This window comes from Vulpes vulpes, chromosome 13 (genome assembly GCF_048418805.1).
Source record: "Vulpes vulpes isolate BD-2025 chromosome 13, VulVul3, whole genome shotgun sequence".
Classification (NCBI taxonomy): domain Eukaryota; kingdom Metazoa; phylum Chordata; class Mammalia; order Carnivora; family Canidae; genus Vulpes; species Vulpes vulpes.
In genome coordinates, this window is record NC_132792.1 from 14585183 (window position 1) to 15040300 (window position 455118).

Here is a 455118-nt window from a genome sequence, read left to right on the forward strand (position 1 = left end):
ATGCTCTTTCTAGTCCAGACATCCTGTGGCTCCAAACCATCTTTTAAATTCCAGCCACCAGAGTGGCTTCTCTCAAAGTGACCTCACATGCCCCCCAACACAAACACATACACACGACACACCATCTGAATGATCTGATGGAGCACGTTTAAAAAGCACATTGAAGCTCTCAACACTGAGCATTTGTGCTTTACCCGGCGCTGTGCGAGATGAGGAGGGGACAGAGGTTAAAAGGTCAGACATGGATTTAGGTTTTCAGGAGGTTCTTTTAGGGAGATTTCCACTTCTGGTTTTATCATTTCTACCATGTTACCCAAGGCAAGTCACTTAAGCTCTCTGAGCTTCAGTTTGTCCTTACATGGGTGACAATAATTGTACCCTTACAGAATTGCTGGAGAGTTCCAGAAGATTATGCATATGAAGTCCTCAATAAACTGCCTGGCACACAGTGAAGGTTTAAAGCTTTCTGGCTGTTGCTTCATCATCATCGTCATCATCATCACTCTAGAACAATGCTTCATCATGGAAGATGCTCAGAGAGGTGTTTTCATTCATTGCATACATAAACAAAAATTACTTCCATAGCCAAATAAAATAAAATCCATGCTGGTACCTTGTTGGTGTTGCTTACTTTCTTACCTGTTTTCTGTCTCAGGGTATTATAGAAGCCACATCACAGAGTCATTAGAATTACAGGAGAGGATGAGGCCAAGTTGGCCACCGTGTTTCATAATATCACCAAAGTGAGGGAAGCACACTTGTAGGTCAGCATTCCCATCTGCACCCAATCAGCTCACAGTGAGGGCACCCTGGAGAGACCCCTGTCAGAGCCTCCCTCAATTTGCTCTGTCCAGAAAATGGCATCACTGCCTGCCCAGCCTTTCAAGAACAAGTTTCAGGAGTCACCCTGGCATTTTTCCTTTCTCACTCCTCTACAACCAATCCTTCAGCAAGTGCGGTCTGTTCAAGGTCCAAAATATATCTTGAGTATGTCCCCAGCTCTCCATCCTCATTGTCTTCACATTATCTCTTGCCCAGATTACTCTAGCTTTAAGCTGGAATCCCCAGTTGTACCTAGAATTTGTTCTTTATGCAGCAGCCAGAGCTCTCTTATTAAAACATAAATCAGATCATGTCTCTCCCCCAGCTCAAAACTGTTCAATGTCTTCCCAATGCTCTTTGGATAAAATTTAACCTACACACTCCACAAAGCCCAGTATGGTCTGGCCTGCTGACTCCCACAGAATGGTCCAAGCTCTTGGCAGTCTGCCAGCATTTACAATCAGCTTCCTCTCTAGGGGACGCTCTTCCCTAGGTCTTCGTGTGGGTCCCCCTATTTCATCTTTATGTCTCAGCTCAAACGTTACTTCCTCATTCAGGGCATTCTTCACCCACCTTGTCTGAAGTGACCTTTCCTAGGTGGTTTTTCCTCAATCTCCTGCTGGTTTCCTCAGTGTGTTCGCATAACTTGTTAACTTTCCACATTTGTTCATTCCTTATATAGTGTGTAACTCCAGTTCTTTCATCCAGTTCACAAAGTTTCCTGTCGTGTTCATCACTGTATTCCTCAGTGCTTAGCAAAGTGACCAGTACACAGTAAATGTTCAATAAATGATTCTTGAATGAGTGACTATATGATTAAGGAACATGTGAGTGAATGATGAAAGAACATCTCATTGTCCTAGATTCAGTATTGGATAGAAATCTGCTCCGTTTGGCTGAATGGTGTATGTTGGGGTAGGGTGGCCTAGTGGGAGACTCAACCCATGAGAGGGGGCACTCAGAAGGAATCCAAGGACACAACCTGAAAGTGCCAGAGGTGTCTCTTATGATACTCCCTAAAGAGTCCATCAAGGTCAGACAGGAGGAGTGCATTCTAGACAATATGGAGTGTTGGGAATGCTTGAGTAGCAAAGTGGTTTCACTCTATATCCCTACTCAAGGGAATGGGTCTTGAGGGAAAGAAAGAGAGTCACAAGCTCCCTACCAATAAATTGACAAATTGCAGGAAAGGGCGGCAGTGTCTTGTGCCTGCAGCTGAAGGAGAGCATTCAGGTGTTTGGAGCCAGCCTGGGTAAACAGTGGGAAAAAGGTTCTAAGGGGAGGCCCAGGATAGTATGGTGGCCCAGAGAAGTGCTCTCTTTGGTAGCTCAAAATTCAGATGGAAATTCTCCCCATCTCTGCTACTTATTATGTTAAAAGCAAGAGAGACCAAGTGACCTCGCCCAGTACCTACAGAGCAGGAAAAGGTCTACTGGCTCTATTTTACTATTAAATGAGCATTAAGCATGATTCTTCTTATTACCTAACCAACACTTCCTCTTTCTTTAACTGGAAATGCATTGACACAACTTGAAATCCACACACATGTGGTCAACTTATTTTCAAGGAAAGCACCAAAAATACACAGTGGGGAAAGGATAGTCTCTTTAATAAAAGGGATTGGAAAAACTTAATATCTATATGAAAAGGAATGAAATTAGATGCTTATCTTACATCACACACACAAATCAACTCAAAATGGATTAAAGACTTAAAGACCTGAAACTTTGAAACTTCTAGAAGGAAATGTAGGGGAAAAGTTCCTTGACATTGTTCTTGGTAACCCAAAGTACAGACAACAAAAGCAAAAATAAACAAGTAGTACTACAACAAACTAAAGCGCTTCTGGACAGCAAAAGAAGGGAAATGAAAAGGCAACCAATGGAATAAGAGAAAATATTTGCAAACTGTATACCTAATAAGGGATTAATATCCAAACTATATAAGGAACACTTAACAACTCAATAGCAAAAACAAAACAAAACAAAACCATGACCAAGTAGCCTGATTAAAAAATGGACAAAGTATCTGAAGAAACATGTTTTTCCAAAAAAAGACATACAAGTCTCCAATCGCTCTATGAAAAGATGCTCAACATTACCCATCATCAGGCAAATGCCAATCAGATATCATCTCACACCTGTTAAGAAGTCTGTTATTATAAAGACAAAATAATAAGTGTAGGAGAGGGTGTGGAGAAATGGGAACCATTGTGCACTGTTGGTGGGGACGTAAATTGGTGCAGCCACTATGGAAAACAATATGGGGGGGTTCTCAAAAATTAAAAATAGAACTACTATATGATCCAGCCATTCACTTCTGGGTATGCATCCTAAAGAAATGAAATTACTACTTGGAAGATATTATGTATACTTCATGTTCATTGTAGCATTATTCACAATAGCCATGATATGAAAACAATCTAAGTGTCCATCAACAACTGAATGGTAAAGAAAAAATATATTTATGTAATATTATTTAATTATTATGTCATATCAGCCATTTTATTGTTTTCATTAGTTATCTTTTGCAATTAGAATGCACTTTGGAAATCCATAGTAGCAACTTCTTTAGAGATTCACTTAAAAGCTGACTGTGGGAAGTAAATTAATGAAAAGATGTTAATAGAAAGTTTCTCTTAAATTATTTTCACATTGATTCCTCGAATTTAGAGAAATTTCCAATTGTCATAATGGCTCCAGGAAAGAAAGTCAGAAAAATAAAAAGAATTGCATAGGAAATCATCTTTATTTTGGGGTCCAATTTCAGGGGAAATACAAGTAACTTAGAATATTCATTTTAGGGGTGAAGTTCCTGAGCAGGTTTCTAATATTGAGAACTTTGCAGAAATTATCATAAACACCAAATTTGATCAATTGGAGTAAACTTTCTAACATGCATGTCTAGTTAGCTCATTTTCCTGCTTAGTATCCTTTAATGATTGCCCATTATTTTTAGAATAGAATTCCCTGGTATTGTGTCCAAGCCTTTTTGTTTTGCCATGGGACCAAAGTCTTTCTTCCTGGATATGTGCCCCCTCTTGAGAAGCGCATTGTGCTCCAGCAGTGGGAAATGACAACACTCCCTTCCCTGCCTCCAAGGGCAGCACACAGCCATGTTCATGCCACCCTCTAAAATGTAGCTGCAATGCCAGCACTTCTTCTTGGATACCTGCTCTTCATCTCAGTCCCAGTTCAAGTGAAGTTCAGAACTTGCTCCTATATGGGCCAGTGACCCAGACTGACCATAATTCCCAAAAGACTTACCTCACTATAAGGATTTATTTGCTTATTTGTCTTCCCCACCAAACTGAATTCTGGAGGGCCACAATCTCATTCTTTTCCTCTGAATCCCTGGCCACAGACAGATATGGGCCACTTCAGCCTGCTCTCATCAGCTCTTCTCAACTCCTCCCTTTTTAAGCTGTGGAAGTATGAAAGAATGGATTCTGTATTTAAATATTCATGTCATTGAAGACCAGGAATAACTGCTTTGGTGTTACACTGCATGCATCATTTAGGAAATTTCCAAAGTTAATTTATGTCTACACCTGATTGTTATGAGTGTACTTAAGTGCCTGGCTCCTGCATAAAGTTCCACTGTAATTATTTTATATTTGTTATATACACATCACAGAAATTTCAGTCTAAGAATTCTCATGCTATGTCTTAATAATTTTTATTAATTTTAACAATTTTTAATGCTTGAGGGGAGCTTGCTATTTTATAAAGAAAAGAAACAATATCACAAGTCTATCTTATGTTGAAGAACAGACTATTGTGTGTTGGATTTGTTTTAGCAAGGGATCTGTCATAGTTAAAAGTTAGAACTAGGGCTAATGTCTGTAAGTAAGATACCCTCAGAAAGAAAATATTATAATTTTTTTGCACTGATATTGACAATTAAAACCATTTATTTATTTAAACAGGAGTAGCATCCATTTATCACATTTAGTGTTGTCTTTTTGAAAGGGAACTGCTTGAACTGCACTTAGGACAATTGAATAGATCTTATATTTCTGGTATAGATCACCCAAGTCAATATTCTCTGCAAGAAAATGCTCTCATTTCAGCTACTTGGTAGGATTTCATAATAAAGCTAAATGAGAACTGAAGTGACTGAATCTGCTGAAAGCAATTTCTAGTTTTAACATCAGTTTTCTTTCCTCTGTCATGTCTTATAAGTGAGAAAATTTAAAGATCATGTTGTTGGATCATAATGTAAAGCCTAAGCAGTCATTTGTAAGCATTGTGTTTTTTTAAAAAAATAGTTATTTATTTATTTATTTATTTATTTATTTATTTATTTATTTATTTATTTATGGAGTGGGGAAGGAACATAGGGAGAGGGACAAGCAGACTCCGGACTGAGTGCGAAGCTGGAGGCAAGGCTCAATCTCACGATCCTGAGATCATGCCTTGAGCCAAAATCAAGAGCCAGGGGCTTAACCAACTAAACCACCCAGGTGCCCTGTCATTTGTAAGCTTCTGCATGCCACTGGTAATTTATTACTTGAATTGTTACCACTCCACCCCAATTATGAAATTTCCTACTTACCCATGCCAAAGAAGAGCTTCTTCAGGATGATTACTAGCATGAGAATCATTTCAAGCTCATCTTAAAGATGCAGGTTCTTGGGCCCTACCCCAAACCATGGAATTGGAAACCTTAGTGACAAGGGTACCTCTCCCTCATACAAGTTCAACTAGATGGCTTTTATTTTTCTCACAGCAAGAAATCTGGAGGTAGGAAGAGTAGGGTGGTATGGCAGCTTCATGATGCCTTCAGAGACCAGAGATCCTTCTGGCTTTCTCGTATTTCTTCATTCTCATGCTCTTAAAATGTCTGCTCCATCTGTGAGCACTGAGTTGCACTGCAGGAAGAAGAAAGAGAGAAAGTCAAAAGGCCACAGTGTTGAGTCTGCCACCCTTAATATGCTTCCTTAGGTGCTCCACCCACTGGATTTCTCACTTATTTCTCATAAATTTTTTTTCCTTCCTGAGTTTCTTCAATCGCATCTGATGGTTTAAACAAAAGTTATATGCCATCTGATATATACTGCTCAATGTATGTAGAGGAAATACTTAAGACAGCTATATTAAAAAGAGGGGAAGGAAAAGAGACCTAAATGGAATATGAATTAAAAATAATTTCTTTTTTATATATTTTTTTAATTTTTAAAAAAGATTTTATTTCTTCATTCATGAGAGACAGAGAGATAGAGAGAGAGAGGGGCAGAGACACAGGCAGAGGGAGAAGAGGGCTCCACTCAGGAAGCCCGATGTGGGACTCAATCCTGGGTCTCCAGGATCAGACCCTGGGCTGAAGGTGGCGCTAAACCGCTGAGCCACCCGTGATGCCCTTAAAAATAATTTCTAATTGCATCAGAAATATAAAATACTTAGGGATCAATCTAATGGAAAATGTATAAGAACTATACACTGAAAACTATAAGACCTTGCTCAGAGAAATTAAAGGCCTAGATATATTGGGAGATGTTCATGAATTAGAAGGTGCAATATTGCTAACATGCCAGTTCTTCCAAAATTTTTCTTTGGATTCAATGCAATCAAAATCCTATGGGCTCTTTGGTAGAAATTGACAGATTGGTCCTAAAATTTATATGTAAATGCAAAGTACTGAGAATAGCCAAAGCAATATTGGACGTGGCTTGACATATTCTGTATAATGCTACAGAATAAAGACAGTTTGAAATTGGTATAAGGATGGAAAAAAGGACCATGAAACTAAATAAAGAGTCCAGAAATATACTGGCACATGTAGGGCTTAGTGATTTTTTGATAAAGACACCAAGGCTGTTCAGTGGGAAGAAGAAAGACTTTTCAATAAATCATGTTTCAACAACTGGACATTCATAAGGGAAAAAATGAATCCTGATCTCTACCTCACATAATACAGAAAAAAATTATTTAAAATGTATCATCAACCTAGATATAAAAGCTAAAACTATGAAGTTTCTAGATGAAAGCATAGCAGATTATATTTGTAAATGGCATAGAAAAAGATTTCTTGGAATGCAAAAGGCACTAACCATAGGAGAAAAAAACATGGTACATTAGACATCATAGAAATAAAAACTTTCTGCTTATCAAAAAGTAAATGGGGAGAAAATATTCACAGTACCAGCAAACCAAAAACAAAAAGACAAAATACCCTACCACCCAAAAAATTAGTACACACATAAAGAGACATATCACACACATACACAAAGACCTAAAAATGGGCAATCAACACATATAAAAGTGCTCAATAGTTCATGAAAATGCAAACTGAAATCATAATGAGACACCAATACACACCTACTAGAGTGGCTAAAATGAAAAATACTGACAACACCAAATATGGGCAAGGATATGGGAAAATTAAAATCCTCATGCATTGCTGGGTGTAAATGTAAAATGGTATAATATCTCTGGAAAACTGGCAGTTTCTTATAAAGTTAAACAGGTATTTATCCTATGCCCAACACAGCCACTTTCATGTGTTTATTCAAGAGAGTTGAAATCATCTGCCCACAAAAACTAGTATAAGATTGTTTGTAGCTGTTTTATTTATAATTTCCAGAATCTGGAAACAATCCAAATGCCCATCAACAGGAGAATGGATAAACAAACTGTGGTATATTTATACAATGACATACTACTCAAAAACTAAAAGAACAAACTACTGACACATATATAGCAACATGGACAAATATCAAAGAACAGTATCTTGAGGGAAAAAGCCAGACAAGATAATGTCTATTCATGATGCCACTTATGAGATTCTAGAACCTAATTCATGGTGATAGAAATCAGAACACCGATTGCCTCGGGTGGGGCAGACCTTTATCAGGAGGGGGTGTAAGGAAACTCCCTGGGGTGACTGAAATGTTCTGAATTTTACAGGAGCATGGGTAACGTGGGTGGCATGTCTTCACGAAATCTTACTGAACTTTTACTGAGATACAGTGTATTTCATTGTATGTAAATCATTCCTGAAAAACACCTTGAATCTTGATGACTCTGCCTTTAAAACAAATATATACGGATGACCTCATGACCTTGCCTTTTCTGTCAATTGAGATGTGTTATGGAAGTCTGTGATTCAGTCACTGTGGCTGTTGTCAAGGAAAAGCTTGCAGCCATTCTAAACAATGTCAAGGAGTGGTTAAAAATGGTTAAAGTGGTGAGTTTGCCATCCATGAATCTTAGATACAGGAAGCATGTTGTCTGTGACAGTGGAAGGTGACTATATGGTGACACTAGTATCTCAGGCACAAGGCATCTTACAGAGCTTGGGAGAAAGTCATGAGTCACATAGTTAAAGATAATGATTAATAAGACTTTCTCTAATAGGTTATTTCTCCACACATGGACCAAGCATGTGAAATTGCTCTGTACATCCATGGACATCCAATCAGTCAGGGCTTTATGTGCTGTGGTTGGGATGTGTCTTTGATACTCATGAATGTTTGGCTGACACCCATCATCCTTTAGATTCAGGTGGCTGCTGTCCAAGGTCTGGGCCACACTGCTGTGTGCCCTGTTTACCTTCAGTGTTTACATTAAATCCCCAGATGCCAAATTTCTCATTCTGATGCTGGGTACTTGCCAAACTATCAGATGTCTACTGATTGTAGAATGGAACTAATTCTTTCTTCATTGTGTAAACCTAGGATTAGTTTTCCTCCACTGGCCAATGCCTTCTCTAATTATACCTTGGCTTTTCAATGTCCAAACCTGTATTCCCAGCTATAATGCCCTGCTAGTCAGGCACCACCTTATCTACCTAGCCTTACTTCTCACTACTTTCCAACATAGCAGCATGGAGTAGTGGAGAAATTGTTAAGTCCTGGAGTCAAGAGAGATGTGTATAGCCCTGAACTTCTATGTAATGGGCATATCACTTCCCCTGTCACATGAGGAGTTTGGATTCAAAAGGTTTCCTTTCTGCTTTCGCTCCCTGAGTTTTAATCAGACAAATATCACTATATTCCACAATATTTTTTTATATTCCACAATATTTGTCTAAACATTCAATCAACTATGTCTTTGTTTCATAAAAATATTACATATCTTTTCTGGTAGAGCCAAAGTGGTCTTGGCTCTCTGGCTTTCCTATTATTCCATGCTTTATCTAACCATGAATGACAGTGAACAGTACCACACATTGATCACTAATTCTATTTTTATCCTTATGGTGTCTAACATAAACAAAATGTTTACTGAGCCCCTATGTACATTGTGATCATTACTGTGGGATATGGACCAGATCCATAAGTTACTTTTAGTCAACTTATAGTTTTATGTTTTTGTCCCAACTTCTCTATGCCCCATCAAGGGTATGCGCTCCTTCAGGGAGTGACTATGCTTTTTACAGATATTTTCTGTGTCCCTTAGATAAAAATACAGCCTTAGTATTTTTCAAGCTTTTTTCATTCCTTTGAATCTAATCCATCTCCCCTTTCTCTTATCACTTAAGATTACCCTGTGGGAATTCCCTACACCTAACTCCTTATTCCTTCTAGTCTTTCCTTTACCAGCCACCTGTCCAGCTCACACTCCGTTGCACTTTGACCTCCACTCACCTGGGCAGCTGGCTGGTGGACTTTGTGGGGCCACTACCTGCATGCATGGCTTCTGACTGGGGGAGGATCCTGAGATAATAATGCCTCATTATTCCCCCCACCAAGTGGTAATGGGAGGGCAACCATGTCTCTTGGGCTATTAACTCTTTTGAGCCACAGAGCCCTTTGAGAATGATCCTTTCTAAAAAAAAAAAATGTATAGATAGTCTAGACTCTGCCTACCATTTCAGAGGAGTCACTCCTGAATTTCAAAACTCCTTCCACAGATCCACTAGACATCCCACAAATCCCAGGTTATGAATGCCTACTGCACATGAAAATGCATTATAAATCGTAAAGACTAACTTTAGCAGTGGCTGTTATTAGTATTATTTTCTGTGAGCCAGATCAGTACAAATTAAACTTTCCTGCCACCAGAATGCTACTGGTAAGAATGCGCTAGGTCTTCTGTCTCCTATGCCCCAATCCATCCTCAGTATCTTGCTTGGGAATTAGACAGTGGCTGTGAATCAGAGTTTTGCTTTGGAGGGAAACCTGGCCTACTGGCAATCCTTAAGAGTCTTTCCATATATTAAATTACATCTAACAATATTTAAAATAAAGAAGCAGTCTGGTTACTTTATTTATTATGGGCTCTATTGGAGATTATGAGCCAGCTTGGAAACTTAACATACATGTAACCTGAGAGTTACTTATAAGTACACATTGTACTATGTTACGATTATTAATGTATTTCTATTACATTTCTATTTACATAGTTATTTCTAAAGAAACACAAACATATTTCTATAAAAAGCTATGTTGAGAAAATGGAAACCTTTGTAATATAACCTATTTGTAATCTGAGGGTTTCTTATCTTGCTTTTGAAGTTTTGATGACATGTCACTGAACTTAATATGTTCCAGATAATTTGTGATCAACAACTGGGAGGAATGAAAAATTCATGATCTCTGCCCTCTAGGATTTGACAGAAAAGCAGGAATTTGATAAGTACTTCTTGATTTATAATGCACTGACCTTTGACACCTGGATAACCTAGCTACTTAATATGTCACTCTTCCCTGATATCAATAGACACCCAAAGGATAATGATTTCAAAGTTGCTTAATTAACAACAAGGGACCATTTATTTATTTATTTATTTTAAATAAATTAATTTTTATTGGTGTTCAATTTACCAACATACAGAATAACACCCAGTGCTCATCCTGTCAAGTGTCCCCCTTAGTGCTCGTCACCCATTCACCCCCACCCCCCGCCCTCCTCCCCTTCCACCACCCCTAGTTCATTTCCCAGAGTTAGGAGCCTTTATGTTCTGTCTCCCTTCCTGATATTTAACAAGGGACCATTTAAAACTCTAGCAGAAAATGGGTTTCAGTAAGCATAATTTAATCATTAAGATGATAACATTTATTGTGCATGCTTTCTGGAAAAATACTTTATCACTTTATTTTTGTCTTAATCACCATCTGGTGATTATATTTGAACTTATGTACCTGAATGAAGGTTACTCAAAAAGAAGGGAGCAATGTTGCAAATAGAAACAATAAATTATTTAGCCAAAGCTATTCAGAAAAAACTAGTCAAAACTGGAACTAGGATTCCAAACACACTGTCAGTACTTAAATATTTCAAGGTCAAAGTCAGATTAAGCAACTGGTGTTAGATATTTTTAGCAGTAGCTACAATTAAGATTTGACAACAAGGATCAGGTCAGGAAAATGTCATGATCTTGAAATTCATTAGTAAATCCATAAACATAAGGCTTTGGGGAGACAGGCATAGGAAAGAACATTTTGTTGGTTCCTACTATGAGCCTGGTGCTCTGCAATTCTTATATAAATTGTCTTACTTAATTCTCACAACAACCTTGAGGTGTGGATTTTTTATTCTCATTTTGTACATGAGGAAGCAGAGTAGAAATAATTTGCTGTAGGTCACATTAACTAGTAAGTAGCAGAATAGAATTTTTTTAATGCATAAAATAAACTGCAGAGAAAGTTAACAAGGAAACCAGTTATGACAATCGATGGTAAAATGTTGCATTAGTTTCCTATTGCTGCTGTAACAAATAACTATAAACCACAGCTTAAAACAACACAGATTTATTATCTTACAGGTCTAGAGATGAGAAATCCAAAATGGGTCCTAAGGCACAAAAATCAAAGTTTTGACAGGGCTGCATTCTTTCTGGAGGTTTTAGGGAAGAACCTATTTCCTTGTCTTTTTCAGCTTCTAGATGCTGTCCACAGTTTTGGGCTTGTGATACCAGTTAGCTATCATATCACTGATTCTATATTCATATCTCCTTTGCTCCGACTCCCTTTTTCCCTTTGAGATATCTTTGTGATCAGATCTGGCCTACCTGGATAATCCAGGTTAATCTAACCTTGCATAGATCCTTAACTTAATTACATTGGCTAAGTTCATTTTGCCATGTAAGGTAATATATTCACATCCTACAGATTCACATGTGGACATCTTTGGGGCACCATTATTATGTCTACCATGATTACCTCTCAGTAAGCTCGCACACCTACTATTCCAAATGCCTAATATACAATCTAGGAATTGGAAATTTTTTTTTGAGGTGGGGAGTGGCAGAGGGAGAGGGAAAGAGGGAAAGAGAGAATCTTAAGCAGGCCCCATGCCCAGCACAGACCCTGAGATCATGACCTGAATGGACATCAAGAGTTGAATGCTTAACCGACTCAGCCACCCAGGACCCCGGAATTGGAATTTTATAATGAAAGGAACCTTTGGGTTCACTTAGCCTAATCTTTTTAACAACAAGGTAATTGATTTACTTGGGTTTGTTCCTCCCTGACAACTTTCACAGTGGTGTTTTCTTTTTTATAAAAGAAATATTATTATTATTAAATATTTAAATATTTAATTAAATATTAACATTGCAAATCTGTATTTGGAATGCTCAGGATATTTGTTGGTGGTAGTAGGAATGCTTTGCTTGAGCTGTTATTAAACCTGGCTGATTTGTTCATTAGGAAAATGAGCATGCAGTATGTATCTACAGCCTAAGCCTAAGGGATACAGGATGGAGGCAGATAATGTCCCTGCCATTGAGGAGCCTGTGCTCTTTTCCACTGAGTTTATTAGTTAAAGAAACCTATAGGATAAAGATAAGGGGAATATAAGTGTCAGAGTTTGCACAACCTGACAAATTAAATTAATCCACTAAATTGGATTAGTATCACACAGCCAGGAATCCAAACATGCCAGAGTTGTAAGCCACCATGATAGTTGCTATTAGATCAAAATAGATTCCTAATGTTCTAACTATGTGGCTGCAGTTAGAAAGCAAAATTTGCTATTTTTATAGTCCACTTATACTTTACAATACACACGTAGGCTTACTCTTATTTTTCATTAATTCAGTACCTTATCCTGATAGCAATGGGAAGCCAATGATGAGTTTTAAGGCAGTAAATGAGATACTTAAGTTTGCATTTTACAAAGGACTGGCTGCAGGGGAGAATGGATCTGGTGTCAGGAGACTGGTTAGGAGACTGTTGTAAGCCAGGTAACAGATGACTGTCTAGACCAGAGCAATGCCAGTGAAATGGACAGAAGGGGGCCTGAGTGAGAGTTGCTTGATTTGGGGGCAGCAGGAAGCAGATTTGGAGAAATTGTAAACAAGATCCTCCAGGTTGCTGGCTTCAGCAGGTCGGTCAATGGTAAAAATACTATTCAATTCAAAAATACTACTCAATTCAATTCAGAAAACATGGAAAGAGGAAGAGAGAAAGAGGTGCTAAAAGATGCTCTTTTTTAATATTTAAAAAAATGTTAAGTTTTAATTTAAATTCCAGTTAGTTAACACATAGTGTAATATTAGTTTTGAGTATACAGTACAGGGATTCAACACTTCCATACAAAAAGATGCTCTTTCCTTATTTACCATTTCAACTACCCTGTAAAGGTGGTTTAAAAGGGAGGAAAGCAAAACTCAGAAACATTAACTTGCTCAAGGTAAGTGGTAGGGCTGTGATCTGAACTTTTCTTTTGACACTAATCCCATGCTTTTTCTGTTCTCCTATTTGTTGATTAATCTTAATGTCAATTGCCTGAATTTCTTTGTGGTGGAGATGGGAGATTTCAGAGAAAAAGGGGTGGGCATCTGGGAAACCAGAGCTGGGGGAGGGAATTTCTTATTCTGGGATTCAAAGGACATTGAGGGTTGTGCAGAGCACTGGGCCAAGTCAGAGGAACATTTCAACACAGTAATGAAGGCCAAGACTGTTGGCCCACAGGCATGCACTAGACTTGCAGTCAGAGACTGGAATCTGGAAGCCAAAAAGGATGAGGAAGAGGAAGATATATTGTGAAGAGATGGGAACTGGTCCAGGGATGCAGCCCAAAGAAGCCACAGCTCTCTGCACCTGTTTCCGCATCCTAGAAGAGGTCATCAAAGGTCATGAGCACCCGTATCACTCATGGGCCTCCCTATGCCTTCAGTCACTGCATCTGCCCAACCAGTGAGGGTTTGGGAAGACGTGTTCCCCAGGACTTTCTCACTGTGGGATGGTCATCAGATTTTTTCTGAGTGAAGAATATTCTATTTGGTATATTTCTGATGACTCTTTTGTCAGGCACTGTGATAGGAGGGGGGATATAGCAGTGAGCTAGATAAATAAGGTTCCTATTCCCACAGAGCTTATCTTTACTAGGGGAGAAATACACTGTAAATAAATACACAACCAAATGAAGAAGGTTACTTCAGAAAACAAAAATTGCTGGGGGCACCTGGGTGACTCAGTGATTGAACATCTGCCTTTGGCTCAGATCATGATCCTGGGGTCCGGTCCTGGGACCAAGTCCCTCATTGGGCTCCTCGCAGGGAGCCTGATTCTTCCTCTGCCTGTGTCGCTGCCTCTCTTTGTGTGTCTCTCGTGAATAAATAAATAAAACATATTAAAAAAGAAAACAAATTTCTAAACAATAAAGTGACATGTTGAGAGTAAATGAGAGAAAGGCAACCCTATATAGGGTGGTCAGAAAAGGTTTTGACAGGAAGAAGACAGTCATGGGAAGTTGCACTTGCAGAAGGAACAGCAGGGGCAGAAGCCTTGAGACAGGGACATGATTGGTATGTCCCAGGATCATAAGGGATGTTTGTGTGGACAAAGCGTAGAGGAAAGGGCAGCATGTAAGGATATGAGGTTTCAGATATAAATACAGGCCACATAGTTCATATAAGGACCAATAGGACTTGGTGAGGAATTTAGATTCTGTTCTAAGTGGAAAGTAAAGCCACAGGAACAGGCAGAGAAGAGGGTAAGCAAGAGAGGGACATGGTGTGATTTGTATTCTAAGATAACCATTTTGTTTGCTTTAAGGAGCATGGATTTGGATGAGGCTCAAGTAGAAGCAGAGAAATTATTTATGCTATTGTGGTTGTACAGACCAGAGATGATGCACTAAGATGGTGGCCATGGAGATAATGAGAAGTGGTCATATTTGAGACAAATTTTGGGAGAGAGCCCAGAGATGTGCTGGTGGATTTAGATGTGAGAATAAAGAAAAAAAAAAAAAAAGAAAAAAGAAAGAAGATTAAAAGGTAACTCCAAGGGGTCTTATTTTTAATTTTATTTAGATATAAGCCATATATCAATAAAAGTCCATCCATTTAAAGCCTTCAATTCAATGGTTTTTAGTGAATTTACAAACCCTTGCAATCATCACCAGAATATAATTTTAGAATGTTTTCATCACTCCAAAAAGAAACCTCACAACCATTAGCAGTCACTTCCCTTTTCTCCCAGCCCCACTGAATTAGTTTCCTAGGGCTCATGGGACAAATCACCAAGTGCTTGGTCATTTAAAACAACAGAAATTTATTCCTTCTCAGTTTTGGAGGCCAGAAGTCCAAAATAAAGTTGTCAGCAGGACTACATGACCTCTGAAGCCTCCAGAGGAAAACACTTCTTTGCCTCTTCTGGCTCCTGGCAGCTTCAGGTGTTCCTTAGCTTGTGGCTGCATTGCTCCAATCTCTATCCACACATGCCATCTCCTCTTTTCCATGTTCTCTCTTCCTGTCTATTTTAAGGACACTTGTCATGGGATTTAGGGTCCACCTGGGAAATTGGGGATGATCTCATCTCAAGATGCTTAACTTAATTACAATTGCAAAGACCCTTGTCCCAAATAACGTTACATTCATAGATTCCTGGGGTTAGGACCATATCTTTTTAGGGGCCATCATTCAACCCAATACACCTGGATAATCACTACTAGTCTATTTTCTGCCTCTACAGATTTATCTGTGATACACATTTCACTTCTAGGATTTTGACCCAAAAATATTGGTAGATGGTAGTGTGCTTACATAAGGGCCAACCTCAGCAGGAATAAATGGTGTAGAATCATGTGTCCTTCACCTATGTCACATTTGAGATGTGTATTGTATACCCAAGTGGAAATGTCAAGTGAGCAGCTAGATGCATGAGTCTGTTAGTCTGGATATGGAGATCTGGGAGTCATAGGCACACCAAAGGCATTTATAGCTGTGGGACTAAGATCAGCTGGAGGGAAAGGTGCCTGGAGCGCAGTGCCTGGAACACAGTGAGGCAATACAGAGAAATCTTTAGGGAAGACTCAGAGGAAGGGAACCAATGAGAGGTTAGAAAAAATAGAAAATCTAGTGTTTTCCAAGATTTCAAAAAAGAGCATTTCTAGAATGAGCGAGTGGTTCGCTATTTCACATACCATTGAGTTTTAGAGGAAAATCAGAACAGATAGATAAACATTGGGTTTAGCAACACAGAGCCTATTATTTGGCAGATAAAAGCAATTTTGGTGGCCCGGGGCTTGGGGGATGGGGTGAAGACCTAACTGAGTGCATTAAAGAGTAAATGGGAAATGAGGATGTAGAGATGATGACCATGAACATCTCTTCCAGAAGTTCTGCCCTGAAATGAGACAGAAAAATGGGTTGTAGCTGTAGTGAATTCAGCTATAGCTGAATGTGTTCAAGAGAAGCTTTGTTTTGTTTTAAAGGTGGAAGATAATAAGAAGATGATTTTATGCTTGGGGCAAGTACCCAGAGAAAGAACTGGAAGGTGTAAAAAGAATTTAGCTAAATGTATTATTTCTAAGAGTGGTCTTCCTAGCAGGCAATAACCACAAAATATGCCTGATAAGAGCAGGAAACTATTGCAGCATTATTTACAATAGCTGAGATATGGAAGCAGCCCAAGTGTCCATCAGTAGATGAAGGGATAAAGACATGGTACATATGTATGTGTGTATATATATTTATATAAATGTGTGTATAAGTATATATACATAGTTATTTATATATTCACACACAATGAAATATTTCACATCCATAAAAAGGATGAGATTTTTTTTCCATTTGCTATATAATGCTAAGTGAAATAAATCAGAGAAAGACAAATACCATATTATTTCACTCATATCTGGAATCTCAAAAGAAATGAATAAACAAACAGAAAGCAGAATCAGACCTATGAATTCAAAGAACTGATGGTTGCCAGATGGCAGATGGGCAAAATACATGAAGGGTAGTGGGAGATAAAGGTTTCCCGTCATGGAATGAATAAGTCAAGGGAATACAAAGTACAGGTAGGGAATACAGCCGATGGGATTGTAATAGTGTTGCATGGTGAAAGATGGTGGCTATACTTGTGGTGAGCACAGCATAATGCAGAGTTGTGAATCACTATGTTGTACACCTGAAACTAATAAATGCTGTGTGTCAACCATACTTAAACAAAAAAGAAGAAAAAGAAAGAAAAAGAGCAGAAATCTACTATCTGTTGTAAACGGAGAGAAGCCCCAGAGGCAGGGACAGGTGAAGAAGGCTGGGATGTTTTCCAACTACATGCTGCTGTTCAGGAGCTGGTGTGGGTATCTGGCCAATATTTGAATTTAGCCAGGGTTGATATTTTCCAAGCAAGCAGGATGGAGAGATAGGGGGCAAGCAAGCCAATAGCGTTTCAAAAGGAGCAATTGTAATGCCAAGGAATTTAAACTGGGTTCAAAGGGGAGGGAGGACAGGAGAGGATTGATGGATAATGAAAAAGTGGTGGAGTCAGTGGTTAGAGGTTGTGATAAGGTCAAACAACTGTAGTAATCTGAAGGGTAGAGAGTGATGATCAGAGGCGGAAGTGCTATAGTTGATTTTAGGGTGTTGACATTATTTGTGGTGACCAGGCCAGGTATAACCATGGGAGTAAGTGGCTGAAAAGAGGTCAGAGGATCACTGGAGGGAGAGAAGGTCATGGAACTGAGAGCCCAGGGTGCCTAGTATGGTGCTGCATAGAGAGATGGTTGCCAATAAACAGTCACAAGTGAAGAAGACAAAAATACATGAATCCTCCAACATTTATAGTGCTTTGGTTTGTCTTAATGGACCCAATGTTTAGTGTATTATCTTTTCTTTAATGTATTATCTTATATAATTTTTCCTCAAATGATGTATTTTCCAGTGCCTCAGGGATATTACATGAAAAAATCATTTGGGAGGTTAAAAGGGTCATGATAAAGGAAAATTCAAGCTGGAGATTTAAAAAGTCATTTGATATGAAGCTAGTCAGGCAATGGATAATTTACTAAGAGAAGTTGCTGCTGGAGCTAGCAAGAGGAAGAATAAACTTACGATTTTGAAACACTTTCAAATTCATGCAAAGAGAAGGCTCTGGTGACTCAGAATCTCTTGGCTCTCAGGTCAACTGTGTCTGAACTTGGCTGGGTCTTTGAGGGGGAAAAGCTTGAATTCTGGATTTACATAGACCATAGGTTTTAATCCTGTCCTTTATTTATTAGCTGTATGACCTTGAACAAGTTACTTAGCCAGTTTTTACCTCTAGTTTTACATCTAAAAAATGAGGACTAAAAATCGTTCCTACCTGATGGGTTTATTAAAGAAGATAAAGAGAGGTAATCTATACTAAAGGTTCAGAACAGTTCCTGGAACACAATAAACACTGAATAATGGTGAGCTATAATCTTTATTGTTATTAGAGTGTTTAAGCTGGAGCTTAAAAAAAGCTACTTTGCAAAGCCAAGAGGATTAAATGAGATGAAGTATGCAAAATACTTAGCACAGTGCCTTCCACATGGTGATACTATGAATTGATTAGCTATTACTATGAAACTGATCAACAGATCTAATCATTTAACTTTATAGCACGTGGGAAGTGATGGAGGTAGAAAGTAGAGTTATCCCTCTCCTGAACCCAGTACTGGTTAGTATTAGTCCTTTGAAGGTCGTTACAAATGGTGGAGTAGAGACTGTACTGGAAATAGTTTCAAGAAATAGAAGTCCTGATTGGATCTGAAGAGATGCTGAAGATCGAAACAAGCACAATTTGATTTAGCCACATTCTGTTCAAGGACTGTTTTCCTCTTGCAGAGTCATAAGCCTTTCACCAAATAGGCTTTTCACCATTTTCCCCCCTAAGCTTTATTGAGGTGTGATTTACAAATAAAAATTGTATATATTTAGGTTGTACAGCATGATTTTTAAAGATGTGCAATATAATGATAAATATATATGTGAAATGATTACTACAATCAATTATTAACACATCTATCACCTCAAATAGCTACCTTTTTGTGTGTGGTGATAATACTTAACGTCTAGTTTCTTAGCAAATTTCAAGCATACAATACAGTATCATTAACTATAACCACCACACTGTACATCCCCAGAACTTATTCATCTTATAACTGAAAGTTTATATCCTTTAACCAACACATCCTTATCCCCTCCTTGCCTCCCAGGCCCCAGCAACTGTTCTATTCTGGTTAGGTTCTACTTTTTAAGATTCCACATATAATGGGATCACACAGCATTTGTCTTTCTGCATTTGGCTTGTTCACTTAGCATAATGTCCTCCAGGTTCATCCATGTTGTTGCAAATGGCAGGATTTCCTTCTTTTTTATGGATGAATAATATTCCATTGCATATATCACCAAAAGAAAATTCAGAGAACTATGCCTGATGTGAATATTTTACTGAGCAATAGATGAACTGTAAACAGGGATACTTCAAACCCAAATTCATATGAAGTTCACAGGCATGATTTTACAGTATGGCTCATAAAGTGAAAATGAAGAAATTATTTAACCTTTACAATAATTGGTTACTACAATGGGAGTTTCCATATGACAGGATATTGGTTAAAGGAGATTATCTTATACCATTTTAGGAAGATGATTTAAGTTTCGTTTATGATTATTAGAGGCATGCACACAAAATAATTTAAGTTTTGTTTACAGTCATGAAATGAGGTATTTTAAGTTTTACTTATGTGGCTATATGGTTTTGTCTGCCTCAGAGATTTTCAAGCAGCCTCCACTTTGACAATATACATTTTCTTTGTCCATTCATCTGTTGACAGACAGCTGGGTTGTTTCTATATCTTGGCTATTGTGCTACAATGAACATGGAGGGCAGGTATTTCCTAAAGACAATAATTTCACTCCATTTGGATATACACCCAAAATTGGAATTGCTGGGTCATATGGCAGTTCTATTTTTAATTTTTTGAGTAACCTTCCATACTCTTTCCATAATAGTTGTACCAACTCCCATGAGCAGTGTATGAATTCCCGTTTCTCCATACCCTCTCGAACACTTGTTATCTTGTCTTTTTGGCACTCTCTATCTTAGCAGGTGCAAGGTGAAATCTCATTGTGGTCTTGATTTGCATTTCCCCAGGGATTAGTGATGTTGAAACAACTTTTCATATATTTGTTGGCCATTTGTATGTCTTTTTCAGAGAAATATTTGTTCATGTGTTTTGCCCACTTTTAAATTTGATTATTTATTGGCTATTACATTGTATATGTTCTTTATATATTTTGAATACTATCCCTTTATCAGATATGTCATTTGCAAATATCTTCTCCAATTCAGTCGCTTGTCTTAGTTTTATTGTTTCCTTTTTGTTGATTGTTCTTTGTTTTGCAAGTTTTATTTTGATGTAGTCCCAATAGTTCATTTTTGCTTGTTTCGCTTGCCATAGGAGACATATCTAGGAAAATGTTGCTATGGCAATGTCAGGGAAATTACTACCTGGGCTGTCTTCTAGGCTTTTTTTTTATGATTTCAGGTCTCACATTTAGGTCCTTAATCCATTTCAAGTTTCTTCTTCTTTCTTTCTTTTTTTTTCAAAGATTTTTTACTCATGAGAGACAGAGAGAGACAAAGAGAGAGAGGCAGAGACACAGGCAGAGGGAGAAGCAGGCTCCACACACTGAGCCCATCTCGGGACTCCAGGATCATGCCCTGGGCCAAAGGCAGGCGCTAAACCACTGAGCCATCCAGGCATCCTCATTTTTCTATATGGTGTAAGAAAGTGATCCAGTTTCATCCTTTTACATGTAGTTGTCCAGTTTTCCCAACACCATTTGTTGAAGAGACTTTTTTCTCATTTCATAGTCTTGCTTCCTTTGGAGAATATTAATTGATCATATAACCATGGATTTATTTCTGGGGTCTCTATCCTGTCACATTGATCTTTCTGGGCGCTCTAGTCCATTACATTGATTTTTTTGTTGTTGTTTTTGTGGTAGTACCATACTGTTTTGATTACTACTGATTCATAGTATATCTTGAAATCTGGGATTGTGATACCACCAGTTTGTCTATTTGAAGTATTTTGTGGCTCCATACAAGTTTTCAGACTGTTTGTTCCAGATCATTGAAAAGTGCTGTTGGTATTTTGATAGGAATTGCATTAAATGTGAAAATTGCTTTGGGTAGAATGGATATTTTTTACAATATTTGTTCTTTCAATCCTTGAGTATGGAATGCCTTTCCATTTGTTTGTGTCACCTTCAATTTCTTTCATCATGTTTTATAGTTTTCAGAGTACAAGTCTTTCACTTTCTTGGTTATGTTTATTCCTAGGTATTTTATCATTTTTGATGTAATTGTAATGGGATTGTTTTTGTTAATCTCTCTGCTACTTTATCATTAATATATAGAAATGTAATGGATTTCTGTATATCGATTTTGTAACCTGCAACCTCACTGAATTCATTTATCAGTTCTAGTAGATTTTGGTGGAGTATTTAGGGTATTATATATATAGTTTTATGCCATCTGCAAATAGTGAAAGTTTCACTTCTTCCTTACCAACCTGGATACCTTTTACTTCTTCTTGTCTGATTGCTATGGCTAGGACCTCCAGTACTATGAGGACTAGAAGTGGTGAAAGTGGACATATTTGTCTTTTTTCTTATCTTAGTGGAAAAACTCTCAGTTTTTCACCATGAAGTATGATGTTAGCTCTGGTTGTTTCACATAAGGCCTTTATTATCTTGAGGTATGTTCCCTCCAAACCTACTTTGTTGAGGTTTTTTCATTACAAATGGATGTTGTACTTTGTCAAATACTTTTTCTGCATCCATTGAAATAATCATATGGTTTTCTCCTTTCTCTTGTTGATGCAATGATAGATTTGAACATTGAACCACCTTTGTATCCCAGGAATAAATCCTACTTGATCACGGTGAATAATTTAATTTTTAAATGTGTTGTTGGATTCAGTTTGCTAATATTTTGTTGAGGATTTCTGCATCTAAGTATCTGGCCCCACAGAACACATTTGGAAGCTTTATTTCCTCTTCTATTTTGTGGAAAAGTTTGAAAAGAATAGGTATTAACTCTTCTTTATAGGTTTGGTGGAATTCACTTGCGAAACTGTCTGGTCTTGGACTTTTGTTTGTTGGGATTTTTTTGATTACTGATTCAATTTCATTGCTGGTAATAGGTCTGTTCAAATGTTCTATTTCTTCTGGATGCACTTTTGGGAAGTTATATGAATTTTAGGATTTTTTTTTCTAATTTTGTGAAAAATGCCATTGGGGGTCAAAGGCAAGAAATTCTGGGGACAGGTCTTGAAATAATATCCAGGATCCATTTTAATAATTAAGAGCACAAAAAGATATTCTGAGTCCTAAAACTGTGCATAAATGTGCAGGACATATGGTTTATACATGTGGGTCCAAAGTATTGGATGCATAGATCATTAAAACACAAATCGCATGCAGCATACCTTCCATGTATTTAAACTAACTGACTAGCTATTATAGACATTCACTAAACGGCCGATTAACACAATTTGGCTGGCTTTTAGAATTCATTTCCTGATCATCTCAGCTTCTCTTCTCAACCTACTATAATCTGACCTCTGTTCCTGTCACTTAACCGAAATTGCAGGGCAAAAGGTCATCAGTGATTTTCTCATTGCAAATACAAAGAGCACTTAAATATTATTTTTACCAAAGTTTATTTAGTTATAAATGTCAAACAGTTCTAGAAAATATACTAAAAAAAAAAAAAAAAAAAAAGCACCTCCCAATTCAGTGCCTCCCTATTTCCAATAGACAACTATTTTCAACTGTTTTAGGCTTTTTCTGAGTATGTAATAGCGTAATTACATGCCTATTATTTCTTTATTTTATTATTATTTTCTTATTATGTTGGATATCTTCCATTTGTCCCTTGGATCTACTCTACTCTTCTTACATTCTGTTCAGAGAAACACATTTTTATGGACTACAGTAATGGGTTTTGAATAGACACTGTGGCTTCCAGCTGAGTTTTCTTTAGTTGGGAAAAGCTGGAGAGATCAGAGACAGCAAGTGATAACAGACAGTGAGAAGAGATTATTTGTCCCCCTGGCCCCCTCCTTGACCATCCACTCTACAGACTGTCCTCAACTGGAGGTCACTGCCTCTCTCAAAGAGGACTACCCTGTTTGGTTCTGATTCTAGAATGTAGTCCCCATGTATTCCACTTAGCCCTTTGGGCCTAGAGTTGACAACAATGCAATTGCTACTAAGCCCTGGGTTATTGCATTCTCTCTTGTTCCCCCCACCAACCCTCACAACTTAGTAAATAAACCTTCCTTGAATTATCTCATTTAGAATGTATGAATTGTTGTGACCCTGACTAGTATTCTTAGTATGCAAGATAAAGATTTAGCTTTCTTACTTCCAACTTTCTTGCCCTACAATGCTATAACCGCCCCCCTCCCCCACACCCCACCACACACAGACACTCTTCCTGTTAGGGACTGAATGTTTGTGTCTCCCTCACTGCCCTTCATAGCTGAAGCTTTAACTCCCAATGTGTTGGTATTTGTGGAAGGGGTCCAGGGAAGGGATTAGGGTTAAAAGAAGTCACAAGGATGGTGCCCTTTTGATTGTATTAGAACCCTGTAATAAGAGACACTAGACTTTGCTTCCCTTCTCTCTCCACACTTGCATAAAGAAGACATGAGCACACAGTGAGATGGCAGCTGCCTACAGGCCAAGACAAGAGGCTGCAGAATGAAAATTATCTGCTAATATTTTCATTTTAGACTTCTAGCTTCCAGAACCGTGAGAAATACTCTCCTGTTGATTAAGCCATGCACTCCATGGCCTTTTGTTATGGCACTCTGAGCTAAAACATTTCCCCTCTCCACATCTGCCTTGCTTAGATATATCATAATTTTTGGTTAAATCAATATTCTGTATGATTATAATCTGTAAATATTTCTACCTGTGGTTTTAAAATTTATTTTAATTTCTCCCTAATCTAATTTCTTTGTACTAGATCAGCCACAAAGAATGAAATATTGCCATTTGCAACAACATGGATGGAGCTAGAGAGTATAATGCTAAATGAAATAAGTCAGAGAAAAGGGAATATCTTACCTGTAGAATTTAAGAACAAGACAAATGAGCAAAGTAAAAAAAAAAAGACAGAGAGATATAAGAAATAGAATGTTACTATAGAGAACAAATTGATGGTTACTAGACAGGAAGTGGATGGAAGAATAGAGAAATAGGTGGTGGGGATTAAGGAGTCCACTTGTCAAGATGAGCACCAAGTACTGTAAGGAATTGTTGAATCACTATGTTGTACATCTAAAACTAATAATAACACTGTATGTTAACTATACTGGAATAAAATAAGAAAAATAATTACTAGTGTTAATTGCGTCAATTTTTGTTTGCTTAATTTTCTACCTATCACTAATCAATTCTCAAACTCTCCCCCAGAAGACTCCTTCCAATATTTCAAATATATCAGAAAAATCCATAAAGTCCATCTTTTTGTTAGAGGCACGCCTCCCAAAGCCTTCCATTGCCTTGCTCCCATGTGGACTGGTTGTTCTCTAGACCTACAGTCTTGCAATTTTCCATCTCCTGGATCTCCTGCTTTATTCCTTCCATTTGATGGAGCACATCTTCCAGTTTCTTCCTGATATGATGTATGGGACATACATATTTTGATACTTGAATGTTTAAAAGGTTATAACCTATCTTCTAATCCAATCTAATTGGATTGCTGGATATAGATTTCTAGATTGGAAATAATTTTCTTTACAATTTTGAAGCAATTGTTCCATTTGTCTTCTGGTTTCTGACACTAGTGTTGATGTTTGAAATGGGATCCTTTTTAAAAAAAATTTTTTTTAGTAGATTTGTATATGCAAATGAGTTACTCATTGTGAGTATAGGCACACAATGTTCCATTAGTTTCAGGTGTACAAAATAATGATGCTGTGTGTACCAAAAGTGTAACCATCATCTGTCACTGCACAATACTATTATAGTATTATTGACTATATTTGAAATGAGATCCTTTTTATTGGAACTCCCTTGACATTCCTTCACTTTGCTGCTGGAAACTTTTAAGATCTTTTTTGGTCCCTAGTGATCTGATAACAACAATGTGTGATGAAATACTTTAGAGTGGGTCTTTTTTTCATGTAGTGTTCTGAGCCCTAAGTGAACTCTCTCAATCTGGGAACAAATGACCTTCACTTTGGAGGGTTTTCCTTCAGACATTTGACAATTTTCTCTCTTACATTTTCAAACTATGTTATCTTCCTTTCTTATACCTCCTGATCCGATTCTTTAGTCATTTATCTTCTATATATTTTCTATTGTCTGCTTTTAAAGAAATGTTTTTCAGTATTATCTTCCAATTTTTTTGCTATATTTTTCATTTTGACTATCCTATTTCAAATTTTAAGAAATATTCTCACTATTCTTACTTTTACAGAATCCTATTTTTCCCATAGATGCTGTATCTCCTCTTATTTTGTAAATATATTAGTATTATGTGCTTTTAAAAGTTGTATATTGCTCCCTATGTCCTCTGATATCCTTTTTTTTGTTTTTTTTTCCTATTTATTTATTTATTTATTTAATCTCTATGATCCATGTGGGGCTTGAATTCACAAGATCAAGAGTTGCATGCTCTACCAACAAAGCCAGCCAGATGCCTTTTTTTCTATGCTAGCTATTTTTGTTTGCTCTTGAAGGCTTTCTTCAACCAACCTGTGATTTTAAATTCCTGGCCCATATCTTGTATTTATGAAACAACAAAAGTTGTTTAGAAACTCTCTGATTGGTAGAGCTGGTTAATTTGGTAGTTTCACTGTTGGGTGGTCTGGCTGGGCTGTTTTATTGGGTACTCAGAGAGGAATCCTCCAATAGTATTGCTACCATATGGCTACCATACTCTCTTTGAAACAGAGGAGAAGAGTGGTAAGGGACCCATGAGTTAGAATGTGGTATTCACTTAATCTCTTGTGTTTGGTGTACTTCCCTTGTCCCCAGGTGTTTCTAGTACCCTTAGGCCCAGTGTCTGTCCACTAGTAAACTTCTGGATTCTTGCTGGAGTGAGGAAGTGGCATTCTCCCAGCTATAGATGATGCAGAGGGAGATCTGGCTTTATAAACATCCTTTAAAAATTTTCACCTAGATCTCCTGTTTTTAGCTCAATTATATCTCAACCCTCAGAGGTACCTGGTGTCTCCAATTCTGGTACTTTTTTAAGACTGTTGCTCGAATTAACCTTCTTGTGGGTTGCTCTGTTCCGGCTTAGTTTTCACCTTTCTCTGATCCATCAGGTTAATTAACACTTCTCCATTTGCTTTCCATCTTGTATTTCTGTAATGTTGTCAGCTCTTGCTCTTCTCCCATTAACTCTGTGCTTCCGAGGGTATGCATTTTTTTTTAACCCATTTACATTCAGTTTAGTGCACTTTCATTACAAAGTGGTCATATTTAAATGTGTTCAACTCACCATTTCTAATAAGTACTTCCTTGTCTTTAATTTGCTTTATTTTGCTGCTGCATTTGAAACTCCAGACCACTTATTCTAGAAACTTTATCATCCTTTGGTTTCTGTGGTAAGATTTTTTCCTTTTGCCACATCATCTCACCTTTCTTTGGTTATTTTTTCTTCCACTGCTTATCCCTTAACTGTTGTTCCCTGCATCTCTGTTCTCTTATGTTTTCATTGACACATTTGCTATAGACAACTTCATCCACTTGCATGGATTTAACTACTTCCTTGATGCTGTTGACTCCCAAATCTGTCTGTGGTTCCAGACTCAAATAAAGCTCAGAAACCAGAGGAAATGAGGACTCTGCCTCCCTACACCCTACTCGGGAAAAACAAACACATTGATGCCAAAACAGGTCCTCCCTTTAGAAAAATAGTAGGAGTGAAGGAAGGCATTCAACTTTACAAAGGTAAGAGAAAGCCAAGAAGAGCTGTGTTAGCCATGATATTGGACCTTTTGCTGCAATAAAAAGGAATCCCTCGATCATGCTGACTTAGCACAAAAAACTTTCTATCTCTGTCATGTAAAATCTGCTAGGGATTGGGGCAACTCTCCAGGGCAGCTGTTCTCCTGTATTGGCTCACTACTCCCAGCATTATCAATTTCACTGAACTTCCATTTCAGCATATGTTGTGAATCTCACATTAGGAGAGGAGAGAGTTGCCTAGTTGAGCATAGACAATTAAGTACCTGTATCTGGAGGTGAAATATGTCAGACTTCCAGTCACTGGCCAAAGCAAGTCACATAGTTGCCCCTAAATTCAAGGGTGTAGGAAAGAATAATCCTCTCTGGTCCTGAGAATTGGATATTGTTGAACAGTAGTAATTTACAGCATTGAAAATATTATGTTATAAATAGAAAATCTGGGTGTAAATAAAGTACTTTTTTATTTTCATACTTCTAGTACCTAACTTGGTGGCCAGTAGATATGAATTCAGATAGAGTTTGGAGACAATTTGATAATCTCTTGGAAAAGATTTCAAGAAAAGTCTGAATCAATGCCTTATTTTCTTTCCAAAACAAAGAGGAACATTCAAAATCCTTCCATTAATCTCCCTGCTGGGCTCACAAATAGAATCATTTTTCAAAAATAGTTCTTTCAGCATCTAAATATTTGAAGCCCCCTAAGTATTCAAATTTTAAGTTTGCAAAGAAGGCGTTTCATATCCATATTGTTTATATTTGCTTTGATCAATATTCCTCCCCGATCTCAAACCTGATGGGAAACCTAGAAAAGAAAAAATGTTATAAAATATTGTCCCAAATGTCAAGTAGGTGTGTATTAGGTGTGCAGGTATTTTTTTTATGGTGGTGTGCAACAGTCAGTCTGGTTGCCCATAGGAATGGTCAGATAAATACGAGCTTCATGGAGTATGAAATTGAGCACAGGGATTTTGTGCTCCAATTGACAGTCCTTCTCTTCTATTTTCTGTCTTGCTTCCATGAGATACTATTTCTTGCCCTGTGATGGGGACTTTCCAACATGTAGATGAAATCATTAAAAATGAAGTGTCACAGAGGTGATGATGAGAGGTAGTATTAAATGACTGGTATAGAGGAATGCAGAGGATCCAAAAGAGAGATTGTCCCTTCAGGGTTTATTTTGCATTTCTCAGGTGTTCTGTAGTTTCTTTCTTTAATAAAAGCTTTGTTTTTGAAAACAAATTATATACATTTACCATAAACAATTCAAGTAACATACAAGTGCAAAGGAGAAAGTAAAAAAAAAAAATCCAATATCCCAAGAATAATAATGACCAGTATTCTACTAATGAATATTGTTCCAGGCCACTAATGATGTGAACAGAAAGGAGGATAATAAACACCGCCATCCTATGATTTTCCTCCTACCTTGCTGGCTCCTCTGCCTCTTCCAGTCTCTCAGGGCTGAAGAGTCCCAGGTAGGCCCCAGACCCTCTCCTCATCTCTATCTTTACCCCAATGGGAACTTGGCCAATTCTATAGCTTTAAAGGATACCTGGATGCTGATGGTTCTCAAATTTGTATCTCCAGCTTTGTCCTTTGGAAGCTGGACAGCTTGATTGCAAGGAGGTGGAATGCTGACAAATATTGATATAGGAATGTTGAGAAAATAGAGATCTAGTTGGATTCTCTTTCTTTTAGCTTTAAAGTTACATGGGCCTCTGATAGTTCTAGATATACTGTTTATTGCTAACACTATTTTTTAAATCTTAATGCCTTTTAATACTACCTATTATTTGTTGAGTACATACTACATGTTGGATATTTTGCCATATGTCTTGCATACATTATTTCATTTTATCCTCATGATTCTTAGGGTAGATTTTAAGAAATAACAAAAAACTCAAAACAAGACGTAGAAAGATAAAAAAACTTGTCTTGATATAGTTAGTAGGTGTTACAGTCAGAATTTTAATTCAGCGGGACCCATGACGTTTCTGTATGCTCTATGGCCTCCATTTGCATTTCAATGTAAATTTTACTACCAGTTTGACCATGACACACATACAGAGACACAAAATCGCCAGCTGGGATTTTGATTGAGATTACACTGAATTTATAGATTAATTCAGGGAGAACAGACATCTCTTACTTTGCATTTTCCAAACTTTAATTGGTATTTCTCTCCATTTATTTAAATCTTCTTTAATTTTTATAATCAGCCTTTGCGGTTTTTATTATGAAGCAACAATCTATGTACCTTAATTCTGATGGTGCTGAGGAGTTCCAGGGGTCATAATACTAAGATGGCAACCTGAGGGATGAGAAGTACAAAAAGGGAACTACAAAAATGTGGGCAGGATAAATGATTAAAGGTCCCACTAAGTAAAGCAACAACTCTGGAATTTTAAAGTGGACAGTAATAGCTGGGTATGTAACATATCAGAACATGTACACAGCAAATAGCCTTGTGCCCTGCCAGCAACACAGATGCCAGGAACTCTGGAAAGTATCTGCGTGATGTAATCTACTGTGGACTGTTGATTCAGCAGCAACTTTTCATGAGGTGGAAACTGTCACTGTTAACCGAGGCATGATGTTTGTCATCTTTAAAGTGAAGGGCAGGCTAGGCTGAATCCAGGCCCTCCTGCTCTCCTTCTTCCATAACCTTCTCTAACTTGTCGGCACTAACTTCTCTAACTTGTTGGCACTACCTCCTCAGCACCCTCACAATTTCCTCAGGACCTTCCTTTTGCCACCCACATGCACCTGCATTAACCTATATTTCTCCATAGCTCTATACACAGACCCCAAGCCCTCTCGTCTCCCCACGTCTTCCATTTACTCTTCTTTGCGATATTCAAATGTTCAGAGACAAGGAATGGACAGGGGATCCAGTTAGTACACATTAAACGTGTATTAAATGACAAATGGCTAGGTAGATATTTCTCAAATTAGGGTTCAAAGACATAATCCTAGAGGTTTGAGAGGTTCTTGGGAATTTGGATAATGATAGTTAATATTTATTGAGCACTCATCATATTCCAGGTATTGTTTGAAATGCTTTACATGTATTAACTCATTTAGTTTCACTGTAACCCTATAAAGCAGATGCCTTATCTCCATTTAACAGATGAGTAAATTTAGCAATATACCTTTATCCCATCAGATGAGTGGCCATGAAATGTTGAGTTATTAGCTCAAGGTTGTAGAGCTAGTAAATGGAGGAGTGAGGGCCCAAACCCAGGAACTCTGGCTCTGGAGCAAATGATCTTAACCTCTTTGCACTGCTGTCATCCAGGTCTTGACTGGGACTAGATGGTCCAAGATGGCCCCATATGTGTACCTGGTGGTTAGCTAGGGCTATTGGCTGTTGCCTCCTTTTCCATGTGGTCTTTCCAGCAGGATACTCCAGGATTCTATGTATGGCAACTGAATTCCAAAGAGCAAATGTCACAGGGCGAATTACCTTGATATAATGGCAGGCTCCAAGTACACCACCACACAGGTTGTACCATAGATCACAGGACAGATGGGCTTATAGACCATATGAAGACACTTGACTCACACTGTTTATATGGCAGCTTTAAAACATGTTCTCAAATTCTTTGGCATTGCTCCCATTGAGTTCTCTTGAATTTCGGCTGGCCTTAGTAGCTTGCTGGTAGCTAGTTCTGTACAGTGGAAGTGATGCTGCATGACTTTTTTTTTTTTTTTAAAGATTTATTTATTTATTTGATAGAGAAAAGAGTGTGAGGGTGCAGGGCAGAGGGGAAGAAGGAGAGGGAGACAGAAATTCGAGCAGACTTCCCAGTGAGTACGCAGCCTGACGCAGGGCTCTATCTCACCACCCTGAGATCAGACCTGAACTGAAACCGAGAGTTGGATACTTAGCCGACTATGCCCCCCAGGCACCCCTCACTTCTTAGGATATGTCAGAAAAGCCCATCAGCCTGGTTCTTTTCAGATACTCGCTTTGAGGGAAGCTAGCTACCATGAAAAGTTATGCCTTGCTGGAGGGGCTGGTTGAAGGTACATTGGTTCACAGCCCCAGCCGAGCATGCAGCCAGCCTACAGCCAGCATCAACACTCAGCCACATTAATGTGCCATCCTGGGTATCCAACTAACAGCTGTAGTTAGTTGACATCTGACTGACGTGTTATAAGAAACTCTAATAAAGAGGTGCCTAGCAAGCACTTCCTGAGCCGCAAAATTATGAGCAGAATCAACTGGCTATTTAAGCCACTAAGTTTGGCATGAAGTGTCCACTTAAAGAGCAATAGTAATCCAAACCATTTATCCATCCATTTAAAACAGAGTGGGAAGCAGAGGGAAAGATATGCATAGATAAACAAGCTTAGGATAGCAAGGTAGAAAGCCACAATATCTGAATTTTGTTTTATACAATGTTCACGTGTCCTAACCTCTCTGCTGTGTCAGTCTTCTCTGCAGGTAGCATGGTTTTGAGGACCACAGAAGAAAGTAGGAGAGGGGGAGCCTGGAATCAACATATACCTGTTCTGTCAGAGAGATGAAGGAGCAACTGTGTCTGGTCATAATTGTAGCTGGCCATTAGCTGGCTGAGTAGCTAGGGGTTTACCTGCTTTGCTTGTACAGACTACAGGAGGCCACAATGGGACTATAATGTGTGTTGCTAGTAGGTGGCCAATTTAGGGAGGACATAGTTGTCAGTCTAGAGGTAGCACAAACTCTATCTTATTGATATTTAAAGTTCACTTGGTCTATCTCTTTCTTTCTAAAGTAGCACTTTTATTTATGATCAACACATATCCATTTATCTGAGGTGTAATGTCTCATAAGCAAATTGTGTCTACATTTCAGATCTTGTTTTCTATAGCAGACTTGAATAATCATAAATCACCCAACAAACACATTACAACAAGCCCCAACCAGCAAGCACTTAGATCAGGTTTGTGATATCCCACTTACTGGCAAAAGCAAGTCACATGGCCAAGCCCACAGTCCACGTGGGACAGGTCTACACCAGGGAATGGATACCATAAGCCATGATTCATTGGGACCACTACTGTAATAATCTACCACTAACACAGCTAGAAAACGGTTGAGCCAGTTGTCAAACTTTCAGCAATCTATTTCTGGAACCCACCCACAAAACTGGTGTCCTAAAGACTGTTAGGAATGGGTTCTTAATGTGTAGCTTTTCCAAACCTCACTTCCCAGGCCCCGCTCCAAGTCCAATGAGTCAGAATCCCTTGGGGGTAAGAGATAGAGAAGAGAAGGTGGTGGCAATCCCAAGAATTTGAGACTGAAGTTACTGCAGAGGATTCCAACACACAATGGGGATGTAAAGGGTTTCAAAAACAAGAAAGATACAAGTCTCTATCCCCAACTTCATTTTCCACAGAGTTCCCCCCCCCCCTTTTTAAGTAATCTCTACATCCAAGGTGGGGCTTGAACTCACTATCCCAAGATCAGGAGTCACATGCATTTCCAACTGAGCCAGCCAGGCACCCCTCACAAAGCATTCTTAACTGTAATTATGACACTAGAGAAGCTGCTTTGAATTTTTTTTTTTTTAATGCTTTTCATGTTTAAGTTAGAGCAGTGCTTCTCAAACTTCTGTGTGCGTCACTATTAACTGGAGGGCTGCTTAAAACAGAGATGACTGGGCCCAACCCCTAGTTTCTGATTCAGGGAGTCTACAGGAGACTACCCCAATCTGCACGCTTCACAAGTTCTGCTGTCCGGGAACCACACTTTGAGAACCTCTGGGTTAGAGCAGTAGGATGACTTAGTGGTAACATTCCTCCCTTGACTCACATTTATATATTGTACTTACACGATTCTAGCACATTTACTACATACAAGGTCTTGGGCTGGTGCAGCAGCGGATAAGATAAGGGTTAAGATCTAGATCTTGATTGTGCTTGAGCAGATTTACTCTCTAAGTGGATCTACTCTCTAAGGCAGGAAGCCTAAGTGTAATTAGGTTCAGATAAAGGAGAGATCGCCTTCCTTAGCAGGAGATAAAGGAAAGGTTAGGGTAGGAGGAGGCCCTTTGAGCTTGGCCCTAAAAGATGTCCAGGACCTGGGCACGCTGGAAACGGTGGAGAATCACAAAAATTCTTTTCGCCTTGGCAAAGAGAAAAACAAAAACAAACCTTGGCAAGCACCCGGAAAAGATCTGTGACCTCCTTGCCTCTCGCTCCAGCATTAACCATCTGCAAGCTGCTGGCATCAGGACGAGGAAGCGTATTTTCGGTGTGAAGGCCTCGGTCTCAAATCCCTGTCCTTGCCTTCCCTTTGGCGCTCCCAGTGCAGGTGCCTCAAAGCCCGGAGTGCCTGGCCGAGGCCACGGTGGGCGCTTCAATCCCCAAAAGCCTGAGCAGGACGCTGCCCCCCGGGGGGCGAGGCCCGGGCCGGGCGGGGGCGGGTGGGGGGGAGCGCCGCAGGCTGGGGCACTGTGCAGAACAAGCCCCACGTCTAGGCCTGGTGCTAGGGACGGAGCGGTGGCAGCGGCACTACGCCGAGCTAGAAGTCCGGAGCGTTCCTCCCTGCTCCCGGCCTTGGACTTAAAGGTGGCGCCGGCGCAGGCGGACGCGCGGCCTCGGCTCCTCCACCGTCACGCACCGGCGGGGGGGCGGGGACTCCCGTGCACGCTCCCACCCGAGCTCGGCACTGCGCCTGCGCGGCCCCGCCCCGCCCCGTCGCCCCGCCCCGCTAAGCCCCGCACGGCCGCTAGGGGTAGCGGCAGAGGCTGCGGCCTGAGCGCGCGGCGGCTTTGAGGGCGCGGGAGCCCGACGGAGCGCCGCCGAGGGCAGGCGGGCGAGAGGGTGGGAAAGCCGGCGGGAGCGGAGGGCGGCGCCGAGGGAGGGCGGCGCGAGGCTGACTCATCCTCTGGAAGCTCAAACTGACGGAGACAAACCCTCGCCAAGCCCGCCCGCCCGCCCGCGCCGCCCCTCCGCAGCCGGGAGGCGCCCGCCCGCACCGCCCACCCGCCCTCTCCGGGCCCGGCCGCCTCACAGAAAGTTTTCTCGTCGGAGGGGCCGGAGCCGCCGGGAGCCTTTCGGAGGGGAAGCGCCGCGCCGGCCCGGGGAGCGCATGGTGCCCGGCGCCCCTGCCGCCAGTCAGGAGGACATCGGGGCGGGGTCGGGCTGAGCCTCGCTGCTGCTTCCGCTGCCCGGCCAGAAATCGCCGTCCCGGACTGCCGCGGGGGTCCCCGCTCCTCAGCCCGCCATGTCCCGGCTGCTGCCGCTGCTGAGGAGCCGGACCGCGCGCAGCCTGAGGCCGGGCCCGGCCGCCGCCGCCGCCGCGCCCCGCCCGCCCTCCTGGTGCTGCTGCGGGCGGGGGCTGCTGGCGCTCGCGGCCCCCGGCGGCTCCCGGGCGCTGGGCACCCACCCCAAGAAGGAGCCCATGGAGGCGCTGAACACGGCGCAGGGCGCGCGCGACTTCATCTACAGCCTGCACTCCACCGAGAGGAGCTGCCTGCTCAAGGAGCTGCACCGCTTCGAGTCCATTGCCATCGCCCAAGGTAGGGGCGCGAGCCGAGGGGCGAGCCCGGGGGCCCGGCGTCCCCAGCCGCAGCCCGCGCGGGGGGAGCGCTCCTGGCCTGGAGCCCGGGACGTCCGGGGCGGGGGGGGGGGGCGGGGGCGGGGTCGTGCGGGCGTGGGAGGGGGCGGGGTCGTGCGGGCGTGGGAGGGGGCGGGGTCGTGCGGGCGTGGGAGGGGGCGGCTTTCCGCCCCCTGAGCGTCCCCGGCGCAGGTAGGGCAGGCGCAGGCTGTGCCGGGCAGCCAGCCCCGACGCTCGGCTGGTTCCTCCTCAGAAGCCGAGCTTCCGCCCAGATTGTCAACCGATACTGTTTTGAAGGCGCTTTGATTTGTTGTGTGCCCTCCTGTCCCCACCCCCCCGCCCCCCAAGCCCTTGCTGCTTTCTTGTGAACGTGCAGCTACGCAGGTGGCATGCGGTGCCTGCCTGATGGAAGAGTCCTGCAGACCCCGAGAGGCAGGAAGAAACTTTCTTGAAAGGTCATCAGACCACGATGTATGGGTGTCCAAAAGAAGGGGGGGGGGGCATGGCTTCCTAAGGCAGAGACGCTCTCCACTGTGTGTCTGCGCACCCATCTAGTTGTATGAAACTAAGCAGCCGAATGAAACCTTGTCCTGGGAAATGGCAAGGATGGATCAAACCAACAACTGCCGGTACCTAACTTGCAAGCTCCTGTCGATAAAGTTCGGCCCTGCGCAAGTTAAACTCCAGTTTTTGTTGTTTCCCCAGAGGTTGAAAGAATGAAGTATAAATAAGAAGGTATTTTTCTGGGAATCTGTGGCTCTACAACAAAAAGCAGACTTCGGCTTTAACGTAATGTGGAACGGTGAAAGCAAGGCTATTTTTAAGCTGACATGTTAAAATAGGATATTTTTAAAACCGGTGCGGAATGCTGTAGGTCTGAACTTGACTGCAGGTGAAAAAGCTAAGAATATAGAAAATCAAAAGGATGAAAGGAGTAAGTGATTAATTCCATCTTAAGATGTTTTTGCAATTTAAATACGGTAGTACAGATGAAAAACATAAGACAGACAAAATGCATTATTTTATATTACATTCTGATGTGTTTGACATTTTTAAAAAAGTTTACCTCCCTCCCCAAAGTTGATAGATACAAAAACATCCCATAGAGTCCTAGGTTTAGAGTACGCTGATTGGAACATGGCATTTGATTTGCCAGAGGCACTTGAAAATGTTTCTTTGGCCTCTGCACAGTAATGAAGGAAGGTCATATAAGCCTGACTTACCTATACTGCTTCTTTGGAAACTTTTTTCTTAGTTGTGCCTTTGAACTGCTCCCCCCCCCCCCCCCCCCCACGTTCAGGAATTGTGGATCAATTTACAGTACTGGGTATTCCAGATACGGTCTGTGCACAATGCTTTTAGGGAAAATATGTAACACCGTAATCAGTTCAGTTATTAAGTGTGTAATCATGCCAGAATATGAAGCAATAATCGAATACTAGCATATGTGTAGAGTATGTTTGTACTCATTGTGTGGTTTTAATATATTCAATTCTGAAATGGTGCTCCTGAGAAAACAATATAGGCCGTCAAACATGCTGTAACGTTAATTTTAGAAATGTTTTCTCCATGGGCAACATTATTTGAACATACATTTTGGCCTTGTCTAAGTAATTTCTTGGAAATTCTTCTGTGTTAACATTGTGACAAGTTTGCAGGGCCCTATTAATATAATTTTATGACAGTTCTTGAAAAGCAAGTCCTATGATACAACTGGATAAATTTTACCTTGTACCTTATTGTTTTAGCACATGGCAGTAATATTGCAGTAGAGACGTTGCATTTTCCAATGAAGATAATTTTAAATTTGACATGGTTTTAAATATTTTGTAAAGGACCTATAAACACCAGTAAGTGGAGATCAGCTAGCATCAATTAAACTTAATAAGTATATAAGTTATATGAGAGAGAAGTTAGTAATTTGTCTTTGTTCAAAATAAACTGGCAAAATTATAGGAAACAATGTGGCAACCAAATGCTTATTTCCTGTTGATAAGTTAAAGATTTTTCAAAGTTCTATCAACTATTTATGCCAGTATTGATGACTAAATTATTGCCCATTGACTCAAATGACACTTATTGATGATGCTACTTTAATTTTTAGTACAGTCTTCGTGTTCCTTATTGTGTTCAGTATCAGTACATACAGTTCCTAGGGAGATCACTGAAATCATTTTTTTCCCCAATCAGACAAATGAAAAACTCCCATTTTTTCTTTTATTGTTGCTTTTTGAATGTTTTTAAATACCCAACTAAGTGTGTGGGTATTAAATGCATTTTCTAATTAAATAAATTATGATAAAAGGAGTTTCTTATTATAGGAAATCTTATGTGTTCTTGGAAAGAATATGTGTGCTTGTATGATTGAAAGAAGCATTTTTGAATTTGGTGTGGATACATTACAGGAAAAAAATCATCTATGCTTTGATATGGCTGTGAAATCTATCATTGAAATTTGGTACATTTGCCCTTTATCTTTCGTATGTGTTTATCAGTAGGCATATGATATGGTCTGTGACAAGATAAAGCTTTACATGATTCTAAATAGATAAGGCAAGCTTTGTGGGATGTCTTATCGTAGTTAAATAGGATATTATGATTTTTAAATTACAAAATGATTTCCTTCCCAATTTTAAAAAAGTTGATGTTGTGTACCCAGTGTACCTGGTCATCCTGATCTCTGTTCTTCCAGAAGCAGTCCATATTTTCCTGATAGTACTTTGTTGGTTCATTGTTTTTATAAGCAGGATTGGCAAACTGACATTACAGTTGCCTTTCAATTTTAGCTAAGATTTTAAAAATGAATTTGTCTCCCAATTTTTGCAATTACTATTTCTACTTATATATATATATATATTTTAACTATTAAAACATGAATTTGGTTTTTGAGATTAAGCAGTGCTCATTGTATTAATTATACATTGCTGTATAACGAATTACACTGAAACATAGTGGTTTAAAACATGTTTTATCTCAGTTTCTGGGGATCAGGAATCTTGAATCAGCTGAGTAGGATGTTTCTGACTCAGGATATCTCAAAATGTTGTTTGAATCAAGCTTTTAGCTGGAGCTGCATTGGCTGAGGTCTTGCCTGGGGCTGGAGGATCCATTTTCAAGAAGGCTCGCTCACATGTCCGTTGGCTGGACATCTCATTTCTTGCCATGTTGACCTCTCTACATGGCTTCCTAAGTGTTTTCACGACATGGCAACTGGCCTCCCCCGGAATGAGTGATAGGAGAGAGCAAGAGCCTAAGCTGGATGCCACAATCTTTCATAACCCAATCTTAGAAGAGATACTTCATTTCTTTTGTCCTGGTACATGGCTGGAGGGTACCATACAAGGTGCAAATACCAGGAGGTAGAAATCATTGGGGGCTATCTTGGAGGCTGCCTTCCACACTTACTTAAAAGTGTTAAAATTAATGTTTATTGGAGAATCATACAAAGAGATAATAGCTGGCTTTGAGGGAGGCACAGTGAAAGATATGATTGGAAAAAAGGAGCTTCTTCGGGAGTATTTTTGTTAAATGTGTGCTCTAGGTATTTTTAAAATGGGATTTCTTTTACACACAGTAGATAAGAAATGTATGGAAGTGAACAGCAGTTTTTCTATTAATGTTAGATCTTAATCAGCTTGCATTTTTTTCCGTTTCTTTGTATAAGTGGTAATTGTGACATTTTCAATTAAGTTTTTTTTTTTTGCCATTTATCTACACTTCTATAGATACATCATACAATTCTAAACTTTAATCTTGTAGTTCTCACCTTTTGTGATTTTTTAAGGTAGGATGTTTCATTTTGAGAACTCAGTGCAACAAGAGGCCATAGTACAAAAGGCCTTTGGCAAAATGAAAGGCTGGAAGATTAAAATTTGATATTAAAGTGGATACTTAGAATACTTAAAAACAAGATTTTTTATAGATCTCTGAGTCATGGGGATCTTGGACTCTTTAACAACAGTATTCTCATCTTTCTCAGCCCATGGTTATGTGAGAAGGTAGCAACTCAGTTAAGCTATTGGTTTCTGGGATAATTGGGAATAATCGTGGCTTTTGCTCAAGGAGAATACAAAGAGAGCAAGAAAAACATTTCATATTCCAGATTAAGATATGTGAATAAAGATATTTATTTAGGGCCTTGGTTGAAATAGTAAAAGAGGAATAATGGAGGTGTAGCTCACACTAGACCGAGCAAGAGAGAAAGAACCAGAATGAGGATATGCAGTATGAATTGAGTCAGGAAGAATGGAAGATCTCTAATAAGCTGAATCCTTTTTTTTTTTCCCCTCCTTAAGCTGAGAGCTTCTGTATCATGGGCCCAGATAAGTTAAATGACGCTTTGCTACAATCAGTTATTTTACCAATATGGAAAGAACCTAATTATAGCAGTAGATTCCAACAAACTTAATTCAGAATACTTCAGAGTTACTGGCATAGTAGAGTAGTCTTATTACTATGGATTTTTGCCAGCAGAAGAGAGCTAACACAAATAGGATTTTTTCCCTATTATAAAATGGTTATGTGCTATTTGATAATCTCTAATCATCACATATAGCTTGATGGTCAGAGTCTGTGTGACCTAAAACAGCAACTGTTCTATTACATTTCATGATCTTTTGAATCAGTAGTATAGGCAGGGCTTGGCTAGATTTGTTTGATGTGATATCTGTGGAGGTCACTTCATAAATTTTAGGTGGCAGATGTGCTGATCACAGGATCCAAGATGGTTTTACTTACATGTCTGGTACTTTGGTGGAGGTGGCTCATCTGGAATGGTTAACCAGAGTCAATGCAGATGATCTCACTAGCACAACATTCTTGAGATGACTGTAATACTTAGATGATTGGTCAGGACTCACAGAGAAAATGTTCCAAGAGGGCTATATAGAAGCTGTAAGATTTTGTATTAGTTTTCTGTTGCTGCTGTAACAAGTTACCACAAATTTGGTGGCTTAAAACAACATAGATAAGATAGTAAGATTCTCTTACTATTCTAGAGGTCTGAAGTCCAAAATGAGACTTAAGAGCCAAAATAAAAGTGTCAGGAAGGCTCAATCCTTCGGAGGCTCCAGGGGAGAATCTGTCCCTTGTTTCTTCCAGCTTGCAGCAGTCCTTGGTTCCTAGCCACATCATTCTGATTTCTGCCTTGGTTGTCACATCATATTCTCCTTCATTTACCTTTTTGCTTCCACCTTATAGGAACCATATAATTACATTTAGGGTCCACCTGAATAATCCAGCATAATCTCTTTCAAAATCCTTAATTTAGTGACACCTGCAAAATCTCTTCTGCCGTATAACCTAAGGTTTTCATGGGTTAGAGGATTCGGATGTGGGCATATTTGGGGGCCATTCTTCAGCCTGCTACAGACTTGTTTTGACTTAGCCTTGTAAGTCCCAGAATGTCATTTCTGCTGCATGCTGTTGGTTAAGCAAATCACTAAGACCAGTGTAAATTCAGGGAAGGGAAATTAGTAGAAGTATTCCCTGTAGGTAACCATGCCTAATAATTGTAGTTTGTTCCTTTATATCAGTATGTTAAAAAATTAATCATTTCTCTTAGAATCTTTTATCTTTATTAATGCATACCATTAACATACTAGGTGTTCAAGACTTTTGAACACTCATTCTTGTACTGAGTACTAGTACAGTGATTCCTTTTTATATTTGAGACGTATAGGGCTCCTTTTTCTGTATCAAAGTTTCTCAACCTTGGCAATATTGACATTTCGGGCTGGATAATTCTTTGTTGCGGGGTTAGTCCTCCACAGAGGATATTTAGCAACATCCCTGTCCTCTCTCCACTAGATGCCAATAGTGCCCTTCCACCTTCCTCATCCCCAGCCTTATCTCCAGACATTGCCACATGTTCCTTGGAGGAGACTCTGGGCAGGAAGAAAGGGAGGAGTATAGCAAAATTGGCCTGGTGGAATACCATTGCTTATATGAAAGGCTGTAAGGCTATCTATCTCTTTTTTAGTCCTCTGCCTTCTCTTTCCTTCTCTTCTCTCATCCATTGATATTTGCTATTATCAGTATATTTTCTTCGCTTCAAGCTTACTGCTTTATTTTACTTTTATTTGTCTCTGGATAAAGACTGAGAAGTAACTCCTTATCTCCCCATCAGGCTTCTCACCTCTCTATCAAATACATGAGTGTTATGGTAACTGTTTTCCTTGGTTGTGAAGCTTCTTCATTCCTAAATTTTTTGATGAAATTCTAAATATTGGACACCTAATATGGCTTCAGAAAAGTTCAGCACTGCTTCAGTTTAATTCATCAGTAATTAATTTGGTATTGTCCATCTTATTAGTCATTTATTGCTTACTTTTTGTAGAAGTTATGACAAGCAGGTTTTTAGAAACATATGTATAGAAAAATTGAATTCATAGAGTCATCCGGAAATTTAGGTAGAACTAAAAATAGTGAATGATCTTGTGTGTTGGAGTGACCCGATATTGAACCATTATTAGTGAGGATTGTTTCAGTTTTCCTAAAAATAGTGATGAGTTTGCATAACCACATTCTTGTCTGGTTTTCTTTGGCATGTCATAGTATAAAGCTAACTGGAAGAAATAGGGATTAAATCCCTGAGTGCAGATTTTATTAGCATCTTGCTCAATTCAGCTGAATTAATTAGTATGTAGATTTATAGGACTCTAGCCTTGTTTTTGACTCATAGGTTTATGTCTGTTTTAAGTTAATGAAAACCACCACAGAAAGACAAGTAGTTACATGTTAAAATATAACAACTTAGTTATCCCAAATCATCTGGTAAATGAGAGATTCTTTAGGTAAAGGACATTGCAGGTAACAAAACGTCATTCCCGTTAAGTTCTACTTTGATGGCTTTTGGTAGTGGCATATTTGAATGTGTTGCATTTTTCTCTACCTTAGTAAAAGTATAATGAGCACAATTTAGCTTCTACCAGATGCCAGTGTCTTTATATACTATATTTTAATACTTTTCTTTGGGGCTACTTCTATTTGTAGACATACTCGTCATCACACCAAATGCCTCCAGCACACTGTGCCATTTCAGTTGGCATGTTTTTTAGACTCTGTCATAGTGGTAGTGAAATGTGTGGGGCTTATTTTGCCCCTCCTCCCACTCCCTGGTGCCCTCAGACAATTCTGTTCTCATTCATCCCTTGTGGTTGTGTTAAATCCTTTTCTACTATGTAAAGGAGGTCTATGTTTTGACATCTCTATTACCGTTCCTAATGTCTACTTTCTGTCACTCTTCCATAGTGTTTTTTAATTTTTTTTCTTTCTCTTTCATTCTCTCTCTCTTTTGACCCCCCTATGTTTCCCAAGGGTTTACTCCTGATAAACACTTGAAGGTCATCAGACCACTGCTCTCTTGCTAACCAGTTGTATCTATCATGTTGTTATTGATCTTTTGACTCCTCAGTTTTTGCGCTGAAGATCTTGTATTTTTGCTAATATCTGGATATGACTGCTCAAAGGGTTGTTGTTTTAAGCATTTAAAGGTAGTTAACTGAGACATTAACTATTTTTAAAGTTTCAGGGAAATTTAAATGAGAATGTGCCCTTACTTGGTTTACATTTTCTGTCTTCTTTCTGAGTTTTAGGGTAGGTTATTTATTATGCTGTGTTATTAGAAACATTTATAATTTTAAAAACAGTCTAGTATTTTGTAACACAACTTCAGAATTTCTATTGTATAATGGTTCTTATATTTTATAGAAGATATATTACTACCATTATCGCTGTTGCTAAGGTCATCTTTACTACCATTAGTTAGCAGTTATGGAGTGTTTGCTATGTGCCAGATGAACTGAGCTAAGTAAATTTTCATGTTATTATTTTATTTATTTCTCTCAGAGAAGGAATTATTTTTTTCCTAGTGACTAAGAAACTGAGGCTAAGAGTAGCTTTCCCAAGATCCTGCAACCTGTATGGCAGAGTAGTTTTTAACTTAGTTTTTTACTGCACCTTTGTGGTTACTCAGACTTGAGATTTTTAGCACACATACATTGGGAAAAAAAAAAAAGTAGCACCTCAAATTCTCAATAGAAGTCTCATGTGCGGGCAACATACCTTAGTCTATCTTTTGCATATATGTACAATATACAGCATTCAGCACAAAAGCAAATATGGCATAGTTACTTTGAAAATAAGGTAAGTCAAAGTAAAATCAATGTGCAAAAAAGTTTATAAACCTTTTTATAAAAAGTTTATATGTGAGCATTTTGGAAGAGTCAGAAAGCTAGTATTTGGGACTTCTGACACAAATTTCTAATTTTAATTTTAGATTTAAAAATTTTTTTTGAGTGAGTTATTGGATTTTTACTTTAAAATATGTAACATACTATTCATAGGAAAGCTTTCCAACTTTGACAGTTAATTTATTTAGCAAATATTTGTTACTCTACCTGCCATATAATAGACATTGTGTCAGGTGTTGTGGGTACATTAGAGAATTAATTTGGCAAAATACTCTCATAAAGCTTGCAATTTTAAGAAAGGAAAGATACAATAAAGTAAATAATTGTTGATAATTGTTGATAATGTGTGCTATTAGATGAATAAACAGAATGACACTTCCTTTAGATGAGGTGGTCTGGGAAGGCCTTTTGGTAGATGATATTTAAGCTGAATATATGCTGGAGGAAGAGCATTCTGAGAAGGAAAAGCATATATCAAGACTCTGAGATAAGAAGAGACTTAGCACAGTGTAGGAATTGACAGAAGGCAAACATGAGTGCTACTTCAAGAACGAAGGACAGACAGCATGGAATGAGATGAGATAGGCAGGTAGGCAGAAAGCAAGATTAGTTAGGGTCTTTCCAGGTAAACTATATGAAGGCCATTCCTGAGTTTAAACATGAGAGTGAAGTAATGGAATTTAAAGAGCACTTGGCTGCTTTTAGAGAACAAACTGGTGGTGCAAATGCATAAACTGGGAGGCCACTTAGGAAACTGTTAGAATAGATTAGGTTAGAGATGTTGGAGGCTTAAACTAGGCAGCCATGGAGATGAAGAGAAGTAGATAGATTCAAGATGGGTATTTGAGAGTGAACTGGTAAGACTGCTGGTGAGTTAGAAAAGGACAGGTAATTAAGGAAAAGGAAATAGTAAGTGATGACTCTTAGGTTTTTGACTATAGTAATAGAGTAAAAGGTGGTACTATTAACTGCCCGGGAGAAGATGGGGAAAAACAGATTAGGACTGTGTGTGTGTTTGTGTGTGTGGTGTGTTCATATAAATCTGGTACTCACAGGGAAGGTTGAGGCTGCAGTATGGATGTCAACAGTTGTATGTAGATGCTACTTAGTCATGGGGGAAAAGTGAGAGTCTAGATCATGGGTGGGAAAACTATGGGCCACAGGCAAATCTAGCTTGCCACTTCTGCTTGTAAATAAAGTTTATTACAGTAGAGCCACACTCATTCATTTATGTGTTATCTATGGCTGCTTTTGTGATAGAATGCCAGAGTTGAGTAGTTGTGACAGAGACCATAATGGCTCCTAAAGCCTAAAATATTTAGAATCTGTCCCTTTATAGAAACTGTTTGTTGACCTTTGGAGAGGAGGAAAAAGCCCATGATTGAGACTGTGAAGCCAGAGTTTCAAAGTCAGAGGAGTAGGAGCCAGCAAAGAAGACTGTGAGGAGGGGCATCCATAAAATAGGAAAAGCAGAGTTTTGAAGCCAAGAGAGAAACTGTTTCAAGAATGAGGAAATGACCTGTGATGATGTATGTTGCTAAGAGGGCAAGTAAGATGCAATTTGTTTACAAGGAGGTTACTGGTGACCTTGGAAACATCTCTTTGGTCAGGGGACATATTTGAATAGGTTGAATGGAGAATTAGTAAAAACACTACTTAATCTTATTTTCAGTGTTAGTCTTTTAGAAATTAAAATATTCAACTTCTTTATAGGCAGACTTTTTTTTTAGGGTCAGATCATAAATATTTTAGGCATTGTAGACCGAAAGGCAAAATTGAGGATGTTATATAGTATTTATATAAGAGAGAAAACAAATTTCCACAGATTTTTTTAATTGGCAAAATTATAAAGTATTTGAGTACATTTTTTTTTAATACCGGCCTTCTAATGAGGAAGATGGAATTCTTTAGGGGGGATAACATTTAGCTTAATTGGGGCTTACTATTAATGTTTCTTATTGTCAAAACTGATTGTAGATATTATGTGTTAATGCCAGTGTATAATGAGATTTTATATATTTCATCTTTGAAAATGTCTTTTTCATATGGATAGGTACCTCCAAACACTGGCATCAGTCTGTAAGCCTGTGATTTTAAATGAAAATATTTATTGCTTAGAAGACATTTATGGAATTCTATTAGATTCTTCTCCTGATATTTGTCTTTTTGTGTATTACATTGTAGATTAATCCCTTCCAATTTGTGGTGGTAGAATCTCCTCAGTTGCACAGTTAAGTGGATTTTGAAATACAGATCTTGCCTTGAGGTTTGAGGAATGCTGTTAGAATTGTCGTTTGAACTAGGAAAATGAAGCTGCTACATATTTTCATGGAAATGAAGATCTTGCCTCTTGTTTTAACTTTTAACACTAAGGGAAGTATATAAAGCAGTTTACCGTTACTTGTGATTCAAACGTTAGTTGTCTTCCAATGACTACTGTTTAATATTTCATATTTAAATACGGTTTTGAGTTGAATTCATTAAGAAATACTATCATGGCAACAGCTAATTTCCATGGCCATTCAATGTTTGATAATAGTAGTTGAGGGCTGTTCTTCCAATAATTTAAAAGTGTAAGATAATTTTTCGCTCACTGGCTGTAAAAAAACTGGATTTGACTTGTGGGCCATAGTTTGTTGACCCCTATACTTATTTGTAACTTATTTATTGAAAACTTTGGATACTAATTATAATATGTGTATAAAGGAAAGGAATTGTTTTTAAAACATTAGGAGAGTGTATGTGTATTATAGGGGTCAAGGGCAGGCTGTCCCATGATGGGCCACTTTGGCATCAAGATTATTTTTGAGTTAAAAGCAATTAAAACCCAGCAGATTCAGGGAAGGCTCTTTACCTCCCCCACAACTCCCTAAAAAAATTTAGATAGAGGACCTGCTCCAGGAAAAGAGCTATCACTGAAAAAAGAGAACTATATTATGATATAAGCTAATATGGGAGAGAGGGAGGAATCTGGTAAGGCTTGTTAGCAATTAGTCTTGTGTCCCATTGTTTCTGAGTGGCCCAGCAAACATTTACTCTTTTGTATCTTTCTGTAAATTGCATTCCTTCCCTTTGAAGTCCCAGATCTCTTCCCTTTTTTCTCTTAGTTTAGAATGACATGTATACAAAATTTTGCCTGTCTTTGGAATTTCCATATCTGTGTGGATTTCTCAAACATAATGAAATTAAATTTTATTTTTTTTTGTTAATCTCATGTCAATTTGATTCTTAGTCCAGCTAAAAGGACCCAGGAAGGGACAGGAAATTTTGTTTCACTATGCTGTATTTTTTTTAAGATTTTAATTAATTAATTCATGAGAGATGCACAGAGAGGGAGAGAGAGAGAGAGAGAGAGAGAGGCAGAGACACAGGCAGAGGGAGAAGCAAGCTCCATGCAGGGAGCCTGACGCAGGACTCGATCCCGGGACCCCAGGATCACGCCCTGGGCTGAAGGCAGGCGCTAAACAGCTAAGCCAACTGGGCTGCCCACTACACTATATTTTATATATACCTCAGTTCTACCAGTCTGTTATACATAATGGAAAGAAAACCTTGGGCTTATAAGTCACTTTTCTTTAGGCTTGTTCTCTCATAACTATAACATGGGTTTAATTATATGATCTCTAAGATCTTTACCAGCTTTGTAGTGCATTTTAAAATATATACTAAGTCTCCTCTTTTAAAAAATCCTATGAAATCAGTATAACTACCTTAAATGTTAGAGTGATATCTTCCCCCTTGCTTTGTAACTCCCTGTGGAACCTAGTTCTACATTTTTGTAATCATTTAGTTATTTTTGATTGAGTAACTAGTACTAGTTACAAAGCCTTCACGTAACATTTTAGAGAAATTCATGTTAGTTTTCACCATTTTAGTGATTGATATTAAAAAAATTTTTTTTTTTACTTAACCATTTGAGGTCCTATGTGTATGTGCCAGGCACTATTTTTTGTGTGTGTGTGTGCGCCAGGCACTATTGAGGCACTTGATAGGATTCTTAAAATTATGAAGTTTATGTTTTAGAGAGGTTAGAGACAGTTTAGCTTGAAATTATAATGCAGTATGTTTTGTGCTGTGATAGTGTTTAGAATACATTGAAGTGCATCGGATGGGTAACTGGGGTGCAGGGAAATGCAGAGGGAATGATGCTACCTTACAGAAAGTAACATTCAAGTTGAAATCTGAACTCAGTAGGAGGTAGTAGATCAGGTTTGTGTGCACAGAGTTGTGGAGGTAAACTACCATGAATGATGCCATTATATTTGCAGTTTGGAAAGATCACTGTGTATAGCATAAAGAAAGGAAGTAGGGGGTTTAGACCAGAGGCAGAAACAAAAAGAGATTAGTTAACAGAACTTTGCAGAGATCAAAGAAAGATGATAGAGACCGAACTAGGCTAGTGGAAATGAGGTGGGAAAGAGGTAGACATATTCAAGAGAGTTTATTTAGGAGTTAAGTAATAAAAGATTTAACTGAACAATAGAATATGTTTTTGTTAACAGGGATATGAAATAAAAAGGTTAAACTAAGGATGATCCTCAGATTTCTGATTTAAGCCATTGACAAGATAGTGAAATTCTTTACAATGGAAGGGACCATTCAGGGGAGAAGCAGATTTTGGAATGGAGAAGGTACATTCATTTTTAGCTTCTTTGGTATTGGGTATTTGTGAGATAACCATATACAGAGATATCCAATAGTTAACTGGCTGTCAGAACCCTACAGCTCAGGGTAAGATGCAAATTTGGGAATCCTACCCATATAGTTAGCAACTAAGGCCAGGGAGAGAAAGTAGAGTGAAAAGAGAAGATCCAGGAGAGAAAGATGAAAAAACCCCACCAAAGTTTATTGGAAGGGAAGAAGAAAGGCAGAGCTAGGAGTAGACCAAGAAAGAAATGTTCACAAAGACAGGAAAAGTATTAAGTATAGTGTATCTCAGAAGCAAAGTGAAGAAGAGAGTATTTCAAGAAAGAGGGAATGATTTGATACTTTAGGTCATGTAAGAGGATATCTATGGGAAAAAGAGGAAGTCTGTTGGATTTAAAAACACGAGAGAGAGATGCCTGGGTGGCTCAAAGGTTGAGTGTCTGCCTTTGGCTCAGGGCGTGATCCTGGGGTCCTGGGATTGAGTCTCACGTTGGGTTCCCCACACACAGCCTGTTTCTCTCTCTGCCTGTGTCTCTGCCTCTCTCTCTCTGTGTCTTTCATGAATAAATAAATAAAATCTTAAAAAAAAAAAAGGAAAACACAAAAGAGCTTGAGGTCTTTGTCAGAAGCAGTCTTATAAGAACTCTGTGAGGAAAAGCCAAATTTGAGTTGGCTGAAGAAGGAATATCAATAAGGAATGATTCAACTCTTTTTTTTTTAGATAGATAGATAGATAGATAGATAGATAGATTTATTTATTTGTTTAGGACGGGGAGGGTATGTGGGAGGAAGCAGAGGGCAAGAGAAACTCAAGCCAACTTGACACTGAATGCAGAGCCCCGGGTGGGTGGATCCTGAGATCAGACCTGAGCTGAAACCAAGAGTCTGACACTTGAACTGACTGTGTCACCCAGGTGCCCCAGGAAGGATTCACCTCTTACAAGAAATCTTGGATATGGAGGGCAGGACATGTTGCATAGTAGCTTAAGTTTATCAGAGATTATCACTTATATGTCAGAAATCAGAAATTATTTTAAATATTTGTTACTAGTACACTCATTTTTTTTCAGACAGTCCTGTAGAATTCTAGTCTATCAAAGACCTTATTCTCATGCTATATGAATTCAAATTTCCAAAAGCCAATTTCAGATGGTACCAAAAGAATTGACTCCCATATATCAAGATAAGATTAAATTAATAAGCAGTTGTTTGAAAACTGTATTGTATATTATGCCTTTAAACTTTACTAATGGAAACTTTTTAATAGATATGTTTAATTTTTATATTATCTGTATTTTTTTTAGAACAAGTACCTACAAGGTATCAGCCTTTGCAATTATAACACATTACAATTGTAATATTATCTTAATTGAAATTCTGTTTTATTATATTTACATAAAGCTTTAGTTATTTCATTTTTTCAGAAATTCTTTCAAGTTACAGATTCTTACAAGTTATCAATAATTTTTTGTTTTATTTTTCTGAAGTTTCATTAAAATTCTCATAGAAATAAAAAAGATGATTGGGAACTATTTTTCAAATTAAAATGCCTAAGAGATAGGGGGAACATTTTTTCCTGGGGAGTAGAATTTCAGTGCTTTGCCCTTCTTATACTTTAAGGCTTTTTGACTCGTAGGACATATTGAAAAAGGATCTAGGTAGAGTTTTGTGTTCCTCCTGCACAACTGCTTTTCCCCTACTCCCAGTCTATACCGCAACGAACACTCTAGTAGGGCTCTCTCTCAACATTTTTTTTTTTAATCTTGGTGGAAATTCTGGTCAAAGAACCTGCAAGAAGGTGCAAATCCTTCCAGTTTATGCATACCCTATTCCCTTCACATTGACCCTCCAGCCCTTACTCTGCCATCACCTGTTTCCTTCCTGTTCTAGCTATAGTCTTCTTATGGTATCTGGTTGCATCTGTCGCAACTAAGCAAGTGCTAATGTCCCCTCTGTCCTTGCAGGTGCCTGCCTGTTTGCTCTGTGACTTGAGTTCTCTTACAGGTTCAAAATAAGTCATGCATTTGAATTTAGTGTGACTTTGTTTCACCCTAACGGTCACAGTAAAGCTCTTTGTAACTTTCTACATCCCACAGTGGAAACTAGAGCCCTGCTTCACAAAGCTTATTGTATATATAAAATTATCTGGAAATCTTATTGAAATGTAGATTCTGTTTTAGTAGGTTTGAAGTGGGACCTAAAATTCTGCATTTCTAACAAATTTGCAGTGATTTCAATGCTACAGGTCCATGGAGTAGCAAGGTTATAGAAGGTGTTTTTGTTCTTAAGGTTAGAAAGAGTTGAGGTCATGTAGCTAAACTCAGGCATGTTTGAATGATGAAAGAAAAGAGGCAAACAGATGTAAGAGTGATAATGTAAGATGTGACACATTTTGTGAATTGGTAGAATTTTGTATTTGTTTGTGACTAAGATCTTACGGTTTATTTTTTTTTTTAATTTTTTTTAATTTTTATTTATTTATGATAGTCACACACAGAGAGAGAGAGGCAGAGACACAGGCAGAGGGAGAAGCAGGCTCCATGCACCGGGAGCCCGATGTGGGATTCAATCCCGGGTCTCCAGGATCGCGCCCTGGGCCAAAGACAGGCGCTAAACCGCTGCGCCACCCAGGGATCCCAGATCTTACGGTTTAAAAAACATTATCCTAGCTTATTTTCCTGCTTAAAGGGGCTTCTTACAGACATTAGCAAAGATGTAAATCATTAGCACTGATTTTACAGTTCCACAATGATCACTTTTGTGTTATAAGTGCTATGTGATAGATGTGTTCTTTTTGATCTATTTCATTTTCCATTAATACCTTGAATATACTGTCCATTGATTAGTCTTATTTCTTCAGTGAACCATGCCCCAGTGTAATTTTTTTCTTTTGCTTTTCGTTCTGTTCTTTCTCCTGTGTTTTTCCTACTTAATTTTGTATTGATTTTAAAATTTTGAAATGTGGAGCCCTGGTCGGCTCAGTTGAGTGATTCTTGATTTCCATTCAGGTCATGATCTCAGAGTCATGAGATAGAGCCCCACATTGGGCTCCACACTCAGCAGGAGTCTACTTCTCTCCCTCTCTCTCTGTCCCTACCCCTGCTCATACACACACACTCTCTCTCAAATAAATAAATCTTAAATATTTTGGAACAATCTCAAATTTATAACTCTCCATATATTTATATAACAAATCTCAGTTTCAAGTATAGTATAGTTTTTCCTTTCCCCTGAGTCATTTGAGAATAAGTTGTAGACATGATGCCCTGTCATCCCTGTCATAGGTTGAGTTCTGTGGGAAGCAGTCTCTGAGACAAAGATTAGCATGCAGAAAGTTTATTGGGGAATGCTGTTGAAATCCTCCCCTTTGGGGAACAGGAGGAAGTAGGTTTGGGCAGAGGTACAAGTAAAGTGATGTAGCCTCATTGGAAGCCTCAGTTTATCTTGTGGAGAGTTCTACATATGGGATGACCTTTCAGTTTTGTTCTGAGTTGGGTAAGAGGTCTGGGCCTCTACCTCCATAAAAATGAGCTATTGGATGTGGTCTGCCTTGGGCAGGGTATAGAGCCTTGGATGAGGCAACCATTCTTCAGCTGAGGCAATCTTCCATGATGACTGACCACTGAGAGGTATCTCTTGGCAGGATTTCTAGCAGTTAAGGACAATGTATTGCAATTTCCACTACAGCTGGAATACTTTGGCTTGTGTTTCCTACAAATGAGAACATTGCCTTATATAGCCACAGAGTATCATGTACTACCATCTAAATATTCTGAAGTCGTTTACTTTCACCAGTTGCCCCAGTAGTGTTCTTTTACAACAAAAAATTCCAGTCCAAAGTCACATGTTGCATTTAGTTGTTACATACCTTTAACTTCCTTCCATCTGGAACAGTTCCTCAGTCTTAGGCTTTGTCTTCATGACCTTGGCACTTTTGAGATTACAGACCAGTTATTTTGTAGCATGTACTTCAATTTCGTTTTGTCTCTTTCCTCATGAATAGATTCTAATTATGCATCTTTGATAGGAATATCATAAAAGTAGTGTTATGTTCTTTTTCATTCTGTCAGTTGCCTATGATTTTAATTTGTCCCTGGTCATGTTAACCATTTCCAGGGTAACTTTTCTTTGAACATTTGACGAATAAGGTATCTACCATGAAGTTATTATTTTACTTTTTTTAATTAGTAACTATTTTGTGGAGCGGAGCGGTACTTTGAGTCTTTGAAATATTCCATTCCTCATCAATTTATTAACTTGTATCAATATATATTCATGGATTCTTTTTCTATTTAATGGGTTATAATTAATTACTATTTTTTATTACTATCATTTTTGATCCTCTAATTGTTCATCTTTCATCATTGGGAACCCCTTTAAACTGGCTTCTTTGTCTTTTTGACATAGCTCCATTACTCAGAACATTTCCTTACTTTCTGGCATCATAAGATGTTCCAGGTTCCTCTTGGACTTTTTCTACCCTAGCCCTGGAATCAGCCAGTTAGTAGAAGCCCTGGTTTCTTCAGGTAGAGTGTTATTTAGAAACTAATCTGGTCATGAGATTTGCTCATAGCTATTTGGGTGTTGCTATTCCTGCCTCTGTCTGGATAGGCCTAGTGAATATATGAATGTATGTATTTATATATATAATAAATATGATTTCTAACTCTGTTTCTCTGTATTATAATATGAAAGTTCATAGCAATTTCTTCAATTCTGATCCAACACTACAGGGTACATTCTAGTTTTCATTCTGTATTTCTGACTCTATTTCTATGATGGAAAAAAAACCTGGCTCCTATTACCTTTACTGTATTTATTATTTAGATCGCTCTTCGTACATGTCACTGATATCCTAGCACTACCACTGCCAACATACTCTTATATAGATGCCCTTGTCACCCCAGCCCTAGAACTGACATCCTGAGCCACATCCCCTCTCTTCTACCATGGGGAATGGGGAAGCCTTTCTCACCCTATTTGGGCTCTGACAGCTTGTGCCATACTGACCCCCCTGTGTGGACACTCTCTCCCTCACCTCTGAGCTCTCAAACTCTGTTCTGGGCCAATTTGGATTCTCCTGCCTCCCACACAGATGCCTACCTCACTCAATCCCATCTTAAGGCTTTTAGACTGAATTATATGGGAAGAAAAGGAAAACCTCCCTTCCCTGACTTATTTAAATCCTTGCAGTGCTTTAAGGCCAGACTCAAATCCTACCTCTTCCTAGAGGCTATATCCCACTTCTTAAGGCTATAATTTTTCCCTTCTGTAAACTTAAATGTATTTTTTTCTTCTCTTATCATCTCATATATGTTTGTATATCCTTGAGATTAGGGACTATTTTCTGCAAGGTTTGTTTTTTATAGTTGTTATTTTTGTATTTGTTTTTTAGTAAGCTTTACGAGCTTTTTCAGCAATGAATGCACATTTAAAAAAACTTTGCCAGCTGATTTATGATAAAACTATTTTACTTTTAAACATAAGATTCAATCACTGAACTTTGAATTTTAGGTTATAACCTTTAATTATAACCTATAACATATAACCTTCAATTATAGGTTAGGTATTCTTTCACTGATGGTTGAATGATAGTAAATTAAGTAATTTAAGTTGGAAACATTTAACTTGTAAGGAAAAGAATCTTGTTCTGTTTTATTTTCCATTAGTTTATATAAGTAGAAAAAATATGTATAAAATTCTAATGCCCTATTTTTTCCCTGGACTTATGCCCACTTCATTAAATAATTCATTTTTTATTATAATAGGCATTTTGTGCTTTGCATGGTTCCCAAATACACAAATTTCAGTGACTATGTTTTAGTTACATAACAATAGTTCCCAACAGCACAGTTCAAATTTTATATACTGCGAGCAATTGTATAAAGTACAGTTCTGCTGTCTGTGAACTGCTGTGTAACAACAGATGTGCATCATGATCATAACCAATCATATCAGTCTTTCAGTCTGTCAGTGATTGGTCTCTACTTAATCTGTTGTTCAGTTCGTGTGTACAGATAGCAATATGTGTAGTTTGTGTTGAATTCTTGTCTGATAGTGATAAACCCATGAGATATTAAAAAAAAAACCATGAGATATTTTTTAAAAGTGGATAATCAAAAGAGAATTGAACAAAAAAGGTGAAAGTGCAGCAAAGAAATGAAAAGAGATCATACATTAGTTTTACTATTTTAAATTTCTCTTTATAGGGCAGCCAGGGTGGCTCAGCGGTTTAGCGCTGCCCATAGCCCAGGACATGATTCTGGAGACCTGGGATTGAGTCCCACATCAGGTTCTCTGCATGGAGCCTGCTTCTCCGTCTGCTTATGTCTCTGCCTCTCTCTGTGTTTCTCATGAAAAAATAAAATCTTAAAAAAAATAAATTTCTTTTTATGTTCATAACTGTTGGCAAGAGAATTTTTATTGTTTTGAAAAAAATTTTAAAGGTCATAGAATAATTGTAATTTTCCCCATTGATACTAAGACCATATGGTTTCATCTTGCATTGTCATTTTTATGACCCTATATTACTGTACAAGGACTGCCTATTCTGTTCTAGCACGTTTCACTTCAAAACTTGATATGTTTTTATTTATACATATTTTATTTATCACTTGAATATATTTTGATTTTACAATATTTTTAGCATGCAGATATCCCAAACCTGAGATTGCCATTGTGAAGCAAGCAAAGAAGGTGGTATCAGCAGAGACCCCTGATAGTTTTGGTATAGTACAATCTTAACAGTATTGATTGGTTGTCAGATGTTACTGCAAATAGCAAAGCATCTATTTGACGTAACTCCTTGCCTGTTTGAAATAGAATGTTTTGGTTGTAATGATAACCCTCCCTCTTTATTGCACCCGCGTTATAGACTGTCTGCAGAGTATTTATTATCTAATCCTAGACTTTGTGAATATGATGGAATAATAATTGCATGTTTAATTAGCTGAAGGATTGGGCAGCCCTGGTGGCTCAGCAGTATAGCGCTGCCTTCAGCCCAGAGCGTGATCTTGGAGATCCAGGATCGAGTCCCGCGTCGGGCTGCCTGCTTCTCCCTCTGCCTGTGTCTCTGCCTCTCTGTCTCTCTCTCCGTCTATCATGAATAAATAAATAATAATAAAAAATTAGCTGAAGGATTAAATTTATAACCTTAACAAGACACAAAACCACTTATATTTAATTGTATTTAAATAACATATTTTAAAAATTGTTGATGGGACTCCTGGATGGCTCAGTGGTTAAGCTCTGCTTTTGGTTCAGGGCATGATCCTAGAGTTCAGGGATCGAGTCCCACATTGGGCTCCCTGAGGGGAGCCTGCTTCTCCTTCTACCTATGTCTCTGCTTCTCTCTGTGTCTCTCATGAATAAATAAATAAAATCTTTAAAAATAAATAAATAAAAATTGTTGAAATGGGGTACCTGGGTGGCTCAGTCAGGTAAGTGTCCAACTCTGCATGAATAGGAAAAAAGGACCACACATTGGGAAAATTTCAGAATATCGTAAGAAGAAACTGTATTTAAGTAACTGAACCTCAGGGAAATATATTTTTAAAATATATTCTTGAATAGTTTGAAAGCCTTATTTTAAGGTCATTCATGAATTTTTTTTAGATTCAGTTTCCATATAGCTTGATATCTAACTTGTGTTGCATGTTCTGGTTGGTGGAATTATGTTGTGTGCATGTGCATGTGTGTGTGTGTATGTGTGTGTATGAGAGAAAGATAAGGAGAGGGAAGGAAAAATAAAAATAACAATCTCTCTGTCCCTATGTCATTTATTTTGATTACTATTTAATATAGATATATTGCCTCGGAAGTATAACACATGTATGAAAAGGAATCAATATTTTATGGAGCAATTGAAATTTTGTAAGAATAAAGGTTAAATGCAACTTAGTTTTCTTAGGGCGTATATATGTGTCAAGAGCAAAAACCAGTCTGTAACAACTTAAAAATGTAGAGGCACACAAACAGTAACAGATTAGTACACTTGCTGTAAAAAATCCCCAATATATTCTATTTGGCCAGTTCTGATGTAATTTTAAAGTTAAAAAGTTTTCATTTCCGTGTATATGTAGAAGTGAAATGTTTAATGCTATTTTTTTTTTAAGAGAAAGAGAGAGAGAGAGAGACAGACAGACCGACCATGGGGGTTGGAAGACAGAGGGAAAGAGAGAGAATCTTAGTCCAAAGCAGGGCTCGACCTCACTACCCTGAGATCATGACCTGAGCTGAAATCAAGAATCAGATGCTTAACTAACTGAGCCCTCCTAGGCACCTCAGTGTAAATATCTTTTTAAGAATAAAGCTTTAATTTTGAATTATTCTGAAAATTGTTTACTTAGCCTTCATTTTTAGGACAATGTAGGGAAAATGGAATGACAATGATTCTATAGATGATGGCAGATATCAGTAGGAGATAAGGTGCTGCTGAAGAATAACTAAATTAATAGTAGAACTTAATCTGTCAGTGATCACCTTTTGAGATTCAGTCTTTAGTTGTATCCCTGATCACTGTAGGGTGCTTCTTCATGAATATTTAGGTGGTAGCCCTCTATTTTTAAAATCCTACTTGTTATGCAATAAGGAAGAAATATAGAGTAAAAATCTTAGATCTAGAAACTATCACAGACACTTAAGCTCATTTTATGTAACATGAAATAGATCTAGAGGGTTTGCGACTTATTCAAGATTTGGCAACTAGTTACATACACATCAGAATGAGGATTAGTGTTGAGTCCTTTGGATTTTTAGTTCAGTGTTCTTTTTGCTACTATAAATTTCTTCAGGGTTAGAAGGGAAATTTAGTGCTAGACTATAGGGTATTAAGTTCTGAAACCATCAGAAATTATGTAATTTCCCATTCAAAAAATGTTTTATTTGGTAACCATAATAAGTCAGTTGATTTCTTCTTCTTTCTTTTAAATGTGATGGATTTTTGAAAAATGATTTATCTGAAAGAAAATTATTTCTTAAGACAAAAAAACAATTTGAAAAGGATATTAATATTTTAGTTAATTGCAGCTTTACTTCCATTTCAAATATTAATGCATGACCAATGTTTTGACAGTGTTTTATGTATTAATATATAATTGATTCTTGGTTTTCTGTGTTTTTCTATTGGGATTTTATTCATTGAAAGAAGAGTAGAACAAGAGAATGAGAATCTGGGTTCTAGATCCAGCAGTGTAGTTTCCAGTAGGTCATTTAACATCTCTAGGCCTTAATGGCTTCATCTTCAAAGTAGAAAATTACATCAGTATTTCTCAGTGGGTATACTACTGGCATTTGGGCTGGATAATTCTTCATTCTGAAGGACTCTTGTGCATTACTGGGTGTTTAGCATCCCTAATGCCAGTAGCATTTCCCAGTCACTAACACATCCAGAAGCAACCCTGCATTTCTGAGCAAGGGTTGAGGTATAGTTCATGTTGAAAACTATTGGCAGATAGTTTCTAAGGATCATTTCAGCTCTAACATTCTGTGAAAGAATTCTTATTTGAGGGATGACTGGAAAGGGGAAAGATAATGCATTGATTGAAAAATTTCTTCTTCTTAGTATTAAGTAATTTTATTTTAAAATGAATGTCAGAGTGGAGTGGCAAGGTGGTGGAAGAGTAGGTGTCCTCGTTTCATCTGGTCCCCTAAATTTATCTAGATAACTATCAAACCATCCTGAAAACCTATGAATTCAACCTAAGATGTAAAGAAAGAACAGCTAGAACTCTACAAATAGAAAAATGACCACTTTTTGCAAGAGGCGCAAACTGCCTTCAGGGAACAAACACCTCACACAGCAAACAGCTTACACTGAGCCTGGCCACTTGGCAAGGGGTGGTATAACTCTGCCCAGGCACAGACACCCGAGAATCAGCACAGCAGGCCCCTTCCCCAGAAGATCAGCTGGGAGGGAGAACAGAGAACAGGTTCACTGACCCACCACCTTTTTCTGTTTCTCTTTTTATAAATTTGTTTTCCTTTGTTTTTGTCTTTTTTCTTTTATTATCTGGTTCCTGACCTCTTCAGAATTGTCTAGTGTGTATTAGCTTGGGTCATAGTTGATATTTTTGATTCTGCTCACTCGTACAGCCATTCTGCAATGGACAAAATAACTAGAAGGAAGAATTCACCACAAAAGAAAGAACCAGAGGTAGAACTCTCTTCCACAGATCTAATGGAGATAGATTTAAGTAAAACATCAGAGATAGAGTTCAGGATTACAATTATAAAGTTACTAGTTGGGCTTGGAAAAAAGCATACAAGACTAGAGAATCTCTTTGGGCAGAAATGAGATCTAATCAGGCCAAAATTAAAAATACTCTGAGATGTAGTCTAAACTCGATGTCCTAACAGTTGGGGTAAATGAGGCAGAAGAGAGAATAAGTGACATAGAAGATAAGGTGATGAAAAGGAAGTAGCTGAGGAAAAAAGAAAAACAACTAAGAGCCCATGAGGAACGGTCTGAGAAGTAAGTGATAGTTTGAAAAAAAAAAAATCTGTATTATTGGAATTTCTGAGGGCATGGAGAGAGAGGACCAGAAGGTACATTTGAGCAAATCATAGCTGAGAACTTCCTTAATCTGGGGGAAAGAAACAGGCATTCATATCCAAGAGATAGAGAGGACTCATCCCCAAATCAACAAAAGCCGATCAACACTCTGATTTATAATAGTGAAGCTTGCAAATTTCAGAGATAAAAAGAAAATCCTGAAAGCAGCTCGAGACAAGAGATTCCTAACATACAGTTGGAGAAATATTAGATTAACAACAGATCTATCCACAGAGAACCTGGCAGGCCAGAAAGGGCTGGCATGAGATACTCAGGGTACTAAATGAGAAAAACATGCAGCCAAGAATATCCAGCAAGGTTATCATTCAGAATGAAAGGAGAGATAAAGAGCTTCCAGGATAGACAGAAAGAATATGTGACCACCAAGCCAGTCTTGCAAGAAATATTAAGGGTGTATCCTATAAGCAAAGAGGGAGCCCAAGAATAACATATATCAGAAAGAAACAGAGACAATCTACAGAAACAGGAACTAGAATGGCACTGAATCCATATCTTTCAATATGGGTTGAATGGGCTGAATGTGAAGAGCTAAATGCTCCAATCAAAAGACACAGGGCATCAGACTGGATAAAAAAGCAAAACCCATCCATATGCTGTCTTCAAGAGACTCCTTTTAGACCTAAAGACACCTTCAGACTGAAAATGAGAGGGTGGAGAACCATTTGCCATGCAAATGGACCTGAAAAGGTAGCTGGGGTACCAATCCTCATTTCAGATAAATTAGATTTTAAATCAAAGACTGTAGTAAGCGATGAAGAGGGACATTACATCATACTTAAAGAGTCTATCCAACAAGAAGATATGACAATTACACATATTTATGCTCCTAATGTGGGAGCAACCAATTATATCAACCAATTGATAACCAAAGTAGAAACACATAGATAATAAATACATTAATAAAAGACTTCAACACACACACAAAAAAAAACAAAAACAAAAACAAACAAACAAACAAAAAGACTTCAACACCCTATTCTCAGCCAAGGACAGATCTTCTAAGCAGAAGATCAATAACCAAGAGCTTTGAATGACACACTGGACCAGATGGACTTCAGAGAAGTCCATATAGACATAGAAGTCCATACAGAACATTCCATCCTAATGCAACAGAATACACATTCTTAACTGTACATGGAACTTTCTTCAGAATAGACCACATACTGGTCACAAGTCAAGTCTCAACTGATACAAAAATATTGAGATTATTTCCTACATATTTTCAGACCACAGTGCTTTGAAACTAGAACTTAATCACCAGAACAACTTTGGAAGGAACTTAAGCATTTGGAGGTTAAAGAGCGTCCTACTGGGATGCCTGGGTGGCTCAGCAGTTGAGCATCTGCCTTCAGCTCAGGGCGTAATCTCAGTCCTGGGATCGAGTCCTGCATTGGGCTCCCTGAAAGGAGCCTGCTTCTCCCTCTGCCTGTGTCTCTGCCTCTCTCTGTGTCTCTCATGAATAAATAAATAATATCTTAAAAAAAAGAGCATCCTACTAAAAAATGAATGGGTCAACCAGGAAATTAGAGAAGATTTAAAAAGATTCATGCAAAAAAAAAAAAAAAAATGAAAGCACAACTGTTCAAAACCTTTGGAATACAGCAAAGGAGGTCCTAAGAGGGAAGTACATTTCAATACAAGCCTCTCTCAAAAAATTAGAAAAATCTCAAATACACAGGCTAACCTTACACCTAAAGGAGCTAGAAAAAGAACAGCAAATAAAGCCTAAATCAAGCAGGGAGAGAGAAATAATTAAGATTAGAGCAGAACTCCATGAAATAGAGACCAGAAGAACAGTAGAACAGGTGGACGAAACTAGGAGCTGATTCTTTGAATTAATAAGACAGATTAATAAGACCCCTAGCCAGACTAAAAAAAAAGACTCAAAATAATAAAATAATGAATGAAAGAGGAGAAATCACAACAGTACTAAGGAAATACAAACAATTTTAAGAATGTATTATGAGTATATGCTGACACATTGGGCAATCTGGAAGAAATAGATGTATTCCTCAAAACTTATAAATGATCAAAACTGAAACAGAAAGAAATAGAAAACCTGAACAGACCAATAACCAGCAAAGAAATTGAAGCAATAATCAAAAAACCTCCCAGGAAACAAGGGTCCAGGGCCAGATGGCTTCCCAGGGGAATTCTACCAAACATTTAAAGAAGAAATATAATACCTATTCTACTGAAGTTGTTTCAGAAGATAGAAATGGAAAGAAAACTTCCAAACTCATTATGAGGCCAGCATTACCTTGATCCCAAAACCAGACAAAGACCTCATCAAAAAGGAGAATTAGGGATCCTTGGGTGGCTCAGCGGTTTGGCGCCTGCCTTTGGTCCAGGGCGTGATCCTGGAGTCCTCAGATTGAGTCCTGCGTCGGGCTCCCAGCATGGAGCCTGCTTCTTCCTCTGCCTGTGTTTATGTCTCTGCCGCGCTCTCTCTGTGTGTGTCTATTGTGAATAAATAAATAAAATAAAAAATAATAATTACAAACTAATATCCCTGATGAACATGGATGTCAAAATATTCACCAAGATATAGGTCAATAGGATCCAACAGTACGTTAAAAGGACTATTCAATAGGATCCAACAGTACGTTAAAAGGATTATTCACCATGACCGGGTGGGATTCATTCCTGGGATGCAAGGGTAGTTCAACATTCATAAATCAGTCAATGTGATAGATCACATTAATAAAAGAAAAGACGAGAACCATATGATCCTCTCAGTTGATGCAGAAAAAGCATTTGACAAAATACAGCATCCTTTCTTGGTTGTAGCTTTTCAAAGTGTAGAAATAGAGGGAACATACTTCAATATCATAACAGCTATCTGTGAAAAGCCCACAGTGAGTATCATTCTCAGTGGGAAAAACTGAGAGCCTTTCCCTTAAGGTCAGGAACATGACAGGGATGCCTACTCTCACCACCATTGTTCAATATAGTACTATAAGTCCTAGCTTCAGCAGACAACAAAAAGAAATAAAAGACATTCAAATTGGCAAAGAGGTCAAACTCTCACTCTTCACAGATGTCATGATATATTATATGGAGGACCCAAAGCTCCCTCCCAAAGTTGCTAGAATTCATACAGCAGTTCAGCAGTGTGGCAGGATACAAAATCAATGCACAGAAATCAGTTGCATTTCTAGACACTAACAATGAGACTGAAGAAAGAGAAATTAAGGAATCAATTCCATTTGCAATTGCACCCAAAACTGTAAGACATCTAGGAATAAACTTAACTAAAGAGGTAAAGGATCTGTACACTTAAAAACTACAGAACACTTATGAAAGTAATCGAGGAAGATGCAAAGAGATAGATGGAAAAACATTCCATACTTTTGGATTAAAAGAATAAATATTGTGAAAATGCTTAGGCTGCCCAGAGTAATTTACACATTCAATGCAATCCCTATCAAAATACCATGGACTTTTTTTTTCACAGAACTGGAACAAATAATCCTAAGATTTGTATGGAACCAGAAGAGACCCTGAATAGCCAGAGGAATGTTGAAAAAGAAGACAAAGCAGGGGGCAACACAATACCGGACTTCAAGCTATATTACAAAGCTGTGATCCCAAGACAGCATGGTACTGGCATAAAAACAGACACATAGATCAGTGGAACAGAATAGAGAACCCCAAACAAAGCAGGAAAGACTATCCAATGGAAAAAAGACAGTGTCTTTTTTTTTTTTAAGATTTTATTTATTTATTCATGAGAGACACACAGAGAAAGAGACAGAGAAGTAGGCAGAGGGAGAAGCAGGCTCCATGCAGGGAGCCCGATGTGGGACTCGATCCCAGGACTGCGGGATCGCAACCTGAGTCAAAGGCAGATAGACACTTAACTGCTGAGCCACCCAGGCATCCCAACAGTGTCTTCAGTAAATGGTGCTGGGAGAATTGGATAGCCACATGAAGAAGAATGAAACTAGACCATTCTCTTACACCATACACAAAGATAAATTCACAGTGGATGAAAGACCTAAATGTGAGACAGGAATCCATCAGAATCCTAGAGGATAATACAGGCAGCAACATATTTGCCCTTGGCCTCAGCAACTCCTTGCAAGACACATCTCTAAAGGCAAGTGAAACAAAAGCAAAAATGAACTATGGGGACTTCATTAAGATAAAAAGCTTCTGCACAGCAAAGGAAACAGTCAACAAAACCAAAGGCACCCTACAGAATGGGAGAAGATATTTGCAAATAACATATCAGATAAAGGGCTAGTATCCAAGATCTATAAAGAACTTACCAAACTCAACACTCAATAAAAAATCCAGTCAAGAAATGGGCAGAAGACATGAACAGACATTTCTCCAAAAGAAGATATACATGTGGCCAAAAAGTGCATGAAAAATGCTCCACATCACTTGTCATTAGGGAGATACAAATCAAAGACTGCAGTGAGCTGCCACTTTACACTGGTTACAATAGCTAAAATTAACAAGATGGGAAACAACAAATGTTGGCGAGGATGTGGAGAATGGGGAACCCTCTTACACTGTTGGTGGGATTGCGAACTGGTGGAGCCACTCTAGAAAAGAGTTATGGAGGTTTCTCAAGAAGTTAAAAATGGAGCCTACCCTGTGACCCAGCAATTGCACTACTTAGTATTTGCCCCAAAGATCCAGAGGTAGTTAAACGAAGGGGTACTTGCACCCCAATGTTCATTGCAGCAATGTCCACAATAGCCAAACTGGAAGTAGCTGAGATGTCCTTCAACAGATGAATGGATAAAGAAAATGTGGTGTATATATACAATGGAATATTACTCAGCCATCAGAAAGGATGAATACCTACCATTTACATGGATATGGATGGAACTGGAGGAGGGTATTAGGCTGAGTGAAGTAAGTCAGTCAGAGGAACACAATCATCGTGGGGTTTCACTCACATGGAATATAAGAAATAGTGAAAAGGATCATAAAAGACGGAGGGGAAACTGAGAAGGGAAAGGAAGACAAACCATGAGAGTCTCTTGACTGAGAAATGGGATTGCTGAAGGGAAGTGAGTAGGGGATGAGGTAACTGGGTGACAGGCATTAAAAAGGACACATGATGTGATGAGCACTGGGTGTTATACTGTATGTTGGCAAGTTGGTCTTAAAAAAAAAACAGATTTATGTATTTGTGAACAACAACAACAAAATAAAATATACATAGTCTGGAGATCTATGTCACTATACCTATAGATATATCTACCATTTATTGTGTTCCAAGATGAATTATTATATTTTCTAGCTCTCTTTAAGCTTTCCATCTATAATATACTATGTATAATATATCTAGTTATATGATTTTCCTGAAGTTTCTTAAAGTTATGTAGCATTGTCTCTAATGTAGTACAGTAAAGTAAGAAGATTTGTTATTTTTATAAAGTTGTACTCAGGTCACCTGGGTGGCTCAATCTCTTAAGCGTCTGTCTTTGGCTCAGGTCATAATCTCATGGTCCTGGGATGGAGCCCCACATTGGGGGGGGGGTCTCTGCTCAGTGGGGAGCCTGCTTTTCTCTCTCCCTCTGCCACCCCCTCTGCTTGTACTCCTGCTCTTGCTGTCTCTCTGTCAAATACATAAATGAATAAAATCTTTTAAAAAAATTGTACGGTTTTAATCTTACTCTTTTTTAAAAAGGTATATCATTATATATAGTAATTATTTCCTTTTTCTGTCTTCCTTTGACATGAAGAAAAGGAAAGAATATAGTACACAAGTTAGACATGTAAAAGCAACCACAAATCAATAGTATGTTGAACATTTTAAAAGCTCTAGGAAATGACAGATAAAAGAGAAATAAATTATTATACTTCTAGTATTTACTGTTTTTTAAGCCAGAGTTAAATAATTCACAAGTAAACACATTAGTTAGGTTAGTAAATCTGATGATTAATTAGGCACTATTACCTACCTCATCATTACTGCTGGCCAGCTTCTGTACTCAGCTGTTATGTGACTGGCTGGCCTCAACCCAGGAATGTTGCACTGAAGTAAGCTAGATATTAATCTAGTTTGCATTGAAGCCCTAGGTCCCATGTTATGTTCCCCAGAAGTTAATGAGGTAATAGTATTATATGATCCACTTAGAAATTTCTTTTCTACATAATGTGCGTTTTGCAGTATACTTTTAAATGTTAAATAAAATTACAAAATCACACTCAAGTGCTTTTTTATGTGTGTGTGGGGGGGAGCTTAGGTAAGACATGCAAGCCTGGAAATTACTAAAAAGGATTTTTACAATTACAGTTTTTATTCTAAAAGACTTTTTAATTGAAATTTACTGGGTTACTGCAAAAAAAAAAAAAAGAAATTTACTGGATTAAAAAATTAAGTTCCTTGATATTTCTAGAGTGTTTTCACTTCTCAAATTTGAGTATCAGTTTTTATAAGTGTATTACTTAGTCATGTTAATTTGTTTCTTTTAAAAATATTGCTTGGCAGCTTTTTTTCTTTTGCTTTGTAACTTTTTTTTTTTTTTTTTTTAAAAACCTTTTTAAAACTTTTTCTTGTTTGCTGCACGTTTGATCATTTAATAGAATTTGTTTAAATTATTTTGCATATGGCATGGTTTGCATTGTTTGTATTCTTTAATGTGTTATATATTTATTGTAAATTTCACCTTACCCTTCGGAACTTTTGATTTTATTAAAAGTCCATCAGTTATTCATAATGTTCATAGATTGGATAACTGAAACCCGAGTCTCCAAATTGTTGCTTAAAGTTAGTTAAAGTTAGATGAAACAGTAGTTTCATCTCTGTTCTTTTCATAAATCTTTTATTAGGCCAAAGTGTGATTTGTGTTGCCAAGTCTATTTTCTATACTTCTTTGGAGAAAATGCTGGAGTGGGGCCTGGAACAAATAGTAGGTAGTCAAAAGATCAGATACTGGATTATTGGACACTTATAGTATTGAGTTATTTGTAATTAAAGGAATAATGTGTGCATTAAACTGTTACTTTTATGTCATCTCAGAATGCAGTTGCGTTGGTACTTTTCTTATTAAGTACATATAAGTGATTTTAAATTGCTCCCTTGGAAAAAAAAATAAATTGCTCCCTTGATTTGTGATCTTATATTGATGTTTATGTCCATGTAACAGACTAAAATAAGTTACCACATTTAGAATTATCATTGCCGGGCAGCACCCGTGGCGCAGCAGTTTAGTGCCACCTGCAGCCTGGGGTGTGATCCTGAAGACCCAGGATCGAGTCCCACATCAGGCTCCCTGCATGGAGCCTGCTTCTCCCTCTGACTGTGTCTCTGCCTCTCTCTCTCTCTCTCTCTCTGTGTCCCTATGAATAAATAAGTAAAATCTTAAAAAAAAAAAAAAAGAATTATCATTGCCTTGAAAGCATAATAGAAAACAAAACTCTTCTTTTTATTTTTCAGATTTTTTTTTCAAGTTTGGACTTATACTTTGTAATCTATGGTTAAGTTTAATGGATAGAATATTTATAAATGACAAATTATGGTTTCTATTAAATAATATAATGGCACTCATTCTGTATTCCAGGGGCCTAGTTTTGTTTCCCAGCATCACCATTATAAACGTTTTATAATTTTATAATAGAGACCAAAATGTAGAAATTAAGGTGTTCTACTTATATTTCTTCTACCAAAGTATTTTGATTTCAATTTAAGATGTATCTCTAAGCAGAGTAACTTATTTAAAAAAGAAATGTGGGGCACCTGGGTGGCTTTGTCAGGTGGCCAACTCTTGGTTTCTGCTCAGTGCGTGGTCTCATGATCCGGGAATCAAGCCCTGTGTTGGGCTTTTCACACTCAGCGGGAGATCTGCTTGAGGAGTCTCTCTCCCTCTCCCTCTACCCCTACCCCTGCACTCTTTCTCTCTCTCTCTCTAAAATAAATAAGTATTTTAAATAAATAATAAATACACCAGCACACCTTATCCTAAAAAGTATCCTGGAAATACTAATATTAAACTGAAAGTTTTTAATTTTTTAAATTTTTTAAAAAATTTATTTATTAATGAGAGACACAGAGCGCGAGAGAGCAGCAGGGACACAGGCAGAGGGAGAAGCAGGCTCCATGCAGGCAGCCTGCCGTGGGACTTGATACGGGGTCTCCAGGATCACGCCCTGGGTTGAAGGCGGCGCTAAACCGCTGAGCCACCCAGGGTACCCTGAAAGTTTTTTTTATAAAAGAGTTATGTTTTAAAGGGAAATATAATTAAGGGGAAATATACTTGTTAAATCATATAATAAACTTCTCAGACCTATCCTACGTAATTGTTTTATTAGAATATTTTACCAATTAAAATAATTTGACAATTGATTAGGACTTAGAAATTTCAAGGATTTATTTTAATGACAACTTACATTCTGAAAACATGAAAATATTTTTAGTAGAGTGTAACATTGAAAAAATAAAAATGCAGCAAGGTGGGAATAATTTGGCATACTCTGAGAGAAATTTTGCAAAATTTAAAAAATCTTTTAACTTCCTTCCTTCCTTCTAACCTAGTATTGCCTTTTAGGAATCTACCCTAAGTAACTTTCAGAGGAACATAAAAAGATTTAGGCACAAGTTTATGTTAGTGTTATTTGCAAATATGAAAAGAATAAATAATAAGGAATAATAGGGGGTTAGTTAAACTATTGGAATCATATGATGAAAAAAATGCCACCAATAAAATCATTACCTTAAAACATTTGAAGATGAAAATGTTCACGATATAATGCCTTGTGAAAATGGCAGACTACAATTTTATGTTTACATCTCTACAGAAAAAAGATGGAAGGATAATACATCAAAATGTTAATTTCTGATAAGTCAGTTTAGTTTAATTTTTCTTTTTATGAATCTCATGGACTTTCCACAACAAACATAAATGCTCTTCATAGTTGAAGAGTGTAACTAACTTCTTCCTTTAGAGAAGTCAAAGGAATTTAGTATTTTGTTATTTTCTAATTTTGCTTAAAAATTCTTCCGTTAAAAAACCCAACTCAATATCCTTATCTTTTTAATATATGTAAATGTGAATGAATAAATATTTGTGTGTGAATTATGTAAATATCTGCCTTTGGCTCAGGTCATGATCCCAGTGTCCTGGGATGGAGCCCCATGTCAGGTTCGCTGCTCAGTGGAGAGTCCGCTTCTCCCTCTGCTCTTCCCGCCCCCCCCCCCCCCCACTTGTGCACTCTCTCTCTCTCACATAAATAAATAAATAAATAAATAAATAAATAAATAAATAAATAAAACATTTAAAAAAGATAAAATAGGAATAGTTGCACCTTTATGGTTAGAGGTCATATCACTGCAGTAATATAGGCTTCATTATAGGATTACTGTCCCAAATATAGGTCCTAGGGGAAAGCTTCATGTGAATCTTACTAATAAAAAATTACTGGTTACCTTCCAATATAGGAGAAAGCAAGAAAAAAAAAGTGGGAATTAGTTTATTAGAGCCTACAGTTAGCCAATTTTATCTACTAGATGCAATTTTAGGTTAAAAAAAAAAAAAAAGACAATGATAAATGATTGGTCAGGAATTTATTTTGTAACAAATTGAAAACGTGGCCTAGGCAGGATACAGAAACTTTTAGACCTGTGTCCTACAGCAAAATCTGTAAACCTCTGGCACAGCTGAGATGCTTTCTATTCATCTGTTTTTCCCATAGTGCTTAGCATTGTGCTGTGTATTAGGAGTATCTGTGTGCACAATAGAGTCTGATCTAAAAATATCAAGTTTAGACCACTAGATGGTTGATCAACAAAGAATCACAGTAAAGGGATTGAAAAAGCCATGTCTCAGCAACTCATTTGCCCAGATCTAGGGAGTGTCTGTCTTATGTGTCCTTCTCTGAAGCTCCCTTTAAAATAATCTCTCTCTCTTTAAAAAAAAAAAAAAAATCTCTGCATTTGAAATCTCTCATTTCTCCCTATACTGTTCTCTTCCTATTCTAACATTTCTCTAAGTGAATACACTGAATATATCTTAAATATTTATACTTCTATTTATGTAGCAAATTATAAAAAACAGCCATATTAAATATTTGTTTATTCCTGAAATAGGAAAAAAAACCCTTAATTTCTGTTTTCTTTCGACTATTCTGACTTTTTTAATGTGACAGTGCCCTCATTTTTGTATTTCCCAAATAGGTAATATTTGAGCATTAAAATGATGATTGTGGTACATTTTAATATTCTAATTCATCAAAGAAATATTCATTTAAAAAAAATTTTAATATTATTTACAATCTACAACAGGTCTTTGATTGCTTCAGTTAATTAGAAAACTAACTGCTTTGTACAGTCTAAAAAGCTAGTTTCATTTAAAAAAAAACCGCTTTTGATGTTTTATTTATTATTTTTAAAATTTTAATTTATTTATTCATGAGAGAGAGAGAGAAGCAGAGACACAGGTAGAGGGAGAAGCAGGCTTCATGTAGGGAGCCCGACATGGGACTCGATCCCGGGTCTCCTGCCCTGGGTTGAAGGCAGCGCTAAACCATCGAGCCACCCGGGCTGCCATATTTATTTATTTTTTAAAGATTTTATTTATTTATTCATGAGAGACACACACACACAGAGGCAGAGACATAGGCAGAAGGAGAAACAGGCTCCATGCAGGGAGCCGGATTTGGGACTCAATTCCGGGACTCCAGGATCACGCCCTGAGCCGAAGGCAGGTGCTCAACTGCTGAGCCACCCAGGTGTCCCCGCTTTATATGTTTTAAATTGTTTTCTAGAATCTTCCTGGGTTACTGAAGCAGACAAAACAAAATGTTGAAAGTGTTGAAAAATTCTATGTTTAAACATACAAGGTGTTTTTCTTATATTTTCAAGATTTATAATGAATATTTAGGATATTTTTGTATTAGAAAAAGATTTATGTATTGTAATCATTGAATGTATTTAAATTCTCAAGGATGGATTGGAGGAAGAGTTAGTCCCATTTCAAATAATTTTCATTTTGATTTGATAGTCTAAATTACCAGTTTACAACTGTTTTCTTTTATTTACCCTTCCTCTGACGGACTTTTAATTGTGAAATGAAAAGTCCTATGCATAAATATTATCTCAGAAATGCTTGCTGGTGATTTTCCTAATCTGTGTGTTTTTTTTTTTTAATTTTCTTTTCTTTTCTTTCTCTTCTCTTCTCTTCTCTTCTCTTCTCTTCTCTTCTCCTTTCCTTTCCTTTCCTTTCCTTTCCTTTCCTTTCCTTTCCTTTCTTCTTTTCTTTTCTTTCTTTTCTTTTTCTTTCTTTTCTTTTCTTTCTTTCTTTCTTTCTTTCTTTCTTTCTTTCTTTCTTTCTTTCTTTCTTTCTTTCTTTTCAAGGGAGGGGAGGAGCAGAGGGAGGAGAGAGATAATCTCAAGCCCCCAAATGGGGCTTAATTTCATGACCCTGATGTCATGACTTAAGCTGAAATAAAGAGTCAAATGCTTAACTGAGCCACCCAGATGCCCCCTAATATGTGTATTTCTAAACACGGATCTGTACTAAGAGCAACTTTTCCCTCAATGACGAATAATCTAAGAAAGGGAAAAATGTAAGGAAGTCTGAATGTTAGTTGTTTTTTGCCACTATTATGGATAAACACTTATACTTTAGGAAAGCCAGTTATTTCAATTAATGGTTTTTGTGTCTGTGTTCATGAAGGATATTGGTATGCAGTTTTTTTCTTTTTCTTTTGTACTTTCTTGGTTAGATTTTAGTTTTAGGATTATTCTGGCCTCATAAAACAACTTGGGAAGCATTTCCTTATCTTCTGTTTTTTGAAAGGTTGTGAATTTGTGTAAGGTTGGTGTTTTTTGTTTTCTTTAATCATTTGATAAAATTCAGCAATGAAACCATCTGGGCCTGGAGGATTTTTGTGTGTTTATATAACACAAAAGTGTTTGATGACAAATTCAATTTTATTAATAGAGCTATTCAGATTTTTCTTTTATTTTATGTCAGTTTGGTAAATTGTGTTTTTTCAAACAATTTGTCCATTTCATCAAAGTTGTTGAATTTGTTGGCCTAAAGTTATTCATAATACACTCTTTTTAATTTCTGTAGGATCTGTAGTGATGCCCCCTCTTTCATTCCTGATACTAGTAATTTGTGTTTTTTCTCTTTCTTGATCAGTGTACCTAGAGGTTTATTAATTTTGTTGATCTTTACAAAGAACTAACTTTTGCCTTTGTTTTTTATTGTTTTCTATTTATTAATTTCAGCTCTTCTGTTATTTCCTTCTTTTATTTACTTACTCTTGATTTAACTTGCTCTTGTTCTTTTTTTCATAGCTTCTTAAGATAGAACCATAGACCATTTATCTTAGATCTTCTTTTTAATGTATTTCAAACTATAAGCTTCCCTTCAAGCATTCATTTAGATGCATCCCATAAATGTTGATACATTATATTTTCTCTCATTTTCAGTTTGAAGTATTTTCTAATTTCCCTTTTGATTTATTCTTTGGCTCATGTATTTAGAAGATGTTATTTAATTTTCAGATTTTTTTCTAGCTATTTTATTGTTATTGATTTCATTTTGGTCAGAGAACATATTCTTTATGATTTTTTAAAAAGATTTTAGATTTTATTTATTTGTTTATGAGAGACACAGAGAGAGGCAGAGACGTAGGCAGAAGGAGAAGCAGGCTCCCTGTGGGAGGCCCCATGCAGGACTAGATCCCAGGACCCCAGGACCATGCCCTAAGCTAGAGGCATACACTCAACCACTGAGCCACCCAGGCATCGCTATTTTTTATGATTTTAATAATAAATGTATTAACATGTTTTGTGGATCAGCTTATGATCTATCTCGATGAATGTACCATATCCACTTGAAAAGAATATGTATTCTATAGTTGTTGGGTGTAGTTTAGATATTAATTGGATTAGGATTATAGTAGTGTTCAAATAATCTATATTTTACTGATATTTTTGCCTAGTTTTCTGTCAGCTGCTGAGAAAGAGGCTTTTATAGCTCTAAGTATGATTGTAGAATTTTTTATTTTGCCCTTTAATTCTGCCAGATTTTGCAGCAAGCATTTTGAAGATGTGTTATTAGGCATAATCAAATTGTTATTATGTCTTTTGATTAATTAACTCCTTTATCATTTGTAAATGTCCCTAATTATGATCATATACTTTATATGATATTAATATAGCCATTCCACCCTTTATAAGCTAGTGTTTGCATAATATATCTTTTACTATTTGTTTACTTTCAACCTAATAAAGTGTAATTCTTATGGATATCTAATAGTTGGGTCTTCCTTTTTTTTCTATTTTGACAATCTCTGCCTTTTATTTAATATTTAATGTAATTACTGATGTGGTAGGATATAGGTTTGCTATTTTACTATTTGCTCGTTGTCCCTCTCTTCTTATTTGCTGCATTGTTTTGACTTAATTTAATATTTAAAAAAAATTCCCTTCAAATTATTTATTAGCTTTTTAACTGTCTCATTGCATTTTGTCCATACGTGTGATTGCTTAATGGATTACAAATATGCATTCTTCTTCATAGACTACTTAGAGCTAATACTGTATCACATTATAGACATTGGAGAAATATTACAACCGAATTACCAAATTGGTCCATTTGTAACTTCTTCCATTCTTTATGTTTCGATGTTATGTGTATTACATCTACATATGTTGTATACTCCATAAGTCAGAGCTATACTTTTTTCTTTTAGACAGTCAGGTCTACCTAAATTTTTTTTTATTCAACTTTTTATTTATTTATTTATTATTTTTTTATTTTTTTAATAAATTAATTTTTTATTGGTGTTGAATTTACCAACATACAGAATAACACCCAATGCTCATCCCGTCAAGTGTCCCCCTCAGTGCCCGTCACCCATTCACCCCCACCCCCCACCCTCCTCCCCTTCCACCACCCCTAGTTCATTTCCCAGAGTTAGGAGTCTTTATGTTCTGTCTCCCTTTCTGATATTTCCCACACATTTCTTCTCCCTTCCCTTATATTCCCTTTCACTATTATTTATATTCCCCAAATGAATGAGAACATACACTGTTTGTCCTTCTCCGATTGACTTATTTCACTCAGCATAATACCCTCCATTTCCATCCACGTTGAAGCAAATGGTGCGTATTTGTCGTTTCTAATGGCTGATTAATATTCCATTGTATACATAAACCACATCTTCTTTATCCATTCATCTTTTGATGGACCCTGAGGCTCCTTCCACAGTTTGGCTGTTGTGGACACTGCTGCTAGAAACATCGGGGTGCAGGTGTCCCGGCGTTTCATTGCATCTGAATCTTTGGGGTAAATCCCCAACAGTGCAATTGCTGGGTCATAGGGCAGGTCTATTTTTAACTCTTTGAGGAACCTCCACACAGTTTTCCAGAGTGGCTGCACCAGTTCACATTCCCACCAACAGTGTAAGAGGGTTCCCTTTTCTCCACATCCTCTCCAACATTTGTTGTTTCCTGCCTTGTTAAAACTTTTCCCCATTCTCACTGGTGTGAGGTGGTATCTCATTGTGGATTTGATTTGTATTTCCCTGATGGCAAGTGATGCAGAGCATTTTCTCATGTGCATGTTGGCCATGTCTATGTCTTCCTCTGTGAGATTTCTCTTCATGTCTTTTGCCCATTTCATGATTGGCTTGTTTGTTTCTTTGGTGTTGAGTTTAAGAAGTTCTTTATAGATTTTAGAAACTAGCCCTTTATCTGATATGTCATTTGCAAATATCTTCTCCCATTCTGTAGGTTGTCTTTTAGTTTTGTTGACTGTATCCTTTGCTGTGCAGAAGCTTCTTATCTTGATGAAGTCCCAATAGTTCATTTTTGCTTTTGTTTCTTTTACCTTCGTGGATGTATCTTGCAAGAAGTTACTGTGACCAAGTTCAAAAAGGGTGTTGCCTGTGTTCTCCTCTAGGATTTTGATGGAATCTTGTCTCACATTTAGATCTTTCATCCATTTTGAGTTTATCTTTGTGTGTGGTGAAAGAGAGTGGTCTAGTTTCATTCTTCTGCATGTGGATGTCCAATTTTCCCAGCACCATTTATTGAAGAGACTGTCTTTCTTCCAATGGATAGTCTTTCCTCCTTTATCGAATATTAGATGACCATACATTTCAGGGTCCACTTCTGGGTTCTCTATTCTGTTCCATTGATCTATGTGTCTGTTTTTGTGCCAGTACCACACTGTCTTGATGACCACAGCTTTGTGTACAACCTGAAATCTGGCATTGTGAGGCCCCCAGCTATAGTTTTCTTTTTTAAAATTCCCCTGGCTATTCGGGGTCTTTTCTGATTCTACACAGATCTTAAAATAATTTGTTCTAACTCTCTGAAGAAAGTCCATGGTATTTTGATAGGGATTGCATTAAACGTGTAATTTGCCCTGTGTAACATTGACATTTTCACAATATTAATTCTGCCAATCCATGAGCATGGAATATTTTTCCATCTCTTTGTGTCTTCCTCAATTTCTTTCAGAAGTGTTCTATAGTTTTTAGGGTATAGATCCTTTACCTCTTTGGTTAGGTTTATTCCTAGGTATCTTATGTTTTTGGGTGCAATTGTAAATGGGATTGACTCCTTAATTTCTCTTTCTTCAGTCTCATTGTTAGTGTATAGAAATGCCATTGATTTCTGGGCATTGATTTTGTATCCTGCCAACGCTACCAAATTGCTGTATGAGTTCTAGCAATCTTGGGGTGGAGGCTTTTGGGTTTTCTATGTAGAGTATCATGTCATCGGCGAAGAGGGAGAGTTTGACTTCTTCTTTGCCAATTTGAATGCCTTTAATGTCTTTTTGTTGTCTGATTGCTGAGGCTAGGATTTCCAATACTATGTTGAATAGCAGTGGTGAGAGTGGACATCCCTGTCTTGTTCCTGATCTTAGGGGAAAGGCTCCCAGTGCTTCCCCAATGAGAATGATATTTGCTGTGGGCTTTTCGTAGATGGCTTTTAAGATGTTGAGGAAAGTTCCCTCTATCCCTACACTCTGAAGAGTTTTGATCAGGAATGGATGCTGTATTTTGTCAAATGCTTTCTCTGCATCTAATGAGAGGATCATATGGTTCTTGGTTTTTCTCTTGCTGATATGATGAATCACATTGATGGTTTTACGAGTGTTGAACCAGCCTTGTGTCCCGGGGATAAATCCTACTTGGTCATGGTGAATAATTTTCTTAATGTGTTGTTGGATCCTATTGGCTAGTATCTTGTTGAGAATTTTTGCATCCATGTTCATCAGGGATATTGGTCTGTAATTCTCTTTTTTGGTGGGGTCTTGTCTGGTTTTGGAATTAAGGTGATGCTGGCCTCATAGAACGAATTTGGAAGTACTCCATCTCTTTCTATCTTTCCAAACAGCTTTAGTAGAATAGGTATGATTTCTTCTTTAAACGTTTGATAGAATTCCCCTGGGAAGCCATCTGGCCCTGGACTCTTGTGTCTTGGGAGGTTTTTGATGACTGCTTCAATTTCCTCCCTGGTTATTGGCCTGTTCAGGTTTTCTATTTCTTCCTGTTCCAGTTTTGGTAGTTTGTGGCTTTCCAGGAATGCGTCCATTTCTTCTAGATTGCCTTATTTATTGGCATAGAGCTGTTCATAATATGTTTTTAAAATCGTTTGTATTTCCTTGGTGTTGGTAGTGATCTCTCCTTTCTCATTCATGATTTTATTAATTTGAGTCTTCTCTCTCTTCTTTTTAATAAGGTTGGCTAATGGTTTATCTATCTTATTAATTCTTTCAAAGAACCAACTCCTGGTTCTGTTGATCTGTTCCACAGTTCTTCTGGTCTCGATTTCGTTGAGTTCTGCTTGAATTTTAATTAACTCTCTTCTTCTGCTGGGCGTAGGGTCCATTTGCTGTTTTTTTACTAGCTCCTTTATGTGTAAGGTTAGCTTTTGTATTTGAGTTCTTTCCAGTTTTTGAATGGATGCTTGTATTGTGATGTATTTCCCCCTCAGGACTGCTTTTGCTGCATCCCAAAGATTTTGAACGGTTGTATCTTCATTCTCATTAGTTTCCATGAATCTTTTTAATTCTTCCTTAATTTCCTGGTTGACCCTTTTATCTTTTAGCAGGATGGTCCTTAACCTCCACCTGTTTGAGGTCCTTCCAAACAAATTTCTTGTTGTGATTTAGTTCTAATTTCAAGGCATTATGGTCTGAGAATATGCAGGGGACGATCCCAATCTTTTGGTATCGGTTCAGACCCGATTTGTGACCCAGTATGTGGTCTATTCTGGAGAAAGTTCCATGTGCACTTGAGAAGAATGTGTATTCAGTTGAGTTTGGATGTAAAGTTCTGTAGATATCTGTGAAATCCATCTGGTCCAGTGTATCATTTAAAGCTCTCGTTTCTTTGGAGATGTTGTGCTTAGAAGACCTATCGAGGGTAGAAAGAGCTAGATTGAAGTCACCAAGTATAAGTGTATTATTATTTAAGTATTTCTTCACTTTGGTTATTAATTGGTTTAAATATTTGGCAGCTCCCACATTCGGGGCATATATATTGAGGATTGTTAAGTCCTCTTGTTGGATAGATCCTTTAAGTATGATATAGTGTCCCTCTTCATCTCTCACTGTAGTCTTCGGGGTAAGTTTTAGTTTATCTGATATAAGGATGGCTACCCCTGCTTTCTTTTGAGGACCATTTGAATGGTAAATGGTTCTCCAACCTTTTATTTTCAGGTTGTAGGTGTCCTTCTGTCTAAAATGAGTCTCTTGTAGACAGCAAATAGATGGGTCCTGCTTTTTTATCCAGTCTGAAACCCTGCGCCTTTTGATGGGGTCATTAAGCCCGTTCACGTTCAGAGTTACTATTGACAGATATGAGTTTAGTGTCATCATGATATCTATTCAGTCCTTGTTTTTGTGGATTGTTCCACTGAACTTCTTAAAGGGGAATTTTGAGAGTCCCCCTTAAAATCTCTTGCAGAGCTGGTTTTCAGGTCACATATTCTTTCAGTTCCTGCCTGTCTTGGAAGCTCTTTATCTCTCCTTCCATTCTGAATGAGAGCCTTGCTGGATAAAGTATTCTTGGTTGCATGTTCTTCTCATTTAGGACCCTGAATATATCCTGCCAGCCCTTTCTGGCCTGCCAGGTCTCTGTGGAGAGGTCTGCTGTTACCCTAATACTCCTCCCCATAAAAGTCAGGGATTTCTTGTCTCTTGCTGCTTTAAGGATCTTCTCTTTATCTTTGGAATTTGCAAGCTTCACTGTTAAATGTCAAGGTGTTGAACGGTTTTTATTGATTTTAGGGGGTGATCTCTCTATTTCCTGGGTCTGAATGCCTGTTTCCCTTCCCAGATTCGGAAAGTTTTCAGCTAGGATTTGTTCAAATACATATTCTGGCCCTCTGTCCCTTTCGGCGCCCTCGGGAACCCCAATTAAAGGTAGGTTTTTCTTCCTCAGGCTGTCGTTAATTTCCCTTAATCTGTCTTCATGATCTTTTAATTGCCTGTCTCTTTTTTCCTCAGTTTCCCTCTTTTCCATCAACTTGCCTTCTATGTCACTCACTTGTTCTTCCACCTCGTTAACCCTCATTGTTAGGACTTCTAGTTTGGATTGCATCTCATTCAATTGATTTTTAATTTCTGCCTGATTGGATCTAAATTCTGCAGTCATGAAGTCTCTTGAGTCCTTTATGCTTTTTTCTAGAGCCACCAGTAGCTGTATAATAGTGCTTCTGAATTGGCTTTCTGACATTGAATTGTAATCCAGATTTTGTAACTCTGTGGGAGAGAGGACTGTTTCTGATTCTTTCTTTTGAGGTGAGGTTTTCTTTCTAGTCATTTTGCTCAGTGCAGAGTGGCCAAAAACAAGTTGTATTGGGAAAAGGAGAAAAAGAGAGAGAGAGAAGGAAAGAAAAGAGGAAAAAAAGAAAAAAGAAAAAGAAGAGAAAAAGGAAAAAAGAGAAGAAAAAGAGAAAGAAAAAGAAAGAAAGGTGAAAAAAAAGGGGTGGGGGAAGCAATCAGAAATCAAAAAGAAAAAAACAAAAACAAAAAACACGTGGGAGTATCTTCTATTCTGTATACTTTTAAGTCCCTTGACTTCCCCTGGAACTGGTCCGTCTAGCTGGTCTTCTGGGGGAGGGGCCTGCTGTGCTGATTTTCCGGTGTTAGCACTTGGGGGAGCTGCTCTGCCCCCTGCCTGGTGCAGGGCTCAGTGGGGGTTGTTTACCCCGTGAGGCCCCAGGAGGAACAGCCACAGTAGCTATGGCAGCTCTGGAAACCTGGATTCAGCTCCCACAGTAACTACAGAGCTCTCCGTCTGCAGGGCCTGGAGGCTCCGGGGCGGGGCTGCTGATCTGCTCAGCTCCGGGCAGGAGTGTCCTTGCTGTCCTGGGCCCTCCCGGTCTCTGCCTGTCCCTGGGGGAGGCCGGATCCTGGGCTGTGTCCGGTGCCCTGTGCTCCGGGGCCTGCGCTGTTGGATTCGTGCTCCCGGCCGCGCAGCCCCCTCTGCGGAGCCGCCGTCCGAGCCCCTCCGAGCTGCTTCCGTAGCGTGCAGCCCCCTCCGCATGGAGCCTCTTCCTCTGCCCGAGCCGCCGCCACCGCCACCGCCGAGTTGCTCCCGGAGCCGTGCAGCCCCCTCCGCGGAGCCGCCGCCCGAGCTCCTCCGAGCTGCTCCGGGTCCCCCCCGTGCGCGCTGCAGCCCTTAGGGAGCTCCGCGTCTCCCCGGTGGGCAGGTGCCTGTTAGTGTCCCAGGGAGCCCGAGGGCATCCCCGCCCTCCTGGGTCCTGCTCTAACTCCCTGCAAGCCCCTTTCCGCGGGGAAGGTTGGTGCAGCTCCTGCTTCTCCGGGACGGGGCTCTCCTGTCCTGGGGACACTCGCCCCGGCCTCAGCCCGGCTCCTTGTGGGGCCCCTCCCCCTTGGAGGCCTTTTGTGTCTTTATTTCTTTTTCCCCGTCTTCCTACCTTGATAGAAGCACGAACTCTTCTCACTGTAGCGTTTCAGCTGGTCTCTCTTTAAATCTCAGGCCGAATTCGTAGATTTTCAGGATGATTTGAAGGTTATCTAGGTAATTTGTTGGGGACAGGTGACTTGGGGACCCTACTCCTCCGCCATCTTGCCCCTCCTCTCCCAGGTCTACCTAAATTAAATTACTTAGGGAAAATTTGTTTTTTTAATATTTACCCATTACTTTACCATTTCACATACTTTTTGTTCTTTCCTGAAGACCCAACTGGTATTTCCCTTCAGTCTAAAGAATTTGCTTTCACATTTATATTGCAGGTTGGCTGACAACATATTCTCATAGTTTCAGTTTATCTAGGTTAGTTTGCCTTCATTCTTGAAGGATATAATATCTGGATATAGAATACTGGGCTGACAGCTTTTTTTGTTGTTGTTGAAGTATATTTAAATCATTATTTTCCTTTAATGTGTCTTGTGTGTGTGTATGTGTGTGACTGCTTTCAGGATTCCTTTTTCTTTATCATTGATTTTCTTCATGTTTATTCTATTAAGGATTCACTGAACTTTCTTGAATCTTTTGTAATTTTATCTTCCACCACGTTTGGGAAATTATTACCTGTTATTTATTCAAATATTTTTTGGTCCTTTTTTCTTCTCACTTTCTGGAACGCCAGTTATACATGTATTGGTTTTCTGATTTAGCCAGAGGTCTCTGAGACTGATTCATTATTTCTTTTTTTAAATAAATTTATTTTTTGTTGGTGTTCAATTTGTCAACATACAGAATAACACCCAGAGCCCACCTCAAGTGCCTGCCACCCAGTCACTCCCACCCCCCACCCGCCTCCCCTTCCACCACCCCTAGTTCGTTTCCCAGAGTTAGGAGTCTCTCATGTTCTGTCTCCCTTTCTGATATTTCCCACTTATTTTTTCTCCTTTCCCCTTTATTCCCTTTCATTATTTTTCATATTCCCCAGAATGAATGAGACCATATAATGTTTGTCCTTCTCCAATTGATTTATTTCACTCAGCATAATACCCTCCAGTTCCATCCATGTTGAAGCAAATGGTGGGTATTTGTCGTTCCTAATGGCTGAGTAATATTCCATTGTATACATAAACCACATCTTCTTTATCCATTCATCTTTCGATGGACACCGAGGCTCCTTCCACAGTTTGGCTATTGTGCTCATTGCTGCTAGAAACATCGGGGTGCCGGTGTCCGTCGTTTCATTGCATCTGTATCTTTGGGGTAAATCCCCCACAGTGCAATTGCTGGGTCGTAGGGCAGGTCTATTTTTTTTTTTTTAATTTTTATTTATTTATGATAGTCACAGAGAGAGAGAGAGAGAGAGGCAGAGACACAGGCAGAGGGAGAAGCAGGCTCCATGCACTGGGAGCCCGATGTGGGATTCGATCCCGAGTCTCCAGGATCGCGCCCTGGGCCAAAGGCAGGCGCCAAACCGCTGCGCCACCCAGGGATCCCAGGGCAGGTCTATTTTTAACTCTTTGAGGAACCTCCACACAGTTTTCCAGAGTGGCTGCACCAGTTCACATTCCCACCAACAGTGTAAGAGGGTTCCCTTTTCTCCACATCCTCTCCAACATTTGTCTTTTGCCCATTTCATGATTGGATTGTTTGTTTCTTTGGTGTTGAGTTTAATAAGTTCTTTATAGATCTTGGAAACTAGCCCTTTATCTGAAACGTCATTTGCAAATATCTTCTCCCATTCTGTAGGTTGTCTTTTAGTTTTGTTGACTGTATCCTTTGCTGTGCAGAAGCTTCTTATCTTGATGAAGTACCAATAGTTCATTTTTGCTTTTGTTTCTTTTGCCTTCGTGGATGTATCTTGCAAGAAGTTACTGTGATGGTTCATTATCTCTTAATCCTTTTATTTTCTCTTCTTCAGATTGGGTTTTTATTAATCTATCATCAGGTTTACTCTTTGTTTTATAACTTCCATTCTGCTTTTAAGCCCATCCAATTAATTAAAAAATTTCAGATATTTATTTTCTAGTTCTAGGACTTGAGTTTGGTTCTTTTTTAATAGTTTTTATTTGACTATGTTTTCATTTATGTTTTTGAATATAATTTTAATTGCTACTTTAAAGTCCTTGTCTGCTCCTTGTAACATTTGAGTCACTTCAGAATTAATCTCTGTTGTTTTTTCTCCTGAAAATGGGTTGGTCATGTTTTCTTGTTTCTTTGTGAAATAATTTTGGATTATAAAGTAGTCACTGCTGCAGTTATGTTGTAGAGACTCGGGATTGTGTTTTATTCTTCTAAAAAATATCAGTTTTTTGTTTTTATTTGTTTGAGCAGGCAGTTGATGGTTAGGCTCATACTGCAAACTCTCTTGGTGTGTAACTCAAATCTTCAATTATTTTATTCTTAGTTGGCATTTTGTTTTGTTTTTTACTCAAACGTGTGGTTCACAGGTTAGCCATATATTTGAACCGACTGTATATACAGAATTTAGGGCTCGTCCTTTCTAACTCTATCCTTTCCAGGACTCCCCTTTCACTTTCCAGTGGCTTTGGTTATTTTGTACCCTGTCCCCTGCTTCTTCAGCCCAGAAAGACTGAAGATTTTTTTGTCTGAGTTTTAGTTGCCCTATATATTGTGGGTTGAGGTTTGCCCTCAGGCCAAAAGCTGCAGTAAGCTGGTATCTCACTTAGTTCCATTCCTTTTTCTAAGTGTTGATTCCTTTCCAGAATCAACCTGTTTTCAGTCATTTTCTAGTGCATTTAGGTAGTTACTTATTTGTTATATATTTGTATATTGTTTATAGTTCCCCTATGCAGGAGAACTGGTGTTGTAGGAGGTCTCTAAGCCAATAGTAGAAGTAGAACCAGAATTTTTAAAGTTAAAATCATTGGAAAATGTGTGAAGTACAATCTTAATGGTTTTATTATTTTTTTAAGGTAGAAAAAGAAGTGTGATGTACACACACACAGAGAGAGAGAGAGAAATTGAAAAGAACTAGCTTTTCTAACTCCAAAGTCTTCTTAATGAAACATTTCCAGTGTAAGTATAGATAGTTTACCATATTCAAAAGAAAACTTTGCATAGATTTTTAAAACCTGCATAGATTGTGGGGGTTTATTTCCAAGATTGAGTTCTGTTGTATATAGTACATCTAGTGTTTTTCACTTCTGATATAGTTTTGATTCAGTTAACAAAGTAAAGAAAGTAATTTACAGTGTCAAAGTCCTCAAAATTATCAATTTATGATTTAAAAAATTTTTATGGATAATTTCCAGTATAATTTCCACTTTCTAGGAAATGTTCATGTTTCCTCTTGCTACTCAATAGGCTCTTTGTGAAGCAGGAGGCAGAATCTCTGCTTTGATTTTACTTTAGTCTCTGTGCCAATGGTTTTCCTCCCTGCTCTATTTCCTTTATATTTCTTTCTCAGTCTTTAAAAATTCATTTTTTCATTAGTTTTAATTTTTTAATCCTTATGGGTAATATGAAAGGAAGATTAGGAATGTTAATTATATATTTGGTTGTTTTTGCTGCATCTTATACATTTGCCTACCTCTTATCCTTTCTTCATAAGAGTTGTAAAATATTTAAAGTATTTTGCTCATTATGAATATGTAGGGAATTTGAAGACGTAAAAGCAAGGACTCTCTATATTCTCATTCTATTGGGAAGGTCCTGCTTGTTGAATTTTTAGGTATTTCAAGATGTTCCAGTCAACTGACAAGGACTTCTCCTCACAGTGTCAGAACTGTAGTGATGATGAGAGTAATGCAACTAGCAAATAGTTCTGGTATGTAACCACTTTTGCATGTTTACTTCACCAGAAAATTCTGTGGACTACAGTGGTATCCTATATTCCTTGTTAAAATTTGGAAAACCATTTGCATGCTTTCAAAATAGATTTTGAGGTAATGATGTTAGTCAATAAATAGACAATATATTTTAATAAGATGTGAAATTCTGCCAAGATTAATATATCTTCATTTCACAACTCTTCTAAAAAAAGGGGGAAAACATAACAAACTTGAATTCTTAGAACTTTCTGAATAATATGAAAATTGAATTTAGGGTATTAGTGTACTTGTTATTGTAAAATCATTTTGGTACTATATGTGTTTTCAGTAAAATGCCATTCACAAATATGGATGTTACTTCTTTCTTATATAGCTTATCAGTGGAGATTTGTTTTTTACTTTTCTAAAACTAAATCCTTCAGTTTTAATGTTATCATAGATTATAAAATAAGTATTTTAGAAAGTATATATCCAGTTTGTACGTGTTTCCTTGGACAGTCTGGTTGTATTAAGTCTTTAGAATAATGTGATCTGTGGTGTGGGTTCTTTTCCATAGACTGTCAGTTAATTCTTTTGGACTGGATGAGGATAAAGAAAGTACGTTCTCTGCCATTTTACCATCACTTACTGTTGTGCTTATACAAATGGTGAGATGGTTATTGTTATGAGATTAGATACATTGCTTCTTTATAATGATTGTTAATTTTTAGATTTAATGATGGCACTTAAAGACACTTTGATTTATACTTGGGAAGACTTTGTGTGTTTATTATGCTATATATTATAATTTATTGTTATTTGTGATTTTAAATAGCATCCTACTTTTTTTGGTCATGTTATTGCATAGAATATGTTATATTATCCAATAGTATATAGGTTTCAAGACTCAAAATATTCAGTATATTATCAGGGGAGATTAAGGAACATAACACCATCCAGTGAAGTCACTGTTGTAATACATTGCTTTGAAAATGTTATTTTCTATTTTTTTAAAGGATATTTAGGTCTATCTGAATATTCTTTTTTCAGCTTTTTTCTGTTTGTATATATATTACTTAAGTCATCTATCATTGCATCTTAAATAAGGGTAGCTATATTTCAAAGGTTATGTTTTACTGTAATTAATGTAAACAGGCTCATTACATAGATGCAAGGGCTTAAAAAACACAAAAATGAAAAACTAATGATTACTCAGGGTTATAGGTTATAGGTTCCATGTAACTAAAGTTCAGTTTTATTTTCTAGCCTTGTAATTTAACCCATACCAAGTATTATTATTTTGATCTATTAACCTACAAAAATTTGTGAATAAACTTTGATATTCTCCCACTTTGTAAATCTGCTGGTATTTTCTTTATTGTAATGAAAAAGAAATCATGCTATAGTAACTAATTCTTGACCTAAACCCTTTTTTTCCCCTTTAGAAAAATTGGAAGCTCCACCACCCACCCCAGGACAGCTGAGATATGGTAATGGTTCTATAATTGTTAAATATTTGTGCATCTATCTTGTAGATTTGAAATAACTATATCATTTACTGTTAGTATAGAAGAGTCAGTAAATTTAATTTTTTCAGGTATAATGGGTTATGTCATGCTGAAACAAAGTTTATAAACTTGATTTAAGATACATTACAATATTTTTTCAGTAAATTACCTGCTTTATTATTTTTTTTGAAGTTTGATTTGCCAACATATAGTATAACACCCAGTGCTCATCCCATCAAGTGCCCTCCTCAGTGCCCGTCACCCAGTTACCCCATTCTACCCTAATGGAATTTCTAATATTGTTAGCAGTATCAATAATTCTTAAACTGTTGTTATCATCCAGAAATAAAATTATATTAATGGTAGGTTTTTCTAAATTCCCAGAAAAAAAGGATATGTTTAGTTTGGATTTAATTGGGTAATTTCAGAACTAGAAAGTCTGGGCTCAGGGCTACGTAAGAACTGTTCTCTGATCGAGAAAATACTTACAGCTTGCTGTTTATGATGATGAAGAAAGTTAAGTTCATTTAAGACCACCAGGAAGAAGAAGCTTATAATGGTACTGATGTACTTTCTTTACTCGATTATGATGGGAATAAATAGTCAAGGCTAATACTGGCATAATGTAAAGCAGTTTGGGATCTTATAAAGACAGTAAAAGAAGAGAATATTTTAACGGTACAGTGAATTTGAGTAGGTTGTAAGTGAATGCTAAATATTAGATGTGATTTGCTTTTACAGAGTAGTATTTCCCAAAGGAAATTGGAGAAATCACAAATTTAATAGGAGGTCATTACATACTGGAGAGCAAGCTATATAATTTTTTAAAGCTTATTAATTAGCCATTCTTTTTTCTCTCAGAGGTAGAATATAATTTATATTAGGAAGAAGTTACTTTCCTAAATACGAAAACATTTAAGAATTCTTTTACAACTTTTCTTCCCCTGGTAATTTTTCCTGATCCACCTAGCCTAGGTTCATGCAAATTCATGTCCATAGCACTGTATAATACTATTATCAGTTTTTTTTTTTGTTATATTGAAATTAACTATTGATATAATATGTTATCATACCCAAACTTCTTGAGCGTTGGTAACCCAACTCTTACATATCTTTGTATCTCATGCCCACTGGAGTGTCTAGTACATGTTTATGTAACAATTCGAAAATTATACTTTTTCCTTTGTATTGACAATACATTTTTATTTATATGACACACTTATTTTGGTCTAAGCATAAAAACATGATATATTTTATCTTCAAGGTTGCTTATAATAAAATTTTGAATGTCTAGTAGTTAACCAGCTAGACTTAGCTAAAATCAAAGAACTAAGGCTGGATTCTTTAATTGAAAAATCCCATTTCATTAATGTACTATTTGGTTTTTACCATCTTTAATAGCTTTTAAAATAACACTGTTAAAAATAATATTCTTTATAATTAAAAAGGTGCTACTTTTTATCTTGAACATTCTCTCTTGATAGCAAGAAGACATCTGAAATGATCTAAGATATATATACCTTTTTCCTGTGATCTTAGTCTTCAATAGTGGTTTTGGGTAGAAGCGTTTTTCATTTTGTTTTGTTTACTACTTATTAGCCTTCCCTCGATTAGTGCAGAACTCATGATAGTAATGTCACACTTCCATAACTTCTGGATTATATTTTAATTATACTTTCTGTGGACTTAATGCATTAAAAGGAAAGACACTCTAATGTCACTGAATACATACAGCTAATTCGTTTAAGGGACTAGTTTTTGGATATGTTATAAAACTCACAACTTTGATGTTTATTTTAAAAAGTCATCAGTTGAATTGATGTTGGCTCTATCTTGGCAATTTTATAGATGAATTAGAATAAAGTCTTTTAACTATCCCAGCTTTTAATCTGTTTCACAGTCTGCCTTCAGTTCTCTTAATATGGAATTCTCTTCCTTTCCAGGTTAGTGGTCCTCAACTTAATTAACTAATGTTCATTGAGTATCTGCTATGCACTAGGCATTCTGCAATGTGCTGAAGATGCAAATATGAAAAAGATGAGACTGAATGTATAAAAAGCATATAGGTATTAGTTCTTCCTAGTTACACTTCTGTTATGTCAGGTCATTCAGATTCTGTATTAGATAGATAAGGTAAGATGTGCCTTTGTTAGTAAGAGGCCAAATTCCATTTTTATTTAAATCAAATAGTTTGTGAAAGCTTTCAGGAATACTGATGTTATGAGGGGAGGAAAAGCTGCATATATATGGCTAATATAGATGAGTAATTATATTTTTCTCACATTTGTCCAGAAATTGGTTAGTGAGTAAAAGTGACCAGATAGCTTCCCTGAAATTTGATTCAGGGTATTTTAAAATTATTTCTAATATGGAGATTAATTTTATGACATTAGTCTTTAGGTATAAGAAACAGTTTGATATCAATAGCAATAAACAGGAAAAACATGGTACTTGTAATATGTATTTACTTATTTGTTCTCCTGTTAACTGTATGTACTTTGTATGTGTAGCTAGTAAGAAAACAAGTCAGAAGTCTAACACAGTTATTTTTACATGTTACATGTTTTTTAATTTTGTTTTGTGTCCCCAGTGTAGCTTCTAGGAAGTAGTTTAACTTACAGCAGGAGCAGAATCGTTTGGCTATGGGAAATGGAAAGCAAATTTCAAAAGTTGTCAGATCTGTTTAGGAGACTAATCATATGGTCTATTTTCTTATTTGAAGTTACAGAAATCTTAAAATATATTTTCTGTTTTTGATGTTTTTCAGTATTCATCCACAATGCGATACCTTTCATAGGGTTTGGCTTTTTGGATAATGCAATTATGATTGTTGCAGTAAGTTCTTTCTTTCACCCCTTCTATTTTGGGTTAATAAAGAAAGTAATGTGGTCTAAATTTTCCTAATAATTTATATATCCTAGCTATAAAATTTTAATTAACATCATAATGAACAAGGCTATTTTTTATTATATTTCATGTTAATTAGACTATCATTCAGTTTTAAGGCATTGTATATATTAATCATTAAGACTTTTGGTAAAGCATTGACAGTAATAAACACATATTTATTAGGTCTATATTATTCTCTAGTTTCAACATTCTTATTAAAGGAAAAAGTATATAAGTTTTCTGATCTTTAATTTTATTGACAGTTCTCATCACATATATGTTATTTGGTTAGCTCCTTGTTTAGTTTTTCCATGCAGAAATGTTTTAAAGGGTGTTTTGATATAGTCTATCCATTTAATCGAAAGATATTTTAAGTTTTAGTTGAGAACACTGAGTGTATCTCCTTTCTGTTGTTGTTCCATTGTAGTGTTAAAAAAAAAAAATCCCCTTTGCTGTAGTCATTTTAATGTAAGTGTGTTCCTTAAAAGTGTTTAGTCTCAGAGAAGGCTTATTTACCTTTCCTACCATTGAGTGGCACCTTTTGTTAATGATTACCAATATTGGTTCAATTTCTAAAGCCAGAGATGAGTCCATGGATTAAAATGCAAGTCTTCTAAAACTGCCCAGTGCTTTATCCACTTCTTTTCACTGACTCTAACTTGAAAAAATTATGTAAATGGTAGCTGTTGTGTAAGAGACTGTTAAAAAAATGATTTTAGGATTATTGAATGTGAGAAAAATACATATGAGAGCTGCAAGGTTTGGGTAGTTTTTTTTTTTTTTTGGTGTTTTGGAGGTCACATCTACTACAGATGGACATAAATAGAGTATTTGGTTTCAAAACAGGGATTAAAGGTATGATTTACATTGTGTAGATTATAAAATTTGCTTAAAGAATATCTAAAATTCTTAAAAGAATATCTAAAATGAATTTTTTTTGCTATTATATAGTCACATCTTATGTCCAGATTAATGGTGCTCAGATATCCAGAAAGTCTGGCTATTCACCTATGTTCACACAATAAGAGGGTATCCTGCTGCCTAAATAGTCACAGAAGGTGCCCTAGCATGCACACAACTTGAAAGTGAGAGCGCCCACTGCATAGTTCTTTAGCAAAGCATCTTGGCAAGAGCCTCTAAGATATAATTTCAGAACACTAGTTTTTTGACTGATTATGACATTTTCCTAATATATATATATATATATATAAGTATTAAATTGGCAAATTTATATATCTGTGAATTTGAGGAAATATATTTGAATATTCAGCAACTTAGAACCACACTGCTTTCAGTGAAATTACTAAAATTTGAGTTGGTTAGATTATTTAATAAATAATAAGTCATATCTAATTATAATGAAAACGTCACTATCATGGTTTTATAAGCTATAGTTCTTGATGTGTTCTTAGTTTCTCTGTAACAAATCTATATTTGGGTTTTACACAACTCAATATTTCGTTTCTCTTAATTGAGAGCTAGTATCCACACTACTACCTTCATATTTATTTTTTTCCACCTCAGTAGGGCAGACCTTGGATAGTCAAATACTGAAAGACTATCCTTTCTACGAGGAAGTATTGAGATGATATATTTTGTGTAAAGAAAGGTGCATAGATGGGACACCTGGGTGGCTTGGCGTTTGAGCATCTGTCTTTGGCTCAGGGCGTGATCTCGGGATCCAGGATCGAGTCCCACATTGGGCTCCCTGTGATGAGCCTACTTCTCTCTCTACCTCTCTCTCTCTGTATCTCTCATAAATAAAATAGGGTCTTTAAAAAAAAAGTGAACAGAGATTTTGAAGAGAGTTCAGAATAGGGAAACTGGGTAGCTTCATAGACCCTGAATAAAATGTTCACAGTGTGTTATTTCTTTGAAATAAATATCTAAAGTAACAGATAATCTGCATCTAAATACAGCTACCAACACAGTGAAACACCCACACTCTAGAGTCAAATTATTGTTATGTTGTTTACTGTTTTCTGTTACTTGGGCCTGTGTCTCATTGTTAGTATAACTGAGAGTGAGCTATTTTTCCAGGTCTGAGGTGCTTGACTCCAAGTTATTAATTAATACGTGTTCTTGAAGTTTATACTGAAATTCAGTTTCAGGGACATATACTAGTTTCTACTCATATACTATTGAAAGAAATGTTTAAACCACTGGCTTCAGTACCTGATGAAGAGCAGTTTGTGTGGGAAATTTGTTATTCAGTGATAATTGCAAACTAGTTCAGGAACAGTGAAATTTCCCAAAGAGTTTTATAATAAATAGGCTGCTGAAACTAAAATACCTAAATAATTCTAGAATCTGTGAATAGGGAAATAGTCATCATTATCTTAAGAATGTTTTTCACCTTTTAATTTTTTAAAAACACTGATTGCCTTCTAACATTGTGGGACAGATTGACTGTTTTAAGATAGTAGGTTAAGGAAATACTTGATTCTTCTTTTCTATCATGTCATTGACATTTGATGTTTTCCTCTTTCCTGTTGTACTCTTTTGGTTGCCATCCTAGTTGTAGTCATCAAAACAAATTACTATGTAACTTCCTGTAATAGATTGACCTTTATTGTTGGCTGCTGTTCATACTCAGCCTTTGGTTTCATAGCTTTATATTCTCTTTTTGCATTACTGGTATTGCTTTTTATAACATATTTTGGTGGGTTTTTTTTTTTGGATTACGTTTCTTACAATTTAATTAGAATAGAATTTATTAGAATTCTAGAGTAGTTTAATTGTATTCAGGTGATGAACCAGATGTAATTTTAAGATAACTAGTATTGGATGTATAACAGAATTTGATGTAACTATGGGGAAAAGTAAAGACTAGTAGTCTATTGTCCTCAATCTGTCTTTGACTTTGAAGCTTTTTTTGTTGTTAGAAGGTCCTTCAGGTTTCTTAAATACAACTAAGTGATTAAGCACTTAAACACTTTTTAAATACATGTATTGCAAACAGATTTTTCTTGGGGCATGCCTAATGATTCATTGCTGCTAAAGAAGCTATATTTATTTTTTATGTACTGTACCTGTCAGGTGCCTTTTTTCTATATTAGTGCTCCAGTTTTTTGTGAATTTTTTTTCCCATCTGTATATAAAGATACACATCTTTATTCTTTACGTGTGTTCTGTTCATTTTCTTTCAGAAATCTGTTTTTTGGGGGTTCCTTTAAAACCTTCCTTGTGATTTTAAATACTTAGGAGACTTATGCATCAGGCTGTTCTCTCCATATCCAACAAGAATTGTGTTTTAAAGGGATGGAGCCAAAAGGCCTAGGCAAGAGAAAAATGAGGAAAATTCAACTCAGCCTCTCTTCAGATTTATAAATAATTAAGTAATGCAATATTTCTACATACCAGATAGTTTTCTTTTTTTTTCTCTCTGTAAGTATCATTGATATTTAAAAATTTACTTTAAAATTTTCAAGCATCACTCTTCAGGAGGAAAATTAAATCTACTTATGGCAACATTGCCCAAGCGTTAGAACTCAGCACAGTAGATCATAGGATTTCTTCTTTATTCTATGTAATAACCCATTAGAATAGTTTAACCTTCTTCATTTCAGTTCCTTCTTTAAAATGGAAGTACAAATATGAATCTCTCTTGTCTATAAAAGAACGGGATGGATGTGGAAAGTATGAAACTCTCTCAGTAAATTCAGTGGAAATGCAGTAGAGTCTTGTTTTTTACTGAGGTTCTATCTGTTGTTGCTTATAAATGAATCATATGGTCTTACTACCTAATGGTTAAAGGACTCATTGATATAAAGATAATTTTTGACGTTTGATCTCTTGGGTCCTTAGAAATTAGTTGAGTCTGTTTTTTTAAAAAACTCTTTTGGTAGAGTAAATAACAATAATATATATATGTATCATTCAGAATTTAAAACTAGGTGAGTTATTTTTGTGTTCCAAGAGGTTTAAAGAATCTTTCTTTGTGGCTGGAAAATACAAATTTTAGATTTTTAATGATGGGTTATATTGCTATTTGTATTGTAATTATGTTTTTGCTATTTTTATGAAAGTAATTTTAATGAATCAAGTGATATTGATGTTTCCTCATAAATGCATACATTTAATAGATAAGTACATTACTGCATTATATGAATATTTCTGCATATTTTATATATATAATTTTGCTGCAATAACCTATGGGTTTAACCAGTCTCTCTGTTTTTTAATACTTTGCTATTTTTTATAGTCACTTCAACATCAGTTTTTAAGATTAATTTCTTTATAATCATTTTACAGGGAACCCATATTGAGATGTCTATTGGAATTATTTTGGGAATTTCAACTATGGCAGGTATTTAATAATAGTCATTTTATTAACCATTTTCTGTATATTTATAAAACATTTTAGCAGCTTAGATTTACTAGAGGATAATTTATTTGAATAAGTTTACTCATTGAAATATCTATTAGTTTGTCTCCTTAATCCTGTTCTTCTAATTCTTAATTTTGTATATGTAGCACTTTTTTCTTGAGAAATTTTAGGTACTTTATGTTAGTTAATGAGTAACAATGCTGTACTATGTTAAAATCAGTTTTTCTCTTAATTCAGTGTTACCTCAAAACTTTTTTACTCTTGTTTCTACTAATTTATTTTCAAGTTGGGTAGAAAAACCAAAGAAGAAAATATAAGATTGAAATCTAACTTGGTTCTGTTACTGTCTTTCCCCTAGTTACCATCTGTTTTTCATGATGGTGAAATTTAGGAATGGTTCGGTGTTGTGTTTGTTGTTTGGAAAGCATTGTGAGTAGATGAGTTCATGAAAGAGATATTTCTTCTCTATGATTTTCCTGAATTTCAGAGCTATTCATAAAGCTTTACTTTAACTTCCAAATATCCAAATTTCCCTAAATATAAAAGATAAAACTCAAAATATTGTATAGATATTGAAACCAAAATGGAAACTGGCTACCACAACAGAAGAAAACCTATTATTTGATAGAAGTAGAACAGTATAATCCCAAAGGACTTGTGTTCTATTTTAAAATCTTGAGATTCAGAGCTATCCAATGAATTACTTTGGATATAGTTGTAGTTTCAGAAACTGTGATTACTCTTCCAGATCAGTGCTTTGTTGATGTTATAGCGATATATTATGATGACTTTTCTGACTTTCATGTAACAAGTCACTTACTCATTTCTCAATTTTTTAGCTGCTGCTTTGGGAAATCTTGTGTCAGATTTAGCTGGACTTGGGTAGGTACATTCATCTGTTCACTTGTGCATGTGTGTACTGACTTACTCTTTCTCTTCTCCATTCTTTAATTGAGAAACATAAAAAATATGGGACATTTATTGTGTATGTTTTCAAACTAAAGTTTTAAATTTAATATTTGTAAATCAGTAGTACTAGATCTTTGGTGTGCATCAAATATAAATGCCTGGGTTATACCTCTGGGTATAAGGACCTGGAGTTTGTGTTTAAAATCTTCTCAGGAGATTGATAGATGCACAAAGTTTTTCTACGATGACTGTAATTTAAGCAGAGTTTAATTTTCATTTATTGAAGTATTTATATGTATTTTACAGACATTTCTAAGGTAAGACAGGATTAAAACCAAGAACTTCATCATTGTTTCACCCTACCCTTCTCTCACTAAGCTCAAAGATAAGAGATATGGCTCAAATGTGAGGTTCCCGACTGGGCATGTTTTCTTGAAAAAAGGAACTTTCAAAAGTAGTAATGGCCAGATCATACATGGGTTTGGCCAGTTTTTGCTGTCTTTATTCCATATGACAGGAATGATGAAACAAAGCAAGGACGCCCACTAGAAAAGGCCAGCTTTCTCTCCTACTCACTTTACATTCTCTCTTCCACGCAGCACATGGTCTGGGCTGCCTCCTGAGCTTGAGGAAGCTTGGAAAGTATAAATTAGACTAAGTTGGCATTAATTATTGTGATAAACATACTCTCTTTTGCTCAGTCTTTGGCTCTATTTCTTCCTTCCTTGGTTCATGAGAGTGGTAATTTTTGAGATTTGGATTTGAGTCTAGTAGTTTACTTAGCCCTATAATCTAGGAAGAAGCAGCTTTATAAGTGATCTAACCCTGTGTATGAGACTTCTGTACTGGAGTTTGAGGCTAAAGCTACTCTTAAAACACAAAGTTTCTTTGCATCTGGGCCAGGGTAGAAAATTTATATTTCTCAGATTCCTGACATGAATCTATAATGATATCACCCCTTACACATTCTGTTTCCCCATTTCCAACATTAAGGTTAATATTGGTAATATTATAGCTGCTGTGATAGCTTTTTATAATTAATAGAACTAAGTGATTTAATAGCTTTTAAAGCCATTTAATTTTAGCTTGTATCATTAGTTATTTTTGATTAGAGATAAAGATTTTGTTGGGAGTCTTTGTATTTAGAACTATTTCTTCTCTGCCTTTAAAAATATCATTAAATAACAAATACTACATTTTATTGATTCTTAGGTACATAGGGTTTTTTTTTGTAGAACTTAACATATCTGATATTGGGATCCATCTTATAACTGATATATGCATAGTTTAATTGGCAAATTTTTTCCCTTGTAGTTCACAAAGTAAGTTTGTATCCAATAAATGATGGGAAGTTAAACTTGATAATGCTTGAGATTGCCTTCAAAATTCTAGGCTGTTTTTCTTAATATATCAATCTAATAAATTTTGGAAATTTTTGCTTTTGGTGACAGTTATTAATTTATATCATATGAAATGAAAATGTGCTTTGCTTTGAATTTGGAATAAGTACATAATTGCAATTTTATTGCAAAAATTCTGTATATACCTTGAAATAATCTTTTAAATAAAAGAGCGGGGTGCCTGAGTGGCTCAGTTGGTTAAGCATCTGACACTTGAGTTCTGCTCAAGTCATGATCTCAGGTTGTGAGATTGAGCCCCATGTCCAGCTCTGCACTGGGTGTGGAGCTTCCTTGAGATTCTCTCTCTCTCTCTCTCTCTTTCTCTCTCTCTCCTCCTTGGCCTCTCACCTCCCCCCACTCTCCTATCCCCACTTACTCACTCTCTCTCTAAATAAATAAATACATACATAAAAGAGAATAATTAAGACAATTAGTTTATGTATTGAATACATTAATGATAACATACTTTTAAACTATATATATTTATGCACAATAAAAATGAAAATTCTAAAAACATTTACTCCATTTCTAGAGTGCCAGTTACAGGTGTAAAATTATCTGGTTTCTTTTTGTACTAATTAGTTTATTATCTAATGACATTTGTGTGTCTCTTTAAAAACTTACATTCTGTCCTTCTGTTTGTTTTTTTTTTAAAGACTTGCAGGCTATGTTGAAGCTTTGGCTTCCAGATTAGGTCTGTCAATTCCTGATCTTACACCGAAACAAGTGGACATGTGGCAAACACGTGTTAGTACACATTTTGTAAGTACTTTATATGGTTTATGATAATGAATTCAGGTAGCCAGAGCAAGATACTACATATATATATAGTTCAGTCCTTTGAGAAATTTGAGACTAACTTGATTTGAGTGGAGTGTTTAACAAAATTGTCTAAGCTTTGGCAGTTTTCAGAAGAAGGATAATTTTTTATTGTTTATTTTGTGTAGGTGTATTTGATTTTTAGAATATTCTTTATATGATTCAGTTAAGAATATATGCCATGTATTAGAGACTGAAGGACATAAAATGAATATGAATTATAGTTACTTTTGAGAACTGTTTAGGTGAAGAACAAGGCATATAAACAAATTATAATTTTGTAGGACATATGCAGTTATAGAATCATGCACTAGATACAGCAGTAGCACAAGTTAGAGAATTCATACTTGTGGGGAGAAATGTCTTTTGGTGGGAACATTTCTTGGAGCTTATTGGATCTAAGCATATTTGTGTATTATTGATAAGATGTTTACTGGTGAACAAGAGAATTCTGAGTACATTAACTAGCATGTAGAAAGACATGATAAAAACAGGATATGTTCAGAGAAATACAAGAAATTAAGTATTGCTGGAGTATAATACTTACTAGTTGAAGATGAAGCAGCAGTAGGAAACAGCATTGGAGAAGTAAGGATAGATCAGACAGGAAAGACCATATAAGCTATGTTAAAGAGCTTGAACCTCATAACTAGGTGATGGAGTGCTAAGTGAAGAATTTTAAGTAGGAAGGAAAGTAGATATATTACAGTGCCACCAATTAAGTCAAGAAAAAGGGAGGAAGGACAAGTTAAGGAAGGCTATGAGATCTTTGATTCAGTAAGTTGAATTTGAGATGCTTATAGGACATTGAAGTAGTAATACCTAGTAGGCATTTGGATTAAAAGTTAGAGAGGTCTGAATTAGAGATGATGAGTATTATCAATTATTCTTCCAACAAATATTCATTATTTTCTACTAAATGCATAGTACACATGTAGGAGTTTTGAATACATTGGTTAACAAAACAAGATCTTTTTTTCTATGGATCTTACATTCTAGCAGTGGAGAGAAGACAATAAAAATTGGATAAATAAAATGTTTAATGTACTAGAAGTTTGCAAATGTTAAAGGAATTAAAGAAAAAAGAAAGAGCAGGGTAAAAGAGGTTGAGAGTGCTGGGATAGAGACAGCTAGGCCGCACTGAAAAGGTGATAGTTAAAATCATGGGAGAAAGTGAGATTATACAGGACCGTGATTCTCAAAGTGTAGTGCCATGGCCAGAATGATCAGCCCTACCTGGAAACTTGTTACAAATGCAAATCTCAGGCTCCACCTTAGACTCACCTATTTCTGTGTAGAAAATCATGTATATGTATCCATATCCTGCAATTTATAGATTAGTTGTCTGATTTCTGCTAGAAATGTTGAGGAATCAGGATATTCTAACATTCTAGCAATTTGGCTTGACATTTTAGCACTACAATTGGGATCAAGAGAAGATTTTCCTTGGCTTTCTTCTCCTGTAAAATTGATCATTGTTTTTTCGTTCTGTATTATAAGCAGGTCCATTCCCTTCTCCTATTATAAAAGTACTTCAGTTACTAAGCTAGTGTATAGATAGATAGATAATAGATGGATAGATAATGTGTGTATCTGTGTGTATGTTGATAGATTTTCTACTAGCATATGAAGTGATTCTATTTCTTGGTTGTTGACTCTTCTTTTATGTTAGGATTGAATGTACTCTTGTAACATAACATTCAATTAATGAATAGCCTGAAGTAATTTAAGCTACTGATCAGTAATCTATTCATGGCATAAGCTAACTCTGAAATTTACCCATAATGGAATATATGCAAATGAATATGCAGGTTCCTGTTGATATGGGTTATATTTTAAAACCTCATTTATAATTCAGCTGATTGAAATTCAGAAAATGTTTTCTTGCCAAACTGTGTTACAGATGTACTCAAGTTCTTGGGTTAGCCCTAGTGTAGTTACTTGTAAGGCCTAGACTATCATAAGACCTGATAATAATATATAGGTAACTGATTTTTCAGTGGAAAGATGTTTCAGGTTCTGAATCACAGAGCTGGAAAAGGATATCCCACTTCTTTCCTCCCTCTCTGCCCTATTGACTTTATGCCTCATTGAGATAATTGGATTGGAACTCATTAACTGGCAGTCCTAGAGTGAGTGCAGGAGGAAAGCCTTGCTTTCCATGGAAAATAGTAATAAGCATTCTAACAGAATGGGTGAGAAGTAGAAGAAGCAATGAACATTTCATGTATATGGGAAAGTCATAAATCTGAATAAAATAGTCTCTCTCTGTGTATATAAATAAATATAAATGAATATAAAGTTTAAGGTCAAGATAAGGATCTAGGATTAAATTTTAACATCTGGAATGAAGAAAATTTCTGCTTATTAAAGCTCTGTAAGAGTGATACTTTTTGAAGCTTGATGAAAAATGAGATGATGAAATGACATGATGAAAATGACAAATCTGATTATTAACATAAAGCATGGGCATACCACCACCACCATCACTATCACTACCACCAAAAACCCAAAAATAACAGAGTTGAAAATTTTTATGCAAGCTGTTGTCAAAACACTAATGTCTAATCTTGAAATTTATTAGAAAACCTGAAGGGTCTGATAGATAAAAATGGATGATATATAAGAAAAAACATTGTATTCAGGATTGTTGATTATGTAGCTATCATAGCACCTGTAATGTCTGATAGAATTCGTTTTATTTATTTGCTTTTCTCCTTATAACTAATTGGAAGTTCCTGAAAGAGAGAGACACTGCATCTAATTAGTTTTTGTTTCTCTGGTACCTAGCACAGACTTTGGCACATAGTAGATTCTCAGTAAAGTTTGTATGAAGAAATAAAACTTACCTGAAAAGATTTAACCCTGATGGTCATCATAGAAATTCAAATTTTAAAAATTATTTACAAAGATAAACATTTAAAAGTGTTCATAGTGTAGGTATGGTTGTAAAAAAATTGGTGTGTATATATACATATACATATACTACATATATTTATACATATACAGTTGACTCTTGAACAACCTGGGGGTTGAGGCACCATCAACCCCCATGAGTTGAAAATCCATGTATAACTTTGACTTCTCAAACACTTAACTACTAATAGCTAACTGGAAGCCTTACCAGTAACATACATAGTTGATTAACACATATTTTGTATGCTATATAGATTACATATTGTATTCTTAGAATAAAGTAAGCTAGAGAAAGGAAAATGTTGCTAGGAAAATCACGAGGAAGAGAAAAAACATTTATAGTACTGAACTGTAAAAACCCACATAAGTAGATCCATACCTGTGTTGTTAAAACCTTTGTTGTCTGAGGATCAACTGTATTTCAATTGGTATATATGTAGTTGCTGTCAGTTTTGCTTAGAATAGATAGCATGGTATTCATTATACTATGAATATGCACAAATGTTCATGTTATGTGATTTTTAAGCAAATCATTGGGAAGAACTATACACAGAAATATTTATTGTAATATCACACTGGCGAAAAAGTAGCAATGATTTTTAATGATATAAGGAGAGCTTTAAACATTAAAGGCCATCAATTCAGTGGAATTTAAGGAGTTTGATAATAAGTTTATGAAACAGTTTGCAAAGGGCTTATTAGAACATGTGGCTATGGGGGAAGAATTGAGACAGAATACAAAGCTATGTTTACATAATTATTAGACCTACATATAATTAGCTGTATCTGGGGATAAATATTGAAAAAGGAATATATACAGATAGGAGCAAATCCAAATATATTGAGAGTATTTGGTGAGTTTTTTTCCTCTATCTTCCTATCTTCAGATGTTAAAATGTATGTACAATTTCTAAGAAGTGTTTTTCTACTTGAATATTTCTTTGGTGTTATTCCATGGCAATTTGAGAAAACTTTTCCTAGTTGCATTGAGCTTTAAATATTACTTGTTCTAGAACCCTATTGTAACTTATTTTTTTATTGAAGCGTAGTTGACATACAATATTATATTAGTTTCAGGTATACAACCTAGTGATTCAACAGTTATATATATATTAACAAAATAGCACAATAGGTATAGTCATCATTTATCAGCATACAAAATTGTTACATTTTTTACTATATTTCCTATGCTATACTTTACTTTCTCATGACTTACTGATTTTACAGTTGGAAATTTGTACCTCTTACTGCCCTTCACCTATTTCACCCATCCCCTCCATCTCCTCCTGTCTGGCAACCACCACTTTGTTTTCTATATCTATGAGTCTATTTCTGTTTTTTTATTTGTTTTGTTTTTTAGATTCCACATGTAAGTGAAATCATGTTATTTGTCTTTTTCTGTCCGACTTATTTCACTTACCATAATACCCTTGAGGTCCATCTACGTTGTCACAAATGTCAAGATTTCATTCTCTTTCATGGCTGAGTAGTAGACTCCATTGTCTCTCTGTGTGTTTGTGTGTGTGCATGTATACATGTGTATACATATACAAATGTATGTATACATTTATACTTGCATACATGTATGTGTGTGTGCACATACATATATATACTATATCTTCTTCATCTGTTGATGGACATTTAGATTGCTTCTGTATCTTGGCTATTATAAATAATGCTACACTAAAAATATGGGTTCATATATCTTTTCAAATTAGTGGTTTTTTTTCCCTTGGGTAAATACCCAGAAATGGAATTAGTGGATCATATAGTATTTTCATTTTTAATGTTTTGAGGAACCTTCATTCTATTTCCCATAGTGGCTACACCAATTTACTTCCCCACCAGCAGCATACAAGGATTCCCTTTTCTCCGTAACCTCACCAATGCTTGTTTTTTTCTTGTCTTTTTAAAGACAAGTTAAATTAGTTTCAAGTGTACAATACAGTGATGTAACAATTCTGTATATTATTACTCAGTGCTCATCAAGATAAGTGTACTTTTAATCCTCTTCACCTATCACCCACCTCCACTCTGGTAATCATCTGTTTATTCTCTATAGTTAAGAATCTGTTTTTGGTTTGTTTCTCTCCTTTCCCTTTGTTGATTTTTTTTCTTAAATTCCACATATGAGTGAAATCATATGGTATTTGTCTTTCTCTAATTGACTTACTTCACTTAGCATGATACCTTCTAGATCTATTGATGTTGTTACATTCTTTTTTGTGGCTGAATAATATTCCTGTGTGTGTGTGTGTGTGTGTGTCTGTGTACACCACAACTTTATCTGTTTCATTTATCAGTGGACACTTAAGGCTGTTTCCATAGTTTGGTTATTGTACGTAATGCTGCAATAAACACAGGGGTACATACATCCTTTTGAATTAGTGTTTTTGTATTCTTTGTAATCACATGGTAGTGTGGTTACTGGATCATGTGGTAGTTATATTTTTAATTGTTGAGGAACCTCCATACTGTTTTCCACAGTGGCTATACCAGTTTGCATTCCTGCCAGCAGTGCAAGAGGGTTCCTTTTTCTCCATTTCTTGTTTCTTGTGTTTTTTTATTTGAGTCATTCTTACAGGTGTAAGGTGATATCTCCTTGTAGTTTTGTTTTGCATTTCCCTGATTAGTAGTATTGAGCAGCTTTTCGTATTAGCCATCTGTATGTCTTCTTTGGCGAAATGTCTGTCTCTACCCCTTTTTTAATCAAATTCTTTTTTCAGTGCTAAGTTGTATGAGTTTTTTATGTATTTTGGATATTAACCCCTTATTGGTTATATCATTTGTAGATATTTTCTCCCATTGAGTAGATTGCTTTGTCATTTTGTTGATATTTTTTGCCTTACAAAAAACTTTTTAGTTGAGGTAGTCCCAGTTCTGTATTTTTGCTTTTGTTTTTTCTTGCCTTAGGAGACAGATCCTGAAAAATGTTGCTATAAGGCTGATGTCTGAGAGATTACTGCCTATGTTTTCTTTTAGGGTTTTTATGGTTTCGGGTCTTATTACATTTAGGTCTTTCATCCATTTTGAGTTTATTATTGTATATGGTGTAAGAAAGCGGTCCAGTTTCATTCTTTTGCATGTAGTTGTCCAGTTTTCCCAACAGCAGTTATGAGACTGTCTTTTCCCCATTGCATATTCTTGCCTCCTTTGTCATATGTGGCTTATTTTTATGTTTAAGTTACTATGATCAAAAGAAATGCAGTTACAGTTGAATTTTATAACACATAGAAATTGTTTATTGTAGAGACTTAGGCAAGGATTCTTCTATCAGGGATAAAATAACTTTCAAAAAATGTTTTCTTTTGTTTCCTTAGGGCAAAGCTGTTGGGGTGACTATTGGCTGCATTCTAGGAATGTTTCCTTTGCTTTTCTTTGGAGGAGGTGAAGAAGATGAAAAACTGGAAACGAAAAATTAACCCTCTTAGAATATTTATAAAAAGATGTAAACTGATGTACCTCAATTACTAAATATGCTGTCACAACATTTAGGAATTAAGACAATAACAGTGTATAGATATGGGATCAAATAATTCAGCATGTATTATGGAAAACACTAACTTATTGTGGCTTGGTTTTCTTAGGACATCTTTTTAACAAAATGTTTAGTATCCATTTTGTGTAAATTGTTGAAATGCTTTTTCACCAATTGCAGTCAACATTTTACCTTTTTCTTTATATCAAAATATCATTTAAGTATCAGCCATTGATGTACTGTACTGAGTTGGGTTTTGCATACTTGTTACTTCATGCGTATGCATGCATGAAAGGATCTTCTGTTGTCACTGTTCTCTAATTACAACTCAGCTTTGAAATTTTTGCCACATTACTTAAGATGTTTCATATAAGTTAAAGTTTTTTTTTTTTTACTCTATTTGGCAACATCAATTTTGTACTATTTTACACTGAACATATACAATCATATAATTTCAGTCATTTTAAAATTCTTATTCTATTCAAAATAGACACACACTTTACGTATTTTAAGTATCTATTACTCATTTGAATTTTCTGACCTCGCTGTCTCAAGAGCCAGAGGTTAATCAGAATAAGTATTATGTGGTGTCCCTACTACATAAAACCATGTATGTTAGTAAATGTATTATTTTCATTGATTTTTTTAAATCTCCAATTTCTCAATTTTGAATCATTACATCATAGCTTCTGCTCCTGAGGGGAAGAAAATGATTATCTTAGGGTCTTTTATAAATGTGGATTGTGGAGTTAGAGTAAAATAAGGGGTTTTACCTGACAGTTGGAAATTAAGAGGCTAAAAATTTTTTTAGAGGAAAAGAAAATGGGAACTGTCGAGAAGGTTTATGATATAAGTGGTGAAGTTGAAGTGACATTTGGAAGGTTAATGAGATATAGATTCTATTGTTTAGGATGGATTTCTTTTTCCCCATTCTCATCTCAGATGAGATGAGCGTCGTCTCATCTGAATTGACTGAATCAGAGTACTCCATACTCATAATCCTTATGTCTCATCTCGTTTAGTGAGTTTTATTTCTGGATAACTTACTCTGAGGTGAAGACTAAATATTTTAGATATTGCTTTTTTGCTATGAATAGTCTAGTAGTCAAAAGCTATGTGAGGAGAAATCTTTTTTGTTCTTTTTTTTTCTTGTGATGTTTAAATAATATTCTAGGTTGAAATTATTTATTTTCAGCCTTGCATATTTGACATGTATAGTACAACTATATATGAGTCATAAATTTTAATTTTATGAGCCCTTAAAATTTGTTAGCATGTGGCCTGTTATATATGCTAAAAAATTACTCTTACATGTAAGAGTAAACACATCATGGAGGAGAAAAACTGAAAATAAAATTACTGTTTGGGCCACTGAAATTATTTATGTTGCTTGATAGATGCAAAAGAAGGGAAACTTCTAAGATGGCTGTATTTACAGTTACCTTAAAATTTTATTTGCACATATTTACTTTGACCTCTTATTTTCAGAGGGGCTGTTTTTTCCCACAATGCAATTTGTTGTAAATTATCCTCTCTACACTTAAAAATAATTTAGGGCCATCCTTTAATCATAGATTTTTGAAGGAAAAGAAGAAAATAAATCATATATTATAAAAATAAGTATACAACATTCTTATTATGTACAAATAATACAACACTCTCATTTGATCAAATTAGGATTATAGAACTTGACTTCTTAAACAGAATTGTGGTTTTTATCTTCCACATAGTACCATGTATACACCAAAAAGAATTTTTTAATTATTTTAGCTGGTAGGAATAGAGTGCTTATTTAAACAGGGTTTTGTTTTGTTTTTTTTTGGCGGGGGGGTGTAAATGTCTAAGTGCATTTGTTCCTAACTTGTATATTGCCAGTCTTTTTTGTTTTCTAAAAAGTATTTTATTGTGGTGCTTAAATTTTCTTCTTGTTAATTAAATCCCATATCCAGAAACCTTGCCTGTGAGCTTAGAAAGGGCTTTATACGTTTTCACGTTTTGCTCTTGAAAGTAATTCAGTCCTACAGAACCTTTCAGTTTAGCTGAATGTCTGCAGAATTATTTAAGGTGTCAAAACATGGCATATATAACCTTCATGTTGAAAGATATATAAATTTGGGGGCATAATAAAAATTTGAATCATTCAGATAATTAATTTTTAAGAAATGGAGCCCTTTTGTCTTTAACATAAGGTACACGTCTTTTCAAGATCTTATCCTATGTGAGTATTGGTGCTTTGCACAAAGTGATTTCTGAAAAGTGGTTCCCTTTAAGATAATGACTTCATAAAATCATTGTTTCATGGCACCTGTCACAAATAACCTTATTTCAGATTAAAACTGGAATCTTTTTTCTCATATTTCTTTATTGGAAGCACCATAACTATAGTTAAATACAACATGAGCTATTTAGTACTGTTCATTTGAAATTCATGTTGTCTGTGTATTATGATTTATTGACTTGTTGATGCATGTAAATTGGGTGCATTTTGTTGCCACTGTATGTTAAATGGTGACCAATGTTTTTACAAAGGAATTGAACAAAAAAAAATATCTTTTAAGAAATTTGGAATGTGGTTTTGCTTTTAAAATTTGATTTTCTTCCTAATCTCTGAGGGAGGGCCCTGGTTATTATTACGTTACTAAGGGAAATGGAATAAATAAATATAGGTTTTTTTTTTTTTTACAGGGTTGAGGCAATGTCACTGATACAGTAAAATGAAGTATTTATTACTTCCCTGAAGTCCACACTGGAGATCTGTTTCATATTATGAGAGAAGAATGATCCTATATTGAGACAATTTGATCTTTATTAGGGTGTCAAAAATAACATTAGAGAGATTGGCATAAATCACACTGATGGGTTTTTACAGCAGAGATATCCAGGCCTTCTGTAGAATAATGTCTCATTGACTCCTTTTTTGTAGGAGGTGAATTTTGAAGGTAATGGAAGTTTATCTTTCACACAGAAAGTGTGTGAATCATTTTGAAATAAATCGTCATAATTTGAGAATTATATTTTCTTCCCATCTTGAATGTATTAAATATAATGTCATTATTTTCTTAGTGGTGAAGCACCATCTCCAGGACATTATTATTGTGCTGTGATGCCTCAGGAAAACTTTCATTTTCCTCCCATCTTTTTTTACTACTCTCACTTTTGGCAACTGCCTTCTCTCTCTAAATTGCCACTTCTCAGCTGTATGGATTTAGCAACTAGGTGGCCAGTCTCACCAGGAATTCTTTGGGAAATATTAGGCTATGGAACCTGAGTGAGATGATGGTAATAATGATGATAATGTTATTAGCTCCCTTTAAAAAAATGTTAGCTCCCTTTTATCAAGCATTTATTTGCTGCTGTAAATATTTTACACACTTTGTCACATGTATTCAGTTTAATAACAACGTTAAGTTGGTGCTCTTATTATCCCTATTTTATATTGGAAAAATTTTATATAGAGAGTTAGTAGTAGACCCATGAGGTCAGTACTAATAAGTGGACTGGAATTCAACTTTGTCCAAGTTTAAAGCCTGTGTTCTTAGTTACTATACAATAGGGCATCATCAGTTGTACAGACTTTGTAACATCTCTTCTCTGCTTAGGTTTCTTTTTATCTCTAGACTCATGGAGTTGTTTTCTTGCCTATATTCTAAGGGAATTGTGCTTATAATCCCATCGTTAGTTTAAGAAATTCTGTGCATACTCTGTGCTCAGAACTGTTTAAGGAACTGAGTGAACAGCTAAAACATCCTCATTCTCATGAAGTTTATTCTGGGGTTTGGGGGGATGTCGATGGGGCAAATACACACTTAAATACTTCTTATTTGCAGACAGTGATAAATTCTAGAGAGAAATGGAGTAAAGTAAGGGGCATGGAAAGTACTGGTGGTCATATGTGGGGCATTATTTTTATAGAGTGGCCAGGGAAGAGCTGAAAGAAATGAGAACATTAACCGTACATGTTAAGAAAATCTTAGACATGTGAGATATATTTCATTTTAGAATGTATTATAAGATGTTTTGTTTGTTTTGCATTATTAATGCTTTCTGGATTGAATCTAAATACTAATATTTAAATATTAGAATTAACACTCCCTGCATATCTACTGACAGCAGTAGAGGGAAATGACCCAGAAGCCTGGGGAAGCAACCTGGGAATTCAGAAAGTCTGTGGATAACCCATCTGCAAATTATTTAGGGTTTGTTGTGTGCTCATAATGAAATCTTACTAACAGATCATTTGTTTGTACCAAAGCAATAAATGCTATTGGTATATGAGTTGTAACACTAAAATTGGTTTTTCTTCTTTAACTTTTAGAAATGGAGTACTACTTAAAATAAGAACATATAACATTTTAATTTTGAAGCTTCAGGACTTTAAGGGCCTACCAATCTTATGCTGACAGCAATGTGAAGTACATGGTGTTATGTGTTGGGTTTTTTATTAAACTTTATAACATCAAACATGTTAATGCCATTGACAGGTTTATGAATGAAAAAAATTTGAGCAAATATTTTTATTAAGACCAATTAAAAAGAATAGGCACCTTTGAGATTGTGTGATTTCCCCACAACTACAAGTTAAATTTTTTGTTTACAGGAATAGAATGTGAGAATGATGACTGAAGAATTAAACTCAAAGGAACTATTTTTGGGGAGAGATGGAGTGAACCTTCAAACACTGTTGGGTAAAGGGATTTTCTGTAAGAATTGTAGAATTCAGTAAAGATTTGACATTTACTAATAATATGAAAGCTATACATTTGTATAGTGCTTTCCCATTTATAAAATAGTTACACAGATGCTAGATATACATGAAATTTAAGAGTTAGTTTGAAAAAAAAATGGGCATACCTTAATTAGAATTATAGTTTTTCTCTGCTATATATCAACCCCACCATCACCATTTGTGCACAACGGTGATTATTCTGTATCTCTTTACCATATGTCTCAAGTGTATTCTCTTCCTTATTTTCTTTTTTTTTTTCTCTCAACCTCGGCCTGATGGAAATGCAGTTTTTAGAATGTATATTATGTCCCATGCTGTTATTTTTAAAGTATATAGGTCAAACATTTTCTCTTTTCCTCCTTTATTCCCATTTGGGAGGAGAGCAAATCTAAATTAATTTTAGTTCATTTTATATTTAACAGTTTTGACTCTTCTTTCTTCCATATTAATTCATACCTGCATTTCATAAGAAGGAAAGGATCTGACTATGCTTCAGATGTCAGTGCCACAGAGAATGGGATCTCATCTAACTTGTTCACTTCTCTATAATGCTTTGTGCAGTGCCTGAAACATGGTGTACAGTAGATATTTGTTTAATGAGTCGATCTTTTCCACCCACATCACTGTGCACTTCTCTCTAGGAACTTGAATTCTGGCTTGACTCCCAGCCCATTCTGTATCAGTACTAAACACTTCTAAGTCACATTCGTATCATTTTTGAATTTATCACATTTTGCTTCAGGTAGATTGATTCATGGTTCATCTACTGGCAGTTCTCTAGTCCATTGTTTTGTAACAGATAGTCAGATGTTTAATGGGAAATACAATATGTATATATCTCCTGTTCTACTGGTTATCAAGGAAACAAACATTCTTTGATTTGGCATGATTTATTCTTAGTGAACTTGTGTTGGGAGCCAGTGGTTACCACTTTATTTTCTGTTTAAGCTGTTCTAATTCTTCCCCTGAATATTAATATCAAGTATATTAGTCTACAGTTTCTAGAACCTATCTGCAGTACTTTTTCTTTCTGAATAAGGCATTGTTTATCCAACTCTGAATTTAATAGTACTTTTCCTGATCTTATTATTCAGAGAACAGCTTTGTAATTGTATCTCAAATTTTTTCAGTATCACAAACCAAAGAAGTTAGAACTTCTTGGCCTCCAGACTCCTTTACACTCTGAAAAAAATATTGAAGTCCTCAAAGAGCTTTTGTTTATGAAGGCCATAAAAATATTAATGTATTAGAAATTAAAACTGACAAATTATAAAAATATTTACTAATTTATTTTATTTATTTATTTACTAATTTATTTTAAAATGACAAAGCAATTCATGTTAACATACATAAATGATACACATTTTATGAAGATTATTTTCTAAAAGTAAAGTTTAGTGAGAAGAATAGCATTGTTTTACATTTTTTATAGATCAATGTCTGGCTTACTAGAAGACAGCTGGATTCTTGTATCTGTTTCTGCATTCAATCTGATAATTATTTTGTTTGAAATATATGAAGAAAATTTTGCCTCACACAGATACATAGTTGGAAAAAGGAAGAATATTTTAATGACCTTTTTATATGACTGTAGATTTATTCTTCGACACTACTAAAACTGTACAAGAGATAATTTCTAAACAGTTCATTACATTATAGAATTCAAAACCGTATCAATAAAATTTTGCACTGGGTTTCATTAAAACCTGTTGGTCTACCTTGCACTCTGACTGAACATTTTTCCCATGCATAATTTTATAATACCACGTATTCAGCATTTGGAAATTACTGGTTCGCTGAATTACGCACATCTTCCCAATGTTAATACATTGCCCACATAAAATTTAAAAATCATGTTTAATATGACCAGTGATATTATTAAAAAAATGCCTCAAGAATTGAGAAGCCTTTCAAATTCAGATGGCAGATACATGTTTCCCAAATTCTGATTTTTACTTGATAGCTTAAATTTTGTTACTGGGAACATATACCATTAGTTTTCCTTGAAGTGACAGTTCACTTCATGTTTGAAAAAATACCTGCCAAATAGTCACGTCTGAATAACCAAATTTATCTCACAAAACAAACTTATAATTGCTTCTCTTCAAGACAACTATTATATTTTGGTATCCCCAGAAGTACTTTGTGCATATTTGCCATTTCATACAGAATATTAAAAAGACATTTACTCAACAGTCAAGGTTTAAATAGATGGTTTTACTGCTTTTTGAAGGACACTGAGTGGAGCTTTTCTTCTCCCTCTCTCCCAACTGCAAGTCCATGGCAGTGTAGAATACAATGACTACTAGTGCCTTTATTTGTTCTGATATTGGTGCTTTTACCTACCATGGCTTTTGCACCATCAGTGAACATGTCACCACAGTAAAAGAGGTTTATAAGGTCTTAGTATATTACAAAAATGGTTTTGACTTTACAGATTCCCTAGGAATCTTAAGACCACACTTTCACATTTTGAGAACTGCTGTCCTAAACTTTCCTAATTAGTTTAGATTAGGTTTGACTGTAAGTAACAAAACCCCAAAATAACAGTAACTGAAACAGGATGGAAGTTTATTTCTCTTTCATACAAAATTGTAGTGGTATGTTGTCCAGGGCTAGTATAAAAATTATGCTCCATAAAGTAGTGAAGCCCAAATTCCCATCTTTCTGCTTAATCATGTAATTTGTTTTCTCAGTCATCGCTTCATGTTCTAAAATGGCTGCTTCAGCTCCAGCTATCACATCTGCAGCCTATGGAGGAGGAAGGAAGCTTGAAAAAACTTTTAAGTTGCCACATGACACATCTGCTTATGTATCAGACCCTCATCATATGAACACTGAACTAAGATGCTTGTGAATTTCCCCATCTGTATGGCTGAATATATAGCCAAAAATTGGAAAAGGGAAGGACATTTTGGGAAAAAAATTAGCTGTGTATCACAGTCTCCCATTTTGGCTATCAAGTATTCATGCCTCCCCTTTTTCTCTATATAGAAAACACCCATCTACAGAGGAGTTGGCTCAAGTTTCTATGCAGTGACTGCATTCAACTCTGGGACTATATACTATTCTCTATAAAGTTTTAAACTGACCCACTGGTATCAGATATCCTATAAATGAAAAAAAGCATCTGCCTCTACACACTAAGTATGCAAAAATCACTTCTATTCAGAAAAGGAAAGAATAAACAATACAACTGTCACTAGTTGCTAGAAATTATGAAGTCCACCACCACTGTTATCCTCTCTTCTACTTGAAACCAGTGGAAACCTGCCTAGGCAGGACTCCATAGAGGAGTGAACATTTTAGAAGTGAGTTCACTTCCAAAGCTGCTTTTAGCTTGGGGTTTTTTGTCCATTTTGGTCGCAGTCAGGAGGCTGATAATTTTGGTTTTGTATATTTTAAGTCTTGCTTCTAGGGGACAGAAACCAAGAGAACTTTTGGTAGAGATATACAGAAGCCTCAAGCATATGCAGTTTCCTCTCAGAAAATTTGCAAAATTGTAGAGCTCTTTGGGAGAAGACAAAATTAAGCAGAGACCTTATGAAACAAAGATTAAATTCAGAACCTGCTAGAAGAAGGGTACTGGGGAACAGCCTAGATTATCATTTGAAAATTCTGAAGGCCAGGGCAAATCAAAGGTGGAATGAGCCTTATACCAAGGTTTGCAACTCTTCCTTGATTTATCATGATTTCTAGTTGGATTAAGGTGAATACTATATTGTCCTAGCAAAAAGAAGGATGAACTCTCTGGAGAAAGGTATCACCAGAAGCCTGTAAAAGTTTTCTGTATAACACCTGAAAATTAAGATTATGAGACATGCCAAAAGATAGGACCACATGACTAAAAACTAAGGAGAAAAGAGATACAAGAAACAGACCCACAGATAATCCAAATAATGGAGTTAGATGACAATTCTAAAAAATAGTTTTTATTTTTTTTTAAATCTTTTAAAAAGATTTATTTATTTTAGAGAGAGAGACTGCACGTGCAGGGAGGAGTAGACAGAGAGAGAACGAGAAACTTTAGCAGACTCCACACTGAGCTCAGAGCCGGATGCTGGGCTTGATCTCAAGACCTTGAGATCATGACCTGCACTGAAATCAAGAGTAAGATGCGTAACTAACTGTGCCACACAGGCGCCCCTCTTTTTTTTTTTAATTCTAATTTCAGTATAGTTAACATACACTATATTAATTTCAGGTATACCGTATAGTGAGAACTTGTTTTTGTTTGAGACAAGTTATGGGGAAAAATGAAAAGGTAGAGGCTTTTGTCAAAAAGTTATAATGTAAAATTAATAAAAAATAGACATTCTGGAATTAAGAACACATTAGGTAAGACAGTGGATTTGCACACAAAAGAGAATTAGTGACCTGCAAGATAGGTTGATAGGAAACAACACACACTGAAGTATAGGAAGAAGAAAGTAATGGAACAGAAAATATTTGGAGGCATGTTGGCACAATAAAAAGCCTTTAAAATGTGTGGTTGAGAGTCTTAGGGTATACAGAAGAGGAGGAAGAAGGAGAACTATGAATATTTAAGGATCAAATTCTCTGTGATCATCTCAATAGAGAGAGAAATAAAAGGACAAAATCTAGTAAAACAAACACCCATACATGATATACGGATGGCATATTACCACATGAAAATACGCTCAACGTCATTAGTCATGAAAATATAAATTAAAACCACACTCACAAGAATGTGTGCTGGCTGGGCAGTTCCTCTGCTGGTTTTGCCTCAGTACAGTTATGTGACTGCAGTCAGCTGATCAGTTGGCAGAAACTAGAGGGTTTAAGAGGGTTTGGGCACAGATGGATGGAAGACTAGGACTCTCACCACATGGTTTCTCGTCAGTTCTTAGTCTAACCAAATCTTTACATGACAGTGGGCTCCCAAGAGTAGAAGTAGAAACCATGAGGTCTCCTAATGCCTACATTCTAGACTTAATGCCATGCAACTCCTGCCACCTTCCCTTAGTCAAGGCGAATTACAAAACTAGCCCAAATTCAAGGGAATGGAGAAGTTGATTCTGTCCTTTTAGTGCAAGAGATGGTCATGTCATACTACAAAGGGGCCTGGACATGGGAAGGCATTATTCACTAGAGACCATTATTATAATGATCTAATTTTCCAGATAATGCCTTATCACAGGCATGTTTTTCGTACCTGTATCCTTTCTGTTATATTGTTAAGTTCCTTGAAAGTTAGGAATCAGATCTTATTTATATTCATGGTTTTTTTTTTTTTTGTTTTGTTTACAACTAGTGAAGACCTTTGCACAGTGTGTAGTAAGTGGTAAGTGTTGACTTTCTCCTGGCTGCTAAGAGAAATAAAAGGTCAGTGGGGGGGGGGGGGGGGAAGAAAGAAACCTTAAGTTGAAAACCCATCATTGCAGTAGTAGGGTAGAAAAAATACATTGCAAGGCATTTAAAATCATAATCTCCAGAGCAGGCAAAAGCAAATAGCAACCATTGATGAGTCTGCAGAATATCTTAATAATCATAAGTTTGTGTATTATTTTGGGTTTTTTTGGCAAAGAAGGGTAATACAATCCCTGATTTTATAGATGAGAACAGTTGCAAAGCTCTTTAAGCATCTAGACCTTTATTTAAATACAAACTTCTGATTCCATATTCCAGGCTCTTTTAGGATTGCTTTATGTTACAGGCAATGGAGAGAGTGGTGGATAGCTTAGGTGCTTTAATTTACAAAGTAAATACACTGTGCTTGGTATTCTCCTTTTTGTATTTATTTTTCTGTGTGTAGAACATGAAAGATTTAAAAAGAACAATGCTTAAGGTGCTTAAAATAAACTTTCCTCATTTATTTCAAGTCTTTCCTATTTCTAAGCAGTTGGATTTGAAGAGAAAAAGTATGTTGTTGAGCAGTTCTGCCAAAAGCTTAGTCCAAAATCTTTAGTTTTTCCTGGAAATTGTAGCCAGTGTTTTGTCTATCTGCTATTAACACATTACCCTCTACATGCCATCTGATATTTGGCATATTTTATAAACAGGCTGAACACTCTAAGCTGGATCCCAGCTACATTCAGGTTTTATAATTATATCTTCCTGCAATATTCTTCCCACTCAGACGGCTAATAAATAGTTTCGCTTACTAATTTAAGATTCAGCTTTTCTCTTTGTCTCTACAAAATTTAGAAGTTCAAAATGCAATTCAGAAAAAAAAATATTTTCTACACTCACTCCTACCATTATGTGTTTGGTGTCCAGTAATGGACCAGATTATGAGGGAAGTGGATCAAGAGAATCATGAAGTCCAAGTCCTTTTGAGGATCTGCTGTCAGGGAGATGGACAACCTCTGGAAGTTCTAGAATTCTGTAAATCTGAAAGAGTGACACACTTGGGTCACAATGTTGCTGGTACGTTCTTGTAATGCATTTTATTATAGTTTTTTGGTTTTGTATAATTCAACATTGGGGAATAAAGTCAGTTTGACACTTCATACTGGTTAATCTTTATTCTGCAGTAAGACTTCATGTCAATAACTTTTTAAATAAAAATATTGCATTATTCAGGAAAAATAGAAATGAAATATAAAGGGCCCTTGCCCTTAAAGGTCAAGACATTAATTCAGTTTAAAGTAGTTAAATCTTTCATGATTCAAAAGCTCCCTGTGAATACCATTAGCACATTGTTTCACATTAATTGTGCTGAAAGACCTGGCAATGGTCATATGGGAAGGTTTGCTTTTATGGTTGAAAAGTCCTTACTTTTCTGAAACCACGCTAATAGTCTTTATTATTCAGAAACCAACAGTTCTACGCCAATCAGTTCCACCTGTGGGAGCTCACACATGAAGACTAGCCTCTCTGAAGTCTCAGAGTGTCCTCATTTGTAAAATTGAGACAATAATATCTCTTTTTCAGGTTGTAAGGATTGAAATTATATATTTATAATGCCTGGCAAAATGCTTGGCATATAGAAGGTGCCCAGTAAATGATTGTTGTGAAGATAGCAGTTTTCAGACTCTCTCTGGTCTTCAATTTGTTGGTTAAATATTAAAAAAAGAAAAAGGAATTTGTTGAATATATTTGAGGCAAGGAATAATGGAAAGTGAAAACATTCCACTTTCTCTTCTTTGGGCCTTTGTAATGTGACTTTAAGTATTGAAATCTCAGTCCATCAGAGACAATTTTGGTGAAGTTAAGCAACCAAAAGATAACCCAGATCAAACACATGGCTTTGATGTTATTTGTGGCACTACTACCCCTAAAATAACTGTGCCAAAGTACAATGATTTGGAGCTTGCCAATATTTTTCTTGCATGTTGTTTAAAGCTGATGAGGTCCTATGAAACTCCTCTAGTTTTTTGAAATAATGTTTAAATCTAAGTCCCAGGTCTTCTGTTTACTAGTTGTTTGATCTTGGTCATTTAGCTCATCAGCAAATTGAGTACTAGACACTATTACAGTCTTCTTTTAAGATTGAGTGAGATTTTGCATGGGAAATAGCTTTGTCATTCAGTTAGCTGTTGTCTTAAGTTATACTAAACATCTGTGGGGGTGAAATGGGACTTCCATTTCAAAACTTCAGACACACCTTCTCATGTGTAGTAAGAATGACTATACTTCACTGTATTCTTCAAAATGAGTTAAGAGGAAATACTTCATCTCATGGCATTTATTTATTTATTTTTTTAATTTTTATTTATTTATGATAGTCACACAGAGAGAGAGAGAGGGAGGCAGAGACATAGGCAGAGGGAGAAGCAGGCTCCATGCACCGGGAGCCCAAGGTGGGATTCAATCCCGGGTCTCCAGGATCGCGCCCTGGGCCAAAGGCAGGCACCAAACCGCTGCGCCACCCAGGGATCCCTCATGGCATTTATTTCTTAATGAGCTATCTATTTTAATAGTTGTAGCCTTTCTCAATTACTAGCTTGACTCTTCCCCTCCCTTGGGTTGTGTGTATCTACCATATTTTGCTTATGATGGTTGGATTGGGGGGAATTAGTCATCACTTACTGGGTTTCCTTTGGGATTTGCTTCGCTGCAGAGAAATTGATCACTTGATAATTTTATTAGAAAACATTTTGCTCCTGCCAGGAAAGACCCATGGTTTACAAAAGATGCCTGTGACTTGATAGCTGGTCTGCCTAATTCTGGGGTGCAGTACTACCAAACTCATTGTTGCTGTACACCTCACACATATTTACACCCTACCCTTTATTACCAGTAAGCCTGTTATTTTTATCTTCAGCTCAAGTTTTATCTAAACTCAAAAAGTTTAGAACTTAAATGGGTGTGTGTAGGGGAGAGTATTTTTATTAATCTGCTGAAAGGCAAAGAATGACTTATTCCAGATTGATTCCTCACAGGCTGCCCTCTGAAAAACTCCCTAGAAACCAGTTACAGTTGAAAGTTTAAGAGATACAAAGCAACGTATCGTAGAAACCTGAAGTGGTGGTTTAGCTGGGATAGTTTGATTTCTTCAACTGATGAATGCTGAAGCAATGACATAGGACAGTGCCAAGGTTCTGCCCCCTGCTGGCTGGGACCACAGGTTTGTACTCTAGCTATTGATCACACCATGTGAGGGGCTTGAATTCTCTCAGTCATGCAATTTAAAAGCCCCACAATCTAAAGACCGAGGTGTCTCTTCCAGTGCCTGAAGTTTGGCCCTGCTAGATACTTGTATGCTGTTAAAATGCAATGGGAAACAGGTTCACACACATGCTATGGCTTTTGTCTCTGAATTTCCCCCACCCTGAACATGTTACAGAAAGCCTGGTGTGTCACACCTCTAAACTTCAGCATTATTTGCCCTAGGGGTGATCAGAATTAATCTAGAGCTCTCTAGTTGACAAAAAAATTTTATACAGATTATCTCATTTGGCTAACAACAACCTTGAAGACACAGGTATTCCTTACCCCCATTTCATAGGCAAGGAACTTGAGTTCTTGAATGACAATGAATGACAGAGGTGGTTCTCTGTTATCCAGGTCCTTGACCTCTAATTCCTATGGTCTTTGCTTTATAATCCTTTTGTAGATGTTGGCATTTCTATAAACATCTATTGAGCCACACAGCAATGCCTAATTCCCTTGTTGCTATGGGAATAGTTGAATGCCTTATTTTCCAAAAGTCTTTTTCTTTACCTCAGATAACAGTTTCCAGTGATGGATTTTGCTTTAAATAAAAATAGCCCATCTCTCTCTGCTCTTGAGAATTTATTTCTCAAAATTACACCAAAGCTGAAGAAAAAGAATAGATATTGAAACTGGGTACCATCCAGATGCCACAGAAGTGATACTGCCAGTGAAAGATGAAAGAAGAAAGAATATTAGGTCAGGATGGATCTGGAAAAATGGGAATTTTGTTTTTGGACTCCAAAGGGAAGATTGGGTGGTAGAAAGGAAAGGTGGAAATGTCAGAAAGAAGGTAGTGTTAGAAGAAAGAGAAGTATATATACACACTGCTTTAATATTGTGGTTCTGCTCATTGTTAGAGTACAAGTAGGAATGAAATCTGGATTACAGCTTCTCAGGCCCAGGGGAAGTTCTGGGTGTGCTGGGCAGTCAGGCCATTTTCAGCACTCCTGGGACCATCAAGGACCAAGCGGAATTATGACCATGGTAGTGCCCATTGAGTATTGAGTCTGATACAGTTCATAAAGCACCTTTACTCGAATTAATTTTAGTTTCACAACCCACTAGCTGGACCAGAAGCTGTCCTATTTTAAAAGCAAATAAGGGGAGAAAATAATGACATCTAGGTCCATGCAGCAATGAATTCTTGTCTTCCAAAAATCATTCATAGGTGATTCAAAATAGTTTTGTTAGGGATGAGGGCATAGGTACACAGTATAAAATGTGAATGTAGTATTTTGAAATTTTTTACTGTTTTAATAAAGACAGCATATATGACCTTCCAGAGTAAGATCATGGTTGCATTATTGATGCTGATGTTGAGTGTAACTTTGAAAGGAGAGGAAACTTCTAGATGGACTCAAATTGGAGATAAATGATGGCAGAGCATAGAGGTATAAAGAGTGAAATCTGAGGGCTTTTTAGGGATACCAGGATGAGAGAGAGGATAGGTAAATGGATCCAGTGGATGAGGCTGCAGAGTCTGTACAAGGCAGATATTCTAAAGCTGAGAATGTAGAATGGAAAGAGCATTCAGTTTGGAGCCAAAAGACGAGCTTGAGTCTTGGTTCTATCGCTTAGGTAACTTTGAGCAAGTTACTTAGCCTCTCTGAGCTTTGGCTTCTAATCTGTAATAGAAAAGGCATAATAACAGGAATAATAATCCCTACCTCACAAGGTTGGTAACAGAATTAAGAGAACCACAGTGCCTGGGTGATTATGAGTCTGCCTTCAGCTCAGGTCATGATCCCAGGATCTTGGGATCAGGTCCCAAATTGGGCTCCCTGCTCAGCAGGAAATTGGCTTCTCCCTCTTACCCCTACCTTTTCTCATGCTCTCTTCTCATATGTGTTCAAGAGTATCTTCAATTTTTTAAAAAAAGCAAATCAAGGAAAGTTATCTTGAATGGCTTAAAAATTCCTTCCAGCCCTAAAATTCAGTGACTCTCCAAACCAGGAAAACCCAGCAATGGTGAGGACAATCAAGATGTGATGACAGACTGAGCAAAGCAGCTAATGCCAGATGCCTAGTGGCCTGAGTTGACCAATGTGCAAACCAAATGCTTGTGTTTGGACCTGAAACTAAAGTGGAGTGTGGGTGAATTCAGGGCCCAAGAAAGAAAGGATCCTTTTTTTCCCTGCAGACTAAAGAAATGAATTTAGGTTTGGGTGGACGTGGGGTCAAACAGGGAGAGTGATCTATTGGGTTGGGGCTAAATTAGGAGAGGGACTTAGAGCTCTAAAGGACAGTGAAGATAGAGGGCTGTTCAATGAGGATCCCAAACAGGGTAAGATATGATATCTTTTCTCTCTAGGAGCTTACAGCCAAATGTGGCACACAATGAGGCCAAAGTAGCTACAGCGGAGAGTTTAAGTAAGACAAGCAGAGCAACTTATGGTAGAGCCGACTATATTTAGCATTTACTTGGGATTTGGTGTAGGATGCCGGTGTATTTTAAGATTAGGAAAAGGAAGGAACAAAACACCAAGTCAGAATAGAGCCTAGAGATTTGTTTATGCTTTTTAATGCCAGAAACTTCAAATGGCTTTTCTTCTTTGCAGAAGGCAAGCATGTCTGTAATTTTGCACAGTTGAGAAGACATGTTTCCGCTATCCCTCGAAATCTCACTCCCTGCCTTCTAGCCACATGAAGAATCACTGTGGCTCCTCACAGGTGCCAGAGGCTCCCTCACATCTCTCTGCTTTGCCATGTTATTTGTTCTGCTTGTGCATCTTTTCCGCAGCTATAAATTAACCCACTTTGTCTACCTGGAAAATGTGCAGGGGGAGCTTCCCCTTGGGGAAGACCTTGACAACTGACCCTATGTGTCACCAAGCAGGCTGTGTCACCCACATACCTTGGGATACAATTATACTTTGTTTTCACCTCTATTATATGGCTGTACAATTCCTGGGATAGTTTGTGTGATCTATCTATCTCCTCTAGATGATGAATTTCTACTGGAGACAGAGAAATCCTACTGAGATGACATGAATGATATGTGGCATTTATTGCATGATTATAATATGGCCTAAGATCAGTGATTCTCAAAGTTATGGTTGCATCAACAGATGCTTGTTAAAGATACATATTTCCTCTCCTCAATCTCAGAGAATTTATTCATTTGGGGTTGGGGTATCTGCATTTTGACACCTAGGTCATGCTGATGCAGTTGGCCATCTGACTCCATTTCACAAAATACTAGCATGGGTTCCTTATGTCTTCTCTGGCCTCTTGCTCTTTATGTTTGGACTGTTTCCCTCCAGGAAAGGAGGAGCCAGGGACAAGTAATTTAGTGAAACTCAAATCAGGGGAACATACTTGGGTATAATGTTCTGTCTTGAAAGCCAAAGGCACAGATTAAAATAATAGTTATTTGTTGATGATATTTATTCCCATTTTCCCTGACTTCCTTTTCCACTGACAGTCAATGACTGGCCATATTTAAAGCTGTGCTGGTTGATTTTTTGTTACTTTCGAGGCACTGTGAATAGCTCCTCAAAGCCAGAACAATTCATGCATTTGAAAATTGAATTGTGATGAGCTTATCTATCAACTGCATAAGGCTTCCTCAGTCATTCTGTTCTGAGCAATAAATCTATAATCATTGAAAGCAAGAGCCTTTCATTATACATATAATTCAGTTGGAAGGCGCAGATTATCCAAATTGACACTAACAACAACAGCCACCATATATTTACCTTTTACTTTGTACCAGGGCTGTGCTCAGTGTTTCACATCCAATTTGTTTTTTAATCCTCATTAACACCTTTGAGGTCAGTTTTACAGAAGAGGAAAGAAGGGGCTCAGGGAAATTTAAAGAACTTAGCCAAGGGTTAGAGCTAGGACAAAAACACATGTCTGTCTGACCTTAGCACCTAGATTTCCAGATTACACTAGAGGCCAATTCCTTTGAGTGTGCTTCTGCGGTCTATGGATGGCAGACTGGTCCTCGGGCATAGGCAGAACTTAGGACCCAGGCTTCCTGAACCCCAATTTATTTTTTATGATCTTACACATGGGAGAAAAGAAAAAAAAAAAAACAGAGGAAGGTTGGGACCATAAGTGATTAATTCTGGTGAAATAAAAAGAGAGAGAGACCTCTGACTTTACTTGTTTAGCTAATTTGAGAAATTCCTGATTCTTCTAGAAATTGTGGTTTCTAGAAAACACTTGCCAAAGGGCTAAATCATACTGTTATAGATGACCTTGAAACAGATTATCTGGACACCGCCCCATTTCCACCAACTTTTGTTCCTCCAGTTTTGTAGAAAAGGCTAAGATAGTCACATAATTCTTGGTTCATTCCGAAGATTCTCAAAACCCCATAAAAGCCTAGTTAGACCTGTTCAACCATTGCAGAGCCTTTTTACAAACCGGCAAAGATATTAGGTTGAGAGTAGGCTGGTTTTATGACGGTCCAGCGGCCTTTGTGGATATTAACCAGAGGCAGAAAGTCATCCAAGCAGCACCACGAGCAGGGTGAGAGGCCCTGCAACATGGCACAGAAAACCCTAGGTTGGCGGCGGGCCCATGAATTTACTCCCAGCTCTACCTGTGGCTGTGAGATCTTAGAGGAAGCTCTCGATCCTATGAGCCTGGCTTTTGTTTTATTTTTTTAATATTATTTTTTAATTTAAATTCAATTTCCCGGGATCCCTGGGTGGCACAGCAGTTTAGCGCCTGCCTTTGGCCCAGGGCGCGATCCTGGAGACCCGGGATCGAATCCCACATCGGGCTCCCGGTGCGTGGAGCCTGCTTCTCCCTCTGCCTGTGTCTCTGCCTCTTTCTCTCTCTCTCTCTGTGACTAATAAATAAATAAAAATTAAAAAAAAATAAAAAAAATTCAATTTCCCAATATATAGTACATCATTTGTTGCAGATGTAGTTTTCAATAATTCATCAGTTGCGTACAACACCCAGTGCTCATCACATCACGTGCCCTCCTGAGTGCCTGTCACCCAGTTATCCCATCCTCCCACCCACCTCCCCTCAGCAACCCTCAGTTTGTTTCCCAGAGTTAAGAGTCTCTCATGGTTTGTGGGTTTTGTTTTAAATGACACTATTGGTGTAGGTGAGAATCAGTGAGAGTATCAGCAAAGGAACTTCCCACACCTCAACTCTCAGGAGATTTACCTGTCATCTATTTCTGCCAGCTGTTTCATTATTTTTTTCTCAATAGACCTTCAATAGCTGACGTGACTGAGATCACTGCCCACAGCAGGAGCGCAGCTGGCCATTGGTGGAATTGAACTGCTGAATATTTATCATAATTGAGAACCTCAAAGAGGAGTCTGGACTTGGTGATGCACTTATCACTCATGTTCTATTTAGAAGCTAACATAGTTGTCCTGATTGAAGATCAGTGTTGCCTGAAGGGTGGGGTGTGTTCACTGTGACATGCAGGGTGAATCAGAGTATTGCCTAGACAAATATTTTTATTTATTTATTTTTATTTAAATTCAATTTGCCAGCATATAGTACATCATTAGTTTCAGATGGGGTTTTCAATAATTCATCAGTTGTGTATAACACCCAGTGCTAGACAACTATTTTTAATGTATAACTAAATATTTATTTTACTGTATTTTTTAAAAAGATTCATTTGAAAAATAAGTTAAAAATAAATCAATTAGAATATATAAAACAAATAAGAATATGGGTGGTAAAAGCATATGACAAAAGTCATGAAACCAGAATGACAACAGCTTAAGATCTATTCATAGGATAGAAATCCATTATTCCTCAAGCAAAATTCTTGGGGCCAGATGTGTTTCAGAATATCTCATGCATTCTTGTCACAGCCAGGGGTAACTGGAATGGCACTTTCAAATACATTATTTCTGAGGTGAAGCATGAATATTCACCATAACAAGGATAAGTTAGGTCTATAAATAATATCACATCAGTTGAGGCCAAGGATTGCAGCAAAATGAGTTACAAAAGGCATCATTTTTTTCAGATGCTTTTGCATTTTTGGAATTGTAGGTAAGACATTTTTGACCTATAGTGAAATTAGGCCAAGAGAAAAAGAAACAAATCCAAGAACATCAGACCTGAACATATTTTGTAGTTTATAAAACACTTTCCCTCACATTATCTGATTTGTGAGGTATACACTCTTGTATTATAGATGAGGAATCTAAAGCTTAGAGAGGCTAAGTGACTTAGCCAAAATCACACAGCTCAACTGGTAACAGCTGGGCCGGGACTAGAACATAATCCATGTCCTGTCTCCAGGTTCTTGGATCTTTTCACACCACAATCTACACATCACATAATAAATTCTGAAGAATCAAAATTGCAGATATTGACTGCTTGAACATTTTTCCTGAAACACAGAGATTCTTCCTTCCAGAGACCTTCTTAACAGACGCTTTAATTTCCACAGGGAAATTTCCACAGTGAGGCTTCTGGAGGGAAAGGATGAGAGTGGAGGACATAACTTTGACCTTTTAATGTTTTTTAAAGAAGATTTTATATATTTATTCATGAGACACACACACAGAGGCAGGGGCACAGGCAGAGGTAGAAGCAGGCACCACACAAGGAACCCGATGTGGGACTCGATCCCAGATCCCGGGATCACGCCCTAAGCCAAAGGCAGAAGCTGAGCCACCCAGGCGTCCCAACCTTTTAACGTTTGACCTAAAGATATATCCAAGGTGGTTGGACCACTCTCTTCAAGCAGTACATAAAACCCAGTCCCCAAATGCTTGCTATGGTTCAGGGGCACTTCAGAGGAAATGTTGCCCTCTATTTCCAGAAATTCTAATAGTGGTAAACATTTATTGAACACCTGCTGTAGACCAGGCACTCCTCCCCATAACATTTGGAGTGTTATTACCACTCCCCTCCTCCAGATGAGGAAATGGAAGTTCAGAGACATAGCCAACATCCCAAAGCTGGTAAGTGACAAGTCAGGTTTGGGCCAGATGTGGTTCTGCCTGGGAGCCACACTCTTGCCCAATATTCTAGCAGTGAAGGGGCCCTGGATTTCTGATCCATCGTGGGAGGGATGCCTTTTCCCCTGACCCCAGGCTGCTAACAGTTAGGCTAGGTGGATTGGTTTGGGAGGTGGAGACCCAAGCACATCTTCCATGGTCATCACGAGGGTGGCTTCAGATGAACTCAAGAGTGCTGTATTTGCAAGATGCAGATGCAAAGACCCTATAGGACCTTGGCCATGATTCTTGATGACCAAGAATCATAGAGTCCTTTTACAACTGGACTCCACATCTTTCATGCCTTGTGTCCCAGAAACCTAAGTGTAGGTTGATTCAGCCACCTAAATTGATGGTGCACCCCCTAGCTGTAGGGAAATAAGAGGGAATTTGCTGTATTCAGGAAACCACAGTAGGTGTGCATGACCGGGATGTGAAACAAGGGTGGAGTTTGGGGAAGGACTGGGAACAAAGGTGCAATCACAAAGGGCCTTGTTGTTCTCACTAGAGATGGTTAGATTTTTTCCTAGAGGCAATGGAGAACCACCATTTTGACCAGAGAAACAACATGATCCCATATTTCCCTGTGTAATATCTTATTTGACTTGGAAATCAGGGACCGCTTCCTGGAAGAGGTATCAGTTAACCTAGGACTGAAAGGATGGTAAGATGTCGGGCAGCAGAGGTGTTCATCCAGGGCAGAAGCAGCTGTGACAACCAGGTGTGTTCAGGGTTCGTGATGATATGAACCAAACAAACCAATTCCATGTATTGAGCATCTGTTGTGTGCACTGGCAATGTACATTTATTAAGTCCCTTAATCACGGCAGAAGCCCTGCAAGGAAAGTCTTAATTCCTAGGACATAGAAGTGGGATTCAGATCCATTCCCATCAGACCCTAAAGCCCATTGTCTTCCCATCCCACAGGCTGCCTCTCCTGTGGGGAGAGATAATCTTGACTCAGGGCAGAGGGAGTGGCAAGAACAGTGGAGGTTCAGACAGAAATGAAAGTTGAAAACATATTTCAGAGAGCGTTGACAGTTTAGTGGCTGTTCCAAATGTGATCTCTTCATTATTGTGCTCAAACTGTACCAGCTCCCTAATGGGGCAATGTTAATCAAAATGAGATTATTATGTGCAGGAGAGGAGTGCTCCCAAGGAACCGGTTTTAATTCCAGGATTAATTCTCCTAAACTTAGTTACTGTTCCTTTGTCTTTGTCTTTCTCTCTCTCTTCATTTTTATGAGTCCATATACAATAAGTGAAAACCAGAAGTCATGAAAAAGAATCCCAGGAGCAGACCGCACTGCATCTAGGACTGTTAAGAAAACAGTTTTGAGGACACAGAGAAATTCCGGAGAGTTGGCCAAGATGTGGTGAATGTGAGCTGGATCCTGGGGTTGGCCAGTGGGGGATGGAACCATCCAAAAGACAGCCCCCTACTCCCACCCACCTTCAAACTCAAAGGATTTACAGTAGAAGCCAAGCATATACCTCTGGAGCAGTCAGATATACTTGTAAGCTTAACTGTTAGATATTAAGTGAAAGAGAAGAGGGCAGAGGGGGAAGGATGGGTCCATTATGGATGACAACAGGCAGAGAAGGCTCTATGCACTTGCAGGAAAGGCCCAACATCTTGAATGAGGTGCCTTCCTGGAGTGTAGGTGCTGCCTGCCCTGACTAATGGGCCAAGTTTGGGGGCAGCATGGACAGGGGCTCTTCCCTGCTGTGAACACATCCCATTAAAGCAGACCCAATGATAGCATCAGGTTGTCCATACACTAATAGTAGCAAGAGTAACCTGAGGGGGCAGTTACAGCTAATTATCCTGTGGGGTTATATATTATTAGGAGCCAGAGCTGCCTCCCCAAACCTTCTGGGCTCATACAAGCTAAAGTGACTGAGTGAGGTGGACAGATGAGCACCTGAAGGACCAGAGGTCACCTGACTGTGGTTTCCACTGGCCCAGCCTCAGATCAATTGTTTCTTGGATAAAAACAACAAGAGACTTTTAAATAAATAAATGATATTGTCAAAATTGAAAGAGTACCATTTTTTTCTGAAAAAGGATAATGACTCTACATGAGTGTCATACTGAAGTACCAAGAAATGGCCAGGGCCCTCAATTTTCAGTGTAATTATGACCCTCTTTTCTCCACATCAAGATTTCTTTATGTCTTTCAGAGCTTGGTGTGAGCCAGCTCAGTCTTTCTACCATTGAGCCCCTAGGGTGCAGCTTCTTCTGGCCTGATGCCCAGACTCCCCCATTCTGTCTTCCAAAGGCTCTAGAATCATACCCCTTAGATGTTGCTTTTCCTCACTCTGACTCCATTAATCATGAGAGATTTCTCATTGCCTCTAAAGACAAGCAGATGGGCTTCTCTTGTTTGAAGGTTTTTTTTTTTTTCTCAACTAATCACAGTAGGGGCAGAGATAGCAGAGAGATGACAATAACAAGCGCAGGTTACAAAGTTTAGGAAATCTTACATGATTTATGCTGCCACAGTCTTTTCCTATGCGTGCAGCAGTTTGGCCAAGTGGAAAGTGGTCGTTGGATCTGAGTTCAGATCCTGGTCTGTCACTTACCAGTTGTCCTTAAGCAGATCAGCTACTTACCCCCACCTCCCTCCTGGCATTGTTGCAAAGACAGATGAGATTACACATATACAGCATGGCCCAGTGTGTGCCTAGCGTGTAACAGGTGATCCACATAGGACTGTGTTTACTGAGATAATTGCTGGGAAGGCCCTCCTAAAGGCGAGGGTCATCGCTTTCTCCATGAAGATCACTTTTCAAGCTTACAGGCTGCTGATGGAATATATAGAACCATGTCTCTCCGGCTGCCCTATTTGTCTCTGGTAAGTGATTACAGTTTTGAGGATGAAGGATGGGGCTGGTGCCCTCCTCATCGGACCCCAGACACATGTGGGTGAAATGTCCCCTGAGAAGAGTATCTTGTAATTCTTTCTCACTGAAAACTCAAAGCCAGCTATTCTATTTCTTTTTTTTGTATTATCTTCTCATCTCAGGATAGTGAGCAACAGGCCTTATCATTGCTCCTGAGGTAGGGAGGCAAAGATATTCAACCACCATCTTGGAACATGTTTCACATCAAAACTGATTTCTCTTGGGCCCTTGACTATCCCTGAACTCTGAGGCAAAGGTTTTGCGTAGAGATGAATCTGGTCAGAACTTCACTGTCAGTTGGGAGAGTCAGATCACTGTCCCCATCTGGTTGGACACTGGTCAGGCCACAAAGTGCCAGTGCTGCCCCTCACCTCCCACCAAGGATCCATATCCATGGCATGCCTGTGCTCCTACAGTCTCCCTTGAGGTGTTTCCACACTTAGATCCCACTTGGGGTTTGAGATTGGGTTAGAATTTGGATCCCCACAGTCACTCAACAGAAGTTCTCTTGGGGGCATCTACATCTGCCCACTTCCCCTATCATGGTATGACTGGGTATGCAGAGCTCCGATACACGCTTTGCTACCCATGAGAAAGAAAACCAATGTTTGCTGAACACTTGTCGTGCTGAGCACCAGTTGCAGAATGTCATGCATGGTCTCACTCTGTCTCTCAACAGTCCTTTAAAAGCAGAAAGGAGAGCTGAAAGTGGGCATTGAGTTTGATGTTTGCCTGTGAACTCAGGTGATAAGTTCTTGTGTGGGAGTTAATCAGGAAAACCCAATCATGGAAGTGGGGAGTAAACCAAGCAAGTATCCACTGATGAGAAACCCAGGAGTCTAAAACTATAAGAAGATGTAATCAGGTGACCTTATCCTAAGGAGACCGAGCAGGAGTCTTTGGAACCCACTTAGCAGATACCTATTCACTTGTAATTTATGGTTTAATGAAAGATTGTAGGAACCAAGGGGAAGAGTAAGGCTGAAGAATAGAGCAAAGAAAATCCTCAAAGAGCCAGGAGTGGCTGTGCCTTTCAAACACTGTCTGGTAGAGAGTATCTGCTGCCCAAAGGGCAGCATCATTCCTATTTCTGGGTGGATGTATTCTCTCATGAATCAGTCTACACAACTCAGCATCCCCACCAATCTAGCAAACCTCTGATTGCAGTTTTGATGTCTAGGTTTCTGGTGTATAGAGAAAGACAGTTGAGAGGTACTGACATGGGGAACTGGGCTTGGTTGACAGGTGCATCCCATCTTAAACCCACAAGAAGACAGTCTAACTTGTGTCTCAATCTCCAGGTGGTACATGCCCAGTAAGCCTGAGGCACGTGCGTCCCTCTGAGACCTCATCTGCTCATAGTCCTTGCAACACATTCTTACCGACTCATCTGCACAAGCTCTAAGGAACAAGATTACCATTATTCAACCAATAAATGAATGTGGATGTACTTAGAGGTTCCTAATGAAAATAGAAATTGGAGTAGAACGAAGTCATTTTTAAGTGTAAAAATGAAAGGCTGAAGGCTATTGTAGGGTGATGCTCAAACATGTAGACTGAAGAAGGAGCATCAGAATCTTACATCTACCGAGTCATCTCTCTTCTCAGAGATAACTGTATATCAGGTCGTTTGATTTCTACTGGGTAATTCTCATTGTCCAGAGAGGACACAATGTGATCCAAGGAGCTGTGGTATTTATCTAATATTCACCAGAGCCTTTTCCTTGCCTTGGTGAACTTTTCTTTTTGGAGAAGACTACTCCACTTAGAAATGTCAGCAAATTGATAATATTTATAAAGGGCATTTTAGTCACATAGCATGAAGCTGGAAAGGAGATGAATTATATGAGACATAGTTTCTGCCAGGGCCACTTTGTACAGCAGTATAGGTTGTGCAGTGAACAACCCTAGAGTATGCTATTAGCACTATAGTCTATGCAACTGTCCTCTCTCCCCAGATTGTTCAGTGCAATGTGTGGTATATGGGAGGCTCTGACACATCTAAGCAGCTTATAAAATAGTTTGGATATGAAGGCTACAGCTACATTGTGGAGCTCCCCAAAGTGTGTCAGATGTGAAACATTTTGCTCAGTGTAGGAACTGGGACTGGAAACTGAATTCCTTTTGTGAGTGGGTTATTGCATGTTCATGAGAAGAACATTCCAGTGATGTGAATAAAAAATGAATGTATAGAAGAATTCTAGCATGTGAAGAATCTGAAATGTGAACAACAAGCAACCTTTGGGAGCCACAATGTCTCTTCAGGAAGAATGATAGACTGTAAGAAAAGTATGTTTCAAGTGCTGTGGCTCTTCCCTCTTTGCCATTGTCAAGTGACAGCTTAGATATAATTGACTGGAAACAATTTCCCAAAGCCACCATAAAAATGAGTAAGTATGGTTTATTAACTTGTGATTTGATGTAGAAACATCTGCTTATTGAGAAATATAAATGGTCTGTATCAGTCAGGTCTAGCTGCCATAACAAAGTACCAGAGGCCAGGGGGTGGGGACGGGACTTGAGCAAGAGGAGTTAGTTTTCTCACAGTTCTAGAGGCTAGAAGTCTGACCTCAAGGTGTCTAGAGGGTTGATTTATTCTGAAGCCTCTCTCTTGGCTTGCAGATGGTCACCTTCTCACATGTCCCCACACGTGGCTTTTTCTCTGTGTGCATGGCTTTTCCCCGGTGTCTCCCGGTGTCCAAATTTCCTCTTCTTATATGGAAATCAGGCAGAATTGGATTAGGATCCATCTTCATAGCCTCATTTTAATTTAATCACCTCTCTAAAGGCCCTATATCTAAGTACAGTCACATTTTGAGCTACTGAGGTTTAAGGCTTCAATATATGCATTTGAGGGGGAGCACAGTTTAGCCAGTAGAGCACCTGAAGCATTGTAGGAAGGATTGAATGGGGGCCAGAGGGGGGACTGCAATATGCCAGGCAGAAATCTAACCAGAGACAGAGCAGCAGCTCACCAAGGTATATTAAACCTCATCCTCTAGTCTGGGCCCTTGGAGCTAAGTCAGACCTGTCTGGAGGAATGTGATGGGACAGAGTCTGAGGACTTTGCAATTCCTGTAGCAAGGCATCTGCACCTTGTGGCCATCAGACCAAGGTGAACAAATGGAAGAGGGCAGAGGGACAGACTATCCCTGAATTAGAGACTCCATATTGAATTCACAGGGCTGATGGCCCCAGAGGTCTGCCATCTAAGACCATACCCATCACAGAGGACACATGCAGCAATATCTGAATACAAGTGCCCTCCATGGCTAGTGTGGAAAGTTCAACTGAGTTGATATATGTTTAACTAGTCACATACGATTAAACGGTCTTTGTTGGATTGATCCTTCTTTTTTATGGTCAGTGTAAAAGCAATAATACTAAATAACTATAAATTATTGAATGCTAGAACTATGCTAAGGGTTTATACATCACATATTACCTTGAATCTGCACAACCCTTTGAGATGGGTTTTAGTTGAGACCCAGGATCCAAAGTCAAACCCAAAGTAGATGACAGCTCCGGGATTTGGCCTGTAGCTTAGCCCAATCCATAGCCACACAGTTAATGACTGGGCTATGGGCTGGTGCAGAAAGTTCTGGAAGGCAGGGTCTGGAGGCTGGAATCTCAGCTTTGCCAGTGGCCAGGTAGGCCATCCTTATCTCTGGTTGTTCCCTTCCATGTCAGAAAAGGGACCTTGGTGGGGGTGGGTGGTAAAGAAAGCTATGAAGCTCCCTGGACTCAGTAAGCAAGGATTGCATTTGAAACAGTTTATCTCTGCTTGCAGACAGTGTCATGGTGACAGTGGTAGTGGACAGGAGGAGCAATTGGTGTCTCGTCTCTGATTCTACATTCAATTTCTTTGGTTGGAGAAATTAGATTACTCAAGAGGTGGAGAAAAAAGAACATTGGTAATAAAGTGCAAATAGATGGATTACACTCAGATCCTTAACCTTTTCAATGCTAGGCAATTGATTTAAATCCTGCCTGTTTGACAGTGATGGATGGCTGAGGACCTAACAATTTTAGTCCCATTTCTAAGGGATAACTTGTGTTGTATCTAAACAAACCCCAAAATGATCACTATTTAACCTCTTTATTTGGAGTCTCTGTTAAGAGGCCAATTTTGATGAGTTTCTAGTGCCTAAAAAGCATAGCATGGACATGGTCTTGGTGGTTGTCCATGAGAAAAGTTGTCAGTCTCGTTTTCTTTTTCATTTTATTTTTAAAAATTTATTATTTTTATTGAAGAATAATTGACATACAATATATTAGTTTCAGGTGTACAATATGGTGATTTAATATTTATGTACATTATGAAATGGTCACCATGGTATCTAGTTATCATTTGTCACCATACAAAGTTGTTACAATATTATTGACTATATTCTCTTTTGTACATTACATTCCTCTGTCTTATTTACTTCATAACTGGAGAATTATACCTCTTAATCTCCTTCAACTAGCTTATCCACCCCCTGACTTCTCTCTTCTCTGGCAACTATCAGTTTGTCTTCTATATCGATGAATCTGTTTCTGTTTTATTTTGTTTGTTTTTTTTCAGATTTCATTTATTAAGTGAAATCATGCAGTATTTGTCTCTAATTTATTTCACTTAGCATAATATCTACTAGGTCCATCTATTTGTCGTAAGTGGCAAGATGTCATTCATTTTTATGCCTGAATAATATTCCATTGTAAATTTATATACTACATCTTCTTTATTCAACCATCTATCCATGGATATTTAGATTGCTTCCATATCTTGGCTGTTATAAATAATCCTGCAATTAATATAGAGGTGCATATGTCTTTTCAAATAAGTGTTTTCATTTTTCTTGGGTAAGTACCTAGAGGTGGAATTGCCAAATTGTGTGGTAGTTCTTTGAGGGCTTAAGGAGTTGAGTTGTCTTGATGATTTGTGACTTACACATTTAGTCGTGAAAATAAGTTTAAACATTTTCAGAACTTTCCCTAATAGACTGGAAAGAGTATAGATCTGTTAACTGGGAGACTTGGCTCCTAGGTCCACTCTTTAGAGACCTCTTTGTCCTCCCAGTATACAACAGGCTCTCAACTGATGTGTGTGGCATGAATGGATAAACCAATGAATTGGATGTGAGATGATGAATACAAGTGCCCTCCATGGCTAGTGTGGAAAGTTACTTACCTTGAGTAAGACCACATTTTTATCTGCCTCAGTTTTCTCACATCAAACTTAAATAAAGCTTGACCTCTGGACCTCTGAGGTATGTGGTGAGGGTCAGATGAGAAAACAGAGAGCCATAATCCTGGCTACCATATTTCAGCATTCCATCATGACAGGCACTCTTTGAAGTATTTACGTAGCTCATCTTTTTTACTGCTAGCAATCATTTTCTAGATTGACAGCAAAATTCCTCAAAAGTGTGTCTATCTTTAATTCCTTTCCTTCCAAACTTCTTTCATGCAAGCTTTTATCCCCACCCATTCACCAAAAAGGTTCGTGTCCAGGTCACCAGTGACTGCATATCACTAAATCCATTGCCTGTCTGTACTCATCTTATTTGATCTCTGCCTTCAGCATTGGCCCCAGGTGACCACTCCCTCAAAGCCATTTGCTGTCACTACAACCCCATATCCCCCCATGCCCCACACACTACCAGCCCTACCCTGGGGTCTCTTTCTTCGTTCTGTAGGGGGACTTAGCCTCCATGCCTTCCACCTCACTTACTCAAGGACGTCATTGTTAGTAATAACATCCCTTCATCCAGCCATGTCAGTGTTTTGGGAAAATGGAAGCCACACACTTACAATCTAGCCCAATCCTCCTATTTGACAGGTGAGAAACCAGGGCCCCAATGTCATACAGCTGGCTAATGGTAGGGCTCTAAGCCCCCAGTCTCTTGCCTCTTAGCTCTGCACTTCAGAAAGTAACATTTCCTACAAGGAAAAATATAAAGAATACAACAATCTACAAATCAAGGCTACAGAACTTTTCTTCCACCTTTGCACTGCTTTCAAATATATTACATTATTTTTGAGCCTCTTCTATCTGCCTACCATCAACTGGTTATTTTCATACATTATGATACTGAACACCTACAAAACAAAGTAATAACAATTTATTGATAGCCTACTATGTGCCAAGAACCTGACATTCATTATTTCCAATCCCCACAAGTCCCCTTCCTTCCTCACAGGGCCAAAAACCCAAGTCAGAGTTTATTATCTACCGCTGGTCCTTGCAGTAAACATGACTGTTTATACACAAGTTAACGAGGCCTGGGGAAATTCGGTGACATGTCCAACAACACACAGCAGTAGTCAGTGAACCCCAGAGCAGGCCAGTCTGTTCACTTTCTACTTCACTAATTGCTATGGCCTTGTTAAATTTGTCTGCTTGGGTCAAACAGGGAGCATGTGGATATCCAAGTAGAATGACTTAGATATGACCCACATGGCAGACTGCAGGTCAGAAGAATCCCAACAGGATTGTCAAGATAGCTCCATGTACTTCTGAGAAGAGGCCACCACACTTTTGAGGGCTATCCCAGGCTGGTAGTCAAACTTGGGAAGCTGGGAACACATCATTTACTTTTCCTTGGAGTCCAGTTCCAGTTCATTAGTTTTGGGAAAATCACATTCTGAACAGTGGAAAGAGTGTTTTTCTCTAAGTACGGGAACCCTTTTGAAAGCCCCACAAGAGACTGTAAAAAGCTCTGAGTGCTGTTTGTAAAGCAATCAGATTAGGAAAAGAAAAACTAAGTTGGCCCTGCTCTGGAGAAGGAAGGTATAATTAACAACAACAACAAACATAGGGAAAAGAGAACAATGCTGACTTTTTACTTTTGTTTTTTGCTGTTATGTTTAACTAAATGAATCTTTTGAGTCAGACCTTTGCTATAAATATGGGCTAATCTGTTTCTTCCCCTGAGCATTGGATAGATTTTACCCATGTCTCCTTGTGTGTCAGAAAGGAAGTATATTTATTATGTACTGACCATGTGGCCATAGAGAAGTCAACTGGGTTCATCTGTTCCGGTCATTCTCACAGAATCCAATGAGCTTAGCTTCATTTTCAGGCTCTCCTCTGGTCATCTGATCTCCTGCTGGTGCCACCCATTGGCTGAGTTGATTTAGAAGCTACAGGAGCCTGGGTGACTCAGTGCTTGAAAGTCAGCATCCCTGGACACTGGGGAGATATCGAGGACAGAGAGAGTCTGAAGAGACAAATGAGGACTGATCACCATGGTGCCAGTACTGATTGCTTGAGGTAGGGATGATGATCTGATGAGGACCTTAACTGGCCTTGAGCTTAGCTTTCCAATCCTCCAGATGACTGGGGCTCATTAGCAAGCCTAGATTCTCCCATAGAATGTCTTCAGGATCTTTCAAGGTCTGGAAAACTATAGGTGCTAGCAAGAAGCCATTTGACAGGGTGGAAAGAGGACTGACTAGGATCAGAAGACCTGCCATGTACAGTATTTAACCTTGGGCAGGTTTCCATCCTGAGACTGATTCCTAATCTGTGAAATTAGTGGAGTTGACCTGATCTGGGACCTCAGTCTTCTCTGTATGTCAGAATTTCCCAAGAAATTTTAAAAACCACCACCTGCCTGAGCCTTACCTCCAGAGCTTTCATTTCATTTGACTTGAAGTGGGGCCTGGGCATTGGTGTTCAGAAACATGATCTAGATCATTCTCATGTTCAGGCAGAATTGAGAAACACTGGATGAGATTCTCACCTTCAATTCTGGAATTCCACTTACAGGGACTAAGTTCTCTTTGGTTCTACAGCTTAACTTTTCTATGAAAATAGCACACAAGGAAGTGTTTTATTGAGACTCTGATGGCATGTTTGTGATATAATTTACTCCTCACCCCAGTCTCGAGGTTGTCATAGTTATCACACCCATTTTCATAGTTGAAGTAGTTGAGATCAGAAAGTTTTGACATTCATTTGGCAGTATTTTCTGAGCACCTATTATGTGCCAGTCCTGTGGTAGGTGCTGGGCACAGATGATGAACAAAACAGAAGTTCTCATGGAACTATTCTCATGGAGATCACATCCTAGTTTAGAAGATAGATAATTAGGACTACCATAACTCCCTGCTTTGTCTGAGATCATGACACCTGTTAATTATTTTTAGCTTGCACTTTCACTCTCAAAATGTCCTGTTTTGGTTGATAGATTATGTTTTTATTCTAATGAGAATAAACAAAAAATTAACAAAATGGCTTTGGCTGGTGATAAAGGCAGTGAGGGAAACAACTACAACATTGTCTAAAAAAATGCCATAACTTATAGACACATATTTCCCAGGGTCTTAAGCCTTAAAATGCTGTGGTTGAGTTATTCCAGAGTGGCTGCTTGGACTGGGTGGTCAAGGAACACTTCCCTGAGGAAGTGAGATTTGAACAATAGAGGTCTGGGGAAAACAGGTGATGGGACCAGTAAGTGCAAAGGCCCTGAGGCAGGAATAAACCTGTTGTGTTCAAGGGACCAAGGATAGACAACGTGGTGAGGCCCATTAAGCACCTGGGAGATGGGAGGAGATGAGGTTGTAGAAGTGGACAGGGCAGATCTTTAGGGCTTTGTTGGTCGTGGGAGGATTTGGGATTTTATCCTAAGTGTGATGGGAAGACTTTAGAGGGGTATAAGCTAGGGAGAGCCATGATCTAATCCAAAAGGTCCTCAACCAGGGGTGATTTTTGTCCTTTCAGAAACATTTGGCAATGTCTGGAGATATTTTTGGTTGTCACATTAGGGGAGCAGGTGCAATTGGTATCTAGTGGGTAGAGGCCAGACATACATTTAAGCATTCTACATCTCAAAAGGCAGCCCTCTCCTCACATATACACACAACAAACAGATAACCAGACCAAAGTGTCAATAGTGCTGAGGTCTTAAAATATTACTCTGCACTATTGGTCTAAATGTAATATGCTGCAACCTCTATGATAGTTCCTTAAAAATTTAAAAATAGAATTACCACATGATTGGGGTGCCTGGGTGTCTCAGTCAGGCACCCAACTCTTGATTTCAGGCCTTGCCACGGTTTTGGCATCTTGGGATCTGGTCCTGCATTGGGCTCTGCACTAGGAGAGGAGTCTGCTTGGGATTCTCTCTCTCCTCTCCATCTGCCCCTCCCACTGCTTGAGCACATGCATTCTCTCTCTCTCTCTCTCTCTCTCTCTCTCAATAAGTAAAGAAAATCTTTTAAAAATTACTATATGAGGGGATCCCTGGGTGGCGCAGCGGTTTAGCGCCTGCCTTTGGCCCAGGGCGCGATCCTGGAGACCCGGGATCGAATCCCACATCAGGCTCCCGGTGCATGGAGCCTGCTTCTCCGTCTGCCTGTGTCTCTGCCTCTCTCTCTCTCTCTCACTGTGTGCCTATCATAAAAAAAAAAAAAAAAAAAAAAAAAAAAATTACTATATGATCCAGCCATACCACTTTTGGGTGCAAGATGAAAAAGTTGTGGCAATTTGTTGTACAACAATGTGTATATTCTTAACACAACTTAAAAATGGTTCAGATGGAAAATCTTATGTTATGCATGTTTCATTGGAATTAAATCTTAAAAATTATTCTTGCTGTTAAATGGAAAATGAACCATTGGTTGGCAACCGTGGAAACAGGGAGACTGGTTAGCAGGTTATTGTAGTCATCCAGACTAGAGGTAATGGTGGCTTGCATATGGTGGGCAGCAGTGGAGATGACAGAAACAAATTTGGAACATTTTTTGGTGGTAGAGCCAAAGGGACTTGCTGATGGTTTGTATGTGGGAATTAGGTGACATGCCCAAGGTCATTGTGCTGATAAATGGCAGATCTGGGACTTGAACTCAGGGCTGACTCTAAGACCCACACTTGCCTTCTCTTTATCACCTGTTGGACTAGAAATCTTACTGGGATAGATAGCATTTCTTGCCATTTTGGTTAGTTCATGCTATCGGGTAGGTGGCAATCACTTCACAATATTGTTTTCTAAGAAATGCCATGACATGTATTTCCTCAAAGCCTTAAACTTTAAAACATTGGTTTTATTTCAGGTTGCTGAACGCTGTCTTCCTGCCAGCAGCTCACAGTTTTGCTGCAATGCTGAAAGCTGTGCTTTTGTCTGGCTTTAATTGTGATGGACTCTGGTAATTAGTCTCTGGTCTTATGTTCAACCTGTGGGTCGGGATCACAGACCTTATTCAAGCTGGCAGAAAAAACTTTTCTAATTCTGCAGAAATCTCTTCCAATACCTGGTGGGGGCAGCCCGCAAGGGATGACCTCCTAGAACCTTTTGTTTTTATGTCTCTTCCTTAATGTTTGGGTTGCTAAGAAACCAGACAAACATCAGCCAAAGTGCTGAGTTCACCTGGGGCCCAGCTTGTGTTAATGGCCACAAATTGCAATCAAGCTTAAGTGGTTACTAAGCTATCTTGCAGAGGTTGAGAGTGTCCTGGTTGTACTCTGGGCTGGTTTATTCTCCTTTTCTTGGGCTTTTCCTTACCTGGTCCAGGGAAAGGCCTTAGAGAACCAAGTTGCCCACTCTGGGGGGCTTAGCTGCTCTGAAGGATGTGATTAGATTTGGACCAGGCAGGAACTTGTCTCTGAAGAATACATGTGTTTAAGTGATGGTGTTGACAAGGGTGTGTATGAGTGAGTAGGAAAACCCAACAGTCTTTTAAAGAGTTGATCTTAAGGACTCTTTTCTTTTCTTCATAGCTGAGGTTTAAGTAATTGACACAGTTGCCATAACGTGAGTGTTCTCAAACTGTAGTTCCCAGGACCAGTAGCATTGGTGTCCCCTGCATTTCTAAACTTGTTAGAAATGCACATTCTTGGGCCTTATCTGAAACTTCCTGAATCAGAAAGTCTGCATATGAGGCCTATCAATCTGTTTAATAGGCTCTCTGGGCAATCTTGATGTGTGCTCAGATTTGGGAGTCCATGGGAAACCCTAGTCTTTGCAATGCAGCATTTGTCAGCTGAGTGACCCTGGCAGGTTATTTCTCTCCCATGAACCTCAGTCTGGCATGATGAAATAATGCACATCAAGCATCTGGCATACCAAACTGATCCCCTTCCAATAAAGAGTGCCCTACAATGTGTTAGCTAGTAGCTGGAATTAAAGTGTGTTCAAATATAAGGGGCTTCTGTTAAAACTTAAAGATTACTATTTTACTGTGAACTTTCTTATCTCAGTGTAAAATCTGAATCATAGAGCTTTACTGTGATTCAGAATCTATGGTTCTCAGAAAGAAGGAAGCTGGAGTCATGAGAATCTGTCCTTCCTGTTTCTGAACTCTGCCTTTGGTGACTTTCTGCACATAAAAGGGTGGGAAGTTGGAGGGCCCTCCCTGCCTCACAGCCTCTCGGGGTCCAGTGTCAGATACCCCCTACCACCGGACAATGACCAAAGCTCCTAACAAGTCCAGGACCCAGAGCACATCTCCCAGGGGCAGCTGCTCCTTCTCCACCATCCAGAGACACTGCCCTTTACCCTCTGCCCCTTGAGACATTCTTTAAAGGCCAATTTGCAGCTAGGACAAGGTATATAGGCGTTTTTTGTGACCCACCCCAAACGCTGGGGTGAAGGTTATTGGAGAGAAGAGAGAAGAAAGAGAAATTATAGCTAATTCCTTCCTGATCAGTAAGCACCATTCATTTCATGGCCTCTTCCCCTCTTAACTCGGAATGGAACACTGAGATTTCAGAAATCATGATACTGATTGCACGCTGTGTGCCAGACAGTCCATTGTGTACCTTACACACATCACCTTGTTTAATTCTAGCAGTGACCCCTGAGGAAGGCTTAATCCCCATTTTATAGATGAGGAAATGAGGGCACAGAAATGGTCATCACTCTGCTCCCCACCTTTGGTTCCATAATTAGAATTGTAATGGAGATGGGATTCACATTGCAGGGAGGCCATCTGCAGAGCCTGGGATGCTGCTCCCTCTCCACCCCATACCAAGTGATAGTGTAATGCTGTTTTCTGTTGAATCTTGATGTCCCAGCACCCTGCCACAACCTGGGTATCAGAGGGACAACTGATGCTGCAGGAAGTCTCAGCCTGGGATGCACATGGCAATTCCCCAGGAGCCTTAAAATACGCCTGTGCCTGGGTCCCTCCCTAGAGATTCTGATGTAATTGCACTGGGCTGTAGGCATTGGTAGCTCTGAAAGCTCTTGGGATGATGCCATAGCGGACTTGAGAGAGGCTCCAAAGGCAGAGAGGTGCCTGGGCATGGACAGATTTAGCCTTGGTTTTTAGGCCCTTCAGGATACAATCTTCTTTAAACACACACATACACAAATTAGTCTCACCCAGTCCCCAAAGCTCGACACCAACATGGAAGCAGGGATTTCTATAAGCCAGAGGGAGTGAAAATCTTTGCCACGTTCAAAAAACATTTCCGAACTTTGAGCAGTACAATTTGACCGGTGTCTTACATGTGTCTTGTTGGGTATCAACAGTCTAATTTTCCCCCAGATACAGAAAAAAAAATTATTAACTTATATAATTATTTTAAAATTTTCAGTAGACTCCACACCCAACATGGGGCTTGAACTCACAACCCTGAGATCAGGAGTCAGCCAGCCACCCCAGAAAGAATACATTCTGAATACATGCAGCCTGTTTTCTACATATCTTCTTCTGAATTAAGCTTAAATATTACCCTGTTTCAGCAATAAAATAGCATGATTTTATTCTTTTAAACAAGCACCCCCAAGTTTACAAGTCCCAGTAATATTTCCTTCTTCAAATAAATCTGAGAATGGAAGCCCCTGTTTTAGTTACGTGTTAAGCGCTTGAGACTCAGTGAGAAGTCTTCTTTCAGAATTGCCTCAGAACTATATTAATTTAAAAAAACCCTCCAAAGATTGTTTTATTCATTGCCTTGCTCTTTGATCAAAATTGGACTTACTCCATTTCTTTGATGACTTTATTTCCCCTATTTGGCTGTGGATAACGTCTAGCAATTTCTGATACTTAAATCTACAGTCAGTGACTGTTTTGCCAGCAATGAGGACATGCAAAGATGTGGCCTGGGCACTGAAGGCACACAGAATTTGTGATGTGGCAAATAATTAAATGCTGTTATTTTTGTCTCTTCAGCTATGCTCTTTGTACAATAATTGCCCAAGGTATCTTGTAAATACCTCTCTGTAGTACCTGTGCTTGGCATGTTGTGAAATTGAATTGTTGCTTGTTGGTGGATCAAATAATGGTGATAGGTTTTTACCCCCATGCAGAAGATCTTGCCACACAGAGGATCCTAGATAGAGAAAGATGTGTAGGACCTATTGCTCATCAAGTTGCCTCAAATGCTTTTTCTGGAATGATGATGACAGGTGGGGTGGGATACAGAAGTAGAATGGCTGTTAGCCACATTAGTGGACAGGCAGTTGGCAAGAAGGAAGGGGGCTGGTCTTTGGGATCAAGCCAAAGGTAAAGTTTCAACCGCATTAATCAGTAACTTACTGTTGAGATACTTAACCTCCCATATTCCAGTTTCATCATCTGTGAAATGGGGATGCAAACATCTACCTTTCATGGTTGTCTCCAGAAGTAATGTCTGTAAAGCACTTGGTACACAATAGATATTTTTAAGTGGTAGCTATTATGATTTAATGAAAACTTTGCCCAATTAACTCTTTCCTGAGTACCTGTTAGATATATCACAGCAAAATTGGGACCTGACAAGATTTTAGATTCATATTCATGCATTCAAAGAACCAACAAATAAATGTTTACTGAACCCTCCTACTTTTTCTATTCTGAATTCCCTTCGAGGTTCAAGTGCTAGGAGGGTTCACAGGAGAGTCCCCATTGCAGAGACTCACAAACCTGGACCTGGAGTTGGTGAAGGCCAATGGGGGCAGGAGGGAAGAAGAGCATGGTTCTAGCAGGCATGTACCTGGAGAGGGGATAAGACCCTTTTAGGTGAACGCACTGGAGGGCAAACCTGGAGGTCTTTGAAAGACCTCATCAGCCAGGTCACTCTCTGCCACTCACTTCATGCCCCAAAGTGAGGGGGAAGGAGGCTTGAAGCTACCATCTTTTGCTGGCAGGTAAACTAGACAGGTAGATGTAGACCTTTTCTTTTCTAAACTTAGATTTGGAGCGCATCAAATGGTTTGCCTTGGTAAGAGGTCTACAAGTGCAGGAGAAGGAAGTCCTGTTCTGTGCCAGCCTTTCCTTGAAACCATCAAGCTCTGTCTCTTCTAGAAGATCTCTTCTGGAAAGTCTCTGCTATCTCTCCTGATCCCTATGATGTATTGTGTCCAAGAGCAAAGGTTAAGGAGAAAAATAAACACAAACCAATAAAAAGAAACAGCCCTAGATTTGAAGATGTCTCAATTGTGTTCCATCTGGTAGCTTTACCTTGATTTTCACACACAAGAATGGCCGGGATTGGTGATCTAACTTCACAGGTATAAATACTGATCGAATCAGCAGTTGGACACTGATGACTGACCTGGAGACAAGCTCCTGGAAATCAGGTACCTAGGAGGAAGCTCTAGACTTCTGAGGTGAGTCCTTAGTTCTCTCGGTTGTCCCAAACTTCTCCTTTGGAAATGTGGCAGTTGTGATACTACTTTCACTGTAGGTCACAATTCTCTGGTTACTATTTATAACCATCCAATGCAGAAATGTCAGGCTGTCTCAGCTCTGCTTTGGGGAAAGAAGAAAAGGGTTGTTGGCCAGCTTGGGCCTGAGTTTTAAGGGAAAGGAGGACAATATTGGTGGCCACAAGAAGCTGAATAGGAGAAAGGTGAGCCCAGGGGTCATCAAGGGGAGACATCCACCAGGAGAGAGCCCCATTGCCCCACTTCTCAGAGGAGATTGTGTGTATTTGTGGGTGTGTTTGCAGAGCTTCTCTTGTTGTGCTAGGGGGTACTGTACTGTCAGGTGGAGGCCCCTCTGGTCCTCTGAAGGACTACTGGCTTTGTGATACACTGTTTCTCAGTATAGAGAAAGATTCCTAAACCAGGGAGGCAGTAGGCCTGGGTCTGAGTCCCTGATCTGCCTTAACCACTTGCCTAAATTGGGAAAGGCACTATATACCCTTCTGTGCTTCAATGTCCTCACTTTTAAATGGGCATCATAATCCCTGTCCTATGTTCCAGTTATGAGAACCCAATAAAACAATGGAAGATGAGTAAACACTGTGCAAGTCAAGTCTTTCTCATTATCCTGGGTTTCGATCTATAAACAAACAGAATAGAAGTGTGGCTCTTTCACCCCTCAATGACAATGCTGTAATTAAAAATATTTGCTCCCAGCATTGAGGCTAGTGTATCTGTTCATGGCTGGACTAAACTTTCATATGAGACTCTGGCCGTATTTGCTGCAGTATTAATCCTGCTCTCCTCACATCTCCCCTGTGCTATCCCCACCCAAAGTGTCTGTCATTGGTTTTAACTTTTGATAATGGCCACTTGATGCTTCAAGATGACATGCAGGGTGGATAGCCCTCCTCTCTCCCTGATAATTTTCCCACTCTGTTCTAGGGTGGACATTCATCAACTCTTCTTTCCTATCCATCTTGCAAAGAAGGAAGTCTTAAGCTGGGTGGGTGTGACTAATGCTTGACACTGAACTGGTGGGTGTGACTAATCCCAGAAGTGACAAGCGGTTTCCTTTCTCCTTTTCTTAAAATGACTAGTTTGGACAAAGAAGAGGAAAAAAAAAATGCAAGTCTGTAAGAGTTGAGGATCTTCTCCTTGGAGGAGCCAAGGGGAGAAGAGGAGTTGCTAACCATATCCTGGGTTTAATGAGAACCTGGTGTGTTGTCAATGCTCCTGATGTGCCCTGAGCCCTGCTGACTAAACCTTGTCAGAACAAGAGTAAGGGGAGAAGGGCCCAGAACTATCTCTATATTTGCAGCCTGATAACTGGAGGAGTGACTAAGTTAATACAATCTTGTCTGTAAAATGGGGGTGCTAAACTAAATGACGTCTGAGGTCTTTTTAGTTTGATTTTGTTTATTTCAGTTGTTTGACTTTAAGAGGAGAATAACAAAATTTACATTTTACTAAGGTATTTCTGATCCACTCAGTCTTGTGTCTTATATCCTAAGACAGACACATGAATGTTGAAGAACTTTAAAACAGCAGATCCATTCCATGACCGCAGCATCTATACAAGGCAGATTTTCCAAGGCAGCTCGGATTCCAAATTGACATTTTATTTGTCTCCATGTGTGCTTGGCACATGCCCTGATTTCAGGTTCATGAAATAAGATCCTGGAATCACAGATGGTGGGACTGCTAGTCCTGTAGATAGGTACTGATTGATGTATTTCCCAGGAAATTTGTGCCTTTAATGGGGACCACTTGGAAACAGAAAACCTCGTGCAAAAGAGGGTAACGATTTGAAGCATGGCACTGGCTATTGCAAGAGGTAGATTCTGGCTTTTGGTGCCCCTGAAATCCACAATACTGATTGCAACATATTTTGAAAACAGGTAGAGCTGCCTTTCTCTGTGTGGATCAGGCCATTTTACCCTCAACCAGCCCAACCCTTTATGCTGCTTCTCATACCACCCTTTGACTCTTCATTTTCTGCCTTCTGCTCTAGTTGTATGTGTATTTATCTTTTGCTTTTATCCACTGGATGTGAGTTCTTTGAAGGCTTGCTGAGACTATAGTTCATTTTGTTTATTATCATCTGTTGCCCATTGATTTTTTTATGGAATTAGAGACTCCCAGACTGTGAAGGACCATAGATAATCCATTCTAATGGTGCCATTAAACATTGTAGACCATGGCTGGATGATTTGAATGGATAGATGGATGGACAGATTGATAGTTTGTTGGAAAGGTAAGTAGATGGATGGGTGGATGAATGGATGGATGGATGGATCAGTAGATGGATGAGTGGGTAGGTGGATAGTTACGTGGGATAGATGGATGAGTAAGTAGATGGGTGGATTGATGGGTTGGAAGAAGAATGAAAGAGCATATAAGTATTATAGATGAGAACAGTGGGGCTCAGAAAGGCTATATGCCTGGCCCATAGTCAAACAGTTGTGCAGTAGAGCCAGGACTCAAATGAGCAGATGCCTAAGATCATGTTCTTAGTGATTGTTGTTAGTTATTCTTTGAAATGGGGCTCTCTAGGTAGAAGGATTGTTCAATTAATAGCTTAAGTAATCCTTTTCTTTCAACATTTAATTGGATAACCAGCCACTACCCATGTTGAAAGAAAGTCCTCTGTCTCTTCTCCACCCCTTTCCCCTTTCCTAACTGAAGAGAAAAGTATCATAAGGGATAACAAGTTCTTTTTTCTCCTAGACCCAGTTATACTGGGAACCAGCCATGAGCAGTGTAGGTAGTGAGAGTCTCTAACAGGGTCTGGTTTAAGATGGTTAGAGATTCTGAGGGAGACATCTAGATCAGAGATTCTTAAGCAATCCTGATCATCACATTCCCCTGGAGATCCCTAAAGCTACACACAGACATTTCCAAGACTCAATCTTTAGATTTCTCTGAGATATGCCTGAGAATATTTATTTTAAAAGTTCTTCAGATAATTTTAATCATCAGACAGGTTTGGTTTGGTTCTTTGGTCTGGACTATAATGCTATATGGATATGTGAACAGGATAATACTATTTGAATCCATTAATCAATGAATTCACTTTGCAAACATTTATAATTCACTTTTTCTGTCAGTTGGGTTCTTGGAAGGGAACTAATGGCACGTTCCCACTGGATATTTTAAGGAGCATTTATTTATTTATTTTAAAGATTTTATTTATTTATTCATGAGAGACACAGAGAGAGAGAAAGAGGCAGAGACACAAGCAGAGGGAGAGAAGCAGGCTCCATGCAGTGAGTCTGATGCGGGACTTGATCCCAGGACTCCAGGATCACGGCAGCCAAAGGCAGGTGCTAAACTGCTAAGCCATCCAGGGATCCCCTATTTTAAGGAGCATTTAATAAATGAGTTGGTTTTGTAATTTAGAATAGTGTTTAAGAAAATTGATGGAGGGATAGTGCAAGCAGCTCCAGCTGAATACCAGTAGGGAGCTGTTACTCCTCCTAGGCCTGAAGTGCAAGGCAAAGGAGCTGTTACTGGACGAGAGAGAGAGAGAGAGAGAGAGAGAGAGAGAGAGAGAGAGAGAGAGAGAGATGTGTGGATAAGTTGCCCTGACAGGAGAAATGGCCTCCACTGGGACACCATTAACGCACAGTCACCTCACAAGGAGAGAGGTAGGGAATAAACACCCCAGCATCACTATTGATCAAACTCAATCAGAAGTCAGACAGTAAGAGAGTACTTTGATCAGGAACATGAAGGTCAGTCTCTCAAGACCCAAAGCTGGGTGGGGCAGGGTGGGGCAAGGTGGAGCAGGGTGGAAGTCTGATCAGGAGATGCAAATGAATGGTGGCCGGCACATCTATAATGCAGCTGACACTCTGGTAAGCGTTAGGGCTCCAAAGAACATTAAGAAATGGTCTCAGTCCTAGAGAACTCAGAGATTTGCTGCATTGTTGCCCAAAGGTACCACCCGCCACAGTCTCTGGGATGCTCATGATTGGGAGTAGAGGTGGAAAGCCTGTTCACTTCATGCTTTTCATCTGATGATTGGAGCTCATGGTCAAGCAGCCTTATTTTCCTTGGCAAGACTTTTTCATTGGAAGTGTTTATGCCAAATCTTGGCTTTTTCAGATGCCAAATTAAAGTCGGTTGCCTTGTTCCAGGGGTAGATACTTCTGGTTTTGGTTAGCTGCCTCTGAGCATTTACAGAGTCTTGTCCCAAGGACAAGGACCAACACCTAAGTTGAGTCATTTATTTCTGCATCAGGAAACAAAAGGCCACAGAATATGTACATTTTGCCAACACAATTTCATTTTTCATACAAGAAAGTCTTGAAGATATTTGGACCACTGAGTGAAATAAGGAAGTAAATTGGAAACAGGAATGACTGAGCATGAAAATCATTTCCATTGCTCTTCTCTAGTGTACAGGAAAAACACTGTTGACTCTTCCAAGTACTGATATCCCCAGGGAAGTTTTCTTTGAATGGATGATGCAGTGTTAAGTAATTGTGGGAACTAAGATCCTCCTCTACTGCTCACCCACAACATGTCTTTTAGCCTGACCTTGAAGAAGCTGACTTTTTTGGGGGGTAAATTACTCTTGGTGCTGATCATTCTTTTCATCCCCACCAAAAACCTGAGCATTCGTTATAAGTCATGCTTTGTTTCAAATGCTTTGCATTCATTTAACCACCTGACATATTGTATAATTTATGTCGATATTTGTTCCCTTGCCTTGCCCACTAGAGGGACATAGATTTTTTGAAAGTCTGTTCTGTTCACTGCTGTGACTCCAGAAGCTAGAACAGTACTGGCATGTCACAGGCATTCAATAAACATTTATGGAACAGATATATATGAGTTATCTCATTTTTTCTCATCAGGACCCTGCAAGGTAGATGTTATGCCTTCCACTTTAGAGGTGAAGAATTTAAGACGTGGATGTTAGATACTTTTGAAGATAACTTAATTTGGGGGTGGGTACCACCTGAGGCTCATGGGAAATGATGCATTTCACTAGGAAAATGTGAAGAAAATAAAATTCATTTAGCTCAGTTTTTCTTATGGAAGGCAGTTATATAAGATCTCCATCATGGACTTGTTTCCCTTAACTGTATATGTAATCCTCTATTCACCAATAGCATTTGTGTTGAGGGAGGGTTTATACCCCTGGCTCAGCTCCCAAGAAAGAGGTGGAAGGGAGTGACCGATCATGAAGCACATAGCACGAGCCAGGCCTTTTTGTCAATGCCATCTCACTTCCTCCTCCCCAACCTGGCATCAGCCCATCTCACAGAAGACACTGAGGCTGAAAGCAATGACAGGATCTCTCTGGGCTACATGAGCAAGATGAAGCTGCCAGTCTTTGCTCTTCTCATCTGTTTATGAGCCTACTCACTTGTTCAGACAGAACAGAAAATGTCAGAAATCTTTGTCGCCATTATATCTCCAGTGCCTAATAGAGTGTCACATATGTAGTAGGTGCCTAATAAACACCAGCTGGGTCAATGGAATTTTCCCCAAAGTAAATTCAGGGGCACATCCTATCTCCAGAACACTCTCAGTTCCTTACTTATGGCTTTCAGCTGAGACTTCATTGTACAATCTGAGCAGGCAGGGAGTGAGAGGAAGACTAGGCTCTGTTTGTTGACAACAAGACACAGATGGTGACTAATTTGGCAATTATTTATTTTGATCTTATCCAGCATTTTCATTTTTCGCTAGCCCTTTGATTAATTGGGTGGCTCCAGCAGCATGTGAGTCCATTTCATGCTTCATTGATGAATCCCACAAAGTCCCATTAAATCAATTAAAGAGGAGTAGGGGGGTGCGTGAGAGAAGCCCGGAAGGGAATCTGTGTGATTTAGCTCATACAAATTACCGTCATGGGGCCGCAATGGGAAGGGCTTCCACGAACAATCTCCTGAACTGGATGTTGTGAGGATCCAGGTCTGGAGACAAGGTAGACTGGAGTAGAAAGAGTTGGGACCTCTTCACACAAAGCCGAAATACCAGGGATAAGGTGCAAGGCGCTCATAGGGTGTGCCGAGAAAATGCTCTGGCAGTTCAGAAAAGGGAGAGAAGATTCCTGTTGGGGGTTTGTGTGGATGGTGGGCAGAGGGTATCAGGGAAAGTTTTCTGGAAGAGACAGGGGTTAGCCTGGGTCTTAAAGGATGGATTAGGCTGTGCAGGCATTCCAAGAAGCAGGCTCTCCTAAGCTGCGGCAGAGCTGGAGAAATGCAGAGTGGACATGTTAACTTGCTAGCTGGGTGACCTTGGGCAACAGCCCCACTGGCCAGTGCATCCCATTTGCCCTCTCCTGGACTCTATAATGAAGCTACATCAAGAATTAAGATAATCTGTGTAAGATGCTTCACACAGGCACATGATAAGCATTCAATAAATGGTAACAGCTTCTTTATTGTTCTGTTTTTAATTATTAGGCAGTGAGATTCCATGAAAGGTTATATTGAAACATGTAAGAGAGATGGATGGAATATACTTCAGAAAAATCTGAGGTCTTTTGACTTCCCTGGTGAGCATCTTTTATTAATGAGTTGTTCATGTGAACAGATGCTTGATTTTTGGTGCATACAGGGATAACACTGTTTATCCTGAGTCATAGTAAACCATTGTGTAGAGACTAATATTGAATTTGACCTAAAAAATAGTTTAAGTAGGAAGAACAGCTCAATTCAGAGTTCACTTAAAATATTTCCTTAGCACTGCCTATGTGCTAAATACTAACTTAAGCAGTGACTGTACAAAGGTCAGTCAGTGGTCCATAGTTCCAGCTGAGTAGGGAACATTGACTTGAAAATAATCACAAAATTTGGTAAAAGAAGTTTGTGTGAATTTCTACATTTAGGAAATTATTGAAATAGCTCTAAGTAAAGTACCTACTGCTACCTTCTGACAGCCTACCTAGGTCTGTTTTTTTTTTTTTTAAGGTAATGAATATCCTTTTCACGGCTAAATCGGTAAACTCAAAGTGATGGAGCTATGGTCATGAAAGCAATAAGACTGTTAACCTTATAGAGCAAGACACCCCAGGGTTTTGTTTATTTTGTTTTATGTTCTGAGCAACTACAGTTTCATTCTAGGAATTCTGGATACACTTGAGACTCAGTGGGATAGACAGGTTGATAAGCAATTGAATGGTCTACCTGTGTACACCTAGACCCTAAGGGTTCACTTAGGAGAGAAGAGGGAGATATGGTCATTATTCTGTTTCCTTCCTCTGAGCCTGGTGCAAGGAGGCACACAGAATTTCACATATGCCAATTCTTCTGACTCTCAGTAGTGACCCTGTGGAGTTAAATTTATTATCCCCATTTTATAGGCAAGGTAACAGAGTCAGAGAAGCTAAGCAACTTTCTCAAGGTCACAGCCAGGGTTGGGGCACAGGTGTGTCAGACTCTAAAGTCCTTTGTGCATTTGTATTCCAGACTCCTTAATATCACACTTGTTAAGCTGACAAGGAACAATTTTTAATCAGCCTAATGCAGATGCATTGCATCCTCATAAAGAAACGTTTCCTTTGCGATGAGTCATTGATCATCCGCTGTACACGGGACTGGAAGATGGAGGTGGCAATTGCTTCTCTCTTGCTGTGCAGGGTGGCGATGACTTTCTCAGAGAGCCTGTCTCCATCCCTGCACTGTTTTTGACCGCCTGGCAATCCAACCAAAGCCCTTCTCCGATGCTGGCTGCTTCTCGGGCAGCCTCCCTTGGGCAGCACTGTGACTTGGGGGTTTCAGCTCCTCGCCCCCAGATAGGTGAGCATCCTCCCGGCTGCTCTGGGGCACGTCTGACCCTCTGATCCAACACAGTGCAGACACTGACCCTCACAGAGCTGAACAGTCCAATGGTTGTGTCTCTTAAAATCCACACAAGTAAGGGTTAACTACAACGGCACTACCAACCAGTAAGAGCAATAAAGGTAATCACATCACCCTGCGCATGTACATTGTGTTTTACGATTTATGATGAGTTTTCTCCTGCTGTCATGGGGTAGCCAGGTACTGTGTTATCCTCACACCAGCTCTACGAGGGAAGTGTTTTGTCATCCCTATTTTTCCTAAAAGGGAACTGAAACAGAGACGCATGGTTTACTCAAGGTCACGAGGGAAGGGACGGCTGGGTAGCTCAGTGGTTTGGCACCTGCCTTCAGCCTAGGGCATGATCCTGGAAACCCAGGATCAAGTCCCATGTTGGGCTCCCTGCATGAAGCCTGCTTCTCTCCCTCTGCCTGTGTCTCTGCCTCTCTCTGTATCTCTCATGAATAAATAAATAAAATCTTTAAAAAAAAAAAGCTTATGAGGGTAAAAAGTGGCAAAGCTAGGATTTGAACATCAGCATCCAGCTCTGGTGGCTAAAGCGCTTAACTAGTAAACCACTGCTACTCTGTTGTGTCCGGTGGTCCCACGTGGACTCTTCTAGCTCTACTTGTCTGTGACTCTGTTGGTCAGTGAAGCACTATTGGGTTAGGTTATTGTGTGGGCTTGTCTATACAGGCTACAAGCTGACTGGGTGTTTATGAGAAGGGAGAGGGCCTGGTGACAATGGGTAAGGTGAGATGGCAGGGGAGGGGGGTGGAGGGGACTCTTTCCTCTCTGGCAGAGAAACCACCAGAAGCTGAGCCTGCAACACTTGGAATTTCCAGCTGTCAGACTGGTCCGTGTGAACTTACTGCTATTCTTTTCACTCAATGCAAAGGGGAAAATGTCTGATAGATGAAGCAGAGGAAACAACATTTCTTCTAGACACAGAGGCAGGTCACTTGGATTCTGTGCTCACAGGCCTCTGTTTAACTGTTTAACAGCCACACAGGCTGTTATTTGTGTAGTGATCAAGAGGGTGAGAGAGAAAGCACAGGCCAGACTTCTTTTTCCACATGTGAGCTGGGATCCTTGAAATGAAATTTATTTCCTCTCTTCCCGAGTCATGAACTGAATGCCACGCACCTGGCACAGTTGCTGGTGGGTATAAATAGTCTGGCAGGGGGGCCTCTGCTAAATTTGTACCTCCCAGCCCTTCAGCAAAGGACACTCTGAACCAGACCTCTCTATCAGCTTTACACCAGCCTCTCTCAAACACAGACCTTTCAAACACTCAAAAATTTTCCTTATCGTATTATTTGTGAACAGCTATGTGCTGAATGTTCAGAACTGCTCGGTGAAAATACAAATTGTAAAACTCATTGCCTACCCCGAAAAGCTTACTGTTTGATGAATATAAACAACCAGTAAATACTATACCCATGACTTTCTGCTCCTTGTCAAGGACAACATCCTTATTTTAGCCTTCTTTCCATGCTGTTTTTTTTTTCCCCCTTTGTGATAATGCTAGACTCTACGGCACCTTTCTCTTTTGGCCTTCATAAGATTGTATACTCTGGGTTTCCTCTTCACCCTGGTCCCCTTCTATCTGACTGACTGCTCCCCTCCCGGCTCCCAAAAATAGGCCTCCAAGGACCAGTCCTTATTTATCTTTTTATTTTCTTAATGAATATTGCTAATTTTGTGGAGTGGCATGTGGCATTAATGGACTCACCAAAACTGTTACGCAGTCTGGACAAAATATTTAAAATACTTTTGAAAGCTTTGGGGGCAACCCAGAAGTGGAGGTGCCAAGATCCTTGAGAGAAAGCAGCAAGTCAGATGAGTTCCCCATTCACCTCACATTATTACCTGAGGCTACTTGTCATTCCCAGCAAGGGGGATAGAGCCTGAGCAGAAAGCATCACCTCTCTGTGCAAAGTGGACACAGCATTTGCAGCTGCTGGAGAGGAAGGAAACTCAGAGAAGTGAACCCCCAAATATGCAGGCAAATACCCTGAAGTCCTCAAATGACTGCTAAGTTGCACCAGCGAGGAGTGAGATTTCAGGATGCCCAGAGGAATAGAACAGCAGGGACACTCAAGTGCTGGGCAGAGGTTTTAATAAATGAAGGGTATTGGCAGATAGATGATGAGATTAAGTCTTGCCAAAGCTGAGGGGCCTTGGTAAAACTCCCTAGGATCTCATTTAGGACCCCAAGATGCCTGAATCAGAGGAATAAGGACTTACACCTTAAAGCAATTCCCTCAGAGTCATGACTGTACCCTCAGAGTAAGGTAAAGATCACAACAGATCAGCAGTAACGAAGCCTAAAACCAAACCTTGAATGGGCTCAAGGTGAATACTGGTCCTCTATCTGGTGGAAGAGGAGTAAACCTTAACCCTACTGGAGAAAGACCATGTTAACTAGTTCAACTGTACCTAAAGAATTCATAGGTTGACGAGGATTGGAGCCCACCAATTTACAGAAATACTAATATTGGAGATATAAAAACTCTGCTGACTCTTTTTGCTTTTTCTTTTTTTTTAAATAAATTAATTTTTTATTGGTGTTCAATTTACCAACATACAGAATAACACCAAGTGCTCATCCCGTCAAGTGCCCACCTCAGTGCCCGTCACCCATTCACCCCCACCCCCCGCCCTCCTCCCCTTCCACCACGCCTAATTCGTTTCCCCGAGTTAGGAGTCTTTTTCTCTCCCTTCCCTTATATTCCCTTTCACTATTATTTATATTCCCCAAATGAATGAGAACATACACTGTCCTTCTCCGGTTGACTTACTTCACTCAGCATAATACCCTCCAGTTCCATCCACGTTGAAGCAAATGGTGGGTATTTGTCATTTCTAATGGCTGAGGAATATTCCATTGTATACATAAACCACATCTTCTTTATCCATTCATCTTTCGATGGACACCGAGGCTCCTTCCACAGTTTGGCTATTGTGGACATTGCTGCTAGAAACATCGGGGTGCAGGTGTCCCGGGGTTTCATTGCATCTGAATCTTTGGGGTAAATCCCCAGCAGTGCAATTGCTGGCTCGTAGGGCAGGTCTATTTTTAACTCTTTGAGGAACCTCCACACAGTTCTCCAGAGTGGCTGCACCAGTTCACATTCCCACCAACAGTGTAAGAGGGTTCCTTTTACTCCGCATCCTCTCCAACATTTGTTGTTTCCTGCCCTGTTAATTTTCCCCATTCTCACTGGTGTGAGGTGGTATCTCATGGTGGATTTGATTTGTATTTCCCTGATGGCAAGTGATGCGGAGCATTTTCTCATGTGCATGTTGGCCATGTCTATGTTTTCCTCTGTGAGATTTCTGTTCATGTCTTTTGCCCATTTCATGATTGGATTGTTTGTTTCTTTGGTGTTGAGTTTAAGAAATTCTTTATAGATCTTGGAAACTAGCCCTTTATCTGATATGTCATTTGCAAATGTCTTCTCCCATTCTGTAGGTTGTCTTTTAGTTTTGTTGACTGTATCCTTTGCTGTGCAAAAGCTTCTTATCTTGATGAAGTCCCAATAGTTCACTTTTGCTTTTGTTTCTTTTGCCTTCGTGGATGTATCTTGCAAGAAGTTACTGTGGCCGAGCTCAAAAAGGGTGTTGCCTGTGTTGTCCTCTAGGATTTTGATGGACTCTTGTCTCACATTTAGATCTTTCATCCATTTTGAGTTTATCTTTGTGTGTGGTGAAAGAGAGTGGTCTAGTTTCATTCTTCTGCATGTGGATGTGCAATTTTCCCAGCACCATTTATTGAAGAGACTGTCTTTCTTCCAATGGATAGTCTTTCCTCCTTTATCGAATATTAGATGACCATATATTTCAGGGTCCACTTCTGGGTTCTCTATTCTGTTCCATTGATCTATGTGTCTGTTTTTGTGCCAGTACCACACTGTCTTGATGACCACAGCTTTGTAGTACAACCTGAAATCTGGCATTGTGATGCCCCCAGCTATGGTTTTCTTTTTTAAAATTCCTCTGGCTATTCGGGGTCTTTTCTGATTCCACACAGATCTTAAAATAATTTGTTCTAACTCTCTGAAGAAAGTCCATGGTATTTTGATAGGGATTGCATTAAACGTGTAAATTGCCCTGGGTAACATTGACATTTTCACAATATTAATTCTTCCAATCCATGAGCATGGAATATTTTTCCATCTCTTTGTGTATTCCTCAATTTCTTTCAGAAGTGTTCTATAGTTTTTAGGGTATAGATCCTTTACCTCTTTGATTAGGTTTATTCCTAGGTATCTTATGCTTTTGGGTGCAATTGTAAATGGGATTGACTCCTTAATTTCTCTTTCTTCAGTCTCATTGTTAGTGTATAGAAATGCCATTGATTTCTGGGCATTGATTTTGTATCCTGCCACGCTACCAAATTGCTGTATGAGTTCTAGCAATCTTGGAGTGGAGGCTTTTGGGTTTTCTATGTAGAGTATCATGTCATTGGTGAAGACTAACTCTTTTTTCTTTTCATAAATCTTGATGGAGTGCATCCAATCTTGTCATTAACCCTCAGTGTTTATGGATTTCCCCAGTCCTCACCAGTCCCAGAAATCCAGGCCAGAGTTTCTGGCTTTCGGATGCCCAGGGTACACTTGTGTGTCCCACTGAACTCTCAAATTCCATACACTATACACTGAGTTGGTTATGGTCTCTCCCAGATGCTTGCCCTTCTTTTGGTTAAAGGTGCCATTGTCTTCCCTCATTTTCAGTCCTAAAATGGTAATCATATCTGGCTTCTTCCTCTTCCTCAAAATCTACAATTAATTTGTCTTCTCATGTTACCATAGCTACAGTCTCAGGTAGGCCCTTGTGCTTATTACAAGGGCTAGCAATTGTACCTTTTCATTTTTAAAAAATGAGCTATAATCCACATATCATATATAAAGATTAAAATTTAGCAGTTTTTAGTAAATTTATGAAGTTTCTACCACCACTATCTAATCCTAGATCTGGGCTCTGATGGGAGGGTCAGATCTGGGAAATGGGGTTAAGATGGAAATAAGGCAGGGTAGAGGAGGTGGTTAGGGCGTCTCCAAGATCAGCTCTCGGAGCAGCAGGGGCCAGGACAGGAGGACATGAGAGCCCTGGCACACTTTGTAATGTTGAGCTTACATGTGTAGGGCACTTTTCTTCTCTTTTTCTGTTAGAGCCTCATAGCACACCGTGAGGCAGACAAGTCAGGTATTATTCCATCCACTTGAGAGAAGAAGAAATGGAGGCCTGCTGAGAGGTGCCAGCACTTGTCTAGGGTTATATAACTGGTTCCTACAGCTGGACTCCAGCCCAACCCATTTTTACTGGGACACACTTCTTTCCAGAACAAAGAGATTACGTCGGACCCTATCTTAGGAGATGCAGATACATAAATTAGAAAAGGATTTAGTTAGAAGTAAGAGCCTTTCTTTTAAAGTGCTCTTCAAGCACAGAATAGACATTGGACTTGAACCTACCTATTTGAGTTCTAGTTCTGCTACTTATCAGTTGTATGATCTTAAGGATATTGCTGAATGTTTATGAGGCTGTTTTCTCACCTGTAAAGCTGAAATGATAGTAGTTATCTCACAGATTTGCTGAGGATCAGATCAGATCAGGGACTGAATCCTTAGTGCTTTGAAAACTGGAAAGGTAAGGTTAAGGTAATGGAGGTTAAGGTTTTTCTTTGACTAATACTAGACTCTGGATGGGGTTCCAGGACCGGACCCATGGACGGGCTGTCTCAAGCTGATGAAATACTTACTCAGAAATAAATTTCCAAAAAAAAAAAAAAAGGAAGAAAGAAAAGAAATAAATTTCCGTGTTTTGTAAGCCATTTTGTCTGTAGTGTTGTGTTATCACAACCTGAATGGATTTAGACACAGGCTGATGTAACAATGAGTGCAGGGCATCACAGGGGGTGGGGAGATGGGGGAGGGAGGCTCCTTTCAACAGAAGGGTGAGAACAGTGAAACTCACTAAGATCTTGATTTTTTTCTCCATCTTCCTGCAATTTCTCCCCTGGACTAAGTCCTGCAAAATTCTGCAGAATGAGTTCCCCACTGAGCTGGTGTCTCACAAGGAATAGTTGGAATGATCATAAAGATTACATGATACATTGTTTGGATGACTCTAGCATGTGGCAGAGGGTATTGGAGCTTGGGCAGAGAGCCAAGGGGTTCAGTCCATGGGAGAGTTATCTCCCCCTCACTATGTGCTCCTGCCCTCTGCTCTTGCACATCAGATCTGACATGCTGGGCCTGGTCCCTAAATCATCACTTTATGCCTTTTTTGAGTTCTGTGAGCCTGTCTTTGCCAGGCCTTTGGACTGAAATCCAGGACAGCCTTTCTGAAGACTGGGAGGGTGGTGGATGGGCCTTCAGAAACCTCTTTTATTTTGAGGTCACTTGATATATTAAAAATCCGTGACATAATAGAAGTAAAGGGACATTTCCATTCTCATTGCTTTATCCAGCACACAGGTTTCTTTCCTGCAGCTCTTAGCTCCGGCCAAGGAAACCTTGGGTTCATGGGCATGGCTGTCAGGATTGCCCACTGAGCTCTCCACGATAAAACTGCAGTTGGCCAATGCCACCCCATGCATGTCTGATGAGTGTAGGCTATAGGACCTCACTCGTCTGTCCTCAGTAGTGCAATAGGACCTGGCACTTGGCTCGAGCTCAGATCCAAAGGGCTTTTTAGGTTTTTGTCTTATTTTAATCTAATCAGTCCAGTTTTTTTAAAGATTTATTTATTTATTTATTTATTTATTTATTTATTTATTTGAGAGAGAGAAAATGAGTGGTGGGGGAGGGGCGGAGGGAGAAGCAGATTCCCTGGCTGAGCAGGGAGCCCAATGGAGGACTTGATCCCAGGTCCCTAGGGTCATGACCTAAGCCAAAAGCAGATACTTAACTGACTGAGCCACCCAGGTGCCCAATTGGTCTGTTTTTTGTTTTTTGTTTTGTTTTTTTTTAATCCCACTTCTACCAGAAGCCTGAGATGGTCCTAAGCATTAGGGAAGGAAATGGAATATACAGCTATTTTTCTCTGCTTCTCCCCTGGGTGAAGCCATTGCCATCTGTCTCTTGTGGTACCACAACATCCTCCTGAATGTGAGTTATACCATGTTCCTTTCAACACAGAATCTCCCAGTGCCTCCCTGCTTCACCCAGAGCAAAGCTCATGTCTCTCATGGCCCCCTGGTTTGTCTTAGTCCTCTCATCTTCTGCTCTCCCATGCTCACTGGCTCTAGACACTGTGGTCTCCCCAGGGGCCCGGGGAGGGACACATTCACCTCAGGGCCTTTGTGCTAAATTGCTCTTGCAAGCACATACTACAAACTGTATTAATCCACAGGGTCATTTCCTTACCTCTTTCCTGCCTTCGTGAAAATATCCCCTTACTGATGGATTTTTTTTTGTCTGTTTTGTTCACAAAAGTATTTTAATCACCTGGAATAGCGCCCTTGGTACGTAATTCTTCAATGAACAAGTGAATGAATGAAGAACGTTGCCCTGTAGTGTGAGAAGATAGGAGACATGGCAAGTATGAAATCTTTTCTTTTGCCATGGTCCTGTTCCCTTTATTGGCATCTCTTTCGGTGCTGACTCAAACCTACACCGTGTGGAAGGACAGTGTCCACCTGTATCCCCTGGCACCTGTATAGTACACCGTAGGAGATCTACCTCCAGCACCTAGCACCGAGTTCTGTGTGCAACAAGGGCTTATGGTCTGATTGAAGAATGATCTGAGTCCTGCAGGCACAGGTCGTAATGGATTGTGGAGTGGGTAGTGGTGCTGGCTGTGGGCTGTAACATTCAGGGAAGCAGAACCAAACTCTGGAGCAGCACAGATAATATGAAGTAGGGAACAAACTGGGAATTCCAGGCAGGGATGGAAAGCAGTGGAGGGTTGGAGGCTGGAATGCATTTGGTGCCTCGAGGTTGAGGCTGCCTCCCAGGCAGGGCAAGAGTGGTGGCAGTTTTGATACCCCTCCTTCTACACCGTTGCCCCAGAGCCTGTGGCATGGCCATTACCCATCTGGAGCATCTGGACCCCTCTTCCTTTCAGCTCATATCCCTGCCCTGGGGGGGCCTGCCCCAGGGCCTTGTGTCATGAGCCAGGCTGGTATTATATTCATTAATCCAGCATGCTGGCAAAATGAAAGCTCACTTAAAAAAAAAAAATTAATTAATTATTATTATTTTTTTTTGAAAGCTCACTTGATGGCTAGAGATCCCCTCCCAGGTAGCCAGGCTTTCCTGACCCTATGCTCCATTTCTTCTCTGGTGAGGATCTGTGGGAGATACTCCATCCTTTGCTCTGCAGCAGAAAGGGTGTTACCCTCTCTAGTCCCAGGCGCCCCCTTTAGGGGTTTGTAGGTATCTACTTCCTCCTTCAGTCTGTTAAGTCCCTGGAGAGAAGCTTAGGGTTGGATTTGTATGTTTTATCATATCTGTACCTTTAATTTGGCTCATAAATAATTCACTTAGTAATGGTGTGTTGATTTGAGGGAATTTTTGAATTGATTCCTGAATGGATGCTGCTCTAGGAGGCAGAGACAAAGCCAGAAGAGCACTCCATTTGCCTACGCAGAATCCATGGGTGCTCCTCTGAAGTGATGCACTTTCCAGGGAGATGGTAACAATGTGCAGCATTTACTATGGACCAGGCCGTGTGCCAGGTGTTTCTCAGACCTCATTATATTTATTCCTTAGAACAATCCTGTGAGGTAGATCCATTAGAATATTTATGCTCATGCCAAGTGCTCCCAAACCCCTAGATTGGATTGATTTAAACTCTATGAGCAGAACCTTCACAGTCCTTTGGTCTCAGCTTACCCACCACCTTCTTGGAGAAGCCTTCCCTGACTCCCCTCTGTCTGGGCACCACCTTCCTGCCATTGTCCTCGATCACAGTACACAGCTATCTTTCCTTCAAGGACTTATTATAACCTGTAATTATCTTATTGATTTTTCCCCCTAAGTTTTCCACCACCCTTCCCTCCGAATGGTAGCTCAACAAAGGCTGTGGGCCTGGTTGTGTTGTCCACCATCATATCTCCAGGGCTTAGCAAAGTGCCTGGTGATGAGTTGTTTTTTTTTTTTTTATTTAAAGAAGAAAACATATGTAAGCACCTACTGTATGCTATTCAGTATTCTAAGTGCTTTACATATATTAACTAGTTTAATCTTCATAAGAACCGGGATCCCTGGGTGGCACAGCGGTTTGGCGCATGCCTTTGACCCAGGGTGCGATCCTGGAGACCCGGGATCGAATCCCACGTCGGGCTCCCGGTGCATGGAGCCTGCTTCTCCCTCTGCCTGTGTCTCTGCCTCTCTCTCTGTGTGTGTGACTATCATAAATAAATAAAAAATTTAAAAAAATCTTCATAAGAACCTTATGAAGTAGGTACTATTACTGTCTTCATTTTGCAAAAGAGCAAAATGAAGCACAGAGAAGTTTAGTAATTTTCCCAAGGTCACATAGTCAATAGATGGCAGGGCTAGAATTGAGAGTCAGACAGATTGGCTCCATAGTTCATGCTCTTAACTGTTCTGCTGTTTTTCTCTATTCCACTGAGGTGGACATGGATAGAGAAGGGATAATAGAGGATTATCATTGATTGAACCTTGGCTAGATTCTAGTTACTTTGCTAGGTTATCTCAATTAAGCCTCAAGACTGGATATTATCTCAGTTTTGTAGATTGAAAAATTGTGACTCACAGAGAGTAACTTGCCCCAGGTTTTACAGACAGCGGCAGAGCTAGGATTCAAGCTCCGATCTACTTGATGGTGAGGTCCAAGTTTTTTCCCTTCACCATGTCAAATGACAACTAGTAAAAGCAGGCCCAGAATTAGAGCCCTGGCTCCTCTGCAGAGACATCACATTTGTTACACGAGACCAAGATGCACTCCCCATAATTTTGCTGCAATGGAAAAGCAGCTTTTCTCATGGCAACTGTGGTTCTTCTTCGTAGCCCTGCTTAGCGACCTTGGTCCAGCCGTGGATCATGATGGAAGCAGCCCAGGGTTAGATATTAGAACGGGCGGCTCAGCCTCTCTAAAACTCTTTTCCTTGGTGGTAAGATGGGGATACTAATATTCATGTTTTCTGCCTTAGTGGGCTATTGCAAACTTCTAATGACATTATGTTCATGAAAGGGATTTGAAGACTCTAAAAAACTGTGAGAGAAACATGGAGCAGTGTGGTGCTTGAAGAACAAACCCTGGGGAAGCAAGGACAAAAACCTGGCAGAGTCTGATGCTGCAGCAATTTTGAGCGATTTCTCTGTAGGTATGTCCTTGACTTAACATCTGTTTCAAAGTCATGATGTTCAGGTCCATTCCTTTCCTATTGGCCCTTCTCCTCGGAGATCTTCAGCAAAGCAAAAATCACCATCCATCAACCCACCCATCCACCCATCATCCATTTATTCATTATAGATAAGCATCCCAGTTATTGGAGATAAGACACAATGACCAAATAATGGAATCCCTCAGGCCTGATAGTGAGTTTGTGTGTGTGCATGTGCACATGTATACACGTACACATATTTAGTATACTACTAAGCACTTAAACACTATCATATTTTATTCACTTTAGAATGTTATCTTCATAGGAAACTGAAAGTGAAGGAGTTATTCTCCTATTTTACAGATGAGAAAACTGAGGCTCAGAAAAGTTAAGCAACTTGGCAAAAGCCCAGTGTTTAAAAAGTATGGAGCCAGGATTCATTGTTAGTTATAACTCCAAAGCCCAAATATCATTCTGATGTTTTTCCTAAACCCTATGAATGTAACTGCTTCAAACGTTCCCCTGTTTTTCTCTTGGGTTTTATAGACTTTGCTGGTGTTTATTCACTATAAAGCTATGGGCAGCAGGCAGACTGAAAAAGAGATTACCTAGGTCTGGCTCAGAAATATATTTTAGGGGTTGGTATGTACTGAGCTGGAAATAACACTGGCTTATGATGGAACAAAGTCCATCTTAAGGCATGGATGAGTAATGTTTGGAAAGTAGCATTAGAAAGTGGCTGGTATGTTAATGATTTAAAAATTTAAGGTTTTAAGGCTGAACTCACATATACCTTCTTTTGTCTGACTATACTGTCCCATGGTCTTTCCTTTAAAAAAATATTTCATTTTTTTTTTATTTCAGAGAAAGAGAGAGAGAGAGAAAGTGCACGAGCAGGGCAGAGGGAGAAGCAGGATTTTGCTGAGCAGGGAGCCCAATGTGGGGCTCGATCCCAGGACACTGGGATCATGACCTGAGCTGAAGGCAGACGCTGAAGTGACTAAGCCACCCAGGCGCCCCTGTCCCATGGTCTTATTAGCGATGGTTCTATCAGGGCATCAGAGCCATGGCTAATGTGGAGTAAAGGATTCACCAGAGTCATTAGATCTTAGGCAGTTCTTGGAGGTGCTCAAGAAATCTATGTAAGACTTAATTCTACTTTTGGTGCTGGGCTTGAAGTTTCTCTAGGTCAGCAAGGCCAGCAGTTGGAAAGAAAAGATGGATGTGAAATGGAGAACAGCAAGGACAATTTGGGGCGCACAGAGACAAATTGGATCCCATAAAGGCAAATTGGAACTCATAAGGACAGGTTGGAACCCACATTTTTCTCTTGCTGCCTCTAATTTTGATGATGGGGGTGACCTCCAGAAGCTGGTCTCTTTGTTACAGACTTACATGTGCACCTGTTCCAGACTCAGAGGATGAGGAGATCCAGTGGGGCCCAAGGAGCTGCGGGCTGGCTGCCATCCTCACCGACAATGAGAGCCAGCAGGTCAGCCACATTCGTTAGAGGCACCAGCATTTGGTGCTGGTCCACCAGGGCCTTCAGAGCATAATGGCTGCTTTCAGTTATTGCAGCTTCTTCCTGTGACCAATGCTAGCTCAGACCCATCCAGGGAAAGGAATTCTGGGACACATAGTTCCAGTCTAGTCAAGTTGGCACAATATAAAAGCGCCACAGATCCTAATCTCATGGAAGTCCACACAACTGAGCACTGTCATGTTTTCTGACTTGTTGGTAGCTCCTTCGGTAGAGAACACTACCTTATAATTTTTGTTTTCCAGCAGTGCCCAGTTCAGTGTTAGCCACGCAGAGACCTTCAGTGAACAACAGATTGCAGTTGACCCCTTCCTGTCTGCCTCCTCTGTTCAGCAAGCTTAGATTTCCATAATGGGTACTCCCTTAGAAATCACTCCATCTATACTATTGTTGGCAACTGATTATCTTGCTTTTTTCTAGCCCTCAGTGACAGGTGTTATAATTCCTGGAGCCCATCCCCCAATAACTATGGCCCTTAGCATTGAAAGAAATGAAGCTTGAGGGATTTAGATTTCATTGATCTCTTAGCATCTAGAAGGCTGTTTGACTCATGCGCGATCCATTCCAAGCATGACTCAGAACTAACTCACCAATATTTTATGTTCCATTATTATTATACTGCCCTTAGTCTCCTCCAAATTTCATATTCTCTTTCTTTGAAAAATATTTTCACTGTGTTAGCATATACATAACATAAAATTTAACATTTAAACTATCTTGAAGTGGGGGCGCCTAGGTGTCTCAGTCAGTTAAGCATCCGACTCTTGATTTCGGTTCAGGTCATGATCTCAGCAGGGATCCTATTTGAGATTCTCTCTCTCCCTCTCCCTCACCCTCTGTCCTTCCCTTCCACATGTGCACATGCTCTCTCTCTCTCTCTCAAATAAATAATCTAAAAAAACTGTCTTGAAATGGCATTAAGTACATTCACCACTGTCCATTCCCATAACTCTTCATCTTGCTCACTGAGAGTGTATACCCATTAAACACTAACTTCCTGTGCTCGCCTGCCCTCAGTCCCTGGCCCCCACCATTCTATTGTCTCCCTCTCTCTATGAGTTTGATTACTCTAATTACCTCATTAAGTGGAATCCTACATTTGTCCTTTTGTGACTGGTTTATTTCACTTAGCATAATGTCTTCAGGGTTCATCCATGTTATAACATGTGCCAGAATTTCCTTCCTTTTTAAGATTTAATAGTCCATAGTATACATATCCACATTTTACTTATCCATTCATCCATTGATGTCTTTCTATCTCTTTGATAACCTATGTTACACGAAGAGCCCAAAGAGAGACTTACAATCTTATATGAGTCCTGTTTTGCTTTGATACTCTTCAATTTACATAGAAAATAAAATATATATTATACTTTGAAGATCCTTAGTTACCTAAATTTCACATAATGGAATGAGATTCTATCACAGAGGGAGTCTCAATGAGCAAGGACGACAAAAAATGAGAGGGAGCGGGGAGCCTAAGAAAGCCATTCGGCGAACGTCTGGTCATTCCTGGCTATGCTGCCTCAAGGGGATTGTGGGCAGACCTCGAGGCAGGTCTGTCTGATTTCATACTAGTTCTGTTTAACTTAGGTTATTTAAATTTATTAATATTTCACAAAACAATGTTCATAACCACAAATATTTCTTTGGAAAGAATGCAACTTTGGAGTCAGACTCTTTCTCATTGTGTGGTTTGGGTAAAGTAACTTATAATGACAAGTCATGTTCATTAAGGGCTTACTGTATGCTAGGCACATTGCCTCATGTCTTACTCTTACTCTCTCATTTGTTAAAAGTACCATTATTATCCCCATTTCATAGAAGGAATGACTGAGGCACAGAGACTCGTCCACAGTCACATGGTCAGTCAGTAGCAGAGCTGGGAACCAAGCCCACGTAGTCTGACTGCACAGCCTATGGAATAATCACTACTCTGTACTCGACCTTGGCTTTCCCATGTGCAAAATGGCACAGTAACATCTAACTTTTAGTTTTGTATGAATTGGAGATAAAGAACATTAAAAAATGTGCAAAGTTCCTGGTACATAATAGATTCTTTATAGATGATATTTTGCAAAACAAAACAAAACAAAACATTTTTACTTCTCTCAGGGCTTTGGTGTCCAGTTTCTTTTGGTCACTTAGAGATTCATTAAGACAATTTATTGCCTCTGCATCATTTAACCTGTCAAGTCATTTGGTATCAGTGGTCATTTTACTTGTAAAGTGGTTCTGTCACTTTGCCTGGCTCTTCCTCACCACAGTGTTTGCAAATGAGTGTGTGTGCATGCAGTGGTGGGAAGGAGTGTGGTAAGGGTGTCTGTATTAGTTTTCTGAACCTTGGAAAAGGAGGCACAAAAGCACAGGGGAGATGCGTGATTTGTGTAAAGCTGTGCACATTAATTAATGAACAGGAGAGGCAGGAAGTGTTCAGAACCTTTGCTGTCTGCCAGCTGTGGAGCGTGTCAAAGCCACTGCCCATCCTTGAGTGCCCTGGCCTCCCTGTCTCAGTGGCCTTCCTGCTCCATGCACTTTGAGAAGTGCCCAGTGTCATCATTGCGATGTCTGCCACAGGCAGCCAGCAGCCTCAACCAGATAGGTGCCAAAATGTGGGGAACTTCCCAAGGTCACTGAGCTGCGATCAGCATCTGTCTACAAAACAGGTCATCTGCTTCCCCGTCCAAGTCCCTTTAAAATTTAAAATAGTTTGAGCATATAGTGAATGACAAGTGGGTCCCTACCTGCCATCTGCCATTATGGAGGTCTCCTCTGACTCCTACGCTCTGCCACAAGTGCAACAGTTCACAGGTCTCATCTCTTCTTGGAGGGACTTGATGACCTTTTGATTTGAGTTAACCTAGTTGTTTTGTGACTTTAGCTTTCTGACATGCTTCAGAAGAGTTATGATGTTTAGATCATCTAGTTACTTCTTATTCTTAAGTTGAGAGAAAGATTCCCTTGTATCTTTCCACATTTTAGGTGAAATGGGACCTGATCTCGTCTGGACAGTTCTCACTTGGATTTCCCAAAAGCAGTTGTAGTCGAATATCATCTTGAGGCTTGGCTTTGGATAAAGTCCAAAGTGGTGCATGCACAGGACTATCATCTTGGTGCTCGTTGTTGGCTGTGAGCTTAGCTGAGGTAGCGGCTTAGGTTTAGGCACCTCGCAGCATGGTTGCTGAGCTCCAAGGTGGAGCATCTAAAGAGCAAGCATCCCAAAGGAGCCGAGTGGAAGCTGCTAGACTCCTTTAAGCCACATCTGACATCATGTAGCATTACTGATGCCACATTTATTGCAGGGCCAGCCTGCAATACTGAGTGAGGGGGCTATACAAGGATACAAATATGATGGTTCCCCAGAACACCATCTTGGAGACAGGATACCACAACTATTAATGACCCTTATCTTTTCAATGCCTGTCCCTTTCTCTGCTCTTTTGCAATGATTCTCATCCAAAGGGTATCATGGAATAGTGAATTATTTTATTTTCCTAAGCCTCGGATTCCATCACTTGTAAAGGGATTAATGCTCCCTAGTTATTGTTAGGAGGGAAAGTCACTCAAAAATGATAGTTACAATGGACTCAGATATATGGAATGCTAAGTTCAGGCTCTGTAGAAGGCTCTTTACACATGTTTTTTCATTTAATGTCCAAAATAACCCCACAAGGGATGTACTAGGGTTATCCCTATGTTACAGACAAGAAATCTGAAGTTCAGAAAGCCTATATAACTTGTCTATACAGTTACACAGTTAGGAAGTGGAAGACCCATGCTTTTCATTTGCTTTTTTTAGATTTTTGTGCATAATTCTTATTTCCTTCAAAAAATTAGAGATAAAGGATTTTATATTAATAATTTTTATATTCTTTCCAATGCCTTTCTCAGAGTTAGGCACAAGGTAGATGTCAAAACAGTAATGTTTGTTAAACAGAAAAGACACTAATTGTCAGGGAGCATGGAGACATAGAAATTCTCAGCCAGCACAGTGACTTGTTATACAGTTCCCTTTGAGAGAACATCTTACCTCATTTTTACCAATTTGACAAAATCCTCAAGGTCACAGAGGATGCCCCCTGATGGCTCCAGAGGAGGAGGGCTGAGATCAATTGTATTTACTGTGGTGAAACCTTATCAATTTCAACCTGATATGAAACCCAAAGAGTCTCTACCCTAGCATTTATTTCAGAGATTCTTTGCAGACTTCTAAATATCCCCCAGTGCTCTGCAGCCATATTGCCTGTCCTCATAGGACACATTTAGATTTTTTAATACCCTAAAAACCTTGTGCCTTGATGCAAACCTCATCTCTATCCCACTTCCCCAATTCTCTGAATCCCAGCTAGTTCTTAAAAGCCGCTCATCCGGAAGACAGTGATAAAGTCTTTGTGTGGTTAGGGAGCTAGGTACAAGAGAAAATAATTATTTACCAGGTCACTCTGTCCCCAAAACACCCTTTGAAATTTGTTTTCATGATCTGCCATAATTAGTTTTTTTTTAATCAGTTAATCTTGAAATGAAAAGAGTAATGATTTCCTGCAGGATTATAAATAGTTATGGAGTGGCTGACCTAGACCAGAAATCATTGCTTACACATCTAATGTTAGATGTCAGGAAGAATTAATTGGGGAAAGAGACAAACAGCCCTGCAGAAAGGAGGTTGTTTCCTGAACACTCTGCCCAGAAAGGACTTGGAAGCATCTAGGGCCTTAGATACCCTGTGGGAACCCTGACATAGGTCACTTCCTTCATTATCTACCACCCAGCATGACACAAGATGCTGTCCAGTGGACTCAAATGGATGCTCACATGCCCTCCTGCCCACCCCCAGCCATACTTCACATCTCTTGATTCAGAATCTAAGTGGACTGAAGCACGACAGGGATATTGGGGCTACTCTTCTCTCTTTTGTGGCACCAGTTTGAGGATAGCTTTAGAAAAAGTCATCTAGGAGATCTGGTGTTAGGGAAGAGTCATGAATTCTCAGAACTAGAAGGTATCATAGGATGGAGGTTCTCAAAGTGTGGTCCATGGATCTGTGGGGAATCTGAAACCCTTTCAGGCATATATGATGTCAAACCTTTTTTCACAAGAACACCAAGATGTCATTTGCCTTTCTGCCATTTTTACTTATTTATTTTTTTGGTGTGAGCATGTGCACTGATGAAGCAAAAGCAATGTGGGTGGAAATGTGGCACCTTGGTGCAAACTACTCTGGTGGTCAGTGCATTCTTTACCTCATGTACTGGCTGCCAAAAAAGCACCTGTTTCACTTAAGTATGTCCTTGATGAAGCAGTAAAAAGTATTAAATGTCTTAAATCTTGACTTTGAGTACACCTCTTTTTAATATTCCATGCAGTGAAATGGAAAGTGCAGAGAACATAAAATGCTCCTGCTGCATACCAAAGTGTGTTGGTTATCCAGGAGAAAAGCAGTGGAGCTGTCATTGGAGTTAGGAGCAGAACTTGCCACTTTTTTCAAGGAACAACATTTTTGCTTAAAAAAAAAAAAAACCTGACTGACAAGCTATGATTATTCAGCCTTGGGTACTTGACAAATAGTTTCTCAAAAGTGAATGAAGCAAACCTGGCACTTTAGAAAAATGCAGTGACTGAACTGGTGGCAGTACAAGATTCACATTTTCAAGTGAAAATTAGAATTTTGAAACTCTTTTCTCTGGAACCATGACCAGATTAACATTGGGAATGTTGGCACAACTCAGTGAACCAGTGCACGATAACAAAAAATCCACATGTGGATTAAACATTTAAAGTGTGAGATAGCTCAATGGACGTTAGTGGAAGAGAGTTCAGAAAGTTCATCGATATCTCAGGTTCCATATTGTCATTAATCTTTAAGAAACTATCACTAGCCAAGTTGGGTGCAGTATCAGAGGAGAATATCCATAGTTATCTGGAAAGGCCATTAAATTCCATCTCTCTCCTGCTTCCCCTTTTCAAATTGTGTATCTCAGTGAGACAGAATTATTTTCCTAGGCTCCAGCCAAACCAGCTTATTATACCAGACTGAATGCAGAAGCATATATGAGAAGCCAGAGGTCTTCTTTAAGCCAGACATTAAAGGAATTTGCAAAAATACAAACTCTTTTCACTAAATTATTTGGTTTTGGGAAACATATATGTTTTTCTTTTCATAAAAATGTGATTTGTATTCATATGGGATGAGTTTGTTATTATTTAAATGAACTAATAAACGTTTTGAATTTAAAAATTTTTAATCTCTAAGATGGTAAAGATCAGTAAGTATAACCCACAGAGGAAAAGGTCTTCAATACTTTTTAATAGTTAATACTTTAATACTTTTAATAGTTAAAGGAATCCTGAGACCAAAACGTTTGAGAGCCACTAGCCAAAAGAATGAAACCCTCCTTAGGTGAGCCAGTCCAACAGTGCTGCATGTAAATGTCTTTACATTATAAAGACATACTGTATTTTCAAGATCAATATTATTTGATCAATTTGTATTTTCAAGTTTGAGATAATTTTTATTAATGTATTTTTTAAAAGATTTTATTTATTTATTCATGAGAGACAGAAAGGGAGAGAGAGAGGCAGAGACACAGGCGGAGGGAGAAGCAGGCTCCATGCAGGGAGCCCGAAGTGGGACTCAATCCCGGATCTCCAGGATCAGGCCCTGGGCTGAAGGCGGCGCTAAACCGCTGCGCCACCCGGGCTGCCCTAACATATTTTATCTAATCTAAGGACTAGAAATTCGTTTCCCATTGAGTGAGTTCTTATGTTACTGAAACTGGATTTCATGAAATTGCTAAAGGCAATTTTAACATAATCTAAGAAATGGAAATGTGAGAAAAAGATCTCACTTTGTACATACACACACTGATATTTAGAGTTCCACTGGGAAGTAGAAATTGAATGGCTTATGTAAGTCATGAATTTTTTTTCTTAAATGTATAATATAGTAAAAACTGTCAAGAAATTGCTTATATAAAAGCAAGCAGTGTATCATGGATCCTTAGGAAGCAGCTGGACCTGGGGTTAGATCCCGGCTCTCCATTTACTTGTTTAATTTTAGCAAAGTTAATGAACCTCTCTAAATCTCGGTTCCCTGAGATTAATAATACTTACCTCTCAGGGATGAAGATGGGAGTAAATTAGGAATATAACTTGTTACAGAATGCCTGGCCCAAGCTGAGCCCTTGAACATTCTTGTATAATTATCATTATTGCAGGGATATGGTCTAACTCCTTGCATTCCTTTCCTATTGCTACTAGAACAAATTGCCATAAACTTAATGGTTGAAAACAACAGAAATTTATTTTCTTATGGTTCTGGAAATCAGAAGTCTGAAATGGGTCTTCCAGCACTAAAATCAAGATGTTGGCACAACTGGTTCCTTCTGGAGGAAGGATTCTTGCCTCTCCTGGCTTCTAATGGTGGCTGGTGTTCCTTGGATTGTGGATATACTTCTCCAATCTCTGTTTCAGTTACCACATGATTTCTCTTCTGTAGTCAGATCTCCCTCTTGCCTTTCTCTTAGTAGGACACTTACAATTACATTAAGAGCCACCTAGAGAATCCAGGATAATTACCCATCTCAAGATCCTCTATTTAATCACATCTACAAGGTCCCTTTTGCCAAATAAAGTGAAATTCCCAGGTTGTGGGGATTAGGACATGAATGTCTTGGCGGGGGGAGCTTTATTTAGCCCATTATACCCTCTCATTTTACAGTGAGAGCACTGAGCCCCATGAGAGGCAAGAATATGCAGAGGTCATGGGACTGGTCTAGGGTAAGGAAAGTTGAGGCTTTCTACCTCCACTTCCACCAACTCATGGTTTGGAAACTCTGCCTGAGACCTCGAACTTCACATTTCTCCCCTCCATCTCCCCCAGAACTGCCACTGTACATTCAAATCCAAGTTATTGGGTGACATTATATTCTACAAATCCATAGAATACAATATGCATGGTGTCTTTTGAACATGGTGCTTCCTCAGCGATCAGGGATTGAGAGTAATATATTTTTTTAAAAGATTTATTTATCTATTTGAGGGAGAGAGGGAGTGAGCAGGGGGAGGGGCAGAGAGAGAGAAAGAAAGAAAGAAAGAAAATCCACAAGCAGACTTCCCACCGAGCACAGAGCCTGGGATGGGGCTTAATTCCATGACCCTGAGATCATGACCTGAGTTGAAACCAAGAGTTGGACATTTAATAGACTGACCCACGCAGGCGCCCTGAGAGAAATACTTTATTTGAACAGTTTTGAGGGCATCAGAGCCACTTAACATCAAGAGTAAAGATTAATAATGGTTTAACTCATATCCAGGGACATAAGGTAAGAGCAGATAACCCTAGGCCTGGCTGTCTACAATATCCCCACTGTTAATGTATAATGTGAGTCAAAATTTGATGTTCTTTCTTAAGAGTTCCTTTGTTCCAGTGACATATCTCTAATCACTATAGCCAATTCTGTCTCACCCCCTCCATCCCACAAACTCACCTCAGACTATATATATCATGGCTCCAGGGTCCTAGTAACCATGTTAGAATCTGGCATGGTCATGAATGGGTTCCTAGAGAGACAGCAAAGAGGGTTTTGCAGGTGATAATCAAATGCTATCAGGATTTGAGACACTTGAACGAGAAGCAAGCAGAAGCCCTCCTTCCCAAACCCATGTTCCTGGGGAATATCTTCTATGGTGGGTTTAACAGGATAGCTTCCAGTAAGCTATGCTCATGCCCTAATCCCCAGAACTTATGAATATTACCTGTAGGGCAAAAGAGTGAGTATTACCTTATGTGGTAACAGATGAGATGAAGTTAAGGATCTGGAGTTGAGGAGATTATTTTGGATTATCTGGGTAAGTCCTAAATATCTTCACAAGTGCCCTTAGAAGAAAGTGGCAAAAGGAAATAAGGCAGAGAAGAAGATAGGGACACAGAGGAGGTAATGTGGAGACAGATTGGAATGACGTAGCTAGAAGCCAGGGAACACCAAGGAATGCCAACAGCCATGAGAAGCTAGAAGAGGCAAGGAAGAGAGTCTTCCCTGGAGCCTTCAGTGGGAGTGAGGCCCTGCTAAGGCCTTGATTTCAGATTTCTTGTCTGTAGAATACATTTTTTGTAGTATTAAGCCATCCAGTTTATGGTATTTTGTTCCAGCAGCCCTATGAAACTAATATATCTTTGATGATCTGGGAATAGGCATGCCAGCTGCTCATTAATAATAAAAATAACAACCAATAATAAGGGTATTTGATGACTATCTACTGTATGTCAGGCACTGTGCTAAGCACTTTAGTACATTGTCGATTCATTGCACAACTTCATGACATAGGTGTCATTGTCACCTACAATTTGCAGGTGAGAAAGATGAGATTTGGGGTTACAGGGCTTAGCAAGAAGGGGAGCTGAGATTAGACCCAGGATCTGTCCGACCCTTTCTTGTTGACAGTCACCAGTACCTCCAGAATTATTCCAAGGACAGCCCATTTCATTGGGAAAGAGAATCAGGGAAAAGAGAACAGAGCAGAAGGGTGCCAGCTCTGAGCAGAGAGAGGCCCAGCATTCCCAGGGCCACTTGAGCAGCTGCCAGGGAGTGCATGGGCCACCCTCCAACCTGCCAGGGCAGAGCAGAGCAGGGCAGGGCTTGGCAGGACTGTGTGGAGAAGGGGAGGGAATGCTGGGATTCAGAGGTTCTCTTGGTCACTGTTCAGAGCCAAAGACTGTTTTCATGGTGGTTCTTACTTCCCATAACTTCTGCCTAGACTGTTCAGGAAGGAACAGGAAGCATATATTTCACACAGTGTGGATGTTATCAGCCGGTGTTAGTCTGGGGAGCCCTCTGTCCTCTAGGCAATCTAAAGAAGAGTCTGCCCAGAGCCTGGGGAAGCCACCTGTGAGGGCCTGATTGTTGAATCATTGCCATTCCTGTTGCCTGAAGTCATTTTGAAGTGATTTCCAGTTCCTTCCCTGAGGCTCAGTTTCCCTTTGATCTTACACATCTAGCTCTGGTCTATAAACTCAGCTCAAGGAGTAATTAAATGCAAGCTTCCAGGAAGGGTGAAAGCCAACAGAGCTGTCTTCTACAGCAAGCTCAATCCAATGTGCTTAGGGACAGCCTGAGCATGATGAGCTTTATGAGGTTCCAGAGCTTGCTATCATTACACCAACTGTGTTGGGAGCAGTTAGGGCTGGGATCCACTGGTAACTATGCATTTGCTTGTAATTACTCAGGATGAAGGATTTGTTCCATTGGGTGGAACAGAAACTGTCTAAGGACAGACTCCGCAATTGTTATAACTAAAGGCAATTAAGAGAGCCTCAATCTTTTCCTCCAGCCCATGGCTAACAGTACTGCAGGGAACAAAATAAATAAGGTAAAGGGTCCCACATTTACTGAGCACCTACTGTATGCCAAGTGTTTCACATATGGTATTTAATCTTCAAAACGACTCTGAGATGAAAGTTATTTCTCACATTTTTTTCAGATGAAGATGCTGAAGCTCATAGGATTTCTTTCACTTTATTTGCCAAATAGAACCAGTAAAATGTCAACTGGAATTCCAACATGTATCCACAGCTTGTGCTATTTTCACCATACCATGCAAAATAAACAGTAAGATCAAACCATAATGTGACCCTTGCACGTACAACAAAGATGGATCAGGGGTGCTAGAACATATCTGAATGAAACACATACATTCATAAAGTTGGATATATAAATTCAAAACATTATTTTTGTTATTTTTGGTAGGTCAGAAGGTACATGCTGAATTCTAAGACAAAATGTCCCCAAAGTAACATCCTTCAACCTATGGAAGAGTTAACTGGCAGTGACCATTGAAGCAGGATACCATCTCCAAGCCTTGGAAAGGGGTCCCTTCTTCAGTCAAACAATATTTATGAGTTTGTGGAGGACCCCAACTGTCAGTGACATGGAAAAGCAAATATCAATAAGGAACACAAAAGTATAACACAGGATTCTGAATAACAGATGATTTGTTTGTCCACCTGCCCAAAGAGCAAGGGTCTGGACCAGATGATGTCCCAAGACCATCTTCTCCTTGGACCTTTCTAGATGGTCTCCACTGCCTCCCTGCCAGTTGGTACTCTAGTGCAGTGTAGTTCAAAGTGTGGTCCATGGGTCAGAGCTGTTCTACCAGGTGCTTCTTACCAGGCCAGGAGGAAATAAATACAGAAACAGAGTAAGTATTAGGGAACATTTATTATAATTTGGTGTTCATGCCATTTTTGTTGTATTTTACAAAAGTATTGAGTACGATAGATCAGAAATTTATTTATTTATTTATTTATTTATTTATTTATTTATTTATTTAGATAGATTGGAAATTTAAATATGTGGTCCTGGGATCCCTGGGTGGCGCAGCGGTTTGGCGCCTGCCTTTGGCCCAGGGCGCGATCCTGGAGACCCGGGATCGAATCCCACGTTGGGCTCCCGGTGCATGGAGCCTGCTTCTCCCTCTGCCTGTGTCTCTGCCTCTCTCTCTTTCTCTCTGTATGACTATCATAAATAAATAAAAAAAAAATTAAAAAAAAAATAAATAAATATGTGGTCCTTCACCACAGTTAGAGAAGCCCATCTGAGCATTCAAATCTGATTGTGCATCAAGCCCTTTGACCAAACAAAAATAACAAAAAAATGTTTTGGACATATGCATATAATTATTTGACCATGTGTGCTTAAAATTAGATCTATAGAAACCTTCCCTGACTCATCCTTGTTGTTTCTGCCAGAGTCCCATTGCTTATTGTTAAGTAATCGTGTCTTCTGTTTACTTTCTGTGGTGTGGTGAAAACAGTGTTCTATTTTTTTATGTTTTTCTAAAAAAAAAAAAAATCCCAGATCCTTAGTAGGCATGCCCTCTTTTCGCCATCCTCTTCCATACTGTCTGTCTGGTCCCAGGACACTTACGTTGCCTGAAATGCCTCTTCTTCATCTTTGTCTGTGAGCTGTCTTCAGTTCTCAAGGCTCAGATCAGACATCGTATCCTTGCTGAAGCCTCCTGCCAACCCTCTGCCCTGCTTGAGTCACTTCCTTTTGCATGCTCTCAGAGCATGCTGCACAGGCCTGGCTCATGTAGCCCAGTGGCATATATTACATATTTGTTCCCTGCTCCACATCCTCTCTTGCCCTGCACACCTGACCTGAGACTCCATATGCTTTGAGAATCAGACCAGAGTTCATCTCCTCCAGGAAAACTTTCCACACTACAAATAGATTTAACAGCTTCTTATTATACATTGTACACAGTCCATTCATTTATTCAATCCAAATTTATTGAGCACCTAGTAGTGCAAGATCCTATGTTAGGTTCTGGGGAAAAGTCCATCATTGGAAAGAACAACACCCCACATTCTAGAGGGAAGAGATGTTTGTAAATGATACAAACAGTAGACATAATCATTTCAGGTGGTGATGCCACCTGTGAAGGAAATAAGCCACTGTGCTGTGATGGAGGGTGATGGTGAGGACTTCTTGGGGTGAAATGGTCAGGGCAGTCACAGGGAGGGTGACACGTGGGCCTGAAGGGTGAGAAGAAGCTAGCTATTGTACGAACAGGGATAAGTGTGTTCCAGGCAGAGGGGAAAGCAAGGGCAAACACCATTGGTGGGGAACACATTTGCTGTTTTCTAGGAACAGCCGGAGGCCTGTGAATCTGGGGCAGAAAGCGAGGAAGAGAGTGGAAAGAGATGAAGTAAGAGAGGGAGGCAGGGGCCAGACCTCTAGGGCTTGGTTGGCCATGGGAAGATTAGAGTTAATTTTAAATACAGTGGGAATTCCTTTCTGTGCTATCCAGGGAGGGGTCCATATGTTGTTCTGCATTCCCATTGTAGCTTAAAGGGGAACTTTCACAATCTCTGGAGCTCTTGAGGTCCTGCAAATAAAGGAGGTTGTCCTCAGATTCCTTAGGACAGTAGGAACCCACTTGGGTGGCACCACCTTAACTTCCAAATGGAACAGTACAGCTACAGAAGAAGAGTGAAGGCGTCTACATCATGAATGTGAAGGGGACCCAGGAGAAGCTTCTGTTGGCAGCTCATGCTATTGTTGCCACTGAAAACCCAGCTGGTGTCAGTGTCATATCATCCAGGAATACTGGCCAGTGGGCTGGGCTGAAGTTTGCAGCACTCCTATTGCTGGCCGCTTCATTCTTAGAACGTCTGCTAGCCAGATCCAGGAAGCTCCCTGGGAGCCGAGACTCCTGCTAGTTAGCAATCCCAGGGCTGACCACCACCCTCTCTCACAGAGGCACCCTACGTTAACCTGCCTACCGTCATTCTGTGTAACACAGACTCTCCTCTGAACTATGTGGACATCACCATTCCTTGCAAGAAGGGAGCTCACTCGGGGATCTGATGTGGTGGATGCTGGCCCAGGAAGTTCTGTGTGTGCGTGGCACCATTTCCTGTGCCCACCTGTGCGAGGTCGTGCCTCATTTCCACTTCTACAGAGATCCTGAAAAGGAAGGGCAGGCCACTGCTCCAAAGGCTGTGACCCAGGAAGAATTTCAGGGTGAATGGACTGCTCCAGCTCTTGAGTTTGCTGCTACTCAACCTGAAGTCATATGCTGGTCTGATGGTGTACAGGTGCCCCCTGTGTTTAGTCATTAGTTCCATACTGAAGAGTCAAACACTCAGGTCTGCAGCTGCCACCACTCAGGTCACTGAGTGGGTAGGAACAACCCCTGAGTAGTCCTAAACTGCTCTTCCACAAAGGCGAACAAAATGGAAATAAGGTTGATGGAAAATAAAGTTTCTAAAAAATACTTAAAAATAAAAAAAATAAAGGTAGTGGGAATTTACTAGAAGGCTTAAACAAAGGAATGATTACAACCTAGTTTATCTCTTTCAAAGAACATTCTGGCTGGTACATCGGGGGCAATGCTGAAATACCACTTAGGAGGCAATGGCAGTGGTCCAGGTGAAGGATGACAGTGGCTTGGACCAGGATGGGAGTGCTGAAAATGAGGACAAGAGGAAGGATTTAGGTTATGTTCTGGAATCTGGGCTGACTGCTGGAACGGGTGATGCTTTGGGAGTTCTACTGCCTGTAATACTATAGAGCTTAATTATAGGAATTTTGGAGCTCTCTTCAGCTCTGAATCTGGGATTTACTGAATGCCTCAAACGGAAAATACCCTAACTACAAAAATTTCTACTAGGCAAGCAATGTAAATTTGATAATGTGCCAGCCAGAGTGTAGGTGTTGGTACGTGAGTCTACAGGCATCTTCTAATCCAACTCTCCCCTTATGTCAGAGGAAAAAACATTGGCAGAGAACTATTCAAGTTTTAAGTCCAAGAAGCAGCCCTGAACATCACTCCAGACTGCCCTCTTGGCTAATGGTGAATCAATAAGATGCCTTGTTTGAGCCCCATAATTCTATTCTAATATTAACCAAGGAAAGGTGTCCCAATGACAAAGTGACGGGTCTCTGGGCAAGGAAATATATGTGATAGCCAAGGATTCACTTTGATGTTGAGTTCTTTGTTTTTCTCAGTTTTTCAGAACTCCCCAGGAATCTGGGGAAATCAAGATTCGATTCAGCAGGAGGCTAGAGTCGGTACAATGAAACTCAGGGACTGAATCAGTCATGATTATGCTCATTAGCACGATGGATCCAGACACTGACAGGGGGTGGATGGCAGGAGAATCTGGGTACTAATCACATTTCTCCTTCCTGTGCTTGAGTGTATGCCCAGGGAGCAATCTGATCACAGGTCTAGCAATGGTAATAGCTTCAAACTATATAGGCCATTCCAATGGATCAAACATAACTTTTAAAATTGAGGCAGAAAAAAAAAGAGGCTTTGCTGAGGATGTTTATAATGGATAGTATGACAAATGCCTATTTTTCTATCTTAAAATAATGTTTTAAAAAGGCTCCTTTCATCAAAATTCGTCAGCATGGTATTCATTGCAGAGGATGTTTTTGGAATATTGATGCATGCTAGTTGGCGAGCATATATTGTATACCTGTTGGCAGCTAGGTCTAGGTCTGGGCAAGGGAATAGAGAGATGAGTAAGATGTAGTGAGTGTCCTGGTAAAGGTCAGTTGTTTGATTGATGGACCAATGAGTGAGGCAGATCTGGAAAAAATGGATTTAATATGGGGTGAGTGTGGTCAGACCTTGAATAATTGGTATAAACAAAGGGCTCTGGAAATGAAGAAGGAAGCCAGCACTGTGTCTGATACATAGTGCAGTGTAAATAACATTAGATTTGGGACCATATGGACTATGTCCTATCTCACCCACCCATGTTTTCACCTTGGGCAAATCAACCTAACTTCTCTAAGCCTCAGTCTTCCCATCCCTAAAATGGAGGAAATAATTATCTCCAGAGTCTTAGTGAGAAATGGATGACGTATATACAGTGTCTACCGATCTTGCCCATTGTTGGTGCTCAGCAAATGCCAGAAAATGTTAATACAGTAGCTACTCTTACCCACAGGGGATACGTTTCAAGAACCCCAGGGGATACGTTCCACGAACCCCGGGGGATGCCTGAAACCATGAATAGTAAGTGAACCCTATATATACCCTGTTTTTTTTCCTATACAGACATACCTATGATAAAGTTTAATTTATTTTTTTAAAAGTTTAATTTATAAATTAGACACAGTAAGAGATTAACAACAATAAAATGGGACAATTATAACAATATACTATAATGAAAGTTATGTGAATGTGGTCTTTCTTTGTCAAAATATCTTATTATACTCACCCTTCCTCCTGTGATAATGTGAGATGATAAAATGGCTGTGTGATGAGATGAGGTGAGGTGAATGACGTAGGTGTTGTGACATAGCGTTAGGCCACTATTGACTTCTTGGTGGCATATCAGAAGGAGCATCTTCTGCCTCCAGACCATGGCTGACTGGGTAACTATAAATAAAACCATGGATAAGGAGGACTACTGTATAGATTCTTAGTGAGTGTTTTGCTCTACTAAAATTTCTTTACTCTTCCTGATGAAAAGTCACTATATTTTGGGGTGTCTTAGACTCTTCAGGGATAAAAAGAGGTTTTATGTGAGTGTCTGTAAATATACTAGACAATTATACTCATCTCCCCCTGCAATGTGATAGATGGTGGCTCATTAGCTAAGCTACTGGGCCTGGCAAATCACAAGATTCTAAAGAAATAGTAGATAGAAGAAGCACAAATTAGGTATCAGGGCTTGATACCCAGGAGGATTAGGGTAGGCCTCATATGGGCTGCAGGGGACCTTAGGGACCATTTAAATCAGGCTCCTAATAGCGGATTACAAGAGACTGAAACCAAAGACATTGAGTAACTGTTCTGAGACCCTTGACAGCAGAGCATGGGTCCCATTTTTCTTCCCTTTCCTTTTTCTTGTCTCCTAGAAGTTCTGAAGGCAGATGGCAATGAATATTTCAGAAACACTGAGCTTCAGAAGTCAGAAGACTTGAATTTCTGAGCTCAGCTCCTCTCCCTAACTGTAGGAAATCACTACTCATGTTCCAACCGAGAATGATTCTGTAGCACCAAGACTCCAGTTCAGGATCTGAGGTGGAAAGAAGGAAGGGTGGGCAACAATCTTTGTGCAAGTTTGTGCAACAGATTTTAATTGGTTGTTTAGTGATTGACTAAACTCTGTCACAAAGGTGGCCCATACGAAATGAGATTCAGAAGCCAGATGTCTCCTGGTATAATTTAGAGAAAGAAATTAGAGTTATGGACATAGAGAAATGTTGGAGTACAATTAGTATGTAGAGAACACCTAACCATTCCCTAAACACATCTGAGAGAACCAAAAAGAAACACCTCTCACCAAGCCTTGAGTAGTGAAGAAGGAATCAGTATCTTTGAAAAATGCTCAAGTTTCAATTTGTGAAGACCACAGATAATGACAGAAGGCCTTGTAGCTGAATGGCCTTCTTGAGTTCATGGAGAATTTGGGGGGCAGCGGTCCCATAGCTGTCCTTAGCACCCCCCACAGGCAGTGAGTGTGCATTCAGAATAAGCAGCCTTGCAGGGTGCTGCCCTAGGGGTCTGACCTTTGATCCACAGGGTGTCTACCCTTCCTGTCCCTCAGTTTCTTCTTTTGTAAAATAAAGCCACATTTCTGGGGCATCTGGGTGGCTCAGTGGTTGAGGATCTTATGTCAGCTCAGGTGGTGATCCCAGGGTCCTGGGATCGAGTCCCACATCGGGCTCCTTGCAGGGAGCCTGCTTCTCCCACTGCCTCTTTCTCTGGGTCTCTCATGAATAAATAAATAAAATCTTAAAAAAATAAAGCCATGTCTCTCATGGAAAATTTTGCAGAGAAATAATATGTGTGTAGTGCTCACTATGGTGCCTGGCTCATAACTTCTAGATAAATGGTAGCTATTATTAGCTGTAATTATGGAATTCTAGTGGCAGAACACTTAAGTAGGAGAGAAGAGGAGGCTCACTTTTAATTCCCTAAGGCCCCTCGCATGCCCCCTCTCTACCTCTCTTCTTTGCCTCCCTTTCCACTTTTAAGGACCCTTGTGATTACATTGGGCCCACCCAGATTACTACGATAATCTGATTTTAAAGTCAGCTGGTCTTGCGGTGCCTGGGTGGCTCAGTCGGTTATGCATCTGACTTTTAATTTTGGCTCAGGTCATGATCTCAGGATTGGGGGATTGAGTCCCATGGCAGGCTCCACACTTAACACAGAGTCTGCTTGAGATCCTCTCTCTCCCTCTGCCCCTCCCTCTGCGTGCACACATATTCTCTCTTTCAAATCAATCAATCAATCAATCAATCAATCTTTAAAGTAAGCTGATCTTACTTTAATCGCATCAATAATCTGAATTCCCTTTGCCATGGAACCTAACATTATCATAGATTCTGGGGTCCAGGGACATGGAGGGGGGCATTATTTTGTTTATCACATCTAACAATTAGGTGTACCACTTTAGGCAATCACTTAACTCTATATTTCTCAGTTTCCTCATGTGTGTGGCTGACGTGCTGCAATGATTAAATGAGACAAATGCACGCAGGCCCTTAGCACAGTCGCTAGTGCACAATAAGCACTCAGTCTGTAGTGTTCTCTTTCCTTCCTCAAAAATAAACACATATACGATGTAGAACTCCAAAGCATGTATCGTATCCTGAACCACAGCGCCCTAAAATGCTGCTTACGGCTACATCTTGGCATTCTTTTTTTAAATTTAACTTTATTTATTTATTTATTTATTTATTTAATTTATTTTTTTTTAGTGGGCTCTACCCCCATCATAAAGCTTGAACTCACAATGTCTAGATCTAGATCTAGATCAAGGACTGTATGCTTTATCAACTGAGCCAACCAGGCACCCCCAATCCTGGCATTCCTAATGGAGGGGCAGCAAAGACTGAGAGCCTGCCTTGTGCCCAGGTCACATGCTCCTTCCCTGCACTCTGGGCAGCCCATGCACACCAGGGTTTTTGGCACTTGGCAGTGATTGTCCTGGAAAGGAAGTACTCTCGTGGTATCCTCGGGGGGACAAATGAATCACTGAGTGTGGGCCTGGCAAATAGTTGATCCTTCTATGAATGGTGACAGATATTCAAAGAGAAACAGTGCTCAGTGCCCAGTGACTTGCCTCGGACACAAAGGAAATACCAGTGATACTTACTGTTCTGAGCACCCTCACATTCCCAATGTCCCTTGAGCCTCCAATTCTGGGAAGTGGGCAGGGAGGCCACAATTGGGGGCTGTTGGGGAAATTGAGGAACATAGGGTAGAGGACTTGACCACGGTGACACAGCCTACCAGGTTTGGCATCCCGACCTCCACCCCTGGAGCTCTCCACCTCTGCTGGGCCTGCCCTAGCCTTCTCCTAGCCACTGAACAGCAAAGGGGGTGAGTTGGCCTCTCTTAGGTTACATCCCCTTCTCCACTTGGCCTCCCCCTCTGCCCCAACCTCCAGCCAGGAGAGTTGCCACAGAACCATTTCTGACCACGTACCTGGGTAGCATCTCTTCCTCCTTCACCAGGGTTCTTCTGCCCGTCGCCCCCCAGCACTCCACTGGGTATGTCGTTACACTCAGTCTCCTACAGGTGGCTGGTCCTGGTTTGATTCTGCTCTGTCCTAATTCCTTGGGTTGAACTAAATTAGTGAAAAGAGGAGAGAGAAGTAGGTAATCCTCCATTTTAGGGGTTTTCACCTTGGGCGTAATCCTCCCCAGCACCCAGAAAACCTGTGAAAGTTGTGTGTGGGGGGGTGCATTTCGAGGTATTACAATGGGTTGAGGGAGTCCCTGCATTCCACAGGTGGAGTGGGGTGCTGATCATCATGCAAGGTGAGGGACAGGTCCCTCCCCACGTGACAGCAAAGAACTGTCCCATACACAATGCCAGGAGCGCCCCACTGAGAACCTGGGCTCTGATCAGACAATCAGCTCTCATTCAGACTATTAGAACCACTTCTATTCGGTGATGATGATTGTGACTTATAACTTCCTCAGGCGACCAAAGCTGTTAAAGGTTAAGAAGAGCTTGTGGTTGTTGTTTTTCACGAAATGGCTGATTCCGCAGCTCATCACTAGGTAGCATGGTGTAGCAGACAGAGATCTCCGGTGAAAACAGCCACCAGGAGCACAGATTCTGAAGCCACGCTGCCGGGGTGATGTTGTGGCTTTGCCATTTACAAGCTTTAGGGTCTTGGCAGGTTAGTCTTTCTGTGTCTCAACTCTTACTACTTTTTATAAATTAGGGACAACTTAGCTACCTGGTTTTGTTAGGCTTGGCACATAGTAAGAGTTACTGAACGTTAGATATCATTATTAAAATCACTGCCATCTATGGGACCTGGGGCAAGATATTTCTCAGCTCTGTGTCTGTTTCTTCTCATGAGAATAGAGATAATAATACCTACTTCAAAGTGTTATTATAGGATCTAATGAGAAAACATGTGTAAAGAGCAAGTATAGCACAGATGATGCTTGTCACAACTTCATGAAGGTGTTACCCCCATTTTACAGGTAAGGAAACTGAGGCTTACAGAGGTTAGGTAACTTGGCCACAGATACACCACTATCTGGGATTTGAACCAAGGCTATCTGGGTCTAGATCTACTGTGTCCAACCACCATACCCTATAGCTGCTTTTCCCAAGGAAGCAGCTTAGAACAACACTTGGTAGCTTATGAGTATCCCTGGATGGCAAAGAGACAGTTTTGACCCTTAGCTGGGCCCTCGACCAGGTAGCCGGTGGCAGGATGCCCATCTCTCTTCCCCAAGTGACAGTGTTGTGTGAGGGAGTGGCTAGGAATCCAGAATCCAGAAACCTGGAATCTGGTTCTTGCTCTCTTGTTTCCATGGCATCCATGCGTAGGTCCGGCAACTATCCAGGGCCTTGGTTTCCTTCAGGAGAAGGAGGTTAAGGGCCCAGAGATGTTACAGTGATGAGAAGCTGGAGAAAGGGCATACCTTGGTGTCCCACTATCTCTGCTAGCGGGAGCATCCTCCTGGGATGTGACTTTCAACAGAGCCAGTTTGAGGCAAAACCTCTGGTTTCTCCTTGGACTATGCACAAAAGCGAGGGGGCTCCTGCAACATCAAAGGGAATCAATCAACAAAGTGATACAGGGGCGTCCTCTCGAGGACCAGGCAACAGAGGATGAATGTTCTAAAAGGCAAGGGGTGAGCACTCCCGTGGATTAAGCACCTAGTGTGTACAAAGAAGCTCACACTCCTTGTCTTGCTCTGGCCCCACATCAACCACAATGAAGAGTGTTGGGGTTGGAGTGGAGGCAGTGAGGGACAGTGGTTATCAGATTAAGGCAATATGGCCAAGACTTATTACAGTCAGACAGACATGGGGCCAGGTCCCAACTTTGACACTTAGGAAGAGCTGAATGCCCTCCAACGAGATGTCTAACCTCACTGTGCCTCAGTTTCTTCTTTTGTAAAATAAAGCCACATCCCTCAAAATTTACTGGAAGATGATACATGTAGAGTGCTCACCACAACAGCTGGCTCATGACCACATCTAGATTAATGGTAGTTATTATTGGCTACAATTATGGGATTGTAATGGCTGAACACTAAGGAGATGAGGGGGGGCTTATTTTTCCTTCCACTTCCGTCTCTCCCAAATACTAATTTTATTTATCATTTTAAGCCCACAGTGCATTTGTAACAAGTGCCAGGGCTTTTGGTCTTCTCACTAAGCTATATTGACTCTTGCGAGAAGGGAAGTATATTAAATTAACATTATTGATGTGTTGTGATGGTAAAAAGATATTGATGCTCCTGGCCAGAGGGCCACACTTGGAGAATCGCTGAGCTAGACCAACAAAAGGACAGATCTGGATCCTTCCTGTGGGTTTCTTTTTCTTGGAGAAAGTGGTTTATTTGTTTTCACTGAGTCACCTAATGAGGCTGCATGGGTTGTGCTACTAACTATCTCTGGTCGAGTAGCCTGAGAACAGGGTTAGAGACAGCACCTGAAATAGAGCCCAGTCTGGGGTGCAGAGGGTAGGGGACCTGGGGCCCACTTAGGAAGTAGGTTCCTCGTCTACACGGTGTCAGGGCTGTCCCTGTCCACTTGCCTCACCCGTACAATACTCTCCTCCCAGGGCCTGCAGGGCTTTCTTCAGATTTGGGCTGACTCACCTCCCAGGGCAGAGCCAGGGCCATGGGCACTCGCTGGCAACCTGGGGTAATTTGACACTGTGCTCAAATAGACACTTGGAAGAATAGACCCCTCTTTTTTTCATGGTAGCTCTTGGCAGGTGGGGGTGACCTGCACGCTGCAGACACTGCTGAGGTCTGGACAGCCTGGTGATTTGGCCAGGTACTCTGCTCCCTCGGGTCTGACACTGCCTGTTGCCTCTGCACATGGCATTTGATGACACTTGTTAACTTCGCATCAGATGTCAATGTTGTTTTGATGTTCCATTCCTCTGTCACCTCCTGTCCCAGGCTCAACCACCTGATATAGCTTGGCACTTCTGGATATCTTCCCTAGAGATAACTCTGACTATCTCCCCATCACCCCCACCCCCACACACCCTCACCCCATCCCTCTGGCCAGTGTGTCAGTGAGCATGTGAGGACTGTGATGTTTTTCGTATACCTCCCTGGGGCCTTGGTGGTGGCAGTAAACCATTTCAGCAATAGAGATTCGTTTTGCTGGAGAACGATGTGACATCCCAGTGAATGCCAGTCACAAGGGAAGATTTCCATTGTGTGGGGCAGAGTTGTAACCCTTCACGTTTATGGCAGGTCCTCCCCTCTGGAGTCCTGGGCACGGCTCTGCCATCAGCCAGAACAGTAGGGCTCTGCATCTGGCAGGATTCTTTCTGCAGAATCATAGATAAGCTGTTCCCTTTTTTCTTCCAGCACTGCAGAGAAATGACAAAATCCAGGGCCAGAGTTTGCACAGACTAAATAGAGCTGGCAAAGATCTGAGAGCTCATAGAGCCAAAGGGTGGCAAATAAGTTTTATTCTGTACCAATTGCTAGGGGTTGTATGACGCTCTGCATTAGAAGCCTAATGTGAGCTCAGGGGGAAACAGTGTCCTGATTTTATTTTATTTATTTATTTTTTTAGTGCCCTGATTTTATAGTCATCTCTGTCTTACGCATAGGATGGGAGGGTAGCCCTTCGTGGGTCATAGAGTGTATTGCTATCGCTAACCCCACTCGATTTATGGAACAGGAAGCTCAGTCCCAATAGGATGAAAAGAGCTTTCCCAGTTCACATAACTTGTTAGTGGTAGATTTAAGACAAGGACGCAGGTTTTTTAACAGGAATTCAGTACATTTCCATTCTCATAGGAATAGCGTCCCTGGACATAAGTAAGCCTGAGTTCAAATACTGAGCCATCATTTATCAGCTTTGTGACCTTGGGCTATCATTTAACATCTCTGTGCTTCGATTCCCTCCTTTATAAATGGAATAAAAACATCCACATCCTTATTGGGAAAATTTAGTGTGACAATGGTATGTGTAGCTCAAAGCCTTATGCTTCAATGTTTAATTTCTTTATTTTTTTCCAACAGAAAATGATATGCGTTATTAAGATGACATCCTTAGGGGTAGTTTGCACACCATGGCAGTGATTTAATTGTGTAATTGTAGATCTGGTGTGTTCCCTTGTGAACTCAGGGTTTGGGATTAGATTATCTTCAAGTTTCTTCCATCTTAAGAATTGCTATCATTGTAAATAAATAACTTTGAAGGATTTTTCTTGAGTTATTTCTGTAAGCAGGTATTTGGTAAATGAGCCCTAGAAGATTTTCTGGAGTCAAACCAAGGTCTTTGCAGGTGCAGAAGCCATTTGCAGCATTCTAATGTTTTCTGTGTTGTGCAGCTCATGGCCTGAAACCTTGGTACATCACACTCCATTGTACAAATGGCTTTCCTTCCCGGCTGCCTGCCGGGGATGGGAGCCTTGCAAGGACAGGAACTGGTGTGCATCATTGCGGTGTCCCAGAACCCCACACAGGGCTTGGTTGCTCAGCCCAGGGTGGTTGGCTTCATCTCTGGGGTTTGAGGAAGGGTGTTCAAGGCTTAGCCATGGCTAGGGACTGGGAACTTGCAAAGCCCAGAACTGAATGAACCTGGAACTCAAGGACTTTTGTCCCATTACTTCCTTCACAGCCTCTTGACTTTTCCATACATGAAACAGGGAAGCTGCTGAGTGATCGCTCTGCCTTTGAGGCAGGAACTGAAGAGGCAATTCAAAAAATCTGCTGCTCCTGTGGCAGGGAGCTTGTTGAAGCCACAAGACATTGGTATGAGCAGCTGTACCTCCTCTGAGAGCCATTTTGGGTTAACCAAAGCATTCTGCCCATAGGAGGAAGGCAGGGAGTGAGGAGAGAATCAGGGCCAGAGGGCCTGGCTCAAGTGAGATTTATAAATAGGAACATGGAAACTCACAGAAGAAGCCAAGCAAGGCAAAGGAGAATGGGCAGGTCTCAGGGAGACCATTCTAAGACGTAAATAGCTAATGAGCGAGACGCCAAACTTCTTGGAGACTCTTTGGGGGCCAATACATAACTGTTTCCCTAGACTGGGATCACAGAAGCACCCAGAGGGACGAAAGAAAGCTTTGATGCTTACACTGTTCATTCATTTATTCAAGCAATGTGTACTCCCGCCCCATGTACACGTGCTAGATACAGGGGGAAAGAATCATAATTAAGGCATTGTCTTAATTAACCTGTTTCCAGGTTGCCAGACATTTAACCAGAGAGGAAGACGCATATATAGCTTACTGAGGCAGTTGCAATTACCACTACGCCCTGCACATCTTGCTTTGTATTATATTGTGTTTCTCATGATGGAGAAACCATGGAGAAATTTTTTCTGCCTGAACTCTTTGGCTCCTCCTTGGAAATGCATCCCCCTCTTTGTGGGGTATTGTCCCCAGCCTATCCTAACCTGAGTGAGAGCTGTATGTCTCCACCTCCCTGACCCTAGTAGTCAGGGGAATGTCACATGATTCAAGTTGGCCATCAGAGTTCTTCCCTGGGACTCTTCCAGTTGGAGCTGGGAGAATGAATAGAAGCACCATTTCTCTCTGGAAGGAGGTTATGATGGGAGCCACAGCTGCAGAAGCAGCCTTCCCACCTGAGAAAGGTGGGCAGCTTAGAGAATAACAGTGACACACGGGGAGAAGCAAAGACATGACAGGCACACACACGTGAGCGTGCACACATACGCATGCACGTACTTGCACATACATATACACACACAGAAAGTGGGAGAATGAGAAGGAGATGTGAGTAGTTGAGGGCATTTGAGTCCGTGGTTTCACCTACTTGTGCAGTGGTTTAGAACCACCCGCTAAGAGCTTCCCTTTTTTGTTTCAATCAGCTCTAGTGCAGTTTCTGTCACTTAACGTAAAGGGAACTGACAGAGAGATGAGCTCTTCCAGGAAGAAGAGGAAGAAAATTAGCAGTAAATACCAAAGATGGCAAATGATCTCGATTCTCAAAAGAACCTATGAGGGAAACCCTTTTTAGGGATAAAAAGAGAGGGAGATTAAATGACTTGCTCAGGGTCACAAAGCTAATGAGTGAGCCTAAGTAGTAGGTGGTGGTAAGCACTGGGATGCGGAAACAATCAACGTGAACACTTTCTTCACGTTCAAATGGTTCACAGGATTAAGCACACGCTCACAAGTAAATATTTATACATTATTATAGCATTTTTGAAAAATAAAGGGGAAGATGGTAGCGAAAATTATTGACTGAAACTGAAGCTTAACAGATGGGAAGGAGCTGTCTGCAGAAGGGAGGTTACATGGCTCCCACTCTCTCCTTGCACGAACTGCGTGTGGTGTGCACAAACACACACAATTTCATTTTTAAATTGCGTGAGAGTAAGTTGAAGACATGATGCCCCTTTACCCCTACATAGTTCAGTACGTATGTCCTAAAAATAAGAATTATTCTCTTACCGAATCACAGTAAAAATGATCAATATCTGAAAATGAAAATTGACACAATATTATCATCTAATGTATTGCTCTTATTCATCTAGTGAGCTAGTTAACTCTCTTATTTTCACCAGATGTCCCAATAACTTCTATAGAGAAAGTTTGTCATGTGTCCTGTGTTGCGTTTAGGTATCCTATCTCCTTAGCTTCCTTTCCTCCTGAACTTTTAGTTCTTATTTTGTCATTCATGACATTGACATTTCTTCTTTTTATTCATTTATTAAATGTATTTGATAAAAATTTTTTAAAAAGATTTTATTTATTTGAAAAAGAGAGACTGCACACACACAGGGGGAGGGGAGGGGCAGCAGAAGGAGGAGAGAGAATCTCAAGCAGACTCTGCACCAGGTGCAGAGTCCGATGTGAGGCTCGATCCCAGGACCCTGATATCATGACCTGAGCTGCAACCAAGAGTCAGATGCTTAAACAGTTGAGCCACCCAGGAGCCCCTATTTGATAAACATTTATAAAATAAAACTGGAAATCCTGTCATGCATAGTTAGACACTATATATGCCTATCATGTAAATCCATCTCGCTGTTTTCCCCAAGCAAATATACAAACGCATGTATTTGAAAAATAGATTTACACTAATTGCTCTGCCATTTGGGTTTTGTTCTGGTTTGGTTTTCTTTTTTTCTTTCTTTTTTTGATTCCATTTTCTTTATGCAATATTACCTTGCATAGTTCTTCTCTGTCAATAAATATAGATACCTCTGTAATGACTTTACATATTTAATTTTAGGGCTGTTTTATACTATGTATGTGTCATTGATTCAGTACTAGATTTGAACAAAGTTGCAGTCATTAGTAATAATTATTGCCTAGTTTTTTGCCTAATTTGTTTTATTTATTTTTTATTTTTTTAATAAATTTATTTTCATTGGTGTTCAATTTGCCAACATATAGCATAACACCCAGTGCTCATCCCATCAAGTGCCCCCCTCAGTGCCCGTCACCCAGTCACCCCCACCCCCCGCCCACCTCCTTTTCCACCACCCCTTGTTCGTTTCCCAGAGTTAGGTGTCTCTCATGTTCTGTCTCCCTCTCTGATATTTCCCACTCATTTTCTCTTCTTTCCCCTTTATTCCCTTTCACTATTTTTTATATTCCCCAAATGAATGAGACCATATAATGAGACCATATAATGTTTGCCCTTCTCTGATTGACTTATTTCACTCAGCATAATACCCTCCAGTTCTATCCACGGACATTGACATTTTTGAATAGTACAGGCCATTTAGTATAAAGCCCCTCATGGTTGAGTAGGTTTATCTGATGTTTTCTTAAGCTTAGACACAGGCTATATAGACTTTTGATAGGAATACACAGAAGTACATTGCGCTCTGTTTACTGAATGATCTCAGGAGGCACATGATGTCTATTTCTCCCATTCCTGGTGACATTAAATTGGTGAAGGTGGTGTCATTTTATCTACTATAAAGCTACACTTTTTTCCCCTATGTAAGGAATAATTGTCTTGGAGGGAGGTTCTTCAAGGCTATTTATACATCTCCTCTCATTCACCAAAATTTCTACCCACAAGTTTCAATATCCCATATCAATAGATGCCTAAATCAATAATTATGACGATAGTAGCCAAATGGTGGTTTTCCATCTCCATCATTCCTTCTACACTCATCAGTTGGCTTTCTAGTTTAAGAAGGAGATTCAGTATGTTGGTAAATTGAACACCAATAAAAATTAATTTAAAAAAAAAAAGAAGGAGATTCACCTTCTTTCCCAATTTTTTTTTTTTTGTTTAAATCAGTATGGACTCAAGGATCCTTATTTTATTCTATGGTTTAATAATACAATACTACCACTACTTGTGGTAATGCGCAAACTGTCTCAGATTTGGCCAGCAGCGCCCTTTCAAGCTGCCTCTATGTCATTTTGACAGATTCCCATTGTTCCTCAAATCTTTCATACTTGCTGGCCCATTGAGATGTTGTAGGCTGACAACAGCCTACAATAAGAACAATGAGAACACAGCACAATTACAATAAGAACAATGAGAACACAGCCTACAATAAGAACACAGCACAATAAGAACATCAGGCAGTAGTAGCTTTCTCACAACTTTTTGTCCCTGAGTCTCTCCCTATTCCCTCCCCCACCTGCCCTGGAGCTGGATGTTCTGGGACACTTGAACAGAGTTTATAAAATGGGGTACAAGGTTTCTGACTCTTTGGCCAGAGACCTATCAACCAGCTCTCTGTGTCTGTCATCAAAGGGCTCCTCAATCAAGGGTGAGGTCATTGTCAGGACATCAGTGAACATGTCACATACACACACACACCTCATCCTCCCCCTGCTGCCTGGATTTCCAAAGGCTTTGTCTGTGCTCTGCTTCAGACTTCTCTGTGATCATTCCCATGCCCCAGACTTAGGCTGGGTTGGGGTTTGGATGGACTTTAAAGAAGTTAATTGGCAAATTACTAGAAAGTGAATCTCTCTGTAGCCATAAATGTATTCCAAGCAACAGAATGGGGTGGGGGAAGGATGTTTGGTTTGTAGAATCCTGATTCCCACAGTTCCTAGCTACGTGTCTTTGGGCAAGATATTTAGTATCTCTGAGCCTTGGTCTCCTCATTTGCAAAATAGGCACAGTAAACACCTATCTTGAAAAGACATTGTGAGGAAATCTCTATTATAAACTTAAAAAAGCACCTAGTACATAGTCTTGTTAACATTGGTTTCTTCTTTGCCTCCTCTTTCCCCCTCCTGCCCGTCCTTCCTTCTCCCTTTTTGTCCTTCCCTCCTCCTCCTCTCCTATCTCCCTCTGTAAGCACAGTTGCCTTTTTAGATTTTCAGGAGACATTTGCAAAGGAGGATTAAAGTATTTTTCCTTTTGTATCTCCAAATACATTCATTTTTCTAGATTAGAATGTTGGAAGGACTGAACATCTCATACCGGACAATCCTAGGCAGTCTTTCAGAGGAATTTGGGACAGGGAGGGGGCAATGTCCACTAAGCCTTCTTCCACTGAAGCTAAGGAGATGAGAGCCCCTTGGGACATATGTTCTGTTCTCTGATATCTTTTCTCCTTCAGGCTGATGCTGTACCCTTGAAACCAGTAGTTCTCAGCTGGGGGAGATTTTGCCCCTGTGGGGGTATCTGGCAATGTCTGGAGACATTTTTTGTTGTCATGAATGTTCGGTGTTACTGGCATCTAGTGGGTAGAGGCTGGGGATACTGTTAACCATCCTACAACATGCAGAACAGCTTCCTACAACAAAGAATTAATTATCCAGCCCCAAAGGTCAATAGTGCCACTGTTGAGAAATCCTACTTTAAACTGATTTTTACTCCAATCCCATCTTCATCCATCAAAATGTGGAGTGGGAGAATGAGAAACAAACATCAATTTAGCACCTACTGTATGTCAGGGTATCATACCGGTCCATACAGATATTATCTCATTTAACCCCTACAACAAAGTGAGGAGATAGAATTTACGAACTCTATTTCACTGTAACATACCCAACATCATCCATTTGCAAGAGGAAGGGAAGATCTGAATTTGAACTCAAGACTCTTAAAAAGCTTTTCACAGTAAGGGGGTCATACAATGTGACTGTCTCTGTCCCACATCCTTAGGGACAATCCCAGACCTTAAGCATATATTCAGAGGGCAGCATCCTCTGCCTGGATGTCCTTCACTGTTTGGAGTCTCCATTTGCCCTCGGAGAAAGCCTCACCTTCATTTTCAATCACTACAGGCTCAGAGAACTTGGGGTTTCTCCAGAAGTTCGGGTTTTCTGGTGACATCCATGTTGGGTGCCTTTCCAAGATCCCTTAAGACTGTCTTACTTGAGAAAAGTATAAATCAACTCCATAGTACATTGGACTGGCCATAAACCAGGCCCCATGTGGCCATGGTAGGGTGGGCATGAGGTGAAATCTATGAGGCTGGAAGATGAAACACTCTGAAAGTCCTGGCAGTTCCAGCTCAGGTGGAACTGATGGCAGGGCTGTATCACTTCTTAGGGACTATTCTGCTGTGCCAGTGCCATGTCACAGCCCTTTGGGCAACTCTGAAGTGTGGAGGACATTGAGCCCTAAGCCTGAGCTTGGTCCAGGTTCTTTGGGGTTTAATCCAAAAAAGTTTGGCTTTTAGGAAGCCAGGAGTGGTAAGAAGAGACTGTTATCTCCACAAAGAAGCAGATCTAGGAGCCAGGAGGTCAGGTCCAGTGGGTGTGGAAGAGATAAGACATTGGAAGGTGCCTTGGCCTGGGAGGCTGAAGGCCCAGATATTAGCACCGCTCTGCCAACTGTGTGACCTAGAGCATGCAGTTGCTCCCTGGGCCTCAGTTTTCTTAACTATAAAATGAGAGGGATGGACCATGTGGTTAGTGTGGTCCTTCCAGCCCTAATGATTTACAGCGAGAGGAAGATTTAGGAGGCCTGAAGGTCAAGGAGAGCAGAAGCTGGAGAGCAAGGAAAAAGCTAGCTTCAGGGGAGAATCTGATCTGAGGATGAGATCTGAGACCCTGAGATCTTTGTAGCAGCCTGATTAATGGACTCCTAAAAGATATCCATGTCCTGGGGCTCCTAGGTGGCTCAGTCAGCTAAGTGTCCGGCTCTTGATTTTGGCTCAGGTCATGATCTCAGGGTCCTGGGATCAAGCGCCATGTCAGGCTCTGCACTCAGTGGGGAGTCTGCTTAGGGATTCTCTCTTTCCCTCTCCCTCTGCCTCTCCCCCCACTCAATGTGAGCTCTCATTTTCTCTCTTTCTCAAATAAATAAATAAATCTTAAAAAAAAAAGAAGATATCCATGTTATAATGCCTGGAATCCGTGCTTGTCACCTTACATGGCAGAAAAGGACTTTGTAGATGTGATAAATGATTTTGAGATGGGGAGACGATTTTGGATACCTCAGTGGGTCCTAAATCATATGGGTTCCTATCACCAGGAACCAGAGAGATTTGACTACAGAAGAGGGGAAGGCAATGTGATGACTGTAGCAGAGAATGGGAAAGTGCCAGCACAAGCCATACGTTGCAGCTGCTAGAAGCTAGAAGAGGCAAAGAGCAGATTCTCCCCTGGCATATCAAGAAGGAACCAACCCTAACAACATCTTGATTTTATCCTTAAAGGCCTCATTTTGGAATTCTTCAACTCTTGTAGACTTCAGAACAATTAAAGGATAAATTTCTGTTGTCTTAAACCACAGAGTTTGTGGTAATTCGTGATAGTGGTAACAGGAACGTAGTAGAATGTTCCAGCTGAACTGGGCAGCCTGGGCTTCAAAATGTGGGAAGGTGTGGAGGGAATCAAGAAATAATGGGATAACACGAAACCCTAACAATGGTAAGATTGAAAAAACAATCATGGCAGCTCCCTGGGTTGGAGTTTAATCCAAAAGAGTTGGACTTTTGTCTATTCGTTTTGTAAATGATGACATTGTGGCTCAAAATGGGAAGGTGACTTGCCTGAGGTCACAGAGTATGTGACAAAGTAGAGGGTAGAGCTCAGGCCCTTTGAGCTCCAGTCTTATTCACATAAGACTGCAGTAAAGAAGATGCTCTTTTGTTTTGATTGTCAAGGCAACCCTAGCAAGGGCAAGAAGTCTGCCTTCCCTCTTTTCCTGTTTTCTAGGCCCTTTCTCTATTTCAGAGACCATTCTCCACTGCTGTCAAGGATCTCTCTGGTGGTCTTTGTGTAAAACACCTCATGATATAAAGGTTAGAAATCCTAGCTCAAGCAAGAAAGGAGACATTATTGGATCATAATTGGAGTCCAAGGAATGCTCTGGGTTTAGGTATGGCTGGATCCAGGTGTTCCACAATTCCATCTCTCTCTTTCTGTCATCACTCTCTCCTGTTCTCAGCTTCCTCTCATTCTCAGACAAGCTCTCATTCCATGGAGAAAACTTAGACTCTAGAAATTCAGGGTTTAATTGGTCATTACTACTCTGAGTGATCTCAGAGAAAGAGGGATGCCTTTAGCAAATCAAATAGTAGGAGGGCACTATTTGGTCTTGCATGGGTCACAGTGCAAACTACCTCTCAGTGGTTTGGAGAGTGTGGTCTTCTGATTAGATGAGCCCAGGTCACCCATCTATCCCTTTCAGGATTGCATGGAAATGGGGTTCAGCGTTCACAGAATTTATTCAAATAGGAAAGGAGGATATAACCAGAAGAAGGAAAGGGATGAATGGTAGATAAACAACAGCTATTCATGCACCCACTGTTTTTTTGTTGTTTTGTTTTTGTTTTTGTTTTTGATGACATTGTGACCCTGACTTATTCCTGCCCTGGCTTTCCACCATCAAAGCTTCCAAGTCCAGTGTTCATTCCAACAGGTCTGATTTCTGACATGTTGGCAGGGCTGACACCTGGTAGCTGATATTCAATACCTATGCATTATTGAGTAAATAAGTAATGGTTTTCTTTCTTATTCAATCTGAAGGAATTCTTATTTTATGAAGGATGTTCTGTTATTTCTAGTCAGTCCTTGTAGGCAGGGACAAGGCCTTGTTTATCTTGGGGTTCACCCAGCATGTAGCTTTGTGCTTCTCACAATGTGGGTGCCCAGTGAGTGCCTTGCTGAGAACCCTTCTCTGCCTCTTCTGCTGCTATTCTCACCCCCATACCCTGTGCTGTCCGCGCTGGAGGTCCCACCATTCTCAAAACCCCAGAGACTCTTAATCTATGCCAAGCTGCATTGCCTCTATCCAAAATATCTCCCATCTTCTTCAACATACCTAAGCTCCCTGAAAGTGGGGACCAAGTCTTTCTTGTTTATCCTACATATTGCTCAGTGTTCTGGTAGGAATGGATGGCACAGTCAAATAAAATGGCTTGGGGTGAGTTTAATAAAGAGACTATTTGCCAGGCATGGGCAGGATTTAGGGGAGCTAGCGAGGAATAGTGCTGTGCCCCGGAAGCCTTTCTACCCAACTGGGCCTGAAAGGACAACTGAAGGTATCTGGAACTCAAAGGGAGAGCCATGTGGAGGGAGCCACCTGCAGGAACCATGAATTTTGGTGGAGGGATGAAATCAACCAGAGGCAACCTCACTGGGGCATTGTATGGGCTGGTGTTTGTGTCCCCCCACCTTGGCCAAATTCATACATTGAAATCTGACCTCTAATGCAGTGGTGTTAGGAGGTGGGCCTTTGGGAGGTGATTGGGGATAGATGAGGTCATTGTGAGTGGGGCCTCACAATGGGGTTAGTGCCCTTGTAAGAGTCAGGAGAGAGCCTGCTTCCATTCTGTTATTCCACCATATGAGGACAATGCAGGTGGTAACTTGCAACCTGGATTAGGGCTCTCAGCAGAAGCTGACCATGCTGTCACCCTGCTCTCAGACTTCCAGCCTCCAGAGCCGCATTACATTTCTATGGTTTATAAGCCACTTAGTTTATGGTATGTTGTTATAGAAGCCAGAACTGACTTAAATAGCCATTGCTGTGGCAAAAAAAAAAAAAAAATATCTGACCTCATTCCTAATCTACCTGCTAATCTCCCCTTGGTGCTTCTCACTGGCCAAACCCAACCAGACACCAGAGGGCAAAGCAGCCTGTTCATCCAATCAATATGGGTCCACCTCCTGGGGCACAGAGCAGGCAGAGAGAAGGTGGCCAGGGGATCTGTAGGAGGAAATGGAAATTATCCAGTACACTCTTACATCTTTAGCACTCAGCACAGTGTTGTCAGTGAAATGATTAATTCATTAATCCACCGGATTCATTTCTGAGCTGAAATACCATCTCCTCTTAGAAGCTTTCCTTGGTGTCCCCAGTAAGAGCTTTCCTCTCTTTGCTCATTCCTCTTTTTGAGCACTTCCTGCAAGTTATCACAAATCATCTCTCACAGGTCTGTCTCCTCCATGTGGCCCCTTGTGAGCTCTTGTAGAGCAGAGCTGGCTTTTATCTTTTTACAAAGCTCCAGAGCCTAACACAGGAGGTAGATTCAGAGCTCAGAAGGTGCTCCAGAAGTGAAGGACTGTGTGTGCATGATTTGTTGAATTGATCAATGCAGAAAAGCTTGCTTGCAGTATTCTGGTTGCCAGCCTCAAGATAGAATGGTTTTGGCACACTGGGTACGTAGGCATCAGGGCTTCAGTTGCACAAGAGGCTGCAGAGGGACTGAGGGGCTGAGAGCTTGTGGCTGACCATGGCAAACAATGGCAGCATGGCCCTACCCCAGAGCCATGACTGCGGTCAACAGGCCTCCACCCTCTGTTAGACATCTAGCACATGCAAGTGAAAGGTAGTTTACTATGGTGGTCAAGACAATGACCATTGGAGCCAGTCTACCTGTGTTCACATCTTGCCCCTGACACTAACTACTAGCTGTGTGACCTCAACCCAACCACAAAATGGGATGATACAGGAGGCTGGCTCATTATAGGGACTAAAGGTAAATTCATATAAGGTTCTAGCAACAGAAGTAAGCCATTATTTGTAGATATTTTTTATAATTGCCAACTTATAGGTGGGAGAGCTGAGGCACAGAGTGGCTAAATAAATTGTCCAAGGTCACACAGCCACTAGGTGGTAGAGCCGGAATACAAATCCAGGCCTATCGGCTCTGAACAAACAGCTGCACCATCTGCCTCATCCTGTGTGTGCATGTCCCTAAAGAAAATTGCTAGAACTGAGAGTTGGAGGGAGAGAGAAACCCTGTGTGGCTATTCAAAACTGAAAGTCCCATGGCAGGAAGAGTGAAGATGACCACATTGCCTTGGTCAGAAAGATCTGACCGCAAGAATGTTTTAAATTCCCATTTTTCTAAGCATGTTCTCCTTAAACAAGATAATGTAGGTGAATCAATAATAATTAGTTCCCTTTCCTCAGACCAGCTTCCAGAAGTAAATAAACTAGCTAGAAGAAAGCCTGCATTTCTGGTGTTTCAACCTTGAGGAAAAGAGATCGGTGAGGGTCAGGCACTGATTTTGATGGGCAAGAGGGATGGGAGGAGGAACAGCCTAAGACTCTGCTACCCCAATTCTGGTTCTTCATCCAGAAGTGCAGGCATGACCTACACTACTAAGTTTGTTAGCAATGCAAAATCTCAGGCTTCACTCCAGACCCATGTTTTAATAAGTTTCCAGGTAATTCAAATGCACTTTTAACATTTGAGAAGCATTGCCATAATGTTGGTGCCTGAGTCTTACTCCTGAAAGTTTAAAGTAATTGGTATGGAAGGTGGTCTGACATTAGGATTTTTTGAAGCTCCCCAGATGCTTCTAAAGAGACAAGTCCAGGAGAAGAGGCCCAGCATATTGTTGGCTTATCAGTCATTACGGCATATTGTGATCTGGCTGAGAACTTCAGACGTCTCATTGGAGACACTCAGCACATTCTTGCACTGGTCCAGCTGGACCACTAAAGTGCCTTTTGCCACTAGCCACCACTATTTTGCAGAACGCCTGGACCACCTTACCCTAAAGCACAGGCAGAGACTTGGAATGAAGGAATGTTCCTTCTACTTCTGCCATTGTCCACTATACCCAGCCAGTAGGTCCATTTTCCAATGTTTAAAAGCTTCCTATTGAGGTCTTGAGTTGGCTGACCCATGGGGGTATGTCAGGCAGGATTTAGGTAAGTTTTAGGCACAGAGCTACTAATCTTTCTTGAAGTTTCCAGAAACTACAAATCCTTCCAGAAGAAGTCAGAGGAAAAGCTACTTTCTGTCAACCAGACAAGGGATACATTTTCTCTTCTCTTTCTGCTATAGGTTATCAATCGAATAAGGAAATACTGGACCCAGGAGAGAGAGATAGACCTCACTGAGTGGGCTTAGAAAGTGTGTAAGACTAAAAAGCAGAGTATCAGGTGCCAGCCAAATATTTGCTGCTGGAAACATTTGAGAGCAGCCAACCCACATGTTGACCCAGGACTGATCATTGCTCTAAAGGGTTTGTAAGAATTAATCCTCACAATAGTCTCCAACGTAGGAACCACTATCATACCCACTTTATGGAGGTTATTACTGAGGCTCTGAAGAGTTCAGGTTGCTCAACTGGAAAGGGCTGGAGCTGGCCTTCCAACCCAGGCCTCCTGCTGACTCCCAAGCCCACTGCCACAGAGAAATAGCACCTAAGATTCTGAGAAGCAATCATTTTCATTCTGGAAAAATGGAGTGATGGTTCTTCAAAGAGGCCAAATGGGAAGACACACATTGAATAAGAAATAATGTGGAAGCTACTCTTCTTATTCAGGCAAAGAATAAGGTGCCACTTGATTTAGATGAGTCTTCTTATGGGAACAGGGAAATGTCCTTGTTGTCATCAATTTATCACAGTTTCATTTTTATCAGAGCCAGTGGAGTCGTAGGTTCCTGAGAACAAACACTCCATTGCTTTTTGCTATTAGCGTGTAGCTGCAGCTAATGTCAAAGGGGCATTCAGTGACTATGAAATAGCAAGATTTTGAGAGGCTTGCATGTTGCATGCAAATTTTGCAAGTTTATTCAACCAGCGTTCATGGAGTGAGTGCCTTTGTCACACTCCATATTTGTATGTTATAGACACTATCTCCCTCATCCCTGAGGAGTAAACAGGTAGAGAAAAGAACACTATTCTATTCTATTGTAGAGAAAAGAACACTGAGTTTCAATGAAGACCTGAATTAGGTCTCAGACTTCTGACTCTAGAGATTGTCTTCTTGACTATATCTCAACTTTATAGTCCAAGGGTTCTTACACTTCAGTGGACATTGGATACATTTAAGTTGATTGAAAGGCGGATACCCCGGTTCTGCCTCCAAGAGGTTATGGATTCTGGAAGTCTGGAGTTGGGTCCCAGAATTTGTCTGTTCAATGATAAGCCCCCAGTGCTTCTAATTCCAGTGGTCTCAAGACCATGGTTAGTGATTACTGGAATAGCACTTCCCCCAGGCCACATCCCTGCCTTGAGAACCCACAGCCCAACTGGAGGAACTAGATGCACAACGAAATATTAGCACACAGCATCGTAATTGCTTAATGGGGGATGAAAGTTTAAGCATCAGTGGCTCAGGGAGAAAGAAACAGCAGAGGTGCAGTTACAAGGCACAGTTGGGGATGCTGCACAAAAAACAGGGTAAGAAAATGCCTTTCCAGCACTATGTTAATAGCACAAACTCCCTTTCTGAGCACAGGCTTCCCACCCTTGCCTCTAGCACTGCTCCACCCAGACACTCCCACCCACCCACCACATCCCACTCAACGATTAAGTCCATTGGCAGGAGCTTGCACAGGCCTCTGAAGTCCATCCATTCTTCATCCCATGGTATTCTATTACCTTAATGCAGTCTACCATCTCCCCCACCGTGCATGTACATTAACCCTCTCAAGCACCCATCCTTGCTCCCCTCTGATTCATTGTCTACATAGTCTAGAGAGAATTTTTTAAAGTGCAAATCAAATCACATAACCTTGTTCCCATTTTAAGCAGGGCTTCTCTACAAATTAGAGCCCTCAGTCTTTAACTATCTTGGTCTGCAAGGCCCTTCACAATCTGGCTCAGTTATTTGGTAGCTGTGTTGTTTACTCCCTTCTACCCACCCCAGCACACTATAAGCCCCACCAAAGCCCCATGCAAGTCCTGACACCTTTCTGCCTGACCTTTTGAAATATTGTTGAATACATTGTTCCCTCTGTTAGGAAGGCCCTTTCCCCTTTCCATCCTGGTAATGAGCATCCTTCAGGACTCTACCTGGATGCCACTTCCTCCGGGAGGCCTTATGATCCACCAGTGAGTTGGGTGCCCATCCTCTGTCTCCTATAGTCCCTGCATGTTTCTTCTTACACTCAGGACCCAGCATCCTGCAATTTAACTGCTCACTGTTCTCTGTTATTCATAGGACTATAAACCCCATAAGGACAAGGGCCTCATGACTTCTCCATGTGCTAAGCTTTGCCTGGCACAGTGCTCAGCCTGTGCTTATTTCATGCTATTTGAGAGAAAAAGGGACATGTGGGGTTAAGAAGATGGGGCAATACCAGAGCTGCCTCAATGCTTCAGAACAGTGCTACCGCCACTTACACACCACGAGCCTCACTTTCCACAGGTGTAAAGTGAGGGTAATATTTCCAACCTCAATGACTAGTGTGAGAATTAAGGACAAAAATAAGTCTAAAACATCCAATACAGCATCTGGCAGGGAAAAATGCAAAATGAATAGTGACTGAAGACACAAGGATTGAGTCCAGATTTGGAGAAGAGGAAGCTGGATAGTCAAGCAGCTCATCCAGTTGTTTCTTCATTCAATTTATAGTACCTGCTATGAGCCAGACATCATTCCAGGTACTCAGAATACAAATAGGAGTAAGTCCTCCAGGGCTTCATGGTCAATTGGAGGAGAAAATGAAGCAGGTTTTTGAGACACCGATAATGCAGGCTGAATCAGGAACTTCTCATGATATGGCTCCAGGGTACCAGAAAGGTTCTCTGAATCCTCAGCTTGCAGGAGGCAGGTGAATTCCAGCCCCCACCATGTGTTTTCATTCTTCCCTGCCTCATTCCTTCTCATTAGTTTGGTTCAAAAAAGAAAAAGTATGGAGGGCTTGAGCCCATAGCTTCCATCTTGAGAGTCTAGTCAATTAACAAGAAGGAGGAGAAGGAGGGAGGTAGGAGGATGGGGGAGAAGAAGAGGAAAAAGAAAAAGAAGAAGGAAAGCTTCCACAGAATGAAATAGGTCTTAACCATTTATCAGATATTATGTCAAACACAATATATGGATCATCTTATTCAATTTTTTAAAAAGATTTATTCCCTTTTAGGTGTAGGTACTGTGGGGGTGGTACAGGATACAGAGATTTGAAATGAGGCTTTGTGATTTTTTAAAAAATAAATCTACCCCCAACATAGGGCTCGAACTCGAAAATCGAGGCACATGGTCTCCTGACTGAGCCAGCCAGGTACTCATGGATCAACTCATTTAACTTTTGAGGTAAACCTTTGGGGAACATCAGCAAACCTAGATCTGAATTCAGGGTGACTTCGATAAGTTACCTAACCTCTCTGAGCCTGGGTTTCTCCCCTTTATTTTATTTTATTTTATTTTATTTTATTTTATTTTATTTTATTTTTAAAAGATTTATTTTTATTTATTTTTTAAAGATTTATTTATCCATTCATGAGAGACACAGACTGAGAGAGAGAGAAAGAGACACAGGCAGAGGGAGAAGCAGGCCAGGCTCCTCGCCAGGGGCCCATCCGATGCAGGACTCGATCCCAGATCTCAGGATCAATGATCTGAGCCCAAGGCAGATGCCCAACTGCTGAGCCACCCAGGTGTCCCTTCTTCCCTGTATTTTAAACAGGATAATGATGGTACCTACCACAGGACATGAAACATGTCAATAACAGTATTTTTTTTTTTGAACTGAACTGAACTGAATATTTTAAGTGTCAAGGTCAAGGAGACTTCTAACCACCTTTCTCTTTGAGAGGCATTTGGTATTACTCTAGCTCTGAAAGAGGCACCCCCAGTTCTCAGAAGTCAGCTGGCTGTGTGGGGGCTCTGCAATGCTTTAGTGTAGGCCTTAGTGGATTGCAAGAAAAAAGAAGGAATCAGACTTTTTATTTTAGAGTAATGGCAAGTTGACATTTCTCAGAATTATTTCTAAGCCTTTATGAGGAATTCAATGTCCTGTGCTAATGAAGAGAAGTGAACATACACAGGAAGGACTTTGGGCAGAAGCTTCAAGCTCATTCAGAATTTGGGCTCTGGGAGTAATTGAGTTGCCTGACACATTTTGCTTCCTTTTTCTTCCTATCTTCTCCCTGCTTTCCAGTGGAGGGACTAAGAAAAATCTCCAAGGGGACAAAGGAGGTTCAGGTTGAGATACAAGCCATTGAAAGACTTGTTTTCATCATGGAATGTCTCATTTTCTGATAATTACAGATAATTCTGATAATTTCTGTCTTTCTCCAATATTATTATTTAAGCTCCACAAGAGTAATGACTTTGGTTCATGGCTGGCCCTGGGCACCAAGCATAGTGTGACAAAAAAAAGCATGCTCAATAAATGTGTTCAATGAATGAACAAATGACATATTAATGTAGTGGTTTTATTTATTTATTTTTTAAATATTTTTTATTTTATTTATTCATAGAGACACAGAAAGAGAGAGGCAGAGACACAGGCAGAGGGAGAAGCAGGCTCCATGCAGGGAGCCTGATGTGGGACTCGATCCCGGGTCCAGGATCACGCCCCGGGCTGCAGGTGGCACTAAACCGCTGCGCCACCAGGGCTGCCCAAGGTAGTGGTTTTAAATGCTGACTATAACCCAACAATATTGCGGGGTTTAAAGAGAGAATTTTAAGTTTTCAGAGTCTCCATCCTGGAAATTCTGATAAAGAATGTCTTGCATGGGGACCCAGAAGGGGTGCTTCTTAAAATCTACTCATATCTCTGGAAGCATCCACAAAAATCTCGTGACATGGGTTGCACCTGGGGAAGATAACAGAGTGTCTCGGACTACAGAGGAAGACTTAACTGAATACCCCTTTGAATTTTTTTTGTTGTGAGTCATATGTTACCTACTTATGAAGGAAAATAAAATGTATATTAAAGTAAAAAAAGAAAAAAAAAAAACAAAAAACACCTGCCTAGATAATTCTGATGTGCAGCCAGGGTTGAAATTAGCCAATGGAGGACAAGTTGCTATGTTCAAAAAGAGGCCGGGGTGGGGCCACGCTATTGCTTGAATAATGGGCTGTCACCAAGGGAGACTAGGAGAGGAATTTCCTCCACCAGACATACGGAGTCCTGTAATCAACTGAGGAGAGTGAGTGAGGGCTGCTGGCTGTCATGGCAGGTGCTCAGGGGCCTCTTGAGCCTGTGTTTGACTAAAATAGAAAGAAATTTCCTTTGCTGTGAGATAGCCAAGAATTCAACAAGAAGCCAAAAGGTCCACCTTTATTTGGCAATCAAAAGCCTACCAAAAAATCAGATAAATTTTCTTTTTCGGTTTATCAGATTGGCAGTACTTCAAAGGATAGCATCCCACATTGGAGAAGGTGTCTTATTTTGTGAGAGAAGACAGTGCTACAGCCTTCCTGGAGAGCAATTTTATCATTCAGACCCAAATCCTTAAAGGTATTATACGGTACCTTTTGATTCAGGTAGCATTTTCTGAATTTATCCTATGAAAGTACTCAGTCAAATGAGCAAATTTATATACATAAGACGTTTATCATAATATTTATAGTAGCAGTTATATTGATTAAAAACTATAAATGATGTCCTTGTAAGATCACTTAAATTATGGTACATACATGCAATGCTTTGCCACCATCAAAAATGTGAAAAGAACATCATCATATACTATTAGGCACAGACACAAAACAGATTATGAAACAAGGAGCAGAATATGATGCCATTTTTGTAGAATAAGCATATGTATATATGCCTGGAAAAAGGATATAAACTAGAACATAAACCGGGATTATTAAAAATAATTATATTGAGTACAATCTTCTAAGATTGATTTCTGTATACAGTTTTATCTCTGCTTATGGTTTTTGTCATAAACGCAATATATGCTAATTTTCAAATAACTATTATCACTTTAAAACATAAAGTCTGGAGTCCTTTTCCTTGTATCAGATAAGAGAGTTTGCTTACAAGTAACAGAAACGCTACTAAAAGATGTTCAGCAACTAGACTATTCACTGCTTCACCTGGTAAGTTTGGAGGTGGGTGGTTCCAGCGTTGGTTCACGGGTGAGGGCTCCGGGTCAGCCTCTTAAGGGCACTTCTTCCTGAGGTCACAGATGGCAGCCATAGTGCCATGCATTGCATCTACAGATAATCATGTCCTAGGCAGGCAGCATGGGGCTTCTATTTAATATTCTGTGTTAACCAGAGGAAGATTCTTTTCCAGAAACCAGCTAACACATTTCTCTTTGGTTCCTGTTGACCAGAATTCAGCCTTTTGCCCAAATCCCAACTACACAAGAGGCCTCTTGCCTTTGTAGTTCTGGTAACCTCTGTCAGGAAGGAAGAGTTGAAATCTCATTGGGGTACAAAAATAGCATCGTCTGCCATGCAGGCTAATCCAAATTGCATCTGACTTGCCACCCATTCACACCTTCTAGCATTGGAAGTCGATTTTCCTACTCTGTTTTACCAGAGTTGGGGATGAGGAAGGCAGGGTGGAGGTGGTCAGGGCCAAAAAAAAAATCTCTTCCCAGCTGCCTCTGGAATTCACACTAGTTGGCCAAAGTATGTTCACAGCTTCAGATGCTGTTCCAAACCAGTGGCAGTGATGGAATTAACAGGGTCTCTCCTTGTACCTGGCTCATACCTGTTTCTCACAGGTGTGATTTTGCTTTACTTCTAAAGGCCCCCAGAAAAGAAGATCTTACAGTTTTCCTCCATTACCATTTTCTGTACCTAGTAAGGTGTTATGGGATGAATTGTTTCCCCCTAAACTTGTATGTTGAAGTCCGAACTCCCAGGACCTCAGAATGTGAGTATATTTAGAGATGGGGACTTTAAGAAGTCATGAAGTTAAAAATAGGCCTTTGGGGTGGGCTCTAATCCAATCAGTCTGGTGTCCTCATGAGAAGAGGAAATTTGGACACAGAGAGACACCAGGGATGCTGATGCTCAGAGGAAAGGCCACGTAAGGACATGGTGAGAAGGCCATCTGCAAGCCAAGAAGAGAGGTCTCAGAAGACTCAACCCTGCCAACACCTTGATCTTGGACTTCCAGCATCGGAAACTGAGAAAATAAACCTCTGTTGTTGAAGCCAACCAGCCTGTAGTATCTTGTTATGGCAGCCCCCACAAACTAATCTATAAGGTAAAAGGAGAGTCTCTCGCAAAACACAGCCCTCCAACCATCAGCAATGGAATCACCTGGGGGATCTCAGTTAAAATGGACTTTTGGGACCACTCGAGACTCACTGAGTAAGGGTCTATATGGTCAGGCCCTGCTTCATGCAAATGTGCCCTGTGTCGACCTGTAGAGCCCCGTGACCACGAGCCATGGTCAGTCTGACCTGGGTTCACTGCAGTGTTGCCACTACTGACCTTACAAATTGTCACATAAAAGGGGAGACTTATGAGAACGAAGGGAGGCACTTTAATTAGTTACTCTGCAATAACAAGTATAAACTGAGCCCATCTTTAGGGCTGGGACCTATGGTCTCCTCACTAAAACCAAAAGATGAGTGAGTGAGCTGATCACTTAGACATCTGCAGCCCCAGTGAATCATTTATAAGCTGTGACTAACGGTATTCACCTCTTAGGGGTGTGGCCAGGGTAAAAGCAAGGCTCTGTGATGCTCTTACACAGTGCAAAGCGATTAGTTTCTCCCAGGCCTGGTACTAGCACATTAGATGAAAATTATGACACAATGGTGACTTTCCTGCCGTGTCGTCAATTTGTGGTCTGTATGGATATAAACAAGCATGTGGTAATTGCATTTAAACTTTTAAAAAGTGCATACTAACTGAATTATCTTCAGAAATGAGTTGTATTCCTAGCAGACCAAGGGGGTATAGCATACCTGTTTTATCCTTGCTATTTATTTATTTATTTATTTATTTTAAAGATTTATTTATTTATATATGATAGACATAGAGAGAGAGAGAGAGAGAGAGGGGGGGGGGGCAGAGACACAGGAGGAGGGAGAAGCGGGCTCCATGCCGTGAGCCTGACGTGGGACTCGGTCCCGGGACTCCAGGATCACGCCCTGGGCCAAAGGCAGGCGCCAAACCGCTGAGCCACCCAGGGATCCCCATATCCTTGCTATTTAGTTAATTTCTATTTTCTGAATAATTTAGGCTTGTCCTTAGGCTGTGGGAATAGTTGTTGTGTAGGACTTCATAGTTTTTTGGGTTTATTTAAAGTTATGGATCTAAGTAATTGGCAGACCCCTGTATTAGTGCAGGAATTCCCAAATCCATGTGACCAGCCCCAGCAAGCAAATGGACGGATTGTGATGTCAACATATTGTCACTTCCACCTTCCTGTCTGCAAGAGTATTGGAATCCTTTTGGTCTGGATTCAAATCCCAGTCTTACCACTTAGAGAGCTGTGTGACTCTGAATAAGCCATACAACCTCTCTGATCTTCAGGTTCTGGAGCTGAGAAATAAAATAATAATAGTGTTCCTCTCACAGGCTATTAATGAAGGTCAAACGAGATAATGCATCTGTTACTTCTTAAGACTGGTCCCAAAATAGTAATGCTTCCAAAAGAGTAGCAAATGCACACTAAAACTCTTGAAGAGGGGGATCCCTGGGTGGCGCAGCGGTTTGGCGCCTGCCTTTGGCCCGGGCGTGATCCTGGAGACCTGGGATCGAATCCCACATCAGGCTCCAGGTGCATGGAGCCTGCTTCTCCCTCTGTCTGTGTCTCTGCCTCTCTCTCTCTCTCTGTGACTATCATAAAAAAAAAACAAAACAAACAAACAAACAAAAAAAAACTCTTGAAGAGTAGTGGGAGACTTTCTGAAGGCTCTTGAAAGAAAGAGCAAGGGGAGGGGTTTTATATCAGACAGGGGGAGCAAATCTGCCCTAACCTTCCTAAAATGTCACCTTCCCCCAGCGTCTCCCTCGTCATGGTACTTCTCTCTTTAACTTCTCACTTCTGTTGCCCTCCCTCCTACTACCAGCCTGTAATCTGCTCCTTTCCCTTTCTGTACCTCTTCTTTCTTCCACGCATAACTCTGAGGCATTTCTTTGGCTTTTTCATTAGACCTGTTCCCACAAAAAGAACTTAGGAGCTGAAGAACTCAAAGAACCCTCCTTAGAAAGCAGGAGATAAGAAATGGTGTGAATACCTATCTTAGATACTTGTTTTTGATTTTGCTGTTGTTGATAATGTGTCCTGGCACGAAGTTGTTGCTCAGTAAATGTGTGTTCTTGTCTGTTGCCCCTCCCGATTCTGTTTGGCTTTCCACCTCTCCTGCTTCCCCATTGTGGGATGCAGTCCCCTGGACTTTTCTGTCACCCACCTGCCGCTATCCATTCTGACAGTCCCAGGATCCAAGCTTCTCTTTCCAGGTGCCCTCAGTTCTTTACTTTTGGTTATGTATGGAAAAAGGGAGAGGGTTAATAAGCTGTGACTTTAAAGTTAATACCTGATTATGCATCAAGAAAAAAAGCTCTGACTTTGGGAATCATTAATCTTGGGTTTCAGTTAACATTGGTCAGGTTTTTTGTTGCAAACAACGAAGTAAACTCTTGCTATTTTAAGCAAGAAAGGAATTTATTTAAAGGTATTAGGTGGGTTCCAGAATCTGGAAAGTCTCAGCAAGCTCTGAGGCTGCACAGTCCAGATCAGCTCCAAGGAGCTGCCACAGTGAAAGCACCACAACCACGGCTATCCTCGCTCAGGACGAGACCCCAGAATGTCCACCATTGCAGTGCCCACACATTGGCTTGAGGACTTCTTAGTGCATGCACTTCTGAATCTAGGCTTGTGCGCATCCAGGTGGTGGGATCTGAGTCCCATGTGTGCCATTAGCTGGAAAGGAATGTAGTAATGTGAGAAGTTTGGGAATGGCAGGGGCTGGTAACCTGAAAAATTGTCAAGGTGCAGACAAGGGAGTTGGGGAGACCACAGTGGCAAATGCCTATACCTAGTTCCCTCCCCTGACATTCACTGGCTGTGCCACTGTGAGCTAGATCCCGCTGAACTTAGTGTCCATAGCTGTAAAATGATCAATACCTGGTAGAGGTGGAGGTCATGGGATAAAGAATCTATTTCCCCCTCATCTGGGTTCTGGGGTTCCAGTGCCAGCTTTAGAAATGACAGCTGAGCAGTGATCAGCAACCCCAAGTGCAAATCTCTGGTAACTTCTAGAATGACGAATGGGGTGGGGCTGCATACCTCAGTGTTCTGCATACTTTGCTTGCAGAATGAATATTCTGGGTCCCATGGCTGGCCTTATTTGGGCAGGAATCAGGAAACATGAGCTCCCACTGCACCTAGGTGCCAGCCTTGAAAAGCAGGTCACAATGCCTTCAGGAATCCTTCAGCTGGCCCTGTGCCAGCTCAGCTGCAGAGACACAGAGAGGCAGAGCTAGAGGTTGTATCATTATAGGAACATGCATTCCTGTGCTTGGCACTGGCAGTGTGTGAGTGGTAAAGGAGCTTTGAAACCAAGCCAGAAGCTACCAGAAACTACTCTGTGTACAATTACTCCAAAGGTGTCATCAAAGGTGTAATTGTATCTGTCATATTCTGTTTTCATTATTGCCTCATCAAAATGGAAGTATTTTCCTGTCAGGAATAAATTATATGATGCAATGCATACAACTATAAAGGCACCTTTCCCTTTTATTGATGGGAGTTGGACAAAATGGAATTAATGAAAATGTCTGTGTGTGCGGGATCCAATTCTGTGGCAGTAAGTTGAGGAGTGAGTGCATCTTTGTGTGAAGTCTCATGTTCTGTACTCCTAAGTATCAGATTGCCCCTCAGCACGCCAGACCTAATCTGTTTGATGAAATCCTATGGCTCCAGATGAAACAGCCTGAAGAAGCAAGTGTGCTTTTAAGGCACTGGGTACTAGTTATCCTGGAATGCCTTCCATCACCAGCACAGGGGGGGTCTCCTTTCTGCCAGATTCTAGACAAATCAACTTAATGAAATACAATTCAGTGTATACCAATTCAGAAATTGAAATGGAGCAGTGACTTGAGGTGGTCATTAGTTCAGATTTTGGCGAGTAGGGTATCTGCAGAGTTCCTGCCTTTTAGGACGTACAGTTAGAAATACCTTGCAAACAGGGGTGCCTGGGCAGCACAGTTGGTTGGGTGGCCTACTCTTGGTTTCGGCTCAGGTGGTGATCTCAGAATCATTGGATCCAGCCCCAAGTCAGGCTCTGCACTGGACAAGGAGTCTGCTTGGGATTCTCTCTCCCTCTCCTACCCCTTCATTAGAGAATAAACTATCAGGCGTAAAAGGCCATAATTACCTACAGAAATAAAAGAATAATTAAATATAAGGGATCAGAGTGCTAAATCTGCCAGTTTGGACTCCTCATCAACTCTGAACTGAAACAGAAGGCTCTGGCAGTCAACTGACCATCCCCCAGCTCTTTCTTTCTCTCTCAAATAATAATAAAAAAAAATCCCTTGCAAACAAATGCAAATCATTATTGTTCACATTCAGTTATTGAGCAGCAGAATGATCAGTGGTGAAATCTAAGCAGTTTTTGAGACCTGCTAAGAAGAAAACTCTCCCTCTTTCTATTAGGCTCAAACCCTATCATCTTGCACTCATACTATGTGACTGTCATTACAGCCCAACTGTAACATAAGCTAATTATAGTCTGATAGAGACTAAATGTGGCATGGATCAGAAGACCAGGATTAAAACAGGCCAGGGCTGTGTGTGTGTGCGTGTGTGCTTGTACTCATTTATAGATTATAAGGCCAGTAGTTACAGAGCAACAATTACATCGGGCTTTCAATCCATTCACTGTGATAACAACTACCCATTTCTGATAGATGGCAGGTCATTAGGAAACAGGCCCAAGAATTCCTGAGAAATTAAATGACCTCTTGAATTACAGAGAAAATCTGCTCTGTTGCCCTATCAAATGAGAGCTGTCTTCCTACTTCCCTATCCTCTGCCCCTCTCAATTTGGCCTGGTCACTGGTCCTGCCCACTGGCTGCTACACTGCAGTGGTGTTCACAAGCTGCCCTAACTTGACTCTACCCTTTTAAGGAACCCTTTTAAGCTTTCAATCTTTCCTCATACTGCCTAGAGATGTACCAATAGACACCTTTATTGCTCTCAAGTCTCACAAGTAACTAAATAAAGGTAATTTTTGAAATGTGATACACCATTTATAACTTACTAGATTGCCAATTAAAAAAATAATACTCAGTGATATTGAAGGTATGGAGGGCTACATATACAAACCAGGTACAAACAGTTGCATAATCTGCTGTAAACTTTCTGCTCTCTGGAGAGAATCAGTTGCACTTTTTAGAAGTGTTAACATGTATGTACACTTTAGGCTACAATGCCAGTGCTCAGAAATTTAGCCAATAGGAATAGTTAAGAATAAGGACAAATGTGGGATCCCTGGGTGGCTCAGCGGTTTGGCGCCTGCCTTTGGCCCAGGGCGTGATCCTGGAGACCTGGGATCGAGTCCCACATCGGGCTCCCCGTGCATGGAGCCTGCTTCTCCCTCTGCCTGTGTCTCTGCCTCTCTCTCTCTCTCTCTCTCTTTCTGTGACTATCATAAGTAAATAAAAATTAAAAAAAAAAAAGAATAAGGACAAATGTTTAGCTACTTGGTGCTATTCATATAGAAGAAATGTGTTAGGGGAGCAGAAACTCTGCAAGTCCAACCACAGATAGTTGACTTAATTAAAACAATATATATCGGTGCCATGGAATAAGACACCACCATCAAAATGATAATATGAAATATATTTATTTGCATGAAAAGATGTTGCATTGAAAGCAGGTGACAAAACAAAGAGGGCAGAGTTCTGCTTCTGAGAGGATGGAATAGATACACTTTGCTTATTTCTCCCACAAAATACAATTAAAACCCCTAGATATGGTATATAAAACAAGCCTAGAAAGACTTCTAAAAAACTCCTAAAAAATGGAGAGAAGAAGGCAGACTGGCAAGGAACCTCAGGACCCAAGGAATAGCCTGGGTAGAGAGTCCCCTAGGGTTTTGTTTTGTTTGCCTCATACATCCCAGACTTGAGCTGATGAGATCAGCAATTTGGAAACATCACTGAGCATAGACATCAAAAGCCCCAAGGAAGCCTAGGCACCAGAGGAGTGGGAGCCTAGCAAGACAGAAAACTTTTAGACAGCAGCTTCTCTATTCCAGCTAAATACGACAGAGAAAACTGCAGACCCACTGCCAATAGCAAGGTCAAGTGAGATGCTTAGACTTCCACACTCATCCAGTTGTATAGAGGCACCCAGTACCCCCACCAGGATGCCCATACCCAGCAGCACCAAGGAGTTTCCCAAGCGTCACAGCTGTTACAGTACCCTAGTGCTATATGACTGTTCTCAGTGTACTGTCATGTAATCTGTACTATTTTGCTGGCCTTGGCCAAGTTTAGCTCAGGGAGAGGGAAGAGTGGAGTCCTCAGAGCTAGCAGTAGGATGGGGTGAGGGAAGGTGCTGTGGCTTTCTCCCTCTCCTGTCCTCCACGTGACTGCATCACCCCTCTTTATGCAAGCCCTCCATGGGCTTCTTCCATCTTAGAAGAGACTGCTTTTAGGAAGATATCGACTATCAATCATTTATACCTCAGTGTAGACTTGTCACTGAGCTCTCTCATCCATGGGCCTTTGGAAATGAAATCATAGCTGTCCTTCTATTAGGAAGGACCATGTTCCCCATTATAGGGATTGGGATCTACGGGGAGAAGGGAAGATTGGGAGACAATTCTTGAATTTCTATAATCTCTTGCCTTCGTGTTGGCTTGCCAACTGTATGCAACTGTATGCAGGAAGCTAAGGCTAGATTTGGCTGCCCAAGGGCTTAGCAAGGAGGATAGTCTTTACTCCTATGTGAGACAATGATTTTATTGGTAATTTCTATTAGGATTAAAAAGGTTTAAAAAAATAAAATAAAAAGATTTGCGGATATAACTCCTTGTTAAACTAAGAAGAAAATTACTCAAGGCCAAAGATAGAGCCCTAAAAAAGGATGTCTTATTTTTCAAGTTTTTCTTTAATTACAACAATGAAACTCTTTGTTAAAAATTATATAATAGATTTCCAGCTTCAGCTCCAACATGTAAAGAACTGAGAGGTTGTTGTTCCCATCTTTATGATAGGATAAAAGCTACACAAACTGAAATCAATGATTTTTCCTGGCCCCACTAGAATATTGAGGTCACAAGGCAAACTGCCGCCCTGAAATGTAGAGAGACAGATAAATTCAGAGTCAGAGCCAAGATCTATTTACCTGAAGCAGGAAACCCCCTGCGGCTAAAAACTAATGAGAACATTAAATGGTAATTTTGATTTATTTCTGATGGCTGAATGTGGGGTAGTTTGAGAGTGAGAAACTCTGGGATCCCTGGGTGGCTCAGCAGTTTAGCACCTGCCTTCAGCCCAGGGCATGATCTTGGAGACCTGGGATTGAGTCCCACATCGGGCTCCCTGCATGGAGCCTGCTTCTTCTCCCTCTGCCTCTGTCTCTGTTTCACTCTCTATCTGTGTCTCTTATGAGTAAATGAATAAAATCTTTAAAAAGAGAGAGAGAGCGAGTGAGAAACTCCTGGTGTCCAGAGTTTTGGTGGAGTGTCACATTTTCATGGGTCTTACCTCTAGTAACTCCAGCAGCTTCTCTCAGTGAAAATCCAAGAATTATCTCCTTGTAGCTCTGGCAGGGGAAGGAGAAAAGTAACCATTTAGAAATATGCCAGGGTATCCTGCATCATAAAGGCCTACCCAAAAAGGAAATAGACTTTACCAGGCCCTTATTCCACCTGAGGGAAGGTCATTTTTAGCCTCCAGCTTGCTGTAGCCTTCCTATGTTACTCAGGGTGGTGGGGGGATGGAAAGAGACTAAGAAGCACTTGTGAAGGTCACAGTCCAGGGATAAGGGCTTGCTAAATGACTGAAATTTAATTATAAGATTAGAATGCTTCCCTTCTTTACCACATCCTTACCACATCTTACTGCCTCATTAACACGATACCAGTGTAATGACAGTGAAATACATCTGAAAGAATGGCAATATACGGATTCGATTGAAGGAGGAGTTTTTAGGGAAACCTAAAGACAAGCACAGGGACCCTAGAGGGTTTGAAGGTGCTGGCACTTATTGCTACAACAAATATTAAACGGAGGCCAATTCCTAGACAGATTAATGTAAAACATCACACTAAAACCCTATTTTCCTTCCGTTCCTATTACTCAATACATCATGTCCAGCCTTTGACAAAAAAAAAAAAAAAAAAAATAGTCAGGCATGACAAAAGTCAAGAAAAAAACAGTCTGCAGAGCCAAAGTAATCATCAAAACCAGATTCAGATATGTTACAGATGTTGGAATTATCAAAGCACCAATTTAAAATAACTATGATTAATATGTTAGAGGTTGTAATGGAAAAAGTAGACAACGTACAAGAACAGATGGGTAAGGTAAGCAGAGAGATGGAAATCCTAAGAAATAATCAAATGAAACATAAGAAAAAAACCAACCATAATAGTACTGAAGAATGCTTCTAATAACTTTAACCAATTAGATATGGTTGAGAAAAGAATCAGTGAACTCAAAGATAGGTTAATAAAAATTTCCCAAACTGAAATGCAAGGAGAAAAATAGCAGAAAGAGGGAAAAAATAACCCTCACAGAACACCTTAAAATTGCAGGATATCAAAAGACATGACCTAATTGGATATGCCGGATAACACATAACTGGAATACCTGGAGAAGAGATAAATAATATAGCAGAAGAAATAATTGAACAATGACCAACACTTTCCAATGTTAATAACACACCCGAAACACAGATACAGGAAGCTGAGAGAATACCAGGTGGAATAATACTTAAAAATATACATTATTAATGCTATCATATTCAAACTTCAAATGACCAAGGACAAAAAGAATTTTTTTTTCAGTAAGAAATTCTTGAAGCAAGCCAGGAGAGGGACACCTCTTACTTATAAAGGGACAAGAATAAAAATTACAGTAGACTTCTCATCAGAAACGATGCAACCATGCAAGAGAAAAGAGAATGTATTGAAATATCTAAAGTCTTGAGAAAAAAAATCCCACCAACCTGGAATTCTATACCCAGCAAGATTATCCTTCAAAAATGAAAGAGAAATAAAGGCTTACAGACAAACAAAAATACTGGGGAATTAATCACCAGCGGAACAGTCCTGTAAGAAATGTTAAAAGAAATCCTTCAGGGAGAAAGAAAATTATTCAGGTCATAAATTTGGGTCTACATAAAGAAAAGTAGAGCATCAGAGAAAGAATAAAGATTAAAATAAAATATTTTATTATCCTTAATTGAGCTAGAGATAACCGTTTAATGTAATAGTAGCAAAAATGTATTGGATGATTATAGCATGTGGATAAGTGAAATGAATAACAGCAGTATTATGAGGGATCAGAGGAGGGTATTGGCAATATTTTGTTATACGGTATTGATAGCAATATTGTGTTATTTGAAGATGGACTGAGATTGGTTATAAATGCATATTGTAAAGTCTAGAGTAACCACTAAATTAAAAAAAATTAAATAATGGAATTGCAAAAAGTAAGAGTTAAACACGCCTTCCTCTACATATCATAGCACTATTTCTGAAGAGTACCTGCTACTAGTAATCTGATGTGCATTCTCTGGGATGCACTGGAGTAGGATCAGCTTCTGTGTATTTTTTGGCACCCTCCTTATATTTCTTCACCCAACATTACTAGGTTTCTTCCGTGAGGGTCTACTTCAGAGTGAGTTCTGATGGAAGGATGTGAGGGCACCCAGTCTAGTCTAGAAGGTCCCCTTGAGAACAGTAGTGATAGATGTGTGTAAAAACTCCTTAGGGGAGAAATGACCCATGTGAAGGAGACCCTCTTGACTCCTAGGCTGGTGATACGCAGAATGAAGAGCACTTGCCCAAGGCAGGAAAGCTGGGTCAGAGGGCTTTGTCCTAGCCATGTTCATTGAGGCAAATTAATCCATCTCTTTGAGCCTCATGGTGCAGGCATTCATCACTCAATACACAGATTCTCCATGAGGCTTTAAGCAACCTCCTTTCTGTGTGACAATCCCTTTAAGTAGTCACCTAGTCTCTGCTTGAATCCTGCAGTGGTGGGAAGTTGGTGGGGATAAGGAGGGGAATGAGGGCTTCAATAGTTTAGAAAATAGCTAGTATTGGTGGTGGAGTGGGGTGGTGCTGGCAAGATCAGTGAGAACAGGCAGAGGCCAAGGAGGCTGCCAAGTGTGTCAGACAAGGAGCAAAGAGCACCACTGGAGATGGGGGTAAGGAAGCAGGGAGAGGGGGCAGGGGCGGAGGAGGGGGCTGAGGTTGCAGTTGACCTGACATAGGAAAGTGAGTTTCAGAGCCAAATAACCTAAGGGAATTACCCAAGTCCTCAGAGGGTTAACAAAAGGGTCCTGCTCAGCTGAGAAGAAGGCATTTGCATCACAGTTCCCTTTGACTACTGAAGGGCCTCCAGCTTTGGAAGAGGTGCTGTTTTCTGTGGGAGTCAGCCAGATTGCAATGGGCTTTGCATGAAGTTGCCAGGAGAAAAACAAAACATCCAGCTTTCTCAGCAGGGGAACCTCAATGCCCACAGCTCACAGAGGGCAGGATGCAAACAAACCACGCACACATGGTATATGCACAAACACAGGGTCTGGGTAATTAGAAGTCTCAGGTTTCCTGGAAGGTTCATGTTTTTTGATTGATTTGGTTGCCTGGAAAAATAGTCCAGCTTGTTTTTCTGCCAAGCTCAAAGGTGATAAAACCAGAATTATATCTATATTTTTCCAAAGAGCTGATGGAGGTAGATTTTCAGTGAGATTTCTGAACCATTATTTAAATCTGCAGAATAAATATTTTCAAGCTTGAGAAAGTGACACTTTTTTTTTTAAAGGAACCTCAAACCCACAGTGGAGTGTTTTGTTTTAATTCTGGTTCTGGAACATTACCAACAACCATTGGATGTGCCAACCCCAGGATGTTTTTGAACAGAGTTTTTAATTCTAAAGCGTGTGGTTTTACTTGTGGCATATATTAAAACGTTGAATAATTAACAAGAATTTGGCTTTGGGAAATGTAAATTGGTTGATACAGAGCATTTTTAGAGAAGCATTCTGATACATTGAAAATAAGCACCTGTTGAGATTTTCTCAGAAAGTCCCTTCTCATCTGCCAGATGGGAGAAACAATTTATTAATAAGGATTCTACATTGTCAATAATTTATTGAGCACCTACTATAAGCCATACATGTGAGACATATTATTTTTATCTTTACTTGACAAGATGTTAAAAGGAGACTCTTTTGGTGCAGTTTTCAAAGGTATCCATATGCTGGTTATAAGCCAGTGTGAGAGAGATTTCTGGACATCCAGGATGTAAAAAGGAATGAAGGAGAACCTATTCTATGTCTACCAGCCCCCTTATCTGGTTTGAAATTATGAAAAATTGATAGAAGATTCATAAAGAGAGTGGGGTGTCACCTTCTAGCCTCAAGCCTAATGAGGAGGGTGTAGAGGGACTCTTAGACCTTCAGGATATTTTTCCTGATGTCTTACCCAGCTCCAGGGCTGGAGTGCAAAGTCATGTGTTAAGTGAGAACTGTCCTCTTCTCTTACCTAGGTCCCACTTGTCCTTCTCTGAACCTGCCCAGCAGATCCCATAGAGCAGCTCCTGAGTAGGTGAACTGGGAGAGAAGAAAGAGCAGAAAGACAGCCTTTCCCTCCCCACTGTTCATGGAAGTAGGCCTGAGCTTGGAAAGCGAAGATGCAAAGCTAAGTCACATTCAGTGTTCTGGATCATTAGAAAGAACTGCACTGTGTCATTGCTGAATTGCAGCTCTATTCATAGCCTTTAGATTGTCAACTAAGTGTGAGCAAAGTAGGCCTGGGCCTGTGGGATTTGTCAGTCACATGTGGGGGACAGCACCGTCTCTCCCCCTCACCCCACCCCTAGCCCTGGGAATCAAGTTTAAAGGGTGTAAGAATAACCAAGTGCCTTTTGATCACAGTGCACCATCATGCTTGCTTGGCACACCAGTTACACCAACAGCACCACCAACTATGTGGGATTAGGTCCCCCATTCTGTAGATAGGAAAATAAAGGCCAGAGAAGTTAAATAGTGGAGCTGGGAATCAGATTCAGATTTCCCCATCTTTTGAGTTTGCATTATATCATACGTTTGGTTATTAGACCCAGAGAGGAAAAATGTTATGCTAAAGATTAGAAATAAGGAAGAAATAAATTTTGAAGGAGGAAAACTTTCCCCTAATTATTGATTTTTGGTGTTGTGCATAGTTTTAAATCACTTTGACAAAGTTCACTATTAAAAAGGTAGAAGGGACTAATAAAAACTAGGGGTAAAAAAATGAGGGGTATTTATTTGTTTCATTTCAGTCTATGTGAAACCACATAACGGGTATATTTTTTCCTCTGCATCCACAGCCTCTCAGGAGAACAGAGCACTGAGTTCCTTTCCATTTTGAGGGCCTTTTATTCTGTGTGAAAGCCTGCTTATAAATCAGAGATTTGAAGACCCAAGTCTTTGCTTTATGGTTTTCTTTATGTATCTTTTTACAAATAGCAAGAGTACCAGGTGCATCTTGCATTTCCCTTGATTTACACAACTTGGGAGTAAGAAAGACTTTCCAGTAACCCATCAACTTCTAGAACTTCAGGTTATACCTGTCATCTGTTTCAAACCACTTCCCATTGACAATATCTCTGGATGGATGGATGGATGGATGGATGGATAATGGGATGATGAGTAGGGCTCAGCTATAGTCAGAACTACCTGTATAGGGGAAAACCTACAGTTTCCTCCTGTGAGTTTTTCTTTACTACTCACAGACAACACTTAACATCTGACATTTCTGCTCACCAAGTATGAGGAATTTTTCCTGCACCAAGCAATCCTTCATGCTGCCAACTTGGTGTCCTATAATTTAACTCAATTCAGATACTATTTACCTGGAAATAACATCAAATCCTACAGGTTAAGGGTTCAGTTCCAAAAGACTGCTCCCACCCCACCTCAGATGTCAATTGCAAGTAGTGGGTCCCTAGGCTACCTACAGCTTCTTTTTATTTTATTTTATTTTATTTTATTTTATTTTATTTTATTTTATTTTATTTTATTATTTATTTATTCATGAGAGACACAGGGAGAGCGAGAGAGGCAGAGACATAGGCAGAGGGAGAAACAGGCTCCTTGCAGGGAGCCCGACGTGGGACTCGATCCTGAACACCAGGATTACCACCTGAGCCCAAGGCAGGCATTCAACCGCTGAGCCACCCGGGTCACAGTTACTGACAGCTTCTGTGTGAACAGCCAGATAAAAAGATATATAGGGTGAGGCCTGGGAGGGTCCTGAGCACAGGTGCCTTGTCCCTGTGCAGTGGGGGTGCATCACCTCCCAGTATGTGAATGTGTTCACCAACCTGGAGGCTCTTGGTACACCATACTTTTAGGATTTTATTTTATTTTTTAAAGATTTTATTTATTTATTCATGAGAGACACAGAGAGAGGCAGAGACATAGGCAGAGGGAGATGCAGGCTCTCTGCAGGGAGCTAGATGTGGGACTCCATCAGGACCCCAGGATCATGCCCTGAGCCAAAGGCAGATGCTCAACCACAGAACCACCCAGGCACCCCACTTTCAGGATTTTAAGGGAGGCTTCATCACGTAGGTATGATAGATCATTATTTCCATTTTCAGCCCTTCTCCCTACTAAGAGAATGAGAGGCAGGGCTGAAAATTCCAAACCTATAATCATGGCTTTGTCTTCCTGCTGACCAGCCCCATCCAAGAGTCCACCTAGAGTCACTTCATAGAACAAAAGACACTCCTATTACCCAGAATATGGTGAGGGTTTTAAGAGCCCTGTGTCAGGAAGCTGAGTAAAGATCAAATATTAGGACAAAAGATTTTTCTTGTGCTTCTATCACTTAGGAAATGACAAGGGTTTCCAGAGCTCTGTGAATGCAGAGATCAGTATGTATCTTCTATGATCTCATACTCCCTTTCTTGAAAGTCTACTTGTGCCAGGTGCTTTGCATACATGATTATCTAGAATCTCCACAAGAACCACCAGTTGTTTCCATTTCACAGAAAAGAATAGGAAGCGACGAGGCTGTGACTTGCCCAAGGCAAGGAATAGTCCCTCACTCTGTCCACCGAATCATGCTGCTCAAGTGAGTCTTCATGACATTCAAGTTGAAGGTTGGCTGACTCCAGAGTTGAGGGGTGAAGAGGAGGGAGGAATGTCACCTGTCTGCAAGCTGTGCACCAGAAGCATACCTGTCTGGCCTGAGTAAGCATCTGCAGGCATAGCTCTGTCTGGCCTGCCCCTCTTAAGATGCATAATTGGGTCAGCCTCTCTCCTCCCCTCCACACAATTGAAGTTGTTAATGTACTAGAAATGCAAATTGAGCTAAAATTAGTTTAGCTTCATTCTCCAAAGGCCGTCTTTCCCCCTCCTTGCAGAGAATGATTTTACATAATTTTATTCTGAGAGGAAATAATCACTCAACTTAAAAAAAAAGGAGCCTCTTTAAATATGTATTTTTGCCCTTTTCTGTCACCTTTTGCAAACTGAACAGCGATTCTACTTATGATCTTTGTTCTTGTTTCAACATTAGTAAATGCAACAAATCACAACAAAATGGTGAGGCAGGCAAAGCAGGAAAATCTGGGGGATCCAGGAATGAAAGAACACAGGAAAAGCAGGAACCTCTTGGTCTTTGGCTACACCCCATTGCTTTCTCATCCAGATGGCACCCAGATTAGACCAACATAAATCACAGGGGGCTCAAAATTATCTTTTAAGGAGTAAAACTATGCAGGCAGAAATCGTACGGTACAATATACCAGAATGTTATAGCAAGACAGGTCAGGCCTCTGCCCCTTTCTAACTGTGACCTTTCCCATCTGGAAAGTGGGGATTATAATATAGATACTGCTGTAGTGATCCCAAAGGATCATTGGTTTTTTTTGGGGGGGAGTGGTTTTGTTGTTAATTTTTTTTGGTTGCAGTAGGGGTTGGGAGGAAGTTGTTTGCTTGTTTTAGGATTGTATAAGCTTAGGGACTGGTTAAGAAAACCTGGTACAACCTTATGGGTTGTACTCCTTGGGCTTGTTTCACTACTTGATCTTCTCATGTGTTACTAGATCAATACTATCTTTTTTGTTGAAGCCTCACGGTGACTGGGACTGGTTTTTCAGATGACAATACAATGAATGTATGGAGTTTGGATACTAGTTGTTTTTTCCAATACTATGTTTGTCCAGTTGCAGGAGTTGGGTATTTCTCACCCTGGGCTGCAGTGGGGCAGTAGGTGCTCTGGGGTGAGTGACTGGGGAAGACCCCCTCTTTTTGAAGAGCATGATCAGAACTGAGTCAGTCCCTGTGCCCTGGTCAGTACTATATAAGTACCCATGATCCCCACCCGTACTGGCCATCAACAATTTGGTTTTTCTAGTCGTGTCTACCTGCCCATGCCAAACTAATTAAATTTATTCCCTGGAATTTGAAATTCAGAAGAAAAGGACAGAGATTGGGACTCATGTGCATGGTAGCACCAGCAACCAAGGTCGGTGACCTGCTGCTGAGATGCTGACCCTTCATCTGTTGACATACTCTGCTGTTGTTTCTTACTTAAGTGCTTGATGGAATTTACCAGTGACCCCATCTGACTTTGTGAAGACATTTCTTTTGATTATGAATTCAATTTTAAAAATAGATGTAGCAGTATTTGAGTCATTCCTCTCTTGTTCATTTCTGGCAGTCGTGTTGCCCAAAGAATTTGTCTAGGTGCCAAAATTACTGGCCAAGTTGTTTATGATATTGACTTATTATCCTCCTAATATCTGTAGGATATGTAGTTATGGTGCTCTTTTATTCCTAATATTAGCAACTTTGTTTTCCTGGCCTTTTCTTTACTATTTTTGGTTTTGTTAATTTTTCTATCATTTATTTTCCTTGTTGTTAACTATTTCATTGATTTCTGGCCTTTTATTTCCCTTCCTTGTACATTGAGTTTAATTGCTTTTACATCTTTTTACTTTTATTTTTTTTTTCTGGGCTTCCTATTTTATTTTATTTTATTTTATTTTAATTAATTTTTATTGGTGTTCAATTTACCAACATACAGAAAAACACCCAGTGCTCATCCCGTCAAGTGTCCACCTCAGTGCCCGTCACCCATTCCCCTCCAACACCCGCCCTCCTCCCCTTCCACCACCCTTAGTTCGTTTCCCCGAGTTAGGAGTCTTTATGTTCTGTCTCCCTTCCTGATATTTCCCACACATTTCTTCTCCCTTCCTTTATATTCCCTTTCACTATTATTTATATTCCCCAAATGAATGAGGACATACACTGTTTGTCCTTCTCCGATTGACTTACTGCACTCAGCATAATACCCTCCAGTTCCATCCACGTAGAAGCAAATGGTGGGTATTTGTCGTTTCTAATTGCTGAGTAATATTCCATTGTATACATAAACCACATCTTCTTTATCCATTCATCTTTCGATGGACACCGAGGCTCCTTCCACAGTTTGGCTATTGCGGCCATTGCTGACAGAAACATCGGGGTGCAGGTGTCCCGACGTTTCATTGCATCTGAATCTTTGGGGTAAATCCCCAACAGTGCAATTGCTGGGTCGTAGGGCAGGTCTACTTTTAACTCTTTGAGGAACCTCCACACAGTTTTCCAGAGTGGCTGCACCAGTTCACATTCCCACCAACAGTGTAAGAGGGTTCCCTTTTCTCCGCATCCTCTCCAACATTTGTGGTTTCCTGCCTTGTTAATTTTCCCCATTCTCACTGGTGTAAGGTGGTATCTCATTGTGGTTTTGATTTGTATTTCCCTGAGGGCAAGTGATGCGGAGCATTTTCTCATGTGCATGTTGGCCATGTCTATGTCTTCCTCTGTGAGATTTCTCTTCATGTCTTTTGCCCATTTCATGATTGGATTGTTTGCTTCTTTGGTGTTGAGTTTAATAAGTTCTTTATAGATTTTGGAAACTAGCCCTTTATCTGATACGTCATTTGCAAATATCTTCTCCCATTCTGTAGGTTGTCTTTTAGTTTTGTTGACTGTATCCTTTGCTGTGCGAAAGCTTCTTATCTTGATGAAGTCCCAATAGTTCATTTTTGCTTTTGTTTCTTTTGCCTTTGTGGATGTATCTTGCAAGAAGTTACTGTGGCCGAGCTCAAAAAGGGTGTTGCCTGTGTTCTCTTCTATGATTTTGATGGACTCTTGTCTCACATTTAGATCTCTCATCCATTTTGAGTTTATCTTTGTGTATGGTGAAAGAGAGTGGTCCAGTTTCATTCTTCTGCATGTGGATGTCCAATTTTCCCAGCACCATTTATTGAAGAGACTGTCTTTCTTCCAATGGATAGTCTTTCCTCCTTTATCAAATATTAGTTGACCATACATTTTAGGATCCACTTCTGGGTTCTCTATTCTGTTCCATTGATCTATGTGTCTGTTTTTGTGCCAGTACCACACTGTCTTGATGACCACAGCTTTGTAGTACAACCTGAAATCTGGCATTGTGATGCCCCCAGCTATGGTTTTCTTTTTTAAAATTCCCCTGGCTATTCGGGGTCTTTTCTGATTCCACACAAATCTTAAAATAATTTGTTCTAGCTCTCTGAAGAAAGTCCATGGTATTTTGATAGGGATTGCATTAAATGTGTAAATTGCCCCGGGTAACATTGACATTTTTACAATATTAATTCTGCCAATCCATGAGCATGGAATATTTTTCCATCTCTTTGTGTCTTCCTCAATTTCTTTCAGAAGTGTTCTATAGTTTTTAGGGTATAGATCTTTTACCTCTTTGGTTAGGTTTATTCCTAGGTATCTTATGCTTTTGGGTGCAATTGTAAATGGGATTGACTCCTTAATTTCTCTTTCTTCAGTCTCATTGTTAGTGTATAGAAATGCCATTGATTTCTGGGCATTGATTTTGTATCCTGCCACGCTACCAAATTGCTGTATGAGTTCTAGCAATCTTGGGGTGGAGGCTTTTGGGTTTTCTATGTAGAGTATCATGTCATCGGCGAAGAGGGAGAGTTTGACTTCTTCTTTGCCAATTTGAATGCCTTTAATGTCTTTTTGTTGTCTGATTGCTGAGGCGAGGACTTCCAGAACTATGTTGAACAGCAGTGGTGAGAGTGGACATCCCTGTCTTGTTCCTGATCTTAGGGGAAAGGCTCCCAGTGCTTCCCCATTGAGAATGATATTTGCTGTGGGATTTTCGTAAATGGCTTTTAAGATGTCGAGGAAAGTTCCCTCTATCCCAGCACTCTGAAGGGTTTTGATCAGGAATGGATGCTGTATTTTGTCAAATGCTTTCTCTGCATCTAATGAGAGTATCATATGGTTCTTGGTTTTTCTCTTGCTGATATGATGAATCACATTGATGGTTTTACGAGTGTTGAACCAGCCTTGTGTCCCAGGGATAAATCCTACTTGGTCATGGTGAATAATTTTCTTAATGTGTTGTTGGATCCTATTAGCTAGTATCTTGTTGAGAATTTTTGCATCCATGTTCATCAGGGATATTGGTCTGTAATTCTCCTTTTTGGTGGGGTCTTTGTCTGGTTTCGGAATTAAGGTGATGCTGGCCTCATAGAACGAATTTGGAAGTACTCCATCTCTTTCTATCTTTCCAAACAGCTTTAGTAGAATAGGTATGATTTCTTCTTTAAACGTTTGATAGAATTCCCCTGGGAAGCCATCTGGCCCTGGACTCTTGTGTCTTGGGAGGTTTTTGATGACTGCTTCAATTTCCTCCCTGGTTATTGGCCTGTTCAGGTTTTCTATTTCTTTCTGCTTCAGTTTTGGTAGTTTGTGGCTTTCCAGGAATGCGTCCATTTCTTCTAGATTTCCTAATTTATTGGCGTACAGCTGTTCATAATATGTTTTTAAAATCGTTTGTATTTCCTTGGTGTTGGTAGTGATCTCTCCTTTCTCATTCATGATTTTATTAATTTGAGTCTTCTCTCTCTTCTTTTTAATAAGGTTGGCTAATGGTTTATCTATCTTATTAATTCTTTCAAAGAACCAACTCCTGGTTCTGTTGATCTGTTCCACAGTTCTTTTGGTTCGATATCATTTAGTTCTGCTCGAATTTTAATTAACTGTCTTCTTCTGCTGGGGGTGGGGTCTATTTGTTGCTTTTTCTCTAGTTCCTTTATGTGTAAGGTGAGCTTTTGAATTTGAGTTCTTTCCAGTTTTTGAATGGATGCTTGTATTGCGATGTATTTCCCCCTCAGGACTTCTTTTGCTGCATCCCAAAGATTTTGAACGGTTGTATCTTCATTCTCATTAGTTTCCATGAATCTTTTTAATTCTTCCTTAATTTCCTGGTTGACCTTTTCATCTTTTAGCAGGATGGTCCTTAACCTCCACATGTTTGTGGTCCTTCCAAACTTCTTGTTGTGATTGAGTTCTAATTTCAAGGCATTATGGTCGGAGAATATACAGGGGACTATCCCGATCTTTTGGTATCGGTTCGGACCCGATTTGTGACCCAGTGTGGTCTATTCTGGGAGAAAGTTCCATGTGCACTTGAGAAGAATGTGTATTCAGTTGAGTTTGGATGTAAATTCTGGAGATATCTGTGAAATCCATCTGGTCCAGTGTATCATTTAAAGCTCTCGTTTCTTTGGAGATGTTGTGCTTGGAAGACCTATCTAGTATAGAGAGAGCTAGATTGAAGTCACCAAGTATAAGTGTATTATTATCAAAGTATTTCTTCAGTTTGGTTATTAATTGGTTTAAATATTTGGCAGCTCCCACATTTGGGGCATATATATTGAGGATTGTTAAGTCCTCTTGCTGGATAGATCCTTTGAGTATGAGATAGTGTCCCTCTTCATCTCTCACTATAGTCTTCGGGGTAAATTTTAATTTATCTGATATAAGGATGGCAACCCCTGCTTTCTTTTGAGGACCATTTGAATGGTAAATGGTTCTCCAACCTTTTATTTTCAGGTTGTAGGTGTCCTTCTGTCTAAAATGAGTCTCTTGTAGACAGAAAATAGATGGGTCCTGCTTTTTTATCCAGTCTGAAACCCTGCGCCTTTTGATGGGGTCATTAAGCCTGTTCACTTTCAGTGTTACTATTGATAGATATGAGTTTAGTGTCATCATATCTATTCAGTCCTTGTTTTTGTGGATTGTTCCACTGAACTTCTTCTTAAAGGGGAATTTTAAGAGTCCCCCTTAAAATTTCTTGCAGAGCTGGTTTGGAGGTCACATATTCTTTCAGTTCCTGCCTGTCTTGGAGGCTCTTTATCTCTCCTTCCATTTTGAATGAAAGCCTTGCTGGATAAAGTATTCTTGGTTGCATGTTTTTTTCATTTAGGACCCTGAATATATCCTGCCAGCCCTTTCTGGCCTGCCAGGTCTCTGTGGAGAGGTCTGCTGTTACCCTAATATTCCTCCCCATAAAAGTCAGGGACTTTTTTTCTCTTGCTGCTTTAAGGATCTTCTCCTTATCTTTGGAATTTGCAAGCTTCACTATTAAATGTCGAGGTGTTGAACGGTTTTTGTTGATTTTAGGGGGGGATCTCTCTATTTCCTGGATCTGAATGCCTGTTTCCCTTCCCAGATTTGGAAAGTTTTCAGCTAGGATTTGTTCAAATACGTATTCTGGCCCTCTGTCCCTTTCGGCGCCCTCGGGAACCCCAATTAAACGTAGGTTTTTCTTCCTCAGGCTGTGATTTATTTCCCTTAATCTATCCTCATGGTCTTTTAATTGCTTGTCTCTTTTTTCCTCAGTTTCCCTCTTTGCCATCAACTTGTCTTCTATGTCACTCACTCGTTCTTCCACCTCGTTAACCCTCGTTGTTAGGACTTCTAGCTTGGATTGCATCTCATTTAATTGATTTTTAATGTCTGCCTGATTGGATCGAAATTCTGCAGTCATGAAGTCTCTTGAGTCCTTTATGCTTTTTTCTAGAGCCACCAGTAGCTGTATAATAGTGCTTCTGAATTGGCTTTCTGACATTGAATTGTAATCCAGATTTTGTAACCCTGTGGGAGAGAGGGCTGTTCCTGATTCTTTTTCTTGAGGTGAGGTTTTCCTTCTAGTCATTTTGCTCAGTGCAGAGTGGCCAAAAACAAGTTGTATTGGGAAAAGGAGAAAAAGAGAGAGAAGGAAAGAAAAGAGAAAAAGAAAAAAGAGAAATAAGAAAAAAAAGGGGGGGAAGAGAAGAAAAAGAGAAAGAGAAAGAAAGGAGAAAAAAGAAAAAAAAAAGGGGGTGGGGTGGGGGAAGCAATCAGAAATCAAGAAGAAAGAAAGAAAAAAAAAGCACAAAACAAAACAAAAGAAAACAAAACAAAACAAAAAAAACCACGGGGGAGTATCTTCCGATTCTGTGTACTTTTAAGTCCCTTGACTTCCCTTGGAACTGGTCCGTCTCTCTGGTCTTCTGGGGGAGGGGCCTGCTGTGCTGATTCTCAGGTGTTAGCACTTGGGGGAGCTGCTCTGCCCCTGCCTGGTGCAGGGCTCAGTGGGGGTTGTTCACCCCGTGAGGCCCCGGGAAGAAGCCACAGTGGCGGGGGCAGCTCTGGGACCCTGGAGTCAGCTCCCGCAGTAGCTCCGGGGCTCTCCGTCTGCAGGGCCTGGAGGCTCCCAGGCGGGGCCGCTGATCTGCTCAGTTCCAGGCAGGAGCGTCCTCGCTGTCCTGGGCCCTCCCGGCCTCTGCCTGTCCCCGGGGGAGGCCGGATCCTGGGCTGTGTCCCGGCGCCCTGTGCTCTGGGGCCTGCGCTGTTGGATTCGCGCTCCCGGCGGTGCAGCCCCCTCTGCGGAGCCGCCGCCCGAGCCCCTCCGAGCTGTTCCCGGGGCCGCGCCGCCCCCTCCGCGGAGCTTCTTCCTCCGCCCGAGCCGCCGCCGCCGAGCTGTTCCCGGAGCCCCGCAGCCCCCTCCGTGGAGCCGCCGCCCGAGCCCCTCCGAGCTGTTCCCGGAGCCCCGCAGCCCCCTCCGCGGAGCCGCCGCCCGAGCCCCTCCGAGCTGCTCCGGGTCCCGCCGAGCGCTGCAGCCCTTAGGGAGCTCGGCGCACTCTCCGGGGCGCAGTTCCTCTGTTACTGCCCCAGGGAGCCCGAGGGCATCCCCGCCTTTCTGGGGATCCTGCTCCAATTCCCCGGGAGGCCTTTCCCCCGGGAAGGTCGGTGCAGCTCCTGCTCCTCCGGGACGGGGCTCTCCTGTCCTGGGGACACTCGCCCCGGCCTCAGCCCGGCTCCTCGCGGGGCCCCTCCCCCTTGGAGGCCTTTTGTGTCTTTATTCCTTTTTCCCCGTCTTCCTACCTTGATAGAAGCGCGAACTCTTCTCACTGTGGCGTTCCAGCTGGTCTCTCTTTAAATCTCAGGCCGAATTCGTAGATTTTCAGGATGATTGGATGGTTTTCTAGGTAATTTGTTGAGGACAGGTGACTTGGGGACCCTACTCCTCCGCCATCTTGCCCCTCCCCCTCCATCTTTTTACTTTTTAAGGTGGAATTGGGATGATTTATTTTAAACCCGTCTCCTTTTTTTAAATTGAAATATAATTGATATATAACATTATGTAAATTTAAGGAGTACAACATTTTGATACATTTATATGTTGCAGTATAATTAAGACCATAGCATTAGCTAACACTTCTTTCCCATTACATAATTGTTATTTCTTTTTTTATGTGAACAATTAAGTTCTAGTCTCTTAGCAACTTTATAGTTATTATAATATGATTATTGTTATTGTGGATTAGGTCTCCCAAGACTTACTTATCTACTAGTTGCCAGTTTATAGTACCCTTAAACAACATCTCCCAATTCTCTCATCCCTCCAGCCCCAGTAACCACCATCATGGGGTTTTTTACAAATTTGGCTTTTTTATATTCCACCAAAAGTGGTATCATACAGTATTTGTCTTTCTCTGTCTGACTTAGCTCACCTAGTATAAAGCACTCAAGGGCCATCCATGTTGTTGCCAAGTGCAGGATTTCCTTTATTCTCATAGTTAAATAATACCCTCTGATATGTGTACATATCTCCATTCATCATTGATGGACACTTAAGTCATGTCAATATCATGGTTATTACCAATAATGCTGCAGTAAACATGAAAATGCAATATCTTTTTAATACCCTGTTTTTTTATCCTATATATATCCTCTGGATCTGTACCTAGAAGTGAGATTGCTAGATCACATGGTAGCTCTATTTTTAATTTTTTAATTTAATTTTTTTTTAAGATTTTATTTATTTATTCATGAGACACAGAGAGAGAGAGAGGCAGAGACACAGGCAGAGGGAGAAGCAGGCTCCATGCAGGGAGCCCGACGTGGGACTCGATCCTGGGTCTCCAGGATCACGGCCTGGGCTGAAGGCAGGTGCTAAACCACTGAGCCACCCGGGCTGCCCTTATTTTTTATTTTTTGAGGTAATTTCATACCATTTCCCATGGTGGCTGCACCAGTTTGCATTCCCACGAGCAGTGTATTGGGGTTCTCTCTTCTCCACATCCTAGCCAACACTTGTCTCTTGGCTCTTGGCTTTTTCATGGTAGTCATTCTAACAGGTGTGAGCTGATACCTCATTGCAGGTTAGACTTGCATTTTCCTGATGATTAGTGATGGTGAGCATCTTTCTGTGAACCTGCTGGCCATTTGGATGTCTTTTTTGGAAAAAGGTATTTAGTTCCTTTGCCCATTGTTTAATCAGAATCTTTTTATTTTTTTTTAATTAAAGTATTTTATTTTATTATTTTTTTAAAGATTTGTTTATTTATTTGAGAAAGAGTGTGTGAGTGGGGACCTGGGGGGAGGGGCAGAGGGAAAGATAGATAGATAGATAGAGAGAGAGAGAGAGAGAGAGAGAGAGACTCCCTGCTGAGTGCAGAGCCTATGCAGGGCTGAATCTCAGGATCCTGAGATGACCTGAGCTGAAGTCACTTAACCCACTGAGCCACCCAGGTGCCCCAAATTAAAATTTATCTTAGATACTAGTAGATTTACTTAGAGTTGTGTGTTGTTGTTTTTGTTTATTGAGGTGGATGAGGTCTTTAGGTATTAACCACATATCCAGTTTATGTAGATTGCCTTTTTATTTTGTACATCTTTTCTTTTGCTGTGCAGAGGCTTTTTAGTTTGATGTCCCACTTGTTGATTTTTGCTTCTATTGTTTCTACTTTTGGTGTCATATCCAAAATAGCATTGCCAAGACTAATGTCAAGGAGCTTCTTCTCTGTGTTTTCTTCTAGGATTTTTATGTATCAGGTCTTAGGCTTACATCTCTAATCCCCTTTGAGTTAATTTCCTTCTCCTTTTTCTTAATACAAGTAATTAAAGCTGTATATATTTTTCCCTACGCACTGTTTTAGCTGAATCTCACACACTTTGATATGTAGTGTTTTTTATCATTTACAAGTGTGTTCGTTTTGTACTGAATAACATATAAGATTGTTGAATCATTATAATATAGGTTTGAAATATAACACTGTATGTTAATTATACTTGAATTTAAAAAATAAAGTAGAAAAATTTGCATGTCAGTTGAAATTTTATGTATACACATACATATATAATTTATTTATGTATAAATATACATTACACATATATAATTTATATATATAAAATTTCAACTTTGACATATACTTTTAAAAAAAAAATTTTATTTATTCATTCATGAAAGATGCAGAGAGAGAGGCAGAGACATAGGTAGAGGGAGAAGCAGGCTCCCTGCCGGGAGCCTGATGCAGGACTCAATCCCAGGACCCTAGATCACGACTTGAGCCAAAGGCAGATGTTTAACCACTGAGCCACCCCAGTGTCCTGACATATATGTTTTAAGAGTAAAAAAGATCCTGGGGCTCCTGGGTACTCAGTGCAGAGTCAACTCTCAATCTCAATCTCCCTCTGCCCCTCCCCTTGCTCGAATTTGTGCATGCGTGCTCTCTCTCTCAAATAAAATAAATAAATCTTAAAAAAAAGATCCTAATATAATCTATCTAATCATAGATATCATATAGTATCTATATATCATCTATCTATCTATCATCTATATCTATATCTATAATATAAATATAATATGCTATATATAAAATCCAAAGCTAAAATGTAAATGCCAGAGCTCCTAGTTCTGGGATGTTATGATTCCTCTTCTCTGAGAAGCCTGCCTATTGTTACACTTTGAAAAAATTAATGTTAACTTCACTTTTGAGAAAGATATAAACTGGTCAATTGAAGTGTCAATAATTACTAACTTGTAGAGGTATCTGCAAACTTGTGATTCTATCACACATTCACATTTTTCAAAAATGTAGCTTAGTTTTTTCATAGTGTATTTCTTCTATTCTTTTGCTTATTTGTCTGTGCCTTTGTATTAAAATACATCTCTATAGACAGCACATAGGATATTGCTTTTAAGACATTCTTTTAAAGTAAGCTCTACACCCAGTGTGGAGCCCACCACAGGGCTTGAACTCCTGACTCTGAGATCAAGACCTGAACTGAGATCAAGAGTTGGAGGCTTAACCATCTAAGCCACTCAGGCACCCTGTGGATCTTGCTTTGTAATCCAGTTTGACTATACCTGCTTTTTAATTGCAGTGTTCAATCCATTTTTATTGAATATAATTATTTATATGACTGTGTTAAAGTCTGACATTTTGCTATTTGTTTTCTCTGTCATATTTTTGTTGTTGTTGTTCCTCAGAACTTTCCTAAACTGACCTAAATAAACTAAGGGCAGATCACCTTATCAAATCAGGGATTGAGATTATTAGAAGCCTCCAACCTTGGGAGGGATATTCTATTTCTCACTTATTTTTTTAATAATAAATTTATTTTTTATTGGTGTTCAATTTGCCAACATACAGAATAACACCCAGTGCTCATCCCGTCAAGTGCTCCCCTCAGTGCCCGTCACCCAGTCACCCCCACCCCCCACCCCCCTCCCCTTCCACCACCCCTAGTTCGTTTCCCAGAGTTAGGAGTCTTCCATGTTCTGTCTCCCTTTCTGATATTTCCTACCCATTTCTTCTCTCTTCCCCTCTATTCCCTTTCACTATTATTTATTACTCCTAGGAGGTACCCTTCCTACTGTCCATTGAAAAGCCTTGCATATTTTTTAAAACCCCTCCTTTTTGAAGCACTGAGAATGCCATTTTGTTTCCCTCTAGTCTTATGAGAATCTCAAAAGCTCCGCTCAGCCTCTTAAGTGCAGCTTTTATTTTTGGAACAATTGAACTGAGTAGTAAAGGACCTCTATTTCCTCACTTCACTTCCCTTGACTTGGCCAGACTTTGGCCCTAAATTCTCTGACGTGGTAGCTTCCTGATGCTGTCAAATAGGCATTCTTTATATTTTGTCTGGGTTTTCTTATGGTCCTCAGCAGGATGGTTGGTCCAACACAACCTAGTCAGTTATTGCTGAAAACAAAACTTACCATTAATATTTATTTTTAAAAACCCAGTTCAGAGACATCATACATTATCTGGAAATCTAGCCTGTATGACTTACTGCTGGTATAATTTGGTAATTTACTGCCCTGCCCTGAGATCTAGGTTCCACTGGTGGCCAAACACTCAGAAATATATGTTTTTTGTATGTTCTGGAGGGCCTTGCAGGGGTTAACCCTGATAAGAGTTTGTTTTTGTCATTTGATTTTTTTCAATTCTGTGCAATGAATCTGTTTCATCAGTCATTATGTAATTAAATTTCTAAAGCAGCTAACAATTTTTATTATCTAGAAGGGTCAATTCATTTGGTTTCATCACAGTGTGGTATCAACAACAAAACTCAGTTCTGCTCAGGTCCCATCTCTCTCCACAGATCTCATTTATTTCTTTATTTTTTTATTTTTATTTTTTAGTATAATAAAGATTTACTCAAGCTTCTCATGACATTTCAGTACACAATTTTATGTCACCTTTTATCTTGCCCTATCCACTTGTTATATTTATGATGCTGTTTCCCCAGGGTTGGAAGGAGTGAGATTCATGTTTGATTAATTGGTTGATATTTAAAGAGTTTGGTTGGAGAACCTCACACTGTACATACACAAGTAATTTTTGGTTTCGATCATCCTAATGTAACTATCACTTTATAGGCTGAAATTTTTAGTTAAAAAAAGAAGGATGTGGGGTGCCTGGGTGGCTCAGTGGTTGAGCATCTTCCTTTGGCTCAGGTCATGATCCCGGGGTCCTGGGATACAGTCCCGCCTTGGGCTCCCCATGGGGAGCCTGCTTCTCCCTCTGCCTATGTCTCTGCCTCTCTCTCTGTGTCTCTCATGAATAAATAAATAAAATCTTGAAGAAGAAGAAGAAGAAGAAGAAGAAGAAGAAGAAGAAGAAGAAGAAGAATGTAATACAAGAAAGCAGTCAATGAGAACAGAGCCCAGAGGGAAGGATGGGAGGAGAACAGGTGGCTGGGAAGGTAGAGGAAAAGGTTGGACGGGACTCTGCTGTTGCTAAGAGAACACATCTTAAAAGTTCTCATCTCAACGAAAGAAAAATCTCTGTAACTAGATATGGTGACAGATGTTAACTAGACTTCATGGTGATCACTTTGCAATATGTACAAATATGGAATCATTCTATTATACTCCTGAAACGAATATAATGTGGTATGTCAACTAGACTTCAATTAAAAGAAAAAGAAGAGGAGGGGCACCTGAGTAGCTCAGTCCTTTGAACATCCTTCTTGGTTTCAGCTCAGGTCATTATCTCAGAGTCCTGGGATTGAGCCTTGCACTCAGCAGGGAGTCTACTTGAGATTCTCTCTCTCTCTCCCCTTCTCCCTCTGCCATCTGCCCCTTCCCACCAACCCTGCTCAGTCTCTCTCTCCCTCTAAAATAAATAAATAAATAAATAAATAAATAAATAAATAAATAAATAAAAATACTTTTTTTTTTTTTAGAAAAAGAAAATGAAAACACAGCAAGAGACTTTGTGGGGGCAGCACTAGTCATAGAAAGGGCAATGGGAGGGAAATTCTGGTCTCAGGGCTTTTCCTAACTGGCTATGAAGCTTAAAGTAAGTCACTTCTGCCTCCAGGAAGCTCAGGGAGGTAAGGGAGGTGGTATTTGTCTTTCCCCAGCTAGCTCCTAGGGGGACTTCTGCATAGGAGACACCCCATGCCTTCCCTTAAGGCACTCTGAAGTCAATCTACCAAAAATTCCCTGTCTCTAGTCTTCAGTTCTGTGTTTGTAAAGTGAGGGCATTGAAATCAATCATCTGTAAGCCCCTTCTAAGCCCTAATATTTCAAGATTTTGAAAGGGACTTTTAAGGTTTAACTCAGCCTTAGGAGCTCTGGGAATCTTTTGAAATTGGTGCAAAATTTCACGTGTTTGTGTGCTTGTGTACAGGTGTGCATTTTTCCAGAGAGAGGTTTTGTAATGCTTTTATTCAATTCTAGGATGTTCCATGAGTGCAAAAGTATTAAGAAACAAATGAATACTTAATTATACTAATTCATTTCATCATGATAATCTAACAAGCATCTTACTGAGTATCTTTTATGTGTTTATATGAGCGCATATGAACAAGACACATTTTGGAGAAATGTTTAGTCAGTAAATCATCAACAAAGTTGTGTTGTTTCTCCTGGGATGTGCTGAATAGGGTTAATGTCAGAAATTCAAGGTTCTTGTCCTAACTCTGGTGCCTGGCTGTGACTCTGACTCCCAGTTTTCCAAGCGAGATATAGTTTTTATCACATACATCCTACTTACTCCTTATGGTTATTCATTCAGTTAATAAACAGATCGCATATGGCCCTCTATATCAGGCACTGTGCTAGGTACAAAGGATACAGCTACAAATGACATGACAACCTGCTCCTATGAAACAACAGACTAGTTGGTAAGCTACGGATTTGATTTTCCTGGGACACATATGCTACAGTAGGGTTGATAAGTGGGAAATGTATACATTATTCCCTTCAGATCAGAACCTAAGCAGGTGGCTTTGTTTCCCCTTCTTTTCTTCTTTAAATATTAAGTTGAGCCAAGTGAATCAGGAAGCATCTAGACAAACCACATATATATGATGCTTCCTGAATACAGAGAGATACCAGAAATGGTAACTATTTCTCTAAGATTGAGCAATGTGAGTTTTACAAATTGATCTCTGGGCTTTTGGAGATGTTCTGGGGCTGGTTTCCTGGAATTGAAAAGGATTGAAAACACGTGCTCAGACTTCTCACTCAAGATGATAGATTGAGCATGGAAAAAAATGGCCCTCATTTCAAAAGACATAGAAATAATAAAAAATACTTTATTATTTTTTAGAAGATTTTATTCATCTATTCATGAGAGACACAGATTGAGAGAGAGAGAGAGAGAGAGAGAGAGAGAGGTAGAGGGAGAGGCAGGCTCAGTGCAAGGAGCCTGATGTGGGATTCGATCCAGGGATTCCAGGATCACGCCCTGGGCCGAAGGCAGGTGCCATACTGCTGAGCCACCCAGGGATCCCCTAAAAAATACTTTAAAAATAGTCAAAATCACATAGAATTAATAAAAATAAAAATAAAATTATGTAACAGCATACTAGAATAAAAGAAATCTCAGCCACATCAGATACCAGCAGATAATAGAGGGTCAGCCTCAAAGTGTCAAGGATATGTGCCTTTGAACCTGGAGTTCTTTTTTTTAAGATTTTATTTATTTGAGAGAGAGAAAAAGAGGGTGTGTGTGTGTGTGTGTGTGTGTACGTGCGCGCATGCTCAAGAGTGGGCAAAGGGAAAAGCAGACTCCCCACTGAGCAGGGAGCCCCATGAGGTGCTGGATCCCAGGACCTTGGATCATGAACCGAGCCGAAGGCAGATGCTTAACCAACTGAGCCACCCAGGCACCCTGAATCTGGAATTCTTTATCTAGCCAAGTATATGTGGGGCATGGGGTAAATGGGGTAACAGTCTGTTTTACAAGCCTTTCAGGTGGTTCTGAGGCACACTAAAGTTTGAGAACCTACAAGCTTGAGCATTTTCTTTATAGGCATCCTGGAGAAACCTTCTCCATTTCGAACAACTTCCAGCTACCTCCTTTCTTCCTGCAAATATCTAGAACTCGACTTGCCTGATTTTGCCCACTTTAACCAACACCTGGTATTGGTTGTATAACAGGGACACTATTGGACACTATTTTAACCTAAAAGGATGCAATTACAGTGGGGTGGGGTTTTAGATACCCGTAAGGCAAGTTGGAGTGGGATGTGGTATTTGGGGAGCTGGGTGGCTTCCAATAGCCACCTTATTACATAGAGTGTTGCCTAATGGTGAAGCAGATCTGGTCCAGGGAAAGCAAGCCATCCTTGTCTGCCCTCGGCCTAGTACTCTGGGAGTGGGCGTTCCTCCGTCTGAGTGAGTCTACTTTTGTGTGTTTAATTACTTCTTTGCTCCAAGATAGAGCTTGAAATAGAGTTTGCAATAAACTGTTATGAAGGGGCTGAGACCCACCTGTTCTGTTTTTCAAAGGGTTTATTTTCAACTTCTCCAGTGCATGCCCCATGGAAGCTTTTTAGGAAAGATCTTTTCTCTCTGCTAATTCAAGTGTTAATTGTCTGGTTTTTCTAGGTCTGAGTCCAGGCTACTGATTAAAGGGCTTTCATCATTTTCTTTTTTTTTGTTTTCATCATTTTTAAAGTGTTTATTTTTCCCTTTGGGTAAAAGGAAAGAAAAACACGAGTTTCTATCAGTCACCAGTGGAGATGTGGTTGGAAGCTTTGCTTTTCAGTGAGATTTGTCTCCTTATGGTCCCATTATGGCCTCATTATGGCTCCAGGGCCGAAATAAGATGAGTGGGTAGAAGGTGGTGTGGAATCCTACAGCACCACTGAATAGTATATCTCTCAGACTTGGTCCCTGGCTAGAGATGACCTATTCATCTTTGGGTATCTAAAGCACAGAGGTGATTAGGAACTGCTTTTCGGATGGATGGATGGATGGATGGATGGATGAATGAATGAATGAATGGTTTTCTTTTCCATTTGAATTGGTTTCTATGTTTCCTGGCCCCTAAGGCAAAAAGGTCAATCTCTTGATATGTAGTTGCAAATCTTTGGACACTATTCTGCAGTGTATAGAGCAATTCTGTGCTCATAGATTTTGATGGAGATCCCCAGAGGCATGCAAGCTTGGGAGAAAAGTGCCTTCCAGCTACGCTCTTTGGATGAAGAACCCGAGTCTTGGGGACACATAAGGCCATACATTCAGGAAGTAATTGAATTGAGACCAAAAATCCATCTAGTTAAGCAGGTAATAGAGCAAATTTGTATCTTCAGCCATACTTGCTTAAAAGGCGAAATGCTATTTAAACAAAGCATAAGGTTAAATCACAATTTCAGTTTAGAGAAGGTATTTGGGGAGGAATAGGGAAATATAGTTTGTGTTTTGGGAGAATCCAGTACTTACAGTTGATTATGATTGAGAAGGGAAGAATAGGGAAACAGAAACTTCCTAAAAATTGCAACATGACCACTGGATAATCTAAGGTCATCCAGAGTAAACGTGGAACACATTTCTCATTTTCCTCATTGTTCTGCTCCAGTTGATCAGTGTATCTTTGCTTCTCAGAACATACCCCATCTGGGTGGAGGAGAAAATGATCAAAAGATCACACTTTAAAAACGGGTTTATTATTTACATTACTGGTTTTCTCTTTTTATTCCTATTGCTTTATTATAATTTAATTCTTTTTGTTTTCCTGATTCCCATGCTACTGATGGTTATTGCAGAAAGTTTGGAACAAATAGAAAACCATAAAGAACATAAAAATCACCCGTAGTCTCACCACACAGAGAGCAGTGTTGGTAAGGGGGTGTTGTATTTACATCCCAAATTTCACCCCTACTCCCATAGTAGTCCACTAACGACACCAGTCTTATCAGCCTGGGGGTTCTGCTAGAGCCACTGTAGGGAAAAACCCTCCTCTTCCTCTCTCCGCATGGTTGTTCCATTGTTGTTCCTCGTTAAGAGAGAACACATATGCTAAGGCTTGAGGAGGATATAACGTGACCAACTGTCCTGATTTGCCAGGGACTTCCAGGTTTTAGCATTAAAAATCCCACATGATGGCAATGCTTCAGTCCCAGTAGCAGAAAGGAAGATTACTGACTCATCCACCGGAGGGCTGGTGAGAGGCTGACACTCAGCCATTGCTCTTTTGGGCAAAGTTAATGTGTTCAAGTCACTGCTCATTCATGGCAGGGCTCTTGTGTCTTCTTGGATTTGTGCCCAGACACAGTAAGCCTCATGAGCTCATCATTCTCTGTCTTCCTTAGCAGAACCCAAAGCAAAAAAGCAAAGTGGTGGATAAGTTAGTCCTGTTCTGCTGGTCCATAGACCTTCCATGCAGGACAAGGGCAGGGCATGGTATACTAGAAGACTGAGTTAAGGGGACATTGCTGCCATTGATAAAGTTGATTCTCTGGTCTATGAATCCTTGCATCTACTGTCAACTGGTTATAGCCCAGAAGGGAGGCAAATGAGTAATTTTTTTTAAAAGATTTTATTTGTTATTGGGGGGGAGGGGGATGAGTTGTGGGGAGGAGCAGAGGGAGAGGGAGAAGCAGACTCCTCACTCAGCAGGGAGCTTGCCATGGGGCTTGATCTCAGGACCCTTAACTGACTGAGCCACCCAGGTGCCCCCACAAATGAGTAATTTATAGTCCCAATCTCCAACATACCAGTGCTTTGGCAGATGGATCCCTTTAAAGTAAGGAAAAGTCCAGGGTTTGGGTGTGAATGCGAGGATGGCCTTTAGCATAATTTGGTTCATTGTATTATTACCCACAGCTGGTATTCCTGAGTATGAACAGGGTGTGTTGGTCACTGTGAAATAGGAAATACAAGAAACATTTTTCTTTGTTGAGGAGGCCAAATGGAAAAGCAGTGAATTAGAATAATGATTTGTGATTCTTACAACCAGTTGGTGAATTTCCTGAGGGCAGGTGTGACTCAAGTTGGCAGCTCTGGCTCAGTGAAGGCTGAATCAAGGTCAGGCAAAGAAGAGGTCTCTAACTACACCCAGCCTTGGCAATTGTGAAGCAGGTTTATCAATCTTTACTGTCTTCATGTTCTACTTGCCCTTCTTTTGCATCTCTGATTCCACCATCCTTTCTTTACCCTACCATTTATCTAGACACCAGGCACCATCTTTTGAGGAGCTCCCTCATGTCTACTCCTACCATCAAAATTGACTCATTTCTGGCAGTTTCTTACAAAACTAAACATATCCTTACCATATGATTCAGCTATTGTGTCCTTTGGTATTTGCTCCTATCTGCACAAAAACCTACACGCGGAGGTTTACAGCATCTTTATTTGTAATGGCCAAAGCTTGGAGGCAACCAAGATGTCCTTCAGTTAGTGAACAGATAAATAAATTGTGGTACATCCAGATAATGGAATATATTTGGTGCTAAAAGGAAATGAGCTATTAAGCCATGAAAAGACAAGGAGGAGCCTTAAAAACATGTTACTATATGAATGGAAAGGCTGAAAAGGCTATATACTTTATAATTGCAGCCATATGATATTCTGGAAGAGGCAAAACCATGGAGACAGTAAAAAAAAAAAAATCAGTGGTTCTATGGGATGACTAGTGGAGCACAGAGGGTTTTTAGGGCAGTGAAGCTATTCCATATGATACTATAATGATGGAGACATGTCACTATATATTTGTCTAAACCTGTAGAACGTACAACACCAGGAACAATCCCTAATATAAACTATGGGTTCTGAGTGATAATGATATGTCAGCAAAGGTTCATTGGTTGTAATAAATGTGGTGGGAGTGTTGATAGGAGGGGTGGCTGTTCCTGTGTGAAGTCAGGGGTACATGAGAATTCCGTATTTCCCACTTGATTCTACTATGAACACAAAATTGCTCTTAAAAAAAAAAATAAAGTCTATAAAAAACAAGGAAAACTGACCTATCCTGCAGTTCCTTCCCTCAGGGTTGTGAGACAAAAGGCAAGGACAGATTGAACCTGCCCATCTGGGGAGGCTCAGGATCCTGACAGCTCCTTCTGCTTCTACCCATGGTTCCTACCCTCCTCAAAGAATAGTGGTGATTTCCCTGGATTCTGACTCCCACTCTAAACTTCTTCGACCCTCCTTCCTCTTTCTGGTCTCCCTATATTCCATATTCTCATCTCCTTTTCTCCCTGGGTACCCTTCAGATTCAGGATTCAGTTGGATGGTCTTCCTGACTTCAGTTTTGGTCCCTACCCGAGTTTCTACAAGTCTTTTTTTCCACCCCACACCTCCTGGCTTCTGCCCAAGCAGCAGGTGTCTTAGACCAGCAAAGTCAATAGCCCCTGCACCAGATAATCTGACAGAAGCCCATCTTTGGCAGCTTTCTCAGTGAGTCTGTCTTCAGAGCAGACAGCAAGAAAATTGCTTGGTTCCCAAGGCAACCATCCCTGGGTTCAGAGGAGGAAGCTGTTTAGGGACAGTGCAGTAGGCTTTGCAGGCAATTTCCTCCCACTGAAGATGTTGTGGGTTCAGAGACAGGTCCGGAAGGGATGTGAAGCCAGCCTCTGAGATGGAATAACAACTGGCATTTTCTTTGCCTTTCTACGATGCAGAAAGCAGTATCACCTCCCCTGTTCCTGTGTTCACACCAGAGCCATGTGGGAGGGACAGCATGGTCAGCCTCCTGGGGAAGAGGGGGAGACGGGCAAAAGAGCAGCACTTTTGAAGCCTGGAAGTTCAGGATTCAAATCCTGACTGAGCTCTTCTACACTAGTGGAGTAACCTCCGGCTCTGAGCCTCTCATCTCTAAATCAGGGAAAAACATCTTCATCTCAATTGGGTTAAGAAGATCAAATTACATACTGAGTCAATGCCTGCCCCCTCCAGCAGAGTGTGTGGCTCATTAAATAATAGCTCTTACTTCTATTTTTCAGAAAAATAAATTGAATCTTTAAGAGGTAAAGTCACTGTCCAAGGTCACATAAGGCAGTTGGCAGTTAAACTGGAATTCAAACCCTTGTCTACAAATGTCTTATATTCTTAAAAAAAGAAAGAAGGGAGGGAGGGAAGGAGGGAAGGAAGGAAGGAAGGAAGGAAGGAAGGAAGGAAGGAAGGAAGGAAGACATGTGAGTATTAAACTCCTGAAAGTAGCTATCAATATCCAAGAGATCATTATACAAGACCCAAACTACAAGTCTAGGTTTTAATATTCTTTATTGAGCGTTCACCGTGTACCAAGAATTTGACTTTATTTTTAAAAAGATTTTTATTTATTTATTCATGAGAGACACAGTGAAAGAGGTAGAGACACAGGCAAAGGAGAAGCAGCTCCCTGCGGGAGCCCGATACAGGACTCAATCCTGGGACCCTGGTCATGCCCTGAGCCAAAGGTAGATTCTCAACCACTGAGCTACCCAGGTGCCCAAGAATTTGACTTTCTGATCACATTTGACTTCATAGCTGGCCTACACTACTGACCCCATCTTAGATCTCACCAGGAAGGCAAGTGCTTGAATCTGGATTTCGGTCAGATTTCTGTGATGTCAATGCCTAGGCTTCTTCTTAATCATGGGGCTGTATGGTCCCCCCCACTCATGGGCCCAGGGTCTGGTCCTGGCAGGGCTTATGAGGCAAAGCAACAAAATGAGACTAAACATGGGAGGAGATAGAAACCTGGTCCAACGGTGGAGCTGAAGGCCAGGGGAAGTGGCAAGAGCTGCTTCGGAAGGATCTGGAATCTCTGGTTGACAAGATCCAGGTCTGGGGAGAGTGCCAAAGTATGGCTGTCAAGATTGGGGTCCTGTGGCTCAGGCCCCAGATGTGAGGAGGGTGGCTGGAGTTGAAGCCCCACCAGACACTGCTCCATGGTGCCATCTGCTCCTTGCTTCTGTCGGGCTGTTCAGGTTTCACTGTTGCCATCCTCCCTCTCTTGTTTTCAAGGAAGCAAGTGTTTCCCCACCCGGGGAACTGGGTGATCGGTAGCCACCTGTGTTTGCATATTCATTTGCAGAAGGAAGAACCTTGACAACACACAGGCTTTGGGGCCAGAGAAGACCAGATGGGAACTCTGATTCTATCACCACTGTCTAGCTGGGCCACTCTGTATAGTTTACCTAACATCTCTGAACATCTGTAAAATAGGATTAATGAGGGAAGGGGGGGTGGATGAAGACCGCACCAGTGGTACCACCATCATCCACTGCATCCCAGGACTTGAGTGTTGGTTTTGAAGGCTGAGGATGGAGTCATTGGTGCCAGGGTAAAGAGGCCTTGGAGACTGCCTGACACTGATTAAAGTACACAGTAGACAGAGCCAAACACCAGAATTCTGATGTATTAGTTTACAATGAAAAATAGATTTGTCACATGGACTGGAAGGCTCACATTTGATAGGATCAACAAGTCACTCGGAAAGCCAGATCTCCAACAAGAGATTACTGGAGGGAGTGCGAAGCAGAGAAAACAGACTTTGCACTAATGTAATAAATACATAATAAATAAATACTGTATGCCTGCTATGGGCTGAATCGTTTCCCCTAAAATTCGTATGTTGAAGTCCTAACCCCCAGGAACTGAGAGTGGGACTCTATTTGGAGACAGAGCCTTTAAAGAGGTAAGTAATTAAATTAACATGAGGCAAAAAAAAAAAAAAAATTAACATGAGGCCATTTGGGTGGCCCTCATCCAGTGTGACTTGTGTCCTTATAAGGAGATTTAGACACAGATGGACATAGAGGGAAGACCACATGAGGACACAGGGAGAAGATGGCCATCTGCAAGCCAAGGGGAGAGGCCTCAGAGGAAAACAGCCCCGCCAGCCTGCTGACATCTCGCTTTCAGAAGTCCAGCCTCTAGAACTGTGAGAAAACTACTTCCTGTTGTTCAGCCCCCCAGACCGTGGTATTTGTGGTAGAGCTGGAGCTGACTCATGCAATGCCAGACACTGGTGTAGAGACTGTGGGGGTGGGGTAGCATTTACCCTCCTGGAGCTGCCATTCCCACGAGGGAAACAAGCCCAAAGCAAGTAAGCCAGAGAGTCCCTCTGAGAAGAGACATGACTGAAGAGCTGAGACCAGAGAAATGAGAATGAACCAGGCATGGGGGAAGCCAGGAGACAAATATTCTAGGAAGACAGAGCTGCAAGGGCAAAGGCTGCGGGACCCTGGGCAAGGTCAAGGAACAGGAAATAAGCAGGGGAGCCCAAGCAGATGAGCAGGGGCATGAGGGGCCAGGGGAAGGTCTCCCAGGCTGCAGGGCCAGAGCATGCAGAGCTGCCACATGGACACCAATTGAGAGGGTTTTGCAGCAGTCAGGCCAGCCATGACAGTGGTAGAAGAATCGGAGAGGAGTAGAAGGGTGTGGAGTATTTTGGTGTCTACCCCATATTGACAGTCACTGATAAATGGAACTAGGTAGATATAGGAAAGAGTAGAATCAGTGACAGCTCTCAGGATTTTGGCAAATGTGTACATGGATTTATCTAGTTGAGGAACCTGGGAGATGGATGGATCTGAGGTTGGAAAACCAGGAAATCAAAGGTTCTGTGTGATATCTGTTAAGCACAGAAGTGACTGGGCTAGTGGGATCAGAGTCTGTGAAGTCCATGAACAAGTCTTCTCCCTGAAGAATTCTCTGGGTCCTCATATCCAGTTCAAACTAGCTTAATATAAAATATATTGGCTAAAATAACTGGGAAGCTCAGGGTTAGGTGTGTGCTTCAGGCATGGCTGGATCCAGCTTGCTTTTTTTTCTCCCTCTTTCTGTCTCTTCTCTGAGATGCCTTCTTCTAGAGCTGATTTTATCCTCAGGCAGGCACTTACCATAAATTTTCCTCCCTGTTACACAAATATAGTGAGGGGCTGTGATATTCCTAAGAATGACTCTTCTTCATTTGACATGGGTTCCATGAGCAACCCCGAATGACCCACTGAATCTCTGCACCCTTGGGCTTGAACACTTACGGGCTGAATCTGGGATATATATCTGAGGAAGGGAGGTAGCTATACCCACCTAAAAACACCTGGACTAAAAGTGGGAAAGACATAGTCCCCTAAAGCAAGTGATCCTGAGTGGATAAAAACAGCAATAGGTGACTATGACCATGTTACACCATGCCTTGGGTAAAGATTGACATTATTTTGTTTCATCCCAGGGATTCCCCCCCTATTTCTAAGCTTTAGCTGAAGCTGACCTGCTTCTCACACTGACCCGTTTCCTCCAGAGGATGATCTCATAGTATAGTTCTTGAAGGTCAGTTTTATTTCCCTTATTCCTGCTTTTTCTAGAAAGAGGGCTCGCTGTAGCTTCAGGGAACTGAGGTATATATAAATGAAGAATCTGGCTCAGTGCCAAGGCACACAGTAGGCTCTCCATAGAGGGCAATAATTATTATAATCATTTATTGGACAAGTGTCTACTGACCTCCTGTCACACGCAAGACAAGCCCTGGAAACCTGGGACCTCAGCTCGAGCCTCAGCTAGGGGTCAGTCATATGAGGCCTGTCTGGAAAATTGTGGCTCATACCTGCACAGAGTTCTTCCTAAGAGGACTTTGGAGCGGAGCCTTCTGGGAGAGAATTAATACTGGATGAGGAGAAACAGGCACCCTGAGCTTGGCCAACATCAAAACTCCAGTCCTCCGAGGAGAGGCTGGGTATGAGCGAAACCCACATGGGTTTGCATCTGTGCCCCACCCTCGGGAGGTAAAGTTGCTGCAGGGCTGAGACACCCGGAAGGCCTCTGGGACAGAGCAGCCCTTGGCCAGACCCTTCCTGAGCATCAGTCAGTGGGGGAGGGCACTGTGCCTCTCAGCTCTGGCTATCGTGAAAGGCATGGCAGCCCTGGGAATGGCAGTGGTTCCAGCTGAAAACACAGGTTGTAAGTCACTTTGATGAAAATCCATTCTCTGAAAGCTAATTTACTAAAAGCCAATTTGCCAAATGACCAAGTCACTGAATTCCTGAGTTTTTATGAAGTTTTAGTTTCTCTCTTATTCCTGCCCCGGCCCTGTCCTCTGCTTATATGTGAGTGGTACTGGTGGTGGGGACGGGGAGAGGGGTTGTTCATGAACGTGGGCCACCACAGTCTATATTTTTGTGGATTTCTGTGCCGACTCTTGCACCTGAATCTGACCTGTCCCTGCCTCTTGCCCTGCCCTTCCTCCACCATTTTGAATCAGATGGGTGTGTTTTCCCCTGTAGTTTTGGAGACATGTACCTTGCCAATCTCTACTAGTTAGGATTGCTACTGATTGCCAAGCAACAGAAAACCTAACAGGTTGGGGGTTGTTTTCTCCCATGTAGCAGGAAGTCTGAAGGGGAGCAGTGAGGCACTAAGGCTTCTTGATGCACTATCATTGCATTGGCCTTGGCTTCAGTCCTTATGTCTAGAGATGAGTGCCGTACCTCCAAGCATCACATCTATATTCCAAGAAGGAATCAGGGGATAGGATAAAGGGAAAAAGCTGTGCCACAGCTTTTGTCATGTAAAGCACAGCATTTCAAAAAGACCAGCCAGCAGACTCCTGGCTGTACTGGGAACAGAAAGAGAAGATGGTTTTAAAGCCAGATAGAATTTCTATGACACCTCAATTTCTGATCTGTGAATTGGGAATAATCATAGCCACATGTAGAATTACTACACATGGTGCTGGGAAAACTGGATATCCACATGCAAAGGAATGATGGTAATCCCTTACCTAACACCATATACAAAAGTTAACTGCACATGTAGCAGAGCCCTAAGTATAAGAGCTGCAACTATAAAACTCCCAGGAGAAAATTCAGTGGAAATCTTCAGGGCACTGGATATGATTGTGATTTCTTGGATATGACACCAAAGGCATGGGCAACAAAAGAAAAGCAAGGCAGGTTGGACTCATCAAATGTTAAAAATTGTTTAGCAAAGGATCCCATCAACAGAGTGAAAAGGCAAGCCACAGAATGAAAGAAACTATTGCAAGTCACATATCTGATAAAGGATTCACACTGAGAATGTATAGAGGATGTCTAAAACCCAACAACAACAAAAACCAAACAACCCAGCTTAAAAGCGAGCACAGAATGTGAACAGACATTTCTCCAAAGAAAATACACAAAGGACCAAATAAGCATGTGAAATGAGGTAGAAAAGCCAGAGGCACTCCAGTTTAGAAAGGCTCCATCTCTGCTGTTTCTCTGCTAGCCCCCATTTACTCATGTCCTGTATTTTACATCAGAGTAAACTCTAAGGGGGAGGCAAGAGAGTTAATCATTCTCTGAGTTTCTCCTAGATCCCCAAATACCTGATAACGTCTAAGAACCGGATCCCAAACATGTTCTGGGACATTTAGCTTTGAACAAACCTCGGTTGACACTGGCATCAACACCCACTACTTCAGTGATTTATAAAATAACACCTATTACTCACCCATCTCTCCCCTTTGATTGGGCCCTATCCTGGCTTCCGGGAAGAACACGTTCCCTGGACCCCTTTCCAACATAAACTCCTAAACCCAAGCAATGACGAGACTTGTTCTCTTTTCCTTTCTGAGTCTCCCAGACATTCTGTCTACTATTTGCTGTTATGCATGCTACTCTCTAAACTCTGCTTTCACTTTCTCTGGCTTGTGTTTGCTTTCTACCTCACGCAAAGCCACAGACCCTGTTGGCGGTCCCGCAAGACCCCACTCTGGGTCCTCACACTGGCCTCCCTGCATCAAAAAGATACTCAACATCACTAATCATTAAGGAAATGCAAATCAAAACTGTGAGATACCACTTCACACCCACTAGGTTGGCTTTTAGGAAGAAAAAAAGAAACAGAAAAGTAACAAGTACTGTTGAGGATATGGAGAAAGTAGAGCCTTTGCCCACAGCTGGTGGGAAGATAAAATGGTGCAGTCCTTATGGAAAGTGGTATGATAATTCCTCAAAAAAATTAAACATTGCATTACTATATGATCCAGCAATTCCATCACTGTGTCTATCTCTTCAAAAAAAAAATTGAAAGTAGGGTCTCAAAGAGGTCTCGAAGAGATATTTGTACACTCATTTATAGCAGCGATTGTTTGCAATAGTCAACAGGTGAAAGCAACCCGAGTGTCCATGAATGGGTAAACAAAAGGTGGTGCACACATCCAATGGGGTGTTATTCAGCCTCACAGAGGAAGGGAATCCTGGCACATGCTACAACACGGATGAGCCTTGCAGACGTTACTCTAAGTGAAACAAAAGGCACATACTGTATGATTCCACCCACATGAGGTACTTAGAGTTGTCAGATTCATAGAAAGTAGAATGGTGGTTGCTGGGGGTAGCAGAAGGGCATGGGAAGTTATCTGGTAAAGGGGACAGAGTTTTAGTTTTGCAAGATGAAAAATGTTCTGAAGATAGAGGATGGTGATTATTGTAGAACAAGGTGAATGTACTTAATGCCACAAAACTGTCCACTTAAAAATGGTTAAAATGGTAAATTTTAGGTTATGTGTGTTTCACTGATATTAAAAATAAAAAGTTTTTTTAAAAGCGAAATTTAAGAGACCTGAGGAAGCAAAATAGAGAACTTGCACCTGGAGATGCTCACTGCTTGATTTGGTTCTCAAATGCAGAGGCCTTGTCAGGGCATGAAATTCTCCCTGGGTTTCAGGTCCAGCCTGAAGGAAGATACGTCCTCACAAAGGGACTTGTGATGCCTGGTCCTTCACTGGCCAGAGGTGGAGAGATTCAGATAAGGGACTGGGAAAAAAAACAAAAAAACAAAAACATTGCCAATTCTGTAAGGTCCAGAAAAGCATCTCTGTCTCGATCAGGATTCGGTTCAGCGGCATAGAACGGTGAAAGCAACAACTACCACCCCCAAATAACTGTGGCTTTAGAACGATAGAGGTTAGTTTTGCTTTCATGTAGAAAAGTCTGGAGATAGTCCCTGTGGGAATGGTTTGGTGACTCCACAATCAGCAGGGATCTGTACCCCTTCTATCTTTCTGCCCTACTACCTATGGTAGCTTCCACTGTCAAGGTTGCCTCAAGATCCTAGATAACTGGTGGAGCCCCAGCCATCACATCTACAGTTCAGGTGGGATGAAGGAGGAAGAAAAGGCACAATGGGTTTGTCAGCTGAGTCAACTCCCTTTAGTGAGATTTCCTGTATGCTCTTCCCACCGAGCTATGCTCACATAGCCGAGGCTACTGCTAAGAGCAAGGCATGACATGCTGCTTGAGCTTAGCACATTGCTGCCCTCATACAGCTGGCCTTCGGTTACCAAAAAGGAAGCAGAAAATGGATATTTGGTATGCAGCTAGAAGTTTCTACCATGCTTGTTTCTTCACATCCCTAACCTCCAAATAAGTTCTATGCCTGACTTAGAAAGAGCTCAGTTAAATGTCTGCATCGTTTTCTGCATTGGGGGTGTGGGGATTCCCACCACAAGAAGCAGCAAGATGAGACAAGAACATGGAAAAGATCTGGGGTAGCACGAAGGAGAGCTGCCTTTATATTCTCTCACCATCAAACTCCGTGCTTTGAGTAAGCAGAAAAAGAGACTCCAACCTGCATCCATGATGTTGTGCAAAACACACTAGAAATATTTCAGGGGTTGTGGCTGAACCCCCGGGGCATGTTTGACCCTTCAAAAAATCATCAAAAAATTTTCTGACTAGGGTCAGGCTCACTCGCCTTGAGTTAATCATTAGGCAGCCTCTGTAGGAGAGCACAGTGCAGAGGGACAGGAGGGAGGTGGGGAGGCTTCGGAGTTTAGATCTGCTACAAAGGAGCTTGGTCATCTCTGAAGCCCCCGGAGCTGTTTCCTTGTCTGCCCAATGGGACCTTTGGGAGAGTGAGTGGGAAAGCAGATGTATTACTTTGTAATCTGTAAGAGCGCTCAGGGAACATTCGGTGTTTGTTACTCATGTAGTAAGTGATGATTCATTTGGATACTATGATATAGAAGAAAATACTGGACTTAAAAAAATGTTCCGCTCGTTTCATCTCCATTAGAGACCCACCAGCCACCACTCTGCACGCCCAAACTCCCACAATCCTACAAGATGAACATCATCTTCATCTTATACATAGGAGATTCAGAGTTGTTGAGCAACTCGGCCAAGGTCACACAGCTAATGTCTGTGCTCTGGCTTCTATGGCACTATCTCAGCCTCCAAAGCCCATTTTCTTTCTCCTGGTGAGATTCAGAGAAAAATAGGATGCTCTTTTCTCAAATGGCCCTTCATAAATGAGGAAGAGCAGAGACACATGTTATCTCTTGATTTGGGAGGAGCTAGTGCTGCCTTCAAGGAAAGCTGAACTTCAGAGGCCGGTCTAGAAACTCCTAGGGCAGACGTGGAGGAGGAACTGGGAGTCTTTCCCCTACCAGCTCTGAAGCCCTTCATCCATCCACCATGCTTGAGAGGATTTTAATGAGTCAGGGAGGGATGGAGCACAGCCCTTCCTTTTCCCTGAGACACTTGTCACTTGAGAGGCTAAACAACAAATGGAAACATCTTGTTCCAGAGAGAATAGTGTCTGCGGAGCCTCCTTCTTTCATGTACCATAATTAGTAATCATCCCAGCTTTCAAAGCTCTGCTGAAATGGCTTCCAAATTGGGCCGAATCACAATGCCTGGGTGATGCTCATGTGGTAGCCAAAATAAGGCCTCCCACTCCCAAAACAAAGTTCACGTCCTCATCCCCAGAGCCTGGGAATATGTTACTTTACAAGGCAAAACCACTTTGCAGATGTGGTTAAGGACCTTGAGATGGGGGATAGATTTTCCTGGATTGCCTGGGTGAGTCCAGTGTAATCTCATGCATCTTTAAAAGCTAGAACCTTGGGCCGCCTGGATGGTGCAGTGGTTGAGCACATGTGCCTTTCGCTCAGGACGTGATCCTGGAGTGCTGGGATCGAGTCCCATATCCGGCTTCCTGTAGGGAGCCTGCTTCTCCCTCTGCCTGTGCCTCTGCCTCTCTCTTTCTGTGTCTCTCATGAATAAATAAATAAAATCTAAAAAAAAACCCAAAACAAAACAAAAGCAAGCTATAGTCAGAGGGGCCTGGGACTACAGGAGAGAGACTGATCTAACAGAGATGTAACATTGAAGGTGGAAGAAGGAGCCACGAGCCAAGGAGTGCAGACAGCCTCTAGAAGCGGGAGGAGGCGAGGAAACAGATGCAACCCCCCAACCCCCGCAAAGCCTCCAGGAGGGAAGGCAGCTCTGATTTTTTTGTTCAGTGATCCGTTCTGAACTTCTGACTGATAGAACTGTATGATGCATTCAATCCATGGAGTTTGTTATAATTGGTTACAGCAGCAATAGGAAACAAGGACACTCAGGAGTATTCCTGGCTGAGAAGTGTCTTAGCCTATGTGCGAGAACATTCCTAAAGCATAGGTCTGATCCTCTTCCCTCACTTCCCATATCCAATTAGACTCCACATTCTGTTGATTCTACCCATAGAAATGATGCCTGTGCCCCTAGGGGCAATCCTTTTGAGAACTGGCTTCATGCCAGGCACATGTGAGACAGTCTTCACATACCTTTCCTGCAAACTTCATGGTTCTTGTCAAATAGTGGTGATTCCTTTGTATTAGGTGAGAAATTAGGACTCAGAGTGAACTGCCCAGATAGAAATGGTGCATCTAGTATTCAAACTTCCTTGTCCTCTCTGGCAGGCACCTGGGTGGTAGACAGATTCTCACCAACATACTAGAGAATCTGGCTTTTCCTCTCTGGCCCCTTGGACTTATCTCTGGCACGGGTTCTTGCCTTCCTCCAGGGTTTTGGCCACTGCTTCCTAAGACATCCCCCTCACCCCTGGATCTCATCCTGATGAATCCATCCAATGCATCATATATGGAATAACTTCTCTAATATGCAGACCTGTTCTTGAGACTTCTCTGCCCAAACCCTCCTTGGGGACCCCACTTTGTGCTACATAAAGTTCAGCTTCTTAGCACGGCATTCAAAGTCCCTCACAATTTGGCTCTGAGGTCAACCCATCCCTTCAAACTCTCTACAGAACAGATCCACCAAATTAACATGTTAATTTTGCACCAGAATATGCCATGGACTTTTCATCACTGTATATACAAATGCCATCATGATAGACAAGGATGTGAAGTTATCTGCTTCAGGTCACACAGCTTGTATGAAGCTGAGTCAATACTAGACTTCAAATTCCCTAGTAGACCACCCTAGAGCTTTAAAGAGGTAATCTTTGATCCCTCCACTTCCCTCCTCTGACCTCATTACTGAGTGAAAACAGCTATCCTGTCTTGTAGGAAAGACTAGAGTACCTCCAATCTGCACTTCATATGAAAAAAAAAAATCCAATCATGTCTCTCCACTGCTTAAAAATCCTTTGCCACCCATTGCTTTTAAAACAAAGACCCAGACTCTTAAGGATGTGACCTTACATGACTTTACAGCTCCACCACTGCACCCTCTGTCTCTTACTATAAGATCCACCCTCTTTCAGACTCCTTCCTGTGCCTCACTGTCTGACACCTCGGGGCCTTTGCATGTGCTATCTTCTCTGTCAGGACTGCTCTTCTTCTCCATCTTCCTTATCCTTCTCCCTCCAGCCATTCCTTCCCCAGGAAGTCCCCCTGACTGCCAAACTGAATGTGGGCCCTCCATGAGATGCTCTTTCTATTCCTAACACTTTCCTCAGTCAGTAATTATCTATGTATGTGATTATTTGATCAATGTCTTCTCTCCACGAAACTCTACGCTCCACTACAGCAGGGATTTACTTTATATGATTGTGTACTTTTGTGTAGCCAGTGTTGATCACAGCACCAGGAATGAGGATAATTCCTCATAATTATCAATAATTATCCTTTGGATGAATAAATACCAATGACCCCAGCTGTGAAGTCAATCCCTTGATTTCCAGTTATGTGTGTTCTAAGGGAAAGAGCAAGGAAGTTACCAAATGTTTTAACTACTGGAGACATGGAATTGGATATCTTCCTCTGGGTTGTTTGTTTGGTGATGGTGGTGTTGCTGGTATTGACTTTGTTTTGCTTAGTTTGGAGGAAAGGATTCAAATATTGTAAAATAATAATAATAACAAAATAAAACTGCTCTGAAACAGATTTAAGCTGGAAGAAAAACTCTAACCTGTCAATGAACAAATTTAATATTTTTCAAGAACATGAGTAGGGGCTCACAGCAACTTCTTGGGAAATGGGTTTTTGCTTTTTAATTTAAAAAAGTTTTTAATCTGTATTATCTTTAGGGACAAGACTGCAAAATTAGGCCCAGAACATTATTTTATTTATTTTTTTACATGCAGGACGGACCATAAGTGATAACCTATGTATAGAACACCAGACATAGCTGATTCCAAAATTATCCTTGCTTGCCACTTCTTCTCACACATTTCGTATGATGCCATCTGATCTGAAAGTGTTTCAAATACTTCTGCTAAAGGCTTTTCAGCATTCGGACATCTTTTGGAACCAAAGCAAAGTTGATGAATTCTATTTAACTTTGAAGGATTTTCAATTTTTAGCTTTTTATTTTGCGGATTTGAACAATATGCATTATTTTGTCAAAATTTATCATTTTACTATTCAGAATCCAGCAGAAAGTATAATACCTTATTTCTAATTCTATCCTAAAATAAGAGTGTTCATCTCCTCTTAAATGACACCACAGATGTATGTTGTCCTTTTTCTTAAACCTCATGCATGAAACACATTTCTTACTCAGTGCCCTTCTTGGATGCCCCGTAAATAAATGTAAAAACCATACCTTGAGGAGCTACCAGAATGTAAAATCCATGGAGAAGGGGCTAGGTTTGTCTTATCTCTGCTGCATCTCCACTGCCCAACACATAAGAGACACTCGATAAAAATTTTTAAATGAACATATTCTATGCTTATTAAATTCTTACATTAAAAGTAACATTTATTTTAGAAGTTTTAGGAAAAACAAGAAAAAAAAAGATACTGCTACCTAGAGATAATCACTATTAACATTTTGGCATATCCCCCCAGGCTTTACCTATGCATGTATACATATTTTCTTTTTATATCATACTGTACATAGTTTTCTAGCACGTATTTTTTTACTTACAGTGTACTCAATGTATACATTTCATGCCATCAAGTGATTTTGACTCCACCATTACTGGTGCCTGTGTTATTCTACAGCAAGAATAAGCATAGTTTATGTAACTAATCCTGCTAGGAACGTGGCCAATGCCAAAAAATGCTCTATTTTTCATCACTTCAGGAAAATAGGGCATTATAGTTACGAGGCAGTGAGTACCTAGGACCAGAATTCAATGAACAACACTGAGTCTAAAATCACACAGAACATGCTTCAATCTTATTTTGATCAGCAAGAAACATTCTACAATGACTTTCCATGTGGAAGTAAATATCCTTCATTTTAGAGGAGTTATATATGTGCAAGATGATCTAAAGAAAGCCGTTGCCCAGGTGCTTCTGGTGTTGAGGAGGGAACCCCAATCCAGTCTCCTCAATACTGCCCAATGGCCCCTCATGTTTGAAAGAACAAATGGTTGCCATATTTATTTATGTATGAGACTACACACTTCAATTCTTTTGTTTCCTTATTTTGACTGAGAACACCAGCCCTCACTTCCACTCTCTGCTTTAGATGGGGAGGAGGATCTAGATAGTGTACTTTGAAATCAAAGGTTTTCACAAAAAAAACTTGACCCCGTCCGACAAGTACATAGGTTATTATTTCTGGGACTGCTTTTACATTAATTTGTGCTTAAGAGTTATGATAGTACCTACTACATACAGTGGTAAGGCTAAGTGCTGAATTGTCCTAAGGATGGTGGTCATTCATAGCATGGGAACACCATATTTGGTGGGGCTTACATATCTGGGTAAAGAGAGTTCCTACTGATATCATGGGGGACCCCCCCAATACACACATACACAAATTATATTTCATATTTATAAAATTCCCACTTGGGAATTATATTAATGAGCATAAATCCAAATGGATTTCTCCAGAACTCATTACTATTATTGAACATGTTCTATAAGTGGTGACTTTAATGGAAAACCAACAAAAAGACATATTTTAGGTGATAAAAGTTTCCTTCAAACCAGTTTCATAGCCTGAATAAGTGAGTGTGTTCTCTATACTGTAAGGCTTAAACAAGGTTAAGATATATGGGGCAGGAAAAAAAAAAAAGATATATGGGGCAGGTTGAATGTCTAGCAATTTGCTAAAATGTTTTCAGTTTATTTGCTGTACAAATTTTATTTAAAAGAAAGTGCTTCCAATAAATCTCAGACCAAGAATTAGACCTCTCAGAATAAAACCGATTACATAAAGAAAACAGTCACCTAAGTCAATTTGAGGTCACCATTGATTACTCTGAGGCAAAGGAGTCATCATTTCATGCTGTCCATGGGTGAAAACATGGCTTAAGGCTTTTTAGTTTGAAAGGTGGTGGCAGGGTTTGGGGCAAGTTGGTGAGGCTCATTTCCCATTTCCTCCAAGAAGGGTTGCTCTGTCCTTAGAGGGGCTGGTTCTTCAGCCTTTTGGGCTCATCCCCTTAGGACCCAGCACAGTGCCTGCACATAGCACATGCTCTTAAATATTTAGAGATGAGGAAGAAGAGAGGATAAGTGGAACAGGAGGGGCTGGGTCCTCTATGATTCTCTAGGAGCCCACGACGATCTTTCGGCTGATGGCTCCGGGCAAGGTATAGATGAAGAGGACCAGGAAGATGATGAGGATGATCAGAATGAAACCAATGATGATGTATTTTTTGTAGTTCTTCCAGATGAGGTGGTACAGGCACTTGAAGGGGCTCACGAACCAGGAGAAGGAGGTATCTGGGCGGCTACAAGGGAAGCAAGAGAAAATCAGGAAAGGAACCATGATTCAACCTTTGGGATTCTTCAGACCTCAGGAAATATTTCTATTCCCTCTTTCTAGAGGCCCATAAGGGGATGCCTGGGAATGGGAGAAGTCCATATTGCCTTGAAGCAAAAACGATCCAACATTTTGGGTGATGATTCCTACACCATTTTAAAGCTTGGTCTGGAGGAGGGCAAGAGTCTGACTGCTCTATGTTAGTCCAACCCCGACCACCTCAAGCCTCACTTCTTCCATGAGTTCGTTCTTGACCATCTTGCCCATAAAGATCCCCCTCCTACCAAGTTCCTTTTTTTAAAATTTTTATTTATTTATGATAGTCACTCCTTCCAAGTTCCTATCTCATCTATCACTTGACGTTAGCTCCCTTTTGAACCTAACATGCTGGTCTTCCATATTCCGTTAACTGTTTTACGAGTCTGTGTTCTCCCTAAACAGATTGGAAGCTCTTAGAAGGTAGAACTTGTATCTTACAAGTTCTTCGGTGTTCTTCAAAGTGTTGTAGTTGTTTTTTAAGTAGGCTCACATTGTAGGAGCTTAATGAATAATTTTGAAATAATGAATAAGTAAGTATCCATTATGTTCCTTTTTTTTTAAGGTTCTTTATTTATTTATTCATGAGAGACACAGAGAGAGAGGCAGAGACAAAGGCAGAGGGAGAAGCAGGCCCCCTGTGGGGAGCCCGATGTGGGACTGGATCCTAGGACACCGGGATCATGGCCTGTGCTGAAGGCAGACACTTAACCACTGAGCCACCCAGGTGTCCCTCCATTATGTTTCTAACACTAGATGAAAAGTAGGTAGAGAAGGGACCACTCATCTTGAGACATTTGGGATCTCAGGAAGGATAAGACCAACACAATTTGAAAGAGTATTTTGTACACATACTTCATATCCACATATATTTACTTTTTAATTGATATATAACCATAGATTAAACTAATTTGGGCAACCCTTTCTTCTAGTAATTCTACTTCTGGGAATTTATTTTAAAGTAATAACTTCTAGGGACACTTGGGTGGCTCAGAGGTTAAGTGTCTGCCTTTGGCTCAGGGAGTGATCCTGGAGACCCGGGATGGAGTCCCACATCGAGCTCTCTGCATGGAGCCTGCTTCTCCCTCTGCCTATGTCTCTGCCTCTCTCTCTGTGTCAATCATGAATAAATAAATAAAATCATAAATAAATAAATAAATAAATAAATAAATAACTTATAAAAGGGAAATATTTTCATTATATTGCAATAATGGAAAAAGGTAGAAGTAAGTTAAATATCCAATTCTAGTGAGGTGACCAAGTCAATTCTGGGCACCAAGTCTATGGAATATTCCACAGGCATTAAAAAAATCCTAATTATGACCACTGTGGCAACAAAACAAAACTTTGCAGCACAGGATAAATGAAACATTAAGATAATCCTGTATGCATGATACAAAAACAAGTAGAAAATAATTCACGTGGAATTCATATTCACATAAAAAAAAGTAGAAAAAATATACAAAATTATTCTAGAAATGCTCATGTGGCAGTATTACAGAAAAGTACTCCCTCCATTTTCCAAACAGTCTATATTGTTTTGAGAAGATTTCTCAATTCTAGCAACAAAAAGCTACCTGGATTGGAATATACCTGTTAGCTGCCTCCTTGTGACTCAGTTCTCCCAGAGGGGCCCTCTAGACAAATAACCTGTCCTCTGCTACGGCGACTACAAAGGGCCTTTCCCATGCTTTTACCCACAACCCCACTCACTTGGGCTTGGCCAGGGGCTCTGGCTCTTTCCGGGCTTTTCCAACAGGATTTTTCTCCGCTTCTTCTGCTGTCACTAAGTGGAACTCGGCTTCAACCTTGCCCTGTACAAAGACAAAAGTTTCCGTTTCTAAGTCATGAAGACCTGCTGGGAGCAATGCTAACCTTCTAGAAGTGTACAGTGTGGGGGAATGCCAGGGAGTATTTTGGCTATCCTGCTGCTTTATTTTGAGAAAAACTGTTACCTTTTTGGTTCTGGGAGAAGCCATTTTTTATGACCAATTGTAAAAGCTCTGAAATGATGTTGCTGTTGAGTTTTCTGAAGGAAGAGGTCTCATACATAGACACACATGTCCTTGGTTGCCTGTGCTATTTTGTCTGTACTCGTTCAATCAAAACCTGATTATATAGAAACTCAATAGCAATTAAAAAAGGTACTAATTACCTGAGTGATAGAACCCTTTTGAATCTGCTACAGTCTTTTTTCTCTGCCAATGATTCTCCAGAGGAAATTGGTGGGTGGGGCCCTACATTTGCCAAATGGCTTTTCTGTCACCCTTCTTTGTTTCTGTTGTCTCCACAAATTGCTTCAAAATTATTCTTCTATTCTTGCACTTCCTCTTTCCTTCTCCTTCAATAAGCAGTAGCCCCTCTGGTTTGAAAATGGTGTCATGTGCTTCTTCAGAGTGCTGTGCCAGTTATTAGCACTGATGTAAGCCTTGGGGTTTCAAAGGGGGAGACAGGACCACTGCAAAAGGTAAGGGTTGCTGTTTCTTGTTCATTCACTCATTCACTACTTTTGGAGACCCCCTGTATGCTGGGTACTATTCTAGATCCTGGGGACTTAATGATTAAGAAAAATGGGATCCTTGATCTCCTGGAGCTCCAGTTCTTGGTGAAGAAGGCCCTCTCTCTGCTTATTTGGTTTTATGGATTGAGATTCGAGGTAATAGGAGAGGGATAGAACCGGTGGAGGACTAGAGCATCACGGAAGTATTTTAGACTGATGATTGTCATTAAAGCTTGTCTTTTAAAATTACATGTGGATGGGGCATAATCTGATTTCCTATCCTGGTGAAAAGATGAAAGGTTCTGATGAACCAATGGGCCTGTGTTAACTTATCCATTCATGCCCCAAAAGCTAGGACTTCTTAACAAGAGGATGGTTGCTGGCAACCATGAAAATGTAATTATGGGAGAAAGTGAAAAAGAGCAGTGTATCTGGGGTGTGGTTGAAGCCAGAGAATAGACACAGTGGCATGGTTGTCTGAATTAGTAAAGAAATACAGTGGGCTTATTACTACAATGCAGTGAAGTCATGAGTTCAAATCTAGAGAGTCCCATCCATTCTTTAGACTACAATTCTGGCCCAATTAAGAATGCATTACATGTCCTATGGTCTAGAAACATTCTTTTAAAATATATATATATATATATATATATATATATATATATATTCTCTTATTTCTATTTTATCCATACACAAATATACACACACATATTTTTAAAGAAATGTATATATATATATATATATATATATATATATACACACACATATATACATGTATATATATATATATATATATATAGTCTCTTATTCCTATTGACAAATCTTGGCCCTATGGGTAATGACTTACATATATAAGTATTCAGTAAATATTTGGAAATCAGGAAAGAAGGAATATAAAGCTGTTGTCCACTCCATTCCACCTCTACCAACAGTGGAGTCACAGTACTATAACTCTAACTGTAACTGCAATATTTATTGAATTCCTGCTTTGCCTACGTTCCTTCAATTGACCTATCAATAAATCATAGCGACAAGCAAGTTAGGTCACCTCTTTTTGATGGAAAAATTAAGCAGGGGAAGTTAAATAACTTCCCCAGGGTCACACAGGGAGTAAGCCATCCAACTGGAACTTGAACTGAGGTCTGTATGATGCCAAAGCTCAAGCTTTTTCCATGATAGCGGGCTGCCTCCCAACTCATTCATGCATTTGCCAGATAGTCAGATTAGAAGATTTGCAAGGACCTTCCTAACTCTAACATGAGATGATTGGCTTATTGTCATCATAATTACCACTTGAAGGCATTTGTCTTCTTGCGCCTCAGATTCCATACCTGTTAAATGGCCAGATGTGCTTTAAGGCAACTTATGGCTCTAACTTCTAGGTTTCATGAAAGGCAGGAGATCCTGCAAAGCTTGAGGGATGGAAGAAACCCAAGAGGCAGCCTACAACTCATGGCAGAGGGGCTTCCAATATGCAAAAAGGGCTTATTCCAAGAGGTCTTCCAGAAATAACCTAATCTCTACTGAGTAGTATATTTATAAGCTAGCAGCCTCATCCAAATCCTTTGTATTTAAAAAAGTCATCTGAAGGGCTGCTAACCAATTGTTGGGCTCGAGAATGTTAGAGGACAATAGTTAGGAGCAGAGTAAGAGGATCACAGCTGCCTCTTTGTTGTCCACTCCTTGACAATAAGCTCAGCCACAGTTCTGTATAACTTGCATGTGCTTCACACATACATCACTCCATTTAAACCTTCTGACAACCAGCAAAATGGACAATACTTTTATTCCCATTTTATAGCTGAGGAAAACAAGGCTTGATGATGTTTGCCAACTTGTGTTACAAAACCAGGATTTGTATTGAGATACTATGACACCAAACCACATCATCTGCTATTCACTATACCCAGGGGGCCCTTCTTTGTGGAAGAAAAGAAGCAAGCTATACATTTAACAGTGAGGAAATGCACCTTTTTTAAAATGTTCAAGAGAAGCTCCAAAATCCTTGCCATGGCCCTGGCAGTATGATATGTTTTTGGCTTTCATCCAAGGGTAGCTTATGGATTGCTATCAGGTAGCATAGCATAGGGTAAGAGTCAGGTGAATAGGATTTGGTGCAGAAAGATCTGCATTTGAAACTGGGCTCTACTTCTTATTAACTGTGTGGCCTTGGGTGAGTTACCTCAGTCTTTCTGTCCTGGAGATGTTAACAGCATGCACCCCACAGATTTGCTTTGACAAATAAATAAAATAACATATATACAGTGCTCAGCCTGGTGCCTTGTAAATAGTAAAGTCTTAAGAGTTTATAGTGCTACCTTCCACACTATTTCATGGATGGAAACACATAATTTGATAGGAAAAATCTGCCCATATAGAAAATACCCAGGGAAAACCCACTTCCCACAGGAAAAAAAAATGCAAAGAAAAGGGAAGCAGGGAATATGAAATTAATTCCACCCTAGGCACAGGAATCATTGATTATTACCATGAAGAGCCTTGCCCCTACCTCACTGCCTTGCTTGAGTGGTTGCAAAGCATTTTTTCTGATAGCACTCAGGCAGCAGCAAGGAAATATTTACTGACATATTCTGATAAATACCACTCTTCTTTCCATATCTCTCCACACAGAGGGTTTCTAGCTTTATTTTAATTATTGATATTCAACCAAGCACCAAGGTGAGGTCTTAAAGCTAATAATATCCTCCAAATGTAATATTAAATCAGAGCTAGAAGAAAAAAACCCAGACAGTTTGAGAGACTATCTATTAACCTGATGACATCTGTGGATGGAAGAAAATGACCAGGGAAGGTCCTGAAAGAACTAGATTTGTTGCATTAAGTGTGGTATTAATGGGCTTTGAACATCACTATGCTCAGAGAGTGGATGTTCTGGGGAGGGGTATAGGTCCTTTAGGTCAGATATGCCTCCTTCAGAGATAATTATTGCTTATTAAAACACAACTGTCACTGGTATAAGGTATTCTCATACATCAGTGGTAGGGATATGTGCTGGTAAAGTCTTTTAGGAGGAGGGACACACATAGGTATACATACATGTATATGTGCACATATTATGCATGCATACACATAATGTCCATGTAAGTGTATGTGTATTACCTTTTATACTCTAGATGTAGGCATGACCTAGACATGTCATTTCTGAGCAGATAAATTAAGGAAATAATTCAAAATTCATAAAAAGCTTAATATGCAAATCAGTCATTCTGTCAGATGTTCAAATTGTCTTATTTGTCACAATGATAAGTCCCAGGCTTATCTTGGGTTCTATCTGTCCTAGACCTGGAGTCAGCCAAAGACACTTGGTTCTTTGAGTAGAGATCGGTATTTAGATATAAGGATCCAGATGCTAGGAGTCTTCTTGCTACTTGGTGATTTTTACTTCTAGGTCCTTTCAAGTGAACAGAGATAGAAAAAATATTTTTTAAATCCATAAGTCTATAGTGATACTGGGGAAAAAATGCAAGAGAAAAAAATCTCATTTACACCATTGGAGGTACCTCTCATACAAATTCTTGATTCTACAGTGCGGTAATTGATAGAGAGAATTAGACATTTATCTTGTCTTTTTTTTTTTTTTTTTTTTTGAGGAAGTGGTGACCATAATTTATTTCCATTTGTTGAGAGGAAGCTCTTTTTAACTGATAAATTCTTATTAATAGATGGAGAAAGAATGATAGACATAGATAGATGATGGGGATATATAGATAGATGAATGGATGGATGGATAGCTAGCTAGCTAGATGACAGGCAGATAAATGGATAGAGATAGATGGATGGCAGGAAAGAAGGACAGAAGAATGGGTAAAGAAGAAAGAAATGATTAGAAAAATCATTTTGCAACACCAATGAAATAATTAATGATCACCATTAGGTAAAAAGTTGTCGCGGGATAGGAATTTCCCAGAGTGCCAAAGTGTCACCCACTGGTTACTTGTTAATTACAAAGAGGAAAATGTGCCTCTACAATGAAGAGACCTCATGGTCACCGACATGATCAAGTGAGTAAAAACAACATCACCCTAGTGAGGCCGTCTGAGGACATGTGCCTCCTGCCATAATTCAATATGAAATAAACAGGATCAGGTCTTAAGTATTCTTACCGAAACTGCTTAACTGATCCTGATAATGTTGTTATACCTAACTTCTAGTTCACAAGAAATACAGGGTCCAGAGAATAAGATAAGCTACATCATGAGAAAACAACTGGACAAGCCAGGCCAGTTTCATCAGAGAGGTATTATCATAGGGGAAAAAATGGTGGAAGACCATTCTAAAACAAAATAGACCAAAGACACAAAATAACCAAAGGTAACTCATGAACTATAAGACGGAATCTTGTTTTGAAAAAAGAAACAGCTATAAAATACATTTTTATATGAGGGTAATAGGGTACCGTTCTTATAGCTGAGAAATGAATATGGCAGGGATATCAGATTAGGTAATCATTATTAAATTCTTATATGTGATGATGGCTCTGTTGTTATGTACAAGAGTGTCCATATTCTTAGGAGATGCGTGCTAAAGTATTCAGAAATTGTTAAAAAGAAGAAATTGTTAAAAAAAAAGATGCGTGCTAAAGTATTCAGAAATTGTTAAAAGAAATTGTTAAAACAGGCTCATGATGGAGTTACTCAGGTTAAGGCCTCATGTCAACAAACCAAGATTTAATACCTACCCTAATTTAACCTTTAGGCAGCCAACATGGAATTTCAACCTGGAAATTTACATATAGGCACCCTTTCATTCCTCTTAGGAGAGCACCTTACCCAAATAATGCATTCCTTGCTAATAAATTATTTTCTTTATGCCCTCTTTTTGCCTTTAAAAGCTTTCCTTTTGTTTACCTTGGGGGAGTTCCCCTTTACTTGCTAGATGGGATGTTACCCTATTTATGAATTGTTTAATAAAGCCAATTAGATCCTCAAATTTACTCAAAATTACTTTTTTATTTTTTAGCAAGGTATAGTATTTAGACTGTGTATAGTTTATTCTTAAACAGTTCAGCCAATGAGTATGTGTGCAGGGGGAGGTGAGACCATATACTCACATATATAGACAAAATCAGTATAGCAAAATATTAACAAGTGTTGAATCTAGATGGTGGAAAATGGTTGACCATTGCCCTATTCTTTCAACTTTTCCATCTTAACTTTTTTAAGTGAATAAATGTTTAAGGAACAAAACGATGATTAAACTGGCATTTCTGTTTTGAGAATACAAAGATTGATAATAACATTGATAATATAACACAGGGAAATGCTCTTTAGAACACCCCCCCACACACAGAAGCACTGTTTAATATGGAATGATCACTACTATGCAAAATTAACCAAAATTTACGCAAATTGGGCATAACCAAAACATTTGCAATGGCTTGCTTTGGATGGTGCGCATGTGGGTGCTATTTCTTTCCTTCTATAATCTTGTGTCTTTTTAATTTCCTGTAAATGTATATTACCTACACTTTCTTTAAATAATCTTCACATGAAAATACTTACCCACTCTGCTCCTAGAGAATCTGAATTTGCCACGTACTTACTATTTAGACCATCTATGTGTCTACCACCTCCTCAGCTAAGCTGTGAACTTCTTCATGCCAGAAATTTGTCTTATTCACTGTTAAAACTTTACTGCCTGGTGTATGAGTGTGTAGCCACAGTAGCTACTGATGATTGTTTTTCACATTAAACTGGAAGCACAGAAACCTCCCTTTTAATTAATATTGAGAAAATGTCAATGTTACCCAGGGCAATTTACACATTTAATGCAATCCTTATCAAAATACAATGGACTTTCTTCAGAGAGTTGGAACAAATCATCTTAGGATTTGTGTGGAATCAGAAAAGACCCCGAATAGCCAGGGGAATATTGAAAAAGAAAACCATATCTGGGGGCATCACAATGCCAGATTTCAGGTTGTACTACAAAGCTGTGGTCATCAAGACAGTGTGGTACTGACACAAAACAAACACATAGATCAATGGAACAGAATAGAGAACCCAGAAGTGGACCCTGAACTTTATGGTCAACTAATATTCGATAAAGGAGGAAAGACTATCCACTGGAAAAAAGACAGTCTCTTCAATAAATGTGCTGGGAAAATTGGACATCCACATGCAGAAGAATGAAACTAGACCATTTTCTTACATCATACACAAAGATAAACTCAAAATGGATGAAAGATCTAAATGTGAGACAAGATTCCATCAAAATCCTAGAGGAGAACACAGGCAACACCCTTTTTGAACTTGGCCGCAGTAACTTCTTGCAAGATACATCCATGAAGGCAAGAGAAACAAAAGCAAAAATGAATTATTGGAACTTCATCAAGATAAGAAGCTCCTGCACAGCAAAAGAAACAGTCAACAAAACTAAAAGACAACCTACAGAATGGGAGAAGATATCTGCAAATGATCTATCAGATAAAGGGCTAGTTTCCAAGATCTATAAAGAACTTCTTAAACTCAACAGCAAAGAAACAAACAATCCAATCATGAAATGGGCAAAAGACATGAACAGAAATTTCACAGAGGAAGACGTAGACATGGCCAACAAGCACATGGGAAAATGCTCTGCATCACTGGCCATCAGGGAAATACAAATCAAAACCACCATGAGATACCACCTCACATCAGTGAGATGGAGAAAATTAACAAGACAAAAAAAAAAAAAAAGAAAATTAACAAGACAGGAAACAACAAATGCTGGAGAGGATGTGAAGAAAGGGGAACCCTCTTGCACTGTTGGTGGGAATGTGAACTGGTGCAGCCACTCTGGAAAACTGTGTGGAGGTTCCTCAAAGAGTTAAAAAATAGAGCTACTCTACAACCCAGCAATTGCACTGCTGGGGATTTACCCCAAAGATACAGATGCAATGAAACGCCAGGACACCTGCACCCCGATGTTTATAGCCGCAATGTCTACAATAGCCAAACTGTGGAAGGAGCCTCAGTGTCCATCGAAAGATGAATGGATAAAGAAGATGTGGTCTACGTATACAATGGAATATTCCTCAGCCATTAGAAACAACAAACACCCACCGTTTGCTTCAATATGGATGGAACTGGAGAGTATTATGCTGAGTGAAATAAGTCAATCGGAGAGGGACAAACATTATATGGTCTCATTCATTTGAGGAATATAAAAATTAGTGAAAGGCAATAAAGGGAAAGGAGAGAAAATGAGTGAAAATATCAGTGAGGGTGACAAAACAGGAGAGACACCTAACTCTGGGAAATGAACAAGGGGTAGTGGAAAGGGGTTGGGGTGACCTGGTGATGGGCACTGAGGGGGGCACTTTGCGGGATGAGCACTGGGTGTTATGCTAAGTGTTGGCAAATTGAACTCCAATAAAATTTTTTTTTAATTTAAAAAATTTAAAAAGAAACCTCCCTTTTAATTTTAGTTGCTGATGTTCTGGAGACTTAGCTGGACAGTCAATTTATGGGATTCACCTGTAAAGGAAACCTCTGGTTCTTCATCTTCTAAAGCAGTGATCTTTAAAGGGTTGCTTTTCATAGGGTAACACATATAAAATACAAAGTGCAATGTGTCCCATGAAGCACCTGCTCAATACACATTCCCTTTGTCCCCGAGGGTACCCGTTCTTTGCAAATCTCACCTGGAGCTGTTTTCCACTGACTGTAAGCCCAGCCACATTCCACACTAGGAGCTCTGTGATCCAGATGTCTAAACTGCACTGCCTGGGTGTACAGATAAGCAGCTTTAAATAGAAGCCTGGCACATAGCAGTGGCTGTAAGCAAATCCCTGCTGGCCAGCTGGTGCCTGGAACGGGATGGTGACCTCTTGACTACTGGCTTCAGGAGGGAGGGTGTGGGAGCTCGGAAGCAGAGGGTGTCCGTGCTGGAAAGGCACCTTGGGGGCACCCAGTCCAACCATTCCTTATACAGACATGGAAACTGAGACTTGGAGATGGCAGGACTAGGAGGTGGTGGACCCTGACTGAGGTTTCACGTTATACTACTTTACTCCTGGCTCATCCAACTCATCCACTCGCTGCCAGCCCAGAGAAGGCTACTGGTTTGGCTTCCCTGGTGCAGTTACTGCTTCCTTTGGGCGGGAGAAGGAGGATGGACGAGGGTCAGCTGGGTTATACCCCTGCTACTGCAGGCCAAACAAGGGATTCGGGGGTTGCCAGCTGGTTGGGGATGAAGTAAATTCTCATTTTCCCTTTAGGATGTGTAAGGACAAAACCAGATTAAAAACAAGAGGCTTAACTTTTCTGGTGGCAAATAAAGGAAGAGATTTCCATCTCCTTTCTGTAAGATTGGACACTTTAGAAAATGTAATTGCAAACCCTTTGGTTTCTCTTTGAAGAGCATTTAAATCCCTTTGAATACTAGATAGGTCCTTTGTCTCAATACCCAGGACCCACCTTTCCCAAAGACCCAGGAGCCGTCTCTTTGCAATGTAAGCAACCAGAGAAAGACCACCCCTCTCTCCCAGTTTCTGTGGGTGCCGGGCTCCAAGCTGCCTATCTGAGGCCGAGTCCCTAATTTTGTGTGCCCCTCACCCCAGTATTCCAGTACTCTCCCTTAACCAGTCACTTCGGATGCCCCCCTCTAGTTACTCTGCCTGCCAACAACCTCCAATCAGAACAAACCTGAAGTCTTCCCTTTGTTTTTTCTTTATAAAGCTTCCCTACTCCCCTGTCTTTGAATCTCTACCGAGTGATGGCAGCTGACCCTCTTGTCATAGCAAGCTCTAAATACACAGCCTGTTGGCATCTAGGTGGTCTTCATTTCCTTTCATGATCCTAAACACTTAACATATATTAACTCATCTATGTGCTAAAACTTGGTAAGATACGTATCTATTATCAATCCCCATTTTATAGATATGGAAACTGAGGCACAGAGAGGCTAAGAAACTTGCCTCATGTCACACCGTTCATCGGGAGAGGACAGGGTTCAAACCCAAGCTGTCTACGTCTACATCCTTTGGTTTTAACCACTGCCTAATACTTAATGCAGTCTAGGAAAGCACACTATGTGCTATGCTAAATATACTTACCGCGAGCTAATTATAAAGTGAATTCACGTTAATGTCCAGGCATCTGTGGTTTTATAGCTTTTGTATTTTGATTGGCTGTCTATACTTTGCTCACATGGTTATAGTGACTTGGTATAAGAGATAATTATGTATGAAGATGTGTTAACATGGTAGTATCAATTTAATATTCTGTTGAACAAGTACAACCCTTGCTCATGTGATTTATTAAAATACTCTTTTTGATTAAAAAAATGGGGCACCTGGGTGGCTGAGTGGTTGAGCATCTGCCTTTGGCTCAGGTTGTGATCCTGGGGTTCTAGGATCGAGTCCCACATCAGGTTCTCCACAGGGAGTCTGCTTCTCCCCCTGTCTATGTCCCTGCCTCTTCTCTCTCCTTTTTCTTAATAAAGTTTTTTTTTATTTTTATTTATTCATAGAGACACACACACACACACAGAAAGAGAGAGAGAGAGAGAGAGGCAGAGATACAGGCAGAGGGAGAAGCAGGCTTCACACAGGGAGCCCGACGCAGGACTCGATCCCGGGTCTCCAGGATCACATCCCGGGCTGCAGGCAGTGCTAAACCTGCTAAACCGCTGTGCCACTGGGCCTGCCCCCTGCCTCTCTTTCTGTTCTCTCATGAATAGATAGATAAAATCTTTTTTAAAATGTCCCCAAACAACCTGTGTATCCTCTGAATCTCCCACCATTAAAATCTATTTGTCCCCTCTCTTATTTCTTTGGCATGTTGTTCTCTGGTTTCTACCGTGACACTTAGTCTTATAAATAAATGTGTGTTGATGTGTTTGTTCTCAAAGAATATTTGTTGGACACTTCCTATGTGCTCAGTACACTGAATAAAAAGAGAAGGAAATCATATAATCTCTTTAATGGTAGGGTCAATGTCTTAATTGTCCCTGAATTTAATGAGCCATTCAGTAAAAATTTATTGAGCATACACTATGTGCCAGACACCATGTTAGATACTAAAAATTCAGAAAAGGAACTGAAAGAGAAAGTGCACTCTCTGGACTCAGGTCGCTCACAGCAGAACCATGACATATACAGACAATTATAAATCAGGATGACTAGAGCTATGGAAGCATGAAGGCAAGCCAGCCTGTTCCAGACTAGGGTATCAGGGAGGATTCCCAGAGGAGGTGACTGCTGAAAAGAATCTCAAAATACTTAAGGGGGAGGAGTTTTCCCAGAGAAGATGCGAGTCAAGGCATTCCAGGCAGAAGTACCAGTCCATGGAAAAGCAGGGGTGTGGGATGGAACAGGCAGTGGCTGGGGATGAGTAGCTAAGGATGGCTAGTGTGGTTTGAGAGGAGGAATGAAAGGTGGAACCATGAAGGCTTTTAGCGTCTTTACATGTCTCTACTAGCTTATTCCCCACTCACTTTGCAGTGTATGCTAGCCTATGTCTGTCTTCACCATCCCTTTGAACTGCTTTTTAAATATTGAGCTATAATTTCCATACATAAAGTCCCTCCTTTTAGGGATCCCTGGGTGGCTCAGCAGTTTGGCACCTGCCTTTGGCCCCGGGCATGATCCTGGGGTCCCAGGATCCGGTCCCGCATCGGGCCCCCTGCGTGGAGCCTGCTTCTCCCTCTGCCTGTGTCTCTGTCTCTGTCTCTGTCTCTGTCTCTCTCTCTCTGTGTGTGTCTATCATGAATAAATAAATAAAATCTTTAGAAAAAAGTCCCTCCTTTTAAAGTGCACAATAGATTTCAGTATATCCACAAAGTTGTACAGTCATCAGCACTGTCTAATTCCAGAAGAATTTTATCACTCCAAAAAGACATCCTGTACTTGTTAGGAGTCACTCCCCATCTCCCTTCCCTCCAGCACCTGGCAACCACCAATCTACTTTCTGGGGGGTTGCCTATTCTGGACATTTCCTATAAATGGTATCATATAGTATGTGGTCTTTTGTGACTGGCTTCTTTCACTTGAATGTTTTCAAGGTCCATCCATGATGGAGCCTGTATCAGCACTTTATTCCTTTTTATGGCTGAATTATATTCCATCATATGGATATATCATCTTTTGTTTATCCATTTATCAGTTGATGGATGTTTGGATTTTCCACTTTGGGAAATAGTGCTGCTATTGAATGAATGAATAGTGAATAGTGAATAGCAGCACTAATGAAGAGTGCTGCTATGAGCCTTTGCAATACTACTTTTCAAAAGGTCACCTCCATATTGCTAAATCCAAAGGACACTTCTCTGCTTCTTTTATGACCACTCAGGGGCATCTGACACAGTGCCCCAACTGTCCTTCTCCAAAGATACTCTTCTCTAGGTTTATGTTTCAGACACATTTTAATCATTTTCTTCCCACATTTCTACCTAATTCTTCCCCTTCTTCGATTGTGACCCTCTCCCACTCATTGTCCACATAAGCAATGAGGGATTGTGTTTCCTATGTGAGTCAGATCCCCTCACCTCCCTGCTGGAGACCATTCAGTGGCTTCCTTGCTTTGAGGATAAAATCCAAACTCTTCAACATGGAGTCTGCGGCCTGTGTGATTTGGCTCTGGTTTCCTTTCCACTTCATTGGCATCACCCTCATTCATCATTTGCTTGTTGTAGGGGGGCGTTGTATTTTCATTCCTCCCCTACCCAAGGGCCTTTGCCTGTAGTGTTTGCTTGGTGACACACTTCCTCTTGTCTCTCTCTGATGGCTCCCTACTTCTCATTCTTCAGGACTCAAAAGTTCCACAGTCACAGAAAGGCCTCCCACCACCCTATGGAATGAGAATATCTGCACTGGATATGCTTTAATTCAGCACGTTGTTTCCTCCCCAGCCCTTGTTTTAAGTATTTGGGTTCTTGGTGTGCATGTGTGATTCTGCATTTGTGCTTGTCTGTCTTTGATGTTGGACTGTAAGTTCCATGCTGGCAGAGACGTATGTCTGTTACAACTCAAATTTTATTCCCAGGGCCTATCACTTAATGGATGCTCAATAAATATATGTTGTATGAAATGAAGAAAGAAATGTGACAGAAATAAAGGGTCAACTAAGATCAAATGAAAAAACAGAGGTCTGAACATAATTGGCAGACTCTAAAGGGCTATAAAAATGTAATAAATGATGACTGCCAGTATGTCATCATGCATACATAATTACTGTCAAATTTATAGAAACAGGAATTATGTCAAAAGACATGAATTTGGATTTTAGGACTTGGCAGTCCCCATTTCTCGACCTCATGCTGAACTCTGGCAACTGACCAGCGGGCCATCAGCCCTTCTCTTAGGGATGCGTCATGCCTCCATGCTGTGCTCTCAGGGTTCTTTCTGCTTGAAGTAGATAGCCACCCTCTTCTTCATCTAGAAAATGCTTTTTTTGTCATCCTTTGCTCTTGAAAAAAATGCTGCTCTGCTCTGCTTCACTCCTCAACACCCTCAGAGAGAATTAGGTTTCTCCCTCCTCTTGTTTCCTCCCTGTGTCACTTATACGTTGACTATTGGATGCATGCAACAGGGTTGTTGACACATCTGTCCCTCTCACTGGACTCTGAGCTGGTTGAGGGGAGAGACCATGCTTACTTCATTTCTGAGTTCATTCATTCATCAATTAATTCACTGACTGAGCTTCTGTTATGTACTAAGCCTGTGAGGCCTGCAGCCTCATTCTCTTGACCAAACCTTGTCCATCAGAGGGGGTGCAAGTGAGAATGACGAGAAGGGAAAATCTTCCAGAAAACATAATAAAACTAGACGCCATGGAGTCAGGCCAATCAGGTGCAAAAGGAATCCCTGCCTTTCACATACATTAGGCCCCTATAGCAGCAAGAGAGAACCAGGTGTGACCAGAAGGTTCCAATCCAGGTGTGCTTTTGCCACTGGATGCAGGAGCTGAGGGGACAATATGCTCTCTACCAAGAGGAGGACACAGCATGGAAAGGTGCCACCAATGCACTCCCTTTCCTCAACCCTGCCCATCACATGGGTCATCCACCCTCCTTTATGGAGGGATATTCAGAAGGCTGCGAGAATTTCCTTCCTAATGTTTGCAAAAGGACTGAGCGCCCACAGCAGGTACCACAAAGTACAGACCAGGCTGGTGATGCGGGGGAAGGGGAAATGGCTCTCTCCAAGTTTTAAAGTCTGGATCACTTTCAAAATTGAGTCCCGCATTTGAGGGTGAAGGGATGAAGTGGCTCCATTAAGATTGTACATTAGTGAAGACCTAATGCATAATTTCAAGAAATGTGGGAAAAAAATAATGCCAGGGGCACAAATTCAAGCCAGAGGTTAGAAAACCACCCTGACATGGCTATTAAATCAAGCACGCTGAAACACAGAAGCTTAATGCATTTATAACATTTTCAAAATTCTTGCTTCTCAACAGAATTTTTGCCCTAAAGTGCTCTGTGTCACTTCAAGGCACTTGGCTTGACGTTTACAAAGTGACTCATTTAAAGAGCATGATGTCCCCTGCCTGCCTGCCCACCCCCCCAAGCCCTGTCTCGTACAGCAGCCACTTACCGTGAGTTCCTTGCTTTTAGCAAAAGGCCACCAGCCCCGCACACGCTTTTGCTGGAATATGGAGATCTTGCTCTCCTCACTTGCATTTTCAAACTTGGTGAGTTGGCAATCTTTGGCAGACTTGGCTGCTCGGGGGAAACTATTGAGGTTCATTTCCAAGGAGCCTGTGAAGAGATACCCTTTACAGTTATGGAAGAGCTTCAGTATCCATCACCACCAATCATTCACCCACCTGTTCATTCATTCATTCATTCATTAGTCCTTCAACCAGCACCACATTGGATCATTAGTATGTACTAGGATTTGAGGGATACAATATGACCAAGATATGTTTGGTGTCCTCAAGGTACCCAGTGTGGTAGCAGGTAGAAGACAGGGCAGGGCTACAAGATATAACCTCCAAGCCTCAGTTTCAGGTGTTGTCACTATTGGGCATCTTGTCAACTCCCTGAGTGCACGGGGATTCTGTGCCTGTTCTCTGAGCTTTCCTGTGCTTTAGCATGGACCTGCTTCTCCCCCAACTCACCTCTCTCTTTGAGTCCCCTAAGCATATCCAGTTGGAGGACTAAGTCTTACTGTCTTCATAGTTACTCTCCAAGACCTTAGTGGGTTCTCAACAAAGTATTTCCAATGAGTGACTATTATGGAGAATAAGAGTATTTATTTTATCTCTCTCTCTTTAATAACCTTTCCCTATTCAGAATATTTGTTAGTGGTGAGCATTTAGAACATGTACAGAAACCAGAAATTAATGGAAAAGTTTTCCATAATGCCATCCCCCAAAAGTTGACCACTTCTCGACACATTAGTTCTTATCCTGTCAGTTATTGTTTTTTTACCTGTCTCTATCTCTGACTCTGATACATATAAACATGTATTTTGCAGAAAGGGGATTTTTTTTCTATACTCTTTTTTCCACTTAATTGCATCCTGTACAACTATCCAACTTATTAAATATTCAAATATTTTAATGGCTACAGGACTATCATTATTGAGTGTTATGTGTGTTTTTAAATTATATTTTTAAGTTATTAAATCAAGTTATATTTTATATTAAGTTATATTAATTTTATATTTAATTATATTAAATTAGATTTTAAAATTAGATTTGAGGCTGTACTTTAAATGTACAGCTCCAAACACTCTCTGAGGTATGTAATATTACTATCTCTGTTTTATAACTGAAGAAAAATGAGGCATAGAGGGGACTAGTAACTAGCTCACAATTTAACAGCTTTTTAGCAGTAGAGCAAAGATGAATTTAAGTCTATTTGAAAACGTGTCTTCCACTATAAGGATACGCCGTAACTTATTCAGCCAATCCCCTACTAATGGCTGTTTGAAGTGTTTCTAATTTTTTGCTATTCATAAATAGCACTGAAATTATTATCTTTGTAACTAAATCAGACCAAGCTCTCCAAAAACTGGGACAAAATCCTAACATTAATATGAACTTTATGAAGCCACTGGCTTACCCAGAAAGTCATCCGAGGACAGCCTTTCAAAATCCCAAACCTGGAGCACTAGGACGGCTGGTGTCTTACACTCCATCTTCTCTAAGGAAAAGATGTTCTCCCTCTTGGTAATGACCATTTGCTTCTCAGCTGGGAGATACTGAAACGGAAACAGGAAGCGCCAGTTGAAGTTCCCCTCACCAGTCAGGCTGTTGTAATGCACGTCTGTTTCCTGCTTGTCATCCTCCAGACCCTTTATCCACCTGAATAAAGATGGAGAAAGAATTAGAGGGTGCCTGGGTGGCTCAGGGGTTGAGTGTCTGCCTCAGGGCATGATCCTGGTCCTGGAATCAAGTCCTACATCAGGCTCTCTATGGGGAGCCTGCTTCTCCCTCTGCCTATGTCCTGCCTCTCTCTGTGCCTTTCTCATGAATAAATAAATAAAATCTTAAAAAAAAAGAAAAAGAATTAGACATCCCGAGTCCCTGAGTACATTATTCAGGCATCACTATAATCAAGAGTGATTTGACTCATTTCAGTGTGGTCACAGATTGTAGTTTTTAAATTATGATAGAGTTAGATTCAGATGGAACTTTCTTTCCATTGAATCTGAAAGAGAGAAACAGGAATAAAAGGGTCTGAAACAGAAACAAGACTCTAATTCTAAGCCAGGTCTGAGAGATGTCTCCAGTTGTTCTGGGGTAGACCTGAATCCCCATGTAAATTCCCCAGTAAAGAGGGAAGACTCAGGAAATGTGAAGAGAAAGTAATCAGTTTCCTCTCTCCCTGGGGCCACCTCTATACCCACTAGCCTGGGGCCTCTACAATTGGCCTGGTTTAGACTCTCAGTATCAAGTCTATGGTTGGCTCCCTCCTCTCTGGTTCTGAGAGTATATCTCAAAACCCAGCAGGCCTGCATCGACGTGGCATGGAGGGTATAAGCCTGTCTGAACCCACCTGGATTGTAATCCTGGCTCTGTCATTACTAACTAGAAAGCCCTGGAGAAGCCCTGTGCCTCTATTTCATCTGGCAAATGGAGGCCATGACAGGACCTAGTTGATAGGGTTGCTCTGAAGAATTACAAGAGATAATAGCTGCACAGGGCTTTGTGTACTCCAAGTTACATATAATGTTATTTCCTTTTAGTATTACCTAGTTATCCTCCTCCATCTCTAGTATAAAGTAAGCTACCATTAATACATCTTTCCCCAGTACTTTATCCCTGGTGAATTATTGAGAAAATAGGTGCTTTTAATTCAAACTAACTGGTAATTCCAAACCACTTGTTTTCTGAAAGCAGATATCCCTTCCCCACAGGTCACGGAAGGATAAAGATCTTCTTCATCCCAGAGGAGTGGTACCACTTAGTGTACAGATGCAATTATTTAGGTAAAGATGGTGCTCGCTCAACCAATATATATGTGGTATCTGTTATGAGGCAAGGAGTGAGCTAGTTGCTAGAGGAGTAATGGAAGCACACAGAGATGGTCCTTGCCTTCATAGAGATACCACCACAGAAGAAAGGGGCTGGAGAGATGAGGCGGTGGTAGAAGTCACCAGGAGACATGTGCAAAGGCCCTGTGGTGGCATATTCTGATGAGAGAAAGAAGCTTAGAATGACTAGAGAGCACAAAGCAAGGAGTGAGATGGAGCTGAAGAGATAGGGGGGACAGTCAGATGGGATATTTTAGAACATATTAGGGATCTGAATCTGTGTCCAGACAAAATAGGATGTCATTAAAGGGTTTAAAGTACAGGACTGATTTGATCAGATTGTATTTTGAAAGGATAACCCATGTTTCAGCATAAAGAACAAGTTGTAGGGAGGCAAGAGTGAATACAAAGAGGCCAAGCCACATGGTATTGGTACTTCAGTGGCCTCAGCAAGAAATGATGGAGAGAAAGACTATGGTGGTGGAATGGTGAGGATGGAAAGGGACAGTGATGACGGCTATTTGGGAAGCAAAATGGACAGGAATCAATGGCATATTAGAAATGGAGCCAGTGAAGAAGGTTCCTTGTTTGGGGAAGGCAAAGAGATACTAAAATGAGGCTGAGATGAGCTCACTACTTCTGAAATGGGTTTTATCCAAGGGGGGACATCTTTGAGTCACTTTCGCTTCTGATTCTCTACCACCTCATCTGCCTCCATGCCTAGGGGCTCAAGGGAAGCTTGCCAAGGCATTTGTGTCACAGCTGAGAGAGGAAGAAAGAGAGAGAGAGAGAGAGAGAGAGAGAGCGCGCACAAGCACGTGTAGTTTCCTAGGTTGGCGTCTTTCCTACCAGTAAAACTAGCATAGGGTAAGGTGCAACTTTTAGCTTTGTATTAGTCTTATAATCTTCTTAACAATGAATCTCTCATCAGTTACACTATGTCTCTACATGCTTCAGGTGTAAAGGTATTTTGAATGTCACTCAAGAAGCTTAGGTATACAACATTTAACTGAAAGAGATGTTTACATAATAAGATTTTCTCACAGGGACGCCTGGGTGGCTCAGCAGTTGAGCATCTGCCTTTGGCTCAGGGCGTGATCCTGGAGTCTGGGATCGGTCCTACATCGGGTTCCTTGCAGGGAGCCTGCTTCTCTCTCTGCCTATGTCTCTGCCTCTTGCTCTCTTTGTCTCTTATGAATAAATAAATAAAATCTTTTAAAAAGTAAGATTTTCTCACAAAAATATTTTCATAAGATAATTCGTAGCAAAATGACTAAATAGTATTTGACAAAGGAAGTGACTTTATCTAACAAGGTGACTAGATGGACTCTTTCTGTAGGAAGTGGGTGATCTTCCATGAGGCATAGGTTTGGCTAGGGGTCAAAGAGGGGAAGAGGGGGGGGTTGTTGATGACCTTACCCTTTAACATAAATATCACTTGATTTTTGTCCTGTGAAGATATTCTCATCCTCTAAAATGACATCTGCAGTGTTCCAGATGGTTACTCTCAGTTCGTACCTGGGATAAGAGAAGGGAGCATCAGGTTGACGACCTTGAAAGCCGAGTCAGCTGGTGTCTATGGGATTCTGGTATTACTGTGAGTCAATAGGCCTCCTCAACCTGACCAAGTTCAAACATATCAACACTCAGGATCTTGGTTCCATCAAAACCAAGTGTCCCAGCTGGAATCACCAAGGACATGAAGTTCTCTGAGCAGAAATTGCTTCCATTAGCTGACAGTTTTCAGAATGTTGGAAAATGCTGAGGTGCAGTAGCCCCTATGTAAAGCAGAGGCCAGCATTTCAACCATCACCACTGCTACCATTATTACCACTCATCCCTGTGGTAAACGGCCAGATGGAAAGTGAAATGTGATTATCAAGCGTTGACTGATCAATGTAACTGCTGTTACAATGCAACAATCAATATAATTTATCAAATGTCAAGATCTTTTGGTAGGCTACCATAGTCTCTTCCCCTGAAAGCTGGGCTGCAGCTGACGTACCCTCTTGGTTTCCTTGGTGAAATGTCAACAGGTGGTCCAGGTTGAGGCATATCTTTGGGAAACATGTCCACCCACATCTGCAGGCGGCCCTTGTTAAGAAAAGAAGATATCCTTTAACTTAGGTGGGGTGTCACATGGGCAACTGCTCATTCATGGTTTTAACAGACCCCTTTACTAGAAATAGATGTTAATTATATATCATATCTTATCATATGTATATTATTCTTATTATACATGTTTAGGATATTTGTTGACAAAAATAAAACTTACATTTTTATTAAGAATTAGAGCATATATTAAGAGCAGGTGAAGGGCAGGCAAATCCTTATTGAGCACCTACTATGTGGTAGACACAGTGCAATGCATTCAACAAAACATTACATGGGGGATCCCTGGGTGGCGCAGCGGTTTGGTGCCTGCCTTTGGCCCAGGGCGCGATCCTGGAGACCCGGGATCGAATCCCACGTCGGGCTCCCTGCATGGAGCCTGCTTCTCCCTCTGCCTGTGTCTCTGCCTCTCTCTCTCTCTCTCTGCATGACTATCATGAATAAATAAAATCTTTTTTAAAAAAAAACATTACATGAATTCTTCCAATATCCCCAATGGGTAGATGTTATTATTTCTACTTGACAGATGAGAAATATGTAGCAGAGTCTGGATTGAACCCTTGTCTGTTGACTCCAGAGACTCTGCTTTTTCTATAAATTCCTAAGGATTAAAAAGATAATGCTGTCTGTCAGAGGTATCATGCCTCATTGTTTCCATTGTGCTTTAACATCATTATCTCCATACATGCTTACCCCAGCTACATTTCTGTATTAAACATAAAAAAAAAAAAAAAAATCCAAGGCTTAGAGCAGGCAAAGAAATGATATGAGTCCTGTGGCTAATTAGTAGCAGAATGAGGCCTCCCATCCATTGCTTTGAACCCCATACATCAGAATTTACCTTGTTGTAAGGGATCTGAGTGCCTGTGTGGGGAGAAGGCCCAGTGGATTTAATGCTCAGCTGTGTTATATATATTCTCAGTACTCTATCAGCTCGGACAAAGGTGAGTGATCAAGAGGGCTGGGATGGTAAGGGGAGATTTTCTATGAAGGAAGTGGCGTTTTCAACAGAGAAGGGAGGATCTGGGTGAAGGAGTGGCTTTGGCTAGAAAAGAAAATGGCTTTCTTGGGGAAGGGACAATGTAAGCAAAACGTTTAGTATTTGGGAAGAGAAGAACCAATTAATGGAGGTTACAATCCTAGGGTCTCTAAGGAGACCTTAACGTTCACTTGTAACCAAAGAGGCACATGGCAAAATGATGGATACCAGTAACCAAATGATTTTAATTTTTTTTTATTTATTTATGATAGTCACAGAGAGAAAGAGAGAGAGAGGTAGAAACACAGGCAGAGGGAGAAGCAGGCTCCATGCACCGGGAGCCTGACGTGGGATTCGATCCCGGGTCTCTAGGATCGCGCCCTGGGCCAAAGGCAGGCGCCAAACCGCTGCGCCACCCAGGGATCCCCAACCAAATGATTTTAAACATCTGGTAGTAAACTTCAGGAACCAATCACAGGCTTCTATATCTGATAAAAGCTTATCCTTTCAAGACACTCTCCCACACATGCTATCACTAGTTTTATAGCCCACCACTGCTGAGATGGCAGTGTGGGTGTTCCTGCTCCATCAAAGTCAAGCTCATGTGTTTTGCCCAAGCAACACAGTGAATGAGTCCAGAGATGGGATAGGACTAAGACTCAAACAGCCTGGGTGAAATCCCGCTCTACTACTTAATAGCTGAGTGACTTTGAGCAAGTTACTTTAACTCTTTGAACCTCAATTTCTTCATCTTAAAAGGATCATAGCAAGTACACAATGAGGCTGTATAAGGAAATAAAGGTAAGGTGACCCATACACCCCTCTTTGTCTAGGAAAATTCTGGTGGTGCCCTTTGTACCAGCTTAGTTATTAACAGCAACCTCTTCAATTCTCAAAATGGCCATCATTTGGATAAACAAATTTATAGTGATCCTAACTAGGTGAGATAATCTACATAAAGAGTCTAGTACATATTATTAATATTGCATATTAATATCAATTATATTAAGATGAATAATATTACATACTATTAATTATGTAATATAATTAATAAGTACGTATCAGGAAGGCTCTTAATAAAGTTGATCTTCCCTTGTAACTCATAACCCGGATCTCTGGTTATTTTTTCCACAGAGCTTTCTCTTGCCAGTTCTTCAAAATAAGTCACCATCTATTGCTTCTCTTAGAAAACTAATGGCCTGTGGCGTTACTGATAGATTTTGGACAAGGTCTGGGGCATGTCAGATGGGTTTTGAAGTTTCTCAAATATCAGCATTCTTTCAAAAGAGTGTGATAACTCAAATCCATTAAAAAGGCAAAAAGCACTAAACCCAACTCTTGCTTTAGGGCAGAATTTCTCAATCTCAACATTACTGACATTTTGGGCTGAATAATTCTTTGGTGTGGGAGGCTGTCTGTGCAGTAAGGGATGTTTGGTTGTATGTCTGACTTCTACCCACTAGACGCCAGTAGCACCCCCACACACTTGAGACAACCAAAAACATTTCCAGCCATTGCTAAAGTCGGGGGCAGGGAGGCAAAATTGTCTCTGGTTGAGAACCACTATTCTAGGGCACATGAAATTAACTTTTAGGGATAAAGTACTGTTCCTTGGGGATGAACACTCCTACTGGAGCCAGAACCATCTCGGCCACTACCTGCTCCATTCCTGGCTTATCCTTGTGGTACAGCGGCCGACTTTCTATGTGCTCAGGAACCAGTCTACACCCAACCTCTGGCATATCCTCCCATGAGTGTAAAACCCTGAGGGCCAGGTGCTCATAAGACTCCACCATTTGCTCTGCAAGGAAGAGAGAAAAATAAAGATATTTGTCAGATATAGGTTCCCGTAATGGAACAGTGATGGGCTGTCGGGCACACTTTTAAATGCTCCCTTAAAGGTTAAATTTAAATGAACCGAGGCACAGGGAGAGATTAAAACTGAAAAAAGACAAAAAGGACAAAAAGAAAATGGAAAGAGATGGGGGGAGGGGATGAGAAGGAGACAGGAGGTTTAGAGAGCTGAAAGTGAGACGGGTCGACAAGAAGACCAGAGAGCAGTCAAGGTCTGAGTTAGGGGCTCCATCTGCCCCTTGAATCTGATTCCTAAAGAGCCTAAGAACCGCAAGCTTGGCTTTGAGGTACTAGAAAGGATATATTTCCTGGAGATATAAGACTGCTAACACCATAGTAGGAGAGGGCATTGTGGACCAGGGTGGTCCTGAATAAGGTAGTGAAGGTCGCACAGTATCTGTTCGTGGAGGTCTTCCCACCAACACACCTACTCATAGGGAAGATTCTCGAATTGGTTATCTTACCAAAGAAGGTGATACATAATAAAAACTACTGATAGAAAAAGTACTTGCAAAAATAACACAAAAGATGTTGGGAAAAAATCAAATCTTTTTGATAAAGTTTAGAATGGCCAAATTTGACACAGGGAAGTTGAATTCAGTTTTTTTAAAAGGACACACACACACACACACACACACACACACAATCTCCCAATAGCAATAATTACAATCAGTAAAAGTTGATGGGTATAAACACATGATCTGTGAACTAAAATCTGTAAACATAATCTGTGGACATAAAGTTTCATTGGTTCTTGACCAACTAAAAGGAACATCATTTCAGATTTTTGTTGGGGAAAAAAAAAATATATATATATATATATACACATATATATGGTTTCATCATGAAATGTAGAATACTGACCAAGGAATTAAATTGGCCTAAGAGAGTATATTGTGAAAAAATATTTTTCTCAAGAGAAATTCATTAATAGGTCATTAATATCTTATCTAAATGTCAATTACTCTACATGCAAAAACCTTCAAGAGGTTCTTAGGGTAAAAATAACAAGGTGAAAGAAATTTAGGCATCAAAGTGGTGGGATCACCATAACACTGTGAAAACACCCAGTGATATGTCCTTAATTTGGTGCTTTGCATCAGAAATTCTGAACCTATGCATACTTATAGGTCTGCACTTATTGATTTGCATCAAATGGACGGGAATGTTATTACGAGAATTGTTTTGTATCATTAAGTAAAGTAAAGGTGGTTTTTTTCTCATCCTAAATTTATGAAAGCCTCTCTGGGATCTTCCTGGTATATCCTCCTGATGCTTATATGGAAAATCTGCTTCCTGGTGCTGAAATAAGAGAGTTGTTGGCATACTATTTCTTGGGGTAATTTGGTATGTGTCCAATGATTTATTTTTATATAATATTCATTTTAAGGTTCTGCCTACCTTTGAACACGACAATCCCATTTGTGTGATACATGCTATAGAAATATCAGAAATATGCAAAAATATGTATAAGGAAGTTCAAGGTGGCATCGTGTCACTACAAAAAACAATGGACAGAATGCAACTAAATGACACAACCATAAAAAGGAGTATTATCAATGACAGTCTCAAAGAACAAAGGAAAAGCATCACAATCCATTAGAAATAGAAAAAGCAGGATACAAAACTATATATGGTACACTTCCAAGTCTATGAAAATATCAGACACACACACACACACAGACTGTGGAAATACACCAGCATGCAGCATGCTTATCTCCGAATTTGGGGATTCTGAGTGATTTTCTTTATCCTCCTTACTTTTCCGAAGTCCCTACCCATGAGCGTGATTAGTTTACAATAGATGGCCACTATCCCCAGCCACAAATACCACCAGAAACAGGCATTTCGAAAGAAGGGCATGTCAGCAGGATACATTGTGGGAATTACCAGTGTCCTCCTCCATGAAGACTGTTTTTCCAGAAAAGACCTGATTTCCTATCTGTATCTTCCCAGGACAAAAGTAGGGTCCATCTAGTTTGTTGTCTTTGCAGAGCTTTGTGAGGATTTCAGTGGGTTTGGATGTGTCTCTCCAGGCGTTGTATCCTTCTCTGAAAAGAAGGGGAAGGATGGGTAGGGCGAGGCCTGCCTTCTTCTGGGAGGACATACTCAACGTATCTAGTAAAAAGACCACCTAAGTATGATCTGTGGTTTCCTTCAGATTTCTTGCCATTCTATGCACTTGGGGTAATATTAGTTGTTTTGTTTTCTCTCTTTTCTAGTTCATATCTCTGCATCTGCATACTTGTATGAAAGGCAGGACTTCTGAGCAGCTTGACATAAAAATCCTTTGCAGATAGTTTTTGTTTGGTTGTGTTTTTTAAGACATGTACCTTAAAAAAAACTGAAGTGGCATTCACATAAATATAAAATGGACCAATTCAGTGGCATGTAGTACATTCATAATCTTGTACCACCACTACCTCTACCTAGTTCCCCAAACTTTTCATCACCCGAAAAGAAAACCCTGTCCTCATTAAGTGGTTGCTCCTTGCTTCCCCTCCCAACCTAGGCTTTGGCAGTCAGCCATCTGCATTCTGTCTGGATTTCTTTGCATGAGGTTCTTGTGTACTTTTGTTCTGTCCCTTACAGAAGAGCCATCTCTTCTGCTCCTTGGTGGTTCCACTGTCAGGAACAGAAGAGGCACCATCTTGGCCTGTGGCTTCCTTTCCTGATTTCAGAGGGAGAACAACTAATCATTCTTTGAATGGCACCTTTTCAGGTACTTGGGATTGTAAATACCTCAGGGTTTACAAGGGCCCAAAACTGAACTGGATTTCTAGGCTATCAAAATAATGATTTCGGGGGTCCCTGGGTGGCTCAGCAGTTTGGTGCCTGCCTCCAGCCCAGGACGTGATCCTGGAGACCCGGGATCGAGTCCCATGTCAGGCTCCCTGTATGGAACCTGCTTCTCCCTCTGCCTGTGTTTCTACCTCTCTCTCTCTGTGTCTCTCATGAATAAATAAATTAAATATTAAAAAAATAATGATTTTTAAAAATAGTGAAAGACCCTACAGAATGCTTAAGATATAAGAGTAGGTGCCACTAGCAGCTTATAAAATGACATGGATAGTGTGAGGCCAACTTCAGGGAAAAACAACATAGGAAAGATACTAAAAGGAAATAGTTAATTTTTTACATAAGTTATGTCTGGGTGGAATAATTTGAGCATAATTTTGTACTTTCAGTATTTTCTCAATTTTCTGCAATGAATATATATTATTTTACATTCTTTTACATTCAAGAAAAACATTTCTAAAATTACACCATGGAAATCTAATGAATGTTCTTATATTTTTCTGGCTGAAATTCTTAAGATTTTTCTTAAGATAAAACACACTTAAAAAATTAAGCTCATAGTCTGTATTTTAAAATAAAGCAGGGCCGCCCGGGTGGCCCAGTGGTTTAGCGCCGCCTTCAGCCCAGGGCGTGATCCTGGAGACCTGGGATTGAGTCCCACGTCAGGCTACCTGCATGGAGCCTGCTTCTCCCTCTGCCTATATCTCTGCCTCTCTCTTTCTCTCTCTGTCTCTCATGAATAAATAAATAAATAAATCTTAAAAAAATAAAACATAATAAAATAAAGCAGAGGGGCACCTGGATGGCTCAGTCGGTTAAGTGTCTGGCTCAGGTCCTGATCTGAGAGTCCTTCATTGGACTCCCTGCTCAGTGGCGAGTCTGCTTCTCCCTTTCCCTCTGCCTTTCCTTCTGCTCATGTGCATGCTCTCTCTTTCAATCTCTCTCTCTCTCAAATATGTGAATAAAATTTTTTGGAAAAAAATTTTTAATGAAGTAGAGTCTAAAATCATTGTAAAGAGCTGGTCCATTCCTGCCTCATGGTAAGGTAGGGATAACACCTCAATGGGTTTTGAGAGAACTGAATGAGATACAGTGTCTGGTATATCATAAGCACTCATAAATGTTCGTTATACTTAACTGGGATATTGGCATTTGTGTTCTATTATTCTTCCTCTAACATCATTCTTCACCTGCAACTCTGCCCACCAGGCCCAGCTGATTGAGTGAACATGTTGATTCAGCTCTTGACTCTTGAAGAACCTCCCCTGGATTCTAAATCAGTGCTGCCTCCCCAGCCCCAACCACCCTCAAGGGCAGCGCATGGTTTCCCCAACCAGCTCTGCTGAGGTGGAACCCCTCTGAGACATTCAAGCTGAGCTTTGGCCGGACCCAGCTGTGTCTCCCTCCCCTGCCCCTTGCAGGAAGAACTTACATCTCATACTGGCTCTGCAAGCCACAAATGGCTCGGTGTCTGCTGTAGAAACGGTTCTCCAGGTCAATCTTGGTCTCCCCAATTAGGTCATCTGTCCCGATCATGTCATGGTCGTAGATCAGGATGGAGAGCAGGGAGTCCTTTGGGAATGTGGCCTGGATCTCAAACGACCTGTGGTCCGAGGAAAGGCATTAGGAGTCCAACAATATCTGGCTATATAGGGGACGTCTCCCCACTTTGCTCCTAGCTAGCCTGTGGTTCATAGGAACTCACTAAACACTCAGCAAATACTCAGTAGGTATTTATTTGGTTTAGTGTTTCATTGAGACTTAATCAGTTTCCAATTCCACCATGAATTTCCAGCAGCCAATAATCTTCCTTTCCATGGGTCATGTCCTACGGTCTTTGTTTTGGGTGACAGCAGGATGGGCATGAAAAACCTGGGGGTTTGGTCTCAAACAGAACTGATTTCCATTTTTAGATTTGAATCTGCAACCTTCCAGGTGTAAAATGCTGGGAAAATTATTTCATCCCTCTTGGCCTCGCTATGTGTAAATGAGGATCAATGTATCTTCTTTATAATATACCATGGTAGTTAAATGTGATACTGTTTATACAAAGTGCACATTTAGTTTGCAGGTATTCAACTGGTACCCAATGAATTGCCATTTCTTTTCCCCTCCATTGCTGCTTCATGAAGCAATTCCAGCTGAGTTTGTTTTAAATGAAAAGGCTTTTGAAGATGGAAAATTCTGAAAACAGAGTCGCAGGACTACAATGCCATCTCTGCAAAATTCTGAGACACAGGACCTTCCTCCATCTCTGCATTGCTGAGAGGCCTGGCTTCAACTGCAGAGAGTAAGCAATAAATGTCTTCTGGAACAGGAAGGGATCTCAGGAATCACCATATTCAATCCCTTCATTTTACAGATAAGGAAATTGAAATCCAGAGAATGGAAGTGACTTTCCTAGACCATAAGTCAGGTCACAGTAGGGTAAGGACCAGTTCCTTGACTGCTAGTTCTGAGCTCTTTCCATGATACCACACCAATGAGATGTGTTCAAAGGAAAAGCAGTGCCGTGGGATTTCCTGGAATGATGCATTATCCATGCTGATGAGCATTACAAAAGATAATTAAGGAGGGTACTTGCACTGATGAGTACTGAGTGTTGTATATAAGGGACGAATCACTGAATTCTATACCTGAAGCTAATATTGCACTGTATGTTAACTTGCCAGAATTTAAATTAAAAGTTGGTGGAAAAGAAAAAAGAAGTAAATTTGGAGTGAATTTAGGGAAGTGTCTTGAAAACAAAATAAAAAACACATGAGGGTTCTCCAGCTGTTCCCAACTCTGGCTGCCCTGGGACAGGTGCAGTGACCCAGTTGGTGATCGAGGGACCAAGAGGGGGTGGGAAGAAAGGGAGATGGAATGCTCATTATTTCCCTCTGTGTCCACAGGCCTGTCTGGTTTGCTGCCCTTGTGGTCAGATTCACTTAGCCCTGGCTTTCACTATCCAGTGTGGCAGCCTCAGACATCCCAGCACAGCACCCCCAGTCAATTAAACCTCCCCAAGGGAGAGGCAGAGAGGCACCACAGCTCCACTGCCTGTAACGAATGGACTGAAACACCTCTAACAGGCTGGAGATATGGCCGTGTGGGGAAGAAATCTGTATGTCTTCCATCAGATGGCATAGTATTGCCTGGAGCTCCAAGATGTAGATTCCAAACCGGGCTTAATATTCTGGAGGTGTTTCACAAGGAAGGCTCCATCCACTATCTCTGAGGTTGGCCATCACAAGGCTGCTGTCACCGAAGAAGGATTTATTAAGTGCTTAACTACTCTGGCAACTGTGACAGAAGACTCAGTTGCTTTGGCCCATCTTCCCAAGAGGAGTGTTCACAGATGAACCTCTCCTGAATTTTCACTGGAGCCATCATAAAAGAACTACCAGGAACAATTCACCATTGTTGGATTTCCAGTCACTTAGGGAGACAGTAGGCTTATACCAACTTGGGAGTCAGTGGGATACTACCTCTAAATACAATGATGGTTGAGAAAAAGAAAGCATTGGGGTGTTTGATGAGCTAGGTCAGCAGAGCATATGACTCTTGATCTTAGGATTGTGAGTTTGAGCCCCATGTTGAATGTAGAGATTACTTTAAAAAAGAGAAAGAAAGCATCATGAAATGGTTAAAATTGAGCCTTGTTGAAACACTCAGTACCTCTAAGATTCAGAGCCAAGATGTCCCATTGTTTCTTTGTTCATTCATTCATTCTTTTATGTATTCATTTGTTTATATGACATTTATTATATACATTTTCTGTGTGCCATATGACATTTATTATACATTTTCTGTGTGCCAGGTGCTGTGAATTAAGAAAATGAGGAAATGCCAAAGTCTGTGGACATATACCACCTCAAGATGATGCAGAGTGACCAGGGCCCATTAAATCTGCCTGGAAATTGACAGGTTTGTTTATCCATCTTTTCATTCATTCACTCTACAAATACTTGCTGAGCATCTTTCTGCTCTGTGCCAGGCCTTGTTGTAGGTTCTGAGGATGCAGCATTGGACATACTAGACCAAGTCCCTGCTCAAAGGGAGCTTAGCTTCTTGTGGGGAGATGAGAGACAGCCAATTAACAAAGAAATGTATCAATTTATGTCAGAAGCAAGGAGGAGTAATAGCAGGCAAGGCTCCAGGACATCAGGGACATCCTCATACAATGATGTCTCAGAGAGGGATTCCCCAGACCCCTGCTTGGGGACTGGAGCCCTCTACTTTGCCTACTAGAACATGAAGGATTGAGCCAGCAAATTCTGTCCCTGAGTAGCAATTAAAAACACACTGAAGAAAGCATCTACATACTGCTAGCTTCTAGCAGAAGCTCTACGATGCTAGAAGCTGGAGGGAATATTCCATCATCCTCCTCTTTTGTTTACCATAGCCATACAGGAGGTAATAAAACCAGTCTAACTCATGGCACTGCGGTGGAAGTACCTAATAAAAAGTGACTACAAAGCACTTGGCAAAATGAAGTGCCGGTTATATAAATGGCAAGCAATAATAAAGGTCATCTCTGGATCAGGGAAGCAAGGGTAAGTCTCCCTGGCACCATTGTTTTAATCATTCTCATTAATCTGAACAGGCAAGATCACTTATTTCTTCATTTCCCTCGGAGCTATAAAGTGTTAAGAGGTTCATTCTGATCAAATGTCAGAGGGTCCACAGTGATCACGAAAGTGTAAATGAATTTAAATGAGGCTGATGGAGAGTTCCTCTCATATGCTTCTTGTTACTCCAGAAAAAAAGAAATTAAATACACTTAGGACATCTCCATTGCTAAAATGGTTATCATGGGAGAGAGGGAGGAAGTGAATGTGTTCTGAGTGTCAACTACATGCTTGCATAGACCATGTGCCAAGTGCTTGTGTTTACTCTTTTAAAGGCCACTGAGAGTCAAGAGTTATTATTGTTTGGTAGAAAAACTGGGATCAGAGCCATTAAGGCACCTTCATAAAGCTACACAGCTTACTTGCAGCAAAATGTAACCCATGTTTAACAGACTCCAAAGTCAACAGCTACCACGTACACAACCCCAAGCAGGGAACACAAATGTGTTAGAGGACCAGGGGGGCCCACAAGGTTGCTGTGAGCTGGAGAACACCTCATGCACCTAAACATGCACAAATGCAATGTGCGTTGAAACACTCTGCAAAACACAAGCAGAGGACACAATTCAATTTGTTTACTTCAGGGGTCACCTCAAACGAGCTGCAAAATGATCTGATGCAAAAACCCCTTTGATGGGAGACAAAAGACCAAAGGTATGGCCCCTTCTCCCCCAATCATGAGCTATGTGAACTTAAATAAGTTTCTCAACCTCTCTGGGTGGCACTTGCCTTGTTTATAAGAAGGAAATCTCTCTGTTCAAAGGCAGGAGGCTGAAGATGACTATTTTAAATTTAAGACCTAAGAAAATCATTCTTGGAAAACTATGGGCATGAAAATCACCATGTACCACCAAATTCCTGAAGGGACCAAGGAAAGAACTTAGCGCTTCTCCATGAAGGTTAATTTTGCTTAGTTTTTGGATTTTTAAGATGTTATTTATTTATTTGAGAGAGAGTGAGCGAGTGGGGGGAGTGGCAAAGCCAGAAGCAGTCTCCCTGCTGAGCAGGAAGCCTGACACAGGGCTTGATCCCAGGGTTCTGAGATCATGACCCAAGGTGAAGGTAGGCATGTGGCCAGCTGAGCCACCCAGGTGCTCTCCACGAAGGTTAGTTTGATTGGCTATTACCACAGGCAGAGTCCAGCTCTTAACTTTCTGCCACACTTACTCAGACACGCACGAACATACACCAGCCCCTCCATGGAAACACAGCAGGAGCAAACGCACACAGGACAGCATCTCATGACCCACATGGCCACTGACCTTCCAAATACTGGGTTCAGTTGTTTGGGGATGTATTTGTCCCGGTCTTTGATTTCCGTTTGTCCAAGCTTGACCACAATGTAGGGATCCGCTTTGCCATCCGGATCAGCAGGGCTGAGATTAAATGCCTGGAGAGGAGAAAGAAAATCCTTTTGGTCCAGTGGTTCCCAACATTGGCTGCACACTCAGATCACCTGGGATATAAAAATATATATGGATGCCTGAATTCCATCCCCAGATTCTAATTTAAATTGGCCCCTAGCTTTGGGACTTTTAGAAGCTCCCTAGATGATTCCATGGTGCAGCCAAGGTTAAGAACCACCCCTTCAGCCTGTCCATTTTGATGCTGAAAGAAAAGTTATCATCTTAGGTTGAACTTTCTCTGAAGTCATGTCCTCAGGGGAAAGCAGCACTTGGCACAGAGTAGTGAGCACTGAGCTGGACATGAGCCCGAAGGCATGACTTTGGATTCTAGTCCTATGTCTTATGTGATCTGGGGCATGCTATGTCTCCTCTCTGAGATCTATCTGTAAAATCACGGGGGGCGGGGCGGGGGCTGAAAGCCTATCCCACACCTGATGGGCTCTGAATCCATGACTCCATCAGGCTGGCATTTAGCACTGGCCACCTGAGTAATGGTCTGCATCTCCGCGTGAGGTCTGCTTCCAGAGAACCTGGCTTAACCCACCCCAAAGACAGGCTTTCTAGGTGATGTCCCAGGTAGGGGGCTGGTGAGGAATGATAAGACAGAGAAACTGCAGAAATGACAGCTGGGTAAGAAACTATGCTATTTTTAATATTCTGTCCTCCAAATGGAATTCATAAGCACACAAGGCTCTGTTTTTAAGGATGCTCATCAGATCATTGTTTAATAGCAAATTTGTAAATAACCTGTCAATTACTTAGAAACTGAATCCAAAAGATCCTTTCCCCATTTGTTCTCATCTCATCACTCAGTTTTTATTTTATTTTATTTTTTTTCATCACTCAGTTTTTTTTTTCATCACTCAGTTTTTAAAAACATTTTATGCATTTATTCATGAGAGACACAGAGAGAGGCAGAGACATAGGCAGAGGGAGAAGCAGGCTCCCTTTGAGGAGCCTGATGTGGGACTCAATCCCAGGACCCCAGGATCATGACCTGAGCCAAAGGCAGATGCTCAACCACTGAGCCCCCCAGGCATCCTTCATCCCTCGATTTTAATCCCTGACATAGCAGTTATCTCTGACATTCATCTCATTGAACTGTTCCTCTGCTTATTTTTGTCCTTTCTTGATCTCCACATCACCCCTGGCTAGTATGGGATCCCCATCAGAGCAAGAGTGCTGTCTATCTTATTCATTACATTATCTCCAGACCTAGAACAGGGTCTTCTTGATATTTGTTGAACAAATGAATAAATGGGTACTATATTAATTCAATAAAACACTAGGTGTCTACTACAAAGAAGGGAACACCCATATGGATTGACCTGGAAAATGTCCAAGTTATACTAAGTAAGAAAAAAAGAGATCAATATATAATGCATGAAGCAGGATTCATTAAATAACTACTTAGATGTAGTTGTAGACAAGTGTAAATACAGTTGACTCTTGAAAACACGGGTTTCAACTGTGCAGGTCCCCTTCTATATGTTTTTTTTTCCAATAAATACAATACAGTACTATAAATGTATTTTCCTTAGGATTTTCTTAGTAACATTTTCTGTTCTCTAGCTTATTTTACTAAGAACACAGTGTATAATACATATAATACAGCAAATATGTGTTAATCAACTGGGTATGGTATCAGTAAGGCTTCAAATCAACAGTAAGCTAGTAATAGTTAAGTTTGGGGGGAGTCAAACGTTAGACATGGACTTTCAACTGAGGGGGAGTTGACACCGCTCACCCCCACATCATGGTTCAATAGTCAACTATAGATATGGATGTATGTATACATTCTTAAGAAAAATGAGTCATTTCTGGGGATAGAATTGTAGAGGCAGGGAGATTTTATTTCTTTCTTGGAACAACTTTTAAGTAGTAGTATTTTTTTTTTTTTACATTTTTGGATGTTCTATTAAATTAAAAGATTTTTAAAAATAACTCATTATTTAGTCAATTGGTTACATCTTAGCATGAGAGAGCAAACCACACAATCACTATTACTGGAAATGTTGATGCAAGGTGCCACCTGTCCCTAATCATAGGGAGCCTATCCTCTCCACAACCAGGGCTGCCACCCACTGAATCTTCGTTTGTTGGAGCAGTCCTCCCACCTCCCCCACTTCCTGAGCAGGAGCACAATTTGTATTCCTGGCCTTTGTGGAAAGGATCCCAGACACATCAAAGGTATGTTGTAGATATTTGCTGAATGAACAAATAAATAGTAATTGTCTCCAACCTCCTTCCTGCTGTTCATACCCTCTATTTCTGGGTTCCTTTAAACTATGTCCCAAAGAGCCATAGTTCTGCAAGGTTTTCTGTAGATGGGGGGAGAAAGGTATGGGCAAGAAGTTTAGAAAGTGCTGTTAAAGATTCCACAGTTAAATAGGTTTCTTTGCTTCTGGACTTCTCACACCATGAATGTGCTAAAGAGCTTTGTGAATCCCAGAGGATAGTAAAGGGAAAAAATATTATATGCACTATTTCTCAAACGTATTTGAACACATGGTCCACTTCCTGAGGAATGCCTATTAATGGTCTCTCCCATGACATGAGTGACCTCTTGGACAAAATTTTGAAAAAGGTAGTCTAAACTATCCTGTGGTTGGGTAGGGTTTTTTAAAGGTTTATTTCTTTAGTTGAGAGAGAGAAAATGAAGAGAGCACACAATGGAGAGGGACAGAAGGAGAAGGAGAGAGAATCTTAAGCAGACTCCATGCAGAGTGTGGAGCCCGATGCAGGCCTCGATCCCATAACCCTGAGATCATAATCCTGAGATCATGACCTGAGCCAAAAACTAACAGTGGGATGCTTAACGGACTGTACCACCCAAGTGCCCTGAGTGGGTGTTTAATATAGGTTACCCGGAACTGCCAGTGATTCTTTATAAGCACTTGTAATCTTTCCAACTAGATGGCCACTTTCTTGAGGGCAGAAACTGCTTTTTTTCATCATCACATCCCTGGTGATTATAACATGCCAGGACCATGGTGGTAGGGGCAATGCTGCTGCTCAGGACACATGGGAATTGCATCATGGAATGGGAACATTTTAATTTTCCCTGAGTATTAAAGAATAATTCATCTTTGCTTTATGCTTCATTTATGTTTCTAAAAAATGATATAGGCAATTTAAACAAGGAATTTTGTATAAAATAAGATTACTGCAATCAAATAGGATATGAAAATCAACTCCAAGGGCAGTATCCTGAGAACAAATACATGAACCATAAAGGTTTGGCAGGGATTTGCTTTGACTGAACATCAAATTTGGCCACAAGCTTCCAAGCAATCAGGCCAAAAAGTTTCATAATTAAAGTGTAGTGCTCTCAACCAAGTATCAGACTCTTAACTATAGAGAAAAAGCAGATAGTTACCAGAGTGCAGGTGGGTGGAGGGATGGGGGAAATAGGTGATTGGGATTAAGGATGCACTTGTTGTGGGGCACCTGAGTGGCTCAGTGGTTGAGCATCTGCCTTTGGTTCAGGTCATGATCCTGGGGTCCTGGCCTTGAGTCCCACATCAGGCTCCCCACAGGGAGCCTGATTCTCCCTCTGCTTATGTCTCTTCCTCTCTCTGTGTGTCTTTCATGAATAAATAAAATATTTTTTAAAAAAGGATGCACCTGTTGTGATGAGCACCTGGTGATGTATGGAAGTGTTGAATCACCATGTTGTGCACCTGAAACAACATTATACTGTATGGTAACTAACTGGAATTGAAACAAAAACTTATTCCATTGTATACATAAACCACATCTTCTTTATCCATTCATCTTTCTCAGCCATTAGAAACGACAAATACCCACCATTTGCTTCAACGTGGATGGAACTGGAGGGTATTATGCAGAGTGAAGAAAGTCAATCAGAGAAGGACAAACAGTGTATGTTCTCATTCATTTGGGGAATATAAATAATAGTGAAAGGGAATATAAGGGAAGGGAGAAGAAATGTGTGGGAAATATCAGAAAGGGAGACAGAACATAAAGACTCCTAACTTTGGGAAACGAACTAGGGGAGGTGGAAGGGAAGGAGGGCGGGGGGTGGGGGTGAATGGGTGACGGGCACCGAGGGGGGCACTTGACGGGATGAGCACTGGGTGTTATTCTGTATGTTGGTAAATTGAACACCAATAAAAAATTAATTTATTAAAAAAAGAGAAAGAAATAATGCCATTTGCAACTACATGGATAGAGGTAGAGTATATAATGCTAAGTTAAATAAGTCAAAGAATATATAGTCAGAGAACAATACCTACTGATTTTACATAATTTTGGAATTTAAGAATCAAAATATATGAACATATGGGTGGGGGGGAAGGGGAGAAGGAAATAAAACACAAGAGGCTCTTAACCATAGAGAATAGAGGGCTGAAGGACAGAGGTCGGTGGGGGGATAGGCTAGATGGGTGAAAGATGTTGAGGTGGGCACTTATTGTGATAAACACTGGCTGTTGTATGTAAGTGATGAATCATTGAATTCTACCCCAGAAACCAGTTGTTTACTGTATACTCACTAGGTAAAATGTAAATTAAATAAACAAATGAATTGATTTAAAAAAAGGAAACAAAAACTTAAAAAAAAAGAGAAAAAAGTGTAGTGCTCTCATCAGAAAGTAGGAAGCTTAGAACAAAAGCAAGATTTTTCTTGGAAATACATTTGAAATGAAATTTCTGACTGTGACAATGCAGAGGCAGAGCCACGAGGGAGGATTTCACAGTGATCCCGGCCCTGTTCTGCCCTGGTTTTGCTCTTTTGCCAGTGAGCTTCCTGCTCTAGTCCTATTTGGTTTTCTTTCCAGCTATCAGGCAACCACAAGACAGCAAATGAAGCTACCGAGAGCAGTCTAATATGCCTGGGAAGTATTTTTCTTAAGTGAAAAGCCAGCAAATGTGCATGTTATCAACCAAACTTCATACCTCCTGCTATGGACTGCAGTGTGCATTTTCAGAATTCTATGTCTAAGCCCTTAACCCTAATTGACTGTATTTGGAGACAAGGCTTTTAGGCTGCTAGTTTAAGGTTAAATGAGGTCATAAGGGTGATGCCTTAATCCAAAAGGACTGGTGTCCTTATAAGAAGAGGAAGAGGGGATCCCCAGGTGGCTCAGGGGTTTAGCGCCTGCCTTCGGCCCAGGGCATGATCTTGGGGTCCTGGGATCAAGTCTCACATCAGGCTTTCTGCATGGAGCCTGCTTCTCCCTCTGTCTGTGTCTCTGACTCTCTATGTCTCTCATGAATAAATAAATAAAATCTTAAAAAAAAATAAGAGGAAGAGACACAAGCTTTCCCCCTCCCTGTCTCTCTCTCTCTATCTTTCTCTTCTGTTCATTCACACACTCTTGGTGTGTGTGTGTGTACAAGTGCATGTGTGCTCACAGAGAAAAGGCCATGTGAGTACATGGTAAGAAGGTGGTCACTGACAAGACAGGAAGAGGGGCCTCACCAGAAACCAACTCTGCTGGCACCTGGATCATGGACTTCCAGCCTCCAGAACAGTGAGGAAATACAAGTCTGTTGTTTATGTCACCCAGATTAAACAACCTGAGCAGACCAAGACAATTCCTCAGAGAAAACAAGGATGGCTTACCGCAACGATGTACACCCTAATCAGGACTTTGACCGGGTAGTTGGGTGGAACCCCTTGCTGGATTCTCAGCTGCCCACTGTCCTCAATGCCAGAATCCTGGGGGCTTTTGTAGATGCAGAAGGAGCCCTAGAACCACAAAGTACAACCCAGTGAAACAAGACAGTCATATGCTCTACCAAAAGCCAGGGAGGGCATAGTGCTAGGAAACTGATCATAGCCTGGGACCCAGCAGGACTTGGCACTACCCTTGTGGCACTACCCTTGTGTCTGGGTGTCCTCAGGCAGTTCACATAACTTGCTTGCATCTGAGCTTCTTTACGGTGTGTCCGTGAATCTGTGTTGGTACAGTAACAGCCTCCTCACAGGGCTGTTAGGGGAGGATGTAGATAGGAGCATCAGATGGGATAGTACCTTTAATACACAGGAAGCTGAGCTGGTTTTTTTCCCCCAGTATCTCCTTCTAGCCTGACTGCAGTATTCCTATTTTCAGATGCTGCCTGTGAGTCTCAGGGAGGTCAAGTACAGGATCAGGAAGCTAGTTAGTATTACAATATCATTGAGTGGTGAATTTCAGTCCTTGTGCTATTTCCAACACACTGCCCTGCACCAAATGGCCCAGCGCACAGTTCAGAGTCAAGTGTCAACTACAGCTTTGTGATGTTGACACCACGACTCTGCCGGGATGAAGGGTTAGTGTTTGATTAGTTTAATCATCCAATTGGTAGGTCTGTACAGATCAGATCATATATTTCGTAGATCAGAGATGGGAGACGCAAATTAAAATTCAGTGATCCTTTTAGGTAACAACTCTGTCTCCTTATATCCCATCAGACTGAGTTCCAACCCATTTCATTGGCCACAAACCTAATATCTCAAAGGACCAAGGCTATGCCTTGTGGGGTTCTAGAGAGGCTCTTGTGTAAAGACTAGGGAATTTTCTTATATACATCCTACACTACAATCTCATTAATGGGATTGAGTCATATCTGGCATTTACAGACCAGAGAGCCAAATAAAAGGGTTAACTGTGGAACTTGCCTTAAACTTCCCTATGACTCGGTCCCCATCGAGGCCATGGTCATCCTCTGTAGACTTGCCTCTGAAGAGCCCAAAGGTTTTCACCCAGTCTTCAAAATTGTTGAATTCACTCTCGAGATCACCATCGTATATCTTTAGGGAAAAAAGAGAAGAGAGCGCTCAAAGGAAGGAAGGACCAAGAAGAATGCCAAGATTCTCAAAACCAGCCTTGATATATGCCCATCGGAAAAATCTAAGAGGCATGGTTCATTTATTTTTAGCAAAATAAGGAATATGATTGACTCAGTACCTCTAGAACTAGCTACCACTTGGAAATTCATAAAGTCTTTTGGATAAACTTTGAAGTTCCAAGAAGTATAGTTAAACCAAAATTAAAAAATATATATGTATATATATATATGATTATAGCTATGAGGAAACTTTTTATAGCAATTGATATCATTTGGTTGTTGGATCCAATCTATAATATTCTGAGAACATTCAAATCAATAAATGTCCATTAAGCATCTAATTCTTAACACATATGAAGTGATGGATAATTTATTTTTATTATCATGCATATAGACATGAATTTTCCAAGTGCATAGTTATATGTGTATATATACTTGAGAAATGCAAAATCGAATTGAGTTTCAGGTTTGGTAATATAATTAAATCACTTATGCAAATTTCCTATCAAAATTACTTATCTAAATTTCTTATATGTAAGTTTCATAATCTCAATTTTCATACCCATAAATATGCCTCTAGCTAATAGCCTCTGACTAATGTTAAGATTGTGTGATGGAGCTGACTTCAGTGAGAGTTCAAACTCCAACTATTTTGGGGACACCTGGGTGGCTTTGTCAGTTAAGTAGCCAGCTCCTGATTTTGGCTCAGGTCATGATCTCAGGTCCTGGGATGAAACCCAGTGTTGGGCTCCACATTCAGCTGGGAGTCTGCCTGAGGATTCTCTTTCCCTCTGCCCCTCCCTGCACTCACGCTTTCTCTTAAAAACAAATAAATATATCTTGTTTAAAAAATCAAAACTCCTGCTATTTTGATCATATTTTGAGATGCTGAGGACAAGTTCTGAGAGGTGAGCCAAGGGGAACTCATCCACTGCAAATTACTTTGCTGGATCCAGGCTAACCAATGTAAGCTCTGCCCCTTCTCAGTGTGAGGACATGGAAAATAGAAAATTAGCAAGCTTCATTGTCTGGGCCTGCATGCTTGTTAAGGTTCATTTCTCTGCATCGATGATCATAATGAAGACAAAGTAAGTTTGTTCAGACAGAGGCATTACTAGGGTTGACTGAGGCACTAATAGAATCTGCCTCCAGAACTTCCACCCCATCCATGGTCAAGATGGCCGTGTCCACACACCTGTAAGACAGCCAGGTTGGGGATTTCATCTTCTTTGGGTTTCTTCTTGAGCATCTTGTCCTTCTTCTTCTTTGGCCCATCTTCTATATTTACCACCACCTCATCTGGTTTCCCCTCTGTGGATGGATAGTGGAAACTGTTAGACTCCTCAGTGTCATTCAGATGAGAAGAAACAAAGTCAAGCTCCTTGTTTCCCTCTGCTCCATCACATTTTAGGACTTTTATTTTTATTTTTTTAATAAATTAATTTTTATTGGTGTTCAATTTACCAACATACAGAAAAACACCCAGTGCTCATCCCGTCAAGTGTCCCCCTCAGTGCCCGTCACCCATTCCCCCCCACCCCCCGCCCTCCTCCCCTTCCACCACCCCTAGTTCATTTCCCAGAGTTAGGAGTTTTATTTTCAAAAAGAAATCGTAACACTTCCCCACAGGGTTGCTACATACAGCCCTGTATAGTCTGTGTGCTGCAGGATGGTAGGAGATGCAGCTCACAGAGCAATGCAATGACAGCAGACCCCCAGGGCCAGGCAATGTGCTAGCCTGTCCTGGGATATGTAAGAATTCATTAGACTAGGCACAGAGATGGAAGGAAGGAAGTTGCCTTGTCATCCAACTAGCCAAGAACAGACCCAAGATGGACAGACTCTGAAGCTTTTAGTTGCATTTCCTCATGGATATGCTTAGGGACTTGAGATTCATCTAGTTCAGGAAACTGAGGCTCAGATATGTTAAGGGTCTTGCACCAATTCACAAATGTAGTTAGAGAGATTGCTTAGGAGTTTTCCAGCAGCCTCTAGGAAAATGCCATCTGAGACAGACCTCTAGTTCTGCTCATTTCCAGCTATGTAAACTTGAGGTAACTACTCAATCTCTTTGTACCTCTGTTTCACCATCTGCAAAGTGAAGGAAGATACTGTTGCTAATGTCATGGGGCTGGTTTTGGGATTAAGCCTGCCAATTAGGAGTGATCCAAGGAACTGAGTGCCTGGTTCTGGTTTTCCCACTTCTCACCTGAAACAGTACCGGCCACTAGTGGTCACTGTTGATTTTAGGTCAAGACCTACTGTTGGCCTGAATTGAGTTTGTGGTCACTTCAAATCCCTGGCCTCTTCCATTTGAACTTCTGCCAAGCCAGATCTACCTAATCTTATAAATCAAGTCAGGAACCTAAAATCCAGGTCACCCAAATTAAAGTTCACAACCCTGGATCTGGGCCATCATGCCATCTTCCTCCTGCTTTTGCTCTGCTCTTTCTACATTAGGCCATGAGCCAGAGGGGCAGTTCCAGCATTGAACTGGGTTCAGGAGACCTGGGATCTGGTCCCAGTCCAGCTTAAATAATCTATGTGATCTTTTTAGAATGTTGTCATGTTCGTGATATTGTTTCTCACATGGGAAATGAGGGAGCGGAGACCTAGCGTGCCTCCCACCACTTCCTTTTAGTATTTTCTCTGCCAAATGGTCTGTTTCCATGCCCAAATAACTTACCTGCATTGCTTCTTTTCTCCTTGGAATTGCTTTCTTTTTCCTTCGAGAAAAGAGGGAGATAAGATTAGGCATTGACCCTACTATGCCTCATATATGAGTCCTGACAGCCAATAGTCCCAATTCCATTATCTCAGGCTTCATCATTCTTGGAGATGCCATTTTAAAAGACTGCAAACTGTGCCCAGAAAGCCCCCAAGTGAAGCCTTGCTGATTGACCAGGGACTATCAGCAAAATGCCTGGCCCTACAGAAGAGGCGCCCATGTGTCCAAGAAAAGTGTCAGCAAGCAGCAGACTTCCCTGCCCTGTGTGCACAGCCCCCTCTTGGCCACTACCTCTCTCCCCTATTTTCCCACCTCCCCAGAGCATCACCTAGTTGGCACCATGAGTTCTATCTGCTGTCATGAAAGGTCATTGGATCTTTGGTTTGGTCCCAGGGACTGGGAGGTTAGAAGAGCAAGGGGAAAGAGCTGAACCATCACTAGGAATGGAAGTGTCCACTGCAGCAACAGGAGGGAGTTTGGAGGCAGATATCACTGTTAGGTTTGTTTCTTTACCTATATGTTAATATTCATGGCTATTCCTAGATGAAGAAGCTATGCTCTTTCCAAATGAAATAATCAGAAGAGTTTCTATTCAATTGAATGTGATGATAACATACAACTAATTTTCCCTTCCTTGTTTTACTTGAGGATGAGAAGTTTTACTAATTTCAACCACTGAGCTTTTGCCTGAATCTCTTGACCCAATTTCCAGTGGGTCTCCAGTTTTATAACTCAATCCTTTTTTTGTTTCATGTGCATGAGGCCCTGCTCTGGCAACCTGTTGATAACTCCCATTTGCTAAGGCCAACTCCTCTGCCTTTACTTTGATAGCTTCCCGTACAAACTTAGAATCCTGCTGGAGACCAGGGGCCCTTCAATCTAGATATCTCCAGGTACACCTGAAGCCCTCATTGTTATGCCCATCTATCCAGAGACACCTTTTCTCATGGATGGACCTTTCTGTGTCTGACTGGGGGGCAGATCTCTATGATGGCATGCTGAACTGAACGTCCTTCCAGCACTTACAACAGAGCCATGTCCTAGTGTCAGCTCTAGCCAGAGGGTGAGGATTTTGCAATTCTGGATCCCTGGTCCTTCCAGGATTTGAATCTTTCTGCAGTTAACAGAACAGCACCTGAGAAGGGCTTACCTATAGTAGAATCTAGAAGGGGATAATGTGAGATGGGAGGTGGTATTGTGAAAGGTGCTGTGTTTTCTTATCAAATCCCTTGGCTGTCATAGCCAGGAAAGACTCTACCTTCTGTGCTTTCTTGAGGGAGGCATAATATTTGGACCACCAGTCAATGACGTTTTCAGCAGATTCATCTGCTATGGTTCTCTTTTTCTTTTTGGTTGACCTTCGAGTAGGTTTCCTGGCATCCTGGCAAGGGATGAGAGATGCATTATTAGTGAGGCCTCATGGATCTGCCTGCTGGTGTCTGGCTGGTTTCCTGAGGAAGGGAACACATAGATCTTTGGAAGCAGATGAGGGTATGCGCAGCTTTTGTGGCTGCAGCTCTCTGTATCATTTCAATAAATGACATGTTAGTCATCCATCCACCCATTCACTCATTTATTCAGCAAATGTTTATTATTATTTAAACACACAGATGTGAGATATTGTGCCTGACACTGGGGATGTAAGGGGAATGAGAAACAATCCCTGCATTTGGGAAGGTTAGTTCAGTAGAGAAGATAGGCAGGCTGCATGATACAGTGTGCTTTGGCAGACAAGGCATTAGTTGACAAACAATTAATATAAATTTTGTAATTCTCAGTTTCCTCAAGTGGGGGCAATCATATCTGCCTACTTCACTGTTGCAGGATTAAGTGATGTAATGTAGACAATTTCCTTTTAGCATCATTTCTGATTTGAATGGGTACAAATCAATGACACCAACAACATAAGGGATAGAGAGACAGGAGTGGCAGTGATACATGGACAACAGAGAGGAGGCATTTTGGGAGAAGACAGTGGTCCCATGACAGACTCATCATCTGTCTGCTCTCAGACATCTCTGGAGTACCTACAATGTGCCAGGCACTCTATTAAGAACAGGAGATACAGAGATCTTTAAAAAATCATCTGTAATCTGATGGGGCTCACAATTTTATGGTGGTAACATACACTTAAACTGGTAATTCTAACATGAAGTGGCAAATTCACTGCTGGCGGGATGCAGAGAACCCCTTGAGCCATGGAGGGCCACACTGAGCACACATAACATAACATAACATAACATAGGAGCAGCCTGAGCAAATATCCATTAATCTGTCTAACTCAGAGGGCACCTGGGTGGCCCAGTTGGTTAACAGTCTACCTTTAGCTCAGGTCCTGATCTCAGGGTCCTGGGATCAAGCCCTATGTCTTGTGCTCCTTGCTCAGTGAGGAGTCTGCTTCTCCCTCTGTCCCTCCCTATTACTCCTGCTCTCTCTCTCTCTCTTAAATAAACAAATAAAACTCTGTATTACTCCACTTTTTATTTCAGCCTTTACCATGTGCTGGGTAGGCAATCCCTCAGGACTTTTAAAAAGTTGGCTGGTTCTTCAATGGGTTGATACACCAGGATTTTGCAATCGAATTTATGACTTAGATTCATCACATTTATGCTTTATGGATCTTTGTGTACTTGTCCATCTTGTCTTCCAGAATCTCAGCTGAGGATGAGAAGTCTCATTTCTCTTTAGGCTCCAGAGAATACTTTTTTGTGTGTGTGTCTTACTTGTCCTTGTGCAAAGTGGATTCTAAATATTTGTGGGATAGATCTAAATAAAGAAACAATTGTCTTTCCAAGCTAATAAATTAAGAAGAGTTTCTGTTCAATTAAATATGACTGCCACAGTTATCTAACACTTGAATTTCATATATATATTGGCTTATCTGATTCCTCAGAAATGCTGTGAAGTGGGTATCAGTATACTCATTCTACAGATGAGGAAACTGAGTTTCAGAAACATGAAGTTGCTTGCTCATGGTCACACAGCTTAGTAGGTGGCAGGATTAGTATCTACAGCTTTCAGTGCAAAGCCTTGTGAATATGAAGGAGGATTACATTCTGACCTTAGCTTTACCACCTTTTGGTGGCTCCTGGCCTGCAGGTTTGGGTTCAGGCTCAAGCATAGGAGATGAGTCAGGGACATCAACCATGCTGGTTAGTTGAATCTGAGCAGAGTCAGGTACCACTGTGGGAGGTGGCTCCACATCCACATAGATATGATCTGTTGATGGCTCCTGGGAGGAGCTGAGGGATCCAGAGGGCTCAGTGGCTACTGGTGAATCTGAAAGAGCTAAAATGGAAGTACAACAGGTCAGGAAACAGGGCTGCAAAACAGGGAGGTCATTTCAAACACCCAGTACTGGGAATCAGACAGATCTGGATTCAAATATGGCAAGTTCCTAACATCTCTGACCCTCATTTTCCTTATTTATAAAATGACAGCAAAAAAAAAAAAAAACCCCATCTCATTGGGAGATAAATGAGATCATGATATAAGGCAGCTGGTCCATAATCAGGAATCAATAAATGGTTGTACTTATTATTGATCCTTGAGAGCCATTTTTAAAAACTGGTCATAAGGAAAATGCATATCAAGGTTTAGAGCACAGGTCCACTGCGTGGATTGTCTTTTCCCAGTCCCAGTTAATTCAGAGAAACTTTGGAGGCTCCAGAGGTCTATGAGCTCCCAACTCCAGGCTAGACTCTGGGTACATATTACATATGCTTTTCATGAAGCAGGGATAGGTTCCTGGACTTTGTGAGATATTTGACTGGATTGTTGATTCAGTAAAAACATCATAACACTGCCCTCTCTTGCCAAGGGTCCTCTTCTCTCCATTTTGTGCTGTAGAATCCAGTACTTCGAAACATTTCCCAGCTGGGAGCCTCCATGGGTGCATGGCCTCCAGAGTTTGTTTTCAACAGCAAATTCAGCTTCATATACACTCAATAGGCATTTTCTGTGCTTAGCACAGAGATGAGAAGATCGGGGGTCAGAATAGAAAGCTCAAAAATAGACTAGGGATGTAAGCTACTTGATTTATGAAAACTCTGGCAGCACAAAACAATAGGGAAAATAGGCTCTTTAGGGGAAAAATGATGTACTCTATGGAGAAAAATGTAGTAGGATCCCTATCTTAAATCACATACAAACACAGAAAAATGGCAGATCTAAATGTAAAAGTTAAAAACATAACACTTATAGAAAAAAAATACAAAACAACATTTTTTGTGGCCAAGAATTGAGAAAGGGTTTTCTAACAAAATTCTGAAAGAACAAACCATTAAGTTTAAAATTCAAATGGATACGATTACATTAAAATTAAGAATTTCTGTTCAAAGATGGGGATCACAGACAGGTTAGCAGTTATCAGACTAGGAGAAGATACAATCTACAGCATGCCTAGAAGAAAAGATAAAGAAAATTTAAAAAGAAACACATAAAAACATGGAGAAGTGATACAAGCAGGCAAATCACAGGAGGGACATCAAGATGGCACAAGCATGTGAAGAGATGTGTAAATTCAGTAGTAATCAGAGACAACCAAGCTAAAACAAAAATGAGATACTACTTTATATGCAGCAGAGTGGCAAAAACCAAAACAAAACAAAAATTCAGGAAGTTGGATAAAATCATGTGGTATGGAGGAAGAAGAAGAGGGTACTCCAGATGCTGTAATGGTAGGAATGTAAACAGGTATAGACTGGTATAGACTGGTGTAGACTGGTATGAACCAGTAAAGCTCTCTAGAGCACCCTTTAGCAATACTCAGTGGAATTGCATGTGCACATTCCCAGTGAGCCAGTATATGGCAAAGAAAATCCCTTGCAGGATTCTCCCTCTGGCAGCACTCGCAAGGATATTCCTAACAACATCATTTGTGGAAGTGAGGAGTTGGAGGCAGTCTAGGGGTCTAATATAAAGGAAAAGGAAAAGCAAAGTGGGATAGATCAGTAGGTAGTGTACACCCAGCAATAGGGTTAGATCTAAGAGCATAGCTTTGAGCAAAAAAGTTGGAAACCAGATAAAGATTTCAGTGTGTGTCATATTATATATGTCCCTGAAATGGATTGAGATTTTACAAAGAAGGGCAGTGTGGGGTCTACAGTGGGGAGGGGGCCGGGCATGGGAATGGGAAATGAGGTATGGAAGGGTGGGGGCATAAGCCAGAAGCCTTGACCAGACCAGTGATGACTGCACAGCATGAACAGAGAAGCTAACTCGGCACCTGAGATCCAAAATGGAACAAATCAAAGTTAACATCAAAAAGAAAAATGTCAGCGAGTGGAGGTAGAAGGAGCTGGAGTCACATTTGTGGAAGCCAACTTAGAGGAGCTGACCTGGATGTCAGTCCTAGAGTCATAGTCTGGCAGCTAAAGAAGCTGAGGGCACTGTAGCAGCAAATTCTTCAGAAAGCTCCACCTGTCTGTGGGGCACGTCTTGATGTGGGGTCCCTTAGCAGGCCCCTGCAGGCACTACAGCTTTGTAGTCTGAAGCTCCAGAATCTAGAAGATGCTTCCTACCTTGCTCAACTTGGGTTCCATCTACTTGTGAGCTGAGGGCCAGTGGCTCCTTGGATTTACACAAAAACTGCTTCAAGCAGTTGATGGTGTAGGTGCCCACCAGGGTGCTCCTCCCAAAAGCTCTCCAGTCCACCACACAGATGCTCAGAGGTGGGTGTAGAAGCTCATTCTCAGGCAGCTCCTAGGAGAAGAGACCAGGGTGAAGTAGGGAGCGCTGCCTGGGCTGAGCCCAGCTGCTGGCGCCCTGCTGACCTGTTCAGGGGCAGGATCAAAGCAAGCCAGGCGTCCATCCCCCCTCTGCCCCTGCCTTGTCATTCTGTCCCTCCAGGTCACCCCTGCAGCTGGCCAGAAGTCTGGAGCTTTGCCTTCTTAGCCAGGGAATCATTACCCATTATATGAGGAGGTCACAAACAAGTCATCCCAGGTGTAACTTGAAGAAAAACACACACACACACACACACACACACACACAGACTGCCCAACTCTTTACGGCAATAGTCTTCAATCTTATTTTGTCATTATTTACCAGAACTCTCAACTCAAGTGAACGATGACCCAGGTCCATGATAGAAAACAGATGAGAGTGGATACATTAAAAGTGGGACTGAGGGTAAGGGGCCAGTGCCCTCCCTCTTGTATCCTCTGGTGACCCCAGAAGCTCAGCAATGCCCAGTGTGAAAGGTTTGCAAACACCGTGCACTTTCTCTAATTCCACTCTCTGCTAATTTAGATGTGTCCATTGGAGCTGATTGTGTTGTGCAAAGTAAACTTTCTTCACAGTTAGTTCAAGGTAAAAGCACAAAATATGTGTTGAAATAAACAGAAGCTCGGACATCAAAATACATTACTTTAGAAGCATAAGTTCGCATGCAAACCACTGACATGCTACATACAAATAATTCAAAAAAATTCTAACTACTAATATACGTTTCATTAAGGAATCTTCTAGGCCAGTGGTTCACAAACTTTAGCATGCATCAGAGTCACCGGAGAGCTTTGTTAAGCCAGAAGGGTCTGGGCCCCAACCCCCAGCACTTTCTGATTGGGCAGAACTGGGGCAGGACCTGAGAATCTGCATTTCTAACAAGTTCCCAGGGGATGCACACTTTGGGAACCACTGTCAACCTGCTTTGATTTACTGAACCTTTAAAAGCAAAACGACACAACAGCAATAACAAAAATCTATATCCTATTCTGAGATTCTTGCTTCTCACTAAATTAGACTGTTCTCCCTTGTAGGTGGTAGACACCCAAACTCCAAAGCATCTCATCAAAGCCAAGTTAATGAAGGAGAGGGTCCCATTAGTGGAAATGAAGGGAATGAGTGGGCAGGAGAAGGAGAGGCTGTACCACTTCGAAAGCGTCTGCCTGGACGCTGAAGTTTGGGTTGTTCTTGTAGCTCTGGATCACGCAGGACTTGACTCCTCGTCCCCCACACTCTATGAGGACCTGAGGGCGATCCACAGAGAGTAGCTGCACCTTCTTCATTTCTCGGACTCCCCAGAACAGGACCTGACAAGAGGACCAGCAGAGCTGTCACTTAGAGACCCCCGGAAGAGCTGGCATGCAGGCCCTGCCCTGGGCATGGGAAGCCAGATGTGCTACCTGGGAACTAAAGTACGTTCTTACAGCTTCTAGAGGGCCCCATCCTATCAGCTATGCCTCATATCCACCCCACAATCCCCTCAGACAAGGCAGGCAGGTACAGCAGTGCATCACTGCCCTTAGCCCCAAAGAACAACTCAGTCCTCCCTGCACCATACCTCCACTCGGTATTTACTCAGCACAGGCCGGATGCTGGCGGGAACTGGATAGATCTGGGCGACATCTGGTGGATCAACGGGAGGGAGCCCTTGCAGCCCAGATGAAGGGACCTACCACACAGAACAATTGCTGGTTAGAAGGTTGGAGAGAGGCGAGGAAGACCAGCGCTGCCACACAACCACCTCGTCCACGTGACCCCAACTTAACAAAAGTAATGTTTCCAGCTTAAAGTATAGACAAGACAGTATCTTTTACCACACTTAATTATTTATTCATTGACAAATATTTATTCATTGACATCTTCACAGGGGTGGCCAACATTTAGTGACCACTTACAATGTGCCATGAAGTTAATAGGTTAATAAGTTTTCGATAAGCTCATGATACAGAGGGGAGAAGAAAAGACAAGCGTGTCCTCAGGAGCTGATGGAATAACACTAGAATGACAGACAGCACAGGGGTGGAGAAGGGCTCTGGTCCGCTTCTGAGCTCTGAGACTTGGCTACACCCCCCCATTACTCAAGTCTATGGAAGAGATTCCTATTTAGTCAAAAAGAGACTACATCTTCATCAGTGAAACAGGAATAAAGACTTTTGAAGACAGACCTCAGGATGAAAAGGCATCTTTTCCTGTGCATCTGAAGATACAGAAGCTGTAGGAGGATAATCCCCATGCTTCACTGTGATCTCACACAAAAGGCTTGCCAAGTCTATGAAGGCCACCCCATATTGCCTTCCAAACCTGGCTCCATGGCTATGTCTTCCAAAAAGCTGTCCCTGATTTGAAGGGATCCAGTCACTGTGGTGATTCTCCTACCCTTCAGTTCTTGGAATGCAGTGTGTCTTCTGTGGAAGCTTTGTGCAGAAATTAGTGAACTGAGCCTGGAATCCAGGCCCCGCTTTGTGGCCCTTCCCCTCCCTGGGCCTCAGATATTGGGCCAGATGGCCCTCCAAGCCCCTTGAGAGCCAGATGCACTGGGCATGTTCATTTGACTTGGCCAAGAGGAAGCCTCTGTTTACTTCATTCCATCCGCTAAGCCCCTGAAGCAGTGCTCCACATCCAGTGGGTCCTTGATAAATGTTTATTGACTGACAGAAACATTAGTTCCATATGCTCAAAAAAGCTTAATTGCTCATCAAAACAGACAAAGCACAATCACATCACCATTTCTTTTTCACAGGCATATTCTAGCTGGCAACGGCAGATGTGGTTAAGCTAATTATAAGAAAGCTCAGACAAAGAAGACAGCAGACACTGTGGGCGCCAAGAAGGCTGGAGACAATGAAGCTGCAGAACCAGACCAGATAAAGGTGCTGGAAGCCATGAGGACACCCGCCCAGTACCGCCCAGCCTAAGTGATTCAGCCTGCAAAACCTCACCTCCCTGGGAAAGCTGTGTTTCTTCAGCTCTGGAGGGAAAGCCACAAAACAGCTGTGGTGGTGGCAGAGGATGGTGCCCCTGCCTGGGCTTTTATAAAAGTACTGCATGGTGTATAGTTTACAAGGTGCGTGGGGCCAGAGGAAGGTTAAAGAATAGTTACAAAGGCAGGATGGTAAGCATCAGAGGTGGGTTGAATAGGCTGATCCAAAAGCTGATTGCTCTAATATCCCAGTGGTGATAATATATTGGAACCTCAAAAGAGGTCCAGATGCAGGGCTAGGCTGAGTACGCAGTCTGCAAAATTTAGGGAGGTACCACTCTCAGGGTCATGTATGACCTTGGTCCCAACCCTGCCCATCTGAAAAGTCACTGCTGCTCAGACTTTCTGTATCCTCTGTGTGCCTTAGCTCATCATATATACTTGCGTTACCCACCCCCCTTCTTTGGTGCCATGGGTAGCACAACCCAGAGCCCCATCGCTTGTTGGCTGTGTGAACTTGGAAGAGTCGCCCAGTGTCTCTGAGCCTCAGTTCTGTCATTAGTAAAGTGAAGATCATGATATCTAATTCATGGATTGCTGTGAAGAATGGCTGAGGCAGCATGCAAGGCACCAGGCACACCTTCCAACACATGTAAGTTCCCTAGGAGTATGGGTCAACTGGAAACAACAAAGGTGTAAACTCGGCTTCACGCCGTCTTAATCTTGGATTCAGGTGATCTAGGATTACTAGTGCCCCAGACTACCTCAGAAACAAATTTAAATCCTCTTGCAAGGAAAGTATTATCACTCTACACTCAGATTTTCTCTACATATCTTTGTGAATGAGTGAGGCGTGTTTGAAGATATTGTACTGAGAGTCTACTATATGTTTGTTATTGGCTTCCATGTGTGAATGGAGATGAATCTCCACTTCCAATCCATTTCCTAATCTGTGGACTCTACCAGAATCTTCCTTTTTCATGGCTACACTCTTGATACAAGTCCCCAGTTCTCCAATCTGGATTCCCTGAAGAGCTTCTCAGTTGGCCTCCTTGTTTTCCCCTGCGCCCCTTCAGCACATACTCAATCTAGCATCCATAGTTTTCAACATAAATCAGACATTAGGCTCAAAATCTTCTCTTGGTTTCTCATTTTTTATAGAATAAAAGTCAAACTCCTTACAAACTCCTTACACAATCTTTAGGGGCTGGCATTTGCTGCTCCCTCTCCATTGAATGCTCTTTGCCCAGATACCTGCATGGCCCACTAGTTCCTCCTCTTCAGGTCTTGACTTGAATATCACTTTCTCAGTGAGACCTCAGTGGATGCCTAAAATTTCAAACTTCCCCCTCCCCCAACACACACATGTCCACTCCACGCCTCATGGTGCATTACCTTTTCTTCTTAGCATTTATCATAATGCTGCTGTTACATTATAATTTATGTAGTACCCTACATTATCTCCCCTTCCCGTTAGAATATAAGTCTTAATGAGAGCAGGTAGTTTTGCCTGTTTTATTCACTGATGAATTATTAAGAACATGCCTGACACAAAGCAGATACTCTTTAATATTTGTTTGATTGCATGAATGAATGAGTGAAATAGTCTTGCCTTCAAAAAACTTACAAATCAATGGACATAAGCCTGTAAACAATTGACCTTACTGCAGCCAGAATTAAAAAGAAAAAAAGGTAATGTGCTATAGGATGGAAGAAGAGAAAACATTTCATTTAACCAAAGTGAGGGTTGGGAGAGCTTCTTGGAGGAGGCATCTCTTGTTCTGAACTTTGATGATGGCCATTATCCTAGACAGGTAAGTGCAGCATGGAGGTTGGGATGGGTGCAATGGGGAGACATTTCAGAATGGGCTAATGCAGGACTAAAAGCAGAGTTGCACATCTATGTGGTGAAGTCAGGAAACCTGGAGCAGGCTGGCACACACAGGCCAGAGAGTATGCAGAGTAATATGAGGAAATATGAGGCTGAAGAAGCAGTCTGAAGAGGAGTTTTTAGGAGAGCTTGGATGCTAAGCTGCAGAAATCTGACATTCTCCTATGAGCGAGGCTTTCTTTTCATGAGATGTGAAAATCACACACACAAAAAGTTTCATAGTCACAACATTTGGGAAATTTCAGATCTCCTCAGGGTGTTGACCATGGTAGTGGGCATTCCAAGTCCTCAGGAGGGATATAATATGAGGCATTTCTCAAACGTTCTCTTCATTGTATCTAGAGAGACTGTATTGGGTGTTCCACAAAATAGACTTTGAGACATGTTTCTGGAGGTAAGAAGTGGGGAGCCATTGATGATTTCTGAAGAGGAGAGTGGAACAGGCCAACCTGTCATCTGGAAGGAATGTAGAGGATGATGTGAACAAGAAAAGGATAAGAAGTTAGAAGACCAGGAAACATGAAGAGAAGAGTTACATGGCAGCTGGGAAGATGGTAACCATTCACGGACAGGCTTGGTTTGGCCAAGAGTGCGGCCCCAGAGGGAAGAATTAAATCTGAGTCTGAGTTGTCAAGGCAGAGAACAGTGGCGAATAGTGGGGCCATGTGCCAGGACTGCGCAGATAGGTGGCTGCTGGCTTGGGTAGGGGAGGGAAGTGGAGCCAGTGCATTCAGGCTAGACATGGAAAAGCCAAGTTACCAATCTTTCCTGAGACAGGGAAGCATTTCAGTAATGAAAGTGGAAAGGCTGAAGCAAACCACCCACAGATGAAAACTGAGAGCAGCTGGTGACAAATGAAGGCATTTTCCAGCTCGTCTTCTCAGCACGTACGAAATCCACATACTAAGATTGTCACGCTGATGATCAAATTATTTTTTGAACAAGCAATCAAATGAGAAGTCCTAATGAAACCCTAATGAATTGGATCTCCTAGGCTGCTCACCTCTGACAATTAATGCAGCTGTCAGGAAGTAGCAGGATCTCCCCCTCCCCTCTACCCCAGACCCTCAGCTCAGCAGTGGAGGGAGGGAAGACTGGAGGGGGGACTGTAGGCTTAGTGGGAGGAAGGGGGGCCTCTCAGCTTGAATGAAGGGAGGGGAGACACTCAGCATGAAGGGAGGGAGCGAGAGGAAAGGGGGCCCTCAGCATGGAGGGAGGGAAGACCATGGAACCCAGAGAGCATCCTTCAGGAAGCCTGTAAGTACCAGTCACCCAGCCCCTCATGGAGGGATTAGGGGATTCAGGCTCAGAGCAGAACAAGCAGCTTCCAGTCCTTAAAAAGCAGCTGACTGAATCCCAGTCAGTTAACCTGAGCCTCAGCTTCTTGACACGTGAAATGGGGGCTTTGCACCAGATCTAGTTTTCCCAAGCCAGCCGATCCTCTGCCACTTTTACCACATTTGTTACTATCCAGTGAACATTTTCATGAGGTATCATTTTGCTTTGAAAAAGGGAACTTTGTGTTGCTAAGTTAAAAAGAACCACTTGCCACAAATGAAAAGCAACTTTAAAAAGGAAACCAATGAAAACAAAACAGGTTATTGTAATATATAACGTGAAGCATTTCTTAAACTTTCCTTGCACTGTATTTGGACTGGTGTTCCAAGAAGCACACTTTGGGAAATGTTCCTATCGGTAACATTCATCTTTTTAAAAGGCACTTTCAGGTGTTCCCTGCCCCATTATACTTTCCAGCCTCTCAGTAATCAAGGAGTCCATCAGTATAGCCAGATTCTAGGCCCTGACCTGCCATGTTAAGCAAGTCTTTACCTCTCTATTACCAGCTCAATTTCTTCACGTGAAATAAATAGGTGGGACTAGACATTTTCCTTTAATATTCTGTGGCATACTACTACTAATAAAATAGGTGGTATTTGTTGAGCATTAATTCCATGCCAGTCACTTTCAGTAGACTGATCATCATCCCCGTTTTGCAGGTGAAACAAAGAGATTAAGTAGCTTACCCAAGGTCACACACTATTCCATGGTGGAAATGAGATCCATACCCATGGGATCGGACTCTATCACCTTTCCTCTCCCTGGTCTCTATGTGTGAGGAGTACTTGCTTTATAGTTTTTCTACCAAGTGAATTTTTTAAAATGGGATTTCTGAAAAACAGGCTTACCTCTAGAGGAATTGGTCAGACCCAAGGGTAAAGAGCCACCTGCCTCAATGAATGCAATGGTCTCTGATAGAGGCCTTACCCTGGTCACTTCTTTTCCAGGTCTTCTCCATGTCCCATTTGGTTTTCCATTGGGCAGTCAGACCTAAGAATCTCAGCTTCCCTCCCCAGTATCCTGCCTCTGCTTTCTGGAAAAGTCTTCCGAAGCACATGTTCATAAATTCCCCTATGTCTTAGTGGGACTGATTAAGAGTTCCCTGTCCTCAGGAAACTATGTGATACAGTGTAAGAAGCAAGAGGCTTTAAAGGTCTCAGTTCAGCTCTTAGCTGCATGATGAGTTTAGCCAGTCAACTGCGACAATCCTGGGCTTATATTCTGGAAAATGGGACTCATAATACCTCAACAGGGTTGAGGGAAGTCTATGTGATGAAAGTTATGTGAGGCAGCAATCATCACATGTGGTGAGTGCCCACAGGTTTGCTCCCTTCTTCCCCCTTATTCTCTCATGGTCTGTATGAGCTCCAGGACTTGCATATAGGGCTGCTTGAGCAGTGCTGGCCAAACCCATAAGGATGTTTCATCCTGGGACTCTGACCTATAGGAGCTCTAGATATAGCCTGTATTACCTGAACTCTTAAGTGGCAGTTCCCAGATCCCAAGAAGGAGACACTTTCAGACCCAGGACCAGTGATCTAGCACAGCTTCTCTGGCCAGGAAGACAAAGTAGATTTCCAGTGCAGATGACACTTTCAGTTCACATACCTGTAACAGTTCAAATACAGCAAGGAGGTCCCCTCCAGAGAGGCTTCCACAAAAGATGGGGTGATAGCACAGTCTGGGTGGCTCATAGTCCTGGTCAGCTAGTTTCACAACAGGAGCAGCCACTGTGGCACCCAAATATTCTGGCTTCCCCTAAGGCAGAAAAGAAAGGAATTTGTCCCTGATGGTTACCTACCTAGTTCTGACCTGCATCAATGCACTTTTAAAAAACTGTCAGCCTCAGTGTCTCCCTCTTGCTACTAAGTCACTCTCTTCTTCCGCCAAGAACCTTTTATCCCTTACCAAGAGGCCAGGATCAGGGGAATCCATTTGGGCTCCCAGGGAAAACTTCTGGGCACAAGGCTCTTAGGGATTATCTCTCTTCTTAACAAAGGGGGCTCAGTGGATTAAGTTAAATAATCATCTAGGTAAACTTGAAGGGGAAAAGAAGAAATAGGTGGCACCAAACATTCCAAAAGCTCTCCAGGGCAGAATACCACTGTGGTCAGGAACACGAGCTTTGGAGTCCAGGCAAACCCTGAGTCCATGAGCTACTTTCTAACTCTATGGCCCTGGGCCATTTACTCAACTTTTTTGAGTCTCACGCCTTAAAAGGGATTCAAAATAATACCTGTAAATGGGGCTGTGAAGATTGACTTAATAGTATATGGGCTTTGCACAGTGACTGGTATACAGTGAGTGCTCAATACGTGGTAAGATGATAATGATGACGATGATGGTGATAAAGGTCAGTATATTCAAGTGATAGAGCAGTTCTGCCCATTTTTCTTGGTAATAAGAGGCCATTGAAGCATTTTTGTATGTACGTATGTATGTGGGCCTCGAGATTTTTTAGGAACTATGGGAGGGCACCATGTCCTTCCTCCAGGAGCAGCATAGGGCTAGAGCATGGGGCTGCCTTGCTATTTATCTCAGGAATGGCTGGAATGTAAACTCCATGTAGCAGCATTGCCTGTTTTACTCACTGCTGTGTCCCCCAGCACAGGGCAGACACTCATTACATTTATTGAGTGAAAGCTGTTGGATTAATGACTTTGAAGGGACAGGGACAGCACCCGCATTCAGCACAGGACTTCCGCTGCTCTGTTTCATTCCCTTGGGACTCACACCAGCACTAGCATTCCTGGCTGTAGTAAGAAACTTGGTTGAGGGGGAAATGGAGTTTAGTTTAAACTAATGATTATTTGATGATTTTATGATTATTTTAGATGATTATTTTGACTTTAAAACAAACAAATCTGCCTACTTGTATCCACTGGTGGGTTCAGAACTGTCCCTCGTAGGATGGAGTTATGGCAACTGGATGCAAGTGGTCTGCTATTTCATCCATGACCCTAACTGGGAATAATTAAGTAAAATTGCCTTGGAACAAAAGAGCAAACTTAAACCTGAGCTAATTTGCCAAATAAAAACACATTGCTTAGAGGAGCAGCGGGCCCTAATGAGGGTACAAGCCACTGGGTGATGAGAGAAAGTTTTAGACTGGAGGCACATTCTGGCAGAGTTGGAATGTAATCATCTGATCACCACTAGAAGGCTGTGGGCCTGGGTGTAGCTGCAGCCCACAGGTGTAAACAGAACCTTCTACATGTCTACGTGTATCTCTCCAGGAAGAAAATACACTTTTCATATATATTTTTTCTATTTTTTCTCTCCTACATTTTCTTTTGGTTTTGAGGTAAAAATGTAGGCTTTGTTTTTCTGTGAAGGGTCTGGTTCAGGTGGGGCCCAGGAGGGCAATCATAGAATGGAGATCAGATCAAGAAGGGGTCCGAAAAGCAAAGGGACAGCAAAGGGAAATCCACGTAGCACAGTAGGTTGGTTTAGGAGTTGGCAAAGATGCTTGATTATGGTTACTGATTTTCAAATTAAAAACATACTTAGGACTGGAATCACATTGTTTCATTTTGTTTTTAAAGATTTTTATTTATTTATTCATGAGAGACACACACAGAGAGGCAGAGACATAGGCAGAGGGAAAAGCAGGCTCCCTCTGGGGAGCCTGATGCGGAACTCGATCCCAGGACCCTGGGACCACGCCCTGAGCTGAGGGCAAACTCTCAACCACTGAGCCACCCCGGCGCCCCTGGAATTGTGTTGTTAGCAACAAAATTGAAAAGGTATCGATTTTGTGGCTGTCTATACAGAAAATCTATACTATATTCGTAAGAGTAGAACTCGTGTTCCATAAATATATACAATTTACAGCTGTAAGAATAAGGTACAGAGAAAATGACATGGAAAAACAGAATGTGTGTGTCTAAAGGGGTATAGCCATACCAGCTACTCCCACATTTGCAGGAAAGGATGGACACTAGAGGCTAGGTTCAAGTTCTGGCTCAGCCTCCTGCTACCTGTGACCTTAAACAAGGCATTTGACTTTCCTGGGTCTCTGGTTCCTTCTCCAGGAAGCAAGAGGGGTTCATACTCTTCAAGGTCCCTGCTCATCCTCTACAATTCTCCCATGCTCATTTCCTCCTGACCTTGCACCAAGAGCAGAGCTGCCAGCATGCTTGAGGAGGTGAAGAGACATAGGAAGGCTTCCTGGAACAACTGTTGTTCTTAATATTTCTGTGCTTTGTCAACTTCCCAAGGGGGCCATGACATCAAAGAAAAGAAATAAGCCTTTGCCTCTTATCTTAGACTTTTTTTTAACTTAAAAGAGAAGAAAAATAAAATAAAAAAAGAAGGCTTGTCTTAGTAATTAAAAAAAAAATCCTCCAGTAAGCTTTTGAATCTACTTAGTATGGAACACAAACATCGCTGGAGAGGAAATTTTTGGTTAACATCATAACAGAAATGGGATGGAGACAAATGTGTTGTTGCTGGGCTTGGAATCAAATCCAAGAGGAAAAAGAGACCCAGCTACAAGGGTCTCTGAACTGGTGACAGTCCCCACCCAGTTCTCTCCCTGCAAGTGAGGTCAGTAAACACCTGCAGTTTTCAGGAGGCCTGGACATTTTTTTGAATATTTTATTTATTTACTTTAGAGAGAGACAAAGAGACAGAGAGAGAAGAGAGCACAAGCAGGGGGAGGAACAGAGGGAGAAGCAGACTTCCTGCTGAGCAGGGAGCCCAATTCAGGACTGGATCCCAGGACCCTAGGATCACGACCTGAGCCAAAGGCAGACCCTCAACGTACAGACCCACCCAGGCACCCTGAGGCCTGGACATACTTATTGAGCATTTTGACTGAGCAGCAATAGGGACATAGCTGGAGGTTGGGTACAGCTGCAGGTGACTTCATACAAGTATCTTATTCCTGAAGAAGCATGTATGGACTGAAGTTTTGCGGCCAGGATCCTATTCTCAGTGCAATCGAATGGGAAATCTAAGTGAAAAAGCCCTTAGTAAAGCAAATGACCACCACCCATTTTCCTGGTTCTGTAATTCATTGTTTTCCCAGGTCAGAATGGCTTGTGGGCACCTGTAGGTCCTGAGCAGTCACAGGCTGGCTAGACAAAGGAGGTCAATGGGCTGCAGTCCAGTCAGCACCTCCTGGGACACTCACCACTGCGTCACTGTCATAGAGCTCCACCACCACTGAAGGCGGGGACTCTGCTAGCTCTTTCTGGTCTCCATGCAATACCAGGTCATTGAACAGCAGCATCTGGTTCCAAGTAGGGGAGAGGGTCTGGGAAATGACCTGGAAGGTGAGGCCAAAAGAAAAGCAAAAGATCATTGGAGAGGGCTGGAGGGGGAGGGGTGCATTCACTCAACAGTTCCTGATGGAGGACGAAGAGAACCCACTCCAGTCATCCCCTTCAGTCATTTAACATCCAAGCCACAGCATGCTAGATGCTAGGGGTTGCAGATTCCTTGTCCTGAAGAGCTTACATAGGTTCCTATGTTGAGTAGAGCCCTCTGTAATGATTAACATCTTATTTGCATACCTAATTTCCACTCAAGCCTCCCAGAAGGGCTGTGCTGGTAACGCAAGCTACCCTTTGTTGAGCACTGTATACCAGCTGCCGCACTTTGTGGTCTCCTTCAAACTTCACAACCACTCTGAGAGGTGGACAGTTACCTGCTCATGTATTATAGATCAGGAAACCAGGGCTCACTTATCTGGAGCCAGCAAGTGGCTGAACTGGGACTCAACTTGAATCTTCTGGCGCCAAAGCCTAGGCTGCTAACTTCATCCACTCTCACCAAGTAGATGCTAATATTTTATGGAAGGGCACACTGAGGATGAGGAAGATCTAGTGGCTCTTCACGTATGAACAAATAAAATTTTGTCATTAAATACTCAAAAGTGGGATTTAACTCTAATATTCCTTCTATGGAATTCCACTGTTCTGTGGATATTTATTTGACTGCGTTGAACTAATCAGAGTCTCCAAACTAACCTTCACCATTTTGCATGACATCTTTTTCTCTGCGATAGCAGACTGTGACGTTGGCTATTGGCTGTGTCCATCACACAGATGGATAAGCCAAAGAACCGAGGACAACAGTCTGCATTATTGGTTTAGAACCATGAGTGTTTCACCTGGAAGTGGTTCACAGCCCCTCTGTCAGGCCATTCAACGGCTACCCTCAGAAGGGGGCATGTCTTGCCTCCTCTAGTCTAGTCAATTAGATGTTTGGACATCTGCCAGTTTCACAGAGCTGAACACTGGGGTTGTCTGCAGGATGGGTGGATTCTGTACCTGGCACGAAACTGGCCTGTCAATGTGTGAGGCTACTCCTGGGAAGAGGCCACAGAGTCACATTTCCCTCTCTTCCAGGCTGTGCAGACAAATGGGTGATGTCACAGCACAGAGGGTGCTGGGCCATGGGGAATTTCCACACCCCCCCTGAACTACACCCTTGCTTCTCACTCTGCATGCGGGATGCGGGGAGGTGGTCAGAGAGGGATCCAGCCTGGACCTACTTCCTGGACTTCAAAGAACAAATCAAAATGGCATCTAGGAGTTTTACATCAGGAGGCATCTCTAGTCACACCATTAAACCATTAGCACTGTGGTCAGGAGAGAATTTTTTATTGTTTTTCTTCATATGAGTCGTAAAAATACTATGCGTTTCACCATTTCCTTCCTTTTTTGAATAATAAATTTATTTTTTATTGGTGTTCAATTTGCCAACATACAGACTAACACCCAGTGCTCATCCCGTCAAGTGTCCTCCTCAGTGCCCGTCACCCATTCACCCCCACCCCCGCCCTCCTCCCCTTCCACCACCCCTAGTTCGTTTCCCAGAGTTAGGAGTCTTTATGTTCTGTCTCCCTTTCTGATATTTCCTACCCATTTCTTCTCCCTTCCTTTCTATTCCCTTTCACTATTATTTATATTCCCCAAATGTATGAGAACATATAATGTTTGTCCTTCTCCGACTGACTCATTTCACTTCCTTTCTTGCTTTTTGCTTTTAGAGTACTTCGTGCTTCAGACACAGTGATGTTTTTGACACGAATCTCAGAAAAAAAATTTTTGAACTTTTTGGACAGGAAAAAAATGGCTTCAACCAACTTACAAACAGGAGTTACGTAGTTGCAATGAAAAATGACCCTAGGTGGGTGTCTGACATCACAAAGAAACATGGGTTTTTACGTTGGTTTTAAAAATAGAAATGGGAAGTCTTTCACAGTCTGCATGCGACACGTGATACCAAAGCGATTTATGATCCTCACAGCATCTTTCATATAGAAATATTCTGATGGCTTTCTTGACACCTTGGGCTATAAATACCACTTAATAATATTCCAGATACCGGCATTCATCTACTCAACATATATTTCTTAGCACATTCAACAAACAATGTGCTAGGCATGGTATTAGACACCCACACTGCATGCTCAATCACTATTTGCAAGAATAAATGAATGATATTGGCCTGTCCTCAGAGTTGTTGCCATGAGTATAAGGGCCCTGTGGCCACCTTCACTAAAGGTGAAGGTACTAAAAGGCTCACCCAAACAAAAATACATTCTCGCACTTCTCTGCCAAAGTGTTCATGACTAGCTTCTCCTCTTCAGGGCTTCCTTGAGGAGTTATGCATTTTGACTGTGTTTGCTGCCATCTGGGAGATTCTGGTAGTACTTAGCTGACACTTTGAAGAAGGAATGAGATACTATGGATGATGCATGGCTTTTGAATCATATATCCCTGGGATAGAACTTTAGTTCCATCACCTGCCTCAACTTGGGCAGGTGATTTAACCCCTGTGAACCATCGCTTCCCTCATGTAAATGGGGTTAGTGCCAATGTTGTAGAGTTGTGATGATCACTGTCTGAGATAAAATGTATTAAGTGCCTAGTACACAGTCAGTGCTCAGTAAGTGCTTGTTGTCCACCTGACTCCACCCCCGCCACACTATTTATCAGTGAGCAGATACTGAACATCTCCCACATGCAGTCTGTGTATTGGGTACTCTTGTCTAATAGGAGACAGTCTGTGTCTTCAGGACTCTGATTCCTTAAAACATCAGCTTCTGCACTGTCCACACCCCCACCCCCCGTGATGTCCTCTCCTGTCCTCTAAAGCTCCTCTCAGCCACTCGTTCCCTTTGCCCTTTTGTCTCCAAAGCCTTTCTCTTTGAGGAGCTGTCTCCCTTTCCCTTGTTCCTTTGGTCACCAGAATAACTGGATTCCCCTTCTGAGATATTTCATCATGATGTCACTTTAAAAAGGACTGGCTGCAGGACCAACCCTGCTAAGACTCTTTCTCTGTGCTCCATGTGGTTGGTTCAGGCAGGTGCTACCAGGTGAACAGTGGAGCTCAAACATGATCGCAGGGACCCCAGGCTCAGCTTTCCTCATCATGAAGAGTGTGAAGGTGGGGCATATCCCACACATGCTCCGAGGCAGCACAGCACTGAAACAGCAGGGAAATCAGAAACTTTGCTTACCAAAAGGGAAGCAGAGTAGTTAAGCAAAGTGGCTTTGGAACTGGACCAACGTGGGTTTCCATCTTGGCTCTACCACCTTCTACCTATATAGCCCCTAAGCCTTACCTTCTCATCTGCAGAATGCAACACTAATAACATCCACCTTTAGGCTCTAGTGAGATGTAGTAAACAACATGTATAAAATGCTTAGCATTATGCCTGGCACATGGGAAGCTCTTAATAAATGGCAGCTATTATAACTAACAAAAATTAAGAACTTCGTTCAAAAGTATGGAGGCAAAGTCCAGAGCTCAACAGGAGCTGTTTTCCCATTCAAATGATTATGTGATAAATACCATTTATTCCTTTGAGATATGAGTCCAAATCAAATGAAGGTACTGGATGGAGATGCAAAATAGGAAGATAATTACAGCCTAGTGGGCTCATTCAAACTCCTTCCCCATCCAGGGCTCCAGGATCACCAGGGCTTAGAATCCCACAGTTTTGTGGAAAGTGGAGGAATGCTTCAAGGGATTCTTTGAGAATCTTCCTTGCTTCTGATGGGAAACCTTGATGACAATAATAACAAGGAGTCACATAGAAACTGTTACAAGCAAGGCACTGTCCTGAGTGGTTTATTCTCTGGGAAGTGTATATGATGTCTTCATCATGAGGGCTTTGCTTCAAGAGTTTGGATCAGAACTCAAACAATGTGGCTCCAGAGTCTATACTCTTAATCACTGAGCTATGCACTAACTCCCAAAACACAAGGAAGAGAAAGTAGTATGGAGTCTTCATGCCTCATGTGTTTTCATGCTCCTTCACTAGGTGAAGATGCAGTCATTTTCCTTCTGAGGTCTCTCTCATCTCCCCCCCTCCGACAGAACTAATCTCCCTCTCCATGGCTCTCGGAAGACTTTGTCTAGCCCCGCACTATGGGGTTTTCCAGGGTGCAGCCCCTGAGCCCAGCATGGGACCCATCATAGAGCAAGCAGCCTGCAGGTGCTGGAGAAATGGACAAGATGATGATTCATATTATGATCTAGGTTGGTGTGTCACAAATCAAATGCAATTTCCCAGAGCATGGGCCTCTCTTTGGAGAGACATGTCAGCCTTTGTAACATCAGCCTATGTAATGACCACCATTCATCAATCACTTTATACACTTACTTTTGTGCTTCTTTACAACAGCCCTATTTTTAGACAACAGATTGAGGTTTAGTGAGTAAGCGTGGCCAGAGAATAGATGAGCTACTCAGGTCTTTTTGAGTCCTCGGTGTTTGTCTTAACAACCAGAGATGGTGAATCCCTTGTGAACTCTTCCCTCTCAGAACACCGAATCCTCAGAGAACAGAGTCAATCCTTGGAGAATATGATCTAATGGGAAAAATATCCAATTGGACACCTGCTGATCAGAGACCTTTCTACTTTTCAGCACTTAGTGTATAGGAAGAGGGGAAAGCCCAGAGGAAACTGGTGTAGACTCATTTGCTTTAATCCTTACAACATCCATTAGGAAGTTGTGTTTTCCAGAGTGAGACACCACATTGTACAGTTAAAAGTGTGCAAAGCTCTGCAGCTGGTAAGTAGAAAGCAACAGTACAAAGTCTAGAGCTTCCTAACTGCAAAGCTGGAAAAAGTTCCTCCCCGTTAAGACCCGTCACAAAGGTTGGATCATAAGCCTCTAGATGTGCCAGGTCTCACTTCTCCTCCTCATCCTTCTTTCCCCACATGCTTCCTTCACCTCAGGTACTTGCTTTCTCAGCTGCAGGACAATGGGTCACATTGGAACAAGAGGCCTTCCCTATGCCAACTCTTCCTTGCAGAAATCTGAAAACCTGCATGCCCAGAGACGCAGATATTTGCAACATGCTCTTGCTTTTTCCTTTGCTGGGCTCTGCTGTGGGCCAGCTGTGGGCTACCGGAAGAAGACAGGTGGGATTCCCTGGTTACCTTTGTGGTCTGGCAGTGGGAAAGGAACGTGACCTTGGCAAAAGGATCTGAGAGTCCACTGCTGTCGGCTGCGATGAGGCCCCGGGCTTGGTACATGTGTGCTCTCAGCTGAAAGACATGCCGGTCTGGGGACAAATAGTGGAAAGGAACAGGCATCAGTGGGCTTTTCCCAACAGTGAGGGGGAATAGGTGTTTGTGCCGTGTGCATCTGCGGGTGTGTCCAGAGGCAAAGACTAGGAGCATCACCAGCCTCTGAAACTGGAGTGGAAGCAGTGAAGAAAGGAGGAGGGGGCATTTATGAGTACCTCAGAGCCAGGCATTGTCATTGGCACCTTTACCACATCATGGGTTTTAATCTTCATAACATCCCTGTGATTATATATATAATCATCCCCATATATGTATGAGGAAAATGGCTCACAAAAAGGTGATAGAAGTCTTCCAAGTTTGCAGAACTATCAAATGCCAGAATCTGGATTTCACTTCTATCAGATTCCAAACTCACCTTCTCTTTCCAAAATACCACATTTTATGTTTTTGTGATCTTGCTGTTTCCATTGGTGCATGCGCTCACTCATGTGTGTATATTTAAGAAAGGGGCTGCCCTGCTAATAGCTTTTGCTTCAATAAACTCTTGGGTCAGCCACTGATCCATTCTTCCATTCAGCCACCCAATGTCATCTTGAGTGCCTACTATGTACCAGGTACAGTCTGGTTTCAGGATTCTGAAGTGGCCAAGCCAGCCTCTGCCATCAGGGAGTGCCAGGGAGAGGGGAGAAGATAAGACAAGCACCTACACTCCAGTGACAGGCCAGGGACTCACATCCTGTGAGAAATAGAAGCAGAGGACATGGATGTGAAATGCAGAAGTGAGCACATCTGTTGACAGGACAGGAGCAGAGAGAGGGCTGCAGGTGAGGGCAGACCAGGGTTTGGTGGGGGAGTCCCAAGTGAGAGTTGGCTTATATTCCTAGGTTCATGGGACTTTGTAAGGCCCCTCTTGTTTTTTACGTCCATTTGCTTCTTCTTATCCCCTTCCCTATTCCTGTTCCCCGTCTCCCCAAAGGCAACATTATACCGTGCTCAGGATATGAGTGTTTTGTGTTGATGTGGGGCCTGGGATACAGGAACCCTCACATACTAATTTGACTAGCTCTACTTAGTTAAATTAAGGGTGCAAATACCCTCCCCCGACCATGCCACTCCTAGACTTATGTCACACAGGTCTATACATGGACTCATACAAAGTCACTACCCCTCTCTGTGCCTTTATTTCCTCACCTACAAAATGGGGATAATAACCCTATGAAGAACTATTATTAATTTAACTAAGTAGAGCTAGTCAAATTGATAGATCAAAGCACTAAGAATTTGATGCCTGGCATATGGGAAGAACTTTATTAGTGGTGTGGCTGTTACTATTACTCATTATCTGTGATAATAACAGTTGGGGGCCACCTGGGTGTCCCTCAGAGCCCCCAGCTGCAGCCACATAGGCAGTACAACGCACAACTCTAAGGGGAGCCATTTATTTAGTTGAGGTTTTTGTTTTTCTAAAACCCCTTAAAAAAATAAAAAATAAAAAAATAAAACCCCTTATCAGCTCTGCCCCTTAGACTAATAAATTCAGTTTCCTCTTCACTCTTACGATTTGGTGACCCATCGTTATAGTTCACTTTTCACACTTGTGGTTAGTAGAGACAAGTCTGATCACCCCCACTAGACGGCAGGACAACCCTTGTCTCATCTGTGCATCCCCTGCTAGTTTTCCCACCACGCCTGCCATATGTAGGTGCAAATTAATTATTGGTTGGATGGATATTTTCTGAAGCACAAAAATAAGTGAAGAAGCAAAATTCTCCAGTGGGCTTGGAAGGCCGCCAAAGCCATCAAAGTCAGTGCACAGCAGAGAAAGTTTATTAGGTCACTCCATGAAAATCACACACTGCAGAGGGTCAGAAAGCTTTGGAAAAAAAAAATCTTTCCTCTCCTTTGAGTTGTTAGTAGCTGGGACAGCAAATATGTCCAGGTTGCTTAGATCTCTAGAGATAGTATCTACAGAAATAACAAGATAACTTGATGTGGGTATCTTTCATTCAAAGATGAAAACTCTTTAAAGAAAGGATGGAAAGCAGTGCAAATAAAGCAGGGTTGGGAGAAGTTCACTTCAACGTTTACTAACTATGTGATCTTGGGCAATTTCTAAGCATTTCTGATACATCCTCTTTCTCTCTGTAAAATGAAGAAACTACCCAGGGTTGATGTGACAAATAAATTCAATCTAATGTATAAAGCAGAGGACACAATGGTTGGCACATGGTAAGGGTTATGCACTTTCCAAAAAGACAGGGGTGAGCTTTCCTTGCTTTTATGCATTGACACTGGGCATGGAAGCCATGAGCTGAACCACTGGATAAATATCCCTAGAACCTTGTCTTCTCCAACTAGTGAGCCACTTAAATTCCACTGGCAGTCAAGGTCAACCAACATCAGAGGAGCCTTGTGTTACACAGAAAACCTGGATTTGTGGAAGCTCTCCTATGCTTCCAGCACCGGCCCAATTCAAAATTTATCTTCAGTTGAAGTGAAGGTGAAACTGCATTCTACTATGTCTGAAGATCCTGCAAATTGAAGCCATTTGGAAACAATGCAAATTGCAACTGTAAGGCAGTTTATTATATTTATAATCCAAAATTATGTGAAAATGTAAATAACAGCACTAGTAGAAAATATCTACATAGAAGAAAGGATTACATAAAGCATGCTGAATTTCTAAAACCAATCAAGAACCAAGCTAAAGAAACACAAGTGATCCCAGTGATACCAGTTCCCACTAGGTCATTACTGTTAAATGTAAATGCTGTTTATAGGACAAAATCCTAGTCCTATTATAAAGGAATTCCACACGTCATATCAGAGCAAGAACTTACAATGTGTTTTTAAAAGACATCTTCTGCTTCAAATGTAAACTCAATCTATATAATCTGCCAAAGAAGAAACCCAAATTGCGTTCTATTAGCAGAAAAACAAACTTTTACTCCAGATGTATTTAACGGCTTCACTTTGTTCTTTTGAGATGGGACATTGGAAAGTAAGGAAGAAAATTTAGAAACTGTATTTTGAAAAGATTAATAAATTTATCCAAAAATAATGTACAAACAGCTCACACATGCCACCCTCCTCACATTTTCTCAGAAGTCCACCAGAGACACCTAATGACCCCCAGTGGACATCATACCTTGGTAGAGCAGGTTGGCTGGGGGTTGATTGGCGCCAGCCACTTTGGAGGACATTTCTGCTTCATAGCCTACTGGCAAGTTGTCCAACATGGCACTGGAGTGTCTGGTGGAGCCCAGCCAAAGGTACACATCGACTTTTGCTTGCACTGACCAACCAGCTGGCCGTTTTCCAGGAAGCTGGGGAAAGGTTCCAAGGAAGACCCCTTCATTAGTAGGAGCCTCACTCTTTGAGAAAAAAGGTTCTGTGGATCTGGGGACACATCCAGGGTAGGTATTCAAAGAACAGTTTTCAGGACCTAATCTTATATCAAAATGAGACCAATGACCCCAGTTGCCACCATGTACCATTCCAGAGGAGGATCCAGGTTTAGTGGGGCCTGAAGTTCAAGTAGGTATTTACAAGCCCTAGATCATTTAAATCTAACATGAGGGTATGATTATTGCCCCCTGTTTTATATTTGAGGAAACTCAGGCTCAGAGGGGTTTAAGAAGTTCCCTAAGATCGCTCAGCTTTCAAGTGACAAAGTCAGCACCCAAATCCAGGGGAGATAATTCCAGAGCCAGGTGCTGGCTTCTCAACCAGAGACAGTTCCAGAGCAAGGTGCTGGCTTCTGTACCCCCATTGCTTGCCTCTTCCAACACTGAGTTGAAACTTCCTTTCCCAGAACTTCCGGGCACCTGGAATTCCAACCACGGCTTCTCTACCTCTTGGCTTCATTCAGAAGGACTCATGTGCTTCTTCCAAAAGTCAGGCCTCCTTGTGCTTGAAGAGACCTACCTGTCTACTGTTATCCTTTCTTAACCATCTCTAGTCCCTTCATCCCTTCCTGATGCAGCGTGGTTTCAAGTTCACTTTTTACCCTGCATGCTCTCCTTTGAATGTACTCCGATTTGGATTTCTATTTATGTTTGTTTGAATCTGTGCGTCTTAGTGTAAATAGTATGTGTCTGCACATACAGATGTGCATATGCAGGTGCATGTGCTCTCAAGATGTGGAGGATATAACTCAATGCAGTATGGCTTCTTTATTTCCTAGTCACCAGGGTTAGGGGACTCCTTCCCCCAACTAAGGACTCCCAAACCCCAGACTCAGCTGTGTTCAGGACTGATGGCAAGACTTTCATTCTGAGAGTAGCTATCTCTCCAGATCTTGTTGACTCGGCTAAGTGTCTCTTAGTGTTTCCTCAGATTTCCTGTCCATATTTTCCCCTTCCTTCCAAACCACTTCTTTTCCAGAAAGAATCACAAAATCCTACATGAGAGGCTACAGTTTGCTCTGACAGATTTCAGGGCACCCGTGGAGAGCACCTGAATCCAAAATTGAGCATGGTTGTTTACCTTTCTATCTTGCTCTGTGGGTTCCTTAAATGAATTTTCAGCAACTGAATTTAGTAACTACCTGAAGTGCCACTAGGCCTTCCCGAGGCAGTGGGGTGGGGAGGGCAACACAATGACCAAGACACACTTCCAGGCCCCTCATCATTAGCTCACATCTAGACAAGGAGGCCGACTTTCATTCATTTATTCAAGTGGAAGGTCAGGTGTAAGGGAGAAAATGCTAAGAGAGCAGAGAAGTAGTAGCAGGTGTTTCCATCTTTTCTTTGTGAGTCAAATATTTCACTGGGCTTTAATGGATACTTCAGGAGTTGGACCAGTGGAGAGACGGCATCCCAGGAAGAGGGAAGGTGAGAACCAAGATACAAGGTTGGGAACTAACAGTGGTGATATAGGCTAACATTTAGTGAGTGCTTACTCTGGGCCAAGAAGGGATTTGCTAAAAGCCTTCAGAGGAGAAAGAGAATGACACAGACAAGGCTGAGGAATCTTGCTCATTATGTGGACAAGACATGGTAATTCACACAAACCGTGCTGAAGTTGGTCAACCGGTATTAGAAAGAGAGGGTGTGCTTGCCTTGTAGAGATTTCAGTCTGTGGCACGACCCAGCCACCACTTGGTGCTGCATCCTGGGGAAGGCTGGATTGAAGGCTGGGGTCCTGAGAAGTGACTGGACTCAGGAGATGGGATTCAGATGGAGGAGAGATGGAGGAGGGGCTCCCTAGAGTCCAGCTGGGGTGGACTCACATGGAGTGGTGACTTCACACAGGTGAAGAGAAAAGGAAGGTGAAATGCCACCCTCTATCTGGGTTCCGATTGCATCTATCTCCTCCCACAAGTAGTTTCCTTTTGGTCATGAATGTCCTTTTCTATCCTACAGCTATGAGGGTTACAGTGGTGATAAGACCTAAGCCAAACAGGAAAGCTCTGCTCCTTTGGAGGATGGACGGGGCTGAGCTCAGAAAATTTTGTTCCAGCAGTTCTATCCTGTTCACTAAAGCATTATGAACATATTTAAATTAGAAAACAAGAAATACCATGGAACTAGGGACCATGATTTACTGTTACTATTTATTTGGCCATGTGCCTTCAGATGAGGCACTTTGGTTTCCTCTAGATTAATATTCCCCAAACTGGGCCCCTAGTAAAAGTAGTTTCCTAACATTTGTAAATAACTATTCTAGATGAATAATGTTGGCAAGCGTGGGTCTTAAAAGTTAGAGATGTTTCCTGACAGCAGAACTTCTGGGAGCCCTCTACTGGCTCGTGGGCACTTGCAACCTCCTAGATGAATTTGACCATGGAAGCTCATGGAGCCACTCAAAGGTTAACTGTTCCACAGCATAAATTTTGAGGAAACTCTGTTCTGGAGATTTTGGAAATTTTTGCATTCTCTGCTCTGTCTTCCTGCATTTTTAATTCCCAGCTAAGAAACCAGAGCAACTGGTAGGTGGGTAAACACTTTGCCCTCCCTGGTGCCACTCTTGCTTTTCTCAGATTTACCATTTCAGTGAGGAGAAAGGGACATAAAGAGAAGTGGAGAGAGGAAAGGAAAGGAAAGGGTGACAAAACTGAAATGAAAATAGTTTTGCTGAGTCATCTTATCAAGATGTCTCATCAAGTCAGTGCAATTGAATTCAACAAAATTTAAAAAGCTATCACCCAAAGTAATTCCAACAGCAAAAGGAAAATACAGGCAGACGTAAGCGAAGGCCACAGGGTGAAGCTTCTAAATTCTGTTATGTCCATCCTTGGGCTTCATGTGACAGCTGTTCTTTGTTCTAATTTTAAATAAAGACAGCATACATCACAATATTTAGGAGGGAGGAACTTTACACTGATTTTCTAGTATTTTTAGCATAGAGCCGTCTGAAACAATTTGCTATTTTTAAGACAAATGTTTCTTGTGACCCCAGAATTCCTTGGATGGAGAAATTTGAAGAGAAACCCTGACATTTGTGGTAAATAACTAGAGTGAATTTTTTTTTCCGTTACAATTTTACAGGGATCAGTTTAAGAATCATGAGACATGATTATATGATAGAAAATAACATACAGAGCCACAGGTACTTCACCAGATATGAATGGGAACACGATTCCAGAAATGTTCTCTAGATGTTGGATGCCATTTGTTTGAATGCCAACATTTATTGAGTGATTATTCAGGATGACTCCACTCTGCCTTCTTTATGAGCAATTACCCACTTAACCCTCAGTACCATCTCCATTCGATGGGTGAAGAATAGGAAAGACAAAGATGTTAAGTGACTTGCCCAAGGTCACACACCTTATAAATATTAGCCCCAGAATTCTGTAGTAGGTTAGACTGTATCTCCCTAAAATTCATACATTAAAGTCATAATCCCTGATATCTTATTTGGAAATAGGGTCATGGCAGATATAGTTGACATGAAGTCTAACTGGAATATGATTCTTACAAAAAGGACTTCATATGAAGAAATACACACCAAAGAGAGAACATAATGCAGAGGTTGGAGTTATGCTTCCACCAGCCAAGGGACTACCAGAAGCTAGAACAGGTGCTTCCCTAGCACTTTCAGAGGGAGCATGGCTCTGCTGATATCTTAATCTCAGACTTCCAACCTTCAGAATTGAGAGATGTTTCTGTTGTTTAAACCACTCATCTCCCTCTGCCTGTGTCTCTGCCTGTTTCTCTCTCTCTGTATGACTATCATAAATAAATAAAAATTAAAAAAAAAAAAAAAAAGGGATCCCTGGGTGGCGCAGTGGTTTGGCGCCTGCCTTTGGCCCAGGGCGCGATCCTGGAGACCCGGGATCGAATCCCACGTCGGGCTCCCGGTGCATGGAGCCTGCTTCTCCCTCTGCCTGTGTCTCTGCCTGTTTCTCTCTCTCTGTATGACTATCATAAATAAATAAAAATTAAAAAAATAAATAAATAAAAAATAAATAAACCACTCAGTGGTCCTTTGTTACAGCAGCCCTGACCAACTAATTCAAGTTTCAACCCAGATTCACCTTGTTTTAAAGCCCAAGCATTAAACCATTATCCCTATTGCCTCTTCTGTCTGCAACATTTAACAATCACATCTAAGGTAGACTCTAACGTTTGGATGGCGCTTAGAGGCTATCTAACCTAGCTGCCCATTGCTCTATTTATATCAAGGGGACAAAGAACAAATATGGACCTCTGTATAGGGAGCTATTTGCCTACAACAGCTATCATGGTGCCAGCTTCTATCCTATGGAAACACACACACACACACACACACACACACACACACACACACACACTCAACTCATCAGCCATGTGGTAGCCCTACAATCACTTCAAAACTCTTTCATGCCATCAAGACTCTTCTCAGTCAAGCAGTCTTCTCTTCACCCATTCTTCATATGGCATGGTTCATGAGCTTTCTCACCCTCCCTCTGAGACAGTAGAAGATAATTATATAATAGCAAGAAATCAGAACTGGAATTGCTAGGAAAGTCTATGATGAGTTAGGAAGAGCTAATCAGCCAAATTACACATTCTTGTCAATCAGTGGTGAGTGGTAAGCCTCTGGACCACTCTTTCTCCAGATTTGCTCAAGTCTACTTCTGGGATATAAATTTGTAGTAGAGATAAATTACGCAGGGTCTCTAAGAAAGCTCAAATTTTGATTTAGAGTCAACAGCAGCATCCATCCAGAGATTGTATCTATGATTGTCCACTCATGAGGCATTAAGTGACCTGTTTTCATGAAGGGTGCATGGACCCAAGATGAATTTAACAACTGAAGGCCACAGGAATCCTAAGCTACCAGTTCTGTGAAATACAAATATTTTCTCTTGTAATTTATTTTTAAAATATAGATGAACTCACATGAAAACATGACACAGACGAATTGCACAAGAGAAAAGATAAAAAACTAACAGAAAAAAATGTTTGTTTCTCCTAGTGATCAAAGAAATAAAAATTAAAGCAATCTTGAGGTACACCCGCTAGGTTAAAAAAAAAACCTTTATATATGTCTGTTGACATAGTAATTGGAAAACTGAAAAATATTCAGCCTCAAGATGATCTATAAAATCACAGTTTGAATCAAGAGGGGACTAGGTGTTTCTGCTGCCTGTTCTCAGACATTTGAAAGTTTGGGGGAAGAGTCAGATATATAGACACACACTAGGAATACTGAGAGACTTGGGAAAAATGGAGATTTCCTGTCTTTGAGTCAAAAATAGTGCAGACTTACTTTGAGGAAATGAGTTTTGATCTTCCCACAGTGTTTGCCCATCTGCTCCCTGATGGGGGAATAGAGCAGGTCTTTGGAGGCAATGCGGGCATATGCCACTTTCTTGTTGTTGCTAAGCATCCAGATGAAGACATCGGGAATGGTGTGCTGTGGCTGTGGGAATGAAGGGGAATGGATCTGATGAGTTGGTGTTTAACAGGTACCCTTCCAGATTTTCCCTATCCTGAAACAGTACCCCTCTGTAAAACAAATTCTGTGACTTGAACCATCTAGCCACTTACCCTTCTATGAAAGCAAGCAAGTGAACTGCAGCTTCTTTGAGAAAGTCTTATATCATGACTTACAAGTACGTGCAAACCCCATATACCCAATTGTGCTATTGTGCTTTACTGATATGCAAGGCGTACCCACGATTTGGCACCCCTGGTGGCCTACTTATGTCTGCCTATAAAACAAAACATCTTCCCCTTTGTTTTTGCTTTTTTTGTAATCATATAATAATGTTTTATCCTCAAACATGGGTGCTCCGTAGAGCCAGGTAACATTCCAGAATATTCAAATGAAAAAGCAGAAACAAAAATCCATGAATGTCTTTGAATGTCTTTCTGTTTACTGTCAAGGAAGGAAAAAACAATTCCACAAGGGACTTATGACCTAAAATATGGCTGCTAAGTATTTTAGCTCCATTTTAGGTGGTTCTTCAGGAGAAACTTGACTAAATTGCACGTAAAATTCTACTTTAAAATTGAGCTAATAGAGATAGGAATTACAGAATTCCCTGCCAAGAGGCCCATTAGGATGTGAGTGTTTGAAATGCATATTTCTGAGCCAGCATAGCTGGCCCAAAGCAAAAGGGAGGTACATTGTCATAAACTATGCTTTGACTTTCCTAGGCTCAAAGCAGGTGTTCTATCTTTTAACCCTATAATCCTCTGGTGTCATTTGTTCCCAAAAAGGGCATGCCTTCTCTCTTGATATGGAAACAGAAATATCAGGGAGGAGGTTTCCTAGAGGGTCAGTCAGGCACAGACCTAAAGTCCTGATGCTTGGTTTGAACCTTCTAGGTGCTTAATAAAATTCCTGCCTCTGTTGACATGACTTCCTATCTCACTGCTTATTTGGTCCCCAGGGAGTGATAGATTTGCAACAAGAAATACAACTTTTGAGACTGACAGAAGCAGTAGGTATGTACCTCTCCTTGAAACCTTCTGACACAAAACCCGGTATCTAACAGAAGCAAATAGGAGGCTCTTTTTAGATCATTCTAGAAGTCACAGAAGATACTGTTTACAACTAACTTTATTTATTTTTTTTTAATTTTTTAATTTATTTATGATAGTCACAGAGAGAGAGAGAGGCAGAGACACAGGCAGAGGGAGAAGCAGGCTCCATGCACCGGGAGCCTGACGTGGGACTCGATCCCGGGTCTCCAGGATCGCGCCCTGGGCCAAAGGCAGGCGCCAAACCGCTGCGCCACCCAGGGATCCCTACAACTAACTTTAAAATGAGAAGCTGTTTGGACTTTTGCTGAATATGAGTTTAAATCCTTTGACAGTTGAAAGCTTATCAAAGGTCCCATACTTATTTTGACTTTTCTTGATTCCATTAAGGAATGTGCTTTTTATTCCTGCTGAATACGCAGACTTCATTTAAAAATCAACAAAGCTGTACATATTTGGCTTAATTTAAAAATCTCCCTTCCGTCCCTAAACTAATAGTGCCTGCTTAGCTCAGGCACTCTTATCAAACATTCAAACCTCACTAGGAATACATTTGGTTTAATCTCCCAAAGGAAGTTTGCCTTTAGAGTTGATTACCTCATCAACAAGGAAGCGTATTTTTTCCACAAAGTTCTCTGCTTCGTGGATGATTTCATCAAGAGATAACTTTTTCTTCTGCTGCTGAATGATTCCCTTGGCCTCCTTGGCCATTGCTTCCTGAAACAAGATAAGGGTCAGTGTAGATCTTTCTAGAAATCCGGACAAGGACTATCTTGTTGCTGAGGATCCTGAAGGGGCTTGTAAGTTCCACCCTGAGCCACTCATGAGCCTGAGTCAGGATCTGCCAGTGTGCATGCTGTCCATTTAATAGAAATTTCATAGGCATATGGAGGCAGTGAAAGTCCTCTCACCTTTGTTTGACAGGTGGGTACCATAGCAGAGGAAGGAGAGTAATGCAGTACTGAGAGGCTGAGCTGGAGTGGAGCCCCAGCAGGGTCCAGAACCAACGTCCTTCCTCACTGCTCTTACTACCTCTTCTAGAGGCTTGGGGGTTGCTTCCAGACCAAGCGGGCATTATTTGAGAAATGTTGCCAGTGAGCTCCATACAAGTGTTTGGAACATCTGAAAGTGTTTATTTGAATTCATTCATTCAGCCACATTTTTGTGCTTAGGAAGCCCCCAAACTCTTTCCAGTGATTTCTGAGACAATGGCATGAGTGCCCCTGGCCTATTCTCTGCCTCATCTCGTATTGCTTCCTAGGCTGGGTCCCTGACACATGGGTCCTCAAGGGGACCCAAAACGTGCCTCTCTCAGTCCATCCTCAAGACTGGTGTGCATGGGCTTTCCTCTTGCTCAAACATTCTTTCCTGGACTTTGCATGGCTCATTCCTTCTCAACACTCAGCTTAAATGTCACTACCACACGATGTCCCCCACATTCTCCTGATCACTGTAGCCTTACAAAATTTCCTTCACAATCATAATCTGTAATCATTTTTGTTTATTTGTTGCATACCTTTCTAAAGGTAACAAATATATAAACTTCACTGGAGAGGGACCTCCTCTGACTTGGTCTTACTTTGTTCTTATATTCTCAGTGTCTGGCAGAGTTCCTGGCACATAGCAGGTGTTGAATAAATGTTTGTGGAATGAACAAGCCAGTCAATTAATAAATTCCTCAAGGCCAAGTCCTCATGGTTCTGCATTCCCAGGACCTAGCACAGGGCCTGGCACATAGGATGCCCTATGTACGTGTTGACTGGGAGGACTGAATACCTGCTATGTAGCAGGCACTGTACTAGGAGCCAAGGCCTGGGACAGGGTAAGACACGGGCTTCCTCCCCCTGAGACTCCGATAGCTTGGTGAGCTGAAAGCAACATATGTACAAAATACCAGGGGACCAGAGAGAGGCAGAGCTAGGTTTTATAGATGACATTTGAGCTGAGTCTTAAACAATGAACAGAATTCATCAGGTAATAAGAAGAAATAAGACAGTCCAGACAGAGGAAACAGTTACAGATGGAGGGTATGTAGGGCTGACAGATGCCAGTGATTTTTGAAGCAATAGTGATCTAATCGGGTTTGTGTTTTTGAAAGACCGTTTTGTTATAGTATGGAAGATGGGTTGGAGGAAGCCTACGGCAGTAGTCTAAGCCTAGTGGGTGCTATGGAACTCAGTATAGGCAACAATTCTGGGGATGAAGAAGTGGAGCAAGTTCCAGAGTCTTTAAGGGGAAGAATCAATAGAGCCAGTGGTTGAATTGACTGTTGAGGGTTAAGAATGAAGATTCAAAGTTGAGTTCCAGCTTCTGGCTGGAGCAGCAAGTATAGCTAGTGGTGCTAATCCAGGATGTGGAATAAGGTTAGACTGGAAGCTGATGGGTTTAATAGGATGGGTTGAGTTGGAGGTGCTGTGAGACAAGCAGGTGACGTGTCCATTGGAAAGGTGGAAGTAGAGGTCCAGAGATGAGGAGGGAAAGGTGGGCCACTACAAGATATCAAATTCATGGACTTGTTCAGGGCCAAGGACTGCTGGATTCTGAGAAGACAGTAGCGTTCTGAGGGCAATATGTAGTATATGGATGTTGTAGAGGCAGGGAAGGGCAGTCAGAGACGCTAAAGAAGAAATGAAATAGGAGGGAGATCTTCTGTATAGTGAAAATCTGGCCTCCCTTGGAGTTCAGAGGAGGAATACACAAACCTTTGTTTATTATCCTGGAAAGAAAGGTAAACCACTTTAGAGACTTGGGTTTTAGTGTCTAGACTATGATTAATTAACCGTGACTTTTTAAAAAAATCATTTAATTTCTCTGGGACCCATTCACATCTTTTAAATGTCCCTGACCAGTCAAACACTGAGTAATTTTTCTTTGTGGAATTATCATGGCCTCATACAAAGCATCCCTTGGTGCCACAGCTGGAACTAAAGCTTTGAGGTAAGATAATCCAGAGTCTGACTTGGTCTGGTATTTCTCAGCCATCACTCATTCAACAGGGACTGAGGATCTGTGAGGCATGCAGCGCTGTGTGGGTTCTCCAGGACACAGCACTCCTGCCCTGTTTTTGTAAGATAAGCATTTAATACTCTGATGAAGAAAATCAATCACAGAGGAAACAAAAGGGGAAGTCTAAGATGCCATACCTCCCAATGAGGGGTCCTATGTCAGAACAATTAGAAACCTCACCAGAAATTCTCTGTGGACATACTAGTCAAGTTAAATTTTCTCTTAATTTTTTAAAAACAGAATTCTTAATGGAAGGAAACGGAAGAGGGGAAGAACAGTTATTTTTCTGGTCTCTCCATTTGTCAGGCAAAGGTCAAGTCAAAGAGTTTATAGTCTTTGACAAAATACAGATGTCGAGAAAATGGGCAAGGGAGAAATCCATCAGAATAAGATGTAGGACTGGTGGGCTTCTAGATCATTCTTATAAATGGTCAATAAATGCTGTTCCTTTCCAGTTTACCCTTCTCACTCATGCTTCTACATCATGCAAATGTATAACCTTTAGAACCTTATCCTCATCTGGTCTATGACCTATGCCTCATCTGTGAGGTTTATTTTTAAAGCACATGTTTTAATTCTGTTCAAAGTAAAAATAGATTTTCACATACCAGCTCCTGCCAACAGAGCGTAAGTCGTTTCTTATCTAAAGTGGTTTGGTTCAACATCTTGGGTTTCTTCTCTGCTTCAGAGATAAAGGCACTATAAGAGAAGAATAACAATTCTGAAATCTACTTAGTGAAAATCCATTTATGGAATTCCAGAGATTTGCAAATATACTTTCTGCAATACAATGGGAAAGCTGATAAAGCTGCAGAACCAAGATTTCTCATTTAGAATTAAGAAATGGTGTGCTAACTTTTCTAAGAGACAAAGTGAGGATTGGAAATGATGCCCAGACTTTATATTAGTTTGGAGGAATAGATGCTTGTTTTCCTACTTTCTTTCATATACATATATATTATGATTGATATCCAAGATCATAACAACAAACACAAAATAACGCAGTTTTTCATTTTACACATTTAACACACAGCAAGAGTTTCCTGAAAAGTTGTATGTAAAAAATATTTTGACTCAATCCTGAGATATGTCCTCACAGTCCTACAAAAGACTGATTAGTAACATTTTGAGGGATGATGTTTAAAATGTGCTCAATAAGAAAATGATAAAAGTTATAAATGCAATTGAAGAAGAAATATAATGGTTTTAAAACTTGGGAAAATAATATATTGCCTTCATTAGTGATAACTTAAATGCAAATTAAAATCAATACCATTTTCACTTATTAAATACTGGATAATATTCAAGGCTGGTGGGGGAAATAGTCACTCTCCTCCAATCATTGTTATAATGTTCAAGAGACAATTTGATAGTACTTGCCAAAATGTAAATGTCTTAAAAGTGAATTTTTTAAAAAGATTTTATTTATTTATTCTTGAGAGAGAGAGAGAGAGAGACAGAGACAGAGAGAGGCAGAGACACAGGCAGAGGGAGAAGCAGGCTCCATACAGGGAACCCGACGTGGGACTTGACCCCGGGACTCCAGGATCACACCCGGGGCTGAAGGCAGGCGCTAAACCGCTGAACCACCTGGGTTGCCCTTAAAAATGAATTATTATCAAAATAATTTGATCCATAAATTAAACTAGAATTCTGTCCTTCAAAAACAATTGAAAAATTTTGCAAGAAGATGTTCATATAGTAATGCTTATTGTAGCATTGTTTATAGTAGGAAAATAAATAGAAATAACTAATATATCAGGGACCGGTTAAATATGTCATACATATCACACAATTAAATACTGAGCACTATCATGACTACTGTAGGAATATGCCAGTGATAGGCTGTATAGTGGGAAAGCAACTTGCTGAACAAAGTGTGTAATATTTGCGAAAAAATGTAGTGTTTTTAGGAATGTGTGGGTTTGCAAATGCACAGGAAAAAAATCCAGGATGACAAATCACTTGTCTCTGGAGAGTGGGATTAGAGAGAGAATTGAGAATACTTTTTCTGTATATATTCTTACATTTTTTTTGTAAGATGAACATTTAATACTGTGATGAGGAAAATCAAAGAGAAATGAAAGCAAACAAGGAAACAAAAGGGGAAGTCTAAGATGCCAGACCTCACAGTGAGGGGTCCTATGTCAGAGCAATTAGAAACCTTACCTGAAATCCTCTGTGGACATACTGGTCAAGTTATATTTTCTCTTAATTTTTAAAAAGAATAAAATGGATTCTATTTTGAGGCAGGCATCTTGTTGCCACATGTCTACCTTTCTGAGAGCCATAAGAAATCCCATTTCACTCCCAGGATGGACCAGCTCAAGGAGACAAGGTAGGCACTTCTGATTTCTGATTTCTCTCCCTTGATTTCCTCATAAGAATCAGAGTAAATGACCATGACACCTGTTTCTGTTCATTCTTCATCTTTCAGCCTGCTGTGGCCTGTGGACAGCCTCTTCACCTTCATGTGGCAAGTGGCCTGTCTCCTCAGAGGCAGTGGCAAGGATGGAGGGACTCAGAAGTCCAGCTGCTCAACCACAAATGTGGTTAACCACAAATGTGGGGAGGGAATAGGAAGCCCACCTTGACCTCAGATCCAAGATGCTTTCTCAAATCCAAGTTTACCAAATATAAAACTAACATTTTGAGCTCTGTGTGACCCTCATAAATATGTTGACAGTTGCTTGTAAACTTGAAGAAAAAGTGCAATGATTATCATCCCAAATAACCCCCTAATATAGAAAATTATTGAGCTATAATTTGCCCACAAGTGGTTTCTAAAAATATGAGATCATGAAGCTTTTCAAAGATGCTTAAAGAGAATTGCAGGTGGCATTTAGCTCACAGAAGGAATAGCACTGATACACATTGCTTCTATAATGAGAAATGAAAAAGTAAGATTGATAGAAAGAAAAAATATATATTTATTTATTTGGTTTTTTTTCCTTTTTAAAGCAAAAAATGACAGGTAATTGAGAAATTAGAAAGGATAGAACTTATAAAGCAGAACACTAACATTTATCTACTTAGCTACTCCTTATCTACTAGTTTTTGCCTTCCATCAAATAAATCTCTGCCACTTCATTGCTGCCATTATGACAAATTCTCATTTTTGCTTAAGTCTTGAGCTAATTAATTTCAAGTGTTAGTCTAGGTCATTTCTTTATGTGATAGGCAGCTCCTACAATGGCCCCCAGTGACCTCCTTCTTCTGCTCTTCATGCCATTGGGCAATTCCCTCCCTTTGAATGTGCACTGGACCTAGTGACTTGCTCATAGTAGAGTTATGTCAAGAGTGATGAGATGTCACTTCCAAGATTAGGTTATACAAGACCATGATTTCTATCTTGCTGGCATGTTCTCTCTGACTCTTTCAGTTTGCTCACTCTGATGAAGTCAGCTGCCATGTCATGAGAGGAAGCCCACATGGTGAAGAATTGAGGCTGACTTCCAACCAGTAGCCAGCAGGGAACTGAAAGTCCTCAACCTAACAGCCCGTGAAGAACTGAATTCTGCAAATAACCATATGAGTGGTCTTGGCAGTGAATCCTGCCCACTGGAGCCTCAAGGTAACTGCAGCCTCCCTCAGTCAATGCCTTGACTGTAGGAGTCTCTGAGAGGGTCTCAGCAAGTGACTCAGCTAAGCCACACCTGGACTCCTGACTCACACAAACTCAGATCAATACTATGTTAAGCCACTAAAATTGGGAATTATTTGTTACTTTCTTTTTTTTTAATAATATGTTTTTTTAAAGATTTATTTATTTATGATAGACATAGAAAGAGAGAGAAAGGCAGAGACACAGGAGGAGGGAGAAGCAGGCTCCATGCTGGGAGCCCGATGTGGGACTCCATCCTGGGACTCCAGGATCACGCCCTGGGCCAAAGGCAGGCGCTAAACTGCTGAGCCACCCAGGGATCCCCCTATTTGTTACTTTCTAAAAAGCATTTAATATACTCTATTTTTACATCTTTTGTTATATTGTTTGCCACCTGGAATCAGAGTCCTTATGTGGTGCTTATTGTGCTATATAAAAAATTCTATTAAATGGCATTTGAGGGACTTCTGGGTGGCTCAGTGGTTCAGTGTCTGCCTTCAGCTCAGGGCATGATCCTGGGGTCCTGGGATGGAGTACCACATAGGGTTCCCTGCAGGGAGCCTGCTTCTCCCTCTGCCTATGTCTCTGCCTCTCTCTGTATATATCTCATGAATGAATAAATAAATAAATAAATAAATAAATAAATAAATCTTTTTTAAAAAATGGTATTTGATATAACTTATCCATCTAATTGTCAAATAGCTGCTGAGTAGCTACCAAATGTGAGGAAGCATGCTGGGCATAACACTCCTAGCATTTTTCTTGTTTCATTTAAAAGTCTCTGCAGCGAGTCTTTCTTTTCTTCTCTCTCTCTCTTTTTTCCCCCTTTGCTTTATGCTTTAGTTAAATGTCAGGAAGCAACAGTGAAGCCAGAAGTGCCACTAAATTACTGAACAAAGTAAAGATGGATAGAGCTCTATAAAATGGCCATCTGAATGCATAGAAAATCAACTCTTTTCTAAGGTAATTAAAAGCTGATTCCATATAAGCTCAGCAACTCATATGCCAGCTGTTTCTCCCAGTACCTGCTTTGACTGATGAAGTCACTAAGCACTGTCTTCATTTTCTCTTCTGATGCTGTCTCTGAAATCTTGATCAATTCTCTTGCTTCTTCTATACTCTCTTCCTGAAAACAAATCACAGAGGTGGAGGGATGAGAGGCAGAAGGAGACACTCTAGCAGAGACACTGATTGTACTATCTCAGACATACTATTCTGCTGATTTTGTGTTTTAGAAATGAATGAAGAGTTTCCTCATTTTCTTATGCCCTATCTGGGAAATGCTACTGCATTCTAACTTTGAACCTTGTTTTTCTTAACTGGAATCCTTCCAAATACAAGTCCTCTCCCGTGTTGTTCAAATTCATAATTTCTATCCCAGATCATTTCCTAATGGGGAACCATTTACTTAGAGTCTACCCTGTGGGGAAACCTAATGTCAGGAAATACCTAACAAAATAGACTAAATTAGATACAATTATTAAAAAAAAAAAAAACTTCAAAAGCAGTGTTTAAGTTGATTGGTTATATGGGAATATAGTAATACTGAATAATCCTGAATTTCAAGGGTTATCAATTCTTCTGATTATAGGGGTTTGAGCAGGGGTGAAGTGTTATAGAGGAGGAGGACAGGTTGCATATGATAATTGCTATATGCTTGTGTATTTAATAATCATACCTTTCTTTTTTAGGCCTAAAGGCTGTATTCCATTTAGTGGCTTGGAGGGATAGGACACTTAAAAGGAAATATATATGTTATCACTGCTTTTCTAAAATTTACAAAAACCACATTATCTACTACACATCAAAGTTTGATGTCTGGAGACATACATTTCCCTCTTTCCCCTTCACTATAAGAAAGGCAAAATGCAGAGTGGTTAAAAATTTATGTGTAGGTCAAACCACCTCTGTTCAAATCCAGGCTCTATTCTTACAAGTGAACTAACCCCCTTACGCCCAGTTTCCCATAAAATCAGATAATAATAGCGGCTACCTATAACACCATAGAGAGGTGTGGACTTCTTCAAATACTACTTAGTGCTTAGTAAACGTTCAATCACGTTAGCCACGATATGCCAAGTGTGGCAGGGATCCTGGCACTGAGAAAGGAATTAGAAATGAATGAAAAGGCAGCTGTGGTCTCTAGGGAAATATTCTGCTTTGTTTTGTCAGGACTTTTAGAAATAAACTCTCTTTTGCCTGAAGGAGAAGCAAAATCAGCCTTACAAAGCGAGTCTACACCTCCACATAATGTGACACCAGACCAAGGTCCTCTACCCCCTTCAGGCTCTACCTCCATGATGCCTGGATTCCCCAAGGCCAGCGGCGATTCTCTATTTCACACAACTAAAGACAGAATGACAAAGCAAATGAGAGAGAGAAATTTGTTCTTCCCTTAGAATAGGTTGTCATGGAATGAGAGGGTCACCTGGTGAGGCATGGCGGGACAGAAAGCAGAGGGTGCTCCTTCGAGCTGTGTGTGCAATAAGAGAAATGTGAGAGAGGCAGAGCCACAAAAGGCAGGCTCAAGAGCCCAAAGAAGCAGAGTTCCCAGGGGTGACTTCCTCCCCAGGGTTGAGTAGAACAAGCCAGCAGTCACTCATATTGGCTCTGTCATAAATACTCCCAAACATTCAATCCCTCAAATAACTCTTGGCCCCTTTCAGGTGTCAGGTCTTATGCCAGATGCCAAAGAACAGTGGGAAATGGCTATTGAACAAATAAACACACAAATCAATTGTAAAGTACAGAGAGCTCTGAAGGTAAAGCACAGAGTATTACAAGAGAGGATAAGGGGGAGAAGCCAGAAGTCTTCTCTGAGGAAGTAGTTGAAACTGAGCTGTGCAGGTGGATGGGTGATATAGGAGAAGCGTGGAGGGGAAAAGTAGCTCAAGATGAGGGAACAGCGTGGAGGTGGAAATCAGGCGTGCAGAAACTTCGTTCTTCAAGAAACTAAAAGTCCAACGTGCTTGGGACAAAAGAGAGAGTATGTGAGAGGCAGGACTGGAGAGGTGGCGGGACTTCACCGTGTAGGCGATTCTCCATGTTAAGGACTTAGAATTTTTTATGAGTTGAAGCCTCGATCTAACAATTTTGTGAGAAAGTTGTCAATCTCCTGCCTTTCCTGAAGATAAGGAAAACAGCCTATCCCTAGGTCCTATAACGTTAAGAAGTAGAGCAGGAATTCTAACCCAGATATTTCTATTTAAAGTCAAAATGTATTCTCATTCCCCTACATCCACAGGGTAGGAACTCTGTGCCTTCCAATGCAGCAGCTGCAATTTATTTGTATTTAAATTGAGGTCAAAACCCTCTCTTAAGTGAAAAGGAGGCACCCTCTCCTTGCCTCCAGCCACCCAGTGTTCAAATCCATCACCTTTGAGAGTCACCTACCAGTAGGTCTGCCATTTTCTCCAACATGTTGGACCAGTGCAGCCTAAAGATCTGGTCTCCCCAAGAACTGATGAAATAGACACAGGGCTTCTTGGCCTCAAAAGGCAAATAGTTGTAATTCCTGTGAAAACAAGTTTGGTCTGGACATTAGTTGGCAACTGGTATTTTTCAGGCAATTCCAGCCACATGTTCATGTTTTTTACATTCTGAATTCGATGAAGGAGGCGGTGGCAAAACAATCAAACTATTAACTCCTTTCTAACTGGGGACCTACGAACAATAAACAATGAATAGATATGTAGTGATAATGGTGAGATACTGACAGCTACAGTTATCAGACCCAAGGCAAAGCCTAGAGCTGAGCACCAGGGGGCAGGGTTTATCAGGCAAAACTTCTGCAAGGAGGAACTTTTCTTTGCAGTTGAAAAGAGAAGAGAAGGAGAAAAACTAACATTTTCCCTTTAATGTCTACAAGATACACACTGTGTGAAAATCAATTGAGATACCATGTGAATGAAATTGCTAGAGAACTTTAAGAGTGTCATATATTATTAATGATGATGAAGCATGTTCCGCAATCTAAACTGGAGCAACCATGCTGCCATCTAGGCATGCATGCATCCATGCATCCTTGCATCCCTCCATCCATCACTCATCTGTCTATTTGTCCTCTGTCCATCCATGCATCAATCCGTCCATCCATTCATCCATCTATCCATCCATCCATTCATGCATGTATCCAAAATTTACCGCTGCCAGGCTTTGGGGTTGATAATGAAGGTGACCCACTTGGCTAAGAAGAGACAAAAGGGATGGCAACATAGCTAAAGGGGAGATTTGGAGCCAAAAGAAACATTTGAGGATGACGGTTGGATATGCTTAAAAGCTGATGAGAAAAAGATAGTCAACATGGTGAGATTAAAGACACAAAAGAAGGAATTAATTCGTCAGTTTTGGTCCCTCTGGAAAAAGGGAATGGGGTGAGACAGTAAGGTGGGAGAAGTGTGGCAAAAAGTTGAAGTTCTCTGTCAAATGACAGCTATATCCTTGACTAGGTTTTCCTCAAGCCTTCTGTAATTTTCCTACAAACAGCTGGGACTGAGAAGAGAAACAGGGAAGGAAAGCCAAGGCAAAGTTCTTGGAATGGGCACTGTGAGATGTGTGGCTCTATTAATGTGGATGGTGTTTGGAGTCACATATATGTAGAGGCAGAGAAAGGAGAGAGAAAGCTTTGTTTTCATTCCAGAAAACTAAGGAGAAGTTCAGCCTGAAAGAATGGGTGGTTGTTCTTTTTAGCTCTCCAACCCAAATTTCTTCTGGGGACCATAAAGTTAGCAAAGGTGTCCTATAATCTATTCTGCAAAAAATAAATCAGGAAGCATCCATTTAGAAGAGAAGCCAAATAAATTCTTGGCAGAACCTGAGGTTGTTATTATAGCAGGAGAACAATAAATAAATAAATAAGTTAGAAATCAAACTGTGCTCCCATTTCTTTTAAAATTATTGTACTGAGAATCCAACAAGATACATTCTGGCCCAAAATTGTCCTTTGTTCTAAGGTTTCTATGGTTCAGATTATTTTGTACTAATGATGTTCAGGGACTCTGTCTTTTGGATTCCCAGAGTTCTCCTAGTCATACTGGATCTGGGACTGGGATGCTGTGGTTCTCAGGCAAACTCACTACAGATGGAGCACAGCAGATGGGAGTACACCATGAGGGCACTGTGCTGCCAGTGGGAAAAGAAGGCTGCCAGTTTGAATGGCTGCCCTGACACAAGACCAGCCTTGTGACTTTGGGCAAGGGTAGCCCTAGAGTCCTGAGAATGAAATGATGAACTGCTATGAGTGTTCTGTGCTCCATCTCATTCTGAACTCCAACCCAACACATAAATCATATGTGAATGCATGTGCTTTGTAAAACTGTAAAGCCTAGAACAAACTCAAGGAAGCATTTTAATGAAGGCAACACACAACTCAATTGTGTGATTGTGTGCATGTGTGTGCATGGATGTGCATGCTTCTGTGTGTCCATGTATCCATGCGCACATGTGTCTATCATAGACATAGGATCTTCCAATGCAGCTGCTGCCACTCTGGTTTGCCACTATGTCAACAGAACCTCAATATAGTGACTGAGAAATATTCCTGAGAGACAGAAAAGTCCAAGAAACAGCATGATTAATTTTGGTCTCCTTGAGCCAGCTGGCCAACACTAATATGAAGTCCATCCAGGAGTGCTTTGATATTTCTGATTTCCTCCGCAAAACATTCCCACACTAGATCTGACATTTTCAACCATCATCAAAAATGGGCTAGTCCAACAAGGGAGGGGAGGTTTTCCCTGCCTGGTCCCAATAAAAGGATGAACAGTATCTCTGAGTTGTCTCAGAAAAGTCTCCCTGAGTTTTCACATCCAGTGATAAGATGAACTTATTAATCTGTAATAAGTTGACTCATTGATCAACTCAGTTTTGAGAATAGACAAAGAAACCATCAAAAGACTTGGAAGTTTGGTTTCCTTGTTGGGTGTGGAAACAAGAATGGACAACCAAATATGGCTTCCAGGGAGCAAAAAAACATCTCATGGAAGGTGGTCTATGGGAAGGACAGGATTTAGAAAATATAGAACACACTCAAAAATGAGCTAATAAACAGCTAAGATTATTTTTACTCACTCCTTCATACTTTGTCCCAAACACTCTCTTTCCACTGCTTAAACCCCTTCCCATTCTTTAGGATATTACTTTTTCCGTAACCTTTCTCAACTCCTCACCTCCTCCCCAGGGAAAGTAAATTACTCGCCTCCTCTCTCCGTCCCCATAGTACCCTGTTCCAAATCCAGTTATGGTAATTCCTTAACTCATTCAAAAACATCTATGAGGACCTATTACATTCCAGGCTTAGAGAAGAGCAGATACACAGGTTAATAAGACACAGTCCCTGTACTCAGAGCGCTCAGAGTCTCATAGGAGACAGACAAATAAAAACATCTTAATGCAGTGTGATTGGTACTTGGTGGAGGGGAGTCCAGAAGTCCAATCAGACTTGGGATTCAAGGAAGAGAATGTAAGCTTAACCTTGAAGGGTGATGGGAACCAGAAGTTCTGACAAGGAGGCTTGTTGACTGGCAGAGGGAAGAGCATAGTCAAAGGCCCAGAAGCAGCAAATAGCAGGACACATTTGGAGAACCACCAGAGACATTGAGTGTCTGGAGGGATGGTGGAGTGTGGGGAGTGACTGGAGACGATGGTAGAGAAGTAGATGGGGATGGAGACAACAAGGTGTGGCCTTTAAAAATAATCCTGAAAGCCACAGGCAGCCAATGAATGATTTCAGAGTAACTGGCTCTGATAGATAGTTTGGTGAATTTCTTGAAGAAGATCTGAGTCAGGTAGGAAGTTTTTAGAATAATCCAGTTCAAAGATGCCAATGGCCAGAAATAAAGAAATGGCAATCAATATGAGAAATAGTTGAGAACCAAAATTGACCAGACTTCATTGCTGACTGGATGTGGGAAGGAAGGGAAAAGAGGGCAGCTGTCAGCTTTCTAATATGTGGTTCAGAGGACATAGAAAATGGTAGGGCCAGTCCATGAGATGGGAAAGATAGAAAGAGGAGCAAAGTTGTCTATGGAGACAATGAACCTGCTACAACATTGGGACATCCAATAGGGGTGTTTGCATCTGCTGCTCAGAGAAGAGGGCTTTCTGGGGAAACGTGTTTGGGAGTCTTTATTATCCTGACAGTGCTCAGTAAGCTATGGGCCTGTGCCCAGAGAGAGTGTCTAGGTCAGGAAGAGCGGAGAGAGTGAAGAGCACCAGCAGTGTGGTTCCAATCTCTTCATATACAAAGGGGGAGAACTATGTTCTCTTATGAGAACCTAATGAGAAGATAAAGGTTTTTCTCATAGCACAAAGCTCAGATTACAGAAGACTCTTCCTGTGTGTGGCTTTGCCTTCTTCTTGTAAATCACATGCTTGATGCTCGATATCAATTTCTTACAACAGAGGTCTAGAATTTTACTTTTCTTTGGATGTTGGAAGTTTATGTGGGTTAAGGGTAAGTGAGTGTGCATGGAGGCACCCCAGATTTTTCCCAAAATGGTCTTTTCTGCTGGCTGACAGTCGTTTTTTGAGTTCTTTAGTTTGCAGCAAAAACAAGATAAGAAATGATGTATCCAATAATCCCATTTACATAACAGTACAGAGCTCAGATGAATATAGCAACTGCTAATAGGGCTTGGATTGAAATGTTAAATTCTGACCTTCCTACCTTGTTATGTTCAAAGTTATAGATATGGTAATAATAGCCATCATCATTGGTCTGCCCTTAGATGAATAACCGGATGTGACATTTGGAGAGTTGTCAACTTGTCACTTAGGATTCAGTAGAGTGTCACTGACCATGTTGCCCCTGTTCATGCCTTGCTCCCATAACTGAGATTAAAAAATGGTGTTTTTTGTTTTAGGGAAGATCTGAATCAAACAGTCCCAGAAACAGATCAGACTCTCACTGTCAGAACCCTGGCTGTTCTCCCGTCCTGTGTCTCCTACCTGTTCCCTTCTGTCACGAGTGGTTTCTTTGGGTGAGTGGTGGAGAGCATAGGGATGGCAACATTGTGGGCTGTATCCCCTTCTCCTTCCTGCAGGAGTGGGAGACTGTCTTCTTCAGCTGATTCAGCTGACTTCTTCTTACTTCCATGATGGGAACCTCCATCAAGCAGGTTCCCAAAATTACCTATAGAGATCACAGCAAGGGAGAGAGGCCAGGTAGGTGTCAACAAGCAGAATCTGGCTATTTGGCAGTAGGGATCCAAGGTCATATCCTCCCAGGGCAGAGAAATAAGACCTCAGTATGAATATGGGAAATGTGATCATCAAACCAAAGTAATAAGATTGACAATGATGGTGAGCCATCATCTACATACCCCTTATGTTCTCTTATGTAAAAACTATTTAAGTCACAAATTAACTGGATTCCATCTCTACTTCCTTTGCTCTTTAGGCACTCTCCTGATGTGAAACAAGATCTTCTCTAATGGAATGCTATTTCTTGGAAAGGTTTTCCCAGTCATACAACAGCCCAGGAAGATTTTGGGGAGTTATAATAACAGCATTTATAATATGCACAAGACGTCACATGCATTAACTCATTACATTCTTGCAATAACTCTATGAGGAGTTACCACTATTTTCATGAAGTATGAAAATAAATCTATCCTTCATATATTAACACTAAAGTGAACAAAGAATTATTCATTTCTTTCTGAGGTGCAACTCTCTGCCAGAATGCTATCACTTCTATGCAAGACACTAACTTATTCATTCAAGAAACAGGTGTAAAGCCAATGCCATATGTCAAGTACTGTGCTTGTTTGCACTTACCAATAGAAACTTCAAAGCTAATAGGTTTATCTCCAATCTTCCGGTCAATCATGGTAGCTTCAAAAAATGTTCCAAAGAGTAAAAATTCCTCATATTTTTCTGGTATAATCTATAGAAGAAAGAAAATATTAGACAAGCCTGGCTCTATTTTTTTTAAAAAAATTTATTACCAGGAAGCTGAATTAGTGATGTTAACTGGTGCAGGATGATTTATGGGCACTGGAGTTTTGGTGTCAGCCTAGAATGGCACATCATTTCCCCATTAATCAATAAGGCAGGCAGGAACCAGGACCTACAAATTACAAATCTAGATTCAGCCATTTATCTAGAATGATGTAATCTCAATCTTCCAAGCTTCTACCTTGCAATTAAAATCTTTTTTTTAATTTATTTTAAAGACAAAGGTTGGCATGTGTATGCTTCTATGGTACTATTGGCAAAACACAGATCTAGAATGACCTTCAGGTGAGCAGGCATTTAGAAAACACAGTCACAGGATCAAACCCTTATATTGGAGCATTATTTTATGGATTATACAGGATGGTCACATCCTTTATATCTGTTCCTCAAAAACCTCAAGAGGTCAAATCTGGACCATTCCCATTTTACAGGGAAGGGAGCTAAGGAAACTAAACTTAAGGTTGAGTTTAGTAACTTTCCCAAGTATTCTGACTACATGCCGGTGCTCTTTGGGCTCCTATGTCATAACCCAACACCTTGCTGCTGCTCAAAGACAGATCTTGCTTCCTGAAACAATGCAAGCCTGGATAAAAGAGACAGGAGGGCTAGGCACTTGCATGAACATCAGCCAATCCAGCGCATCCAGGATGAGCTATAAGTATGTAGGGTCTCAGGATCACATCTGTTTTTACACTGAAAAGGGTCTTGGAGTTCATCTGCCTCAACTTCCTTCTATCCGAATAAACTAAAGCCCAGGGAAACTAAGGGGTTTCCCCAGGTCACACAGCATGTTGAAATCAGCCAAGATTTGAGGCTTGGTTTCCATCAAGGCTGCCCTCTCAAGTAGCCTACATTGTGGAAGACAGGACTACTATTTGTAGGTGACTCCTATTGATGTGGAACAGGTTGATGATGGTCCAGGAAGCAGATATAGCTGAAATGTAGCTGACACACTGACACAGCATCACATTTCTGAGCAAAGAGGCTTAACGAGCTACATATAGTCTGTGCTTCCTGGTTTCCCAGTTGGATTTATTAAATTCCATGGAGAAGTAATAAGGTTCGTTTAAGGAAAATAAGTAGTTGTGGCTTTAGAGCTAAGGGCCCCATTCAATCAAGAGCTCTGAATCCTATCCCTCAGAGAGCCAACAGATCTCAAAAAGGTGACTTTTCCTTCACACAGGAGCCTCCTTGCCGTTGACAGCAGCAGGAAATGTTTCTATTGATCAGAAGATATTGGACAGGGTGGGGCCCCAGGGCTAGATCTTAGTCACAGAGCACACACCCTTCCCACCTGCTGCCACCGTATCCACTGGCTGTAAAGAAGCCACTTATCTTGCCTTCTTGGGGCCAAGTTTACTCTCTGGGAGGAGGTCAAAAAGTATTTGGAGACCTGGTGGGAATGTGGTCAATGTAACTAGGAAGAGAGATGTCAGATTTCCTAGCCAGTTTGACCTTTCTTCAAACCCCAGTGCTGCTACTTCCAAGCTGGTTGACTTAAGGAAAATCACGTCCACTCTCTGGGTGTCACTTTCCCTATCTGTGAAATAAACATCGTTGCAGGGCCTACAGGGGGGAATAATGAGATCATCCACGTGGAGCACCTCATATAAAGCCTACACATACAAATGTCACAAGAATGGTAGTTGTGGCAAGTATTTCAATGGATAAAATTAATCTCTTAATTCTACCCATCCTTTGCAGTCTAACTCAAATGGCCTTTTCTTTTGGGAGCATACTTTGACTTCCTGAGTTGGAGAAATTATGATGATAATGTTTCCTGAGCCCTTATTATGCGTCAGATGTGGTATTAAGACCTTTACCCACTTTATCTCATGTAATTCTCAAAACTACCCTAGAAGGGAGATGCTTTTATTCTACCTTTTAAAAGATGAGGACAATGCAGTCTGTGAAAATTTAAAACATCTGTCCAAAGTTACTAAATAAGCCTAATATATGCCAGGCTCTGTTCTTAGCACTTTGTGTATGTTAATTAATTAAATTCTCACTGTGAGCCTATGAAGTAGAGATTATTATTGGAAATAAGTGAGCTTATGTCACTTGCCCTAAGACCCAGAGGCAAAGTCTCTCTATAGGCTGGGCAGTAACCACTGCCACATCTAAAATCAAGCTGTCTTACTTGAGAACCCAACATTTTAATCATAATATTTCACCCACTCCAGAAAATATTAGCCTTTATCTGTAGCTCCTTATTGTACATATCACTTTTTACTTCCTGCACATTTATTTTGTATGTCTTACCACCCTTTCTATATCATAATTTCCATGGAGTCAGACTCTATTTGTATTCCTACCAATATTAAGGATGATGTTTAAAAAAGAAGCTGGTCAGTACTTGTTCACAGAATCTGAAAATGAACACATCTACTAGATTAGCTATGCCCTGTGAAAGCTTGGCATAGCAAGATAAGCTTTGACAGTGGTGATGGTGTGAGTTGGAAAAGCCAATGTCACGGGATCTCACTTGTCTAGGGATGCAATGAAGCATGGCTGCAGCAAGGGAGATAGGAGCTCAGGACCCCGAAGAGCTAAAAAAGAAGATGCTGCAAGGATAGATATTACCATTACCATATTGGTAAGGGTGACGTCTGAGCTGTTGAGGCTCTGAAGAAGGTAGAAGCCCAGGGTGGTGGTTTTAAAATATGTCCACAAATCCTTGGAAAAACCTCCCTCAAAAGATGAAGCCTAATACCCCTCCCTTTCAATGTGGGCTGGGCTTAGTCACTCATTTCTAACAATTAGAATGTGGCATAAATATCAGTATGTGACTACTAAGGGTTTGGTCGTAAAAGACATTGAAGTTTCTGCCTTATTCTCTCTTGGATCATCCACTCCATTCAGGGAGAAGCCAACTGCCATGAAGATACTAAGCAAAGGTCCATGTGGTGAGGAACCAAGTCCTCCTGGCAATAGCCATAACAGTGCACCATCTTGGAAGTAGATCCCAGAGTTCCAGTCAAGTTGTCAGATGACTACAGCCTCTTAACCAACATCTTAATTAAACAGTATGGATGGGATGCCTGGGTGGCTCAGCAGTTTAGTGCCTGCCTTCGGCCCAGGGTGTGATCCTGGAGTCCCGGGATAGAGTCCCACATCGGGCTCCCTGCATGCAGCCTGCTTCTCCCTCTGCCTGTGTCTCTGCCTCTCTCTCTCTCTCTCTCTGTGTGTGTGTGTGTGTGTGTGTGTGTGTGTGTTTGTCTCTCATGAATAAATAAATAAAATCTTAAAAGAAAAAATACCATGGAAAATTCTGAGCCAGAACCACCAAGCTAGGTATTCCCAAATTCCTCAACCACAGAAAAAATAATCGGTTGTAATTTTAAGTTGCTAAATTTGGGGGTAATTGTTATAGAGCAATAGATAACTAATAAGCTCAGCAAGAAACTGACCACAAACAAGAATCCAAGACGAAGAGACAAAGAAGGAGAGATAAAGGTTTGAATGAGACATGCATTTTTCCTCTCCTACCACCTTCTTTCCAAGAGCCAAGATGGGCCCTTGGTCTTGTAAGAAATGTACACTCTAAAAAAAAAAAAAAGAAGAAAAAAAAGAAATGTACACTCTACATATATTCCCAACTACCCTTGCTTTCTGCTAGAATTTTTTTTTCAAGGGGCCTCAGCAAAATATCTTGAAGATATTAACATGAGTTAATAAAATCTTCTATTAGGCCCTTTCTACTTGGCTAATTCCTGTCTAGAAAAGATTGGATTGTTTTGACAGTAGGAAAGATTGCTATAGAATCAGATACAGTCAGCTATTAGCATAGGTGGCTACTTAAGGTACCTGGCAAAGTCCAAAAAATGTTTCCAAAGTTAGCATATATTCTGAAAAAATACACATAAATACAATCACATCAAAGCAATGTCAATTCTAACCATAACAAATTGGCAGTACACATTTCCAGAGAATATTTCCCAATATTCAAGTTCATAGAGGAGAGCTGAGGAGGTCCGCAAAATATCCAAAGTAGGTCCAAAACATAGAGTGGAGAATTCCGAATAAATTATAGCAACAGCCAGTCATAGCAACAGCAAATGTACTGCCTAACTACCACGAATGTGCAAAGAATGCCTATTTAATAGGCATTCCCTCATTTTCCCCCAGGAGATGCCTATGACAAAGAGACTGTTACTACCCCCATTCTGTTGATGAGTAAACTAAAACATGGAGAGGTATTAGTATCAGAGCCATGAATAGAACCAACCCTCAAGATTTCCAGCCCTTGGAAACAGAGCTCCCACCTCTCCCCCACACTGTTTCTTAATCAGTAAAAATAAGTGGCTCTACCAAGGCTATAAGGTGACCCAGACCAGCCATCACCTCCTACCCCAAATGATTGTCTGGTTGACCTGAGGAAACACACTCCCAGAGGCAGAATCATCCAAGTTAAGAGCCAGAATCCACTCACTTCTGTTACTAACAAAACACAGGTTCCTTCATTTGCTTAACTACAAAGTAGTCTTGCTAATCTAAACAGTTGGGAGGTGGGGGGCGCTTGGGTGGCTCAGTCAGTTGAGCTTCTGACTCTTGATTTTGGCTCAGGTCATGATCTCAGGGTCTGAGATTGAGTCCCGCATTGGGCACTGAGTGTGGAACCTGCTTAGGATTCTCTCACTTGCTCTCTGCCCCTTCCCCAGTCATGTTCATGTTCTCTCTCTCTCTCTCTCTCTCAAACAAACAGTTGAGGGGATATTCACAGCTTGTATCCATCTCGGAGACCTGGATTTCTTTTCCATCACACAGAAGAACTGGGCTGGAAAAATGCTAACATGTTTTATGTTGAGTGATAGGCATTCCTTTGAATTGTGATTTCCCCTCAGGCTTGGACAGGGGAATGTTTCTCACATTCTTTCATCTCAGCGTGTCACCTACTCTTGCCCCTCTTTATTCCTCATCCCACATTACCTTACATCCAGAACATACACTAAGCTAATAAAGCTAAACAAAATTAGGACACAGAGCTCAGTCTATCCCCCCACCACCCGCTTCCACTAGCTCCCCTGGAACACTTTTATTTTTCTTTTACTTTGGTTCTCATGGGACTTTGTGTTTTGGGGTGGCACTGGAGGGATTTATCATGAACAGATGGCTGTGATGTCAGGAAGAGGCAGCAGGTCAGCCCAGAACACAGGGCTGGGCCAACACACATTTTGCAGGGGGAATAAGACCTTTGCACACCTGTGGGAGCCTGTGGGAGCTGGGCTGGCAGGTGCTGCCTCCACTCTGGGCTTGCCTGGCAGGGGCTGTGGAACAGTGCTCAGACCTACCTCAGGGGGCACATCGAAGCGTTCCACTTCAACCTCCGTTGAGTTGGTCTTGTCTGAAGCCTGCTGGGATTTTCCATCATCAGTTTTGTCACCCTTGTCTTTACTGGAGCCTTTGGAAGATTTGGAGTCTTTGTCCTTCGAAGACAACTTGAGTTCCTTGAGTGCCTTGGAAAATTTAGATTCCTGTGCCCCTCCTGAAAGGATCTCCACAGCAATTTCCACCAAGATTCTTCCCCTGAATGACACACCTTCTCCAAAGCCTTCATTCAGTTCCTGGTAGTCATCCATCAGACTGTGGTTCCTGGGTGAGCCATACAGGTTAATCCAGGCAGGTCCAAAGGTTGGTAGAAAGCCTGCAAAAGCCCCAAGTTTTAGTTGCCCAGTAACATTTCCAAGTTGATAATTTCTAGCTTTATGAAAATTGCTCACATTCATTTAAAATGTAAAATATACAGAAAAGACAAGAGAAAATATTTACAGAATAGTCCATCCCCCAAAGAGCCAGAATTGCCATTTTGCTATATTTGCTGTGTTTCCTTCTAGTCCTTCTTGCATGCACACATTTACACTTGTTCACAGCTGTGATGATACTATGAATGCCGACGTGCCTCCTTGTCTGTTCATCTAATGTTTATTGACATCTAATGCTCCTAGTACTGTAGACATTAAACATGGAGCCCAGTGGAGAATGAAGCAGAAGCAAACATTAAACAAGTAAACATTTACATTATAAGTGCTAAGCAGGAGATTTACCTTATGCTACAGAAAAAAAAAAAAATAACAAGTTGAGGAGGCATGGAGAGGAGTCAGACAGAGAGAGAGTCTGTCCCCAAGGAGCATCAATTTTAAGAAGCAGGGATATTATGTTAAAGGAGGTAAAAAGATTTTATGGCCCATGACATCTAACTTTTAAAACTCGTTTCTACATTTCTTTGAATAGCATCAAAATGTTCCTGAAAAGTTGGGGTAAAACATGCTTATATCAAGTTGAGAAATTCTGAGGGTGAGTGGAGTGTGTGTTCTGTATAAGGCAATCCTGTGGCAAACCCTTCCACAATATAAAGACTTAAACAATAGGTGTTTATTGAGATCTTTCTGTGGTGTCACACTGTGAGAGGCATAAAAATATGTAAATCTTGTCTTCTGCTTAAGCTAAGCCTTCAGTATATGTACATACACACATATATATTCATAAGTATATTCATCAATTAACACCAATTTGTGGTGCAGAGAAAAATTGTGTTGGGATTTTTTAAAATATTTTTTTAATTTTTTTATTTATGATAGAGAGAGAGAGAGAGAGAGAGAGACACACACAGGCAGAGGGAGAAGCAGGCTCCATGCACCGGGAGCCTGACGTGGGAATCGATCCCGGGTCTCCAGGATCACGCCCTGGGCCAAAGGCAGGCGCCAAACCACTGCGCCACCCAGGGATCCCTGTGTTGGGATTTTTAAAGAAGGAGGGTTTGTTGGAATATTTAGAAAGTTATCACCTGGTAATTTAGGTTTTTCAAATAAAGAAAGAGTAAAAGCTCTTTCCCCTGACTGGTGGATTAGCTGGGACTCCTCATTCCCTCCCTGGCTCTCTGAATGCACAGTCAGCAGCACATCGTGCAATACTCAGGACCACGTGCTCCTCACAATGAGTTGGGGCACAATATTTTCTGGACCATTTAAACACGTAAAAACCATTCTTGGCTTATGAGCCATACAAACATATTTGGTCAGCTGGATGTGGCCCATGGACCATAGCCTATCAATGTCTGATCTAATCTAAACTCTTCATTTTTCATTTAAGAAACCTAAGGCCCAGAAAGGGAGAGTAACTACCTCAAGAACCCGGCAATGTTCATGGAAGACCTGGGACCAGAACAAAGCCTCCCAAGCTCTCACGGGCCGGCTCCACCCACTGCCCTGAACCAACCCAAACCACAAACCACACAGAGCATGGAAATGTGTGGAGCAACACATTGCTCCATCTTCTCATTATAAAAAATGAGGGCTTCAAACCAGTCATTTTGTGACCCCATCTCCAAGTCAGACACATGAAGCTTTACCTTTATCTCCATCCTGTTCATTGGAGATTTTCTTTAGGTCGATGAAGTGGGTGGCCAGTGCTACATCATTCATGCTGCCTTCGTCCCACACCTGGATTTTCACTCTCCGACACAAAGGAGGGAACATTTCCTTGAAGACCACCTGTTCGTTCCATACAGGATCAGCACAGTTTTTCTGCACTGCGGTTCGCCCCTAAAAACAAAGCCAGCAAGACGTGAGCTGTTGAAAGAAAGAAGAGGTGCCCTGACCTGACTAAAGACAATTCTTCAAACCAGCTGGAAATAGAAAGTAAATTGCCAGAAGTAATGAACCTATTTCCACCCAATACAAATAGAAATCTGTTGCACCCAAGAGCATTACAGTAACTGCCCCCCTTTATTTGCAGGGAATGTATCCCAAGACACCAGTGGATGCCTGAGCCCACAGATAGTAATAACCTTACATATACTCTGTTTTTTCCTACACATACTTACCTATGATAAAGTTTAATTTATAAATAAGGCACAGTAAGAGATTACCAACAATAACTAATGATAAAATAGAATAATTAAAACAATATACTGTAATAAAAGTACCATGGATCTTAGCAACCTCAGCGTATAATTTTTTTTCCCTTTCTCATTGAGAACTTTCACCTTTTCACTTAAAGGGAGCATTTTATAACTTCTCTTTGGTGTACCCAAATTGCCAGGACCACTGCTCCTGCATCTAGAGGACATTATCAAGTAAACTAAGGGTCACTTGAACACAAGAACTGCCATAGCACCACAGTGCACCTGATAACCCAGGTAACTACTAAGTGACTAACCACTGGCCGTACCCATACGCTGGACAAAGGGATGATTCACATCTAGGTAGAATGAAGCAAGATAGTGTGAGATTTCATCCTGCTAGTTGGAACAATGTGTAATTTAAAAGTCATTGATTGTTTATTCCTAGAATTTCCCATTTAATAATTTCAGGCCATAGTAGATCATGAGTAACTGAAACCATGGCAAAACAACAAATAAGGGAGGAATATTATACTAACATCCTGCTCTGCACCAGACACCATGCCAGGCAACAGGGACAAGGTGAGTAACTGATGAGTCCTGCCCTCAGGAAGTTCTCATAATCACACAACATGCATGTTGTGGACATGAGTTGTTTCACGCATCTCCAGGAATACAGCAGATATAGTTAGACCTTGAGTTTGTGTCTTATAAAAGTAGGGCCTTAGGCAAATCACTTCCATCATCTGGACCCCAGCTTCATGGGGTAGAAGCAGAAGGTAGAAGCAATTTGGAGACAGAAAGAGGATTCTACTATAGGAGGAAAAAACTGAAAAGATCAGGATTCATTGCTAAAATGAGTTTTCTTTGTGGCGTAAATGGCAGCAAGGGGTATGAATAACACCAAATGCAAATTCATTCAAGTCCCTGAATTATAGAATAAACATGGTCTCCCACTCTGCACCTTAAAAGAAGTGCATTAAGTTCTTCTCATTTCACAAACCAGTGGTTGAAATTATAATTCCTTCAAAGAAAAATCAGCCAAGTTCAGATAAATAGGATAAAATGGAGTTGATGTTCTATCTGACTCAAGAGGTCCAAGTAAAAAATACTCCAGTGTCCCCTCTGCCAAGAGAAGGAGTTAGAGTAGCATATACATTGTAAGGGCAGAGACAATATGCGTTAGCTGAAGCTTCCAAGTCCATCCAATCAGGATTAAGCTGTGACCATGTGCCCAGGCCTTGGTACTTCCAATGGCTCTTGACCAGGGAACAGCGGGGAACAGAGATGTCCAAGCTACACAGGACAAGGGTCAGGTGGGAAGCCTGGGGAGCAGGTCAGGAGGCAGGTGGCAATGCTACAGAGCCTAAGAACTAGGTAACAGCTCAGAGAAGTAGCCAGAGGTGAGGAAGGAAGCCATCTGCCTGAGTCCGAAATCCCAATACCCCATAGCTCTTCTCCATGATCTCAAAAGGAGAGTGAGTGGGACACCATCACCCCCACTTTCCTGCTTGTGACTCAACAGCTTTTCTGAAAAGCTTTCTCTCTCATGTACTTCCTAATTTTTATTTTAGCTTGATATTATTTGATTAGAAATGTCCCTGGTAGAGAGCAGCATTCTGGTCCATTATTGGTGATGATGACATTCCTTACCATCTGCCCAGCAAAAGACACCTCCACGAAGGGGTCCACGAGGTCCTTACTGTCACCCACAAATGCTTTCGTGACGTTTGCCATGATGCTGGAGTTCATTTTGGGCAACCCCTCTGCTTTATAGAGTCTCACATAGAATCTGGCCCAGGGTCTCTCTGATGGAAACCCTTGAGGGATCAAAAGGTTCCTTGAGAGGGAACAAGAAATAAAAAATAAAAAAGCTCTCTCATCTGAAAGAAGAAAGAAAAGGTAGAAGCAATTTGGAGACAGAAAGAGGATCCTAAAATAGGAGGAAAAGGCTGAAAAGATCAGGATTCATTGCTAAAATGAGTTTTCTTTGTGGTGTAAATGGCAGTGAGGGGTATGAATAACACTGAATGCAAATTCATTCAAGTCCTTGAATTATAGAATAAACACTGTCTCCCACTCTGCACCTTAAAAGAAGTGCATTAAGTTCTTCTCATTTCACAAACCAGTGGTTGAAATCATAATTCCTTCAAAGAAAAATCAGCCAAGTTCAGATAAATAGGATAAGCTCAAGAACAGCTTATCTATTTTGTGTTGTTATAGGGAAACAGGCTGTCCTTGTCCTAGGAGCTGACCTCCCAAAGGCTCGTGACACCTTGGATAAGACACATCTTGGTGCCTCTGATAGAGCAGAGTCCCAGGTAGACAAGTCATGAATTTGGCAGTTCTCATGTACCCACAGGAAAGGGAAGAAGAAAGAGGAGAGAGAGGAAAGAGACATAGAACCTGGGAGATATCATTTCTCTTGCATGACCCTGGATGGGCCTGTCTCACTTTTCTATTTGCTCCTCAGCATCAGGAGTTTTGGGGCTGGACTTCAAGACGTCGCCTTTCCCAATCACGCTGATGTCACATTTCAGATACCCCTTCGCGCCAGTCCTGATGTCGCCAGGGTCTGTGAGCAGGGCCCACTTGTCACAGAACTGATGACCTGTAAAAGTGTCCTGACAGCTCAGATCCCCTGCACAGCTGGATCTAGCAGGTGCACCCAGTTCTGTCCCACACCCCAGGCTTCCTGTGCTCTGCTCCCTAGGAGGCGGCAGCTCCTCCCCTCTTTCCCTCCTCTGCTTTCATTTCCACCCTCTTCTCAGTCTTCTCCAAACTGCCACAGGTGTTTGGAAAGCCTTCAACCCAGTTCTAATCATAGATAGGATCTTAGCTTTGGCAGGTTGGAAGGACATTAATGGAGTAGAGATGTCACATACTATTTCACAGGCTGTCAATGGGGCTCATGGATCTTTCTGTCAGTCCAAACTTTATTTCCTTTTTTAATTGGAGTTCAATCTGCCAACTTATAGCATAACACCCAGGGCTCATCCCATCAAGTGAATCAGTCCAAACTTTTAAAGGTCTTAGAAAATCTAGACCTCTGGCTTACCCCCCCAAAAATTATTAGATCTGCCAATACAAGAAGCACATTTCCACCCATCAGCAAGTAGCAAAGGAGCTGAGTAGCCACTGCTCCTTTCATGTGGGTTATGAGCTCTTCTGTTCCCCACAGCCTGCAGCACCACTCAGTGTATCAACCCCATCCACAGTGCTCAGTTATGCCCATGGCCTGGCCCCCTGGACTCATGCAAGTTAGAATTCCTTAGAAGAGAAGGAGCTTTTCCTGAGAAGACCTATATTTGTTGATGGCCCTCTTCCTTATCAGCTCCTGACCTTGGACAAATTACCTGCCTTCTCTGAGTTTCACTTTCCTATATATCAGGGATAATAAGAATTATCACAGCAAACCCTTAGATGGCATGCCACAGTCATTACTCTGTGCTGGGTTCTATATGAAGCACTTTATATACATATATATATATATATATATATATTTATCAACTTAATCTTCCAACAACCATGGAAAGGAGATACTATTTTATCTTCATTTTTTCGGGTGAAGAAACTGAGGTGCAGAGAAGTCAAATGATTTGCCCAAGATTATATATAACAGGAAAAAGCAGGGTGGAATTTGAAGCCAGGCAAGCTGGCTCTGGAGTCCATATGTGTAACTGCTAGGCAATCTTTCTTGCCTGTGTCTCACAGCATCACAGCACTAAATTATAGACAGAATTTGTTGGGAGAAAAAAAACTGCTCAGAATTATGGACATAGAAGATAACTTTGTCATTAGATTGTAAATTTTGAGGAAATGAGCCAGGTGTTGCTCCAATTGTAGTTGATGCTCATATTATTGAATGAGTGGGTAAGTGGATGGGTAAATGAATGAGGTGACCTCCAGGTGTGGCAAACTAGAGATGAGTAAGGGAGATTGGGAAGTGATGATTTCTTACCAGGCTGGTTATATACAGTCCCCAGGTCTACTTTGAAGGAGCCAATCAGTATGCTGCCTATCAGCTTGTGGTGAAAAACCTGAGGAGAGATGGAACAGTGAATCTGGCTGCACTAGATTTATCTTTGAGGATAAATCTGTGAAATGGGTTCATGACACCTCAGCAAGGGTTCTAAACCTTGATGCTTGTCTGCCCTTCACTCTTGTCTAGAGCACAATGACATTTGGTCATCAAGTGAAAGGGCAACCAGAAATATCTCACCTATGCCTCCTCCTCCTAGCAGGTTTTCAGCTATTGAAGGACATCTAACAAATTTCACTGTCTGAAAAACTACCTTTTTAAGCCAAAGTGAGCTCTAGGACAGACCACCCTTCAACACTCATCTTTGCTTATTGAAACTCTACCCATCCGTCAATGCCTAAAGCAAATGTTACCTCCTCCAAGCAGCCTTTCCTGAGCCCCCTGCAGCTGAAAGTCCCCTTTCTTTCCCAAACTTCCACAACACTCTGCTCACAAGTTACCCAGAGGACTCATCACATATGGCTTTGAGCAGTTTGGGAATGTACAATAGTCACAACAAGGGAAGTGGTCATCCCCAATATTTTGTGTGATTAGAAGTCATCAGCAAAGTGCCTGGCTGGTGATAGCAACACACTTTAATGCAATGCTATCGAGGAAGTTCTAAAGGAAAGCATCAGAGCTGGCACTGGGTCCAGAAAGTGCACTGTATGAGATTGCTGAAGAAGCAGGAGTAATTTAACCCTTAACTCAGAAAGGAGAACACTGGGTGTGTGGAGGAGGGATAATGGTAACTTAAGTGTTTTCCAATCTTGGAAACACTGCCTTGTACAAGAGGGAGTAAGTTCCATGTATGGATCCAAGCCACAGGAAGAGAGACTTACTATAAGGACAGGTTTTATAACAGAACTTCCCAGCAAAGAATAGGCTTTTCTAGAGATAGTAACCTTCCATCACTGGATATAACCAAGCAGTGCACCAAAACCCCATGTCATGAAGGTGGTGACAGGGATTCCAGCACCAGCTGGAAGTTAGACTAGAGGGTCTCTGGGCTTCCTTCTATGACGTTATATGAGTTCTTTGAATCAAAGACAGTTTCCTACTTTCTTCTACCCACCACATGCATGGCCTTGTTCAGAATAGGTATTCAATAGACATTCAGTGAATTAATGAATGATTGGTTGATTGAATGATGGATGAAGGGGAGACTTTTGTGGTTTATAAACAGCTTTTTTTGGCGGGGGCAATCAGTAAAAATAAATTCAATTGACTTCAGGAAATGAAGAAATGACAGCCCTTTGCATTTCCCTATCTACCCTTACTCCCTTGCCCAAATTTTGCAAGGGAGTTAAGAGAACTGAGGGCAAGTAAGGACAGCTTGCCTTGAGGTGAGGAGTTATTTAAGGCCATGCATACAAAGCTCACTCCAAACCTCCTCATGCTTGCGGCTGCTAAGGTGGCTTCCCAAAGGCCCCAGCAAGAACACAAGCCTGACTCAGGCTCTCTTCTCAGGTCAAAGGCATCTGGATCCCTGTGGGCACGATGGGACGTAAGAGCCCATTTGAGCTTTAAATAAAACAAGAGGCCTCCTCAAATCATCCATCCACACAGTCTGAGAGCCAGGTAACTCTGGTGTGGGCAAGCATTTGATTATAGGAACTTCAGGGAGATGACACTCAGAGAGCTAGGGGCCCTGCATGCCTGGGGCCACTGTCAAGGGGAGATAGTACCACCATCATTGGCACCACCAAAGTCTGCTACAGCCTTGCTATCCTAATAGCATCTGCTTGCTGTATTCCCCCCTTCTTATCCCATGTTGAATTTATTTGGGGCACATTGTCTTTTAGTTCATGGACCATCAGAAAACTTGTATTAAACACTTCCCTCCGGGGCAGCCCCGGTGGTGCAGCAGTTTAGCGCCACCTGCAGCCCAGGGCATGATCCTAGAGACCCAGGATCGAGACCCACGTCAGGCTCTCTGCATGGAGCCTGCTTCTCCCTCTGCCTGTGTCTCTGCCCCTCTCTTTCGCTCTCTGTCGCTCATAAATAAATAAATAAAATCTTAAAAAAATAAATAAACATTTCCCTCCAAAGGGAATTTTCCCTTTAAAATCTTTGGTCTCTGCCCCTAAGGGTCATTTGGAAAGCCCAAACTGTTCTCTTTTTACAAGTTAGAGGAAGAAAGATAGGCAATACCAGCTCTGGTCCTCAGTTTAAAAATCCACTGTCCAGAGAGTCATGACATTTGTCTATGCTACAGTGTAAAAATCTAGCTATTAACTGTTTGTCTGAAATCTAGACAGTTCCTTAGGACTCAACTACACTGCCCATCTCATAAACAGATGGTTGCCAGAGCTATGCAATGTAACAAAGTCCTAGACGATGCCCCAGGTCCCAAAATACCTTCTGCACCATTTGTCATCATGCCTGAAATTCAAATTAAGAATGTTTGGCTCAGGGCACCTGGGTGGCTCAGTCAGTTAAGCATCCGACTCTTGATCTCAGGTCATGAGATTGTGAGATTAAGCCCTGCAATGGGCTCCGTGCTGAGTATGGAGTCTACTTAAGATTCTCTTTCGAAAGGAAGGAAGGAAGGAAGGAAGGAAGGAAGGAAGGAAGGAAGAAAGAAAGAAAGAAAGAAAGAAAGAAAGAAAGAAAGAGAAAGAAAGAAAGAAAGAAAGAAAGAGAAAGAAAGAAAGAAAGAAAGAAAGAAAGAAAGAAAGAAAGAGAAAAGAAAAGAAAGGAAGAATGGCTCTTTTTTTAAAGAATGTTTGACTCTTGATGACTTCTCATTCTTCAAGAGTCACATTCTTCAAATGACCTTGAGAAAGAGAATATAAAAATTACACTATTGCCTAGGACTTAATGCAGGACCTATATATTATACATAATATATATTACTATGTACATATGTAATATAAGATATATAATTAATATAACAGAAATGGGTAGGTGATAAGAGCAGGTAAGGAAGTCTCCAAGACAAATTTTTCCATATTCAAAATTCTAATTAGAGTTAGTGTCACTGCTGAGGAAAACATTTTCTCATTCTCCACATGTCTTATATTGGCACATAAAGTACGGAGTCTGTCTTTTTAGAACAATTAAGAGAAGAACACTTACCCTCCACCACCCACTCCACCTCTCTCAGGCATGCATAGCCACGCTACCCTCTTCATGGGAGAAAGAGTGAGTTCCCAGATTGGTGAAATAAACACAGTCTGTCACCCACTGGTCTCTCTGTGCTTTTACTGAGTGATGTGAGTTTGATATCACTCCCGTCTGGCCCCCATTCTCTCTCTTTGGGCTAGTACAGCTTCAGTATGGGCATTTCCCCTCCTTGTTCCTATCCTCTATATGGTGGGCAACCCAGATAAGACAACCTGTCTAGACCAAGAAGCTTCTCTGTCTCTACTGTTCAGACATGATCTGTAGAGACAAGAATTCACCTGCAGGACTGAGGAAGGGTTTATGCAGCAGACACAACCCCCCATGAGCAGGTCCAAAGGTCTGCACTCAGAGGCAGCGATAAAGAGGCCAAATGGCAACCACTTGCTCCGAATCACATTCTCTGATCCAGCATTACTGATATATTTGGTTCCTTCCTGGTGCCTTTTTCTACTTCTCTATTTTTACCAACTAGAAGGAATGAGCCATGTAATTAATTATCATTAGTGTGGATATCATCCCAAAAGAGAAACACATTTCATCTCATAAAAAGAAATAAATCAACTCAAAATGGCAATCTGTCAAGATGGCATTTGAAGCACATGTTGCACATTCCCACATTAGTAAACTCCATGATTCAATTCATAATGGCTTGAGAGCAGCTTATGATTTGTTTCCAGGAAGCACAGATTTCTTTGAGGAGGTTTCCTTTCCCAAATTCCTCTGCACTAGTTATTTCATGTTCCAACCTGTTGGTTTTGAACTCACCATCTGACACTCACCCTCCAAACCTATTCACCCCTCAGCAGGCTGAGTTGTTTTAGGGAGTCCCAATACCTGGAATCTCTCCCATCACTTCCCACTCCCATCATCAATGATATACTTACTGAGATTTTGATGATCTTGTCAAAAAGATGCAGTTGGGGTCCAATGAAGTCAAAGACAAAGTACTAAAAAACATAAAATTCATTCTGACCGTAAATTACAGGCTTCCATCTAAGAACCTTATTACTGGACTAGTTGTAGGTTTCTATCATTTTAACCAAATGCTGCATTGTCCTCGGTGGCATTGATATACCGTCAATCAATTGGCCATCCCCTATTTAGGGTCACCTAAGTTCTTTCCAATTTTTTCAAATGCAAAAAAAAAAAAATGCTGTTATCTCCATCTTTGCACAAGATATATGTGAATTTTCCTCTAAAATGAATATAAAATGTGGAATTATTGGGTTATGGCTTATGTGCATGTAAATTTCTAGTAGGTACAGCAAAATTTCTTTCCAAAGAGGCTAAGCCATTTTACATCCTCACTGGCAGCACACTAAAAAGACATTTCTCTATATCCCTGCCAACCCTTGATATTGTCAATTCCTTTAATTTTTTTCGCTATTAATATTGATGGGTGAAAATCATATGTCAGCGTTGTAATTCAGGGTGAACTCGATTAAAATCTAGTTTTCTCAGGATTTTTGAGAAAATCAAAATTGAATTGAATTTTAGACTTGAAGAAATTCTCTAGACCAGTCTCTATATTCTACAAATGTGAAGTTATATTTTCCTAAGATGTAAAACACTGGAGTGGTGTTTTGTTGTGGGTTGTGTCTTTGGGAGGACTGGTGGGGGTGGGGGAGGCAGGATCAGGAAGTTGCTTCCTGGATTTGTTTTTGAGCTTCAGGTGGAGGAACAACACAGGGACCTTAGAGATGACAGGACAGCAGTAGGAAGGGGAGAACTGACTGCTCACATCCTGCTTTTAAAGGGCAAAACTGAAAAACCAAATGTGGAAATCAAAAGATGCCATTATACATTATAATAAAGAAACCTTCAAAATGTCGATCCCTGGGTATCAATGAGAAGCCATCTGACATTCATTGTCTTCTGTTTAAGAAAATGAGAAAATTGGCATGACATTTCAGGAAGTTTTTCATGTATATGTTCAAACTTTTAAAGAGTTTTATTGTTCAGAATTTCTTTTATGTGGAAAACTCACATAAAATTCCTTATCCTGATACATGAGATGCTGTGGGTTCCTTGGACCAATAAATTAGTTGCAATGTTTTCTGCTTTCTGCTTGAGTTTCAGATTTCAAACTCAATTGCCTCACACTCCCTAGACCTTTGAGCCCAAAACATTTTTGTAGCTGGAAAATATTCCCTAGCCCCTATTAACTGGTTCCTTCAACACCCTACTGTCCCAGAGTTTGAAAATTAAAATCAAAAGCTGTAATAAAGGTTTTCAGTTCAACTTCTATGTTTTTTTTCTTGAGTGCCTACTGATGACACATGGGCTCAGTGTCATGTCATTTAGATCCAGGACTTGTTTGCATAAAGAAAATACTAATTACAGCACTTAACAAATCTGTAGATCTTTGCAGTTTTAAAGCATTTCATCACAATATTTCATATTGTATCCATGCTAAAAGTTGTTATGGAGGTAAAGGTAGGACAGGAAGGAAAAAACTCATAGTAAAAGGTTCAGAGGCAGAAGTGATGGATAATGAGGAAAGGAGTTTACAGTTCAAATGGGATTTTGTTATTTTCTGTTGATTTCATTATGTGGTCTCCCTTTTCAATTACTACTCCCATTAGAAAAATAATTAAGAGTTTGCTGCATTTCTTGATAATTCATGGTGTCAAAGTGCCTGTGGGGAAACAAGCATTCTTATACACTATTGGAGTACAAATTGTTACCTCTTTAGAGGACAATTTTGTGATATCAAAATTTTTAGTACACATACTCTTTGCCCCAGTTATTCCATATTACTATAAACAGTAGCCAAAAGATGAAAAATTAATATCCATCAATGAGATATTGACTGGTTTAGTAAATTATGGTGTATTAATACAATGGGAAACTACACCAATGAGGGGGAAGTGAGATTGAACTATGTATCTTGACACAGACTAATCTCTAAGATACATTGTTTTGTGAAAAGATCAAGATCTAAGACAGTATGGACAGAATGCTACTATTTGGTTATAATATTTATTTGTACTCTTGTACATACCTAGGATATCTCTGGGAGGATATACAAATGCCTAGTGAGAACTGGTTGGGGGGCGGTGAGGGCTTAGGGATCAAAGATCAGAGGGACACATAATTTTCATCATATATCATTCTATATTCTTTGTATCTTTTACCACTTTTTACTATGTAATTTTTTATTTAAAAAAAGAACTTAGTGTGTATAACATTTAAAAGCTTCCTGTCTGATGTTTTCCTCTCTTTGATGTTCACAACTTCTTTACTGCTTAAAAAAAATACACCTGCTTTACTTTCCAATGCAGCATGCCTATTTAAAAATTAATGATTAAATTTCTAGTGTCTCTTTCATGAAAAATATGTTTATCTTCTTCATAACCAACACTGAATACATTTATTGAATATAAAAACAGAGCTTATAATGGATGAAGATGAGCATACGAGAATTAGGAAAATGAGTATATTGAAAACACAGCAATGAATTCAAAATCAGTAGGAATTCATCACCTCTACTTTTCTTTATCTTTTTGTGAAACTCTGTGGAGTTGTTTGTAAGGAGGCTCAGAGAGTTTGCCCAGGGTTAGATGAGAGTTGGGAAGCAGTGAGGAGCAGCACAGCTTTTCTATTTGGCTGAAGAATACCACAGGAGGGAGTGTTGGTTCAGAGGATTTTAGTGGCCTCTACAACTTACTTCATTGTAAAATGGGCTGTTGGTTCCTTCTTTCACTGTGCTTTGCTTCTTTTCATCCCCGACCTCAATGATCACAACTGGATCAATGTTCTCACCCACCAGCTGTCGAGCCTCAGTGATGGTAATGGCAATCTGCAACACAAAGCAGCATGTGTGCACTATGGACTTTGCTGCTCATTCACACAAGAACTGGGGAGGTTGGGCAGGAGGAATCATTCACTTACTTGATAGTTTTGGGATCTGACTTCCCCATCATGGATCTTAGTCGACAGTTTTGATCTATTAAAAGAAAATTTAACATATTTGTTTCATTAAGTAAGAACATGTTTTAGATCCAATAAGCCATAATATTTTCCCGGGTATATCTAAGTGCTTTTTTTAAAGATTTATTTATTTATTCATGAGAGAGAGAGAGGCAGAGACACAGGCAGAGAGAGAACCAGGCTCCTCACAGGGAGCCAGTTGTGGGACTCAATCCCCGGACCTGGGATCATGCTCCGAGCCAAAGGCAGACGCTCAACCACTGAACCACATCCCAGGCATCCCACATCTAAGTGCTTTTATTTATACTGTATCATATATTCTCTCTCCATCTCTGGAGGAAATAAATGTAAATGAGCAAGTGACTTAACCTCTCTATGACTCAGTTTTTCAATCCTCAAAATGGAGTTAATAATAGCATTTACTACATGAGATAATTGGTACAATTGAATGATATAACGCATGTAAAGTTTTAACCCAGTGCTTAGCAAGAATAAATGTCAAGTCTTATGGTGAGTATGATTATCAGTATCATTTATTTTTTATTTTACAGAATGAGAAACTGAGATGCCTCAGAAAGTCAGTGGCAGAGCTGGGTCTATATAAAGATCTCCTTTATGTCTTGTCTCATCCTATTCGCAAGACTCCTTTGCCATTTCTTTTTTTTTTTTAATTTTATTTATTTATTCATGAGAGACATAGAAAGAGAGAGAGAAAGAGGCAGAGACACAGGCAGAGGGAGAAGCAGGATCCATGCAGGGAGCCCGACATGGGACTCGATCCCAGGACTCCAGGATCATGCCCTGGGCTGAAGGCGGCGCTAAACCGCTGAGCCACCCGGGCTGCCCTCCTTTGCCATTTCTAGTAGATATAATAACCCTGAGTTTTGTGATTGCTTATGAAAAAAATTAGTAAAAGAGAAAATTGGAAAGAATGACCAAGATGCCATTTTGGTGAGATTTCACATTCCGGGGAATTTCATTTATCTGAACTGTCATAAGTTATTTGGAAACAGATGTGCAACACCTGGGCATTTAGAAACTGGGTAGTAGTAAAAAGAGGTAAAGAATTTCTGTCATCATCAAGGCGGCAAGGGGTGGGAAATAAATGAGCTTGCGTTCCTATTGAATTTTATTCTCTTGCCTTCTGATGATACCATCTTGCAATTTGACTTCATTCCATTTCTGATTATAATTGAGTCTAGTGGAGAACAGAGTAAGCTAGTAAAAAATCTCAAAGCTTTGGAGTCAGACTGAATTAAAATAAAATTAAAATATTTTTAATATTAAAAATTAAAATATTTTTTCCAAATTTCATGATATCACCCTTAATTTCTTCATCTGAAAGTGGAAATAACAATTCCTACCATATAGGGTTGCTCTAAGGATTAAAGGAGATAATGCTTCTAGGGAAGTGTAGATTTCAAAAGGTATATATATCCATTAATAAAATGGCAAATTCATACTGACCATTTACACAGAGAAAGCCCTGTGTTCTCAGAGGAAGTATAGATGAATGGCCAGCAACCTGGCCCTTATAAACCTAGCAACCCATCCCAAAGAGAGAGGACCAAAGCATATCAAGAAAGACTAGAAAATGTAAAATGTGTTGTAGAAAAAAATGTGATACAGCTTCAAAGAAGAGAAACATTCCTGAGATCCAGGTAAGCAACAGACTTTATTGCAGAGATTGGATGTTATGAGTGATCGGATGTCATGAGCATTAGTTGGTGGGTAGAATTTCAACTGATGCAGAATGAAAAATAAAAAGTCTACTCCTTTTTTTCTCCTGCCTTCCTCCATTCAGTGCTGTTATTCTGGTGAGATAATCACAAGGGATCCTTTCAAGGATATTTAAAACTAATTGAAATCCTGATTCAGGGGACTTCGGGGGCCATGATTGTCATGGTGCAGTATAGGGGGAAGGGATACTGCAGTGAGTATATGCATACAAATTCATGTCTCCTTTTAAGAGGCAACCTCTCAGCTATCACGATCTCTGATTTCCAGGTCTTTCTCAAGCCCTCTGCCCCTTACACATATCTACTATGTACCATCCTGTCGCAGCCCAGTTATAACAATTCAGGGTCTGCCATAGAGGGAAGCACTAATTTGCTTTATTGATAGTAAAAATTCTGAGTGGAAATAGAAGGGAGTGCATGAGGAATTACCATGAGTAAGAAATTGACATAAACAAATATGGTGGACTGGAGGCATTGCTAGCCACAACTATTAGCTTCCTTGGATCCATGCTCTTTGCCTTGTAACTTGTAGTCTCTCATTCTGACATGGGCTGGACTTGTGACTTGCAATGGCCAATAGAATGCAGCAGAAATGACTTTTGCTAGTTCCAAGCATAGGCTCAAGAGACTTTGTGTACTTCCACTCCTTCTTCCTTCTCTTGGAACTCTGCCATCACTGCCATTGGAATAAGCTTGGACTAGCCTGCTAGAGGATCTGATGTCATATGGAGGAGAGTGCAGTGGTTCCAACTGGAGCAATCCTAGACCAGCCTACCACCAGCCAACCCTCAAACTAAAATCAGTATAGTTACCAAATGACCAGACACACACATGAGTGATGGGTCTGTAACTGTCTGGAACCAATAAAACTAACCAACTAACTCATAGATTCATAAGTAATAATACATTCTTGTATTAAGCCTCTGAGTTTGGGCTTGTTACACATCAAGCACTGGTAAATAACAGCAAATCACATGCATAAGGCCAGTCTATTCCAGCTTTTTGTTGGGTAGTATCAACATTTGGGACAAACACAAAGCTGAGATATCTGGCACCTTGATGAATGAAAGAGCAGGTGAGGGACAGGTCTTGAGTCTGTCTCCTGGTGTTGCTGTCATTCTTGAATTATGAGGCACAAGAGGACCTTAACTCAGGATATTTAAGACCAGGAGCTGGTAGAGCTGGGCCCCTGGCCTGCTGGAGGCTGACCAGTATCTAGAGGCCAGCACTGCCATAAAGGAAACTGAGTAAACACAGACTTCTGTCTTCCCATCTTTGGCTCCTTGCAGACAATGACCAGGTTTTACTCTCTATTCCTCAGATCCCACAGGGTATCTTCACAAGAGAGGTGCTCAGTAATGTGTGCTGGCTGCATGCAGCAACACTGTACCTTCTCTTTGGAGGAGCTGAAGGGATAGAAGTGGCAGATTCATGATCACAAATAAAATCTCCTCCAAGTCCTTCCTGGTGAGAAGGCCCCTCCTGTGGTGCCTCTGCTTCACTTTCGCCATCTAGAGAAGCAAACACAGGAAGAAAACTCTGTCAATTATGATATACAGTGATGATCTGGGCCTCAACTGTCCAGCACTTTGCCATGACCATAAGGGGTCCAAGGAGACTATAAGATAATCCCTGCCAGCATGAAACTTAATATCTCACTGGCAGAAAAGACAGGCACATACTTTAATTTTTCTTTAAAAAAAAATCATCTGCTTCCAAAGAAAAGTAGACTTATATGCATGGTATTGTGGAAAGAAAACTGGATTAGGAGTTTAAAGACAGGCTTTCAAGTTATGACCTTGCCACAGTGGACCTTGAGATAAGTCATTTATTACCTCTGAACCTCATCGGTAAAATTTAATGGGCATAAGAATCACCTGGGAAGGGACACCTGGGTGGCTCAGTGGTTGAGCATTGGCCTTCAGCTCAGGGCATGATCCTGGAGACTCAGGATCGAGTCCCACATTGGGCTCCCTGCATGGAGCCTGCTTCTCCCTCTGCTTGTGTCTTTGCCTCTCTCTCTCTCTCTATGTCTCTCATGAATAAATAAATAAAATATTAAGAAAAAAAGAATCACCTGGGAAGTTGTTGAAATGCAGATTCTGATTCAGTAGGTCTGGGGTGGAGCTCAAAGAATCTGCATTTCTAATAGCAATGTCCCATGTAGGTCTGTTCCTGATTGTTTGAGGGCCAATTTTGAGTAAAACCTAGGACACCTAGGTTGAATTATATTCGCCAAAGACCTTGGGTCCTAGTCCCTAGAACCTGTAAATGTTACTTTGGAAAAGGGTCTTTGCAGATGTAATTAAACTAAGGATTTACAATGAGGAGATTATCCTGGATTATATAGGTGGGTCCTAGTTGCAATCATATGTATCGTTAGAAGAGGGAGGCAGAGAACAGAAGAATGCAATGTGATCACAAGACGGAGATGGGACAGATGCCACCACAGCCATCAGAAGATGGAAGAGGCAGGAATCAGATACTCTTGAAGGCGTGGAGCCCTGCCAATATTTTGATTTTGGCCCGGTGATACTGATTATGAATTTCTGGTCTCCATTACTATGAGAAAATTAATGTGGGTTATTTTGTAGTCATTTATTATGGCAGCCACAGGAAATGAATGCACTAGTGTCTAGAAAATTTAAATGAATGGATAGTAAACATATTCTTTAGACCTCCTCTTCCTCTACTGAGGGATCCTGATTTAATTGATCTGGGATTTCACCTGGATGTCAGTTTTTTTTTTTTTTAATTCCCCAGGTGATTCTAATGTGTAGCAAGGCCTAAGAAGCATTTCTCAGTCAGGTTTTTGCCAAAAACCAAAGAGTGAGTGGAATACTCTTATGCCCTAAGAGACTGCATGGTACAGCTCAAAACTCTGACTCCAAAAGTTAGGGGGGGATCCCAGTTCTGCCGCTTTATGGCTTGGGGCAAGTTACTTAACTTCTCAGCCTTGTCCTCATCAATAAAGCCAGGCAAAGCCAATGTTACCTACCTCACAGAGGTGTTATCTTTCTTTTGCCTATTTTCTTTATGGCACTTTTCTCAACCTGTAATGCAGTTACCATCTCAGATCCCAAGAGATAAAAGATGCTCCTGCCAGAACAGGATGATTTGAGGCCTTTTTTTTTTTTTTTTTTTGATAAAAAGAAAGTGGGGAGAGGCAAAGAGAGAGGGAGAGAGAATCTCTCAAGCAGGCTCCCTGCTGAGTACAGAGCCTGATGCAGGGCTCAAACCCCTGACCCTGAGATCATGACCTGAACAAAAATCAAGAGTCAGAGGCTTAACCGACTGCACCACCCAAGTGCCCCTGAGGACTTTTTAAAAAGGTGTGGGTGCCAGAAAATCACAAAGGGTTGTGCAGCTAGCTTTCCAGGGCTCACAGCCGCCAAGCTGTTTGTTTGGAGGCCTCCAAAATGAGGTGAGAGAGCAGTTACCAGAACCTGGGAAGAGAGGAAGTCAGGTTCATTTGGCTTCCTTATGAGGAGCAGCAACCACCCTTCAGTGGAGGGACATATCCAACCACTGGACCTGACCTCACACTCCTCCCTCCCTCATACTTCCTGCTGGGAAGGACTTCCTGGGGAAAGGACTTGGGTTCTGTGTCAATACAGGTCAGCCTCCTGGGACCAAGAACAGGTGGAAAAGAGTGGAGAATTGATTTGGAAAGGCAAACGGAAGAGTTCTACACAGGGCTATCCTCCCTCTAAACTACCTGAGTTCATCATTATATACCAGAATCTAGCACAGGACCCAGTACTCAGTGGACAGTCCATTAGCATTTGTTGAGTAAATGAATGAATGACTGATCTTGGGAGATACCCAATAACTTTGTTAGGTAACTAATTAATGGATGGGTTAGGACCATTGGGATTTTATGAAATTAAGACATAGCCACTATGCCTCAGATACGTGGATATGAGAGCCACTTTGAGAGTCTCCAAATGCTTCGTCCAGCTAAGCCTTAACTTCCCAGACCAGGCCAAAAAGGAGAGACCAAAGTGTACTCAGTTCTATTGACTTTGTTTTGTCAGTCTCTTACAGTGGAAATCCCTGGCCAGCAGGATGAATGCTATTTACTTTCTAGGAGGGGCCTGATTCCCCTCTGCCCTGTTTGCCTTGTGGGCTAAAGACTAATCAGAATGAGCCGTGGGAACCAGCTTTTCTGAAATGCTTGAGGTTGACTGATCTAAATTTCCACCAGCTTGTACTCTCCCCCTCTGTGTGGTCACTAGAGGCTCCTAACTGGAGGCTGACCCATGGAGTAGGAAAACTCAGGCTCTTGTGTAAGATTGACTTCTGCTCAGGAGCCACCTTCTCCACTTACTAGCTACGTGACTTTGGGCAAGCACTCAACCTCTCTGCACCTCTACTGTAAAACAGGGGCAAAGGATCCTACATTTCAGAGTCATGAGTGATGCATGTCAACTAAAGAGTAGCAGGGACTTATTAAGTGTGTCATAAACATCATTTTTCATGACATCCTGAAAGTAAAGGACTATCTTATTCAACCTTCTGCCCAGGATCTACTCCAGTGGCCTAATTTCAAGGATGCCAGAAGAGACCTAAAAAGCCTTTCCCAATTACTCCCTGATACCTTCAATCTGACTGAACAGACAAGTATTTCTATTAAGCTTTAAGCCTTGTCCTCACTTAAAATGCCTCTCTCATCCCATCCAAGGATGACATCATCGTTATTACCAACACTTTAGTATGACTAAGTTTCCGCAGGTTTTTATTGTAATACTAGGTTATTTGTGAGGGCAGGAAGTGGAGTTGGGGGAGATAGACATGTAACTACAAAACACCCATAGTGACAGCAGTGAAAAGTGGAGGAGGCAAGAAGACAAGAAGGGTGAAGATAAAGCAAACCCACTGCACCATTTTGGTTTAGAAATGGTTCAGAAAGCTGGCCTTGAACTGGTTGTTGTCAGAGCCACTCAGCAGAAGCCTCTAGAAGACCACTACAGAACTGCCCATCAGGAGTGGTTAATCCTATTTGACTCAACAAACAGGTGTGTCTACCTGATGCCAGGCCTGGCCCCACTGACACAGTTCACACTGTAACTTGGGGATTCATTTGCTCTTTTGAAGAAGCAAGTAGCCCATTCTGAGGGCAAAAAGTCAGACATCCAGGACTCACATCCCAATGCCACTGCCTTCTGGCTCTGTGCTCCCAGTCTCGGGGGGGATTCTGGGTCCATGCAGCCACACAGGGTCCTGCGATCTAAAGGACTTCGCTGCACTTGGCTCAATACTCTGCTATTGGCATCCAGAAATTTAATAATTTCATAACAATGGCTTTGCATTTTCATTTTTCACTGTGCTCTGCTAATTTGGTAGCTGTCCTTCCCACCTTTTACTTACTCTTTCTGTATCTCAGCAAACTCACTTGCAAAAACACCCACTGGTAGGATGATGGTGGGATCAAATGAGACAATAAATGTAAAGCCTCTCCTGTAGCATCTGCTGTCCTCACTCTTATCTTTTAAAATCTCACTGGATCCTCTCTGTGGCAGGTTGAGGTTAGCCCAGCAACCCCCATCATGCCCACTTGACAGAGGGAGAAGCTGAGGATCACAACTGTGTAGTGACTATCCTGGACCCCAAGCAAATTAGGACAGAAACAAGAGCTTGAACCTTGCCACTGCCTTCCCTTGAGGTCCTCTTCCATGGCCCACCAGGTATCCACCCCACTCCTATTGGGTCCAGTGACCAGGTGACCAGCTGCACTGGGGCGGTGCTGTACCTGTGACCATCAGGCCCTGAAGACCCAGCAGGCAGCACACTTCCCACTTCACTCCCACAGAGGGACAGCTCCATTCTCAGCCAAAGAGGGGTTAGCTCTGTGAGACCTGTAGGCCCAGGGTAGTGATTATCCCCAACCCCAAAGCCTCACCTTGGGCAGCCTTATTGGCTAGGATTAACCCCTTCTCTGCTTTCTTCTTCCTCTTCTTCAGCTTGAGCCCAAACATCCCTTTTCTGAAAAGAAAAAGAAAACTAAACAACCCTGTAATAGTAACTTTGAGTCATTCAGAGATAGAAGGAGAAAATAAACACACACACACACACACACACACACCTCTCTCTCTCTCTCTCTCTCTCTCTCTCTCTGAGTTCTCCTGGAAGCTGACCAGCCTCCTCTTCCACCCTGGATGGGGATCAAAAGACAAGAGTCAGGATGACCCAACAAACTCTTTAGATAGCTCTGCATTGGCAGAAACCATAAAGCCCCACCAGAAATCATGGGGCCCACCTAGAACTTAAATGGGCCAGAAAATGAATACAAATAGCTCCAGCTAGAATTTTGCTGTTTCTTCTCACTTACCTGTACCCAGTACTCAAAATTAATGACATCACTTAATAAGCACAAAAACCCTCTCTTACCCATCATATAGATAAAAAGGCAAGACCCAGAGAGGGTAGGTAGTGTTTCTGAGGTCCCACAGCTCTGAATGTCAGAACTAACTACCACAGGAACCTAGGCTCTAATCACTGGACGCCCTGAGTAGGTTCCTGTGAGCGGAGTGAACACCCTCTCTAGAGCCAGGCTCTCAGACCACTTCCGAGGTCAAGAGACCCTGGGACTTACTGAGGACCCACCAGTGCACTGCTCAGCTGACACGTGGTATGTGCCCAGAATATCAACTAGTACTATTATTGTCATTAAAGCTACTTGGGGCCTCCTTCTACCCCAGGAAAGGGCCTTGCTCCTCTGTCTTGACAGACAACAGAAGCATTTTGGATACTCCTCCTGAGAGAATCCTTTTCTGGAGTTGAGGGACTGAACATTGGATGGAAGGATGGATGGACCCAGTTCAGAAGAAAGTCCTGGCCTTGAGTCAGGCAGCTGGTGAGCTGGCCCTTGGAGGATGGAGAAGGAATAACAAGGACAGAGCAGAGGGGAGGGCAGCAAACCCTCCCCAGGAACATTCTGCAGTCCCAGAACAATGTGAGGGAAGTGTGGAGGGCCATTGAACTTATACAGTGTGCCAACAGATATACGACTCATGAAGGGCTAAGACCAGGGGACTCCATAGCAGTCTATCTGGGCTCTGGTCCCAGTACTAACTATGCAGACTTAACCTTCTGCATGTTAGGGTCTTCACGCATAAGATGAGATAAGAAATGTAAAGCATTTAGCACAGTATCTGGAACACACTGGTTGCTCAATAAATGTTAGTTATTCTTGTTAGTATTGTAAAGGGTAAGATTAGGACCAATGAGTGGAAGCTACTAGGTGACAGAAGTTCACTCCATTTCTTTCTTTCCTTATTTGTTGACTTATTCTTTTTATGTCCTGCCTTAATTCAACTGAGGAATTAAGGAGCCCTCCACTTTGGTATTGTCTGAACAGTGAAATGGATTGCATTGAGTGGGAGTGAGCTCTCTGTTCCTGGGGGTGTACAAGCAAGGCTTGGGGACCACTGGGAAAAGGATGTTGTAGAGAAAACAAACATCAGAAGATGGGGACTGGCTTATGAGATCTTGGAAATCTTTTAAGACTCCAAGATACTATAGAATGGAAATAATGGGCTCTGGAAGCCCCCAGACATGGATGGATTGGGCAAAGCACAGTACTCCTTGAGCCTCAGTTTCCCCATGGGTATAAATCTATGGAAATAAATAATAAGGCACCTAGTTTATAGAATTATGAGGATAAAATGAGGTGAAGTAAGCAAAGCCCTGAAGGCAGTTCCTAATATATAGAAAGTGCTGGAATGTGTCCTTTCTGGAGGTACCATTTCCCCCTCTGATTTGCCATCATCTGTGATGCAAATCATTCTAAGTTTCCCAAGAATCTCAGGAGAACATACACAAGGAGGATTTCCCTCTTCTGAAATTTCTTAAAGGCAGCTTCCAATAACTTTCCTTTTTTGAAAAGACCGTTACCAAACAGAAGGCCAAGTCCAGAACCTTCCAAACCCTGACTTGCCATTATAGTATCCAAAGGCTCCATGCCATGATCATTTTGTGGGATGGCCTCGGCATTCTGAGTCTCCCATCGAGCAGCCAGTAACAGGTTACTGGTGAGGGCAGAGGCAGAGAGAAAATTGGGTACCCTTGCCTCTCTGGAACTGGGACCTCTTTGTCCTGCTGACCATTAGGGGCACTCAGGGAGTTTAAAAGATGCTGGTGTCTGGAACCATTTTCAGAGATTTGTAATTGCTTTGGAGAAGAACCAGTGCTGAGAATCCCTGCTGTAGGCACAGCTCAGACTCAGCTACCAAGGAAGCCAGAGAGCCTTCCAGTAATGCCCAATGGATTTACCACCAGCTCAGCTCTCCTGGATGCGTTGATATTTGTTCCACAAACACACAAGGTTGTTTGCCTGAAACCCTGAGTCAGTCATCAAGGGCACTCCCAGCATGATTCCCAGCATGAAAGGCCTCTTGATGAAAATTGATTTTTCCTCCTCAGCCCCGTGACATCTGCAGTAGAGAGAAGGCATGGCTCACTAGCCCAGAATAACCGTGCCACTGGCAGATTGGGCAGCAGAGAGTGAGCTGACGAGAGAAGATAGCTCATAGGCCTGCTTGTACCGCTTGCTAGGTCTTGAATTTAGGACCCGATACTTAACCCAGATGAGCATGTTTCATTACCATGTGATACGAGGGCATTTCTTAACCCAATTCAGAGGGAGGCATCGAAGCAGGAAACAAGGCTTGGAAAGTATAAAACATGCTACAAGCTGCTGTATTACAACATTGATGATAAGGAAATGTGCTACAATATTCCCCTAAGTTTAATATTTTTTTTTAGTTTATTATTTTTTAAAACTGTATTAACTCTCTATGTGCCAGGAGCACCACTTGACACATGCTACCTCCCAGGATTCTCGTAACATACCATCATGCAGATGCTATTATTTCCCATTTTTACAAATGAGAGGTTGTCAAGGGGTTTCTAGCCAGTATATTGGGATCAGCCAATAAATTAGGAAGGAAGTTTCCAGGGCAGAGGCCATCAAACCCCTTTCGCCTACTCAGTGCTCTGAGGATTCCAGCACGGGAACCCCTCTCACTTCATAAAACGGATGGGGCTCTCTGGTTTCAGATCACCTGAGTATCCTCCCAGGGCCACCCCAAGATAAGTCAAGACACACAGAAACCCCCATACCAACCTGGTTTCCTCAGGGTGAAAGCTACCATGACTCCGATATCTGTATCCAAACAATGAGAGTGTTAAACAGTGCACGTGTTAAGCTCACTTTAGTACATCTGTTCCAGGTGACGTCACTCCAGGAAGCCCCATAGGAGGCAGCCAGTGGGCACATAGAAAGAAGGGCTCAACAACTAGAGTTTGGGTCTCATCTCTGCCATCTCTAACTATGCCAGTGGGGCTGGCCACGGGACTTCTCGGAGCTTTGGGCGCCTCTTCTGCAGAAAGTGGCAGTAAAGTTAACTCTGCTTTTCTCATGGGATATTATATATATGACCTCATTGAGTGCTCATGCCGAACTGTTAGGAGTTCTACAAATAACTAATTTCATCTCATGCCCATGGCTCATTGGAGCCAGGATTAAGAAATGACTCACAATTAGGGTCTCCACATGGTTTTCCAGTTGCCTCACAAAATTCCCCTTCTAGAATCACTTTTTCTACCTTCAGTGTGGAATAGAAGCAGCTCAGGCCAAGCAGCCAAACACTAAGTTAACTGAGTCAATGGGTGTGACCAGGACTAGCCTCTGCATTTCTCCTCCTACCTAAAAGGACACGGAATGCAGGTCATCCGTACACTTGAACCTCCAAACCCAGAATCATGACATCCAGTGTGGGGGGGAAAAAAACAAAAAACAAAAAAAATTTCAATTTATGAATTTATTTAGATGGTAAACTCTTAAAACTTGAAAATTTCTTCTTAAAAGTATGGATTTGTATATAATCGGGACTACCTCAAAGATAAAGTAAAAACAAGCTTTACCATCATTCTGAGGTTATTCATCAGAGAGCCTTGGATAAATTCCAGCTGCCCACTAAGGACTATCTGATCTTTGTTCTCATCTTACTTTTAAGACTCAGGTATATTCAGTAAAGGCAAACAATCAAATATAAAAATAGCCTTAATGTGGGTTTTAACTAAAGATTGTTAAAATATAAACCCGTGTGGCCTCCTGACTTGCCAAGACTGAAATGGTTCTTCCTCTCTCCCCATTATCTTTCAATCACAATTTACCTGTCCTATATCTTTAGGATGTACTTACCCCCTATTTCTTTAGGCAATGATGCTCAACTTTGGCTTGTACATCGGACTCACATGGGGCACTTTCTAAAACTGTCTCCCACACTGTGGTCTAGATCCTACACCCAGAGAGTCTGATTTCCCTGGTCAGCAGTGAGGCCAGTGCTCAGTAGTTTTCAGACTCCCAAGGTCATTCTAGCGTGCAGCAGTGTTGCAAATCCCTCTGCTTAAGTAATTAGTGCCCGAGAGCTCTCCTCCCAAAGAGAAGGTGTATGGTTTTCAAAGGAAGTTCAAAGACAAATTTTTACCCAAAGGAGGGTGGTGAAGCTTAGGAAATTCACCAGAGCACTTGGTGAATATATTTGGTAGGCTGGACTTTATCATCCTACCCCAGCTCCTCTTCCATTCAACCTGGCAATTAGCCCACCAAATTGGTAGCCTTCCCTATTATGCATAGGATCAGTTCTCTAGGGATCCCTGGGTGGCGCAGTGGTTTGGCGCTTGCCTTTGGCCCGGGGCGCGATCCTGGAGACCCGGGATCGAATCCCACATCGGGCTCCCGGTGCATGGAGTCTGCTTCTCCCTCTGCCTGTGTCTCTGCCTCTCTCTCTCTCTTTGTGACTATCATAAATAAATAAATAAATAAATAAATAAATAAATAAATAAATAAAAATAAATTTAAAAAAAAGAAATTTCTTTAAAAAAAAAAAAAAAAGGATCAGTTCTCTATTGGGGTCCAAAGTGTCCCAGACAATGGCCTCAATAGATTGAGCCTAGGCTCCCAATCTCACAGGAACCAGTTTGCTCTGGCCTACTGTGATTTGCAATCTTTCACCTCATTGCAGCAGTAAATGAATGTTTCTCTGTTAAGCCCTCCTTTGTACATTCCAGCCTCAGTGGCCATCATAAGGAGATTCAAATATTACTGACTCCACAGTCAGTCCCTGAGAACCTCAATATTGCACCTGCAAGAATCAGCTGAGTCTAGGAAATGCACCTCCAAAGATGCTAATGAATCCCTCCTCCTGTGGTTTCTCTGGACCAAGGATGACTCAGGGATAATTAGGAGCCACATCCTGTAGAGCTGAACTGGTTCAGCCAGCCTCTGACAGCCCTTCAGACAGCTTTGCCAAATGTTTAAGGGCAAGGTGGTAGAAAGATGGTAGGAATGCCCCCAGGAAAAGGGGACTTTTCCCTCAAATGCATCTCGCCCACGATTGCAACATGCCCACAGGGCCCAATACTGACACCTTTTTCAATCTGTGGCCACTGGCCTCCAACCTCTCCTCCTCCTCCTCTATAGCTGAGATCAGCATGACCAGCCTGGTTAAAGTGCCAGGGAAGGACAGAAATAAATATTGGCAGGCGGTACAGTTAGAGATGCAGAATTCTTCCCAGCCCCAAACTTTCTCTTGCCTGGGCCCCTATGAAAATGTTCATTTGTCTTATTCTATCCTCTTTATATCCAGGCTAATTAGAGCCCTGATCTCAGTTCTCCTAAAGATAAAAGAATCAACTTCTAATCCAAAAATAGACTACTGGCAGCTTCCCAACATTTGGAACAAGCAGCTCTCTCTCTCTCTCCCTGTGTCTCAGCATTAAGGAGTCTTCGAACTCTTACTCTTCCCAGGCTTTCTCTTTATCTTTATTTCCAGAACCTTCCTCTTTCCATATATTACTTGATTACCTTTGGGCAGAATGGTCAGAGTATGGCATCCATTCTTTGAGTTTCCTCTCTTGGGTTGGGTTAAGGTCCAGGATTCCTATTCCCATGTGGTCTTGGGTTTACCTTGTCACAGAATATTTTATTCTACTTTCTGCCCCTAATGTCAAGTGGAAGAAGTCACTGAGGCAGGGCTTCTCCTCCCTGCAGCTAGACAGTGACTTCATTTGATTTTCAGTCAAAGATCTGGAAACCTATCTGGACTCCAGTCCATACAGCTTCCTTCAATCTAGCTTTACCAGCAATAGGTGTAATATTCTGATCCCTATTCGATGTGTAAGTCTATGTCTCAATGGGTTTTGAACATAACAGGGAAAGAGAAGGGCTTGGTTATAACCTCAGGGATGCGAATACAATGACGTTTAATGATATTGTCACAAATGAGAGTCATTAATTCCATGATGGGTAAAGAAACAACCTAAGAAATTCCTTCTGAACCTCATTTTTTGGTGTCACGGACATTGAAGATAGATGGATGGGTGCTATATTAAATAGCTGCCTTTGCTGTAGGGTCTCGGAGCCTTTAATAATACCGATGTTCATTGTGACTCTCCAAGGAGATGGCACAGCATTAAGATTTTCCTAAATTGACTTGACCACACCCTTATCACAAAACACCTAATAAAATCTTAAAGAATACTCTGTGCAACACCTAAAGGAAGAGAACCTTGGCAATCTTTGGTGCTCTCTTCTCTTTTGAAACTCTTATGAGGTGAGCAGTGGTTAAGTAAGAACCACTGAGGAAACAGGAGAGCCCACCACATCCCTTCTCTGCATCCATTCATACGTTTCCTGTTGTAGAGCAGCAGCTAACCAGTCTTCCTGTTTCTATTCTCTCTCCTTCCTGCAAACTAGTCTCCATTCTATAGCCACCTTTGCAAAACAGAAGAGCAGAGAGCTTTCTTAACATGATAAAGAATACCTCCAAAACCCCCTAGAGTTCATGTCCTATCAATAGCAAATATTGACAGACTTTTCCCTAAGATTTAAAGAAAAAATGAGACAAGGATGTTCACTAACACCCTTTCTATTCAATGTTCTGCTGGAGGCCTTTACTAGGTCAATAAAGTTTGACTCTTTGAATTACTAAGCAAATTTAGCAGAGTATCTAGAAACAAGGTAAATAAAAAAAAGTCAAGTGTACCTCTCTGTGCCAAAAACAAAGAATTATAAACTAAAACTGTAAATAAAAAGTATTATAACAGTATCAAAAATTTAAAACTTAGGAATCATTCTAAAAAAAAATGACCTCTGGGGGTTCACCACCTAAAAGACTCCAAATCCCTTTCCCTTGATAGTGTTTGAAATATATGATTAAAGACAAAATTAAAAAAAAAAAACAGAAAACAAAAAATAAAACAAAAAAAATTGACCTCTGGGGGAACCTGGGTGGTTCAGTCAGTTAAGCCATCTGCCTTCAGCTCAGGTCATGATCTAGGGAATCCTGGGATCCTACTCAGTGGGGAGTCTACTTCTCCTTCTCCCTCTCCCTCTCCCCACCACTTGTGCTCTCTCTCTCTCTTCTGTTCTCTCTCACAAATAAATAAAATCTTTTTTAAAAAATTGACCTCTGTGTGGAACTGTTGAATCACGATATTGTACACCTGAAACTAATAAAAGAGTGTTTGTTAAAAAAAATTTAAGTATAAGATACCTAGGAATAAACCTAACCAAAGAGGTAAAGGAACTATACCCTAAAAACTATAGAACACTTCTTTTTTTTTTTTTTTAATTTTTTTTTTAATTTTTATTTATTTACGATAGTCACAGAGAGATAGAGAGAGAGGCAGAGACACAGGCAGAGGGAGAAGCAGGCTCCATGCACCAGGAGCCCGACGTGGGATTCGATCCCGGGTCTCCAGGATCGCGCCCTGGGCCAAAGGCGGCGCCAAACCGCTGTGCCACCCAGGGATCCCTATAGAACACTTCTGAAAGAAATTGAGGAAGACACAAAGAGATGGAAAAATATTCCATGCTCATGGATTGGCAGAATTAATATTGTGAAAATGTCAATGTTATCCAGGGCAATTTACACATTTAATGCAATCCCTATCAAAATACCATGGACTTTCTTCAGAGAGTTAGAACAAATTAATTTAAGATTTGTGTGGAATCAGAAAAGACCCCGAATAGCCAGGGGAATTTTAAAAAAGAAAACCATAGCTGGGGGGCATCACAATGCCAGATTTCAGGTTGTACTACAAAGCTGTGGTCATCAAGACAGTGTGGTCCTGGCACAAAAACAGACACATAGATCAATGGAACAGAATAGAGAACCCAGAAGTGGACCCTGAACTTTATGGTCAACTAATATCCGATAAAGGAGGAAAGACTATCCATTGGAAGAAAGACAGTCTCTTCAATAAATGGTGCTGGGAAAATTGGACATCCACATGCAGAAGAATGAAACTGGACCACTCTCTTTCACCATACACAAAGATAAACTCAAAATGGATGAGAGATCTAAATGTGAGACAAGAGTCCATCAAAATCCTAGAGGAGAACACAGGCAACACCCTTTTTGAACTTGGCCACAGTAACTTCTTGCAAGATACATCCACAAAGGCAAAAGAAACAAAAGCAAAAATGAACTATTGGGACTTCATCAAGATAAGAAGCTTTTGCACAGCAAAGGATACAGTCAACAAAACTAAAAGACAACCTACAGAATGGGAGAAGATATTTGCAAATGACATATCAGATAAAGGGCTAGTATCCAAGATCTATAAAGAACTTATTAAACTCAACACCAAAGAAACAAACAATCCAATCATGAAATGGGCCAAAGACATGAAGAGAAATCTCACAGAGGAAGACATAGACATGGCCAACATGCACATGAGAAAATGCTCTGCATCACTTACCATCAGGGAAATACAAATCAAAACCACAATGAGATACCACCTCACACCAGTGAGAATGGGGAAAATTAACAGGGCAGGAAACAACAAATGTTGGAGAGGATGCGGAGAAAAGGGAACCCTCTTACACTGTTGGTGGGAATGTGAACTGGTGCAGCCACTCTGGAAAACTGTGTGGAGGTTCCTCAAAGAGTTAAAAATAGACCTGCCCTACGACCCAGCAATTGCACTGCTGGGGATTTACCCCAAAGATACAGATGCAATGAAACGCCAGGACACCTGCACCCCAATGTTTCTAGCAGCAATGTCCACAATAGCTAAACTGTGGAAGGAGCCTCCGTGTCCATCGAGAGATGAATGGATGAAGAAGATGTGGTCTATGTATACAATGGAATATTACTCAGCCATTAGAAACGACAAATACCCACCATTTGCTTCAACGTGGATGGAACTGGAGGGTATTATGCTGAGTTCAGTAAGTCAATTGGAGAAGGACAAACAGTGTATGTCCTCATTCATTTGGGGAATATAAATAATAGTGAAAGGGAATATAAAGGAAGGGAGAAGAAATGTGTGGGAAATATCAGGAAGGGAGACAGAACATAAAGACTCCTAACTCTGGGAAACGAACTAGGGGTGGTGGAAGGGGAGGAGGGCGGGGGGTGGGGGTGAATGGGTGACGGGCACTGAGGGGGACACTTGACGGGATGAGCACTGGGTGTTATTCTGTATGTTGGTAAATTGAACACCAATAAAAATTAATTTATTTAAAAAAATTTAAGTAAAATTAAAACTTTTTTAAATTAAATAAACATTAAAAATTGACCTCTACACTAGAAATCACACACACACACACACACAAAAAGATAAATTGAAGGATATTCCATACTCATGGACTAGAAAATGCAATACTGGAAAGATGCCAAACTTCCCCAACTTGATTTGGAGATGATTATTTATTATTTCCACTGTGAAATTTTCTGAGTTAGACATTTATGATTTACTTGTGTTTTTCTGTGTATATGTCATGTTCCAACAAAATGTTTAACTTTTAAAAAGCATTGATTCAAGGAAGGACCCAAAATCCTCACTTTGGGAATCAACTCAGCCACTTACTAATTACATGTGACTTCGAGCAAATCCTTAATTGTTCTCCACCTCAGTTTCTTCATCTGTAAGATGCCTCTTGTAAATAAAATAAGTTACACTCTTCTTACAGGGCTGTCATGATCAAATAATATAAAAAATGCAACATTCTGCCTGAGGTGCTATGACTTGCACATGCTAATTAAATTAAAAAACAAGATCTACATTCTATGAATATCCCATAGCTCTCCACAATACAGCCTCAGCCCGCCAATTCAGCACTTGACACCCCCAAACTCTGTCCATTAGCCCAAATGACTTCCTGAATTCATCACACTCTTGCCCATGAAACTTTCCTACATTCAGGCCACCCATTACAGATGATTTCTCTCACCTACCTACCTACCAACACCATATCTTTCAGGCCCAGCTTAGCGACCTCCTTTTATATAATGGGTTCTCCAGTTTTGCAAGGAGGAACAAGTCACTCAGTCCTCTGGATTTCCAGCACTTTGTTTTTATCCTTATTATTGCCTTTATCACATGGGTCATAATAGTTACTTGAAAAAGATCATTCTCTCTCATTACATGCTGAGATTCTGAAGCCAGTAACCATGTCTAGTTTATGTCTGTACCTTCAGTGATTGGCATAACGCCTGGTACAGAGTACCAAGGGTTGATGACCCTTGGACACATGGATGGACAGATGGACAGACAAAGCATAGATACAGAAAGCTCCCTAAGAACTCACTGGAGGTTCTTAGGCTGTCTTCAAAGATGTATCATATTGGACAGAAAGGAGCTAAGGCTATTCTAAGACTATCTCTTCATGGCTAGCTGAATGTTTTTCTTTCCAGACCACAACGAGATTGAGCCAATATTTGGTTACCCATTGTATAAGGTATAATTTATTCAGTGTACTCATCCATTTTATTATCATTATTCCAAGTGTTCTGGAACAGTCAGAATAGCTATTGTCCCTTAGGTATGTAGAATAAGCCAGGCATTGGGTTAAGGTTCTATATACAGTTTTTTAAATTTAGTCTTCGCAACAACCATCTGATAGAAGGTTCAATCTCCCTTTGGGATGCGGAAATTGAAGTCTAAAAGGTTAAGCTATCTAAAGGTTAAGTATCCCTTAGATCCCACAGCCATAAGCTGCAATTGAATTCTGGCCTGGCCGACCTCCACTCTATGCTACCACCCAAATATCAGTCAGAGCCACAGTTTTTCAAGTACTGAATAAGAGGCAAATATTGTGCAATCCTCACTTCCCAGATGCCGAACACAGCTCAGAGAGGTTTGGTAACTTGCCTACAGCCACATAGCAGTCTTGTCACCAAAGCTCATGCTCTGAGCTCTCCCCTCTCAGTTTGGGGCCTCCCCGCTGGCGGCTCAACTCTCTAAGAACAAGCAGAGGAGCAACAACAGTGGCATCCCTGTGGGCTTCCAGAAGCTCGAATCCAGCAGAGGGTATAGTGAAGCTCAGCAATAAGAACCCAAGCCTCACCTTGACCAGCGAGGGCTCCTAACAGTGCCCAGAAGAACTCGTACTCACTAACTTCTCAGACCCGAGGCAGTTCAGCGGGGCAGGAGGCACAGTGTCCAGCACTAGTCTTGGGAAGAGGGAAGCTTCTCTCTAGAATGCAGCGACCAAGGCAAGTAGGCACAAGGCTGCCCCATTGTGAGGGGCAGGTGCCTCCTGGGAAATGTCTTTCCACGTGTGTCCACCAGCAGCTCCCTATCTCTGTTTGAACTTCAGGCCCTCCTTAAGGCTTGGCTGCCAGAGCCCAAGACTCTGATCAGCAAACACAGCAGCTCAAAGCAGGTCCTGAGAGGAGGGGCCATTGACGTGTTTTGTTCCAAGTCAGGGAGCCCAGATGGAACAGGACTCAGAAGAACTCCAGCTCCAGACGGTGCCAAAGCCCTGAGTCCCTTCCAGCCACCATCCAGCCAACCAGCCTGGCCTTTTAATCCTTCACACTACCCCCTGCTCACTTATAATACATCCGTTGTTCACTTAATATAAGAAGAATAGTTAACATTTATTAAATACTTTACTTAGGGCTAGTTCTAGATGCCTTTACAAATATTAACCTATTTAAGACCCACAACAGCTCTCAGGTAGAAACTGTTATTGTGTCGAATGTGTGGATGGCAAAACTGAGCCACGGAGTGTTCGGTAGTTCCCAGGATTTGAACTGAAGCCACCCTGACTCAGAGCCTGTGCTCTCAGGCCTACTGGTCTGCTGCCTCTGTGGCATTTCACTGGGACTTGTGTCCCGATGCTATTTCAGAGAGGTCAAGTTTATAAAGAAGAAAAATGAGTAAAATTAAAAAAGAAGAAATTTTGGTGTCAAATGCCTCGGAACTTCTGACTTTAGTGGGTTGAATGTTGGCGCCCCAAAAGACATAACCACATTGTAGAAAATGTGAATATGCCCTTATTTGCAAAAAAGAATCTTTGCAGATGTAAATTAAGTTAAAGATCTCGAGAGGAGGCCATTTTGGGTTATCTGAGTGGTCCCTAAATTCAGTAAGAAAAGTTTCCTCACAAGAAGCAGAAAGGACACACGGAGAAGGCCATGTGGAAACAGAGACAGAGATGGGAATGATGTGGACACAAGGCAAGGAACTTGGCGCCACAGGAAGTGGAGAGAGGCAAGGAAGAATCCTCCCCTGGAGCCTTCAGAGGGAGCATGGTCCCATCAACACCTTGATTTTAGACCTCTGGCCTCCAGACCTATGAGAAGATAGATTTCTATAGTTTTCAGCCTCCAAGTGTGTGGCCATTTGTTATGGCAGCCCTAGGAAACTGGCACCCTACTCTTTGTCACTTCCTCTTTTGCATATCAGCACCAGGGGAAAGGAAGGGATGTTGGCTCACTCCACTGAGCATGTAATGGCGAGGGCTGGGACATTAGGGCCTGTGGGCGATCCAGTGGTGTAAGAGCCTTTAAGGTGTGGACACTGAGGGAAGAAGGCCATCCCTAATATGGGGCAGGGGGTAAGGGTTAAGCAGGTTAAATAGGAGCTCACAAGGCAGCCTCATTCAAAATGTGCAACTGAGGGCTCATTGTCCCCAAAGAAATGAGCCTTGGCTCGGGGACTCACAGAGAGCAGCTCTCCCATCCATTTTGGATCATGGGAGATCTGATCCCAATCAGAAGCAAAGGTCGGTCATCAGAAGGCAGTGAGTCCCAGCCTCACATGCCACAGATGGGGAAAGCCAAAGCCACAAAGCTGAAGTCATCTGAGGTGGCACCGCTAGTCGTGGCCCTGTCAGAACTGGAACCTGGGAGATCCCTGGGTGGCTCAGCAATTTAGCACCTGTCTTTGGCCCAGGGCGCAATCCTGGAGTCCTGGCATCGAGTCCCACATCGGGTTCCCGGCATGGAGCCTGCTTCTCCCTCTGCCTGTGTCTCTGCCTCTCTCCCTCTCTCTCTATGTCTATAATAAATAAATAAATAAATAAATAAATAAATAAATAAATAAATAAATAAATAAATCTTTAAAAAAGAACTGGAACCTGTCTCCAGACCCCTAATCCTTCCAAAGGGAGCAAACCTCCTCCTCTCATCTGATCCCCTCTCACAAAGGTCCTGCGGCAGCTCTCAGCAGAGCTAAGCAGCCCTGAGCCCAAAGCGTGCTCCAGCTGAAGTTCACATCCCTTCTCCTAAAATTTACACTTATCTCTCCTTGTTTACAGAGTGATACCCTGTATCCGATACAGGGTGATACCCTGTATCCGATACAGAGTGATACCCTGTATCCGATACCCTCCCCCGAGGCACTTGTGTCTCACTCGGATAGCAGAGCACATCGTGACAGCAGACACCATCTGGCTGCACAGGAGACTCTCCGCAGCAAAGGTAGGCTGGTTGCTCATTGCAGGGAGATGCCGAGTCAACACCCATGCTCGCAGCCTCATTTCTCCGCTGCATCTCCGGCTGCTTGCTGTCTGCCCCAGCCACACCATCTTCCCTCAGTGACTTGATGGGACCACGCCTCTCCCTCTGGATCTCTGCACCTGCTCCTCTCATATCTGTCATCCACATGCCTTCACTCACCTCTGTTGGTTTCACATTGTCCCCTCCTCCAGGGTCACAATGTCACTTTGTCAGAGGCCTTTCCTCAGGTTCAGCAGATCCCCGGGTTCTTAGTGCTTTTTCTTTTCATAACTTATCCTTGTTTCTAATTTTACTTTTATGTGATTCGTTTTCATTAGTGTTTATCACTGTCATTAGATAAAAGGTCCCATTAGGGTAGGAACTCTGTCTAGCTGCTTCACCATGGTCTCCCCAGCACCTTGCATACAGTACACACATGTAATTCATTCATTGGTTCACTCCATAAACATTTAATGAGCAAAATGCTGAGCCAGTGAAAGGAAATGTGCAAAGAAGGAAGAGAGAAAACTACCACCAGCCCTAGGAGAGGGGAGTCAAACAGATGAGCTACGGTCGACTCTAAGAAATTACCCAGTAAGAAATCACTTTTGCTACCTCACTGACCCTCTTTCCTGTGCTTGCTTCTTAACCATTTAGGCCTGACCAGTACTTTGCCACAGGATGAGTTGGCCAAACTCAAAGCAGTCACTAATGCCACTGGTAAACAGTCCTGGGAAATGAACTTCAGGGGAGTGATGCTGTACAATTATCTAGAATGAAGTCGGGGGAATTATCTTCACAATTCAATTAGCTTCAGAGTTATTTTAGAAATGCAAAAGAGAGAATATGTTGCCAGGCAAGAAGGTTGAGCAACTCTCTTCCAGCCCTCTCCACTCTGGGAAGAATAGAACCCTGATCATGAAGCTGCTATCATTGGTTCCAGATATAAGCACAGATCAGATCAACAGGAATCATCCCCCACCCTCCCGCATGCTCTGCCTTCTGCCATGTGGTCTGTTGCCAGAGGAAATACATTGCCGTGTCTGCAATCATTATCCCACGTACAGCCAGAGTCATGGACTGTTTCCTTGGAGAACTCACAACACTCGTTATCGTGATTCAACAAACATTTACTCAGTATCTATTGAGGATGCCCAGCATGGTAGTAGGCTTGTGGGAATTTCAGATCAGTGATGGCAAGACAATGACATTCTAGCAACTAATATACTTGAAAAGCCTACAGCTAATAAATATATTAATATTTATTAGCCATAATAAATAATAATAATAAATATCTTCTCTATTTCTAGAATACTTCATAGAATGGAAACAGCTTTCATATGTGGCTATGTGTGACAGCAGCTCTTTGAGGCAGAAGGACAGATCTGTCGACCCCCACTTCATTTAGTAGATTAACCCATTAGGTTCCGGAGGCCTTGACTGATTCACTCAAGGTTGCTTGGCTAACAAGGAGCACAACTAGAAATCGTGGCAGTCGTGAAAAAGTGCCACTCAGAGCTCCAGCTGTAGGAGGTGTTGTTAACTGACAGCGCCAGCTGTGCCACACTGAGGCCACACTGCCTGTGGACTACTCCCAGCTAATGACTAATCACAATGAGAAAACTAATTCAGGCCCTTTCTGCAGGACTCAGAACTCTTCCAGTGGATGACTTGGGCCACAAGAAGATTCTCCCTCCAATTTCCCTTCCTTTCTGCTGTCACAGATGTCACACCTGTATCGTGGTCCAAAGACCTTGCTTCCTCCTACTCCTACCTCTTGATCCTTCCTGGGTGTTTCTTCAAATAAATCTTGAGCAGGCCAATGCTACCTTGGAATCTGATTTCTGGAGGACCCAGCCTACCAGAACTTGAATCCAGACCTTGTTATTCACAAATGGACCTCCACCGATAAAGATTTCATTTTAAAATACATTTGGAGGGCAGCCCAGGTGGCTCGGCGGTTTAGCACTGCCTTCAGCCCAGGGTGTGATCCTGGGGCCCCGGGATTGAGTCCCATGTCAGGCTTCATGGAGCTTGCTTCTCCCTCTGCCTGTGTCTCTGCCTCTCTCTCTCTCTCTCTCTCTCTCTCTGTGTGTGTGTGTGTGTGTGTGTCTAATGAATAAATAAATAAAATCTTTAAAAAAAGAATAAAATACATTTGGAAAGTACGGGAGTAAACCCAGTTTCACCCAACTTCCTAGATTCAACAAAATACTAGTGTGTATTTGACTTCTCAAAAATACAAAGTACCACAGAATCTAGTGACTCTCAAATTGATTTGACAAGAATTTTTATCCAGTTCTCCCAAATTAGAGACTAGAACATTGGTTTTCCACAGACAACAATTTGGGAAATGCTGTTAAGCCCCACTCTCCAACAAATAAATACCTTCTTTCCTTGGCATTGCTAAAAAGCCTCAAAATGGTGGTTTGATCTCTCTTCTTTTGCTACTCTCAAATATATGTGCAATAATATTGTAAAAAAAAATAGGCCGAAAAAGCCACCCAGTCAACCCTCAAATGATGTAATCTTCCTTGGAAGAATAGGAAATTATCCTCTACATTAAAGTTCTATTCCTGTTTTTAGAAAATGGTCTGATTTTAATTAATTATATAATTTTATATTTTTTATTTTATTTATTCATGAGACACAAGCAGAGAGAGAAACAGGCTCTCCACAAGGAGCCTATTGTGGGACTCGATCCTAGGTCCCCAGGATCACTATCTGAGCCAAAGGCAGAAGCTCAACCACTGAGCCACCCAGGCGTCCTGATTTTAATGACTGAAAATAGGTTTAACTTCAAGAGATGGGTAAAATGAAAAACTTTGAGACATAAGCAATGGATACAAATTGTCTACAGGTTTTAATATTGGACCTATTATTACCGCAGGCATTTCTTAGTGAATTCACATGAAAAGGATTCCACTCAATGTCAAAAGTCAGTGGTTGGACTTTCGTGATTCAATACTTGTATGAAAAGGGAACAATCCATGATACAAATTGTTCTACAGCTTTTCTATAAAATTCCTGGTACTGGGAAAGCTCAGCATGTTTGAAGCTTAGTGGAAAAATGCATTTTTGTGTACCAAGGAGGTGTTCCTTGTGTAAACAGCTAGATGAGAGTCACTTGAAAGAGTAAACTGAGGTCACTTCAGGGGCAAGAACCTAAAAACGAGTCTATATGAGATTCAATCTTTAACTTCACAGGTTTTCCTTCTTCTCTTTGAGATGTACAGTAATGAAAACATGTTCTTGGTAAGATGCAGTGGGGGGAACCAATTGCTTTTTTTTGTCACCCACTAGGTAATAGACAAATACCATAGCAGGCACCTTATGAATGTGTCATTTAGCCCTCCTAATCTTGGAGGTAAGTAGGACTATTACCAATTTCTTTTTAGATGAAGAAACAGAGGCCCAGGGAAGGTAAGCTACTGGCTCAAGATCATAGACATTGCAAGTGACATTTCTTAACATCTCTTAGAATTATGTTTCTGTCATCTCTTAGTTCTTTTCCTCTTTCCCATAAGAAGTTTCCAAAAGTTTCCCTCTGTAACTTTTCAACAAGACCTTTAAATTAATTTGATAGTAGAAAAAATTTTCTAAAACAGGAAAAGTGAGGCAAATTCATTATTACTAAATATTTGTTGAAAGGGCAGTTATATTGGTCTTGTATTACTGACCAGTTATCCATATTGGGCCATAAGCAGACACAAAAGAACCAGAAAGAATTAAATGCCTTTCCTAAAGTTGCTAATATTCTAGAAGAGAAAATGAAAAGCATTAATAAAGCTATATTATATATATACAATTACAGTATTATAAATGTTAATGATTAAAACATTATTAACATCTATTAACATTTATATGAATACATGTATTAACACATATAACACTGCTTCCTATATTTTTCCCAACTTGGGTGGCAAGAGCGCTGTAGCTTTGGTGGTATCTGCTCATCTTTGTGCCCACAGGATTGGAAAGCCTGGGCTGAGCTTGCCTGTGACCCTCATAGGCTTCTTCCCAGGGGTCAGGACATTCCAGAACCATGTGACCTCAACCCTTAGTTGCTCAGCAGTCTGGAAGGTGACTTGTCATAAAAGTGATGGATGAAAGGATTTAAATTCAAGTCAGAGTTGAGATGCTCGTAGCAGGGGCAGAAGGCCAAACTCACACAGGGAAAGAGCCTGCTGAGGCCACAAGGAGGGAATAGCAATAGGGCTTCAAAAGCTATGAGTCAACAGAAGTCACTATTTAGTAAAGGAGTAGAAAGAAATTAATTGGTAGTGGTAGCAGTAGTCAAAGAAGAGACAAAGGGGCTGAGTCTACATATGACCAAGCAAGAAAGAATGAAAGGAAGCCTGGTACTCAGGGGGATTCTGGGATAATCGGACCTCTTGAGTAGTATACCAGTTGAATCCAGAACAGTATACCAGTTCCTATACAATGTTCCCATCCCAAGAGTGGAGCTATACTAAGGTTTCCGCTCACCTACAAGGCTACCTGCTGGAATCCATTCCACATGTAACAATAATCATAACCAAAATGGTAATTATTAATTTGAACATTAATGAGATGCCAGGAACCGTGACATTTTTATATTCTTATTTTATTTCATCCTCAAAACAACTCTGTAAGGTAGCTACTATTATCCTTACTTTACAGACAAGGAAACAGATACAGAGAAGTTAAGTGATTTATCTGGAATCAACCACCCTACAGGTGATGGAGCCAAGATGTGCCCCCCATACCTTTGCTCTTGACTTCCACACTTCCTTGTTTCATTCTCCCATATTTAGTGTATCCATAGAATAAAATTCCCTTACTGGGGGGGCTAACCTGCATGTTATTTTGGTCTATGCAATCTCAAAGAACCCAAATCACACTAACACTGAACCACACAGGGGAATCATCACAAAAACTGGCTACAGGACAAGTTTCTTTTTGGAAAGTACTGTCATCTTGTGAAAGATCCAGAGAAACAGGACATCCTCATGCGACTATTGTTGCACAGCAAAAAGTAGATGATTTCAATCCCAAGTGGCTATAATATTCTGATAGACTGAGGGCACATCTGAAAGGATTACCATCACCATCACCCTCAATGTCTTCCCAAGCACCCAGAAAGTTCCTGGAGACAGGTAAGATACACTTAATTTTTCTTGCCCCCATCATCCCATCCAGTGTAGGTATCCAATTAATAATATACAGCATGCACTGAAAATTTTTTAAAATGCAGAATGTACACTGGAGAAAGCTTAGCAATTCAGTCCAACGCCTTCCCTCTGCAGGAAAGCTGAGGGCCAGGTCAGCCCCAGTCACACAGATCAAACTTGGGTCAGACTTGGAGTGGACCCCAAGACCCTTGCCTGTCAATCTAGCACTGCTTCTACTTGATCATATGGCCTTTTTTCTTGAATGGAAGAGTGTTTTTTAAAAATTGTTATTTGGATTAGACTATTTCTTGGTTCAGTCAATTAGGATAGAGTGAACATTAACAAATGTCCTATGACAGTTACGAATCTTGTACCAGGGCCATCATTTCAACCAACAATGAGCAGGTATAAGAAAGGGTAAGGGAATACATTGGAGCTCATCTCTGGTCTGGGTTACATTAAATTTAAGCTCTCATCAATTGCCAGTGGCTCCCTAGACAAGCGGCTCAGAAGTTTTTGAAGCTGGAGTACATTATCTACGTCTGCAATGGGTAGAGAACAGTGGTATGTGCATTCACTGACTCAATGCCTGAATATTCCCTGGAAGTTCACTTTTTAAAGTCTGACTACTACACCTCTGTTTTAATAACCACCCTCTTCTCTTAACAAGCAGAAGACCAGAAAATGCTGGGTGGTTGGGTGCAAGTGGATGAGATATCACAGTACTCTTATTTTGCCTTAGAAAATTCAGCGCTGTTTATTTAAAAGGTCAGCCTGCAACCATCTTTTATCTAAAAATATCAATGCACTTTCCAAACTCAGAGGGCAACATCTTAATTAACTCAGCAAATAATACTGAAGGACCTGGAAAATCTATGGTGAAAAAGTAGGGCAACACACTGTGGGATAGAAATCAGCTGCTCCTCAAATCATCTCCAGGATGTGGTCTTCTCATTGAACTTGCCCCATAAAGAGTGTAGGCTCTCTTCTGGAGTTCTGTACTTAAAACAACTGGGTGGATGCAGAACAACCTTAAAGCATGTGGATAGTTCACTGGGGACATTCCTAGTGGTATTTATCCTATTGTGATATCAGGATCCTGGCGATGTGGCCAATGACCACCTCTAACCAAGAGGTTATTTTTTGTCCCCTTCTAATACATAGGTATATTTAATTCTTTTCACATACTCATCTGGCATTGCACAGTTGTTTGAGAGATACCTGCCAAGTGAAATGCAAGCCATCTAGAAGTCCCTGACCCTAAGTGTCTCTGTTTTGGTGGATCATTTTCACATCTGGTGTTTTGTTTGTTTGTTTGTTTGTTTGTTTTTTGCATCAGCCAGTTTGGAGGATCTTTAACCTCATCACCTCCATTTTTCTTGTATTGGCCCCTTTTGCTGAGCATCCTCATCTCTATAGATGAGAGGGCAAGTGAACTTAAAATTGATGCAAAGCAAATAGATAATTTCATAATTGGTTTGCTGCTCTCATATTGTTCATGAAGCAAGAGTTAAAATTACTTGTCATTTTAATCACCATATGGTTCCTGTCTCCAATTACCATGGATACACTCAAGGAACTGTGCTGACTAGGCATTCATGAAACTGTACTTGGCTGAGCCCATGGGCCTACCCATCACCAACAGGGTCTATACCCTGTAGCTTCTCACAGACAACTGCCTTTCCCATAACCCATTTCTGGAACTTCAGTGATCAGTAAGACCAGTCTAGAACCTATTGGTTTTTGTCAAAGTTCAAGGCTATATTTGCAAGTGTTGAAGTTGAGCATTGATTTTCACCTTTCTGTTTTTTCTAACATCTTAGTTATAAGAAGTTAGATAGGCAGTCCAATTCCTCTCTTATAGTGAACCTGGACAATCTTACTATGCCAGAAAGGAAGAAAGTGCTCAAAAGCTGATGGGAGCATGTCAAAAAGACACAGGAGCTGACCTGAAGGAACTCCCTCTGGCAAAGTATGGGAAAATTTGAGTATCAAAATAAATAACCCAAGGATGTATCATAGCACATTAAATAAGTAATCCATAAGCCCATACTGATGCTAAAGAGGGGGAGGGGTTTAGAAGAGAAAAGAGGAAGAGGGAAATCTCTCTTTATACAGAGGTAATATTAGAAAAAAAAGTTCATTAATCACCATTTTGCAATCCCTATAGTGATCCTTAATTAGCTAAGAATCATCCATGGAGGATAAAACCATTGGATGAAAGGCTTTTAGGAGGAATCTGGTGGACATCACTAAACCGATTGCACTTACCAACAATAATGAGCCAATGGATATCACAATGTGCCTTCCCCAGTGATGCACTGAGAACACATCATCTGTGTGCTCCTCTGAGAAAAGAAAGTTCAGCCTGCATCTAATCATGAAGAAGTAATCAGACAAGTATAAATTGAGAAAAATATGCAGAATAATTGGTCTTTATGAATGTCAGTTTCATAAAGACAAAATAAAAAAGGTCAGGAAACCACCCTATGCTAAACTTAGACTGACACTTCATGACTAAGTGCAATGTGTGAGACTCCTTGCCTACATTCTACTCCCACCCCACCACCACCAAAAGGCCTCTAATAGATATAAAGGGCATTGCTGGGACAACTGCAGAAATCTGAACTTGTAGCATATTGGACAATAGCATTATATCAATAGTGTCAGTCGTACTGTATCAATATCCTGAGTGTAGTGGTTGTATTGTGGTTGAGTAAAAGAGTACCTTTGCCCTTAGGAAATGATGAATGATAAATTATTTTATGGTTATACGTAATGATGTCTACGACTAACTCCCAAATAGTTCCAAGAGGAAAAAAGGCAGAAACTACAACTGAAAAAAGAAAACAGGTGGCAAAATGTTAAGTACCCTATCAAAGTAAAGTGTCTGTGTTTATTACATTGTTCTTAAAACTCTTCTGTAGATTTGAAATTTTTTTAAATAAAAATTTACAGGAAAAAAAACTGAAAAAAAGAAGTGAAGAAAGCAATTGCATTTGGATAAGATTGAGAGGAAAGGAGGCGGGCAGAGCACACAATGTTCTAGCTCTAGATCTGAGTGTTATTTACAGACTGAGTGATCATTTATTGAGTTGTTATTTTTGCTTTGTGTACTCTTCCTCATGTTGTTCTATAAAAAGTTGATTTTAAAAAAACATCTTTATTCAACTCTCTTCCAAACTTTATGACTCTCTTTTTACCACCAGTACATTCATACACACACACACACACACATGCACAGGTGCACATATTCACATAAGAGCTGAGTATTGCCTACTATGTGCCAGACACTGACTGAGTTATGTGCTACAGAGACAGAAGGAGTGAAAATCTGGTCCCTCGCACTGGCAATTCATAGGCCAGTGCAAAGCTCACACACACAGATATGATATGATGTGATATGTCATGATAGACATGATAGACATGATAGACATGATAGACAACATGACATGTCATGATAGAGTGATCAAGCAATCAGAATAGAACACAGAGGAGAAAGTAGGCTTCTCCAAAGCCATGGAAATTCATGTTGTTTTGAAGGACTGAAAGACTTTGACAAGAGGAGAAAGTACTTTGTGCTCTGGTTTGGGATACTGTGTTTACAGGATCCATTATTGGCTCTGGGGACAACCTTTGGTGATGGGCTTCAGAGTTGTCCAGAGACCTCCAAGTCAACAGGCTGGGGCAGCCAGACCTACACCCTTCACTGGGAGATGCTCCTCTTCCTTACAGAAAAGTAAACCTCTGCCAGAGCAGGTGTAGGACAGCCTTTGGTTTAATCACAAAGAACCTGGGGCTCAGAGAAGTTGAATGATGGGTGGAAATCAGGTCATAAGTGACAGATCCAGGGCCAGAACTCAGCCATATCCCACTTTCCTTGATAGTTGCCTATTTGCCTCCTCCACTAATACATTAACCTATGCTGTGTTTTGTTTTGGTCTGTAAACTCCTCCAGGGCAAGATTCATCCTATTTTCATCATAGTAGCTTCACACTCATAAGCACAACATTTTGCAGACAACAAGTGTTTGATAATATGTTTCAGAGACTCTAACCCATTTTATCTAACTGATAAAGATAAAGGAATGGAAGCCTAGCAAAACTCTCAGTTGCCCAAGGTCCTATTATACCCTGAAGGACCTAATTCTAAAATCAGTTCTCCTCTCAGCAGTCCTACCACTAATGTTTTCCCACTTTCAGCTATTGGAACACCACATTCAGAAAATGCCAAAACCACATCTCTCCTTTATCATTAACTGAGTTTTTAAAATTAGCTTGCCATTTGTTAGTCAAATAAATTTATAATAAAATAAAACTATGTTTTATTTTAAGTGGTAAACTAGTAACAGATGCCTTCACACAAAGTAACTTCAAAAATAAACTGGATGGGCTCTTTCCATAGTTTGGCTACTGTGGACATTGCTGATATAAACACTGGGGTGCATGTGCCCCTTCGAATTACTATGTTTGTATCCTTTGGATAAATACCTAGTAGTGTAATTGTTGGGTCACAGGGTAGCTCTATTTTTAACTTTTTGAGGAATCTTCATACTATTTTCCCAAGTGGCTGCAGAAGTTTGCATTCCCACCAACAGTGTAAGAAGGTTCACCTTTCTCTGCATCCTCACCAGCATCTGTTGTTTCCTATCTTGTTAATTTTAGCCTTTCTGACCAGTGTGAGGTGGTATCTCATTGTGGTTTTGATCTGTATTTCCCTGATGCTAAGTGACATTGAGCATTTCTTCATGTATCTGTTGGCCATTTGTATGTCTTCTTTGGAAATGTGAGTTCATATCTTCTGCCCATTTCTTCACTGGCTTTTTTGGGGGTTTTTGGGTGTTGAGTTTGATAAGTTTTACAGATGAACATAGGGAAAGGGAAGGAACAATAAAATAAGACAAAAACAGAGAGGAAGGCAAACCACAAGAGACTCAACTATAGGCAACAAACTGAGGGTTGCTAGAGGGGAGATGGGTGGGAGATGGGGTAACTGGGTAACAGGCAATAAGGAGGGCACTTGATATAATGAGCACTGAGTGCTATATGCAACTGATGAATCACTACATTCTATCTCTGAAATTAATAATACAGTATATGTTAATTTAAAAAAATAAATAAAATAAATTTTGTGAGAGAAACACTATTGCTAAATCATAGTTGTAACTAATTCTGAGTATAAGACTTGTTCTCATTTTAAAAAAGAATTGGCAATTTTCAGGGAGCTGTTAAGGACATTTTCTTTGACAAAAGTGGAAATGGAAGATAATTTTAAAGAGAATAGCTTTCTTCATGACCCAATATTATTTAGTGTCGTGTCCCCTCCCCTGTAAAACCATTGCCTATGGGAACAGCAGTGTAAGGCCTACGTTTGTTAATTAGGAAAGAGTTCACTATACGCGCCACCCTGCACTGCTCATATGTAACGTGTTAAATCCCTGGCCTGTTGAGATTATAAAAAGCTCCAAATAGGGCAGCCCAGGTGGCTCAGCGGTTTACTGCCACCTTCAGCCTAGGACATGATCCTGGAGACCCAGGATCGAATCCCACGTCAGGCTCCCTGCATGGAGCCTGCTTCTCCCTCTGCCTCTGTCTGTGCTTCTCTCTCTCTCTCTGTGTCTCTCATGAATAAATAAATAAAAATATTTTTAAAACCTCCAAATAAAGGTGGAGATAGTAATATTTGATACGACACAATACATTTTGATGATGGCACCACTTGAAAAGAAATTTGTGGATGGAAGGAACTTTGTCAGGCTCTGTTCAACCTCAGTCTTGAAAAAGAAAAAACCATATAGTCTCTGCAGCCCTCCGGACAGGCCTTTGCTGCAGTGGCCTGTTGCAGGGGGTTTGATAGTTGTCAGGGGGATTTGTGAAGGTTTCTTAACTTGGATCTTGCTCTAACTGCCTTCATCCTTGTAACCTACAGGGATTTATTTTTTCATAACAGGTGTGTAAACAGTGAGGGAATTACAGTGGACCCAAGAGAGGTCCAAACACCGCAGATCTGACCCACAGTAAATACCCTCCCTCAATCTCACAAAGAGGAAGTTGAAGGAAAGGGAAGCTGATTCTTATAAATGATTTCCTATACACCTCTTAGGAACAGCTCAGGCTGAGATAAAGCTCATCCACTGATCGTGCAAAGTTTTGGTAGGGCTTTTGGTACTCCAGACTTTGATTATTCAGGAGAACACTATCCCTCCCAGAACCTTCACTAATCCACAGATTCACAACTGCTGGTTGATATATTATTTCACCCATAGGACATAATAAAATATGTGAAAAGTGCAAGTAGTGTCTCTGGAGCCTCAGTAGGAATGACCACAAGGGCAAGGATGACAGAACCACAGTGGGGTCATGGCTGGGTATCAGCTATGCTTGGCCACTAGCTGAGTGACCCTTCTCCCATAGCAGCCTCGAGGAGAAGATTTCAGTCCATGTGTCCTCACGGCAGAATGAGATAAGACCTCCACCCAAGGTCAGTGAAGACTCCTCTCAACTAGAACCAAGACTATCCAGAGCCCCATCTGTTTATTGAGGTAAGTCTCACTATATGCCAGGCCCTGGCAAAGATGGTACACCTGCTATTGCCTTCATCCCAAAGCAACCCTTGAGGTGGCCACTAGTGTCATCCCTATTTTAAAGATAAGAAAATTCGGATCCCTGGGTAGCTCAGTCAGTTAAGTGTCCAACTCTTGATTTCAGCTCATGTCATGATCTCAGGTATGAGATCAAGTTCCGAGTTGGTCTCCGCACTGGGTGTAGAGCCTGCGTAAGATTCTCTCTCTCTCTCAAAAAAATAAAAATAATAAATAAATAAATAAATAAATAAATAAGATTCTCTCTCTCCCTCTGCCCCTCCCCCACCTCCCTCTTTTTTAAAAAAAAAAAAAAAAAGGTAAGAAAACTGAAGAGGTCTAGGTGGGACGTTATGTGGTAGAAGGGAAATTCCAACCCAGGTACTCCCTCTCAAAATTAGCCACAGTGCTGCCAGCACACTCGCTGTTACACTCTGCTTCTCCTCATTCTCTGTCTATAAGGTCCAGGTCAAATGAATAGCTCTTTCCCCTCCCCTCCAGTGGATGTTATTTATGTATGTTAATCTCTTATGGTACTGTTAGTTGCTTTATTCATATGATACAAATTAAGTAACTTTATAGATACCAAGGACACATGAGACAAAATAAATAAAACTAGGGAGGGATGGAAGTGTGGTCATAAAAATATAAAAGGGTAGGGGATCCCTGGGTGTCTCAGTGGTTTGGCACCTGCCTTCAGCCCAGGGCCTGATCCTGGAGACCTGGGACCGAGTCCCACATCGGGCTCCCTGCATGGAGCCTGCTTTTTCCTCTGCTTGTGTCTCAGCCTCTCTGTGTGTGTGTGTGTGTCTCTCATGAATAAATAAATAAATAAAACCTTTTTTTTTTTAAAGGGCAACAATACATGGGATCCTTGTGTTCTGTATGTACCTTGGCTATGGTATTGGGTTTGCAAACCAACACTGCTGATAAGACTTTGTAGAACTAAATATACACACATGCATATGCACATACACACAAGTACAATGAGGACAAGTAAAATTTGGGAAATCTGAATAAGATCAGTGGATGTTATCAATGTCCATACCCTGGTTGTGATATTGTACTATTGTTCTGCAAAATGTTACCATTGGGAGAAACTGGGTAAAAGGTACAGGAGATCTCTGTATTATTTCTTACACCTGTGTGTTCTCTATATTTCTCTATCACCTAGAATCATCTCCATAAAATATTCAGTTAAACAAGAAAGAAACTCATGCCATCTAGTAGGATAAATGTAATACAAGAGGCACAGGTCTAATGATAGGGATGACTCAGCTGTGTACATACTTATCTTGCCCACTAGATTGTGGTATCAAGTAGGGGTGGGGACTGTGTCTTTTATAATACCACAGCCATCAGGGAAAAAATGGCCAAGTATGTAGAGTTTCCTTTCTTGTACCACCCACTCCCCACTTCCCACATTTGACTATATCCTATGGTACTCGACCCTCATCTCAAGATGTCTGATGTACTATTGATATTTTCCCTTTCCTGCATATCATCCAACAAGAACAGTTCTCAATACATGTTCCCAATCCACATATAAATGACAGGACAGCCTGGATTAGTAAAAATGAGGGACGGTAAAGGGACTACAAGCCCTAGAAAGTGGAGATCCACCTTTTTATTAGCCAGTTTAAGCCCTCTTTGACTCTGGCTTCCTTCCTAGAAGTGGAAAGAAGTCGTCATATTTTGATACCTATCTCACAGAGTTGACATGAACTCTGGTAGGTGAGAAGTGGCTGGTATCCTAGAAAAAATACAGGATCTCAAACTCAGTTCTTAGTTCCACTACTTACTGTGTGTGGTTGTGGATAAATCACTTAAGCTCTCCAGTGTCCAGTGTCTTGGGTTACAAATAGTAATAAAGCCTGTTATCCTTCCTCATGTCTGTATGAGGGCACTTGAAACTCCCAGAGTACCTACGAAACAAAGATGTGTCTGGCTCTGCCTAATTCACCACTGTCTTCCCAATACTTTGTATGTGCAGAGTTCAGAGTGCTTATTAAATTCGTGTTGAATAAGCAAATGGAAAAATCAAATCATGGGCCTCCAGTGAAATGTATTCTTTGTTCCAACCAGCTCTTAATGCATCTGAAGCCAAGACCCTGGAACATTCCAGAAGATCTCTATCTAGGACCTCTTCATGGCTCATCTTTTAACTCTTTTTCCCAAGGCCAAAGGTAAATTCCAGATTCATAGACAATCATTGCACTGGCATTAAGTCATCCTCCATTTTCCTCAGAAACACCTTGCCTGCATATGCATCACTCTCTCCAGCTTGCTGTTCTTAACAGTGAATGAGTTCAAATGAATGATGACTGCAGTGAGAATGGCCTGCCAAATTGTCTTGTTTAACAGCTGAAAGGAGATACACATAAAAGAATCCCATTTCCTTGTCATTATCCTCATATCACAGCTATATCAATTACATTTCTTAGTTGCAAATTATAGAACCCCATTTGCCCACTAGATTAAATAGGAAAGGAATGACACTTTCCAGATTTTCAGGGAACCAGATTTGAAGACAAAAAAGCAAGGAACTATGCCCATCTCACACCACAGATGGCCCCTAGGAGACCCCACCTCTGGACCCAGATACTTCAGCTCATCTGTCACACTGGAAACAAGAGGGCACTGCCAGTATTGCCCTCTCTGAGTAAACAGACCCATTTGCCCTTTTCCACACCAAAATGGTTCTATGCCACACCTGTTTATTCATATCACTAAAGTTCAGTTCAGAACCTCAAATGCAAGCACCTGACTGGTGCAGCCTGGTCACATGCCTGCATCCTAGCTGCCAAGAGAAGCTGGGAAGGCAAATTTATGGTTTTTACTTGGGAAGAGTTTACAAATGAGAAAGGAAGTTTAAAGATGCAGATGCAATCAAAAAAGAAAAAGTCCCATTCTATCAGTATTAAAAAGTAATTCCGATTAATCACTACCAGGCTACTGTGATATCAGTTAATCCAAGAATCATTTTTGCTCCAAAACATTAAACATCTTGGAATATTCACGCTTTTGTAAGCAAAAGTAAAGATTTGTTAAGAATCTGTTGAGAAACTATGATAAGAAATTTTCTCCAGATTTCATTAAAAGGTAATTTACTTGGGCAGCCCTGGTGGCTCAGCGGTTTAGCGCCACCTTCAGCCCAGGGCATGATCCTGGAGACCCGGGATCGAGTCCCACGACGGGCTTCCTGAATGGAGCCTGCTTCTCCCTCTACCTGTGTCTCTGCCTCTCTCTGTGTCTCTCATGAATAAATAAATAAAATCTTTTTTTTTTTTTAAAAAAAAGGTAATTTACTTATCAACAAAACCCTTGATTCATATTCAAGTACTGATGGAAGAATTAATACTCCTGTCTAACTTCTATCATAATTTGTAGCAATTATATAATAAAGCCATCCACTATTTATGATACACACATTGCATCCATTTCTAGAAAGCAAAAAAAAGTGAAAAGAAATTATCAGACAAAAACTTTGGGTAGAAACACGATGATGTATAGAGGTATAAAAGAGCAGTCCGTAAAGGTTCCTAAAGAACAAATCCTGTCAAACTAATCTAATTCAGCTCTCTTACCAAGACAAATGTGAAACATCTAGAAGAAACAATAAATGTCATCTGTTTTTATTTTGTCAGGGTTTGGGATTCTGCCTTGAATAATGTGGGCCTCAGTAAACTAAGATGCTATCAGTCAGCCCACCCAGCTCTTAACCAGAAGTACAATTTTTGAGAAAAGGATTAAAGTAAGATTTCTACTAAGACAAATAGTGCTTTCACAAAAGCCAATGCAAAGATTTTTTAAACACAGTATATCTATTACAATCAAAGCCAAAAATTCAGTTTAACAAATAAAACTTGGGTTGCCCTTTGGATATTTAAATAAAGAAGTATGACTTCTATCAATGAAGTCTTACCCACTCAAAGGTCACTTGATTTTCCCAAAGGACTAGTACAGGTCTGACTGCTGCTGAAATAATAGAAAGAACACTTTTTCATTAAGCTTCATAAGTCCCCCAACAAATAGATTCACTATTGGGACTGATTTGCCCAATCATTCAGCCAAGCCATCTTGCCCCCAGATGAGATGGTTGACTCACTTCCATGATATAAAACTAGGGCCCCCAGACACTCACCTTTCTCACTGTTTACCATTTACCAATTATCAATGACTATAGGCAGATTACAAAACTTATTTGGGCTCCAGATTTCTTTCCAGTCAAATGGAGAAAATATTGGTTATCTATCTCATAGAGCACCATGAGTATTAAAGAAATTAAGACATATAAAGTGCTCAGAACGGTGTCTGGCACAATATATATTCAACAAATGTTATATATCATAACATATGTTCAACAAATGTTATATATTATAAGCCCCGAATCTTGAGATTGCAGTGTGTGTGGGGGGGGGTCTTTATCCCTCATAAATTCAAAATGCTTCTGATTTTAGAAAGAAAGAGAGTATTAAATAATTTCCCATTAGAGTCTGGGCCAGCATTCCATAATCAAACTTATTAAAATTTCTATAGTAAAACATGTTGCCATTCATATTAACTGGGATAAAGACAATAAGTAATAGCCTCATGTCAAGTTCTACAACAAAAGACTCTGGGCCAAACCTAGATAAAACTGTCAGATTTCAGAACTGTATGGATTTAGGGATGTGAATACAGTACTGTGAGCCAGGTTGTAACTATTTACACTTTCTATTCTGTACCATTTGCCTTATTCCATATCTGTTCCACTGCCTAAAGTCTTCCAGATCTCTTGGGTTTCTGATCTATCCCTGTATTGCCTTTTACAGCCTTGACCTAATAGTTGGCAAGACTTCCCTCCCTGGCCATAACCTGAATTTACATCCCACCAGTCTAGCCCTCCTTGTGATGACTTCCCAGAGCTGGCCCCAATTCAACATTCCTGCAGTGTACATTCCGGTCACCAGGCCCAGAAACAGGTAAAATGAATGGGCCGACAATTCCCAAGGCATATGGACAGAGTCTTTGTCCCAGAACCCGGAGGAAAGTAGGTCATCTAGATTACTAAACATAGTACTAACCTACCTTCAGGTGGAAGTCACGCAAAGAACATTTAATGAAGTCACAAGACATTCTCTCTAAATTACAGAAATGTATGACTGGCATCCCAAACCTGACAACATTCCCAAAGCTTCCACCAGTGGTCACCCCACCAGTCTAGCAAACTCTAACACTTAGCTGTTGAAGTCCTACTCTGAGTGTTGATTTACACCACGTTGTGTTGTAACTCCTGATGGCCAGAACTTATGTGGCAATGGCAAGAAGTCAGTTGGAACTTTAACACCTTTTCTGCCACCACCTCCCCCATTAGAGCTGAGCAGGGCCAGCTTTATCATGGATATGTGACCTGTGTAATTGTACTAAGTGCCACACTCTCAGACGATCCCCATGCTAACTTTATTGCTCTGGTTTTGCCATCTTGAAATTCTTAATCATTTTTGAACAAGAGATCCTATATTTTCTTTTGCATTACACCCCACAAATAATGTACCTGGTCCTGGAGCTTGTGATACTAAGAACAGCATTCTATTATTTTCAGAGAGGGCATTCCAATGTGTTGGAAAATCAGACAACCCCATAGGACAATGGTTTCCAAGGAAGAGGAAATACACTCCAGGGTTTGAGCAAAACCATCCATTGCAGTGCAGAAAAAAAATAATAAAACTTCTATTTATATATATATTTTTCTCATCATTGTTCAGCTCTATTTTTGAATACTGTCTCCTGCTATTCTTTTCTTCTATTTCATAGTAATAGAATTGATTTTTAGCTAGGGTTATAGCCATAGAAGTTACAAAATTATATTTCCCAGCATCCCTTGCAACCTGTTGCCTTAAAGCTGAATACGGCTATGTAATAACTTTAGCCAATAGGAGGATCATGAATGTGATGTTGTAACCCGGCTCCATCCTTAAAGACAGGGGTCATGCTATGCCCTGTCTTTTCTTGCATTCTGCTACTTGGAACATGAATTATTCAGCAGACCCTGCAGATGAGTGAAACACTGTCAGGATGTCAGAACTACAAGGGAGACAAAAACAGGGTCCCTGGGAACCCTCATGGAGCAGAGCTGCCATCCTAGTCCTGGACTGCCTCCCCCCTGACTATTCCATGTAAGAGAAGTCCATTTCTATCTATATTAGCCACCATTCTTAGTGTCTATTACACACAGCCAAACCAATATCCTAAATAATATATTAATACCTTAAAACAGGAAAAGAATTTATTAATAACAAGTAACAGTAATGGAGCTAAGGATTTTACTTTGAGAGAACTGAACTTTAGACATCTCACTAAATTTTAAATCAAAGTCAAAAGTTTATCTTATACAAATAGGCATAAAGAAGAAGAAGAAGAAGAAGAAGAAGAAGAAGAAGAAGAAGAAGAAGAAGGGGGAGGAGGAGGAGGAGGAGGAGGAGGAGGAGGAGGAGGAGGAGGAGAAAGAAAGAAAGAAAGAAGAAAGAAAGAAAGAAGAAAGAAAGAAAGAAAGAAAGAAAGAACCTAAAAAGTACCATATCACACAATTCATCCAATTTTGACAGTTCTTCATAGTGAGAGAACAGTTAGAATGGGACAGAGAACTGAGAGGAAAGGACAGGTAGGTACCTGCACTATCTAGCTGTCTTTCTTGTCCAGTGTTTGTCATCAAATCCATGAGATACAAAAAATTATTTGTGTGATGTGTGATGTTTTAAATTCTCACAGGGATGATATATAACTAGTACCATGGTAGATGCATAGCTGAAAAAATGCTTTATACATGATGGCTGCCTCTGAGCACCAGGACTTCATTCTCTCCTGGTTGTCTGGTTGCATGTCTTGATCAATTGAACATTCTGATTAACTGAATGCTTTCACTTTCTTAATCTCAAATTTAAGTTCCCTCATCTGTAAAATGGGGATGATACTACTTCATACCTTATAGTTGGGAGGATTAAATGCAACAATGCATGGGCAGTGCTTAGCATAGTACCTAGCATGTGTTAAGTGTTCCACAAGAGTTAGCAGCTCTCATTGTCACCATGATCATCACTACCCTCACCACCACCACCATCACCATCATTATCACCACCATCATCCTCACCACCATCATCATTATTATGCTGAGATATCTGACTTTAAAAAGAATATAAAATAGTGGATTAGGCTTCTCATAATCATAATTTATCTTAATAGTGAAAGGGAATATAAAGGAAGGGAAAAGAAATGTTGGGAAATATCAGGAAGGGAGACAGAACATAAAGACTCCTAACTCGGGGAAACGAACTAGGGGTGGTGGAAGGGGAGGAGGGCGGGTGTTGGAGGGGAATGGGTGACGGGCACTGAGGTGGACACTTGACGGGATGAGCACTGGGTGTTTTTCTGTATGTTGGTAAATTGAACACCAATAAAAATTAATTAAAAATAAAAAAAAATCATAATTCATCTTTTCTGCACTCTTTTCCCAGACCTTGGGGAACCTTGGTATTAAGCTGAAGAATATGAAGTTGTTTCTATTCAATTGTATTTGACCTATTCAAATGGCAAGTGCTTGACTGCTCTTGAAACAGAGCCAGGTTCTACAATTGACAGTTACCATATGCTGCTTGGACACTATTACTTTACATAAAGAATAGATGCAAAAGAAATCCTCCCCACAAGGAAGCCCAGCCTGGCGCGATAAAGGAAGGAAGGAAGTCCAGAGGATAAGATAAGATAGGTGGTTCCAGGTGTGGAAAATAGCCTCTAAGGACCAACCTTCCTTTCTGTGCTTTGTGCTCCTGCCGGAGTGTACCACGGTGCCCCACACACTCTCCCAGTCTCCAGCATCTACACAGCTGAGAGTTTTGGGGGCCCTCCCTGGTTGCCTGAGGAGTCCCTGCTCATCCTTCAACCCCGAGCTCTAGAGAGAAGTGTTCTTTCCATCTGCATGCCCCCTCTGTCCACCCAGGGTCATCGCACTGACTCTTGAGCAGGATCCCACTGGAACACATCCACTCTGAACTGCCACTCCTGTTAGTCACCATGTGTCCTGCCCTGAATGAGAGCCCCTTGATGCCCAGGCCTTATCCCATGCCCGGCACTGAAGGGGCGCTCTTGAAATATTTGTTGAGCTGAAAAGAAGCTAGTCCCTCTCTCTGCTTTTAGGCAGGGCTCTCTCTTAAGGATACACTCATTGTGTATTTTCAGGGACTCCAAAGCAGGGTCCCTTCACTTTCTCAGAAACTGCTTTCAATGGTCAGTGACCCCTTCACTCAACAGCATTCACTCTTCAACTCTATGCTAAACACTTTTTATAGTCTGTCCTCAGGTTATGTCGTGAGCGTTCACACCACCCCAGCTGAACCTCCAGTGTCCAGAACGTACACTCCTCTTGTTCCTTAATAGACCCCAATACAAATATGAATTAGAACTTAGATTTGACCTCAGCCTTCTCATTTATAGGAATTTATCCTGAAGGTGGGATTGCAAAAGTTTGCAAATGGGCAAAGTTGAGTATAGAAGGATATTTATTACGAAATTGCTACATTAGTCAAAAATGGGAAATAATTCAAAAGCCCATCAACTGTGGACTAAACAAACTTTGTACATACTATGAGATCCCTTGTGCTCATCAACAATGACAGCACAAGTATTTATTTGTTGAACTGAGAAAATACCACCAGATGAGACCTAAACATAAGCTCTAGTAGTTCAGGGAGAAAAATGCAAGAAAAGGATTCAACCCACAGGATTCTAGAATGCTGTGATGGAACAAACCACAGGGGTCACAGCACTTTTTAATGCTAAACACTTTTCAATCACCCACCTGATAAGACAGCTCTCAGTGTATATGATGATGTTCAGAGTGAAGTAGACTACAGAACAGGATGTATAATATGATACAGTTTATGTAAAAAAAAAATGCATAGAAAGATTCCTGAAGGGATTTTTCATCAAAAAGATTGTCAGGTAGGATTTAGCGTTAATTTTACTTTCGTTATAGCCTTTCCTATATTGTCTTTCCTTTATATAAAGGTTGTATATTATTTTTCATTCAGCCAAAACTGCAAAGCTCTTTTTGTTTTGGAGAAAACTAGCATGTGGAACAAGGGGTCTCTCATCAAATACCAGTAAATGGAAATTGGTGCACAGTCCTTTTAGAACTTTGCAGGATTTTTACAAATGCCATGAATAAAGTGAAGAACCAAAGGGCCTTACAAATGTTATATTGCACAAACATGCCCTAGCCCATTCTCTGAGTACGCACCAAGGAACTGATACTGCTATTGACGTGACAACACACATTAATGAAGTTCTGTACAGTCTTTTTTTTCCTGTACAGTTTAAAAGGCTTTCTCTTTCAAAGTCTCATCTGACCTTCAAAACTAGTTGTGTGACTAGTCCCCCAGACAGAAGTCGCTAAGTGTCTCTCTGGTCACCATTAGGCAACATTTCCAGGTTAGGGTTGGCACAGTTGTTTGTTGGATGAATAAATGAGTGGATGGGTGGATGGATAAAATGTATTATTTTTTTAAGATTTTTTATTTATTTATTCATGAGAGACACACACAGAGAGAGGCAGAGACACAGGCAGAGGGAGAAGCAGGCTCCATGCAGGGAGCCTGATGCGGGACCCGATCCCAGGACTCCAGGATCATGCCCTGGGCCAAAGGCAGGCTCTAAACCACTGAGCCACCCATGCATCCCAATAAAATGTATTATTTTCCTTTTTTATAGACAAGAAAATAGAAAAGCAGAGGTGAAGTAACGTGCCTAATGTGATATAGTGAATAAATGAAGAAGTCAGTGTCTGGAATCATTACCCTATATGGTTTCCTAATCAGCTCTCTTTTGTCCAAAATACCCCCCAAAATCAGTTTTCTTCAGGAGGAAATACTTCAAAATCACTGAGACATATAATCGATCATCGGGAGTTATGGTCAAAATATCAGCTGCTTGGGAATTGACCTATCAAAACACCACCAATCATGGCACTTAGTGCAGGATCCTGGAGACCACCCACTATGCCAAGCAGTAACCCATTAATTGCTGGATGTGAGTGGGTCCTGGGTGGCAGAAGGGCACTCAGTGGGCTCAAGGTAAGAGCTACTTAACTACTGATATGGAACCATTTCATTATTTTACAACAAATGCAGCCTTACAAGGGCATAATGGTTGGTCATAAGCCTTGCTACAACCCCTCTACAACACTAGAAGGCTTGCTACCCACGTGAGAAATTCTCTTCTCTGCCCACTCATAGCAGAGCCCTCCAGGCACTATTTGTAATGCCACTTAAAACCTTCATCCTAATGAATCCAATCTGCATGAATAAACAAAATCAAATGCCACTATTTTCTTTTGAAAATTATCCTGAGCCTAACCACGGTAGGGTATCAGGGTATGTGCCTGGAGAAAAATACAATAATTGCAATGAGGGAGAAAATGCGCTAAAATCTCAAAAACAATGCATGAGACACAACACAAAAGACCAGTTCTAGTCAGGAACCCAGAATTCTCAGAAGACACACATGTTGTTTAAGTACATTTTTGCTCTCCGCACCAGGTAAGGTTCTGGAAGGCAAGAAGGCTGTCCCTGATCTCAATCTGTTCATAGTCAAGGCAGAAGGAGAAGCATCAGTAAGGTATGAAGTGTGAAGTTCAGAGAGGATAAGAATTCTGTGGAATTTCTCCCTCAGAGGAGTGAGAGTTTTTTAACAACAGAGGAAATCCAAGAAGTTTTCCTGAGGAAAGTGGCCTTGACCTTGGTCTTCAGAATACCAGTGGCATTTGCACTTGGGGAGGAAGGGAAATGTGCCATTAGAGATCAACACAGACCAGTCTTGAAGCAAACACTATTGTCCAAGACATTTGCCAGCAAAATATACAACATGGACATTGTAGACACTTTACTGACCGTGTCATTTCCAAACGCGTCATGCTTTCTCATGTCCCAACCTTTACTCGAGCTGTTCCTTCTATCTGGAAGATTCTCCTTCACCTTCACTTCTACTTCCACATTCAGGCATGTTCTTTCCTATTTATCCTTCATTTTTCAGCTTAGATGTACTTTTTCTAAGATGCTTTCCTTTATCTCCTCAAATGGATGATATATTTTTCCCTACCTGGGCCCCCACAGGACCCTGAGCAGACCCCTACCCTAATACCTATAACACCTCAGTCACAATCACCTACGTTGTTATTGATCAATATACTTATCTGTAAGCACTCTGAGAGAATGATCTGTTTAGATGCATTTTTGTGAGCCCATGCCTAGGAAAGCACTATTCTCATAACAGATATATTTATCAAATGATTGAATTTTTAAAATGATTCAGTAGCAGTCCTATACCAGAACCCCAAACCTGTCCCCAGTCTGAGCCGACGAGCTCATGTCATTATACCAAATCACTTTGCAGATGAAAAATACAAATGTGCCCAGACCCTTTTTATCTAGCCCCAAACAAAATGAAGGGCCAAGGCCTGTTCTGAACCACACAACTAACCCCCAAGGCCACCATGGTCACCAGGATACAGTTTGAATCCCAGAGGCGCTCCCTCAGCAAGTCTACAAATGAGGCCAGTGGACATCATTCTTGCAAAATGACTAAAAAGACCTCGCCTGTCATTTACAAACAGAGAGAAGAGAGTCTGGAGCAGAAGGAGATGGCCAGAGAGAGAAATGAAACCAGACTTCACTTGGCTTAATGGTCAGTGTAATTAAGTAAGGACAGGCTCTGGCTTCAGAAAATGAAAGCATTTAACATTAACTGTTTATAGTCCAGCTCAAGGAATTAAGGAAATTGTCTTAAATGTTAATAAGGGTTATTTCCAGTTGTATTATGAGGGATTCTTTAAATCTCCATAGATCCTGTATTGTCTAAATTTTCAACATTGAGTAGTATATATTTTCTCATCAAGAGGGGAAAGTGCATCTCTTAAGCATATCCTTCCTTCTGGCCCATGACCTTTGCCTACTAAACCTTAAGTCTCAGTTAACAACCCTTGGGGATTTTTGAAGGAAGACCCTTACCCCCAGCTCCCAGCCCTTTGGCTCCAGCCACACCCAGAGAAACCTTCCTGTTAGGAGAAGGAAATATGTTACTTGGCTTTGGATGGCTTCTCCATTCTTCCTCTTCTTAGCGGCTCCTCTGGCCTAGGAACCAGCAAAATCCTGGTGTCTGGCTGTATCCAGATCCTGGACACAAGTTTCTGAGTTTCACAGTAATCTAGTGGGTGAAACCATTTGGGGGTGTGGCTGAATCAACACTCATTGGTGTGCACGGCTGTTCTGAGCATCATGTTACCTACTATAATCAAAGGTGCAAAGGCAAACTGTCGCAAGAAGAGTGGGTCCATATGTTAGGCTTCTTAGCCAATTACCCTCCCACTCTCTTCAGTGACAGGACTAAAGGCTAAATGCCTTCAGCTTCAAACTTATATTTTTCCAAGAATTATATGGTAAGACTATCTCATCTCAAGGAAAACGCATTAATAAAATCATTTTGTTCATCTGGCTGTCTAATAGAACTTTCTGTGATGATGAAATGTTCCATCATCTATATTGATCAATATGGTAGCCTAACCCATCTGACTACTCCTGAACATTTAAAATGTGGCTAGTGTACCTGAATGGATTTTTTTTAACCACAAGTGACTAATGGCTATTGTCTTGGACACTTTAGTTTAGAATTCCAAAATGTCAGACCTAGAAAGAACCCAAGAAATCAACTGGACCTGTAATTCTCAACCTTTACAACTGTAAGACCCATTCTTAATATCAATGATATGTTCAGACCTTCCCCATATTAACATTTAGTATCTGTTGATTAGGAACATCATAATGGACAAATTAGCAAAATTTCACTAACATTTTAAATTACATTTTAATTAAGGAAATCATGATGATCAAACTTAGTGATTCAATAACCGTTTTAATTGCATTTTAATTAAGAAAAGCATAATGACCAAAATTAGTAAAAATTCAACAACACTTTAAATTACTCTTTATTACTTACAACAGCATCCTCATATACACATGTAACAGATATATGTGAGGTATGATTTTATCCAGCCCTCAGACTTGTCCAACATGTGGTCCTTAGATCCTCTCCCATAACTCACAGCCTCTGGCTGCCTTTCCCTGGAGTGCACAGCTCGATGTGAAAACCAAAGCCTTAGTTCAACTCCCTGGTTTAAGAGAGAAAGAGAGAGAGAGAGAGAGAGAGAAACAGAGCCCAAGAAAGGAGAAGATCTGCCCAAATCACATAGCTAAGAAACAGTCAGCCCGACAGCTAGATCAATGCTCTTTTCACTTGGCCACAAGCTCAAAGAAAAGAAGCTGAGCTGGAGACTCACAAGGGAGACAGAGCTGGCTAAACTGAAAATACCTCTCGGCTTTTCTTTCTCTTGGGAACTTTGAGGACTAGAAGGAGCAGACTTTTGCAATATTAAAAATAAATTCAGGGATCCCTGGGTGGCGCAGCGGTTTGGCGCCTGCCTTTGGCCCAGGGCGCGATCCTGGAGACCCCGGATCGAGTCCCACGTCGGGCTCCCGGTGCATGGAGCCTGCTTCTCCCTCTGCCTGTGTCTCTGCCTCTCTATCTCTCTGTGACTATCATAAATTAAAAAAAAATTAATTCACTGATGAATAATTACATAAATATTCCTATGAAGAAGGTGTGAGGGAAATGAACTAGTTCTTGTTATTTCTTTTTTTTTTTTTTTTTTTTTTTTTTTTTAGTTCTTGTTATTTCAGTGAAATTCAAGAACTTTGAGATTTTTCAGAATATTTTATAGCTTCCTCAGTCTTCGTTAGCATCTATGGGCATCCTTTCTGAGACAAGCAACAAAACAAAAATGACCTCTTAAAAATAAAGCACGTTTGAGAGCCCCTTTCAGGAACAGCAGGCACGACGCAGAAGAAAGAACCAAGGTGTTCTCTTCAGTTACAGTGGCCACCAAGTTCACAGCAAGGAAGAAATGGTCTCAAACCCCGGCTCTCTGACTCCCATTCTCTTTCTATTTTAATTGCACCATGCTGCCTCCAATTTCACACACTGACTGTTCTTCTACATCATTGGGGCTGGCAGGAAAATCTACTGAAGTCAGTTCTAAGGATTTAGTGTAATTAGCTTTCCACTTTACAGGCTTCTCCCTTTGGAGTCCCATAGCATTTTATTTACTTATGTATTTTGAACTTGACAACAATGACTATGACCCTGGACTGAATCAAGGCTCTAATACTTATTAACTACAGAATGCTTAGCAATTTGTGGTGTTTTCCCTAGTCTCAGTTTTCTTATATGTAAAATGGGACTTAAAATTCATTGCATAGCTAAGCTGAGAAATTAAAGACGATTTTTATAAATCTCGTAGAAGATGCCTGGTGGGAAAAAAAAGTCAATGCTGTCTCTGAGACAAAATATTATAATTAATAATGCCGTGTCCCATGTTAGACTATAAAATTTGTGAAGGCAAAGACTTCACCTATGTTTCCCAGCCATCCCCACCTCCATAGATGCAAAGCCTCATAGGTGCAGTGCAGGTGTGTGTGTTGGACACGAATGTCAGCTTTGGCACCAAACATACCTGGGGATGAGGGCTCTAACCTGGCTCCAGGACTTACTTGTCTTTTGTGTTGTTGTTGTTGTTGTTTTTTAACATTGACAAGTTTCTTGATATTTCTGGGTTTCAATTTTCTCACCTGTTAAAGGAGTTTGATCCATTAACTTGTAGCTTAATTGCAAGAATTAAAGGACCTTGGGAGGTAATGAACACTCATAAAGGCTCTTTTCAGTATATTAATGTGTCATCCCCGCTACCACTTAAGTAAGGCACCATGTAACATATATGCTAGAGGTGGCTAATAAACAAGAACCTAGGGATAGATTTTTCAGTGAACTCCCTTATTTGCTCACTCCATGACAGAGCTTCCCCACTGCCAATAGAAGCTAGAAGCAAGCCACCATAAATCCAGGGTGTGTTGCAATAACAGACACCACAGTACACATGCCAGCTGTTCCTTCAGGAAGGGAACATTTGACCTGTAATTCTTTGGTATAAAACCAACAACCTGTTTGCAAGAGTGCACAGATATTCAAACTAGCTGCACAGAGAGGCAGCCTAGTGTAGACATCAGGACCTGAGAGTCAGAAGCCCTGAGTCTGAGAATTTGATCTCACCAATAACTAGCCACGTGTCCCTTGCCAGGCCATTTTGCTGCTCTGGACCTCTTTCCTGTTCTTTCAAAAGAAGAGCCTACACTAGGCATTCTCCAAGAATCACTGTAGCCCCTCTGTTTCACTGTTCTAAGATGAGCTAATTAGGCCAACAGCAAGATGGGCACAGAATGCAGAGCCAGAAAGACCAGGTTCAAATCCGTAGTTGGTTGACTGATCAAGCTAGTTAATCTCTCTGGGCCCTGGTTTTCTAATGGATAGAATGAGGATAATATCCTGGCTGTTGGAGCATTAAAGATAGTGAAAGTCAAGTACTGAGCCACTGGAAATGTTCAGGAAGTAGTGGCTGCTGTGATTATAATTAGCATCATTATCCCAGTCATCATCATCATTATTAATATTACCTTTCTTTTAAAAGGCAAAGGCCCAAAAACATCTTACTGCACAACAATCTTAAGGAGTCTGTAGGAATATCAGCTCTTCACTAGTAATTTGTCTGAAATTAGTCAGTTCATCTCTGATGTATAACTGCTCTTGCTTTTCAAGGTTGTTACCTTAACCCTTTTCATTTCCAACCCATTAATGTTAGTTCCTTAATAATAACAAACCATACAGCTTAGTTCAGGAGGAATTTCATATGCATTGTCTCATGGATTCCTGCCCCACCATCATCATCACCACCACCACCATGACCATGACATCTCCATCCATCAACAACTGGGATCCTATAGGGCTGAGCAACTTACCTGAGATCTCAATGCACAACCAACCAGGAAGTCACAAAGCTTGGACTTCTGGATATGGTTTCTAACTCTGAAGCCAATGATTATTCCACTCCATTGACTTTATGAATTAATTCAACTCTTTCCCCAGTCATTGTCTAGTTATAGAACATCTTCCTTTTATAAAGTATCTGTCCTGTATAATGTAGAATTTGAAGTACAGCATTATTAAGTGTTTGACACTAACTCCTGAATCTACCCAGTCATGTGGCATCTAATTTAACCACTTTTTTCCCCCTGGACGACACAAAACAAATTTTACATGACCTCTGTTCTTAAATTCAAATACCTCAGAAAAGGTTATTCTTATTTTTGGTGAATAGTAACAGTGTTTTAAAGGAGTCTTTTGGTTGCAGGAAAGAACTAACTCAAGTGAAAGGTGAAGATTATTTTAAGGATTCCCATTGAATAGAATTTTATTGAACAAAATAATAAAAGCTGGCATGGCTTCATGGAAGCTGGGACAAAAGGGTAGTTCTTGACCTAAGAAAACCAGAACAGTGTTGTACATAAAGGGCACTGGATCTTCTCTCTAGTGGTCTTCCATCGATCATTGGCCATCTTACCATGGAGTGACCTGTCCTATTATTCATCTGTCCCATTGTACTCACACCATAGACTGGATGACTTACTCTTTGGTTCTGCACTGAAATTCCCTACAGAAATTACATTCTTGGCTCAACTAATTACCATTATTCCCATTTGGAAGTCTTTTTGACACAAGGGCACATTTCAGACCACTGATCAGCAGATGAATTTACTGCCCCTGAGTTAGGCATAGCTTGGGGTATCAAACCTGGCTGCCTGGGGTTGGGCCCTCAGCTAAGGTAGTGGGTGAATCCTTTTTACTTTTACTTGGAATCCTTTTTACTGTAAGCCACAGCATGTACCATGATTTTCACTGCTAATATCAACAGAGTAAAATTTTTCCTCTCTAATTGCTTTCGTCTTATATAAATCTTAAAAACAAATTGTCACTTTGGATAACTTTTCATGCCTCCATATGTTTACAAAGTCCTTACTGATGCGGAATCCCAGAGCTGACTATAATAACACCAATAAAAATCACTTCCATGGATACCGTCTTTTATAGTGGTGGCTTCTCTTTCACACGCTCTGCTTCTCTTGGTTGCTATAGCATCCTGAGTTGACAGGACAGTTATTATTGTCACCATTTAATGGAAGAAAACCTAAAGTTTAAGAGAAATTATTGGCTTTAGGCCACAAAACTAGTTAGTGGTTTGTCTGGGATTTAGACCTTTTTCTTAAATTAACCTCTAAAGAGATAGAAAGCAACCTTTATTTTTAGCTAGTCATGAATAGTTTTTGACAGTTATTGTCTCTCGCCGGTCTCCTTTGGCCTAGATTCAGACACTCCTCCATTCTCATGCTAGATTCTTGCAGCATCCTCTTAACCCATCTCCCTGCCCTCATCAACAACCCTTTCAATTCATTCCTCCAAAGGCAGCCAGAGAAGCCTTTCTAAATCAGAGTTTTCAACACACCACCTCCGAGATAACAGGCTCCCTGCTGCCCATAGAATAAAATCTGAATTCCTTCAAAGCAAATTCAGTGTCTTGGGAGGTCCAGCTTTTCCACCTCTTTATCTTACAATCCCTGCTCATGACCACTCATGTTCACACACATCCAGCCATGCTAGCTCCCAAGCATGGCTTGCAAATTTCTCCCTCTGCATCTTTTACATAAATCACTGTATATCCACTGGATTTAGATGGATTTGGATCGCATGATGTTATAGTGGTGGTTGTTTTATCTATCCATTTTGCAACATTACAAAAATTTCCAGCTTCTCTTGAAAAAGTAATGGATCGAGGTAACAGTCAACTGAACCTAAGAAGTGGTTAATCCCTTCAAATGGGGCACACCCTCTGCAATTGGCCACAATCCCTGTTGTTTCACACTCACATGATTGTGATGTGCTTGATCCCTTAGGTATTTGAGTTTGCAACCTCTGCTTTCTGTGCTCACTACAGAAATGTTCTTCCCCATACACTTCTATCAAAATATGAGTCATCTTTCAAATAATTCTTCCATGAAGTTTATATTGATTCCCTGAATGGGAATTAATCCCTTCCTCCTTAAACATGTTAATTGATGCCTCTAGCACCTAAAGAACTTCAGTAGATTATGACGGATTTGAGGGCGAAAACTATCTCTTATTTATCATATACCCGCACACTGCATAATACTATATCTTACTCTTTATAGATGTTCAAAATATATCTGTTGACTTGAACTTTAATTTCGTTCAATTGGCATTTAAATTTTCCAGTAGAAGTCAGAGCTTCTGTGATCACATTTTCCCATCACTGATCTAGACTTGAGCTTTTATTAGTGCCAATAGCACCTGCTTCTTTCCTCAGGTCTTATCTACTGAGGAAACAAACTATTTTTCAAAGTTCTATTGATTTAAAAGTTTAAGCTCTTAAATAGGTTATCTTCCAAGGAAAAGCAAGAGCAGGAAATTTGCTTTGGCCCTGATCCAGTACTACTCCCCACCACAGAGTATTTTGTAAAGTCTTCACAAAAGATGAAAGAGAGAAATACCCAATCTCCGCCCTAGGTGAGCATGTAACACTTGATCTCAGGCTTGTGAGTTCGAGCCCCACATGGGGTGTAGAGATTACTTAAAAACAAATCTTAAAAAACAAAACAAAAAATCCACAAACTTCAGTTTCCTTAAATAGTCTTACATTAAATAGTCTTACATACATTTGCCCATGACAACCTATTGTCCTCTTATTTCATGCAAGTTACATTTTTATGAGCTACTTCCTCATATTTTCAGATGTTGACTTTTGAAATAACATTATCCTTTCACTCAACATTCATTTTCTAAGCATATAACAGTTTATCAGGCACTGTGCTTGGTCCTGGGTAAGACAGATACACCCTGTTCTAGAAACAAGGATGTTTTGTTCTCAGCTCCTGGGACGCTTACAGCCCAATGGGGGAAACAAACAAATCATTCAGGGACATTTTGTCAAACGCCACATATAAATAGAGCAGATCCTCACCACCACATTTGTTGTGTATGACGTGTGTGTGGTGCAGTCTTTGTGTGTGTACTGCCACTGTGACACCCAGCTTATGTAGTGAGCATTTATAACCTACTTCTCAGCCCACGATATTGTTAGATGAGGCAGTTAGGTTCTAACAGGATACCTGGAGGTCAGCAGGTAATGAAGAGCTCATGGCCAGCTATCAGGAAGGTCAGAGGCCTGTCCTGGCAGCCCTCCACAAGAAACCAGGTCTAACCAGACAGGCCCAAGATGGCGGATGCTTTGACAGGAAACCCCTGACCCCATTAGGAATCAAAAACAGGAAACCTGCTTCCCACCTTAGTAACCAATATTCCAATGGGGGGTCCCTGCGTGGCAAAGTAGGCTGAGCTTCCTACTCTTGATTTCAGCTCAGGTTGTGATCTCACAGTGAGATGGAGCCGTCTGATGGGCTCTGCGTTCAGCAAGGAGTCCGCTTGGGTTCTCTCTCCCTCTCCCTCTCCTCTTCCCCCACTCTCACTTTCTGTCTGTCTCAAATACATAAATATAATCTCTCTTTAAAAAAAAAAAAAAGTAATAAATATTCCACCCTCTAGTTAACAACTGTCAATAGAAGATAGAAATCCAACCCCCCAGGGTGTGGAGCTCTCACCCTCCTGCTTCCCCCCACCCCATACCTTGAGAGTATACTTTCCACTTTAATAAAGTTTCCCACTTGTGTCACTCATCGGCTGTGCTGCGTGTCTATCCTTGAATTCATTCTCGGGACAATACCAAGAACCTTTGGTGATTCCTCTGGGTCTGGCTGGGCAGAGGCCCCAGGGCCCAAGGTCTCCCCAGTTCACCTGGCAGCAACCTGATCTTCTCCTAAGCTTTTGAGTATCAAGGAGAAATAGGGGCTGCCACTTCCCAGACACAGTAGGAAGAGCATGGCTGAGACTCGGACCTCCTCTGGCTGCCTCTCACACAATCATGCCCTATGAGAAAGTCATTGTATGGCCACTCCAACCCCACACAGATAGAATTACCAAAAGTTCATACCCAACACAGACTTGGGCCACCCCGTAAGATAATGAGCCACAACCAGTTGAGCTGCTGACTTACGGCATGGGCCGTAAAAGAGGGAAAAGATACCAGCAGCTATGACCTTGTGGTCTCTTGATAAAGTGAGGCCCATAGCCCTTCCCTGTGCCTCAACTTATGCATTATGTGTGTGTATGTGTATACAGAACAGCCCCCTGCCCTTTTATGTTGCCTGATTAATATATATATATATAGAATGTACTGGCGATAGCAAACTTTATAATCTAATCCAGGGGCTGGTAAACTGCAGACTGCAGGCCAAATCCAGCTCCTGCAGGTTTTAATGAATAAAGTTTTATTGGAACACAGCCACGCCCACTCATTTACATATCCACAATGATTGCTTCTTGCTATAGTGGCAGAGAAGAGTAACCTAGACACTGTGGATTGTGCTTTTGACATTTTTTAAAAGATTTATTTATTTATTTATTTATTTATTTATTTATTTGAGAGAGGGAGGGGGGAGAGAGAGAACAAGTTGGGGGAAGGGCAGAGGGAGAAGCACACTCCCCTGGAGCAGGGAGCCTGACTCAGGGCTCCATTCCAGAGCCTTGGGATCATGACCTGAGCTGAAGGCAGACGTTAAACCAACTGAGCCACCCAGGTGCCCTGTTTTTGACAATTTTGACACCAGTTCCCACGTGTCTGTTTTTTCTACACCACCAAGCAAATTTCCAACACCAGCTAGATGTCCCATAATTCAAATCAATTCTGACACTATCTGCTTGAAAATAGCATTAGATCCCACAGGTTAATGGCTTAGTCCTCTAAGACTGAACCCTGTCCCCTACTTCAGATGCCAGTTGCAGGTCCAAGTTTTTCTCTGTGCTTCTGACAGACTGGATATAAATCAGAGGTTCCCATGACCCTCTCCTTGGATTCAATTAATTTACTAGAGCAGGTCTCACAGAACTCAGAAAAAGTTTACTTACTGTTTGCCAGGTTATTTTTAAAGGGTATGATAAAGAATACAGATGAATATCCAGAGAGAAGACATCCACAGGGTAAGGTATGGGAAAGGGGCACAGAGCTGCCATACCTTCTCCAGGCATGCCACTCTCTCTGAATCTCCATTTGTTCACCAATCTGGAGGTTCTCTGAATCCACTCCTTTGGGGCTTTTATGGAGGTTTCATTACACCGGCATGATGATTAAGTCATAGGCTATAGGTGATTGAAATCATACTGTTGGTTCCCCTGGCAACCAGCAACCCCACCTCCCCCATCCCTCCACCCCTCATCCTCCCTGACACCCCCCACCCGCCCAATCCTATTTTATGAAAAATACCTTCATCTCCCTCATCACTTAGGAAATTCCAGAAATTTTAGAGGCTCTGTGCCCGGAACAGGGACTAAAGATGAAATACATATTTCTTAAAAATCACAGTATCACAATTGCAAAACCAAAAATATGTATTATATGATCCCTTTCAGAAGAGTTTGCTAACTCCTGGTCTAGTGCACAGACTATAGGGTATTGGTTGGGATCCCCAAAAGCTAAAGGAAGAAATAGCCTGAATCAGAGCTCTAAAACTTGGAGTCAGATATTAACTCAGAAGACTGATTGGTCTCTCTTTGAAGCGGGAGTTAAAGTGTTCTCAGATGTGCCAGGAATTGTCTTATTACATTAAATGGAAACATGTTTTATATTTGTTTTTGGTTTATTGTTATTTTTGAACACTAAATATGGATCAAAATCCTAGAGGAGAACACAGGGAACACCCTTTTTGAACTCGGCCACAGTAACTTCTTGCAAGATACATCCACGAAGGCAAGAGAAACAAAAGCAAAAATGAACTAGTGGGACTTCATCAAGATAAAAAGCTCCTGCACAGCAAAAGAAATAGTCAACAAAACTCAAAGACAACCTACAGAATGGGAGAAGATATTTGCAAATGATCTATCAGATAAAGGACTAGTATCCAAGATCTATAAAGAACTTATTAAACTCAACAGCAAAGAGACAAACAATCCAATCATGAAATGGGCAAAAGACATGAACAGAAATCTCACAGAGGAAGACCTACACATGGCCAACAAGCACATGAGAAAATGGTCCGCATCACTTGGAATCTCACAGTGGGATGAGATCTCAGAGGATGTTTTTTAAAAAATACTTATATATTTTTTTATTGGAGTTAAATTTGCCAACATATAGCATAACACCCAGTGCTCATCCCATCAAGTGCCTCCCTCAGTGCCTGTCACCCAGTCACCTCAACCCCCCACCAACCTCCCTTTCCACCACTCCTTGTTCGTTTCCCAGAGTTAGGAGTCTCTCACCTTCTGTCTCCCTTTCTAATATTTCCCACTCATTTTTTTCTCCTTTCCCCTTTATTCCCTTTCACTGTTTTTTATAGTCCCCAAATGAATGAGACCATATAATGTTTGTCCTTCTCTGATTGACTTACTTCACTCAGCATAATACCCTCCAGTTCCATCCACGTCGAAGCAAATGGTGGATATTTGTCGTTTCTAATGGCTGAGGAATATTCCATTGTATACATAAACCACAGCTTCTTTATCCATTCATCTTTCGATGGACGCCGAGGCTCCTTCCAGAGTTTAGCTATTGTGGACATTGCTGCTAGAAACATCGGGGTGCAGGTGTCCCGGCATTTCACTGAATCTGTATCTTTGGGGTAAATCCCCAGCAGTGCAATTGCTGGGTCGTAGGGCAGGTCTATTTTTAACTCTTTGAGGAACCTCCACACAGTTTTCCAGAGTGGCTGCACCAGTTCACATTCCCACCAACAGTGTAAGAGGGTTCCCTTTTCTCCGCATCCTCTCCAACATTTGTTGTTTCCTGCCTTGTTAATTTTCCCCATTCTCACAGGTGTGAGGTGGGATCTCATTGTGGTTTTGATTTGTATTTCCCTGATGGCCATTGATGTGGAGCATTTTCTCATGTGCTTGTTGGCCATGTGTAGGTCTTCCTCTGTGAGATTTCTGTTCATGTCTTTTGCCCATTTCATGATTGGATTGTTTGTCTCTTTGCTGTTGAGTTTAATAAGTTCTTTATAGATCTTGGATACTAGTCCTTTATCTGATAGATCATTTGCAAATATCTTCTCCCATTCTGTAGGTTGTCTTTGAGTTTTGTTGACTATTTCTTTTGCTGTGCAGGAGCTTTTTATCTTGATGAAGTCCCACTAGTTCATTTTTGCTTTTGTTTCTCTTGCCTTCATGGATGTATCTTGCAAGAAGTTACTATGGCCGAGTTCAAAAAGGGTGTTGCCTGTGTTCTCCTCTAGGATTTTGATGGAATCTTGTCTCACATTTAGATCTTTCATCCATTTTGAGTTTATCTTTGTGTATGGTGAAAGAGAGTGGTCTAGTTTCATTCTTCTGCATGTGGATGTCCAATTTTCCCAGCACCATTTATTGAAGAGACTGTCTTTCTTCCAGTGGATAGTCTTTCCTGCTTTGTCGAATATTAGTTGACCATAAAGTTGAGGGTCCACTTCTGGATTCTCAGAGGATGTTTAGCCTCACCACACACCCAAGGAAGATCCCTCCAGGCCATCCCTACCTTTGTATCCATCTTCTGCTCAACACTGTAGTGTCTGGGAACTCACCATCTTCCAAGGTTCCTGGTTGTATGTTGAAACAAACACGATTGCTCCAGCAGCAATAGCCTTAGTTTTGTGAAGCAGCTGCTGCACTCCACATTTTAGAGGTAGGCTTTCCCTCTTGACCTAGGAGTGCTTGCTTCACACCTCCTGCTGAATATGGCTCTTGTCCACTTGCCTCAGATCCACTCTTCTGCACCACAGTGGAAGGGGCTTCAGGGGTGGGAGTTGGGCATGCTATGTAGGCTGGATCTACTGGGAGCTGATCACATTTCACACAGGTGCTGCTTTCCAACCTCACTTACAGACTCAAGCAAAACAGGATGTGTGCTTAGCTCCACATGGCCCAAACACACACACACAGGGTTTATTAAAGATTATATGAACGCCTCTGTCATTCAAGACCAGCACCCAGTGCTGGCGCAGCAAGACTCATGTCCTCAAGTGCCATATCTTTTCTTGTGTCACTCATATCATTTCAGGCCTCAGGGCAACACTTCTACACATCACTCCCTACATTCTTGAAACCAAAGGTGACCATATCCACTACTTTGGAGTGAGGAGAGCATTTGAGTGGCAGAAATGCTTAAGTAAGAGAAAAGGTAAGTTAATTAAGTTGTCAAATCCCTGCCCCCAGAGAACATGAGATTCTTGCATCAATAAGTATCTTTTCCCAGCGGTGCCCAGCATCCCTTGTCTTGTTTCTTTGTGCTATAATTCGCCAGCCCAGAAGTACTTGCTGATTAGCACAATATTACCAAGAGCAGCATGTGACTCCTGTTGCTAATGAGAACACAACATGAAACAACCCAAATGCCCTTAAATGTGTATATATCTAAATGCAGACTCAATATACCTGACGTATTATGCTAATTCTTTACATAGGCAACCAAATGGGCACTGAATGTTAAAATTGCCAACAGTTCCCATTTTATACAAATATTTAATAATAAGACATAATTATAGTCTGAAAAAAATCTAAAATTTTCAGCTTTAAATAGTTTTGACTTAAAATTTGGATCGCCATTAATTATACTTGTATTCTTCTTTGTAATTTTGATAGTAATGGATATTTTATAAGAAAATTACTATTAAAACAGAAAACACAAAAAGACATTAAAGGCATTCAAATTGGCAAAGAAGAAGTCAAACTCTCCCTCTTCGCCGATGACATGATACTCTACATAGAAAACCCAAAAGCCTCCACCCCAAGATTGCTAGAACTCATACAGCAATTTGGTAGCGTGGCAGGATACAAAATCAATGCCCAGAAATCAATGGCATTTCTATACACTAACAATGAGACTGAAGAAAGAGAAATTAAGGAGTCAATCCCATTTACAATTGCACCCAAAAGCATAAGATACCTAGGAATAAACCTTACCAAGGAGGTGAAGGATCTATACCCTAAAAACTATAGAACACTTCTGAAAGAAATTGAGGAAGACACAAAGAGATGGAAAAATATTCCATGCTCATGGATTGGCAGAATTAATATTGTGAAAATGTCAATGTTACCCAGGGCAATTTACACGTTTAATGCAATCCCTATCAAAATACCATGGACTTTCTTCAGAGAGTTAGAACAAATTATTTTAAGATTTGTGTGGAATCAGAAAAGACCCCGAATAGCCAGGGGAATTTTAAAAAAGAAAACCATAGCTGGTGGCATCACAATGCCAGATTTCAGGTTGTACTACAAAGCTGTGGTCATCAAGACAGTGTGGTACTGGCACAAAAATAGACACATAGATCAATGGAACAGAATAGAGAACCCAGAAGTGGACCCTGAAATGTATGGTCATCTAATATTCGATAAAGGAGGAAAGACTGTCCATTGGAAGAAAGACAGTCTCTTCAATAAATGGTGTTGGGAAAATTGGACATCCACATGCAGAAGAATGAAACTGGACCACTCTCTTTCACCATACACAAAGATAAACTCAAAATGGATGAGAGATCTAAATGTGAGACAAGAGTCCATCAAAATCCTAGAGGAGAACACAGGCAACACCCTTTTTGAACTCGGCCACAGTAACTTCTTGCAAGATACATCCACAAAGGCAAAAGAAACAAAAGCAAAAATGAACTATTGGGACTTCATCAAGATAAGAAGCTTTTGCACAGCAAAGGATACAGTCAACAAAACTAAAAGACAGCCTACAGAATGGGAGAGGATATTTGCAAACGACATATCAGATAAAGGGCTAGTTTCCAAAATCTATAAAGAACTTATTAAACTCAACACCAAAGAAACAAACAATCCAATCATGAAATGGGCAAAAGACATGAAGAGAAATCTCACAGAGGAAGACATGGACATGGCCAACATGCACATGAGAAAATGCTCTGCATCACTTGCCATCAGGGAAATACAAATCAAAACCACAATGAGATACCACCTCACACCAGTGAGAATGGGGAAAATTAACAAGGCAGGAAACAACAAATGTTGGAGAGGATGCGGAGAAAAGGGAACCCTCTTACACTGTTGGTGGGAATGTGAACTGGTACAGCCACTCTGGAAAACTGTGTGGAGGTTCCTCAAAGAGTTAAAAATAAACCTGCCCTACGACCCAGCAATTGCACTGTTGGGGATTTACCCCAAAGATTCAGATGCAACGAAACGTCGGGACACCTGCACCCCGATGTTTCTATCAGCAATGGCCACAATAGCCAAACTGTGGAAGGAGCCTCGGTGTCCATCGAAAGATGAATGGATAAAGAAGATGTGGTCTATGTATACAATGGAATATTACTCAGCAATTAGAAACGACAAATACCCACCATTTGCTTCAACGTGGATGGAGCTGGAGGGTATTATGCTGAGTGAAATAAGTCAATCGGAGAAGGACAAGCAGTGTATGTTCTCATTCATTTGGGGAATATAAATAATAGTGAAAGGGAATATAAAGGAAGGGAGAAGAAATGTGTGGGAAATATCAGAAAGGGAGACAGAACATAAAGACTCCTAACTCGGGGAAACGAACTAGGGGTGGTGGAAGGGGGGAGGAGGGCGGGTGTTGGAGGGGAATGGGTGACGGGCACTGAGGTGGACACTTGACGGGATGAGCACTGGGTGTTTTTCTGTATGTTGGTAAATTGAACACCAATAAAAATTAATTAAAAAAAAAAACAGAAAACATAGGCTTTTAAATTCTAACACTTACTTTAAACCACATTTTTTGGGTTTTGTTTTATTTATTTATTTATATTTAAATTCAATTTCCCAACATATAGTATAACATCCAGTGCTCTAAACCACATTTTGATTAAAATATATATTGAAATTTGTGTATTTTGAATACTACTGCACATTATTTTTTTAATCTTTTAGGTCAGGCATCCACACCCTACAACCTGCAGGCCAAATCCAGCCCCTTGCCTATTTGTATAAATAAAGTTTCACTAGAACAGAATCCAATTATTCATTTATATTTTGTTCATGGTCCTTTCTTGCTCCAACAGCAGAGTTGAGTAGTTGTGACAGAAACAAATGACCCATATAACCTAAAATATTTATTGTCTGATCCTTTATAGAAAGTTTACCAATTCCTGCTTACCTGCCAATAGTACACAAATTATGTGAAAATCTTGATAATAACAATAAAGCTAGGGAGTTTGCTGACACAGTCAAGAAAACCAGCTGTTATTGAATAAATAAATAGCTTGCTATGAGTTATACATTCTTACATAGATTACTCCCTCTAACATGGCTGGCCTGTCCACAGAACATCTGGACATGTAAAATCATCACTAAATTCAGCCGTCCTTGATATTGAGCCAATTGTAGTCCTATAAAAACAATCATTTCATCCATATATTTTGCCGTGATCATGATGAAGGTAAATATGTCAAGATATAAAGATTTAATGTTTCACTAAACAGTTGATGGCTTGATTTATAACTTTTAAATCTTGAGACATGTGGGATGCGGGTGTCTACTTGCCAACTGATCCCAGCCCCCACATATGCTACTGGCAAGGTCTGGCATGTTCTATAGTGCCTCACTTCATGAACAGACTCATGAGACAAAGGAGATTGGCCCCATTTTACAGATGGGGAAACTCCAACAATCTGAACAGAGAAAAAATATTGGGAGTGTGATTGAACTCTCATTTTGAAAGGAATGTTCTAGTTGGTATTTGAAGAGGGTAAGGGGAGAACAAAGGACTGGGAGGGATTGTGCTGTCCCAGGTAAGAGAAGAAAGGCACCTGGACCAAGTAGCAGCAGTGAAGTGTTGGGAGGGGTGGGAGTTTGTTAATGGATCGCCTGTGAGATGTGTGAGATAGTCCAGTCGATGCTCAGGTGGATTTTGCATCTGAGTAATGGACTGAATGGAGATGCCAGTTTCCAAGATGGAGAAGCCCTTGGTCAACCAGCCACATGGATATATGAACACGGAGTTCAGGGAGAGGCTGCAGTTGGGTCCTCAGCATGCAGCACGTGTTTAAAACCATTGTTTTCTACCTAGTACGGACACTTTTTACACAGTGAGAAGCACGAACATCATTTGTGAGTCTTTAAGAAGGAAGAACCAACAAATCAGGGCAATACTCAAAAGCAAAATTGGATCAGTGGAGGGAACATCAAGATGAAAGAAAAGAAAATGAGAGACTAATGACTTTTCAGGCAAAAAGAAAAGAAAAAAAGAAACAAATCACTGCCAAGACACATCCTTCCAAAAATCTTTCCACATTCAAAGCAGAAAAGCAGAGTCCTTGCAAAACAGCCAAATCAGGACAGTTTCAGATTTCTCCTAACACCACATAATGAAACACCACCATGAAAACAAATGCCACGTGTTTGGCCTGATTTTACTCTGCTGCTCATCAGAAGCAAGGAAGAAGCCGGGCTTTCTTAGATGTATAAGCGAGTTGCAAATATGACACATAAGTGTCTTTCATCGAGGAAGGACTTACAGCTCTACTCTGAATGAATAGCTCTTAAAGATGAGCGTGTTTGTTAGCCCTGGAATGTGACAGCCCCCAAGGCTCTTTGTCATACCTCTGCTTGGCTTCACTGGCTGCCACCGCCCTTGGGCCTCGCTTGCCTCCTCCTCCCAGGACAGCACTTGCTCTTCCCAGAGCTACTGCCTCTAGATTGAGCCCTCTTTTTTATTTTTTAAGATTTTATTTATATATTTTATTCATGAGAGATGCAGAGAGAGAGGCAGAGACACAGACAGAGGGAGAAACAGGCTTCCCATGGGGAGCCTGATATGGACTCGATCTGGTGACCTGGGGATCATGTCCTGAGCCAAAGGCAGATGCTCAACCACTGAGCCACCCAGGTATCCTTTTTTTTTTTTTTTTTTAAGATTTTATTGCTAGTTGAATTTATTTTTTTTATTTTTTATTTTTATTTTTTTTGCTAATTGAATTTAAATAAAGATGTTAGTTGGGGGAAAAAAAAAAAGGCTAAGAAGCTTCCCTTATTGTTTATCCTGTTTGTCCTGATCTTCTCATTTCTATTTCCCAGCACTAAGCATCAATATGTTCTTTGTAACTTGACTCTGTGTATCTTATTACATTGAGCTCAGGAATGGGCTCATCCATCAGAGCTAATGCATCCTGTAATTTTTCTAAGGTTGAATTGATGAGCAGATGAATGGTATTTCAGCCCCTTCAGGTCTCTGTTTTAACCCTCCCTCTCTCAGTGAGGTCGTCCCTGACCCTTTGTTTCAATCGAAAGCCAGGGCCCAGCACTCCCTGCTTTAGTATTCTCCATTAACATCAGTCACCCTTTGCTTCACAATATATTTAGCTTACTTGTGTGCTTATTGTTTGTTCCTGTATTGAGGGGCAGTTTAGTGCAGTGATAAGATCCACACTCTGTCTGGGCAATCCCAGCTCTACTACCCCTAGCTGTGTGATCTTGGGCAAGTTACTTAACCTCTCTGGGCCTCAGATGTCTCATCTGTAAGTCAATATCTCACGGGATGGGTGTGAAGAGTAAATGAGTTAATATGTATAAGACATACAGAAAGGAAATCCCCATCACTTAATCCTTAGACCTCATTCAAGTCTCACCAACAGTACCACTGCTGTCCTTGGCAGCCAGAGGACGCGGGCCAGAGTCACATTCAGCATTTTCTTGTCAAGTCTCTCAGTTCTCCTTCAATCAGGACAGTTCCTTGGTCTGTCATTGAATGTCAGGGTTTTTTTTTTTTTTTTTTTTTAATTTTTATTTTTTTTTATTTTTTATGATAGTCACACACAGAGAGAGAGAGAGAGAGAGAGAGAGGCAGAGACACAGGCAGAGGGAGAAGCAGGCTCCATGCACCAAGAGCCCGATGTGGGATTCGATCCCGGGTCTCCAGGATCGCGCCCTGGGCCAAAGGCAGGCGCCAAACCGCTGCGCCACCCAGGGATCCCGAATGTCAGGGTTTTAACACATTTTCGAAAAAGATTATGGGTCACTTGTGCTGTAGAATGTCCCTCAGTTTTGGTTTGTCTGATCTTTCCTCTGATTCAATTTGGGTCACACGTCTTTGGCCAAAATATCATAGAAGTGACATTGTCGTCTCATTTTATCTTATCAGGTTGCCTACAATTTTGATTTGTCCCATTACTGCCTCCTACTTGCTGTGTGACCTTTGACAAGTTCCTTAACCACTCTGTGCCTTAGTCCATTGGCCAGAAAATAGCTATAATAGTAGGATTGACCTCATAGTGTTGTTGGGGGAATAACAACGAGTTAATCCACATATGGAGTACTTGTAACAGTGTCTATCAATAGATCCAGACTATAAAAATGTTGCCTACTTTTTTTAAAAGGATTTTATTATTTGACAGAGAGAGAGAGAGAGAGAGCACAAGCAGGGGAAGCAGCAGACAGAGGGAGAGGGAAAAGCAGACACCCCGCTGAGCAGGGAGCCCAACGTGGCGCTCAATCCCAGGACCCTGGGATCATGACCTGAGCTGAAGGCAGATGCTTAACCGACAGAGCCACCCAGGGCCCCAGTGTTGCCTATTATTAGGGAAGAAACAGAGGAGCAAGAGAGCAAAAAGGAGAAAACGGCACTGCCTGTGTTTATTTCCTGGAGCTGCCATATCAGCTGATAGCAAACTGTATGGCTTGAAACCACAGAAATATGTTCTCAGTGGCTCTGGAGGTCAGAGGCCTAAAATCAAGGTGTCCGCAGGGCCAGCCCTCTCCAAAGGGCTCCTGGACGGAATCCTTCCTGGCCTCTTCTGAGCTTCTGGTGGTTCTAACAGTCCTTAGCGTCCTTGGCTTCGAGATGCATCGCTCCAGTCTCTGCTCCATCTGCATCTGGCCTTCTCCTCTGGCTCTCTCTGTTCTTTTCTGTCTCCTAGAAGGGGATTCTCAGAGGGCCTAGGGTCTGCCCTGACCCTCCCTCATTACATCTGCAAAGACTCTAGTTGCAAATAAGATCATATCCTGAGCTTCCAGGAGGACACGACTTTTTGGAAGATGCTATTCAATCCACTGCACTGTCCAAACTTCAGATTCTGGGAAAGTGGGCACAGCAGTTGGGACAGGAGAGCAGAAGGCGCAGGGGAGGACAGAAAGGCCAGGCCAGGGGAGGACGGAAAGGCCAGGCACGTGTGTCCCCAGCTGTCTCCCTGTGAGGTCAGCAGAGGCTGTCCTGTCCTCATCCCAAGGGCCACAGCTCCTGTCAGGAGCCCCTCTCTGTCTCTAAGTGGTTATGGCTCCCTCCTCGGAACCTTCTAGAGCCCTCACTCATGCTAGAGGGTGTGAGCTAACTCTTGGGGTTTCCCTACAGCCTGCCTGCATCTTTATAAATAGTCCCTCTACTAAATTTCTTTTCATTCTGAGCATGCCATCTCTTCCTCCTGGAGCCCTGACTGACACACACATGAGCAGTTACAACATCAGGGATCCTCTGGTCAAGAAAAACTGCAGCAAACTGCTGCGGAGGAATTCTGGAACCCCCAGGAGAGCCGGAACAGCTGGCTGTGGATCATAGCAGATCGTCTCTGCCCTTCCCTTCTCTGGCCTTCCCTGGCCGCCACCGCAGCCCAGCAGTGTGGCCCAGGGAAGAGCTCTGGCCTTGCGGCCTGCGTGTGGGTCCTGATGTGTCCCTGCCTGCCTTCATGGTCAGGAGCGAGTTATTCACCACCTCAACTTCCTAATCTGCAGTGTGGATAATCATACTTTCATCCCAAGACTGGAGGACCCTTTAAAGGAATAATATGTCTTGCCTCCCCTGAGACACTCCCCCAGGGACACAGCACTGCTTACCTCCAGCAGCCACACATGTTCTTTGTGAAGGACACCCAGAGCACCCAGGTGGGGCATTGTAGCACCGAGAAAGCACTGTCCTGATTTGCTCAGATAAGTCACACAGCTCTCACTGGGGCTTCTCCGTGTGCTCCAAGGGCATGCATGGGGCTTGCCCATGACAGGTATCCCATAGGAACTCAATAAATGTGCTCAAAACATGACTTAATGTTTTAAAAGGGCCCAAACAAAACATCAACTTGAATCTGAATCACCATCATTTTGTGCCACCAAGTGTCCTAAATGTCCATCTGGCCTTCCTTTATTCAACAAATACCATCGAGTATTTATATGTCTCACGCTTACATGCCTCAGAGACCACTTAAGAGTCACCCTTGGGGCAGCCTGGGTGGCTCAGTGGTTTAGCGCCGCCTTCAGTCCAGGACATGATTCTGGAGACCCAGGATCGAGTCCCACATCAGGCTCCCTGCATGGAGCCTGCTTCTCCCTCTGCCTGTGTCTCTGCCTCCCTCTCTCTGTGTCTCTCATGAATAAATAAATAAAATCTTAAAAAAAAAAAAAAGTCACCCTTGCTCCAGCCAATTCCTTGGTCACCAACTTATGCTAGAACACCTGAAGTCCTGTCACACCTGCATGACAATGCTCGTTTGCCCTGTTTCCTTCCTCAGAGGGAGCGTCTGTAGTTCAACATTCACAGAGCACCTCCTGAGAGTCAGTCCTGAGCTGGACCCCAGGAATGCAACTGTCATTGGTGGCGCCCACCGCTTTGCTCTTGGGCTTGCAAATCCTTTGCCAGGGAAGCACTTGCCCCGTCTTCTGACCCAGGCTCACCCCCTCTTTGTTCCCATCCCAGGTTAAACATCTTTTCAGAGAGGCTTTCTTTGATCACCTTAACTATAATAGCCCTCTTCTTCCTCCCTGTCATTTTTGTCATCTTTGTAGCACCTAGCACCGTCAGAAATTTTCTTATTTATGTATTTATTGTTTGGTTCCCTCACAACTCCAACGTCATAGGCTCTGGGAAGACACTTTGTCTATCTTGTTTAATGACTATGTTCACCTAGCATATAGTCAGTGCTCCATAAACATTTGTGGTGTGAATGAATGAATGGATGAATCAACTGGACATGGACCCTGTTCTCAAGGAGAGATCAGAACCTCTACACCCAGGCACGTAAGCACGTCTTCACCTGGTCCCCGCTCTATTTTATTCACTAAACATACCCATGTGTCCTCTCAAGGGCTTCCAAGGCAGCTACTGGGGAGGCAGGCAGCTGAGGGGTCTCATGAAGATGGGGTCTCTTGCCTCATTCCTTGCTCAAAACTGGAATAAAAAAATCTACTAGAATCTATTCCAAAACACTCTTGGCAAAGCAGAGAGGATTTTTAGGGCAGTGAAATTATTCTGTATGACACTATATGACACTATAATGCAAGATTCATGTCATTACTTATTTGTCTAAACCAATTGAATGTATAACACCAAAGGTGAACCCTAATGGAAGCTATGCACTTTGGGTCATAATGATGTGTCTCTGTAGGTTCATCAATCATAATAAATGTACCTCTAGTGTAGGGGATGCTGATAATGGGGGAGCTGTGCATGTGTGTGGGCTGGAGGTATATGGGAACTCTCCGTACCTTCTGCTCAATGTTTCTGTAAACCTGAAACTGCTGTCAAAAATAAAGTCTTGGGATCCCTGGGTGGCTCAGCGGTTTAGCACTGCCTGTGGCCCAGGGCGTGATCCTGGAGTCCAGGGATCGAGTCCCACATCGGGCTCCCTGCAGGGAGCCTGCTTCTCCCTCTGCCTCTCTCTCTCTCTCTCTCTGTGTGTGTGTGTGTGTGTCTCTCATGAATAAATAAATCTTTAAAAAAATAAAAAATAAAAAAAAATAAAGTCTTAAAAAAAACAACAACACACCTTAGTGACTCTTGGTCATTGGAGGCTTTGAAAAAAATAATGCAGTGTGTGGTTATATTAGGCCCGTCTTAAGATAATCCCATTAGGAACTTTTAAGTAAATATCACATTCACATGAAATTTTCTTAATTTGATCCCCAAATGATTGCCTAAATTGGTTGAAATCTATAGGCCTTAAATTAAAAGAAGGATGATGTCATTGGGTTATAATGTAGTCGTTTGAATTTTGGTACAAAAGCAATGATTGAAAAGGTATGAAACATAATTGGCTTTTAGCACATAATGTGAAGGGAATAGTGGGTTAGTGACACTGGAGCGGCTAGCCCCTAAGTGCCTGGCAACTGCAGAAAAGACCCACCAATATGTTCAACAGGCCCCACAAAGTAGAGGACCCACGATGACTCTTTTTCTGATACAGTTGAGGTAGTGGCACAGTCCACGTCATTGCTGGCAAGTCAGCCTGAATCCTGTAGGATGAATTGTACCTTTTCCCCAGAATGAGGCTGAGCCAGCTCCTCAGGGACCCTCACACTGCTGGGTCAAGGCCCACCATCAAGCAGAGTCACACTGGGTCCGGGATGTTGAGAGCTATAGCCCTTTACTCGAGACCCTCGTGGCCAGGGGGTGGCTGGGAGGTGTCAATAAAGCTCACTTTCCTTTTAGGCATCCCTGCCAAGCCTTTTTTGGCGAGAAAAGACCCACTCTTTAGAGAGAATCTTCTCTCATTTCCATCTTTGAAAATAGGAACTTACTCTTTACACAGATGACATCGTGTAAATCTATACTCAGAATCCTTAAAGAAAAACAAAGTAGCTGATTTGTAACATCAAAATACAGAGAACAAGTTCCCAGTTTGGGCCCTAAGTGAATCAGGCTAATTCTGCATTCCTACCTTTTATCCCTGACTTCCTGGCCTTCTCCCACCTTCCCATCAACCTCCCCCTTCCCAGCTTCCCTCAACCTCCTTCCCCATCTTCTCCCCATTGTCATAGATTCAGCAGGGAGACAGCGGCAGAGAGAAAAACTCTGCAGGTGGTAGGGTCTTTTATTGTCTTCTTTCTCTTATTCACATTTTTCTTTTTAGTTTTAATGTATTTTGTGAGAAAACATGAATATTCTAATGGGGAAGAAAGATATTATTTGTATTTCTTAGAATTAGAGTCTAATAAAATAAGCAAAAGGTAATTCCCTAAAATGACTCCCAAGGTGAACACTCCCCCATCTCCAGCCTTGCTAACTGCTTCATAGATGTGATCACTTACACAAGCTCTTGCCTCGGTGTTAGAAGTTGACCTATGGGAAGGGTTTTGTGATCAAACTGCAGATGACAGGCAATGAAGCCCAGCTTCCATGCATGGAGGAGGAGCTCAAGGGGAATTCTAACCCGTTGATTTGGTCCTCTTATGTGTGGACAAAGCCCAGAACTGTTTCATAATTAATCATCAGATTTGTCAGGCAGGAAATCTGGGGTTCCTATTTCAATGGCAAGGGCAAAACCATCGCCTGCTTTTAAACAAATCAGTGTAGGGCACCTGGCACAGTTGATTAAGAATCTCTTGGTTTCAGCTCAAGTCATGATCTCAGGGGCATGAGATGGATGGAGCCTTGAGTCAGGCTTGGGGCTCAGCTTGGAGTCTGCTTGAGACTTTATCTCCCTCCTCCCACCTGCTTCCCCACTCTCCCACCCCCTGCTCCCACTCACACTTACATGCTCTCTCTTTAAAGTAAATAAGTCTTTAAACAAATCAGTGCAAAGAAACAGAGTGCTGTGTGTATTCTATTTTCTCTTTCTGAGCACCAAGAGGGGTGTGTGTGTGTGTGTGTGTGTGTGTTTGAGTGTTTCCCATAGTAGGGGACATATGCCCACAAGATATTGATGGTCCTGAGATTATTTTAGGTGGGATTAAATGTTATTAAAATTTATAATAAAATTATCATAACTCTCTGTCTCCCACGATCCTTGTGATTACACCAAAGGGAAAGTTTCGTTTTGATGCTACTGTGTCTTTAACGTCCAAGCATTAGCTAATCTCATTTTCTAACAAAGAAAAGGAGGCTTCAGGCTCAGAGCTTGACTCAGGGCACAGAATATAGCTACAATTTAATAATATTTTTTGTTTTTATTTTTAGGTACCTTCTTTTATAACATGGTTCTTCATTTTCAAGAATGGCATAAAGCTTCCTTCTAAGATACATAAGGTGAAATGGAAAAGTGTATAGGAAACGAAAAAAAATCGTTCTTGGACAAGGCAAAAAAATAGGCATCTTATTTAATGTACACATAGTTCTCATCATGTACCAAGTACTATTCTGAATTCTTTACAAACATTAACTCATCTATCCTAGGGATAAGGCTGATGGATGATGAACCTTACACAAGGTCCCAGAGCTAGTGGCTGGAGGGCCTGCCACCAGCACTCCCAGGGTGGGGGTTGGGGGTGGGGTGGGACAGTGGCTCTCTGAGGTGGTGTGAGGTGCTGGGTCAAGGCTTGGGTTATCGTGATGAGATCCAGATCTCCATCACTGCCCTCCATTTAACTTTCTCCCATCTGAAAGCAGATCCAGGCCTCTCCATATGACTTTGATGTTATGAATTCTAGCTTCTGCAGGGCCATTAAAGGGTTAAAAGGCACATTTGGGGACAAAATGCTTCCAGTGAGTCCCCTAAGTTCCCTAATGTAATTCTCAGTGCTCTTGCTGCCTCTTCCCTTTCCTGTGCTGGAACAGACCATGTGGCTGTGCCCCCACACCCCCAGCTGTTTTTAATTCTCTCCAGGACTTGCTCTCCCTGGGAGAGTGAACAAGATGGCTCAACAATTTTAAGCCTGATTTCTTAAAGGACTCCCTCCACTTTATTAAAAATGATAACAATAAAATACATAAAACAACTCGAGCTTTAGATTCTTCATGATACAAAAAGATTTCTGTAGAGCTCTCTCTCTCTTACTTTCTCTTGTCTTCTCTTGGACCCCCCCCCCCCACTAGAATATAAGATACAACCAAAAAAAAAAAAAAAAAAGAGGAAAAACAATGTCTCTGCCTAGATGAATCTGCTTAAGCAAAGAACCAAAATAATTTGTCAACTTCTACTATATCTGGTAATCCTTTTTCATAATGTAAAAGCTTTGTTAGGAAAGAATCAGTCTCATTGGAGATAATAATTTCATTTTCTTTGCAGGGGCAAGTAGAGAAAACAAATCAAAGGAAGCTTATTTCACATGTGTATTCTAGGGGATTATTTGCATAATATGTGAAGGAGTTTCCTGTCATTGGAGAAATCTTATGAAAATGCTAATTCAAATCCTGAGAGATGTTAAGTTCAAACAAAATGAGGCTGCCAGTGAGGCTACTCACAGAACAGGTCCAGAAACTGCCTATCAGAGCAGCAGAAGGGCAACGGCCCTCATCATGCCTGCCATTCTAAAGTGCTTTGCCATTTCCCCACACTTCATTTGATGCCAAGCACATTCATCTGCTGGTAGCTGAGCTCCCAAGTGTCCTTCTGAACTCCACCTCAGCCCAGAGAACTCAGGTGTGTGAGCCCAGAACCTCTGCTATTTTGTGCAGAGAAACAGCGTCAATCAGAGAAAATTGTACTGCTATTTTGGGAGCAGACAGGAAATGGGATGTGAAAAAATATGCTAAATAGACAAAGGTTGGATAAAACCATGGCTCTGAACAAAAAGAAGGCTAGCAGTTCTAGACAAGTCCAATAAAATATTAAAAAATAAGTGATTAAAAAATAAAAGAATGACTAAGGCGGATATTGTCAAGTGCTTTTAAATTATATAATTTTGTCCTATCAGTAACCACTTTATAAAGATTTTTTTATTTTTAAGTAATCTCTGCACCCAGCATGGGGCTCAAACTTGCAACCCTGAGATCGAGAGTCACATGTTCCACCGACTAAGCCAGACTATCAGTAACCATTTCTATGTGCCAAGTGTTGTGGTTGGCACGAGGGCTCTGAGGAGGAGAAGGAAGACCTGGTCCACGCTTAAGAAAGTCTTACAGACCAGCGTGGGGTGAGGGCTGGGACAGAGAGACCCACAAGCAACTATAAAGCTTTATGTGTGGGGAGCTGGGGAACACAGAGGAGGGAACAGCCAGTTCATCTTGGAGGCCCAAAGGACATGGAGTCTGGTAAGACTTTCCTTAGGAAGTGACATATAATCTGAGACTTGAAGGATACCCAGAAATTTTGTCTATGCAAATATTAACAGAGACTCTTCTAGATCCTAAAGCTATATTAGTGAAAAAAAAAAATCCCTGCCCTCATGGAGCTTATATTCTAGTTTTGGGAAAGATATCAAAAACACATACCTATATCATATGCCAGATGCTGATAAGCAGAATAAAGGGACTAGAGAGTGATGGAGTGACAGTGTAGAAGTGGTCGTTATTTTCTGTAAGGTCCTTAAAGAAAGGCTCTCTGAAAGAATGACATTTGAATAAACTTGAGGAAGGGAAGAAACAAGCCATATAGCTATCTAGGAAATAGGGACAAAGATATCCCAGGAAGAGGAATCAGCAAGCGCAAAGGCCCTGAGGTAGGCACTTACTTGGTATGTTCAATAAACAGCAAGGGGGGAATGTAGCTAAAATGTTGAGAGAGTGGTAAGGGCAGCATGACACGAAGTCAGAAAGCTGATGAGGACCAGACTGAGGGGGGCCACTCAAAGACCACTGAACAGATTTTGGTCTTTACTCTGAGTGAAATAGAGCCACCAGAGGGCTTTGAGCAGAGTGATGTGATTTGACCTACATTTTTCAGAGATCACTCTAGATTCTGAATGGAGAATAGACTGTAGAGGAGAAAGCATAAGGACAGCCATGAAATCCATTAATATAGACAAAAGACAAGAGTGGCTTAGGCCAGTATGGTAATGACAGAGGTGGTGAACATGGATGGTTAGCTTCCGGATATATCTGGAAAGAAGAGCCTGCAGGGTATGCTCATAGATTGGATATGATATGCAAGAAAGATGGAAAGTCACCAGTAACCATGGCTGGAACTTGGCCAAGTAAATGCAATAAAAGGAAGTAAAAGAACCAAGGGTGTGTGCAAGGTAGCAATTATAAGATGGTCTCTACAGAACTGAAACTGATAGAAAGGAAAGTGATAATATGAGGGGCAAGCGGAAGAGTGAAAATGACAATCAGGCCAAGGCATTGTAGGCCCCAGTGGCTTGAATAATTCAGGGCATTTGAGGACAAAAATATAAAGATCAGAGATGGTGGTCCGAATGGAATGAGACACAGGGGATGCAAGTACAGATGTTGATGAGTTCAGGGTATGGCCTTGGGAATGGGAAGCTGATGTAGAGCAGAGGGCCAGGTCACCTGATGAGATAAAGGTGAGAGGCTGAGAGCTCAGGATGCTGCAGATCCATGCAGACATGGGAATCACCAGGCATTAGGAGGAGCAGGGTTGGAGAGAATGGTGATGAGCCAGGATCTAACTCTTCAAGAATGAAGACCGATGTCCTGGAGTTAAGGGGGTGGATTGCAAATTATGTCAACAAAGATTGCTAGCAGGTGCTTCAAATCTGATGACATAGGTTCAAGCTGGAAGATTTCAGGAAGGAGAGAGAAACAGTGGCACAGAACATTGGTGAGAAGGAAGGCGAATGTCGCATTTCAAAGCCCAGTGCTATGGAAGATACTAAGAGTAATAAAAATCTGTCGCTGTCATTCATAGCAGAGAAAGTGGACCTTAATATATGCAAGTATTAAACAATCATTTAAGAGTTGGAGGATCCCAGGATGGAATGCAGAACGTGACAAAATAATCCAACTGTAATAAAATGTATGGCTCCACCTCACTGAAGGGGTCGGGGTAAAGGTGCTGGCTTAAGTGACTTTGGAAATGAATAGAGTCTGTAAGACTGAAGGCAAAAGCAGCTACATGCGCAGTGTACTTTTGTGGATAATGTCGTTCCTCACAGGGTATGCATTGGTGGTTTTAAAACCACTATACAGGGGATCCCTGGGGGGCTCAGTGGTTGAGCGTCGGCCTTGGGCCCAGGGCGTGATCCTGGGGTCCCGGGATCGAGTCCCACATCGGGCTCCCTGCATGCAGCCTGCTTCTCCCTCTGCCTGTGTCTCTGCCTCTCTCTCTCTCTCTCTGTCTCTGTGTCTCTCATGAATAAATAAATAAAATCTTAAATAAATGAATAAAAAAATAAAACCACTATACATGCATATGAGAAGTTAGCAATTAAGGAAATGGATGGTTGGTGGTAGGAGCTATTTTCTCACTTTTGGAATAAACTTTGGTCATTGGAACCTCTCCCACTTGGACCCTTTTTCCTATTGACATACCATTCAATATTGTGAGTATGTTTTTCTTTCGGAGCACCTCCTAACTTCCTGGCACTACAAAGCGTTCCAGATTAATCTTATACCCTTTCTGCACCAGTCCTGGTATCTGCCATCTGCCCAAAGATCCCCGGCTCCCCTTATGGGAAGAGATGTGCTTGTTCCTATTGGGGTGTTGTTGTTTCTAACAAATCCTTCTTGCTGACAGAATATATTATGGATACCAATCCATGCATACACATATTTTAAAATATTTCTGTATGGATCCATCTGTGTCTACATTAAGCTAAACCTGAGTTCATTCTGATGTTTCCAGCTCTAATCCATTACCACATGAGCAACTAGCACAGCCAAGAGGAGATTAAGGAGCCATGACAACTAAATGTAATGTGGTATCCTGGATGGGATCCTGAGAAGGAAGAAAGACACTAGCAAAAACCTAAGGAAATCTGAATAAAGTATGGACTTCTCTGGAGAATGGTTATCAATATTAGTTCACTGATTGTGACAAGTGTAACATACTACAGTAAGATGCTAATTAGAGATTTTGGATATGGGAATTATAGGAACTCACTGTACTATCTTTGCAAGTTTTCTTTAAATCTAAAACTATTCTACAATTTAAAAGTTTAAAAACTAAAAAAAATATTCCATTTCACAAAGCATAAATGATAGGGTCGTTTCCCTGCTTGGTATCCTTCGGTGCCTCTCCATACCTGCTGGGTAGGACGAACTCCTTACATGGTGTAAAAGGTGCCTTCCGATGAGACTGCTCTGTATGTACCTCAACATCTCTTGTCTCTCAGTAGTCCCCATGTAAATCCCATGCACCAGCCATATCAACCTTCATGGGGCTCCCCCTGTGGGCTGTACCTGTTCACACTTGCACGTTGTTGGACACGATGTTCTCTCTGCATAGAACTCATTTCCCCATTTGTCTAGCAAAGATCCACAACATCCTGTGAAGAGCTCCTACTGCCTAGCTCTCGTGCCATTTTCAGGGGCAATGAAGACATGACTTGAGGGCTTTGTGTAATCCTGAGGAAAAAAATCCCTCCCCTTTTCCTCCTTTAACACATATAACCTTAGAACTATTAACTGTCTTGATGGTCAAGATCTGTTGTGTCCATCTCCCTGGCTCTATTGGCCACTTCCGGCAAACCAAGACACCCATATCTTTCTTCCTCCCTGGGACTCTCATCTCCTATGGCTCTACACTTCCTCTAGTTTGACATTTGACATCCTTAATTGCTTAATTCTCATATGCATGTATAGTGGTTTTAAAACCACCAATGCATACCCTGTGAGGAACGACACTATCCACAAAAGTACACTGCGCATGTAGCTGCTTTTGCCTTCAGTCTTACAGACTCTACTCATTTCCAAAGTCGCTTAGGCCAGCACCTTTACCCCAACCCCTTCAGTGAGGTGGAGCCATACATTTTACTACAGTTGGATTATTTTGTCACGTTCTGCATTCCATCCTGGGATCCTCCAAGTCTTAAATAATTGTTTAATACTTGCATATATTAAGGTCCACTCTTTCTGCTATGAATTATTATGGGCTTTGACAAATATGCACTATCATGTATTCATCGTTGAAGTACTATACACAATAGTTTCACCACTCTAAAATAATTCCTATGTCTCATCTAGTTAATGCTACCCCACTCAAAGCCCTTGCAACCCTGAATGGTTTATTACCTCTAAGGTTTTGCTTTGTCCAGACTGTCACATCAATGGAATAATACAGTGTGTATTATTATTATTATTATTATTATTATTATTATTATTTTACTTAGAAAAATGTTATTTGAGGTGTATCCGTGTCTTTGCATGGCTTAATAGCTCACTCTTTTGCTATTGCTGAATAATATTATTTGGATGTAGTACACTTTATCCATTCACCTATTTAAGGACACGTTGAATACTTACAGTTTTTGATAACTTAGTAAAACTTCTATAAACATTCAGGTGCTGGTCTTTGCACATCCGTTTTCAAATCTGTTGAGTAAATACCTAGAAGCATGATTGCTAGATGACCTATGTCGATGATATTTAGTTCTGTGAGAAATTGCCAAACTGTCTCCCAAAATGACCGTACCATCTTGCATTCCCACCAGTAATGAATGAGAGTTCCTACTGCTCCACATCTTTCTCAGCAATTGGTTTTGTCAGTTTTTCAGATTTTAGCCGTTCTAATAGGTACCTACCAGAATCTCATTTTTGTTTTACTTTGTATTTCACTAATGAAAAATGACTTTGAGCATCTTTTCTTTTGCTTGCCTGCCATCTATGTATCTCCTTCAGTGAGGGTCTGTGCAGATGTTTTGTTTATTTTTTAAATTGGGTTGTTTGTTTTCTAATTGTTGAGGTTTTTTTTTTTAAGATTTTATTTATTTACTCACAAGAGACACACAGAGAGAGGCAGAGACACAGGCAGAGGGAGAAACAGGCTCCATGCAGGGAGCCCAATGCAGGACCCGATCCTGGGTCCCCAGGATCACGCTCTGGGCCGAAGGCAGCACTAAATGGCTGGGCCACCCGGGCTGCCTCGAGTTTTAAAAGTTCTTTGTATAATTTGAATGCAAGGCTTTTATCGGGCATGTGTTCCGCAAATATTTTTCGCAGTCCATGGCTTGTATTTTTATTCTCTTAACAATGTTTTTCCCAGGACAGAAGTTTTTAACTTTACTCAAGTTCAACCTATCCATTTTTCTTTCACAGATCACACTTTTGTTGTTGTGCCCAAAAGCTTACCACCAAAGCCAAAGTCATATAGATTTTCTTCTATATTTTCTTCTAGAAGTTTTGCATATTACATGAAGTAAAGTTATCCAAACTGTATATGTTTATTTCTTTTCCTTGTATTCCACTAGCTATGAGTTCCACTAGGATGTTGAATAAGAATGGGGAGAGAGGACATTCCTTGCATCACTGCCAATCTTCGAGGGAGCATCTAGTCTCATCAAGTATGATTTTAGGTGTAGGGTTTTTGCAGATGTTCTGTATCAAGTTGAGGATGTCACCCTCTATTCTTAGTTTTTGTCATGAACGGATGTTGAATTTTGTCAAATTCATCAAGTTTTCTGCATCAGAAAGGGAGACAGAACATGGAAGACTCAACCGCTGAGCCACCCAGGTGCCCCCACCTACCCCAGTGCTCTATCTTAATCACCTTAAACAATCATTCCATCTCACCTGGCAGCAATCCCAAATTTAGCCACAAACTGGATGCAGTTGTAGCTGCAAGTTACAACCCACCACTCTCCCTCCATGGCTGAATTTGAACTTTTTATGAATCTCTCTGTGGAGCTCTACTCTTTATATTATGCTTCTCTTGAAATGTCTGGCAACTCTTGGTGACTTCCTGCCTTGTTGAAGCATTTGCTCAGAATTGGTTTTGCAGCTAGGGTGAAAGAGAGAGGAATTATTTTACCAATGTCCTGAAATTAAGCAGACATTGACTCCTCCTGGAATATAAAGATGAATGTCAAATTCAGGTCACCAGACTTTTATTTATTGTTCATACAAACACACCAACAGGCCTACAGGGAGGTATGCTAGGGGAAAGAAGCAATGGGGTCACTTAAGGTCACCTCACAAAATGTACAGGCAGCAGAGATCATTTTTCTGGGAGTGGAAAATATGCTGTACCTAGAGTATATTTTATTATATAAAGAAATGAAACTTTGGTGATGACAAATAAAATTATCGGGAAAAAATGGTAGAGGGAGATGAAATAGCTCTATTGAACCAGCATCTCATCTATCAACAGCCTAGAAAAGATGCTAAGAATTTTTTTTTCATTTTCATTACTCTCATTCTTTGATTCCTTCCACAAAACTCAAATCACTAAATCAAAACTTCTGACCATACTTGGGATTCTTAAGTGTCAGGATTTTAAATAAGGCAGGAAAGTTCACCAAATCCTCTTAATCAATCTAAATAGTATGTTTTCCTTTTAGGAATTCTTATTAAGTCACCACCCATATATTTTCCCTTTGTACCAGCACTTTATTCCCTCCCAGTAAACAAGGAGAGAGGGAGAGGGGAGGAAAGAGGAGGTACATACAGAACTCACAGATATGTTGAGTGAAACAAGCCAGACACACAAAAAGTGCATCCTGTATGTTTCCATATATAGAGAGCACAAAAGTTGGCATGAAAGAATCTATGCTGTTAGAATTTAGAGTATTTACCCTTTTAGGGGGGAATGTGACTGGTAGGAACAATAGGGGGTTTGGGGGGTTCTGTTGATGTTTCAGATACTCATCTGGATGCTGATTATGAGGGTCGATCCAGTTGGTATAATTTCATTCACCCGCACACTTACAATATGTCAAGCTTTCTAAAAATACATTATACCTCATTAAAACAATTTTTCAGAAGGGAAATACCATTCATCTTCATGAGAACCACTACAGGCAGATATTGTGGGAAATATTAATACCCAACATTCAGAAGCAGTCCCTTGTTCTGAGCTCTTTGCTCAGTTAAAAATTAACTCATTTTTATTCCCCAAAAAACTAGTCTATGAGGCAAGTACTAAGGTTGTCCCAATTTTGCAGATGAAGAAAATGAAGCTTAGTAAGTCATCTGCCCAGCGTCACCCAGATAGAACATACTGGATTCGGGATCTGAACTCAGGACGTCCAGCTCCAGAGTGTGCAGTTTTAACCATCACATCTTGTGTCGGAGGAGTGCAGATGCTGGATCCAGAGTGAGGCACCTGAATTGCTGTCGCAGGTCACACTGTGACCACAGACAGGCATCTTTCCACCTAGGCTTTACCTCCCCTGTAAAATGAAAAGGTTGAGCTAGTTGTTTTCTGCCCGGGACCACATTCCCATCCCCTAGTCACCACCAGTAGTGACTGTCACTGATTGTCACCATTAAGACGGCACCACACATTTCCAGTTGGGTGGTCCCCTAAAAGGGTGGCAACAGCCCTGGTTGAAAACAAGGAGGTTACATGACCTCTATGATCCCTTCCAGAGCTAGCATTCTCCTGCGAGCTCGGAAGGTCTATTGTGGAAATCTCCCGTGGCAGAGATGGGTCAGCTGTTTCTCGACCTATCTCCCCCATTCCCTGGAGGTGCACTGGTTTGGTTGTATTTCCCATCCTCCCTTGCAGTTGCTTGTGAGCGTGTAACTGAATCGTAGGCGAAGTACACGAAGAGAAGTGATCGACGCCAGCTCCTGTGCTTGCACCATTTACTCTTGTTCCTCTGCTTTCTCTTCCCTCATCTGGCAGCAGGTTGAAGGTGGCTCAGTGCCCATCAGTCTGGGACCCAACCTCACTCCACTGGCGACTGAACTGTAAGTCAGCAAGAAAGAAGCATCTGGCGTGTTTGCCACTGAGATCCCAGGGTGGATCAGCTGTGTCACAGCAGCTAGCACTGCCCTCACTAACACAGCAAATGAAGTGCGGGCACTGGGACCACGGTCATGGGATTCACTGCTCTTATCACCATCCTCAAGCTCCTGGCTCTACAGGACAGTAGAAGATTAAGTCACCGTGTTAGCTAGTTGTCAACCCCTTGCAGACCTGGAGGGAAGTTCTGCAGGGGGCTGTGTATGGTCTGAATCAGCATCCAACATATGGGGCTGTTTCCGCCTTAGCGAAGATCCATGGGTACAGGCACCAAGGGACAGAAATGAGAGTGGCACATCTCATGATTTGCCACTAGCAAAACTTTTGCTTCCTGTCCCAAGCAACAATATATAAATCAGTCTAACAGATATATCGATGAGCAAAAGAAGCTGAGACGCAAAACAGTGCCAACTGTATGCTTCCATATATATGAAGTTCAAAAGTAGGGTGACAGAGGTCAGCATAGTAGTTAACATCTGGAGGGGGCATGAGTTAGGAAGGAGCACAAGAGAGTTTCCTGGGGTGCTGGAAATGTTCCTTTCAGGTATCTGTAAGTGCACGTGCACACACACACACACACACACACACACACACTGCATCTGAGTCCTCCAATGTCATGACAAGGTCAGATAGAGGGAAGGGCTGAGAGGCAGTTCCATAAACACAGCCCTGCAGGAACCGAGGTGTAAGGGCAGACAACGTAGACTGAGTGACCAGCCTGGATCCTTCTAGTCTATCTTCTCTGTAACTTCTCATGAGAAACACTTTTTATTTTGATCCCAAGAGAAACTTAATTTCACCAATTTTCTCAACCTTTGAGAGGGACTAAGTGACGTCATTTGGCACAAGTTAAAGGGCAGCATCAGAGGGGATGTAGCTACCTGCCCAGGCTCCCCAGTTCGGCAGACCCGAGTCTCTTCCGAGAGTCCCACGGGTTAGCCTGCTCGTATTCAAACCAGAGAATCGTGCTGGCAGCCTGCTGGGGGCTCTGATGGCGCTATGAGTGATTCATGGCCTTGCAAATCTGATGACTCCTCAGTCACCGGAGAGAAATGATGCATGACAGAAAGGCTGAAACTTCTTGGATCTTTTGGGTTCCTAAAAGGGAATATTTTGGCAGGTGACTGCTGCTGCAGGGTGATACTAACAGGATGCTGAGCCGAGCCTCTTTGGCAGGACTCACGGACGGTGACAGTCTGCTTACCCTCCATGCATCAGGAGCTCTCACTTCACCTCATTTAATGCTTGTGTCAGTCTGTGAGGTAAGTCTTAGCTGTCCCCATTGTCCTGCTAAGGAAAGTGGAGTTCAGAATGATCGTGCAGCCTGTCCAAGGTCACTTGGCCAGTATTCTTGAAGCCAATGTCCTGCTTTGTTTTTAGAAAGCGTGGCTTTGGGGATCCCTGGGTGGTTCAGTGGTTTAGCACCTACCTTAGGCCCAGGGGGTGATCCTGGAGTCCTGGGGTCGAGTCCCACATTGGGCTCCCTGCATGGAGCCTGCTTCTCCCTCTGCCTGTGTCTCTGCCTCTCTCTCTCTCTCTCTCTCTCTCTGTATCTCTCATGAATAAATAAATAAAATCTTGAAAGAAAAAAAAAAGAAAGCATGGCTTTGAGAACCATCACTCCTAGGCTACAGTGTGAAAATCAGAGATGGGTGATGGCCAGCCTGGAGAACTGTCACAACACAGAAGGAAATACTCCATCAGGAAGACAGAACTGTGACCAACCCCCCACAGTCTGCAGAACCCATGGAACTGACCAGCTTCAGCAAGACAGGTGAACAGTGGGACACCCATGGGTCTGAGTCATTCCATGGAACAGGAAACTTTACTATCTCTCATTAGTCCTTAGAATATGCCAACCCTTTGTAAAATGAGAGGCCCATTCATCTCCCCATACAGTAAGGAGTGAATGAATATTCCTAAGACTAAAATCACAAAGGGGTCAGGAAAGGAAGAAGCTTACAAGGCATCTTCATGTGGACCTTTCCATTCACACTCTTTAAATCTTTAATGAATGCATCATGGTGAGGAAGAGGACAAGGAAGCCCGGGTTCAGACAAGGGGCAGAGTTTGTCTGAGGCCACGGTGTAAGGGAACGGTTGAACGGGTATCACAGAGAGAGCACAGGGGCTGCCAAGACGAGAGCCAGCTTGCAACACAGCCTCGTACACGCTCCTCTCAGGCAGCTCTCGGCCAAGGGGTCTCCATGCAAGGGCCAAACAAAAATCACAGCTCACTGTCCCCAGCAACACACCTGGTGTCGTGAGTCCCACCGATATCCCCTCAGCCCACAGCGAAGGTCATCTGTGGCCTCAGCTCCTGGCTTCAGCTCCTATGCATGTTGCTGCCTCCCTACCCCATGTACAGGTGTCTCTCTGCCTCAAAGTGTCTCTCTGACCTGGGGAGTATGCTCAGACCCCCGGTAGGGCAGGTCAAAGGTGCCAGGGAGTTAACAGCCATGGAAGCAACCCCCAGCCAGTGAGGGACGGGGTCAGAGAAGCAATCCCCAGAGTCCCTCACCCACAGGGGATGTTGCTCAGTCTCCCAAAGGGTCCCCTTCAGAATGGAGCCCTGATGGTCCACAGCCTTAACCCTCTCATTGGCCAACCCTTTAATGGCTTTGATCCCTTCCTTGCCCTCACCCTCAATGTGATTCCAGGGTTCAGCTCTCATACAAGCTATTTGCACCAAAATCTGTCTCATTCTGATGTAACTCCCAAAACATACCTTTAATTTGTGCCCCCCCAAAAAACAAGACATCAGAGATGTCTCTACTACTTCACTTCACACAAATATACAAGTTCAAATACAAAAGCAAGGGCAGCCCTCAATGCTGAGCCCGGGGCCACTGGGCGCCACTGGGAGAGCCTGTGGGTGTGAACCTGGGGTTACAGGGGTGTGGGGTGCAGGTTCAAGTCTCTTTTCTCCAGCGTTTTCAAACATTGTTCATGACCTGCTCAAATCCCTTTAAACTCCTCTAAGGCTCTCTTTGGGGGGAAAGCAGTACTAGGAACTGTCCAAGCAGCGAGCATATGTGCACCATTTATTGATTTCTGGCAAGCACACTGTCATGGCTCTCAGCCCTCCCCAGCAGAGGATCTCTGGTCCAGTGGAACAGAGGATCTTACTAGCCTTGAGGGCCTTCGAGAAACTCTCTGCTTCCTCTTCCACAAAACCAACTGGCCTCATGTACAGAACCAGCCCTTGATTGTGTGCAGACCAGGCCCACCTGGGTCACCCTGAGGAGGCTGCATTGCCCAGCTTACAGAGCAACCGAGAAAATGTGACACACACACATGCCACCTCGGTCTCCCTTTCTATTCCTCAAGATCCCATCTTTGCACTTACCATTCTGTCCACCTGGAAGGCTTTTCCTCTAGCCTTTTGCATCGTTGGTCCAATCCATCCTTTCGTATCTCAGCTCCATGTCAATTCTCCAGAGAGGTCTTGGCTAAAGAGCCCATGTGAGGTGTTCCAGCCACCTGCCACTCTAATACCGCCCCGTTAATGTTCTTCACAAGCATTCACACCAGCCAAGGTGTCCTGTTGTTTCCTTTCTTCTTTTATTGTATGTCCCCAGCCCAACATCCTGGGTAAGAATGGAAACAGCATCAGAGAAGGGAGCTTGCGAGTTTTATTATCTGGCTTGGTGATGGAATTCATGGTCTCCAAGAAAGACCCCCTGTCCCTGGTGTCACATATATTCTCTTAATTCTTTGATCAAACCCTTATTTAGGTGCTGCTGTGAAAGGGTTTTGTAGATGTACTTAAGGTAAAGTAAGGAGAATATGTGGGTGGGCCTGACCTAAACACATGAGACCTTAAATCTGAGTCTAGAGATCAGATACAGAGAAGTCAGGGAGAGTCACAGTGTGAGGATACAACACGAGGAAGGTTCCCCATGGCTTTGGAGATAGAGGGGGACATGTGTCAGGGAATGCAGGCAGCCTTTAGGAGCAAAAAGAGCTCCCAGCAAGACAGTCAACAAGGAAACCAGGACTGCAAGGTTCTCAATTTTGAATTCTGATTTCTGCCACAACCCCATGAGCTCTGGAGGAGAAGCAGCCTTCTAGAAACCTTGATTCTAGCCTTATGGGACTCTGAGAACCCAGCTATGTCGTGCACGGACTTCAGACCCACAGAAACTGGACGTCATTTTAAGCCACTAAGTGTATAGTAATTTATTATGCAGCAATAGAAACCCAACACACATGGAACGTTTTATTCAACGCAAAAATTGACCAAGTGTCAGCTTTTCAGACTCAGTAACATACCCCTGCCGTGGCCACCAGGTTGACTATTACATTATTGTCTCTGAACCCCCAAGTCCCTTTCTGTGTCCCTCTGTGATCCGGGGCCCGACCAGATGCTCCTGCTTGGCCTTGGTGGGGAGGAGTGATCGCTAGAACAAAGTCAGGAAGAAGGGGCCGTGGGCACCCACCTCAACCATTGCCACCCAAATACATCAGGTGGCTTTTCAACAATGTTTCCGTGTCATCCCACACTCAGTCCCAGCACGAGACGCCTTCCCTCGGAATTCTATTTGTATCACCCTATAGGAGTCAGTCCTGATGTCCTCAGAGTAGTTCTCCAAGCCAACGACAGTCAGCAGGACTGGGGAGGTGGGTGAGGATGGACTACCACCAGATCCTGCTTATTCTGCGGAAAGGAAAATCTGTGCTGTCCTCCGGCTAGTGGAGAATTTGAGCCGAGCAAGGAGGATTGCAAAGTGAAACACTGCCACCCTCTGGAGGGGAAAAGCCTGCAGAGGCGACTCCAGCCGCCAGACTGGGCTTTGAACAGGACCATCCTAACCCTGGGAGGCCAACAGAGGGTTGCAGAAGGGGAGGTGGGTGGGAGGATGGCCTAACTGGGTGACAGGCATTAAGGAGGGCAGGTGATGAGATGGGCACTGGGTGTCACACTATATGTTGGCAGATTGAATTTAAATAAAATATTAAAAAATAAAAATAAACAGGACTGTCACTGCTTTGCCCGAGCCCGAAGGCCAGCACTCCAGGGGTGTGGACAGTGACTTTCCAAACAGCAGCAAGAAAATCATCAAGAGATCAAGTTCAAAGAAAAGTTTAGTCGGGCAACGGTGCCCTTGGAGCACTCTGGAGTTACAACGGTGTTATTCAAATGACAGCGGGAATGGTCTAAATAAGACAAATATCTAGTGGACAATCCTGCCTGGCTTTGGGTGGGTGTCTGCTTGGAAGAGTGGCAGGTGCTCAGTGTTTTCTCTCATGGGAGAAGCAGACAAAAGCAACAAGACAATTTAGAGCAGACTCAGCATTTTCCAAAGCTCTGTCCTTCCCCTCGTGCATGGAGAGGAAAATCACACTCTGGATAATTTGGGCCTAAGAAGGGGCCTCTTAGGATATACTTAGGACTGATGTTCACTGTGCTTTCATTGGGAGATTTTTGGATTGAAAAAAATGGGCTAGCTGTTCGTGGACTTTATTTGAAATAAGTGTAACTTTCATTTTATTCAGTTGGCCATAAGGAACCACCTGAGTTTTTGATCCTCACAATTTTTAAAGACAATTTACTTAACTAACGATGCTGCGTATCGATGAGGAAGTTCTGGCATGGAAAGTATACATTTTCAGAGAACATTTGATAGATGAAAAAAATTCTAAGTAAGTAATGTGAAATGCAAAAGGCAAGAGACTAAGCTTCCTGTAGAGGGTGGCTCTGGATTGTTCCAGGCATTTACCTATGGCTGTACATGTGTTTCTATGTTGTTGAGTAAGTGAGAAGAATGTGCTGCAAAGAATCATACCAAAAACTTCCCAGTGTTTATCTCTGGGTAGTGAAATTATGGTTTGACATTGTCATCCTCATTTTTGTCTGCATTTTCCAATTTGTCATAGCGTAAGTGAATTGTGTCCTTATCAGAAAAAAACTGACTTAAAAAGCTAAGGGAGACCTGGGTGATTCAGTGGTTGAGCGTCAGCCTTTGGCTCAGGTTGTGATCCTGGGATCCCGGGATCGAGTCCTGAATCGGGCTCCCTGCAGGGACCCTGCTTCTCCCTCTGCCTATGTCTCTGCCTCTCCCTCTGTGTCTCTTACAAATAAATAAAATCTTTAAAAACTAAAGCTTTCTAAAAATAAAGTAAGATTTGTAAACAATTATATGGGCCATGGCTGTTGGTGATTTTAAAATGCGTGTCAATCCCTAATTGCTGTCACAGTTGGAATAGTCTAGGTCAGCAGCTCTCAGACATTTTGGTCTCAGGGCTCCTTTAAAATATTAAAAATTATTGAGGCCTCCAAAGAGCTTTTGTGGATTCAGTGGATTATGTTTATATCTGTTGACATTTAGTAGAAATTAAAACTGTGAAAAGTGTTGAGCATTCATTATTTCAAAGTACAATAATAAACCCATGACATGTTAGCATAAACAACGTATTTAATGAAAAATAACTACCTGGGGATCCCTAGGTGGCTCAGCGGTTTAGCGCCTGCCTTTGGCCCAGGGCACGATCCTGGAGTCCTGGGATCGAGTCCCACGTTGGGCTCCCAACATGGAGCCTGCTTCTCCCTCTACCTGTGTCTCTGCCTCTCTGTGTGTCTCTCATGAATGAATGAATGAATAAATAAATAAATAAATAAATAAACAAATAAATAAATTCTTTTTAAAAAAAATAAAAATAACTATCTTTTCTTTTTGTAAGATTTTACTTATTTATTTGAGAGAGAGAACACAAGCCAGGGGAGAGGCAGAGGGAGAGAGAGAAGCAGATTCCCTGCTGAGCGGGGAGTTCGACATGGGGCTTGATCCCAGGACCCTGGGATCATGACTTGAGCTGAAGGTAGATGCTTAACCAGCTGAGCCACCCAGGTGCTCCATATATTTTCCAAAGAAAAAGTACTTCGATGAGAAAAAGAGCATTGTTGTATGTCCTTGCAAATCCTTTTAATATCCAGCTTACTAAAGGCAGCTGGATTCTCATATGCTTCGGCATTCCATCTGTTACTCTGATTGAAGTATATTAAGAATATTTGGCCTCACAACAAATATATGTTTGGAAAAGAGAAGAAGTAATTTAAAGATGATAGATGATAGATAGATGATAGATAGATGATAGATAGATGATAGATAGATAGATAGATAGATAGATAGATAGATAGATAGATGATAGATAGATAGATGATAGATGATAGATAGAAGATAGATAGATTTATTATTTATAGAGCAAAAGTGAGCAAGTGTGGGGGTAAGGGCAAAGGGAAAGAATCTCAAGCAGACTCCCCACTGAGCGCAGAGCCTGACACCAGGGATCCACCTCAGGATCCTGAGACATGACTTGAGCCAAAAATCAAGAGTTGGATGCTTAACCAACTGAGCCACCCAGTTGCCCAGAGAGGAAGTAATTTAATAGCCTTTTCAGATAATGGTGATTATTGCCTTTTTACTACACTGCTGTGGGTTCACTGCACACTGCAGGTTGGTCACACAGGGATGGGTAGAGAAAAAAACAAATGTTCTATTCATTGTAGTCACAGGGGATCCAGGCTGAGCAAGCTCTCACCATCTTAAATGTTACCAATCACCTCACCATGAGGAAAGGAGAATTCCAGAGGATCTTGCCTTGACAATGACATTTTCTGCCCAGAAATAACACAATTCATTCACCTCTACTCACTGGCCAGACAAGTCAAATGGCTCCATCCAACCACACAAGGATGCCCCCCTGTAACCCCACTGAGCCAGCAAGGGCAGCCACTGGGAATCATTGCTGACCAGATCTGACGACTGCAACAGCTGCATTTCCAATGAGCTTCTAAAAATTACATTTTATTACTGTAAAAAAGAAAATTCCAAACGGAGTAGAAGGGGATACGATAAAAATTAGAGCCCTCCCAGATAAATCAAACACTGTCTCCAGAGAGAACTCCTCTAGTTTCTTTTTTTTTTAAATTAATTTTTATTGGTGTTCAATTTACCAACATACAGAAAAACACCCAGTGCTTATCCCGTCAAGTGTCCACCTCAGTGCCCGTCACCCATTCCCCTCCAACACCCGCCCTCCTCCCCTTCCACCACCCCTAGTTCGTTTCCCTGAGTTAGGAGTCTTTATGTTCTGTCTCCCTTCCTGATATTTCCCAACATTTCTTTTCCCTTCCTTTATATTCCCTTTCACTATTATTTATATTCCCCAAATGAATGAGAACATACACTGTTTGTCCTTCTCCAATTGACTTATTTCACTCAGCATAATACCCTCCAGTTCCATCCATGTTGAAGCAAATGGTGGGTATTTGTCGTTTCTAATGGCTGAGGAATATTCCATTGTATACATAAACCACATCTTCTTTATCCATTCATCTTTCAATGGACACCGAGGCTCCTTCCACAGTTTGGCTATTGTGGACATTGCTGATAGAAACATCGGGGTGCAGGTGTCCTGACGTTTCATTGCATCTGAATCTTTGGGGTAAATCCCCAGCAGTGCAATTGCTGGGTCGTAGGGCAGGTCTATTTTTAACTCTTTGAGGAACCTCCACACAGTTCTCCAGAGTGGCTGCATCAGTTCACATTCCCACCAACACTGTAAGAGGGTTCCCTTTTCTCTGCATCCTCTCCAACATTTGTTGCTTCCTGCCTTGTTAATTTTCCCCATTCTCACTGGTGTGAGGTGGTATCTCATTGTGGTTTTGATTTGTATTTCCCTGATGGCAAGTGATGCAGAGCATTTTCTCATGTGCATGTTGGCCATGTCCATGTCTTCCTCTGTGAGATTTCTGTTCATGTCTTTTGCCCATTTCATGATTGGATTGTTTGTTTCTTTGGTGTTGAGTTTAATAAGTTCTTTATAGATTTTGGAAACTAGCCCTTTATCTGATATGTCGTTTGCAAATATCCTCTCCCATTCTGTAGGTTGTCTTTTAGTTTTGTTGACTGTATCCTTTGCTGTGCAAAAGCTTCTTATCTTGATGAAGTCCCAATAGTTCATTTTTGCTTTTGTTTCTTTTGCCTTCGTGGATGTATCTTGCAAGAAGTTACTGTGGCCGAGTTCAAAGAGGGTGTTGCCTGTGTTCTCTTCTATGATTTTGATGGACTCTTGTCTCACATTTAGATCTTTCATCCATTTTGAGTTTATCTTTGTGTATGGTGAAAGAGACTGGTCCAGTTTCATTCTTCTGCATGTGGATGTCCAATTTTCCCAGCACCATTTATTGAAGAGACTGTCTTTCTTCCAATGGATAGTCTTTCCTCCTTTATCGAATATTAGATGACCATACATTTCAGGGTCCACTTCTGGGTTCTCTATTCTGTTCCATTGATCTATGTGTCTGTTTTTGTGCCAGTACCACTCTTCTAGTTTCTTTGGAATCTTCTCCTGCCTACTGGATCCGCACCTATAACAAGTTTATAACCCTGTTTGTTCTCCTCTAATGGGCTCAAATGCTGTCCTGGAACCTCTTGTTTCACTTAACAATATATTATAAAAATCTTTTCCTGCCTTTACTTATTTCTTGGAAATGGGTAGAAAATACCTTTATTCTACCCAATATTCTAGTGAACAAATTAACATTTTTTAGCTATTTTTTTTTTGCTATTATAAACAAAGCTACAGTGAATATCCTCCTATGCATATGTCCAAGTAGGTTTAAAAATAACATTCCTAGTGTCATAATGTATCAAAAAGTATAGTGTATTTTAAATCCTAACACATATTTTCAAGTTTCCCTCCAAAGAAAGTTAACAAGGATTTACCTTCCCACTAATACTACCCACCCTGCCCTAGACTTTCACAGACACTCTGGATTACCACTTTTTTCATTTTTGCCAGTGTGTTGAGTGGGAAATGCTACCACATAGTAGTTTTAATTTGTGTTTAATTATGAATTAATTTGTTTTCATTTTTGTTAGCTATTATATTTTTCTACAAACTGCCTATTCATACGTTTTGCCCATTGTTCTACCCTAGCTTGCCTTTTCTTCTCAGAAGGGGTTTTGTATTGTAAAGGTAGCAGGCACGGAGATGCAGCCCCCTGACCCCCACCCTTCAAGCTGTGGGGCTGCAAACAGGGTGGTTATGTGGTAGCCCCCAGGCTGTTGATTCCTTCAGGGTCAGCCTCAGCTTTCCAGCCTGGGCCACAGTTTTCCCAGGGCAGCCCACAGCCAGTGACTAGGCAAGAAAAAAGAACATCCAACAGAGAGAGAAAGAGCGAGATGGCCACTCTAGCCAAATGGAGGGACAGGGACATGCCCACATGTCCCTTTCAATCGACAGCACCTCCATCCACTACCCCCAGCACCACAGGCTTCTTCTGAGGGTGGAGTTCCTTGTCCCTTAAGGGAATAAACAAAATACAATCAGGCCAGGAGACTTTCTGATTTTAAGAAGTTAAAGAACATTCTGCCCTTCTTTGAGCAACCACCCACTAAAACCACAGGAGGATGAGAAACAGAGATGATCGCCGATAAAAAGAAGAGAGGTCTGTAACCAAACCACACAGCACATGAGCAGAGTTGGGATGGGCAGACGAAGGGGAATCCAGGGGAAAACAGAGTTCATTTGAAACAGCACTGACTCCCCCAAATCACACATCTTCATCTAGCTAGGATGGAAGGAGAAATTGGCTCAGGAGGAGAACGGCACAAGATGGAAGAAAATGGTTCCCAGGCTTGACCCTGGGATGCCTGGGTGGTCCAGCAGTTGGGCATCTGCCTTTGGCTCAGGGTGGGATCTCGGGGTCCTGGGATCAAGTCCCGCATCAGGCTCCCCAAGGGAGCCTGCTTTTCCCTCTGCCTGTGTCTCTGCCTCTCTCTGTGTCTCTTATGAATAAATAAAATCTTAAAAAAAATTTTTTTAAACCTTGACTCCACCTCCCTTCCCAGCTCCCAGAGCTTGGTAGCCGTGTTTGTTAAGATCTGGGCAAGAGCTTGAAGTCTCCTCTGGAACCTCTCCTTAAACCAGAGACAGCACAAGTATCCCTACCACACCGTTCTCACTGACCGCACAGTTCAGACCCAGAGCAGACACCTCCAGATCCAGACAGCTGGAAGCGCCCTAGTGACAAGTGGCTCCCTCCTTCAGTGAGTCCCACCAGCCAACAAGCCCCACCTGTGCATGCACTATCCCAGTAACCTTCTGGGCGATGGCCACCCCTGCATACATACATGATCGCAGTCTTTACAGGAAAACCTCCAGAAGCACAAACAGAAAAAAAGGAACTCAGAGAAAAAGAGACAACGTAGAGGGCAGAAGAAAATATCAAAACTAAAAGTAATATCCTCTTGGGGATACTAGAACATATTGTATCCATCTATAAAATGGATGTTATCATTTAAAAGGGGCACTAATAGTTCTAGCTCCATCATTTCCACTTCTATATAATAGGTCAACATGGGAATGTAATACATCATTGGTTGATTCTTCCATTGACTTTTGGACTGTGTACCCTCCTCCCCTTTTATTGCTATTAAAAATAATATAAACAATGCTACTTGTCTTCTAAGATTTTTTTAGAGCTAAAATTGCTGGATTTCGGGATACGTAAATACACAACTTTGCAAGATTGTATCAAATTATTTTCCAAAAAAGCTTGTGCCAATTTTTACCCCACCAGCAGTACACAAGAGCTCCCACCAAAAAGCTCTTCTCCAAGAGCACATCATCTCCCCCATATTCAGAATACGAAGGCCTGGGAGTCAAGAAGGGGGAATGGGCATGGCTCCCTTTAGTACTACATGAATAAAGCATTTACAGCATTTTTGCTTTCCATCTGGAGATTTTAGGCTCCCCAGGGAGGAATGAATGCTTCCTCCAGGGAGCACAGCAAAGCTTCTTTTGGACCAGCAGTTGAGATGCCCACTTGGCCCCCTTGGACTTCTCAGGTCACTGAAAGAACAAATAATCAAGGGGGTCACTGAACTGGTCAGGTAACCCTGGTTGCTGAGGGGAAACTGAATTGCTACCACACCATGGGCAGCATCCCTCAGCCAGGCAGTGCTCCATCCTCGGAATCCGAGTCCCAGCAACACACAGGCCCTCCTCCCCGCTCCTGGGGCACTGGCCACAGCTCGGTGGTACGGGCTCCTTAGCGGTCAGCTTCCCGACTCTGGAGGGCTCCTCCTTCGTGCTTCTAGGTTCTGGCAATGCCAAGCTCATTCCAGGCTGACTCCAGACCTGGGGGTGTAGAGTTCCTGCAGTTACTACCTCTGCTATCTTCTCAGTTTCCCTTTTTCCCCAAAAAAACTGTTTTAGTGACTCCATTTTACTTACTTCTGTTAAAATAACTAATGTGGTTTGTTTTCTACATAAACCCTGATAGACAAAAGGTTTTCATCACAGTGCTGCATGAATTCTTACAGCCTCATCGCTAGGAACTATGTTTTGCCATTGAGTACCTTTAAAAATATTTTTGTTTATTCCCAGGGAATAGGGAGGCATCTGATTTTTAGCTGTGATAATACATCTATCCATGTTGCGCTTATTTCTAATTATCTACTATGTAATTCGTTTTTCTATATAAAGTTATTTCACCTGTGGATAATGGCTATTTCTTTCATTCTTTCCAAATCTTTTCTTTTTTACTGTTAGAACCTCCCATATGACTTAATGAAAGTAGGAATTATGAGTATCCTAATCTAGTTGCTGAATTCAAAGGGAATGCTTCTAACACTTTACAGCTAAAATGATGTTTGTTGTAGGTTTTTGGTAGGTAGATCTTATCAGGTTGAGAAAATTCCTTTCTACTTTCAATTCACTAAAAACATCATTGCCCTTTTTTCTTTTTTTCAAGATTTTGTTAATTTGATTAAGGGTGAACGAGTACAAGCAGGGTAGAGGGAGAAGCAGGCCCCCCACAGCAGGGAGTCCAATGCCCAGGCTCCAACCCAAGACCCCTGAAATCATGACATGAGCCAAAGCCAGACTCAACCAACTGAGCCACTCAGGTGCCCCTTTATGTCTTTAATTGGGTGTTGCATTTTATCAAAATAATTTTCTGCATCTATTGAGATGATCATATACAATATTTAAATTTTGGTGAGATGTATTAATAGATTAATAGCCTTGCTTTCCTGGAATAAACTCAACTTGCTATCTTTTGAATATTTTCCACTTTCACAACTATATTTATGGGTGAGATGAGATTGCAGGTGGCCATTCTTGGTCCATTCTTCTGTGGCTTTGTGTTCAAGGTTATACTAGTCTTGAGAGTTGAGAGTATTGCCTCCTTATTTACTAGAAAAATTTGCATTAAGTTGAAATGATCTGTTCTTTAAAAGTTTGGTAGAACGTACCTATAAAATTATCTAGATTAGGTGTCTTCTTCCTAAGATTTTAAATCACCGATTTAACAATTATAGGACTATTCAGGCTTTTGGGTTCTTCCTAAATCACAATTTTACTAAGTTATTCTTTTTTAAAAAATATTTTATTTTATAGTCATGACAGACACACAGAGAGAGGCAGAGACACAGGCAGAGGGAGAAGCAGGCTCCATGCAGGGAGCCCGACATGGGACTCGATCCCAGGTCTTCAGGACCACACCCCAGGCTGAAGGCGGCGCTAAACCACTGGGCCACTGGGGCTGCCCTAAGTTATACTTTTAAAAATTTTGTCAATGCTTTCAAATCTAAACCAGCATAAATTGTCATATATATTTTTTAAAGATATATTTATTTTAGATAGAGAAAGCACGTGCATGCGAGTTGGGGGGAGGGGCAGAGGAAAAGAATCCTCAAGCCAACTCCCCAGCTGAGTGCAGAGCCTGACACCCACCTGAGGCCATTATCTGATCCAAAATCAAGAGTCGAACATTCAACCAACCGAGCCCCCCAGGTGCCCCATCATATATTCTTATATCTTTTAAAACTCTACTAGATCTATGTTGATGACCCCTTTAATTCCTAACGCTGTTTTCATTTTTTAGGATTAATCTCACTTGTTTTTTGGCAATGGACCTTCTGTTTGTATTTTTGTTTTCTAACTCATTAATATCAGCAGTTTATATTTTGTAAAAGAATGCTCCTTAAATGGTCCTAATTTTAATGTGCCATCTGCTTCCATTTGGAACCCTGACACACTCTGGTATCAGTAGTCCCTTTTGTCTTAAGGTGTACTTTGTCTTATGTAAATATCAGATTTCTTTGGCACCTAGTTTCCTTATCTCTTTTCCATTATTGCATTTTTAACCCTTTCATATCTCTAGGTTTTTAGGGTGGCTCCCGTAAACATCAAGTTGACAGGGTCGAGGGAAACAGGATAGATGTCAACCTAACAATTTGGTTGTTCCTTTTTTTTTTTTTTTTAAGTTTGTAAATTTAGTCAATTTATGTGTACCATGATTCCATGAATTTGGGCTGTTTCACCATATTTTTGCTTTTTATTTGGCCTGCTTTTTCTTCTCTTCCCCTTCCTTTTTTCTTGCTTCTCAATTCCATTTTTCCCTTCTTCTGGCTTCAAAGTTATAAACTCTATTCCTGTAGTGTTACTCATACTTTATATGCATGATCCAAATCATTTCTAGCTACTTCCATGAACCATCTTCTATGGAATACTTCCATGAACCATCTCTACCAAAGCAATCAATAAATACTTGACACATAGATGTTGCACATACTCAAATTCCATGCTTGTCCCTCATTTATTCTCAACGTCCTAGTCAGTGACCAAATGTCACACTGGATGCTTTTCTGCTCAAAACTAGTGATTTCACACCTAAGTCCAAGTGCTTACAATGGCCAATAAGATACCAAACATTCTGTCTTCCCCTGCTACCAAATCTACCCAGCAATCCCCCTAGCTAACCTTAACCAGTCTCATCTCATTTCTTGAAGTTCCTTGGATGTGCCATGGATGCTTCTGAGAGCCTTTGAATGGTGGTTTCCTCTCCCTCAACACTCTTCCCTAGATGTCTACATGGCTCACATTCTCATTAGGTCTTTGTTTAAATGTCTGCCTCTCATTGAGGTCTTCTCTGACCAGTTACTGAATTGCAATCCCAAACCTTAGCGTTTCCCACCCTTCTCACCATGACCTTTTTTCTATAGAATCACCACCCTCTAGGGTGTTTTACTATTTTGTTTACTGTCTGTCCCCACCAACTAGAATGTAAACTCTATGACGTCCAGAATTTTTAATTCACTGATCCATCCCTAAAAACTGGTACCACATTTGCCATGTAGTAAATGTACAGTAAGTGTTAGGGGTGCAAATCAAAGAATATTATTTACTCTCTAAAAAACAGAGTGCTTTAACTGTGTGTAAAACACTTCCTGACTCACATACCATTATCTTTTAGGATTTTAGTCCTGGTTCTTTACTCTCCCAAATTAAACATCATTTTTATCTTTATTCAGAAGAAAATTAATCAACACTTTAATCAACATCTTTGTGCAGCATTCCTTATCTTGCAGAGATTTCTTCTGGAGTAATTCACTTTTATTTGATTTTTTTTTTTTTTAGGTGAATCTAATGATAAACTTAGTAACTTGTATTTGAAAATATCTTTTTCACCTTTGTGGCTGAAAGACAGTTTTGCTGGATTCACAATGTAAGCTAATATTTTCTCTAAGTACTTTTGTGATGTGATTATTTCCTAAATTCATAATTGATATGCCCTGGATTCCTATACCTCTGGATTCCTACATTTCATCTGTTCTGGGCAATTCTCAAACATTTTCTCTTTGGAATTTACCTCACTTCATCTTTTTTTCTTATTCTGAACCCACTGACTGAAAGGACAATAAGGGAACAGGCACACCTTAGAGACACTGTGGGTTCAGTGCCAGACCATTGCAATAAAGTGAATGCAGTAATGTCAATTAAAGTTTAGGTTTCCTAGTACATATAAGTTATGTTTAAATTACACTGGACATAAGTAAGTGTCCAATAGCACTGTCTAAAATAAGGTACATACCTTAATTTAAAAATGCTTTGTTGCTAAAAAATGCTAACCATCAAGTGAGCTGTGAGTTGTAACCACTGTTCAAAGATCACCATCACAAATATAGTAATAATTGGAAAAGTTTGAAATACTGAATTACCAGAAGAAGATGCAAACTTCCAAAACTCACTCAAGAAAAAAATAGCTAACCTAAATAGATGAAAGAAAGTTAACTTGTAGTTCAAAATGGTCCAAAAAAGAAAACTTTAGGCCTAGAAAGTTTTACTAGCAAATCCTACCAAAATCAGACCAAGATATGACAAAACCACAATTCAATATCCTTCAGGAATATGGACATAAAAATACTCAATATTAGCCAATCAAATCCAGCGACAGGATAAGCCATTGTGATCAAGCTGAAATCATAACAAGAATGCAAAGCTGATTAAAGATTCAAAAAGTAATCTGTAATTCACCATATTAAGAGCCTAAATGAAAATAAACCATATGATCATTTCATTGAATACAAAGACAAAATCCAACAGCCATTCATGATAAAAACAAAAACAAAACAACAAAAAAACTTTCTCAGTAAGTAGAACTAAAAGGGAACTTCTTTAACCTAATGGTCATTCATTTAAAAATCTATAGCGAACATCATTCTTAATAGCTAGATACTGAATACTTTCCCCCTAAAATGGGGGGAACAAGGCAAAGATATCTGTTCTCATAACTCCTCTTCAATGTTATACTGGTAGTTTTGGCCAGTGAAATAATGCAAGTAAAAGGCAAAGGATTAAAAATAAAGTATCTTTATTCAGAGACAACATAATCATATATGTTAAAAATCTCCAAGAATCTACTAAAAATTTCACTAAGGGAACTTAGTAAAACCAAAATATCCAAAAGTGAGTCATATTCCTATACATATGCAATGAATAATTTCAACTTGAAAGCTTAAAAAGTGAAGTGCTTATCAAAAGATCTAATAAAATTTGTAGTTTATGTATGCTGAAACCTACAATACAGCGCTCACCCTCCCCCCAAGTTATATATAAATAAATGGGAGAGATATTGGTTAGAGTGTGAATTCTCCTCAGTTTATGTATGCTGAAAACTACAATACAGCGCTCACCCTCCCCCCAAAGCTATATATAAATAAATGGGAGAGATACTGGTTAGAGTGTGAATTCTCCTCAGTTTGATTTTCTGATTCAAAATAACTGATTAAAATTCCTGCAAAGCTTGTGTGTAGATACTGACATACTGATTCTAAAATTTATATAGAAAGACAAAGGAACTGAAAGAACCAAAATCAATCCATCGATTTAAAAAAAAAAAAAAGTCAGGAGGACTCTTACTATTCACTTTCAGTGTGGTATTCAAAGGGCAGACACATTGATCAAGTGAACAGAAGAGGGAGCCCAGAAATACACGCGCACAAATGTTAACTGATTTTTTTAAAAACAGCTTTATTGAACTATAACTTACACATAAAATTTACTTGTTTTAAGTGTACAATGCAATTATCTTTTGGTAACATTTCTAGTACTCCAAAAACATGTATGTCCATTTGCACTCACTCCTCATCTCCACTTCATGTAACCACCAATCTACCTTCTCTCTACATATTTATCAACTGATTTTTGATAAAGGTGCAATGACAATTCAATGAGGAAAGGAGACTCTTCTCAAGAAATGTGCTCTATCAACTGGATGTCTATATGCAAGAACAAGCCTTGAAAAACATCTCACCCCATATATTAAAATTAGCTCAACATGTGTCCAAGACCTACACATAAAACTGTAAAACTTTCAGAAGAAAACAGGAAAAAATCTACATGACCTTGGGTTTGTGATGAGTTCTTTAGGTAATAGCATTAAAAGTACAACCCATTAAAAAAAATAAAGTATATTCCATCAAAATTAAAAATTTTTGTTCTTTAAGAGACACTATTAGAGTGAAAAGACAAGTCAGACTGGGAGAAAACATTTGCAAAACATGTTTCTGACAAAGGAGAATAACATATGGAATTCTTAAAACTCAGCAATAAAACCCAATTTTTAAAATACGGACAACAGATCTGAATAGGCACTTCAGCAAAGATACATGGGTGGCAAATAAGCATATGAAAAGAAAGATGCTCAACATCATTTTTCACAAGGAAATGAGTATTTTGGTCACAAAGAGTTACCACTGCTTCACTGCTGGTGGGATACAGAATGGCAGTCATTTTGAAAGACAGTGTGGTAGTTTCTTATGAAGTTAAATATACACTTACCAAATGAGTCAGCAATTCCACTTCCAGCAAAACTAATTATGTTTATATTAAAAACCTGCATGTCATGACCATTAAATGATAAAATAAACCTTGATACATTAATCCAATCCAATCACACTCAGCAATAGGAAGGAGAGCTACTGATTCACACAATAACACAAATTTAAAATGCACTCTGCATTGCAAGAGAGGCCAGATTTACAAAGCCACAAATTGCACAATCCCATTTACATGACGTCCCAGAAAAAGCAAAATTGCAGGAATAAAAAACAGGAAAGTGGTTGTGAAGGGCAGGGTGGGGGAGGTGAGTAAATGAGGAGTTTTTAGGGTGATGGAACTCTTCTGTATACTACTGAGATGGTGGGTACATAACCATGCATTTATCAAAGCCCATACAGAGTGAATTTTATGATACGGAAAACTCAACTGGGATGTAAGAGACCCCAGATGGAAGGCACAGTGTGAAAGTGTTTTACAAATGTATGACATAACCTTAACAAAGGAAGTGGGAAATAAAAGCTGAACTAAAGTTACTTTGGAAAATGGTGTTTTGAGTAGATAGTTAGTGTAAGGCTAAGGACAAAACAAGTACTTGGACACTATACTCCAGTTGGCCATTTTTCTCATGGGGTACAACTTAACTATTCTGAAACCATGTTATAAGTACTGTAAGTTTCAACAAATAAGCAAACAAATTGTAGATAAAGAAGCCAGGGTTCTCACTCTCAGATAAGTAAGTTACAAATAAACACAAAGGCAAAACACAAAGAATGAAACTTGCAGTGCTGGTTCAGTGAGTATAACTTAATGTTTAACATATATACAGATAGATCTAGAAACAATTATAGAAATGTATACTATATACTGGTTAGTATGCATATTAGAATCTCCTACCACACTTCACTGAAAAAGCCTAGAAGCGGTAGTAGTGAGCACACACAACACCCAGATCTTGGTATCTAAATACCAATCTCCAATAAAAGTAACCAGGGCTCCTTGAAGAAATAGCTAATTCTAAGGCTTACATCCAGGGAAAACTTGGCAGTGCCAGAAAGTAAAAATAAAATCTTAAAAAAAAAAAAAAAAAAAAAGATGAAGGCATGTCA

At 40.9% G+C, this 455118-nt stretch overlaps 2 protein-coding genes, 3 long non-coding RNA genes and 1 pseudogene across 10 annotated transcripts; 4 read left to right on the plus strand and 2 right to left on the minus strand.

Annotated features, from left to right (window-relative positions):
* Window positions 1–5522: 5522 nt before the first annotated feature.
* LOC140593707 (uncharacterized) lies at window positions 5523–33530 on the minus strand. The gene is made up of 2 exons (XR_003234222.2): window positions 33112–33530; window positions 5523–5695 (listed from the first exon to the last, which is right to left on the minus strand). It is a non-coding gene; the product is annotated as an uncharacterized lncRNA (long non-coding RNA).
* A 477-nt stretch (window positions 33531–34007) lies between these two features.
* Window positions 34008–102383, plus strand: TMEM65 (transmembrane protein 65). Of its 2 annotated transcripts, XM_072733965.1 has the most exons (8): window positions 34008–34481; window positions 81495–81590; window positions 83019–83063; window positions 85849–85916; window positions 90225–90279; window positions 91140–91182; window positions 93266–93371; window positions 99665–102383. In XM_072733965.1, the coding sequence occupies exons 1-8, from the start codon at window positions 34187–34189 to the stop codon at window positions 99764–99766; spliced, it is 810 nt and encodes a 269-aa protein (XP_072590066.1). In that variant the 5' UTR covers window positions 34008–34186; the 3' UTR covers window positions 99767–102383. The 2 variants fall into 2 exon arrangements, with proteins under 2 accessions (XP_072590066.1, XP_072590067.1); XM_072733966.1 differs by lacking the exon at window positions 81495–81590.
* Window positions 102384–130124: 27741 nt separating this feature from the next.
* Window positions 130125–300275, plus strand: LOC140595133 (uncharacterized). Of its 3 annotated transcripts, none has more exons than XR_011996517.1 (3): window positions 130125–130276; window positions 278637–278743; window positions 298847–300275. It is a non-coding gene; the product is annotated as an uncharacterized lncRNA (long non-coding RNA). The 3 variants fall into 3 exon arrangements; XR_011996516.1 differs by lacking the exon at window positions 298847–300275 and adding an exon at window positions 282926–283043; XR_011996515.1 differs by lacking the exon at window positions 298847–300275 and adding an exon at window positions 279222–279372.
* LOC112916022 (small ribosomal subunit protein uS2B-like) lies at window positions 139802–170842 on the plus strand (annotated as a pseudogene).
* On the minus strand, window positions 246152–402593 carry FER1L6 (fer-1 like family member 6). 3 transcript variants are annotated; one of them, XM_072733968.1, is made up of 42 exons: window positions 402492–402593; window positions 368031–368069; window positions 364806–364888; window positions 360294–360414; window positions 357126–357180; window positions 356902–357033; window positions 354116–354178; window positions 350043–350121; window positions 348536–348692; window positions 347735–347921; window positions 345590–345782; window positions 343533–343885; window positions 338062–338170; window positions 337231–337414; window positions 332677–332797; window positions 330309–330409; window positions 326288–326378; window positions 323271–323390; window positions 321454–321606; window positions 315902–316079; window positions 312664–312788; window positions 307393–307527; window positions 303864–304013; window positions 297665–297775; window positions 297252–297413; window positions 295902–296082; window positions 293441–293667; window positions 291638–291760; window positions 290338–290377; window positions 288847–288962; window positions 287482–287613; window positions 286444–286569; window positions 280710–280837; window positions 276267–276437; window positions 273926–274086; window positions 271840–271982; window positions 269096–269184; window positions 268510–268608; window positions 265677–265918; window positions 264202–264365; window positions 249875–249975; window positions 246152–248093 (listed from the first exon to the last, which is right to left on the minus strand). In XM_072733968.1, exons 1-42 carry the CDS (start codon window positions 402512–402514, stop codon window positions 247910–247912), a joined length of 5652 nt encoding a protein of 1883 aa, XP_072590069.1. In that variant the 5' UTR covers window positions 402515–402593; the 3' UTR covers window positions 246152–247909. The 3 variants fall into 3 exon arrangements, with proteins under 3 accessions (XP_072590069.1, XP_072590071.1, XP_072590070.1); XM_072733970.1 differs by lacking the exon at window positions 402492–402593 and adding an exon at window positions 376269–376378; XM_072733969.1 differs by lacking the exons at window positions 368031–368069; window positions 402492–402593 and adding an exon at window positions 376269–376555.
* Window positions 329121–341235, plus strand: LOC140595134 (uncharacterized). The gene is made up of 3 exons (XR_011996518.1): window positions 329121–329253; window positions 330127–330246; window positions 341104–341235. It is a non-coding gene; the product is annotated as an uncharacterized lncRNA (long non-coding RNA).
* Window positions 402594–455118: the final 52525 nt, after the last annotated feature.

Bases quoted from the DNA above. Each gene is read 5' to 3' on its own strand.
- TMEM65 (XM_072733965.1), top strand. From the start codon at position 34,187: ATGTCCCGGCTGCTGCCGCTGCTGAGGAGCCGGACCGCGCGCAGCCTG. The intron at 85,917-90,224 runs GTAAGTTCTTTC...ATCATTTTACAG, and splicing joins ATGCAATTATGATTGTTGCA to GGAACCCATATTGAGATGTC. The intron at 91,183-93,265 runs GTAGGTACATTC...TTTTTTTTAAAG, and splicing joins TCAGATTTAGCTGGACTTGG to ACTTGCAGGCTATGTTGAAG.
- FER1L6 (XM_072733968.1), bottom strand. From the start codon at position 402,514: ATGGAGAAGCCATCCAAAGCCAA. The intron at 307,528-312,663 runs GTAACCAGGGAA...CTCACCTTCCAG, and splicing joins CCCACTGCCAGACCACAAAG to GTCATTTCCCAGACCCTCTC. The intron at 296,083-297,251 runs GTACAGCCTCTC...CTCTTCTCCTAG, and splicing joins AGGCAGACGCTTTCGAAGTG to GAGCTGCCTGAGAATGAGCT.